General features: G+C 41.1%; 1 protein-coding gene, 2 long non-coding RNA genes and 1 pseudogene across 6 annotated transcripts; 1 reads left to right on the top strand and 3 right to left on the bottom strand.

Annotated features, from left to right (window-relative positions):
* Window positions 1-129,781: 129,781 nt before the first annotated feature.
* LOC131518230 (uncharacterized) lies at window positions 129,782-131,577 on the bottom strand. The gene is made up of 3 exons (XR_009264961.1): window positions 131,473-131,577; window positions 130,156-130,237; window positions 129,782-129,944 (listed from the first exon to the last, which is right to left on the bottom strand). It is a non-coding gene; the product is annotated as an uncharacterized LOC131518230 (long non-coding RNA).
* An 88,824-nt stretch (window positions 131,578-220,401) lies between these two features.
* Window positions 220,402-242,841, bottom strand: LOC131517961 (histone deacetylase 8-like; annotated as a pseudogene).
* A 4,281-nt stretch (window positions 242,842-247,122) lies between these two features.
* Window positions 247,123-498,168, top strand: STXBP6 (syntaxin binding protein 6). 4 transcript variants are annotated; one of them, XM_058738697.1, is made up of 6 exons: window positions 247,178-247,460; window positions 326,323-326,511; window positions 445,793-445,923; window positions 446,855-447,020; window positions 488,852-489,009; window positions 494,960-498,168. In XM_058738697.1, the coding sequence occupies exons 2-6, from the start codon at window positions 326,358-326,360 to the stop codon at window positions 494,981-494,983; spliced, it is 633 nt and encodes a 210-aa protein (XP_058594680.1). In that variant the 5' UTR covers window positions 247,178-247,460; window positions 326,323-326,357; the 3' UTR covers window positions 494,984-498,168. The 4 variants fall into 4 exon arrangements, with proteins under 4 accessions (XP_058594683.1, XP_058594680.1, XP_058594681.1 ...); XM_058738698.1 differs by lacking the exon at window positions 247,178-247,460 and adding an exon at window positions 247,850-248,001; XM_058738699.1 differs by lacking the exon at window positions 247,178-247,460 and adding an exon at window positions 285,310-285,445.
* Window positions 498,169-498,443: 275 nt separating this feature from the next.
* LOC131517032 (uncharacterized) lies at window positions 498,444-515,066 on the bottom strand. The gene is made up of 4 exons (XR_009264345.1): window positions 514,933-515,066; window positions 503,860-504,040; window positions 501,385-501,674; window positions 498,444-498,543 (listed from the first exon to the last, which is right to left on the bottom strand). It is a non-coding gene; the product is annotated as an uncharacterized LOC131517032 (long non-coding RNA).
* Window positions 515,067-576,716: the final 61,650 nt, after the last annotated feature.

The raw sequence follows: 576,716 nt of genomic DNA, 5'->3' as shown, positions 1-576,716 counted from the left end.
GGTGTAATGTGTGCTGTCTTCAAAACTCTCCCATGGGACCAAACAGGCCATCTCTGTGAGCCATGTTTGCATGGCCTCCTTCCTTTCCCTGACCCACTCCCCATGCCTTTAACCATCTTTTCCTGGGAGCATTTCCTTAAGAAGTAAATTCACAGAAATTTCCATTTGGCAGTGGCTTCCGAGAAATACAAAAGCCAATTTTTTTTTCCTTCTGGTTTTGAGAGTTTTAATATGAAATTGTTGACAAATTATTTTCTAACAGAAAACAACACATCACTTATTTATTTCTTAGGGATTTGCATGCTGTCGCACTGTTTCCGTGTCATCAGCAAAGGAAAAACTGGAGAGCAGGGTAGAGGAAGCAAAAGAGTTTGCGTTTTAATGGGAAGTATGCTCATGTAGTGACTGCTCAGATATCCTGGACTCTAATCTAGGTCTGCTGATAACTAGCTGTGGGATCCTGAGCAAATCACTCACCATTGCTAGGTCCCTGAACAACTACTGATATTCTCTAGGGCTCAAGAATATCTACTGGATATGTCTGGGGCTTTTTCACGTCTGTGAAAATATTGCTACCTGGAAAGTCAGACATCAGTTGGAGTTCACGTATGCCTTTAATCCTTACCTTTCAAATTTCTTTGAAGATACCCACATTTCTATCATGGGCTTCCTAATTCCAAGCTCATTTTTCTTCTGTCATGGCCTCTTAGGGAGGCCTTTGATGAACAACAGATTCTATCCCTGCTGCTATAGGAAATCCATCAGTCATCCCACCCCTCCCCATGAATTTCTGACTCTCTCACTCAATATATTATCAACCATGCAGCTTTGAAGCTTTGATATTCTCAGCAGAACAGGCATGTTTGCAGTAGATCAAAAAGGAGAGAAACTGGACCTACATCACTTATCTTCTCATCTGGGAAATCTGAGTAAGCAAGGCCCTCTGAGTTCAGAGAGCACAGAGTGGGAGAAGAGGTAGTCCTGCGACTGAGGACTGTGTCCCCTTCCTGGGCTCATAAGGAGGCATGACATATTAATGAGGAACCAGAAGGCCTGGGACAGTTCAAAGTTTTCTCTGAAAGGCAGCAGGCTCCACAGTTTTCTTTCACAGTGAAGCGGGCTCCAATTATTCTGCGAACAAATGGATTGAGAGGGTTGGCAACTTCTGGCTGAGAGCAAGGACTTAAAAAGAAATGAAGCCTATTCCTGTTTAAGTAAAGACTTAAAACTCAAGACAAAGCACGACATACACCCACAAGACCAGAAAAAACTTTTTACAGTGTGATGATATCAAAAAGATGGTAAGGAGGTTGATCAACAGGAACTCTTTCACACTTTCAGTAGGAGTGAAAATTGTACGACCACTTTGGAAAACATTATGCCATCACCCGCTGAAGTTGAATATATGCATATTATATGACTGTGCTCTGAGATGAACAGGTACAGAAACCCTTGCCTTACAAGCTTAAATTCAGACCAGTTTTAATATATGTGAAAAATGGGAAACAATACAAATATCCAAGTGTTCTCTGACAAGGATATGGATAAGCAAATGAATAAATTAGTATGTCGTACAAGTGTCTATTCAGTAATGAGAATTAATGAACTGCATCATATGAAATATCAGAAATAAATCTTTGGGGGCACCTGGGTGGCTCAGTCAGTTGAGTGTCCAACTCTTGATTTTGGCTCCAGTCATGATCTCATGATTCCAGTGAGATCCAGCCCCGCATTGAGCTCCGTGTTGAGCATGGAGTCTGCTTAAGATTCTTTCTCACCCTCTGCCCCTCTCCCCCACTCAGGCTTGCTCTCTCTCTCTCTCTCTCTCTCTCAAATTTAAAAAGAAAGGAAGAAACCTTTAGACATAATATTTAATTAAAAATATCAAATCATAGATTATGGACTGTGTTACCATTTTTGTAAAAGATCCAGACCAGACAATGCAAAACTAAGCCATGTGTTATTGAGGAATACCTACACATGAATTTAAAAAAAAAAAAAAAAAAAGTTCTTAAGAAAAAAATGCCAAAAAAGTCTAAAATAATCATTATCTCTAGGTGGGAGATTGGCAGAGGTTAGAGAGTAGCGTGTGTTGTTCTAGTTTTTCTATAGGGTCCAGCGTCCATGAGTGTTCCCTCTATTAATATGCCCCTCAATCATCATATATATTACATACCATTTTTTAAAAGTATCAAATATTACCTAAACAATAGTTTTTAAATAATATAAATATATGGAAATGCAACTCTAAAAGGAGAAGAAAGCAGAGCAAAGAGGCAAAATGGACTCTCAGTAACCCATAGGCATTTGTGGGCATTCATTCATGAGTCACTCTCCAAAGTCATCACTACAGTTTGATCCATATGGAATAGCCAATATCACACTTCAGTTCCTCCACATTTAGTTATGGAACAGTAATTCCTGTTCTACCAAATTCACAGAGCTCCTGGAATATTGTAATATGAATTGGCAAACTCAGAAATGTGTCACAGGTATTATGTGGAATTGTGATCATCTTCCCAAACCTACCTCGTGAGAATGTTGGAGGACAAAGGACAGAGGAAAAGCCTTAAGAATGTTAAAGACTGGGGCGCCTGGGTGGCGCAGTCGGTTAAGCGTCTGACTTCAGCCAGGTCACGATCTCGCGGTCCGTGAGTTCGAGCCCCGCGTCAGGCTCTGGGCTGATGGCTCGGAGCCTGGAGCCTGTTTCCGATTCTGTGTCTCCCTCTCTCTCTGCCCCTCCCCCGTTCATGCTGTGTCTCTCTCTGTCCAAAAATAAAATAAAAAATGTTGAAAAAAAAAAATTAAAAAAAAAAAAAAGAATGTTAAAGACTAAGAAAAGTGACAATGATGTAAGGAGCAAATAACAATAAAATAATTACAAGACAACTGGTAATTGATCCAGAGCCTTTGCTTGCTTTGTTTTCTCTCATGCTCATATTCTCTTGCTATTTATAAAAATGTATAAAGAACATAAAAAGAGCAAACCACAGTCTATGTAATTTCTTTTAAGTGCTGAGTCAATTCAAAAGCAAATACCAGTATATGTTCCTGGGGCTTTACATTTTCACATATAAAAGCACACCCACTTGCTTATATGATCTTCTTAAAGGTAAAATTCTGTGAGGTAAAATTAACTAATAGAGGTAATTTGGAAATTCATAGTTTTATAATTGCTACTATTAGGTATAGAAGCAAATAAATAATTTTTCAGGGCATTTGTTTGTAAAATGAAGTGGTACAAATTCAAAAAAACACAAAAATGCTTTTTGAAATATTTTCCAAAAGTTTGCTTAATGCAAACAAAATTGGTCAAAAATTACAAAATCAGTTAAGCGATTTTGAGACATATTTATCTATGTGATAGTCAGTTAATTGACTGTTTTCCTTTCCCCATGAATGAATTAAATTATTTTACATGACTGACCAATTGCTTCTAGTAACAGCTGTGAATGACCACAATACCCTGACCAGGGCCACCAGAATGGTCTGTTCCGACCTCACCCCAAGCTTATTCATCATTTTGTTCTTTATTTAAAAATAGGGCTATAAAATAATCACATCATATACCTCATTTAGGAAGATGAGAACGAATAGTCACATGGTTACAGTGAAGAAACAGAGGCAGGGAAATGTTCAATGACTTCCTGAAAGTCACACGAAGACAGAACCGAGAACAGAAAACAGATTTCTTACCAGTCAGTCCAATTAGCTATATTTCCAAGTTTACCTTGACTTCTTAGATCACAGAAAAAGAGAAACCCGATTACCATTCGTGTATTATTTTGTACTGAATTTCTATGTGTCACCTGACGATCAGCATAGGGAACAACTTTCTCTCTGCTCTGGTTTGTGTGGTGGTCTACGAGGAGGAAAACAACTTCATCCAAGCCCCATCTTTCTACTCAGCCTAGTGTTGGAAGGTAGACATCTCCCTCTATTCCATCTGTGAGAAGCAGTGAACAGGCCTGCTGTTAGCAGCCTGAAGCTGGTTGGCAAATTGTATTCACATCTCTTCTCAACCTAGTTTTAACTATCTGACCTTCGAAACAGTAAGTCCCAGTGTGTAGGCTCCAGGTTTTAAATAAAAGTGAGAAAAAGAGGCCTCCTGGGGGCTCCAGCCTAAGCCATGTTCCCCAACTCAGTTTACCAGAGGCCTTGCATTTCCAGTAGGGTATAGCTACAGTATAAGGGAGATGTTAATCATTTGCCAGTGGCAAAGTTGTCTAAGCTGCTTTACTTCAGGAGCCCCTCCCCCATTTACAAGTACAAAGACTGCCTACTACTAGACCACAAGTTCTCAATTCCCTATTTTTCTTAGACATTAAGACAGGAGTATCCACACTGGGCAATATACTGAGAACTGAGCATATTCTTATGGAACAGACTGAGATTTCCCCCGCTGGTCCACCAACAGGCAAAGTTCTATAGCTGAACACAATCCTACCAGACATTGTGAGAGCAGCAGTTGAAAGAACTCTTAGGTACAGCGAATGGGAGATGCATCAAATAAAGACTAAGGGATCTGCAAGTGAAGACCCAGCTCCCATATTGTCCTTAACACTTAACTGATGTCCCTTACCACCATACTTTCCAATCCTCCCACTTGACTTCTCCCGAGCAACAGGCTCTCTCCCTTCCCATAATAGATTCTGTTGCTGCTGCAACAGGAGCCTCTCTCCTAGGCTTGAGCTGTAGGTGTTGGATGCTAATGGCTCACCCCTAAACCCCGCCTCTCTTAGAGCTCCCTGGGAAGTAACACACCAGGCCCCAATAGCTCACAACCAGTGGTTGATGCAGTGCTTCTTGAACACAGCACACTCTAAAGTTCACTTCCACTAGGTTCATTTCCATCATAGTTTCCATCAACTCTAAAGTTCATTGCCATCATTTCCATCAGAGACCATATGTCATCTGAACCCATATCTCTGCTTATCCTCCCCTGCCCTATTCTGCTTCCCTTACTTCTTTGTAGGTTTATCCTGTGAGCATTCTCTCATTAAAACCATTTGTATAAAAATTCCCTTCTCAGGCTCTGCTCCCAAGGACATGATCTGAAGATGCTTCTCAAGCAAACTTCCCAGGGTCAGCTCTCGGGCCACTCAGAGTGGTCTCTGCACTTTCTTATTTTCTAAAGGTAAAAATGCTTTGCCTCTTCTTTGTCTTACCCAGAATACATTTTTTTCTTTCCTCCTCCTCTCTCTCCATTAGCCCTGTTTCCTCTATGTTTCCCCTCCAATATTATTCTTATTCTATTATTTTCTTGTTCTTCCAATGGTCCAATACACCTATAGAGCAACTCCTTAGCAATATAAGATCCAGCTCCATTTTCTTGAGGGCAGGAAGAGCTTTATGTTCAAACCTGCCAATGAAGTAATGAAACAGCTTTCAGTATCATCATGAGAGTTCAAATTTAAATAAACTGTTTTTGTTTTGTTTTAATCAGTTTAAAATAAATAATACTGGCTAGTAACTTTTTCATAAATAAATACAAATCAAGTTCAGTAATAAACATTAAAAAAAACACAGATGAAGAACATTTGGAAAAGAAAGTTTACATGCAAAAAGCTTTACAGTGGAGTTCAAGCTTTAGAAATACTAGCTGACCAGATTTAAATAAACAGGCATTTAAAAGGGAAAATTTACAAGGTTATCAAGTTTACAAGATTACAGTTAGTCTCTTGATGATAGGAATGTTCCCTCACACAATCACCATACCAGTAAGGGTTGTCACATATCAATCTTATAAAAATCACAAATAAAGTTGGTTTCATTGGAAAGTCAGTAACTTATTGGAAATGGCTATGGTTTTATTTATTTTGGAGGCTAGAACAAGAGAGTTGACCCTGGTTTGTTGCTGTTGCTACTGTTGAGTGTGATGGTGCACATTTATTCACGATGAGGCAGTGCAAGCAGGTTAGCTTTGTTTCACATGGGCTGTTCTTTATATTTTGTGAAGACGACTTATGGACTCCAGCAGGAGGGGGGTATTTATCTTCTTCTTCTAAAGGCCCTGTTTTTAATAGTTCCTTACTTTTTCTTGTGCAGTTTTCCCAAACGACTTTGTTTATTTTGTTTTGTTTTAGCAAGAGATTTATTTTTAAGGAGTTGGCTTACACAATTGTGGATGTATGATAAGTCCAAAATAGGCCAGCAGGCTGGAAACCCAGGGAGGAGTTGCAAAGGCAGTCTGCTGGCAGAATTCCCTCTTGGTCAGTGGAGGTTAGTCTTTGTTCTTCTAAGATCTTCAATTGGGGGCACCTGGGTGGCTCAGTCAGTTAAGCATCCAACTCTTGGTTTCGACTCAGGTTATGATCTCACAGTTCGTGAGTTAAGCCCTACATGGGGGTCTGCACTGACAGCACGGAGCCTGCTTCGGATTCTCCGTCTCCCTCTTTCTCTGCCCCTGCCCTGCTTGCTCTCTATCTCTCTCAAAACAAAATAATTAAAGGGGCGCCTGGGTGGCGCGGTCGGTTAAGCGTCCCACTTCAGCCAGGTCACGATCTCGCGGTCCGTGAGTTTGAGCCCCGCGTCAGGCTCTGCTGATGGCTTGGAGCCTGGAGCCTGTTTCCGATTCTGTGTCTCCCTCTCTCTCTGCCCCTCCCCCGTTCATGCTCTGTCTCTCTCTGTCCCAAAAATAAAAAATAAAAAATAAATAAAAAACGTTGAAAAAACAAAATAATTAAAAAAAAAAAATCTTCCATTGACTGGGTGAAGCCCACCCACATTATGGGTGCCTTACTCAAAGCCCACTGATTTAAATGTTAATCTCAGAAGAAAAAAAAATACTAAAACAAACAAACAAACAAAACACCTTCATAGAAATATCCAAGATAGTATTTAACTAAATATCTGAACATTGTGGCCCAGCCAAGTTTACATAAGAAAATTACATCGGCAAATTCCAAGGTTTTTTCCCCCCATTAGTTAGGTTTTCAGAAATGAAGATACACTTTATACATTGTTCTAGAATAAATCAGATCCAACATGTCTCATTGCATTTCATCATAATCTCATCACATTTCATCATAACCAGGGAATCACAATCCCTTAATTTAATTAGTTTAGTAATTTTTGCTGGAAAGTATCTCTTCTCATTGGCTGGTGTGGCTTTAACCTCTGTGAAAGTTATTTCCTTTTCCAGTATCAAATTTCCTGATCAGTGAAGTTGGTAGAGTTAGCTTTGCAGCAAAATTCTGAGTAAATTAAACTGGTTACTGAATAGGTTTTCAGAGAGCCTCAGATACTGACTCACAAACTATGTGCAACATTTTTAAAGGAGAGATGGGTACTCATGGAGTAGGCAGACAAGAGCCCAAAGACAGATTTCTCAAGACAAGAGACAGGGAAGCATGGTTTCAAAGTCAAGTCCTACAGATACCGTTACTAGTGAAAGGAAAGAGATAAAGTATAGAAGGAGGAGTTTGGAACAAGTTGAAAACAGATGACTAGTTGTATGGTATGAAAGGAGAATATATGTAAGGAAATACCAGGAAATACATTGCCTGCTGCTAGGGTGAGCTTTTTCATATTCTCTCTCTTGTGAGCTTGGATCACTTCACGAACTTCAGCATCTGCTCATGGGTAGCAGAGAATCCAAACATACTAGTCATCTTTCAACAAAATATGCGATACATCAATAGTTTTCAACCTTGGTTACACATTAAAACTAACAGGAGCAATTTAAAAATCCTTATGTGAAGGCTACAGCTCAGTCCAATTAAATAGAATCTGTGGTGAGACACAGACATCAATATTTTTAAAGCTCCCCAGGAGATGCCGATATGAAGCCAAAGTTGAGAACCATTTACATGCATCCTTAACATAATGTACATAAATAGATCAGGAGATACAAACATTCTATGGGCAATCGACATGAATTCTGGAAAGGTTTAAGGATTTTAAGTATAAAAAAGGGGGAGTTATACTTTTCTCCAGAATGTCTGGGTCATAGATGAGAAATAAAAACGGCTCTAGGGCTGTAATAGGATTGAGTCATGCAGTGATTATAACATAGGTAGGATCCCAGAATACCCCTCTCCACCCATTAAACACATACCAAAAGAGAAATATTTGGATGTAATACACTGACAGCACTGAAAGCCATAAGAGTTACAAAAATTATATAACAAAGAGGCAGAAATTTCAGGTTCTAGACATTTGGTTTTGCTGTCTTCTCCAACATACACACCTAAAAAGGATGGCACAGGTACTGAGATTAGGTTGTTTTGCTGAAGAGCCTCAACAGGGCGCTCTCAATGTACCTGCCCTCAGGCTGTGGAGGAAGTGATTCAGCGTGGGAGTGGCCACAGTACACACCACCAAGGCCACTGTACCCTTCCTGGGGGCAAGCTGAGATAGCCAAACTTAAGGCAGCCCCCAAGGCCTGTTCCCTAAAATAAGCAAATTGACAGGAGAAAGCCTCAGATGGGGGCGGCTTTATATTCCCCACCTGTTGATGGTAGTCTCAATACTGGAGGAAACTATTTAAGGTATAAGAGTTAAGGGTCGTTGAGAATGGAACACTACTACTGAATACAGCACCAATAAATACAATAATATGTTATTGGTTACGTTGTTAGAAAAGCCAAGGTTGAGAAAGTGAGAAGGGTCACAAGAGAAATGAGGAATTTCTACATTTTTGCAGAATGTAAGTTCTGATGTCATCGAACTGTGCAGCTGGGATTCCAAAATGCTGATTGAAAAAAGATACCAGAACCCAACAGACCACAAAGTGGGAATTGATGATGACTAGATAGTGCAGGGGGGTGACATAGGACCACAAATTGGGGATAGGCCATCACTGTCAGAAGCACATTGTCCAAACATCCAAAAAGAATTTTAAAAGATATTTGCATCAGGCAGCCTGTGTGAGATGACTCTGCTGTGAGTTGGGATGTCCGCAATCATCTCTGGGATTGTGATGGAAGTGAAACCAATGGCAGCCAAGGACAGGTTGGAGAGAAAGTACACAGGGATGAGGTGGGAATCTGGGCCAACAGAATGCAGGTTCCCAAGAACAATGACCAAATGCATGGTCTGGGACGGCCAAAAGAGGAGGGGCTGCAGTTCCATATCATCTGAGAGGCTTAATGGGAGAAATTCCAAGACATGTGTTTAGATTCTTTGATCCCATGTGGCTGGGACACCTTCTTCACTTATTCATTCTCCAATGTTCTTTCTTTCTTTATACAAAGTTTCTGACCCAAATCATTTTTTTCTCTCTAAATAAGTTCATTTAATACTTTTTGCAAAGGCAGATCTACTTGCAACAAGTTCTCTCAATTTTTGTTTGTCTGAGATAGTCACCATTTTCCTTTCACTTTTGAAGGATAACTTCACATGATACAGAATTCTAGGATGGTGGTTTTCTTCTCTCAATACTTTAAATATTTCACTTCATTCTATTTTTGCTTGCATGGTTTATGAGGAGAAGTCAGATGTAATTTTTATCTTTGCTCTTCTAGAAGCAAGATGGTTTTTTTCCCTCTGGCTTTAGACTATTTTTATCCTTGACTTAATGAACTTTGAATACAATATGCCTACGTGTTGTGTTTTTGTGTGTTCAGTTTTGGTTTTGGTTTGGGCATTTATCTTGCTGGTGTTCTCTGACCTTCCTGGATCTGTGGACTGGTGCCTGATATTAATTTGTGGAACTGTCAGTCATTATGGCTTCAAATATTGCTTCTGTTCCTTTCTCTTATGCTATTCCACGTATACGTATGTTCAACCTTCTGTAACTGTCCCACAATTCTTGGTATTCTGTTAGGTTTCTTTTTTTTTTCCCTGTTTTCCTCTTTGCTTTTCAATTTTGGAAATTTCTATGGTCGTATCTTCAAGCCTAGAAATTTTTTCCTCAGCTATGTCTAGTCTACGAATAAGGCACCATAGGCATTCTTAATTTCTGTCAGTGTTTTTGATCTCTGGCATTTCTTTTTTTATTTTTTTCTTAAAATACCCATCTCTCTGTTTACATTACCCATCTATTCTTGTATGCTGTCTACTTTTTCTGGCAGAGCCCTAAGCATATTAATCCTAGTCATTTTATTTACTTATTTTTGAAGAAGTAAGGTTTTGTTTATTATTGTTTTAACATTTAATGGCTTCTCTTTTTAATGTATAGATTTAAGGTACAATTTAAAGTATTATCTCCACTGTAATTCACATTTGCATTATTATATACATTCAAACCATAATTCAATAAAAATAAAAAACAATTGTTGATTAGCAGTTGACGTTTTAAAAACAATTATAGTCATTTTAAATTCCTTGACTGATAATTCCAATATCCCTACCCATCTGACCCTGAATCTGATGCTTCTTCAGTTTCCTCAAACTATGCTTTTTGCCTTCTAGTACGTCTTATAATTTTTGTTGGAACCTAGACATGATGTCCTGTGTAAAAGAAACTCTAGTCAATAGGCATTTAGTGGTATGGTGGTAAGGTGTAGGGAGCAGGGAAACATTCTATTGTCCTGTAGGTTAGGCTCTGATAAGTTTGTTCAGCTTTTTATTTGTTGTTAGGATGGAGTGGCAACTTCTAAGCTCCTTACATGTTGGACTGGAAACCCCTCAAAAACTTTCCAACACATGAAACTCCACAAGGGTCCACTAGCTCATTACCTTTCCATAAACTGGAACATCCTTTGTAAAACCTATCTCAATAGGATATTACAGCCCAAAATAGTAAACTCATACTGGAAAAGTATATATTTTTAGGTAGACATTCTCTGATAATTCAGTAGCTTCTTTATTAAGTTCCTCTCTTTCCAGTCTGAGCTTGCCTCTTTTGGAAAGAGCATAATCACTCATGAAATAAATAATTTAAAAATAAGCAGTGAACATTTTATAGTTTTTTATTACGTAACTAAAATAAATTTGTATATTAACAGAGAATTATTCTAAGGAGGCTGTCCAACTCAGACCCACCCCCTAAATAATATATTGTCTTAAATATGACCCATGTGCAAGGAGATAATTTACCTCGCTTCCTCATGGCCTCAGTCTATGATTTAAAAGCGAAAAGTCTACCTCCTTTCCCAAAGGAATTCATATTTCCCTGGATTAGTTAATATTTTTGCACAATGAAAATTCAAAATCTTAAAATCTATTCTCCATCCCAGCCAATTTTACCCTAAAATATTACAGGAAAAACTGCTTAAAGTTAAAATCCATATGAAGTTAACATTTAGCATTTACCTTGTGCCATGCACAAGAATTCCCTTTTCTACTTGCAAAAATAAAGTGGGATATTGAAAGACTTTCCCCTCTAATTCAAGCTTTAGGCCTACTTTTCCAAAAAAACTTTCTATGCAATTGAGTCAAGCACAGCTTTTAAAGATAAATCAGTATAGGCCTGACCTAACATACCACCATAAAGTACATTGGAGAGATGTCACAGCAGCAGATGTTGGGTCTATTTAATCCCGAGTCTGGCTCAGCAGTGGGTAATGCTATCATTAATCCACTGAGAGCACACCCCTCAGATGATAATTAGGAAGGAACTTTTTTTTTTTAAGTAACCATAATTACAGTGACACTCTCAATAGCTCTAATTATGGAAATGAGTTTCACATTAAATTCACCTGCCTGATAATATACAGTAAAAGTCTATTTCAGCTGAAACATGTTGTTTGTTAAAACAGCAATGTCTGAGGTTCAGGTATTCGACATGTGAATAATAGAGTCATCATCTCTAGAGTTTCAACTTAGATTAGAAACTGGTATTAATTTGCCTAGAGTTAGTGTTGTATGTTGCATGAAAAATGCATCTCTAGTCAAAAAGCTAGAAGATTTCAAACAACAGTCTAGTCCAGGTTTATTTCCTATTTTTGTCTGATGCCCGATGTTTTATTCTACTCAGAGTCCATAAGACATTGAGCAAGGAAGGCAGCTTCCTGCTTGTTCTTATGATAAAAAAAAATCCATAAGTTTGATGCTGATTGCTGATAGTCCCACTCATATTTTAAAGTTTTATTTATTTAAGTGATCTCTGTACCCTATGTGGGGCTCAAATTCACAACCCTAAGATCAAGAGTCACAACTCCCTCTGACTGAGCCAGCCAGGTACCCAGTCCTACTCATTTTTTATCCTGTGAAAAGTGATAGAGTTTGTAACTATGGACACAGAAGATATGTACACATACATACACACAGACACACATGCATTCACCCAATGGCTATAATAACCTAATTCCCTTTATGTAGACATCTCTATTCCCAGGAAGAAGAACTTGGAATCACGTATTTGTCTTTCAGAGAACGTAGGCATACCAGAGTAATGCATTCATCTTCTCATATTCAACAAATGGTAAAGATGCTGAAAGAATTGAAAGCAGTCTATTGTTTACAAGGAGGGATAAAGAGGGACTTCTAAGAAAGAACTATGTGGCCCCCTGCCTTGTCATTTTTCATCCTTTTCCTTGGTTTGGCTCACTCAGAATTACTCATCCAATATTCAGTGAGACTAAGAGCTCTAAGTTTGCCCATATAGCATCCACAAAGCAAACCGCTCAACTTAACTTTGCCAACTACTAAAAAGATCTCCTCCCCTTTGTTCTCAGCCTTGTTACTCTGAAGTTTGGAAGACTCTCCAACTCTGTAAGGTAAAAGGAGAAAGAGGACAGAGTGATTTATTTTCCCTTATTTTCCCCTCAAAATTCCAACTAAAAATGGCAAATGAGGACAAAATCCTGCTACGAGTCATTGTTATGAAGGTGACTTCATTTTGATGAAAGTTGCAAAGAGACAGAATATATTAACTCTGTTTTGAACTTTAAGACAACTCTTTCTCTCATCAGCTGCGGTCCCAGTGGTAGAGTTGAATGGGGGGAGATATCAGTTGTTTCAGTCCTCATTAAATTTTTGGCCACAAGCCATTGAACTAAATTCAATAAGCTGAAGCTTTGGAATTTACATTAGTTCTTTAAACAAAAGCTTCATTCCTGGACAATGAAGTTTTGAGTACAATTTGCTCTCCTAACAGTGGAAGGTTCACAGGGAAGAAATTAATTGGACTCTATTGTTCTTTTCCCTCCTTTCCCACCCCCAACATGTTAAACATTTCTACAGACCTCAAATGCTACTGTCCTTCATTTGGTGAAATTTAATTCAATTAAAATTACAAAACAGATGCAGAATAGATCATAGTAGGAGTCAATTCTCAAAGAAAAACGATAAAGCTATAAATTGCTCATTGATCCCTGCCCTCTAGTAGCTTGTGATCTTAGTCATGCCCATTTAAGACAGATCCTTGCCTTTGGTGTCTGATGAGACTTAAAAAGTAATCTAGCCAATCTGATTCCATATCTTACCTAGGGTTCATTTCCTCATACAAAGAAGAGCACTATAGATAAGATTCTGCCTCCAAAATAGTGTGAGATAAGTCCAACTTGTGGCTTTTCCAGATATGAACAATCTCTATCAAGGATACCAATAATTCATTTCAATCAGCAAAGGAAAAAACTGTTATACAGATGAAAGATACCAGGGCTGGGAGGGGAGGGATGTGGGAGGAGCAGCGTGACTCAGAATAGGGAAAAAGTCAGCACTATTATAAAGTCTAAATCATGAAAACAATGTTGTATTGGTGACTGTAGTACTTTAAGAAGAGATGTAACCTATAGAAATCCTCACTATGGCAATAGTATTAACTGGTCTTGTGTTTTAAGAGAGTAAAATGTGATCTTTCCCCACCCACTTACTGCCTCCTTTACAGAAGACATACCTAGAGCAAATCTACACCATTTGAATGATGTTACTGAACTCCAGCTTATACTATTTCAGGACTATTTTATTATAGTGAGATGGAAAATACTAGACTTCAAGTGAGAAAAAAAGCAGGTTCTAGTCCTAATTCAACCATTTACTACCCTTACTGCCTTGAACAAGCATCATAATTTTGTGAGCCTTAGCTTTCTCTTCTATAAAAGCAAGTTATTTGAGATAAGAAATGTAAAGATGTTTTAGAAAACCATCTATCTGTATGAAGGCAGGAATGATCATGGATGATGACCATGTTGTTCATCACCATTTTATAAACAGATCAGGTCTTTAAGAACAGAGATGGGACTAGATCTTTCCAAGAATCTGTCATATAACAGAAGTATAAACAGCTATTAAGAATGTATTAACTCAAAAAGCTCTTTTGATTCGTATGTAGTCGAGCTAGAAGGGACTCGAGACATCATTTGGTCCAACCCAATCACATAATAGACGAGAAGACTGAGCTCAAAGTTGACTTGTTCAAATAACTCATAAAGTGGTACAGACATGGAACCAGATCACAGTCCTCCTGAACTGGGCTCTGTACCACCCACATCAGACTGGGGTATGTTTCATTCAAGAAAAAGAGACTGCAAGTACATGTATGTTTGGGATGAAAGGGGGAAGTCCCAGTCTCCATGGGTGGCTGACTTAATATATGAATATTTTGACAGAGAAGCCATTTTACAACAGGCTGTCAACCTAAGGATTCATCATTTGCTGGAAAAGGCCAGGTAAAACATAAGCAGTAAAGAGTGAGTGTTCTGACTACTAACCAGAATTCTGGACAAGCAGGATTGGGAATGCCAACAGAACAAGTGAGAAGTGGCATGTTGGGTTTTTTCTACCTCAAAACTCTGACTAGGAAGCTGTATTTCAGTGACTATCCTTGGCATGCAAGTATAAGAGAGACAGAGGAATGTAGTGTAAACTCCACTGTCTGTCAGGTTTCAAGGCACATTTTAGATTCTTCACCTCAACTCCTGAAAACAAAGTCCCAATGGCCTTTCTGGTTTTCCCTATAAATTTATCTTCAAGGAGGTCATTAGAGGCAGGCCTCTGGGATGCTATATTCTCTCTCTTTCAATGAGTTATTTCAGGGAGAATTTCAAGGACAAGAATGAGGAGAGGCAGAGTCAGGAGGACGTCATCTGGCACAGCAGAGCAGCAGGAACTGGGAACAAGCCGTCAACCCCAAGCTGGAGGGCCAATGTGCTTCCATTCTTGCATCCCTCTAAAGTCTTCACACATACATATACCCACAGCTTATCTCTCCCCCAACCCTCAGCAGCTTGGCTCAAGCCAAGAGACAGTAGGGGACAAACGCACATATGTTCTGCTATTAATATCTAATTGACACAAGGACTACCTAAGGAGCATAACTTTGAGATGCAGAGAAGGCAGCACAACAGTGACAGCAAAATATCGCCTTTGACCATGGCCTTATCAGTCTAGAGAATCTCCTGGGGCATCCTACAAATATTTTGAAAGGAGCCTGGGGCTTTCTGGGTTGCTGAAGCTCTACATTTGCAGATGCAAAGACTTTCAGATTCTCTCAGAATTATATCCCATCTCTGAAAACCCTCGAAAGAAAATCATCAGTGCCAATAAAACAGGAGCACCCAGTACCATTTGATTGGTTTCACTATTCATCTCCTTATCCTAGAGCAGAATTTAACCCTAAGACTGGCCTGGCATTATTGGAGTTGCTCTATCTAAACTTGATATTCCAGCTTAAGGTAGAAGAAAGCAGGGTAGACCAATACAAACTTAAGGCAAATTAATGAATGCTGATTTGCTATGGATTCACATACTTTGTTGGATTTTCAAGTTTTTCTTCAGAAGCACTCTCAATAAATTATTACATTCTGCAGGACAGAAAGTAGCAGATTGCTTATGGGTGTTAGGGGAGGTTGGAGGGGGAGAGAGCAGTGGAAGAGAAGGAGAATGATTCAGTCCACCCACATGTCTCTGATGTACTGGAAATAAGATTTCCTGAAACCGAGGGTCAGATTCTTACTGATGCTGCAAAAAGACAAAAGAAAAAAAAAGTCCTAAGATTTTTAAAGTTGCCCAATTTCCTCAGGTCCATACATTTCCAGATCATGCTTTAGCCACCTAAAGCTCAAAGGCCACCATTTTGTTTATTTAGTTCTTGCATAATTTCTGTTGAAAGTCAACTTCCTTTTGATTAACTGTACTGGTAATATTATAGAAGCAATGGGTGAACAAGACTGGCTAAGCAGCAACTCGTATACCGGCTGGATTCTTTGAATTTGCATTACATTTCATCTGCTGCTACTGTAAAATATTCCTTTGGTTTTTCACAAACCCAGGACCTTCCTTATTACATTGGTTATCATACATACAGGCAGACCTCATCAAGACCTGCCTTTTCCTTTAAATAGGGCAGGGTGAAGGTGGGGAGGTTACTCAATTAATGCCACAAATATTTATTCCATAACTATGATGTTCCTAAGAAGGACAGTGGACAACAAACATTTGTGAAATATAGTGATTTCCTCAGAAACTGACATTGCAATGAGGAGAGGCCATGCCAAGCATTCCATGTGAAGAGTAAGAGAGTCTCAGGCAGTGGATAAGAAGAGGCCAGGAACTGAGGCTACCCACTCATGCTCCAGGGATGATGGAAAGATGCTAAGGGCATTCTGATCTGAGACACATTTCAAAGTAAACTTTCCTAAGGTCAATTTTTTTTTAACCTGCTATTAGTGGCACGCTGAAAAATTCTTGAGGGAAGATGATTGAAGAAAATTATTTTTATCTTCACAAAATAGATATTTTGAGACCACATAAATAGTAAAGAGGATTTCTGATAATTTCTTTAGAAAGAAAAATAAAAAAGCAAGGTAGCTGCTATTTAATTTAACAAAGAAATGGAACTACAGCTCTTTAAGAGTTCTTTCTGAAATAAGAGTGTTATTTTTCTTTCTTTTTCTCTACATTTTTATTGTATTTTCCTGCTTCCCCTCATCATATAAGAAAGTACTTTACAATAATAAACTCAATGTTCTATGTGCTTGTTTTAAAAGTTCATTAGTAGGTAATTCATAGAAGATTCTGGTAATCTTTGACAAGGTTACACTCCACTGTACTGTGTCTTGAGAACAATTCCATTAAAAGGCCTTAGGATTAACACTGTTATTTCACACAACCCAGCTTAATGATATTTTTCTTTAATCTCTTACAAAGCTGTTAGGAGCAAGCAAGGGACATCAAGGATTTTAAAGAATATAACACCCTAATAAAAATATGAAAAGATTGAAAAACTTAGCCAAATATAAACCATTGGGATGGTTCTTAATGTCCTAAGTTAGGTTTATTCTTGAGGTCTTCCACAAAAACACAAAGATTTTAGAATGTTACTCAGATGAAATTCAAAATAAGTCCCTATTTATAGACCACATATTTGATCTCCCAAACATAAGAGACCTATAGACCTCAAAGTATCATTTAATTTAGAGTTTCTTGACCCTGGATAAACATTTGAATCACTCAGGAGCTTTCAAAGACTGCACTCTTATTTCTCTTCAGATTAATTAGTATTTTTTTAAGTTCTTCAAGTGATGCCAATGTGCAGAGCTGAAATATACTAATTTATTTTCTTATTCTTTGATAGTTATTTTATTTCTATAGCTTTGTGTTTTTTAAATACTCTTCCAAAGATTTTCTGTCTGATCCCTGCCTTCAAATACTCATAATTTTCTAGATAATTCAGTATCATATTTTATTCCCTAATCTTCTGGTTGACACTTCTTTCAATTTTGTACTGTAGTCCTCAGTCTAGGACTGTGTTTTCTCTCTTTAGTCCAAAACTGTGATATACCCATACTGCTACATTTATGTTGACTTACAAATTACTCTTACCCAAACACTATTGCAAGGCACACAATAAAAAACAAGTGACAGTCTCTGAAAAGTAATTGGTTCCATAAATCTCTAGATGATAGTGATGGTGGGAGTGTCTTATGAAATAACAGACTACTGATAAATCAGGCTGACTTATATGGAATTTCAATTTCAGAAATGTTAGGCATTTTGATCCCAATCATAAACTCTGATCCTAGCCTGAACCTGATGTAGCAATATGTTGCTAAGTTTCAGACAAATGAAGAATTTGGTAAAACAAGAGCTTTTTCTGGGTTACCCTGTTCTACTAAGGTTGTAGCTCATAATCTTTGGAGTTGGAATAAAAGTTTTCTATTTAAATATGATTTTATGTTTCCCTAAGCCTAGAAGAGGCAGAAAGTTCCATTGATACTTGCCAGATAAATGCATGTGGTGATTTTGAGTTTGTCACTGCAATTCAGTGTCGAACAGGTCCTATAAAAATAAACTCCTCTGCACAAGAAAGAAACTACAGCTTCCTATATGTTGCCCTAGGACAGATCAAATTATGGCCATGTCTGACATGTACTAATTTTTTTGTGTCAGGTTCCCTCATGGAAAATGAGTCATTCCAATCCAATCTCTGTTCCTAGGATGGCATTCAGGTCAGATTAAAACCAAAACCATGTGAACAGGTGAATGGCTGGCACAAAAGCAAACCTTAACCTTTGTAAGGATATGGAGTTAAGGTAGAGCTGTTACCTACATAAGAGTGGCCTAACAAACATTACAGTCCATAAAAACATCTAAAATTTGGAGACTAGGCATTGGAACCACCCAGCTCTCCTAAAATATGTGATCCTAGGCAAGCTATTTAATCAGTCTCTCAGTTTCGTTATCTTTAAAATGGATTTAACACCCACCTTACATGGCTAGTAGGGAGGAAATAATAGAACACCCACACAGCATTTGAGGCAGTGTCTGGCTTATAAATGCAAGTCTGGGGGCACCTGGATGGCTCAGTCATTTGAGCGTCTGACTTCAGCTCAGGTCATGATTTTGTGGTTCCTGCGCCCGAGCCCCCCTCATTGGGCTCACTTCTGTCAGCAGGAGGCGCTTTGGATCCTCTGTCCCCCTCTCTCTGCCCCTCCCCTACTTGCGCTCTCTCAAAAATAAACATTAAAAAATATGTAAGTAAATGTACGTCTGGTTTATTAATGCCCAGGCATGCACAGAGACAGGGATGTATCTCTCATTATATAAATACACTAAGCTCTGTATCTCTATGTTAAGCCACATGTAGCCATACAAATACATACCCAAAAAGAGAAATACTCATATAAGGGGAAAAAAACCTTAATCTTCTCTGTCTTCTTTCTAGAAATGGAAAATATTACCAAAACAGAAGGGGGCAAAGCGACAGGGCTCTTACATTAGTCACAGATCCCCCTCAACTTTTCCAAGAATGCTTTGGAAGATGAATTAAGTAATGAGGAAATAGCTCTCACCAGTTAGGCCAGTGATCTGCTGAACAATTAATCCACTTTGAGGACCACAAAATTCTTTATCAGGGTCTAGCTTGCTGGGCTCTCCAATGTATAAAGATCATGTTTCTTCGATGGGTTAGACAGCTAAATCTGTCCCAACTTGAGACATATTTTTGGGCGCCAAATGATGATCCAACTTGTCTGTTAACAGCAATAAAATTTACCAACGAATGCCAGATTTCCCTTCCCACCGATTTTAGGCTGTATTAAGTCCAACACACATTTGGAAAACATCACTCCATTGTATTTCTCTAACTTAAGAGGAAATGGTTAGAATAGGTGAGAAACACCCCAAGGCGTCAGTACAGCTTATATGGTGCTTCTTAATTCCTTCCAAGTTACAGTGTTCGGTGGCACAATTACATCCTAAAGTGAAAGACCTACACTTAGTATGTACTCAATGGGCATTTATTATGTAGTTGATAAACTTACCAAAAATCTTATGCGAGTCCTTTGGGCTCAGCCTGAGAATAAGTTCTTGAAGGATTTGAGACTTTCCAAGTAAGAAGACAGAGTCACAGAAAAGAGCAGTAGAGGAAGAGTAACATATTTAAAGTTATACTGCCATTCAGAGAACACAGGAGTGGAACCGGAGTCTTAGAAAACCTAGATAAATGTCCCAATCAACCAGATGAGATGAATAGGAGAGAAAGACTCTACGTGAAGGTTCTCAGGGAAGATACTTCGACCACAGTAAAAAAAGTTTTTGAACAAAACGTTTGATTTCTTCTTTTAAAAAAATTTTTTTTAATGTTTATTCGTTTTTGAGAAAGAGAGACAGCATGAGCAGGGGAGGGGCAGAGAGAGAGGGAGACACAGAATCCAAGGCAGGCTCCAGACTCTGAGCTGGCAGCACAGACACTGACACAGGGCTCCAACCCCCAAACCATGAGATTACGACCTGAGCTGCAGTTGGACGCTCAACCAACTGAGCCACCCAGGTGCCCCAAAACATTTGATTTCTTTTGAATTAACCTGGTAAGAACGTTTCAGAGCGTGCAAGGTAGAGGATTTCATTCCCCAAGTAAAACACTTTAGTTGTTTAATAATTTGGCGTTATGTTTGATTTTATAAAAATGAGTTTAGGTCAGGCATATTTGCTCTAACAATGAAAATGAATACTACGTAGAACACACATTCTACTAGGAAAAAAATTCAGCTCAACTCATTTGCCAAATAATAACTGAGCATGTGGTGAATGTAAGGCATAAAATATTTTAATACTTTATTGTGCATCTTGAATAAAGGTATTTTATGTATTATCTCATTAAAATGTATGAAAAGACTAAGCAAAAATAAGGTGACATATAGACTAAGTATTGTGTCCAGGTAACATACCAGTAAATGAAGCTATATTCCATTCTAACTCTGTATTCTGTGTTCTCAACCATGTCCTAAGACCAAATCCCTTGTCTTAAGCACTTTATATTCAAAAGGACAGAGAAGACAAGCATTCAAATGACATCATATATAGTGCAATAAGGTAGGTAAATACAAATTAAGTCATACTAGATGATCACGACATGACAGACTTAAGAATGTAATATTTAAAGAGTGAGAAACTGATATTCAAAAACAAACTATGTTGTGAGTTCTAAGGCAGAATTCTAAAATTATATCCAGTGTTTAAAACCAGAGGTGTTTAAAATACAGAGGTGTTTTATCTGTAAAATAATTTATACTGAGAAGTTAAAAGGACCCTCATGAGCACTGAGTCCAGGCTCATTCCAAAATAACAATTGTTCCTAAAAAATTCCCCAAAAAGTGTCAGATCTTGGCATCTTATCCTCCCATATTCCTGTTATGTCTTTTCTTTTTAATGTTTACTTATTTTTGACAGAGAGAGAGAGCGTGAGCATGAGCATGAGCAAGTGGGTGAGGGGCAGAGAGAGAGGGAGACGCAGAATCCAAAGCAGGCCCCAGGCTCTGAGCTGTCAGCACAGAGCCCAACGTGAGGCTTGAACTCATGAACATTGAGATCATGACCTGAGATGAATTTGCAGGCTTAACCGACTGAGCCACCCAGGTACCCCTCCTATTATGTCTTGATACTTACCGCATAGTAAACAGAGAGAGGACAACCCAACTGTGTCAAATTCTCTCCACCCCCTTTTGTAATTAAATGTTCCCTTAACAATATATTCCAATAACACCCAATGTATGTATCAAATTCTTTTTTATCCCCAGAAATTGCTTAGTACAAATTTTAGTTTATTTCAAATTCTCTTTTCTCATAAATAAGCATTTATTGAGTACCAACTAAATCAGAACCTCACACACCTGAGGGTGCATAAAGTTATGATATGTATGGCCCTTTGGAAGCTTGCATTTAAAAGAGGCTCATGCATTAAAAAAGAAACTCCAATAACCATACAAAGTTCCAAAGACTGCAATAATCATGTCGCAGCACCACAGAAGTCATAAAAAGTTCTAGAGAAGAAGCCCTTTTTATAGGCCTTGTGGGATGGGAAAACATGAAAGAAAAGGGATCACCCAATAAATTAAAATCTTAATCCTTAATTAACTATTTAATTCCAATAAGCATTTCTGATTCTAACTCCTATGGGCTCTAAAACAAAAGATGCAAAAGAAAGTTGAAATGCAATTTATGAAGAATGAACTAAATCAGTTTGTTTCCTACCTGGGCCCGGCATGTTTCTCCTATTCCACACCACTTCATTTTCTTACTGATTTCCTGTAAGCTTTCATTTCTAATAAACTAAGTGAACGAGATATCATATCATGCTCAAAATCTTTATTCCATATTTTCAAAAATTCTGTAAAAGTTGGGTTCAGAAGGAGTTAGTTGAACAATACTCTCTCCTTGGCATGCATGAGAATCAAGCCCGAAGCAAATGGTTTAGAAAAGCTTATCTATTAGAATAAGTCCAGCATGACATGTAAGAAATAGTCTCTGAACAATAGTCAGTCCCATTTGCAGGACATTACGCTGAAGCCAATGTCCATTTTCCTTCAATACAGAGGTGGTACAGACACAGTGAAAGAGCAATCATGGAAAAAGCCTTTCAAGCAACGTCAAAACACATGCACACACAGACAGCCCCCTCCCCACACACACACACACACAACAAACTAAACAGTATTCCATTCAAAATCTGCAAATTGCTGGACTCAGACTGAGCAGATGAGAAGAGATTGCTTTCTTTCTGACGACCTGGTCCAGAGACTCTAGATATTAACAACAATTTATAGCTCAGAAAAGAAGAGCGAAGTGAACGCAAACTTTCCCAGCAGAAAGCCTATAAATCTCACAGACCTCTACAAAAATGAGCTCAGCCTTCACTGAGCAACAATATCTGGGGAGGGGAGTAGGGAAAGGAGGGGTGGGCTCCAGGCACTGGGAATTTTACCAATCATAAGAAAGCTGGACTGCAGCAAAGGCTGCAATAAAAGAAGTCAATTGTTCAGGGTGCAACTGCTCCAGTAATCCCATTTAAAAATGGGAACTGAGTTTGCAAAATACCGGAAAGAATCAGCATTCAGCATGCTTGTCCTGGGGGGCATGGAAATGCCCAGGACCACTGAAGGCACGGAAATACCAAAGGACTAAAAAGATCATAAACAGAAAAAACAAAAAAACCAAAAATTTTGCAAAGCACACTAGTGAGAAGCTGCATAGGGTAAGGCAGAGAGTACTGGAAGGTTCATCTCTTCTGGGTCCATCTTCACATTTGTGAAATTAAGACACTGGCTTAGCTGACTCCTCAAAGTTTTGTCGATATTAAGATTCTATGAGTTCTGTGAAGCACTACAATGAAAACTATACAAAGTAAACACAATAGTATAGGCAGCAGCAATAACACTCAACTGGGGAGACAAGGGGATTGTTGAGGACCCCTTGTGCTACACAGAGGATCCCAACATTCAAGCAAGGTTGGTGTAACCCCACACTCATTCCAACTCTCCAACACAAATTTTGTATCAAACTGTTAAGAAATTTACCATGTCCTGTGCTGTGTAGATATCACGAATTCACAGCATTTAATACCCTAATCCCTCACTAAAATCCTCCACGGCTTCTGTTGCCCCAAATAAGATCCCAGACTCCTGAACCATATCCTCCAAGGCCCAATACGATCTGACCCTGAGCTTTGTCTTCAACCTCACCTCCCCACAATCTCCCTCTGGTTTACTTCATCTGAGCCCACTGGCCCTATTTTTGTACTTTGGGTGCATCAAGCTCACCCCAACCTCAATGCCTTTTTCCTTCTGCCTGCAAAGACTTCTCCCTGCCCAACAACAGGCCGTTTCCTTCACATCATTTATGTTTCACTCCAAATGTCACTTAACTAAGAAACCATCCCTGATTCCCCTACGAGTCACTTCATCACATTGCTCTTGTATTTTTTCAGCATTATTTACCATTCTCTGAGATTAAATTATTTCTTTACACATTTGTTTTCTGTCTTCCCTAACTAGATCATAAGCTGAGTGAAGGCACAAATGTGATCTGTTTAATGTACTCCTCTACATGATAGATGCTTAAAAATTGTTTGTTGAATGATTAAACCACAATTTAAGTATTAGCACCTTTATTTTACTAAGAAATCTCAGATAAAAGGTTTAGTGACTTGCTCAAGTGAAACCCTCTAGTAAATAATTATGTTAAGATTAGTTAAGATTAGGGACTTTAAATAACCTTTCTATTAGAATTTGTTTCTGCCTTTCTGGAGTATTCCATCCAAGTGATCCTAGAAGCCACTTTTCATCACTCTTTTTTTAATTTTTTTTTAACGTTTATTTATTTTTGAGACAGAGAGAGACACAGCATGAACGGGGGAGGGGCAGAGAGAGAGGGAGACAGAATCGGAAGCAGGCTCCAGGCTCTGAGCCATCAGCCCAGAGCCCAACGCGGGGCTCGAACTCACGGACTGCGAGATAGTGACCTGAGCTGAAGTCGGACGCTTAACTGACTGAGCCACCCAGGCACCCTTCATCACTCTTTATAAGTGGAGCAAACTACCTCAGTGTATTGATAACCCTGCTCTGTGTATAAGAGGGTCTATTTTCAAGCATGTGTTAGAGTAGAGATGAGGTTCCGGACTGGGGGGGGGGGGTGCGGGGGGGGTGGTATCTTAGCATAAGACTAGGGATGAAATTTGATACTTAATAAGAATTAAAAATCATATTTTTCTATCGTGATGAGAAAGAAAGGGATCATGAGGTAGTTGGGGAAAATAACTAATTTGAGACTTGGGTATATTTCAATATCATCGGTCAATGGAATACTAGTCATGGATTTGAAGTTGTGTTCAATTATGTATTGAACTGTTTCAAAGCATGGGTTTGAAAGTCTGGACCTGAATCCCTTTTCTGCCATCTCTGCATGACCTTGTGGCCTGTCTGTACTTCACTTATAAACAGGGGTTACTATCATACACCTGATGCAGACTAAATGAATTTACAGATAGAGAACTCTTGGGTCAGAACCTGGCACTGAGTATCAATCAACACACGCTAGCTATTGTTATTATCACTAGTTTATACTTTTCACTGTGAGCTCTCACATTGCAAAAGACATTAGTCATTTAATTTTCAGATGAACCTTGTTATATCACAATAATATCTTCGATAGCTATGGATCTTTCACTCATATGTTACTGCATACCACCCAAAACCTAACACAATTCACTGACAACTCTACTCCCACGGCTCAGGGAATTTCAGTGAGTTCCTCCCTTCCATTCTAAATCCCTGTTCTCTGCCAGTGGCTTCAAACTTTTGGGTTACTTTTAGTCTAACTCCTGTGGACTACCTCCTAGGTTATACTTTCCACAAGGTTTTCTCTTTAGGTTTGCCCCTGGCATCTCTCAGTTGGCTCTTGCTCCTTGCTAAGCATCTTGATGGCTACTCTGGCTCATCCTGACTCAAGTTGGGTCTAGTATCCTGCTCTCCTGTTTCTGTGGAGAGGGACAGGAGATCATAAATACTACAATAGGGCATCCTCAGGGCACCTTGGTGGTTCAGTTGGTTAAGCATCCAACTCTTGATTTTGGCTCAGGTCATTGTCTCAAAGTCTTGGGATCGAGCCCCACATTGGTCTTGTGCTGAGCATGGAGCCTGCTTAAGATTCTCTCTCACCTCTTTCTGTCCCCTCCCTCACTAGTACTCTTTCTCTCTCTCAAAATAAATAAATAACATTTTTTTAAAAAGAAAAAAAAACAATAGGGCATCTCAACACAGTGTAGTTTAATAAAGTTGAGCCTGTATTCCAACTTCTATGGGACTGAGTCAAGATGTCTAACTTAGAAAAGAAGGGACATCACTTAAGTATGTACTGTGAATTCATATCTTTTTCTTTACCAGACTCATAAGTAATATCTTCTTTACATTCTCACTTTTTAATGCCATCATCCTTTAGTCAGAAAATATTTTCTGACAGGGGTACCTGGGTGGCTCAGTCAGTTAAGCACCTGACTTCGGCTCAGGTCATGATCTCACCGCTCCTGAGTTCGAGCCCTGCATCGGGCTCTGTGATGAAAGCTCAGAGTCTGGAGCCTGCTTCCAGTTCTGTGTCTCCCTCTGTCTCTGCCCCTCTCCCACTCAGGCTCTGTCTCTTTCTCTCAAAAATAAATAAACGTTTGAAAGAATTTAAAAAAAAAATAGTTTCTGACAAATCCTTCTTCCACATTTCTACTCTGCTTCCTCCAACCACTGTATGTTCAAAATGTCTTTAAATATACTTGAACGCTATAAAAGCCCACCATATTTCCTGGATCTTCATTAAAATTCTTGGCTAGAGAGTACCCTGCTCTCTCTATACTTTAAACATTTCCATATTTTCTAACTCATAATCTTTTACAAAATTGTTTTCAAAGGTAAATTTTAGCTAGGTGTTTCCAGGAAGCAAGAATACAGGAACTGAAATGTCATCATGTGCCACAAGCTCTATCATCTTATTTTTATTAAGGAAGTCTTTGGTAAGGGGCGCCTGGGTAGCTCAGGCAGTTAAGCATCCAACTCTTGATCTCAGCTCAGGTCGTGATCTCACAGTTCATGAGATCGAGCCCCACGTTGGGCTCTGTGCTGGCAGTGCAAAGTTTGCTCGGGGTTCTCTCTCCCTCTCTCTCTGCCCCTCCCCTGCTCGCGGTCATGCGCTCTCTCATGCTCTTTCTCAAAATAAATAAATAAACTGAAAAAAAGCCTTTGGTGAAACAAATATTCTGCTTTGAAAACTAGTCATCTAGGAAGCATAAACCTTAAATAAAAAATAAAAAAACTCTAGCTTCTCGCAAATATGATAGGTAAGGGTACTGCACACTTTGTTCAGAGGGTGATTTTCAAAATCAGGTGGCATCAGTGTATCAATCTAAGTGGTCCACCTTGCAAAATGAGGAAATACCTTTAATGAGCACATACATTAGAGCTACTAAAGGAAAACAGCTCTATCTCAAAATATACCCTTCCTATGGAAGTATCTCATGAAATAGATACCATGGTCCATGGACAGCAGTCCCTTCTGCTTGTCAAGTCAGATATACTCAAATCAGGAAAAGCACAGGGAAGAAAGAGAGGCAGCCTACTACACAAAACCCTTACCCCAGTTACTTTACCCATCCTTTGAAGGAATATCAAATTTAACTTGAAAAGCACTTAAGCCTAGGCAGGATGAGCTACAGTGCCAACATCACTGATATTTATTGATAAAGTTAACATTACCAGTGGTACTAAAAAAATATAGCCGAACATTTCCACCGTAACTGAGGTCATCTTTGGGTGAAGGGTTAGAAAAGGTGTGTTATCAACTACTAGATCTGGCACTCTCTTCTGGCTATCCATGGAGCTCACATTTTCTCAAGGTAAACGTGAGAGTTCTCTCTACCTCAGCAAAACCCAGGACCGACAACAAAATATCACTTTCGCTAAGTGAGAGCAGCATGAGATTCATACCTGGAAATACCTCAAAACAGTCATCAATAAATGACCATAGACACAGGTAGGATGAGCAGTAAGAGGGTTTCGGTCTTGAGGGTTCACTCTATAAGACCTCTGTTATCCATTAAATGTATGTTATTTACACCATAGAGTAAATTGCAGCCAAGGTTTGCCAGTTATGGAAACAGGTTGTCATCGGTCTCAGGGGAGCATAGAGAGTTCATCACAGATGACACAATGTTTAGCGTAGAGACACACCAACAGGATCTGCTTACATCAACCTCCTGTAACCAAATATTCAAGTATGTGTTCACTCATTCCTCATTAAACACTTTTGTTTTTTCCGAGAGACAGAAAGAGAGAGAGAGAGAGAGCAGGGGAGGGGAAGAGGGAGAGGGAGAGGGAGAGAGAGAATCTTAAGCAGACTCGATCTCAGGACTGTGAGATCATGACCTGAAGCAAAATCAAGAGTCTGGGCACTTAACTGACTGAGCCACTCAGGTGCCCCAAACACTTCTGAATGCCTTCTATCAGCCATGTATTGAGCTGGCTGCTAAGGACACAGAAATGCATGAAATGTGATCTCTGACCTGGACAAATCCATAATCTATTAGATGATGCACATGCAAACAAAAGGTATCAGGTATCATAACAGGAATGTGTATAAGAGCCAATGGTGGGTTTAGGTAGCTGTGTGGGTGGCATTAACCAGGACAGGAAGAGTAAGAATTATGAGCAAGTGAGTGTGTCTGTGGGAGGAGGGGGGGAAGGGGGGGAGGGGGAAAGAAGAGTGAGAGAGTGAGTTTGGGACAGGGAGGAATTGGAAATAATCACTGCTTTGGACATGCTGAGTTTGAAGGGCTACAGGACTATCAGAGGACATGTTCAGTAGGCCATTGAGCATGAGTCTAGAACATCAGATCATAGTGAAGATTACAGTTGCACAGATCTGGAATGCAACCATATGCACGTAGTAGCTGAAGCCTTGGGTATGAATGGGACATCTCTTCCCTGAGCTTCTGCTAAACTGTTGGGTCCATTGTCCATTTCCTCTCATTACTATTTTCTACCCTTGGTATTTTTACCAAAAATATATTCTGTTAGTTGGCTCTCCTCTTGCCCCTTAATTTTTTTCTAGCATCATGTATGACTCTTACTTTTGATCTAGTTTTATTTTTATCACTTTTTCTTCTACTTTTTTCTTACTTCTTTCCAATAATTTTTCCTCATAATAAAAGCCTTCTCCCTTAACACTACTCCAAATATGGAATTAATCTAAATTAGGAACCTATATTTTTAAAAATTTTAACATTTTATCATGTAGAATTCATACATAAACAAAAATATACAGAGTATTCTAACAAACTTCCATATGCTTCAAGAGGCAGCTATGTTTTAAAAAATAAAATCAGCAAAGAGTACTGCAATCATATATGAACCTCATTCTTCTCCTAAACCAGAAAATAACAAGGATAGCCTCTGTCCATGGATGTTCACATCTTTTCATTCTTAATCTCTTGCCCTGTGTTATCCACTATTCAGCCAAACTTTCCATTAATTTTATCCTTATAACCACCTTGTGGGAGTCAGGTGCTATTACTTTACCCATCTGATGCGAACAAAAACTTAAGACTCAGATTTAATGATTTGTCCAAAGTCATGCACGACCAACCAATCAGTGTCTGAGCCAGGCAATTTTGATGTATTCCTTCAAACCTGCCTCAGTGCTTTAAATGCAGTGGAAACGATGTGAACACCAGTTGATGATAATTATATTATCCTGCTATAATGACATCCTTTGCATTGTTCTTATTCATACAATTCCTTGACTCAGCATTTTCTGAATCCTTAAAAGAGCTGTTGGTGAATTTAACATACCGGGCTATTTAAAAGGCAATTAGTTGCAGGTAAGAACAAATCTTCCTTGACAATGCCAGGGGAGTCAGCCTTTTAGATTCAGTTTCAAAAGATTTCAGTGTCACTATCAATCTAGGTGATCATCTGGAACCTCAAGTCTAAGACATCCTTCCCAAGATTCAGGGATGCCTAAATGAGCTCACAGGCCCAGGGTCCCTGCCCAAGGTAAGAAAGAAGCTGTTGAGGCAGAATAACAGCTCTTCTTCTACATGTGGTCTTGAGCCCAGTTTTCTAGTCCACCCTAAAAGGAGACATCATTCCTTCTCAAGGCCCACACCAACCGTATGGCCACTAGACCGAAAAGTAGAATCAGATCTCATCATGCTCTGGGGGGACAAGAGCAAAGTGTGATTAGGGAGAAAATAACTTATACTCCAAAGGAATTACAAGGCTATGCCAATTCATATTGGCGGACACCTGAGTGATATAGATGTAAACAGATTCTCAGAGCATTAAACCAAGGAGGGTGGAACTTAACATTGGATTGGGTTGAATTTACTGATATGGGTGCATTGCCAGACACTCGGGATTTCATGTGCCATCTCTAACAGTAGAAGTGCCTATAGCAGTTTGCTTGGTGGGGTGGAGAGACCAGAACTTCCTTAGCATAATGTAAAGGAAGGAAATGAAAAGTTAAGAATACAGGGATGTTGCTGTGAATTTCTTATGTGACTTGAACACCTCCCAAGATCACTATATCTTTCTGGAACGACCAAAAAATACTTTCTTCTTTAAAATATTGAGAAAGACATCATTGATAGGAGTATCAATGTCTTTGAAAAGTTGTGTAGAACCTGCTCTGTATAGGCCAGGATGAAGGTAGGATATGCCCCTATTGAGATGTCCTCCCTGATGTTAGAAGAGATAAGGGGATACTGGAGAGGCAAAGGCCAAGTGGCAATGCTTAACCACCAGAAGCAAGGTAGGTATAATTTCCATAATGAATAGCAGAAAACAGAGACAACATGGCAGTCTGAATGTTTTGACCTTCATGGATCTGACAGTGGCTCACTGGTTTTCCTAGGAATGAAAAAGCATCAGCTTGCTTCTAAAATACTGTCTGATTTGTAGAACAGAAATCTCAAGCCCAGGAACTGAACTTAAAGGTCCACAATGGAGAGTCAAGACCTCTCATCTAGTTTTCACAATGAAGCAAGTTCATGGACTTTGAGCTTTCTTGATAGGTGGGCCTCCTTCAGGAAGGGCAATGTAATACTGTGCAATTATATACTGAAAATATTTTCCAAGTCTTTCCATAAAGTAACTGAAGGCCATTTTCTGAAGTGACCACATACCAGAGAAAGGGAAAAATGAAGATCTTTCAGGGGTTTCTAGACACTGGCTCTGAATTAATACTGTTTCCTAGGGATCCAAAGCAGAGTTTCTAGGGGAAGTTGGGAAAACAGTGGTCAACGGTACCTGGAGCTTTGTCTCCAGTTTTTCTTGCAGTGAGCCCAGTAGGTCCATGGATGACCTTGCATTGGCATCCCAGTTCCTGAAAATGTAATTGAAATTAAGTTGCTTAGCTCTTGGCAGAATCCTCACACTGGCTTCCAGCATTCACACACTTATGAATGGAGAAACAGAGGGTAAAAGTGGGAATGGATCCTATTCAAGAAAATTTTGGTATCACCAAAATATCACATTTATAAATAGTACATTCTATAGCATTTCCTGAGTCAATTATGTTTTAAGATATGAAATCTAGAAATGATTCCCAGACATCAGAACCAATGAAATAGATTTTCTCATTTCCATACACTGAAAAATCTGCCAGCATTTTATCACTACATTTTCAATGACAGCTTTAATATGATCTCTGCTTTCATCCACCAAGGACAGCTAATATCTCAGATTTTGGTCTTCTGTCTCTGTTAGACACTCTATATTTTGAGTCAGTCCTGTAGCCCTTAGAAATGGGTTTACTGGTTAAACCATGATCATTTGCTTTCTATGTCAAAATACATTATTTTCAATGGAGACCATAAGTCAAATTGATTGTGTCTCCTCCCTTAATGAAAGAGTAGATGATAGTAGGGGGAGGAAGATGGAGGTGGAGGAGGAGGAGGCTGGGCTCACTGCATCCTGTGGATCACTTAGTTTCCACCCACACCTGCCTAAATAACCCAGAAAACCACCAGAAGACTAGCAGAACGGATTCTCCAGAGCCAAGCATAGACAAGAGGCCCACGGAAGAGGGTAGGAAGGGCAGAGAGGCGATGCGCCCTCCACGGACTGGCGGGAGGGAGCCAGGGTGGAGGGGCAGACCACCGGCAAAGCAGAGCTCCCGAGTCTGGCTGGCAAAAGTGGAGGGGCTGGATGGAGTGTGTTCTGACAGCAAGCGGGACTGAACATCTGGAAGGTTATAAGTTAACAGCTCTGCTCAGAGAACAGGAGGGCTGGAGGACAACAGGAGGGAGAGTTGTTGAACCTTGGACAGAAGAGCTCAGCTTGGTGGGGAACAAAGGCACTGGGAAGCACCATCTCCCTCGCCCATCCCCCAGCCAAAACTTGTTTGCACCATGCAAACGCTGTGCTTCTGTGGATCCATCCCTCCGGCAGCGGTGGGTCTGACTCCCTACAGGTGCCACAGGGCCCCTCCTGAAGTGCATCACTGAAGGAAAAGTGAGCTGAGCCTGCCCCTTCCGCCCCTGTGCACCTTGCAGATCCACCCAGCTAATACTCCAGATCCCCAGCACCACAAGCCTGGCAGTGTGCAAGTAGCCCAGATGGGCCATGCCACCACACAGTGAATCCCGCCCCTAGAAGAGAGGAAGAGAAGGTACACACCAGTCTGATTGTGGCCCCAGCAGTGGGCTGGGGGCAGACATCAAGTCTGACTGCGGCCCCACTCACCAACACAAGTTATTCAAGACAGCACAGGGGAAGTGCCCTGCAGTTCCGCACCACTCCAGGGACTATCCAAAATGAAGAAATGGAAGAATTCCCCTCAAAAGAGATGCCAGGAAATAGCGAGAGCTAACGAACTGATCAAAAACGATTTAAACAATATAACAGAAAATGAATTTAGAATAATAGTCATAAAATTAATCGCTGGGCTTGAAAACAGTATAAAGGACAGCAGACAATCTATTGCTACAGGAATCAAGGGACTAAGGAACAGCCAGGAGGAGCTAAAAAATGCTATTAATGAGCTGCAAAATAAAATGGAGATGACCATAGCTCGGATTGAAGAGCCAGAGGAGAGATTAGGTGAACTAGAAGATAAAATTATGGAAAAAGAAGAAGCTGAGAAAAAGAGATAAAAAAAATCCAGGACTACGAGGGGAAAATTAGAGAACTAAGGGATGCACTAAAGAGAAATAATCTATGCATAACTGGTATTCCAGAGGAGGAAGAGAGAGGGAAAGGTGCTGAAGGTGTACTTGAAGAAATCATAGCTGAAAACTTCCCAGATCTGGGGAAGGAAAAAGGCAGTGAAATCCAAGAGGCACAGAGAACTCCCTTCAGACGTAACTTGAATCGATCTTCTGCATGACATATCATAGTGAAACTGGAAAAATACAAGGATACAGAGAAAATACTGAAAGCAGCTAGGGATAAACGTGCTCTAACATACAAAGGGAGACTGATAAGACTCATGATGGATCTCTCTACTGAAACTTGGCAGACCAGAAAGGAATGGCAGGAAATCTTCAATGTGATGAACAGAAAATATATGCAGCTAAGAATCCTTTATCCAGCAAGTCTGTCATTTAGAATAGAAGGAGAGATAAAGGTCTTCCCAAACAAACAAAAACTGAAGGAATTCGTCACCACTAAACCAGCCCTACAAGAGAGCCTAAGGGGGATCCTGTGAGACAAAGTACCAGAGACATCGCTACAAGCATGAAACCTACAGACATCACAATGACTTTAAACCCATATCTTTCTATAATAACACTGAATGTAAATGGACTAAATGCGCCAACCAAAAGACATAGGGTGTCAGAATGGATAAAAAAACAAGACCCATCTATTTGCTGTCTAAAAGAGACTCATTTTAGACCTGAGGACACCTTCAGACTGAAAGTGAGGGGTTGGAGAACTATTTATCATGCTACTGGAAGTCAAAAGAAAGCTGGAGTAGCCATACTTATATCAGACAAACTAGACTTTAAATTAAAGGTTGTAACAAGAGATGAAGAATGGCATTATATAATAATTATAGGGTCTATCCATCAGGAAGAGCTAACAATTATAAATGTCTATGCACCAAATACAGGAGCCCCCAAATATGTAAAACAATTACTCACAAACATAAGCAACCTTATTGATAAGAATGTGGTAATTGCAGGGGACTTTAATACTCCACTTATAACAATGGATAGATCATCTAGACACACGGTCAATAAAGAAACAGGGCCCTAAATGATACATTGGATCAGATGGACTTGACAGATATATTAGGAACTCTGAATCCCAAAGCAAGAGACTATACTTTCTTCTCGAGTGCACATGGAACATTCTCCAAGATAGATCACATACTGAGTCACAAAACAGCCTTTCATAAGTATACAAGAATTGAGATCATACCATGCATACTTTCGGACCACAATGCTATGAAGCTTGAAATCAACCACAGGAAAAAGTCTGGAAAAACTCCAAAAGCATGGAGGTCAAAGAACACCCGACTAAAGAACGAGTGGGACAACCAGGCAATTAGAGAAGAAATTAAAAAATATATGGAAACAAACGAAAATGAAAATGCAACAATCCAAACACTTTGGGATGCAGCAAAGGCAGTCCTGAGAGGAAAATACACTGCAATCCAGGCCTATCTCAAGAAACAAGAAAAATCCCAAATACAAAATCTAACAGCATACCTAAAGGAAATAGAAGCAGAACAGCAAAGATACCCCAAACCCAGCAGAAGAAGAGAGATAATAAAGATCAGAGCAGAAATAAACAATATAGAATCTAAAAAAACTATAGAGAAGATCAATGAAACCAAGAGTTGGTTGTTTGAGAAAATGAACAAAATTGATAAACCTCTAGCCAGGCTTCTCAAAAAGAAAAGGGAGATGACCCAAATAGATAAAATCATGAATGAAAATGGAATTATTACAACCAATCCCTCAGAAATACGAGCAACTACCAGGGAATACTATGAAAAATTGTATGCCAACAAACTGGACAACCTGGAAGAAATGGACAAATTCTGAAACACCCACACACTTCCAAAACTCAATCAGGAGGAAATAGAAAGCTTGAACAGACCCATAACCAGAGAAGAAATTGAATTGGTTATCAAAAATCTCCCAACAAAGAAGAGTCCAGGACCAGATGGCTTCCCAGGGGAGTTTTACCAGACGTTTAAAGCAGAGATAATACCTATCCTTCTCAAGCTATTCCAAAAAATAGAAAGGGAAGAAAAACTTCCAGACTCAATCTATGAAGCCAGCATTACTTGATTCCTAAACCAGACAGAGACCCAGTAAAAAAAGAGAACTACAGGCCAATATCCCTGATGAATATGGATGCAAAAATTCTCAACAAGATACTAGCAAATCGAATTCAACAGCATATAAAAAGAATTATTCACCATGATCAAGTGAGATTCATTCCTGGGATGCAGGGCTGGTTCAACATTTGCAAATCAATCAACGTGATACATCACATTAATAAAAGAAAAGATAAGAACCATATGATTCTGTCAATCGATGTAGAAAAAGCATTTGACAAAATTCAGCATCCTTTCTTAATAAAAACCCTCGTTTGGGCTGAGCACTCGGTGTTGTATGGAAACTAATTTGACAATACATTTTATATGAAAGAAAGAAAGAAAGAAAGAAAGAAAGAAAGAAAGAAAGAAAGAAAGAAAGAAAGAAAGAAAGAAAGAAAGAAAGAAAGAAAAGAAAAGAAAAGAAAAGAAAAGAAAAGAAAAGAAAAGAAAAGAAAAGAAAAGAAAAGAAAGAAAAGAAAAGAAAAGAAAAGAAAAGAAAAGAAAAGAAAAGAAAAGAAAAGAAAAGAATGGAAAGGAAAGGAAAGGAAAGGAAAGGAAAGGAAAGGAAAGAAAAGAAAAGAAAAGAAAAGAAAAGAAAAGAAAAGAAAAGAAAAGAAAAGAAAAGAAAAGAAAAGAAAAGAAAAGAAATATCCTCGAGAAAGTCAGGATAGAAGGAACGTACTTAAACATCACAAAAGCCATTTATGAAAGCCCACAGCTAACATCATCCTCAATGGGGAAAAACTGAGAGCTTTCCCCCTGAGATCAGGAACACGATAGGGATGTCCATTCTCACCACTGTTGTTTAACAGTGTTGGATGTTCTAGCATCAGCAATCAGACAACAAAAAGAAATCAAAGGCATCAACATTGGCAAAGATGAAGTCAAACTTTCACTTTTTGCAGATGACATAATATTATACATGGAAAATCTGATAGACTCCACCAAAAGTCTGCTAGAACTGATACATGAATTCAGGAAAGTTGCAGGATATGAAATCAATGTACAGAAATCAGTTGCATTCTTATACACTAATAATGAAGCAACAGAAAGACAAATAAAGAAACTAATCCCATTCACAATTGCACCAAGAAGCATAAAATACCTAGGAATAAATCTAACCAAAGATGTAAAAGATCTGTATGCTGAAAACTATAGAAAGCTTATGAAGGAAATTGAAGAAGATATAAAGAAATGGAAAAACATTCCGTGCTCATGGGTTGGAAGAATAAATATTGTCCAAATATCAATACTATCCAAAGCTATCTACACATTCAATGCAATCCCAATCAAAATTGCACCAGCATTCTTCTCAAAGCTAGAACAAGCAATCCTAAAATTCATATGGAACCACAAAAGGCCCCGAATAGTGAAAGTAATTTTGAAGAAGACCGGAGCAGGAGACATCACAATCCCAGACTTTAACTTCTACTACCAAGCTGTAATCATCAAGACAGCACGGTATTGGCACAAAAACAGACACATAGACCAATGGAATAGAATAGAAACCCCAGAACTAGACCCATAAAAGTATGGCCAACTAATCTTTGACAAAGCAGGAAAGAATATCCAATGGAACAAAGACAGTCTCTTTAACAAACGGTGCTGGGAGAACTGACAGCAACATGGACAAGAATGAAACTAGACCACTTTCTCATACCATTCACAAAAATAAACTCAAAATGGATAAAGGACCTGAATGTGAGACAGGAAACCATCAAAAGGAGAAAGCAGGAAAAGACCTCTCTGACCTCAGCCGCAGCAATTTCTTACTTGACACATTCCCAAAGGCAAGGGAATTAAAAGCAAAAATGAACTATTGGGACCTCATGAAGATAAAAAGCTTCTGCACAGCAAAGGAAACAATCAGCAAAACTAAAAGGCAACCAACAGAATGGGAAAAGATATTTGCAAATGACATATTGGACAAAGGGCTAGTATCCAAAATCTATAAAGAGCTCACTAAACTCCACACCTGAAAAACAAAGAATCCAGTGAAGAAATGGGCAGAAAACATGAATAGACGCTTCTCTAAAGAAGACATCCAGATGGCCAACAGGCACATGAAAAGATGCTCAACGTCACTCCTCATCAGGGAAATACAAATCAAAACCACACTCAGATATCATCTCACACCAGTCAGAGTGGCTAAAATAAACAAATCAGGAGACTATAGATGCTGGAGAGGATGTGGAGAAACGGGAACCCTCTTGCACTGTTGGTGGGAATGCAAACTGGTGCAGCCACTCTGGAAAACAGTGTGGAGGTTCCTCGAAAAATTAAAAATAGACCTACACTATGACGTAGCAATAGTACTGCTAGGAATTTACCCAAGGGATACAATAGTGCTGATGCATAGGGGCACTTGTACCCCAATGTTTGTAGCAGCACTCTCAACAAAAGCTAAATTATGGAAAGAGCCTAAATGTCCATCAGCTGATGAATGGATAAAGAAATTGTGGTTTATATACACAATGGAGTACTATGTGGCAACGAGAAAGAATGAAATATGGCCCTTGTAGCAACATGGACGGAACTGGAGAGTGTTATGCTAAGTGAAATAAGCCATACAGAGAAAGATAGATACCATATGTTTTTACTCTTATGTGGATCCTGAGAAACTTAACAGGAACCCATGGGGGAGGGGAAGGAAAAAAAAAAAGAGGTTAGAGTGGGAGAGAGCCAAAGCATAAGAGACTCTTAAAAAATGAGAACAAACTGAGGGCTGATGGGGGGTGGGAGGAGGGGAGGATGGGTGATGGGTATTGAAGAGGGCATCTTTTGGGATGAGCACTGGGTGTTGTATGGAAACCAATTTTACAATAAATTTCATATATTAAAAAAAATAATAAAATAAAATGTTTTTAATTAAAATAATAAATAAATGGTAAATTGTATGGTATGTGAATTATATCTCAATAAAACTGTTAAAAAAAAGTAGATGATACACAAGATAATACTTGCTTAATATCCCTCTCAGCAATATTTTAGGTTGTCACATAAGAATTTTGACTTAAAAGGGCACCTGGGTAGCTCAGTTGGTTGAGCATCTGACTCTTGGTTTTGGCTTAGGTCATGATCTCATGGTTCATGAGTTTGAGCCCTGCATCAGGTTCCATGCTGACAGTGCAGAGCCTGACTGGGATTCTCTCTCCCTCTCTCTCTGCCCCCTTCTGCTTTCTCTCTGTGTCTCTCTGTCTCCCTGTCCTTCTGTCTCTCTCTCTCCACAATAAATAAATAAATTTAAAAGGAAGGAATTTTGACTTAAAAAATCAGAATTATTTCCAGTGTCACTATATGAGAAGGAGTCAATACGTTTTCAAAAGAACATCTTTGTACATGCTAATACAAAGTAAAATTTGGTACATTGAAAACCATGTAGAATCAAACTCCTAAGGGAAAAATGTACTGCACTGAATTATCATGATAATGTTCTTTAAAACACCCATCTTTATCCCTCAGGAAAATAAAAGCAAATTGAGAAATAGCAAAATTTCAAAAACTTTTGAAAGCCTCAAATTACATAAAACATAGAATTAAAAAAAATATCCTATAGGGTTATGCAAAACAGGGTCTCCTATACAGCATCATCTGGGAGGGTAGCCAGGAAATAGCAAGAGAGTCACATTAATAACTGCTTTTTAAAATTTTTGTTAAGAAATTGAATTTTCACACGTATGTTATCTCAGTCTCTTTTGTATGTTCAAACTAATAGCAACAGAATTTAACTGCTGGAGCATAGTCATGACTTAAAAATGAAAATCTTAAATAAAAGCTTACTATAGGCCATTGTTCCCTATTTTCATCTATTATATATTCCTTAAAAATATGAAAAAAATCATTGTGAAAACACTCGTAGAAGGAAAAAAATTATCCTGAGAGCTAATGTGTTATAAAATCACAAACTATACACTATTTTTCAGAAACTATCTTTAACATTTATCCTCAACATTTCATATGTGATCTCTACTGTTGTTCTTTTCCTTTACATCTGAACACATTGTGTGTGAGATTGAAACTGGGTTCCAAGAATGTGACATTGTGGCTAAAGATTCACATTTTAAACCTTCAGCTAATAATTTCCAGCTTTATCTGCATTAGTTTAATTTTGTGAGACTAAGCATTTTAGCAATAATATGAATATCTGAACTTTTGTATTCTTCCCATTCCTTAAAAAATAAAATAGAACAAAATCCCCAAATAGTTGTGACCTTTGCTGTTGCTGATAATTAATACTCAGAATCCTATATTTTTATGGGCACTTATTCAGAGTATATAAAACATCTTTGCATGCATTAATCCATTCAATACTGTAATACAGTGAGATGCTAATGATTATCCCATTTGAAACTGAAGCTTAGCAGAGTAAATTGCATATGATTTCACAGCACATAAGCAGAGGAACCACTTAGAAAGATGACATAAATGCCGGTCACTTCTGTGTACTATCTTGAAAAATGGATTGCCCAGCTGATATACTGAAAGCGTTAGTATAGGTAAGGAAGGTTAGGGGTGTTGTGTTGATTAGATTAAAGCTGATTACACAAATGGTAAATGTATGAGAGTTGAGAACTGCGTATTTTCTTAAACAATTATATTACAAAAAGATATTTATTGTAAGTCTGAATATTAATTTTGGTAGAATTTCACACAGTAATTCAGCTCTTAAATTTCATAATCTATTTGTCTTACTCCATTGTTCAATACCCAAATCTTCCAGGCAAGCAAAGTGTATGTTAAAATTATCACCGAGGTTAATTCAATGAAGAAAAATCTGGTACAAGGAACGGAGACTTTATGTTAAATACTCCAAATCTACTGCCTAACCTAAAAATACTATGTTATGTTATATATAACTTATATAATAATGCATACAAGGCATCTAAGTCATGAAGTCATAACTTAACTTGGACAATTTGACTAAAAAGACTGGAACTAGCTTGTTTGTGGTGTGTATGTGATATTTATATCAATTAAAATACTCTAAGTGCTCACTAATGTATTTCTGAAATCAATACTAACATTTTCAAGTTTTCATTATATGACAAACGCCAATTTTTAAAAATCAGTTTTATTTCAATTCTAGAAAAATTGTTTTAAAAATAAGCCAGAGAAAAATGCGCAAACCAAATTTATACATAGTATCTACTCAATGGTAGAAACTTGAGTGCCTTTATTTAAAAATGTTTACAGACTTATGCCTAATTTTCCAAATATTTTCCCAACTTTAAAATACTGTGATGTGTATGTTTTATATATATACATATAGATAGATAGATAGATAATTAAATGATTGCTAATATCTTTTATTTAATATGCTTTTCAACCCAACGCCTATAGTCAACTCTCAGGTATTTGTTTATGTTGTCCATAACCTAATCCTTGACTACAAGGAGTTCAAATGTCTCTTCCTGGCCTTTTAAAATTATATAATTCACATATATACTTGAGTGATGGTCAAACTCAATGAACCCTATTGGACTTAACACTCCCCTTTTGTAACATACATTTGATAATGAACAGTGTAATAGATAATAGGACTTGTCAGTACCCATAGTTACTAAATATATAAATATATATTAAATAAAACAGTGTATAATAAGCTGGTATAAATGGGTATTTTGAGATACAAGTTTTCAGACATAGCTACATTGCAGTATTTCACTAATTATGAAGATATAATGGAGAAGTCAGATTCTTGCACCTGTACATAGAATCACCAAGAATGGGACATCAGCAGTAAATGCATTCTGATGAGTTGGAGCGGAGTCCTCAAATTTATCTACTATAAGCAGCAGGTGTTCCTACTGATGGCTTGATATATGATAAAAGTGGAAATCACGTCCTTGTAAAATTAAAACTAAGGCAGTATACAATTCTTCTTCAATAGACATTACAATGGTATTTCTGGAAAATTCAGGTTATATTAAAGCTCTGAAAAGAAAAAAAATCAAACTTTGTGTCGATATGTAAAATTGAGTTACATTCTTGGCTCAGATAATTATAAAGGAGGTTCTCACCTATGTGAATGACCAACAGACTAGCCAGTGGTTGTATATTGCAGTATATGAAGGAGATTCTAGGTTTATAAAGCTGTCCTAGACTTGACAGGGTGGCTAATGTCTCAGCCCCACCCATCAAACACCACCCCCAACTGCTGTGATAACCCAAAATGCCTCCACAAATTTCTAAAACTATCCCTAATGGGGTCATAATGTCAATGTTGAGAACCACTGGCTAAATCATCTTGGCTTTCTGTCTATGTGATCCAAATTCACTAAAAAACTGTTTTGGATTGGGGCACCTGGGTGGCTCAGTCAGTTCAGCATCCACCTGGGCTCAGGTCCTGATCTCACAGTTCGTGGGTTCGAGCCCCATGTCGGGTTCTGTGCTGACAGCTCAGAGCCTGAAGCCTGCTTCAGGTTCTGTGTCTCCCTCTCTCTCTGCCCCTCCCCTGCTCACGCTCTGTCTCTCCCTCTCAAAAATAAACATTAGGGAAAAAAAACTATTTGATTGAGTTGTGAAGTTCTAACAGTGAAAGTAATCAAGAGTTAGACAATAACGTTTCATGTTATTGAATGTTACATTCATGAACGTTCTACAGTTCATGACAATTTGCTGTCTCAAGAATAGGGCATAAAAGCAAAATTAAATTTATGGGTTTAAGTACCGTTATTAACTCTTTTATACAAGTGAACCAAAAGTAAAGTCTAATTAAAAATGGCTTCTAGTGTGGCAGTTTCTTTTATATCTGAATCTCACTTTGAAAAACATTTAAGATCCTGTTTATCACCTGAAGCCTCTATTCCAATCTACTTGCTTGAAATGTTCAATTGCATTTCATGGTACTTTTAAGCTTAATTAAATTTTTGCAACAGCGCAGGTCTGCCCTTTAAGGCAAGGCATTTCTTTCAATCAGTCTGATTTTCATACCAAAAAAAAAGGGCTTGTGAGATTTTCTCATTTCTGCAAAGCAAATACTGTCTGCCAATGAATGAACGAATGAATGAATGAATGCTAGTTTCCTGTGGCTATTTTTTTATTTTTTATCTTTAAAATTTTAATGTTTATTTATTTTTGAGAGAGACGGAGGCGGGGGGGTGGAGACAGAGAGACAGAAACTAAGCACGAGCAGGAGAGGGGCAGAGAGAGAGGGACACACAGAACCTGAAGCAGGCTCCAGGCTCTGAGCTGTCGGCACAGAGCCTGATGTGGGACTCAAATTCGTAAACCTTGAGATCATGACATGAGCTAAAGTTGGATGCTTAACTGACTGAGCCACCCAGGCACCCCTCCTATGGCTATTTTTAGGGGAAAAAAAAGTCTGTGGCAGTACGAATGCAACTGAGCTCAGAGGAAAAGAGCAGAATGTTTAATCATTTGAGATACCATCTAATCCTAGAACCTTATATTTCATTAAGATCTAGATGATGAAAAAAAAATCTAACTCCTATTTGAATCAAAATTACTTGACATTATTTAGCTTTATGGCTCTTCTACCATTTAGGTTATGTTACCAAGACCAGGAAACCTAATGTATCTAGGAATAAACCTGAGCTTAATAAAGTGATTCTTGTCTCTCTATCTAATTTTATCTGCCAGGAGAAGCCAATTCCTTCTTCTATTTTTATTAGCTTCTTTTTGTGGCAACTGTCAACTACAAATCTGCAGCAGTAAGAGGAAAACCATAAGCAAGCGGGACACTCCCTGCTACAGTCACTTCAGACTGCTTCTCGTTTCTCCATAGCCCAGTTCCCAAACATGCCAGAGCTTACCTTGCCCCACTCCCCAAAATAACCCAGCAAATAAACAAACCTGTCCTCACTGGGACCAGGTATCCAGCTGTGGATGCCAGATATAAGAAGTCATTCTTAATACCTTTCTTCCCCTTATCCAATGCCTCTGTCATTCAATTCATAGAGTCCACACAATTTTACCTGCTAAAAAGCTAAGATCCACCCACCCAGCTGCCCATTTTTTGCAATAGCAGCCTCTCCTAAACTACTGTCATTTCTTGCTTGACATATTACACAAGCCACCAAATCGGTCGGTCCATTTGTATTTACTCTGCTCCCCCACGTCCTCCCCAACAATGTTTTCACAATGAGTGTCTAAAAATATGACTGCACTGCTCAAAAGGCATTAATATATTACAATTGCTTCCCCCTCCCCACCCCAAAAAAAGTCCCTTACATGTGCTACTAAGTCCTGCAGCGGCGGCTTTTATCTACCATTCCTGCCTCACTCCATTTCTTGCTACCTTTGTTTGTGTCACATTGTCTCATTTCAGTCCCTCACTCCAGACATGGCTTCCTCCAGAGCCTTCCACATGCCATTTGTTCTTCCTTATCTGGGGAGATGGTTTAATGAGAACAGAGAGAACTTGGTGGAGTATGAGAACTGCTGTCTGGGTTCATATGCCAGGTGCACCTGTTACAAGTTGTGTAACGTTAAACCTTCTGCAGTTTCAGTATCTGTAATATGGGTATAAATAACAGTGTCTATATCATAAAGTTATTCTGAAAATAAACAGATTTAATATACATAAAGCATTTAGGAATCATGGGGCAAGTGGTAAGTATTCAATATCGTCAAATGTCATCCTTCCTCTCTTCACCTAATTAACCCCTACTAATCCTTCAGATCTCTACTTCTGTGTTGCTTACAAATGGAAGAATTTTCTGGTGCACCTGGGTGGCTCAGTCAATTAAGCGTCTGACTTCAGCTCAGGTCATGATCTCACAATTCGTGGGTTCGAGCCCCACATCGGGCTCTGTGCTGACAGCTCAAAGCTTGGAACATGCTTCAGATTCTGTGCCTCCCTCTTCCTCTCTTCCCTGCTTGCACTCTGTCTCTGTCTCAAAAATAAACATTAAAAAATTAAAAAAAAAAAAAAGGAAGAATTTCCTGATTATCCTAACCTAACCAGGGCATACTCCTTGCAAAGAATCAATTAGCACTGGGGTGTCTGGGTGGCTCAGTCCCTCAAGCGTCCGACCTCAGCTCGGGTCATGATCTCACGGTTCGTGGGTTCGAGCCCCACATTGGGCTCTGTGGTGACCACTCAGAGACTAGAGCCTGCTTCAGATTCTGTGTCTCCCTCTCCCACTGCCCCTCAGCTACTCGCACTTTATCTCTCTCTTTCTCTCTGTCAAAAATAAACATTAAAAGAAAATTTTTTTTAATTTTTTTTAACGTTTATTTATTTTTGAGACAGAGAGAGACAGAGCATGAACGGGGGAGGGTCAGAGAGAGAGGGAGACACAGAATCTGAAACAGGCTCCAGCCTCTGAGCAGTCAGCCCAGAGCCCGACGCGGGGCTCGAACTCACGGACTGTGAGATCGTGACCCGAGCCGAAGTTGGACGCTTAACCGACTGAGCCACCCAGGCGCCCCTAAAAGAAATTTTTTTTAAAGAGTCAATTAGCACTGTGTATCTTTCACTGGGCTTGTTATAGAGTTTTAAACTTATGTTTATGTCTGAGTAATGTCTAAATCTCCACTAGATACAAACTCCCAATGACCAGAAGTGTTTTTAGTTTTGTTCAAAGGTGCATCCCCAGTTCCTAACACAGTGCCCAGAACCTAGTAACGCTCCATATTTACATCGAATAAATCAATGTTCTCCCTTCTTCCTTGCTTGCCTTCCCTTTCCCATCATGTGATTTCACTTTATCAAGGTCCCTCTGATTCCTGCCTTATTTAGTTATCTTCGCCAAACCTCCCAGTTGGAATTAATCTGTCCACTCTCTGCTCACTCATTGCTGTATTTCTCTTTTAGAATAATAACCATTGTCTACCTTGTATCAAGTTGTATCTGGTCTATATTCAAGTATCTCTCCTCTTTATCTTTTTCAATTACTATTAGAATCAGGTTTCTAAAATTTAAATTGGTTTCTAACATTGAAATCTGATGTAGTAAAAGCTTTTTGATGATTCCTCAGAGGATAAAGTCAGCCTCCTTAGCCTGTTACACATACAATTCACAACCTGATCCTGGCCAGTGGTTTTCCGGCTGCATATTACATTATACTACCTCTAACCCTATGTCGTATTTAGACAGGAGTTCTTTATATAGAACAGAGGGTACCTGCTACCTTTATGGAGCAGCATGTGTATCATATCTCACAGGAATAAATAAATAAATAAACCCCAAATAAACAACAACAAAACACACATTTTTTAAAACGGTTTGCCTTGTTTCCAGACCCCAAAAGACATGAAACCTTGGGCCTTTCCCACAAGATGCTGACTCACTAACGAACACAGTGTTCTTTCTTCCTTTCATAACACTGATCTGAAATTTGTGTGTGCATGCACACACCACAATGTTGGTTGATATGGACGTCATGTGAAAAAAATTGCTGTTTTCCATGATCAATCGTTGCGGCAAAATGCTTTACTGTTTTCAGTTCATTCTTCCCTCTCTCCTGCTTTCTGACATGTGACTTTGCATTTCCACTCACTGAAGATGAGTAGACTTCCTCCCACACTATTGATGTTGGGCATGGCCACATAGCTTGTTCTGACCAACAGGTTGAAACTGACAGTTTGTCAGTTTAGACGCCTATCCTTGAGAGATATCACCTTTATTCACTCACCCATGCATTTCTGTCATCACTTGCCCAAAGCAGAGAGGATGGGAGATACTTGGAACAGATTTGAGCCCTTACTGAATCTTGGAGGCACCAGCCAAATTCAAACTAGAACTGACATGCCCCAGCTGACCAGCTTATATGCTTATTAACCCATGAGGTTTCGTAGCAGTTACATAGCATATTGACAAGAGCTAACAAGCATGGTTATCTTGGTAATCTTGTGGCAAAGTTTTTCTTTAAATACTTGCTATATTTTTAAATTTGTGAGCCGGTCCTTTTAAAGGCCAGACTTTCTTGCAATCTTAGGTAAGCTTTTTTTCCCTTCTTTTCTAAATGTTTTATCCCTGAGTCATCCTTGACAAGAGCAATCCACGATAGTGCATTCAAAATCAGTTTTTAATCACTGTAGGGAGTTGTTTATTCCTGAACAAAGTTTGTCTGTCTAATGTTCTCCCGTTGGAATGCATTTTCTCCTAGGAGATGCCTGAATTCCTTGGCTAAATAGACTTCTGGCAGGCTCTTGTCCTTGAATTTAAATTTAAATTCTTCTTCCACTGACTCAAACCACCTGATACAGACAAGATTTGTTGCCCAGTTTCTGGTCCTTATTTAGAAGTAATCTTATGTGACAAGTTTATTTTCCCCAAATGTCCTCAACAATATCTCCAGTTCTACACACTCTCCTAGATGCTTGACACTCTCCTGTCAAGACGTGTAATCTATTTCCCAGACTCTTGAACCTGGACAGAACTGCGTGACTGCCTCAACAGATAGAACAAAACAGAATGTCTGACTTCCATAAGAGGTAATACACTTTCTGCCTGCATCTCTCTTCCTTGGAACCCAGTCACCATGTTACATGTCAGGCTACATGTTGGTGTTCCAGCCAACAGTCCCAGTTAAGGGACCAGCTGACAGCCAGAATCAGCCATCATACATGTGAGTGAATGAGTCTTTAGATGATTCCAGTCCCCGACAACTGCTTCGATCAACTTCTCAACTAGCAGAGTTTATATCTGCCCTTATACTATACTGGGGGCAGGGAGCATCAGGGTCTGGCTACGGCCACGGCTTCTGTAAAGAGAACCACTGGGCTCAAGGTAATGCAAGAAAGGGAAAAACAGAACTAAGGAAACTTCCTCTCCCTCATGCTCCCCCTGCCCTCTGCAGCCCTTCATCCTTGGAAGTTCTCTCCACTTTCACCAGCTCAATGCAAATAGTAGCTTCTCAAAAGGTTTATCCTATTTATTTTGTCTCTTAGCTCCTGAAGTCTCCATTTCTCTCTCACTTCTATGGATTTCTCAGGGTTAATTTTAATGCAAAGAGACAGCATCTCATGCTAGTTCACTATCTTGGCAACAAGATATATGTGAAACAGGACAGATAAAAGTAACATTTGCTTATCCATTAAATAGTTTACATTTTGGATGCCTATTCATAGTTTTCCAAATATTGCCTTGACAAGATAGATTCACAGGACTATCTCTGCAAGTGCCAATTTAAGCAGGGCCCCCGGTTTGGGTAACATTACTGCTTCAGATGCCTATTGTCTCTTGGTCCCTGTCAGAACTTAGAATAACAACCAGATGTACACTTGGTTCTACCTAAGTTTACATTTCTAAATGCCAACTATATTTAAATAGACCTCTTTCACTGGAATGTGATAAACAAAAAAAACCATACCTTAGATAAACTGGTTGCAAATTTGTTAAACAGCTAAACATTTCAAATGGCTTCATACGCCATTGGCTCAGCTTCCCAGTATTGCCTTGGTTTCCACTGTTTCTTCTGTATTTCTATGTCTGCTTTCTTCGCAACTTTGTGGTGGAGAGCAGTCCTGGTCTTCAACGACATAAGGCAAAATCTGTCTTGTCTTAATTAGAAAAAGAGTTTCTCCAGATTTTCTCCACATTAGCTGCAGTCCCCTTCCACCCTAACTTTCTCTAGCTGTGTCTATGGCCACGGCCCTATCACGAACCAGGCTCTAGCCTCACAGCCCAAAGCTGACAGCTAGGACTTTGCCATATAGTTGCTGCTGGGCCTCTTTGATTCTTCACATATTTTAAGGAACTGTTTACTTATTGTCCTAGTTTGGGGAGAAGAAAAGGCAAAGACCTGACTGATGTCCATGGTTAGCATAGGGTGGGAAGTCTAAAATCATTATTAAAATAATTTAAGAATTAATCATTAATTTTGGAGTAAGAGGATTAGAAGTTAAAAAAAAAAAAGGAGTAAGTCTACCTACAGAGGCTAACAGAGTCAGATTCATTCATCTGTACAGATGGGAGAAATCTGTGTGACCATCTGCTCCCGCTCCTTTATCGTGCAGATAAGGAAAGGGAGGCTAAAGAATGGGGCTTAAGTCATGCAGTGGTCACCAAAAGTCAGAGCATGGTGTGATCTGGCACATTGTGCCTCTGCTCAGGGCAGAGGCACTGGGGTACCCACCTCAAGGTAGTTGGCATCTCTGTTTGCTCCACTAACAAAATGGGAGCCCAGGCACAGGGTACCTCTCTGGCCACAAACACAGAAGTTTTGAGAGATGTCTGCTAGAGCACAGAAATACATCTCAGGCTCCATGCGAGACCTTAAAATAGCTCCCGTGTGGCAGCACTGCTTGGATGGCTTGGCAAAGACAGTCACCGAGCCAACAACCCAGAGGACGCTTTCAGTTCAAGGTTGAAGAAGCTCTCAGCCCAAAGTCAAGGGGCTGGAACTTCAGTAATGTTCTAATAATCCAGAGAGGTATTCGTCCCTGCGGGTACTGAGGAGTGTCGAAGGGGAAGTGTTGTCAAAGTTAAAAACAAATAATTCTCTTATTTAAAGCTCTTGTTTCTGATTCATTGTGGGTGGTGAGTAATATAGCGTTAGGTGGGAGGGTGATTGGCACGCAATTGTGGATGCGTTTTCCAGCTTGCACCTGCCTATCAGGGTACAATGTTGTGTGGCCAAACTCAAAAATACAAAGAAAAACAAATAAGGGAACTATTTAAAGTCACCCAAATCCCAAGGTGACCAAAGTACTCATTAATATCTCCAGATACTGGGCACTGAATAACTACTTTTCAAAATAAATGCAGTAAATCACCAGCTATTATTTTTAACAAGGGGCCAAACTTCAGGATTGGCAGGGCATGTGGCTAGAGAAACTGCTTCTATTTTCCCCTAACACAATGGCATATGAAGGCAGGCATTTAAATCATGTTTTTGACCATCCTGGAAATGACTTTTACTTGTTGTGAGAGTTAAAGTAGCATTACTCAAAATTAAGGAAGCTAAAATCCTCCCTAAATGAAGATCTGCTGAATCATTATAAGAACTTGTTTTCCTATTCTTAAAAAAAAAAAAAAAAAAAAAAAAAAACCTGTTAATGATCAGATGAAATGTGCCAGGACATTTTTTCCACATTTTACCAGGGAATATATTTTTCAAAAGAGAAATGTAAGTGGATAATAAACATATAAAAAATGTTCAATCTAAGTAATAACCCAAAATGCAAATTAAAAGAAAAACAACTAAATTAGCACAGATTAAAAAAGAAGATAATGCCTAATGCTGATAAGGGTACAGTGAAGTGGGCAATTCTCTTTTGCTGATAGAAGTATAAATTAATTTGCTTTTCCTGGGGAAAAAAAATAGCAATATGCATCAAGGGCCTGAAATTGCTAATAGCCTTTAAACCAATGATCCTATTTATAGTTATCTTGCCTGAAGAAATCATTTTAATACAGACAAAGCTTTATGCAAAATATTGCTTATGCCAGCATATTTATAATTCTTGAAAAGTCAAAACCAACTTAAATGTCTATGTATGGTAAGATTTAAAGAATAATCAATAACATATATAAACTGCCTACACATATTCACACAAGAAACATTTTTTTTAATACTAGAAAAAAAATTTTTAATATCTGGAGGATGAGGTTCTCCAAATTCTAGAACATGTGTAATGAAGTAAAATCCTGAAAATGGATGATTTTTTTCAACAAAAAAGGGGCGCCTGGGTGGCTCAGTCAGGTAAGTGTCCAACTTTAGCTCAGGTCATGATCTCACGGTTCATGAGTTCAAGTCCCACCTCGAGCTCTCCACTCACAGTGCAGAGCCTGCTTCAGTTCCTGTTTCTGCCCCTGCTTGCACTCTAAGTAGGGAGGTAGGTAGGTAGATAGGTAGGTAAGTAAGTCAGTAAATAAATAAATAAATAAATAAATAAAATCAAGAAAAGATACCTACTAAAATCACCTTCCAAGTGTTTTTATTCATTAGAGTTTTATCCCACTAAGATGACTTCTTACTTCAGTTAAAATGAGATCAAACCAGTCAAAGCCTCTCATTACAAAGTAGCTCCATTGGTTCCCAGACCCTGATAAGGGTTCTAGCCAGCTATCTGGAAATTTGATTCTGAACCCAGTATTTATGATGAGTAGCTGCTTCTCATTCTCTCTGATACACTGAGCCAGACACCCCAAAGTCAAAACCCTACATAGCCACATCTCTTCATCAGCCTCATTTGGGCTGCTTTCCTTATTTCATGCCAGCACCCACCCGCACCCCCCGGTTGCCACCCCCTCATTGGCTGCACTGAAAATACCTCTTTCACTCCCAAGAATCTTACACTTAACTGGAAACCTACATCTCACTAGGCTCAATGGTCTAATTCTATTACTCAGTGACTCTATTTTGCCAGTACCAGTTGGAATTAAACCCCTTCCGATAGAGGTCCTGTAACATGAAGAGAGATTTCCTATCTCTAGTATATGTCAGCATATACTCTGAAACATGGGAAATCCATCTCTTGGTAACAGTTTACTAATTTGTGTGTGTGTGTGTGTGTGTGTATACTTTAACATAACTGGCAATGCCAAGAGGCATATGTGAATCCTCATGTTCTTCAAGTGAATCCTTGAATTCCTCAAGTTACACTTGCCAACTTCTCTAAAGAATTCCTATGGGAATAATGAATGAAAATTTCCTTCCATTTCCAGTCTAATTCATCACATTTGGCAAGACTTCCATGTGTCACTGAGTTTCAGCACAGTCGATAGTAAAGGCACTGAAAAATAGCCAGTGAAAGCCCAACTCTAAAATGATGGACTTAAGAACTCTTCCTAAATACCTTTGTAAAATGAATCCTAATAGGAAACATAATTAACAGCCTGTCATAGGATATCAGCTTTCTAGCATTTGTGACTGATTCATTTTAGGCAGGTGTTTTCAACTGTATTGCAACCAATGTCATTGGTTAAGCCAAGTCATGAGGGAATTCTACCATCATGGAAATAAAGTAGCCTTACTACCAAGTGAAACTCACTTCAGTCATGGTACAAAAGTGGCCTGATTAAAGAAGCAGCTGGTTATATGAGTTCCTTTTTTAGGACAACCCTTCAAACCAGATTTCCCCAAAGCACCAATACATTGTAAAACTATGGAGGGCTTAGAGCACTTGACAAAAATATACTGCATTATGCAACAAAACAATCTCTTTTCCGTAGACAAGATTGTATTGTCTATCATTATTTCTGATGGTTTGGAAGGACATTCAGCCATATCTTAAGAGTTAAGTACCCTCCCTCCTCCTTCCTTCAGTGTCACAAATCGGGAACTTTCTTCAAAATTACTGCAGGTTTTTCAGAATATGTTGTTAATTTGCCTCTCTGATCACCATCTTATAGCTCTCTCCTGTTAATTTCCTGTTTTGAAGTTATGGGTTTTTCTTTATAGACCCTATTCATAATCATACAGGGAGATGTTTTTCTAAGGAAGCTGCAAAGAACACAGTGTTTCCATTATTGACTCAGGCTACAATCTGGAAAAAGGAAGGAAGGAAGGAAGGAAAAGGAAGAAGGAGAGGAAAAAGGAAAGAAGGAAGGAAAGAAGGAAGGAAGGCAGGAAGGGAAAGAAAGAAAGAAAGAAAGAAAGAAAGAAAGAAAGAAAGAAAGAAAGAAAGAAAGAAAGAAAGAAAGAAAGAAAGAAAGAAAGAAAGAAAGAAAGAAAGAAAGAGAAAAAGAGAAAAAGAGAAAGAAAAAGAGAAAGAAACAGAAGCAACAAAAAACTAACTGAAGCAAGAGAGAAAACCAAAGAGTGAAAACGTCCCCAGGATGTTGGAAAGATGAAATAGTCATAAGAGTAGCAGACCTTTGGATAAACACTAGGGATCTGGAGGAAAGTTAATTAAAATGAAAATAAAATTTTTATAGGAAAATGGGAGAGAGAGGAGGAGAATTGAAAAGGACATGTGAATAAAAAAGCAAGAATATTCATGTTAAAAACATGGATTGAATGAAATGTAGCAAACAACTGAACAGGGCCAGTCTCACCTTTACCAGCATTTCATCACTTGGTAAAATTTGTTTCCTTGCTTTAATTGGCAACGCTCCACAGAACAGGAGAGCAGCTAAGCAATCCCATGAGCTTCCTCCACCGCCGCTTCCGTGCTCTATAAAATAGCCATTCCCTGTTGGAAATTTTCTAAGACTGGGGAAGCCATATCTCTGCCTAATCCCTGTGATCTCTTGCATTATGCAACCATCTCTGAAAATCTAATTTTTGCTATTAAATAAACTTTAGGCCTGTAACTGTATCCGTGGACATCTTTCTGGAAATCACTGACCCAATGAGACAACTACTCAGGAGGCAATCTTGTGTAGAAATGCAGAAAAGAGAGAGTGTATGTGAATCATTGCCTGTGGCTTCGACTCTCCCTAAAGCAAACTATGTGCAATTTGGAAATGTCTACTCGTAATATTAATTAATCAAACTTGTAAGCATATACCGCAGGCATAGCCTATGCCAGGAGTGTAAAGTGATGTAAAAATAAATGGCCCTGTTTCCAAGTAATTTACACTTTAATGGGGAGGAAAGAATAAATTTAAAAATAGCAGTAAGTACTACTAAGGAGGAAAATATAAAATATCTTGGAAGCTCATAAAAGGAAGAGATGAATTCCTACTAAGAATATTAGGGAAGCTCCTTGAACTGGATATTGTTTGATTTGGGGGGCAAGCTTTAACAGAACAGAAGGAAATATAGTATTTGAAAAGAAAGGTATTTTGAGCAGAGAAAAACATGAGCAAAGGTACAGAATTGAAAAATTGTAAGCTGTGTACAGGAAGAACAGCTAAGTCAGTTTGACTAAAGCACAGGGTGTGTGAAAGAATATTTCTTGTATCTTCATCCTTTAACAAGACTGTGTGGATAGTGGTCAAAAGCAAAGTTTCTAGAGCCATACTGCTTGGATTCAAATCTGTTCTCTACCACATCCTTGCTATGTGACCCGGAGCAAGCAAATGGATTTTCTTTGCCTTCATTTCCTGTCTGTAAAATGGGGATTATATAGACACATATTTCATACAGGTGTCATGGGAAATGGGCCTCAGGAGAGTCCATGGCACAAGGTGAGCCATCCGTGAATACGAATTATTATCACCCTCATCTAGAGAGTCTGCATACATGGAAGGCCAAAAGGAAAATTATCTGGTCTTTTCTCCTAGCTACATCAAACTAGTTTCTTTAACTTATATACAGAAATCTTGGGCCATTGGAAGTGGAGGAGCACGATTAAAGAAAGACTACCCAGGGGCACCTGGGTGGCTCAGTCAGTTAAGGGACCGACTTCGGCTCAGGTCATGATCTCACAGTTTGTGAGTTTGAGCCCCACATCAGGCTCTGTGCTGACAGCTCAGAGCCTGGAGCCTGCTTCAGATTCTGTGTCTCCCTCTCTCTCTCTGGTCTTCCCCCACTCATGCTGTGAGTGCTCTCCTTCAAAAACAAATAAAAACATTTTAAAAAATTAAAAATAATAAAGCAAAATAAAAACTAAAAAAGAAAGACTACCCATTACATAACCTGATACTCCTGCATTCCTGTTCTTACAACATAGGTAAGAGAAAACAGTTCTTCTGATATTTCTGCTCATCTACAAGCATATAAGCTCACTGTTCTTGCTCAACCTGTCAATGAGACAAGGCAAGTCAAAGAATGGCTAGTTCCACAGAAAATGGGTTAAAGTTGGGCATTGTTTTTTCTGTGTTTCTTTATATGTTTTCGTCCTTAGAGGACAGAAACTCTCCCATCTTTGAAGGTCCAAATGTACCCCAACTCAAGGATCCACTTACAGGGGAGGGAAAAGCTTTCCTGGAACCTCTTAGGGCCTCTGCCTGGGTCTAAAAATTAGACTGACAAAGACAGATTAACACGAGAAAAGCATACCCATTTATCAGATATGATTTACATGACATTAGAACCTTAATGTGGAAATGAAGACCTGAAGAAAGAGTTACACCTGAGGATTTTTATGCCAAGTTTGATGGAGAGTAGATAGTCATGCAGATGTGATAGAGAATATGAGGTAAGTGTAGTAAACCGGGAGAAGCTTTGCAAGGTATATTTATTCAAATTCTTCTTGGTGTCACTCTTCTTAAAGATAAGGATGCTGCCTTCCTCCGGGTATGGAGTGGGCACATCTCACATGATGGTTTTTATGACCCATTTCAGAGGAGAATGGTGGCTTCTGCCATTTTCTCAAACTTCTTCAACTTAAAAACATTCAATATGTGGAGCGCCTGGGTGGCTCAGTCAGTTAAGTGTCAGACTCTTGATTTCAGCTCAGGTCATGATCTCATGGTATGAGATGAGGCCCTGTGTCCAGCTCTGTGCTGGGCAGGGAGCCTGCTTAGGATTCTCTCCCTCTCTGCCTCTCCCCCACTCACACATGCACATTTAAACACACTTGCTCTCTCCCTCAAAAAAACAAAAATATTCAAGGTGCCATATTTAGGGGTAATGTGTCCTGTACCCTATCACACCTCACTTCTCAGCACACTTCCACCATGTAATTCTATTTCCACAAAGAAACCCAAATCAGCACCAGTTTCTACCTGTGTCTATACATACAGTAAAAACAACAAGATTTTGGTAAATATATTTTCTTTCCTCTCTCAGCAAATTGGTATTCTCTTCTTCTCAACTATTAAGTAAAAGAACTGTAGGCTGCAGTTAAACAAAAAGCAGAGTTGAGTCTCGATTTAAATATAAATAAATATGAACCATAGGGTCATTTATAGTACTAATCCTTTCTGGAATCTGACAGGAGTTAGGTGACTAACAGTAATCTATGACCACATCTAAGAACCATATCCTAAGAGCCATGGAATAAGTGCTTAGCAAGACACTAAAATAACTTAGCTCAGAAGGACTCCCATACTTCCTTCTTCTCCACCATGAATGATCAACTGTGCTATGACCTGTGACCTCCTATTGCAGAAAATAGGTTTACAGAATATGACAATGCCCATTGAGAAGGGAAAGGAAGAGGGCATAAACCTTTCTTTGAGAAGGATTCATTATCACTAATTAAGACAGAGATGTAGACTTCCAAAAGCAAAGGTTTGCAAATTAATCAACTTTTTTTCATTCAAAGAGATATCTTCAAAAGCTGCCTCTCCAACCTTCCCCTCCCCATCCTACTTCTCCCTCACTCTCTTCTCCTTCCCTCTTTCCCTTTTCTCTGCCCCCTCCCTCTCTCTCTAGACCTAAGATATGAGAACTACTTCTACATTTGGCTCGATTTCCCATTTCTGTACAAATCTCCAGGCAGATAAAGACACCAGTTTCGTTTTTCTCACTTTTTAGGAAGACTGAAAGGCACACAGTATGAGGGAAATGTAGTTAGCATTCTTTAGTATAGGATTCTATATACCCTTACCAATTATAATTGCATTGTCTGCCTGGAAATTCTATTTTAGACACCAAAGTGAAGAGATGCCTAGGAATACTTTATTGTTCTTTTCTTTATTTATAGTTTACTTTCTCTCCAGTGAAAGCTAAGTTTATTTATTGAATTATGGAATAGAGAATTTGGTCAATTCTGTGCTTAAAAATGTAGACCACAGTCTTCTGAATAATGTCCTAGTAATTGATTAAATTGAATTCCAAGTTACTCCTTGTCCATACCGGACTCAGATTTTCTGATTATTTTACAAGTGAGCATTGAGAGGATATTTCCAGAGTTTGCTAAGTAACACTGGGTTTCTTGTATTTCTATAGAAGCACTCTAAGCCTTTCAAAGAAACTTTCATCTATTAACTCTCACAATAGATCTGTGAGACATGGCAACATTCACATCTTTGAAATGATAACAAAAAAGTCAGCTCTAAAAATCTCCTGATGAGGAAAACAATACCCTAAATCTATCACAGAGAACTAATGTGGTTTCTGTGCTATTTCAACTTTGAAATTCCATTTTCTTTATATAACTGGAATTGTTTCTGTTCTTAAACAAAGGTTCATTACTGCCACTAATTGTCTTTACAACTTTGGGCAAGACGTGCAATTTCTCGGCATCTGAGATTGCTTACCTCTAAAGCAGACGAGGGTATCCAGCTCAAAATGGAAGCTTGACACACCTCGACAATGACAGAAGATTGTAAAAGGTATGGACCCATAAAAACAGAGACTGGAAGATGAAAGGACTGCAGATAAGACATGTCAACAGCGATGCAGAGGATAAAAGGCAGATAGATGAGTGGCAATTGACCACAGAGAAGCAAAACTGCAACCAAATTGTCTGTCGGGGGAAAGTCGGTAAGAAGCAGGCTGGCCGTGGTAAGCTTAGTAAGGGCCCCCCAAACATCCACTTCTTATCCCCATAACTATCATATGTTACCTTCCATGGCAAATGGGACTTCGCAGGTATGATTAAGGTATGAAGATGAAGACAGCATCCTGGATTACCCAGGTGGCCTCAGGTAATCACAGGAGGGGGCAGGAGAGGTAGAGCCAGAGAAGGAGACCCATGACCCATGACAGAAACAGCAGTTGGTGTGACATGGGCCGTATGCCAGGGAATGCAAGCAGCCTCTAGATGCTGGACAAAATCAAGGAAACAAGTTCTCTCTGGGGGCCACCAAAAGGAACATGGCCCTGTCAACACTTGGCTTTAGCCCCATTAAGACTCAATATGGACTTTTGACTGCCAGAACGGTAAGATATAAACTTGAATCGTTTTTTACATGTTCATTTATTTTTGAGACAGAGAGAGAAAGAGAGAGTGCACATGAGCAGGGGAGGGGCAGAGAGAGAGAGAGAGAGAGAGGGAGACCCAGAATCTGAGGCAGGCTCCAGGCTCTGAGCTGTCAGCACAGAGGGGCTCGAACATGAGCCATGAGATCATGACCTGAGCTGAAGTCAGACGCTTAACTGACTGAGCCACCCAGGTACCCTTAAATTTGTGGCATTTTAAGCCAATTAGTGTATGGTCATTTGTTCCAGCAGCAGTAGGAAACTCTGACACCAATTCATGTCACAGAACTTTGGGTAGACTCGAACTGGAAGCAGCAGACACCTCTAAAAGCGGGGTGGAAGATGGGCAGAAAATGAGGTCAGTGAGAATCTGTATAAGAAAGACTTGGACCCTCCAGTTCTCCTCTTTCATTTTATGTAATCAGGTGACAACTCCACCTCTACCACCACAGGAGGAGGGTTTTTATGCTGAAGGCTCCAAATTTGGGAAAACTTGGCACAGTAGAGGGAAGGGATGAGGCACTGGGCTGAAAAGCACTTGCCTATTGAATGGTGGGAACACCAACACCGTCCCCAGACTCACAATCCCACAATGTAGGAGACCAGAGGGTTTCTCTCTGAGGAACATCTACAGATACCAATACAGGACCCATCAGCAAATCATCTGGTTCCTGCTCTGCACTCCTCCAGAGAAGCCCAGCAGCTGGGTGGCCCTAGCTATGCAAGAGTTCCCACATAACGTTTTCGCACTTCATGTTTAAATACATATGGGCAGGGGTGCCTGAGGGACTCAGTCGGTTAAGCATCCAACTTGGTTTCAGCTCAGGTTATGATCTTGTGGTTGGTGAGTTCCAACCTCACATCGGGCTCTGCACTGACAGTGTGGAGCCTGCTTGGGATTCTCTCTCTCTCCCTCTCTTGCTGCCTTTCCCTACTCTCTCTCTCTCTCTCTCTCTCTCTCTCTCTCTCTCTCTCTCAAAATAAATAAACAAACTTAAAAAATAAAAAATAAATAAACACATATGGGCAGACAAGACACAAGATGCTTGAGAGAGATGGCCTGGGTTCACATCCTGACTCCAACATTTATTAAGTGTGTGACTGTGCATAGACTAACCTTTTTTTTCCCCATCTCAGTGTTCATATCTGTAAAAAGGGAATAATAAGACTTCTACTTCATAAGGTTGTTTGAAAGATTAAATGAGATTTCAGTTAGAAAGCCTTCAGAATCATGAATAGAGTAAGAAAAGATAAAGTTACACACACACACACACACACACACACACACGGAATTCAGGTGGAAAAGAGATACTGTAGGTGTGTAAAGAAAAATTCCCCTGCCCCAAATTTCTTTTAATATCTTCAGATGAATTGAGAAGTGTATGTTATGGGAAGAAAAATAATCAGAGAAAGGTTCTTGGAAATTAAAAATATGTTATCCCAAATGAAAATTTCCAAAGAATGTTTGAAAAACAAAGTTTAAATATTCTCCCAGACAGTAGAATAAGATAAAACCATGAACAATATGGGGGGGGGGGGAGTAAGAAAAATCAAGAATCAATCAGAGGGAACTCACCACTGCTTCACCCTCAGATTCATGGATATTTATATAGGTATGAATCCACTATGCATGCCTATATATTCATTTTTCCCTGGCTATTTTCCAGTCGTAAAGCCCATCTTCCAAGTGGTAGTGGTATTTTAGGAGACAACGTTTTGTACCTTGAACCACAACTGCATAATCTACAAATAAACTGCCTAGAACACCAAAAGCCAAACATATCGTTCCCATTCCTTTGCCTGATTCCTAGTTCCTTTAAGCCTTATCAAGAAATAATTAGGAACTATATCTTTAATTTATCCTTTCAATTTAATTCATTTTGGGCAGTTAGCCTCAAACCAACATTTTCCTCCTGTTTAATTGCCATTATAAATGTGAAAAGGAAGGTCAGCAGGAAAGAGATAAAGTAATAAAATCGCACTTTCAATATACTGTGCAATGAATTTTTCAATTCTTTAGCCTTCTTTTATATGTTGCATAGTCTGTATTTCTAGACCTATTTGTCTTTTCTGCACCTCAGCATCACCTGAGCTCTCATAGCCTGCTTTACACACCTTTCAGCTAATTTGTTGCTTGCTAGCTGCATTAGCTTATTCTCCCACAAAGAGTATGATGGAGGGGGAAAAAAAGAAAAAGAAAAGTAAAATTTTTTAATTGTTGAGGTGCAGAGAATTCTATTATTCTGCACGGAGCATATTGTAATCAGCTACGATAAAATTGAGCCTGTGTTGTGGCCTTTTCGTGCAGAGATTGAGTCCTTTCATGACCCCGTACAGATTTATAGAAATTGAACATAAGCTACATTTAACTATTTCAGTATTTAACCAGATGAAAGTTGGTAAAAAATGGACATCAAGAGCTGCCTCTAAATCTGCTTTTTAACAAAAGCTGTTAAAAATATATACATATCCATAAAGATAGTGAGCAGTTGGGCTCCCAACCCTGAGGTATTTCACTTATTTTAAGGATAAAAGCCTCAGGTCATATTTAGCACCAGCTTGCAGCATTGCCCCCCCCCCCCCCGAACCTGCTATATTTTTCAATTATTGGGTAATTCAAGAGCCACCTGGTATCCATAGCAGAAATAGATAAAATGTCAAGGAAGAGAAGACCAGACTTTAACCGATGAGATTTTAGAACTGTGGGTGGATTTTATCAGCTTTTTCTTCTGCATTCATTATTTCCATTATTATCAAAAGTAAGCTCTCTCAACGCATTTATAGAGTTCCTACTGAATATATCATTTAAATAAACTAGACCCCTTTACTTTCAAGGCAAAATCCCAGAGTAGCTGATACAAGCAACAACCGAAAAATGCCACCAAACTCATTCTTATCTGGGAATGGACAAAGTATATCAGAACGAAAGCATGCCAAACTATTTACATAAAGACGATACATAGAAAGGTTATTGGTACAGGATGTCTCTCAACCCTTTCCGACCTCAAACAACCATTTTATCTCTTCCAAACCCAACCACAACCAAGCTGACCTTGGTCAACAGCACCATCTAGTGGATGTTATGACAGACTGCCCCAAATCAGTTCCGCAGCGCATACATTGTGATCATATCATGATTTCACTCTTTCATTATCTGTAACTGTTTATTTTACCTCAAGTAAGTAACTTTCTTTTGGGGAGCAGGAAAATTTTTATAATTTTCAAAATAATTCTTATTGTATTGTGTTTTGTTTTATACCAAAGTAAAACACTAATAAGCATTTAAAAATTATATAGATATGCAGATTAAATGAAAATCAAACATAAACCCACCATCCTAAATAGCCACTAATGGGCTTCCCCATGTAGATGGAAGATTTAATATGGCATATAATTTCCCTTTTTTATCCAACCCCATTAAACTATAATAACGGGATTTTTAAAAAATCCACCAGGATGGGAATTACTGGAGAAAACAGTGACATAATTTTAGAAGACAAAACAGATCATGAAAGGAAATTGACTTACAGACCTAAGGGCAGGAGTGTCTGAAGTCAATAGTGGGGAAATCTGGTAAGCAACATAATTTACACTGTAAAATCCAGCTACTTCTAGAACTATAAGTGAGCAAAGGAGACAGAAACTAAAAGAAGGAAAAAATGTATTAAAGTTGTTTGAGTTGCAGGTACACCCTTTTCCCCACAACACGCTCACAGATGACTATCTCTTCTCAATGCCAGCAGACTCCTGGAGTCTCATCTTGATGAGTTAAACAGGATTTCTGAACCAAGAACTGACTAGGAAGCAACTAAGGAACCATGTACCATATATAAAGGGTAATTAAGGTACCACAGGTGGGGGACCTGGGTGGCTCAGTCAGTTAAGTATCCAACTTCGGCTCAGGTCAAGATCTCATGGTCTGTGAGTACGAGCCCCATGTCGGGCTCTGTGCTGTCAGTTCAGAGCCTGCAGCCTGCAGTGGATTCTGTGTCTCCCTCATTCTCTGCCCCTCCCCTATTCACGTCCTGTCTCTGTCTCTCAAAAAATAAACGTTAAAAAAAATTTTTTTTAAAGTTACCACATGCATATTCAATGCTTTGTTCTAAGTGCTAAAACCTTCAGCCCCCCGGCCCTACTTTTCCATGACTCTGGGAGCCACACTTCTATTCCCCAAGCAGGAGCCAAGCTGGGAAAACTTCTCTGGGTAACCTCAGAGAACAAGGTGACAAGGACATAAGCATCAAATCACCCTACAGTGAAGCTCAAAGCCCCACAGTCGATAAGAGCTTTAGACTCATTTTTAATTTCTAGCAGACAACCAAAGATCAATGAACGTTTGAAGAAATCAGTTAACAAGAAAGATAAAGACAAAACCAACTGAGAAAAAATAACTTGAAAAAAGCTTAGAAAAAAAGTTTAAAAACATACTATATAGTTAACATCCTCAGAGCATTAAGAGGAGATACTATACCCATGAAATATGGTGCTATAAAGAAAAACAGCTCTTAGAAATTAAAAACAGGACAACAGAAAAATTTTTAAATCCATACAATGTTTGGAGGATACATTTGAGAAAATCATGAAGAAAGTACAGAGATGGAAAGATGCAAGATAAAGAGATGGAAAGTACAAAAGAAGAGATAAAAAAAAATTAAAGAACATACATACAGGTGAGAAAAAACATACATACAGAGAGAAAAAAGAGAGAGAGAGAGAGAGAGAATATCATAAATTAAATCGCTCAAGAAAAGCCCCTAGGACTAATAGACCTGAGTTTCCAGCTTGAAAGGAATTACAAAATGCTCAACACAATAAATGGAAATAGACCCACACTAAAGCATATCATTGTAAAATTTCAAAACATTGAGGACACAGAAATGATATAAATGCATCCTGGAATTAAAAAAAAAAAAAAACCACAAAAAAACAAAAGAAAACAGGTCACATACATGCCCCGCCCCCAAAAGGCATCTGAATGGCTTCTGACTTACCAGAAACACTGCCAAATCAAAGAAAATAGAAGAGTATCTTCAAAATTCTGAAGGATAAAGATTTCCAACACAGAACTCCATACATGTTGTTTGGAAAAGTAAATAAAGAAATACAGAGATATAGATCTCAAAGTAATCAAACTGATCTGTCATCTATCCCTTCTCTGGAAATCACTGCTAGTTGTGTTCCACCAAAATGAGGAAGTAAACTAAGGAAAAAGAAACTAAGAAAGAGGAATCTATAAAACATAAGAAATAATGCACCCAACCTAAGAGTGAAGAGAATCTCCAGGGTGATGGAGAGACAGGAATCCCAGGATAACTGTTATACCACAAGGATAGAGGGAAACTGGTTTATATCAAAACACATTAGAAACTGTGTGGCCAAGAATAGCACAAGGCACCATGTCAGTAGGAATCTGTCCAGAGGGAACAGGCAGATGTAGTTAAGATCGACCAAACCATCATTTTATTTATGTTATCTACAGTAATGATGGCATATGGTTGGAACTCAAAGATGAGACTCTAAAGAAACAGATTTCTAACAAGGTTTAACACAAAAGCCTGACATTACTTTTTTTTTTTTTTTTTTTTTTTTTTACTAAATATCTTGACAAGAGCCTTTTGGTCCTTAGAGACTGTAATACCAATTAAATACAAATCCATTCAAATATTTAATTCATATGTGTGTATTAAGGCATACACACAAATGAAGGTATAGGTAATTGTGGTTTCTGGGGAAGGCAACATAGTGCAATTAAAAAGGTGTATAGGAGACTCACTTTTCATTCTTTACTTTTTGTCTTTTCCGATTTCTAAAAAAAATTTTTTTTAAGGTTTATTCATTTCTCAGAAACAGAGAGACAGAGTGTGAGCGGGGGAGGGGCAGAGAGAGAGAGGGAGACACAGAATCGGAAACAGGCTCCAGGGTCTGAGCTGTCAACACAGAGCCCAATGCGGGGCTTGAACTCATCAACTGAGTTGAACTCATCAACTCATCAGATCATGACCTGAGCCGAAGTTGGACGCTTAACCGACTGAGCCACCCAGGTGCCCCAATCTTTTCTGATTTCTATAACACAGGCATACATTAAGTGATTAAAACAAAATGTTCCACCCCAAAATAAGAAGAAGAATAGCATTTATGTGCATTATCTGCTACTCCCATTATCAAGCTTTTCCATTTTTGTTTACTCACACATACACATTTATTTTTAATGATTTCCTTCCTTCCACTTGCAATTCAGTTTTTTGCCCAGTAATCCTAGAGGGGGGAAAAAATCTCTTTTTATTTCATTTGTGAGGCAAAAAAATTATCCTAATTATAGCTGATCAACCTAAGAGTACTGCTAATGATATTTCCATATCAAGGAAGAGTAAATCCATAAGTTCTGAAGGGAAATTAACCATAATAGTCATTGCCATCAGTTTCTGAAAACTTTGCCTCAAAGGCTCAGATAATTCAGATTTTTTAAATAATTTTCATGTATCTCCTCTTTTCCTCTAATTAAGACTACTTTACTTTAAGCACCAGCTTTAAAGATTAAGCAACTATTTCTTATTCAATTTGTTTTTGGATTTGTTTAATTACTGTACTGCAGCCTTGCTTCCCCACCCCTTACACCCAGGTTCCTGATTGCAGCTGCATCAGGTCTATAGCAGAATAAGCTAGTTATTGTGCTTGGCACGCAGGCAAGCCCGTCCTAGAATAAGCAGGAGCTGAAGACCTGCCAGGGCAGCGGAGGTAACCAAAGGACAACCGAAAACAATCTTTAGGAAGAAATAAAAATCAATAGGTGGACATGGTGTCTTCCACCTGGAAGTAAGGGATAACCAGGTGTCCAGGTGGTAGCTTAGCCGCCAGCAAAAAGACTTGGGCAGCAAACGGTCCCACTGGTGAGTGGGAACAAGCTTCAAGAGACTGGCAATGGCAGCCCATAGAGAAGGCAGGATGGAAAGTATATGAGGGCCAGATAGGGATCATATCAGTAAATACAATGCAAGATAGGAACTAGGTCACTGGGAATAAGGTAAGAGCCAGAACAAGTTCTGATCAGGCCAAAATCTGGTCCTAAGTCAATTAACTTTTTAAAGTCTCCCTAATCAAAGAGACTTTAAGAAGACTCTAATTTGACAATCTGATTTAGGAAGAGAAAAAGAGATTTAAATGTTGGCATTAAGTGACTTTAGTCTAAGACCTTGGAGTAGGAAATGTAGACAGTGGTCAAGGAGGCCAGTCAGGGTGTCAGCAGCCTAGGGACATAGTCCTCATGTCTATCCTTCACAATACAGAAAAGTGTGTTCTACATTTAACCCATCAAAGTCACCTTTGTAAACATTAACTTTTCAAGTTAGAAATTTCTTGTATCTAGAAAGTGTTTACTCTCTTACCATCTACAATGAATTGTATCTTAAGCATTGTTTGGATAATTGTGTTGGGATGGGTTTGGTGGTGCCATGATTGGGTTGATTCTAAAAGTCTTGCAATAACCTAGACAGACTTGCGCATGAGTGCACACACACATCCACACACAGACACAAACACACAATGTCCCGAAGTGTCATGAGCACTGCCATTAATATACACCAGTTGTATTATTTCACCATGGTTCTCCCTATAAATGCTGCCCTGTAGGATTTCCAGCTTCCATTAGAGACCTTAAAAGTTTTATTCTCTATACTCCTTTACCTGAATTCACTCATTAGTCGTTTTTGGTTTTTTTTAATGTTTATTTATTTTTGAGACAGAGAGAGATAGAGCATGAATGGGGGAGGGGCAGAGAGAGAGGGAGACACAGAATCGGAAGCAGGCTCCAGGCTCTGAGCCATCAGCCCAGAGCCTGACGCGGGCTCGAACTCACGGACTGTGAGATCGTGACCTGAGCTGAAGTCGGACGCTCAACCGACTGAGCCACCCAGGCGCCCCACTCATTAGTCGTTTTATAATATGGCAGGAACTTCAGTTAGATTTGGCAGGTATGTCTTTCATGAACATTTCATCTAATTATGATAAACATGGTAGAACCAATTTAAAGTTATTATGTAAAGGACTATAGAAGAGAGTTTGTTTGTTCCTAACAGTAAAGGAAACATATGGGTGAGAAAATCTAAGGCATTGTGAAGGTAATAAACTCATGCAAAGGAACAAGAAGCAATTAAAGCAAATCGTCCATGGATGTTGGATTTGACAAATCACCTCACAGCTCTGCAACAGGTAGCTGCCTCAGGTTAGCTTTCGATCGAGGCTCCAAAGGAAACATCTTCAAAATCACTCCCTGTCGTTACCCTCAAGAGAGGCTTGCTTATCAGAAAGGCACCTTTGGTTTTTAAAACAAGAGAAGGACATATGTTCTACGATTTCAGGGACTATAGGAGTCTCAGGCACCAGCAGATTAGAATGAACTGTTCACCTATTTCAGCTCATTAAATTCAATGGAGGTGCTATCTGTACAGCAGGATAACGAAGTTCATAAATCTGCAGCCGGCTGTGGATTTACTACACAACACATTCACACACGAAGCTTCTCTACAAATTACCTTAATAAAGAGCACATCATTGAGGCCACTCTGTTATGTCTAAGCACCACTTAGACAAAAGGATCTCTCCCAAACTAGCTTCAGCACACTCACTTCAGTCAGGGGTGACACACCTGGAATGCATGGACTGGTGATCAAATCTATCTTGCAGATTCAACTTCCCCATTTTGAGGTGATCTAATTTCCGAGGGGAAAATGGGATTCAGTTTTATAGAACTTGGCAAGCCACATTCAGAGAAAAGAGTTTTTCATGTTCTGATGGATTAAGTGAAAAATAGTCATTCTGGTTGCCGTCCCCACCCTTACCACCACACATGCTTACATGCCACATACCCCACGTAAGTCCTATCCACCTTCCTTGTCCATGCAAAATTTAAGATATCCCTCTCTCTCTTTTCCGAAGTCCCATGGTTCTTATTTTCACTAACAAACATTTAGCATACGCTACTCCATCTTACGTTTATTTTTTTTATTTTTTTATGTTTTAGTTTATATTTGAGAGAGAGAAAGAGAGACAGAGCGTGAGCAGGGCAGGGGCAGAAGGACAGAGACAGAATCTGAAGCAGGCTCCGGGCTCTGCTCCAAGCTACCAGCACAGAGTCCAACTTGAACTCACAAGCAGGGAAATCATGACCTGAGCTGAAGTCAGACACTCGACCGACTGAGCCACCTAGGCATCCCACCATCTTACGTTTTAAAAAGCAAGTTTCATATATAAGCTACGTACGTGTCATGCACACAGCAAAGCCCACTGTGGAGCGTAAGCACATAGGTATTTGCTGATGGGGGTATACTGTTATCAGGGTAAAATCTAAAAAGCAATTTCCTTGAATTCATTTTAGTGGTATTTATGGCAGTGATGTTTTTCAATAGGTTGCTCAGATGCTGCCTAGGCAGGGGGATTTGAAAGCAACCCGAAGACCTCGCCTGGATCAAAATACCTCCCTCAGGTTGCTGGTTTTCTCCTTTCCAGTCTGAATGTTCCTATTAATGGAATTTTCGTATTAAAATATAAAAATAAGGACTGATTTCCAAAATTCTCAAATAAGATAGGTACATTATTTCCTTGCATATAAGCAAGGACTGTATATAAGCATCTATCACTCAATAGAAGCACACATATGCTCCAAGGAGGAAGAAGTTTCACTTGGAAGAGATCTGTAGAGACGATCAGCCACAGGCCAGAAGTACAGGAGTTAGGATACATTTGCATCCTGGTTTGCCCAGGACAGTCCCAGTGTATTCCAGTCATCTTAGGATAAATATTCATGAAGCCCACTTTCACTCTCAAAAGTGTCCCAGTCTGGGCAATAAATTATAGATCTATGAGGCTCTTGGGTTTAAACTGGGGTCTGTTGACCTCTGGAAGGAATCGAAGAGGATTATTCTAAGAGCTGGAACTGAACTCACTACTCCTGACTCCTGATTCAGTGCCCTACCCCCCGCTGCCCCACCCCAGCCAACCTCTTAAAACAATGCAGTTATTGTTCTTGACTTGTCTCCTCTAGATTACTTTTGTCTCCCTCTCCCAGAATTTGAAGGCATTTGAAGATTCATGCAATGGCCGGTCCTTGCTTCCCTTGATCTTTGGCATCTGGCACTACGCTAAGACCAAAATTAGTAGTTCAGTGTTACACTCACTAATTGACTATTATTATTCTCAGACAACCAAGAAAATTATATGCTACATTTTATGTTCTGAAGAGCAAGTTCTTGACATTTGTGAGGGGTGAAGCCTTCACAACCTGCCAAATTCATCTTTACAATTTTTTATCCTCCAACTGATTAGCTTCCTCTTCTCTTGTATCACTAGTGTCGGCACTTGGATTTCTTTTTAAATCAACTTTCACAATCACTTCCTGGGTGTGTCTACATATATAACAAGTCACAAGATGTGGTTGTGGGGTGGTGAACAAGGCATATTCACCAGCTAAAAGAGTCTCCCTGGCACACCACTGCACTGGGGCTCCAAGTTGTCTCTCAGCACCAGGATAACAGAGGAGAGACAAGGCTTTAGAGCAGGGGGTTGTGTTGCACAATTCTGGGTTGCCGTTCATGTTACGTATGCAACACAGCAGCCGCACTCTTGTTTTCTGCTAGTCAAAATCACAAATTTCAATTTGTGAATTCCAAGGGTCCACTATGCATTAAAAATACAAGTTATAATAGGCAATTTTTTTGAGAGAAAGAGGGAGCGGGAGGGGGAGGGAGAGAGAGTGCACAGAGGAGAGTACAAAGGGAGAGAGCAAGCCTCTTAAGCAGGCTCCACGCTCAGCGCAGAGCCCCACACAAGACCCGATCCCATGACCCTGGGATCATAACCTGAGCAAAAATCAAGTCGGACACACTCAACCAACTGAGCCACCCAGGCACCCCAACGTAACAGGCAAATTTTTGGTTTTTTCCCCTAGGTCAGTTTTGGTTCTGGCTGAAAGACATCTCAAGACAGATTTCAGAGATCTTCCTTCTCTCCATAATTCCCCTCATTTTAATTGTCCATGATCAAGCGCCAGGCAACTTTGATATCAAATTTGTGATGGAGAAAACAAAACCGTCTGGGATAGGTGCCACATATTTTGATATAGTTTTGTCACCTATCTAACAACAGACGGGTTTTGATGGATCTGTTTACACATATCCAGTCATATAACATAATGATCGCATTATGCTAACCCAGCGCCTCTGCAGGCTTACTGCCGAGAACTGGCATGGACTCCCTTGGCATTTATCACAGCCAGGTTTCTGAAAGAAGGCTTAAAATGGAAAATTTATTTGAACCAAGTTTAAGCTCCCATTATACCTAATTTCATGATTCAGAAATGTTGCTTTTTGTGAATATGGCCCCAAAAGGTTTTTAAGCACATATTTGGGGTTAATATGGAAATGAGTCCAAAAATACACCTTGCAGAGTTCACCATTGACCCAATGATTCCCATGAGATATACCGTTCTCAATTCGGGCAGAACAGGTAGTTACCATACAACACCTTAGTGATTATTGATGCCTCCCGGCAGGTGGTAAACCATCTTTTAAAAAGTTCCTGCATCAAAATCCCTTCACAGAAATTCATAGAGAAAAATATATATATCCAGCTGTTTTTAAAATGCAAAATGCTTAACTGACAGCATGATTATCAGTTGAAACCACAGAATATTTAGTTGTCAGAGGTTCTCAAGGGCACATTTTGCAGCTTTGCAGAATTCTTACTCATTAAATGCTTGGTTCGAAATTAAGGGTTGCATCTCTAAGAGCCGGGGTTTCATCTCTTAAGTGTTTGTCATCTCATGGGCAAAAGTGAAAGTTATGTTCTGAGAGTTGCTAATAGAAAAATAATTACAAAAGATGATGATCCCGCCATTTAACCTCCTGAAGAAACAGCGTTAGATTCATTGGCAATGCTAAGTGGCATCTTAGAGGTAATTAGATAATTCTATTACACACCCCCCAAAATCTCTAAATAAGGGGAAAAATAGGCTTTGGGTCTTCATGGTACAAATAGGCTTTCTCTAGTGTTGACAACTCAGTTGAGGGCTTTCATTTGCCTGTGTAGATGTCATTTCTCTATACATATACTTTTACAGACATGTTTCCTTAAGGATTCTCTCACTGGGACCTATAAGCAAGATTCTGCCCACAGAGCCAGAATTTAGTCTACCTGAGTTGTTTGTTTTCAACTTTCTTTGAAACAATTTTAAGTTTACAGCAAGTTACCAAATTAGTACAGAGTATTCCCATATACCCCTCACCCAGCTTTCCCTAATGTTAGAAAATGATGGCACATCTGTGAAAATTAAGAAATTAATATTGGTACAGCGCTATTCACTAAACCACAGACTTGACTTGTATTTCCCCAGTTTTTCCACCAGCATTGTTTGTCTGTCCCAGAATCCAATCCAAGATGCCACAGAGCATTTAACCATCATGCCTCCTTCGTCTCCCCTAGACAATGACAATTCTCTGTCTTTCCTTATTTTTCAGGATCTTGATACTTTTTAAGGAATGAACAGCTATTTTATAGAATGTCTCTCAGTTGGGTTGTCTGAGGTTTTCTCATGATTAAACAGAGGTTATGAATTTTGTGGGAAAATACCCAGAGGTGAGGTACCCTTCTCATAACATCCCCAAGATATTTTTAAGCAAGAAATAAAATGGTGAAAAGTTCCTATCCTCCAGCACAACATTGTTACACTTTACAAATAAATAAGAAGTTGTTTAAATATGAAAATAATTGTTGGCATGCATGAAGTTCCAGGCTCTAGACCTGGGTGTGTTTGCTTTAAAGCCTTTTCAAGTCTCTTTAGACAGAGATTTCAACCAAAGGCTCACACCACATCTATGCATTACAAACAGTTATCGAGGTATGAAATTTGGCATTAATGATAAAGTACTAACGCCTACATTTGATTAGCTATCTCTCTATAAACTGAAATAAATTTAAGAATATCACCATAATAACGATACTTTTACTGACTTGTATCTAATATGCTTTCTTGAGTGGGAGAAAGGGGGTTAGAGTTATAGATAATATGCCCATGAAATAGGCACACATTCATAGAGGTATAGCACATATACAAGCATTAGACTATCCTCTGATGGTCCATTTCTTTAAAACATTGGTAATGTTTTAGACCAGCAATCTCCAAAATGTTTATCTTAAATCCTTTTATAAAGATGTTTTAGCATGCACCTTCTCAGCCTGGATTCTTTCCCCAAGAGTCTAAGACAATGGCCTCTCTACAGGGAGCTTATTTTCACAAATGATTTCACCAAAAAGAACAGGAACGGGCACTGGAAAAAGGAAAAAAGGAAAGGGTCAAAGGTCAATCCAAAGTTGCAAAATTGAGCTTGTTACTACTATGAGTCAGTGAGGTTAGAGTTACGCTGGGGACCCTGTGAGAAGCCATGCAGAATGCACTTCAAAACTGTCCATATGGGACTTGGGAAAGGCAACTATTTATTCACTGGCTGCTGGCTTACATTGAGTCAAGTCCTTATACTACCCATTTGTGCATGCTTGAGAATAACCGGACCGGGGTAGAGAAGGACCGGAATAATAAGTGAAAGACAGAGCAGCAGAAGCATGAGGCTGATGGGTTACACCTGTACACAGCTGGTTGCCACATAATAGAGAAAAAGGGTAGAACAACAGTAGGCAAGCCTGGGCATGTGGGGGCCCCCATACCCACACTAATGCATGTCTATTCGTGCATGTGTTACTCTCAATCCATATTAAATATTAGCAAACTTTATTTTGTTCTTATTTTTAGATACAAATAAAAATAGAAATTTTCTTCCTACCACCCCATGAATGGCCCTGCAAACCCCTATATTGCACAGAGTCCACTTTGGAGACCACCGATTTAGATAGACTATGCAATATTCTCCTCAAATGATTTTGAGGAAGTCTTTCCTGGCTACTCCTAGTAAGAAAATTGGCAATGTTCACTTCAACCCCAAAGTCCAGTTGAGAAGCTCATTTAGACCATTGACTTCCTTTCTCATGGAACAGTTGCGATAAGTTCCACCTCTAGTTAAAAATAATAAAGGTCAGGGGCGCCTGGGTGGCTCAGTCGGTTAAGCGGCCGACTTCGGCTCAGGTCACGATCTCGCAGTCCGTGAGTTGGAGCCCCGCGACGGGCTCTGTGGTGACAGCTCAGAGCCTGGAGCCTGTTTCAGATTCTGTGTCTCCCTCTCTCTCTGCCCCTCCTCTGTTCATGCTCTGTCTCTCTCTGTCTCAAAAATAAATAAACGTTAAAAAAAATTTTTTTTAAATAATAATAAAGGTCCTTTTAAGGAAGCGTGGCATGGTATGATGGGTCTCCAATTTGAGCATATGTCAGAATTACCTGTGAAAAGTGATTCCTAAGACCTGTGAAGACACAGTTCGCTGGGCCCCAACCTCAGACTCAGTAGGTCTACAGTGAGGCTTGAGAATTTAGATTTCCAACAAGTTCCCAAGAGATACATGCTCTGTTGGTCAGGAGGTAGGAGCAATAGAAAGAAACCAGTGGCCTGGTAGAAAGAGCATGGGCTTTGGCATGACACAGGAAAGTCTGGGTTTAAACCTAAACTCCACTACATGCTGTCATAAACTTCTCTGTGGATCAGCTGTAAAATGGGAACTATTCTCACTGCATAGAGCTGCTGTAGGAAGTAAAGGAGAAGATAACCCTAGCAAAGTGCCCAGTGTAATGCTGGGCGCATTATATGTCTCAATAAACCATCATCAGTAAAAATAAAAGTGCTAATATCACCGATTATTTCAGCAAATAATGTTAGAATAATAATAAAAAGTAACTTAACAGATTGAACAGTAATTTGTCAGAATAACAGAGCTTTCTAGGCCAAGGGCTTTGCTGAAAAATTGACGATAACACAGGACTGCCACTAGAGTTTTGGTTTTGATAATCAGTTAAGGATTGTCCTGTTACTACTCATGTCTCTAGTTTCTCCTTCTCTCTTCCCCACTTGCCCTAGCCTTTGTGTTACTATCGGATCTTTAACGGAAGTTCATGGGACAGAGACAGCAATGGCCCCATAGGCCCAAATACTACACCCAAAGCAGGGTTCCGTGGCCCTGGGCCACCAGGCAGTTTCCAGGAGACGGGAGGCCTCTGTTGATCTCTCCCTTGCTTTTATAAAAACGGGATGATAAAAACTGCCAAGTGTCCTGTGAAGCTCTAGGTAAATGTTTTGAATTTTAAAATACAAAATATTTCAGGTTGTCCAGTCTGCCAGCAATATTTTCAACTACGTTTTCTTTAAAATGTCTGTATTCGTCTTAAAATTATTTTTACCATGTTGATTTGCTCATCTACAAATGTATGCTGCTTAAGTAGTAGTTTAAATGTAAATTTTAATGAATGCTATGAATCAGTGCCTAATTTGCACATTTTGTTAATTACCTGTGGTTTAGGATAATCCATCCAAGATGTTCCCTATTACCCTGGATAATTAAGAGTTGACCTATTTTCAAATTTTTACAGCTCAAATAGAATGAATTCCAGTCAATTTTCTTGCCTAATAGAAAAAACATCATTTATTTAAATAGTCTATCAGACATAATTGGAATGTAAAATCTTGGGAAGAAAATTGACTTTCAAAGGTCATGGAATCTATCCTCCTACCCTTGGGTAGACTATCAAACCAGCCAGAAAAGAATATATTCCATCTTTTACAGCATATTTGTAAAATGTAGCCAAGAATGTGCACCAGCGTGAGGAGTGACCGGCTTCTCTCTCTCCAACATCAGAGTCCTTGACTTAAGCAAAGGTCAATCAGAGCAGTTGCCAATATTTCCATATATAAAGTTGCCAGGACTCACAAGTACGATCATACATACAAATACACCCAGACACAGCATAGACACATCCTTATACGTAGAGGCTTCCCACTAAAGACTCACAGAGCACAGAGTGCAAAATACTATCTTCCTTGGATACAATTCATGGTCTTTTTATGCCTAAAGGAAAAATCAAAGATTTCCCCCTGAGATTTCTCCCCACTCAAAAAAGTTGTCTTTAAATTATGGGTCATATTCACATTTATAAGACTCAGGGGCAGCTTTGCTGGAGGCTCTCCCCTGGCTTGGCAATAGGAAATTTTTTTTCAATCTATCATGCTCTTGCCTATATCTCTTTCTGTTAAAAGTTCTATGTCCTCAATGAGCGATGGTTATTTAAGAGCTTTTCTCAGTTCTTCCTCAAGACTGTTCTGTCAGTCTCTGTAGGAAGCAGAATACCCCTGGGTTTTCTTATGAAACTCGTAGGATTCTTCATCTGGAATCTGCCTGTTTACCTCTTCTGTCCATACCCAGAAAACCATTTCTACATATAACAAGTTCACTTCCTGGAATGCAGAGGCTTTCTCTCATCCTTCTTCCACTCAAGCCCACCTACTTGCATCCTCTGCTTACCCAGCTCCCCATCTTGAAGACTAACCCTGGCCTAGGGCAGGAGACGCTGCCTCAGAAAGCCTTTGACTTAATATTAAGCTGCATGTTGAATGCTGATGCATTGAGCCTACCCTCCAGTTCCTCTGCCTGTATCTTGCTCTTCTCACCCAAAACTTAATCTACCCTCAGTTTTCCCATTTCAGTTGTACCAACTCTATTTTCTTGTCGGTAAAATTAAAAACTTCAGAGTTATCCATGATGCTTTTCTTTCTCTCATATCATATATCCAACCTATACTCATATAACACTGAATACTTTTTGGTGAATTGAAAAATTCCCTCTATCCTGCTATGCAGGTCCCTTTGCAATGTGATGTTGCTGCTTATCCCATTAAGAGAGGGAGTCTGTATCTCCACTGGTTGTATCTGGATTACCCATGTGACTGGTTTTGAAAACTGGAATGTGGCAGAAGTAATATGTGACTTGGAGGTAGGTACTTTGCAATATCCACGTTCCCTCTCCTGGAATACTGTCCTGAATCCACCACATGAGGGGGCTGGTTTAGTTCTAGAGGATCAGAGGCTGAGGACAGGAAAGCCAAGGACCTCTGGCATGTGAGCTAACCCATCCTGAACCTTCAATCCAGACAGCCTTCCAGCAAATGTAGCCATATGAGTACAGAAGAAACCATCATGGGAACCATCTGGTCAACCCACAGATTTATGATAAATAATAAACTGTTCCAAGCCACTAAGTTTTGGAAGTGTGTTGCTCAGCCACTTCTCACCACCTGCACTGCCACCATTTTGAATGAAACCACCACCAGAATTATGTCATACCTTCTTACCTGGCCTCCTTACCTTTGCCTTTGCCCCTTACAGTCTCTTCTCTACACATCCAATGTGATCCCTTGAAACCACAAGATCATGTCACTCCTCCACTCCACACCTATCAAAGTCTCTTATTTCAGAGTGAGAGCCCAGATACTTACAATGTTCTACATGGCCCAACACGGTTTAGCCCCCTCATCTCTCAGATTTCATCTTTTAGTGTACTCTCTCGCTTCACTCAGCTTCAGCCACATTGGCCCCCATGTGTCCCTAAACATGCCAGACATGTTCCTTCTGCCTGTAGTGCTCCTCAACCACATATGTCCATATCTCACTCTCTCATCTTCTTCTTTTTTTTTTTAATGTTTTTAACGCTTACTTATTTTTGAGACAGAGAGAGACAGAGCATGAACGGGGGAGGGTCAGAGAGAGGGAGACACAGAATCCAAAGCAGCTCCAGGCTCTGAGCCGTCAGCCCAGAGCCCGATGCAGGGCTCGAACTCACAGACGGCGAGATCGTGACCTGAGTTGAAGTCGGATTCTTCAAGTCGTTAAGTATCACCTTCTCTACAAAGCCCATCCTCACCATCTTATTTAAAATCGCACTTTTCCAGGACTTCATTGGCCATACCCTTTCTATATCTCTTTTCACCTTCTATTGTTCTATATAATTAAGTTTATTATGTTTATTGATTGCCTTTCCTCATGAAGGCAGGGATTTATGTTTATTCTGTTCATTGATTCCTTGCATACAGAAGGTACTGGATGAATACTTCATGAATGAATATTCATTGTTTACAGGAAAGGTCATCAAGGTCTTTGATAATCCATTTTAAAGGTTAACAAATCTTAATGATTTTCAGAGACGTCATGAATGTTTTATTTGAATTTCCTATTTCAAATATTCCTTCATCATTTTTAAAAACAGTATAGGAAAACACACACACTCAAATATGGTACTGACCAAATTTTATGTTAATTAAAACAGCCTCGGGACACCTGGGTGGCTTAGTAGGTTAAGCATCAGACTGCAACTCCAGTCACGATCCCATGGTTCGTAAGTTCAAGCCCCGCGTCAGGCTCTGTCTGGACAGCTCAGACCTTGGAGCCTACTTTGGATTTTTTGTCTCCCTTTCTCCCTGCCATCCCCTGCTCATGCTCTTTCTTTCTCCAAACTAAACAAACATTAAAAAAAAAAATTTTTAATAGCCTCATAACTGTCATGAATCGAAGCATGGCAGCTGTATCTTTCCCTTTTTCCTCTCCACACTTTCTGTCTTAAAGCCTCTCAGTTCAGCCAAGCCTCAGCAATGCTCCCACAGAATGGCTTTGTTATTGTACCCTTTGTCCCCCATTCCCTGTTTGGCAGTGAGCTCAGGTGCCTGCAGGCAACTACTAAAGTTGTTCTGCGTGGAAACAAAAGGAGTAATACAGCATATACATAAAACAAGGAGCAGGGAGTAAAAAAAATAATTTTTTTAGAATGTGTTTGAACTTAAATGACCATCAACTTAATATAGACTACTATATACTTAGGATGTTATATATAAACCTCATGGTAACCACAAACCCAAAACCTATAATAGACATACAGAAAAAAAAAAAAGAAAAAAAAAAGCCAAATATAATACTCATCAATCACAAAGAAAGAGAGCAAGAGAAGAAAGGAACACAAGAGTTATAAAAACAAGAAAACAATTAACAAAATGGCAATAAGTACATAACTATCAATAATTACTTTAAATGTAAATGGCCTAAATGCTTCAGTCAAATCACTTAAGGAGGTAAAATGGGGAAAAAAATATCCATCTATATACTGCCTATAAGAGACTCACCTCAGACCTAAAGACACATACAGATTGAAAGTGAAGGGATGTAAAAACAATATGCAAATGGAAGTAGAAAAAAAACTAAAGCAGCAATGCTTATATCAGAAAAAATAGACTTTAAAACAAAGACTGTAGCAAGAGACAAAGAAGGGCATTACATAATGATAAAAGAATCAATCCAAAAAGAGGATATAACATTTGTAAATATTGTAAATATCTATGACCGACTTCGGCTCAGGTCATGCAACACTGGAGCACCTAAATATAAAGCAAATACTAACAGACATAAAGAGAGAAATTAATAATAATAGTAGGTGACTTTAATACCCCACTTACATCAAAGAATGGATCATTCAGGCAGAAAAATCAATTAAAAAAAATCAGTGTCTTTGATGACACATTAGACCAGATGAACTTCACAAATGTATATAGGATATTTCATCCAAAACCAATAGAATACATGTTCTTTTGAGTGAACTTGTAACATTCTCAAGGAGAGATTACATGTTAGTCCACAAAACAAGTCTCAATAAATTTAAGAAGACTGAAATCATAGTATGCATCTTTTCTGAGCACAATGGTATGAAACTAAAACCCATTCACAAGAAAAACTAAAAGTAAAACATACAGAGGCTAACAAACATGATACTAAACAATCAATAAGTCAACAAAGAAATCAAAGAAGACATCAAAAAATAGAGACAAGTGAAAATGGAAACAATGGTCCAAAATCTTTGACACATAGTGTAAACGTATCTAAGAGGGAAGTATATAGTAATACAGGCCTACCCCAAGAAATAAGGAGAAGCTCAAATGAACAGCCCAACCTTACCCCTAAAGGAACTAGAAAAAGGGGCATCTGGGTGGCTCAGTCAGTTAAGCGTCCAACTTCAGCTCAGGTCATGATCTCACAGTTCAAATTTCGAGCCCTATGTTGGTCTCTGTGCTGACAGCTCAGAGCCTGGAGCCTGCTTCAGATTCTGTGTCTCCCTGTCTCTCTGCCCCTTCCCCACTCACGCTCTGTCTCTCTCTCTCTCTCCCATCAAAAATAAATAAACATTAAAAATAAATAAATAAAAATAAAGGAACTAGAAAAAGAATATCGAACAATCCCAAGGTGAGTAAAAGGAGGAAAATAATAACGATCAAAGCACAAATAAATGACAGAGATTAAAAAAGAAAACTAGGGGGGAAGAACTGAAACCAAGAGCTGGTTCTTTAAAAAGATAAACAAAACTGGGGCTCCTGGGTGGCTCAGTCGGTTAAGCGTCCGACTTCGGCTCAGGTCATGATTTCGCGCTCCTTGAGTTCGAGCCCCATGTCAGGCTCTGTGCTGACAGCTCAGAGCCTGGAGCCTGTTTCAGATTCTGTGTCTCCCTCTCTCTGACCCTGCCCCGTTCATGCTCTGTCTCTCTCTGTCTCAAAAATAAATAAACGTTAAAAAAAAGATAAACAAAACTGATAAACACTTAACCAGACTAATAAAAAAAGAAAAAGAAACCAAGTAAATAAAATCAGAAATGAAAGAGAAAAAGTAATTGACACCATGGAAACACAAAGAATTATAAGGGAATACTATGAAAAATTATATGCCAAAAAATTGGACAACCTAGAAGAGATGGATAAATTCCTAGAAACATAAGATGTTCCCAAACTAAATCAGGAAGAAAACAGAAAATATGAACATACCAATTACTAGTAACAAAATTGAGTTGGTAAAATTAAATTCTGGTACCAAATGGATTAACAGGTGAATTCTTCTAAACATTTAAAAAACAGTTAATACCTATTCTTCTCAAACAATTCCAAAAAATAAAAGAGGAAGCAAATATATTCTACAAGGCCAGGATTACCCTGATAGCAAAATCAGACAATGACACCACACACACACACACACACACACACACACACACACACACACACACACTAGATCAGTATCCCTAATGAACATAAATACAAAAATCCTCAATAAAATATTAGCAAACTGCATTCAATGATACCTTAAAGAGATCATTCACTATGACCAAGTGGGATTTATTCCAGGGATGCAAGGATAGTTTAATATTAGCAAATCAATTAACATGAAACACTACATAAACAAAATAAAGAATAAAAAACAGGATCATTTCAATAGATACAGAAAAGCACTTGACAAAACTCAACTTCTGTTCATGATAAAAATTCTCAACAAAGTTAGGTTTAGAAGTAACATATCTCAACTTAATAAAGGTCATATATGAGAAGCCCACAGCTAATATCATACTCAATGGTGAAAAACTGAGAGCTTTTCCTCTAAGATCAGGAACAAGACAAGGATGTCTGCCTTCGCCACTTTTAAATTAAGAAAACAATCCCATTTACAAATGTCTTCTTGCGCCAAAAAATAAAACAAAATAAAGTAAAATGCCTAGAAATAAACTTGCCCAAGGAGGTGAAAGACCTGCACTCTCAAGACTATAAAACTTTAATGAAACTTAAGACAACAGAAATGGAAAAATATTATATGCTCATGAAATGGAAGAATGTTGTTAAAATGTCCATACTACTCAAAGCAATCTACAGATTCAATGTATTCCCTATCCAAATGCCAAGAGCATTTCTTTCTGCAGAACTAGAACAAATAATACCAAAATTTTAATAGAATCTCCAAAGGCCCCAAATAGCCAAAAGAATCTTGACAAAGAAGAACAAACCTGGAGATATCACAATTCCAGAATCCAAGATATACTACAAAGCTATAGTAATCAAAATACCATGATACTGGCACAAAAAGAGACACATAGATCAAGCCCAGAAATAAGCTCACATCTGTATGGTTAATTAATCTATGACAAAGGAGGGGTGCCTGGGTGGCTCAGTCGGTTAAGTGTCTGACTTCAGCTCAGGTCATGATCTCACAGTTCATGGGTTCGAGCCCTGCATTGGGCTCTGTCTAACAGCTTAGAGCCTGGAACCTGCTTCGAATTCCGTATCTCCCTCTCTCTCTGTTCCTCCCCCACTCACGCTCTGTCTCTCTCTCCTTCAAAAATAAATAACATTAATAAAAAAAAACTTTTTAAAAAAAATCTATGACAAAGGAGGCAAGAATATACAATGAGGAAAAGATCGTCCCTTCAACAAATGGTGCTGGGAAAACTAGACAGCTACACGCAAAAGAATGAAACTGGACAATTTTTTAACACTATACACAAAAATTAATTCCAAATGGATTAAGGACCTAAATTTGAGATCTGAAACAATAAAAATCCTCTAAGAGAACATAGGTAGTAATTTCTCTGACATTGACCTTACCAACATTTTTCTAGATATGTCTCCTGAGACCAGGGAAACAAAAACAAAAATAAACTATTGAGACTACATCAAAATAACAAGTTTCTGTGCAGCAAAGGAAACCATCAACAAAACAAAAAGGCAAACTCCTGAATGGAAAAAGATATTTATAAATGATGTATCTGATAAGAGGTTAGTATCCAAAATATATAAAGAACTTACACAATTCAACACCAAAAAAAAACCCATTTTTAAAAAGGGCAGGAGACCCAAATACACATTTTTCCAAAGAAGACTTACAGATGGCCAAGAAACACATGAAAAGATGCTCAACATCACTTTAATTATCAGGGAAATGCAAATCAAAACCACAATGAGATACCACCTCACACCTGTCAGTATCACTAAAAGCAAAATGACAAGAAATAATAAGCATTGGCAAGCACGTGGAGAAAAAGGAACCCTTGTGCACTGTCAGTAGGAATATAAATTAGTAATAACCACTGTGGAAAACAGTATGGAGGTTCCTGAAAAAAATTAAAAATAGAAATACCATTTGATCCAATAATTTCACTATTATTTACCCCCCCCAAGTTAGCCAAAACACTAATTTGATAAGATATATGTTTATTGCAGCATTATTTAAAAAGCCAAGATATGGAAGCAATTTAAGTGACAATCAATAGATGAATAGACAAAGATGTGGTGTGGGGGGAGGGGTGTACACTCAGAGACAAGAATTTATACAACTATAAAAAAAGAATGAAATCTTGCCACTTGCAACAACATGGAAGACCTAAAGGATATTATACTAAAGTGAAATAAGTCAGACTGAAAGGCAAATACCATATAATTTCACTCTATGTGGAATCTATAAAACGAAACAAATGAATAAACAAACAAAAAACAGAATCAGGTCTATAAATACAGAGAACAAACTAAAAGTTGCCAGAGGGAAGGAGAGTGAGGGGATGGGAAAAATAGGTGAAGGAGAGTGGGAGATACATGTTTCCAGTTATGGAATGAATAAATCATGGGACTAAAAGACACAGCATATGAAATACACTTTATCACATTCTAATAGTGTTGTATGGTGACAGAAGGTACATGCATGGCGAGTGAGCATAGCAAAACACAGAGAGAAGATGAATCACTATGCCGTATACCTAAAACTATTTTAACATTGGGTGTCAACTCTACTCAAATAAGAAAAAAAAAAAAGGAGGGGTGCCTAGATGGCTCAGTCGGTTAAGCCTCCGACTTTGGCTCAGGTCATGATCTCACGGTCCGTGAGTTCCAGCCCCGCATCGGGCTCTGTGCTGACAGCTCAGAGCCTGGAGCCTGTTTTGGATTCTGTGTCTCCCTCTCTCTCTGACCCTCCCCCCATTCATGCTCTGTCTCTCTCTGTCTCAAAAATAAATAAACGTTAAAAAAAAATTTTTTTTAAAAAAGGAGCTAGTTTAACTGACAGATTTGACCACGTGCAACAATATATTGAGAAGTTTAAAAAACTGTTGGGAGGTGTAGGAGGACCCATTCTTAGGTTGAAGAAAAACAGGACAAAGAAGATGAAACAATTATTAGCTACAGAAAAAGAATGAAAATGCTGCATAGTTGAAACAAATATAATGAAAAGCACTCTCTTATCTACAAAATTCCAGCAAACATCATACCTAACGATAAAACATTAAGGTCATTCTTGAAATCTATAAGACAAACATATTTGCTATTACCTCATCTGTATAGTTTTGAACTAGAGATCCTAGTTAGTACAATAAGGCAAGGAAAAGAAATAAAAGACATAAAATTAATAGGGAAAAATTATTATTGCCATTATTTGCAAACACTATAGTTTTGCACATAGAAAACCCAAAGAGCCTATAGGCAAAATATTAAAATTCATAAGGAAATTTAGGAAAATATCTGGATACAAAGTCAATATACCAAAACAATTGTGTTCCTACATACAAGCAAAAAAACAACAGGAACATAAAATTTTTAAAACTCTACCGTTTATAACATAAAAAATTTTAAATAGTAGGAATAAATCTAATAAAAATTATACAAGACTTCTGCCTAGAAAATATTTATGAGAGAAAATAAAGCTACTTATATGAAGTAAAATGTACTATGTTTGTGGTTGTCATTATTGATATTGACACGTTGACTCCAAAATGTGTATGGACATAAAAAGAAAGAATACTCAAAACAGTCTTGAGAAAAAATTAAGTCAGAGGATTTTCAGATAGCAAGGATTAACATTAAGTCATTAAGTAATGAAGGCAGTGTAGAATGCATAGAAGGATAGACAAATGGAAAACTGAAACAAGACAGAGTCCAGAAACAGACCCACAAATAGAAGGCTAACCTACAACAAAGTACCCATACAGTATAGCGGGCATTTATTTTCCAATAAATGGTACTAAAATAATTTTTTTTAATACCACAGGATAAGCAAAAAAGTTGAGAATGTAACAAAGACCAAAAAACAATGGTTTAGTGTTTCCGGCTCTGCTGTGGATAGCCACTTTCATCAACCACAGACAAGATGTGGCTTTTGACCCTAAGAAAAAACCTCAGTGCATCTGTTTTCTTTGCAAGCCCATCTGATTTTTGCAGAAAAGGACCAACAGGTATGTAAAACATTTTCAGGTAAGGAAGACTCTGGAGGAATTTAAGTGATCATATTTTGCTGAATTTTGGTACATCTCTTGGCAAATACTAGCAATTCTAAAACTCACTCCATTCTCTTTCTAAAGCTTATTCCTGATTCCTGGTGACACAGAAGTGCTCTTTATTCTATTCTCTTTTAGAATGGTCCTCAAAAGGTAAATATGTCCCAATCTGACATATAAACTTCCAAGTATAGCAAAAGCCTTCTTACTTCATTTTCTTTCTGAAAACAACACCATTGTTTGCTCATTTCAGTTTATTTTTTCACTAATTTTTCTATTACTTAGACCATTTATTGAAATATGAAAAAGCCCTTTCTTCCAAACTTAAAACCCAAGGAAAAAAAATGGTTTCTGCTCTCCTCGCCCCATTCCCATTGAGTTCCCAATCAAATTTGAGAATTTATCAAAGGAAATGTAGGCTTCAAAAAAATAATAATATTAACAGTTCAAATGACTCTGATTTTTCTCTCTCCAAGCTCATAAAATTAACTTTGAAACCTCTTGAACCTCTGCATATTTCAAATTCTGGTACCTAGTACAGTGCCGTGCTCCCTGCAGGCATTCAATAAATGTTAACTGAATTGAATTTAAATTTAATTTGAAGGCTTTGAGGGAACTAAATTTACCACTTTTTTGTAGCTTTTTGCATTACACCAAGGAGTCTTTTCCCTGAATTTATTGTAAATTAATTTCAGAACTTAATGTTTAAATGAAGGCACAGCAACTCAACACACAGCTTGACAAAGCTGAAAATAAAAAGTCTCCCTGTGATAATCAAACTGCTTGGGTACCTTTGCAATAATTCTCCTCACAGAAAATCAAACGGATAATAGTCGATGTGTTTAGCATATTCTAGTCATCACAATAATAGCTCTTTTTAAATGGGTTCCAAAGGGAAATGCTATTGAGTATTTCATCGATTCACAGTAACAGTTTTGTTAGAGAATATTCATGGAGGCTTGTGTCACAGAGTGCATTTAGAAAAGCCAATAACTACTCAGACTCTCTTTGACTAAAACTGAAATAGTAATGACGGATCTTCAGCCCTTCCCCATGGTATAGAACCTGTTTCCTCTACGTTTTTCTTTACTTGAATTTCTTTTCGCTGAGTAGCTCATTCATTCTCCAGAACAAATCATTTTCCCAAGAAACAGAAGATGAACTTGACTGGAAGAGCAAGTTATGCCTGTCCAGAGGCCTGGTGAAGAAGCCATTTCCTCCCTTGCTTTTTCTAGTTCTTGCTCTGGTTCCTCCTGAAGCTATCAGGAAAAGAGAGAAGGAGGGGAAATTGTTCTTACATGGAAGGAGAGAGTTTTGTGAATATAGCAAAAACGGGGCTACACAGAATTTCCCCACACTGGTTCTCTGGTGCCAGTATAAAAGGTCAAATTTGAAAGAAAGTCTTTCCACCGTGGTGCACATTGCCCAGGAGATGGAAAAGAACTAGGTGTTCTCATTTTAATCTTAGGCAACACAATGAGAACAATCTGGGACTTGGAAGAAGATCAGAAGGACCTAGTTAGCTACTCCTACCATTTTTGCAGAGGGGGTTATAAATAAAACGCAGAGTCTCATCAAAATAAATGTGTAACTGAGATGTGTCCAGAACTGTAGGAAGCCTCTTTTCTTATCTCAAGCCCACTTAACGCAGGTCTCCAAAGCAAATCCAACTCTACACACCATTAGTGAGTATCTGAGATTTACGGGAAACTGAATGAGGAGTCTGGGAAATTGGTTACACGACACACTAGCTGTAAAAATGCTATTTAGAGCCCTATTATATATCTCTATGGTACCCTGTGGTAACCGGTGTCCAAGATGGCCCCCAGTGATGCACATTCCTTGGATCTATGCCCTTGTGTAGTCCCTGCTGACACTGAATCAGAGCTGATCTGAGTGACCAGTAGAAGTGATGGTGTGCTACTTCTGAGGTTATCATAAAAGGCTCCAACTTGGCATAAAAGGCAGTAAGGCTCCAACTTGGCCTCTTAGATTGCTCACTCTGAGGAAAGCCAGCTACCACATCATGTGGACATTCAAGTTAGCTCCATGAAGTGGCCCACGTAAAGAAGAACTGAAGCCTCCAGCCAACAGTCAGCACTAATTTACTGGCTAAGCCAGCAGAGTGCTCCAGCCCAGTCAAATTTGCAGATGACCACAGCCCCAGACAGCATAGGCCTACAACTGGACGAGACCCAAACCTAACTCAATTCCCCCAAATCCTGACTCAGAATCTGCAAGCATAAAGATGATTTTAGGTCACTAAATTCAGGGGTAATTTGTACGAAGCTTTAGATGACTGGAACACCTCCCATCTCCATGTTTCCTCCCCAGCCACCACCGACTTCTTCTCCTTCGCCTTTTTCCCACATGACTTTTGCATATCTTTTTCTGCCTCCTCAATCTTCAGAAATAATGCCATTCCTCCTCCCTACCCATCCCACTCTCTCTGCCTTTCTTATGTAGAACAGGTGACCTCTCTCACGGGCTCTTATTCTTCTCAGTGGCTACTGCCATTCTTTCTATTAAAAATACTACCCTTTCTCATTAATAACATCAAATGATTTCCCCAGTAACTTATTTTCCTTTTACACACTGGGGTGCTGGATCTTACTTTCTTAAATCAAGACTCAGATCTGATGGCACTGGCACTTTTGGTTCCGAAATTTATCTGGGGTGAAACAAAGACTGTTCTTTTTTTTTTTTTAATATGAAATTTATTGTCAAATTGGTGTCCATACAACACCCAGTGCTCATCCCAACAGGTGCCCTCCTCAATACCCATCACCCACCCTCCCCTCCCTCTCACCCCCCCATCAACCCTCAGTTTGTTCTCAGTTTCTAAGAGTCTCTTACGTTTTGGCTCCCTCCCTCTCTAACCTTTTTTTTTCCTTCCCCTCCCCTGTGGTCTTCTGTTAAGTTTCTCAGGATCCACATAAGAGTGAAAACATATGGTATCTGTCTTTCTCTGTATGACTTATTTCACTTAGCCTAACACTCTCCAGTTCCATCCACGTTGCTACAAAAGGCCATATTTCATTCTTTCTCATTGCCACGTAGTACTCCATTGTGTATATAAACCACAATTTCTTTATCCATTCATCAGTTGATGGACATTTAGGCTCTTTCCATAATTTGGCTATTGTTGAGAGTGCTGCTATAAACATTGGGGTACAAGTGCCCCTATGCATCAGCACTCTTGTATCCCTTGGGTAAATTCCTAGCAGGGCTACTGCTGGGTCATAGGGTAGGCCTATTTTTAATTTTTTGAGGAACCTCCACACTGTTTTCCAGAGTGGCTGCACCAGTTTGCATTCCCACCAACAGTGCAAGAGGGTTCCCGTTTCTCCACATCCTTGCCAGCATCTATAGTCTCCTGATTTGTTCATTTTAGTCACTCTGACTGGCGTGAGGTGGTATCTGAGTGTGGTTTTGATTTGTATTTCCCTGATGAGGAGCAACACTGAGCATCTTTTCATGTGCCTGTTGGCCATCTGGATGTCTTCTTTAGAGAAGTGTCTATTCATGTTTTCTGCCCATTTCTTCACTGGATTATTTGTTTTTTGGGTGTGGAGTTTGGTGAGCTCTTTATAGATTTTGGATACTAGCCCTTTGTCCGATACGTCATTTGCAAATATCTTTTCCCATTCCACTGGTTGCCTTTTAGTTTTGTTGATTGTTTCCTTTGCAGTGCAGAAGCTTTTTATCTTCATGAGGTCCCAATAGTTCATTTTTGCTTTTAATTCCCTTGCCTTTGGGGATGTGTCAAGTAAGAAATTGCTGCAACTGAGGTCAGAGAGGTTTTTTCCTGCTTTCTCCTCTAGGGTTTTGATGGTTTCCTGTCTCACAACAAGGACTCTTCTTGACACCCATCTCATTAAAGCAGATTAAAAATAAATAAGCAAGTGAATCCATCTCATTAAAACTAAAAAGTAAACCAACATGAAAAATATTTTTTCTTCTTACAAATTTTTTTCTTTGTGTGTTCTCATTATTCAGCATCATACTCAACGATGAACTGTGATTTCAATTACCATTATTCATTTTAGCATTTTGTAATTTTTTGTGCCACTACTGGCCAAGTCAGAAGAAAGACAATTTTGGCCAAATGATGGACCTCACAACAGTTCAAATTATCCATTGTCACTTGGCAAGGAATGGCGGGGGTGGGGGGGAGGTTCTTGGCCTTTCTGAAAAATAAATCAGTCTTCATTTTTCTCCAAGACATTTCATGTTTTCTTTTGGCTCCATTGCTCTGTGCTATATTCAAATACATCTCACTTCAAAAGTACTTGTAGAGAGAAGAGGAGGAATTTCTATTTAAATTACTCATAAACAATTCATTTTCATTGTGGTCTTACATTTTTAAGATACTAGTTCCTAGATTGAATTCCGTTACCCAAAATATGTACCACTAGAAATGGAGGGCACCGTCAGCTTCTCTTTTTTCTCCCATCTCCTCAGAGAACCTTCCCATGGCATCCTCTGCGTTCCCACAGCAAATGCCCTCCTGTTGCCTTCCATGAGCCCTGTCATTTCACCTCTTCCCCCTCTCAATGCTCTTAATTGTTTCACTCTATCTACTGCAAAGAAAGAATAATCCACGCTTTGGTTGATAATACGTATCCCAAAGTTAAAGTCATAAAGTTTATCATTTTTTCTAAGTCTCTTTCATTCAGGAAAAAAACTGTTTCTTATTTTGTAGGAAAAGACAGTTTTCTGTTTGTTAACAGATAACCTATCATTAAAATCAAATAATGATCCCATGAGCTTATATTATGCCTACTTAAATTCAAAGATACATTTCAGAATTGTTCTAATTCATTCTCTGTGTTCTCAATAATTTCCATAATTTCACCTTAATTCCACATCTGTGTGGTAGACAAGAGTAAGAATTATTCCACTAGTATTTCAGAGAGAGAAAAAAAATGGGTTGCTATGGAAGTTTCTCTACTAATTACATGCATTATGTGGTCATTACCTTTTTCTTTTATAACAAATTCCTCTAGTATGTGTGTGTTAGGGTTCTCTAGAGAAACAGAACCAGTAGAATATATAAAGATATACAGAAAGATTATGAGGGATTTCTTCATGCAAATATAGAGACTGAGAGGTCCTACAATCTGCCATCTGCATACTGGAGACCCAGGAGAGCAGGTGGTATAGTTTCAGTCTAAACCTCAAGGCGGGAGAACTGGGGGAGCCAATGGTGTAAGACCAGTACAAGTCTGAAGGTCTGAGAACCAGGAGCTCTGATGTCTGAAGACAAGGGAAGATGGATATCCCAACTCAAGCAGACAGCCTGAGCCTTTCCTTCCTCTGCCTTTTTGTTGTCTTCAGACTCTCAGCAGATTGAAGGATACCTTCCTGCATTGGAGAAGGGGATCTTCTTTATTCAGTCTACCAATTCAAATGCTAATCTCTTCTGCAAACACCTTCACAGACACACTCAGAAAAAATGTTATACCAATTATCTGAGTATTCTTTTAGCCCAGTCAGCTTAACACATGAAAATAACCAATACAGTGTGTTTTATGAAAATTCAGATGCCTATAATGGTAAATTCAAAAGTAGCAATCACCCTGGTGTTAATCTCAAGATTGTTTAAAAACAAAACAAAACAAAACAAAATAAAAAAATTTAAAAATTAAAAAATAAAAATAAAAACAAAACAAAACAAAAAACTAGGCCTTGTTAGCAGATATGTGCAAGGAGACCAATATAAAGATGCGGGAGAGGCAGAGATGATAGAAGAGAATATAATTAAGGCCATCACATGAAGAAAAGAGCAGAATTCTTAAAGATATTGATGAGTAAAGGGTCTAGAGCAGCGCTGTCCAACTGTCCAGTAGAACTTCCTATAATGATGTGGGTATTAAGTATTTGAAATGTGGCTAGTTGAGGATTTGAATTTTTACTTTTTTTTTTCAACTTTTTTTTTTTTTTTGGGGACAGAGAGAGACAGAGCATGAACGGGGGAGGGGCAGAGAGAGAGGGAGACACAGAATCGGAAACAGGCTCCAGGCTCCGAGCCATCAGCCCAGAGCCTGACGCGGGGCTCGAACTCACGGACCGCGAGATCGTGACCTGGCTGAAGTCGGACGCTTAACCGACTGCGCCACCCAGGCGCCCCTGAATTTTTACTTTCAATTAACTGAAACTCAAATTTAAATAGCCTCATGTGGGGGAGCCTGGGTGGCTCAGTTGGTTGAGCATCCAGCTCTTGATATCAGCTCAGGTCATGCATGATCTCACAGTCATGGTATTGAGCTCCTCATCCGGCTCGAGCGGAGTGCAAAAGTCTGCTTGGGATTCTCTGTCTCCCCCGCCCCCTTCTCTCTGCCCCTCCCCTGTTCATACTCACTTTCTCAAAACAAATAAACAAACTTATAAATAAACTTATTAATTAATTAATTAATTAATTAATAACTTCATGTGGCTATGGGCTACTATACTGGCCAGTGCAGTTCTAGAAGCTAAAAGGGACCTTGTTTTTCTTAGTGCCTACAGGAGTCTGGTAGGGATAGTTCCACCTTAGAGAGGCCGAATGGTGAAGAAGAGAGAGCACAAGATGAAACATCAAATAACCCGTGTTCTTATCCTGATTGCGCCATGAGCTTGAGCAAGTCATTTGCTCTTTTGTTCTCTATTTGTGAGTGGGAAGAGTAGCCATCTGCCCAGCCCATTTCATGGATTCTCTAGAATACTCTAAATGAGATCACAAACAAGAAAAGCTTAGGTTGTAGTTCAGTCATTCAGATCTAAAGAACTATTGTTTATTGACTTAGAGTGACTCCACAAAGAGGAAACTAGAAAGAAAAAGTTTGACTTTACTTTCAACCAGCTCTCTTAAATCAGGTTGTCCAGAAATAAACTACAAGAACATTTCCATAATGGTAGTTTACTCAGGAAAAAACAAGAAGATAATGGGGAAGCAGAACATGAAAGGGGAGAAGGACAAGCCAAGTCCCAGTCTTGGCTGGATCCCCAGGGCAGCTCTGGAGTGTAAATTACACCTTGGAGCTTATCTCAGCTCCACACAAGGGAGTTGGACTTTTACAGCTCCCAGTCATGAGTTCAGGGCTGTCCTGGAGGATATTTTCAGCTGTATGTGTGTAGTATGTGTGTGTACCTCGACACGCACACAAGCATGGATGCTAAGGCAGCAGGTGTAGTTCCAATAGCCCAAGTAACAAGCAAGAGAGTCACAGAGGGACTGTCCAGTAGAAACAAAGGCCAACACAGGCCAGGGGAGGGGCACAAAGACATAGTAAGGGGTCCCAGAGATATGAGGGTCTGGAGCCCCAGACGAAAAGTAATATATTGACTATCAAGGAATGGAATGGGGAGACTAGACAGAGAAATCCTAGAAATGAATACAGTCCCTAAATAAAATGACTTAGAACATGAATAAAAATCACATTTAGCTATAGCAATTAACCACAGTTATGCTTTAGATAAATCCTCCAGGTCTTTTTTTAAGTTTTGCATCTTTGGGGTTTCTACTTCCCACATTCCAGAAAAGAAAATATTTTGGGGCTTTAAACAACAGTGACTTTGTTTTTCCAGCACATCAAACAAAGGGAGAGCTCATGGATTTAGGAAACAATATAAAGTTAAAAATTAGATTTACTGCAGACAAGTCAAACTTGAGCGGCCTGTCTACTAGCACATTCTTGTTTGGGTCCACTAACTTTCACTTTCAGCCTGAAGCACCTATGCTTCCACAGCTTTGTGTTTTCTTTTTTATCTTTCTCTTTTTTATTTTTTTTAATTTGTAAGGATTGTTGCCAGGAAGTAACGAAACCTGCTCCAATCTGTTCTCTTGGCCCAATGCTGATTTTTTTCTCTAGCTCTGTATGTTCTGATAAAGTATTGCCTCATTCCTATGTTTACTTTCTCCTACTACATCTTAGATAAGAATTCAATATTATGTTATTTATCTTTAATGTTCCAGCATATTCCTTTAAGAATTATAGGTTGTAAAGGGGCCATCCTTATATTCACATGTATTCTTCACAGATTTATACTTGAAAATCATAAACAAAAATGGGGGCAATCATAATGTTAAAAAAGTTGGCCATGGAGCCTAACGGTCTTTCACTTATTTTTAAGATAGAACAATGAAATACACATAGCCACTTAAATGATATAAGCATTGCATAGGCAATGCTTAACATTTTTCATTGCTTGGAAAGGAGACTTTAATACTTAATATGCACAATATACTTAATCCCAAGAGATATTTGGCCTGAAAAAGTATCCCCAATATTAGGTTTATCCAATTTAAGGGTTGCATCACACCATATTTTCAAAATATTTCCCCAACAGGGGCACCTGGATGGCTCAGTTGGTTAAGCGTTGTCCAACTCCTGATTCCGGCCCAGGTCGTGATCTCATGGTTTATGGGATCAAACCCCATGTTGGGCTCTGCACTGACAGCACAAAGCCTGCCTGGGATTCTCTCTCTCCCTCTCTCTCTGCCCCTCCTTGCTCTCTCTCTCTCTCTCTCTGTCTCTCTCTCAAAATAAATAAATTTTTTAAAATAAACAAAAATTTAAAAATAAAATATTTACCCAGAAAACTAAGTGAAATAATAGTATACGATTTCTATTTTTCCATTTCCTATATAATTCCTATTTTTCTGATTTCACAAAATTAAATATCCACTTCAAGAGTGAAAAAAAAAATGGTTCCCAGATATTTTTTAAAAAGTCACACTTGAGCTAACAACTCTTTATAAAAAATTTATCAACACTGGTAAGTAATAATAATCAAAATAATAACATCTCAAATGAGTAGCAGGTATTTAAGATATTCACTATTTTACTATAAATATTTGCATTGAGTGTTTAGCAAATTGCCTGTTTTAACCAGATCCAAATGTCCTTAAAACTTCTTAGTTCATAATTTTTCTGAGTTTTAACCGTTATATCTGATATTCTGCCATTTCCATTAGCTTTACCATCCCACTTGCTTTATGCCAACTGATTCCTCATTATTTTTTCACAACATCCACATACATAAGAGAAAGCCAACCATCTACCAAACTGTGGGATAAGTGATAGGAATGGTTAGATAAACACAGCACAGTCCTTCCGTTACAGAGTCCTATGGGAATAGATCAAGAGACTAGACCACAGTAACTCCCATCTAGAGGTATAACTTTCAGCAAAAAAAAAAAAAAAAAACTATCAGACACAGTTTTTTGTTTTTTTTTTGTTTTTTTTTTTTTAAGACACAGCTTTTGAATGACAGGCTAACCTTCTCTTCCCACATATGCACAAATACAAGACTGATTGGTATGTGGAAAAATATATTCAACGTTACTCAGAATCAAAGAAATGCAAATTTTAAAAATTAGACATAATTTCTTTAACCTTCAAACTGGCACAACTCAGAAAGTTTTAAAGTATAAAAGGTTACCAAAGTTAATGGAAGTAGGTACTCTCCGATCCTTCTGTTCAGAGCAGAAATATATGCAGTTTCTTATTTTTAAGTGCAAATATTCCTTGTCTCAGAAATTCCTCTATTAGGCATCTAACTTGCAGATATACTCACAGAATTCTACCATGGTATGCTTGTAGATAACATTTTTCTTGTTATCTGTATAAGAGCATAAATAAATAAATAAATAAATAAATAAATAAATAAATAAATAAATAAATAAAACCTAGACACAAACCATCAATAGTATCTGGTTAATTAATTACTAAACACAAATAGAATACTCTGCAACCATTAAACAAGAATTCAGTAGGGGTGCCTGGTGGCTCAGTTGGTTAAGCATCCGATTTCTTGATTTTGGCTCTGGCCATGATCTCACTGTCATGAGATCAAGCCCTACGTCAGGCTCTATGGAGCCTGCTTGAGATTCTCTCTCTCTTACCCTCTGCCATTCCCCTGCTTGTTCTCTCTCTCTCTCTCTCTCTCTCTCTCTCTCTCTCTCTCTCTCTCTCTCAAAAAACAAAAAAGAAAATTGAGTATATCTGTTTATGCTCTAAAAATACCCTAAATATAGCATTAAGTGAAATCTGATGTGAAACAGGAAAATCCTGTGACATTTTAAAATATGTGTGTGTGTGTTGAGAATATATATATATAAACACTAGCTGTATTCTATGTAGTATGTATACCTACATATAGTATAATTACATATATATACTATATGCATACTAAATATATACTGTATATGATAGATGTACTACTTATAGTATAAACCTATAGTATATATATAAATATATATAGCTGATATATATATATATAGCTGGAACACATACATATACATATATGTGTGTGTATATATTTGTGGAGAATGCCTAAAATGCATCTCAAAGTTACCTTTAGGTAGAGAAATGAATTCTATTTTTTTTTATTTCTGTTCCATTTAAATATTCAGCATTATGTAGAATTTTTATTTAAAAATGAAAGCTCAGAAACAATTCTTGAAGTGGCAATGGACACTAAGTGTATGTAGGACCCACCCACTCATTCACTCTGAGATATAAGCCCCCTAATTATTAAGAGCTGAGATATCCAGTCTTCTTAGTAATAGGGGCTTCCCCAGTGTTTCCTAGGACATGGAGTTGTCTGGCAATTAACTAATGTCCAATAATGATCTGTAAATTAGTAGATTCATCACATGTGAAGCTTCTGTCACCAAACTAATCGTTTAACAAATGGCTGATGTCTCCATTAGAGGCTCCTTTGTTTCAAAACAGCATTTGTTGCATTTGGCAAATGCCCCAGCAGCATGGGTATTTGCTGGCTGGCACTGCTTGATTCCTGCAATAGCAAACGTGTGCTCTGTAGTGGAGGGCAGTGGCAGGGAACTGTAAGAGAATGTTCCTGTTGTCACTCATTCATTCATTCACTCATTCATTCAGCAGGTGTTTACTGAGCACACACTATGTACAGACAATGTTGTACGTATAGAAATGACTGAAACCAATGAAAATCATGCCTTCTGGAGCTTACATTCTAGTGGATCGATGGATAAAATAAGAAATTAAAAAATAATTTAGACCATGTTTGATAAGTGTGTGAAGAAAATAAAGCAGGAAAAGGTTAAATTTAATGGTCAGAAAACCCGTCTCGGAGAAGGTGATCTTCAAGTGAAGATCTAAAGGAGGTGATAAAGCAAGCCGACAGATACATGAGAAGAATGCTCCAGATAAAGCAAATAGCAAAGGAGCAAGGCCTTCCATGAGTGTGTGCCTGTCATGTTTAGGGTACAGCAAGAATAGCTACTAAGTGCGTAAGCTAGAAGACAACATGATAAAAGATACCTGGGTGGAATTCATGAGCCCACAGTAGGTAAGGCCTTACAGACCATTGTAGGAACTTGGGCTTTCTCTAGGTAAGATGAAAAGATATTCAAAGGTTTAATCCATGAAGCAACTTGAAATGACTTACATTTTTAAGAGTCCCTGTAGCTCAGTGGTTCTAAACTGAGGGTAATTCCCCTACTGCCACCAGTCAGGGGACATTTGGCAATGTCAGGGGACACTTTTGATTGGATGCCTTGGGGCAGGGAGGTGTGCCACTGACGCCCGAGTCAAGCCCAGGGATGCTGTGAAACATCCTGCAACTCCCCACAATAAAAAATTATCTGGCCCAGGATGTCAGCAGGTATCAAGTTTGAGGAAACCTGTGTTGGGCTCTAAGTAGAAGGCAGAGCCAGAAGGACGGCAGACAGGAAGCAAAATAGTCAACGACATAAACCAGATAACAGAGTATGGCTTGGACCAGCTGTTCCAAACCAGCATGTTCTGAACCAACCCCCACCCCCTCCCTCCCCATTAATGCTACCACACTGCCTGCCACATCCCGTTTGACACCATGGCGTCTTTTATCCTCAGTGTCATACTGCATTGGACGCCTTTCCTGTTCCTCCAACACTGTGCTAGACTGTGCCTGTCCAGTCTACACGCAGACCACTGCACCACTATTTTTCATCATATCATACTATCGATCCAGAGTGCTTTGCTCCCCATATCAAATGTCCAAACAATGCCACAGTGAAGACTTGCCAGTTTAATTTCTAAACCTTCTTTTCCATCCACCATCCGTTCCAAACATGCTGACTTTGCCATTTTCCACGTGGACCTCTTTTATTCCCTCCCTCTGGAATGTCCTCTTTCTCCTTACCTCCGAAATGGTTTTAGAATCTCACCTATTACAAAATCTGACTCAATCAATGCCCATATTTCTAAAAAGCCCTCCATAATGAAGCCTGGATAATTCTGTTTACACCTCTACTAGGAAGTTGGCTAGATGACTGCTTGGTGGGTTGATTTGAAAATGATTGCCCTGCTGATTTCTCTGCATATGCCAGAATGTTCTGCAAGTTCCATGAAGAAAAAAAAAATCATATATTCTGTTCTCTTTCTCTTCCCTAAGATTCTGGGTAGTGCTGTCCATATAGGAGAAATGGATTAAATGCCTTGACTTACTGACTGATGAAAGAAATACTGACCTCTATTGATATAACATTTTTATAACAATTTGCCTCAGACACGTGGATCATCCCACCAATAACCTGGTCTCCTCCAGTTATTTTGTCCTACCCCTGCTTCTGCCACTCACTCTCAAGGCCATACCCTACTCTAGTCATTGTCAACAAATACCACTCATCTGCCCTATCATAGCCTCCTAATTGGTCTCCCTGCTTCCCCCCTTGCTTCTCTAGACTTCTCTAGAGTCTATTCTAAATGCAGCAGCCAGAGGGAATAAAGCAGGTTACATCATGTCATTCTGTTCAAAATCTGCCAGAGGCTCCCACTTCACTCAGAACACAAGACCGTATAAGTCCTAGACCTTATAAGATTAGACCCCTGTTATTTCTCTGGTTCCATCTCTGACTGCTCCCCATCACTCCGCTCCAACCAGCCTGACCTTCTTGGTGTTTCCCAGCACACTCAATATGCTCAACCTCCATGCTTCTGTAATGCTGTTCCCTCCATAAAAATGCTCTTCCCCCAAATAGCTTACTTGAATACGTGTCACTTCAACCATCCCTGCTCATTCTAGTTAATGAAGCTGTGCCTCCCACAACATTCTTTTTCCTCTGCCCTTCTTTCATTTTTCTTCACAGAACCTGCCAGCATCTGACACTCATACAATGTACTTATTATTTTTATTATTTACTGTCGTTCTCCCTCCACTAAAATAGAGGCTCCAAAGGGCAGGGATTTTGTATGTTTTCTTCACTCTAGCCTCAACATCCAGAACAAGGTCTAGAAGGCGCTCAGTAAATAATTGTTCAATAGATGTTGCCCACAGTGCCAGGACCAGATGTTGCTCACAGGCTCATGCATTTGCACACACACTTACGTCCATGCACCCATATGCATGCACACACATACACACACACACATGTAAATTGGGACCAGAGCTGCATCGATGGAAAGATAAGAGCCTTCAAAAACCTCCCTTTTTCTCCCGGTCTTGGCTTTGTACTGAGTTCACTCCTTAATTCAAAGGCTATGGAAATTGTACCTGCACAAAGGACTGAGAATGACCAAGTCAGACTCCCTCTATTGATTGGCATCTTTAGACAAACTCCACTCCTGAAATGCCTGAGTTTTCCACACACTCACATCACTAACTTTGCAAAGCCTGAAGTTTCAAACCTTTGCAACCAGAGATCCAAATAGCATCCTCATCTACTTGATAAAAAGAAATAACTGGCTTTATCTCTGATAGGATATGGAATTGACTTTTATGCATTAGTCATTCAACCTTGAATTGAATTTTGACAGGCTCTGCAGTGTATTAAATTGCTCCCGCAAGGATGAGAAGTGTACATTCCTTATTAAATGTGTAACAGAACTCAATAATGCCTGTCATTTTCCACTGCAGAGATGAACTTGAATTAAAGCAGAATTAATTCAGCTAACTTAAGCAGAAGTCTAATACCAAGTTTATTTCAGTTAAGGTATAAGACAAATAAATCAAATTCCTGTGCAAAGTTCTGTAGTAGTTCAAACAATAATCTCCAATTCAAAATGATAGCTAGAAACATGTCAAAATCAAGAACTTTATGAATCCTTTACAGTCAACAGAAATGCTTAGATGAATGGCACATGTTAAAAAGAAATGAACTATATTTTTCGAAAGGATATATAGTTGCAGAAATTAGCCCATTCTTAAGACAGCTCTGCTATATATTCACAGACAACTGGATAGACCACTGAGGCATATGTGGAGCTGACAGCTAATATTTACTGAGCACCTACTATGTGCCAGGTACTGTCATGATCTCACTTCATCCTTGTAAGAAAGAACAATGAAGCACTTCATTTTACAAACAGTTAAACAGACTCGCATTTAATTATTTGCAGCCAATGTTTGAACCCAGGTATACATGAGCTGTATCACCTTCCAACTGTCTCAGTAATCACGCACTTAGTGGAATATCTCAGAGACAGGACACATCTGACAATATTCATGGAACATAAGTGACTATAGAGCTCAGTAAGAAGAGACCCAGGCTATGGGGTGCTTAGATGGCTCAGTCGGTTAAGCGTCCCACTTTGGCTCAGGTCATGAGCTCACAGTTTGTGAGTTTGAGCCTGCATCGGGCTCTGTCCTGACAGCTTAGAGCCTGGAGCCTGCTTCAAATTCTGTGTCTCCCTCTCTCTCTGCTCCTCCCCCACTCATGCGCTCTCTCTCTCTCTCTCTCTCTCCTTCAAAAATAAATAAAAACATTAAAAAAATTAAAAAAAGAGAGAGACCCAGGCTAGAAATCAGGGCCCAGTTTGCTAAATGACTTTGGACATCTTTATTTTCCCACCTATAAATTAAGAAAATAATGCTTTACTGCCTACAAGGTGTTATAAAATAACACTAAGACAGTATGTAATTAATTTGCTTGTGATGGGCTTCTTGCCTTGGCAAGAGTTTGGATCAGGTACCCTCCATGGTCCTGCATATCTCATGACACGAGGCTCCTAAGAATGCATGATTAATGCTGAGGTGAATCACTTTCTAAAGTAACCAATCACCCCATCTGTTTATATATACACATACATATTCTACCACAATCATTTTTCTTTTTATTTTTTTAATTTTTTAAGTTTATCTATTTATTTTTGAGAGAGAGAGAGAGAGAGAGAACAAGCTGAGGAGGGGCAGAGAGAAAGAGGGAGACAGACTATCCAAAGCAGGCTCTGTGCTGACAGCAAAGAGCCCAATGCAGGGCTCAAACTCATGAACCGTGAGATCATGACCTGAGCTGAAGTTGGACACTTAACCAAGTGAGCCACCCAGGTGCCCCACTCCCCATCATAATCATTTTTCTTAAAACAGTATATACTTCTTCTTGGTTCATAAAGAACAATAGCAATGCTGAACATGCTCAAAGGTTTTATACAAGTCCTTTGATGCTATGAACATTTTTTTAGAGATTATGACCATGTATTCTGAATCCATAAATATTGAACACTTTTTCAATCTTCCATCAAAGATAGAAGCTTGCCTCAATTTTCTATCAAAGATAGTGACCTATCTCCTTAGGTCACTCACTACTACCCTTTAATGAACACATCATTACATCCTTTAAATATATGAATCCCTTTATTTGTCCCTCTTATCTTCCTTTTTATGTCTAATTTTGCCTTTTCTTTCTCTAGGACTCTGTAGATGTAGGAGTTAAAACATTCCCCCCAAGAACAGTCAGTCATTCTACCCTTTTGTGCATCACACTGTTCACTATGCCCTCCCATTTGTAAATTTCAGTCTAATTTCATCAGTTTTGTATTTGCCATGTACATCCTAACACACACACACACACACACACACACACACACACACACAGTCATGACTCGCCCTTCCTTCATTAATGAACCTCATTTAACCTGATGAATTGTTATTGTACAGAATGGGTCTTGGGCAACCTGATGAGGTAGCTGCATTTTGCTTTTACCAAATCTCTGCTTGCCTTTATTTGAATTTTTCCCATTCTCCCATGGTACCATCAGCCTTCACAACTTCCCAGCCATCATAGCCCTTAACTCAGGCCTGCAATCTGCAGATACCAACCTAAGCTCCTGACCCTCATCTTTCTCTCCTTCTTACTCTCCACAAAGAAGATCTACTCTGTCTCTTGTTCTTTCTGTGCCTGGGTTTCGGATACACCAAACTATGTCAACATCGAACCACTAGGACTTGTTATCCAAACAAAATACCTAATTTTTATAGGTAATCATCTAAACAGTGAATAAACCCCTAGGGAATAAAAAAGAAAACAAGTCTGAAAACACCAAGTGAGACAGAAGGCCAACCAAGAACCACTTTGGGAGAGATGAGCCTCCCACCCGTCCCCGAGTCCCGCCTTTAGAGGTTCACCACTCCACCTCCTTACACTTACAGCCAGCATTGGCAAACTTTCTTCTGTGCTCCCTGGTAGTGCCATTTGAAGACATTTCACTGTCTATAGCTCACCTCTAGGTCCCTCAGTCCCCTCTGTGCCACTGTTATCTAATTCAACAAGTCAGACTTGCAGAAGTTTGTATAGTGAATACCTGATGCTGTGTGAACATCACTACCAAATTCACTCTAACTATAAACAGAACTGCTACTTGGTTCTAGTAAGCACTGGCATCCTAAGCTCATCAGTTCTCCCTAACTGTCCTGTTGGATGTCTGAGAGGGACTTATCTCTGGATTCTCAATTCCTGGGTTGTGACCAACTGTTTGGACCCCCATTGCCTCTTTCTAGGGCTTAATGCAACTACTCACCTGATTCAATCTACCCTTTGGATATTAAGTTCCATTTGGACCTTCTAACCTTTCCAAGATAGTTTTCTTAGCCCAACCATTCCAGAACTTGCCCTTCATTTAATAGGTAAATCTGCTTGTAGGTTTTAGTCCCTCAAAATCTACCCCTCTTACTGTAATTAAGGAAGCTCTACACCCTGCTAGTTCCCAGAGAGATCAGTCTTATCTTCTATGTTAGGGTTCCATAACCATCTAATCAAAGATCACAACATCTGAATCTAAATAGCACCTTCTTCTACTCTGTTCATCTCATTTCCCTATGATTTCTCCAAAATTCTCTACTATGAATTACTTTCTTGAGAACATAAATCAGTCCTTTTCTACTAATGTCAGCAACCTGAAGATTATTCTAAAAGCCTGGACACTTGGCCACAGTGATGTTGGTCCTTACGTACAATTCATATCTAACTTAATCAGCCTTGGTCAGTGATAGAAGACTGCCAAGAAGTGATAAAGAAGGGGAAAACCCTATTCATTGGTTAATTTTTTAAAAGTGATCTTAAAGGTTTATTCAAAACGTACTCAAATGTATAGAGCTAGGTAAGCCTATTTTAATTATATACCCACCCAAAGCAAAAACATATAAATCATATATACCTTATATCCTATATAATATCTTTATACTCCTCAAGGTGCTTTCACATAAAACTCTAGTAGAACTTATATCTCCACTCATTACTTGAGAATATATCCACAATCTGACCTTGGGAAGCAACATCATAACCTAGGACCCTTCCTGACACATCCTATCTCATACAGCTCAGCCCCATAAGGATGTTTTCTCCTCTGGGTTTGCTGCCTCCCAAGAAGTGCAGGTGATCACAAGCTATTCATCTTCATTTCCAAAGTACTCTGGGAGATCAGAAGAGATGAGAATTGATTAATGTTCTCTATGGAAAGTTCAATAACTGTTTAATCACAGCTTGGAAATAAAGCAATGCTTGTGATCTTTTACAAATTAATTTAACGTTGCATTAAAAATAAAATAGGCTGTAAATTGCACTGTGCAGGGATAATCAATGGCTCATTATCTTTGCTTCTAGCAAAATGCACTGATTCTTTTAAAGCCATTAATGAGCAATATTGGGCAGTACACAGCTGCAAATGTGCTCAAGTATCATTGATCCTACATCTATAAAACTAATCTCATCTGGCCAGAATTTATGAACAATAATAATGCAAACTGTTCTGCAGTCCATAGTAAAGAAATAAAGAAGAAAATTCACGTGCATAAGGCAGGATTATAAGATCACTGGGGAGAAACAATTTCTGAACTCTTATTATATTCTGCTACCAGCATATCATGGCACTTAATCACTGTTAAATATAAATCTAATAAAAGGGGATCATCAATGGTGACCAATGAAATGTTAACAGAGTCTTTCCATATAACCAAACCATTATGACAATTCTGTAATTTGGATTGATGTTACCACTTTCTTTGGGCATTACTAGAACATTATACACAAATTATCTGTAAGGTTACATCTATATCATCTCATGTTTTATGACATAATACTTACAAATATCTTGCTACTAAAACAGAAACATTGAGTTAAAAAATTGTTTTCATTTCCCAACTTTGCAAAATATATGTGTTGTCCATGTGTCCAACTGCACATGAGAGCTCTCTCCTTTGAACACCCATAAAGCCCCTCAAACATAACATGTCCAAAAATCTTGGGCTAGCTCCAGGGAAGGTGGGGTAATGGTGGAGTCTTGGGATCTAGTTTATCCTGGATATCAGAGGGCGGAAAAAAGGCAGAACTGACCCTTGCAGCTTCTTTAGAGGAAGAATAGTGGGAAAATGGAGAACTCCGCACAAATGGAAAAGGAAAACAAAAAATGTAAAGCTAACCAATCCAATATGTATCATATTTTTATGTTCTATTTTATTTTCATTGCTTCAAAACAAGTAAAACTAAATTTTCTCAGGCAACGCAAAAGACTACCTTACAAAGAGACTAGAAGTAAACACCACAATGAATCATAACAAAGGGATCATATTTTGCCAAAAGCTTCCAAACTAATTCTCTTCTAAGCTTTTATGGAACTTCCCAAGCTTTGCTGAGCTGAGTCCTAAAATGCAAGTGCCTAACATTTTCCTTTTACTATCTGCTCTCATCTCAAATAAGAAGAATGAGAAGTAACAACAATCCAGATAATATAAATATGTAGAAATTCCCCAAGGGCTTTTTAAAAGCTCTATCTCAAAATTTTAAACAACTAATCATATTTTACCTCCAGGGGTTTAGGATCGCTGCTGTTAACAATGGCAGCCTGCTGACCAGAAAGTTCAGACACAGAGAGCAGACCTTGATTTTCCCTCGTGGCAGTATATAGGTAAGTGACACATCCCAATCTAGCAAGAGGTAAGAAGAGATGTAAGCGACATGCTGCGTCCAATTCCTCTATACGGTGCCTAATTCTAAAAGACTTTTCTTGCCTATTTGTTAAAAAATTCATAATTTGATTCGAGAAACACAAGCAAAATCTCATTCCCAGTATATCCTCAAAAAGATTGTCAAGTTTGTTATTTGTCCAACTGTCAAGCAGGGGTTCAGAGCCCGGTTAGGTCAACACTCCGTCACACTTGGCAAGGCTAAATCTAAGAACACCTGAGTCTCTCAGGAATCAACAAAAAAGGAGATAAAATCAGAGGGTGAGTAAGACCAAAGGCAGGACCTGAGTGAGCCCGAAGTAGGGAATGCTATACTTCTCTCAGAACCAGAGCCATCCTCCGGCTCATCCATGAGGGGGCAGCAGAGTGACAGTCAGGTTTCTAGTGGTACCAAGGGGCACACCCAGGATATCAGAGAAAGAGGATTCTTCTTTCCCACCTACTGGCTCCCAAGACAAAGCTGACTTCACCTACTGCTCTGACAGCCTTTGGATGAAACAGACTCACAGGCAGGGAGACAAGCTGGTGGGAGTGTCTGAGGGCACATAAACTTGTGAAGACTAGTTGGCCTAATCATAAATTTTGTTTTCATCCTAAACTTTTTTTATTAACTTTGGCATAGGCCAGTTTAATTTGGATAACTAAGGTTCCAAAGCCAGGATTGAAGCTGGCTAACAACTCTGAATTACAATACATCTGCAACTCTTTTTAAGCTTCAATATGAATGAAAATCACTCATGAATCTTGTTTGTAAAGCACAAGCATATGTAGAAAAAATGTTCAACATCATGAGTCATTAGGGAAATGCAAATCAAAACCACAATGAGCGATTACTTCCTACCCACTGGGATAGCTAAAATCTGAAAAACAAACAAACAGACAAACAGACAACAAGTACTGACAGGATGAAGAAAAATTGGATTGTAGAAAGGTACAGACTTTTTGGAAAACAGTTACCATATGACCAAACAGTTCCATCTCTAATTATATACCTGTATATAATTTTTTTAGTCTACTAAAGCTTTCATACAAAATAGCACTGACTGGGTGGCTTCAAGAGCATAAATTTATTTTCTCATAGTTCTGGAGTCTGGAGGTTCAAGGTCCAGGTGCTGGCAGGGCTGATTCCTCCTGAGGCCTCTCTTGTTAGCTTGCAGATGGCCACCCACTTAATCCCTCTTCACATCTTTGTCCTTGTGCACACACACCCCTGGCATCTCGTTGTATATCCTAATCTCCTGTTCTTATAAGGACACCAGCCAGACTGCATTAGGGCTCACCCCGATGGCCTTAGCTTAAGCTTAACCACCTCTTTAAAGGCCTAATCTATAAATATGGGGACATCTTGGGGTACTGGGGGATAGGGCTTCAACATATGAATCTTGGGGGGGGGGACACAAATCAGCCAGTGACAATACCGAGAGAATTGCAAACATATGTCCGCATAAAACCTGTATGTGAGTGTTCATAGCAGCATTATTCACAATAGCCAAAAGTGGAAGCAAACCAAATTGTCCATCAGCTGATGAACGAACAAATAAAGTATGCTATATCCATACAATGGGTTATTACTTGGCAATAAAAAGCAATGAACTACTGATTTATGCTACAACATAGATGAGCCTTGCAAGTATTAAGCTAAGTGAAAGAAGGCGATCACAAAAGGCCACATATTATATTATTCCATTTATATGAAATATCCAAAAGAGCAAAACCATAGAAACAGAAAGTAGGTTAGTAGTTTTCAGGAGCTGAGTGAGGTATGATGAGTGACTATAGGTTCAGGGTTTCTTCTATGGGTGATAAAAGCGTCCTAAAATTATTTACCAATGATGGTTGCACAGCTTTCTGAATATATTGAAAACAACTGAACTGTATACTTTAAAAGGGTGAATGTTATGTTATGAGAATTCCATTTTGATGAAACTGTTATTTAAATCTAAAACCATGGGTATATTCTAGGCCCTAATTCTGAAAATTCTAATTCAGAATATCTAGAGAGGTTCCAAAAATCTGCACTTTTAACAAGTGTTTAACACCATGGAAGATTCTGTCGAACTTCAAGAAATAATAAGGTAAAAGTGGGGTGATGTGGGCTCTGGAGGCTACTTCAAAGGAAAGACCCAGGAGACTAAGAAGCTGACAATAGAACACCTACACTAAGTTTAATAGTCACCTTTAGTGTGGGGAAGGAGCTCAGCATGAGTGGGTAAAAAGCTGATATATACACAGACTTGCACTTGAGCAGGTCGGAAGCGAGAAGGTACGATGTCCACCACGTTGACACAGCTGGTCTTTTGGGACTTGGATGTCCTAGGAAGATAAAGTTCTAATCCAGAGACAGTCAACCCAAGGGTTCATTCACTGGGAACTTACGTATGAAACCAAATGCACACAGTCTAAATAGTATTTTGCATTGGAGAAGTAGAGTATTTTGCACTCTGAGACAAGTGGAGATAAAAGAAAAATGACCACAGTTAAGGAATAATATAAAAATTACTTTAGAATAGAAAGATAGCCCTGAATTTGTTGGATTCTTTTAACCATTATTGAGACAAATGGCACACACATAATGCCAAGGTTTGGGGGTACAGTTAGGGTTAAAAATAAGATACAGGATGCAGAATTTTGTCTCTCCTTTTGTAAAGACAGTATGGGTGTAAGGCCTGGGGAGCTCTACAAAAGTAACGACTAAGTTTCTTCCCAATTTGTATACTTGGTACAAAGCTAATGAGATAATGTCAATTACACAACCTTTAAGTATTATCATGAAAGAAGCAGGCAAACACTGCCACCAAAATCAATTGATGGAAGACTTTTCCCGATTCTCAGCCAAAAACAAAAGGTGAAGTTACAGGAAATGTGATAGTCAACCCCCAAGATGGCTTCCAGATAACCTCCTGATATTCACACTGCTGTGTAACCGCTTCAACACTGACCAACAGAATACAGCAGAGGTGAAGCTACATCATTTCCAAAATTAGATTGTAAAAGACACTACAGCTTTCAGCTGGGTCATTCTCTTTCTCTTTTGCATCACTTAGTCTGGGGGAAGGTATATACCACGTCATGAGTAACCCTAAGGAGATGCTCCTGTGATAAAGAACTAGGACCTCCTGCTGACAGCCATCTTGGAAAGCAGACCCTGCCCCAGACAAGCCCTCAGATCACGAGAGCTCCAATCAACAGCTTGAATGCATTTGTAAGGGAGAGCCTGAGCCAGAATCACCCAACCAGGTTGCTCTTGGATTCCTGACTCTCAGAAACTATGGGAGATAAATACTCACTGTCTTCCCCTGCTAAATTTTGGAGTAGTTCATTTGGGGATAATTTTACATAGCAAAAGATAACTAATACAGGGGGTCAGTACTGGTTTTTTTTATGCTATATTGTTTTAATCAATTGCACCTAATACCTATTACTGCTAATGGAAAAGTCAGAATCCACCATCCACTGGGAAGGGCATAAAGTGGTGAAACAAGGTTTGGAGTCAGACAGACCTGGCTTTAGTTCGGGATCCACCACTTTCTAAGTGCAACCTTGGGCAAATTTCTTAAGCTCTCCCAACCACCAGTTGGGGATGATGCCTTCTTCATGGGGTTTTTGTGAAGTTTAAACAAGTGATCATATATGTGAAGCACTCAATGCATATAAAGCACTAAACAAATGTTTATTTCTTTCCCCCATCCTTTTGATAATTTATTGGAATTTAGGATAAAAGTGACTATGTAATAGTAATATTTTTTTCTAGCAAAAGCATTTCCATCTAGACACCATGAAATAAAATATCTTAACCTTTCCAAGCATTTTATGGAAAAGAAACACTTCACTTCTAGCTACACCATTTGAATTTGATGATAGAATAAATGGATACTAGGACTTACTTGGAATATATAATCATTCATTTGCAATATGCATATGGCTGGAATAAAAAACATATCCCCTTAGAATTATCCCCTTAGAATACCAACTTCCTTCCTTATTCCCATCTTCAGAGACAACTAAATTTAAAGTAACATTGTGTTTTGTATGCTGAAGGACAGATAGCACCTTTGGTTAACTAACATTTAAGGAAGTTACATCCTGATCCCATAATCAAGAAGACTTCAGAGCTGAATTCAGTAGAAATTTAGAAATGGCAAAGTCATACCTGAACCAAAGAGAGCAAAACATTTTTTCCTTAGAGAAATGTTTTTGGAGAAGTTACCTCTCAAATGATGTTTCTTAGGTTGTAAAACTCTGGAGAACGTCATTAGGATGAAGAAAGAAATATCAGTGATCAACCTTCCAGTTTTCTGCCACGAGAGGAGATTCCCAGTGGAAACTCACTGGGTAGTTGGTTTCCTCCCACCCACCTGCACTGACTGTTTGCTTTTCCATATGTATGCATAAGATGCTGTCTTATCCAACTCTAACAGGTGCCATCCGCCTCATCCAGCTCCATGACTCACCTGTGACACATCTCACGCTGCCTAAATGATGAAAAGTCCAATGGCACAACAGGAGGCAAGCTTATTAACAGCCCATCTGCTCAGCCAGACGTTCCTCTCAACTGGATGTGAGAACAGGATGAGGAAGGCCTAGCAGATCAGACCCATGTACTACTAAGCACGCTGATCTTAGAGCACTGATACTGGTTTCAAAACTGCTTACTTATTGAAATGACACAGGCACATTTTAAATTACCTTACAGTTGAGAAACTAATACAAATAATCTGCCCAACCTTAAGTTTTACTCTAACCATAAACTCTTGTGATGTCTACATCACTTGCACCCTCCCTCAGGACTTTGCTCAAAAATGATTTTCTCACTGGAGCTTTTCCAGACCGCCCCTGTTTAAAATTATAGGTCTCCACGCCTGGGTGGCTCAGTCAGTTGAGCATCTGACTTTAGCTCAGGTCATGATCTCACGGTTTGTGAGTTCGAGCCCCGCGTCGGGCTCTGTGCTGACAGCTCGGAGCCTGGAGCCTGCTTTGGATTCTGTGTCTCCTTCTCTCTCTGCCCCTCCCCCACTTATGCTCTGTCTCTATCAAAAATAAATAAATGTAAAATTGTAGGCCTCCATGCCTTGAACTCCTATACTGCTCTCCTTTACTTCATGAATCTTATCCCCATATAATATACCGTCTATTCTACCCATGCCTTCCGTTTAATATTTAGTTCCCTCCAGCCAAGTATGAAGTTCATGAGGATTTATCACCAATATCTAACAATTCTAATTTATCACCAGTATCTGACAAAATCTAAGCAATTAACACTTAAGAGGTATTTACTAAATATTTGTTAAATGACTACTACCTTGTTCCCTAATCTTCATGTACAAGTACAGTGCCTTAAAATTTTGTCTCCACCTCCTAACTAAACCCAGTGCCTTCCCCCTATTTGTAATAGACCTATCCCAGTGCTAAACAGAGTACAAGTGCAATAAATAGAAGAATATCAATCAATTAATCACTGATTCCACTAGGGACACATGAGAGAACAGGGGGAAAAGGAAATAAATCAATCACCTGGGTTGAAATATAATATTTGTTGTGCATCTGTTTACTGGGTAAACATTTATTAAGAGACTTCCATGCTATCTTTGCTTCCACAAATGGCTTTGCCCCAGTGGAAGATTGAGTGAAAATACCTACACTGAACATAATCACTTCTGTATGCTGTTGGAATTGTGATTTTGCTCTAATACACCTCTCCTAAAGCAATAAATTATAAGCTTAAACATATAATGAGCTGTCTAAGGGTCTGGCACAATTATACATCCTATTGTCTTAAATCAGTTGCTTAGCAAATGCAGATTAACTCTGATTTACAGAAGGAATTTTCAGGACTCTATACCAAATGCAGAAATGATGTAAAAGCTTGATAGCATGGGACAGGCTGGTTGCTTATAGGATGAAGAGAGAAATAAGAAAAATATAGAGCTTAATTTTAAAACTGTACCTAGCAGAGACAGATTGGGGAGGAGCTAACAAGGAGAGAAGGGTCATTGCGGCCCATGGGACTTAGACTCTCCATGTAACACCACAGAAATACTGCCATTTTGATATCTCTTGAGATGCAATCTAGTTAATCTCTTTGTCAGTGTATAAATGGTATATTATTAACTTGCAAGAACTAGCCCCGATTTCAGAGGATGCCTAATATACCCAGCGAACAATGCCTTACCCACTGGAGGAATTTTCAGCGCGAAAATGGAGGACTTTTAAAGTGTGAGCATGATCAAGCATATGTAACAGGTATGTTCTCTGATATTAAGGCCATCCCATAGCTACGGGAGTTCATGGGTTTCACAGTAATTGAGCCCTCCACCCCAGGGACACAGTGGCAATGAGTCAGGCAATCAAGTTTCCTGACTTCAGAGAGTAGACATTTGAGGTGGGCATGTAGTCAGGAACCATATAAAAATAATAATAAATAAAAATTAAGATGTCTATAGGCTGTGAAAGAAATGCACAGAGTAATGGGAAAGGGAACAACTGAAAGGCCACTCTGAGTAGCTGACATTGAAGCTGTGACTTGAAGGACAAACTAGCCATACAAAGAACTACAGAAAAAGGATGCCAAGGAGAGAAGCAGTCTGGGGTCAGGGCATGAGCTTGTCATGCTCTGCAGCAGCAATCAGATGAGTGGTGCTTGAATGAGGGAGGGTGTTGTAGGGGATGAAGTTCAAGGGTGCACTGGAGCCAATTCACACAGAGCAACATGGGTCGGGTTTAAGGAGGTGGGATTTTATTTTAGGTGCAATGGGCATGACCTTTTCCTATGACTTCGTTAAGGCCATATGTTAAGTAGTATAAACAAAAAACTTCCAGCTACAAACACCTAGAAATGCTGGATAAAATGGCAAATTTTTTTTAACAACTAAGTGCAGATCTGAACTCATGACATATAGAGAGTCCCAGGTGCCAGGGGGCAAAAGGGTGGATATTGACTGAGAAGGGGCATAAGGAAACATTGCAGATACTGGAAATGTTTAAATTTTGATATGGGAAGTAGTTAAATGAGTGTGTATTTATATAAAACTTAAACTGTGCACTTATGATTTGTGCATTATGTATATCTTGTATAACAAAAATTTAAAAATAAATATAAACAAGGAGAGAAGAAACAGGATGCCAATAGATCTCCCAAATGCAACAAAAGGGGCTAGCATGTAAAGGAATATTTCAATGTGCTCAGAGAAAATGTCTCCATTCAGAACTCTAGATTGTATTAAACCACCTCCCCCCAAAGTGTAAACAAATAAAGACAGATTTAGACGTAGACTAAGAATGTTACCAACCACAAGCTTCGCTGTGGATAGACTTAAGTAAAAAGTAAATTGGACTTAGTAGAAAAGAGTAAGAAGCAAGAAAAAATGACCAGTGGAAAATGTGTTCTAGACATCCCTAATCTGCAGTCCAGTATTTGAGGATCACCAAACTAGATGAAGACTGAGGTTCTTGGTGTGTCTGGGTTTTTAAATACAAATTCTCTTTAAAAAAATTAAAAAACTAAAATTTTAAAAATAAATTCTCTGTGCCTTTGTTTTCTCATTCACAGTATGAAGAGAACAGTACCTTCTGCACAATGTGTGTGTGTGTGTGTGTGTGTGTGTGTGTGTGTGTGTGTGCGCGCGCGCACACAGGTGTCTCTGGAGCAGTGGCTGGCAAGGGTGAGCTGTTGTTATTACATATTACACATCTGAGCCCTGGGCAGAACGCCTTGCTCTGTGCCCTGAAGAAAGTTCTTTGAGATGTGTCATGACTCTTTGTTTCCTCATATATCACCAATCACTTATTTATTATTTAGGGTCTTTGAGATAGCCATTAAACTATTTTCAAGATAATACTGGGAATCCATTAAACAGTTTCAAACAGAAGAGTAGAAGACTCTGGTTTATATTTTTAAATGATCACTGAGGCCATTGTATGGAAAATGGGCAAGAAAGCAAGAAGGCAAGCACAGAGGCCAGTTATAATGCATTTCAGTAGGGAAAGTAGGAACTGACAGTGCCCTAGTCTGAACACAAATTATTTTAGGGAGAAATCTGGAAAGAAAAACAAAAACAAAAGTGTATATTAGAATGTAAACTGTTACTAGCGAACTACTGAGTACATCGAGTACCAAGTTAGTAAATGACTGGGTCTCAAAATCAGAAAATCCAAGTCTGAACACGGTCTTTTATTGTATCCTAGTATTATCTTTGTTTACGCAGTACTCTTAATAATCCTAGATTTTCATCCACATTTATGTCCAGCTATACAGTTGCAGACTGTACCATTCTCACTCGCTTGCCTTTGATCGTGCGATTGCATCTACCCTAAATGTCCCCCTCTCCCTCCTCTGCCCTGCACAAAGAAGTCTTACGCATACTTCAAAGACACTCAGATTTCTTCTTCTCCGCCCCAGGTCTTCTGCAGTGAGAATCAATATTTCTTTCTCTTTTTTTCCAAATGGGCCATATCTATGGTATCAATGGACCTTTCCTTACTCTAGTCTACCATATCTTATAGTTACCTGAATTATCACTCTCCCTGGATTACAAAACCCTAAAAATTCAGACAAGTGTCCTGTTCAGTCTGCATCCTTTATAACTTCCAGCAGAGAATCTTTAAAAATATTAAAGAAATTGAAGTTAAAAGGGAATCATTGTCCTTGAACTACTCGAACAATGAGGCCTCTGGAAAGAGGACAGGCAAACCATCATGAGTAAGGGGGCGTCAGGTCTGGGAGCATAGGTCTCTGACTGCCTTATCTCAAAAATTTTGCCTCCGGGTGTCAGTCCTGGTTTCTGAAATGCTACTTAATCACCAGAAACATATTCCTACTTCCTAGTACCAGAGTGGGGAGGGTGGAAGCTGAAAGCAATAAATATTTATTTGCCATCACTTTCCTGGGCACCTTGATTTGGAGATGTTATTTTCATTAACAGAAAAATATTTTCATTCGTTACCATCTTGCTGGTTTGGATTCTATTCCTACATTTGTGTGAGCGTCATTGACAAAGTTGTGTCCCATGAGGCACTTCATGGAAACTAGCATTAGGAATCAGCATCCATGGAATAAAAAGTTCACTCAGAGACAAAATAATATTAAATACAAGTGGAAATCAGCCTTCTTACAGAGTGAAATTACTGGGATAATGTGGCAATTTTCAAAGTTCACCTGAGGACAGTTGAGATTGTAGTACGTTGGGCAGAATGTGGAAAACCGTCACGTGGCTGCTTTGAGGCTTATCTCTAAAACTGTATACATGCCTTCTCCCAAATAGCTTGAGGCCTAATTAAAAACGCCAGCCACTAGGGGCACCTGGGTGGCTCAGTCACTTAAGCGTCAGACTCTTGGTTTCAGCTCTGGTCATGACGTTATGGTTCGTGAGTTCAAGCCCCATGTGGGGTTCTGTGCGGACAGTGCGGAGCCTGCTTGGGATTCTCTCTCTCCTTCTCTCTCTACCCCTCCCCGTCTTGTGCGCTCTCTCTCTCTCTCTCCCTCTCCCAAAAAAATAAATAAATAAACTTTAAAAAAAATGCCAGCTACTAAATCATGAAGTTAAAGGTAAGATAGGCTTCCCCCAAACGGTACAAGCATAATTTGCAAATTCCCAAGTTGGTAGATTTGGGAAGCCCCTCTGCTCACCCAGAGCATATTCCTAATCTGTATAAACACATTTAGAACCCAATCCTCTATTCTGCCTGTGTTTCCAGCTGATCCTCAGCCTCAACGCATGCAAAGTTTAGCTCTCCTACCCTGTGAAGAGAGTCTAAAATAAGCAACACAAAAAGACAGAAACAAAGCCATTTCCTTTTCTTGAGGCTGAAAAATAGCAAATGTTTCTGTTCTGGCAAAGTTCTGTGCAGGCCTGAGCCTCTGAGCCACAGACCTCAGCTCTTTCATTGTGCCTTAAGGTAGTTAACTTCTCTGGTCCTCACTTTCCTCACCTACAAAATGGGAATAAGAATATTTAAATCACACACACACACACACACACACACACACACACACACACACACACAAGGAAAACTTAACTCACAGAATGGTCAATGAAAAAATATTAAAGGAGGCAATCACATTGCCAGGCATGGAAGGTGAATGTGTACCAGATATATTCGTCCTTTTCAATGCCCCTCAAACGCACACCCCTCAGTCCTGCAATAACCACATCTGCTCTCCCAGTAGAAGGGTTTGGCAGAGACTGGTTAAATATCAGACCATCTGCACAGCTGTACCAGGCAATGAACTCTAAAGGCTAAACTATCCCCAGGAAAAACTGGGACACAGTTCTGAACTCAGCAGGCAAAATGTAAAGGGCTCTCATTCATACATGTGTTACAAACAGGCATATATTTTGAATTTTAATATTCACAGTTAAACAGTATTTGTTATATGTGATCTCTTGGAGCCTTCACAAGAGTATGAGTTTAGGTAGCAGGAAGATTTTTTTTCCTGATAACAATTAAAATCTTCATCTTTCTTGTAATGGCTACTGGCTACTTAAAGGCAGTATTAAGGAGCAGATGGCAGCATAAAAGCTTGGAGACAAAAGTCAGAAAGAGAAAAATGCCCTGAGTAAAAAAAAAAAAAAAAAAAAAAAAAAGTGACAGAGAAAAGACAGGGAAAGATTTAGGAAAAGTAAATCAGAAATGCCAACTGTTGGAGAGGGTAGAGAGAACACATAAGGCTGTGGGGTCAAGAACAGAGATTGGTAAGAAATGAGAAATCCAATGGGAATTTCTGGAAATGCTATGTATACCAAGATGCAAATAACCTCATTTTTCTCTCCTATGAAATTTTTATTAAATTCCACATCATTCACTGATGCATTTAGATGAGTGCATTTTTGTTTTAAGGGAGTTTAAAGGAGAACAAGAGAGGTCAAATGATAAATTAAAAACACAGGGCACACTACATTGGTATTAATAGAAAAGTTGTTTCAACTCCACCCTCCACTAAATAGATGTTAAACACATACTTAAATCCAAGTTTGAAAGGGTACCACACTTCCCGGGGGCCCAGCTGTTTCCTCAATTCAGTTGATGTTTGGGGACTCAGATTAAGAAAATGCAGAGGAACGCTCAGAGCTCAGACGAGTGTCAGGAGAGGGGAGAGAAGAGGAAGCTGAGTTCCGAGTGCCTGCTGGGCTTGGTCTGAGACTGCAACCTGCTTCTAGGGTGTGGGACAACAAAGGGACTTCCACAAAAGCAGCAAGAGAGAGAGGCAAGAGTATGTGGAAAGAGGAGGGAGTTGCACAAGGCAGAGAAAAGGACTACTGATAAATGTTGCTGCGGGGTCCAGTGAGATGGGAAGAAACCTTCCTGTTTGGTGAAGCCATCTCAGTGAAGAAGTGAGACCCTGCGTGATAACCCAGATTAACCAAGAGACCACCTTAAAAAGAAGCTTATGAGATTCAGAGAAGGGCTCCATCTGAGGCTCTCTCGAATCCCGCATGCTCTCCCTAGGACAGTTCATCCATCTCTGTGACATCGCTGACCCTCTAAATGACCATTTACCTGGAGTCAATCAGCCTAACCCAGACACCCTCTCTCTCCCTTCCTTCTGCCCCTCCTCCTCCTCCTCTCCCTCCTCCTCCATCTCCTCCACCACCACCACCACCATCCCCATCCCCCCCACCCCACCCCCACTTTGGAGACAGTCACTATTCCAACAGCCTGTTTGGCAATTCCACCTGCTTATTCTATGACAATTTCCATTGCACTGCACCCAAACGGAAGTGCTCATCTTCCTCCAAAACTGTGCCAACCATTACTTTCTCTCAGTGGACAGTGTCTACATGAGAAGAGGCTGGGTTCCTCTCTTTTCTTTACCTTCCACAGAAACCACTAACCAAGTGGTAGGTTTACTGGTTAACACTCTGTTATCTCTTTATCCATCATCTCCCTTCCTTTAGTCCTCAATTGTTTTTGTAGGTCTTCATCACTTCCTGTGTTGTTACACCAATTTCCTCATGGGTCTGCCTGTCCAGCCCAGCATCTGTCTACATCACTGCCAGAGAGAGCTTCCTGAAACACAAAGCTAATCCCGCAAGTATCTTAGATTCAAATTCTTCCCTTAGCATCAATAATTAACATGTGTATAAGATACGAGAAAATCACTTCACTTCTGTGCTTTAACTTTCCTTCTGTACAAAGGGAATTGTGCTGGATTTCTCTACCTAGAGCAGAAGGATTTCTATGATGATTAATTCAACACTGCTTCCTAAAAAGTAACTTTTAAGGATTGTAAATGTCAAAAAAAAAAAACCAAGCCTATGATATAAAGCTGTTTTAAAGTTTTAACTAGAAGAATACTAAATTTTATTTTATAGTATGATACCATCAATGTAAAATGCATAGCAAAATCCTAGAAGAAAATGGTCTAAAATTTTAATGGTGAATGTCTCTTAATGATGTGATTATGGACAACTATTATTTTTTATAACACATTTTTTACATTTCCCACAATGAGCATAAAATTCTTCTCTAATAGAGGCAAAATATTCAACTTTTTAAAACCTAAGCTGTCTGAAATAGGCACTAATACAAAAGAGAATTCCCAGTATTTAAAACTTTTGTCACAATTCTGAGGAGGGCTGCTGGACATGATTACTCACTGAACTGTTACAAGGAATTGTCCTCTCTTTGTGCTTCTCCCAGGGTTACTGTCTAAGAGACACGACCAAGGACAATTCTGAACCATCACCACACTAACCGGCTAAGGAGGCTGGAAGAATACAGAAGGTGACAGTTAATTTAAAGGAGGCTCCATGTGGCTGGCAGGTCCAGACTGTGGTGGGTAACAATTGTAGCTCTTCTGGGGCCTTGGAATAAAATTCCAAATAGTAAGGCAGGCACTAAATAAAGTGTAATTTATATTTGGACTTCCACATAATTGCTAAGTGAGCAAAGCAGCCAATAAGATTTTCTACCAATTTTATGCATACCATCCAGGGGAACTGAAGAATAACCCCAAAAAGAATCAGTTATATATTCTTTCTTGGCAGCTGGATTTCATTAAAGGACCATTTTTCTACCTGTCTGTATTTTCAGCTTCTTGGCTTATCTCTTTCAAAGAGAAAGTTTCTTTTAAATTTGTCTACCAAGCAGAAGAGTAGACTCAGGCTAATTACAGGGGCACATGTAGATTTCTGCAGCTTTGTACAGAATGATCTGCATAACAATTTTTTAATAAAAATAGACTTTGCAAAAGTGGTCATTGGAAAAACTTAGCAGCTCTAAATCTGTGATTCTCAACCAGGAGCGATTTTTGTCCCCCTGGATCCCTTTTTCATTATCATAACTGAGGAGCCCCAATGGACTTCTAATGGGTAGAGGTCAAGGATGCTGCTAAACATCACATGATACACAGGAAAGGCCCCACCACAAAACATTATCCAGCCCAGATGTCAAGGCATTAAGATTGAGAAACCCTTAAACAATCAAAAAGAATAAAATTGTCATTCATGGTAACCAGTTTTCAAGAGTGAGAGATAAATGTATTTAATTCTTTGTTAAACCCAAAGTCACTGACTTTCCTCCTAAGGGCCTGCCCAGTAGAACTCAGGACTCTCTCCAGAAACAGATTAGTCGTCTAGTTGTTTCCAACCTCTTTCCTTAATACCCAAGCAGCAAGCCTGTCCTTATCGACAGAAATCAGAAAGAGTTCCTTCTAAATTTCATTCACGCCTGGTCATAAAATTAACTGTCATTTTTCATCATATTAATTGTCATCTGATTCTTGACAGAGACTATTTTACAACCTGAGAGCAGAGAACAAGGATTAGGTACAAATTAGGCTCTGGATTGTCCAGAGGCCCAGAGTGGAAGAGAAGGGGTAAAGAAGAAGATGATCAAGACAAAATCCAACGTCCTCAAATTCTACCTGAATTCATCGTGCCAAACAACATATATGGACTTTACAATAAGGAGACATGGGTTTGAATTCCAACTCCACCATTTAAGAGCTGTGCAATATATGACAAGTAACTACCCTCCTTGAGTCTCAATTTCCTCCTATCCTAAGTGGAGATAATTACATGCCCCAATATTTTTGATCCCCCCCCAAACAGTAAGTTATCATTAAACATTACCTTCTCTCTTTTATATTCAACACTGTATTAGTGATTAGGTCATATTGATTTTCTAACACTCTTCCTCAACAGAAAAACAGTTAGTATCTCAGAGTCTTGGTTTCCACACTGTAAAAGATACACATAAAGTGAGTATCAAATGATACATTCGCATCTGGTATTGCGCCTGGTATTCATAAAGCACACTAAGATGGGAGATATTGTTACTCTCCAGAAAGGTCTCATGACTGTTCATTTTCCTGAAGAAGACTCATCAACCCATGGTATGTCCTGATTAAAAGGTCTCCAACATCTGCAAGTTCCTGCACCAGGTAGTTCACTTTTCTGGGTACCACTCCCTTAGAATATCTGAGCATTCCACTCACTCCCAGGAGGGCACATCACCTGGGCTCCAGTGAGACGAAAGTCTAAATTCTCTTAAATATATACTGATTTTTCCCCATCCTGAGACTTGTCAGAATGAGAATTTTAAGCTCTAAATATCAAGGTTTATGTTCAGCATTGTACCTAGACCTTAGTGGATAGCTAAATAAATCACTAACAACACAGGAACAGGAACCTTTTGCCTGGGGCTTTAGATGAGAGAATGGGGGCCCTGAGACCTCCCCTATCTTTGCTGACTTTGCATAAGATGATCTCTGAAATTTCACCTACTTCTCTACTTGGAAATTTCCTCTTTTTCTCTATGTTGACTTTTGTAACATGAGAGATGGTATCCAACTATACTCTGCTCTGTATCTTTTTACAGCTTTTGACCCAGAGCAATCAAAGTCATCCTCTCAAAGCCATTGTATCATTGTATGTACTCTGTTATCTGGTCAAGTATACCAGGAGCTTCATTTCTTCTCTAGATTTGTCCTCCTTCCACCCTCCGCTGAAACACTGAGTTGATGTAGCAAAGACTCACAAATACAGGCAATCTTTTGTCTCATAAAAAAATACCATAATCAGCCCCGTCTTTCTATTGCAATAGATTTTTGTTGCAATAGAAAAGATGATACAACCTAAAAGGAAGTCCAAAGTTAATTTCATGTCTTCTTCCATGAACTAATTTCCAGATAATCCTTCAATGCGTCTGCCAGAACCTCTACCTCGAGACATTAATAACATCTTATCCTTCCTTACCCACTTTCTTCTTTACATACAGCTTGGTGAGCATTTTATCCTCTTATATTTGTTCACCTATCTTCCCACATAGACACCAAGCAGATGCTAAGCAGGGCTGACTCCTTTGTTCCCATAAACTGAGATAGCATAGAGCATGGCCCATTAAAAGTAAACAATAAATGTTTGTTTAAAGAACTGCACCTAAAACATCTATTTTCATATGCAGTGTAATATAGGGAATCCCTATATACAGAAAAATTGAACAAAGATGTAATTGTACTACTATTGATGCAAGTGTACTACTCAGGCATCAGATGGACTGCCACCTGAGCTGATAGCAGACTGAGAAAGGTCATCTTGGCCTTTGAGTAATGCAAGATGGTGATACCAGCCAGCAAACTCAGCTCACAATTAGGGATCCTAATGCCTATGAGCACTGGCATTGGAGTATCTTGCTTTCTTTCAGGCATACCAATTCAAATTAACTCAAGGTCTCACCTAAGGGTACAATCCACTGGCTTCATTTCCATGGAACCATGAACCATGGGGCATCGCTCAGAGGAAGAGCTTCTTCTTTGGAGCTTGGGCAGTGATACACTTGAAACCCATTTACCAATAAGTAGCTCTTAGAATGAGTCCTAATCATGAGACACGTGTGTAGTAATGAAGCAAAAAGCAAGTATCTTTTGAAATTGTTACAAATGAGCTGAACTTCAGTAAGAGTAATAAAGTAGGGCAAGAGAAACAGTTTTTGGTTTTACTGTAATACAATCCTGTATACAGTGTTGTAGTAAAGAGTATATTTGACAATAGCAGTTCATAGCTCATTCTCAAGAATAGGAATGTTCTAGATAATTAACAATTCCATGAGCAAAGACATGATAGCTAAGAGTTAGTCAGTTTTAGGTACTTGAAATGTCATCTATGATGACTCAAACTTGAATATACTTTTAATTTTCTTTAGAAAGAGGAACTGTGAGAGCTTTAAAAAAATCTTAAGAGCATATCTGGCTCAAACCTCTCATTTTACAGATGAAGCACCAAGGCCCTAGTAGATTTATCTGTCCAAAGACACTGGTGGCTTAGTCTTAAATTTGTACATATTTATTTACACTCCAACTTGTTTCAGAAAATATCTAAGCTGATCAAAACTACATTCAGTTCAGCAAGAGGAAATAACTAATTAAATAAGATTAAAGAGGGATAGCAGGTAAAAGCAAGATTTGTACACCATAAAGTCCTACATACTGGTTAGAAGTGAGCAACAAAACTGGTTCCAAGCTTTCTAACTGCCAATCATATAAAGAAAGAACCTCAATCTATTTCATAGTTTTGTGTCTATAAAATTAAGAACCAGTTGCTCAGAAAGTTGCCAACTCTGTGCCAAGATTACAGAATAATTTCTCCCATACTACATTTTCATAAAGAAGGTAAAATGTTTCAGGCACATGGCTCAATTCTGAGATAGAATCTAGATAAGAGGGAGGAATAGATAGACTACACCCCCTGAGGAAAGGCTCAATAAGCAACAGTTTCCTCGCAGGCCATAAAGAGTGGCAGGATATATTCAATGTGTTAAATTGGAAAAATATGCAGCCAATAATCCTTTATCCAGCAAGGCTGTCATTCAAAATAGAAGGACAGATAAAGAGTGTCCCTAACAAACAAAACTAAAGGAGTTCATGACCACTAAACCAGTCCTGCAAGAGATTTTAAGGGGGACTCTGAGGAGAGAAAAGATGAAACAAAACAAAAAAAGACCAAAAAAAACCAAAGACTAGAAAGGACCGGAGAATACCACCAGAAACTCCAATTCTACAGGCAACACAATGGCAATAAATTCATATCTTTCAGTACTCACTCTAAATGTCAATGGACCAAACACCCCAATCAAAAGACATAGGGTAACACAATGGGTAAGAACACAAGATCCATCTATATGCCGTTTACAAGAGACCTATGTTAGACCTAAAGGCACCTTCAGATTGAAAGTAAGGGGATGGAGAACCATCTATCATGCTAATGGTCAACAAAAGAAAGCTGGAATTGCCATACTTATATCAGACAATCTAGATTAAAATAAAGACTGTAACAAGAGATGAAGAAGGGCATTATATCATAAGTAAGAGGTCTATCCACCAAGTACATCTAACAATTGTAAACATTTATGCCCCCCAATGAAAGCACCCAAATATATAAATTAATCACAAATACAAAGAAATTCATTGAACCTAATACCATAATAGTAGGGGACTTCAACACCCCACTTACAACAATGGACAGGTCATCTAAGCAGAAAATCAGCAAGGAAACAATGGCTTTGAATGACACACTGAACCAGATGGACTTAACAGATCTATTCAGAACATTTCATTCTAAAGCAGTGGAATACACATTCATCTTGAGTACATATGGAACATGGAACATTCTCCTGAATAGATCACATTCTGGGACACAAATCAGCTCTCAACAATGTACAAAAAGACTGAGATTGTACCGTGCATATTTTCAGACCACAAGGTTATGAAACTTGAAATCATCCACAAGAAAAAATTTGGAAAGACAACAAATACCTGGAGATTAAAAAACATCCTACTAAAGAATGAATGGGTTAACCAAGAAGTTAAAGAGGAAATTAAAAAGTACATGGAAACCAATGAAAATGATAACACAATAACCCAAAACCTCTGGGAGGCAGCAAAGGTGGTCATAAGAGGGAAGTATATAGTGAAAGATCTCAGATACAACCTAACCTTACACCTTAAAGAGCTGGAAAGAGAATAGCAAATAAACCCAAAAACTGCAGAAGACAGGAAATAATAAAGATTAGAGCAGAAATCAATGCTATTGAAACCAAAAAAAAAAACAAAAACAAAACAGTAGAACTGATCAATGAAACCAGGAACTGGTTCTTTGAAAGAATTAACAAAATTGATAAACCTCTAGCCAGTTTGATCAAAAAGAAAAAGGAAAGGACCCAAATAATTAAAACAAGAATGAAAGAGGAGAGATCACAACCAACACTGCAGAAATATAAATAAGAGAATACTATGAGCAATTATATGCCAATAAAATGGGCAATGTGGAAGAAATGGACAAATTCCTAGAAACATATAAACTACCCAAACTGAAACAGGAAGAAATAGAAAACTTGAACAGACCCATAGCCAGTAGGAAATTGAATCAGTAATCAAAAATCTCCCAAAAAACAAGAGTCCAGGGCCAGATGGCTTTCCAGGGGAATTCTACCAAACATTTAAAGAAGAGTTAACACTTATTATTTTGAAGCTATTTCAAAAGATAGAAATAGAAGGAAAACTTCCAAACTCATTCTATGAGGCCAGCATTATCTTGATTCCAAAACCAAAGACCCCACTAAAAAGGAGAACTACAGAGCAATTTCCCTGATGAATATGATGCAAAAATTCTCAATAAGATACTAGTCAACTGGATCCAACAATACATCAAAAGAATTATTCACCATGATCAAGTGGGATTATACCTGATATGAGGGGCTGGTTCAATATCCACAAGTCAATGTGATTCATCACATTAATAAAAGAAATAATAAGAACCACATGATCCTCTCAATAGAAGCAGATAAAGCATTTGATAAAATACAGCACACTTACTGGATAAAAAACCCTCAAGAAAGTAGGGATGGAAGGATCATACCTCAAGATCATAAAAGCTATATACAAAAGACCCACTGCTAATATCATTCTCAATGGGGAAAAACTGAGAGCTTTTCCCCTAAGGTCAGGAACACGACAGCGATGTCTCACCACTGTTATTCAACATAGTATTGGAAGTCCTAGCCTCAGCAATCAGACAACACAAAGAAATAAAAGGCATCCAAATTGGCAAGGAGGAAGTCAAACTTTCACTCTTTATAGACGACATGATACTCCAAATGGAAAACCCAAAAGATTCCACCAAAACACTGCTAGAACTGATATGAATTTAGCAAAGTCATGGTATATAAAATCAATGCACAGGAATCAGTTGTAATTCTATACACCAATAATGAAGCAGCAGAAAGAGAAAATGGAGGCATCACAATTCTGGACTTCAAGATATATCACAAAGCTGTAATCATCAAGACAGTATGGTACTGGCACAAAAACAGACACCCAGATCAATGGAACAGAATAGAGAACCCAGAAATGGACCCACAAACGTACGGCTAACTAATCTTTGACAAAGCATAAAAGAATATCCAATGGAATAAAGACAGTCTCTTCAGCAAATGGTGTTAGGAAAACTGGACAGCGGCAAGCAGAAAAATGAACCTGGATGGTGTAAGAAGGATGACTTTCTTACACCATATACAAAAATAAACTCAAAATGTATGAAAGACCTAAATGTGAGACAGGAAGTCATCAAAATCCTCAAGGAGAAAGCAAGCAAAACCTCTTTGACCTTGGCCGCAGTAACTTCCAACTCAACAGGTCTCCAGAAGCAAGGGAAACAAAAGCAAACATGAATTATTGGGACCTCATCAAAATAAAAGCTTCTGCACAGTGAAGGAAACTAAAAGGCAACTGATGGAATAAGAGAAAAACTGAGATATCTGAAATGACATATCAGATAAAGTGTTAGTAACCAAAATCTATAAAGAACTCAACACCCGCCCTCAAAAAAATAATCCAGTGATGAAATGGGCAAAAGACATGAATAGATAAGTTTCCAAAGAAAACATCCAAATGGCCAACAGAGACATGAAAAAAAATGCTCAACATCCCTCATCATCAGGGAAATGCAAACCAAATCCACAAGGAGATACCACCTCACACCTGTCAGAATGGCTAACATTAACAACTCAGGCAACAACAGATGTTGGAGAGGATGCGGAGAAAGAGGATGTCTTTGCACTGCTGGTGGGAATGCAAACTGACGCAGCCACTCTAGAAAACAGTATGGAGGTTCCTCAAAAAATTAAAAATAGAACTACCCTACGACCCAGCAATTGCACTACTAGGTATTTATCCAAGAGATATAGGTGTGCTATTTCAAAGGGGCACAGGCACCCCAATGTTAAAAGCAGCACTATCGACAATAGCCAAAGTATGGAAAAGAGCCCAAGTGTCCAATGACTTACGAATGGATAAAGACGATATGGTGTGTGTGTGTGTGTGTGTATATACACACACATATATATATACATGCGTGCTATATATATATATATATATATATATATATATATATACACAAACACACACACACACAATGTGTATACGTACATACACCCACACACACACCCACAATGGAGTATTACTCAGCCATCAAAAAGAGTGAAATCTTGCCATTTGCAACAACGTGGATAGAACTAGAGTGTATTATGCTAAGCAAAATTAGAAAAAGACAAATATCATATTACATCACTCATATGTGAAATTTAAGATACAAAATAGATGAACATAAGGGAAGGGAAGCAAAAATAATATACAAACAGGGAGGGGGACAAAACATAAGAGACTCTTAAATATAGAGAACAAACTGAGGGCTGCTGGAGGGGTTGTGGGTAGGGGTTGGGCTAAATGGGATGAGCTTGGGTTGGGATGAGCCAACACTTGTTGGGATGAGCACTGGGTGTTATATGTAGGGGATGAATCATGGGATTCTACTCCTGAAATCATTACTGCACTATATGCTAACTTGGGTGTAAATTTTTAAAAAATAATTTAAAAAAGGTAAACATTTTCCCTAAACACAATTGTGACAAATATTGAGGGGCAGCAACTTGTCAATATTTAACCTGTCCTATCTTTACTGTGTTCTCTCTCACCATGATCCCTCCACTCATCCACTCAGTGGTCTAGCAAGATCCAAGAGCATTCCTCAATATCTCCCACTTTCTCTCCACCCAATCAGTCAGAAAGTTTTACTAATTTTGCCTCCCAAATATCTCACAACCAATCATTTCCTTCTATCCTGAATTTCTCTGTCACTCTGTCATCATTTCACCTATAATAATTCTCTACATCTAATCTTGTGTCCCCGCTGGTCACAATCCCCACAGAGACCTTGTGATCCTTCCAAACACAACTCTGATGATGTCATTCCCCTGCTTAAAACCTTTCAGGATTTCTCCAGCGCCCTCCAAGTAACATTCCAAGTCCTTAATACAGCAGAGCAGGTATTGCATTCTTTGGTCTCTGTCTCCAGCCTTTTTCACACTCTCTTCCTCACTCTCTTTCGTCCAGGCACACAGGTTTATGGGCAGTCCCAATAGGTACTTTATACTTTGCTCCATCAGAACCCTGAAGTCTCCAAGTATTCATTTCAGTAGTGCCTTATGTGCATTTGTCACATTGTAACCAGTTGTTTCCTGAGGTAAACATGTTGTCAAAACCTTTCTATCCCATGCGTGTAAACCTCACAAGGTAGGGAACGTCATCTTTCTGGCTTCATTGTTGTATTTTTTACCTCACATAGTACCAGGCACAGTGCGCTAAAATACTTGAATGAATAAGGAATGGGATGATTAAATGGGTAGAAAGTGAATAGAGGCTAGCTATCCTATTTTTCCAGATAGATAGACAATTTTACGTGATGTGCAGAGCCACCTGTTGGCAGAAATCCACCACTGGTCTCTTGTGTTTCTGCTTGTCTTCCAATAAAAAGGCATTGACAGCTTTGTTCTGGATTGTCTTTGCAAGGATGTCTACATAGTCAACCACCTTGGAAGACAGAGGTGATATCTCTCTGTGAAGCAGAGGGCGTATTTGTTTCCTGACCCTAAACACATCTCCCTCTGGAGCAATAGTTTGGGAAGATTGCTAGCAGCCCTCTTCCATAACTGAGGATTTCTTAAATTCAGGGTTTCTCTGGCAAAAAATCTGTGTACACAACATCTACTTGGGCTGCTCTCCATTGCCTCTGTGGGATGCAGAAGGCCAAAGGAACCAATACAAAAATTAAGCTTGTGATATTTTCTGTACCCTGAGTAATAAAGTTCTCTGTCTCTGACCCAAGAGTCTCACGTCTTCTGAAGCATCTATGAAACAATGGCAGGCTAATTTGACAGCTTGAAAATTGGATAAAATCTTAGACTCTTAACAGTTCTTGACACCATGAGCTGTAAAAATTGGCACAGCTGGGAGAAGGGGGTAGAGGCTGAGATCCTCTTGTGAAAATTGGGAATCCTACAAACCACAATATTTCGATTGGCTATGAATTTGAGCTCTTCTTCAAAAGTTAATTTGGAGATGTTTCGAAAAATATGCCAACTCTTGTCTTCAGATTTCATAAATACCATATTATAATATGGTGTTAATAAAAATGTAATTCTGGGAGCACTTGCAACAGAAAGGTCTCTGTTCAAAAGTAAGACTCCTGCACCCTATCCCAAGTCTATTAAATTGGAACTATACTCATAAAAATTATTTTTATAGTTGAAATAGCAGTTTTGTACCGATCCATTGATTTTCCCCCATACCTCCTAGGAACCAAAAGTTTGCATCCTCCCTCAAACATATCTATATACATATGTATATGTATATGTGTGTGTGTGTGTGTGTGTGTGTGTGTGTGTGTGTGTATATATATATATATATATAAACAATTCAGCATCAGGATCCAAACCCCTAACTTTTAAAAGAGTTAAAGCTATGCCCACACCCTAATCTCATTCCATCCTTTCTGTTTGTAATAATCCCACCCATGTTCTGCAATTCTATATATCACCATCTAATATACATTTTATGGATAGTAAAGAGAGAATACATGATGGTGATAAGGAGAGAAAGCATATCTACAAACAAGATAAACACAACATGCCTAAACCTCTCCATTTAGAATAGGGCAAGTATATAACGTAGATAAAAAAGAATTTATAGGGGCGCCTGGGTGGCGCAGTCGGTTAAGCGTCCGACTTCAGCCAGGTCACGATCTCACGGTCCGTGAGTTCGAGCCCCGCGTCAGGCTCTGGGCTGATGGCTCAGAGCCTGGAGCCTGTTTCAGATTCTGTGTCTCCCTCTCTCTCTGTCCCTCCCCCGTTCATGCTCTGTCTCTCTCTGTCCCAAAAATAAAAAAAAATAAAAAAAACGTTGAAAAAAAAAAAAAAAAAAAGAATTTATAAAGTTTTCCTTTAATAGAAAGTGAACTTATAGTCTTCTCTTTCAACCTATAGGTGCAAAATTAAATGACAGCTCTAGCAAACAAAGAAGCTCGGTATTCAGTAGTCTTTATTGTCACAGTAAGGTCTGAATTTTCGGCTTCCTTTTATTTCACAAGTAAGCTCCAAACCTTGCAGCATCCTATATGAAAAGCACGGCTTGCTCAGATGCCAAGAATGAAAGATCTAATTACTGATGGAAACTCACCTGTGAGCACAACCCAGCTAGCGCCGCTCGAGGGGCTCATTTAGAGTCTCTTAATGGCTTTGATTCAAAGAACTCCCTGAAGACTGAACTGATTACATCAGGATTTCTGGCTGCAATGGTCAAAGTAATATCCACAGGATATGACAGGAATTATGATGGATATCGAAAGCTCTGCAAATCGAAGAGTAAAATCACTTTTCTACCTGAGAGTTCTGTTCCCTATAAAACTCAGAATATATCAACAGTGAAAAGTTAATCTCTTCCCAGGAGAAGTAATGAAGATATACAACACACAACTCTGCCGGAGAAAAGGAAAAGAATCTTTCCTTTGTGAAGATTTTCTCCTCACATAACCTAATTGGAAATTGTATAGGATACTAAATAATGTGTTGGATTAAATACCCACCAGACTAGCATAGAAAAAAATTGACCAGCCTTCATAGTACACATAAATTTATTGTTGAAAACTTTCTCTTTAGAAATCAATGTCTTTCAGATATTAAGATGTGTCTTTGAATGTGACCTAAGGCATGCTGCTATGACAAAAAGTTTCAATTTAACTTTAAAAAACTGGTTGTAGGAAAGTATTCTTTTCATTTTTGAACCTACATTTACAGACCAAATCTATAATATATATGCACACACATACACACACACATTTAAAATGAAAACCAGTTAAAGCCCAAATGATTTATGTAGATACTCTGCCCTTAAGAGAATGAAGCAGAACACCCCACTTCTAACTCGTGGGCCTCGTGACTTACTTCCACAAAGTAGGGTGTGGAGGGGGTGAGGGACAAGTTAGAGTGGAAAAACCTGACAAGCATGATCTCAGCAAAGAGTTCAAGGTTTACACCACCAATGACAACTCCCGCGCTCTTGATAGGATACCGTGAGAAAGGCACATTCGCCTCTCTGGTTCTCCTCTCCAAAACTCCCAACCCCACACTACTCATAAAGAAAACATCAGATAAATCCCAGTTAAGGGACATCGAAAAATACCTGACCAGAACTCCTCATAACTGCCCAAGTCATCAAAAACAAGGAAAATCTAGAGGCTGGTAAAAGGATATAAGCTTTCAGTTATATGATGACCAAGGTCTGAGGTCCAATGTATAACAACGGGAACTACAGTTGATAATACCGTATTGTATATTTCAAATTTGCTAAGGGAATAGAATTTAGGTGTTCTCATCAAAAGAAGAGATAACTTTTTTTAAAAAATAAAATAAGTTTCCCATGTTTCTTATTCTGTATATTGAAAATGAAAGCAAAGTGAGTTGCATTGTCTAGTAGATAGCAATTCTTGTCATACAGTGTTCACGGAATGATCATTAGAGGTGCTCTGATTTGCATGTGAATGGGGAAATTAAACTATACTCTTGAAAGACCAAAAAATAAAACAAAAGAGAGTCTGAGAAACTGCCATAGCCCAACGGAGCCTTCAAACATGATGAGTAAATATAATGTGATATCCTAGATGAGAGCCTGGAACAGAAAAATAACAGATGGATATTAAGGAGACCTGAATAAAATGCGGCCTTTAGTTGATAATAAGGTATCAATATTAATTCATCAGTGATGACAAATGTATCATACTGTAAGATGTCGATAATAGGCAAATCTATTTTTGGTGGGTACATAGGGACTCTACTATCTTCACAATTTTCCTGTAAATCTAAATCTATTCCAAAATACAAAATTTATTTTTAAAGTTTTTTTAAGGAGTCAATAAACTATTTTCTGAAAAAAAAAAAATTAAAGCTCCAAACTCTGAAGCCTGATTTGATCCTAAGCCAGTAGTGATTATCTGATTATATCCACATAGGCTAATTACAACATAGTTATATTTTTACATAACTAGGTAGCATCTAAAAGCAAGACGAAGAACTATGTGTTAACCCAAAGAATAAAAATGCACTGGTATTCACAAAATCTTCCATGTCACATCTGAATCCCATCTTCTAAATGCCTATTTCTCTAGCAAATGCTTTCAAAACAGAAGCCACTGTTTTACTGTTCCTGGTAAATACAAAGCACTGACCTTAGCTGACAGCAAAAATAAAGGATGCAAGGTTAACAAGGTATGAATTCAGGATAAAAAGTTACATTCTCAAAAAAAAACAAAAACAAAAACAAAAACAATTCCTCCTATACATGGGGCCCGAAAATCCTTTCCCAGGGTATAAAGTATCTTACAATTACAGAGATTTAATTGCAAATTCATTCTGATTCATAATGAATCTAATTTTCTAACTTGAGTCTAAATGACTGGCAAGTGTTTTTTTGTTTGTTTGTTTTTTCAACGTTTTTTATTTATTTTTGGGACAGAGAGAGACAGAGCATGAACGGGGGAGGGGCAGAGAGAGAGGGAGACACAGAATCGGAAACAGGTTCCAGGCTCCGAGCCATCAGCCCAGAGCCCGACGCGGGGCTCCAACTCACGGACCGCGAGATCGTGACCTGGCTGAAGTCGGACGCTTAACCGACTGCGCCACCCAGGCGCCCCTGGCAAGTGTTGTTTTGATTCCATGGCTTGGCGATGGGCCTTTCCCAAAGACATGGATTGAGATGAGACAGAGAGAGGGGGGAAGAAAACTGTGCTATTCATGCTATAACTCAGCAGCTCAGCTCTATTTGTATTTATATAGATTTCATATATACTGAAGCGATGTTCTAATTGGTATTTAAGTTCCCGATATATCTCGTGAGTTAAATGAAGTCTCATGAGATATATTGGGAACCTAAATACCAATTAGAGCATCACTTCAGTACGAAAATATGTACTTATTTCCAAACACTGAATTATAAACTACTGACTGTAGAAACCAGACCATGTGTGAAACATTGCCTACTCACATACCTTCATATCAGGAATTTTACATGTTGCATCCACTTACTTAGAGTATTTGAGTAATGCTACACCTACCTTCCTCTTCACAGAAGCCCAATTAAAGTACCAACACTCCGTGTTCTAGGGAAAAAATTAAGCACATAAACTAAACCCTAGTTGCAGAGTTGTTCCACAATATTTATAATATGGAAGAGCTCATTTCTAACAAGAGACTGCTTAAATGAACATGCACATCTGTGTATTGGTATATTACGCAATCATTAAAATGGCTATAGAATAACATTTAATGTCAGGAAAAAATTTTTACCGTATACTGGGGGCGGGGAGTCAATTACCTGTTTATTCTCAGATCAACCCCCATCATTCTCTGCTCTGTCGCATCGCACAGCGAACTATATTTCCCTGCCCTGGGGCATCCAGCAGTTTCAGACTACGAAAGGCACGAGCAGAACACTACGGTGTGGGTGTGTAGCCAACAATGTCACAATGCATGCAGGTCACCAGGGACCCATTTTTTTATGGTTTCTAAGTGTGCCTCCCCCAGCTCCCACAAGCTTGCATGTGATTTTCCATCAAGGGAGCCCCTGCAATTATTCTTTGGAAAAAGCGTCTTCAGGCTGTGGGAGCTCACATCGCCTAGCAAAGATCTAGAAATGCCTGTGTACTTTAGAGGAGGGGTTGCCAGTAACCAATGCCTGAGATGGGTAAGGGTTATAACAACACAGCTCCTTTGCTTCAGGATCGGAGAAGTGAGGTGCAGCTGACACCACAGGACCCGGCTACAGCCACCGTCTGAGGAACTTTGCCTGGCTTTTCCTCCTCCTCTGATCCTGCCTCTCCACTCCTTACTTCCAGGACCCCTTCTGCAATAATTCCTAACATGCAAACCCTTGCCCCTGGGGAACTCCCTCTCCTTCCACACCTGTGCTGCCCCCTGCAGAGGCTCCAGCTCCTGTCAGCTAACTTCCCCTTACTTGGCCAATACAAGCACGCTCAAATCTCTCATGTTAAGGTTAGGACATTATTCAGAAGAGTGGGACTGTGGGATTGGGGACGGCGGTATTTGGGTGTCTCAGGTAAAACTGCACAATCTTGAGCCACCCCAACATCTTGGGCCTCCACTGCCCTTTCAGAGTAAAAAGGGCATTTCAGCAACAGGCTTGATCTGTGTCACCCCCTCATCTTATGTGGCCCAACCCCAAGAAGCAGCTGGCCTAATAGCAAGAATGGTTTGCTGAAAGTTCACTGTGGCTAATGTGCATATAATAAAAGTGCACTGCAACTTTGCAGCATTGTTTTCCAATGGTTTATAGATCTTGGTTCCCAAGGGAGCAAGGTTTCGCAATCGTCCCGTTCAATTATAAGCTAAAACTGTCTGCTGGTCACTTTGGGCCTCTCGTGCCATTGTTCCAACAGGCAGAGGGGTTATTGTACTAGCTGATGATACATACAATCTATCAAAGGGAAACTGCATTGAGGCGACACAAGAGGGCCAGAAGACTACGCCAGAACCCAGAAGAACCAGAAGATGTACCGTGGCACCTTCCACTACTTCCAGGTCCACAGTAAAAGTCCACGGAAGATTACAACAACCTAATCAAGGCAGACCACCAATGACATATATGCTTCAGGGAGAAAGAGTCAGATCATTCCGCCAGAACCCAGTTGAGGTGCTCCTGAGTGTCGTGTCAGAGAACGTGGAATGGACCGTACAAGACAAAAAAAAAAAAAAAAAAAAAAAAAAAAAAAAGATGTGTCAATGATATGGCCTCATGACGTCTACAGAAACGAGGACTGCCTGTATATATTAACAAAATACCTACGTCCACCTTTCTCCTTCCTTTACTATTTTGTTTGAGGAGTATTGGCAAGTCCTAATTTCATAATTTAGTTCTCAGAAAACCGAACCACAAATAGGAGCACCTGGAACTAACAGGTGCTGCAGATCACGGTGGAGAACCTAGCTTGGCTAACACAGTTACTCTGTGCCTCCAACTGGGGGAAAGGAGGGAAATGTCTGTCTGTATAAGTGACAGCTGCCTCCTGATAGGTGCAAGTGTGAAGTCGTTGCCTAGACATTAAACTCAGGCAGAAGAGTGAAAGGGGGTGCTGAGTGACAAGAAGGAGACAGTAATAGCCACTCTCCTGTTGGCTCTCAGATCCATTTCTTGCTCTTTGCCCTCCAGCGTGGCACAGGCAACGACATGTCCTCAGCCCAGAGTATTTAACCAGACAACCAAAGGACGGAAGGGGTGGAGAAACCTGGGTACTCTTCCCCTGCTCTCCCTGCCGCGAGTGCACCCTTACAGCAGCTGTGTCTTTCCTGTGGCTCCAGCCTCCACCGGCCCTCACCGCCATCCGGCCCTAGCTCTGCAGCCCTCTGCACGGATCTGCCTCCAGCTAGATGGCCCTGGTGTCCATATTCTGTTAACACTGCCTCTTCCCTTCGTCCCTTCACGTCTGGGAGTAAGGCATTTTCCTACTGCTGGTCGTTTCTGGGTTGCCTCGCCATTCTCTGTTTGACTACTAAACTCTGGCATCAGCTGTGTAATAAATCCCCTTTATTTTACACTTGTTTGAAACATATACAGTGGTTTCTATTTGCTGATGATTCCTAATACCATTCTTTTTCGTTAATGTTTTACTTCTGAGAGAGCGCAAGTAGGGGAGGGACAGAGAGGAAGGGGGACAAAGGGTCTGAAGTGGGCTCTGTGCTGACAGCAGAGAACCCAGTGAGGGGCTTGAACTCATGAACCACGAGATCATACCTGAGCTGAAGTCTGACACTTAACTGAGCCACCCAGGTGCCTGATACCATTCTTAAGTATAAATAAAAATACCACAAAGCAATATGTTCTCAGTTAAAGAAAACACACATACATATTCATAAAAACGTCCTGAAAAGATACACTTTCAAGTTGTTAACAGTGGCCAGAAATTCTGAGATAGAGTAATCCTCCCTTATCTGGAGAGATACATGCCATGACCCCCAGTGGGTACCTGAAACTGTGAACAGTACCGAACCCTATACGATATATCCTATGGGGTTTTTTTTAATTTACTTACAAATTAGGCACAGTAAGAGATAGCAATAATGAAATAGAACAGTTAAAACAATGTATACTTAAAAAGTTATGTGAATGTGGTCTCTCAAAATATCTTATTGTACTGTACTCACCCTTCTTCTTTGTGATGATGTGAGATGATACAATGCCTTCATGGTAACACGAAGTGAGGTAAATGATGTAGGCACTGTGACTAGCATTAGGCTACTGTTGACCTTCAGCGATAGGTTAAAAAAAAAAAAAGGACCATCTGCTTCTAGATGACAGTTGACCACAGGTACCTGAAACCACAGCAAGTGAAACCAGAAGTAAGGTAGGACTACTTTACCAAAACTCTCCTCTTCCATCCACGTAATTCATTTTTGAGGTCCCAAAGGGAAATATATTCATAGACCATAATGTCCAGCAAACGAATACTCTTACTAGTGGATCTGTCCTCCAATCCTAATATGGAACTCTGGTGAGCAAGACTAGACTATGATTTCTTCTTACCCCTACCGATGGTGTCTTCCTGCTCCTCTCACTTGCTCACCATTGGACATACTCTGGTTGTAGTTTCCAGGCTGTCTCCAGGCTAGGGGAAAAAGAAGGAAGAGTTGAAGAACTGAGGGAAACGTCTCCAAATCCCTCTAGTATTTAGGAAGTATGTAGCAGCTGCACCTGCAGCTGAGGGAGGGAGAGCCCAACTGAGCTACAGGTGCCTGGGGCCACGAGAAGCTGGGGGCAGGGTAGGAGGACTGAGCAAACAACTCCAAGGAATGCCAGCAGCAGGAAGCAGCAGCCATCAGTGACCAGGGGAGAAGAAAAGCAACCAACTATTGCTTGTAGTCCTGAGGCACAGACAGGTGAAAGCTGCTAGGGAAAAAGGCAGGACGAGACTGAGTATTCATTTTTTACATAAAGTTCTCACTCTCTTTGAGAAGCAAATAATCATCCAGGAGAGGGGCCAAGAACATAGTCCCTTATCACTGCATTATACTTGAGATCTTGAATCTCTCCCAATGATCAAAGCTTTGTCGCTGAATTAATCTCACTGTACCTGGGGCCCTCTTCTCAGGATGAGCTCTCTCATGAGAAATACAGCAGACATTGCTGGATGGGACCCACATCTAATCCTATCCCCTCTTACTTAATAGGACTCTCCCATTTTGTGCAGAGACCTACCCTTCTCCGAGAAAACCTGTGCTTTAGGGAAGCCTGATACCAGGTGTGGCCCTGGGAGGCAAATGCTGATTGGTGTAAGCCAATCACGGGGATCCTGTTCTCCTTGCCAGCAATTGGTTTAGGCATGAGCAGATGAGGCACTTGTGTTCGATAAAACATGAGAAGATGTCTGCTATCAGGCTTCTGGGAAAGCCTTCTTCAGTCTTAAGAAGATCCACATGAGAAAACAAGTTCTTCTAGATGTGGTCACTCCTGGTTAGGACCTTGGAAGCGTTAGAGGGGAAGTTAGGAGGGGAACATGCCTGAAGACGAATCCAAAACGCTGAGGATGGCAGAGCAGAAAGACAAACCTGGAGTCTAATGATGTAATTTATCCATCAAATGAGCCAATGCTGACACTGGCCTATCCCTGGCTTGTTAAATACTTAACATCCTGCTTGAAGTGAATTAGATCTGGAGTTTTCTGTTGCTTGTAGTCTAAAACATTCTAATTGGTACAAGAAGAATCTCAGACCTTCTCCTAATGAGTTGTGTTTTAGTTGGAGTTATTAATGCTAGTTATCCTAATAAATCATCCCCCAATCTCAATGCTTTAACCTAATAAAAGCTCATGGCTGGCTCATGATCAGATGTTTGGCATACAACCTTTTTCTGTGTGGCTGAGAGATTCTTTCTTCCTCTGTCTTAGGTTTCCAGTATCCTTTGGTGTTTCGTTGAAGTCACCCGTTGGTTCCTCTGCATTCAGGTAACGGATAACTAAAGTGGGAGAATATAAAAGATGGCAGAAGACATTTAGGGGCCAGATCTGCCCAGAGAGTTGATTCATTCACATGTTTTCTAGGCATGTCCAGTGCACTTGTCAAGTTTACACTCGTCTACACATTACAGAATCCCAACTGCACAAGCGCTAACAAATGGGGTTCATTTTTACACACACATACAAAATCCAAACAAGACGGGTGCCACCCAGGACCCAGCATCCTTCTGTCTTTCCACTCCATCATCCTTACTATGTGTCTTTCTTCCTTATGCTTCCAAATGGTGTTACACTTCTAGGAATTCGAGTATTATACTAAATTCCAGACCAGAAGGAGGAGAAAGGGCTAATGGTATGTTTCACCTGTCTGTCTCCTTTTAGTCTAGGAACTTTCCTGGAAGCCTTACCCAGAAGACTTCTGCTTGTTTTTCATTGGTCAGAACTGCATCTTCTAGCAAGGGAGATTGGGGTGATAAGCACTGAACTAGCTACATTGCCATACTGAACAAGTGGGCTTCTGTAACCAAGGAAGAAGGGAGGATGGATGATGGATACCAGGTAGGCAACGATGAAAGTGTGCCACTCATCCAGAGCTTCAGCTGAGACCTCTAGGACACTGGTTCTTTTCTCCGCTTCCTTTGAGGCCTTTAAATCAGGAGTCCAACCAATGAAGATAAATACCCTCACTTTCTTTACCGTCCATGTGCTGAAGGAGTTGAAGATTTCAGATTTGCTACCTGTATGGTACACACAGGATAGCTAGTTTGTGCAGACACACCCCGAATGCCCTTGTTAATCACTATCTTGAAAATCCTGCCCTCCCTCTATACTCCCATCAAGCAGAATGTACAGCAGAATGTGTTGCTCAGTGTTCAAGGTCAGGGGCTGTGGGGTGGCCAATCCAGAGTGTCTCCATTGTAACAAGGAGTATCCAGGTAGCAGGACTTGATCCCCTTGGAAACGCTGGCTGTGCAAGGAGGGGAAGGGCCACTGATGGTTGCTAGATTAAACTGCTATGATATAAAACTTGCTGCACGTAGATCCCAGCAGCGGATGATTTGTCCAGTCAGCTGCTCCTCGACCCCTCTGTGTGTAAGTTACCCCAAAAACCTCCGTCTTGATTGTCTTTTCTTTGGCCTCACTGGGCCATCACCCACCCTACGCTTAGAGTCTGCTGGGGTGTGGCCGCACACTACCTCACACACGTTATAACACTAGTTTCTTGTTTGAGTCAGTTAGAAGTTTGACTTGAGATAGAATGACATAGGGTGGGGTCCCAATGTCATTTATTTTCAACCAAGACACTTTCTGCTGTGTGCCAACTTCATTCATGTTTCCCTGAAGTAGGAATGGGATTCGATTGATTGTGTCTACAACTCTGGTTAGCAAGAATGAGAATCAGCAGTTCGATCTCCCTGAGAACTCACACGTAAAATTGAAGAAAGGCCTGTGAGGCATGAATTGAAGGCACTGCCTATCATGCAACTTTGCCTGGGAAGGGGAGGGGTCGAGAGCATCACTTTGCATTCACTAAAGTGTTTTTAGTTCACTTACCTAACACATATTTTTTTTTAATGTTTTCTATTATGTATAAAATCAATGTTAGGAAATCGGGAAAGTACAAATACACATTAGGCAAAAACCTACCTTCAAGGATTTTATAAGTTAATGGAGAGTCTATGACACGCACCAGAATAACCACAACACAAATTAGATTAGGATAAGCACAATGTGCATACTATTAAAAAAAGAGAGACAGAAAAAAAATTGCTATCCATGTGAGTGTTTACAAAAGTGATTATGGCATGCATCCAGGTCCTGAGCTCAGGTAGAATTTTGACAGGATTGGATACAGGGAAGAGGAAGTTCAAAGGAAGGGAAAACATGAGTATGTAAGCATAGCAAAAAAAAAAAAAAAAAAAAAAAAGGGTGAAGAACTCTGTTGAGAAAATCTAGAAGATACTTGAAAAATAAAACTGCCAGCATGGGTTCAGAACAAGTTAAGAGACCATGGAAGCCTATATCTTACATCATTTGAATATATGCACTTGTCCTGGGTTGTAAAACTGGCAAAAAGTCTTTTTTTTAAGGGGCAGAGGAAGAATTTACAATTAAAAGTTTTCCAAAGTGACTGTTCTAGGAAAAGGGAGGTCATGGAGAAGTCTGTCTAAAGTTTAATTAAGCTTAGGGGAATGTTAAGGCTCTCTTGGTTCTGCTGAAAGTCATTACTTATGGCATACCTCAAAAACTAAGCTGGGGTCTCTGGGCCATGGTGGTATGAGGGAATATGGAACGAACTATAACACCGAGCTAAATCATAGTCACCAAATTCTGTTCCTTTTTAATAATCATTTAGGGAATTGCACACTTTTAATTAAATGTATAACAGTTTTTGCTAACAAAGGATTTCTTTTTAAAATTGAAAAGCACCTCTGTTCTCAAAATTTATTAAATCAATGCACATCCCTAACTGCATGCCAACCAGCCTGCAGTTCAGGTAGTACAAAGACAGAACCAAAGGCAGAATCTTGCTTCATTCCACCTGTTCCTCAAGCCAAGGATTGTGTGTTTACTTGGTGTTGACATCAACATGCCTATGTCTTGCTGACATTCATCAATCAGAAATTAATGGCATTAGTATATAACAAATGCTGCCCGCCTACCAGTGTGATCCGGATTTAGTGGGGTCACTGATGTGAAGGTGGGAAGTTGAAGATTATTTTCATAATTGCCACCTACTCTGAAGGAAACATACGGTGAACTGCTTCCTTCAAGTGTCAACGAAAACATCATATCAAACATATAATTTGAATGATTCATCAAAGAGTGAAAGTTTGCCCTTGCCCAAAGGCAAAGCTAAAAATTTTAAGGAGTACTTAATAAGTAGGAGTAGACATAGAAAGAGGTTCTCGGACAAAATACTGGGTGGCAATGGGTGATGAGAAGAGACACTTCCTCTTAAATAATTCAGCTTTTTTTTTCTTCCCAGGGTCACTTGATTTATCTGAAATGTTTCATTTACTTTCTGCTTCTTTCAACTGTATCGATAGAAGGCACAGTAAGATTTAGTGGAGATGGTATTTCCAAAATGTATTTATATAAATGTCACTTGGAGAAAAATCCTGTATTCCCAGTGGCAAGAAACCAATCCCCAACCTCACTGAATATTTGGTCTGTAATTACCTTTCAGAATTAGTTCTGAGAAGACCATATTGGATTTAATTCCATAGAAGTGTTTTTAATAGCTTAGTTAAATCATCTCTTATTCCTCCTATACTTAAGAAGAATTTTCTCAGTTAATTTTATGAATGAGTCTGACAAACCTCAGGGATTATTTATAAGGGATTTTCAAAGCCTTGTGTCAAAAAGACAAAAGTGCTGCCCTGCTTTTTGGAGTGATTTGCTCTCTAAGTGGATGGGGAGGAAGAATCAAACGTTGGAATTTCAGTGCTTTATGCACAGAAAAAGTCCCATTAAGACAAATTAGTTAGGAATTCAAAATTAAGTCCAAAATAACCCCAGATTTGGGTTTGATTTAGTGCCACCTAAAAGACAGATGGATAAGCCCAGTTTTCTGATGGAAGCCACGTGCTTCTTTGTCTTTTGGTTTCCAAAAATAAGTTAACAGTAGCAAGAAAAAGGGGATTTGCAGAAGACTAAAATAAAGTTGAAGTAAAGAAAGCAGAGAGATAAGTGAATGCCTACGCTGGCATTGCAAGAGGGTTTCCACCGAAGTCTGGAGCTGTGTTCTACTTTGCAGTCTGTGTAAGTTTGGGGAGATAAAGGCAAAGCCTAGAGCAAGTGCAAGCTAAGGAATCTTATAAGAGATCCTCCTTCGTAAAACTGGAACTGCAATGAGTTTTATCCCTAGTGTAAGGATGAAAAAGAAATAGCACAGGCATAAAAGTACAATGGCGCTGGAAAACAGGGGAGAAAAAGTTCCCCCGAGAACCTGTAACCACAATTCTGACTTTATACAAGTTTGCAAGCTAAAACCATGGAACCTGTGTGATCTATAAAACCTTAATTGAGAACTCAAACTGCTTCTGGTTACCTAAGGGAACTTACAGAAGTAAACACAATTACCTCTGGAGACTTCAAAAATATTCCTACACATAAAATTCAAAGGAATATTAGGAGATTGAGTCAAAAATCACAAAACATGCAAGGTAACAACACTATAGATGAAAACAAAAAATAACAAATGTCAGGTTCAGGTCTACAAAGAATTTGAGGTTTTGAAATTATCACAATACTAATAGTCTGCACAGAATATTAAATACCTATTATAATATACACACAGAAATAATAGGGAAAGTTGAGGGTAGGAGCAAGGAAATTATAAGGAATGGCAAAATATATATGAAAATGATAACAGAATTCCTAGAAGTTACAATAATTAATATTAAAACCCAAAGGACAGATTAAACAGCACACTAGGCACAACTAGAGAGAAAAATAATGAACTGAAGGCTGAATCCAAATTATTCGGAACATGGCATGAAGGACAAAGAAATGAACATTCACTGAATCATTATGTTATATACCCAAAACTAATACACTATGTCAATCATATCTCAATTTAAAAAAGGGGAAAGAATGTGGGCGCCTGGGTGGCTCAGTTGGTTAAGTGTCTGACTTTGGCTCAGGTCACAGGTTCATGGTCTGTGGGTTCAAGCCCCACAACAGACTCTGTGCTGACAGCTCAGAGCCTGGAGCCTGCTTCAGATTCTGTGTCTCCCTCTCTCTCTGCCCCTCCTCTGCTCATGATCGGTCTCTCTCTCTCTCTCTCTCTCTCTCTCTCTCTCTCAAAAATAAATAAACATTAAAAAGAAAAAAAAGGGGGGGAAGCTATAAACTCCTGTATATTAACTACACACAGCTTACAAGATGAACTGAAGACATATACAATATACGTGAAAACCCACACATACGTACACACCCACACAGAGAGATAGGCAAAAAATATGCAAAGGCTTGGGGCGCCTGGGTGGCGCAGTCGGTTAAGCGTCCGACTTCAGCCAGGTCACGATCTCGCGGTCCGTGAGTTCGAGCCCCGCGTCAGGCTCTGGGCTGATGGCTCGGAGCCTGGAGCCTGTTTCCGATTCTGTGTCTCCCTCTCTCTCTGCCCCTCCCCCGTTCATGCTCTGTCTCTCTCTGTCCCAAAAATAAATAAAAAACGTTGAAAAAAAAATTAAAAAAAAAATATGCAAAGGCCACTCACCAAAGGAAAAATACAAAGAACCAAAGCATATAAGAAAAGGTATCCAGTCTCCTCCTCGCCTGAGATCTATGAATTTAAAACAGCCATACAGGGTTATTCTTTACCCATCAACTAGCAAAAATGAAAATAAGATCTCAAAGAGGCGGTAGACAAAGGGACACTCAGATGCCTTCTGGAGGAGAGTGGAATTTGTACTGCCTTCTAAGGGTCAGTTTGGGAGTACGTAACAACGTTTTAACTATGCAACAGCAACAGCACACTAAGGGATTTACACTAAGAGGAGTTGCTGGAAAACTATTAAAAAATGTTGCTGTGGGGGCGCCTGGGGGGCTCAGTTGGTTGAGCATCTGACTTCACTTCAGGTCATGATCTCACAGTTCGTGGGTTCAACTCCCGTGTCGGGCTCTGTGCTGACATCTCAGAGCCTGGAGCCTGCTTCAGATTCTGTGTCTCCCTCTCTCTCTGCCCCTTCTCCAGCTTGCACTCTTTCTCTCTCTCTCTCAAAAATAAATAAACATTAAAAAAAATTTTAATGTCGCTGTGGTTTATAAAACAAGAAATTAGAAATTACCAGTAGTTTATTTCCTAAATATATTATAGTACCTCCATAGGTGGTAGTATCATTCTACCTTTAAGAAGGTGAAAAAAAAGAATTTTTTTTCAAAAAAAAAATCATAGTAAAAAAAATTAAGGAAACAGAAAAGATTTTAAAAACCTAACATGCATCTAATGAAATTTCCAGAAAATAGAACAAAATAAAAGGAGGAATTTAATATTGAAGCAGATAATAGGTGAGAATTTTTAATTTTTTTAAAGTCTCCTAACACCAGATCCAGGAAATCCAACAAATACCAAATATGATAAAGAAAGTAAACATATCTTAATATAAATAAATATATAAATCTCCATAATTACATACAGCATTTTACAGGACACCAATGATTAAGAGATCTTAAAATCAGTCAAGGAGGTGAGATAGATCACTTTGACTTTTTCATAGCAACTATGGAACCTAGAAACCAAATATGTTCACCATGCTAGAAAACAAAACAAGCAAAACAGCTACCAATCTTGACTTCCATAAGCAGTGATAAAACCCTTCAATTTTGAAGGCAAAATGAGTACATTTCAAGATGTATAAAAACTGAGTTTGCTTCTGTAAATCCTCACTGAAGAAAATTTTAAAGGATGCATGCTTCAGACAGATGGTAAACTATCTCACATAAAACATAACTTGCAAGAAGTAATGAAGAGCAAAGATAACATTCAATATGAAAGCAAATCTAGATGAATATTATATAAAGCACTAACTACAAAGCCTGCTAGGTGCCTTTCAATATAGAATTTAAATATATAATAGCACATAATTGAAAGGGGAATAAATTGGGTTACAGTATTTTATGGACCTTCTATTGTCCTGGAGGGTAAATTCTAACAATAGAATTTTATAAATTAGGGATTCATGTTGTATTTTACACAGAAATCCGTATTACATTAAATGTCAATAGACTAAGTTCTACAGGTAAAAGACAAAAATTATAAAAATGGGCATTAAAGTTATATGTGTGTATATGTACATGTATATGTGTAATCTAAAATAGAAGCATACAGAAAAATTCAAAGTTAAAAGTACCAAGCAAAAAATAATAAAATAAAATAAAGTAAAATAAAAGCTAGTGAAACAATATCAGGCAAAATAAAGAATAAAATTTTAAAGTACTAGAGATATATTGACAAAAGTTTTAAATCACCAGCATTTACAACAATGTTATCTTTGTATATGTCTAATAAAGTGACCTTAAAATTTATGAAGCAAAACTTGACAACAGGAGAAATAGAAAATTCGACCATCCAACGGGGATATTTTAATACATCTCTCTTGCTGATTGGAAGAGAAAATAAGAACAACCCCTAAACAAAAGATCCCCAAGCTCATTGGCAATTGGGGGAAAATAAAGCTATAGACCAATATACAATTTCACACCCACCTGTTTGGCAGAGATTAAAACACTGAGCAACAGGACACAGAACAACAACTACTCTCATCCACTGACAACTACTTACAAAACAATTATGCCAGGGGCACCTGTCTGGCCCATCAGAAGAGCATGCAACTCTTGATCTCAGGGTGGGGAGTTCGAGCCCCACATTGGGTGTAGAGATTACTTAAAAATAAAATCTTTTAAAAAATGGCATGTGCATCCCCTTTATCCAATAACTACACTCCTAGAAATAGACCTTAGAGCACTTCTTACACATATGTATCAGAAGACTTGTTCATAAATATGAATTTCAGTATTTTTCAAAATCCTTAAGTAGAAATAATAAAATGGATCAACTATGGCACAAAGGAAAATCATAAAGCAATGAAAGCAAACACAGCAATAACCAGGAAATGAAGGAACCTCAAAAATTGGAGTAGAAGTTGCAGGTCTCAGGAAAGTACATCAGTTATGATTCCAATGAAAGTTTAAAACAGGCAAAACTAAAGAATATGTGAAATATGTGTGTGTGTGTGTGTGTGTGTGTGTGTGTGTTTATTATGTAAGCATGTGCACGTGTGTGGATGTGGATGTGTGTGTGTATGTGTCCATGTGTGTATGTGTGTGTGCATGAGGGTATGTATTGTGTGAGTATGCGCATGTGTGTGTGTGTGCATGTGTGTGTGTGTGTGCATGCGTGTGGGCTGCAATCTAGTACAGGGCTTTCACTGGGCCAACAAATCGAATCGACTAACATAACCCAGGAAAATCTGGGCATCTGAAAGTGATAGTCCAGACCTCAGACAAGGGCTGACAAACCCAAGCTCCAGAACAATTTTCAGTCGTTTACAGTTGCCCCAAGTAACATAGGCAATAATGAATGTAAAAAAATAAATAAATAAAAAAATAAATTGAAATTCAAAGAAGGAATCAAAGCTCTGGAAGAGATACAGTAGAGAACTATAGCCTGAGAAGAAAAAGCTGTATGGCATCAGAAAAACCCTACTATTTATCACATTTTCTCCTTCAAATCCCCTAATTACTCTTCATAATTAATTCCAATTCCTTAGCATCCTGAACTCAATCCAACTTGGCTAAACAAAACAGGCCGCTTTCACTCCCCAACTCCACACTTTTCTCCATTCCTTGTTGTTGGTACTAGTCTTCCCCCTAAAATTATTTTTACTGCATCTCATAGTGTCAAAATCCTACTGATCACTCAAGGTACAAGTTAATGTTGCTCTGTGAAATCTGGCCTCATTCATCCAGTTAAAGGTAACCTCTGAGCCTCCCTAAACAGGAATAACCTTTATTCTGATACGTAGCACATTTCATGTTCTAATTTAACAAAAATCTAGGGTAGAGGGCCTGGTCTCCAAGAGAGACAGATAGGGCTCCAGTCATTCTATTTGCATGAACACCTGCTATATGTGCTGGCAGACATGGCAGTCAACGCTTTAGTAATGACAGACACAAGGATTCATGTACCTGAACAAAGCGGGAAAATAAAGATGTGCCCACCCGATCCCCACGCTCTGGGAAAGTGCCAGGTGCACTCTGAGTCAGGGAAGTTAAAGGGCGCAGGCTGACTGACTCTAAGACCCAAGGCTGCACTACCCCAGACCTTTTACACTTAACTGAAAATTGGATGTACCAGCCTATCAGTTTATGACTTTAAGGAAAGAGGTAGAAATGCCAATGACCTTCTGGATATCAGAGAAGAGAAGCAGTGAGGTTCTGTAAAAGCAAATGACATGAAACCACCCCAGAAATGTGGATTGAGGTCACCGGGGGCAGAGTGGTAGCATTTTTCTCAGCAAAGGCAAATAGACTTCAAGACCTGCGTCTATTTAAAATCTTTTTCTGGTTTTTTTAAGTTTATTTATTTATTTCTAGAGAGAGACAGAGAGAGGGTACGAGTAGGGGAGGGCCAGAGAGGGGAAGAAAGAATCCCAAGTAGGCTCCACACTGTCAGCACAGAGCCCCATGCAGGGCTTAAAACCCACGAACCGTGAGATCATAACCTGAGCCAAAACCAAGAGTCGGGAGCTCAATCGACTGAGCCACCCAGGTGCCCAAGACCTGTGTCTATTAATAGTCATCAGATAATTAGGCAAAGGATGCTGATAAGTGCAGGAAAGGTAGGCTTCCTCTGCAAGTCTCAATACGCTATAGTTACACGTGAACGTGCAAGAGAACAAAGACAGAAAAGAAGTGGCATCATCCAATGTCACTCCACCTCCTTTACGTACAGGGCCAACAGTTGTAGTATTTATGGAAGCTGCACAGGCTGTGCCATCAACAATGAAATGGAGTTGCCAGATCTTTACCCAAGGATTACGCTATTGTTCCAAAACCCCACCTCTGCTTCATTAGAGACTCTGCTCATCAGGGAGCGAACGTGACACAGCTGTGCTGTTAATGTGTAACCTTAACACATGACCCCGCTCTTTCTTTCTGCAGTGGCCGAAAAGTTGCCCATAACCTTACAATCTAACTCTCTTAAGTTTGGCCAGCCTGATGAATGAGAAGAGTCTTATAGGAGCAGGAGTGTTAGGGGATAGGCGTCAGTCTAGGGCGCAGATATAATAAAAGACATAAACTTGGCATCGGGAAGGATACTACGTGGTAACAGCCCTGGGAGCTCTCTCCAAACAATAAAGGTTGAGCACATCCGTCTCACTCCCAGATCGTAGTCATCCATCGAGCCCACATGAGTTCACAGTTATGACATATTAAATAACAACATTACCACTGCCAGATTATGAGGACCAGTCATTGCCACGTCCCAGTTGGTCCAGACACTGCTTGGCTGTTGGCTGGAACGCATCTCTTGGTTGCAACTGAGTTCTCTTTGGGAAATCTCATGCAGCAGGGGAGTGTGGAAGCTTCAGTGTGTCATCATATTTAATGAAACTGATCTCTGAATATGAAATTGCTCCAAGGACTATATTTAAATGTATTACTTTCATCAGTGTCATTCACCTTCTCTAAAACCAGCTCAAAAATAAATTCTCGAACTTCAAATTTTTTATTCAGAGGCCCTACGTTTCAATAGCAACTAATGGAAAATTTAAGCAAAGAACGATTGAAGTAAGTGTTTTTGAGAAGGTAAAGAAGTGGATTACAGGGATGCCTGGGTGGCTAAGTCGGTTAAGCATCCGACTTCAGCTCAGGTCATGATCTCACAGTCTGTGAGTTTGAGCCCCGCATTGGGCTCTGTGCTGACAGCTCAGAGTCTGGAGCCTGCTTCAGATTCTGTCTCCCTCTCTCTCTGCCCTTCCCCTGCTCATGCTCTCTCTCTCTCTCTCTGTCTCAAAAATAAATAAAAATATTTTAAAAAAGAGAAGTGGATTAGAAATTACCTTTGTTGAAACGAATGAAAAACAAAAGGGAGTGTTAGTGTTGTTTGCATATTAATTGCTACAAAATTTAAATGAAAGTTATGCTTGTTCCATATCTTGTAACCATAAAATTGATTTTGTCTACATCTATTTACTAAAAGGAAAAAAATTGAAATATTTCTTTTAGCAGTTACAGGAACTGTTGGCTTATAACCTTAAGACTATGAACATTTGTAGGGCACCTGGGTGGTTCAGTAAGTTAAGCGTCTGACTTCGGCTCAGGTCATGATCTCTCGGTTTGTGGGTTCAAGCCCTGCATCTGGCTCTGTGCTGACAGCTCCTACCCTGGAGCCTGCTTTGGATTCTGTGTCTCCCTGTCTCTCGGCTCCTCCCCTGCTTATGTTCTGTCTCTCTCTGTCTCTCAATAATAAATAAACATTAAAAAAAAAAGACTATGAATGTTTGTTATCAGAAACTATACTTGTCAAAAGAAGTTATTAACTTGTTTTGTTTAAACAATGTCTTTGGAAACTGATTTTTCTCACCAACCTTGAGAAAATGAACCCACTAGCTATGTTTTCACTGATATCGCTCCAATTTCCTTACTCAATGTAAAAGACCAGAAAGAGACTATTAGAGTTTAAAATATGTATATCAAGGAGATCAACTTCTTTTTGAAAGTGACGGTATAAGGAGTGTGGACCCTCTCTCCAGTGACCCAACTATTCAGCTGCTAAAAATTTAATCTCTGGAAATTGTCCTAAGGGTATACGGCAAATGGAAAACATCTATTCAAGAAAAGCTACTAAATCTCAGTAAGAACATCAAGAGCCTGAGGCATCTGAGCCATGACTTATTCACATCTCTGCCAATTCCAGACTCCAGAGCAGTATGATGGAAGTTCTCTGTAGACAATGTGTAGCCGAGAAAACCAGGACCATTCTCTACCTACCTTCCAATCAAGGATGGACAGAACTAACAGATACATGTATAGAATACTCACCCAATAAAAGCAGAATAATATTCTTCTCTAGTGCACGTGGAACATTCAAGAGCAGACCCCATATGCTAAGCCATAAGCAAGCCTCAATCAATCTAGAGGATTAAAATTATACAAAGTCTATTTTCTAACTACAATGGAATGAAGTTAGAACTCAATAACAGAAGGAAATTTGGAAAGTTTACAAATGTGTAGAAATCAAACAACACACTGTGAAATTACCAATGGGTCAGAAAAGGTCACAGGAGAAATAAAAACAGTACCTTGAGACAAATAAAAACAAAAACACAACAGGGCAAAATTTATGGGACACAGTTAAAGCAGTGCTTAGAAAGAACTTTATAGCTACTGATGACTATATTAATAAAGATATATTTCCAACCAATAACCTAACATCCACCTTAAGGAAACTGGTAAAAAGTAGAGCAAACTAAACTGGAAATAAACTGAGGGAAAGAAATAATAAAGATAATGAGAAATTATTAAAGTAAATAATAAATATAGAGAAGAAATAAATAAAATAGAGAATAGAAAAGCAATACCAAAAAAAATGATGAAAGTAACCATCTGTTCTTTGAAAAGGCCAACAAATCTTTGGTTAGACTAACAAAAAAGAAAGAAGACTCAAATTATAAAATCAGGAATGAAAGACCATTGTTATCAACCTTACAAAAACAAACAAAAAAAGATTATAAGGGATTGATGTGAACAATGTATGGCAATAAATTAGATAACTTAGATGAAATGAGTAAATTTCCAGAAAACACTAACTACCAAAATTAGCTCAAGGAATAGTAATCTTAATAGATGTACAACAACTAAAGAGATACAAAAGTAATTTTTAAATCTCCCACAAAGATAATACCAGGCTCAGATGACTTCACTGGTGAATTCTACCAGGTGTTTAAAGAAAAATTAACACCAATTCTTCCAAAAACAGAAGACAAGGGGACACTTTCCAACTCATTCTGTGAGGTCAATATTACTGGGATACCAAAATCAGACAGACACCCCAAGAAAAGAAACAGATGAACATCTCTTATGAACATAGGTGCAAAAACCCTCAACAAAATGCAAGCAAACTGCATCCAGCAACATATAAAGAGGCTTGCATACCATAACCAAGCGGGATTTATCCAATGAATGTAAGGTTGGAATAGCATATGAAAATGAAACACTATAATTCACCATATTCATACAGTAAAGAACACAAACCATATGGTCATCTCAATGGGGAAAAAGCAGTTGACGAATGCAAACAAAAACACGCTCAATAAACTAGGAATAAGAAGGAATAGAAATGAATTTCTTCAAAGTGATAAAGGGCACTGACAAAACCCCACAGCTAACATGATACTTAAAGGTGAAAGACTGGATGCTTTCCCCCAAAGTTCAGGAATAAGATGAGGGTATCTATTCTTGCCAAAACAGTCTCTGCATCTCCACACTGATAAACCATTGCCCATGCTACTCCTCCCATATAGTATACCCTCTTTAGCCACTCATCCCCCAAGTTCTATCCTCTTTTGGTAACTTCCTCTCGTTTCCTGGCCCAAATGGATGTCTCTCCCTTCCAAAGTCATGGTACACCATGGCAGTGCTAATTAGTTACATGCTGCCTTGTGATGTTATTTAATTTGTTGTCTACTATCACAATGAAGTTCATTGATGGTTAATAGAGCTTCCCACCTCCCCATCTAGACTATAAGTTCTTTGAAAAAAATTGCTTTTGTTTTTCACTACAGCTCATATGTTCTAGACCAGCGTAATAGAAAATGAAGTTTCAAAATAAATATTTTCTGAACAAAGTTACTTCCAGAACATGTATCTAAGACCAAGGGCTTACAGTTGGTAAATTCTGCTATTGCTCTGGTTCTCTTGCCATAACACATAAGCATAATGTATAAAGTGACTAACCTCCCCAAACTCAGGAACCTTCTCTAAATACACCCAAGCTGTTGTGAATGTACTGTCTCTGGAAGACAGAGACCACGTGATGAAAACTCTATGTGGAGGAGTCTTAAGATAGCATGAGTGTTGATTCTCTGATGCAAAGGGAGGAGACGCCCCTACGACTTAGTATGAAATTGTGCACTAGTCAACATAGCCTTGTTCTTCTACCACAAGCCTGTGTCATCTGTGGAGCCTCTGGCTTTTCCAAAATCAGTTTACCTGATGCATGCAACAGAGATACGGATGAGAAGCACTGGAAAACCACTGAGCTTTCTGCCCAGCGCCCATCTGGCAATGCACAGCACGGCCGAGGCCAGGCTGTAATGACCTGTTCTTGCAGCCACTGGTGGAGTTATCCATGAACACTTTCAAACAGCCGCTGGAGAAAATCATGACCATCATGTGTGTCCTGCCAAGGGTGAAACTAACTTGAAAAGAAACAAATCAAAGGAATTTGATGAGGTTTACTCACATGTCATGTTAGTCCCTCTGTAGGAAAAAAGAATGTTTGAACACAGATAAAGACTTCATGTTGCCTTGGCAACAACTGCTTCTAGGAGAAACCCATTAAGTCATGGTCCTCAAGGCACATGGGAGGCTGCAATGCAGTGTGGAGGACCAACACAAATTACCATGTTTTTCCAGGCCACTTCCAACTCGCATCTGGGTGCCCTGCAAAAAAGAATGGTCTCTAGGGTCACCTGCCAACTCATGCAGCAAGAGCTTGAATGGGCAGTAGTAAAGTCTTTTCTGGAGAGATAGACAGTAAGGCTGTCTCTGGTGAGTGAGCTAGAAGAAGGTGAATTTCTCAGTGTGAAAAGGAGATTCGAGTCCATTTATCTTTATGGTAACCAGCATAGTCCCCGTTATCATTTTACTTTGCCCACCTCCCCTTTAAAGGCCAAAGGAGCTAACTGCTACACACTGGCACTGTTCAGGACTATAAAAGTGTAAAGACAAGTCTTCTGGAATCTAGAAAGGGTTTTCTTTCTTAATAAAAGAATCGGCCATGGATGATGGCACCTCCTCTCTCCTTCCTCCAATGAAAGAGGATGTTACCACAAGAAAGAGGTCCAGAAAATTATAAAGAAAGCAACTCTGACATCAGTGAGCCACTGAACCAACCCCAGCAGCCACCTACTTCCAGACTTCTTGTTGTGAGATAAAAACAGATGTCTTTTTATTAATCCACTGTTGGTCAGGATTTCTATTTCTTGCAGCTGAAGGCATTCATAACTAATTCTACTGCTATACCAGATTGGGAAGATGGTGTTTACAATTTTGACAGGAGGCTCTGAGGCTTCATACAAAAGAATGTGGAAAGTCATTGTGGAATTCATGTCACAGTTTTTTATCTCTCACACATACCACTCTATTAGATGCCACCATTAGAAGTCACTTGTATGATGCTGCCCATAATCTTACTGATTATGATGCACAGCCCTGAAGATAGCAGCCCGGTTATCCATTCTAATGATCACTCAGAGTCTCAGAGTACCTGTCTAACAACCACTAATCCTCTCTGTTTGTGTTTGAGACTCTCAACTTGTAGTTTAATGCCTTTGATAATGGTCTAAAAATCATTTTCAATGTAGTCAACAAACTGAAAAAAGTTGGAGCCTACACCGGAAAGTCATAGCAGTCTTTTTTCCCATCAACAGGGTAAATTTAAACCCTGAGAGCAGTGAATATCAAAGTGTGGTCCCCAGAGCAGCTACATCAACATCATCTGGAAACTTGTTAGAAATGCAAATTCTAAGGTCTCTGCAGACAAACTGAATCACACGGGAAGTTTAAGAACTGTTGCCCTACAGCACAAAGGCGTATCAGGTGAGGTGCTCTCTCTCTCCACTCATTCTTATGTTTTCTCTTCATCCCACTTTCTTCCACTCTCCATTTTTTCCCCCTTCTGTTAAGGATGGTATCCAAATCCATTATTTGGTCACATTAATTACCAACATGATCAATGATCCCCACATTAAGGTTCATGGGAGATTTTCCACCTATAGATCAGAAATGCATAACCCAAAAGACCCAAGTATTTAACTTGGGTCTTTAACCCAAGTATTTAACTTGGGTCTTTCACCCAAGTATTTAACTACAGACTGTTAAACCAAGGTGGGAAGCAGAATGAAAGCTTCAAATCCAGGTCTGTGCCCACCTCCAATAAAGACACTGAACCTCTTTCTTCATTTAACCCGTGGTAAATCCCGGGCCTTTCCTCTCATTCCTCATTCTTTCCCTGTCATAATCCACTTGGACTGCTCTAGCAAAGATATCACAGGCTGGGTGGCTTAAATGACAAACATTTACTTCTACAGCTCTGGAGGCTGGGAAGATGAAGATCAAGGCACCAAGAGATTCAGTGTCTGGTAAGAGCTGGATTCCTAGTTCACAGACAACTGTCTTCTCACTGTGTCTTTACATGAAAGAAGGGGCAAAAGAACTCTCCAGAATCTCACTTATAAGGGCACTAATCCAATTCATGAAGGTTCCTACCTTCATGACCCAATCACCTCCCGAAGGCCCCACCTCCTAATACCATCACCTTATGGGTGAGGATTTCAACATGTGAATTTGGGGGGACACACTCAGTCCATAGCACTCCCCTCTTCCTCTTTACCTAGTGGTCAATCAGCTCCCACTTCATTTTCAAAGTAGCCCTTACCATCAGCCTTACCTCATTTCCATCTCAAGTTATTATCTTGCTTCTGCCTAAACCTCACACTATCTATTTTCATTTCCTCAGGTAGAAGAGGGAAGGCTAAGCTTTGATGAGCTGTAAGGATATATCCTAGAAATTCAGTCTATCTTGGGCTAAAGACAAGGTATTCTTGTTCCATCTGTTTTTAATTGGCTGTCACTGCATTGATAGAATGTCCCATTTGAAGAAGTAAGCTCAGCGTGAACCAACCGCCCCCACCCCTAGTTCCCTTTCACTAACCTCTAATTTATGTAAATGTTCACAAGGTTGTGTGTATACGCTCCCCGCTGCGCATCCCCTAGCAGATTTTTCAAACAGATATTCCTCATGTATTTTCCTTATCTCTGAAAGACTTCTGAAAATGTGATTTTGGTTGCAGGTTCGTTAGAATATCATCTAACACTGTGCCTCCATCTGGAGACGTGAAAGGGCATGAAGGACAAACCAAAGCCAGGAGACCCCTCAATCTGGGTGTGTAGTACAGTTCTCCCCAGTTGTAATCAAGTGCCCTCATTTCAGCGTCTGAAAAGCAGTTTTTAAAAGTGCTGTAGGACGGACATCCCCTCCGGTGGCAGCTGTTTGAAGGAACATTGAAGGGTATGATGGAAGCAGTGCCTTTATACATCTGTATGTGCTATTCTACGAACAAAGCTACACTCCGCTAACCTTTACAGTCTCCTTTTTAGTTTGGCCCTGATATTTCTCGATTTCTATTTTGTTATGCTCTTTGAAGCCACCACAAATCCTTTTCAGGGAAAAAAACCCCACAAAATCAATGATTTATTCTTAAAAACAGTTGCAATAGTATACCTATTACTTTTAGAAATAATTAAAATAATAATGCCAGTATAACTCATACAGTGATTTGAGCTTTTCTAAGCATTCCATTTTTTTTAAGGATTCTTATAGTAAATCTAGGAGCAGAATTTTTTTTAATGGATGAGAAATTAAAATCTAGAGACTCCCAAGGTCATGCATTCAGTTGTTATTAGCAATAACAAAAACAATGGCGGCGGCAGCTTGTTACATTTACTGACTGCTAACCAGAACTTAAACTCCGGTCCTCTGACTCCAAATTACACACTATTTTCTCTATACACAACCTACCCCTCTGGTATCCCTGAGAGAAAGTAACAAGTTAATGGATTGCCAGGAAGGAGAAATAATTAAAGCCCAAGCCTGTGATATACACATCATTAGTCACTAGCATATGACAGACTATTCACTTAGTTGCTCAATTCTGTGTTAAGGAAGTATAGACAAAAGAGAGGCGGGACAAAATAATATAAAATCAATGGTCTAGGAGCCATTTGATGGCAGAACCGCAACTAATCACAGCTCTCATCATGCACTGAAGATGCCAATTACTCCCTGCTAAACCCACTTCTCTGTCTTCCACTCTGACATGTGAACCTTGGACAAGGTCATTGAGCTCTGTGAACTTTGATGGCATCGCCCATATAATACCAGACTAGATGATCTCGAAGGTCCCTGTATTCTAATAGTCCTTGCTTCGATGAATGAGAAGAGAATAATTTCTTTTACCAGTTCTTACATAGTAACAGTTGAGAAAGCAATACTCAGTGATCATCGGCTTGAGTTTGACTAATCACAGTTCAGTGATTCCAACACTTTAGTGCACATGGAATCACTTGTAGTGTATATCTGCATATTTCTTCGTCCTCATGTCGAGAAATTCTGATCCATTGACCATACCTTAAGAAACACTTATCCTCTCCTTTAAAACCTGATCTTGAATTTGGTGAGTCACCAGAGTAATACCTGCTTCCAGTGGGTGTAGTTGGAGCCATTTGTCACTTTAGTTCTAGATGAAAATATTAATTTCTTTGTTCAGACCTTTTAATATTTTTATTTACCGATGAAGTAAACAAACTTTCTAACAATGACCTTTGTGGAAAATATATTAAATAATAAACTCTCTGAAGAGAATAAATTAGCTACTAAAAGAATAGAAAGAGAATAGAATATTACATACTTTAAATGGATTTTTAGGATCTTCACAAATACTAAAAGGCATTTTATTACAAAAGAGATATTTCTCTTTTATGTAAAGATTCTCAATCTCAACTTCAATATCAATTCATTATCAAAATAGTAAAGATGACTTTTGAGTCATCTTAGCACTGAAATAAAGGTTTGATTGCTCTATATATGAAATGAAAGCATCTTCTGATCAGTAAAACATTGCAAACTCAATCATTATAAACATATAAGAAAAAGAAGAAAATTAGGAACACAATTTCTAACACTAAAGTTTGGAGACAGGGAATTCCCCAAAGCAGGATAAATCCATATGGTACCAAAGGGATAGTGCAGAGTTCAGTAAAATATAGTGAATAATGAAAAATTAAAAATCAACTGATAAATGTCCAATATAACTCACTGGACACCATGAGTAAAGCAAAGTGTGTTGGTAAAGAGAATGCTACAGATCTATAGAGCATCTTTTTTTTTTTTAAGTTTATTTATTTTTGAGACAGAGAGAGACAGAGCATGAACAGGGGAGGGTCAGAGAGAAAGGGAGACACAGAATCAGAAGCAGGCTCCAGGCTCTGAGCCATCAGCCCAGATCCCAACGCGGGGCTCGAACTCACGGACCGTGAGATCGTGACCTGAGCCAAAGTCGGACGCTTAACCAACTGAGCCACCCAGGCGCCCCTATAGAGCATCTTAAACCCTTCCTCAACTCAATCTTCTGAAAGATTGAGTTTTTTACAAACCTAAACAATTAAACATATATATATATATACACACACACATGTATGTATATAATTAAATTCTGTATTTGTATATAATAATTAAATTGTATATATATATATGTGTGTGTATATATATATATATACACACACACACAATGGATATCAATGGGAAGATAAAACCAACCGATTTGACTTTATTATAACTAACTGGTATGTTTTCTCATGAGGTTTTAAATTTACCATTTTTGATGCAACCTAATTGTTCTTCTAAATAGTCTTAATTTTTTTTTGGAACACTTCATACTCTGTCATCTATGACCAAACCCAACTCAATGAATTTTGATTTTCAAGGGAAAAAATACATATTACCAAGAAAATGTTTCAGATTTTGTCATCTAACAGAACAGTGCTTGGCTCACAATAGATGCTCACTGAACTTTCATTGAATGAATAAACAAGCACAGTACCCATCTAGGAAACTACATTTCTGGTTTTGTTATAACTTCTCTTTGTGAATTAATTCAATTTCTTAACTGTTATTTAACTCTCAACCACATGGAAGGAAAGAACACGACAGAGAAAAATAGGTTCAAATAACAAGTAAGTTGCTCTCTTTAAGAGACGATGAAAAATAAGACATTAAGACAAATATATAAATAATTATCATACCAGTTAGAATATACTAGGTACTCATAAAAAAGGTACAAATATAGCTCATTGCAGGTTGGAGATGAGAAAATATTTTATTCAAGTAGGAAAAGTACTTCACATGAAGAATGTTTGACTAGACATATGTCTTTGTACACTGGTAGGATTTGAACAGGTGGAGAAAAGAGGAGATAATATGGGACACATATGATTTTTTTAAAAGCCAAATAGAAAAGAATCAATATAACATATCCAAATAACTACCAGTTAGAAACCAAAATGGCGGGCACCTGTGTGACTCAGTCATTTAAGCATCCAACCTCGGCTCAGGTCATGATCTCCTGGTTTACAAGTTCAAGCCCTGCATCAGGCTCTGTGCTGTTAGCTCAGAGCCTGGAGTCTGCTTCGGATTCTGTGTCTCTCTCTCTGTCCCTTTCCCACCCACACACTCACTCTCTCTCTCTCTCAAAAATAAGCAATTGGGAATGCAAGCTGGTGCAGCCCAAATGTCCATCAATGGATGAATGGATAAAGAAGATGTGGTATATATATACAATGAATTATTACTTAGCAATCAAAAAGAATGAAATCTTGCCATTTGCAACTACGTGGATGAAACTGGAGGATATTATGCTAAGCGAAATTAGTCAGAGAAAGACAAATATCATATGACTTCACTCATATGAGGACTTTAAGAGACAAAACAGATGAACATAAGGGAAGGGAAACATAAATAATATAAAAACAGGGAGGGCGACAAAACATAAGAGACTCTTAAATGTGGAGAACAAACAGAGGGTTACTGGAGGGCTTGTGGGGGGGGGATGGGCTAAATGGGTAAGGGGCATTAAGGAATCTACTGCTGAAATCATTATTGCACTATATGCTAACTAATTTGGATGTAAATTAAAAAAAAAAAAATAGGACACCTGGGTGGCTCTGTCAGTTAAGCGTCCGACTTCAGCTCAGGTCATGATCTCACAGCTCCTGAGTTCGAGCCCCACATCAGGCTCTGTGCTGACAGCTCAGAGCCTGGAGCCTGCTTCGGATTCTGTGTCTCCCTCTCTCTCTGCCCCTCCCCCACTGCGCTGTCTCTCTTGTGCTCTCTCTCTCTCTCAAAAATAAACATTAAAAAAAAATTTTAAATAATATAGAATAAAATAAACAGTTCTTATGCTATATAGTGATTAAACCATACATATGTGATTCTCTATTTAATAAATAAATAAATAAACATTACAAAAATTTTTTTAAAGGAACCAAAATGAAAGAGACAAAATAAAAAATAATGGAAGAGACAACCCAATTTACATGGCAAAATACAGTAGAATTAAAATGAAATATTTAGGCATATGCTAAGCAAAATATATCTAAAACCTATATGAGAAAAATGTTTAAAGACTCCTAAAGGACACAGTAGACTCAAACAAATAGACATTTATTCCATGTTCTTAGATATTTCATCATAAATATATCAACCTTCTTTTTAAACTAATATAAATAATAGTATATAAACTTATAAATTTAATGTGATGTCAAACACAAACAAACAATCCAGGGGGTGCCTGGGTGACTCAGTCAGTTAAGCATCTGCCTCTTGCTTTTGGCTCAGGTCATGATCTTGCGGTTTCCTGAGTCTGAGCCCCTCATCAGGCTCTGCACAGGCAGTGCAGGGTCTGCTTGGGATTCTCTCTCTCTCTCTCTCTCTCTCTCTCTCTCTCTGCCCCTTCCCCACTCACGCTTTCTCTTTCTCAAAATAAATAAATAAAACTTTAAAAAAAATTTTAAAAATCCATTTTGACTGGCCTGGGGTAGGAGTGGGGTTCAGCTTGGCAGGTTCAGAGCCTCTGGGTCCCTGGGCTTCAGAGGAGTGTCTCTGGGTATGACTAAATGGCATTGACACAAAGAATTCCAGCCTAGGGGACCCAGTGATGAGCACGCTGGCTGAGAGAGTCAAGTCACCCGTGGACCATGCACACCCCAGCCAGCACTAGACCTGCTTTCCCACAAATTCCACTGTATTCGGTTGAGTCACCCGGAGAGACAGAGCAGCAGAATCCCACAGCACAGGAGTGGTAGCAAGCAACAACTTGGGGTGTGAGGGGAAATCTGCATTTGAAAGTGAAACTCTTGTTTAGACTAAAAAAAAAAAAAAAAAACAAAACAAAAAAAAAAAAAAACCCTCTGAGTTCTCAATCCAGGAGAAAAGGAATAAAGGGCAAGACAGTGGTAATGCCCACCCTGAGATCAGACTGCTAGGGGGGGCTTCAGGAAGTTTTAATCTGTTTAAATTGAAATAATTTTAACCAGTTTTAACATAATATTGGGTGGTGGGGTAGTTGGGGTGCATGAGACATGACCACAGCCTTAAACTTAATTCCCTGGAGGAAAAAAACCTCTCAGGGTGCAGTTGTTCCCTTGCGGAGGTTCCCATCAACAACACCGGTGTAGGAACGAGGGCAGCCGAGATGAGCAGAGGGTTTGGAAAAGGTACAACCAAGTAGAGATGTTCAACAGGGGCTAAAAAGGTAGGATCGTAGTTTGGGGGACACTTCAGTGCTACACAACAGAATGTTCTCCGGTCTTAAGTGTGAGAAAAAAGATCCGGGAGTGGAAGGTGGAATAGTAGATAAATACTTCCCTTTAATATTTTTATAGAAGGTACAATATAGTTAAAATAGGCATCCAGGGCTATCTTTGCAGGTAAAAACAAAGTAAAGTTTGTGCTGGAAGGGCTAATCTGTCTTGAGATTCAGGCTGCATAAGCAAGGGGTAGAATAGGGTTCCGTGTACAAAAATAACCCCAATCTCAATGCTCCAAGTCCTCACTTCTGTAAAGAGCAGAAGGTCTTGGTTTTTTTATACAGGGCCTCCTCTCCCTAAATATTCCACGAGTTTCCAGAAGTGCAAGTAATTTTCATTTAAATGGCCCCCCACGCCTCATCAGGATCAGGCCCTTGATGATATCACTTTCTCAGATCCTCCCAGGGCGGGGGAGAGGCTGTTAGGGGAGCGCAGTGAGGGGAGAATCCGTCAAGCGCTGCAGAGCCCCTTCTGGCAGCCCAGCGCTCCTCGGGCTGCGCTGTTCTCCGTGGACGCTGGTTTGGGCCCTGCCATCCCGCAGGTGCTCGTTCAGGACTATCAGCCCCCCCCCCCCCCCCCAGATGTCTGTGGTTTATCATTCTCTCCAGTTAGCAGAGAAATTCTTTCCCTTTTCTTGTTCACTTCTTCAAAGAGTGTCTCAGAGTGGAGCTGTTTTGAAGCCAGACAATAGTCGTTTTTCCTTCCCGGAGCTGGGAGCTGAGGAGCACTCACACAGGTTTATCTTCCTTGAGCACCGAGAGAAAGAACAGTTGGTTGTGGAGGGAGGGGCGTTTTAGTGTTCAGCTGGCCTCTCAGAGTCCACTCCTTTATTTACATGTTAATGAGCCATTGTTCTATTTATCATTTCTTTGTCTCTGTTCTTATTTTCTTCCACTTCCTTTTGTCCTGGCTTCCTTTGGTCCTTAAAGGCATCTGAAGTGCCCCAAAGTGTGAATCTCACTGTAATGTCTCCAAGCTGACATAGCAAGACTGACTCTAGTAGTTTCCACGCACTAGGCAAGTTCAGCTTCAAACAAAAAGCACACTCTGTTTTCAATACGAAAAGATAATGTCTGAAAGCCGGGGGATAACAGCTAAACCCATTGAAAATCAATAAAAAGCCCTATAAGGCCACCATTCTCTTTCATGGAATTTTTCTTAACGTTGGATGTCCCATACCACCAGGCAGTCAGGTAATAGGATTGATTTTTAAATATCTCTGGTTCAAGAACATGCAACCATTACAGGGAAGGTGGAGGGGCTGAAGAGAAAAGCCCAAATGGGTTTTTATGGTTTCTTCCCTAGCATGCCCCACATTTCCTTTACAGGAAATAAATTCCCACACACACAGCATTAGGGAGGGAGCAGTGTTCTTCAGCCACTACATTTGAGGGCTGGGGACCCAACCTATATATTCCAGGAACCTACTGCATTCCCATCTCTGCTACTAATCTGCACCAAAGGATGCCCTCACTTCACCTCTTGGTGGGTACAAAATGAAGAGGAAGATACCTGCCCATCATTAGTCAGCATCATGCTGTAGGCATATCTACTAGCGATATAATAAAGTAGGTAAGCACTTCAAAGAATATAGAAAAAATTTAAATGAGGATTATTACCTCAAAGGAATTTTTGAAATCATTAAAAATTTCCAAAAAAAGGGGCGCCTGGGTGGCGCAGTCGGTTAAGCGTCCGACTTCAGCCAGGTCACGATCTCGCGGTCCGTGAGTTCGAGCCCCGCGTCAGGCTCTGGGCTGATGGCTCGGAGCCTGGAGACTGTTTCCGATTCTGTGTCTCCCTCTCTCTCTGGCCCTCCCCCGTTCATGCTCTGTCTCTCTCTGTCCCAAAAATAAATAAAAAACGTTGAAAAAAAAAATAAAAATAAAAATAAAAATAATTTTCCAAAAAAAAAAAAAAAACCCTTTTATTTTAGTCCTACTCCAAGGATAGGCATAATAGAGCATTCTCCCCAGTCATGCAGTAAACTGGCAAAGGCCAAGCTGCTCACCTTCCATTTGAGAGGCTGGCCCCGGGTCACTTCTATTGAATGTGAATCCAGGTGTTACACTTGCACAGCTGGCCATGGATTTTTACAACAGACTTCCTTTTCTGCTTCTGTTCCGTTTCCTCCTTTGACAGGGGACTCTCTGACCTTCAACACTGTCTCCCAGATCATATCTTTATCATGCTGGCTCTGACATCTGATAACTGACATCATCTGGCCTTAAGACCTCGCTCTCATAAACAAGTCGTCAAAATTCATTATATTCGGACGTCCATTCCCATGGCTGTGATGAAAACATTCATTTGAACAAACACAGAAGTGTCAGAAACATTTTTAGGAAGGCAGGAGTCTGTAGGAACTAGAGAATGAAGGCAGCTACTCAAAACTAGGGTAAGTTATTCTGAGAATAAAATCCAGTAACCATGAGCAAATGACCCAACTGTTCCTCCAAAAAGCAGCTGTGAAAAATGTCTGAAAATAAGAGATACTGAAGAATAAACCTGTGAGTGATTACCCACACTGGTATTTCACTCAGTACCTGGGTATTTAACTTTACATTCCATTCAGGTGAAACCTTCTTGAACCAGTATGTGATTTCAACATCATCTTTTTAGGAGAACTTTGTAGACAATCCTCAACTTACAAAGAAATCACCACTTTTCCCCTGTCTGCCCTTCTTCCTCCCTTCCCCTCGCTGCTGGAGCTCCCCTCCACCTGCTCCCGCTGGGGGAGAATTCTCAAATGTGTTGTGCTCTTAGGCTCAGAAGCAAGGAAAGGGGTTTAAGAAGTTTCAAGAGCTACATATATCAATTAGAAATGTTCACTTTCTTTTTTTTTTTTTTAAATTTTTTTTTCAACGTTTTTTAATTTATTTTTGGGACAGAGAGAGACAGAGCATGAGCGGGGGAGGGGCAGAGAGAGAGGGAGACACAGAATCGGAAACAGGCTCCAGGCTCGGAGCCATCAGCCCAGAGCCTGACGCGGGGCTCGAACTCACGGACCGCGAGATCGTGACCTGGCTGAAGTCGGACGCTTAACCGACTGCGCCACCCAGGCGCCCCAGAAATGTTCACTTTCGATTAAACCACAAACCTGGACTTCGTAAGAAGTCCAAAAGTAAGTGGCCTTAAGTTTGGCCCAAAAACCCAATGATTTCATCCAGGATTCAGCTTTTCCCATTAGATTCTGCTGGTACTTTGAAGTGCTTCTCACAAAATAGTTCCTCATCACTGTATCCAACCAGTGTCTCAGATCAAGTTTGTGTAAGGTGACTCTCCCAACACGGTGGTGACCTCTTCTCTAGTCAGTGCACTGAGGAGACAAAGGGTGGTCATTGATTTCTTATTCTTAAGGCCTTTGACACTCAGGTGTGAAAAGCAGTGAATTCCAGTCATTTGTAGTATTCCAAGAAGGTGAATCACCACCTAAAAGTAATGATAAAGAAAGGCATGGAGTAGAAATCAGAGGCTGGATTTGATGAGATTACATCAGATTGACTCAAATGTCCCGTTTAACTCTCACTGCCTATTAAATGTAATGGGGGAAAAGAGTGCACTAAGGGCAGATCCCAGTGTAATATGTCACTGGAGATAGAAAGAAGAGTAAGACCATCTAGAAGAGGAGCCAGTGCTAGTACACAGATTATTCTAATACAAGACATAAGAGGAGAGCTGCCAGGGGGGCATCAGAGAACAGAGAAAGCAGAGCTGAATGGAGAAATTAAGAGCACTTCTGCAGGATGTGGGTCTGGGAAAGTCATCAAGATTTTTGGTACAATAGAGATGTGAGCTAAAGCAAGAGGGGCATTATGGAAACCCTTGGATGTTAGACTGTGGAAGTTATATTTAATGAAGCAAAGAGAGATACAGAGAGAGAAAGAGAGAGAGGGAAGGCATTAAATATGCTGATGATAAGAGACATAAGGAAAGTTATGCCAAAAAAAGCAATTGATTGGGAATAATCAATGACATAAACAACAGACTAGAGGAAATGAAGTTCAAGAAGTCCAGTCAAGAGGAGATTGCAATAATCCAAAGAGGAGATTAAGGAGCCGAGACCAGACAATGAGGAGGCAGAAACTTCAGCTCTGGCAGCTAAAGCAATGTGCAGGAAAGAGAAAGGGGAAGCCATTTACTGTGACATAGGCGATTATGGCTGGGCCAGCAGTGCAGTTAACAGCGGCAGCAAGATCAGGAGGAACATCATTTTCGGGAGCTGGAGTGAAATGTGGAGAGAATTTTTATTTTGAAACTGTTGACTTGTAATGGGTTTTCTGGCACAGATAAATAAATCAGGCAAGTGTTTGAAAATGTGAGCCTGGAGTTTGGGAGAAAAGTAGCCAGGGGTGGGGAGATGCATCTATGTACAGAGCGTAGTTGAAGCCTAAGTGAATGGATGAAGTAACTAGGGAGAGAACAAAGAAGGAAGGGAAGGGAAGGGGAGGGGAGGGGAGGGGAGGGGAGGGGAGGGAAGGGAAGGGAAGGGAAGGGAAGGGAAGGGAAGGGAAGGGAGAAGGGAAGGGGGAAGGGAAGGGGGAAGGGAAGGGAAGGGAAGGGAAGGGAAGGGAAGGGAAGGGAAGGGGAAAGGGAAGGAAGGGAAGGGAAGGGGAAAGGGAAGGGAGGGAAGGGAAGGGAAGGGAAGGGAAGGGAAGGGAAGGGGAAAGGGGAGGGAGGGAAGGGAAGGGAAGGGAAGGGAAGGGAAGGGAAGGGAAGGGAAGGGAAGGGAAGGGAAGGGAAGGGGAGGGAAGAGGAGGGGGAAGGAGAGGGGAGGGGAGGGGAGGGGAGGGGAGGGGAGGGGAGGGGAGGGAAAGGGTACTGAGCATAGAAACCTAGAGAATGACCATATTTAGAAGGAAGATTGCATTCTCCACACATTTATCACACTGTATGGAAGTTGTCTGAGGGCAGACTGTGTCCTGTTGACCACTGTAATCCCCAGTGTCTCCCATAGTGCAAACAAGCAATAAATATCACTGAATGAATAAATGAAGCTAAAGTGAGGGCAAATTAAAAAGAGGGAAAGATCCAAAAGAAAACAAGTACTGCAATGTCTCTGTAAGCAAGGGAAAAAAAAGAATTTGAAGAATAAAGTTATCTATGGTATCATCTCCTACATCAAAATGAAAACAAAAGAGGACTAAGAGAAATCCTAGATTTGGCAATTAGGAACTCATTCAGGTAATCTAAGAATAAGTTCAGTAGACTTCAACAGAACAGTTAGGGTAGATACCATGTTGCAACGGGCTAACTGGGAACCAGCAGTTTAAAGGGGAAAAAAATGCAGATAAGTAATATACTCTAGTCTTTAAAGAACTTCAGCTTTAGAAAGGAAGAGAGATAGGGTTTGGCAGAGTCACAGAGTCAAAGAAAATTCTTGCTTAAAGCAGAATTTCCCTCAAGGTGTTTACAGATGTTAAAAAACATTACATTCCAGAACAAAAGGAAAAATTTGAGTTTGATGCTAAATAATTTGGGATATAGTGAGATAACAAAATTAAGCAGATTTCTTTTCGCTATTGCAGAACTTCCCAGAACCTTTAACAGACTAGTGGGAGCTCTAAATATTCAAAAGGGGAATGATAGTACATAGGATGACTTAAACTTATTTGACAAAATGATTCTTTTTTCCCCTAAGTATCTCCCAAAAAGAGTGGTAGGTAGATAGACTTTGGCAAACATGGTTTAAGAAAAGGGGAGACAATTTTATAAGCCAATGAGAAATAGGCAGTTAAAAAAGGAGAGATTATGGAAGCGTTAGATAAATGGATACCTGACAGGAACAGGTCCCAGAAATTCTCAGAAAGGACGTGACAAGAGCGAACAGGTGGAGGAGGAAGGATGCTCCTTCCTCGGCTGGGACACATATGGAGAGAGGGAGAGTGAAAAGTGTCACCGAAGTCTGCAGGGAGAAAAGAAAGGTAAGACATTTCATAGCAGAAGGCTGCATTCTTTCCTGAAAAGAAAAGATTAAGTGGGCAGAAAGGACACAGAATAGGGCTGACAAAGCTGAAGAAAAACAGAGCCATGGGGCCTGGGAAGGGACAGCAGGAACAAGGAAAATGTGAAGAAAGGGAGGTGGGGCAATATCAGTTTCAAAACTGTTTTTATAATCATATAGAAGCTTTGGCCTAAAATTTCACTTTAGTGGAATTTACCCCACAGATACACTTGCATAAGTCTGTAGTTATGTGTACAAGGGTGTTCATTACAACATTGTTTATAGTAGTAGAAAATTCTTTAAAACACCTATATATAAATTAATTCAAGGAAGCTAATAAATTAGGCCACCTCATATCAAAACACTAAGTAGGTAGACAATAAGAATGGACTGACTTGGATAAATGTCCAAGACATTTTAAGTGACTACATCAATGTATAGAATAATATGTTTAGTATGAACCCATATGAAAATAGTGTATCTTTGTGGGTGTGTGTGCGTGCAAAAAAAAAAATATATATATATATATACGTATATATATATATATATACATGTATATATATATATATATCTGATGGTTGCACATCAAAGTAGATACGTGTAAGCTGTAGCTTTGAAGGACTCCAACCTGGTAAAGAAGGAGGAATTTTTACTTTTCACTTACTGCCCCTCTGTTTGGATTTTTACCCTTTGTTCCTTCCCCACTGCCCCCAGCCTCCCAAAACTCAGGCTGCAACTCTCCTGCTGTGATCAGCACTTCCAAGATCTGAGGGTCTCATGAATGATAAAAGACACTTCGACTTGATGGCAATTCACTTTATGGCTTTGGAAAGGTCACCAACCATTTCTGGGACTCTGAGCTTCAGTAGATTATCAAAAAAGCCTTTCTCAAATCTAAGTTTGATTCCACTTCTATAGCAAACAGACTAGAAAGGGATATGCTGGGTTGATAAAAAGACATTTATTTCAGAGACAAAACAAGTTTGGGTTTCCAATGAGTAACGTAAAATGGATTCCTGAAACATAAGTGTATTTCTAAGTGAAGCCTGATCTCACCAGGAAAAATACAGATTTGGAAGGGTTTTTGACAAAAAACACAATTTTGATTGAATTTTTCACTTATCATTAATCTCTCCTGAACTCAGAATTTCTCTCTCATTTTTATTTTACTCATTTTCAAGGGGGACCTCATGGTCTCTTACTTTTCAGAAAATCTGATCAAAATTTGCTGCTGCAATTCAAGTGCAGATGTGTCTTACACCCACTAGGGGTCAGACGACTACATTAATACAAACCAATCCCAACTTGAAAAGTGGTATTAATTGGTTGAGGGCTGTGCCAACTAATTTCCCTGCAGGACAGAAGACTGGCCATTTCAATTAAACATTACATAAAGAAGATAATGAGAAAGAACGCATTTGACAAAAAAGACTCAGAAAGTTGAAACTATCATATATAATAAATATAATATAATAAGGAAGTTTCATCCTTAATAAAAATTTCAGTTACTCAACTGGCTCATTCTGGTTGGCAAGATATTACTCTAGCCTAAGTAGGTTCAGATTGGAGGATTAATCATTGAACTGAGCAAATGCTAAGAGAGCAGAAACAACTAAAATTATTAAACTGTCAGCAAAAAAAGAAAAAATCCTCATTTTTAAAGGATGAACCGCATGATTAGCAGAGGATTGAGATGGATGGCAGAAACATTTTTCTAATGGATTTCAACCATGGCAACAATAAATCTGAATCATCTTAGAGCAGTGATGCACCCAGGAATATGGGCCGAGAGCAGCCCTGAACTGGGCCCCTACTTAGCCTCAGCTCTGCCATGAACTGGCCCTTGTACCCTTGGACTAACAATTCATCTTCTCTTGGTCTTACTCATGCATCTTCAGAATGAATAAGTTAAGATTGCATGATTTATAGAGAGGGTCCAAGCCCTAAATTAAACAGATTTATTTAATAATCCTGTCAAACAGAAGGTAAGAAAGTAAGGGGAAAATGCACCAAAGTTTAAAAATGGAAGGTGTGAAGCATCAAGATAGATTACTATACATTTTCGTCATTAAAAAACATGGAACAAACTGAGATCATAGATCATATTCATTGTCAGAGTTAAAGTAATAAACAAAAAGTCAAATTTCAATTCATTGACGTTTTTAGTGACAGAGTATTCTAAAGTATTCTAACAGGCTGTAAGTGTACATGTGAAAATAGATGCAGCTCATTGTCTGGAATGATAAACAGACAATTAAAAAGTGGAGGGTGTTGGAGGGTGGTAGAATTGGATAGATATGGATGAGGGCATAAGAATAGAAGGTGTATTTCTTTATATATTGTTTTGATATCTTTACCCATGTGACTGTATTAACATTTTTTTAATTAATTTAAGAACTCCATAGATGGGACAAAAATGTGTGTCAATACTAAAACAAACATAACCGAAAGTGAAAATCCCCCATAATTGAAATGAGGATTAAGAATGATGTTAGGGATATCTATTGCTAACTTAAGTTGGTAATAAAGGAACGATATTGTGTCAGTTTTTTGTTTTGTTTTGTTTTGTTTTGTTTTTATTTGAGAGAGAGAGAGGTCGAGCAGGGGAGAGGGGCAGAGAGAGAGAGAGGATCTTAAGCAGGCCCCAGGCTCAACGCAGAACCTAACATGGGGCTTGATCCCATGACCCTGGGATCATGACCTGAGCCAGAATCAAGAGTCAGACACTCAACTGACTGAGTCATCCAGGCACCCCAAGAATGATACTGTGTTTAAAGGGGCTGCATCAAATTGGTCATTTCAAAATGGGTGCGTCCAAAGGTTCTATATGGCAGTTGTATCACCTGGGTCCCAAAACCTCACTGAGTTGTTTGTCCCTTACCCTGTCTCTTCAGAGAGGTGCTGAATCAGGACAAGTACAATTCCATTCCCCTTCTTTCTTTACACACACATGCACACACACACACACACACACACACACACACACACACAAAATGTTTCTTAGCAAAGCTGTAGTGGATTTTAACCTATGCAGATAAACAATGGAGAGGGTCGCAAGCAAATGAGTTAAATAGCTAAGCCCTGAATCCCAGGCTTCTTAACATAGAGTTTTAATGCAATTTCAATCAAAATTCCAGCAAGATAACTTATAAATATAGACAAGATTATTCTAAAATTTATATGGAAAGGCAAAGGAACTAGAATAGCCAAAAACAATTTTGAATACAAAGAAGAATGTAGGAGAAATCAGTCTACTTGATTTTAACTTATTATATAGCTACAAGACTATATGGTATTGATGGAGAAACAAACATAGCAGTCAATGGAACAGGACGGAGAATGGAGAACCCAGAAATAGAACAATACAAATAAATACGTCCAGTTTACTTCTGACAAAGGTACAAAAGAAAGTGAGTGGAAAAAAAGATCATATTTTCAAAAAAAGAAAAACAAAAACAAAAAACCAGTTCTGGAACAAATGGACACCCATAGGCTAAAAACATGAACCTTGTGACCCAAACACATTAAATAAAAATTAGCTCAAAATGTTTTAACGACTTAAAAGAAAATACAAAACTCAAACTTGTAGGGAAAAGAAACACACAGGAGAAACTGTTTGGGATCTAGGACTAAGCAAAGAGTCCTGAAAGTTGACACCAACAATTCAATCCATAAAAGAAAAGCACTTCATCAAAATTAAAATGTTTGCTTTGTGAAGGACCCATTAAGAGGATAAAGAGACAAGCTACAGATTGGGAGAAAATATTTGCAAACCACGTATTTGACAAAAGACTGGTGTCTACAATAAATAAACAACTTTCAAAACCCAACAAGAAGACATTCCAGTTGGACAGTGGGCATAGACATGAACAGACTGAAGAAGATATAAGGATGGCAAATAAGCACATGACAAAATATTTAATGATATTAGTCATTAGAGAAATGCAGATTAAAACCTCAGGAAGATATCATTATACACTGATCATAACGGCTAAAACAAAAAATTGTGACAGCATCAAACGTAGACAAGAATGTAGAGAAACTGGATCACTCAGACACTGTTGGTGAGAATGTAAAATGCCACAGTGACTCTGGAGAACAGTTTGGCAGTTTCTTAAAACACACAACTACTTGGGGCGCCTGGGTGGCTCAGTCGGTTAAACGTCCGACTTCAGCTCGGGTCACAATCTCGCGGTCCATGAGTTCGAGCCCCGCGTCGGGCTCTGGGCTGATGGCTCAGAGCCTGGAACCTGCTTCCGATTCTGTCTCCCTCTCTCTCTGCCCCTCCCCCGTTCATGCTCTGTCTCTCTCTGTCTCAAAAATAAATAAACGTTAAAAAAAAAAATTAAAAAAAAAACAAAACACACAACTACCATACAGCCCAGAGAGTGCACTCTTAGGCTTTAGGCCCAGAAAAAAAAAAAAAAAAACAAAAAACTTATACTCATGCAAAAGCCTGTACAAGAATGTTTTTAGCTATTATATTTGTAATAGCCTAAAACTAAGCATAGCCCAGATATCCTTCAATTAGTGGAATGTTACACAAACTCCAGTATATCCATCTCATGGCAATACCACTCACTAATAAAAGGGAATGCTGCCATAATAAATAAATAAATGCAACAACTCGGATGCATCTTCAGAGAATTATGCTGAGTCAAAAAAGCCAATCCCGAAAGATTCCATACATATGATTTCATTTAGAACATTCCTGAAAAAATATAGAAAGGGAGAATAGATTAGTGATGGCCAGGGACTAAGGCTAAGGTGGGACAAGTGGGGGAAAGAAAGAAAGGACGTCTATAAAAGGGCAACACAAAGATCTTATGGTGATGAAAACCTTCAGTACCTCGTCTGTATCAATGTCAATATCCTGGTTGCCATGGTGTACCACAGTTCTGTAACTGTTGTTGGGGGTTAGTTACTATTGGGAGAAAATGAATAAAAGGTAGATAGGGGCTCTCCGCATTATTTTTTGCAACTATCTGTGAATCTACAATCATCTCAAAAGGATAAATTTAGTTTGACATCTATACATATACACATACACACCAACCATGGCCTCAAGTTCAGTTACAGAAATAAAGAGTGTAACAGCTAGGTGTATCTGTTCCTTACTGGTTATGTACGTGTTTGTGCACAAATTATTCAGCTATTGACGATACTTTCCAAATTTATACTTCTTCTCTTTGTGTTTCTAGGACTGGGATTCTACAAACCACATTTCCACTTTTTTAGCTTCTTCTGTCTTTAGCCAGAAAAAGGAGGCAATACAGGGAGACCATACTCTGAAGAAGGAAGAGACTCGTTCCTTCCTATGTGCCTCCTGTGGGCTTCCTCCCTGTTTTATGTCCCTCCAAGCACCACACAAGAACATATCTTCTTGACCTGAGACCAGAAGTCCTTCAAGCAGTTGACTCTAACTTGCCTTTTTCCAACACTTGCAACACCAGTCGCATAGAACAAGTCTCAGCAAACTCTTGCTGTTAAGTTTTGCCAGAGAGTGAATATTTGAGACTTTGCTGCCCATACTATTTGTAACAACTATTCAACTCTGTCATTGTTGCATGACAGCAACACAAACAATACATAAATGAATGAGTGTGGCAAGTGTAACTTTACTTATGGACACTGAAATTTGAATTTCATATAAGTTTCACATGCCACAAAATATTACCACCGTTACAAGTTGCATTGTGCATCCAAAAAAAGATATGCGGAAGTCCTAATCCCCTGTGCCTGTGAATGTGATCTTTTTTGGAAATACGGTCTTTCCAGATGTAATCAAGTGAAGGTGAGGTCAGTAGGTTGGAAATACTGCAATCTCATTCCTTCTCCCCTACTCCTAGGGGAAGGGAGCTGTTTTCTGTAATTGCTTCCATTATACCTTGCTATTCTCTTTCCCCCTTCAGTTGTCTAGTCAATAATTTTATATCTAGTTAATAATTATTTGTGTTAGTTTCTCTCTATTACAATAACTATGCGATTTCTTTCTCCTGACCAGAACCTGATTGGTCTAATTTCTTTTTTTTAAAAATGCTTCAAGATTTTGCATGAAGTGTACTGACCTTCAAGGCTTTGGGGATGTCTTGGTAATTATTAAATTTAATTCTAGGTAATTATGACAAGTCTTCACAGAGCTGGAATTTCTGACATAAAAATTGCTACCTTATTTGTCACAAACTTTAATTAATAATCACTTTTGCTTAATAGACTCATTCCTCTGAGGATCCCCCAAATGCTTAAGAAGGTCTAAAGAATTTGGGGCGCCAGGGTGGCGCAGTCGGTTAAGCGTCCGACTTCAGCCAGGTCACGATCTTGCGGTCCGTGAGTTCAAGCCCCGCGTCAGGCTCTGGGCTGATGGCTCGGAGCCTGGAGACTGTTTCCGATTCTGTGTCTCCCTCTCTCTCTGCCCCTCCCCCATTCATGCTATGTCTCTCTCTGTCCCAAAAATAAATAAAAAACGTTGAAAAAAAAAATTTTTTTTTAAATAAAAAAAAAAAAGAAGGTCTAAAGAATTAATTCTACATTATACTAAAGAAGGAATGAAGCTGCCAGTGTCTCATAAAGTTTAACATGCACCTGTCCTTGGACCCAGGAATCCCATCTTACATATTTACCCAAAAGAAACAAAAGCACATGTTTATGAAAACACTTACATAAAATGTTCACAGCAGCCTATCCATAAAAGCAGAAATCTGGCAACAACCCAAGTGTCTACTAATGGGAAAATGGATAAACACATTGAGGTATATCCATATAATGAACTACTGTATACAGAACAACATGGATAAATCCCAAAACATTATGTTGAGCAAAAGAGACAAGACACAAAAGACTTTGTGTGAATTTGTTTATAAGTCTAAGAATAGTTAAGACTAAGGAAGAGAGGCAGGGAGGGTGGGGAGGGAGGTCGAAGAACAGTTAAGACTAATCTATGGTGATAGAAATCAAAGAATGAGCCCTTGGAGCAGAAGAATATTGACTACAAAGAGGCAGGAGAGAATTCTGGGAGTGACAGAAATAGATCGTGATTGGGGTCAAGGCTATAGAGACATAGATTTGTCAGAGCTCATTGATCTGCACTATTCATGTGTACATTCCACTTTATGTAAATTTTACTGTAAAGTTTTAAGAATAAACAAAGAAAAAAATAGTCTCTAATTTTCATACCTGAAATTACCATAGCATAACTTTTGAAATTGTAGACTCTAAACCTTTAGAAGGCAAGCACCAAAATGATCTCGTTTATTTTACATAAATTGTAACATGATGTGACATATATCTTGAACCACGAAGCATTCGTGTTAGAAGTGTAAGCATTTTCAAACATATGAGGAAGGCATAGATTTCAAATGAAATCTGTGTGCCTAACTCAAGTTTGGCCTCCCTTCCCTCCCTCCCTCCCTCTCTCGTTTTGCATCTTCAGAAGCAAATTTACTCTCAAATTAATGAAACCTGCCCTTCAAAGCCCTTCATTGCATGTATTCCTATAAAGCTCAGTTAGGAACCCTAACAATGTGTAGCCATAGTCCTATGATTTTGTAAAATGATATAAAAAGTAAAAAATTAACCATATTGGGTTCAAACCATTCTCTTTCCATTTTGCCTTTTCCCTTGATCATACACTGCTCTATATCAAGTTTGTGGGAGTGGCTGCTGACATTCTGGGAATTCAGCTAAGTTGAGTTCGGAGTACATTTTCTTTTTTTTTTTTTTTTTGAGTTGGGAATATATTTAATTAGGATTTTATGTGGTATATATATTTATGTTGTTTACAGTCACTTCTTTGTAGGGTTAATTGCCAACTATCCCATTTAGGAACGACTTCCTAGGGTACTTCTACTGCTTACCTTGCCAATTTGCCCTCAACTCAAAGATTCAGGACCAGAGGTCATATTGCACTAAGAACATGTTCTGAGGCAGCCAACACCAGTGGAGAGGGGAAGAGAAAAGAGTGAAATATACCAAGGTGGAGGCTAGTCTGTGAAAATTCTTTTGATAATTATATGCACAAATTTGGCAATAGAAGATTCACCTGTCATCCACTAGTCAAAACAGAAGATTTTCGGGAGCCTGGGTGGCTCAGTTGAGTGTCCAACTCTTGATTTAGGCTCAGGCCATGATCCCAGGGTCATGGGATTGAGCCCTGCGTTGCATTCCGGGCTGAGCATGGAACCTGCTTAGAATTTTCTCTCTCTCTCCCTCTTCTTCTGTCCCTCTCCCCTGCTCATGCTCCCTCTCTCTCTACAATAAAATTTTAAAAATAATAAATAAATAAAATAAATACACAAACAAACAGAAGCTTTTGCTGGGAATGTATTTGATAATGTAGTGTATACAATTATGAATGTACAATTTTGTTCTTTCTGTGGAAATCACTTGACCTGTTATTTATTAGAATTCTTGTATTTGCAAAGTATAAACCTATAAAGGTATTAAAATATTGAATGTATTTATGTGTGATGTTCATGTTTTATGCATTTAACTATCAATAATAAGCATACATTTTTAAATCATCTAGGTAGAAAAAAGTCTTCTTTCTTATTTAGGAAATATTTCTTATGTAGGAAATAATTCCTATTCTTAAAAGAATTACAAAATCACCACATAAAGAGGTGATCAAAAATACACAGCCTAGAAAATATCAAAGAAAAGTTTTATTCAGGTTATTAATATTAACTAATCAAATTGGACTTTGTAATGTTTGTGGTATTTGTCTACATTTAAAAAGCGGAATTTCTTATTTCTTTTTCAATCTTAAATAAATAATTCATTTTTCAATTTAAATGCTTTAAACAGGCCACCAAATTTCATAAGCTTCAGGTCCATCTTATTTCACCACTGGATGGGGTGACCAAAAAAATGTCAACAATCTAAAAAAGACAAAAATAAATAAATAAAACCAAGAAAACAAGGAAATAAAGATGTAGAGGAATAAACAGTCAATAAGCTAGAGCCATAAGGGCAATCAGAAATGGAGGCATTTCACACCCCTTTTCTGAATAATACTTGCTTTCTCTTTATATCCTGTTACTTAGCCATAATTTCTTCCTTTATGATCTCAAACAGTAATAAAGCAAGTCACAAAAAGGTAGGCAGAGTATGATCATGGATTTAAAAAATCTACAAATATGTGTAAAGAAATAAAACTTATATAAATATTATCAAATGAATTTAGAAAGGATCCAGAAAGATCCAACTGAATTTTATAATCAGCCCATAGCCTCCAGTTTTAGAACAATGGTTGACAGAAGGTAGATACTGAGTAAATAGCTGATGAATTAATTAACAGTTAATTCACGAATTAATTCAGTCCATAACTTTAAAACAAAAAAATTAAATGTACAAAAATACAAATAAGTAAAGACAAGTAGAAACAACCTAAAATCTGCCACTCAAAAAACCGTTATTTACATTTTGGTGCATTTTTATATACCCATATATAAAAAATTTTAATTTTTAAATACCCAATATTTAAAAAAAATTTTTCAATCAAAAGCACCAGGGCATCTTTCCATACCAGGAAGTATATACCTAAATAATTTCTTTTTTTTTAATATAATTTAATGTCAAACTGGCTTCCATACAACACCCAGTGCTCATCCCAACAGGTGCCCTCCTCAATGCCCATCATCCACTTCCCCCTCTCCCCCGCCACCCCCCACATCAACCCTCAGTTTGTTCTCTGTATTTAAGAGCCTTTTATGGTTTGCCTCCCTCCCTCTCTGTTTGTAACTTTTTTCCCCTTCCCCTCTTTTTTCCCCTTCCCCTCCCCCACGGTCTTCTGTTGAGTTTCTCAAGATCCACATATGAGTAAAAACATATGGTATCTGTCTTTCTCTGACTGACTTATTTCACTTAGCATAATACCCTCCAGTTCCGTCCACGTTGCTGCAATACCTAAATAATTTCTAATGGCTACATTCTATTCTAGCATTCATAATCTTTTATGATAAAATTACTTAATTTAATTCCTTAATTTAATTGCAGGAGCCAACATAGTGCTGTTTCCTTACCATGAATCATTCAGAATGAAGTACTACACAATGGCTAGAGATGGGTGAATACCTCCCCAAGCCCCTCCCAAAGCCCCTCCCCAAGCTCCTCTGGTTGACTTTCCCTGTCTGGCCCTTTACTGTGGCACGCCTCTCTTACCAAAACTAGGTTAGCAAACATGCCAGAAAAAATTGAGTCTGCTTTCCTCAATCTCCAGGGGACAGGAGCCTGATATCAAGCCAAAAGTATTACTTCTGAAAAGAGAGATGCTTTCGTTGCTCACTTTTGGATGGATTCCTCACCAGTCTTTTAAACCAAAGGCAAAAATGTCATCATTTCTCTGCCCCAGGTAAGGTACTGAACCATACGTATTGACAGCATTCTATTAACATCAGAGAACATGACACAACCTTTTGCCTTAAGGAATAAGGGAACCAATGTAGTCCTCAGTGACCTAAAGAATTGGGTCTCTGTAACTTTCTGCCATGAAGGTTACAGGAAAGGATCCAATGCCAAATTTAAAACTCTCTTCTTCATTGAAATATCCACGGAGTCTCCCTGCCTACTCTAAGATATAGGCTCCTCCACTTCTCTGAGTTCAGGCAGCATTCATACCCTCCTAGTAGTGTTAGGTACCTTGTACTGTGTTATGTCATAGGCCGTACCTTTGCAAGATCCCGGAGGGCAGGTGCTGTATCTTATGCTAATCTGTGTGCCCCATAAAACCTGTGCAGTGCTTGATAAATCATAAAAGTTCTGAAAAGTGGGGGGCGGGGGGGGTTGGAGATGAGTAATAGGATGGAGTCTTTAAAAAGGTCAAAAGAGGCACCTGGGTGGCTCAGTCAGTTGAGCATCTGACTTCGGTTCTGGTCATGATCTCATGGCTCATGAGTTCGAGCCCCATGACAGCTGGGAGCCTGGTGCCTGCTTCAATTTCTGTGTCTCCCTCTCTCTCTCTCTGCCCCTTTCCTGCTTGTGCTCTCTCTCTCTCACCTTCAAAAATAAATATTTTTTGAAAAGCTTTTAAAAAGTCAAAAAAAAAAGGCCTCTGTAAAGATAAGATATTCTAGATCTTAGAACAGTTTACATAATTATTAGATCCTCCTCTTACATTTGTATTCTGAAACTGAAAACCTAAAGGTGGTGTAATGTTAATGTTTGTGGGGAACCCCTTGCCCAAACTCTGGCTCTGGATTTGTCTGGATGAGAGTTGATAAAGTGTCCAACTCCAAGGAGGGTACAGTCTCTGGGAAGTCACTTGAACACCTTGTCCCACCAGGCCCTGGCCTGGGGTCAGCCTAAATGTGTCTTTAAGGGACACAGACACCCTGAGGAACTCCAGGTCCCAAAGATGGCCTGGCCCTCCCTCAGAAGCTGACCCAGAAGACCAAAGCAGATCTGCCTTGTTCACTCCACCTAACTTCCCCTAAGCTCTTCTTAACACAACAGATCACCACAACCCAAACAGTCAGCTTCTGCTTGCAGGAACAGGCCCGCTCCGGACACCCATGTCTGCGGTGGTGTTACGCCCACAATCAAGCAGATGAGAACCCCATGAGCTCAGCCCTGCACCGACCAGACCTGGAAAGGCACCAGAGGAGCCACAACTTAAGAAGACATATGAAGGTGGGGTGACAGGAATGTGAGAGACACCCAGCAACTTCATTTTGAAGAGTCACGAAGGAATGGAGAGTGTTTAGCCAAGAAGGGAAAAGGCATGGGGAGCTGTCTCGTACAATCTGAAGGAAGAAGTTATATGAATGAAATCAACCACTCCAAAGCCAACCAGATGGCAGAATTAGAAGCGGTGAAAACTCATCCCAGGCAGATGTCTTAGTCTGGATTCCTTACAAAACAGATTTTAAGGCAAAGCTTAGGTATTATTGCTTTACTTAGGGGTGCAATCTCAGAGGGGAAAAAAAGTAAAGGAAAAGACACGTGAGGGAGAACAAACACAAGGTAGCACATTACCAAGCTGCACAGAACTTCCCCCAAAACACAGCTGGCCACACAGGACATTTCTGGTGAGGTGGAGGGAGAAGGGCAATGGACTATGGAGCATAGTACACAGGAAGAGCTAGCAATTTATCTTCTGGATCCTTCCTGTCTCTATTCTCTCTCCACATGGTATAAACACCCCCACACTCCTTAGTTATCATCCTCTGCCCCTTTGAGGGGCACTGGGAGAGACCAGAGTCCCCACCACTCCAGTGGGATCTACTTTGGGCACCAGAGATGCCTCAGCTTCTATGTAGTGAGTGTGACCACCCAGGGGGAAGTCAGAGACAACTGGAGGGCAAGGAAATGAGGTCACTGCAATGGCGGCAGCAGCCACACCTTTTAGAGCTGCAGGAATGGGAGTAAGCAGAGTTAGCCGAGGGGGGCTGAGGACAGGCAAGGCTAAGCAGATACAGGTTGGTTCACAGACCACACCAGCTCAGCAGGTTTTAGTAACATGCGATTTTCTGACACCCACAACCATCCAATAATGGAAAAGCCCAGCGCTTCTCAAACATTAAAGAGTATGTGCATACCTGCGGATCTTGTCAAATCCAAGTCTGGGTGAAGCCTCAAATCCAGCATTTCTAACTAATTCACAGGCAATGTCCTGGTGCTGCTCCTTACACTGCACTTTGAATATTAAAGGGATGGTCTCTGGGGAACCTGGGTGGCTCAGTCTGCTAAGCATCCAGCTCTTGACTTCGCCTCAGGTCATGATCTTATGGTTCGTGGGTTCGGGACTCGCATTGGGCTCTGTGCTCACAGCATGGAGACTGCTTGGGATTCTTTCTGCCTCCTCTCTTTCTGCCCTTCCCCTACTCGTGTGCTCTCTCTGTCCCTCAAAATAAATCAATTGACTTTAAATAAAATAAAAAAATTAAGTGGATGGTCTGTCTCACAAAGTAGCGTTTCACATCCCTACGTGTGTTTTAGCAGATCCTGCTTGATCTTCTTTACAAAAATCAGGCATTTTGCAGAAAGTTCTGCTTGGGATGAAAGACAGAACCAAATGACCACTACAGAACCCTCCAAATGTAAGTATTGACTTACCTTCCAAAACCATTAGATAAATACTAAACCAATGATGAATGATAAAAGAGTTAACAAAGAAGAAATGCGTAGCTTTGACCTTACTCATTGCTCACTTTTTAATGACTCCTTATCAGACCCAGAGCACAATTAGCCCAGACCCTGACTGAAGTTTAGAGTTTTGCCTAGTGACAACTGACCAGGAATAGATGTAATTCAGACACTAATTAACATGACTGATGCTTTTCTCATCATCTCTTTTCTAATATCCATTCTCACCCACAAGAAACTCCAGGGATAAATGCAGAGATGTTAAAAGGTATAGACAGGACATCTAGAATCATTTAGGAACGTTGTCCTCCAGAGATTCATGGGAAGGAAGTCAAATTTCAAACAGAAATGCAATCATTTCTCTTCCTTCCCTAAAGAGTAAAAACAGAAATAAAATCTCCTCAGCCCAGAAACTTAGGGAATGGGAGTTTCTGGATAGCTGAGTCTTCTGGCGACACGAAAGTCAACCCTTAAGAATTACCTTTTTCTGTTTTTATTCTAAATTATCCGTAACCACTTAGAACTGCTCTAGAAATTTGAATTACAGATCGTTACTTCTCCTTACTTTTCAATTACTTTCTCAAATTCTTATATTGTCTACCATCAGGATGCAGGGTGTCAGCCTCTTAAGTCTCTTCGCTTACTGTCTCCAAGTGCTGGGGCTTCGGTGCTCCTTAGAGCTTACACAGAGCAGACACAACTGGAAGTCAGACCAAATTATAGCTGCCATTGCTCCTCTCTGCCACATGGTGGCACTGTTGAAGACGGGTTCTACACAGAGAGCATGTCCCCACCGCAAAGCGCCTTCGCTGGTCTAGACCCCCCCCTCAAGATTTCTGTGGTTCCCTGAGAAAGGACCTCCCCATCTCCTAGGGCTAGGCTCAGCTCTACGGTTGCAGCTCTTTTTTCCTGCTCTTTCTCATCACACACATCCACTTCCCAGGGTGCTGGCCAGTGCCCAGGGATGCTGTTAGGTACAAACTCCAACATCTACCACCTCGCAGAATCCTTTTCTCCCTTCTCCAAAGAGGGATGTACAGTTAGGAGTTAAGCCTTCATAAGACAAAAGGTCTTATTACACCCCCTCTCTCTTGCACAATCTGTGCTAACCTTTCTTAATAAATCTAAGCCTCCCATGCATTTCCCTGATTTCTTAGGCAAGAGATACTGAACATAACTTAACTCCGTATTTATGTCTCCAGGCCACCATTATGAAGAACGTTGATTTGGCTTAGTGTTGTTTGTTTGTTTGTTTGTTTTTAGGGAAGTATACAAGTGCCTTTTACATTAGGAAAATTAGAGGTTTAGAGAACTTCCTTTGACAACTCATATCACAGAGCTCATATCTGGGGGGAGACTTGATTTCAAATTTATCTCTGGCCTGTAGCTGTGTCTTTTCTCACAACACGGCCTCACTGCCTCCCTGCCCAGGGCTCTGCGACACAGATCATCATGCTTCTTCTTTAACCTTACTCTTTCAGTTTGTTTTGTTTTATTTTGTTTTTGACATGCATATCTTTATGTTCCAAATTTACTACCTTTTCTCCAAAAGTGAACTATACTTTCCCATTTCTGTGCCTTTGCTCACGTTCCCATTTTCCTGAACTGCTCTTTAGTTCATCTCTGCCTTTCAAAACTCCAACCATTCTTTAAGGCCGAACCCCACACGTTAACTCCTCCCTGGGGTCTTTTAAAATCCCTCCCACTGAATGTGATCTCTTCCTCCATCAAACCCCCACAGCATTTTATGCATATTTTCCTATCCCATTCCTATATTGCAGGAATTGCAGGGCATCTAAATGGATTTCTTTAATTTTTTATTTCTTGCAGCACCTTGAATAGCATCTCATACTTAGTAAGTATTGAGTAAACACTTGTTGAATGGAATTTCATTGCCAAAGGCATCCCTCAATTTTAGTAAAATTCTCCCTCCAACCTGAACTTGGTCCCATTTAGTGTCAATTCCCAGGAGGATTCAATACAAAAGAGGAAATACAAAATAGGAAGTAAAAGATGAGACGGAGGGCATTTTTGATAGGTTGCAAAAGTCCCAAGTGGTTTGGAGAACTTAGGAACTTCTAGTGACACACACATTCAGTGATCTCACAGCATAAAAGAAAGTCTTCCAACTGAAAAGGACAAGTGGGCAACTGTGGAAGATGAGAATAGGATGTCATTGCATAGAGTTGGTCACATTCTCTTCCCTTGGGTACCACGATGCCACACTCAGTTTGTTCTCCTGATATCTCACTGCTCCCAGTGCCCTCTCCTCAATCTCCTAGTGCTGGAGCCCCAGGACTTGGTCTCACCTCTTCTATTATTCTCTTTATACACCTTCTCCATTGGAGGGTGACTTTTGCCACCTGTGCAATTTAAGCTCCACTGGAACTAAGGAGGGGCAGAGACAGGGACTGGCCAGTGTCATTCTGCCATCATAACATATTTCCAGCTTCTGACATTGGCAATGACTTGTACGGTGGTGCGTGGATGAAACCAGAAAATTCTGCATTTAGATGCCCTCTGGGACATATGATGATTTGCAAGACTGGTAGATAAAATCAAGTACATGTTTGCTTGAGACAGATTAAAAAAAAAAACTATGAACCAATGTCTCTCTCTCTCTGCTTTCCTTGATGGTAATCAGGAAACTCTACAAACAGTCTTAGACCTCATAAGGCAAGTCACTGTTTGCTTACACATACTAAATGTTTTGTCCTTTGGGGCCCTTTTGAAGATGGAAGAGAGTCAAAATTGCAACAGCCCAATAAATGATGCTCATTTATTGCATCACTGCTAATTTGAACCCTGCCACTCAAAACACATAGAATGCTGATTACTGTGCATTCTTCTACAGTGGAAGGAGCAGCTAGGTCTCTGGTAAAAAGCCAGGCAGGTTTCCCCTAGGATACATGCATGCTAGCGTGTTTGTGTGTGTGTGTCTGTATATGTGTGTGTGACTGTGTGTGTACCTGATGTGTATGAAGGTCTCTCCTTACCCCAACTCTTTAACTGCATTCAACTGCATTTTCCAGGGGTAGCTACTGAACCAACTAGCTTTCTTCTTTGCAACGTACCCAAAAAATCTCCAAATACATGGGTTGGTGAGGACCCTTCCCAACTTCTTAGATCTGTGCCTGGATCTTCTTGCTGAAAGGGTGGACCTACGCCGGGGACTCCATCTTGTTCTATGTCCTCCACCTTGACCACGCCTCCTCCCCTTGAGTAACCTCCCGCTCACCCGTTCAAACTTCCCAATCAAAACATGCCCGGCGACCTGCGTAACAGGACTCTGACCCTTCCCCAGCCAATCGGCCGAGGCCACGACCCTTCCCCAGCCAATTGGCTGAGGCCACAGCCATTACCTCACCAACTGCCTCTAGACCCCAATAAAACCTTTGTGCTTTTGAAACTTGCTCTCTCTCCCCGGCATCTCACCGCTGCGTTGGTGCAGGTAGGGGATTGAGCTCGAGCTAGCTTGAATAAAGGCTCTTTTGCTTTTGCATGGGACTCGGCTCCCTGGTGGTCTTTGGGGATCACGAATTCTGGGCATAACACTTGCCACTGTGAGAATTTTAACAATAGTACCAGATAGAAGACAAATGGTAAATAGGGAAAACCACTAACAAAAGTTAATTTCTATATAGAAACATATTTAAGTCATTTTAGAAACTCTCTTTAAAACCTGAAACCCATCAAGAATATCTTATTTAAATCGTCATAGGAAAATATGAGTCTCATAAGGCATAAACTCTGTCCTCTCAGAAAGAAATTTTGGTTACTTTACGACCTCTACTGCCTTGAAAAATTGTTCTATCATGTTCTGGATCTGAAGGATCTAAAGTATCCAGGTTTAGAACAGAGGAATCTAAGCCACATTGTCATAGACAGTGGTTCCCTAAATGTTTTTAACTACACACCTTCAACAAAACATATTTGAGCACTCACCCTATTTATGTATACTTATTTGTAAACTATATATACGTATTACTGTCAGACTATCCTATTAACTATGTAATAAAATGGAGATAGAAATTAATCTCCAAAATAATTAGAGAATTAGTTAAAATAAACATCACTATTTTTAAAATTATTTCATTTATTAATGGTGCAAAAAAACCTTTCTGCCCTCCCAGAAATCTAATAGTACCGTTGTTAGCGATGGCTGTGATTGAACACATTTCATTGTTTGTGAACTTTGGGTTTGTATTCATGTGCTGAAAGCTCAGTTTCAAATGTATTTTTAGTGTTAATGCCTTCACAGTATCATGAATTCATACCTCAAAGCATAATACATAATGACCCAGCCCCACTGCTAATGAGACTGGATGTGAATCTGTATTAGTCAGCTCAGGCTGCCATGATGAAGTACCACAGATTGGGTGGCTTCAACCACAGGAATTTATTTTCTCACAAATCTAGAAGCCAGAAGTCATGACTGATGAAGGTGTTGGCAGGGCTGGTTCCTTCTTGGAGCTGTAAGGGAAGAATCTTTTCCAGGCCTCTTGCCTTGGCTAGTAAATGGCCATCGTCTCCCTATGTCTTCACATGGTCTTCCCTCTGTGCATATTTCTGTGTCCAAATTCTTTTTATAAGAACACAAGTCATAATGAATAGAACCCACCTGACTGACCTCATTTTAACTTAATTACTTCTGTAAAGATCCTATCTCCAAATAAGGCTACGTTCTGAGGGACTGGAGGTTTGGATTTCAACATATGAACTGGGGGACGGGCACAACGCCACCTGTAACAAAATCTGTGTTTCAAATCGTTTGGTTCATAATTTTGAAGTTATGGGTCAACTTCATGTCAGAAGGGATCAGCTCCACCATTGGCTTTGAATTATGACCTAATATTACCTTTATTACAAGTTTTCACAATATAAATATCTTAAGGTCCTTGCTCACTTAACCAAGCTCACAGAAAGTGCAAAACATCACAAGATGCTGGAAAATAAACTAATGAATGGTGTCCCTGCTGTGTGACCAACACCCTTCCCTCATGATACCCTGACCGTGTGACATCTAGCCCAGTTAAAGTCACCACTAATTTCTTTATTGCCTAGAATAAAACTCTAATTCATTCTTTTTTTAAGTTTTTAACTATTTATTTTGAGACAGAGAGAGAGAGAGAGAGAGAGAGAGCACCCAGGAGTGGGGGCGGGGGAGTCAGAGAGAATCCCAAGCAGGCTCCCCACTGTCAATGCAGAGCCAGACACGGAGTTCAATCCCACGAACTGTCAGATCATGACCTGAGCTAAAATTAAGAGTGAGACACTTAGCCAATTCATTCTTTTTAATGTTTTAAATAAATATATGGGTTCTAATACCTAATATCTGATATCTCCACAGGGGAGACCTCTTATCTGGACCACACTTTGGAGAAACTACCCACACATTTTCATATTCAGACTGGCAAAGTGATTTGAAAGAAGGGCCTTTGGCTACAACGTAGGCTGTAAAATCATGTTGAAATCAAACCAAATCAAAAGGGCCCATAGTATTTATGGCTCTTCCTTCCTCTTCTCGTTGGCTCAGATACACAAGTATTTATTTCCTCCCCAGGGTTCCTAACAGTGGATGGAGAGTAACACGGTCTGCTTCAGCACTGCCCCAGCGCCATGGGTCATGCTCCTCCAACTGCAGAGTTAGGAGCATTCATGGAAAATGTCACTCCGAAGATAGCAACACTGCCTGAGTCACGGTTTGATTGAATCTGTAGAATAATGTAATAGGAACTATGTTCTCCACAAAAGTCACAAGGCAATAATGACAACAGGAGTCGGGGCTGAAAGATGCCAAACATTCTGTCCAAGTCAATGAGGCAAACAGACAGGTTAATGCACTCAGTGCTGCAGGCATTGACTTCCTTGGAGGGAATGGCAATTTCCTGAAAAACTGCAGGGATAAAATCTATTGTTTATAGTAAACGTGGCCAAATGTATTGTAGCTCTGGGGGGCTAAGTGGGCCATCAAAAGAACAACAATGCAGGACGCCTGGGTGGCTCAGTCAGTTAAGCCTCCAACTCTTGATTTCGGCTCAGGTCATGATCTCATGGTTGATGAGTTTGAGCCCCACATTGGCCTCTGCACTGACAGGGTGGAGCCTGTTTGGGATTCTCTCTCTCTCCTTCTCTCCCTGTTCCTCCCCACTTGTGCTCTCCCTCTCTCTCTCTCAAAATAAACTTAAAATTTTTTTTTCTTAAAAGAGCAACAATGCAGAGGTCAAATAATATACTCAGAGGAAATCAAGGGCCTGCCAAAGGGAAAGGAGCCCTCTCCAGGAGAGCAGGAGGAAATGCCATGTCAAGGTGCCCCTGTAGTTCTCAGAGCTGGTCATGCAGCCCAAGTGCAAAAACAGCAGGAAAAGCCAATTAAATGGAGATTGTGTTTGATGTTTTTCATCCTGCAAGTACATTCTAAACTGGCACAAAGTAATTACTTTCTACCATTCTGGGTAGAAAGGAAATAGCATGGGTGGGCATTACGACCGTATCCGATTGGGATACAATGAAAGCAGAACCAAGGCTCCAACCTTGGTTGTGACCGAGTGGCACTGACCTCATATGCTGCCCCACCTCATTGACCTAATTCCCAAGCACACCATGCCGCCTTGTGTTTTTAGAATTTTTATTGATAGTCAAAGGATAAGCTCACGTCTCTGCTCTGCAAAACTTCTGCTGTCTCACTCAGGCCACTTTGATAACTGCGTCTCTTGCACACATTTCTGCAACTATGCACACCTCAGGAGCTCGGGATTTTTTTTTTTAACGCCAGCCTCCCCTACTAGACTATGAATTCACTAAGATCAGGGACCAAGTCTAACTCTTGTAGTTCCAGTGCCAACACACATCTTGACACTTACTGGGAGCTCTGCAAGTGTTTGGGGGACATAATGAATAATAACCTGACCTGCTGTTGAAAATGCTTCAAAGTATAATGTTGTTATACACATGGTCCCATGGACCCCTCACCACAAGCCTGTGAATTCATTATCAATATTCTCATTTTAAAGACGGGAAATGTGTGCTCACGGGAGGTAAGTGGCTTGGGCAAAGTGACAGAGCCTTTAGCAATAAAAGTAGGACCTCCACCCAGAGTTTCTAAGGCCAAAATTAATCAATGCTTTTTTTTTTTTTTTTACCACTCTGTCGAAGTCCAAGCCCTCTCCTTGTTTAAAGAAAGAGGCACCCATGCCCAATGGTAAGGGAAACAGGTTAAAGTTTGGTGTCTATAAATGAGAAGACTGGGACCTGTGAGTTCCTTTCTTATACTGATAGAAGTCCTGGAAGGGTAGGTGCCCCTGGATGGCTCAGTCAGTTAAGCATTGAACTTCAGCTCAAGTTGTGATCTCACAGATCGTGTGTTCAAGCCCCACACCGGGCTCTGCTTTGGGGTCTGCACTGACTGTCCGGAGCCTGTTTAGGATTCTCTCTCTCCCTCTCTCTGCCCCTCCCTTGCTCATGCTCTCTCTTTCTCAAAGTAAATAAATAAACTTAAAAAAAAAAAAAAAAAAAAAAGAGGAAGAAGCAGAAGTCCTGGGAGGGTATCCAGGTATTCGGTTCAACGAGTTCATGAACCAATGAATGAACAAACTGCCAGACTTGAAGGCACAGACAGCAGTTCTCATGCGATAGTACCACTTAGTACGGGCTTCAGATGCAGGGCCCAAAATGGGCACTGCATCACTTCAGCTGATGAGTGCCACGTTCACCTTGAGTTTCCTTAAGGAACCGTATGTAAAAAGATAGGCACGAGCCCCTGCCTGCCCAATGATCATTCCTACACAGTTGCCTGAGGACTCTGGACAGATGTCCAGGGGTGAGAGTCTGGAGGGATCTCAAGGAGAGAGACCTCAGAGACAGATGGACCTGGGACAGAATCCGGATTCTTCTCTCACTGCCTGTGTGGTGCTGGGCAAATTCCTTAACCCTTTCACAGACCAGAGCCTCATCTGTGAAGCCAGGTTGACGCCAAGGGTCTACCTCATAGGGTTTTTGTGAGAATTAAAAGAAGTAAAACTTAGGCAGCAACTCAGAGTCTTAGGACCTCTGAAGGTCCTCAGATTTCCCCCAAATCCAAAAAGCCTATCAGAATGTAATTTTGTGTTTTCATTTTGATGGTAATTGAAATATAAATATTAATGCAGACGCAGCCCGTGTCATCTGGATGAATATGAGGTTCCAATGACTGTCTCTTGTCGCTTGTATTTATAATCGAGGGTATACCAAGCCAAGGACGAAGGGTGTTATCACACATTGTGCAAGACTTTTGTAGCAACTTGAACAGAGGAAAGTGATGGCACAGGACTGTTGGAAAGCAAAGCCTCCAAGTACCTCGGCTGTAGCCGTCGAGTGCTGTGTTTATGTTGCCCATAAATAAACGGTAAGCATTCTTTGATTAAAGCATACTTTTTTCTTCAGCATGGAGAGTGTGTGTTCTAAACTGACCCACCCATTAATAAGTTTAACATGATTTTGTTGTCAAAATAGCAAATAATATTGAAAGTTACTACCATTCAAATAATGTCTGGAAATGATTAAAGAGAAAACAGTCATAAGTAAAACAATTATGCCAGCACATTTTTCTATTAATACATCCAGGTTTGGCAGTCTAAGTTCAACCAATGTCTGCTCTTTAATGCTATTAATTTGAAATTCCTGGTTGTACTTTTGTTTATAATTAACTTGTAAGTTATTTTTGGTTTTCATGATTGTATAACACATGCTTGTATACCTAGCTTTATATTTTTGCCTATTTAAGGAATTTTTTTCAGAGAGAGAGAGAGAGAGAGATGGCAATATGGGAGGGGCAGAGAGAAGAGAGAGAGAGAAGTCCAAGCAGGCTCCATGCCCAACACAGAGCTGGACACGGGACTTGATCTCACAACTGTGAGTTCATGACCTGAGCCAAAGTCAAGAGTCAGACACTTAACAGACTGAGCCATTCAAGCGCCCCAATGTAAGGAATTTTATGATAAAAAGTGTTAAGAGGTATTGCTAGAAATCTGCAAGAACGCATTTCCTCTCAAAGGAATCTGTATATGCCCTGATTATTCCAGTCAGACATTGAAGCAGACAGCTCTTCCAGGTCTAAAATCTTCTGATCAGAAAGCTAATGACTGCAGGGTGCAGGTCGGGGGTAGGAGAGGAACCATGGCAGGGTGGGGGGGGGGGGTGCTCAGATCATTATAAGACTTTCCATTATAATTACTATATGACTTTTCTCTCTGCTTTCCCGCAAGGAGAAAGAAAAGAAGCAGAGACATTCTAGATGATCGAAAATGGAATGCTATCATGCAAATTCAAAACTATAAAGGGAAGCAGCTCACACTTGGCATGGCTGTATCTCATCACTCCAAAATCAGTAAACAGGGAAAGAGCTCATACTTACTGCTTAGTCAAATAAGAACCGTTTTGTCTGTGGAGCAGTCATCACAAAACTCCTTTTACTATTTGTGAACTACAAAGTCCACACATCTGAACAGATTAACCCAGCAACTTCGTTGCAGGAAGCCAGCCAAAAAGTGCGTTGAAGTGACCCATGTCAGCTCCCGTTTTCTCCAAGCCTAAACAATGATAAAGGCATTTATTGTAAAAGTTCCAGGGAGGCTCCAGGGAGGCTGGGGATAACTGTTTAAATGTGCAGTTTTTATTGAGGTTGGCATCCTCTGCCTCTGTCAATGAGCAGCATGTCTTTTCTTGCGTTGAAATGCCCTATTTTGGTGCTTGTGCAACCCCAGACGGGGGGGGCAGAAGTGACAGTCATAGGGTGGCAGGGTCTCCACCTCTAATCCACATGCTAAGTTCAAATCTGATCTATTCGTGTAAAAATAGGTTTCCAGCCTCTGGAGCCCGATACAAAATGCCATCAGTAGACGGATGGTTAGACTTTTTGGACCAAGCTAAGGGAAGGAATAAGTCACCCAGAAGTTCACGCTGCCTTGGAATAGCCCGAGTGTCCTGCTGGTACAATAGTGCACGCGCTCTCTTCCTCCCTTTGGTTATAGCATGGAAGGATCTTCTGAGAGAGTGAGGTATTATAGCCCGTGGGAGAGCATCTAAGCCCCAAACTGTAAATACATGGGACATCCACAGACGCTTAGTGGGAGAGCTTGGCCCAGGAACCACCACAGTGACTCATGACAGCAATCTGCATCTCTTTCTCAAGCACTTGAACTCAGGGTTTAGACCAAGAGTCAGTTGTGGTAGATGTATCTAGAAGCATGAAGCCACACAAAGGCAATAATGACAGCTTCAGTTTTTCAGCAGTTACTGGGTCTCCGGAAATGCTCCCAACACAATACGCCCATTATCTCATGTAATCCTACAAATAGATTTGTAAGATTTCTTATAGATTTGTAAGATAGACACAATGGGTATTCCCATATTTCAGGACAGAACACCAAGGCCAAGAGAAGTTAGATAAAGTGCCCAAGGTCATACAGATAATGAGCCAGAATTCTAACTCAAGCAGCCTTATTCCAGGACTTCTGCAGGCAGCGGCAGAAAGAATCACTGAGTCACAATAACAGTAAGGCACTAGAGGAAGAAACCGGGAACAGCTGGGCAAACAATGAGTCAGCCCGGGCAGCCACTCCAGACCCTGAATCACACTCCATGTTCCAGACCCCACCCCCGTTCCTGGGATGCCTAGCTGTGCACAGCAGCTTCTCACCAGCATCCTGTTGTACGACTTCTCCCGGGTTCCTATGAGGCCTGCTCTCTTTTTGCCACAAATAACCTTGTACTGTGCCCTCTCCATGACTTTGGATACAAGCTGGGGGATCTCTCTTGCTTCTCCAAAGCCTAACACAGATGTAAATGCAAAACTACCATCTAGCAGTGGTTCTCAAACTTCAGTTACATCAGAACCACCCGGAGGGCTTGCTAAACCAGACTGTTGGACTCCTCTCTCTGAGTTACTGACTCCCAGGAATGGGATTGAGCCCAAGAATTTGCATGTCTAAAAACTCCCTGGCGCTGCTGATAAGGCAGATCGAGGGGCCACACTTTGAGAACCCCTGATCTAGAGACTCGCTCCTCAAAATGGGGAGAGCAGCAGAAGCAGCTAGAAATGAGACGCTCAGCACCCACACAGTCCTGCTGCATCAGAAGCTGCATTTTTGCAAAAGCCCAGGTGCTTTCTGTGCTCAGTGAAGTTAGAGAAGCATTGCTGGAGCAGCAGTTCTCAACTAGCCACATGTCCTCACAAATACACCGTCCTTTGAGAAATACACTCAAAACACTGAACCCTGAAGCCCAGTCCACACCCAGAGATGCTGATTTAGCAGGTTGGGCATGTCCCGCCCCACCCTGGGCTTCCAACGTGCAGCCGAGGTTGTGAACCATTGATCCAGAGGTGCCGACTTTGGCCAATTCCATGCACATTTTCTCTTGCCCACAACTCATTTACAAAGTACGTACTTCTAAAAGGAAAAAGGGTGCTCTCTATAATATTTATTACAATGACAGAAGAGGAGAAAAAGTAGAAACACCTTAATATCTGATATCTCCATGTTGGTTAAAACAGGCTTCAAATTTGTGAGACATAAGCCCACTGGCACAATCAAAGGAGGGACTCGGAGACCAGGAGCACAGTGAAGCGAGGCTTTACTCAACGTTCTTGCCAGAGCCAGTGTCTGACAGACAGGCACACTCAGGGGCAGTTACAGCAGACAATTTATCTCCTCACGTGTAAGTCCCTCCCCTGATTCCTCATTGGCTGAGTGCCACAGAGGTTACATCCTTACACAGAAGCCCCCTATGCCCATGTAAGCCAAAAAGTAGTCTGACTGGAACAAGTGTACATTCCCTGAGGTGACACGGAGACGAATTTCAGTACCTCCTTTGTTCTTTGGCACCTGCTCATTGCAGAGCTGGTGAAAATAAGCCTGTGAAGCTGAAACAGAGAGGGGAAGTGAAAGAGCGGAACTACGTCAGTCGACTCCATCTTGTTCTGTGTCCTCCACCTTAAGTGACTATGTCTCCGACATGGCCCCTTTCCGGAAAATCGCAGAAACCTCAGACCATGCCTCCTCCCCTTGAATACCCTCCCGCTCACCCATTCAAACTTCCCGATCAAAACACGCCCCACGATATGCATAACAGGACTCCGACCCTTCCCCAGACAATCGGCCGAGGCCACGACCCTTCCCCAGCCAATCGGCCGAGGCCATGACTCTTCCCCAGCCAATCGGCTGAGGCTACAGCCATTACCTCACCAACTGCCCCTAGATCCCTATAAAACCTTTGTGCTTTTGAAACTCGCTCTCTCTCTGGCATCTCACCGCTGCGTCGGTGCAGGTAGGGGATTGAGCTTGAGCTAGCTCGAATAAAGGCTCTTTTGCTTTTGCATGGGACTTGGCTCCCTGGTGGTCTTTGGGGATCACGAATTCTGGGCATAAAGAAGAACCAGAAAGTGAAGTGTCTAAGGGTTTGGGGACTCCACTGTTGTTGGGGAGGGAGGAGGTGGGGGGGGGGGGTTCGTACATATTTCCAATAGGTTGTAAACCTATTGTTGACCAGACAGCACAGCTTTTATGTGGTGTTTCTGAAAATGAATCACCTCCCTTACTTCTCACAAAATTGTAAAGGACTGAAGAATAAAACGAGACCAAAAAAATAAAGTCATTTCTAAACCCAGCAAATACTACTGCAACACCGATGTGCTGATCCAGCAGTCAGGAAACATCCTTTTCCCAAAAGAGTATTAGTTCTCAAGATGAAGTTCTTCACTACTGCCTCATTTCCCTCCAAAGCACTTTTTCTCTTTATACCTTTTTTGGTTTAGTTTTTTTTTTTTTCTACTAGATGTCAGATTTTATTTTTTTTTAATATAATTTATTGTCAAATTGGTTTGCATACAACACCCAGTGCTCCTCCCAACAGGTGCCCTCCTCAATGCCCATCACCCACTTTCCCCTCTCCCCCAACCCCCATCAACCCTGAGTTTGTCCTCTGTATTTAAGAGTCTCTTATAGTTTGCCTCCCTACCTCTCTGTTTGTAACTTTTTTTTTCCCCTTCCCCTCCCTCATGGTCTTCTGTTAAGTTTCTCAAGATCCCCATATGAATGAAAACATATGGTATGGTTTAGTTTTGTTTTAATAAGATGTGTGACTTTAGGCAAATTATTCCAAATCTCTGTACCTCAAGTTTTTCAACTGGAAATCAAGACTAGTCCTTAACCCATAGAGTGTGAACACTGAGTTGGATTCCATATGACAAGCCCAATGCCTGCCTGATCACATAGAGAAAGCACAATAAATGGTCTACCTGGGAGAACTCCCCAATTAGGAGCTTTAATGATTACATAGCTAATGTTCTGTAATCCCCTCCTGAGCACCTGCTAATCTCCCTTAAAGGAGAGTGAGTATGTCCAGCTTTCTACAGGAAGCCACCGATACTGCAGCCAGCAAGGCAAGGTTTGATCCAGACCAAGCAGGCTGGTGGCCAGGTGCTAGAAAGCCAAGCAAGGAAACCATGAATCAGAAAGCTTTCCTGCAGCTTTGATGGCCTGTAGGATGGGCAACAGGCCACTATCTAAATCTTATTATAGTCAGAGTATTCAGGATGTGAACCCACTCAGAAAGGGTGGGGTGCAGCATTTTAAGGATTGTTTTATCACTAGGAGAGCAGAGTAGGTTGTGAGAAGGCGAATAGTTCTACAAAATCTCTTGAGAGATCATTTTGATTAGGAAACACAGAGGGGAGAGGGATTGGAGTGAAAAGTCCAACACCTCTTTCCCCTGGTTCCCTCCCAGCTTCTCCTTCTCCTCCTTCTGAGTTCTTGGATGGGTGGTATTTAAGAAGGCGTCTCTTCTAATAGTTTTGTAATGCCTCTGAGGCATTTTCCAACTTGGAGTCAATATACTTGGTATACCGATGAGATACTGCAGTGAAGTAATTAGCTGTGTGCAACTAGTTAATTAAGAGATACTGCAGTACCTTGGCCTCAGGCATTAAACAAGTCTAGCTGATAAGCTGGAAATTGGCAAATAAGAGGATTGACAGGACACAAGAGGATAATGTGTCACTTACTTAGGAATTTGCTTTTCCAGTGGATAATGGGCATGGCCTGGAGGAGGTCATCAGGGTGGGCTCTTCTCAAGGCTCAATTATGTCAGGAAAGCAGACACTTCCAATTCTTGAAAAATGCAGCAGTAAACAGTTCATCCTAAATTTCATTCTGTTTTCATTTATTTCTCTTTTTTTTAACAAAGTATTTTTATTTTTTTTATTTTAGAGAGAGAGAATCTTAAGCAGCTTCCATGCCTAGCATGGAGCCCAACACAGGACTCGATCTCGTGACCGTGAGATCATGACCTGAGCTGAAATCCAGAGTTGGATGTTAACCAACTGAGACACCCAGGCGCCCCTTGTTTTCTCTTTTTATTGCCCAATACCCAGTTCACTGGTGTCAAGGAGGACATTAAGACTGAGAGAAGTATGGATGTGCCACCTGGAGGGGTCACACCTAGCAGAGATCTTGTGTAGATTTTTGAAAGGTAACGCTTCCTCAGCCCAAGTACAACCATTGTCCTTGCTCCAACATGCAGCTGGGAAGTGACACCTGTACTGCATTCCAGCCACCCTTGCCCTTCAGGAAAGAATACACAACCTGAACAACCATAGGCAGGGCCCTGATCTTCTACCCCCAGCCCAGATTAACAGAAGACTAGACTTTGGAGAGGAAGGCCTCCTGAAGACAGGACTGGATCATCTTTCCCCAGCCTCAACAGGAAGGAACATCCCCAAGTGCAAAGTCATGTCTGCTACTTGCCCAACATGCAAGTCTCACGGTGCCTTAAATGTTAGCAAGTTTCCTCACACCCAGAAATTCCCCACCAGGGGACACTTGCTTATCTCCAAGCTAAGAATCACTCACTGGTGAGTGGAGTGGGGAATAGAGGAAATATTATCAGAACCTGGAAGACCTTCACACATGCCCATGTGGAGACTATGATGTGTGACCCCTCCACACTGTCACCCCACTCCCCCAGTCCCTCCCCCCCATAGCTTTCAAATTCCTATGTAATGAGGTAACAGCCAAAGACTATGTAAATGTGAAGAGGATCAAAGAAGAAAAACATGTTTGGAAATTACAGCTAAACTTCTATGTCGAAACACCCAAACATCCGTGTGGTGTCTCTCTCTGACCAGAGAAGCTTCTTCCATTCAATGCCGTGCATATTTAGAGTGCATTCCACTGACTACCTGCATAAGAATCACTTGGGGCACATGTCAAAAACACTTCCCTGCAGCACTTGGGTGGCTCAGTTGGTTAAGCGTCTGACTTTGGCTCAGGTCATGATCTCGCAGTTCACAAGTTCAAGCCCCACATCAGGCTCTGTGCTGACAGCTCAGAGCCTGGTGCCTGCTTTGGATTCTATGCCACCCTCTCTCTCTGACTCTCCCCTGCTTGTGCTCTCTCTCCCTCTCAAAAATAAATAAAAACATTTTAAAAATTAAACAAACAAAAAAAAACCACATCCCCCTACTCAATCAGAATTACTGGGAGCAGAGCTGGAAATCTACAAGTTTTAACTTTTTTAAAATTTACATACAAATTAGCATAAAATGCAACTATGATTTCAAGAGTAGATTCCTTAATGCTCCTTACCCATTTAGCCCATCCTCCCTCCCACAACCCCTACAGTAACCCTCTGTTTGTTCTCCATATTTATGAGTCTCCTATGTTTTGTCCCCTCCCTGTTTTTATATTATTTTTGTTTCCCTTCCCTTATGTTCATTTGCTTTGTCTCTTAAAGTCCTCATATGAGGGAAGTCATATGATTTTTGTCTTTCTCTGACTAATTTCACTTAGCATAACACCCTCCAGTTCTATCCACGTAGTTGCAAATGGCAAGATTTCATTCTTTTTGATTGCCGAGTAATACTCCATTGTGTATATATATATATATATGTACATATATATATATATATATATATATATATATATATATATATATACACACACACACACACACACACACACACACACACACACACCACATCTTATTCATCCATTCATCCATCGATGGACATTTGGGCTCCTTCCATACTTTGGCTATTGTTGATAGTGCTGCTATAAAAATGGGGGTGCATGTGTCCCTTTGAAACAGCACACCTGTATCCCTTGGATAATACCTAGTAGTGCAATTGCTGGGTTGTAGGGTAGTTCTATTTTTAGTTTTTTGAGGAACTTCCCCACTGCTTTCCAGAGTGGCTGCACCAGCTTGCATTCCCACCAACAATGAAAAAGAGTTGCATTGTCCTCTTTCTCCACATCCTGGCCAACATCTGTTATTGCCTGAGTTGTTAACATTAGCCATTCTGACAGATGTAAGGTGGTATCTCATTGTGGTTTTGATTTGTATCAAATCAAAACCTGATGATGAGTGATGTTGAGCATTTCTTCATGTGTCAGTTGGCCATCTGGATGTCTTCTTTAGAGAAGTGTCTATTCATGTCTTTTGCCCATTTCTTCACTGGATTATTTGTTTTTTGGGTGTTGAATTTGATAAGTTCTTTGTAGATTTTGGATACTAACCCTTTATCTGATATGTCATTTGCAAATATCTTCTCCCATTCTGTCGGTTGCCTTTTAGTTTCGCTGATTGTTTCCTTTGCTGTGCAGAAGCTTTTTATTTTGATGAGGTCCCAGTAGTTCATTTTTGCTTTTGTTTCCCTTGCCTCTGGAGACGTGTTGATAATAAGTTGCTGTGGCCAAGATCAAAGAGGTTTTTGCCTGCTTTCTCCTCGAGGATTTTGATGGCTTCCTGTCTTACACTGAGGTCTTTCATCCATTTTGAGTTCATTTTTGTGTCTGGTGTAAGAAAGTGGTCCAGGTTGATTCTTCTGCATGTCTCTGTCCAGTTTTCCCAGCACCACTTGCTGAAGAGACTGTCTTTATTCCATGGGATATTCTTTCCTGCTTTGTCAAAGACGAGTTGGCCATACGTTTGTGGGTCCATTTCCGGGTTCTCTATTCTGTTCCATTGATCTGAGTGTCTGTTCTTGTGCCAGTACCATACTGTCTTGATGGTTACAGCTTTGTAGTATAGCTTGAAGTCCGGGATTGTGATGCCTCCGCTTTGGTTTTCTTTTTCAAGATCGCTTTGGCTATTCAGGGTCTTTTCTGGTTCCATACAAATTTTAGGATTGTTTGTTCTAGCTCCGTGAAGAACGCTGGTGTTATTTTGATAGGGATTGCATTGAATATGTAGATTGCTTTGGGTAGTATTGACATTTTAACAATATTTGTTCTTGCTATCCAGGAGCATGGAATCTTTTTCCACTTTTTGTGTCTTCTTCAATTTCTTTCATAAGCTTTCTATAGTTTTCAGTGTATAGATTTTTCACCTTTTTGGTTAGGTTTATTCCTAGGTATTTTATGGTTTTTGGTGCAACTGTAAATGGGATTGATTCCTTGATTTCTCTTTTTGTTACTTCATTTTTGGTGTACAGGAATGCAACCAATTTCTGTGCATTGATTTTATATTCTGTGACTTTGCTGAATTCATGAGTCAGTCCTATCAGTTTTTTGGTGGAATCTTTAGGGTTTTCCATATAGAGTATCATGTCATCTGCAAAGAGTGAAAGTTTGGCCTCCTCCTGGCCGATTTGGATACCTTTTATTTCTTTGTGTTGTCCGATTGCAGAGGCTGAGACTTCCAACACTATGTTGAATAACAGTGGTGACAGTGGACATCCCTGTCTTGGTCCTGACCTTAGGGGGGAAACTGTCAGTTTTTCCCCATTGAGGATGATATTAGCATTGGGTCATTCATATATGGCTCTTCTGATCTCAAGGTATGCTCCTTCTATCCCTACTTTCTTGAGGGTTTTTATCAAGAAAGGATGCTGTATTTTGACAAACGCTTTCTCTGCATCTATTGAGAGGTTCAGATGGTTCTTGTACTTTCTTTTATTGATGTGATGAATCACGTGAATTGTTTTGCAGATATTGAACCAGCCCTGCATCCTAGGTATAAATCCCACTTGGTCATGGTGAATAATTTTTTTAATGTATTTTTGGAGCTGGTCAGCTAATATCTTGTTCAGGATTTTTGCATCCATATTTTTCAGGGAAATTGGTCTATAGTTCTCCTTTTTAGTGGGGTCTCTGTCTGGTTTTGGAACCAAGGTAATGCTGGCTTCATAGAATGAGTTTGGAAGTTTTCCTCCCATTTCTATTTTTTGGAACAGTTTCTTTTTTTTTTTTTTTTTTTCCTTTGGAAAACCAACTCGATTTATTCTTTTTTTTTTTTTTTTAATTTATTTATTTATTTATTTTTTAATATATGAAATTTACTGTCAGATTGGTTTCCATACAACACCCAGTGCTCATCCCAAAAGGTGCCCTCCTCAATACCCATCACCCACCCTGCCCTCCCTCCCACCCCCCATCAACCCTCAGTTTGTTCTCAGTTTTTAACAGTCTCTTATGCTTTGGCTCTCTCCCACTCTAACCTCTTTTTTTTTTTTTTTTTCCCTTCCCCTCCCCCATGGGTTTCTGTTACGTTTCTCAGGATCCACATAAGAGTGAAACCATATGGTATCTGTCTTTCTCTGTATGGCTTATTTCACTTAGCATCACACTCTCCAGTTCCATCCACGTTGCTACAAAAGGCCATATTTCATTTTTTCTCATTGCCACGTAGTATTCCATTGTGTATATAAACCACAATTTCTTTATCCATTCATCAGTTGATGGACATTTAGGCTCTTTCCATAATTTGGCTATTGTTGAGAGTGCTGCTATAAACATTGGGGTACAAGTGCCCCTATGCATCAGTACTCCTGTATCCCTTGGATAAATTCCTAGCAGTGCTATTGCTGGGTCATAGGGTAGGTCTATTTTTAATTTTCTGAGGAACCTCCACACTGCTTTCCAGAGCGGCTGCACCAATTTGCATTCCCACCAACAGTGCAAGAGGGTTCCCGTCTCTCCACATCCTCTCCAGCATCTATAGTCTCCTGATTTCTTCATTTTGGCCACTCTGACTGGCGTGAGGTGGTATCTGAGTGTGGTTTTGATTTGTATTTCCCTGATGAGGAGCGACGTTGAACATCTTTTCATGTGCCTGTTGGCCATCCGGATGTCTTCTTTAGAGAAGTGTCTATTCATGTTTTCTGCCCATTTCTTCACTGGGTTATTTGTTTTTCGGGTGTGGAGTTTGATGAGCTCTTTATAGATTTTGGATACTAGCCCTTTGTCCGATGTGTCATTTGCAAATATCTTTTCCCATTCCGTTGGTTGCCTTTTAGTTTTGTTGGTTGTTTCCTTTGCTGTGCAGAAGCTTTTTATCTTCATAAGGTCCCAGTAATTCACTTTTGCTTTTAATTCCCTTGCCTTTGGGGATGTGCCGAGTAAGAGATTGCTACGGCTGAGGTCAGAGAGGTCTTTTCCTGCTTTCTCCTCTAAGGTTTTGATGGTTTCCTGTCTCACATTCAGGTCCTTTATCCATTTTGAGTTTATTTTTGTGAATGGTGTGAGAAAGTGGTCTAGTTTCAACCTTCTGCATGTTGCTGTCCAGTTCTCCCAGCACCATTTGTTAAAGAGACTGTCTTTTTTCCATTGGATGTTCTTTCCTGCTTTGTCAAAAATGAGTTGGCCATACGTTTGTGGGTCTAGTTCTGGGGTTTCTATTCGATTCCATTGGTCTATGTGTCTGTTTTTATGCCAATACCATGCTGTCTTGATGATGACAGCTTTGTAGTAGAGGCTAAAGTCTGGGATTGTGATGCCTCCTGCTTTGGTCTTCTTCTTCAAAATTACTTTGGCTATTCGGGGCCTTTTGTGGTTCCATATGAATTTTAGGATTGCTTGTTCTAGTTTCAAGAAGAATGCTGGTGCAATTTTGATTGGGATTGCATTGAATGTGTAGATAGCTTTGGGTAGTATTGACATTTTGACAATATTTATTCTTCCAACCCATGAGCAGGGAATGTCTTTCCATTTCTTTATATCTTCTTCAATTACCTGCATAAGCTTTCTATAGTTTTCAGCATACAGATCTTTTACATCTTTGGTTAGATTTATTCCTAGGTATTTTATGCTTCTTGGTGCAATTGTGAATGGGATCAGTTTCTTTATTTGTCTTTCTGTTGCTTCATTGTTAGTGTATAAGAATGCAACTGATTTCTGTACATTGATTTTGTATCCGGCAACTTTGCTGAATTCATGTATCAGTTCTAGCAGACTTTTGGTGGAGTCTATCGGATTTTCCATGTATAATATCATGTCATCTGCAAAAAGCGAAAGCTTGACTTCATCTTTGCCAATTTGGATGCCTTTGATTTCCTTTTGTTGTCTGATTGCTGATGCTAGAACTTCCAGCACTATATTAAACAACAGCGGTGAGAGTGGGCATCCCTGTCGTGTTCCTGATCTCAGGGAAAAAGCTCTGTTTTTCCCCATTGAGGATGATGTTAGCTGTGGGCTTTTCATAAATGGCTTTTATGATCTTTAAGTATGTTCCTTCTATCCCGACTTTCTCAAGGGTTTTTATTAAGAAAGGGTGCTGGATTTTGTCAAAGGCCTTTTCTGCATCGATTGACAGGATCATATGGTTCTTCTCTTTTTTTTTGTTAATGTGATGTATCACATTGATCGATTTGCGAATGTTGAACCAGCCCTGCATCCCAGGAATGAATCCCACTTGATCATGGTGAATAATTCTTTTTATATGCAGTTGAATTCGATTTGCTAGTATCTTATTGAGAATTTTTGCATCCATATTCATCAGGGATATTGGCCTGTAGTTCTCTTTTTTTACTGGGTCTCTGTCTGGTTTAGGAATCAAAGTAATACTGGCTTCATAGAATGAGTCTGGAAGTTTTCCTTCCCTTTCTATTTCTTGGAATAGCTTGAGAAGGATAGGTATTATCTCTGCTTTAAACATCTGGTAGAACTCCCCTGGGAAGCCATCTGGTCCTGGACTCTTATTTGTTGGGAGATTTTTGATAACCGATTCAATTTCTTCACTGGTTATGGGTCTGTTCAAGCTTTCTATTTCCTCCTGATTGAGTTTTGGAAGAGTGTGGGTGTTTAGGAATTTGTCCATTTCTTCCAGGTTGTCCAATTTGTTGGCATATAATTTTTCATAGTATTCCCTGATAATTGTTTGTATCTCTGAGGGATTGGTTGTAATCATTCCATTTTCATTCATGATTTTATCTATTTGGGTCATCTCCCTTTTCTTTTTGAGAAGCCTGGCTAGAGGTTTGTCAATTTTGTTTATTTTTTCAAAAAACCAACTCTTGGTTTCGTTGATCTGCTCTACAGTTTTTTTAGATTCTATATTGTTTATTTCTGCTCTGATCTTTATGATTTCTCTTCTTCTGCTGGGTTTAGGCTGCCTTTGCTGTTCTGCTTCTATTTCCTTTAGGTGTGCTGTTAGATTTTGTATTTGGGATTTTTCTTGTTTCTTGAGATAGGCCTGGATTGCAATGTATTTTCCTCTCAGGACTGCCTTCGCTGCGTCCCAAAGAGTTTGGATTGTTGTATTTTCATTTTCGTTTGTTTCCATATATTTTTTAATTTCTTCTCTAATTGCCTGGTTGACCCACTCATTCGTTAGTAGGGAGTTCTTTAACCTCCATGCTTTTGGAGGTTTTCCAGACTTTTTCCTGTGGTTGATTTCAAGCTTCATAGCATTGTGGTCTGAAAGTATGCATGGTATACTTTCAATTCTTGTAAACTTATGAAGGGCTGTTTTGTGACCCAGTATATGATCTATCTTGGAGAATGTTCCATGTACACTCGAGAAGAAAGTATATTCTGTTGCTTTGGGATGCAGAGTTCTAAATATATCTGTCAAGTCCATCTGATCCAATGTATCATTCAGGGCCCTTGTTTCTTTATTGACTGTGTGTCTAGATGATCTATCCATTTCTGTAAGTGGGGTGTTAAAGTCCCCTGCAATGACCACATTCTTATCAATAAGGTTGCTTATGTTTATGAGTAACTGTTTTATATATCTGGGGGCTCCGGTATTTGGCGCATAGACATTTATAATTGTTAGCTCTTCCTGATGGATAGACCCTGTAATTATTATATAATGCCCTTCTTCATCTCTTGTTACAGCCTTTAATTTAAAGTCTAGTTTGTCTGATATAAGTATGGCTACTCCAGCTTTCTTTTGGCTTCCAGTAGCATGATAAATAGTTCTCCATCCCCTCACTCTCAATCTAAAGGTGTCCTCAGATCTCAAATGAGTCTCTTGTAGACAGCAAATAGATGGGTCTTGTTTTTTTATCCATTCTGATACCCTATGTCTTTTGGTTGGCGCATTTAATCCATTTACATTCAGTGTTATTATAGAAAGATACGGGTTTAGAGTCATTGTGATGTCTGTATGTTTTATGCTTGTAGTGATGTTTCTGGTACTTTGTTTCACAGGATCCCCCTTAGGATCTCTTGTAGGGCTGGTTTCGTGGTGACAAATTCCTTCAGTTTTTGTTTGTTTGGGAAGACCTTTATCTCTCCTTCTATTCTAAATGACAGACTTGCTGGATAAAGGATTCTCGGCTGCATATTTTTTCTGTTTAGCACACTGAAGATATCGTGCCAAGCCTTTCTGGCCTGCCAAGTTTCAAAGGAGAGATCAGTCACGAGTCTTACAGGTCTCCCTTTATATGTGAGGGCACGTTTATCCCTTGCTGCTTTCAGAATTTTCTCTTTATCCTTGTATTTTGCCAGTTTCACTATGATATGTCGTGCAGAAGATCGATTCAAGTTACGTCTGAAGGGAGTTCTCTGTGCCTCTTGGATTTCAATGCCTTTTTCCTTCCCCAGTTCAGGGAAGTTCTCAGCTATAATTTCTTCAAGTACCCCTTCAGCACCTTTCCCTCTCTCTTCCTCCTCTGGGATACCAATTATGCGTATATTATTTCTTTTTAGTGTATCACTTAGTTCTCTAATTTTCCCCTCATACTCCTGGATTTTTTTATCTCTCTTTCTTTCAGCTTCCTCTTTCTCCATAACTTTATCTTCTAGTTCACCTATTCTCTCCTCTGCCTCTTCAATCCGAGCCGTGGTGGTTTCCATTTTGTTTTGCATTTCGTTTAAAGCGTTTTTCAGCTCCTCGTGACTGTTCCTTAGTCCCTTGATCTCTGTAGCAAGAGATTCTCTGCTGTCCTGTATACTGTTTTCAAGCCCAGCGATTAATTTTATGACTATTATTCTAAATTCACTTTCTGTTATATTATTTAAATCCTTTTTGATCAGTTCATTAGCTGTTGTTATTTCCTGGAGATTCTTCTGAGGGGAATTCTTCCGTTTGGTCATTTTGGATAGTCCCTGGAGTGGTGAGGACCTGCAGGGCACTTCCCCCGTGCTGTGGTGTATAACTGGGGTTGGTGGGTGGGGCCGCAGTCAGACCTGATGTCTGCCCCCAGCCCACCGCTGGGGCCACAGTCAGACTGGTGAGTGCCTTCTCTTCCCCTCTCCTAGGGGCGGGATTCACTGTGGGGTGGCGTAGCCCATCTGGGCTACTTGCACACTGCCAGGCTTGTGGTGCTGGGGATCTGGCGTATTAGCTGGGGTGGGTAGGCAAGGTGCACGGGGGCGGGAGGGGCAGGCTTAGCTCGCTTCTCCTTAGGTGATCCACTTCAGGAGGGGCCCTGTGGCAGCGGGAGGGAGTCAGATCCGCTGCCGGAGGTTTGGCTCCGCAGAAGCACAGAGTTGGGTGTTTGCGCGGAGCGAGCAAGTTCCCTGGCAGGAACTGGTTCTCTTTGGGATTTTGGCTGGGGGATGGGCGGGGGAGATGGCGCTGGCGAGCGCCTTTGTTCCCCGCCAAGCTGAGCTCTGCCGTCCGTCCGGGGGCTCAGCAGCTCTCCCTCTCTTTGTCCTCCAGCCTTCCCGCTTTCTGAGCAGAGCTGTTAACTTATGACCTCCCAGACGCTAAGTCGCACTTGCTGTCAGAACACAGTCCGTCCGGCCCCTCCGCTTTTGCCAGCCCGACTCGGGGGCTCTGCTTGGCCGGCGAGCTGCCCCTCCGCCCCGGCTCCCTCCCGCCAGTCCGTGGAGCGCGCACCGCCTCGCCGCCCTTCCTACCCTCTTCCGTGGGCCTCTCGTCTGCGCTTGGCTCCGGAGACTCCGTTCTGCTAATCCTCTGGCGGTTTTCTGGGTTCTTTAGGCAGGTGTAGGTGGAATCTAAGTGATTAGCAGGACGCGCGGTGAGCCCAGCGTCCTCCTATGCCGCCATCTTCCGGAACTCCCCTCGATTTATCTTTGGAACAGTTTCAAGAGAATAGGTGTTAACTCTTCCTTAAGTGTTTGGTAGAATTCCCCTGGAAAGCTATCTGGCCCTGGACTCTTGTTTTTTGGGAGATTTTTGATTAGTAATTTGAGGAAATCTACAAGTTTTAACAAGATCCCCAGGTGACTTTTATGTATTCTAAAGTTTGTGAATGACTAATCTACTAGGACAGGTGCCTTATAGAGTGGGTATTTATTCATCTAATTTGTCTGCTCATGACTGTTTTCACATTTAAAGAGTGGAGAGTGAGTCCCTGATGTCATTTACACAGATACCTATTAGCCTAATCCTAGCATTATATAGTTCTACTTGGCTATGACCACAGAACAGCCATCTAGCTGCCGACGGCCATAAATAACCAATCATAAGCTTTTGCTAAGCAGTTCCCATCAAACTTATATGGCATCAAGCAGCCAGTTCTGACACTGCCCTAAAACCAATCATATCTCAAGTACATGCCTTATTATCTTATGTGTAGTCCCAACCATTCTGTTTCCAACTCTTGAGATGGTGCTGAGAAGGAGCTGTTGCTGGAAAAGAGAGAGTTGAAGGGGGAACAGATGAATAGGTCCTATGGTCTCACTGACAGAGCAGGCCACTTGCTGGTTACATTCAGTGCTCAGTGGGGACTACGTGAAATCAGAAGGTCCCAAGCTCTTTGGGTCAGACCAGGAAGGACACCTCAGAGTAAAACAGCCAGAGTATACTAGCTTCATATTGCTGCTGTAGCAAATTACCATGAACTGGATTTTCTCCCCATCTTCCTTCTAACATTTACTTGTTTTCAAAGATAAAGGAAATCAACTCTATGTACAGTTGGAAGACAATTAACCTCTTTGTCATTATTTTCTGGATTTAATTTCATACATCTACTACATGCCAGTGACAACTCCTCGGGGGCATTGCCTTTGATTCATCTAGGAAAACTTCACAAAAGTTTTACATGTATTTTAGCACCTATTATAAAGAATCTTACAGTGTCATGAACCCACTAAGCATTAAAATGTAAATTGAGGGGAAGAGAAAGTATTTAAAAAAAATAGCTGCGGGGGAGAAACAGGAGGTCATTCTGAAGTTCAGAGTCAAAGGAATTGCTGGGGACTAGGTAATAATGCTACCAGGAGCACGGGCTGGGGTATGCCGGTAGAGAGCAGGAATTAGATTCCCATTCCGCCAGCTGCAGTTCTGCCTGAAGCAGTTTCTCTGGCTTCCCTAAGTGGAGCAGATTTTAGTATGTGTCTGTATTTCTGTGGTAGGCGCTGGTGGTACAGAATCACTCATGACCTCAAGTCGCTGTTCTCTGCCTCCGGCTTGGAACGATAATTGCCTACCTACTGACTGTTCCTCACTTTTATTTTATGAATTTATTTTAAAATTTAACAGTGATAAATGTTGAATAGATCATCCCAAAATTCAAACCACGAAGAAACATGTCAAGAGTGAGGGTCACCTCATCCACCTTCTCTCTTCTAAAATAACCACTACATGGTATGTATCCTTCTTGACCTTTTCCTACGTACATATGTATATCATTTTTTGTTTTTCTCATTAATTTACTTTGACACTCCATATATCCCAGATACCCTTCCATGAAGTATATACAGTTCAACCACATTTTTTTTTTGAGAGAGAAAGAGTACAAGCAGAGAAGAGGGGCAAAGGGAGATAGAGAGAAAGAGACAGAGAGAGAGAATCTCAAGCAGGCCCCATGCCCAGGGCAAAGCCTGAGGTGGGGCTCGATCTCACAACCATGAGATCATGACCTGAGCAGAAATCAAAAGTCAGACACTTAACTAACTGAGCCACCAGGAATCCCACAACCACATTTTTTTTAATGTTTGTTTGTTTGCTTGCTTATTTATTTATTTAGAGAGAGTGAGCACAAGTGGGGGAGAGGCAGAGAGAGAGGGAGACAGAGAAAATCCCAGTCAGGCTCCACACGCAGCACAGAGTCCAACCTGGGGCTCGGTCTCACAACTGTGAGATCATGACCTAAGCCCAAGTCAAGAGTAGGACCCTTAACCCACTGAGCCACACAGGCACCTCTCCCTCACAACCTCATTTTTAAATGGCTTCATCATACTCCTTAGGGACAAATGTTGCTGTAATTTAACTTTTCTTTATGGATGGATATTTACTTGTTTCAGTTTTTTTTTTTTTTATAATTTAACTTTATTTTTTTATTTTTTAAAATTTACATCCAAATTAGTTAGTATATAGTGAAGCAATGATTTCAGGAGTAGATTCCTTAATGCCCCTTACCCATTTAGCCCATCCCCCCTCCCACACCCCCTCCAGCAACCCTCTGTTTGTTCTCCATATTTATGAGTCTCTTTTGTTTTGTCCCCCTCCCTGTTTTTACATTACTTTTGTTTCCCTTCCCTTATGTTCATCTGTTTTGTCTCTTAAAATCCTCATATCAGTGAAGTCATATTATATTTGTCTTTCTCTGACTGACTAATTTCACTTAGCATAATACCCTCCAATTCCATCCACGTAGTTGCAAATGGCAAAATTTCATACTTTTTGATTGCTGAGTAATACTCCATTGTATATATATACACCACCTCTTCTTTAGCCATTCCTCCATCGATGGACATTTGGGCTCTTTCCATACTTTGGCTATTGTTGATAGTGCTGCTATAAAAATGGGGGTGCATGTGTCCCTTCAAAACAACACACCTGTATCCCTTGGATAAATACCTAGTAGTGCAATTACTGGGTTGTAGGGTAGTTCTATTTTTACTTTTTTGAGGAACCTCCATATCGTTTTCCAAAGTGGCTGCACCAGCTTGCATTCCCACCAACAATGAAAAAGAGATCCTCTTTCTCTGCATTCTCACCAACATCTGTTGCTGCCTGAGTTGTTAACGTTAGCCATTCTGACAGATGTAAGGTGGTATCTCATTGTGGTTTTGATTTGTATTTCCCTGATGATGAGTGATGTGGAGCATTTTTTCATGTGTCAGTTGGCCATCTGGATGTCTTCTTTGGAGAAGTGTCTATTCATGTCTTTTGCCCATTTTTTCATGGGGTTATTTGTTTTTTGGGTGTTGAATTTGGTAAGTTCTTTGTAGATTTTGGATACTAACCCTTTATCTGATATGTCATTTGCAAATATCTTCTCCCATTCTGTCGGTTGCCTTTTAGTTTCGCTGATTGTTTCCTTTGCTGTGCAGAAGCTTTTTATTTTGATGAGGTCCCAGTAGTTCATTTTTTCTTTTGTTTCCCTTGCCTCTGGAGACGTGTTGAGTAAGAAATTGCTGCGGCCAAGCTCAAAGAGGTTTTTGCCTGCTTTCTCCTTGAGGATTTTGATGGCTTCCTGTCTTACACTGAGGTCTTTCATCCATTTTGAGTTTATTTTGTGTCTGGTGTAAGAAAGTGGTCCAGGTTGATTCTTCTGCATGTTGCTGTCCAGTTTTCCCAGCACCACTTGCTGAAGAGACTGTCTTTATTCCATGGGATATTCTTTCCTTCTTTGTCAAAGATTAGTTGCCCATATGTTTGTGGGTCCATTTCTGGGTTCTCTATTCTATTCCATTGATCTGAGTGTCTGTTCTTGTGCCAGGTTTCAGTTTTTAATTTTTAAACAGTTCTGGAAAAAATATCATTTTACACATATCCTTGCAAGCTTACATAGTTATTTCGGTAAGAAACATACTAAAGGTGAAATTTCTGTGTAAATTTTAATGGGTGTTGCCAGGTTACATGCCTACCAACAGCAAACTGGAGTCCCATCTTGTCCACACTTCCAGAGACACTGGATATTAAAATATGTATAATTTGCCTCTATCTGATGGCATGAAAATAGTATCTAAAGGTTCATTTGATGTACTTTTACCTGATCAATTACAAGATTGAGCACCTTCTCATATTTTATCACAGCATTTCCTTTAAAGACTATTAGGGTCCTGAGGATTCTTTGGAAAATGGCTATGGGCACGAAGAGATAGCACAAGGCCGCTTGCAGTTAATCTGGAACATAGCAAACTACACTTCTGGGAAGGAGGGATGGTACCACCTTCAGACTCCTGATTAGGCAGCATCCTATCTACCCCCAGGCTTCCTCCTCTCTCTGTGAACTAACAAAAGGCTTATGGGGAACACATTAATAGTTCTCACCCTGCAAGCCATCAAGTGCTAGACTTCTCTAACACTCACCTTCTGCAAGTATAATGACAACCATCCCTGAAAAGCCCAAAAATGGCAGGAAAGAAAGAATATGGGCTTTAGAGTCAGTCAGACCTACATTCTCCACTTAATAAATTCATGATCTTGGATGAAATCATTAAACCTTTTTGCAAAGAGCACTCCCAGGCTTTCTGCAAAAATTAGAAGCGTATATAGAACATTAAATGCTCAACGAATGTGAAACTTCCTTACCTGTTCTCATCTCCTCTGTCTAGGCCCCTTGAATGCATAGAGTCTCTCTTCCCACAAGCACCAAAGCCAGCTGGTGATCTTGCCCTCTGCTTCAATCGTGGACTGGGGCTTGCTTCTTAGTCTCTGTCTGGCCAGCTGATTTCTCTGAAGGTTGGGTTTTGTTGTCCTTCTTCCTAATATTTCAGAAGATTTTCTTGAGGGATACTGTTCTTCATTGTCCCATCATCTCGTCCCTAGAGTTTAAGAGCCTCATTCCCTTCCTCTGGATTTCATAGCCTGCCCAACAGTAGACCAGAATTGGCTTCTCTCAAACTTGCCTTTGGACTTGACCTTGTATTATATACCCTCTCCCCCAGACGTCAGTCTCCACCCATCTCTCTCAGCTCTTGCTCCCATTTTACCATAGTTTTCCTTCGCTAGAGCAGTAAGACATCGCAAGGCAGTCAAACAGGCTCCCAGGAGCCCATGTTGACTGCTTATCTAGGCTCTAGCAAATGATGCTAAAAAAGAGAAGGAAATAAAGTTGTACCAAGAGAAAAGCCTGTCTCTCATTTCTGTTTCTCCTCCCTACCAACTGGCTTTTATACAGCCACTCATGATGCAAGAAGCTCCCGCTTCTCCCCAAGCTAGAAAACTGATCGATCCATAGGGATAAATCTCTGACAAAGCCAACTGGATAACATAGCACACAATATCCCATTCTGGAAGCAATGCACAGGGGGTGGAAAACAAAACAAAACAAAAAAAAATGCCACTGACATGTCACAGATTTGAGATCCAGTTAAAACCTTAAAGAACTAATCAAAGCTTTCACCTTTCTCCAATTGCATCTGGTCCTGCTGGATTTTTTTTCAAGGTATATCTAAGTGTTTTTGTGAAACATGAACATCTGATTGCCAGAATGAATAGCAGAGAGATGATGTTAAACATTCTGCTTTTATTAACAAATCTCCTGTGGGGATTTGCTACTTAATTTTATTATTAGGACCATTAGTATGTGTATGTTATTAAATAATTATAATAATGAGGACTAAAAATTTGTATGTATTCTACACAGTTGCTGTCTGTACTCGTTAGGATATTATTGGTCAGCCTTTTTGAAAAGGAGATCAAATCATGATGGCTGAAGCAAGATAGAAGGTAATTTCTCTTGTTAAAGTTCCCTCTGATAGGTTCAGTAGGGAGAAGCTGTACTCCACAAGGTCATCCAGGGACCAAGGCTCCTTCTATCTCATTGTTCTGTTATTCCCTGGAGTGTTGTTCTTGTCCTCATGGTCAAAATCAGTTCATCCACTACTGCATCCATACAACAGCATTTGGAAAGGAGGAAAGAGGACATAGAAGGCAAACAGCTTTCTTTGGAGAACATAATTTCTAAGCGGCATACATCATTTTTGCTTACGTGCCTTCGGCCAGACCTTGCTTGTGTGACCACACCTTGCCAAGGGAAACTGAGAAATGTAATTGCTAACCGAATAGCTATGTGTCCTCTTGGACCTCGGGTGGTTGTATCACCAAAAGTCCACCATACCATATATACAACTTTTAGCCTACTCTTTCATTTAATATTTTAGACATCATTTCTCCACGTCATTAATGAATTACTACAAACATCATCTTCAGTGATTATATAATGGTTCTATATATGGAAGTATTTTCCTACTTTCAGACACATAGGTTATTTCCAATATGGGGCTTTTATGAATTGTACTGCCATGAACATATAGTATATTAATCTGTATTTGCTTTTCTGGTGATTGCCTTGAGGTTTCTTCCTACAGGTAGGATTGTTTTACTTAAAAGATGTACCAATTAACCATCTTCTCAGCAGCAAATGAGAGGGTCATATTTATGCCACTATCACTAGCAATAATTTGGTCTTCTTTTTTTAATCTTTGCAAATTGGATTGATTGAAAATGGTATCCAGCCGCAATTTTAAATCTCATTTCTTTTATTGTTAGTGTGTTTATTTCATCACTTGTGAGTTTTAACAAGTTCCAAATGTCTATAAACTGTATTTCTTAAGAATTTTCCTTTGCTCATATATTGTCTCAGGTTATTTTTTTCATCTGTAAAACAGGATAATAATAGTGTCTGTATCATAGTGTGGTAAGGATAAAACTGTTTCCTCTACCCCATTTGTTCTGACTTCTTCTGGACAAGTCCTGCAGTGTTGGGCCCAGTCTATGTTGGGGCCACAGTGGATTGCCCCATTCATTCTGCCTCACCACCCCATCTTCTTTTGGTCACAGCACTGATGATTATCAAAACGTATACTTTTCAGTAGTTTGTTTATTTTTGTTCCCTTCACTCCACCTACCCCCCCCCCCCGCCAAGTCTCCCCTAGTAGAACCAGGCCCTAGTTTCTCTTTTTCACTGGTGTTTCTCTACCACCAAAATAGCATCTGGCAAATATAGTAGATACTCAACAAATACTTGCTGGATAAATAAATGAACCTCCTTCTCTCGTTGCCAGAGTCCCTGGACTATGTTCCATACTTAGTCACCATCTATAATTACCTCTTTTCCAAAGACGAGTAAGTCGTAAAGCCCCCGCATACACCCTCCTGCATCCATACACACTCACTCATGCTTCTAGGCTCTTGTACCTGCCTCACTCTGTCATGTTTACAATCCCAACTCAGTACACCACCACCAATTACACCCTAACATTTCACCGTGCTGTATCACACATCTGGCACAGTGTTCTACTAAGACCTCTAGTCTCTAATCAAGAACGAAGAGAGAAGAAAGAAAAGAGGAGGAGACCCCCAATCTGGCTGCCTAAAAAATACTGTAGTCATGCAGAAAGGAATGTGGTTGCCTGATTTTCTGGTTGGAATCCCTGACCTAGGAACAGGCTGTGATGGTAACAGAGAGCTTTTTCCTGTCTTCTGCCAGATGATGTGTACTTTTCCAAGGCAGAGGTTGGACCAAATAAAGTCCAGGACTGTGCTTCTCAATCCAACACCAGTGACGTGGCAGTTTCTGAAAATCCTCCCAGAGTCCGGCATATTATCTTCCCGTATCCCACTTATTAGGACTGATACAATTTTTTTAAAGTACTTGTCCACTTTCAAAGCGACTTTCATGAATGTTAGGGGAGGACAGATAAGGTACCTCCAGTATGCCTCTATCTCCATATTAAACTGAAAATCTAGCTGAGGTCTCATTTTAAATTCATTTTCTTTAGCATGGATTAAGAGACAGGTATTGGACATTTTTTTGGATGCTTCTCCTATTTCATATCTGTTGCCTGAGATTTATTATGAGTGGTTCAAATATGTCAACATTTAAAGTTAATTCCACTTCAATTAATATATTATTGTGGTCTCTAATTCCAAGAGTAACCATTTTGGGGACCCAATAATTAAGTTTCAGACTGTATTTGACAAATTAAAAGGCAGGGAGGACATATAAATTGTTTTGGGAACTTATACCGAATATGCTCCAATGACAGTATGAGCTGTCTTTCTGAAGTGCTCAGGGGAAGCATACCCCTAGGTCTCCAATTGCTTAGCCACTCTCAACCTCTGTTACTCTTCCTGCATCTACTTAGCCTCTTTAGTGAACGGATTGGAAATCTACTGTGGTTGGCCTACTTCAAAATTATATCCTGCCCACCTTCAACCCCAGATCTTCCTATGTGGAAACAAGGGGAAAATGCTCTCTTTTTCTTTGCTGTATTTAAAAGACTCTATAGACTCATGAAAATGCTGTGTGTTACTTCAGAGTTACACTAGCTACATTTTTACTGGTTTGGAGATTCGCTGGTAAGAGAATGAGAATTGGCCAGATAACCAAATGCCCTCATGTGTTCCATCATGTTACCATGTCCTGAACATCTGTTTGATGGGGCGGTCTGTCATGGCCCACATCAGCATGCCTAGAACTGAAGTTCCTTCAGTGTCTTCCAGATCTGGCCTGAGCTCAACATCCGGAGAACAAGAATATAGCAGCCTGAAAATAACTAGGGAGGAAAGATATTTACTATGATAAAAAGGTACTGGGGCATCTGGGTGGCTCAGTTGGCTGAGCGTCTGACTTCGGCTCAGGTCATGACTTCATGGTTCGTGGGTTTGAGCCCCACATCGGGCTCGCTGCTGTCAGCACAGAGCCACTTCGGAACCTCTGTCCCACTCTCTCTGCCCGCCCCCCTCAGCCCCCCACTCACGCTCTTTCTCTCAAAAATAAATAAAACATTAAAAAAAAGGTACTGATGCGGCAAGCTAACCAAAATACCCATGGTCGGGGATATGATGACGAACTGTGTCTCTCTCCAAGTCCTCTTGTCCTGTTATTGTCTGAGTGCTTACATCTAATTCCACCTCAGCACTTCTTAATGTTCCTCACAAACTGATGATCTCATCCTTCATGCCAGGATATTCTTGGTTAGGAAAATGTTAGGAACTTGCATTTCTGTGAAACGAGAACTTGTAAAACCTCACTTGTTCAGGGTAGCATGAAAACAGTCAAGGGACAAATTGGTCTCTAATAAAACCACTCTTTATTACCACAGGAACTGCCTGCAGTACACAAATACAGATGCTCGAAAGGAATAAAATCACAAGCACTGATAAACAGCACCCCTGGCATATGTGAAGGTGAAATAAAATGACATACAAATATATAAAATGCTCAAACAATTTTAAGGTGAGAGGTTTAAAAGTTGCCAAGGTTCTCAGTTTCTAAAACCAATTTTTAAAACGCTTTAGTACCTTCACAAAAGTTTCAGTATGTCGGTAAGACCCAACCTGGTAACTAATGAATCTGGAGGGTTCAATATAGACAGAACTCCCTTTTTTCCCCCCACAGTATTTTAAAAGACATTAAATCTTAGATGTTGCCAGGCTATTCTTCAGAAGAGTTCAAAGGAATGGCTTTGATATAGACGGCTTTGAATGCGAGCAGATTGTCATTTCTAAGAGGCAACTTGAAACTAGGTTGCAGCAGTGATGCGGAAGAGCAAAGGTAGATCCAGGAGCCTATAAGCAAGGTCAGGCTTCAAGCATGGCAGGAAGCCTGCCTCACAGGTGCCTTAGAATGAGAACAAGTTGCAATGTTAAGCTAGCTGCAGAAGCAGGGGGGTTTCCTAGGTACTTGTAGTACCTACCTAGAGATCGATAGGACAGGTTCATCCAGAGGAGAAGCGGAGGGGAGATTAAATAGTTTTTCTCTTGAAGAAGCAGCTTTAGAAACCCCTAGGGAAGGACGTATACTGACCTGAATGTAATTCATAATGCTGACCTAACTGTGAGCAAATCATAGACTCACAGAGTTGTAATAGGCCTTAGAGGCCCTGTAGTCAAAGTACCTACATCAGTGTTTCCCAAAAGCCAGCCTGTAAAACAGCTGATATCAAGATTCACCTGGGGAAGTTATTTTTAAATATATAGATTCCTGGGTGACACCATGGGGGCTTCTGATTCAGCTGGTCTAGAATGAAGTCCAAGCATGGCTACTTCTAACAAGCTCCACTGTTGGAAAACCAACTTGGAAAGAGAGGGGCAGATAAGACAGACAGAGCTCAGGACCTAGGAATCTGGCTCATCTGACACCTGTACGCAGGTACATTGTAGGCAATGGGCGAAATGCCAGGGAGGAAGTCATACCAAGGGTCTATCAGACAGGGTGTTCCAGCAAGAGGCTTGGTCATGGTGACATGCAGACCGACAGGCCAGCAGAGGCCAGTAGTTCCATCCAAAAGTCTGGACGAAGGAGCAGTCACAGCCAGGCTGGGTTCAGAGAAAGATACTCAGTCCAGAAAGTTGTCAGGCCCCAAGGACATAATCCACACAGGCATACAGGAATAGAAAGACCAAAGACGTGCCCAGAGGTGGACAAATCAGGGGCTCGGTCACGAGAACAGAGTTGAAGCCCAGTCTTTAAAACTACAACAGAACCAAGGGGAGTTAGTACTGGTTGAATGCCTTCCTTATGGAAAGTACTTTTCACAGGTTGGCTCTTGTCCCTCTCCCATCATTACCCTCACACATGCTTGACTTAACGCACACCTAATAGGTGAGGGGCATTAAAAGGTGACCAGGGGCCAATTTTTCTCTCTCTGGGCCACAACATCATCATCTTTAAAATGGGTGGAATCATTCTTACTCCACAAAGTTTGGAAAGGATAAAATACATCAGTACGGCCTAAAAGGGATTTTACAGTTTCTAAAAGGAAATCCTAAACTTATGTTGTACTATGTTGCAAGACAACACGTTCACAAGCCTACCAGGACATTCTATATCTGGCTAAATTCCCCTTCTGCTTCTAAGGCCCTCTGTTAACCAATCACACCTTCTGCACCATCCACACTTGTCATGGCTCAAAGCCCTGCATTCCACACCAGCCAGCCCAGACGCCGAGCTCCTACCTCATCCTCACCAGTGTCCAAATGGTTACCCTTACCTGTACATTCATCCCTTCCCCGTCCTTATATTAACAACTGAACCATATTAAGCACATACACTGTGCTAAGCACCATATTGACTATTTTATCAGTAATATTTCTCTCAAGGGCCATGAAACTCTATTAGGTAGGTACTATTATTTTAACCCTTTCCACCGATGAGTAAACTGAGGCTTTAAAAAGAAGTAGCATGCATAAAATCACAGTTAGCAAACAGCAGAGCCAGGACTTGGACGCGGGTTCATCTGTGGCCAAAGTCTTTGTTTCCAGGCCATGTATGCTCTTTGCCATTGACCAAGCCATCTGTCACTCAAGGCTGATCTCAAATCCCACTTTCTCCATAGCAGGGAGGGCAGCTCTAGGCTTCAGTGGATCAAAGGCAACACCAAAAACTTTATTTAACTACATCACAGTCTAGAAACCACATAGAAAATCAGTGAGACACTTCATTATCCCTTGCAAAAGGCGCCTTCCGGGCAAACAGGAAAACAGTGATGCTCACTGCATACTTAACTGGACTCTTCCCAGTAAGATATCAGCTGAGCCTCATTTTTTAAAAAATAGTCAGAAGCATGAAAACAAATAGCAATAAATGCCTTAGGAAAATCACTCTGAACTTTGGTTTTGACAGCATTTAAGTGGAGATGGTGTTTTAGGACAAGCAAATCAGTCTGCTCAGTTCTCATCTCTGAATTTTCTCTCTCTTGTACGTTAGGGCTTCCCTCAGGAAGGGGGACTTAAGCTACTCTGTCCCTGATCTTCTACTAAATTTCAAAAACTAAGAGATAATAGATAAATAATTAGATAAATATATAAATAAGTTTATATAATCATGCACATATGCATAGATCTATGTATCTATACAGATCAACTTAGTTATCCATATAAATACATCTGTATGCTAGTCACCTGGTAGGTGACTTGGCATGGTTTAAAAAGCATTTATAAAGGGCCTACTATGTGCCAGCTTCTGTATTAGGCACCAGGGGGGAAAAAGTCAGAATAAGATCTGGCTCCTGTCCTCAAAGAGTTTATAGTCAATGTCATGCACCTAGGTGTTACCTCTTTTACTCATTAAAGTAACTATGTGACACTGTTATTATTTTAAACAGAGAGACCAGGGACACACAAAGAAATGAAACGATTTGTTCAAGGCAATGTAGAATATAAGAGTTAGATGTCTCTGCCCCCAAAACACAAATACGTCTAGCCTCAATGTGCTGTTTCTGAGTCTATTCCAAGATCTGATCTCCCACTTTGATACTGTTTCGAGCAATTCAATCAACCTATTGATCCTCTTGCCTGATTCTTCTCCCAATAACTTTTTTTGTATTTATTTTTATTTTTTTTAATATGAAGTTTATTGTCAAATTGGTTTCCATACAACACCCAGTGCTCATCCAACAGGTGCGCTCCTATTTCTGAACTCCTGCACTCCAGTAGGGGGAGCTTCCTTAGGAGTTGAAATCCTTCTGCTAAACTCCAGGTGGCGCTGTGCCACTTGAGGTATCGCTTGCTGGCTGTGGATTAGCATCTGCTATACCCCTTGTTCAAGGGGGAGAGGGCCCCATTGGCGCATCAGGAGCCCAGTTGCTCTAACGGTGACCTCCCTGGCGCTCCTAGCTTCACCAGATGGCCCCAGTTGTCTGTCTCCTTGCCCTCTGGATACCATGTCCTGTCCAGCAGCCTACAAAGCCCTCTTGGGCCTCTTAGGCCTGTCTGGGTGTGCCAGACAAGTCTCCTGATATGAGAGTTGCAAATTCATTCAAGGAAAGTCTTTACTTCTCCACATGCACCCTATCCCAAGGTGGTTAATCAACTCACGCCTGGCCACACGGCAAGATATGACAGAATGTACCATAAATGCGTTCAATTTTCCTGCAGCAAAGTTTGTCAATAAGTAACAGCAGATATGAAATGTCAGAAAGGAAAGGGGTTCCACACCAGAGGAAAGTGGATTGGCAGGCTGGAGGGAATGGTCTGAATCAATCTCACTCTTACACGCACGCACGCACACACACACACACACACACACACACAACCTCTGTCTGTCTGTCTGTCTCTCTCTTTCACATATATAAATACAGTTGTTTGCTCTCTCTCACTCTGTGTGTGTGTGTGTGTGTGTGTGTGTCTGTCTGTCTGTCTGTCTCTCTCAGGAGTATGGTTCTCTAGAACTGAAGGCCAGAACAAAGAGCTCTCACCCAGAGCCACAGCGAAGGAGTCAGAGTAACTTACTATGAATCTGGTGATGCTTAAGCTTCAGGGCCCTGACATGCACTAGTCTGTATGAGTATGGGGATTGTCAAGTGTTCTGGATGGTAAAAGGAAGTCAGACTACAACAGGAAGCATTTCATATAAGCATTTCTGATAAATTGTCCTCTGAAAACCAGAATATGAATCTCTAAGTTGCCATGGCCTGACTTATTTTCTCATTCTAAAAATCTATGTAATTTATATAATTTTTAAGAAGTATTTCTTTTTTTTTTTTTTTTTTTTTAATTTATTTTTGGGACAGAGAGAGACAGAGCACGAACGGGGGAGGGGCAGAGAGAGAGGGAGACACAGAATCGGAAACAGGCTCCAGGCTCCGAGCCATCAGCCCAGAGCCTGACGCGGGGCTCGAACTCACAGACCGCGAGATCGTGACCTGGCTGAAGTCGGACGCTTAACCGACTGCGCCACCCAGGCGCCCCAAGAAGTATTTCTATTTGTACCTGTTAGTGTTGATACTTTTGTATTATACCAGGAGACCTCCCCAGGTTGAACAAACTATGGACACACAGAGCCTAGATCTCCTCCTGGGGAGGAGAACATTGGTACTGAAGAAGCAAGGAAACTGAAAAACTGCTGAGATCCAAAATGTCAGGAGGGCACTCTGGAGTGTCAGCCCACTGGAAGGAACAAAGGCAATTAAGGTAGTTTGTATATGGAGTCTGGGATCCAGAAGTCTAATTACAAGCAAACGAAGCGGGAAGGATTCAGAGAATTGCCTGAGCAATTGTAGCTTGTTCTGAGGAGCCCCCAGTCAGAGCAGAGGGCAATAGGAGGGAGGGATGACATGGTTAGAATAGTCAGGGTAAAGCAGGGTGTCAGGGACCCAACCACGAGTGCTGGAGTTGGTGGTGAGGTTACAGTCTAAGCAGAGAAAAGCAGGACATGAGGACGTATGCACCATTATACTGACTGGGCAGACATGGTGGGGGTGGTGGGGAAAAACCGTGGGCTGATGGGCACATAGGCACCATCGGCTCACCCTAAGACACCGCACCCCAAGAGTGGAGCCTAAACACTCTTTTAGGCTGTATCAGTGACCCCTCAGAGAGAATGCAGTGCTAAATTAGCAGGACTGGGGAAAGAAGGCAATGGCGGGGAAGCAAGATAAGCAGCAGAATTTCACTCATAAAATGGGGACTAGACTATTACCCATCTCACAACGTTGTTGAGATGATTCAACTAATGGTGTAGGGAAAATGTGCAGCCTGGTGTTATATTCAATCCTGGAGAACCACTCACGCTCTCCTGAATATGATGCTACCTTGAATATGGTCAGTAGAAAAGGGGGTGAAAGTCTCCTGGTATGAGAGTTGCAAATTCATTCAAGGAAAGAACAACTAATTTTGCTTTAAAAAGAAATCAGCAATATAATGCAAAAATGCAGTTTATGTTTTTCCTTATTGATTTAATGAACTTCTTGGTAAAATTTTATCTGCTCAGTTGGTTAGTGACTGGTTACTTTTTCTTTATAGTACCACTAATAGTTTTAGTTTCCCTTATAGTAATGACTACCATTATTGTGTTTTATTTTCTAAATTGATATTGTACTCTAATATCACTCTGTTATTTTCCCTTGTGTTGTGGGAAAAATTAGAAATGCCCTTCCATTTCAATAGCTCATGAGATGTTTGTGGCCCTCCCCCAACTGCCCTTTTCCCCAGAATGTGAGCCATCCTGTAAGTTGACTTGCTGATATCTGTTCATAGATAAGGTCTCCAGCTCCTGGTCCATCACTCAGAGATCCTGGCCTCAAAAGGGCACGCTGATCCCTGCACGGACACCTGTCTGCTAGACCTTTGGAAGTGATCTTATCCCCATCTGGAAAGCTAGATTCTAGTTCTATCTAATCACAAAAGGTCAGGGCTCAGTCTTCAACAGAGCCACTTAGGCCAAAGCAAGAGAAACATGGGTAAGCTGCCAAAGCATGTTAGAAGGTTACAGTCTGGTATTTTTATTCAGACACAGACCTTTCTGCTTTCCTCTGAGGGGAAGAAATACTTGATATCATTGAGAAAAAAATTTTCCACTAACTAGAATCATGTTCAAATCACTCATAGAAGACACTTTGAATGCGCAAGGTTACTCTCAGGGAAGAATATTCAACATTGCAGAGGGGGGATAGGAGTCTGTCATAAATTTTCTCCCACCTACCCTAGCATCCACAGTTAAGGAAATTAATGTGGTTTTGCCTAATCTCCATGGCAAAGCAATCCTTGCCTGACCTCTCAGATTCCCCTCAGTCTGGAGATTGTGAAACCAGAAGGAGTGGTAGCAAATTCCCAAGAGACAACAAAGGTGAAAATGGGATAAAATCTGGAATCAGCAGTCATTGCCTAAATGTGTGGGCTCTTGGAGTCTTCTTCAACTGTATCCATGAGCCACAGCAAGATGTTTAAATCTCCCCATTCATTTTTTTTTCATGGATAAATTACATTTCGTTTTGAAAGACAGGAAACATCTACCCTACCTCTTATTTATTTGAATGAGAGACATTACTCACATCAAGAAAAACCTGCAGGTGAAAACATGGCTAACCTACCAACACTATATATTATTTCCTAATATGATTTACAGTGTAATACTTGGCATAAATCACAGTCCAAATTAAAAGAGAATCATAAAGTACAAAATGAATCCAACTCAATAAAGTCAAAGCCAAATCGTTATTCTTTAGTAAATATTTACTAAACCCAAAAAAATGTGCACGAAGGGAAAAGCTCCAGAAATAAAACAACTGCACTAAGAATTCAGTTTGGTGCTTCGTATTTATTATATGCCAAAGAAAATTTTACTAAATTTTTCACCGTGATGACCATACACGGATATATGATCTTAGGTGAAGTTTGTGCAGGCTCAACATAACTCAGTTAATTCCGTATTATAAATGCTACTGCTCATTTCCCCAAATTATACTGTCCATTCCTCCTTATTTTTCTTCTTGATCAATCCAACATTCATTTTATATCTGACCACGGAACAGCATACGCACATAATGAGAGTGAAAATCATGGCTCCCTTGCAGATGTGGTTCAAAATCTAAAGCCAGTATAGTGTGGGCATCAAGAATAGAAGAACTCATGCCACGTGCTCTCTGGGGATCAAGGTGGCAACAGGCTGTTCCTGCAGCCAGGCCCTCACATTTGAAGGAGGAAACCAACATACAGTGATTCCTCCAGGCAACCCGCACTCTGACGTAGAGAAAATCCAATCAGGTCATTACCTGATTGGGCACATTGATTTTTGCCCTAATAGGTATGGATTATCTGCCAGGCCATGGCCTCCTTCTAAGTGCACTGCAGAGAGAAGCCAACAGATATTCTTTTCACAACAGGCTAGTAGCTTCATCTATTACTTTATGTAGTGACCAGGGCAGCCTCTGATTAATACAGTTCGGCCAGATTGGGGATCTGGTGAGAGACGCAGGGAAACTATTGCAGTGGTTCACAAATGATTCTGACTCTGAGATCCGGGGCACGGGGAATGTGCTTGAGAAAAAAAATAGATACAGACCAAATTGTTGGTAAAGGTGAATATTTCTAAGTGTTCACACAATAGGCAGACCTCCCTTCCTGCCCCGTTTGAGATCTTTCAGTGGTTGGTTTTGAAATTGACCTAATTTTTATCTCGGGCATCTTAGACCTCCATCTGTAAGACTGAACGCTCTTACAAGGAGAACTGGCCCTGCCAGCTTTGAGTGGTTTCAGCAGGAATTTTAGGCAGCAAGGAAGCTTTCCCGGCTTTCCCCATGCAGTGTAGGCAGGGAGAGCGCCTGACTGTGAGTCACAAGACCCAGGTCTGGCCCCGCCTTCACCAGCAACAGTCAGTCACCCCACAGGTCAATGCCCCCATCTTCAAAATGAGATTGATAGACTACTCTCTACCGCATGCAAAGGGAGTATCGAGGGCAAATATAAGAGACATCAAATAATTTATAATTCTCTGGAAGTGAGACAAACACATACTGTTAAGATAGCCAGGGAGCATAGGCTGTTTGCACACAGAGGCAGAGAATGAAGGCAATTAGTCAAACAATTACTGCAAAAACCACTCCCCCCTCCCACAAAGAAGAGAAAACAATACACACACATCCTTACCAACACTTATCTCACTAATCTGAATATTTCAGACAAAAGGGAATTTTTGGCTGCCTGAATTACCCAGATAGTTCCCTTAAAAATCTCAATTTCACATATGCAGTGATAATGTCAATAAGGACAGCATTGTCCTCTATAGGGAATGAGGTGGCTAGACCTATAACCATTTCTTTCTGTTTGAATTTAACTTCTGAGGAAGATAAATTATTATGCTGTGTTCACCCCAAAGGAACCTTAAGACTTCAGAAGACCACAGGACTACCTGGAGTTTAGCTATGGGGTTAAGATTCAGAGTCCTCCAGAAAGTGTCTCTTCAAAGCATCTCTCTCGGGTCATAGACTGAACCTTGGGGATTTCTGGGTGATTCTTGCAAAGCATTACAATTTCATCCCGTGGCTGTGCTACCAGGAGATATACATCAAGACTGCAATAAATTGCAATGCCTCAGGCTGAGACAAGCTTTGAGGGGTTTTACTGTGGTCATTAGTTTAATTTCTGGAAAGAGTTTGTGAAAGTCTTTCTCAAACCAACAGACACACCAACTTGGCACATTCAATTTAATGTTTATGTATTTTTGAGAGAGACAGAGACAGAGTGTGAGTGGGGGAGGGGCAGAGAGAAAGGAAAACAGAATCCATAACAGGCTCCAAGCTCTGAGCCATCAGCACAGAGCCCGACTTGGGGATTGAACTCACAAACCGTGAGATCATGACCTGAGCCGAAATCGGACGCCTAACCAACTGAGCCACCCAGGTGCCCCTTGGCACATTCAATTTAATATCATTTAAAGGGGTGGGGAGAATGGTATATAATTTACTCCCTGTGTGCAGAAATGAATCTATATTCCTAATTTTTCAGACATTTGATACATACACCTGGAATCCCATACTCAATTGTTTCTGTAACTTGGGTATTGCATTTAGCATGACAACTTCCTTATCTTCATAAAGTGGGTCATTTTAATAATGCATACTAGCTATTGAGAATTTTAACTCAAAACCCTTTATTTATGTTACATCTTTACAGTAGCCTTGGGTGGAAGACAGCCAGCATTCTATATTTATGACTACAAGATGTTATATGTAACTTCCTGAGTATAACCTAGTTGCCTAGTGAAAAAAAAAATGCTGCTTCTAGAAGCACCTTCTGTTAAAGTATCTTATGTTCAGGAGAAACTGACTGAACAAACGTGACAATGAAAACTTCATACCTACTTGTGCTACTACTTTCGAAAACTTGGGCTCTGAGTGTCAGTTTCCATTGCTCCTGTAAGCTATCACATTCACCACCAAGTGTCATGAGGTTGGGAATCCAACAACCGGCTGTATAAGTCTTACTTACGCCATACCTGAGTTGAAGTGAAGTCTCCCACTTTGGCCTTAAGGTTCTACTCTTTCATCCAAGCAGTGGTTTTGCCTCTGTCCTAAGAGAAGGATTCTTCTTTCACCTGTTCTCTGAGGCCACCCTGGAGAACTAACCCTACTAACACCACTCCCACCTTGGCAGAACCATAATCCTGCTGGGTGCATCCTGGACCCTGATTCAGAGTGGGGGCAACCCAATATTACACATAATAGCAAAAGAAAAAAATCTGGTCTCCTGGACTACAGTGCCCTAATCCTGCTCAATAAGGTTTTCTTGAAGATACAACTTGAAGCAGTATAAGAACCCAGCATTATAGTTAAACCCAGAATTCCAGACCAACGACATTGATTTGTTTTAGAGATTCAAGAAAAAACATGATGCAAGAAGAAATGTCAAAATCAAGGATCTTATTCAAAAATATAATGTTCTGACTACAGAAAGTAAGTCAAAGCAAATGGACCAAAAATCAGGTTCCAAACTTAAATATTTGTGGAAGAATCTCCAAATTAAATGTATAACTATACATATGTAAATATGTATGTGTGTGTATACACACACACACATATCTCTTAACCCCTTGCTCAGATGCTGACCTACAGGCCCATTATATCAGTATTGATATTTGCAAGATCTGAACAAAATGTGAGGAAAAATTTAACGTGTACCATTGTAAGGTTGCTATTGTCCTTGCCCAAAAAGATCTATTCTTTTTTATATCTTTCCTATTTTTTTCATAGAATTATCTTTTTTTTTTTAATGAAATGATTCTCACAGTAGAGCGTTGGTTTGCTGTTTTGTTGTTGCTTGGTTTGTTCTTTATTTGGCAAAATAAAATGTTGAAACCCAATGAGTCTCAAATTTGGGGCGTGCCATGGTTTGTTACTGATCCTTGAAATCCTTATATCCAGGATGTATGACCCAGACAACATACGCCAAACTCTACTTGATGTTTGAATGCCTCTTCCTAACCCTCACTCATTAGTCCTTCTTCTAGGTCCTGCTGCCACAGGGTCTCGGTTACCCTTCCACATGAAAGCCCTTTTCATAGCTGAAAACAGTTCTTCTCCCAAGACTTTTTTCCTTCAGAATAAAAAATCTTTTACTGTCTTCAACGATCCTTTTGAGCCAGGTCTCTAAAAAGAGCCTGTGAGAAGGCAGAAAAAGCTTGAGAGAAATATATATACTATTATCATTATTACTATTACCATTGAAGGCAAGAAATCACATCTATGTTTTATAAATGAGGCAACTGAATCCAATAAGTTAAGAGGCTAAACCAATCAAACAGCTGGTAAAAGACATTCAGTACTCAGCAAACAAAACTGTCTTGCCCTTGATAAATGTATGCATTAAGGGCAAAGGACACACATGGTAGCAGATGTGTATAAATTGATTCGACAAACGTCTCCATCATGTAAACTATGCCATGCATTACTGTAGCAGCACAGTTACAGAAAACAGGGTACAGTCCCTCCTTTTGAGGAGCTCACAGTCATGACACGGTATATAGGTAAAATAGTAAAAGTATGAAAAGGTTGCACAATAGAAACAGAAACAACCAACTTTCGTTTGGGAGAGCTGGAAAGGCGCAAGAGAGGACGTGACTTGTAGGCTGGGCCAATGAAGGGTGAGGAGGAATTTGCCAAGGAGGGTGAACCGTTACCTAAGATAATTTACTGCAGAAGGAAGGACGTGTTTGGAGGAAGATGTGATGAGTTCAGTTCCAGAGCTACAGGTAACTTTGAGACACCCAAAGGAGACAACCAGGTAGCAACTACACCATGTAAAAGAAACTTGAAAAAATAGACCTAGGAGGTACGTGCACACAGAAAGCCGAGCTGGAAAAATTTCTTTTCACTCTTCTACCAAATTGGAAAATGCTTTGTATATAAGCTTAGGATAATTTACTTTTGGGGGGGGGATAAGTTACTTTTAACTCAAGGATTCAAGACAGTCTTCTTTTGTGAATCATGGCGCAGAAACCCATTTTTATTGATAAGAATGAAATGAGAAAGAAAATAAAAATATTCTCCAGAGAGGTGAGTTTCAACAGTATGAAATGAAAGGTGTTCAACATCAAACTTTCTATCTTCAACGTACAGATACATACAGTTAATCTACAGCCAGTAGGCTCTCGGCGTTTAAAGAATAGTTACCTTAGTTTGCCATAACTATAAACACAGAACTAAAGAGGGATGCTTAGCTTGAAATTCTTTGAGACTGCCTGCTTAAGATTATTTTCGTATATGTAAGTGACTTCTTGCTACGGAAAAGCACTCAGTAATTCATTTCCTCCAAGCAGAGATAGGTAGTTTGGTTTGGAACCTGGCAGATTTCAATCATGGGTTAGAGATACTGAGATGCGGATTTGCCAGCATTAAGTCTGTCTGTAAAAGCATACGGCTGGTGGACTGAGAAGGCTGCCAAGCAGCAACACTCTGATAACTTCTGTTCAAGCAAAGGGAGTTTATTTACATCAGGGTTAGTCTCTAGTGAGAGCAGCTGCATACAACAGGCTGCACTTGCTTGAGAAAATTCCAGCATCATCTCGTCCACCATGTGTTCACTGAGCCTACCTCCTGCGTGTGCCCTCCATCATCCACAGACTCCATTCCTGGTGTCTCATGGAATGTAAGCTTGGTTCTCACTGTCTTAGCTCCCAGCTACACTTAACCACAATGCCACACACATAGTCGTAGCTCAATTATTTGTTTGATGGATGCAGCCCAAAACAAGTACAAACTGAAAAAAAAAAAATGGACTCAACAATGCCTAGCAACACTGTCTGCTCACATGTTCCGATACATATTTGGAGGTCTTCAGTAGGCATCGATCCAGGAAACTTCCTGCAGGTTTTGTTCATTCCTTCCTTTGTACTTGTCTCTTGAAAGTTTCCACTTGGAATTTTGAACAATAACCTGGATAATCAATTTGGTTTATTTTAACCTCTAATACTACATTTAAACTTACTGAACAAAATCATCTCTCTCTGTCCTGAGGCTTCTATTTTGAGTTCTCTCTTGGCACCATTATAGCACGCACTTAAAACTGGGATTTTTTTGAGCTTGGATGAGATGCAGAATAATTTTCTGTTATGCATGACTGAGAGGCAAGAAAAATATTTCAGAGAAAGAAAGCTGTCTCTAAGGGGTTATAAGAATAATTTGGGATAGGACTGATACAGAATTTAATTTTAGCAACATTAATATATGAAACAAAATACTAAAATCTCACTTTCATACTTTACGGTATATTGGCGATCATACATAACAGCTCTGATTAAGACATATTTTGGTTGCATCTAAAGAATTCTCATCCATGTGCCTGCGTTATTCTGTAAATATAAATGGAATGAGAGTATTTCAGTGCACTGCTGTTTATTATCTACCCCTCAGTCACAGATAGAGCCCAGGGAAGAGTCCTTTGTAAATACACTCTAACAATGACCACAGAACGTTTTATTTATGCACAAAAGTTGCTATAATTCTTTCTGTTGGTAGCTTGTTTCACAAATTGATGGCAAGAAAATTAAAGGGCCTCCATGAAAAATACAGAGCTTCAAAATTAAAACAAAAACAAAAACAAAAAACAAAAATAAGACTTAGATACAACCCATTCAAGGATATTGTTCTCTCGGGCTGGTGTTGGTCAGCCTCTCTCCTGTTTAATCTGTCTCTCAGCAAAAATGCCAAGACAGTTTCGGGGAATATTACACTCAGAAATATTGCTTCTATATATATTGGCAGGAAGCATTGTCTGGGAAGGAAAATCATCTTGTTCCAGAAGCCTGCAGAAATTGTCCAGTGAAAAATAATGAAATAATCCAATGTGGCAAAGCCAAACAAGGAAAGTAAAGACACATTTTACAAAGGCTCTCAAAAGAAATTTGAAGTTTCCTTTTGAAAATTTTTGAGTCCTACATAGACATGACTTCTCAAAGCTTGAGGGGGGATGTTTCTCTCTCTTGTATGAACTCTTCTATGGAAAACTTAAGTGATAATTTGTGGTATTGTAAGATAATCCATTTGAAAGCTAATTGTGAAAGCAAGACCATAATTTAAAGAAAAACAAAGGAGAGTTTCCCCGCTAGCTAGTCATGGAGTTGATTGTATGCCCTGTTCTTTGTACCACTAAATACAGTTCAAAATCTTTGCCCCCTCAGTCTCTGGTCACAGCACTTGCCTTGTTCCTTTCCTTCCTTTCCTACCACATCCCAGTTCCCTCATCTCCATGTTACCTCCTATTTTCCTGTCATCATTAATTCACATCAAGACCTCCGCCAATATACAGTTATGGGAATCTCTCTCTTTAATTTTATGATTTTCCACATCAAATCTAATGCTTAAAACCATACACACCATCTTATTTTTGAAACCTGCAGTCCTCTCCTGACTGTTGTACTTCTGGCAAAGGCACCCTTACTCTTGCAATCACTCTGACCCACAACCCCAGTCGACTGATTATCTCACACTTATGTCCCCTATCCAGTAAGACACACACCCTTCAAGATTCTCTTACTGTAATGTCACCTCACGATGTTTATTTCTGGGTGATGGGATTTTATGACATATATATGTGTGTGTGTATGTGTGTATATATATATATATATATATATATATATATATATATATACACATTAATATATAAATATAAGTCATTTAAATATGTGCATACTGCATCTCTAACACTCATACAGACAATATTTTGCCTCTATCTCTGTATCTTGAATCTGTCTCTTATCTCGATGCTAAGGTCTGTAGTCATCTTTACAATATTCCTTAGCTCACCTCACTTGTCCATAACCTGCCACTTCTCTCTTGCCCATGCGAAGCACAGAACTTCACTTCCGACCCAAGAAGATCAAAGGCTTCCAGTATGGGTTCTCCATAATTTCATTCTCAAAATCCTCGAAATTATCCAGAGTCCTCAAATATTCCTCCTTCACATTGTCCAGTTGGCCTTGATTCTTTGCCTTTATACCTGTTCTTGGATTTTGGCCGATCAATTGATTATTTCCTATCATTTTCTGGTATCCTCTACCTCTTTCTGTTAAAAAAAAAAAAAAGAAAGAAAAGAAAAAGTCTTCCCTTCTATCTACAACATTTTCAAGTACTTCATTTGAGGGGGGGAAAAGAAGCCTCCTTTAGCTCTGCTAATCTCTCAAGCTACTAGACCAAGTTCCTCCTGCCCTTACACCAGCTTTCCCCCCAACCCCTGGTTTCCCCTGATTTCTCAGACCACTGTACCGGTTTTCATCTTCAGCATACTACTGAAGTTGCTGTCTTGAAGATCATAATTTCACTCCTAAAAACAAAATCTAATAGCTTTATTGCTGTTCATAGCATTCCTGGCTTCTCAGATACATTTGCCATTGCCAAAAACCTTGATTCTCCAATTCTCTCTTCCCCTGCCCCTGTGTACTCTCCAATCTTCTGAGTTTCTTATTTTCTTTTTGTTTTAAAATTTTTTAAATCTTTTATAACCTTTATTTATTTTTGAGAAAGAGAGACAGAGTGTGAGTAGGGGAGGGGCAGAGAGAGGGAGACAGAGAATCTGAAGGAGGCTCCAGGCTCTGAGCTGTCAGCACAGAGCCCGACATGGGGCTCGAACTCACGAAAGCAAGTTCATGACCTGAGCCAGGTCAGATGCTTAACTAACTGAGCCACACAGGTGCCCCTCTTCTTATTTTCTTGACATCTATCAGGTTTCCCTTTGTGGAATGTCTTCCTCTTTCTGTCCCTTAAATATAGATTTCCCCCAAGCTCTCATTGTTAACCTCTTCCCTTCTCTCTTCAAATTCTTTCAGGTCAATTCATTAGTTCACAGGGACTGGCTAGCAAAGTTGTATATCTTCTCTCTTGAAAAACAAAACAGATTTCTAACCACCTCCCAGAGAGCTCACCTTGGTCTCCTGTAGGCATCTCAAACACGTCCAAAATGTAGAATACTATCTTCCCTACAAATTTCTTTTCCTTACGTGAATTTCCTGTCCTATCAATTTTCTTTCATGTTAAAAAACAAAAAAACATTGGGGCGCCTGGGTGGCTCAGTCAGTTAAGCGTCCGACTTCAGCTCAGGTCATGATCTCATGGTGCGTGAGTTCAAGCCCTGCGTCGGGCTCTGTGCTGACAGCTCAGAGCCTGGAGCCCGTTTCAGATTCTGTGTCTCCCTCTCTCTCTGCCCCTCCCCTGTTCATGCTCTGTCTCTCTCTGTCTCAAAAATAAATAAACGTTAAAAAAAATTTTTTTACATAAAAAAACAAAACAAAACAAACAAACAAACAGTGAAATTGTTCTATTTACTCAACCATTTCTTCCTTGATATTTTAAGTGATCCGGTTTTGTACAGCTGCCACAAACTACCACCTCCCGATTCTGAAGCCCTGGTCTCCAGCCCCAGCTTCTATTCTAAGCATTAGAATAATAATTTTGATTGCCATCAATTATCTTCAACTGAGGCCCCATATGAACCTCATTAATATGTACAACAAACCATTATAGAGCTGTTCTTACACACCAGACACTACTGTTTCTGAAGAAACTCGTGGACTAGATGGGGAGATAAACATCTAATAAATACTTACAAGTCATTTGTTCTTTCAACAGTATTGATTGTGTACCTATTGTATACCAGGCACTTGGGCAATGGCTGGAGATACAACAGTCAATAAAACATGGTATGTGCCCCAAGAAGTTCACAGTCCAGTTGGATAAGTCAAACAAATAACCACATAATTATCATACAACGTAGTATGAAATGGGAAAGGTATAATCTACATCTTAAAGTATAAATAGGAGGTATCCACATGAATAAGGTGAAGTAAGGGCTTTCTAGGTTCTCAGAACAGCATTAACAAGTAACAACATGGTGTGAGGAACTAGGCGGTCTTATTGTTGTAATCGGCTATTTCAATAATTTAAGTGAGAAATAATAAATACCTGAGTTTTGTTTATTAAATGAATGAAGGGCTATGAAGGGCAAAAGGAGGTATGGGGAAGATATGTAAGAGACACGGTTGTGGGAATTTGGTGACAGACTGGATATATGATGGTAGAAAGGAGTCTTCTCGATCTCAACATGTCTAACACCTATCTTACTTCCTGTATTTTATCTCTCCCTGATACCACTGCTCACAAAGGTGGTCTAGTTGGAAACCTCAGTCAAATCCTAATACAGAGCCAGCTAAGCATACAATAAATGCATACTAAGTAAATTAATTAATATCTATAAGTCCAGAACATGAACTGGCATCATTGCCTGTATTATCAGCATTCTTAGCTGTAACCACAAAATCCATTCTGGCTAATTTAAGCAGAAAAGGGACTTATTAAATGGTATTATGTAGCTCACAGAATAAAAATAGGAGAGCTGGAGAAACACTGGAGGCTAAATTTCCAGGGAGAATGTTCAAGACCAAATCACACAATTAGTCTGAGGAGGACATGGCTGCCACCACCTCCAACTCTAAGAATTAAACCTCGGATCTTGACCAGAATGGCTCTTGCAGCCAGCGCTGCAGCCACTTCTGTTGGCAAGGCCACCACTGCTGCTGTTGCCACTATGAAAACTCCACACCACCCACAGCAGTGACAACAGGGTGACACATGGAGCTTGTTTCCTCTGGCTGCTTGCTTCTGGCACCAAGTCTCCAGAAGGCATAGCTAACCGGTAGAGTCTGGGTCACTCACCTGAGTTGCCACTGCGAGGGAGACTGAGGAGTTTGAGCTTTACCTTCAGAGTCAGAACTTCTATGTTGGAAAAGTGTTTTTTGGGGTTTTTTTTTAAATGTATATTTATTTTGGGGGTGGGGGAAAGGGACAGAGAGAGAGGGAAACACAGAATCTGAAGCAGGCTCCAGGCTCTGAGCTGTCAGCACAGAGCCCAACACGGGGCTCAAACTCAATGAGCTATGAGATAATGACCTGAGCCAAAGTTGGATACTTAACTGACTGAGCCACCCAGGTGCCCCAAAACTGTTCTTAATATCTCCGTGATATAGAAATGAAAAGATAGTGTCCAATATGAAACATAAATGACAGACCTTTTTGACCCTCCTGAATCTCCCTTCTTCCAATCAAGTCAACAGTATGGCCTACTTATAGGCCTTCAGTCAGCACTTCCTTCCAATGCTTGGAAACAGAGAAGAGTAAACCAATAAATAAAATTCATAAATGTGTCACATCATCTTTGTGAAAACCCTCAGAAACTTTTCTGTGACACATTCCTCATAGACTCCCAGAAATACTGTTAACAGAATATAAACATTTATACAAATAGATAGTAACCTAACATGATTTCTATATGTAAAAGTATGGATAGTCACATGTCCAGAGGGACCACTCCTTATACATTCACACATAACATAACTTCCAGCTTTGGAAGTAGACACAAGCAGATCTTCTGGGCTCTTCTTCCGTATACATTCAGATTCTACAGCAGTAATCTCCAAAGAGAGGCGCACATACCCCTGAAGACTATACAGTAATTCATTGGAATTTGGAGACAAAATATTAGAACACATGCTTATATGTATATAAGAACTAAGAAATAGATTAAGGTTACTAATATCACCCACACTAGAGCCCTCACTTGGTCCCCATGTTAGATGGTCACATGAGGGCACAATGCAAGAGGTCTCCACAAGGAAGCTGGGAGGTCCTGATTCTGAAGAATCAGTATTGGCAACTTCGCCCAATCTCTGCTTCTGAAATATTTCAGTCAGGGACGCCTGGGCAGCTTAGTTGGTTAAGCGTCTGACTCTGGCTCAGGTTATAATCTTGCAGTTCATGAGTTCAAGCCCCATGTTGGGCTCGGTGCTGACGGCTCAGAGCCTGGAGCCTGCTTTGGATTCTGTGTCTCCTTCTCTCTCTCTGCCCCTCCCCTGTCTCTCTCTCTCAAAAATAAATAAACATTAAAACATTTTTTAATAAAACGCTTCAGTCAATTGTACTTTACATGTGGTAAGTGGAATTAAAATTTATTTTGTCCTCATTAGTAGAATCCTAAATACCAGAGTCTACTTGTTAAAAGCAGTCTCCAAAGCCAAAACAGCTAATTTCAAATCCTGCCTGACTTTAAACATTTTATTCAACTTGTCTCTGCCTTAGTTATCTCATCTGTAAAATAGGAATGAAACCTAACTCAGAATTTTGTTATGAGATTGACTGAGGTAATTTGTGTGAAGTGCTTAAGACGTTTCTGCAAATGGTGAGCACCATGTGAATCTCTAAATAAATATGTGCTCAAGAGATGAGGAGTATCCGTGAAAATATTCTGCACTGCAGAGAAGCGCACTGGTTATCTTGCGGCAAAACATTTCAAGTTCTTGTCAAATTTAAAGATGAATTACATACTTTTACAGAAAATATAGGATCCAAATTTTCTGATCTTTTCTGTGATGTCAAGTGCCTATCAGTAGTAAGCATCATACAGATATTGAAATGAAACAAACCCCCCAAAACTGATATGCCCTGTCAAGATAAAGATGATATTTTAGCAATGAGTAAGAAAGTAACTGTTTTTTAGTAAATGGGTGTTTAGAAATGTTTGTATCATTGTGTGGCTGTGTGGAAATGCTATGTCATCCATTAACATTTCTATTTCTTCACATACAAAAAAATAATTTTTGGAGACAGACTTTTCTAACCCCTTTTTAAAAATCTGGAGTTGCTCTGGAGTTTGGAATTGTTTGAAAAATTACAAATGCAACAAACATCCCATTTGTACTTTATATTTTTATTTAAGCAGTATTTATTTCATCTTTGTCACATTCTTTTCAAATTTTACTTTTATTTGCATTTCATGTTCATATTATATTAGTTTAGAAAGAACATGTATATAATTTGTCAATAAAGGCTCCATGAGGGGCACCTGGATAGCTCAGTCAGGTAAGCGCCCAGCTTCGGCTCTGGTCATGATCTCATGGTCTGTGGGTTTAAGCCCCGCATCAGGCTCTGTGCAGACATCTCAGAGCCTGGAGCCTGCTTTGGATTCTGTGTCTCCTCTCTGACCTTCCCCTGCTCATGCGCGCTCTCTCTCTCTCTCTCTCTCTCAAAAATAGATAAATATTTTTAAAAGTTTAAAGACTATATGATGAAAATATTTGTACTGATAAGGGTGTGTGATAAAGAAAAAAAAAGGCTACCATTTCACTCTCTAGGAATGGTCACTGTGACAGAAATTTATACATGATCCTAACCCTCACAATAATTCTAAGAGATGGGTACTTACATAATTCCTATTCTACAGTACAGGAGCCTAAGGTTAAACATTAAATAATTTCCCCAGAGCCATAGAGCATGCAAGTGACTAAATCAGGATTGGAATGCACTTCGATCTGGCTCCAAGGGCATGCTGCATTGCCACTTTGCTAAATACAACCCAGAGGGATTATGGTGATATTTTGCACAGCAAAATACCGTGAACAGAATAACAGCAGGAGATTCAGATTGGTTAACTTAAAGAAAAGATATTTAACCATATTTTGGTTACATATGTCCAAGCAGACTTCAAATTTCAAATGGTTTTTGCTCTAAAGTTGGAAATGTAGAATGCAGGAATGTAGAATGCATTTTCTTCTAGAAACAGGGTTAAAGATAGTAGCTAAATTTCTGTGGACTATACAGAATCCTATTTTCTCATAACATACCTGAATTATCAGACACCAGCAATGAAAAATAGTAGAAAACCATGCAATACATCCAATGTCAGCACTTACACACACACACACACACACACACACACACACACACACACACACACACAGAGTCAGAATATTGCCACTTCAGGAAACAAACATGTTCTAAAGGGCTGTGATAATGCATGGAGAAATTCTGTACATGTTTTCAAAGGAACAGTTCCTCATTTTCATGGGCTTCAGAAATTAATGTCAATTCTTCACAATACTTAACTTCAAAATACATAATTTTAATTTTATTTACAGAGGTATATAATTAGTGTTCTCTTATTTTTATCACAATTGATTAAGGCTGATTTTTGAGCAAATGGAAATGTAGGGAAGTGGGCAGAGAGAAAGAAAAGGAGCTGGAAGTTTGATTTTCCTGAGGTAATTGGGAAAAGTGGGAAAACAAAGAAAAGACACTAGAAGACAAAGAAAAGAGAATAATGAGCGTAGCAACGACATCTGTATGCTTGTGGGGGAAAAAACAAAACAAAATATGGTTTTCAGTAAAATTGGCTGAGGCATGGAATGGAGAAAAGACAGAAGTATGGTAAGTGCTTACTCAAACCTAGTCCTTATCATTCTGCTAGGTGTCATCGCGTCTCTATATTATAACCTTGTTTAATGTTTATGGATGATACAGTCCCTCCTTCCCCTCAGATTGCCAGAAACTCAGTTTGATCCAGGGCAGTTTGGTTGATGAGTGGTGGTGACTGGAATGGACAGATGTCAGGTGTCATCTCTGGTGCAAGAACACCCTCAAGATGGCTTTGAAAGAAGTGAATGACCAGTGTCCAAACTATGAGTACAGGGTTTTAATTCAGGAAGCGCATAAGAGGCAGAATGGTTCTTTTTGGCAATTAGTTACATGAGTAACCTCCACCGAGAGAAATATTTAACTAATCATTCCTCTAAATCTCCCAGGATTCTCTAGCTCCGAAAAGGAAGAACATTAGAATTGGAATCATTTTCAGAGGCCGGGATATTCTCCTCATCTTTAAGAGAAACATATTTCTTTCCTTTTCTTTTTTTCTTTTCTTTTTTTATTTTTTAAAATTTACATCCAAATTAGTTAGCATATAGTGCAACAATGATTTCAGGAGTAGATTCCTTAAGGCCCCTTACCCATTTAGCCCATTGCCCCTCCCACAACCCCTCCAGTAACCCTCTGTTTGTTCTCCATATTTAAAGTCTCTTATGCTTTGTCCCCCTCCCTGTTTTTATATTATTTTTGTTTCCCTTCCCTTATGTTCATCTGTTTTGTCTCTTAAAGTCCTCATATGAGTGAAGTCATAGGATTTTTGTCTTTCTCTGACTAATTTCACTTAGCATAATAGCCTCCAGTTCCATCCACGTAGTTGCAAATGGCAAAATTTCATTCTTTTTGATTGCTGAGTAATACTCCATTGTATATATATACCACAGGGCTCTTTCCATACTTTGGCTATTGTTGATAGTGCTGCTATAAAAATGGGGGTGCATGTGTCCCTTTGAAACAGCACACCTGTATCCCGTGGATAAATGCCTAGTAGTGCAATTGCTGGGTCATAGGGTAGTTCTATTTTTAGTTTTTTGAGGAACTTCCCTACCGTTTTCCAGAGTGGCTGTACCAGCTTGCATTCCCACCAACAATGCAAAAGAGATCCTCTTTCTCTGCATTCTCACCAACATCTGTTGTTGCCTAAGTTGTTAATATTAGCCATTCTGACAGGTGTAAAATGGTATCTCACGGTGGTTTTGATTTGTATTTCCCTGATGATGAGTGATGTTGAGTATTTCTTCATGTGCCGGTTGGCCGTCTGGATGTCTTCTTTGGAGAAGTGTCTATTCATGTCTTTTGCCCATTTCTTCACTGGATTATTTGTTTTTTGGGTGTTGAATTTGGTAAGTTCTTTGTAGATTTTGGATACTAACCCTTTATCTGACATGTCATTTGCAAATATCTTCTCCCATTCTGTCGGTTGCCTTTTAGTTTCACTGATTGTTTCCTTTGCTGTGCAGAAGCTTTTTATTTTGATGAGGTCCCAGTAGTTCATTTTTGCTTTTGTTTCCCTTGCCTCTGGAGACGTGTTGATAAGAAGTTGCTGTGGCCAAGCTCAAAGAGGTTTTTGCCTGCTTTCTCCTCAAGGATTTTGATGGCTTCCTGTCTTACATTGAGATCTTTCTTCCACTTTGAGTTTATTTTTCTGTCTGGTGTAAGAAAGTGGACCAAGTTGATTCTTCTGCATGTTGCTGTCCAGTTTTCCCAGCACCACTTGCTGAAGAGACTGTCTTTATTCCATGGGATATTCTTTCCTGCTTTGTCAAAGATGAGTTGGCCATACGTTTGTGGGTCCATTTCTGGGTTCTCTATTCTGTTCCACTGATCTGAGTGTCTGTTCTTGTGCCAGTACCATACTGTCTTGATGGTTACAGCTTTGTAATATAGCTGGAAGTCCAGGATTGTGATGCCTCCGGCTTTGGTTTTCTTTTTCAAGATCACTTTGGCTATTTGGGGTCTTTTCTGGTTCCATACACATTTTAGGATTGTTTATTTTATCTCTGTGAAGAATGCTGGTGTTATTTTGATAGGGATTGCATTGAATACGCAGATTGTTTTGGGTAGTATCGACATTTTAACAATATTTGTTCTTCCCATCCAGGAGCATGGAATCTTTTTCCATTTTTTGGTGTCTTCTTCAATTTCTTTCATAAGCTTTCTATAGTTTAAAGAAACATATTTATTTTCTGTCAGCTTTTCCAGATTGCTGCACTTAGAAATGCACTGGCTATGTTCTCTTCTTTCTTACAATACACTTTTAAATTCATTGTCATTTAACTTCTTGGTCCTCATCTTCTTGAACCTTAAGGACAGACATTCATTGATATTACTTATCTCCTCCTTCTTGAAATTCTCATCTCCTACTTAACGCTTCTCACTCTCCTCCTACCTTTTAAAATGCTCCATTTCTGTCTTTCTCTGACTTTATACTTGCCACACGTCTAAATTTAAGTATCCCCTAACATTCTTCTTTGAGCTCTATTTTTTTCACACCCTCCCACGGCATATCACCCACACAACTCGAACAATTACCACCATTGAATAATTCCCCAACGTATATTTTTTCATTCCCACATTTGTATTTCTTGATCACTGAAATCCCAGGACTCCATCAATGACCAATAGTAATTTGACTTGCCAAATCCAGTAGATTCTACTTCTTCAATGATTTTCCCTTCCTACCTCTCCATCCAGTCTTTACTGTCACCTCAGCAATCTGGGACCAAACATTATTTCTATCCTGAGCTGTCAGATACTCTCCCAACTTCCAGTTTCCCTCTCTGGATTCCTTGTGCTCAAGTAGCCTTCTGCAAGCATATTCTGATACATAATGCCCTTGTTCAAATACACGTAATAGCCCCAAGAAAGACCTGGCCATGCTGTGTTGAAAATCTGAGCTAAAAATGGGTGTTTTAAGTTGCTAAATTTGAGGAGGCTTGTCACACAGAAGTAGAAAACTGACATGGCAGCTTATATCTCCCAGAGTGAGCAAATCAAGAGACAGCAAGGACATAGCCACAATGATTTTTTGTTGAAAAACTACGTAGTCTATTTGTTAGAAGTCACAAAGTCCCACTCACACTGAAGAAAAAAGAAATTAGGTTCCACCTCTTGAAGGGAAGAATATCAAAGAATTTGTGGACATATTTAAAAAAAACCATAATAATAGTAGTAATTAATTTTTTCTTATTTTTACTATTGCTGGATAATGACTTATTTAATGAAAAAAGTAGGTAGTATTTTTTTTATTAAAAAAATTTGGGGGGGGGTATTTATTTTTGAGACAGAGAGAGACAGAGCATGAGCAGGGGAGGGGCAGACAGAGAGGGAGATACAGAATCTGAAGCAGGCTCCAGGCTCTGAGCTGTCAGCAAAGAGCCCAATGCAGGGCTCGAACTCACGAACTGGGAGATCCTGACCTGAGCGAAGTTGGACGCTTAACCGACTGAGCCACCCAGGTGCCCCAAAAGTAGGTAGTATTTTTGCACACACTTTATAGATGAGGAAACTGAAGCACATAGAAATTAGGTAATTTGCCAAGGTCATGGCTAGTAGCTGGCTGTGCCAGATACCAGTCCCAAAATCATAACTCCAGGGCCTGAGCTCCTACTCACTATGTGAATTTTAACAATGCAGTTAAAAATATGCCTCATAATATAATCCATGAGCAAAATAATAAAATATTGGCCAATGAAAATAAAATTGGCTGAATTCATAATTAGTTCAATGACCATTTCCAGAGATGACCAATTAATGACCAATTCAGAGCCTACCTGAAAGGGAAATTAGAGTGGTTTGTTTAAAATTATATCATCTGCAATTTCCTCTAAAACATTTTACTTATGCCTTGAATATCAACATCAAAGCCATGCTTACCAAATTAATAAATGGCAAGACGAATTTCAGAAGTCTCCAAAAGCATGTCCTAAGAGAAACAATTAAATAATTAAAGGACCCAGGAATACATAACTTAGAAAGACAAGAAAGAAAGAATATATTTCCTGACTGAAGAGCTGATAGGAAACAAAAAAAATTCACTTTATTGAGTGTGGTTTCAAAGACAGAACTCAAATAAATGGATGGAAATTGTGGGTGGACTTCTGATCAATACAAGAACTCTGACCATTTAGTCACCTCATGGCAGCCCAGACTGTCTTAGAAGATGGTAACTTCTGAGTCACCAGAGGAATTCCCAAAGCAACTGAATGGCCACTCGCCAGATGCTGTAGTTCAGATCCATTTAGCTGGTGAAAAGTTGGAAAAAATTCCTTCTAAATCATCTTCAAACTCTAAATGTCTTCAGTCCTCTCCCACACGTCCTGACTCCTCCTCAAACTTCAGTTTCATTGTTTGACCTCTTAAACGATGCCTTCCAGCCAACCTGGCCACTTTCCCCCATAACGACCTTACATTTTTTGTCTCTATCTAGGCTGACCGTTAAGCATCTTCTGCAATTGGCAAAATCAGACCCATCCTTGAAGACCAAGTACAAAGCTATTGCATCCCTGATGCTTTCCCCAATAATCAATCTAATTATCCTCTTTACCTCCTTAGCACTATGTTCACCTCTCTCATATGGCTCCTCTGACACTCCGTCTTGTGTTAAACATTCTTAAAAAAATTTTTCTTTAATGTCTCTATTTATTTTTGAGCCTGATGCAGGGCTCGAACTCACAGTGTCAGATCATGACCTGAGCTGAAGTCGGACGCTTAACCGACTGAGCCACCCAGGTGCCCCTTGCATTAGACATTCTTATAGCCATCTTAATTCCCTATAAAAGTGAAAGCTACTTGAAGGCAAGAACCATCTACTTTCCGCATGCCTGTTCAGTTTTAAATATGACTGCCAATCACCGCCCTAATAATACATGCTTGTTAAATTGGATTTGACCGTTACTACATGAAATCAATAGTGATATTGGAAGGATAATTTAAATACATTTCCCAATTAAATGTACTTCTGAAGTAGAGTATATGTGCCTCTCCTCCATTGACCCCATTAGTTCTTTTTTGTCTGCCTGATTTTTAAAATTATGGTAAAATACATGGCATTTACCACTGTAACCATTTAAGTCTACGGTGGCATTTAGTACATTTGCAGTATTGTGCAACCATCACCTCTAGGTAGTTCCAGAACTATTTCATCATCCAAAAAGGAAACTCCATTTCCATTAAGCAGTCATTCCCCCACCTCCCCCGCTTCCTCCCCGCAGCCCCTGGCACCCACTAATCTACTGTCTCTACCCTTAGCTCCTTTGAAGCTCTGACACAAAGTCTTATACTAAGTGGTTATTCCGTAAATATTTGTTGAACTGAATTTGAATAAAAAGGCACACCAGAAAATACACATGCTTCAAGAGAAATAAACAGCAGGAGAGATCTATTTTTGAAAGTATAGGGTGCCTGGATGGCTCAGTCAGTTAAGTGACCAGCTCAATTTCAGCTCAGGTCATGATCTCACAGTTCAAGGGTTCAAGCCCTATACTGGGCTCTGTGCTGACAGTGTGGAGCTTGCTTAGGATTCTCTCTCTCCACTCCTCTCTCTCTCTCTCTGCCCCTCCCACCTCTAAATAAATAAATAAATAAATAAATAAAATATAATATATACACACATAAAGAAAGTATAAATTATTCTTAAAGGGTATTGTTTTTGAACATAACATTGTACAGAATAACGTTAATCGCTTTGTCAAACAAGCCCTTTGAAATATAATGTTCCATGTTACTTCTAAGCAACAAACAAAAAACTAATGTGCTAGAAAAACATACCAGAAATTAGTTGTGCAAAAGTATTCCGTAAGTTTTTTAAAGTCTGATTTTGCAGTGAGAACTTCCAAACTCCCCCCAAAATACATAGGAATGATTAAGATGACAAAAAGACATCAAAGGGGTTGGTCTGGAAGACATTTTAGGTTTTCCATACAGTCTTCACTGCAGTGGCTTCTATTGTAATATTCAAAATATTATCATTTTTTATTCTGCCTTCTTGAAAACGTTTTTGAAAGGATTTTTTTCACGTGTTTGTGTGATTTCTGGGAGTTGGCCACGCACGGGTGAGGTCCCCTGCCAGGTGGCTCTTCTAAGCAATTTTCCCACTGAAAATTCCGACAATAGTTTATAATCTCATCTCTTAGTGGTTACAAAAGACTGAGTTCGGTCCATGAAAATGTTCCTTTATCTTAATTGTTCTCTCCCTCCATGGTAGCATGTTTACCTTTATAATTTTGTGATTTTTTTTTTTAATTCCTGCTGCTGGAGAATCCACTGTTTTATGCCTTGTTTCTTCAGCTATTAGTCACATAGATCTTATAACTTCTGAGAGGAACTGTGCATTTTTTTGTTCAGTGCTAGGAGCTCACCGACCGAGGAGGGGTTTCCATAGTATACTGACGTGCAAATGACAAGTTAAGTTAATTAAATTCAGTGACATTAAACTCACCATAAAACTCCCAATGTGTACAGAATGACTCATTTCCAACAAGCCCTATTTAATATCATGAAATTGTAAAGATTATGATTTAGTTAACTATTATTCCAAACAATCTTGAGGCCATAATTAAATTTTTTTTTCTGAAAAAGAAGACTACTTTGCTGTCGTGATTATTTTTACTTATTCTATTGCATTCAGGATGTTTCTTAAGTCATGTTTTATTTCTTTACATGTCACAGGGAAAAAAAAATGGAAAGAAGGAATTTCTCAAATTACTCCAAGTGGAAATAATGTGAATAGTAGATACATAAAAGAAAACAGAGAAGGGAGAAACATCTTTCAAAAAGCAGCAAAAGATGGAAGAACTTCTGGAAGGTGCAGCCAAAGTCTTACAGCTAGAGGGAATGTAAATGGGTGCCACCTTCCTGGAACGTATCTCGACAAGAGTCTTAAACCTTCTGTGTACATTTAACCTTTGCATTAGCAATATCCCTTCTAGGAATTGATCATAGGGAAATAATTTGAAAAGTGAGAAAAATATATGAACAAGAATGCTCATCCAAGTGTCATTTACAATGGAAATTTTAAAAGAAAACCTGCATACAACCTAAACATCCAAAGATAGGGGACTAGTTAACAAATTATAGAGTACGCATTTCATTAAATACTAGAGGGTCATTACAAATGATTATGTAGCTCTATATTATTTTCCTGGAGGGAAGCTGCAACATAAAAGTGATAAAGGCAGTTTATAGAACAGTGTGCACAGTATGAATCCACTGTAATTAAATATATATAAAAATACACACACACAGGCAGACGTAGAAAAGAAGTTAGTAAAAATAATGAAATTTTAACAAAGGTTATCTCTAGGTGGTGTATTTGTATAGGATTTTTCTTTTCTGCTTATCTGCACCTTTGAATCTTGCTGCAATGCTCATGGATTTCTCACATAATGTGAATGCAGGAAATTTATGCAACTTTTCTAATTCTAAATTCTAATTTGAATTACCTAAAACCTACCGCATTGTTTCCAAATGACTATATAAACTGCAAAAACTAATGAAGGTAGAGAGGTAGATGGATGGATGGATGGATGGATGGAGAACTGATTACAAAGAATAGTATTATTGCTATATATGCTACTCACATAAAACCACCTTATTTAAGAGCATTTAAACTGGAAAGTCCTGCTAATAATATTTGAAAATAAAATGGCTTTTTAATTTTGAATGATTTTATTGTATTTATTTTCAAATTCAGTGTGCTTTCCTATAAGTTCTATGTTATAAGGATATGTACAGTGAGCCAAATTCATTTCAAACTAAATGATGTGACTAAGTGATTTTGATGCTCTTTCAAGGCTTAAATTGGAAAATGATGAAGCTAGATAAGTAGCTTTTCTTTGCTTATGTTTATGCCATAATTCCTCTAAGTATATGTATTAGTTAGCGATTACCACAAAGATGCTGCATGACAAAGTGCCCTAAAACTTGATTGCTACAAGAACACACATTAAATGCTCGTGGATCTGCAGGTCACTATGGCTCACCTGATTTAGGCTGGTTTGGCTGGGAAGTTATGCCACAGAAAGCAGGAGGGCTGGACTTGGCCCCAGGCTTTGGATTGGGTTCAGGTTTAGTCCAGGTGTGCTTGTTTGGGGGATAAAATAGCAGCAGCTACATGAGGCATGCTCTTCTCACAGCAGATCACCGGAGCATGAAAATCAAGCAAAATTACATAAGCGCTTTTCATTTATAGCCTCTTCTCACTTCTATGAGAAGTGAGAAGCACTTCTCAAAGCACTTGCTTTGGCCAAAGCAAGCCACATGGCCAAAGTCAGAGGGTTAAGCGGGTCCTAAGGGAAAGCGAAAGGGATTGAATGTTGGCTAAATGCTCCTAATTATCATAGTAAGTGAATCAATGACTGAGACATAACCCACAAACTGTCACAAGGAAAACCCAATACTGGGAGACTTCAATTTTGAGATTGAGAGAAACCTTAAGGCAATTTTCAAATGGACATTTGACATCCTGGTTTTGCTTTTCCCTTTTCTCTCTCCCACCCCACTAAGTGAACAATTTGCCCATGGATGAGGCCAGTACTGCACTGTACTAACAGTCATTCTTGTGTACCAACAGACCTTTCTACAGGTTGAAAAATATCTGTTCACTTAACTGCACAATTTCACCGTGAGTCTACCACCAAGAACAACCAAAATAGTTGAACAGTTCTCCAAAAAGAGAAGCTGGCTGATGATAAAAGAGAAGCAAGTCATAGAAAGGTGTGCTTTTCCTCTTTGATCTGGGAGGGTTCCTCTAGCAGATAAAAGGAGAAATGCAAGTTACACATGTTGTATTTAAGTCTCTTTAGGCAAAAATTAAGAGTCAAGAATATCACTAGAGGGGCGCCCGGGTGGCTCAATAGGTGAAGCGTCCGACTTCGGCTCATGTCATGATCTCACGGTTTGTGAATTCGAGCCCCATGTCGGGCTCTGTGCTAGAGCCTGCTTTGGCTTCTGTCTCTCGCTCTCTCTCTGCCCCTCTCCCACTCATGTTCTCTCTCTTAAAAATAAATGAACATTAAAAAAATAAAATAAAATAAAATAAAATAAAATAAAATAAAATAAAATAAAATAAAATAAAATAAAGAATATCACTAGAAAAATGCAATCATCTGTCCCTAAGAGCTCTCGTCTCAGGCACCACAGCACCTACCATATAAAACCTCTAAACATTACCCTCACTTACTCTCTTCCATCCCGCTGCCAGATCTCCAACACTCCCATGTACCCCTTCAATCCCTAGTGCTGTGGAAGTTATATCGTGTCATCCACAACAAAGAGACAGGATGACATATTTTCTTGAGACCTATCTGAATACGCCCGATGATACAGATAGGGAGAGGTAGAAAAATCAGAATACAAGTGAGTGACATGGAGATCTGTCCTGTCTCATCAGACATTCAGCATGGAAGTGACTTTAGACGAGTTCTGGTAAGCCATAACAGAGGGGTAGAAGATTACAGAGGGCAACTGCATGCATTTGAATTCTTGCCAAGAATTTGCGCTTGAGGTGAGACTACTATCTAACAGTATAATTAGAGCATTTAGGGAGAAAGTTGGGGGAAGTGAACAGAGTTCTGCCAGTTGTGCTGAGACCAGTCCTTTTGGAGGTTCCTTCCTCTTTCTTTTTTCCTATTCATGAGCAGCACAGGGTGATGACACTCTGAGTCACTGCGAAGAAAATGAATAGTCAAGGTATTTAAGTGGAGGGTGGGGGTACCCCCAAACCGGAAAGATAGTAGTTCCTTTCCAAACCATCTCACTTCCTTTCTTTAGTTTCTGAATAGAATATTGGAATTTTTTTTTTTTTAAATAGCAAACAAAGAATCATCTTGTTCACATACTGGCATCTTGTCCTCACTGCATATCTGCCAAATTAAGACCGGAATTTACCTGAATAAGGTAGTTTTGGAGTTTGGTTTTTTTTCTTTTGTTTTGTTTTGTTTTTTGTTTGTTCATTTTTTGTTTTTGTTTTGTTTTGCTTTTAAGAAGGGGATACTTTGGGCAAGATTCTATAAATAAACTTAAAGGAAGAAATATATAATTTGTTATAGATCATGCAAAAACTCGTATGAAACAAACCACATGTTCAACGCAGTGTTTATAAAGCAGGGACTTTGTGCATTCAGCAGTTCTGCTGTTAGGCTGGAGGGCTAGTCAGCTTTAAAACTTTCTCAAAGGTTTAATCGTAGACTGGAGATATGAGTGTTAACTGGTTAATATGTAAGGTGACAAAAGAGAGATATAAACAATAATGATTAACCAAGAGTTTAAGGATCAAGATGGAGTAAATACATCACATTTATTTGATGTGATGTTTCAAATCTTACTGAAATTAAATTAACAAAAAGGAACAGATGTCAACTAAAGAAATAAAGCTTAAACATTATCAAAAATAATATATTGTGCTTCTAAAGCCACCGCCCTAATAAGACAACTGTTTCTTACACATAGGAGCCGCCATCTTGCCTGACCTCTTAGCAGTATTCAACACTGCTGACCACACCTTCCTTCTTGAAATACTATTTTCTTGGTTCCAGAATTACCCAACAGATCTCCAGCCTGGAAGTCACCTGTGATAGCTGTTCCTCCTTAATAAGACCTCTTAATATTATAGTTCTTGAAACTTAAAATGGGCTTTTTCCCCCCCAGATATTCTATACTCTTTCTATACAATAGCATCAATCACCATCTTAAGGTCAATGGCTCCCAAATAGCTAATTTCAAACCAGATCTATTTTCTGATGTATTTTTCCAAACCCGTACACTGTCTACTTGACTATTCAACTTGGTTCTCTGACAAGATCTCAACCTCAGGTCCAAAATGCATTTTTAAGTTTTCTTTCCTAAATTCCCAACTGTATGAAATATGTGAGTGAATCACCATTTACCCAGTGGTTTAAGGAAGCAAATGAAGATGGTCATTAATGTTTCCATCCTTGCTCCCAATCTATTAGCAGACTTTATTATTCTCACCTCCAGAATGTAGTTGAATCTGTCCCCTTTTCCTCATCTTTCCAGTTTTAGATCTTATCTAAACTACTTTTGTCTCTCTTACTGTACTGCTACAGTGGTCTACAAAGTGCCTTCCCTTCCTCTACTCTTGATTTATTTCAACCCATTTCCCATACAGCACAAAGTGGTCTTAAACTATAAATAGGTCCCTGCTACCCCTGCACTCTAGAAACTGCAGTGGAATTGATAAGATAAATCTCGAAGGCGTCGCATGATCTAGTTCCTCAGGGTACTCCACTCTCCTTTCATGAATTATGCTCCAGCCACTCTGGTCCTTCTTCCACTTCTGTAATGGCATCAAGCCCTTTCCCACCTCTGGGTTTCTGTTCCTCTGCTCCCGCTGTTTCCACCTGGAACACTCTCCCCCAGCCTTCCCTCACTAACTCTGATTCTTCCTCCACTTCCCCAGTTTCCTTAACAAATACCCTCTTCCCCAAACCAGTTTAGGTTCCCCTATTATGTGCTAACCCCTTAGGTCCTGCATGATCACAGTTTGTAACTATGTATCTACTCATTCAGTATCTTTTTCCTGCATCAGACTGTGAGGTCACTAGGTCGTGAATCATATTCGTCATTTTCACTGCTGCATCCCCAGTGTCTAGTACAGTGCCCGGGGGTATGTTTAGTTTCAATAATACTTCTACAACTTAATGTATAGAAAAGTAAAAAATTAAGCTGGTCTCATAAAGTCTCCAGTTGACTATCCCATTTATTGTTTATAAAAGGTACATAATATTTCATCAAATAAAATGACTAAATGCACCTAATTATTTCCTGTTTCCTGGAGTGTTACTTAAATTTGCTCTCACGATTAATGCTGCTATAATAGAGCTGTTTCCTGAAAAGAAATTCACAGAGGTGGAAATCACAGGGCTATAGCTTCTGAATATTCCCCCTGAACAGGATCATCAATTTTTCTACAAAAGTATTATAACACATGACAGTACCCCCAAAATGACTGATCCTGAATAATTTAGTCATACTTTTTAAATGCTTATCAAAGAAAACATGCCTGCTCTCTGCGAACTCCAGTCCTACAACAAAGTCTCACAGTGCAGGTCATATACTCATTTTACGAGTCACAACAGTATTGACACTAGTTAAGTCTAATTTCTTGTAAGTCCTAGGAACAGTTCCCATTATATTTTATGTGTGGTAAAATTATAATGACACCAGGATGTCTGTCGGGAAGACATATTTATTATGAATATGACATCATAAATCTCATCTAGAGTCAAGGTTTTTAATTGACTCAACTATCAATTAAGAGCAATAAAATGTTCTTTTAACTTGTAACTTGCAGCCAGAAACTCATTGCCTTTACTCAAGTATGCATTATGAAAACTTGAATTAGAAACACTAAATATTGGGGCACCTGGGTTGCTCAGTCGGTTGGGCATCCGACTTCGGCTCAAGTCATGATTTCACGGTTTGTGGGTTCAAGCCCCACGTCTGGCTCTGTGCTGACAGCTCAGGACCTAGAACCTGCTTTGGATTCCGTGTCGCCCTCTCTCTCTGCCCCTCCCTGACTTGTACTCTCTCCTCTCCCTCTCTGTCTCAAAAATAAGTAAACATTGAAAAAAAGGAAACAAATATTTTCAGTAAGCTTTCTTTCCAAAGAAACAATGAATCTGAAAGTTTTCAAAATGCCCTTTTTTCTTTAGAAAAAAATATATAAATCTAAAGAGGGAAAACACATAGGACAAAAAATGGGTGAAGAGGTAGTCGTTCAGAGCCCACAGCACACTTAAAGCCAGGGGTCAAGGCTCTAGCAAGCAGAATTGTGATTTTATTCTAGAAAGACGTCTGCTTTGGGCCAGGTCTAAATGATGAGTGCTATAATGGAGTGGGTTTGAATCTGATCTGGTCCAGTTAAGCTTCTGGAAAACTGAGACATTTCCATGTCTGGTGTATTGGGGGGCTCTTTAAAGATGAGCATAACATGGTTCCTGGATTCCTGTTTTAAACAGGCTTATGTTCATCCCTGGGGCTGCACTCAGCTTTTCAGAGACAATCACTTCATGAATGGAGCTGTTTTTTTTTTTTTCTTCTTTCCCTTCCCTTCTTTCAATAAATAAATAGGCTTTTTCCTCCCAGGGCCTATGGTCCTAGACATTCTAGAGGATATAGAGAAGGTTCAGGCAAGTCTCAAGCCTCAAACGGGATGGATTAGACCTGTGCAAACATATTTGTATGGTGTAAACACACTGCAGCAATATACAGGTAACTGAGTGGAAGATGCCTCTGGCTGACACAATCAGTGAAGATTTCCAAAAGAAGCATTGCAGACAGCTCAACAAAGAAAGACAGGGTAGAATTCAGGCGTGCAGAGATGAGGCCTGGAGATTGGTATAGGAAAGGGCATCCAGGGCAAAGGAAATGCATTTCACCTTTAAAGTACTTTTTGTTCTCTTGGCTGGGTGGCCTAGGACAGTCCTTAATTTTTTTTTTTTTATGTTTATTTATTTTTGAAAGAGAGAGAGCACATGAGCAGGGGAGGGGAAGAGAGATGGAGACACAGAATCCGAAACAGGCTCTAGGCTCTGGGCTGTCAGCACAGAGTCTGACCCACGGCTCAAACACACGGGCCCTAAGATCATGACCTGAGCTGAAGTGGGACACTTAACTAAGACAAGCAGGCGCCCCCGTGCTTCTTAAACTTTGAAGTAGAAATGAATTGCCTGGCAGTCTCATTAAAAGGCAGATTCTGATTCTCTGGGGTCTGATTTGCCCGGGTAGCCTGGGTAAGCAGGATCTGCATTTCTAACAAGCTCCCAAGTGATGCCCAAGCTGCTGGTCTGAGAAGTGCAATTTAAGTAGTAAAGTCCTAGGCTGTGTGTTTCTACAGAAGTCACAGGGCCTCCCGGGGCTGGGCAGGTCCTTTTGGCCTAAAAGAGCTTCTGGAGACACAGCAGTGGAAGCTTCCCTCACTGTTACCCTCTTGGGAGAGCGAGGGGACCAGCATAAACAGAAGAGAAGGAGCTGTGTGTGTAAGAGAGGAGCCCCCTCCATCTCAGATATGAATGGATTGCATCATTCCCTCCTCTAAACCAGCAGCACAGAAGCTCGGAGAGAGATAGCAGCTCTGTGCCGTCACTGACTTGCTTGTGTCCTGGCAGAATAAAGGACTCTCTGTGAGCTCAAAGCCTAGCAGCTTTTCTGGATCTTGGTGGAGACAGTCATTTTAAACCAAAAACAAGTCTTTCACAAACACTGCTGAAATAAAGGAAGGAGTCATTAGGATGGTTCAGCCTGACAAACTCTGAACTTGATACAACAAACCAGTTTTGAGTGGAGGTGGGGGCCCTGCTACAGCAGAGGGTGATCAAAATAGTCTTAGTGTTTTGGGTTTTTTCCTGCTGGAGACTACTCTTCGAGAGTTTTAATTCATGCAAGGGAAAAGAGAAGAGTCATATTTGGTTGGCTATTTGATCAAAATTCAGAACTAGTCATTGTTGAAATTTATCTGTATAATGTCTTAAATCTTAACTAGGTCCTCACTTAATAAATACAAATGCTGAAATCTTTAAACTATTAATCTACCCCCCCCCCCAACGACCTTTTCTTTGGAGAGATAGTAATAGGTAGAAACACGAGGACATCTGGACAGGAGAAGGTAAAAAAATTTCAAAGCATTTCCATGTATGTTAAATAGTTGTTGTGAAAATAGGAATGCTATATACTGCACCTGCAGAGATAAAATATGATTGCTTATGGCAGAGACAGTGCTTCTAAGAAACAGCTCAGGTTGGAAATTGAAAACACATTCTGGGGTTCCCCTTCCCATTTTTCTTGCAGTTACCAAGATGGGTGGTCATGAGATGAAAGTAATATTTATTCAGCACTTGCTGTAGGTCAGGTATCGTGCTGTGTACATGACAGATGTGTTCCTTTTTAATCCACCAATTAAAACCATAAGTAGATGGTAATATGAGACAAGAAATCTAGTATCTAGAGAAGTTGCAGCCTTTATTCGAGGTTGTATAGCAAGGAGTTGAAACAGAAGTTCAAACCCAGAGGTTCTATCTAAAATAAGATCTGTACCCTCTCTACTATGGCATGCTGCCGAACATCAGCTTGTTTTCTGTTTCTCGCTGAGGACAGTCTGCTTCCTCTTAGAAGCTCTTCTTATTAGATGTTATGTCAAAGGCACATGGGGTTAGTGACTGGTTAAACTTAAAGACCTCTAACATCCCGCCCAAACATTCACATTCCCTTCTACCACAGTGCCTTTGCACATGCTGTTTTTAAAATCCTGCTTGAAGTTCCCTTTGGTTTTTTTGTTTGTTTATTTTGCACTTACTAACTATATCACCTTTCTCCTGCATACCTCAGTTTGGTCATTTCTTCAAGAAAGTCTCTCTTTCCTTTGCTCACTATTCCTTTCTCTCTCTCTCTCTCTCTCTCTCTCTCTCTCTCTCTAATTGTGCTTTACTTTATTGTGCTCCACGTATAGTGTGTTTTTTTACAAATTGAAGGTTTGTGGAAATAGGAAGAGAACTAGAAGTGGAGCCTGAAGATGTGACTGAATTGCTACAATCTCATGATAAAACTTTAACAGATGAGGAGCTGCTTCTTATGGATGAGCAAAGAAAGTGGTTTCTTGAGATGGAAACTACTCCTGGTGAAGATGTTCATTGCATGATGCCAGCCTCTGGATCAGTTAATTGCTACTTCCATCAATCATGCACTGACTGGGTAGCTGTGGTTATAGCCCCTCCTACAACTGCTGCAGAGTCAATACCCTTCTGCGGCTGGGCAGTTATAACCTAGGCCATATTCTGTGCAGTCTGAATGTTTGTCATCTCCTTCCTGGCTGACCTTCTGGAGATGCAGCAAACAGGCATCAGTGTGGAATGTGGCCAGCTCCTCCATGGAGGCTACTTTGGGCTTACCTATCCTTATTCACTTATGCAGTGCATATGCTTCCATCAAAGAATTGATTGGCCATCCTGGCCTATTTGGGGACATTGGGCAGGGAGTTGCACATCATGACATACCGGAGGCAGCGACTGCCCACCGTCCGCTAATTCCTCTGGCTCCTCCATCTTCCAACTCTGGCTGTTCCTGAGCCACCACATGGATTGGGCTTTTTTCAGACTCAACCCAGGCTCCAGTTCCTGCTCTTCTTCCCACTATTTCTATTATATACTTTTTACACTTTAATAGCCCATACCTCTGATTGTGAAAGTTATCACAGATGCAATTTTACACTTATGCATGTGTTCAAAATAACAGATTCTTTCTTTTTAGAGATCAGGTAATCAACTATTTGTCTCCTGTCTCCAGTGACTAACCTGAGTGGTGACAGCTGGTAACTGTCATTTGTTGATGGGCTCCTGCTTCTGAGTTAGGCATTGGATGAAGGTGAGGGAAATTGAAGATTTTTAAGACTTGTTCCCTGTACTCAAGGAACTAACAATCTGATTGGAAATGCATGGCTAATATATATTAATTAGTAAATTAGGGGCAGATTGTTGTACTGTGGCAACTCAGTTAAAAAAAGGTGGACTTCATTTATAACCTAGCTAGAATCCTTAAAGAGTAAAACCATATACCAATACTAACTGTGTGCAAAACAGAATAGGGTCCAAGCATAAGTTCCATAAGCCCATTTGAATTCTGCAGGTCTCGGGGCGCCTGGGTGGCTCAGTCGGTTAGGCGGCCGACTTCGGCTCAGGTCACGATCTCGCGGTCCGTGAGTTCGAGCCCCGTGTCGGGCTCTGTGCTGACAGCTCAGAGCCTGGAGCCTGTTTCAGATTCTGTGTCTCCCTCTCTCTCTGCCCCTCCCCTGTTCATGCTCTGTCTCTCTCTGTCTCAAAAATAAATAAACGTTAAAAAAAAAATTGAATTCTGCAGGTCTCCCAGATCCCACCTCCTCATGTCACTAGAAGTGACAGGTTGCACTCGTAATTTACAAATGATACATACAGACACTAGCCACAGACCTATCCCTAGCTGGGGGTGATTCCTGATATCACCAGGGGAGCCATTATGAAAAGCAAAACAATATTGCCAATATTCCAGGGGCTATGACCAACAAAAACGGCGGTTACATGGATCAACCTAAAAGTTAAGTTGAGACTTCCTGAATTTCTTACCTGAAAGCATATCATCAGAATGAAGAATCTGAAAAGCTGTTAGCGATACACTACGTAGAATTTTTTTTTTTAAATACAGACTTTAACTAGTCTCAAAGACATTGATTGATGATGCTATAAGTGATGCTGTTAAAAATAGTTACCATGCACAATTCCCTAGATCAAGGTGTCTTTGTCCATATCAGTTCGTACCATTTGTTATTTAGACAGCCCTTCCTTCTATAGCTGTAGGCAACCTGGGGCGTCTAAATTTGTGGGTGCTTCAGGTTGAGGTTGACACTGGGCAGTAACTCAGTTTTTTTCTTGCACCACTTAATGCTCAGAAAGAGGGCTTTGCCAAGTGGTCTGGTATCCTTACGACCAGGAGTGAACTGTGTGACCAGAGAAAACTGCTTTCACATTTCTCTTTTCTATTCCAGAATATACTAGTAACTTAAAAGCCAGTAACTTGGCATCCAGATGCACTATAAGGCATTTTTCAGTTTTATGATTTCATGATTAGACATCTAGAGAAAAAAAAAACTAACTGTTCTTACTCTCTTGTGCATGGGATATTTTTGCAACTATATGCAAAAAACTGGTAACAAGGCTTCATGGAGAGGGGAGCTTTCTCTTTCCTGCAACTTTTGGACTAAACTTTTTAATATCAGTGTTATTTACTACTAGTAATGAAAATAACTTAAAAAACAAATACAATTAATTTAAAATTTAAGCAGTACAAGTACGTTTTACTTGTAAAAGTACAGAGCCCCTCCCTCTAGAAATGTTTACATGCTGTTCTCGTTCTTCTTTACAATTTTACCATTATTGTGATTTGTTTTAGAAATAATGATTCTTAGGATCTGTGGAGGAAAGGACAGACATACAGAAGATTTGGATGATGTAAATTGCTATATATTCCGCAAATATGTGTAACTACTTGGTATGTGATAAGTCTGAGGCTAGGTACTTCCTCCTTTCCATAACTTCTCCAAGGCTTCTTGTGTAAACATCCAAGCATTTTTTTTTCTTTGAGAGTTCTGCAAACTTAAAATGTTTTTCATAGACTAGTGGTGGTTTGTTCCTCAAGAATGCAACGACCAATGTGCTCACCTGCCTCGACAGTGATCCAGGGCGTGGAGGTAAGTCCCAGGTGTCTGTTGAGGCAAAGACTGCCTTGATAACCTGCAGAGGAGACGAGAGGGTAGCCTTACAGAGGGCGGGAGTCATTTTGAGTGGCTGGCAATAGAAACTCCTACAGAGATAGCTTAATTCACAAAATTGTGGAATTGCCCAAAAGCTGATTCCAAAGATTTGTCAACAGAATCCTGCACAGGCTAAAAGAGCTTTGTTAAATCAAAGAAAGTTCCTACTTAAGACAAGTCTTGTAAAGCCGTAGAACTTGTTTGGTTAAATTCTATTTCATATAGGTATGAAGGTGAGAAGAATGCCTTATATTTGCTTAAACCTTGGTTTTCTCTTGGTTTTCAAAGCCCTTAGGCATACCTTATTTCTCTGAACCCTCACAAAAACGCTATGAGAACTGTCTGGCAATTTCACACATGATGAAAAGGCAGCTTAGAAGTGGAGCCTCTGGTCAATAGAAGCCTGGTAGGAAATGGCTGAGGTTTAGACCAGGACCTGGGAGCCTTACCTGAGGGCACTCCGCTAGGCCCACCACACACCTCTCCAGTTATAAGCAGAGCACGTGCGGCTTTGTTAGGGAAATCCATCTGATTTTCCTAAGATCACAACAGTGAATGTGCCCTAGGTATCCCCAATTCTCCCTTCTTCCCCTGCAGACCGCCTTCCTGGGTCTGTAGCCAGCCGATCTTCCTAGGGTTGGGTTTGGATTACTCCCCCAGCATCTTTGCTAGCAAGTGAATAAAGTTCAGGCTCCACAAACTGGCCGTCAAGTGCTCTGCCTCTAGCCCCCATCCATCACTTCAATCCCCTTTCCCATTTTGGTATGCTATTTCTTGCCCCTTACACTCTACCCAAGCAGACCAGTGAACCACCACTTAGGACCCCAGCAGGGCACAGGCTAGGGTGAGGTGTGCTGCAAAACTTATGGGGATGTCACGGAACTCAGGAACCAAGATAAATAGTGTGATGCAATCTTTTAAAAATTAGTGCAAAAAAATGCATGATGAAAAATATTAAAATTTAAAATAAAGACGGGGTCAGCTTGACTGGTTTTTCCTTTTTCTTCAGACTCCGAAATGCCTCTTCAGGGCACTGTTACTGATCCTGCATTGACTTCCCCCTGAGTACTTACATCAATGATGTTTCACAAAATTTGTTCTCATTACCCCTTTCCACACCAGTAACTTATCTTCTTGAATGCCCCAGCATTTAGCTGTAGCCCTCTTTTGTCTGGACAACCCATTTCCCTTGGTAACTGGTAGTACTCGGGTGGCCATCTGAATCATCTTGAATCCTTTCCAGTGCCTTCCTTGCTGAGTGGGCACTCAGCACCTCAAGAAAGAAAAAGAAAGAAAGAAAGAAAGAAAGAAAGAAAGAAAGAAAGAAAGAAAGAAAGAAAGAAAGAAAGAAAGAAAGAAAGAAAGAAAGAAAGAAAGAAAGAAAGAAAGAAAGAAAGAAAAAAATGCAGCAATCACAATCCTCAAATTAGCTCTCTCAGGCTGAGCAGGGAAGGAACCCAGATATATTTCGTTTGGTCCAGTGTTGTTAAAAAAAAAATTGCACTTGTATCAATGATGTAAAAATCAGGATGTTATACATGAAAAAAAAATCGAAATCTTTGTCATTTCTTGAAAAATCAGAAAATCTAGCAAAGGTAGGCCCGAATTGTTCCATGACAGCACTGGGCGTTTAGAACTTCTCTGCCTCCTGGCTGGGTCACTTATTTGCATTACCTGCCATGCCCCGTTAGCTCTTTGAGTTTGGACCTTAGGCTTGAGTGCACTGGATAAAACACATCTGCTGGATCCACTCCTTCTCTCCTGGATAATAAATGCTTCCTTGTCCTTTCCAGTAGAGTCTTGCAGAGAGGCTCACGGAAGCCGCTTACCTTTCCAGCCCACAAACTTCTCACAACCCGTGAAACTTGCACTGCCCTCCGCACCCTGTTTTTCCCCAGCCCTCTGCTCCAGGGCCCCCTCTCCTGCGCTGGCCCATCCTTCCCTCCTCCAGCCCCACACCCCGCGGTCGGGAGCCCGGGGCGGGTCTCCGGGCCACCACCGCAGCTCTCTGCCCCGGGCCAGGGCGCTCGGGCTCGCCCACGGCGGCACTGGGCATGCTCAGAGGCGGCCGCGGGGGCAGGTTTGCTTCGCAGGCGCTCGCACTCGGCGGCGGGCGGGCGCGCGGCTGCAGCTGTAGCTCCAGCGCCAGGAGTTGGAGTTGCCGGGAGTTTCCCCCCCCCCCCCTCCCCACCCCGCCTCCCTCTTGGCGCGCGGCAGCGGGAGCCGGCGCGGGAGCCGCGAGCGGCGCCGAGCCAGCACCCGGGCCGGCGGAGCCTTGTCCGGAGCCCGGAACCCCGCGCGGGGCAGCCCCCGGGGAGGAGCCTCGCCGGCTGGGACGCGTGCCACTCACTGGCACTGCCGGCGCTCGAGCCCGGCTGCAAGGTAGGGCCGGGTCGTGGGCCGCCGGGCTGGCGAGGCAGAGGCCAGGGCGGGGGTGGTGGGGGGGAGATGCGGCTGCTGCGGCCGCGGCGGTCAGGGCGCCCGGCGCTCGGTCCAATGCGGGCGGCCAGGGCAGGGACCCCACTGCGGGGCCGGAGGAGTAGGCAGGCGCCCAGACAGATGCTTTCAAGTTGGCGGGCGGCGGGAGTGGGGGCTTTGCGCCCCGGCGCAGCTGCTGTGCGCGCAGACAGGGACTCGGTCCCTGGTTTTCCCCAAACCTGGGACCCGGTGTGCGGGTAGGTTTGGGCAAGCCGCGGAGCGGAGCAGTTTCCTCCGAGAAAGTTGAGGATGGAGCCCTTCTTTCGGCACTGTCCCCGCGGTAGGACGAGTCCCGGGGGTGCCGCCCCGAGGCCCCAGTGTGGAGGAGCCGAGTGGGTCGCTGCTCCCCTGGGCTGAGTTCCTCCACCCCTGGCTGAAATCTGCGAATCACCGGATCTTCGCTTCTCTGGCGTCTTCTAGGAAAACCATTCATGCCAAAACTGAGGTAGGCGTCTGAGCGGCACGGCTCCCTGCCTCCAGGGCTTGTAGCCGGGCTCTGCCCCTTCTCCAACCTCCGACGTGGCGAAGGGCTCCCCGTTCCGAGTTCGCGCTGGTAGCGCGCGCCGGGGCAACATGGGGCAACGTGGCTGGGGTAGGTGGATGATAGAGTTTTTCCTCCAGGCTTTCCTCAGGTTTACAGCACCCCACCAATCCCACCCTGTTCATCTTCGCAGAGGACAGGACTTGAAAGGAAGGGCCAGGTGGAGAATTTGAGTTGACATTCTGATCCTTAGGAGAGGGTGCCTGGATCGTATCTGCCTTGGGCTCTGGCCCCAGGACTTCATAAGGAATTCTCTCCTTTCTTATTCTTCCCCAGGGACTGGGTGGCAAAGAATAGGGCCAATGGGTCTACCAGGACGCCTGCCTCTTTCCTCGGGCTTCTAAGATAGATTTGCAGGCCACCCCAGGACCCTGAAACTGGCATTGTGCAGATTGCCAGAGTGTGGAGGATGCTGCCGCTTTCTCCTGGCTCCACTTTTTTCACTTCTTGTTTTGAGTTTTGGGGTTTTGCCTGCACACGAGTCAGAGCTGCGCTGTCATAACCCCGGGTGGGGTGTGTTGGGGGTGGGGGGGGTTGTGGAGAGTGGCGGTAGAGAAGCTTCAGCCAGGCAGTGAGCGGCTGTTCGCCTCAGAGGCTGCTAGTGGGAGTTGGTCCAGAAATGATTATGCAGGCTAGAAATATGCCTCTCTCTCTCTCTCTCTCTCTTTTTTGGCTGAACACCTTGGCTGTTGGGTTTGTGTGTTAAGTTCTTAAAGGGGCACCCACACATCGCTCAAGTGCCGTGTTGTAGGAGCTGATCGTTTTTCTGCTGCACATTTGTTTTTTCTTTGCTGTTTCCTCAGGGTGAATCTGCTTTGGGGCAGATTTCCAGCTGTGGGAATCACATGGTGTGGGTACACAGGTTCTAGAGTCAGATCTGAGGTCAAGTTTTAGCTTTACAGCTGATGATGGTGCAGATAGACAAATAGCCACTCTGAGCTTGTTTCCTCTAGTGTCAGATGGAGACACTTAGTGGCCTCACCTCCTTTCATTGCAGGGTTGTTGTGAGACTTGGATGAGATAATAGAAATGAAAGTTCTGAGGAAACTTGGAAGCACCTTTCATATCCTATTATGGCTACGCTCTTTACTCAGTGTTTCTGAATTAACTAATTCTTTCCATTTTAACGGGACACCTAAGCCTTCTGCCCTCTACCCATTCCTCACCAAGAGGTTTAGTTGCTCAGGCCTTTGGAAGTAGCTGTTTATCTTTTTTCTTTGTATTGTTTCCCTAAAATCCACCTCTCTTGATTTTAAGGGTTGAGGCTCTAGTCCTCATATTTATTTGAGGGAAGCAGCATGGTGTAGATTAGGAGATCTCCAGGGTTGCCTTATCAATGTTCAGAGTCCTGGCCCCCCATGTTGGCTTGTCAGCAAGACCCCTGTTAGACAAATACAGTTGATGAGTCAGCAGACCCTGGGCTGGAGCTCTGCCTTGGCCTCTAAGTGACCTTGAACTAAAGACTCAACCTTTCATCAGTCTATGAGGTTAAAGAGCCAATAATCATCAGACGGGAACAGGTGGGATTTCCTCTCACTCAGTTAATAAGGGCTTGATCAGGCTCCTGAGCCCCCCACGTGCTGCATCTTTCCTAATCCTGGGGCAGAAGTTCTCCAGCATGAGCACTGAAGTCAACTGGAGGGCTTGTTAGGGGCACCTGGCTGGCTCAGCCAGTGGAGTATGAAGACTCTTGATCTTGGGGTTGTGAGTTCAGGCCCCACGTTGGGTCTAGAGATTACTTAAAAAAATAAATAAAAATCTTCAAACAAACAAACAAACAACCAAAACACAAAGATTACTGGGCTGCACTGCTTAGAGTCTCTGATTCTCTAGGTCTAGGGTTGAGGGAAGGGGGTCCAAGAATTTGCATCACCAGCTAGTTCCCGATGATGCCAATGCTGCTCGTCCGGATCCCATGCCAATAGAATCACTGACGTACCAGGTGAGAGACAGTAAGAGAGAGGTGAGGTTTGTTCTAAAATAGCATTATTTTAATACCACACGTACAGAGATAGGGTGCTTTAGGAACTTGCCTGAAGCAGCTTATATTTCCAATACCTGTGCCACTTACCATTGTCCAGTTTTAATAATTCTGATTGCTCTTCATTTTTTTAAGTTTATTTATTTATTTTGACAGAGAGAAAAAGCACAAGCGGGGGAGGGGCAGAGAAAGAGAGGGAGAGAGAGGGAATCCCAAGCAGGCTCCTTATTGTCAGCACAGATCCGTACACAGGGCTCAATCTCACAAACCGTGAGATCATGACCTGAGCCTCCATCAAGAGTCAGAAGCTTAAGGGACTGGGCCACCCAGGCGTGCCGCAACCCCTCCCCGATTGCTCTTTCAATGAGTGGATTTTACACAAAAAAGGTAGGATTCCCCCTTCTTTTCACACTGTATAATACTCAGGTTTCTAGGTCACTCTTGAGTAGACTGAGATCTGTGACCTTGATATTGATAAATCTAGCAACTACCCTATTCCTTTCCTAGGAGATCTCAGACATTTTTGCAGAGGAGTTGCATAAAGTTATGGCAGCTTGAACCTTAAGACTGGAGAACAGGTTGAATTGCCATAAGCAAATTTTAATAAAACTGACAATGTGGTGCCTTCTCTGCATGGACAGCGTACCCAGGCCAGGAGGCAGGAGGAGGTGAAGGATACTCCCTGACAGAAGTTCTGTGGTGGTCAGACCTGGCAAAGGCCTTCCATTCCTTCTGTCAAATGGTGGTGTTGGCAGTGACCGAGATCCTCTCTCACTCTGTGGGAGAGGAAGGCCAACTTTCATGGGAAGCCGTGCTGTATCAGTGCCTCTCTGTGTCCTTTCACTGATAATCAAGCACTGCTTGGGCACAGCCCAATCTTAAGTTCTCCTTGTCCCCCAAGCTAGGGTGAGAGCTCACCAGGACTAGTAGTGGCCTTGAACTTCAGCTGCTTTGTATCAGAGAGGCCTTGGGAGGGAGCCTGCGTGAGTCAGGAGGGCGCTTGAGATGCCATCCTAGAGAAAGAATAAGGTCATGTAGCACCCAAACCACTCGGCGTAAGAGGAGGTCAGCACTTGAACACATTCTCGTGTTGCCGTGCCAGATGGAAGCCAGCCTGACCATCGTGCTTTATCTTAGCTTTCCATTTGTGCTTTGTTTTAGTTTTAAAATGATTAGCACTAAAGAGACCTATCAGTAAAATCAGAAACCTATTCAAAAACTCAAGTGTACCATTTAGTGTTTTAGTAGATAAAACCGCAAGGCCCATGCCTGTCTTCCTGATGGTAATCAACCCTCAGTGAAGGAACCACCTTCCGGTTGTAATTCTTAAGATTCACTCGCTCATTTAAATAGTTTCTCCTACTTAACATGAGTAGGGAACGTTTCTATTTTAAAATTCTTTCCCATAACTTGATGTTTATATTTTGGGTGTTACCCCTACTTTTCACTGCTAGATTTTTTTCCAGTGTGGGGGAGGCTTCTTTCCTTATCACCGTCGTTAGCTTTTCTTAGTGCGTGACCGCTTGGTATCTTCATTCCCTTGGATAAATCTGTTGTGAGACATTTGTGATACTTTCTTTCTCTTTGATCCTCGGGGCTGTTGGTCCTGGGTCATAGAGACTCACAGCCCATTCCTGGAACACTGTTCCCCACCACCTTCCTAGAGCCTGCTTCAACTAAAACTCGGGTTGTAGGGTTGTAGGGCACTAGCTCGATTCTAAGATGCATTGGATCCGCGCACCCCCCCCCCCCCCCCCCCCCCCCCCCCGCCACACACACACACCGCCGGGCAGTTCATCCTTTTCCAAATTCAGAAATCTGGATGGGTCTTCAAAATTATGAACACCTTAAATATATGGTTTTCTTTTCTGTTTTTCTATAAACTGACACGCAAATAGAGCAACTTCCAATTGACAACATTCTAAAACAAAACAAATTTGGTTCCTTACGCCAGTAGAAAATAGTTTCTACCCCGTGCTGTCCAGCTGATAGAATTAAGCAGCAATTGAATTAGCTCAGCAGTTTCCAGAGTACTTCGTCAGAAGAGTCAAAAGAATGCTATCAGGGAGGCGTTAATAGGTGTGCTCTTGAAAAGGGCAGATCAATTTGGAAGCTCTGCCTGTTATTTTTCCCTCTTAGAGATTCCCACCATGTGCATCATCATATCAAAGTCTCTCAGAAGTACTAGAGTTAACAGTCCCAACAATTGTGTTTATTCAATTAAACGCTTCCCAGAACACATTTTTGAGGTTATGTGTGGATCTTCTAGTATTCCATTACCAAATGAGCACATTCCCTCAATTGTGATATGTTATTTAACATCAACTATGGATGGAGTGGTTTCACCTAGTATATAGGGGCATTCACTGAGCATGAATATTCATTGATTAATGGCTCTATACGTGATTACCGTTTTTTTTATTTCAGGGTAAAGAGAAGCCATTGTAAACTATGGTGGCTAGGAAAATCTCCATGGAGGGGATAGACTGAAAATATAAATGATGGGTGGTTGTACTTTTGTAGAGAAGAGAAGGGCATTGTAGGTTGGTGGCATAATGTGGTGGTGGTCAAAGAACCTGTTCTTTCTGGATTCTGTGAATTCACTGAAGTAGCCATGAGTTCTGGTGACCACGGACGAGCTGCTTGTAGATAAAGAGGAGGGGAGGCATGATATTCTGGTTGAATACATGGGATATCAAGAGAGAAAGTATTTCTAGGCCTTTCGAGGAAAGTCGGTCCAAGTACGGAGGGAAGTCCAGCTAAAGAGTCTTGGGTATTTGGGAGATGAGCTTTCCAGGAAAAGGGGTTGTGACTGGAGTTTCAGAAAACAGCCCAAAGAAAGAACTCTTACAGTTCGACAGTAAAAAGGCAACCCAATTTTAAAATGGACAAAGACTTCAAATAGACAGCTCTTCAAAGAAGATACACAGATGGTCAGTGAGCAAATGAAAAGATGCTCAACACCATTTAGTCATTGGGGAAATACATCAAAACCACAATGAGATACCACCTCACACCCATCAGGATGGCTGTGATCAAAAAGACATAATAACAACTGTTGGTGAGGATGTGGAGAAATCAGAACTTTCCTATATCACGTTGGTGATGGGAATGTAAAATAGCACAGCCACTTTGGAAAACAGGTGGTTCCTCAAAATGTTAGACATAGACGTACCTCGTGACCAGTTTCACTCCTAGGTATATACCCCAGAGACCAGAAAATGTGTTCACACAAACATTTGTACACAGATGTTCACAATAGCATGATTCGTAATAGCCAAAAAGTGGAAACAACCCAAATGTCCACCAGTGGATGAATGGACAAACTGTGATGTATCCATACAATGGAATACTGTTCAGCCATGAAAGGGAATGAAGTTTGATTCATGCTACGTGGATGAATCTTGAAAACATGCTATATGAAAGAGGCCAGACACAAAAGGCCATATGTGTATGATCCCATTTATATGAAATGTCCAGAATAGGTGAATCTGTAGTGTCAGAAGGTACGTTGCTGGTTGCCAGGAGCTGGGGGGAGGGCGGAGGGGAATAACTCTTGATGTTATTCCTTTGATGTTATCCCAAAAGCCTTCCTTTTGGGGTGCTGAAAACGTTCTGGAATTAGACAGTGGTGATGATTATACAACTTTGTGAATAGTCTAACAACTGTTGAATTGTACACTCCAAAAGGGTTAATTGTATGGTGTACGAATTATGTCACAATAAAAAAAAAATAAAGTAGCAAGAAGGCTCCTGCCTGGCGCTAAAGAATAATGAGAAAAAAGTGGTGAGAGAGAGATCGAGGAATCGGGTATTTGTTTCAGGCCAGATTTTCTCTGTGGGGGGAAAATAGCTAGATAATTCCTTCATCCTTGCTTGTCTTTGGGTCTTCTAGGATTGTCCTGTTGCTCTTTGTTGCACAAGTCCTTTCCCCGAATTAAAAGCGTTTTGTGCCAACTTGCTCCTGAGTCAGTGGGATGGTTTTTGTGGCAGATGTGCCTTGTGATCTTCAGAGTGGAGAATGTTCCTGGACTTCCCTCCAGAGGCGAATTCCATATTTAGGCTTCCTGGTTGCGAACCACCAAAGGGTGATAGGTTGTGCTGACTTGGCAGTTAATCTTTAGGTTCTCCCTTAAGATTTGACCATAGTGTCATCTTCCAGTTTGTCTGTGGAGCTCTGTCAAGACTTGCCCTTTAAAAAAAAAAAAAAAAAAAATCTCTGTATCAAGCAGGGTTTAGGTGCCACTGCTGGCACCACACCAGCATCAAAGTGTTTGGACCCCAAAGTCATGATACTAAATGAGCTTTTAATGTCACCAAGGCGAGGCTGCCATCCCCTTGATAGAGATGTTTCTCCTCTCTTTAGTGGTGAGATGTAGCTCGGCTTCTCAGACTCGGGGGCAGCAGCACTGGGGATCTCGTTAAGGTGCCGAATTTGATTCAGCAGGCCTGGGTTGGGGCCTGAGATCCCGCCGTTTTAACAAGCTCCCGTTGATGTGGTTGCTGCTGGTCCACGGACCGCTCTGAGTAGAAGCTGATGCAGCGTGGAGCAGGTGGCTTTGGACTAGGACAGAGCTGAACAGGAGCTGTGGCAGAGCCACCAATTTGCTCAGGGAACTTGGGGGCAAGGTTAGTAACATGTGAGAGACAACTTTCTGTCTTTATTATTTTTTTTAATCTATATTCAAGTTAATATACAGTGTAGTCGTGGCTTCAAGAGTAGAGCCCTGTGATTGCTTTCTGACATATGACAGCCAGTGCTCATCCCCAAAAGTGCTCTCTTTAATGCCCGTCACCCATTTAATACCCACCCCCCACTCCAGCAGCCCTCAGTTTGTTCTCTGTATTTAAGAGTCTCTTATGGTTTCTTCCCTCTCTTGTTTTTATCTTATTTTTGCTTCCCTTCCCCTATGTTCATCTGTTGAGTTTCTCAAATTACACATATGAGTGAAATCATATGCTATCTTTCCCTGATTTGTTTTGCTCAGCATAATACACTCAAGTTCCAACCACATTGTTGCAAATGGCAAGATTTCATTCTTTTTCATCTCCAAGTGGTATTCCATTGTGTGTGTGTATGACATCTTCTTTATCCATTCATCAGTTGATGGACATTGGGACTCTTTCCATAATTTGAGCCACAGCTTTCTTATCCATCAGATCAGAGTAAGACCTAGCGCGCGTAGAAAAGTACGCACCACAATGTGCCTGGAATGTCACATATTTGCCTTTTGCTTCCCTCAAGGGCTGAGAATTCCACGATTAAGACTAAAGGAAAAATATATATGGAAGAAAGCCAAGGGCATCACAGAGTGTTTGATTTGTGTGGATGGAATGGAGGGAGGATATAGGAGACAAGGTATGAATCCTAGTCCTCGGGGCAACTTTAATTTGCTTATTGGTCTTCAAATGAGCATAACTTTGGTAAAGTCACTGTGCTAGTCTCAGCTGAATCCGGATAACTTTTAGTCAAGGTGTTGGGCCTTTACTCAGCTCTCATGGAGTTGATTTCTTTTTGACCAGATCATCCCTCAACTGCTCTTTGGGTGCTCCCATTCCTTAGTATGGTGGTCTCTTCCCATCCTTGCCTAGCTGCCTTCCCCCCTGACTTACTGATGTTTATCTCATGCAGATGAGAGGAAATGGCGCTCAAACGTAAACCATTGAGTTTCGTGAGCAGCACGAGTGAAAGTTTCTGGGGATGAGGGTGAAAACGTTTACTTCATTGACTTGAGAAAACCTAGGTGTTTCGTTAATTTGCCTTAACTCTGGGCAGGTTGGATTGAATTGGATGAATGGGTAACAACCGAAGAGGAAGAATTGGGAACTAAATCTTGGCACTGGCTGTAATTTTCCTACCTGGAGCCTGTATTACTTGGCCTCACTGGGCCTCAGTTTCCTCTGTGTTATTAGGGACTGGCCTGGCTCATGGGGCTGGCTTTTGAGGCTGGCATGCACAGCACCTGGGAGGGCATTCTGAGCTCTAAGAGGACCCACCTCTGTGAAGTATGCCCTGTCACTCCCCAGTGCTGGCTTAGGTAATGGCGTCTGCATAGGGTTACACAAGGTGAGTTGTGGTTTGTTAACTTTGGTTCTGTTTCTATCTTCTTTATCATCATTTGAAGTGAGAGGAAACAAGAGAATGTGTTTACATTTCAATTAAGTTGACAGATCCTTCTCACTTTCTACAGGGAAAAAATTCACACAAACAGTTCCTACGGTTTTAACAAAACCCCAAGTGCAGTAAATCAAACTGGTTTCTACGACCTCACAGCCTGAAATTCATTGCTTTCCTGAGGATGGTAATTTCGCCCCATGAGGCTCTGTTTTCCCACCTTGTTTGACTGTTTTGTGGATTGCCACGTGTGGATATTTCATGCCTGATTTTGAAGAAAATGAGATTGTTCACTTTGTTATAGCGCTAGGGCTGAACATTTAAACTGATGTTGCATCAATATCAAATAATCAAAGGCAAGGTATTCAGGCTGCAGCTGAATACACTAGGTCTCACTGCACTTACTGTCCTTCTGAAAGGTGGAGGTGGAGTGTCACTCGAATTGGGAAAGATCTGATTTCTGAGGCGAGCGAATGTGTGTGCTCTAATCTGGTTGCCTCTCCTGACCACTGTTGGTAAGGAAAATTGGTCAGAGAGGTTATGCCTCAGCGATCTCTTTGTTTTTAGACCGCCTGGCAATGTGTTGCTTCACACAGTCTCAGATGAAAGCCAGCAGTATCTGCTGGTTGAGAAGTTAATATTATTCTTGAAGAATTTAATCTACCCTATCATTAAGTCGCAATAAGGAAGCTGTCCTGCTAAGGAGGAGCTAGGTATATGAAGCTGGGTGTTCCTGAAGTAAGGCCTTTTAAAATTAAATCCTTATGCAACTACTGTATAACAAGTTATTAAAAGAAAAGAAAAACTACCCTAAAGGTAGAAATTTGGTGCTTATAAAAAGAGCTCAATGCTCATAAAACGGGCATATTTCCAAATTCATCCACATTGTCAACCACACAGTCACTGGTCTATCTAGTAGCTGATTTTTAAAAATGGGACAGGGAATTCTGAACTCAGACACCCTATTTTGGAACAGCCCTTGCGCTCAAGATCCCAACGGCTGGGATCTTCATTTTTGTATCCCCGAGGCCTAGCATGTCTGGCATATAGGAGAGAATCAATAAAAATATACTGAGCTGGACAGCTGCTTTCTCCTGGGATTCCCTTCCACTGTCTCGTCCATTAGTTTTTGTCAGTATATTATTTTTACTATTTAATATTTCCCTAGAGATTATTATATGCTAACATAGTACATAGGTTCTAAGCACTTCATTGATACTGATTCCTTTTGTCTGCACGACCCTCAGAGGTAGGTACTGTTGTATATTTATCCCTACTTTACAGTTGAAGAGTGTGTATCATTTCCAAAAGTGACCTGAAAAGCGCTGTGTTTAAGATGGAAAGCTCATTACAGAGCAGCTCGTGATACGGCTGTGCAAATGACAAGTGTAATAACTCACGTTGGCATGGAAATTTCATAAAGAACCTATGCTGCTGGCCCCTAAAACTCTTGAAAGTAACCCCCCAGAGCTCCTCAAAATCTCCCAAACTGTCCTCAGTTTCTCCCGCTTTCCAGCTGCATCCACCATGTATGTGGTCACGTCCTGCCGGCATATGGTCTACAGAGTGCTCTCACAGGATCTCATCTTTTTCTAGATGACAGCAGTGAGGCCTGGAGAGTCAAACTCCTTCTGAGGCACAGGATCGCCTGGGTTGGCTGGGAGCAGGACCCCGTGCCTCTTGCTCTTCACACTAGGCCCGAGTGCTTACATAAATTTATGCTAAGGGACAGTTGAATTGGTTTGCCCTGTGTGGCTTCGCACGGGAGGAGGCAAATAGATGGGTTTGAAGTGTAACATACACACAGAAACAAGCGCTAATTACATGGGTACCATTAAGGGAACTCACTCTGTGAACACATCCATTTAGTCTTAGTACAGGTCAAGAAAGAGAGAGAGCCACCAGCACCCCAGAATCTCTCCTTGTGCCGGATGGTTCTGTCCGCCTCCATGGTAGCCACTCTCCTGACTTCTAGTACTACGGATCACTTTTGCCTCCTTTTGAGTTTTATATGAATACAGTCATTCTTCTGTATTCTTTTGTGTCTGACTTCTTTCTCTCAGTATTGTGAGGTTCAGCCATATTGCTCATGTAGCATAAGCTGGATTGTATTCTGTTATATTAATATACCACAATTACTAATGATGGACATTTCAGTTGTTTCCCATTTGGGGGTTGTTATAAATCATGCTGCTGTGGGCATACATGTGTATATGTCTTTGGTGCACATAGGTATGTATTTCTGGAGTGTGCATGTGGGTATAATTGCCAGGCCTTATGATAGGAGTATGTTTAGCTTTAGTAGATACAGCCAGGCAGTTTTCCAGTATGCCATTCAATTTATAGTCCCATCTGGTGTGAATGAAGAGTCCCCTTTCTCTATTTTCTTGCCAGTACTGAGTTTGATAAGTCATTTTAAATTTAGCTCTTCACATGTTTGTGTAGGGGGTCTCTACTTATGGTTTAAATTCATATATCTCTCGGGCACCTAGGTGGCTCAGTCGGTTAAGCAGCCATCTTCGGCTCAGGTCATGATCTCATGGTTTGTGGGTTCAATCCTTCCATTGGGCTCTTATGCTGACAGCTCAGAGCCTGGAGCCTGCTTCTGATTCTGTCTCTCTCTCTCTCTCTGCCCTCCCCCCACTTGCACTCTGCCTGTCTCTCAAAAATAAATGAACATTAAAAAAATTTAAATTCGGGGCGCCTGGGTGGCTCGGTTGGGCGTCTGACTTCGGCTCAGGTCATGATCTCATGGTTCGTGGGTTCAAGCCCCGCGTCGGGCTCTGTGCTGACAGCTCAGAGCCTGGAGCCTGTTTCAGATTCTGTGTCTCCCTCTCTCTCTGCTCCTCCCCTGTTCACGCTCTGTCTCTATCTCAAAAATAAATAAACATTAAAAAAAATTTTTTATATTTAAATTCATATATCCCTTGTCACCTTGTGAAGCTTAGTGTCTTTGCATGTGTATATTGACCTTTGGATTATCCTCTTTTGCGAAGATTTCTTGCCTATTTTTCAACTGTGTGGTTTTACTTTTTAAAACAAAGTGAGGATTCCATAGAAACATCTATGAAAAGTCCTTGAAATCTATAGTGATGGGGGTCACCTGTTAGTGATGTCTGGTTGTGTTCTCAAATACAATTTCTGGAGAGTCCCCACTGAGGGAGTCACAGCTGGACAAAGTGGGTGAGGACCTGAAGAGGCATGAAACCCTTAGCAGGGAACTTGCTGAAAAGCTGGCGAGTCCCAGGGTGTATGGCTCACGGCAATTGTAAAGTTGTGAGGCCACCTGAAAGGTTAAAAGCACTTAACCTACAAATGAATTTGCCTTTTATGGAAGTTACTCTGGATGATTTTAGACCAACTCCAAAAGTATGGCTGAAACATTTCTGGAGTTGATTTGAGTACGTCAGTTTGGATATTTTTAGTTGGTTTTAAAAATGCCCTTTGAGCCTGTATTTGATTTAGGGAAAGAGCAGAAGACCTCCCAGAACCCAGTCTAGTGAATAAGGAGGATACTTCAATGGGTGACTTAAAAACAAAACCTTATTCGTGAGGCTTGCCTGCAAGAGACGCACTTCCCTGCTTGGGTGAAGAGGGCAGATTTAGCAGGGAGGAGAAGGCCCTGCACTAAGTACCTTACTCTCCTGGTCTCTTCTCATCTTTATAGTAACTTGTGAGCTACTTAATGCCATTAGAGATGGAAAGTCAGAGAGTTAGAAAGAAAAGGGGAGCCTGATTTAGGAGTCCAGCCCAGCTGCTGCTTACCCCAGGGCCACTAGCTTTGCTTTTTACCACCCTGCCTCCCCTCTGACAAAGTGTTGAAGGAATTTCAAAATGTTACATCCAGAAAAAAATGTGCTGCTGGTGAAGATCTGTTATAGACCCCCAGGAGCTGCCCTGTGGGGCTTTGAGGGGATAGAAGTCAGTCAAGCTTCAGAGCACTTGTCTTTCCCAAACACAGTGCCTGGGGCTGGGCTGTTGGCTGTTCGTGGGAGCAGCCTCAGGCCTCTCAGCATCCTGCCAGAACTAGTAGTCTGACCGGTAGGCCTTACTCTGCCTGCTGTTTCTTCTTCGTGACTGGCAAGCAGCTGCCCAGGAAATGCTCTTAGACACGTTGATGATTATTGTCACTATTGGGAACTATATTCTGCATAGAAAAGAATCTTTTTTCCAGATAGGCACTTCTACAAAATCTGAACAACAGAGGCAGAACGCTGTTGAGCTCTTTAATAATCATTCATTCTCAATCTTAAAGTCATCCATTAGTTCTCCCTGAAACACGGTGGGTTAATGCCTTTGGCGTTCAGTACAGACCTTCCAAAATTATCCCCGAGAAGAATACCCCGGGCAGACCGTTTGAGATAGATCCCAGGGCATCCAGCTGCCCGTAAGATGTGAAGGTCCTAGGAGAGCCGCCAAACACACTTGACCCTCCCAGAGGCTTGTTCTTATCCTTTCTGACTCACAGACCCCAACAAGCTGGCCCTCTTCCACTGAGCCTGGAAATGTTGTCTAAAAGCTGAATACAGGGGCGCCTGGGTGGCGCAGTCGGTTAAGCGTCCGACTTCAGCCAGGTCACGATCTCGCGGTCCGTGAGTTTGAGCCCCGCGTCAGGCTCTGGGCTGATGGCTCGGAGCCTGAAGCCTGTTTCCGATTCTGTGTCTCCCTCTCTCTCTGCCCCTCCCCCGTTCATGCTCTGTCTCTCTCTGTCCCAAAAATAAATAAATAAATAAATAAATAAATAAATAAATAAATAAATAAATAAAAAATAAAAGCTGAATACATAGAAAGCAGAAGGAGGGCGTCTGGGTGGCTCAGTTGGTTGGGCATCCGACTCTGGCTCAGGTCGTGATCTCGTGGTCCGTGAGTTCAAGCCCCCGCATCGGGCTCTGTGCTGACAGCTCAGAGCCTAGAGCCTGTTTCAGATTCTGTGTCTCCCTCTCTCTCTGACCTCCCCCCGTTCATGCTCTGTCTCTCTCTGTCTCAAAAATAAATAAATGTTAAAAAAAAATTTTTTTTTAATAAAAAAAGCAGAAGCTACAGCCTATTTTTATGGCTCAGAGCAGTGGCAGAGAAGCCTCTGGACTTCTCTTGAGATGGCACAGTAGGATGGTTTCTTTGTTTGCTGGTTTCTTCATACTTAGCACCTATATCCTGCACAGCCTTGGTTTTCAGGACAAAGTCCTGGGTGATGGGTAACCAGATAACCGAATCCTTTCCTCTGCAGATTAGAATTTTATTTCGTTCGTATCCACACAGTTTTCCCTGGATAAAATGAGGTGCCTGAGAAAAAAAAAATGTGAGGACATTTTAATGCAAAACCTTCGCGGGTAAGATCCTTCTTTTCCTACCACATTTAATTCCTGTGGAGGATTCCAGAGCAGGCGTGAAAAGCCGGGTGTTACTATGGAGCAGTTGTCCCCAGTGACTGAACACCTGCTGGGGCCGGCCTCACCTGTTTTCTTAGCAGATTACATTATCGTATGCACGTGTGCAGTTTGTACATCCAGGACTTGGACTTGGCTGGTGAATGTCTGAACTTATTCACCTCCTGCCAAAAGAAAGCATATAAATAGTGCTTTGTCTTCTGAGCTTTACAGGACACTGAGTAAACACAAATGTACACTGTGATGGGGCCGGGAGGGCAGGGCAGAGGGGGAGAACCGCCCACATCCTTATTTTTTCAGTGGGTGTAACTAATGACTAGTTCCTGGATGTGTACCTAGAATGTAGGTCATGGTTCCACTGTCATCTCTGGAAGAGCTACAGTAAACACTGTCTCCTTATAGGTCACTGTGTTATCTTATAGGTACAAGTGTCTAAAGTTCTTTTTCCCTGAGAAGTTTTCTACAGAGGTTTTTGTTTGTTTGTTTGTTTTTAAATAAGCATCTTGGTTTGGGAATAAGGAAGTCATTCCTTATTCAAGCCATACCTGAGGCTTCCTTAACATATTAATCATACTAATGGTTAATCACCGCACATATGTTGTGTGTCAGGCACCGTGCTAGGGATGTTTTGTGGAGGCATGCCTCTCTTCTTGCTAGGTGATTGATATGCTACCCACTTCATGAGATGTTTCATAAAGCCGGTTACATCTTCAAAAAAAATGTTTCATGGATTCTTCCAACTCAGGTGCTATCATTTGCCCCATTTTACAAAAAACCAGGGCTGTAGTTCCTTGGTGCTGGGATCTACAGCCCGTCAGTGTGACCCTGGGTCAGGCCCTTGAACACCACACTGTGCTTATCCTGAGACAGGGGGTTCTGGCTGGGCAGAACCTGGAGCTGCTCCTGAGACACTGGATATCGGAAGAGGGAAGATCAGACATTACTCAATAGAAGGTATATTGATGTGGGCAGCGCCTGCATTTTAAATACGCTTAGTTTAGGTGAGCGATGGGGAAGTAAACTGCGGCAGATTTTGAGAAGAAATGGATTGTTGGGGAGGGAGAGAGATTTCCATTGCCATTTCAAGTAGCGGGGATGATATTCAGCTTCATGTAAGGGGGCTGACCTACATCCTAGAAAGGCTTCCACAGAGATGATGTATTTGTCAGGGGTTCTTAGGAGCAGTTTTTCCCAGAACAATGGTTTCAATAGGTTTGTGGGTATTACCTCCTTGCCCTGCCTTTATTGAAGGCAGACACATACGGGGCCACTCACCTATGTGGAACCCGACTTCTTTCCTTCCTTACTTCATCTCTAGACTTGGGAGAAATAAGGAGAGCAAAAGATATGATGGTTCCCCTTTCCTTCCTCACATGGATGCCATGTCACAGTGCTGTGTTGGGGTGGAGAGACCTTGAGAAATTCCCAGGGAGAACGTCTTGTAAAAGGTGAGAGGTCTGGTTTAAATCCCGTAGGAGTCGTTTGTCTGTTTCTTTCTCAGGGCACTTTTTCCCTTTTGCTTTGTATTGATCTTATCTCTGTCTTTTCATTCAGCACAAGTGCCTACAAAAAGCAGACATGGTTTCTGCTTTTATAAAAAATATTAAAAGAGACAATATACAAAAATAACTGCATGAAGTGTTCACTGACAGCTATTCTAAGTGTTCTATAGGAGAGGTATGTGTTCGAGGGGACCTGGTCCTGGTCAAGGAAATTTGGGTGGCTTTTCTAAGGAGGGCCTGCTGAGCTGAGACCTGAAGGATGAGTAGGGGTTAAAGAGGCAGGGGATGGCATTACAGAGGAGACAGGATGTGCAAAGCCCCTGTGGTGGAAGGGACCATGGTATGAGTGATGGACAGAAGGCCCCTGAGGCTGGGAATGGAGAATAAGGAGTGTGAGACAGAGTCTTTTCCCAAGAGTCACAAGGCTTTCTGAGCATGGGTTTGAAGTGATCAGATTGACAAGATACCATGTTGATTGCAAAGAGGTTGGTTACAAGGACAGTAGGGGTCCACAAGGAGACGTGGATAGACCAGTTTAGAAATTTTTGTAGTAGTTTAGGAAGAAACGGTGATCACCTGACCGGGTGATATTTACCAGGGAGGTAAAGATGGAGAGAACTGGGTGGATGTTTGGAGAAATAGAGGTGATATGATTTGGATATGGTGATGGGTTGGAAGTGCTGGCTGAGAAAAAGGGAGGCCTCAGAGACTATTCCTTGGTTTCTAGATTGCACAGTTACATGATGGTAGTGCCATTCTAAAGATATTGCCATGTCTCCTTAAGCAGACTGTAGACTATTTGATAGCAGGATCTTTTTCTTTTTTCTTTTCTTTTCTTTTCTTTTCTTTTCTTTTCTTTTTTAAAGTTATTTGTTTATTTTTGAGAGAGAGAGAAAGAGAGAGCATGAGTAGGGAAGGGGCAGAGAGAGAGGGAGACAGAGAATTCCAAGCAGGCTCAGAGCTGTCAGCACAGAGCCTGATGCAGGGCCCAAACTCACAAACTGTGAGATCATGACCTGAGCCAAAACCAAGAGCCGGAACGCTTAACCAACTGAGCTACCCAGGTGCCCCCATAGCAGAATCTTTTTCTAATTTAATTTTGAATCCTCACAGTGTTACTGTTTGGTATGTACTCAGTTAGCTTTTGTTTACTGTATTCTTTGAGGAGGAGAGATTTCTTTAGAACTATGGCATGTGTGCATGGTGAGAAGCTACAGTTAGGGTACCACTTTGTATGTGTGGGGCAAGAGAAAAGTTCCATAGTTGGAGTAGAACTCCAAAGTCATTTAGCCACGTAGAGATATGGCTTCAGTTTTCAAGGAACACCGACTAGGGGTGGCTGAGAGGGGTATTCATAATAACTTTGTGAAATGTGCAGAGTTTTACATTAATTAAAGGAATCTGTTGATGTGTGCTTCCTTTCCCCCGGTATTCCTCCTCACCACTAGTGGGTGCTGTTGCTTAGAATGCTCTGGCCGCTGTAGTGAGCATAGACTCTTGGTAGATGAAGTGTCTCTCTTGGGTGGCTGCTCGAGCGCAGGTAAATGGCTGTGTTTCTTTTTTCACCCAATCCTTCTATAGAGTGGTGGGTCAGTGGGTGACTTTTCAGTTGATGTGACTGTTGACTGGTCTGTAGACTGAGGAAGAAATGAATGAAGGATAGATCTAGTTCCTTTTTTATTGAGATTGTTTTAGATTTCAGGTTCTAGGATGCTCAAAGCAGGTCACAACCCCAGGATAGAGAGTGTGCTGAGGACAAATGTGTTTGGTTTTTTTTAAGTTTATTTATTTATTTTGAGAGAGAGAGAGAGAGAGAGAGAATATGAATCCCAAGCAGGCTCCACACTGTCAGCATAGATCCTGAGCCAGGGCTCCAACCTATGAACCGTGAGATCATGACTTGAGTCAAAACCGAGAGTCTGATGCTTAACCGACTGAGCCACCCAGGTGCCCCAAGCACAAATGATTTCTTAATCTCAATCCTCAGCGTACATATGTGTAAGAAGGTGGTTCTCCCCACCAACCTTCCCAAAGGCTGGAGAGAGGAAATTCTGGAGTGGTGCTTGTCATTGGGAGCAATCCTCCCACAGTGCTTTCTCCTCATAGAATAGAATGCTTTCGCTGTGTTGGTGAGCCTGTTCAAACTGGTTTGCCTATAGTTTGCCTATAGTCTCTTATTTGTCTCAATGGTCTTATAGGTTTTATATTTTCAAGCCTCTTTGTGTTTCTTATCTGTCATATCAGACATTCTGGAATGCTAGTTTATTTCCTTCTGTCTTTACCACTGTATTTATTCTGTATTTTTCACTCTCCACTTTCTCTTGGATCTCCGTAATAACCATCATCCTTCCCGTCCTTTATTTGGAAGCAGGGCATTTCTAAGGCTCTTTCTTGGGGTCCAAGGGTAATCTTACGGTATTTCTACTCTACTGTGCTGGTCTGTTGTCCTACACATGCTATTGATAAACACGTTACTCTCTTAAAATAACTAGATGGGGCGCCTGGGCGGCTCAGTCAGTTAAGTGTCCGCCTTCCGCTCAGGTCATGATCTGACAGTTTGTGAGTTCGAGCCCCGCGTCGTGCCCTGTGCTGGCAGCTCAGAGCCTGGAGCCTGCTTCAGATTCTGTGTCTCCCTCTCTCTCTGCGCCTCCCCTGCTCATGCTCTGTCTCTCTCTGTCTCTCTCTCAAAAATAAATGAACATTAAAAAAATTAAAAATAACTAGATAGGATGGGAAATCATAGCACGTGCCAAATTGTCTTTGTCCTGTGCATTGGGACATACAAAACTAAACAAAAAATTGGGATATCCATATAGGCATCTTTCAAAAATATTTTGTACCACTTAGTCATTGTTATTTTATAAGCTGACATTTGCACAAAAATGGAAGTTTACTTTTGTGCTCAAATGATTGAAGCACTTTTATTGTCTTCAATTTTTATTTTCTTTGGTTCTAAAGCTTTGATCTTTTAGTTGAAATGCAATTCTTCTCTTTCTAAAAAGGATCTACTCTTTGTATATCAAAATTCATTGAGTTTTTTTACTCAGGAAAAGGGTTTAGATGTCTAACCCTTTCTTTAACCCTCTTCCACACTCTCATCTCTCAGTGTACTCCATTTTAAAGATGAGGAAACTGAGGCTGTACCGTTCTGTGAATCAATAGTAAACCCAGGACTCTTAATTCCAATCTTTGGATTCCTCAGCTCATTGTGATTCTCTAGGACTTTAAAATATTTTAATTTTTTTTAATGTTTGTTTATTTTTGAGAGAGACAGAGACAGAATGCGAGTGGGTTAGGGTGAGAGAGTGAGGGAGACACAGAATCTGAAGCAGGCTCCAGGCTCCAAGCTGTCAGCACAGAGCTCGACACAAGACTCGAATTCACAAGCTGTGAGATCATGACCTGAGCCGAAGTCGGACGCTCAGCCAACTGAGCCACCCACGCGCCCCTAGGACTTTAAAATATTTTTAAGATTCTTCATTTTGAAATCTAACTTTCACTTTAAGGTCAGTTTCTTAGAGGTTGTTTCCTTGTGGTAACTAAAACTTTAATGGGTCCAGTACAAGGGAAGAACCAAGCAATGATTTTGTTTTGTTCTAAAATTAATATAAAAATGTGTAGCTCTAGAAATAATATTTATCGAATTGGTAATATTGTTTGTATATATGAATAAATAAATTTGAATTGTACTAATACTTTATGTCTGGTCTGCCCAGATTTCCACTTGGAGGAAATTGCATTTGTGTGGAAACACACCGTCCTTTCTCTATCATCTTGGTCTTTATGAGGGGTGAATTTTTGGATTTGTGGTTTGTTTTATGCCTAGCTTGTGCAGGAAATCAGGATGTGTCTAATTATCATATAAGGTGTCAGGAAATTCTCATAACAGTTCATTTAAGTCCACCTTAATTAAAAATAAAGAACAGGTTTTATAGCAACAGGATTTTGTTCTTTCTTTTGAAGAGATGATAGGAGTCCGTGAATCAAATGAGTCAGACAAGCTATAGCAATTTCAGAAAGCATAGGGATTACTGCTTTCAAGGCCCAGGAGGAGATGATAAAAATCCAACAGCTCTGTCAGTTTTTATCGTGCCCTGGTGTTTGGGTGGATATTGAAGCTCTGTGTAACTGGTGACCTATGATCTAGCTATTTCCCTTTAAAAGCTGTCTGTTTAAAATCAGTTCTCCTGTTCCCCTGCACAGCTCAGCAAGCATTTGTTTTTTTCCTGTGCTGCCCTCAGAGCTGCCCCTCAGGATGGAGAGTGTCTTGTCTTTAACTCAAGGTCTTAGAGTTAAGATTAATTGGCAGATATTGGCCTCAAAAAGGGCAAGAGACTAGTTTTTAGAATCCACAGGAGTATGGTAAAACTAAGGATGCCAAGAGGGGTGTTGGGAAGAGGTGGCCAAGCCACCTGGTGAATTGATGAGGACCTTGGCTTCCTTTGCCCATTCAGTTGCCCCATGTCCTCCCTTTCCCCCTTCCTGGAGGGCAGGGTGCTGCCTTGGGTTCTGCAAACAGGCACAGAAGACTAAACTTTGGGGGCCGGGACTTGTTGACCTTTGCTTCTCTGTGACCAGCTGCATCCCTCCCCAGCTTATCTCTCTGTTGTCATTGCTGCTGTTCTGAAGGACATGAAACACCCTGGTAGTATCATTCATTTCCACTCTTTTGGCCTTAAAATGCCCTTCTCTTCCTTGTCTGTCTTGTATCTTTGCAATCATTCTTCAGACCCAGTGAAGAGTTACCACCTCCTTGAAGCCTTCTGTGACCACTGAACTTGCACCTGAGCCAGAAATGATCTGTGCTGCTCCTGTGCCATATATAACTTATGCTCAGGTATGATTATTTGCTTGCATGGGGATAGGACTGTGACGTACACATTCTGTGTCTTCATTGCCTGGTATATGACAGGTGCCCTAAAGGGGTTGGATAGGTGGATGGATGGATGGATGGGTGAGTGGGGCACGTTCAAGGAGAACTTCTCAGAAGGGGGAGATCGACAGAGGGAGGGAGGGAAAGGGGGAGAGAGAGAGGGAATGCATTTTTAGCTGAGACACATGGGAAAGGGTTTAGGTGTGGACAAGAGAGTTGTTTCTGCCACATGCTTACTGAAATGGTGTCTAGTAGGGGATGGAAGTGTGAGGTGTGAGAATGAGCTGTGCCACTTTTATCAGAGTAGAAACCAAGTAATTGGCAAGAGATGACATCATAGTCATTTGACTTTTCTTCTTAAAAGCTCTGGGATCTTTCCTGAAGGATCTAGTTTCTTACTTGTAGAACGGGTTGATAACCCCATAAAGTAGGATCTATTATTAACATGAGTATCAACGAAAACTTTAAGTACTCATTGCCCTGCCTGGTATGCAGTGAAGGCTCAGTAGGGTAAGTCATGGCCACTGCTGTTATTATTGGCCTCTGGTGTGTAATGGGAGGAAGAGGTGCCTGTTAGAAATGCTGAGGCACTTCTCCCAGAAATGAACACTTTTAGATTCACGGGTAAATACAAATGGGTCTCCAGGTGCTAGCAGTCATTGGAAACGGGATTACGTGTTCTCCTTCCTCTTCCTTGTTATGTAGTACTTCTTTTTAGAAAGGAAGGCATTTCCCCCATTTCTTAGGGAAAGTTTTATTCCTGCCAGCATTTGCTTCTCAAGGAAGTTTCTCACATGTGGCATTACATGAAGAGTCTTTCTGGTTGTTTAAAAAAATACAGGTATTTCTCCCCATATATTTATTTGCAAAAAGTGTTATTCTGTTCCTTTCTGCCGTCCTGGAGAGCAGGTGGCATGCATTGCTGTTTCTGTTTCCAGATGGAAGCAAGTCAGGTTGGTCTGGGACCAACCTGGGACAGCTCGATTTTGGCTTATGAACGCCATTGTTTGTATTTGTGCATTTCTGTCCCTCCAGTTGGAGTGCCATTTAGAAATCAGTGATCAAAGTGCCTAACAATATTAATTTGTTTACAGAATCATTCATGCATTCATTTCCTGCCCTGTGTACTACTGCTTTTCCTACCTGGTCCTGCAGTGCTGGATTTACCAATTTTTGTTTTTGATGTTGTTGTGTTATTAAGAAACCGCTACATTTGTCAGTGATGATGACCATTGGGGTGTGCCTCTGAACCCCTTCTTCTCAGAGTATTTCATAGCCAGTCTGCTGATGTTTGGGTGTAGGGCCTTTTATTTGTTGCCTGAATATAGGTCAGTCCTGCCATAATGGATTTCTGAGTAAAGAAGAAAATGGATGTGAAAGAGCTATGTATACAAATCAGGTAGCATGGATCCATTATCCCTTCTCTCTAATTCCAAAATCCACAAGGCTCTGAAAGCTCTCATCACCCATTTTGTGGTGAGATCTGACTTGAATGAATGAGTCTGTGTATTCATTTATCTCATTTAGCTCATTCATTATCTCATTTAGCTGTGGTTATGTGTAAGTTTCCCTGCAGGAGTATTACTGTGTTTGCCTATAGAGTACTGACCTACACACTACTGAGAGCGTAAGGTACATTTTACCTTCCTAAAGTGTCAAAATTTTTGAATTCCAAAACACATCTGGTCTTAGGGCATTTGGATCAGAGCTGTGGACCTGTAGTATTTTTATTAGGGCCTCTAAGCCTTTTTTCTGTTGACAGCCATCTTTTGAGATTCTCTCCTTGGCACCATTTTTGGGGGGTATGCAAATGAGGATCTCCCTTGCTGTTACAAGGACTATTTACTGAGCTGCAGTAAGAGGTATGGGTTGAGCTTTGCAAGAGGTATGGGGAAGGAAGAAGCATTGCACACATATGCCGCCTCCCACCCCTGCCCTGGAGAAGGTCAGAGCTTCATGATAATGTGGAAAGTACTTTAATAGCAGTCTGTGGACTCCTGGTTGTGGTATGATAATCACATCCAGGAACTCCACCAAAATTGCAAAGGCAAAGCAGTGTGGAAGAGGATGTGATCAGACAGCAATTGTAGGCTTGTTGTGGTCTTTGAAAGATAAAACCAGAGATGGGGCTACAAAGGAGCCAGTTTTTGAAGAGCCTTATGTACCAAGCCAAACAGTTGAGAATTTATCCTTTGGCAATGAGAAGTCTTTAAACCTGGGGATGAATGATTGGGTTTGCACTTTTGAAAGAGGCTTCTGCCTGCATTTTAAGCGACCTCAAAAAAGAAATCACTGCAATATTTTAGGCAATAGGACATTTTACTAGTAGCCCTAATAATGCTTTATATAGTGCTTTAGGGTTTGCAAAAGATTTTCCCCTGCCTTAATTTATTTTGTAGTAGCCCTGAGGGATGGGTAGGTAATAACTAAGGAAGCAGATTCGGAGAACTGACTTGTTCAAGGTCATATCTAGCAACTAACAGCACCAGCTCTCCTAATTCTACATCTAGTGCAGCTTGGATGATATTAAAACCTTTTAGTATATTGCTCAGTTATGAGCATCGGTAAAAATAATCCGCTACCTGCATATCTCTTATGTTTGTCCTCAATAGACTGTCAGCTCCTTGAGGACTTGCAGCATTAAATTTGATGTGCCTTTGGCACAAAGATAGACTCACAATAGGCACCACCAAGAATTTGCTGGACTGTTTCTTCTCCAGATCCTGAACAGACCTAGGAAGAAGGAACACTTACAAAAACAGAGGGACTACCCTATTTCTTACTGTACATCTCATCATGTGTACTTATTAGGCAGTTTGTGTTTAAGGCACTGTTCTAGGTGCTGTGGGGAATACACAATGTAAAAACAATAGCGTTTTAATAAACTTGGTCGTCAATTCAGCCTATTCTATCTTATTTAGATCTCACACACCAAATTCCTTGGCTTTTGCAACAATTTTCTTTTCTTTAGTGAATGTTGGGTATTCCAATCAAAATTCTTGCACAGACTGATGAGAACTCTTAGGCTTACACATTTGCTTTGCAATTGTTTATGCAGTAATCAAGTATAACCCGGCACCTTTCCAAATGGGTGTTTTTTGAAACAAAGTAACCAAATCATTAAATAGACATATTTCTTTATAAAGAGCGAGAGTTTTAGCTTGACTAGGTTTCCAGTAATATCACTTCACAAGTGAAAATCGTCTTGGGAACTACACTTAAAATTTATAGTCAGCCGTGAGTTTCTGTGCCAGTCCTACAGAATTAGTGGGGAAATTAATAATGTAATCTTTTCCTTATACACCTGGCATATACTGCCATTTATGTTAGCAGTATTTCCCAGGCAGTCTAAGAGCTAGAGAGAAGTTCTAAATTATCCTCAGTCTTGGAATCCTATGTCAATGTAAAAGCACTTACTGAGTTGACTCAGTTCTGATTTTCCTTTACCAGCTTTGTATCAGAAGAACTTTTGGGGCCTCAGAAGAAACTCTATAGATCATTCAGACCTAGGGACAAGACTGAGGAGGGGGAGGGGATAGAAAACTGTCCCCCCTGCCGCTCCCCGGGTGCAAGTCCATTCTCCAACTTACTAATTATAATTTGGAGCAAGTCTCAGAGCCTCTGGTTCCTTATCTGAAAAGTAAGGCTTATGATAGTGTTTCTCAAAGATTGTAAGACATACATTTTTGCTTATTTTACATTTTAATATATTTGAAAACAAGATGTGTTTTACTGTGCATGATAGGTTATGGCTTAATTTGTCGTGTTTTTCTAATATAGTGGTGCATAAAATAATGTTGCATCTTAAAATCAGTGATTGCCTATTTGATGAAATATGGAAACATGCCTTACCAACCTCCTGGGCTGTCAGGATCAAATCAGATAATATGTTTGCTAGAACATTACAGCCGTGCTAACAGGCAAGCAAGCAAAAGTACCTTTGGACAACCCTTGACGACCTTTCTCCCTTTGGTGTGAAACTGTATTTCTGTGTGTCTTTAAATTGGGAAGAGGCAGAAAATGGAAATTGCGAATTTAGATGAATTAAGATATCAAATGCCTTTCTTGAATATTTGAAGTAAAATGAATTTTAATGGAGTCTTACATTTGACTTCCTGATTTTTTTTCCCCTTTTTGAACAATACCCCAGTCACGTTGGTCTTGTCTCCCCTTACCCACCACCCCCTGCAATAAGAACATCAGCTTTGGGTGGGAGAGGGGTGGAGGGTCATCAGTTTCATTTTGGACAAATTGCATTAGAAATGAGTTTGAGGCGTCCAAGTGAAGATGGTGAGTAGGCAGTTGAATTTATGAGTCAGAGATAAAAATGTGGCATTTTTGGTATAGAGATGGTAAATGCCGGCTCGATCTTGGATGAGATCACCTAGGAAACAAATGGAGAAAGGAGGATTGGAACTGGAGGTTGACAAGCCACCTTCAGCCAGCAAACCTGCTTTATTTGGCCTGTGCAGTGTTTTTAAAATATTTGAACAAGTTGCTGTCGCATGTTTATGGTTTTTTGGCTGCCTAGCATATATTTTCTCTTTTGATAGCAGCGCCCTAATTTCCTTTTAAGAAATTTCATATCCTTCAATCGCAGACCTTGTGCCTTAGACTAAGTTCCACCCCTGACTCCCAATGAAGTGTGTGACCCAGGGCTGGCCAGTCACTCCCAGAGTAGTTCAGCCATATGGTTGGTCCAAGAATGGCCTTGTAATCCAAGTTGGCCCAATCAGAGAGAACTTGGAAACTGTGGGGGAGCTCCAGGAGGAGAATTTGTCTTGCTTTCTACTTAAACCTGGCAGAATTTGGTGTGGAGGTCTAACAACTGCTTTGCTACCATAGGGTAGAGCATATCTGAGAATAGGAACAACAGAGAAGATCTGGAATACAGATAGAGGAACTAGGCCAGTGTCAGCTGCACCTGTAGGCTTTTCAGTTAAAAGAGTTAGTTAATAAATTCTCCTTTTGGTGTAACCAGGATTTCTTTTATTTGCACCAGAAATAAATCTTAACTGATTCAGTTGCCAAGATTTAAAAATCATGAGTTTTCATGTAGAACTCAGTACTTCTGGCTAATTGTCATTCTGGTAGACGTTTTATTACAGTCTGTACCTCTCTCTGCTATCATCTTACCCTGATGCCCAGGGTCTGTTGCCAGTTATCCAGCTTGCTCTGCAATGAGTTGAGAAGGAAGTGAAAGTCCACTTTGCTTCACTTCATTGTATTACTTGCTTACCCTCATTGATAGTTGGGCTTTTGATCACTAATGTAGGGTGAAAAGAAAAGGGGGCCTAGGTTCAAGCTTTGGGGAGCTTGAACCCTAAAGAACAGGTAAAGGGGGACAAGCTTGTGAAGAGAAGGGAACGACAGCATTCGTTGTGAAGGCCAAGGTAAGGAACATTTCAGGGAGAGAGTAATGAACATTGCCAAACACTGTCAAGATGTCAGATAAGATGAATGAAAAATTCTCATTTGAATTAGGCAACAGAGGTCATTATTGGCCTAGACTGGAGCTTTTGCAGGGAGAGTTGGAGACAAGCCAGATGGGAATGGTTTTTGAAAAATGAATGGCATGGGAAAAAGGGATGTAGTCAAGGAGGAGAGTTTTTATTTTTCCTGTGAAGGAAGTAAAGAAATACGGCATTAGTCTAGAGACACAAGCGGTTGAGGTGGAGTGCTTTAAAAGTACAATGGAAGATGCTGAAGTGTTGATGGGAAGGCTTTGGTTGAAAGGGTGTAGTTGACTGAATAAACAGGAGAGAATGGCGGTAACAGAGCGTGTGCACCTGAGAAGGTAGGACAGGGTGGGATCTACAGCCCAAGTGGAGTGGTTGACCTTGGGTGAGAGGAGGGAACGGGATGCAACAGGAAGGCAGAAGCTGAAGGCTTGGAGAGATGAAGGTTGGTCTCGTATCAGGAAGTTGCTGAGTGATGGGTTCCATTTCTCTGTTAGGAGGCAAGGTCATCTGAGAAAAGGGTGGAGGGGAGTGTTAGAAGGGGTTGCAGTTTGAAAGTGAAATAATAGTTGAGGACAAGGAGAGAGTGGGTCTGCGAGAGAAAGGCAGTAGGGTCGCCCAGCATTGTAGACAACTCATTTGCAGTTGGTGTTTGTGCAGAGCGACATCTCCACCTGACACATCTGCCCATGTGCCCTTTCTCCCATGCCCAGGCACTCAGTTGTGGGCACAGACACAACTACACTGAGTGTCCTCTGAGGCTGGGGTTTGGCGGAAGGGTGAGCAAGGTCGGTTTTGAGCATATGGCGAGGATGTTAGGGAGAGTGTGTTATGGGAACGATGGCATTTGGAAAGGCAGCTGAGTAAGAAGGCCGGTGAAACAGAACTTCTGAGGAGACCCTGATGGTTGATCCCTGTGAAGGGGATTTTAATGAGGGAACTGAAGCCGAGGCTATTTTAGTCAAAAGGCGAGGTGTTTGGGCTGTGGCTGGCTCCTGTGGAGTGGAGGAAAGGGTCGTTGGAGGGGAGGCAGTCGAGCGAATAGCGACTAGGGTGTCCATGGGTTTGGATATTCAGGTCACCCACGCTGACTGCCGGATTAAGGGAGACAGACTTTCGGCCGAGGTTCAGATGAGGTAATTGGGTTTGCTGTTACTTAATGAAAACCTTTGGTTTCAGTGGGAATTCAGCTAGGAGAGTATATCTAAATGATTTGGGGCCCACCTGTCTTTAGGTAGTATGTCCTGCGAGTGATACTTTATCAGGAAAAATGTGTCTTTTAACACTTTGTGTTTCTACAGAAAACATAAACCGTTTAAAGCTCTTGAGTTCCTAGCTTCTTTAGTTGCTGGAATGATTTGGTCTCCTTTGCCTTACATGGTCATGTTGCTTCTGAAGGTGACTTATGGTGCAATCAAAATCTTCAGGAGTAGGCCACGTTAAGCTGAGTCCCCTGTGGCTCCCACTGTGATGAGCTTTGAAGGGAGGGTAAGTAGGGAGCTATGTTGGAGACATCTGTTGTCGTTGGTAATGTGTGTCGTGCTTTGGCAGTAACTAGAGCTGAGCAAGCCCACCAGTCTGTAGTTTATAACCAGTAATCTGAGAGCCCAAAAAATACTTCTCTGAATGGTAAGGCATCAGAGCCAGCATTCCTCAGACTTAAGAGGGAAAAAGAGTTTGAAAGGCTCACCAACAGAAAGAAAGAAAGAAAGAAAGAAAGAAAGAAAGAAAGAAAGAAAGAAAGAAAGAAAGAAAGAAAGAAAAGAAAGAAAAGAAAGAAAAGAAAGAAAAGAAAGAAAAGAAAGAAAGACAAAAACAGCACTTGGGTTTTATAATAAGATGCTAAATCAGATCATCTCAAAACATCCCGAAGGTTGTGATAAAAATCTTCATCAAGTAATCAAGATGCACAAGTCTATAATCTCTTAAAAAAAAAAAAAGAATTCAAGCATGCAGGCTTTCAGATACAGCATCTATTCATTATGGATTCTGAAAACATTAGGTAAACGACAAAGCACGGGGCTAGTGTCCATGTTTTCAGGCTGAGGATGGTGAGGAAAGATAGTGGAAGAAGTCCCTCCGTGCTCAGAATATCAGTCACAGAATGAAATGTTTTGCAGCCTAGAGGGCTCTGATGCCAACCAGCCACTCACTCTGCTCTCTGCAGGTCTCTCTGTGTTCTTCCCCGAGGACCTGTTTATCCACCCCTCCTCTGCCCCATCCCAATGCCTCTCTTCCCCTTTCTCTACATCTCATCCATTTTTCCCTGCCCAGTGAGACCAAAACAAAGTCCAGCATGATGCTAGGTCTTTCCTGGCTCTGCCTCCTTTGTTTTTATAATTTGGTAAGTTAGCTCTATGATGGGTTTATAGATTGTTAAGGTTGTAAGAGACCTTGGATTCTTTTTTCCCCTCAAACAGTTCCCAAGGCAAGAATCACTTTACCCAACACAAGGCTTATAGTGTGCAAGTTCCTTTAATCCCTGGAGCATTCAAGAGTTCAGACTTGGGTTCTCTCATCTGGGCCTTTAAGGATGGCTTCATTTTTCTCCAGTAAAGAGAACACAGAGTTGCTGATAAGCATGGCATGTCCTTGACATCTGCTGTTTTATACTATTTTACCCAAGCAATAGTTTTGGCCCTGCCTTGATCATTTTTTCTTGCTCTCAAAATAACTAAACCACCTGCTTTGTTCTTAGCATTTTTTTTTGAAAGCCGTAGTTCATTCTACAGATGAGCCTTCTTGTAGCTTATAAATTTCTCCTGTGCTTTTGCGTACGTCTTTGGGAGGTATCACAAAGCATGTAAAATGGGAGAAGACCTGTAAGTTCACCAAGCATTGCTTCTCAAGCTTGACAGAGCAGAAGAGGGCTGGGTTAAATTGTAGCCAATGAGCCCTTGGCCTCCTTAAGATTCTTTAGGAAGTCTCTGTTGAATTTGCAAACTGCTAAGAACGGTGTAGTAGGCCAGTAATGGTAGCTATTCTTATGGGGCCTAAGCAGCTGGTCAGAAAGATCTCACACTGAAGAAGTTTATAAATTAAGAACTTACCTTCTGCATGAATTGAACTTCAGCATTTTCATTATCATGGTTGTTCCCTACACTTAGACCAGCCAAAGAATAAAACGTGGACCTTAGACTCCTAGAGCATTACAGCTGGCAGGAAATAGGGCTCAGCATCCAAAACGTTATATAGAGGGAAGCCAAAGCTTAGAGACATTTGGTGACTGTCCCTAAGCCACACTGTTTATGTTGGCAGCTTGGGACCAGGGTGCAGCTCTCTGGGCTCTGGAACTGGGATTTCCCCCCACACGAAGGTGTGTGACTCCAAAAAGTCACTCTTGAGGGAGGAGTGTGGAAAGACAGGAAGAAAGGGACAGTGTCCAGAGGGTGTCCTAATGCTGGGTATTAATGTCACAGAAGAGCATAAAATAAAGAGGTTTGGCCCCCTGATATTTTATCACATTTCTCCTCTCTGATATTTGGCTTCTGTATCTGGTCCTTTTTAAATTAAATTCTGGGTCACTACTTTGAAAAATCAGGAGGGTTTGGGGTGGGAGGTGCTAGGGATAATTATAGCCACCCTTAATATTAAAGGTCACTGCTTTGAGAACGCATCTGGCAAAGAGAGAGAAGAGCCTGGGCTCAGAGAGGCCCCTGGGTCTTGTGGGAAGTCTGTGGTTCCAGTGCTTTGCTGCCTGGGCCTGGGGTAGGCACTCACTAAGTAGCTGTGTAAGGCTGAGCTGCCTGCCAGTGAGAAGCCACTGGCAGTGGCCGAGGTCTGAGATGTATCGAGAATTTCTGGGAGTCCCATTTGTGTACACTGCAGGAAGGATGGGAAAATAAAGAGGTAATACAGCACCCTGACGATAGAACACAAGAGCATACATACAAAGATTGGGTTAACAATGGGTTTCCTGAGATTCCTGAGATGGGCACAGTGTATAATTGTGCTGTCCATCACAGGGAAGTCCTGTATTGCCTTCCTCGGGGAGAAGGCTGTTTAGTGACCCACAACCAAAAGCATTTGGATGGAGGGCAAATTCAGAGAGGGATGACTGAGCAGACCGAACAAGCACTGAATTAGAACTGTAGGTGGCAAGCTGAGGTTCAAAGCCAGGCACTTCAGCTTCCCATTTGGAGATCTCAACCACTGTGCTACCTGCCCCTACTGAGCTGATCTCAGCCCTGGGAGAAACAACCAGGAAGTCTTCCTGTTCTCTGGTGTCCCCCTTAGAGCCCGGTGAGTCGGTGAGTCGTTGGGATGCATTACGGCCCAGGGCCACCCTTAGTCAAATGACCATGATATTTAGATTCTCATGGAATCCCAATCTTTGAATACCTTTGCATTCTTTTCTTATACCATCAACTTTTTATCTTGGTAGCTAAGAATCAACTGGTTTTCCCTACCCTTTGGAGACTTTTTAGTTAAACTTGGCTCAACCTAAAGCCTTCTGGTAATTCCACATGTTCCTGTGCCTTCCTTCCTCATTGTCTCCCTCTGCCTCTAAACTTCAGAGTCCTTAAAGAGCTGTCTGTGTCATTCACGTGCATTCCTAACACAGCACTCCTCTCCACCCAGGCTTCCACGGCCCATCTCGTCCCATGAAGGGGGGCTTTACTGAGGACTTGAAGACCCACGGTTTGTTTGACACACCACATCTTTCACCGGCTTTACTGGTTCTCGCCCTGCTTCGTGTTCTTTCTCACTCAAACATCAAAGTTCTACCCACATTGGGGCAGCGGTGGGACAGGGACCCCTCACTAGGGACCTAACATCTAGCCAAATAAATACTGGTTATTTTCCAGGAATTCTGGTGAGTAAAAGATTTGTCTCATTACATGCATTTCAGCCCAGGCGCAACTATGCAAAGCCAGAGATACTAGTTTATACCCAACATCTAATTGACTACACCATTGATTATGCCATTACGGGAGTGTTTGTACTCCTAATAAATGTTTTACTGCTTACTCAGCATTATATGCTGTACATCTGGACAGCACTCACCTCAAATTTCCTTTATCTCCCTGATCCGCCAAACTCTTTCCTTCATTGTAAGGCTTATAACTTTGTTTTTACCTCTCATACCAATTCCCATGTACTTAGAGCCTGAAGCACGTGTGAATCCCATTCCACCTCTCCTTTCCTGCTCCTCAGACCTGAGAATATATTAATTTTTTCTATTAAGCTTTGTGCCTTCCTAGGTTTGTTTTATGATTTCAGCTGTCCTTTTCATGCCCTGTTAGTAAAGTAAGTTCACAACCCAAGAGTTGTGCTATCAGGGATTAGTACAAACATGCTTAGCGTTTTCTTTAGAGTAAAAATTGTGTTTGGCATGCAAGTATTCTTTTTTTTTTTTAAAGTTTATTTATTTTTGAGACAGAGCACAAGAGGGGAAGGAGCAGAGAGAAAGAGAGAGAGAGAGGGAGGGAGGGAGACACAGAATCCAAAGCAGGCTCCAGGCTCTGAACTGCCCCTACATAGCCTGACGTGGGGCTCGAACTCACGAACCGTGAGATCACGACCTGAGCAGATGTTAGACACTTAACCAACTGAGCCACCTAGGAGCCCCTGATGCACAAGTATTCTTAAGACTTGTGTTCCTTTCTCTAGAATGATGTGAATTTCTCCCAGTCTTTATTACTGGCACGGATTGTCTCAATGTCTTTTTCCCCAAAAGAGCCATAAGAGATTTGGTGTCATTGGAAACTAGATCCCCGCACAAATTTTGGAAGGATCAGGAAGTCACTCTCCTTAATTTTGAGGATTGCCTAGGACCTCAGATACAGATTCTTTCCAGTTTCTAGGAGTTAGAACTTCGCTACCATTCATGATTGGCACAAACTAAAGGTTAGTAATCTAATTCCATCTTTGTTTTTTTTGTTTTTTGTTTTTCCCTAGAGATAAAGTTAATTTCTGTTCTGGAGAAGATAGAAGAGATTTCGTACAGATCACAGTATTCACTGATGAGGCTAAAGCATTAGAAGTTTATGACATCTTTTTTTCTTGGTGAAACAAGGGGGAAGAGCAGAACGAAAGTATATTAGGTACTAATAACAATAGTTGGTAGCATTTGTGGAGCATGTATGTGATACAGGTACCATGCCAACCATTTTCCATTTTTCATCTTAGTTATTACAACAACTCTGTGACTCTCCACTCTCATCTTTATTTTGCAAGTGAGAAACTTCTCATGCACAGAGAAGCTCAACAGCTTGTCCAAGGTCACACAGCTAATAAATGGCAGATCAGTGATTTTTAACGTTGGCAATGCTGTCCGAAGCTCACACTCTTAGCTACAAGGTTGCATTGCCCTACACTGGGTCATTTTGACTTTCCCTCACTTTGAGTACAAGCCTCCCACAATTACATATAAAGCACAGGAGAGGTGGCAGTTCAGCTTCTTTTTCCTGTTGTTTATTTAATAGCAAGGTTAAAAAACAAAAGGCGGCATGTAGTCTAAATCAAGATTAATTAGACCCATGTGGAAAACATAACCACTATCCATGCCAAATTTCCGGCATTTTTCCTTTTTCATGTTCAATTTTTTTTTAATTTTTTTTAATGTTTATTTCTGAGACAGAGACAGAGCATGAGTGGGGGAGGGGCAGAGAGAGGGGGAGACACGGAACCTGAAGCAGGCTCCAGGCTCTGAGCTGTCAGCACAGAGCCTGATGCGGGGCTCGAACTCACAAACTGTGAGATCATGACCTGGGCCAAAGTCAGTAGCTCAACCAACTGAGCCACCCAGGCGCCTCTCATGTTCAATTTTTAACAGTCACTGGTACACGTATTCTTCCACTTATTTTCCATGTGAAATAGCTGAAGCTAGCAGAGGGTGCTGAATTGTTGCCTATTTCCTGAAGACTCTTTGTCTGAGTGGAACTTCTCTAAAAAAAAAAAATCCATTTTTGTTTGTGGAACACGTCTTTCTTTGGCTAACATGGTGTTAACTGGTGTAGAATCCTGGCATTAAACTGAACTTTCCTTTTTCTTTCTGAGCTGGCGGAAGGGAACAGGGTCAGGGTGATAGGCAGAGCATCAGGACAAAACCCCTCATAGGATCCCAGACGTCCCTGTTTGCCTCCACCCTCCTGCCCTTGAGGTTTTAGAAGAAACTTAAGGAGATCTCCTTGAGCTGGGTTATCCACTTGTGATTTAAAAAAAATAATAATAACAGTTTTCCTTTATTTTGTAGAGGAAAAAATTAAGAATATCTCCCCCTTGGGGTACCTGGGTGGCTCAGTCGGTTAAGTGTCCAACTTCGGCTCAGGTCATGATGTCACAGTTTGTGACTTCAAGCCCTGCATTGGGCTCCGTGCTGACAGCTTGGAGCCTGGAGCCTGCTTCGGATTCTGTGACTCCCTCTCTCTTCCCTCCGGCCCTCTCTGCCCACCCCCCCCCCACCCCTGCCCCTGTTCACACCCTGTCTCTCTCTCTCTCTCAAAAATAAACAAAGATTTAAAAAAATTAAAAAGAATATCTCCCCTTTCCCAAATATAAAAAGGGTATTCTTTTTTTTTTATGTTTATTTATTTTTGAGAGAGAGAGAAACAGAGCATGAGCTGGGTTGGGACAGAGAGAGAGAGAGGAAGACACAGAATCTGAAGCAGGCTCCAGGCTCTGAGCTGTCAACACAAAGCCCGACGTAGGGCTTGAACCCACGAACTGTAAGATCATGACCTGAGCTGAAGTCGGATGCTTATCACTGAGCCACTCAGGCGCCCCATAAAAATGGTATTCTTATATTGCTTTCATAATTCGATTTGAAAATTCCTCAACTGCTTTCAATATTTTCTTCATTATTATAATATTCTTCCTTTATCCCAGCCACAGAAAGGGTCATAGAAATATAACAAATAAAATACTATTATTTATAAATAGCTATCTCAGAGCTTTGATTTATGAGTGATGTAAAAAATAAAGTTTCTTAGTTTTCCCCCCACATTTAAAATAATATAGTAACTACAGAAACTTTGGACAATTCCAAGAAATAGGAGCAAAGAAAAGCAAACTCCCATAGTCCCTATACCCAGGGGGGAAAAAAAACCAAAAAACAAAAAAAAACCTCACTGTTCTCATATAGTTTCTTTTCTTGAAGAGTTCTTATACCTTTTTCTGTGTAAAGTTTTTATTTATATTTATCAGGAACGGAATATAAACTTCCCTGGTATTTACCTGTGTAAGATAAATTACAGAGCTAACTGATAAATATTGGAGGTTCGATAGAACAAGGCACTGTAGTAATAGTAATTCTGTAAAATATCAGTAGTTGAAGTATGGCCAACTCTTAATAAAAGTTATCAAAATAACCCTTTGGGTTATGATCATACTGAAAATACAGTTTTGGTTCCTGCTCTGTCAGAAAGATGTCACTGGTTCAAGAGACAACTGGCTACCCCTACCGTGTCCCAGGTCATCTTACAGATCTTTGGCTGGCACCTCCCTGGATACGTAGCCAGTGCTCTGGACTTCTGGGTGCTTGAAAACAGAGCACCCAAGTCCTGCCGTTGGGCATATCACGGAATTGCTGGAGAAGACAAGATGACATTTCTGCGGCTACTTTTATTTTTTTGGTATGGAACATTTAAAACCTACACAGAAGTAGAGAGAATATTATAATGGACCCCATGTGCCTTTCTTACAGTGTCAACAGTGATCAGTCTGTGGTCTTGCTTTGCCTAGACCCCAACCTCTAATTCCAGATCCTGGATTGTTATGAAACAGATCCCTGACATTTTATTATTTCATTTGTAAGTATTTCTGTACACATCTCTGAAAGTAAGGACTGTTTTTTTTTTTTCTTTCAATACTATCATCATACTTGAAGAACTTCTCTGATATAATTGAATATGGAATATCTAGTCAGTGTTCATTCATCTGTTTTCCTTATTTTTCTTTTCAGTTTGTATAAGGATCCAAATAAGGTCCATACATTCTGTTGGTTGACATGCCTCTTCAGTTCCTTTTACTCTATAGGCTCACCTTCCACTGTCTTTCCTTCCAATTTATTTTTTGCCAAACCAGAGCATTTACTCTGCAAAGTTTCCCGTAGTCTGGATTTTGCCAATTACATCCTATGGAGTTAAATGTTAAAAGTCCCTCTTTAACATATTCCTCTAAATACTGTATTTATTGCAAACTGGTAGGTGCACCTGGAGGCTGAATCGAATTCTGTTTCCATATCTTGTCAATAATACTATAATAAGTGTGTTATGTACTCCCATCAGGAGGCGCTTAAATTAACATCAGTTCCCTGTGTGTGTGTGCGTGTGTGTGTGTGTGTGTGTGATATGTTGATATGTTCACAGTCAAGGGTGATCGTTTCCACCTAAATCCATCAATTCATTATGGGTTTCAAAGTCTTATTTCAATCATTTCTTCATTTGCCACCTAGGATACTTATATAATGAGAAACTCCTGTTAATCAGCTGTTTGGTTATCCTGAGGTACGGTTGGCTCCATTAGCGAACTAATGAGTAGTATTCTCCAAAGGTAACCATTGAGAGAGACAGAGACACAGAGATGGGAAGAGGAAAGAGAAGTGTGTGATTCATTGAGAATTCATGAATTCAGGAGCGCCAGGGTGGCTCAGTCAGTTGAGCATCTGACTCTTGGTTTCAGCTGAGGTCATGACCTCATGGCTCCTGGGGTCGAGCCCTAGTCTGGCTCCATGCTGATGGCATGGAGCCTGCTTGGGATTTTCTCTCTCCCTCTCTCTCTCTGCCCCTCCCCCGCTCATGCTTTCTCCCCTCCCCCCTCTCTCTCTCTCTCTCAAAATAAATAAACTTAATTTAAAACATGAAAATAATTCATGAGTTCAAAAATATTAGTGTTTCAGTCCATTCCAGTTCTTACTGATACTAAAATCGTCTCACTTTTGACTAGTGGGAGCCCCTCTATGTTGGCTCCTGAATTTTTTTATGTGATTCACCTGCTTTGACAGCTTTCCTGCTTTTTACATGTTAAGGTATTCTAGGCTAGTGATTCTCAAAGTGTGATCTGAGGCTGCCTGGGGGTTCCTGAGACCCTATAAAGGGGTCCGTGAAGCCAAAACAATTTTCATAATTGGACTAAGATATTATTTACCTCTTTTACTCTCATTTTCTCACATGTGTATACTGGAGTTTTCTAGAGACCACTGGTTGACTATGGAAATGTGTGTGTATATTTTTGTGTTTTCTAGAATTTTCTAAGATAAGCTCTTCGGAGTCTTCAATAATTTCTTAAAATATAAAGGGGTCCTAGGATCAGAAAACTTAAGAACTATTGTTCTAGGATCCTCTTTACATTTCTTACCACGTTCACAGACTCACTGGTGCCCTTATAAATTAGCATCCTTTTTTTTTCAGCTTTATTTTTATGTGTGAGTGATCTGCCCCAAGTAGCAAAACCAGAATTTGAATGTAGATGTTTATGCAGTATTTCTGTCCATAAAATAGAATCACTGCTGTCCAAAAATTTATGATTAATTAATGCTTAGAAGCTGTAAACACTGCATGCTATGCTAGACGTGTACATTTTAGGGGCCACCAAGTAAAATTAGCTGTTCTTTTTCTCAAGTGGAATGGCCCTCCAAAAGGGAAAAACAGATGTTGAGACAGGATGAGTGGTTGCTATAGCTCCATGGTATAATGAGAAACAATGCATTGAATAGTTGTTTTTCTGGTCACAGTAGGGAAATTCAAGATGCAGCAGTAACACATTAGAGTGTTAACTTTTGAAGATTTCAGCCATCCGGAGAAAAGCCTGCTTGGCATGTGGAATTCAGTAGTTCATGCGTTTCCCACTTATTTCTGAACCCAAGATCCAAATGACTGCTTGACCATGTAGCTCAGAAATAATTTTTCATCTTGCAGTTAATTGAACCAAATCCTGCAAGAAAGTATCCTGCAGTTTTCAAAGCTGAATAATAGTGCCTTAAGCCTGGGATTCTCATTTTCCCCTCACTGAATAGTATACATATATCTAAAAGATGGTTACTTGAAACCACTGGATTTCATGGTTCTTGGTCCTCAGGGGGATCTTTATTTTGTTTCACTCTGTTGAGCTGAACTTGGTAACTTGTCCTTGGTTCACCATTGCCAATAACTGTAGCTTCTCTTCAGTACTGAACATTATAACTCACTTCCCAGGCACATGGAAGAATTTCCACCAGAAGAAAAAGACGTGTGCTTTCAAACCAAATGGGCTTGGCTTTCTGAAATTAGCAGCCTTACGTAATGGACTTGAGTATTTACAAATGTAAGAAACACCTGACAACCTCAGGTGCCATCTGGAAAAGTGTCATCATATAGGAAGCTGGGATCAGAGCCCACATCACCATTCAGGTGCTTCATAATTACTTTGTGGTTCAGTGTGGGAGTGAGGCAAAGAATATGTCAAGGGTTTCAGAGCTCTTAGTAAAAGATAGATATCTTTGTCAGAGTAGATATTAAATACTAAATAAGTCTGCGTTTATGAGCAAATTTATTTTTCACTGGAGCCTTGTTCTTTTTCTCAACATTAAGTGTGTCACAGTGAAATGATTTAAATATGTGCTTCAGGTGACTTGTTGCATTTAGATTTATGTATTTGGAAAGTCAGATGCCTGGGCTTTTCTAGCAAGCCAGCTCATGTTTTAGAATACATGGAAGTCAGTATGGAGTGGAAGGGTAGTCTTTCATGAGGATGGCACTACAGTTGGTCTTGCCGAATTTTATCTTCTTTTGTGTCACTGACCAAACCGCAAAAAAAAAAAAAAAAAAAAAAAAAAAAAAAAAAAAAAGTTTCACGTTAAATTCACTAAACAGACCGACTTTGCGTGGAAAGCATGCAGTGTATAATGATGTGAGCCTTGAACTTATGGCTGGGGAATGCCAGGAATCTGGGGTTCTGGTGTCACTGAGGAAAATGACCCCGCCTCTGTGTGCCTTGGCTTCCTGTTGAGAAAGTTCTGCTCTTCATAAGAGCTCTGAAGGACTAGGAGGAAGGTGCTTTATGTGTGGAGTTTTCCATAAAATGCAGTCCTAACTGAAAGGCTGGGTTAAAGGTACGTCAATGCTTTATAAAAACATCTTTTATGTATATGTGAACTATTTATTAGTTTATGTCTCACCTATTTATTTACTTAGGTATGAAGTTGCCCCAGGCAATTTGAATTCTGATTTAAAATTCAGGTTTTGTTCACTTAATTCCCTTCTTTTTCTTAAGGGCAAAGAATATAAAGGCCTGGGAAATAGAAATTGGAATTGATTTTAATTGCCTGAATAAGTTTACCAGAAAAAAAGTTTTATCAAAGTGAAAATGAGGTCCAGATTATTTTTGTTCTTCCTCTGTAATTAATAGCAGGCAATTTTGGAGTATTCCATAAATCTCTTAAAAGTCTAAGTGAGAGTATCCATCACGAAGTGAGCCATGACTTAACAACTCTTTGTGACAATTGCCTTGGATAAAAATCTCTGTGATGAGAACTCACAATTCCAGGAATACATTTGGAGGTGGAATCAATTACATAGATGATTCCCAAAAGGATATGAAGCTATTTTAGAATATCTCAGAAACTCTGAAAGCCTCTTCCCAGCTTTGCCAAATCTCAGTGAGCCACTGCTGGGAGCAGTTGTGTTTTGTTCCTTTCAGAATTACTACCCAGCTGAAGTTAGGCTGCTGTGGAGATTGGGAACAATACCCTGTTAGAATAGCCTTTCTCTTTGGAGAGTGCCGCTCTTTCTAGAAAAGATAAATTACGGCATTGCATGATTTGTAGTTCATACAGTAGCAGTCACTACGTGGTTTAGAACCATGACACGTACAAATTTCTGGTATTTTACTTTGGTTCTAAATGGAAGGGATTTGTGTGTGTGTGTGTGTGTGTGTGTGTGTGTGTGTGATATCATTTTGCCTGAAGAAGCTACATATGGGTGCTTTGGAGTCTAGGAACATTTTCCACTGAAAATGTACACTGCTTAGCTGAGGGTCAGAGCCAAGTGGGAGTGAGTTCTGAAGGAACAAGGACAATGTGACCATACTCTCTTCCTCAGTTGGTGGGAGTGGACATGTTGGATCTCTGCTTCACTAAGGGAGGAGAGCTTTTCTCTGCGTTTAAATATGCTACAAGATACTGTGGAACCTGACTTAGGTCTGGGGACTTAGGTCTGGGAAAGAAGTATGTTTTGATTATTTATTATATAGTTTAGTGTAATCTGTATGATTCTTCTCTCACTTTTACTTTGAGAGACAAGTAGGAAAATGGAAAAGCAAAGAACTCAGGTGGTCTGCAAATGAGAGTAAGAGAAAAACATCTCTAGGAAATCAAATAAGATCTGAAGATGTATGTTTAAGTTTTCAGAACTTCAAATACTCAAACCCAGGGATCAAGAATTCTCCACTTATAGAACGACTTTGAAATTTTATTTTTTCATTGCTGCCTGCCTTCACTTGATATGTTGTAAAATTTTATAGTTGTGTGAAGTTATTCAAAATCAAAACAAAATAAGTTAAGTAGAAATGATCTTAGCTATCATCCAGTCCATCTGTTGTATGCTGCTGATGAAGCCAGTAACTTGCTGTGAAAGTTCTTAGTCTCAGAACTTTCCATGCCCAGCTCTGGCTTTAATGCATAATACATACTGGCTGGCTAGTGGGCTGACTGGAGTAATATTTACTAAAAACCAACCAACCAACCAACCAACCAACCAACCAACCAACCAACCAAAAAACCCTGAAGCAAACCCTGTGGCCAGAGTACATTTGAAGAAAGTCTTGGTGGAAAGGTCGAGAAGTATGATGGAAAGTGTTTGAATGGCTCTTTGGGGATTTAAAAACTTTGCCATTCTTCCATGAGTTGTTAAATCCTAATGTCTACTATTCCAGAAACTTCTTATGTGTAAATGTTCTGTATGTATAAAAACTTTTGTCGTGTAAAATATCTTTTTGTGACACATTCTCAAGCTCGTAGTATCTTTTACCATTACTTTGGGAGTACTGTTTAATGACTATTTGAGAATCAACAGAAGAATGAATGAATGAGATCATTATTGCCATTTAGAGACTGTTCTCCATATGCCAAAAATTTAAAAAAAAACATGGATTTTAAAGTTCCATCTAACAGTAGCTTAGCAAATCAGTGACATTTCATTGGTTTATTTTAGCTTTCCACTTACTTGTATTAATGTCTTTCGATAGAATTTTAAACACTTTTTCTTATATTAGTTACATATCACATGTATTTATATAATATATAGTCATATACTATATAATTGTTATATAGTATATATTATTAAAGTGGTTTTCTATTCTGTGTATTATTATTATTGAGGAATAATTGACATTAACATTATATTAGTTTCAGGTGTGCAACATAATGATTGGGTATTTTTATATATTACACAGTGATCACCACAGTAAGTCTAATTGACATTCATCACCATACATAGTTACAAAATTTTTTTTCTTGTGATGAGAATTTTTAAGATCAACCCTTTTAGCAACTTTCAAATATATAATACAGTATTATTAACTGTAGTCACCATGCTGTACATTACAACCCTGTGACCTACTTATTTTATAACTGCAAGTTCTACCCTTTGACCTTCTTCACTCATTTTGCTTCTCCCCATCCCCATGGATGTGTCTATGAGCTGTATCTATGAGCTTGATGTTTTTTGTTTGTTTAATTTTTTAAAGTTTCTTTTTATTTATTTTGAGAGAAAGATAGCAAATTGAGGAGGGGCAGAGAGAGAGAGGGAGAGAGAATCCCAAACAGACTCTATGTTGTCAGCACAGAACCCAACGTGGGGCTCGAACTCACAAACCGTGAGGTCATGACCTGAGCCAAAATCAAGAGTTGGACACTTAGCCAACTGAGCCACCCAGCTGCCCCCTGTTTGGTTGTTTCCTTGTTCAGATTTCACATATAAGTGAGATCATATGGTGTTTGTCTTTATCTGTTTGTTTCACTTAGCATAAATCCCTCAAGGTCCATTCGTGTTGTCACAAATGGCAAGATTTTTTTCTTTTTGTGGCTTAATAGTATATCATTGTATATTTTCTTTATTAATGTATCTACTGATGAACACTTAATCAAAAAAATTGTAAATAATCAAAAAAAAATTTTTTTAATGTTTATTTTTGAGAGAGAGAGAGAGAAAGAGAGAGAGAGACAGAGTGCGAGCAGGGCAGGGGCAGAGAGAGAAGGAGACAGCATGCTCCAGGCTCTGAGCTGCCGGTACAGAGCCCAATGCAGGGCTCGAACCAACGAAGTGTGAGATCATGACCTGAGCCAAAGTCGGATGCTCAACCGACTGAACCACCCATGCGCCCCTATTGTAAATAATTTTGACTATTTTTTTAAAATATAATTTATTGTCAAGTTGGCTAACATACAGTGTATACAGTGTGCTCTCGGTTTTGGGGGTAGATTCCTGTGATTCATCGCTTACATACAATACCCAGTGCTCCTCTCAACAGGTGCCCTTCTCAGTGCCCATCACCCATCCTCCCTTCTCCCTTGCCCCCCCCCCCCCACATCAACCCTTGGTTTGTTCTCTGTATTTAACTGTGTCTTATAGTTTGTCTCCCTCCCTCTCTGTAACTATTTTTTTCCCCTTCTCTTCCCCCATGGTCTTCTGTTAAGTTTCTCAAGTTCTAAATATGAGTGAAAACATATGATATCTGTCTTTCTCTGACTGACTTATTTCACTTAGCATAATATCCTCCAGTTCTATCCACATTGCTGCAAATGGCAGGATTTCATTCTTTCTCATTGCCAAGTAGTAAGTATTCCATTGTATGTATAAACCACATCTTCTTTATCCATTGATCAGTTGATGGACATTTAGGCTCTTTCCATAATTTGGCTATTGTTGATAGTGCTGCTATAAACATTGGGATACATGTGCCCCTATGAATCATCACTCCTGTATCCTTTGGATAAATTCCTAGTAGTGCTATTGCTGGGTCGCAGGGTAGTTCTATTTTTAACTTTTTGAGGAACCTCCATACTGTTTTCCAGAGTGGCTGCAAGAGTTTGCATCCCCACCAACAGTACGAGAGGGTTCCCATTTCTCCACATCCTTGCCAGCATCTGTTGTTTCTTAAACTGTTCATTTCAGCCACTCTGACCGGTGTGAGGTGGTATCTCAGTGTAGCTTTGATTTTTATTTCTCTGGTGATGAATGATGTTGAGCATCTTTTCATGTGTCTGCTGGCCATCTGGATGTCTTCTTTGGAGAAGTGGCTATTCTGCCCATTTCTTCACTGGATTATTTGTTTTTTAGGTGTTGTGTTTGGTAAGTCCTTTGTAGATTTTGGATATTAACCCTTTATCTGCTATGTCATTTGCAGATATCTTTTCCCATTCTGTTGGTTGCCTTTAAAAGTTTTGTTGATTGTTTTCTTTGCAGTGCAGAAGCTTTTTATCTTGATGAGGTCCCAATAGTTCACTTTTGCTTTTAATTCCCTTGCCTTTTTATGAAGGAAATTGAAGAAGACACAAAGAAATGGAAAAACATTCCATGCTCATGGATTGGAAGAATAAATGTTGTGAAAATGTCAATACTGCCCAAAGCAGTCTACACATTCAATGCAATCCCAATCCAAATTGCACCAGCATTCTTCTCAAAGCTAGAACAAACAATCCTAAAATTTTTATGGAACCACAAAAGACCCCAAATAGCCAAAGTAATGTTGAAAAAGAAAACCAAAGCGGGAGGCATCACATCCCAGACTTTAGCTTCTACTACAAAGCTGTCATCATCAAGACAGTATGGTATTGGCACAAAAACAGACACACAGACCAATGGAATAGAATAGAGACCCCAGAATTGGACCCACAAATGTATGGCCAACTAATCTTTGACAAAGCAAGAAAGAGTATCCAATGGAAAAAAGATAGTCTCTTTAGCAAATGGTGCTGAGAGAACTGGACAGCAACATGCAGAAGAATGAAATTAGATCACTTTCTTACGCCATATACAAAAATAAACTCAGAATGACTGAAAGACCTAAATTGTGAGACAGGAAACCATCAAAACCCTAGAGGAGAAAGTTTTGACTATTTAAAACATTGGGGTGAAGATATCTTTTTGAGTTAGTGTTTTCATTTTCTTCAGGTATGCCCAGAACTGGAATTGCTAGATCATATGGTAGTTCGAGTTTTAATTTCTTGAGGAACCTCCATATTGTTTTCTGTAACAATCGGTGATTTCCTAACAATGTAAAGTAATGTGTCTTATCACAAAGCTGAGAATTTTAATTTGAACCATTTTTTTTCTTTTTAAATGAATTGTGGCTATTTCCCATAGGGAGAGTTGGGTCTAGGGTCTGATCGTTTTGTTCACGTGGGGCTCAGGCAAATTTGTTTCTGTAACCAGGAATTTCCCATTCCCTGTCTGGCTTCATGTCTTGGGTGCTGGTTCTGGCTCCATGGACAAGACTCTGGAGTAGAGAGGGAGCCAGGCCTGCAGATGTGGTTCTTGTTTGGTGAAAGGCTGCCAAAGGTGAGTCCAACCCTGAAGATTCCTTTCTCATTTTCCTTGGGGACTTAAGATGACATGACTATTACTTGATTTTCTAGAAGTCCTGCTCTATGACATAAAAAGTGGCTTATCTGTGAGACCTTGTTTTTGAGATGTTCTGACTATTTAAAAAAGAATGTGAATATTCTGAAGCATTGCAGGGCTAATTTGTTTTGCAGCTAATATCTTCAGGTTTAGAGGAAAGAATCCCAGTATCTTCTTCATTTCATCCCTTCCCTCCACAGATGTCAAGTGAGCACTTCTCACATAGCAGGCCCTATGTGGTGTGCTCAAGTTTGAGCATAGTTCCCTGCCCTCACAGAGCTTCCAGTGGAGGAGACAGGCACACACAGAAGTTAAATCTGTCAGATGGTGATAGGATCTATGAAGGAAGTTAAAACAGGGATGGGGGACAGGAAGTGTGCGAAGGGGTGAGGGATCCATATTAGGACCTAGGGTCCTGTGCTACTTATGGTGACTATTGGGGCCCATAGGCATGAAATAGCACAGTCATTTATACATTGTGGCTTATCGTGCTGTCATGGTCACTGCCAGCATTGTCACTGTCACAGCCAGAATGTACCTACCCACACCTATTAGCCAGGGTGTGTACAGAATGAGTCAGACAGCTGAGTGTCCTTCTGTGGACACATGCAGAGGAATTATTAATGACAAAACCATAAAATGACTGTATTCATTCAGCAAATGTTTACTGAATGATGTATATACAAGGCATTGCGGAGGGCAGTAAGACCCATCACCTGTACCTTTCCAGAAGAGCATATAATCTAGCATAACTGTGTGTGCTAGGTCATTTACACGTTGATGATGTAACATTTGAGGTGAACTGTGAAAGGTCCACAGCATGTGCTGGTTTGTCACTTTGCTGAGGCATGGTTTTCCGTCAGGTCTTCCGGGAGGCGGGTGTGGTGTACTAGCCAGGAGTGTGTTAGGCGAGTGCACTGTGTCCACATTCCAGCAGAGTGTAGTTTCTACCCATTGATCAATGTGTAAAATGCCTCTGAAGTGAAATATGCTTTCTTCGTGAAGGATCGCTCTCAGAAGGAAGCCAGTTTCAGGTGCTGGTGTTCGACATGATGGTTCTTAGCCAGAAAATGGAATCATTTAGGGTCTCAAGGACCTACTTAGCATTTTCCAACCTTTCTGAGGAATTCACATGCTGCGCTTGTCATCTTGGAGATGAACCCCGTATGAGCCTACTATTTGGGTGAATCCTGATAAGGGGCCTAATTGGAAGTGTGGACATGGGAGAGGTTATCTCCTTTGTCTGGAGGTGACTATCTTGGAGGAAGCTACTTCAGGAGCTGCTTCATCTGGGCCTTAATATCAGGTTCTTTCCTTTCCTTTAGAAAGGAAGGATCAGGCATCTTTATGTAAAAATCCCGGCCGTTTATTATATAGATGGGATCAAAAGTTTACTGTGTAAAAATATGTATACTACTACATAGAAAGTATGTGTGTGTGTACACATATATAAAATACTATATAAAAACATATATCTAGTACTATATAGAAACATCCATGGTAAAATCTTGGATTGTGAGTAACTTGTTCTGTGAGTGTTGTGCAAGACAAGCAAACATTATATACAAGTGCTTTGGCTTATGATGTTTCTGGAATGCATTATGCTTACAAACCAAGGTTCTACTGTATATAATACACAGTAAAGAGAAAGCTTGGAAGAGGAAGGAAAAGCCACAAAATACAGTAGCAGAGGCTGTTGGCCACCCACCAGAACCCACGATTTCTTTTTCCCGAGTCCACGGTGAGAATATATCTTCCAGCCTCCCTTGCACTTGTGTGCAGCCATCTGACTGAATTCCAGCCAGGAGAACGACCATGATGCAGATGGCAGAGCCCATCAGCCTCAATCCGTGTTTCAGCGTGAGGAGGATGAACGCCTCATCCTTCTCCATCATGGAAGCCAGATACAAAGTTCTGAGGTGTTAGCACCGTTATACATTTTTGGGTCTATTTCAGCAGGAAGTGGTCTTCCCTAACTCATCCCAGCACTCTGTGTGGTAAATGAGAGAGGCAAAGACGCCAGGTTCAGTGTCTAGATCTTACTTCCCTGGGGATACTGGACCCAGTTGTTTCACGCAAATGGCAGAATCCACACTCTCGGAGGAGGGTTGTTATTGTGCTTGTAGGTTCCTGCTGTGCATTTATTACTGCACCTGCTGCTCCTTGCTGTACCCACAACAGCTCAGGGCAGCGTCCAGGGAATGCTAGGTAATCCCTGATTTTTCTTCTTCCTTTCTTCTTCTCAAATATTTTAGTGCCTGCCTTGTGCTAGGTGCTACTGGGGATACCTAGAAATGAAAGAAGCATGAACTGTAACCTCAGAGAGCTAACAAGTCTAGCTGCCCAGACTGTTTCAAATGGGGCTGTCAGCTGGAGGTAACAAAAAACCCAAGAGGAATTGTTTAAACAATAAGTGATTTTTTCAAGAGCTGAGAGGTACATAGACTTTAAGTGTTGTTCCTCTATGATTCTTTTTTTTCTTTTCTTAATTCAAGTTAGTTAGCATACAGTGCAGTATTGGTTTCAGGAGTAGAATTTAGTGATTCATCCCTTACATACAACACGCAGTGAATCCAATAGGATTGATCCCTGAAATTTACTTTAAGTAGTCAACCGCAAAAGTCCAGTGAACCATCCACCTAGAATTGCCTTCCTTTCTCCTCATGTCTTTAATTCTAATATGGAACAGTTAGCAGGTGTTGCAGATTGCCCAGAGCAAGTTACTGGATGCCTTTTTCCCCTTGAATTCCGTTGAGCTGGGCCCACAGTGGAAGAATCGAAGTAGTTACTTTACTGAGTATTTCGAATGGTAATGAGATGAGGAGATTAGTGTCTGTAACCCGAGAAAATCCTGTTCAACTGTATTTTAGTTTCAGCAGATTCAATAGCTCCCTTCATCTAGCCTAGCACTGCATTTCAAGCTGGAATTTAAAATTTTTTTTTTTTTTTTTTTTTTAATGTTTTTTATTTTATTTTTGGGACAGAGAGAGACAGAGCATGAACGGGGGAGGGGCAGAGAGAGAGGGAGACACAGAATCGGAAACAGGCTCCAGGCTCCGAGCCATCAGCCCAGAGCCTGACGCGGGGCTCGAACTCACGGACCGCGAGATCGTGACCTGGCTGAAGTCGGACGCTTAACCGACTGCGCCACCCAGGCGCCCCTCAAGCTGGAATTTAAAGATCAGCTGCTTTCTTCCTCTTTAGCTGATCATCAGTCTCCCTTTTCGATTTGCTCTGTTACTCTCTTTTGTCCTTGTTACTGTCTTCCTTCTGAGATGGTCTGCTCCTTAGATGTAGGTACCACACTTCGGTTATCTTTGTATTCTTTTCCCTAGTCTCTTACCCAAGAGCATAGCACAGTGCTTTATATATTATGTATGTCTCAATAAATGTTTAATTTATTTCATTGTTTTTATTAATGAATTAATTGATTAGTTAGATGTCTTGCATTGGAAGAACTTCTTGAACTAGCTTCGTGCTTGGTGAATAGCTCTTCCCTAACATCACTAACATCACTTCCTGATGCCATTGTATTGCTATCAATTCTTGTGATGTTTCATCTTGTTGAACTTAGTGACACTGGCCTGGCCTTAGCCAGTAACAGGACTCATCCAGCGTGAGGTTTAAAAAAGGGAAAGTGGTGGCATGGTAAATGTTTACTGTGTGAGTATAGTAGGCTGTGTCTTGATCTGGTCCAAAAAGTACTTGTAGGGCTCATGTCTGGTGGATGACACTGAACCACATTCCTATGATTTCTTGGCAACAGAGTCATCTCATGTGATATGTACTCTATTGCTCAGTTTAATAAGAGAATGACAGATTAATCTTGTTCTGCCTGGTGGCTAGGTTTGTATCTTAGGTCTTATTTGACTTACTGTAGGTTCTAGAAATTCTTTGTAAAGAGACTCACACACATCCGTAGCTAGGCTTATTTCTCCTTATAAAATTACCACTGAAATCTTTCCCTCTGGGATTTGTCATATTCCATTGTAAAAGCACCTTTCTAAAAAAAATTTTTAATGTCTATTTTTGAGAGAGACAGAGTGTGAGTGGGGGAGGGGCAGAGAGAGAGACAGAGACAGAGTCCAAAGCTGGGCTGTCAGCACAGAGCCTGACGCAGGGCTTGAACCCAGGAACTGAGATCATAACCTGAGCCTAAGCCGGACGCTCAACCAACTGAGAATGCCAGGTGCCCCTAGAGAATCCCGAGCAGGCTCCACACTGACAGTGCAGAGCCCGATGCGGGACTCAAACTCACGAACCATGAGATCGCAACCTGAGCCATAGTCGGATGCTTAACCAACTGAGCAAACCAGGAACCCCCAAAAGCACATGTTAATAGTTGCAACAGAACAGAAAGGTGACTTAACAGGATTTAGGACACTACAGGCCAGGAAAGAAGGTGCTTTACAGGAAGAGTGCTCCACTCTTCTTTGTGATTAGGGGCACATCTATTCCTTTGATCAGCAGGAATTATGGGAATTATGGGATTATGTCGGTGTTTCCTTCATTTTTAGAGTTAACGCCTGGTCTTCCCCATCCCCACCACCTGAGAGGTGACTTTGAAAGAAGCTGGCTGGTGCTTTTCTCTGATCTTGCTCTTCTCACCTCTTTTGTCAGTTCATGAATCTTTTGTCAGAAGATCATCTCCACATCTCTGGTTATTTGGCTTTCACACTTAAGAATCTATGATATGAATATTTCCATGCTGACTTACTTGTTTTTTAAGTTTGATTGCCTTTGTGAAGACAGGGGAACTGTTGTTTCTTTAACAGGACTTAGAAAACTGGAAGAACTCAACTGTGTAGAATTTCCTGTCATAAGTTAACCTTAAAAAGTTTTTAAGTATTTATGCTGGAAATGTGGAGCTTATTATCTTCTCCCAAAGTAATCTGTGATCATTAACAGTGAAGGAGTTAAATTTTCCTGCATCTCCATTCATTGGACTAAATTACATTATAGTGGCCTAAAAGTATTGGCCCAGTTTCATCTGGTTCCAGGAAATAGTTTTAGAGAATATCCTCACCAAGTATCGATAATTTGGGTTCCAAGAAAAGCAACTAGTTTGTAATCTGAATAGTTTAGTGGTCTCTGTAACCTTGGCTGGTGTCATGAGCCCACCTTTCATAGTGGCTTAAGTGATGTTGTTGCAAGTGGTAGCCTGGGAAAATAACTAGTGACTCTGTGTACATTTTAGACCCAAGACCTAGCAGAAGGCGCATCTTTGAAGAGGGAATAATGATGAATACATTCAAGAAGACATTTGATTGTGGTAGATAATGCTACCTTCTGCCTAAAGTGTAGTCACTGTGGTGGAAAAATACCATAAATCATTATTCTAAAGGCCTACTTCCCTCACTTCTTGTCAACTGATGCAACATGTGCCACATTCAACATAAAATTATAAGGAATGCCAAAAGGCAAGAAAAAGCACAGTCTGGAGAAACAAAGTAACAAGCAAAAACCAGACTCTGATATAACAGAGATGGTGTAATTATCAGGCAAGGAATTTAAAAGAAGTATGATATGTGAAGGGCTCTAATGGAAAAAGTTTAAAACCTGCAAGAACAGATGGGCAATATTAACAGAGAGATTGGAACTCTACGAATCAAAAGGGAATGCTAGAAATCAAAAACATAGTAAGAGAAATGAAGGATGCCTTTGATGGACTCACGAATAGACTTGACACTGCCAAAGCTGGAATCCGTGCACTTGAAGCTCAATCAGTAGAAACTTGCCAAACTGAAATGCAAAGAGAAAAAATAATTAAACTAAACAGAGCATCCAAAGTCTGTGGGACAATATACAAAATTGTAGCATATGTGCAGTTGGAATGCCAGAAGGAGAAGAGAGAAGGGAAAAGAAATATTTGAAATAATAATGGTTGAAAACTCTGCAAAACCAATGACTGACACCAAACCACAGATCCAGGAGACTCAGTGATAAATACCTGAGCGTTTTTTTTTTTTTTCCCTGACACCAAATATGTGATTTTTTTTTTCACACCAATTCTCTAGTTCTCTGATAGCAACTGAGTGTCCACCAATTCAGTTCAATTCTGACACCAGTTCCTGGAGTTAACTTAGACCCCACAGGTTAAGTGCTCAGTCCCACAAGACTGTCCCCACTTCAGATGGCAGCCACAAATAGGGTGCTCAGGCTGCCCACATTTCTGCCCAGCCAACTACAGATTTGGAGAGTCCCATGACCCCTCTCCCCTAGGTTGTTCACAGAACTCAGGAAAGTACTTTACTTACAATTACCACTTTATTATAAAGGATACAACTCAGGCTTGACAAGACGGAAGAGATGCACAGGGCAAGGTGTGCAGATGAGTCCAGGATACGTACCACAAAACTCGCATGCCCTCTCCAGGAGCACCACCCTCCCAGCACCTCCACCTGGTCACCAACCTGGAAGTTTTCTGAATCCCATTGTTTAGGAGCTTTTATGGGGATTTCATTGTATAGGCATGATTGACTAAATCATTGGCCATTGGTGATTCACGTCAGTCTTTAACCCTTCTCATCCTTGGGGGTGAGGGAGTAGAGTGCTGAAAGTTCCAATCCTCTGATCATGCCTTGGTCTTTCTGGCAACCATCCCAAATCCTAAACCTTTGTAGGGGTCCACAGGAGTTACCTCATTAGCATAAGCTCAGGTGGTGTTGAAAGAGTCTTGTTATGAATAACAAGACACTGCTATAACTCAGGAAATTCCCAGAGTTTTTGGAGTTCTGGGCTAGGAACCTGGGACAGAGACCAAATAAGTATTTCCCATTTTACCACAGTACTCCGCCTACCATCCCAAACCACAGTTGGGCCTATCTTACTCATAGTGCAGAAAAACAAAGAAAAAGAAGATCATGAGAGAAGTCAGAAGAGAAGAACACCTTACCTTTCGAGGAACAAGTAAAACAATTACAGTGGCTTGCTCACCAGGATCCATGCAGGCAAGATGAGAATGGCATGAAATCTTTAGTTTGTTGAGAGAAAAGAACTTTCTCATTATAACCAACAATATTTACTGAGTATCTGTGCTATCATCTGGTATATAAAAAGACTAAAACACAAATGCTGCCCTGAAGGAGCTCACAAGAGGGCTAAGAGAGAAGCAAATGGGATGTACAAGATATGGTATTTAGTGGGTAAGAATAAGATGTTATAGCAATCCAAAGGGATTAGATAGGTGAGGTGGGGTGCTCCAAGGAGGTGACATTTTAGATTCCAGAATGCCTCCTTTCTCCACGTCCTACCATTTACCCAACAGGACTCCAGATTGTAGCCGAAAGACACACACAGACACTGTCCAGGAGCAGGACCTGGGAGAGCCCAAAGGCAAGAGGGGAGGCAAAAGCAGCACACTAGAGGAATCTGTAGCCTGTGGTACAGCTGGCACAGCTACAGCAAGTCGTGAACAGAGCCCAACTCCCCACAGAGAGAATACCATTCTGTGAATGGATCTGCGAAGAGAACGGTGACTTAGGTGCTAGGACAAACATGCTACTGGGTTAGCTTGTTTTAGGCACAGGTTACAAATGTTTCTCTGCTTTTTAATCGCTGAAGACATCACCATACAAGCCTGATATAATTTCTTTAAAGTTTTGTTGAATATACTTATAAAAAAAATTTTTTTTTAGACCTCAGGATGGGTTAGGCCCTGGCGGTTTATGGTCCGTGATTTGGTAGCTATCAGGGAAGGATGTGAAGCTCTTTTTCTGTCTTGTAACAACAGACTACTTGAACGTCTCTCTCAGCATCTGCCTTTAATGATTAGATTCTTCTCAGCAAGGACTTAAGTGATTAATGGACTGGATAGAATGTAAGGAGACTTAAGGTCCCTGCCTTAGAATAAGTTACCACCAACACACGAGATGAATAAAGATTCACACACAAAGGACATTTTGATTGTATGATTTGGGGAGTTATTAATTACGAAAGTAATCACACCACCTTTCATGTAATACATAACTTAAATGGGTTCATGTTCACTGTGTAAGAACAAGGAGAATATATAACTGTGGTTAAAAGCATTTTTTGGTTTCTTCCAAAGGCAGTAATGTTATTGCCAGTTCTTGGAAGTGGCCAAAGATGAGCTTCTTATCTCTTGAATATTGAAGACAGTCATTTCAAGGATCATTCTTTGAATTTTTAGGTATGATAAAATAGTATTACTCCAAAATGTTTTCCAATAAAAAACAAAAACCATAAAAAGGCAACTCTTTTGAAGGCAGGGCTTGGATCTTAGCAATGTTTGCTTCATCAGTATCTGCCATGCCTGTAGTAGGTGTTTAATAAATTCAAATTGTTTAGGAAACAATCAGAAAAACTAAAAGGCAACTGACAGAATGGGAGAAGATATTTGCAAATGACATATCAGATAAAGGGTTAGTATCCAAAATCTATAAAGAACTGATCAAACTCAACACCCAAAAAACAAATAATCCAGTGAAGAAATGGGCAAAAGACATGAATAGACACTTCTCCAAAGAAGACATCCAGATTGCCAAACGACACATGAAAAAATGCTCAACATCACTCATCGTCAGGGAAATACACGTCAAAACCACCATGAGATACCACCTTACACCTGTCAGAATGGCTAACATTAACAACTCAGACAACAACAAATGTTGGCGAGGATGCGGAGAAAGAAGATCTCTTTTGCATTGCTGGTGGGAATGTATGCTGGTGCAGCCACTCTGGAAAACAGTATGGAGGTTCCTCAAAAAAACCAAAAATAAAACTACCCTACAACCCAGCAATTGCACTACTAGGCATTTATCCACGAGATACAGGTGTGCTATTTTGATGGGACACATGCACCCCCATGTTTATAGCAGCACTCTCAACAATAGCCAAAGTATGGAAAGAGCCCAAATGTCCATCGATGGATGAATGGATGAAGAAAAGGTGGTATATATATACAATGGAGTATTACTCGGCAATCAAAAAGAATGAAATTTTGCCATTTGCAACTACGTGGATGGAACTGGAGGGTATTATGCTAAGTGAAATTAGTCATAGAAAGACAAAAATCATATGACTTCACTCATGAGGACGTTAAAAGGCAAAACAGATGAACATAAGGGAAGGGAAACAAAAATAATATAAAAACAGGGAGGGGGACAAAACAGAAGAGACTCATAAATATGGAGAACAAACAGAGTTACTGGAGGGGGTGTGGGAAGGGAGATGGGCTAAATGGATAAGGAGCACTAAGGAATCTACTCCTGAAACCATTGGTTACACTATATGCTAACTAAATTGTATGTAAATTTTTAAAAATAAAAAATAAAATTTAAAAAATAATAAAATTGGGGCACCTGGATGGCTCAGTTGGTTAAGCGTCCGACTTCAGCTCAGGTCATGATCTCGTGGTTTGTGAGTTCAAGCCCCACGTTGGGCTCTATGCTGACAGCTCAGAGCCTGGAGCCTGCTTCAAATTCTGCGTCTCCTCCTCTCTCTGCCCCTCCCCTGCTCATGCTCTGTCTCTCTCTCTGTCTCTCAATAATAATAAATAAACATTAAAAATTAAAATAAAATAAATTCAAATTGTTTGGTACAATTATGTGAGTCCTGACAGCCCAGGATAGCCAAGCTTTGTTTATTCATAGAGTTCTACCAGGAAGTCATGGTCTCTACCCAAGTAGCAGTTATTCTTCACTAACAACTTGATTGAAAGAACTTTTGTTTTTCCTCTTAGATTAACTTGAGCTGAGACTTCTTACAGCTATCAAGAAACAATATGCTTTTTATTCCCAATATTCCTGTAATCTTGAGATCAACCACTAAAAAAAAACCACTTAGGAGTTCACTTCTCATCTCTAACTCATGCATTAGAAGATATTATTTTGACATTATTGAAAGAAATTCATTTTTGCTTAAAAGAACCTCCCCCACTTCCTTGACAATCTTATACAAGATGATCAGCCTCATTAATAACCTAAGATATGCACATTTTAATAACATGCCATTTTTCACTTATCAGATTGGCAAAGACTGCTAAGACTGATAACACCCAGTGTTAGACAGGAAAAAGGTAATCTCATACACTCAGGAGGATTAATTACCATTAGTACAAGACTGTGGAAGGATATTGCACATACCTATCAACATTGTAAATATGTAGCAGTTTCTAATAAATATTTGCACTGGTGCACAATGGATGTCTGTTGCATTTTCTTATTGAAAAGTTGGAAGGAGTGTGACTATCCACCAATAGGACACTGGTCAGATGAGACATATTTGTGTAAAGAAATATATCACATTCAATGTATTTTCAGGCAAAAAAAAAAAAGCTGTAGTACTTACAACATAATTGCAATTAATTATTTTTTTCTTTGAATTATATATGCATAGGAAAAAGTCTAGAAGGTACAACATGCTGTTGATAGTTATCTCTAAAGGGTAGGTTGATACCCTTCTGTCTTCTACTCTACTCTATGCATTTTTATGCTGCTTTTGTAATTAAAAGAATTGTAACTATTGAAAAAATGCATGTGTAGCGTTTCTTGGGCATGGTGCCGTCTGGTACCATGGTACACTCTGAACTGGGGGTACAAAGATGCATGGTAATGAGATTTGATACTGATCTCAAGGAGTTTACGGTCTAGTCAGTGACCATGGGAAGACATTCATCCCATCATATCTTGTGGGTACTCTGATAGAAGCTGCAAAATCTTCAGCAGGATTAAGGGTTAGTGTGATCAAATGGGGAAAAAGAAATTGGGTATAGAAGAAAGGAAGCCATAGAGGGGGTTTGAGCTGAGTCGTGAAAGACTTGCTATTTGATATGGAATTTGAGAGGTGATTAGATGGTAGAGGGAACCAGGAAGAGTAAAAGTGTGGGCGATGGTGGCAGGCGTGCATGTGGGAAGTACCAGGAGGCGTCCTGGAGGCCGCACGGAAGCACCTATAGAGGTGAGTGTTGTTATGGGGGAGAAGGTGATGACCATGCACACAGAGAAGAGGGGACAGGATTCCGGCCTGGGAGTCAGGAAATTCCTGCTTCTGCCACAGAGATGCTGTGAGAGTCTAGATAAAGTCATTCCCCTCTCCGGACCTCAGTTTCCTAATCTGTTCGTTGGCGGTGTTGGACTAGATCAGTGACCCCCTGTGCTTTTACTTTTTCCTCTCTTCAGATATAGAACCTTTTAGTCAAAGAAATTCTACTTTATGTTGGGAGCAAGCAGAGCAGATAAAAGCAGAACTGGTTTACCTGAGCTATTGTAGTTGGCAGGTGGGAGGTGATGATGAGGCTCCCCCCCACCCCCACCCCGCATCCTCAGACTTCAGTGGGGGCTCAGGGGGAGCACGAGTGCAAAACCCTGGCCTAGCAGAGCAGGAGAGCCCCTTTGGGTCTGAAGCCTTGATGACTGTGCCACTAAGCTATTTTGACGTCACCGCTTCCTTCACCCTTAGATTTGTTTCCATTTTGGCCTAATTTCTTCTTACCCCAAGTTCTGCGGCACATCCATGTTCAATGTAATTTCTCATTATACCCAAAGTACTTCTCTACTTTATGTCCATCTTCTTGCCATTTTCCTTCTCTCATACCTCTGATTCCTTATTGATTTTTTTTTTTCAATTTTCTTGAATTTGTGTGAACAGGTTGGCCTTTTCAGGACATGACGGAAATTATAATAGTTAACGCTTACTGAGTGCCTACTGTGGAAGCTGTTTTAAACATTTGGCATAAATTATTTCATCCTCTTGACAGGTTTTAATTATGAGGCAGGTGTTAATGTCATTATTATTTTACATATGAGGAGACCAAGGCAGGCACAAAGAGGCAAATCATGTCATCAGGCCAAAGAGATACAGTCATCAGAACTGTGACTCGAGCCTAGGTAAGCTGGCTCCAGAGCATTACCGCTTAACCATGGCCTAACCTTTTTTACTTTGACTTTTTTAGCTGACAATTCTCAGAAATGGTGTATTCCCATTCATTCAAGTGTCTTTGTGTACTCTGGGGCTGTCTCTGATCCCTTTCTTTCCCCTTCTCCCCACACCCCCTGCCTTTTTTTAAAAAGTTTATTTATTTACCTTGAGAGAGAGAGAGAGAGAGTTGGGGGGGTACAGAGAGAAAGGGAGGGAGAGAGAATCCCAAACAGGCTCCGCATTGTCAGCGTGGAGCCTGATGTGGGGCTCGAACTCAGAAACCCTGAGATCATGACCTAAGCTGAAGTCCTAAGTTGGATGCTTTTAACTGGCTGAGCCACCCAGGCACTTTCCTTTCCTTTCCTTTTTGGAAAGAGAGAAGCAAGAAAGCCCTGTGTGATGCCAACAAGATAGTTAAGGTTTAACTGAAACTCACAAGAGAAGTGATTTGGGGATTCTTGTTTTAAATGGATTTCTTGCGATGTGAAGGGGGAAATGAAGCTGAGAGATTCAGGCAGAGCAAGTCCTGTTGTGTGATTACCAAGGAATTTGGTATGAGTCGGGAAGGCAAGGAGAAAAAGGGGTAGAACCAGGCATTTGATCCATCATCAAAGTCAAGAGATAGAACATCGTTCCTATTTTTTATGGTTACTTTACTACCTTGAAAAGCTAACCAACTTTAGAGAATGATATCTTCTTTTTGTGTTGCCATGCAGTATTAACCATGTGCCAGGGTAGTCTGAATATAATTACCTAAAAACAAATAAAGAGGAATCTGTACCATTGTTGATTTGTGCTAAGTATATTGTTGTTACCAAGATATCAAGGAAATAAAGTAAATGAATAACCAAATTCTTAAGGACTAAAACCTTTGAACTGCAAAATGTTGCTGTGTTTACTCAGCAGAAATAAATCTACTCGCTGGCTTAGAAGCATCAAAAAACATTAACCTAGAAGCTTTTGGCCAGTGTTTGACTTATTTTATAATAAATAAATTTTAAGTATAGAAGATATGTCTTCAGAAGTAAAATTCGCATAGATATGTTACTGCTACCCATAAAATTACAAAACTGTAGGAAAACTCAGCTATTTCTCTATTTGGAGTAGGAGTAAGAATGGGTCCCAAATATAGAAATACATGTCTAATTTATATAGTAAATCTATACATAGAGATCGATGTAAAGATTTCTATCTCTTTGAAGCACTTTTCTTTCCACTTACTATGTTCTGAAAGTAATGTTCAGATTTATAGCATACATAGTTTAAAGCAGTTTCTCAAATCTGGTGTGTGTGAGATTTTTGAAAGGAAAGCAATATAGTAAGTTTATTGGGATCTCAGTATACATTTTACTTTAGAACAGATGTTGGAAACAGGCTAGACCTTCTAAAAGGGGACAGTATGAGCTGATAAACATCCAAGGGCATTTAGCTGCTCTGTTTCTAAGTTAGCTTTATCTAGGTGGTTGGCCTATGGATAAATCCCAAAGATAGAAATTATATTCCCAAGAAGCTTATTTTCCAAGAGCTGCTTGATAATTCAGATATCCCTAAAAGAAAAATAAATCTTTTTATCTATTTTGTTAGAGAGTCCGTGGAAGTTCAGGAAAATATTTTCTGTAAAATGTCTACAGTGACAGAAATTGCATCTAAAGGCCCAGTGCAAAACCCTACCTTTTTTTAAGTAGCGTTTCCAGATCTCCCTAGTGGGAATGAATCTGTATTTTCTTGTTCGTGGATTTATTCATTCATTCAACAAACTATTATTGAACACCTACTGTGCAAGATTAAAACTATGAGAAGTTAAGCATAGTGCTCGTCTTCCCGGAAGTCATGGTTTGGTAGAGAATACAGAGTAAATACTCAGAGTTAATAGTATCATTACTGCTATAATGTGTGCGTGTAGATCTGGGAAGACTTCTTAGAGAAAATGCTGTCTAAGCTCAGTAGAAGTTAACTGGGTAAACAGAGAAGATTAGGGGCATGATATACAAAACAGAGAAAGAACCTTCTGAAGGCAGTGAAAGAGGCACAGTGGTTCTGAAATGGAAAGGAGTTCAGAATGGGTAGAGCTTGGAACATGAGGGAGGGAGGAAATAGTGGTCAGAAGAGAACCGACAGAGAGAAACGGTGGCTCTAGAACTCTGAGAACCTCTTCAAACCCACCCTCCTGATAGCCTTGGTGAGCCACTGAGGTGATGGCAGACATTCTATAAAAATCACAGTGGTTACTATGTATGGAATGTGCTGGAGGGAGGCATGAGGCCATCATAGTCCAAGGTCAAAGTGATATGCAACCCAATCCCATAAGACCACTTATAGGATTTATTTCTGGGAACCACTCCTGGTAGCAAGTTCTGTATCAGTCAGGGTTCATTCAGAAAATAGATATAATGCTAATATTTCAAATTGGACACACAGGTTCTGGGAGGGCTGAGTGGGTAGAAGAAGCAGAGGTCCTAGAGATTAGTAACTTCAGGAAGCAGCTGCCATCCCTAGGGCTGGGGGAACAAAAGAGAATGAGTGTGGCTAGCCAAACCTGGAAGCTCAGAGTAGAGATCCCCATAGAACCAAGGAGGTGTGTGGGCCTCTGGGGAGGGATTGCCTATGGCTGGGGCTTCAGTCATCAAGAGGGGTTTGTGGCTTGTACACAGTGTACTAAAAGCATGGAGAACTAGCGCCGTCTGCTACTGCAGAGTCTGAAAAGAGCTGGAAAACAGGAAGAAGAGTTCTCCCCACCTCTGCCTTCCAGTCCCATGACGGTAGTTCTCACTGGCAGAATTTAACATGAAGCCAGTTGCAGGGGATTCTAGGATATATGGTTTGCAGACGTGTAGCTCCAGCATCACAACAGAATACAAAAGGGTGGGCTTGGGCTGAGAGGCAGCTGATAAGTAATCTACCCCAGGCATTTTAGGAAAGGAACTCTAGCTTCACTGTAGGAAGTGGATTGGGGGCAGTCCTGGGTACTGGTTGATCAGTTCAGAGGTTGCTACCCAGACAGGAGGTGATAGCACTCTGACTTAGGGCAAGGACAAGAGAGAAGGGAAGTGAGTAGATGTGGAGAGATTTAGAACATAGAATTCAACAGAATTCGGTGAGGGATGAGGGGATAGATCAGAGGGAACAAGGAGGGGAGGGGTTCAGGAAAGAAGCTTGCACCTCACGTAGACAGATGGATGGTGGTGCCGTTTACCGAGATAGGAATATAGGACTGAAACTGTTTAGGGGAAGATAATCCATTCAGTTTGGGGATTGTTGAGTTTGAGGTGCCTGTGGCTCATCCAGGTGGAAATCGACTGCAGATATCTGGTCAGAAGATGTAGATGTGGTATGTTTGCAACCTATAGGTGGTTGGAATTTAGGAATGAATGAGGTTACCAAGCGAAACCATAAAACGTGGAAAAAAGAGTGCCTTGGGCTAAACCTGGAGGAATAACATTTTAGGAAAGAGCAGAAATAGTGGAGCATAGCTTGTGCAGGAGACCAAAAGAATGGTCAGAGAGATTGGACGAAAACCAGAGTGCGTTGCAATTCCCAAATAATGTGCCGGGCACAGTGATAAAGCCATGCACCCGTGGTACCAAAGGGAAACGCCCACCACAGGCTGGAGAGCAGCTGCGGGAGGAAGAACTGTATTGGGAGGAGGCCACCAGGTGCCTCGGGTGCCACATTGCCACTTTGGAGCTGGGGGTGGATGTAGAGGATACGGGGTGGGGGCGGTCTACCAGCTCTGTAGCCAGAAGTCCTGTGTGAGCAGTAGGGCCCTCGAGGCTGTACAGTCACGGAGAAAAGGCGGTTCTGAGAGATGTACTTGTCTCTTACCAAAGTTTGTCTTCTAGGCATTCTTTTTCTTTCTCTTTTTTTTTTTTTAGATGACATCTTTAGTGTAGTTTGATTTTATGGGAATCATAACCTTGAATTGGTTGATTTTTCCCCTTACATAAAGTACAGAAGTCATCTTGCATTAATATGTCTTTTGACTGGATTTGTTTTGCCTTTAGGGGCGATAAAAGCTCAGTGAGCTGGGCATCTAACACAGGCAAGGAAAGTTCTCTGTTTAACTCTGAACTTGCCTTTATTTTACTATTCGAGCCCCTCAGAAACAACAAATTACACCTTCACACTGATTTAACTGTGCTCTCCAAATGACCTTTGTGAACTGATTTGGACAGGTGTTAGACCTAAGATATGCATAAAGAAGGTGGGACAATTATGTGCAGATTTGAAGTCATTCACCAGTGTTCATTGCTTTCAGTAAGTTTGTTTTTGTTTTTTTTGTTGTTGTTGTTGTTAACAGGTAACCACAACCCTTTTCACTTAAGGAAAATAGGAGTTTTTCATAACCTTGTGTATGAGCTGTGTATGCCCAGTGAACCCAGGCAGCTTCCTTTCCTCTCTCCCCTACGTCTGACCACCCTTGCCTCAATCTATAGATCAGTTTTCTCTGCAACTTTTGCTTCTATGTGATCTGTCATCTCCTCTCTGCCTCTCTCTACATCACGACTGACACAGCAGCTCCCACTGCTGTTTGGGGATTGGCTCGGTTTACTTTCACAGTCTGACCCAGCTTATCTTTTCAAGGCAGCCATCTTGTACCAGATTGACTCTCCCTGGGTCGCAGGCCCTTCCCTGTTGTACTCAGCTTGCACTGGGGGACATATACCCATGTGGTTCATAAAAGCAGGAGATTGGGTAGCTCCCCTCTGAAGCATAAAGTGAGAAGCAAAGATTCCTGGGTTGTGACTTACTCAGTACACTCCTTCCACTCCTGGCCCATAACTTGTTTCCTACACACAGTGCCAAAGATTTTCTCTTATAATGTAATCCACTCATAGGCAGAATTACACATTCACTTACCCTTTCCCTAACAGAAAGCATCCCAAAGTCACAGCTGCTACACTGAGAAGTCAAGGGGCTGCTTACAAAGCATCATCCAACCTGAATCCACAATTCTCAGCGATGTCCATTTCAATTAAAGTCCTCTCACAATTAGTCTAGCCGTGGACTGGCACCCGGAGGCCAAATATTACATGCAACACTGACATACCCTGTGTTCAGTGGTGGACATTCTTACTGTCTTGAAACAGGGGAGAAGAAATTTCCACCTCTTAACCTAGCTATGAGAAAGACACATCATACATTGGTCACTGGCTCAGCCTACACTCTGTCTAGTAAAATAGAGCCCACATCTGGTGATGGGTGGCCTCCTTGCTGGCATTCTAGGCCAGAGGCTTGGAAATAAGGTTTGTTGGAGGATCCCTGACTCCTAAACCTTTGGCTTGTTGCCTCACTTCTTTTACCACGAAATGAGTTCCCTGATCTGCAGACAACTACTCTAGAGTTCTCTGTAGCGTGTAGCTGCTGTTTTCTAACTGTGCCTTTCCTTGTTAAAATCTGGTTAGAGAGGGGTTTGATTAGTTGTTTGTTTGTTTTTTTAATGAATTCTTCAGTATTTGATGATGTGACATTGAATAGAAATATCAGCCCAGTTATGCATCTCAAACCAGAATCTTTTTGAATTTTTTCCCTTCAACCCTTGTTAAGAATTTAGAGCACTCTAATTTTGTGATAGAGTAGGTATCTATGGGGCTTGGATTCTGTAATCAAGCTTGTTTATTTCTGAGCTTTCTTTCTTGGCTAATTTCCATGTGGTTTCTAAGTTAATTGCATAGGGAAAAAAAACCCCAAAATTTAGTTTTCTGCACTGTATTGACATGACTTTTGCATTTGCATTTAATCATTTGCACTTTTTCTATCTCAGGAAGTACAGTGAGCTGTCTTCATATTTATATACCGTAGAGAACTATCAGATAAATTAGGAGTAGAATTAGAATAGAGGAAATCAGCATAGTCATTTGGTAAATAAGCATCAAGGAGTGCTGCAGCCATCAACTGACACCAGATAACTTCAAACTAAATAAGGCATTGGAGTGTGTGTGTGTGTGTTTAAACATGTTATTTAGTCTTAATTTAGCTAGTAGAAGTTCCTGATTCCCAGCCCTGCACTCTTTCCCTTCTGTACGTCCCAGCTTTTGCTAGATGGGTGTTGAGCTCACCATTGAGAAACCATTCCATCAACCATCACATTGATACAACTATCCAGAAGCATAGGGACATATCTGTGTTTCAGGAAAACTCACACATGACCCACATACAGAGTTAACGGACTAGTTAAGTAATGGTTTCTAGTTAGGTATTTTCATATAGCGAGTAAAAGAGATGGTGATGGTCCTGGGAATGATCCTTTGGCATCATGCAATTATGGCTCCCCCAGTATTTTTGAGATGAATACAGAAATCTAAGAAATCTGCGTGGGCTATGAGTGATTAGATGTAAAAGTTCTTGGAAAAAAACAAAATGCAGATCTTATGTTTACGCTCTCCATATGAACCAGAAGAGAGCGGTGGTTACCAAGAGCACCCTTGCAGGGTCAGAACCCCTTCCAGCATAGCCTCCTGACCATGCCCACCCTGCTGTACCTCCCTGTGCAGTGGTTATCTTGAGTTCTAGCACAGACTTGGAACATAGTAGACACTCAATGAAATGTCTTGTTGAAAGGCTGAAAATATGGATAGGTAACATCTCAGCCTTCAAATTTCAGGAGAACACTGATTCTTGAAGGTTCTGTGTAGAGATTAAACAAGATGCTAAGGAAAGGAAACTACTAGGCTAGTGTTTTAAGAATACCAAAAGAGTAGATGAATATGCCTCTTTGAATGATGTGACATAGATTAGAAGTATCCAGTCAGTGGATGCATTTCAAACCAGAATCTTCTTGGATTTTTTCCTTTCAACCTTTTTAAGAATTGAGAGCACTCTAGGGGCACCTGGGTGGCTTAGTCGGTTAAGCGCCTGACTTCAGCTCAGGTCATGATCTCACGGTTTGTGAGTTCGAGCCCCACGTCGGGCTCTGACAGCTCAGAGCCTGGAACCTGCTTCAGATCCTGTGTCTCCCTCGCTCTCTGCATCTCCCCCGCTTGCACTCTCATGCACACTCTCTCCCTCTCAAAAACAAATAAACGTTAAAAAATAAATAAGGGGCGCCTGGGTGGCGCAGTCGGTTAAGCGTCCGACTTCAGCTCAGGTCACGATCTCGCGGTCCGTGAGTTCGAGCCCCGCGTCGGGCTCTGGGCTGACGGCTCAGAGCCTGGAGCCTGTTTCAGATTGTGTCTCCCTCTCTCTCTGCCCCTCCCCCGTTCATGCTCTGTCTCTCTCTGTGTCAAAAATAAACGTTAAAAAAAAATTTAAAAAAAAAAAAAATAAATAAATAAATAAATAAAAGAATTTAGAGCACTCTAATTTTGTAATAGAGTATATCTACTCTTGTTCCACCTTCTTAGGGTAAGTTCTTAGCAGTACAATTGCTCTTGTGCCTATTTTCAGAGCTTTTGATAAGTTTAACTGAAGTGTCCTCCAGAAGGCTGTACCAGTTGGCTGTATGCAAGACTGATAGAATCCCCACCCTCTACATTTCACCTTATTACAATCGTACTTATGTCTCCAGTGCCTGCTTGGTGACACTTGGTGAGGGTAGGGGTGTGTGTGTGTGTATGAGAATATAAAGAGTTTCTAAAACTTCCAAGATGACTGTGTGACAAGAATATTTGGCTTGTTTTGGTCTCTTTTGATCCACTTGGTTTAATTCCTTAAAATTCGTGTGATGATTTCTTTATCTCTGCTTCATTCTCCCATAGGGCAGTACCTTTTTTTTTTTTTTTTTTTAACTGTGCTCGTCCTTTCTTACACAGTTTTTACAACATTCCCAGTCATTCTAATTAATTTAGTATCCATACCAGATTCTTTGGAATCAATAACCAGAGAGGAATAAATTAGAGAACAGGCCAGAGTCAACAAAAAGCAAGGGCATTTTGGATGATGGTCAGTTGACATTATTAAGTCTCAGTTTGGACAAAAAAAATAGGGAGTGGTGGGGACTGATGACTTTGGGGACACATTATAGAGATGGTGATTGTTGGGGGCAGGTGCAGGCCTGGTGCTTCCAGATCCTCCCAATTTTCAAGAGACACTGGAAATTTGTTTCACATAAAATATATATGCTTTTAAATGTGCATGGGCCAAGAAAACTTACTCTTACAAACTACTCACTTATGTGCTCAGGTCTATATCCATGCCTACTTCCGTTAACAGTTGGGGGGATGAACACTTTGAAAGAAAGCAGTTTTTCTTTCATCTCCTGCTCTTTCCCCTCCCCTCATCCCCACCATGGACAGTTGAGTTTATATTTGTCTCAGACACCTTTTTCCTGTGGCAGCTTCTCTGGGGGCATTTCATTTTCCCCATACTTGTACCCAGAGTTTCCGCTTGCTGTTCTGAAAGTGTGTAAGGGCTGCACAGAAATGTGTCCCTGAGGTGTCCGTAGGTGAGGATGTGTCTCTCTTCTGGCTGAAGCGGTCCAGGGCGTGCCCCTGGTGAAGATCAGAGGCGGAACCTGAGGCGTATGTTCTAGGTCATCCACTCAGAGCCAGCCACTTCTGTGGCTTTCCATGGAAGTTGGATCTCTCTGTGTAATCCGTGCAGGCAGACCTAATTACATTCTTTAATTACATTTCAAGGGTAAGCTTAACAGAGTTAAGTATCTCCTGATCACCAGCCTCTGAAGGATTAAAATACCTGCCTCTTCTGCTGCTGTGGAGCAGAAGTTTTCCATTCCTCATTTAGTCTGGTGGTTGTCTCTTTTCCTTGTCTTTCTTCTTGACCAGACCTTTCTTTCCCTTGAATATTTTTAATTCACCTGTAATTTCCATCTCTTGCGCAGAGCTCAGGTCATAGTAACTACTCAGTAAATGTGTGTTGAGTGAAGAAGGACAGGGACTGTCCCTAGATGAAATTTCTTTGTCACCTCTGATGGTACAGAACAATATGTGCCAGAACAGAAATAATCATCAAAGCCAAACAAACATCCTCTTAGAAGGCTTGGAGAGCATCGGCTCCACATTATTTGATTTTCTTCTCTGATGGTTAGTGGTGAATGATAGTGACTACAATTCTTTATCCCTTTGCCTAATTGCTGAACCCACAGGACCTGTCTAAATTGATTTCTTTTCAGCTACTGCATTGACTTGTTTACTTGTTGATTGTTTTTGCACACTAGAATGAAAGCTGCATGAGGGGAAGGATTGCGTAGGTCGCGTTCCCCTCTTTGTCTGGGACAGTGCTGAATATTGAGTGAGAGCCTGTGTCTTATCCTGGCTCTGTTCTTTGTGTCTTCGTTTCTTTTCTTTTCTCTTTTTTTTTCTCTTTTCTTTTCTTTTTTCTTTTCTGTGTCTTTTTCTTTTCTTGCTCTTGCCTTTTTTTTTTTTTTTATGTCTATACAATTCCTCATCTTCCTTGGGTCACAACACTCCATCCACGTTGGGACAGGCATAAATTGGCTCTGTCATTATTTTACTACTGAAGCTGGCAGGCAGTTTCATATGGTAAGAGGGGCCCAGTGGAAACAGGACAAGATTACAGGAGGAAATATCCTCTCTTTCCTGGCCAAGTCCAGCAGAGTCAGCAAGGTAGGTAGTTCCCTTCTCTGAGCCTTGTTCCCTTTACCCATCAAGGAGAGGCAATACCTCCGTACCTCCCTCACAGGGTGGGAAGATGCCATTTGAGGAAAGCTTTGTAAAATGCACTGTGATGTGCACATGCTTTTGCGGATGTAGTAGGACATGCTTGCTTCCATGTTTGTCTGCCTTTCAAGGACCAGGACAACTCAGGTGGGAGGAGGCTGACCCAAAGAGCTGATTTCCTAACCCCCTCCTCCAACACCACAGTCTTGTGAAGTGGCTGATACTATCCCATTTTATTTTATTGCATTTTATGGTATTTTATTTATTTTTTAAGTAGGCTCCACACCCAAAGTGGGGCTCAAACGCACGACCCTGAAATTAAGAGTCCCATGTTCTACAGACTGAGCCAGCCAGCCGCTCTGATGATATCCCGTTTTAAAAATGAAGGTATGATTCTTAGAGATACAGAATGTAATTTAGGATTATTCAAAAAGTAAAGGCAAAGGCAGAGCTCAGACATAGATCATCCAATGACAAATCTAGCCTTCTTTTCACCATCCAGCATCTGGAAGATTAGAGCATGGGAGAAGTGGCCATTGTGCCTTGGCCCCAGATTCTGGATCACATGTGTTTTGAACATCTCTGTAATTTGTTATCGTGTAACACCATAAACTCATACTAGTGTTAACCTGAGTTAGTATTAAAGTAGTATTCAACTGATAGATTTTTCTTCCCTATCAAACATCACACAGCTAGTTAGGTCAGAAGTTAGTTATTTTTTGGAACATGCTGATTAAAAAAAGGGTTGACACTGAATGACAGGAGAGCTGATTGACTGGGGTAGAGCCTGCATTTACATATGGACCTTGAGCCTGACCTGGATTTACAGGCTATTCTGTGGCATCCCAATATATAGAGCAGGATGCCTGCCTACCTACCCATTCCTCTCAAGTGAGCTTGAACCATGATTGGGTGCTGGAGCCTAACCAAGGCATTCTATTTTCTTGCTCCTAGGGAGTCTCAAGTGAACCTGTAAAGACTCTTCAGTTACCCAGTAGGACCTTGTGCAGCTGCATGTGGGAATCAGGATAATTCTGGCATTTCTGAGAGCATTTTAATAGAGCACTGATTACAGATTGCAGGCACCTGGTGGTGTTTTTGTACTGAGGCTGAAGGGTGCAGTTCGAAAGACCAGAACTGGGCTTGACAGATTCCTATTTTCCTATCCTGTTGTTTCCCAGGGTCTTGGAACCCTTACAACAGTTGAACCAGGCTCTTGGCATGGTTAGCCTTCACTTTCAGGAGACCACCAGTACCAGAGCATTAATTCCCAGGCAGATGATGGTCATGTGACTTTGCCCAAGGCGTGTTCTCCTTCCAAGGGCTCAGAGCACTGAGACTGTAGGAGGAGCTCCTGTTAGTTGGGGTCAGCACAGAGCCCTCCCTGTAGCTTGGGACTTGGCCAAAACTATTCTGTGCTTCTTGGACTGTCTCAGGCTGTTCCACTTGGGCAGGCCATCATTGCTTTTGGCCTTGACAGCCAAATGAGAAAGCACAAACTGTGAAAAGTCAAGAGAATAAAAAGGTGATAGCCAAAAGTTGAGGTTTTGAAATCAATGGGCTAGAAGTATTCTAGTCCAATACTTAATTTCATGTCAATTCATAAGAAAAAGAATGAATCTGAGAAGAGTCCTCCCTGCGATAAATGAGGTTTTTCTCTCTCTTTTCACCTCCCTCTGGCATACCATGTGCTCACACCTTCCACAAACTTGGGACGGCTCTAGTAACTCGACGTGAAAGAGCATTGCAGCCAAGCAGAGAGCAGTGGCTAGCCCTAGTCATGGCCTTGCTACTCTACTTACATGATTTGGGAATTTCCCTCCGGACTTCAGCTTTCTTATGATTTAAGAGAGGGAATTGTTGTGCTAGACAGCACAAAGGTCACTTCCAGCTATGAAGATTTTTTCAGCCTAAGAATGCCAGCATACTAACTTCTCCATGCCTTTCAGCTGACGTATAAGCTGCTGGTGGGTAGGGCCCCCAAAAAAGGTGTCAAGGAACGGTTGTCAGTTGGCTCATCTGGAAGGTCTTATGCAGATCCTTCTCATGAAGTCAATTGAATGGAATTCCCCTGGTTGGCCTTTGACTTTTGCGAAGCCCATGGCATTGCGGCCAGGGAAGCAAATAGGGTTTCTTGAAGCAGTAGCAACAAAAGACAGAAGGCACAGAGAGAGTCTGAGGGAGGAGGCAACAAGGAGGGTCCACGTTGTGTTTCTGAAATGCCAGAGGCGGGTAATACAGCAAAAGGAAGTGGAAAGAAAAGTTTCCCTTGAGAACCAGCAGAAACCTTTGATATGTGTGCCTTTCATATTTAAACCTTTTCCCGTTTGGATAATAGCCTACAAGGTTCATAAAACTGCCTTGTGGCAGCCATCCAAGACCCTCCCAGGAGAGGGCTCCTGTTGTAAACCGCTGGTCTCCGAAGGAGGGTCCTGAGCAGCTGTGATGAAACTTTGGGTGGGCATTGTCCTGTTTACGGAGACAGACCTATTATAGACTCTCTGCTGCTGTGTTTCCAACTCCCCACTTTTTATCTGTGGAATCAAAACAAGCTCTATTCTGACTAGACTACGTGATCCTCTTTGCCAACTACACAGCATGACATGCATAACCGAGATGAACAGATATCCAGAAAGAATGACTTCAAACTACAGCCTGATGCATTATCTTTGTAGCTGCTGGGCAGGGATGATAACAGTATTTTGTCCCACCAGAAAGCAAGGCTGATCAGAAGGAAAACTGTGAAGGAGATGAATTGGTCTTGACTTACCTAGAATGCATTTCTGTCTACCTCACCTATCCTGACCTTTCTCATTTGTTCAGTGAGATAGTGAGGAAGAGCAGACCGCTGGAATCACGCTTCCTAGGTTCAAATCCCTGCTCTGCCCTTTTAAAGCTGTATGAATTAGAGCCACTTATGTAACTACTCTGAGCCTTAGTTTTCCTCTTTTGTAAAATGGAATCTTGCCCTCCGCCCCCACTACAAATGCATTAATGAGGATTTGCAAATACCAAAGTCCCACATCTAAATGTATGCATCTCGAGTCAGAATTTGAGATAGCTAATGGGGAAAGCTTTTGGAGGCGCAGTGGGAATGTTTCTGGCACCGATCAGATCGTACCACACAGGTGCACAATCATGAAGCTGACCATCAGGGAGACCGGTTAAAGTTAAAATCACATTCCTTGGCCAGATCCTTGTGAGACAGAAGAGTTTAATGACCTTGTTGAAAATCTTATTTGAGACATCAAAGGACAAAGTGCCTTACCTTTTGAATTGACATGATAAATATGTATAAAATGGGTACAGGACATGCCACATTTCTCCCGTGTCCCCCGTTACTGTGAAGGACTTCATGTCAGGGTGTAGCTCTGATAAAATGCCAATTACAGAAATTGTTGACATTCTCTCAAGAAATTATAAAGTGATGATATTCTTCAAATCAGAGATTCAAGTAGAATTTTAGAATTGATGTTAGATTTAGAGATTATTTTGAGAAGCTTTCCTCTGATTTTTAGAAAATATGTAAACTTGTTTCCGCTATATTTTAGGTTTTTTTAGGTTTCATACACGTACAAAAGCCTTTTGAAAAGGCTTATTATCTTTTTGGGGTCATATTCCACATCTGTTCTAAAATAGAAGTAGGTGAGGGGCGCCTGGGTGGCTCAGTTGGTTAAGCGCCTGATTGGGCTCAGGTCATGATCTTGCAGTTTGTGGGTTCGAGCCCCGCATCGGGCTCCATGCTGATAGCTTGGAGCCTGGAGTCTGCTTCGGATTCTATGTCTCCCTCTCTGTCTCTCCTCCGCTCGTGCTCTGTCTCTCTCTCAAAATAAATAAGTAAACATTAAAAAAATAATAAATAATAAAATAAAATAGAAATAGCTGAACCAAGAGAATTTATAACTTACCTAAGATTTAAGTCAACAAATACCTGGTTTTATTTTTTTTTAAATTTTTTTTTTCAACGTTTTTTAATTTATTTTTGGGACAGAGAGAGACAGAGCATGAACGGGGGAGGGGCAGAGAGAGAGGGAGACACAGAATCGGAAAGAGGCTCCAGGCTCCGAGCCATCAGCCCAGAGCCTGACGCGGGGCTCGAACTCACGGACCGCGAGATCGTGACCTGGCTGAAGTCGGACGCTTAACCAACTGCGCCACCCAGGCGCCCCAACAAATACCTGGTTTTAATAAAAGTTTCATCCTATGTTTGCTGGAGAATTTACTCATTGGTTTCTTTGTTTTTAATGGTTGATATGTTTGGTCTTTTTTTTCTTAATCCATAACTTCTGTATAAACTTCTGTGAATCACACCCCTCCTTTAAGAGGAGAAACTATTACCTAAGTCATTGTTAAATGACAGAATTTCAGCTGAGTGAATTGAAAGATCCAATTGGCTTTTTTCAATGATTATGAGCTGGGCAGCAGTCTCATCTAACAATAGGACGTAGCTTCACCAAGCTATCAAAGAGAAAAGGCTTTTAAGGGCAGATAAAGGGCTATGAGAGAAAATTATTAGCAAATAATGAAGTGTTGTTTCGGGCAGATTGTCCTCCTAAGGGTATTGGAAGGATCCTATGGAGTGCTGACCAGGCAATTCCAGGTTGACCAGTTAACGTTAAGCTTCTGGGGGGTTGAGACAGCAGTTAGGTTAGGTATGAAGTCTTGGTTTGCTGAAGTGGGGGGATAGCACAAGCAACTCTGGTGCCTGCTGTCTCCTTTTCAGCATCTTCCACTTTGTTTCACGTATGGGTTTAGTGTTTGCCTCACTTTTCTATCGTCAGTGCAAGTAAAAGAAACATACTAATTTAGCAAACAGTGCAGAACATAGCACATAATTAAACAGTTTATTTTCACATTGTCTATCCTCATGTGGCTTTGTCCCTATTCGGTTGGAATAGATTTGTCAATTGCCAGTGTTGTCTGCTATAAACAATGCTCCCCAGGCCAATATATTGTTTTCTTGGTTTGCCAACTAGCTGTTGGACACCACAGTGACGTGAATGAATGCTCAGAGATTGAGACGTGCCAACAATTTAAGCTCCTTTCAATTCTCTTTCTCTCACAACCCTTTGTTCTTTCTTTGATATGATTAAATTCATTTTTAAGGCCTGCTCACATTTTGGGTTGATAATCCTGTCATAACCCAATGAGTACACCCCAGCCTGCCCTTCCTAGTGGTTTATTTCTGCCCATTACTGTGGAGTCGGTATATGGGCACTGAAGAACCCACTTAACTAGTCATTGGAATTTAAACTTGTGAATGTGGCTTATTTCTGGCAGCTTTTTTGTTGTTGTTGTTGGTGGTGGTGATAGGTTTTTTTGGCTTTGTTGTATTATTTGTTAAAGTTTTGGGATATAATGATTGACAATAAGGTTAACAAGTCCACCCACAATATGAATAAACTTGTGTAAACACAGGTCTTAGGGTCTGGGTGTAGAACAGGGTTTGTTCTTTGGATATTAAACCAACAAGAATAATGTGCTTACTGAACATATAAACACGGAAAGAGGAGATGAAAATAGTCTAGATTTATAACTGCAGTAGACGTGAGTCACTGGCTTTGGAGGATCCTGTGAACATGATGTCTCCTACACAGGGAGGGGTAGTATATACAGGAAAAGAAAGCCAACCAAGTCTCATAGTATTTGGTAGCCTGATGGTGGGGAAAAACTTGAAAAACTCCCTCTTCCCTTTCCTTAAAGAGTTAAACTATATTTTAGGGTTTGTTTTTTGTTTTTTGGTTTTTTTAGAGTTTCATATACTTTAAAAGTGTAAGTAAGCCATGACCAGGGGGGATGGTTGTGTATGGTTGTGCTGTTTTTGCACTGCTCCAAAGGTGTGTATGTAAGGGAGCAAGTGCAAGCTGACGTGTGGCTCGTGTTGCATTCACCAGGCCACGGGCACTGGCATGGGGCTGCGTTTGCTCGGAGGAGAAGGGGCCATTTTCTTCTCACAGAAATGGCTTCCGGGCCTTGTCATTGTTAATAGCATTTGCTCCTTTTTCTCACGGCTTTTTGAAAGTGGGAATTCATCGAGTTTCACCTTTGGGATTCCCAGCACCATGTCTGGACTGGAGCTGAAAAGAGGCAGACCAATAATTAGATCTCAATAAAATATATTTTGATATGTCTTCCAGTTTGAGGAGAAACAGTGCACCTCAAAAATAAAATGTTTAGAGGAACACTGTAGTCAGGTCATAGCAGAATAAGAATACTGCCCCGCAGAATTGATTTCTGACCAATTTTCTGGCTTCAAAATCCAGAGCTATTTATGTTAACATTTAGGCAAACTTTTTTTAATACATTTTTTATACATATAAATACATATAATTCATGAGCTCATTTTCTGTTTTGTTCACTTCCTTGTTTTCACTCTATTGTGTTATGATCATTTTCCACATCAGTATCTGTAGCTCTGTGCCATTAATTTTAAAGACTATGTGATATTCTCTTGGATGATGCGCTATACTGTATTTAACCAATGAAGATTGGCTATTGATAGATATTGAGATTGTTTCTAATGTTTTTCTCTTAAAAATGAATCTGAAGTAAGCATGCATTTATAATACATACAGGCACACAAGCTCACATCATTTTCTTCCATTGTGGTAGAAGTTCTGGTTCAAGGAGTTCTAACTCAAATATTAATTTCTGTGAGTGAAATTATAATTTCTTCTTAATCCCTGGACCAATCGAGGTGGATTAAAAATGGCATGGTTTACCATTCATAAAAACACATACCTAAAAAGCCTGATTTACAATCTTAAAGCAAACTTTGGGAGATACATTTAGCGGCTATCTTGATTCCACGCTTGGAATTGAGCATAGAAGTGTTTTTTGTAAATCATGCAGTGCTCTGCAAACCTCAGTGACTCATTACTAGGGCTCTACGGAGTATCTGCCTTATACTCTCAAAAAAATGTTTATAGAGTCTTATTTTATAAATATTTCATTAAATGCAGAGGGAAAACCCCAAAGACAGTGGTACTGACCTGGTTGTATAACAGAATAAACGAGGAGATGATCAAGAAAACAAGTCCAGGTCCTTGCCCTTTAGATCGCCTCTGTGAACAGGTCCTAGGTACCTCATTCGATGCTGATGTACAGTCCTTGTTTGGAATTTGTCCTTTATGGTATTTCTATGTCTGTCTACAAGTATTTTTCAAATGGAAAGAGAAGATTTTTAGCTTTTATTCATATAATTTTTATTTTCCTGTTTAGAAGTTTCTGGTCCCTCAAGGATACTTTTTAGAGGGTTTCTTTTGTTTCTTGTTTTGTTTTTTGTTTTTGTTTTTTTGTCTGGTTGATTGGTCGATTGTTTTGGGATATGACTTATTGATTTAGTTCTGATTTTTGCAAGCCCTGTGAAGTCTTAAATACAAGTTCTTGGTCCGCCATTCCCACCTGGTTTCACAACACGCAGCCCCTTTCCACAGGCCTTGTGTCTGCCATGAAGAACAATGGACTTAACAGTGATTTCAGTTTCCCACTTTGAATGTTACCACCAGATTAAAAGTACATGTCTATTCTAGTAGTATATCAGACTCCCTCTTTGGATCCCACTAATGCAAATTTTTAGTTTAAAGTAGTATTTGAACTACATGGAAAAATTGGCTGGTGGACTGAGATTTTTATCTGATTTATTTAAATTTTCTACATGCTTGCATGCCATAAAGTGGCTGAAATTTTCATCTTGAGAACTATCTTATCAAGGAGTGAAGTCTACGTAGAAATTTTGTATATTTGGTATCAGTAACTCTTACTTGAGTAAACTTTTATAAAGGTAATTTGACCTCCAATTATCTCATTGTGCTTAATATGTGAAACCATTAAAAAATAGACTTTTCACCGTGTAACACATTGCGTGTTTTCTAACTACCAGGTGAAGTTCTTGGATTTTGGAGCAAAATGAACATTTTTACATTATTTTTAGGTTTAGTGATTGCTTGATAACCTCTGATGTGTAACATTTAGTGTTTATATACTGTGGAGTTGACAGGAAGCAATTTAACATTTCTCTACTTTGGTTTCAATATTTATAACATTGACCCATTTCTTGTCAAGGTAATTGTGTTTTCCTGTCAAGACCTGAGGCTTGGAGAAGAAGCAAATACAGTTAAGCTGGAGTTTTATTTATCCTTTAGAATATTACATTGGGCAGCATCGACGGACAATAGTGAACCAGATGGGATCGGTACTGGGACCCTTTTAGGAGGCATCAGAATCATTCATGCTAGAGATGATGAGAATCCTAACAAGGCAGAAGATGCAAGAATGAGAGGGATTCTGATGGAATCCAGTAAGGTTACATCAAATCCACAGGACTTACGAGGTAGAGGGTGGGGTTTGGAGGGGTGAAGGAAGACGCAGCGTCTAGGTTAACTCACAGTGGAAGTGCTCAGATGGCAGCTAGATAAATGGATTTAAAGCCAGGAACACGGTGGAAGCTGGATGCATGATTAGTGTCCGCAAATTAAAGTTGCATTTGTAGAATTTCAAACACAAAGTGGTAATGATAGAAGTCCTTAGAGAGTAACCTTACTTCTCTTATTTCTAGGTTATTGGAGGTCACCTCACCAGAGTTCACATGCACTAGTAAAGACCAGCCAATTCTCCCCAAAACTCTTCCAGGGTGACATCACTTTCACTCTTTACTTGGAGAATTTTGAAACTTGATATCAGCTTGTTATGAGTGCATCTGCTTCAGGGTCAGGTTATATTAACTGGTTAAAGACAGTGGTGTCTAAAACCAGGGATTCTGGTTATTCACTGCCGATGGGAATATACTACCGTAGAGTCCAGAATACTTGTATTGGCACAGCTAGTGCCAAAATATGATCAGAAGATTGCATGCTAAACATGCGGCCTAGGGGAGTATGGGTGGCTCAGTCGGTTGAGGAGCATCTGACTCCTGATTTCAGCTCAGGTCATTCCAGAGTCGTGGGATCAAGCCCCGTGTTGGGCTGTGTGCTGAGCATGGAGCCTGCTTAAGTTCCATTCTCTCTCTCTCTCTCTCTCTCTCTCTCTCTCTCTCTCTCTCTCTCTCTCTCTCTCTCTCTCCCTCCCTCCCTCCCTCCCTCCCTCCCTCCCCCCCCCCCCGCCTCTCTCACACAAATGATTTTTTAAAACAAAATAAAAAATAAACATGAGGTCCAAACAGGGAAGTTCCTGAAGTTAGACAGATCTGTTTACCTTGATAATATTAAGCTAAATAGATCAATGTATCTCACCAAAGGAGCTCTTGGTTCTCAGGTGAGAAATACTTGAAGCCTGTAGGCTACACCCCATGTCTGCATGATAGCTGCAAAGGGAAACTGTGGCTAAGGGCATCTGCAGTTTTAACTTGCTGGAGTCCCTACCACTCTTCCTTATCTCCTGACCACAGAGGACACGTATCCATTCCATTCCTGGAAACCAAAGACATTAATGTTGGAGTGAGAAACATCTGCCTTGTGTACCCTTTACTCGTGTACGTCAGCTGCTCAGCTCTGAGGTCATAGGAGTTTACTGCTCCTTCTCTGAAGGTTAATCTCATTTCCTGGTTACTTGTGGGAGTGGAGGGCTACCTCCCCACAGCAGCCGTGTACTAAGGCAAGTGGATATGGATTAGGTGGTTTACAGCAAGAAGATAAATTAAAAAACCCTGGGAAGGATTAAACTAACTGAGATTAGTTTCTACAATTACCACTTAAGGCAGCCAGCTCCTTTGACTTGCAAATCATATTGTAGGTTGGTTTCTTGGATGGAAAAGCTTTGTAATTATAGCTTATAGAAGCTGTGGACCCGGAAGAGAAAAAAAAACTTCCATGGGATTGTAGGGGAGGAAAAATAATTTTGCTTCCCCCTTGAGTTCTGAGCTGAGACTGCTATAATAAAAGACAGATTAATAAGAGAAAAACAGAAGTCTATCAGCACACATGCCTCATGGATACATGGGAGATACCCAGGGAAGAATGAGTAACTGAAAATCCTTAGTATTCTAAACCTTAGAATTCAGGATTAAATACTGTCTCCACAGGCAAAGAGGAGGTAGGCCTCTAAGGGGAGAGGAAATGATTTTTAGGAGAGATTGAGTGCACCCTTAGAAGAACAGATGGGAAATATGAGAGTTTGTGAAAAAGTCTGTCCTGGATATGGTGCCCTCTCCTAGTCTCTCCTGGGACAAGAGCCCATCTTCTCTGGTTGATGAAACTCTGGGAGAGGGGATTTATTGAGCTCCTTTTGGAGGATCTGTCTTTAGCAGATCAGGGGAGTTCAGACAAAGCCTCTCCTTGCATTTGCTGCTTTTCAGATGCCTTCTGCCCCAAATAATCAAAATATTGAAGTTGCCTATTTTGGGGCAGCATGTCCTGCTACATTCATTATGATGTAGACTAGAATACCTGCAGTCATTGGTGTTGTATTCGTCTTGTTTTCTTACAGTGGGGTCCCAGTCTTGGGCTGGACATTGATTTACCAACAAGATGTAAGACTTGATAAAGCTGCTTGCTTGAATCAAGAGAGAAAATCCTGTTACATGGCTTCCTGTATTCTTTCCGAAGAATGCATTTCTTTCCATTCCATACTTCCTTGTTAGGCTGTTGATTTTTAAATTAGGCATCAGGATGGCTGCATGAGAACCAGTTAGAGAATTGTTTAAAATACAAATGCCAAGATTCTAATTTGGTGGGTGTAAAGGAGGGGACCAAGAGTCTGCATTTTTTAAAAGCTTTTTATGCTGAATTCAGATGTGTCCTCAGGTTGGGAGACACTCTTATAGATTCTTGCCATGAAACTGCACAAGTACCCTTTTCCCTTTCTGATTCTTTCCTTTCTGATCCACTGTACCTTCGCATTCCCAGGATGGTGTTAAAAAACATGCACGCGTGAGCCACACAGGTGGCTCAGTCGGGTGAGCCTCCAACTCTTAATTTTGGCTCAGGTCATGATCTCATAGTCGTGGGATCGAGCCCCATGTCAGGCTCTGCACTGAGCATGGAGCCTATTTGGGATTCTCTCACTTTCTCTCCCTCTGCCCCTCTCCCCTGCCCACTCACTCTTTCTCTAAAATAAAAAAAAAAAATTCATTTATTAAAACAATAAAAAAACATGCACACATGCCTGCCATGGCATACACATCCCACAAAATGCATCCAATAATCTCCTACTGGTGAGTTTCCTGAGGGCGAAGCCTATAAATTCATCATCCTCGTAACAATACAGAGCCTTTCGTAAAATAGACCGTGTGTCCATATTTAGAGAGTTTCAGACCATGAATGAGGAAAAAAGCCGTGGTAAAGTTGAGTTTCTCTTTTACAAATCCCTTCTGGTATGGATGGCTACATTTGCTCAGCTTCTACATGTTCAGAGGGCCTTTTATTTTTCATGCTGTAGCAGAATTAACTAAAATTTTCTAAGAGTTTATTATGATTCAGACCCTAGAATAAGTGATTTGCATGCATTGTTTCATTTAATTCTTTCAACAGTTCCATCAGGTGGGTGAAGATCTAAGTTGCAGTTAGTAAGCTGAGGGTCTGGAATTTTAAGATATTTATCCAGTCACGTATAGGTCTTCAGTGTTGGAGCCGGAATTTGAACCCAGGTTTGTTTTGATTCTAAAACTTGTGCTCAGTGAAGTACCTGGTTTTATGTTTCCTGGTTTTTGTCATGTTTTGTTTGTTATTGTTCTTGGCTACTGAATATCAGTATAAAAAAAAAACAACAACACAGTAAAAGGTTATTTCCATGTCTTACCAGTTTCTCAAAAGAAGAACAGAATTTTCTAAGAGTTTGGTAAAACAGGCATATTCCTTTTTTTTTTTCTGGCAGATTTTACACAATAAAATGATAGCTTTTTATTTCTTTTAACCACAGTTTTAGAAAAACGTGAATCCAAAATAGGAAAGCAAAAGCCATAGCACAGTTGGGAAGGCACTGGTCAGAGAATGCCTGGTGAGTTTGGGGATATGACATGCTTTCAGCATTGCTTCTAGAACGTTGGAAGCTGTTGCGCTCCCACTGGCTCGCTTTCTCACTTGTTCCCAAAGGGTGAGAAGTGAGAGGACTTTTTTCTCGCTCACTTTAAAAATGTCCCTGTAAATGATAACACGCTGCCTGGGAAAGTCACAGGGTAAAATCATGGGGGTGTCGGGGGGAGGTTGTGTTTGCTAACTTCTGGGAAATTGCAGGCTATCAGTCAGTGGTCAGCACATTGAAAACCAGGCCCCTACACTGTTGTCATTATGTTCTCAGCCAGTGTGAGGAACCTGGTGGCAATGAGAAAATGTCATGACCAGAGCACAAACGGATCTGGGTATAGATCAGTATAATATGTAGTGGAGACATAGATGGATATAATAAAAAACAACACTTTGTATTCTTTACTCTTGGTGCCACTAAGAAAACCTGTTCTGTTATAAAACTGAAAGTAGGAGATTTTTTTTTTTCTTAACCAGAGGAATGCCCTCTTTAAATATATCTCTTTTCTACGACAGAGTTGCTGATGGGTAGCTATGTTGGTAGCATTTGTGAATCTTGCATTGGGAAGAGTGATCCTATGGTTTTCCCTCATAGAGCAAAACCTTTGATGTAGTCAGCAGTCAACTCCTGGAGAACAGGGACCATGTCTTAAACATTTCTTGTGTCCCTAATACTGAGCCTAGAGATGGCACGTAGTGTTTGTTCACCAACCGGCTCAATTTTACAGCAGGCTGACCAACTCTTTGAGCTGCTGTTACCATATTTGGCTGTGCTGTTGACCCATTTGCGCTGTCTCTGAATACTCTGTATATATAACCCAAGTGACCACCCCACAGGCCCCGTCTGCACCTTTAGTTTTGATTTGTTGGTTAAACAAATTTTGCTTAGTGATTAAGACACAGACTGTAACTAGGATAATGGCATAGAAAATGTCTCATCAAGTTGCTGTTGAGGTTTTTGGATAATAGGGTTAAAATTCAGAATGACCTTGAATATAATGGACACAAATAAGCAGAATTAAGACCATTAAGGAGGTATAACTTCTGGAAAACTAAATATAACATGGGGCTGTATATATGTGAGTTTGGTAGCAGGGAGAGGAGGGACTCGTTGTATGAGTCAGCAACATACTGCTTTATCTTCTTAATTATTGGGCACACACTGCCAGTTACCCACAGGAGCATAACATGTGGGCACTGCCGGGTAACATTTCCAAAGTACTTGGCATTAGTCAGACATTTTTTTTTTTTTAATAGAATTTTCTGTCCACTCTGGCTGGAGAAAAATGTGGAGAATTTGTCAAGGGTCCAGAGCATGGCAACTCTGTGCAGAGGAGTGCTGGAAAATAGGACCCACTAAAAGAGGCTAATAAATAAGGATTAAATTATTTAGCGTGATCCAAAGCAGCCTAACGGGTGATTAAATTAATGGTCTTCCGTAGCATGTATGGTTATTATGTAGAAGATGATATAATTATTTCCACTGTGAATAGAATTAGGGAAATGGATTTACATTAGAGTTAAAGGAGATTTTGAGGCAGCATTAAAGAACTTCTTGATTAAGGATTGTTGGACAGTGGAAAGACTTCTCAAATGGAAATGTGAAACCATGTTTCTTACAAAATAGGCATGGGGGTGCGTACCGCCCTCCAGTTACCATTAGATGCAGTTGGGGTGGAGGTTGACACACTTTCCAGATAACGTTCCATGCTGTCCGTCTCACATCGTATTTGACATTTTCAGCGAGTACCTCAGGATTCCCTTTTGTTTGTGTTTTTCACAGGTAATACAAATGTGCAGACCTTGCTTTTAATGATTCTTCAGTGCGTTTCAAGCAAGCGAGAGTTTAAACTGCAAACCGAAAATTACATCACCTACGAATCAACTTGCTGCTCGCTGTCACAGGAGCCCTAGAATATTGTCAGTTCAACTTGCCTTCTTCTTTTTCTTCTTTAGAAAACTCGCTGTGCGCCCTCCTCGACTGTTCCGCAATGAGTGCCAAGTCTGCCATCAGCAAGGAAATTTTTGCACCTCTTGATGAAAGGATGCTGGGAGCTGTCCAAGTCAAGAGGAGGACAAAGAAAAAGATTCCTTTCTTGGCAACTGGGGGTCAAGGCGAATATTTAACATATATCTGCCTGTCAGGTAATGAAAAACAGACCTTAAGAACATTTAAACAGCTTCATTTTAAAGCAGTTAATTCTAAGGTATCCAAGAGCTGGGTATACCCAGCTTTTGCACACATCTGCTCTTCCAGTCATGTTTCCTGTTTCTCTTGATGTCCCCTCCGGTCCTTTTTCCTAGTGGAACCTCTATTTTTGATGTTGCTTGGTGTAGGAATGGGAATGAAGTTCATTTTTCAACATAGTTTCCAGTTCATGAAGTGCTTCTCTTAAGGGGCTGACAGACGCATTTGTTTGGCCATACTTTCCTTCACTAGGACATTGACAGAAAGTGGGTTCTCCTTTAGGACTTTTTGCTTGAGGATAATTCCTGGTATCTGGATAATTGTCATTACCACCAGCCTGAGTTTCATTGGGTTTCTTTTCCTTAACCGTTTCCAATAATCAGTAATAGTTTGTCTCAAGATAAATATGGACACCTTAGGGAACATGAGAAAGTAGGTGCAGTGCCCAAGTCATTGCTTTGCCTGACAGCTGTCCCTTGTCAGGAAGAGGCATCTATTCTATTAAGCTTAGAATTTTGTGGGATTATTTTCTTTTCTCTTTCTGCTTGTGATTGTAGATGTGTGGGACTTCCTGTGGATTCCTACCAAGCTTTTGAGATAAAATTTGGATAAGTTTTCCATGGAGTTGTGGTGATGCTAACTAAGCTGAACACCTGAGGCATTTGTAATAAATCTGATAATACTTCTTGTAACTGGGCAATGGAAGAATGAAGCTTGCCTTAATTCATCTTTTTTTTTTTTATTTCCTTCACTTGTGGCTTGGGAATAAAACTTGATTTTTGGACCAACTTTTAGATTAAAAAAAAATAAGATTCTTAATTAGTTTATCAGAATTCACTTCAGTGTGTAGATAGGTTTTTTCCAGAAAGAATATGTAAAGATAATGACAAGACAGTGTCTTAGTTTATAATGAAATGATGACATAGCTTTTTGGTAAGAATGTCTTCTCAGTGGTTAGAAGAAAGCTTTTATTTAAGTGAGTGTGAAAGAATTGACCTTGAGTTATTCGTTTTTCTTTCTGAATTCCAAATTAGGATTAGATTAATAAAATTTGGTTATTGGAGGACATTTGCATTCCCCTAGTGTGCTGGGTAGTGCTTGGCATTTAATAGGGGCTCAATTAATATCTAATGACTAAGTGGAAGAAGGAAGTAACCTTTCCTAATACCTTCCTAGTATTGTGTTAATGAGCTTCAGGTCTTGGAAATATTTTCATAATGTTAAATTTTAATTCTAGAGTTTTGTTTGCACCAATAATGAATAGAATGCATGCTAATGAATTTTGTTTTGTGTTTGGGCTGAGCTGAATGTGAGCTGAGTATGGGCACATAGCGACTCTAATTTTATTAAGTTTTATTCCATATGTGTTTCATTGAGATTTTCTCTGAAGCTGGGTAGTTGAAGAAAAAGTGGACGGTCTAGAAGTCACTGGAGTTTTGCCTAGTACATACCTTTGACTGGAAAAGACAGCAGTTCTGTTTGCATTTGAGGCATATGCTACTGTCAGCCTGTTTCTGATCACAAAATCTGCAAGAGTGATACAGGGACTCTCTGCCTGCCTCGTCTCAGTGAAATAGCAGAGCCGTTTCCCCCGCCATGGGAGATAATGACCTAGACTTATCCGCTATCTGCGTTTCCCTTGTAGATTACCAAGACTTTAGTTTTCAAGTTTGAAACGATGAGAATTCCTTTTTCAGAATTCCATTCTAATGGAGGAAAATATCTTGTTCTCATAGTCTTCATCGTCGTTCTTTTCATGGATTTGAATCACAAGAGGATAGGTTGATAAAGTAGACCTGACAGTTAAGCAGATGGTTTTATGGAAATTGGGGCAGGAGATGACCAGACAACTTTGACACCCAAGTTTTTTGCAGTTTGATTTTTTTTCTTATAATGGAGAAAGGAGCAGCCTTCTTTATTTTCTAACTTCCATGAAGCTTAGAGGCATAAGGTAATGTTTTACCTGGTAAGTAATTAATTCCTCAAATATTTATTAAGTATTTTTTATGTGCTGAGCACTCTAGGTGCCGGGCATGCAGCTAGGAGAAAAAAACTCACGAAGCTTACTTTGTTTGATGGAAAGGAGCAGTAGACATCAATCAACCACTCGCTAAAATAAACATAATTATTAACTGTGAAAAGGCTCAAAAAGAACAATACAGTGATGCAAAAGCATGTGTGAGGAGAATTTGTCCTGGCTGGGAGAACCCAGAGCTGCGAGAAAAGTAGGGCCTCCCTGGTTCTGAAAAGGCATGGTGTGTGTGTGCAGTGAACGTTCCTGGCAGAGGGAAGGGCCGCCTCATTAAAAAGACTTGCGCCGGATTTTGAGTTGCTCCTTTTCTCCCATGCGGTCTCAGGATGACCCTCTTGTAGCTCAACTCACAGAGGTGGCTGTGAAGTGAAAGCCGAGCCCTGGAATGACAGCCTCCTTCCTGCTATTAGCGTGAACCACCTACGCCTTCTGGGAGACCAGGCTCTTCTCTTGTGGTTTGGTTGATGAAAACCAGCTATCCAGTTGGAACAGGCAAGATTTGTTCAAATTAGGGCAATGTCTGAAAATAATATTTAACCACTTTTAAGCAGTATAAAAAGTTGAAAAAAAATTTTTTAGGGGAAGAATATCTCAGCTTTCAGACCTTGCCAGCACATGCATGTAAGCATGAGTGTTGTACATATCCAGTGTCTTTTACTGATTTGTGTGTGTGTGAGCCTGGCAAATTTCAGATCTGAGAGGGTGAGCCTGTGATCCTCAGAGTTATTATTTTCAGAGCGAATTGCATGTCTTTTGGAGGAATCCAGAAAGATGTTGGAGCAGGGAAAGTAAGATGATCTTTCTTGGGTTATTTAGCTGTGATTGTGTAAGGAGAGAAATAATCTCTCCAGTTCATTTCTGGAGCCTTGGAGTAGAATTTGAATGTTTCTCTTTAGACTTCCCAAATGGCTTCTTGGATGGTGTGCAAACATTTATTTACTGACATGCTTTGGTTGATTCGTGTTCTCAAAGCCTGTTTTTCACTTTTTCTTTTTGGCAATGGCTAAAATCAAAAAGACGGACAATACCAAGTGTTCGCAACCACAGGAAGCAGTTTGAACTCTCATACTTTGCTGGTGGGAGTGTTCACCAACTGCTTTGGAACAATTTGGCGGTTTTTTGTAAATTCAAACATGCACTCTGACTCAACGACTATATTCCTAGTCATTTACCCAAGAGAAATAAAAAAACATACCCACATAAAGACATGTACATTTAATTTGGTATTTATAATAACCAATACTCAGAACTCAAGTGTCCATCTACATGTGAATGAATAAACAAATTATCTTCTATCTATGGAATACTCCCTAAGAAATGAATTGCCAGTACATGCAGCAACATGGATCGCTCAAAAGCCTTATGTTGTATGAAAGAAAGAAAAGACAACATGCTGTATGATTCTATTTACATGAAATTCTAGAATGGACAGAATTTAAGCTGTAGTGACAGAAAGCCCACGGGTGGCTGACAGGGTTGGGGTCAAGGATTGACTGTAAAGGGGCATGAAGGAATTTTTTGCAATGGTGTAAGTGTTCTGTATGTTGACTTAGGTGATGGTTATCTGGGTATGTATCTTTTTCACAACTTATCAAACTGTACACTAAAAATAGGTACATTTTATTATATGTAAATATATCAGCAAAATCTATTTTTTTTAATTTTTATTTATTTTTGAGACAGAGAGAGACAGAGCATGAACAGGGGAAGGGCAGAGAGAGAGGGAGACACAGAATCGGAAGCAGGCTCCAGGCTCCGAGCCATCAGCCCAGAGCCTGACGCTGGGCTCGAACTCATGGACCGCGAGATAGTGACCTGAGCTGAAGTCGGACGCTTAACCGACTGAGCTACCCAGGCGCCCCTCAGCAAAATCTGTTTAAAAAAAACAAAACTCTTACAGAGTCACTAGTGGGATGATGGTAAGAATTTATTAACCTTCAGGGTGCCTGGGTTTACTCGTCGGTTGAGCGTCCGACTCTTGATTTTGGCTTAGGTCACAATCTCATAGTCCGTGAGATCCAGTCCTGCATCAGGCTCTGTGCTGGCAGTGTGGAGCCTGCTTGGGATTCTCTCTCTGAAAAATAAATAAGTAAACTTAAAAAAAAAAAAAAAAGGAATTTATTAACCTTCTTATGTCTCCAGCCTCCTCCTATAAGGAAGACAGAAACCAGTCCTCTCATTCATACAGATGAGAAGTTATCCTACACAGCCTTTTTGAGCCCTCAAACAGAAGCAGCTGTGTGTCAGGGAAATCTGTGCTTGAATCTATATGATGTGAATGTCAGTGCATTCCAAGTTCCTTATTGCACCTGACACATTGCCAAGTACAGACACTACGCTTTGTGTTTAACTAGAAGATGCTATTTAAATTTGTGGCTCACTACATACCTGTTTAGACTTTAGACTTTAAAATTTAGAACGGTTAACTCATTCAAAGTATAATGCAAGCCCCACCCCCAAGAATTTCTACAGTTGGTGGCCCCTTCAGTGAAACTTGGGTCTATAAAACTAAACTGGAAACATGCTAAGAAGTTAAAAACCAGTTTATTAGTAGAGGCCAGTTAGCTACTGAACATTCCATAATTTCATGCTTAAAATCTATTTTCCCAGTCCTGTTTTAATTCAGTATATGCCATGTATGATGCTAGCCTTCACATCCATAAATGGATAAAAATCTTTACTTGGCTGCTACTCATTGTCCACATGAAAAGGAGTATGAAGAAATTTCAATTTTTGTGATTAATACCTTCTTTTACGTCTTTTGTTGAAACGAGATCTTTATCTTTTGGAAATGACTTTAGATGTTTAGAGAGCAAAATTTTCTTATTTAAAAAAAATAGTTCTGAATGAACTTTGATGAAATAATTTATGTAAATGGATCCCTGTGGAAGGTAGTTACACGGGATAGGAGCCTCGAACCTGGCAACACTACTCTTCATCTCCGCAGTTGCCAATCCTACATGTTCCTTAAGAGTCACATTGGGAACTTGTCAAAATCCAGATCTAGGTGCTACTGCAGTAGCACCAGCAGGGAGTGGTAAAACTTACTGTATTTTGAACGTGTGACCTCGAAGATACTGAAGCCAAGGTTGAGAAGTTTCGTTATGTTGGGGAGTTCTACTCCAGGTTGTCTCATTGGTGTGCTTGACGTAACAATACATTTTTGCACTCCACTCTATCCAAAAAAGTACTTCTTGGCCTTGCGTGTTTTGTAACCATGTTCAAACCTCTGAATTTTTCTGGGCTTCGGTTTATTTACTTGACAAATTCAAAGGTTCCTTTGGGTTCTGAGGTTCTAGGATTCTGAACCCGTTGGAAATTTTTACCAAATCGGATTCTTATTTCATACATGGCATGTAGGGAGAAATTCAGGCTGCTAATAAACCAAATGGACACTTAGAGCATTTATGAAGGTTCGAGAGCATTCTTTATAGGTTGTTACTGGAATTAAGGTAAGGAAAGTTAATTTTCAGCAGTCTGACATAGAAAGAAATTCTTTTCACCCGCTTTCTAATTCTGACAGGATCTCATCTCAAGGTCTGTAAATAATGGGAAAGAGAAGGGAAGACTACAAGACGGATGAAATTTGACCTTGATAGAAATGGTTTCTTTAGGAATGGTGAGTTAACTTTCCAACAGTTTTTTATCCAGGAAAATGAAAAAATTCACTCTGAACTCAGAGGTATACAAACATATTCACAGTAAAAGAAGAAATACAAAACAACTACAATAATTATATATTTATAATTCTGTATTATAGAAGTAGTACATATTACTAAAACTATGAATCTTTTATAAAATTATGTAGAAAAAAATAAAAATCATTAGTCTTACATATATTATTTATTGTCATTCCAGTTAATCCTCACAGCATTCTTACCAATTAGGTGTTAGGTTCTTCATTTCACAGATGAAGGAACCAGTGTCATCAGAAGTCATGCCATTCCAGGCTCAGTCGGTTAAGCGGCCGACTTCGGCTGAGGTCATGATCTCGCAGTCTGTGAGTTCAAGCCCCACGTCGGGCTCTGTGCTGACAGAGCCTGGAGCCTGTTTCAGATTCTGTGTCTCCCTCTCTCTGACCCTCCCCTGTTCATGCTCTGTCTCTCTCTGTCTCAAAAATAAATAAACGTAAAAAAAAAAAAAAAAAAAAAAGTCATGCCATTCCAGAGCCACCATTTGGAAGTAACAGACTGAGAAATCCACCCATTCCTTATTACCCCAGTGGCCATGCTCATACTGCCATAGTACCTCATTTCTGCTGACTTAGGTCACGAGGGGGTGTGGTGTAGAGAGGACCGTGTTTTGTTTTTTAAGTTTATTTTTTTATTTTGAGAGAGAGAGAGAGAGAACCAGTGGGGGAGGAGCAGAGAGAGAAGGGGACAGAGGATCCAAAGTGGGCTCTGTGCTGACAGCAGAGAACCTGATGTGGGGTCCGAGAACCGTGAGATCATGATCTGAGTCGAAGTCGGATGCTCAACCGACTGAGCCACCCAGGTGCCCCAAGAGGGCCGTGTTTTAAGGAGCAGATTCCTCCCTAACCCTTCAAAACTGGTAAGACATTGAACACTTTTGACCTGTAGTCTTGCTATAATTTCTGAGGTTATTGATTAATAGACTCTCCTACATTTGTAATATGTATCAGAAGTCTCTTCTCTCATTATTGTAGAGATTTGACATATAAATCCAGCCATAAAACTTTAAGTAGCTCTGGAAGACGGTGCAATATAAAAGTTATTTCTAGTGCCTTATGATTCTTTCTAGATCCTCTTTTATTTTATAAAAATGAAGTATCCTCTGATATACTTTATATTGAGAATTTGGTTCTTCTGTGTGTGTGTGCATAGACACATTTGATTGAAACATTTGTAACAACAATAATCCTTGGGTGAATGGAGTTAAAAGTGGAGAAATGGTTTTCTGAAATGTCTTCTGGCCCAGTGGATTCTGCCACCAGGTGTTATTTATAAATGACCTTCAGCGTAGAGGCACCTGAGCACCTGGCTCAGTCAGTTAAGCACCCACCTTCGGCTCGGGTCATGATCTCGTGGTTTGCGAGTTCGAGCTCCATGTCTGGCTCTCTGCTGTCGGCACAGAGCCCGCTTTGGATTCTCTGACTTGCCCCTCCCCCTCTTGCTCACGTGCTCTCTGTCTCTCTCTCTCTCTCAAAAATAAACATTTTTAAAATAAATAAATAAATAAATAAATAAATAACCTTGAAGATAGCACCTGCCAAGCACCTATCCTGATTCAGTGCACGATACAATTAGATCGGCACCAAGCCCCCCCTTTGAATTCGTGATAGTAATCAATACTAGTAGTAGTAATGGTATTTATTGAGTTCCTATAACAGACATGGTTCTTTGCCCTTTATATATTAACTCATTTAATTCTTACAGCAGTGCTACAAGGTACATAACAGTATTGTCTTCATTTTGTAGATGAGGAAACTGAGCATTTAGCAGTTAATTAGCTTGCCTGAGATCATCAGCTTACGAGTTACCAGACAGGGATTTGAACCCAGGGAGTGTGATTGTAGGTCTGTATTCCCTTAGCCACTGAGAGAGAGAGTGTAAGAGTTACCTGAGAGAGAACGTCCCAAACCAAACTTCTTTTCTCACCCTCCTCACACAACTTTAGTGATAATCGTGTCTTGATATCACTCTGCTTTCCTATAGGTTTAGGCCTCGGTCGGTCTTGGCTGGGTGGTGACAATCCCGTAGGCCAATAACTGGACTGTTAATAAAGCCTATCGGAATGACAGCGGATGTATTGGACTCTTAGAGAAGATTCATTCCCCGGGGGAATTCTGATAGGCTCCTGACAGAACACTGACGTGTAGGAACCTGTTTTTGTTCAGTTACGTAATAGAAAAAAGTGGATGCCTTAAAAATTTTTTAGAGCTTCCTTAATGGTTCTCGAGCTCTTCCTGTGAAAACTGGGGGTAATAATATGTGTCTTCTAAAGCCTGGTGAATAGGAGATGCCAAAAATGGGTAACTAAGCCCTTCACGGGTATTATCTCACGTAATCCTCACGACAGTCTTGTGATGTGGCTTCTGCTTTGCAGATGAACCAGCGGAGGCTCGAAGTGGGGGTGAGTGCCCCGCGCAGGGCGAGGCGGCCGGAGAGCGATGGACTGAGACACACATCCGGACCCATCTCCCTCCAACGTGGGCATGCTTGTTAGTCTGTTTTCTAGGATGGGGCTGGGTCTGAGAAACAGAACTCTCCCCTTCCTTAGAAACAATGTGGCAGCATTCCTTGATTGAGCAAAGCGTTTTCATCTCTGAGGGTTTAGAGGCTGAGCTGTCAACCACTTGAGCTTTTCTAGTGGTTTCGCACGCCAACGGAGTTTTCTTTTTCCATTCTCTCATGTATGCGTTCCAGTACTAAAGCCAGATGGAAACAAGGGAAAACTCTTGACAGAGGCTAGTGCCAAAACATTTCATTTAAAAAGGAAACTCCATCTGTGTGCTCTCCTACCACACAGCCCACTGTTAAAAGCAGGAATTTCACAGCTGATTCCGTCATGTTCGCTTTGGTTAATTTTGACTAATTGCAAAGGTAGAGCAAGCGTTGGTTGGGGGATTGTCGACTGAGGCAGCTCTCCTTCTAGAACGTGGCCGGCAAGGCCCTGTGTAGCTGGCAGCCGCCGACCAAGAAGGCAGGGTTGTAATCCATGCAGATGCATTCTTTGTTGGTGGTGCTTGTCTCAGTTACCGCTTTTAGAAGTTAGCGCTCTTGGCTGTTGTATTGCAAGTTGAACATCATCAGGATTTCATTTGTCAGTAGTTGTAGTCAGAGGCACTCTGGGATGCTACCAGTCACTGTTGCTTCCTGTTTTCTTCTAGCCCCAAACAGCTACAAACCACAGGCGTAGGTGTCAGACTGACTTAGGGTAAAATACTGCTTGTATTAGCTCTTTGAGACTCAATTTTCTCATCTGTAAAATGGAAATTATATATATCCGTCCCAAGGGCTTTTTGAAGATTAAACTGAGCTATATATGTATGTGTGTATAAGGCCTGATACATGGGAGGCCTTCAGCTTTATGAGTAAATTATCTTGTCAAAATCTTGTCATTATCGGGGAGCTTGGGTGGCTCAGTCGGTTAAGCATCCGACTTCGGCTGAGGTCATGATCTCGCGGTCCGTGGGTTCGAGCCCCGCGTCGGGCTCTGTGCTGACAGCTCAGAGCCTGGAGCCTGTTTCAGATTCTGTGTCTCCCTCTTTCTCTGACCCTCCCCTGTTCATGCTCTCTCTCTCTCTCTGTCTCAAAAATAAATAAATGTTAAAAAAAAATTTAAAAAAAAATCTTGTCATTATCTTGTCATTAAATGGGACATCCACTGATTCTTGCCATACAAAGCTAATTCATCTGCAGTTTAGAAAACATGTAAATATATGTCAATGACAGACTTCTGTGACCCATGTCAGGTGAGACAAAAACCACGTGAAAAGCCCAGATTTGCCTTGGTGGCTTCCTCCCTCCTTGTCTGTACATTTTTCCCTTCCCCTTCCCTCTTTGTCCCACCCCTGCTAGGGATCTCAGTCATCCTGACTCCCGATTTCTCAACCAAGGCCCTCTTAATTTTCTATGTTCCAGAATGATTCTGCACACACCCCCTGCTAGAAATGGGGGCTGGGAGGCAGTGCGCATCACACTTCTGTTTCTGAGAGTCTATAGACTTCCACTCTGATTTGGCTGATTTGGTGGGTGTTTGTGACATACTGGACATACTGGATGCTGAAGTGGTTGTGTTCAGGCCTCTTTATCCAGCTTTGTAAGGAATTAGAACTGGCTCAGTTGATGGAGTCCCTGTCCCTGAAATGGGAGATGTTATTTTCCTACACCTATCTTCAGTGGATCAAAAGACAAATTGAAACAAAATAAAACAAAACATTCTCTGGGGTCAGTCAAGTGCACTTTAAGCAAACAGCAGAAGTGGGAGAGGCTGGTACAACAGCCTGTGGACCCAGCTTTTGAGCCCAGATCAGGTTCTTATTTGCCCAAGTCCTTCCTGTTACCCTTCCTTTAGAGAAAGAACAAACACCAGTGATATTCGTATTCCAGAATCCATCCCAGTTACAGTCATGCTATGCCATATGCAGAATTTCCCACAAGAAACTATAAATAACCACAAGGGCAGTGAGGTTTCCAGGTTGTCTAATCCCATGCAGAAGCAACGACCAGTTTCTGTGCTCTGAACTTGAGCACATTTTCCCCGCCCCTGGCTTCCCGGGTCATATTCCTAATAGCACTGAGTATTGCTGGGTTGTTTTGTCAGTTTGCTTTCTGTTTACCTCCCCAGACTGCCAGCCCCTAGAAAGTAGGGGCCGTGTTGTAGACATCTCTCTGTTCCCGGTGGAATGGATAGGCACCTTGGTGGGAGTGGGGGTCGGGGGGGGGTGTGTGAATCAGGCGATATTCTACTCTACTGAGACTGCACCGTGGACTCACTTTCTGGGGTGGAGCTCCAGGCTGTGAGGCCACACATTTACTCTGGGTTTACCAGCTGGAACTGGTTTGACTTTTCTTTTTTTTGAACTTGCTGTTGTTATTCACCCGAAGATGCTGCCAGGTGTTTTTGTTGTTGTTGTTGGTTTTTTGGTTTGTTTGTTTTCTTTTCCCTCTTGGAATTCATCAGGTAACTGAGCAGGAATTTTTATTCTACCTATCAGCCCAGTTACCAGGAAGAAGATACAGATTTCCCTGGTTTATTCAGGCTTTTAGAATCATACAAAATGAACAATTTATAAATGATTCCCTTATAATGTACAGTGGAAAGCTATTATCTCAAATTTGTGAAGTACCTGAGTGTTTCTCCTGAAGAAAGTTCATTTTATAGAGGAATAAATGACCATTTAATGGCACTAATATATCAAAACTTTCTCTGAATGTTCTTTTCTTACAGGACTCGTTTTCAGTTCTACATTTTCTTAAAAATGGCTTTCAAGGAGAAAATGGGAACTGTTTTTATTAAAACTCTCTCTGAGGATATTCATAGTGCCCTCCCCCCACACATATACCCTTTTAGCTCAAATTATTTTTCAACCACCACACGTGGGTCCCGTGGGGCCTAGGTTGTAGAACCTATACCCAACTGCCATTTCAATGTGTGTATTCAGTTTAACAAATTACACTGTTCTCAGAAGCTTATCTTGATCCTTGAGATCTAAGAGAATTGAGGACAGCCCTCTCTGGTTTTCCAGCTAATATGAGTAAGCAGCAGTTATATAAGTTTTTATTCAAGTCCGAATCCTTTCTGTCTTGCAGATAACTAAGAGTCAACTATGTTTTTGGATCCCTGAATGTTTAAGTATATTTCTCCCAATAAATGTACATGTGTACATTGTTGTACTTTATCAGAAACATAGAAAGTGCCCCTGATAAAAAGAAAGAAAGAAACAATGAGGGGGGCAGTGCCTGGGTGGCTCAGTCAATTAAGCATCAGACAATTCTTGATGTTGGCTTGGGACATGATCTCATGGCTTGTGAGTTTGAACCCCATGTCGAGCTCTGCGCTAACATTGTGGAGCCTGCTTGGGATTCTCTCTCTGCCCCTCCCCAACATACGCTCACATGCGCATGCTCTATCTCTCTCTAAATAATCATTTTTTTAAAAAAAGAAAAAGAGTGGGAAAAATAATGATTTTGGCTTTTTGGCTTCATGGTTTTTAGTATTCTTCCCCCTTATAATATTCTGTTTTGTCCTCTCTTTTTCACTTAGCACAGTAACAAAATTTTTTATTATCCAGTCTTTGTAAAGATAATTTTAATGGATTTTTGAGTGCCATAGAGTATTTCTCTATTTATCTGTTGCTGCATATTTGTTTTTTCAATTCTCATAGTGAGAAATAAGGAACTTGGTCTTGCCTTTTTTGTTTTTTTTTGTTTTTTTTTGTGTGTGTGTTTTTTTTTTGTAATACCTATCTTATAGGTGAGGATGTTGAGAATCACACAGATAACTTGTTAGAGGAACCATGCACATCACCAGGAAGTGGTAGAGGGACACTGGAACCTCAACACCATGCTCTGCTCAGGGTTATGTCATGGACCAATGCGAGCTTATTTCAAAACCCAGATCTATCAGAAGTCCTGAAAAGTAAAATATCCTATTGCACTTTGTGTGCTTAATGGCTGGTTAACCATCCCTCTGATATTTAACCAACTTCTAGATCAAGTTCTCTTTAAGGCATGTATGATGACTACTTCCGTTAGGGCTAGAGCATTATTTGATTTCCATATGCATTTATAGGTCTACACAAGTATGTGTGTGTGTGTGTGTGTGTGTGTGTGTGTGTGTGTGTGTGTGTATTTGCAGAGAAAGAGAGGATGAAGGTAGTCATCTTACCTAGAGTCAGCCCTAATGCCCCTTAAAAGAGGAAGTTCTTCATCTTTTTTGGTCTGGTTCACTTATGAATTCATCAGACATCTTCTATTGTTGTTAGATGAGGAATGGGCAAAGTGGTAAATGTCAACCAAAGATACACATGCTGTTTTTCTAGGTCAGTGCATTTCATTAATGATTCACATTTGGCATTATATCAGATCGCACATTTGGACCAACAGAGCAAATAGGCTGAGGGAAATGAACTTCTTAGGAAGTTTTTTTTAGAATGGTGTAATTTTATGTCTAGAAGAATCTTTAGTCATCCCCAAATCAAACACCAATGTTCACATGGAAAATGAGGCCCAGAGGGGGTGGATGGCTTGCCTGCTATCGTGGAACGACTACAATAAAGTGAAAGAAGGAAAGCCATGTGCTCAGACCTTCTTGCCAGTGTGGTTTTTAACCTTGGGGCCCATTCTGATTGAAGTGGGTTAGATGAGAAAGAGATGGGCTTCATGGTTACGCTGAACTTGGGCTACATCTCCGTGCCATTGCTTCTTATGTCACTACGGGAGCAGTTTGTACCACAAACTCCTGGAAGGAGCCTGTCGGCTGCGGATCAGGCAGGTGGCCATCCCTCTTCTAGGGTTTGAATGTCGCAAGAAACTGGCATGGGCTCAGCCGTAAAGGCCAAGTGTTTAGTCTTACCCTGCTTCTCTGTCACTTCCTATGGGCATGGGGATCCATCAGGTGGAGAGTGTCCAGTGAGAGTGTTTGAGGGGAAAGGCCGAAATGCCATTGTCTCTGAATGTGGTACACCACCTGATTGACTGGGTTAAGAGACGAAAACGATAGCATTTCCACTTAAAATATTTACATATTTTCATAATATTTAAATATTTACATAATATTTACATGTTTACTTAAATATGTAATAGTTATTTAATATGTACATGTTTGCATAAATTAGAAATATGTAAATTCTGATTTACATATTTCGTGTATGCTTATAATCGCCATAATATTTTAGAGCAGTAGTCCAAGCGTGTAATTTACAGATATGCATATACTGGAAGTTAATACTTCTTTGTTTTTTGTGGAGAGAATGTGTAGTTACAAATGGTTGGAGAGCCCCAGCTAGAGTCCTGGGGGATGGAAACCTTTGCTACAGTAATAACGTCTTACCAATGGACTGCAGTCTGTTCTAAAATCTCTAGCTTTTAGAGGTCGTTGCCCAAAGCAGTGAGCATAGAACTGCCCGTTGGAATCCGCCTCAGCCCCACTCCCTGACCACCAGCCACCCCTAGTGATTCCAAGGCTTCTGCAAGGTACAGAGCCAGCCAGCTGCTGTGTAAACTAAGTGTCCTAACAGACGAGAAGCCTGTCACAGTGCTTAGCACTTGGTGGTTGTAAGTGAGAGCCCTCCTTTTGGAACCTGAAATGTGTCCAAAACAGTTATTTGTTTCACTTTTAATACTAGGTTTGATTTGGACCAGACGTAAACATTTGTGACTTGTTTTTAGTCCACTGACATCAGGTCGGGACTGGTTTATTTAGTTCTGAAGCTTCTTGGCCTTTTGTACTGTTTAAAACAGGGAAACCTACATTTCCTTTCTGGACCTGATATTTATTGATTCATCCAGGGGAGCCTTGTTCTTTGCTGATAAAGCAAAGTCAACGGTTCCCCTGTGAGAAGTTCTGTTGGAGCTAGTGCATTTCCTTTTTTGTACATGAGTGTTTTTCTTTGTCACTGGTTACACTTCATATATAAGAGTTGTGCAGACCATTTACTTATGGCACGGCTATGCCAACCTTCTTTGGGAATGAAATTTTTTGAAGTTAACTTCAAATACCATACTAGGTCTGCAAAAGACATTCAGATGAGCCACATCTTACATAAAGATAAGCATAAATTACAACACCCCCTTTTCCATGGAATTTGGAACTATTAAAAAGATCACTTTGGATTTCAGAAATAACCCAGCTCTGAGATCAGGTCTGATTTTCTGTGTGTGTTTCAGAGGTTATCTTTACATCTTTCTGCATTTCTCCTCCCTTCATATCCTATTCAACTACTATTAGGTACTAATCTCCTTTGCTTCTCAGAGACTCCTTTGCAGCCCATCCTGGTTGGCCACTGTTCCCTCGCTCTGAAATCACTTTCTCTTCTACCAACACGGTTCCTCCAGAGTGACTGATCTGTTAGGAGAAAAATAATCCCATCTACAAAAACTTTCAAAGATTGGCATGTCATTGGAACACCTTCTCTGAGGGCATTTGTATTTGCAGAAAGTGGCATCCCCTCTAAAGCTGGTGGTAGTGGTCCTAGTGACACGCAGAGCATTTATAGAGCAACTACTACCACCCATTATATACCTTGTCAGATCATTGTATCTGGGGTTGCCACACGCAACTGATAAATGGTAAACATCTGGGCTTCCTGTTTTGATCATTTCTCCATAGTGTTTATTTCCTTCTATATCTGTTGGAAGCATTCACTTGTTCAGTGTTGATACGTAAGGACTCTTGCTTGGAACCTTTTTCTATGGTGACAGTTTTTACCTTGAATTTTGGAGGTCAGCCTGCTAAATGGACTTGGGTGTCACTTAACTTGGCTACTGTTGGCTTTTGCGTTTTAACAAACAGTGTTAACAGCAAAAATGCAACTTGACACTTAGGAGACTTCCATAACTCATTTTCATAAATCAACGTACTAACCAAGAGCATTTCACATCTTGAATGCCTCCTTCAGTTGCAGAAAGTACATTTGTGGTGGGGTTTTTGTGGGTTTTTTTGTTGTTGTGTTTTTTTTTTTTAAATCACTGTTAGCCAGCCTTCCAGATAAAATTCACCGGCTTTAAGACTGTGACATGATAGGGATCTTATTGCCAAGACTTTTCTACATAATACTTCAAACTCGCTTCCTTCCAAAATCTAATTTTATTTTGAGCTGCAGTTCAACTCTGTGAATGTCGAAGTCAGAGAAAGAAAAGGAGTCTTCTTCTCCATAAAATGAGTTCTCTGAGTCTGGACTAGAAAGACTCTGCAGGTCCCAAGCAAGGAGAGAGTTTTGCAGAAATGAGTTTAAATTTCCCTCTGGCCAGTTGTATTTTTGCCTAGAGGTAAGAAGAGGATGGTGGTACTTGAACCCTTTTGAGGATACAGCACTTGGCATTGTACAATGTAGTTATAGTGTCATAAATACTTTGGTCTGTGCAGTCTTTTTTTTTTTTTTTTTTTCCAACGTTTTTTATTTATTTTTGGGACAGAGAGACAGAGCATGAACGGGGGAGGGGCAGAGAGAGAGGGAGACACAGAGTCGGAAGCAGGCTCCAGGCTCCGAGCCGTCAGCCCAGAGCCCGACGCGGGGCTCCAACTCACGGACCGCGAGATCGTGACCTGGCTGAAGTCGGACACTTAACCGACTGCGCCACCCAGGCGCCCCGGTCTGTGCAGTCTTAAACATGGGATTTGGACTGGAATGATTTGCTTAGATTGGTGAGTTGGCCTACTCTAATTTTAGCCTAATCTCATGAGCCCAATTAGAACTTTCAAGTTTTGCTTTTATGAGAGATGCTTCAGAGAGCATCATTTTCCTAAATGTCTAATGGGTCTTGAAAAGATGAGAGTTCTGTGTGCATGCTGACAAGTCACGTATACCGTATTGGTGAGAAGCTGCAGAAGCCCTTCTACTGTGAGGCTCTCTTTTGTCATATATAGAGTAACAAGTTGGGAAGACGTGGGCCCAGAAGTGGCCAATCAAGTGATAGCTCCGTGTACATAATCTATGCTTCTTCCATATCCAGGATCAAAGCGATCAGAAGTAACTCAGCTTAAGGGCAAAGGCTTTGGAGACAGAAAAAAAATGTGGCTTTGAATCTGGGCTCTACTGACTAGGTATGGGAGCTGTATAATCTAGAGGGAACCTTCTGAGCCTCAGTTATCACTTACGCAAACTGGTGATTACAGATATCTGTCTTGGAGGGCCATTGTGAGAGCTGAAAAGATTGTGTGAGGAGACATCCGTAAACAGCCTTGCTTGGCCCCAGAATATAATAAATGCTTAATAAATGTTAGTTTCCTCACCATCCCCACCTGACGTTTGAAAGCATTCTTCTATTGGTGACAAGGAATGAGAGTCATCGGTCACCTGTCAGAGACTGAACTGGAAAAGGCAAGAAAGCAACTGGTGACTGTACATTCCTCAAACAGGAATCAAAATTCTCTGGAGGGGCCAAAGATGGTTTCTAGTCCAAGGAGCTTGACACACATTAGGAGCCCGATTGCAAGTTTTGTCACTGCCATATTGGCTTATATGAAACTATTCATTCTAAAGATGGAAATTACCCATCTTTTCTGAAGGGCAAATGAGTGACAAGCTAATGGAGTTTGAATTGAAAGTGAGAAGGCTGAATACTCAACATCATTAAATATGCTGAAAGGTTTTGGTGTGGAGAAGAGCAGGACTGGCTCAGACACAACTCTTTTGGATCTCAGCCATATCCCTTTCTAGCTGTGACCACAGAATCCAGCCACCCTCCGTGAACCACTTTCCTCACCTAGACAACAGGGACAACTCATACTTCATGGGCTTAGTGTAGAAATTAAATAAAGCCACCTGTAAGTAGCCTGGCACACCACAGGCCTCAGTAAATTCTTGTTGACAGTTAAGCGCAGAATTTGTGTGCATGTGGGGGAGGGCAAATCATGCAAAATGTGGCTCCATCCCTAGATTGCCCCCAAAATAGGGGCGCCTGAGCGGCCTAGTCGGTTAAGTGTCTGACTTTGGCTCAGGTCATGATCTCATGGTTTATGGGTTCAAGCCTTGCATCGGGCTCTGTGCTGACAGCTCGGAGCCTGGAGCCTGCCTTGGATTCTGTGTCTCCCTCTCTCTCTCTGCCCCTCCCCTACTCATACGTTCTCTCTCTTTCTCTGTAAGAAATAAATAAATAAACATTAAAAAAAAGATTTTTCTTTTTTTAAAAAAGAGCCCCAAAAATACACTGAATGCTTAAGCAGTGGTACGTTCAGGGGAAGAACACGGTGGGAACCACATCTGACTACTTTATGGCTGTGTTCCGTGTTGACACCCACCCAGAGTGCTGTGGCCCTGACCTCAGCATGAGTGCTGGACCTGTCACGAGCTGAGTTCCAGCATTCTGTTTTGAAGGCAAGGGCAACTGGTGTATTACAAAAACAAAACACACGGACACTTGCCCAGTTGTTAGTAGAAGTTTGTTCTGTTTTGTTTTTAAGCTGCTATCCTGTCAATTTTTCTTTTCTCCTTAAAATGCCTTTGTTTGGGTGGAGAGCCTTAGATTCCAGTAGGCAGCAGGCAGCTTTCGCGGTTCCTACCCAGGGATGGCTTTAAGCCGTGCACCCAGTCCCCAGAGAGCCTGGATTCCCTGCAGTTTGATAACATGCTTTCAGGGTGTAAAAGAAACTTCTGAAAACCAGTTTCTGGTTTCTCATTTTATTTTCTCCATGTTCACTTCTATGCAAACTAAGGCCAGCCCTTTGTATTTACTTCTACCATTAAAAGCTGTAAAAGCCAAAGCCTGCGGCTGAGGACTTAGTCTGTAGCGTATCAACTGTGTCCCTCACTGGGTAGCGAGACCTCCCTGCATCCCTGCAGGCGGCAGCGAAGCCCTCTCCTGCCAGTGTGCCATGAACTCCTTACTGAGATCTTACTCTTCTCTGTGTAACTCCAGTCTTCTGTAAGGGGCAGTGATTTTTGTTTTCTTCATTCTTTGACTCATATGACCAGACACCTAGTGCATAATGTTTTCTTCGTGTTCAATTACTCAATTGTTTGCCAGTTGGAAATGAAACTCTCCTATGCTTTTGGATACGCATGGGCATGAGTAGCCACTTAGCTGCACCGTGTAGTGGGAAAAATAGCGTGGGCCTTGGGATCAAACAGACTTGGGTGTGAATCTTGTGCTGAATACCAGCTGTGTGATCTTTGGGTTTTTTTTAAATTTTTTTAAATGTTTGTTTATTTTTGAGAGACAGACAGAGTGTGAGCAGGTGAGGGGCAGAGGGGGAGAAACAGATTCCAAAGCAGGCTCCAGGCTCTGAGCTGTCAGCACAGAGCCCGACGCGGGGCTCAAACTCGCGGACCGTGAGATCATGACCTGAGCGAAGTTGGGCGCTTAACCGACGGAGCCACCCAGGTGCCCCAGCAGCTGTGTGATCTTAAGTAGGTTATTTCCGCGCTCTCTGCCTTGGTTTCCTCACCAATAAAGCTGAGTGTTCGGTGTGGTTGTAAAGTTTACAGCAAATATGTGTGAAGCACCTGGCGTGTTTCCGGGCACACAGTAGTGCTCTTGAATGGGAGCTGCTGCTCCTGTGGTCGCTGCCTCCTGGCTGTTCACCCAGCTGGTGTGGAGCCCTGGTGCTGTATCTGTGGAGAAGAACTTGCTAAGACAAGCAGGGCCAGATCCTCAGGCCACCTGCAGGCTGACATGTGCTGCGCCTCGAGGAGCACTCTCGGACTTCGCCACCACAGCCACCGACTGCTCACCGTGGGCCTTGTGCCCATGTTGCTTCCACTGAGGGCTGTGACTCCCCAGTTTCACTTCGCCACTTGGGTTTGAATGTCCCTAATGGTTCCTGGTGGTGAGAGTTCTGTGCTGTCAGTGCACCCTGCCATCATGCCCAAAGTGGCCAGGGACCGACGTTCCAACCTGTTTGTCCTCGTCAGCAAAGGAGACAGCCGGGACCCCAGGGGCCAGGTCACAAAAAGACGATAAACCTTAAGGCTTTTCCTTGCCCTAGTGTGATGAAGATGGAGAAGCCATAGCGGGTTGAATGGCTGTTGTGGCAGCTGGAGCAGAAGAAGCTGGATATGTGGCTGGTGGAAGCTTTGGCATCAGACCTGGGACTCCCTGGGCAGGTGGGATGGGGGCCCCAAGGAGGGTGATCACTTTAACGTCTGTCTACAAGACATACCACTAGTCCTCTGACTGTTGGGAATGGGGTGGCCTCCTAAGGACGTTACCCTGCCTTCCTGCCACATTCAGCATAATTTCTGTAGACCGATAACTGAGCATAAAAGAACTTTCAGATGGAAACAATAATACAGATAGCTACCATTAATTAAACACTTATTATATGCCAGTTACTAGACTTGGCAGCTACACATAGGCTCTCACTTAACCCATTGACACCAGCCCTCCCAGAGAGGCATGTGTGCGTGCTAACCCCTTTCCTCAGATGCGCAAGGTGAGGAGTTAGGGAGGCTCACTGACTTGCCTAATGTCCCAGAGCCAGTAAATCCTGGAGCAGGGATTTCAACCAGGTCCTCCGTCTCCAGACCCTGAGCACTGAACCTCCGTGCATGGACAGAAGTGCTTCCTAAAGCCTCTTCTTTCTGTGTCAGGCTGTGTCCCAGTCCTCGAGAATATTCCTCTCTCACCAGAAGCTAAGGGACATTATTGATCATTTATTTTAGCACCACTCTTGCACTGCCTTAGAGCAACCTGACTTGATAGGAAAGATGATCCGTATTCTCCCTGGTGGTAGGTTGCAGTGGGAACCAGACACCATTGACCTCTTATCATGCAGGTCGTATATGTGCCCGGTCCATATCTGGTGGTCACACCAGGGTCAGCTCGCATTCAGGTCTTTGTGCTTCTTTTCTTAGTAAAAGGCAGTGGTGAACAGTTTGGACATGAGCTTAGTAGAGGTGGGAGTGTTTGCTTCATGTACACCAACAGCTAATGCAGGACCGTGGTCCCCAGAGCTCTGGCTACACTGCCTCAAGGGACTTTTCTCTGAGCTGCTTTGTTATTAAGCACGTGGGGCTCTGCTCAAATGAGCTGTCTTTACCCCCTCAGCCTGCTGTCCCCTCCATCATGCAGAATAGTTCAGGATCTCTTCAGCTGCTACCCCCCACCTTGCTTAGTTAGCCAAACCCATTGTAAGACAAAAGAGAAATAAAACAGCCCTACTAATTAGGGTCCACACTAACTTTTATATTCCCTCGTGTCACCTTAGTGAAGGAGCTGGAATAATCTCTCAGGCCTAGGTTTTGGAACCCCTCACACGCATGCCAGAAATGTTGGGTGGCCCGTTTTCTTTAGAAAAGCCTGGTCACTGTCATCTCTGATGGTGGGTGACCAGCTCCCCGTCCCCTTTCTTCTGGTGATCTGGCAGCCCTTACAAGGATCCTCAGCCCACCCTGGGTGCTCTGTCTTCTTCCACCTCCCCCGACTGCCACCCCGACCCCGCCCAGGAACAGCAAGTGGTACTTATTACCCAAACATCTGCATGTACTTAGCCTTTTCTATGTCCATTTTGAAGAAGATGATGACCTCTCCTCTTAGTGTCAGCACCTCTGAGCCTCATGGCCTCCATTTAGCTCGAGTCCGTTTTATTCATCCATTTAGTAAATATTTATTGAGATTTTACATGCACAAATATAAATATAACTGCTTTTGTGGTATTTAAATGGTGGGGAGAGAGCCATAAATTAAATTATCAGCTGTAAAATACTGAGTCGATTTCTCTGAAGGAAAAGAGCAGAGCAGAGCTTAGTGACTTCGGTAGGAAATGAGTGGCAAACTCAGATGTGCTGGTGGGAAAAGAGTTTACTGGTGTTGCTGGGAAGTAGGTGGGAACGACACTGCCTACAGACCAGCACGGCTCCCTACAGCAGAAGAGAGCAGGCCAACTTGAGAAACAGAAGGCCACTTATGACTATAGCACAGCAAACAACGGGAAACTGAGGGACGTCAGGGTAGACCCAAAAATATGCCCATCTCCTCGTGCCAGGAATCTGTGACGTTTACCTTATTTGGAAAAAGGGTCTTTTTCCAAATTGCAGATGCAATTAAATTAAGCATTTTGAGCTGAGATTACCCTGGATTATCCTGGTGGGGTTTAAATAACATCGTATGTGTCTTTATAAGAGCAGCAAAGGGAGATCAGGCACACAGAGGAGACTATGTGAAGACAGAAGCAGAGGAAATTAGGTGATGTGGCCACAAGTCAAGGAGTGTTACCAGCCATGAAAAGCTGGAAGAGACAAGGAACAGATTTTTCCCAAGAGCCCCTGGCAAGACCACAGCCTACTGACATGGCGGCTTTGGACTTCTGGCCTCCAGAACTGTGAGGAAATAAACCTAGGCCGTTTTTAGCCACTCAGTTTGTGATAAATTATTATGACAACCACAGGCCATTTCCCTCGAACATTCTTTGATACAGCATTCAGGATTTTTGAGATTTTGACGAGGCCCGTTCCTTTAGACTCAGAGGAATGCTAGAAGAGGTACAAAAGACATTATTCTTACCTTCTTCTTCTCTGTCAGGAATTTAGTGGAAATTCAAGCAAGAACATGTTTGTATATTGAACACTTTGCATATGCTTACAAGTATATGAAGAAATAAAGTATGTTTGGGGGTATCTTTTTACCATTAGGAGCTTTGTAATGTGGTTTCCTCCTCTGAGCTGGAATGCCCTATGGTCACACCTTCTCTGGTTTTCTTGTTGGACAAAATATGTTGAGAGCACAAGCAAACCAAGAGGGAAAATATTCCTTTTTCCACCTGTGCTTAATGAGAAGAAGTACTTACCTAGTTCCTAATGTAATTTTTTCCCCTCGAATAATACTTTAAAATCTTTCAACCTAGAATTTTGTTCTAATGATAAAGAGAGTTTTAATTGTGGAGTTGGGATTACATTGTCATGATTCAGAACATTAAATTCTGTTTGCAGAGCATGAATAGTTACAATCCTGCCACTTCAGAGATTCTGTTTTTTTCTAGAATAACTCAAAAAGAGAAATATAAAATGATATTTGGTTTAACATCCTTCACATTTGCATTTGGTTGTGCAAAATATTAGGAATGAACTTTATAGAAGTTTAGGAAAGGTTTGTGGAAAAAGTCCATACTAATAACAGGCATGTATAATATACGATGACTATGCTCATGCCGACGTGTATTAACTATGTGCATTTACTTCAATAGGCCCTTGGTCTAGAAGCTTGAAATAAGCTTATTATTTGTCTTAATGGGGTTTTCCAAGTATTTAATGTTTTTTAAAATCTTTTTATGGAAAATTACTAATATGCAACAGTAGAGAGAATAGCATAATAAACCCCGTGTGCCCATTGTCCAGTTTTAACAGTTAACTCACCTGACTAGTCATATTGCATTTATTTCCCATTTGCTTCCTCTCCCTGAGTCATTTTTGTATAAATCATCTTGTTTCATTCTTTTTTTTTCCAACGTTTTTTTTGTTTTTGTTTTTTGTTTTTTGTTTTTTTTTGGGACAGAGACATAGCATGAACGGGGGAGGGGCAGAAAGAGAGGGAGACACAGAATCGGAAACAGGCTCCAGGCTCTGAGCCATCAGCCCAGAGCCTGACGCGGGGCTCAAACTCACGGACCGCGAGATCGTGACCTGGCTGAAGTCGGACGCTTAACCGACTGCGCCACCCAGGCGCCCCCATCTTGTTTCATTCTTAAATATTTCCATATGTATATATTTAAAAGACAGAGACTTTTAAAAAGCACAGTCAAAATACCAACATCACAACAACAAATGCCTTAATGTCATCAGATCAAGTCAGTATTCAACTTTCCCAATTGCCCCATGTATATTTATCTCTCATATGTAAAAATTTGAATGAACTATGAAACGTATCTATCTCTGTCTCAGTCCATATCTATCCATCTCTCTGTGTATATATATAATGTTCATCCTACTTCATACATATACATATGTGTCTGTACAGTTTTTTATATTTATATAAATATAAATTTTATATAAATGCAAATTTATATTTACATACAGAAAAGCATGAAAATTGTAAAAGTATAGCCCAGTGAATTTCACACTGGGAACACCTCTGTGTAACCGGCACCCAGATCAAGAAACTGAGCACTACCGACTCCTGAGAAGCTCCCTGCATCCTTCCCACAATACCTTCTCCCCCAAGGATAACCATTATTTTGGTTTCTAGCACCATGTATTAGATTTGCCTGTCTGTGAAGTTTACGTAAATGCAATCTTAGAGTATGTGCTAATGAGTGCTTGGCTTCCTCCTCGCAATATTGTTTGTGAGACTGGTTCACCCATGTTTCATGGAGCTGTAGTTTATCATTCTCATTACTGAATAAGATTCTGTGGTAAAAATTGTGCTACAATTATTCTATTTTTTCCAGCATCTAGACTTTTTCCAGGTCTTCGTTATTACAAATAGTGCTGCTGGGAACATTTTTGTATGGGTCTTTTGGTGACTATACCTGCATATTGCTTTTGAGTATATACCAAGGTCGAAGAGAATGTCCCTTCAGCCTCAGCATAGAATGCCAAACAGATTTGTGAGAAGTAGTACCCATTTACACTTACAGGAATGTATAGAGTGCCAGGTGCTCCACACATGTAGTCATTATTAATTATAAATTAATTAGTGGGCAAGAAGTGTTGCTGAATGAATTTTTGCAGTTGAAAATTGACGGGCATAAGAAATCCATTTCTTCTAGATCTTCTATAGAGAGTTTAGAAGACACGGTGCTATTTATTAACCTGAAATTTTAAGGAAGTGGATTTTGGCCAGAGTAAACACAATTTTCTCATTCAATCTACACCTGAGAAATATTCCAACTCTTTGTTTATAACCATCTTCTGTGTGGATATATCTCTCTCACTGTGATGAAAACAGAATTGTTGGCCATGATTCCTTTGGGAAGAACTCTGAGAAATCTGGAGCAGTCACGTTAAGGTGGCTGTCAGTCTTTTTTTCAAGGCCAACTGGTGCTTAACCCAAGTACCCACTTTCCATCTTTTTAGTTGTCTATTAGGCTTCTGTGGAATCCTCTTTGGCTTCTGCATTTCTCTGAAACTGTGAAGATTAAAGACAACTTGAAACCTGGGAGAGATACTCACTACTCAAAGAAAAAGCTTACCTTCAGGCTGCTACATTTTATACTTCTATGAGCATTTTTAAGTAGAAGATATTAGATGTGGCATAATGGCATCGTGTGGTAAGGTGTCCAGCTGTAACCACCTTTAGCCTGTAGCTAAAATAGTCCCTCTAATGCTTACTCTGTGCTCTTTCCTTTTGAATTTATCCAAATTCAAATGGATTCCTGCATTTTCCCCTGTAATTACTTTTTGTTCTTGCCTCATGTTCCCATTTGCTCTTGGTGTATTGTCCTTCCCCACCGATGTCGTCAGCTCTAGACACTGAGTATCAAGACACACACCAAGGTATCAGGAAGAAGTTGACATAAGTTTTAGGATAACTACTACATCTTGTTCTCCACTTTATGTTGTAGAATACGTTTCTGTAACATAGGAAAGACCCATCTCCTTCAGGACTTGGGAGCCCGTGATGTTTTTGAGTAATAACCAAATCACGTTCACTCTGCCTTAATTGTTAGGTGTGACAGAATCAACCACAGTGTTTTTTTATTACATTCAGAGACAGGGCATTCTTTTTCCCTCGATAACCTTCTGTTAATTTCTGAAAGTCTTGTAAAGGATATGCTCGACACCATATCAGTCTCTGGTTAACCTAGGAGAGACCCTACCAAGGTGACAACAAAAGAGGAGAAACTAGTAGTTAAGAATCATTAGAGATGCTGTCTGGGTGCTGATGATCAGAAGTCAGTTCTCACTTGGCTTTTTTATTCGAAGAGGGTTCCCTAAGCTCAGAAAAATCAACAATGTGGGAATAATGTCAAGCGGTCCATCTTGGGGCCAATAGCAGAGAGTGTTACTGAATGTGAGATGCTTTAATGCCACAGGGCTTCAGAGTGCCTGCCCCGCAGCCTGAGCTTCTGGCACTTCCTAGAGAGTCTTAGTGTAAAGCATCTGATCCCCAGACTTGGAGAGGTAGGTGCGAAGCTTCTTTAAAGGGCATAAATTGCAGACTTGTCATAATCATTTTACTTCCCCTCACAGATTCTTTGGGTGCAGGTACAGGGCTATGCTCTTGCTTAGAAATCTCAACAAATCCCTGCCTTTTTATCTTGCCCTACTGTGGGCTCAAAAATAGATCTTCATGAATATCAGGGCTTTTCGAACATTTCTGAGATCGGGCTCTTTTTCTCAGTCTCACTTTGAGGGATGTAGTGCCTTGCGCCTTCTCTGTAAGAATAGGGCAAAGGACCGTGAGTAGGGAGATTTATTTTTCATATTAAACTGTTTTCAGATTGGAAAGTGATCTGACCTAGGAAGCTATCCGTCATTAGTGAAAATCTCAGTGATCTTTTGGAAGGCAGAAATCAATCTGTGCAGAAATATGAGCTTATAAAACAGGATAGTACTCTAAGTGTGGATCCTTATGTATCAAAAGTACATCTTGGGAAGTGGCATGTGGGGAGGTGTTCCCTTTCAAGAAGCCTATTGGGAGGCAGTGATATCATCCTCAGTTGGGCAGTGTGTGGACTCAGACCTTTTTTTTGGTCATTAAACTTCAGCTATAATATGCATTCTTATCCAATCACTGTCTATTTATTATTATGGTCAGCAACCCACTCCCAAGTCTCCCCTTGTGCAAAGAATGCTTAGTGTCTAAGAATGGAAGTTTTGTTTGTGGAAATATCTCTGTTGTGTGCAGCTGATACGTGAATATATTCTTCCTCCCATTCCCGGCTTCTTCCCACTGTAGTTGGCAGTGACTTTTCTTGTCAGTAATTGGTCCTTGTGTGTCATTCTTGGGCATGTGCACACCGTGCTCCTTGGCATTCTATTGGAATTGTTCTGGATCTTCTCATTTACTTCTCCATCACTGTTCCTGTCATTATGTCATGCTCCTCAGTCCCTATTTTCTTCAAAGACCCATCTGTATTCCCTTCTGTGAGCTGTTCCCCTCGTGGCTGTCACTCCTGTCTGAGCATAGCCACACTTCTTGTTTAAACTAGTTTGGTCCCAGAGAGTCAGAAAATGGTGAATTCTTTTGCTTTCCCTTTACATGTGGAGCTCTACATTATTAATACTACTTTCTCCTTGGTTTTCTATTCCAGCAGACCTGTCTCACCTTGTTAATCAAGATTAGATTATCTGCGGAGACTTTTACTGATAGATGGGCCGCTTTTGATTTTGTTAGTCAGCACTTGACTCTGATAGTAGTCTGTTGTGACTTTTGAACTTCTGAGAAATTTGTCAGTTACTCATATTATGTAACTTCTTATTGTAAGTTATGAGGCTCTAGGCTCAGTCCAACTGCTAAAAATCCTGGCTGCATTCATCATGATCTTGTTGCCTCCTTTCAAAGGCTTGTCCCTCTGCATGTTCTCTGTATCACACACCCTCTTACTTTCTCAAAGACTGTCATGCTTTTCCAGTTATGTTCTCTGCAGTCAACTCTAGGAAACTCTTCCCATAAAGTATACCTCAGAGACATGATTTCATATACCTACAAGATTTCCTACCTTCCTTTTAAAAATAACCCTTTTAGGACTCCACACCCCTTGCCAACCTCTCCTCTTAGCCTGTCTTCCCTGGAAAGATGTCTGCACCTGTTTTGGGCAGTTACTAATCCTTTCTTCACCCTTGAGCCCACTTCAATCTGGACAAGTCTCTCCCCACTTGACTCTGGTCCTGAGAAGGTTGTGAGGATCCCCTCTGTGACCTAATCCAATGGACATCTTTCCCCTCCTCTTCACTCCACCTCTCAATGGCATTCAACATGATCACCCACTCTCTGCCTTAAAATCATTTCTTTCTTGGTATCAAACATACTATACTCTCTCTTGGCCAATCACTTACTTACATTTTGGTCTCCATTGAGCTCTCTTAAACCTTAACTCTTAAATCTGGAGACTCTTAGACTCTGTCCTGAAGCACCCTTCTTTTATATTTTCTCTCTTTCTCTATGTTCCTGGTGCTTTGATCAGTAAGTGTCAGGGACTATTATTTCTAATACTATTATATTTATGTTGTAGGGTATTTGTGACAAAATAAGAATTCCCATAAACTGCCTAGAATACAGAAGATATTCCATAAACGATGTTACTGTTATATATGTTTTCATCTTTCTTGCTCTCATAAATTTGAATAAAGAGTAGACTCAAATATTTGTTAAAAGAAAGAATAGTTGAATTTGTATTTCTTTGGTTTTGGACTTTCAGTGTCTTGATTTTCCATTAGGTGTCAATGGCTACATACTCCCTCTAAGAAAATATATATCTCATTCCATCAGATATTGGGACAAACATTTTAAGATCTTTTTCTTTGACCCATCTACCTTTATTTGGTCTATTCTTTTTTTTTTTTTTTTTTTTCATTTGAGAGAAAGAACACGCGCTGGCGGGAGAGAGAGAGAGAGGTGGGGAGGAGAGGGAGAGAATCCCAAGCAGGCTTCATGCTCAGAGTGGAACCTGATGTGGGACTCAATCTCACAACCCTGGGATTGTGACCTGAGCTGAAATCAAGAGTCAGACACTTTTTTTTTAATTTTTTTTTAACATTTATTTATTTTTGAGATAGAGAGAGAGCATGAGCAGGAGAGGGTCAAAGAGAGAGGGAGACACAGAATCCGAAACAGGCTCCAGGCTCTGAGCTGTCAGCCCAGAGCCCGATGGCAGGGCTCGAACTCACGGACCGCGAGATCATGACCTGAGCCGAAGTCAGACGCCCAACCGACTGAGCCACCCAGGTGCCCCAAGAGTCGGACACTTAACTGACTGAGCCACTCAGGCTCCCATCATTGGTCTACTCTCTTGACTTCACCCATTTAAAAAAAAAAAAATTCTTAATGTTTTTATTTATTTTTGAGACAGAGAGAGACAGAGTACGATCAGGGGACGGGCAGAGAGAGAGGGAGACGCAGAATCCGAAGCAGGCTCCAGGCTCTGAGCTGTCAGCACAGAGCACTACACGGGGCTTGAACTCACGAACTGTGAGATCATGACCTGAGCCGAAGTTGGACACTTAACTGACTGAGCCATCCAGGCACCCCTTGACTTCATCCATTTTGATTGTTCCTAAGTCCATCGTGTGCTCCTGAAAGTTACCTAGTTACTGGCTCAAGGGGAAAATTATTAAATTGAGTTTTTAATAATTAAGATGCTTTTGAGAAAGATTCAGTGCATCAGTATATGTTAACAATATGCACAAAGGTCTTAGAACAATGCATGGCACCTAGTCAATGTTTGGTAAACATCAACCAGTGTTGTTAATTTTTTTTTAATTCTTATTATTCTGCAACATAGGAAACCCCTTTATAGAAAGGTGCATCCATCTGTTTATGGACATGGTGGCCACAGTGATCTGACTTACCTCCTCTGTAGGGAGGGGTTTTCAAGTGTTGTCCAAAAGCTGGCCAGTTCAGGACATTGTGAGGTACTCAGAAATTAGGAGATTTCTGGGCTCCACTATAATTTACACTTACGAAGCTAGGATCTGTGGGAGTGGGAACCAGGACTCTGCTTTTTAAAACAAATTTTCCTGGTTTGTTCTTATACGTGTTCACCTTTGAGAATTATTTCTGTACTCAATGCATTGTGAGACCTTGGAGGTACACTATCTTTTGTTTTTTTTAGTTTTTTACTAAGTGGTTTGTGGAATTATAGACCTTAAAGAACATTGGGTCCATTGCCCTTGTGTTGATGATGGGAAATAGAAGTCTAGCAAGAAGAATCTCCTTCTTCAAAGTCAGCTTGTTTGCTGGGCTGAGATTCAGGCTTCCTGGCTCCCAGTTCTGTTCTCTTTCCACATTCCACACAAGCTCCCCATGCCCACCTAGTGTCCCCAGAAAGTTGTCCAGTCTGCCTTCCATATAGCAGTTAAGGGGGCTGTCCCAGGGGAAAGCAGATGGAGGAGAAGAGGGAGGTGATAGGAGACAAAGAGTGATCTAGAGAAAACAAAAAGAGAACTCAAGAACATGATTAAGATTTTAGGAGAAGAGAACCATTGGTTTTGATGAGCAGAAGGTTTGGGGAAATAAGAAAGAGGTATTTATAAAAACAGGAGAATAAAGGAAGGGGAAAAATAGGATAGGACTGTAATAGTATGTGTTGACATTTCCTGCACTAAGTGTTCATAGTCCAGTGCAGTGGTAAGAGCCCTGGATTGAAGACCCCGGTTTAAAGCTCTTCAACAACTTAACCAAGGTAAACCCAGAGTCTTGGACAAGATCCCAAAGCTCCTTTCTAGTTCCAGCCTCTCCAGCTTTGCTTTGAACAAGACAAAATGCCCAGTGCAATGCCATCCATTCAAGGCACCCTCAGGTGAAACGATGGGCTTCAAAGGAAACCCTTCACCATGTTCTGAAGCACTCCCCATGCGTGCACGTGCGCAGCTGCCCGAGAGGTCTGAGGTGGTTGTTCATTTGCTGCTCTTGGTGGTAGTCAGCTTGGCCAAGTTTAGGAAAGTGACAAGACCTTCTGTGTGACAGGAGGACTCCATAGGGTTCCTTCTGGTTTTACTGTTGTTCATCTTCAGATATGGAAAACATGAATTGTCAAGCTGCTTTCACTCAGTAGTTGAAAACACAGTGCCACCTTCCCACCACCAAAATCAGAGTTCTGGAAGAAAGAGAATGGTAAGTCGCTAACCCTGTCAGCCCCCAAAGAGTGAACATATACACATTTTCTGAAAGGGATTGCACCTTAAAGAACAGATTCTAACTGACTTAAGACTTAAGTTTTAAGACCGCTCTCTCACCTGTTTTCTTCTCTGGACTTTTGTCTTTACTAGTAAATGTAGCTATCTGGAGTTTTCTGCCACATAGCAATCAGTTTGAAAACAATTAAGCATGCACTTCGGTGTTGGTTTGTGGAGTTGGGAAGAGGCCAAGAGGGCACAGGTCACCCCATTGTCTCTTGTGGATACATGTGCCATTTGTGAGTAATTGACTTGCTCTTCTCACCCATGGTCTTCACTACCTGCCCTTGGATCAGAGGTGGATGTGTTCAATACATGCTGAATAAGAAAAAATCAAACTGTCAGTAGTCAGAGCCTGAAGACATGGTAACTAGTGATTGATTCTGGCCATTTCATTCTTCTTGGGAGGAGTGTGAGAAAATTCCATTTGTGCATCTTGACAGCAGTTTTCTGCACAGCACGCGCCCTCTCACCCAGCCTAAGGCCATGGGACCAGTCGCGTGTGGTGAATGCCCCTGTACCCACAGGGGAGTTTTTCACACTCCTTCTTCCCACCTTCATCCCCTGGGTGTGAACATTTCCAGATAGTCTGTCAGGCTCACCGCTCTGCCTCGTCCAGATGGAGTTGCCGGCCATGTGCATTCGGTTGTCTAGTCTGCTTTGAAATATGGTTCTAATTCTCCCTCACCCCCCTAAAAAATGAGACTCACATGGCCCCACTTGTATGCCTTTGGTTTCGTCTTTCCTTTTAAAGACCTTCACCAACGGGATCAAAGATGGTTCAAGACCTGTTTGAAAAGAAATCGGTTTCTGCTTTTCTTCTGTTTACTCTCTTTTCCTCCATTTCCTTTCAAGAATTCTGTCAAACTCTATCCTGCGGTTTTATTGAATCACTGCTCTTTACAAGTTGACTGTGTTCCCAACACCAGATTTTCATTCTCTTTTCTTCTCAGCAGTTAATCTCTCCACAGTCTCAAGCTTCTCAAACACAGGGCGAATTGAAGTAAACCCCTCAGTCAGGCAGACTGGCTGAGGAGGAAGTTGTGCAGACATGTGTCATGGTAGCTCGTTGGCTTTCAGCCAGCAGCTCTTGTACATGTACTGACGGGCTCGCAGCTACAGGGGGAAGCATCACCTAATTCACTAATCTGTGAGAGTCTCTTGGAAGCTTTCATACTGGTGGTCCCTGAGTTAAGTACATATGATGGCACTCTCTCACACAGAGGAAGGAGCCAAGGAAGAGGGGGGACTGAGGGAGGAAAGGGCAGACACCTGGAAGTGTAGGTATGGGGATGCACCAGGTGGAGGGCATCTGGCCTAACCCTCAGAGGAGAGGGAGAACAGATTACTGCGCCATATATTCATGGCAGTGAACCTTCTGTAGCTAATGAATAGAGTCTACTCCCTCTTGGCCCCAGGACAAAAGTTAAAACTCTCCTTAGAATTATAAGCCCTTAAATGATTTTTGCTTATTCCTTAAGTACCCACAATGCTCACCCACCCCCAACTCATATTGCCTCTCCTTTCCCTGCCCTGCCACACATAACCTTCATGACAGTGTCACCCATACTGATTAATGTAATAAACTTTCATATTATATCTTCATTTTTTTTATTTTAGAGAGACCATAAGTGGGAGAAAGGGCAGAGGGAGAGAGAGAATCCTTTTTTTTTAAATGTTTATTCATTTTTGAGAGAGAGCAGCAGAAGGGCAGAGAGAGAAAGAGACACAGAATCTGAAGCAGGCTGCAGGCTCTGAGCTGTCAGCACAGAGCCTGATGTGGGGCTCGAACCCACGGATTGTGAGATCATGACCTGAGCTGAAGTCACATTTAACAGACTGAGCCACCCAGGTACCCTGAGAGAGAGAAACCTAAGTAGGCTCCACACTCAGCACAGAGCCCAACACAGGGTTCAATCCCACAACCCTGGGATTAACACCGAAGCAGAAATCGAGAATTGGACACTCAGCTGACTAAGCCACCCGCCTATTCCATCTTCTTCTAACTGCATTACCTATTTCTTCATCCAGCCATATTTGATGAGCCCTATCCACCTTCCCTCACATGTCTCTCCCAGATGCTTGCTTGAGTCCCCCAGTCCAAGATACCTCTTCTCCATCCTCCCTTAGTGTCCTTGTGCATTCTTATCATGGCTCTTATCACACTGTCCTACAGTTTGTCTGTCTTCTCTCCTACTGGATGGTAGGACATTGAGGTCAACGGCTGTATGTTACTCAGCTTTGTAATCAGTGTCTAACATAGTGTCTGACAGAATGTGGTTCTCAGTACTCTTAGCAGAATTAATGGATAAAACCGAAAGAAACTGACTCTGTTGTCAAATGTTTTATGGCTGCATTTTTTTTCATCTCTCCAGTTATAATAGACCCTACTTGCCAAGTCCCTGTGTGACTAGTTAGAAGTTCTGGTTGGGCGTAGAGGCGGGGTAAGGTGGAAATGGGGGAAGTTGCTGTGGCAAGAAAGGAAGATTGATTTCAGAAAAGGTTTGTAAGGAGGTCAACAGGTCAATGACATGCAGCAGCATAAAAATAGACCTGCAGTTCTTATCAGTCTGCAGTCAGCCTGTTTACTGAAAGGTCAAAAAAGAGGCTCCCAGCATCAAGCCAGCAGAGTGATAATGAAAAGCAGCTGATGACAGATTCAGGCTAAAGGGAAGATGAACATCATCTTAGCCACAGACTATACATATACTTCATGGATCTCTTCGCCCGTGGAACCACCATCTGGCTGAGTGCCTTCCATATGAATGTTGGTTTTGCAGAGCCATGAGTCTGTGCTGCAATCTTTTTAGCTGGTCTCTTTCAGCAGTCCTGTTTTCCACTAAGGTCACCGTGCCTACATGAGGATTAGAGTTTGGGCATTGAGACCGTCCTTCTCTGTTTCTTCTAAATATCAGATCGTGTCATTATATCTTATACTGGGGACCTTCACAATAAAAGTCATCCTTTTTTACCTCAGTTGGGTATTTTGCTATAAGCAGCAATTAGACAGGGAGGTCACTTGCCACAGTTAAGCTATAGGGTTTACATTGCTCTCTCGGCCTTATAAAAACATGGCTATATCAGATATTTCAAAAAGAGAGCAATATTTAGAGATTAGAGGACAGGAGTTCAGTAGTAAAGCTTTTTAAGATACTGGATAAACAAGCAATAGAGCCCCATTTTCTCAAGAATGTGGATAACACCTCAATTTGCTGTCTTCTGTGAAGGTCTAGAGGTGTGCTATCCAGTACAGCAACCACAAGTATGTGTATGTGGCTATTGAACACTTGTCATTAAAATTAGTCCCAATTAAGTTGTGTTGTAGCTCTAAAATATACACAAGATTTTGAAAATTTAGTATAAAAATGTAAAATAACTACCTTTTTATATGTATTACATGTTGAGTTAAATATGTTATTAATGTCATCTCTTTTTTTTTTTAAAGCTCTTAGAAAATGAATGTTGTCCACATTTAATTTCTGTTGAGTAGTGCTGGCCTAGTGTTGCAGGATCTTGATGCAGTGCACACACCGTATACCTTGTAAGAATCAGTGAACACATCTTGAGAGCTTTGACTTAGAGATAATAACCAACCTTAACAGCAGAACAGAAACTCCCCCAATTGCCATGTCTCAGATTAGCCCAACAGGGCTACAGCTCCAAGAATATATATATTTGCCTTGTGTAACCCCTTCTAATTGAGCCTTTTGCTAAAATCTTTCATTCATCTTTGTTGTTTCCAGAAGAATCTGTTGGCTTTCGGTTGCCCAACTGAGCATCTAGAGTTGGAACCAAGAGTTCCCAAACGAGAATAGAAGGCAGGAAGATACTCAGACACCAAGAGCCAGAATTATATTTGTCCATATGGTCTGCCAATGCTGAGTCTCTGTTGCCTTGGCCATCTAGTCACTGCAAGAAAATGTAAATATTATTAGGTATATAGAGCAAAACATCTTGGTATTTAGCTCGCTCTAAACTAGTTGTACCCTTTTAGACAAAGGCAAATAAGTGAAATGTGGTCAACTTATTTTCATATAATGTTGAGGTATAATTCATTTTCTTATTTTCAATCCCTATACTGACTTTTTTTTTTTTTTTTCAATTCTGGGTTTATGGCACTTTCTAGCTGCGTGGAGTTGACCACTTAAGTGCTCTTTTTCCTCCTGGACATCAACATTCTCCCTTTGTTATTCCACCAACATGGCCTATTTGAGCATGTTGAATGAGTGTTTAGTGTAGAAATGGGGCTAGACAATGTCTTAAATCAGCAAGTGCCCTCTTACTGGGAATGTCTGACCAGTGCGAATGGGACTTGATGTTTAGGGGCCTTGTGAAAGCTTTTGGGTGTGGGTCACCATGGAGCTGCTTTCTGCTCTGTCTCTAGGAAGACCAGGACAAGTCATTGTCCCCATTAGAAACAAATAAACAATATTTTAAAATTCAGTGCAATTCTTTATTAAGATTGCCACAGTCCCAGCATTCTCTGTTGTTTCAGTTCAAACACTCAAATACAAGTGTCTTGCCCTGACTTTCTCCTATATGAAGTTTTGTTTGATTTCCATTGTCTTGTGCAATGTGTGCACCACGATAAACAAAGTTAATTGTTTTCTTCCCCACATAAAGCCAGGCAGAATTTTTGTGTATAATTTTGTACCTAATTAACATGTTACTGCATTTATGAAGTATTACGTTTCTGTTTGGCAGCTCTAAAATGCCTCCCATCCGTAAAGTCCAGAATACTGGCAGCAGAATGATTACCAAAAGTTCTGTAAGCCTGAATGTAGTAGGCGATTTTCTTTTATTTCCGCCAAATGCTGCACACACGTACACACATGCATGCGCACACACGTGCGCACACACACGCAGGAAAGCTTACTGCCAAAAGGTAATATTTACAGACAACACTCAGAGCCAAGAAAATAATTGCTTAAGATTCTTTAATCATGTTTGTGTATGTGCACTTGTTTAAAACATATCGGCTCTGATCTGAAATGGTAATATAAATTTATTTGAAGTATTTCTGAGATGTAGATTTTTTTCACATTTCACTACCTCTGAAGTTGGGACGGCTTTCAGAATCTGTGACATCTTTAAATTGTTACCATCCAGGTGGGAGTCATGACATAATCATGATTGCCATGCAGACTGGGCATAAGTGCTCATATTGTCATCATTTCAATTAGGATAGATTGAGTATAATTGCTGCCTTCAAAAGATTAGGCTGTTCAGCATATATATAAAGGCATGGGAACAGAGCAATGTGATATATAAATGTAAGTCTAAAAGAGCTCTTTCAGTCAGCATAAGATACAAGTATGTGATCAAAAAGTGTTGTGTCATGGTTTATTTGGTAGCTTCTTTATTTAATTGATGTTACCTCAACAATAATACATCTTGATAATCAATAGTGACTTGGATATGATGAAAACCATTATATGAGATCAGGACCTCTGCGAAGTGAACGTGGATTTGTTTCCCTTTATATTCTTCCTGTGGGCATATTTTCCACTTCTCCATCTTACTAGAAACTAATGATATCTTGTATCTGAAGGTGGCATTGCTGACCTCGCATCTAAAGAGCATGCCATTCTGGTTTTGGTGCATCTAACGCATCCCCTTTGTGCACTAAGTAACAGTCCTTCCACGTTCTTTTGCCTATGATCGTGTGTGTGTGTGTGTGTGTGTGTGTGTGTGTGTGTGTGTGTGTGTGAGAAAGAGGGTGGGGGTGGGGAGGGAGGGAAAAAAACTGTCGAAAAGAGAGGTGGTGGCCAGTTTTCAAGTAGAATCTGGAACTAACAGAACAGTGTAAGCCACTAGACTCCCAAATGGCTCTCAGTTTTGACTATGACCTAACACAAGTCTCTAGCCAACAGAACTAATCAGTTACAGACATAAAAACTAAGTTCAAAGATACCTGGTCTCAGCTAACCCAAAGTTACACTTCTAAACGAAGGCAGACTTACATGTGTTTTGTGATTCTACCCACATTCTCCTATTTCTCCCATTTTGCATTTTGGACTCGATCTCTCCTGTGGAAGTAGATGACAATGAGAGTTGCCATATTATTTGTCGGGCCTCTACTTGGATGCTAAGTTGTTTTGTGGTACATGTTCATCAGGCAAAGATTATTTCCAAGAACAACACAGCATCTGAGAAGAAAGGCTTTCTGGATAGAGATATTTTGACTGATCTTGGGTTTCAAGAAGGGACATCAAAGAAAAAGCAATCCAGTATAATTCTGTATTAGTTTATTATAATTCTGTAATTGCATTTCTATAATTCCAAGATTATTATAAGTCTGTATTGTGGGATCTGAAAATAGAAGTTGTATGCTTCTTGTGGACATGTTTACTCTTACTGTTTTTTGGAAAGTGCTATTTTCTGGTGTGCAAAACCCATCTGATGCTATCTTGGATTACCTTAAATTTCACTCCTTTCCCAGTTCTTTCGCCACATATACCTGCATAACTTCCTTCTTCCTGTTAAAATTTATATCATGCTTACTTGTTTTGCTTTAATTCAGCTTTTGTTTGTGGTGAGCTGTTTTTAACATGAATCGTGCATTTGGATTTTTTCCTCTGGATTTTGCTTTTCATCTGTTTTTGTTTTGTTTTGTTGGCATTTTATCCTCCGTTCATTCTCTGCTTTATTTTTTACCTTTTCTACATCTTCTACCTTTTTCTCCATTGCCCCAAATTCACTTATTTCTTTAATGTGGAGATTCCTGCATTATAAGTGTTGCCTACCAAAATCTATCTCCAACGAAGAGACTCTGCGGGATACTTTATGGTAAAATAGTTTATTGCTGTGGGTTGAGTGTGCCTAGTGTTCCTACATTTACCCTTTCCACTTTTTCATAGTTACTAAATGATTTTAATTCAGTGCTGTCTTGGAATATCAAGGTTTATAAAATACAGCTCTAGATTGTGCAGAATTTCTCTCTGGGAAAATGAGGCCACTGGACAGGTTGTCCATCCTCTCCTTTTGCATCCCCCTCTTCCATCCATCCCTATGTACTCAACATACACCAGTACCTGAAATATAGCAGGTGCTCCATAAACACAGTTGAATGAACGAATGAGTCTATCTTTAAAAATGTTTTTTTCTATCTAAAAAAGAAAGCCGGAAACTGCTACCACGAAAAGTTTTGTGGCAGCCCTGAGGGATGAGGGAGAATATTGGTAATCACTCTTAACATTTAACTCTGTCATCTTGGGAGTCTTGAACAATAGCTTGCTTGGGATGCATAACATGCTTAAAAAGAAGATATTAATGTTTACACATCCAGAGGATTTCTTAATCAATTAATTACTTTTACTAAAATAGCAGTGTAGGGTTGCCTGGGTGGCTCAGTCAGTTAAGCGTCCAATTTCAGCTCAGGTCATGATCTTGTAGGTGGGTTGGAGTGCACGCTTTCTCTCTCTCTCTCTCTCTCCCTCCCTCCCTCCCTCCCTCTCTCAAAAATAAACATTAAAAAAAAATAAAATAGCATTGTAGTAGCCATTTAAAATTTTTTGTTTGAAAAAACCAAAATCTTTTATCCTGTTAACCACTTTGCAGCCCTTGTCCATGTTCTTTGATACAGTTGTAATTTTTTTATTTATTTATTTTGAGAGAGAGCGAGCACACATGAGTGGGGGAGGGGCAGAGAGCAAGGAAGAAAGAGAATCCCAAGTAGGTTCCATGTGGTCAGCACAGAGCACGACGTGGGGCTTGATCTCAAGAACCATGAGATCATGACCTGAGCCTAAATCAAGAGCCAGATGCTTAACCAACTGAGCCACCCAGGTGCCCTGATCCAGTTGTAATTTTAATAAACCAACCACTCTTTATATCTGAGTAAGGTATCTCAAGAAATTTTTTCTTTAGTGTTACTGGTTAATTATGACATAAGCCACTCTGGGCATGATCACGGGAATAATGAAGCAGTGTATTTAGTTAGAGGGAATGAGGCACAGAGCACTTCTGTCCCTAACCTCCCTGATGGGTGATCATGACTTTTTTTTTTTTTTCAGGAACACTGTGTGCAGGTAAAATATTTGTTTATAAAATCTATGTTATAACCATCACAGTGTCACAGTCTCCAAAATATGCGGTAAAGATTTCATCATAAAGAATCTGATTTATTTTTCTAAGGAAATGTGGCTCTTCTTCAAAAACTGGAAGCTCTGTGGGCAAATCAAAACTACATTAAAATACTTCCCACATTTTTAGGAAAACACAGATACAGTGAGATCTGGGAGAAGCACAGGCTGAGGTGATCTGTCTGTGATTTGTTGTGGGCACACTCTTATCAGAACGGTGTGATTAGCCATTTGGAGGAATATGGCACAGCTTAAAATGGATGTGGTTATAAAAGCGGCTTAGTTCTGTGCTAACAGAAGCATAGCAGGTCTTGAAGCAATCTCACAAAATATTTCTGTACCTATAGCCTGCAGAATATTTATAAGTTAAAGTGCCTGGAAAAGTTTCAGCCTTGCACCCAGAAGACACTGCCGTGTCCTTTTCTGTAGTAATGAAGTGTTGCTTTGTGGTTAGGAGGCCGGGTCATTTCTAGATTCTCCAGAAGCCTGTTTGGTATGAAATGCTAGCATTTCTGCCAGACTCTACTTTTCCAAGGGCTGGGATGCGAGGCGAGGGAGGGAAAAGTCAAGTGCAACATGGTTTCCTGAGAGCGGTCATTCCAGTGTGTGGAACTATGCCCAGGGTGAAGTAGAGGTCACTCGCCCATCCTTTTGTAGAACACGATTTCTCCACGTAAGCCTTTTAAAGCTGGTACAGCCTATAAAATTTTGTCGCTGATACAGAAAGCTAATTTGAAGAAATTCCGCTTGTGCTGTGTATTCTTCTAGCCCTGAAAATCTAAATGGAAACCCAGACAAATGTTTATTAGCTTCTTTGGAAGTTCAACAATAAAATTTCCTGAAACTGCCGACATGGGCACAAATGGCTTTTGAGAACTGCAAGCCTACTGCTTTAAATCTCTGCAGTCTCAAATAAAAGACGAAATAATTTGCTCTCCCAGAAAGGGAATGGTTTGGCCTATACGTTATTGTAAGGAGACATTCAGAAACCCAGCCTTGCGCATCACACCTCGAAGTGAGTTAGGGGCGATGTGGCTTCAGCTCGGCGTAGGCATGGGGAAAGACGGAATCGAAGCTTGCCGTCATGGTGACACCAGGCCCCTTGGCATTGGAAGATTTCCGAGAACTCTGATTTTGGAACAACTTTATCTGAAATACCTATGATTTTTCAAAGAGAATGATTTTCTACCAACTTGGAGAGATTTTCCTCCAATAGCCAGTCTGTACTTGGGATTGCTTGACGAGCAAATTTGTGAAAAGTAGATGTTTTTGGAGGTTTGTGTTCACCCTCTTTCAGAGCACACCCTTCTGCTGTCTTTCAGGGTGAGGCTTGAAAATCTTCTGGGGTGGGTTTCCCTTTGTTGTTCAGCTAAGCTTTTACCTGATATCTTCTCACATCTATTGGCCTTGTGGAATGTCACACTTTTTTTTTTTCTTCCAATCTACTCCCTGTGTTGGGTTTTAATGGAAATTTCCAACCCAAGGGAACTACTTGGATTGATATTCTGAGTGCTTTTATTTTTCAGTAAATTTAAAGAGCACTAACCACTGTATTTTCTTCTTAATACCCATGCCCCGGAATACTAGAAATATTTAAATATCTGGGAGGGTGTGGTCTCAACTACCTTTGGAATGAATGAATCAAAATCAACAATGATCAAATTGGACAGCTGCAAGGCTGACTTGGGAGCTCTGAGCCGGTGATGGCATGTTTTTGCTTTAATCACCAAGATACTAAATTATTTCAGCTCTACGTGTCTTGTTTCTATATATAGGTTTATCATTATCTCAAGTGATTGCTGAAGAGCTGGAAGGTGGTGTCAAAAGCTGGGTGGGTTACCCAGTTCTAATTTGTTTTCATAGTGTGAGGTTGTTAATACACTAATAAGCTAGTAGGAAAAGAAATCATGAGTTTATGAGCTAGAGACACTGTTAAAATTGTAAATGAACAGCTTGGCATATGGCTATGATAAGAATAAGAACAAAAGTTGAAAAAACCCACAGAATAAACCCTAAGGATGCCTAGGTTGTTTAGAAACACTGACAGGGAACAGGATTAATGAGGAGTGAACCAGAATCTCTGTATTCCAGAATATCCTCTCCCCACTTTCCAGCTCTTCCCATTGTAGTGCTGGGGGCTGAGCTCTCTTGCTCTCCCCTGTGTAATTGTACCCAGTTTGAAATTTTCCACTTGTTGATGATGTGCATTTGTATAGATTAGGCCTGGTTTCCTAAGGAAGGTGAAAAGTCCATAGGGTTCTGAGGGACCAATCCCATTAGGGATCGATCATTCGAAATTCAGGACCATTTTGCAAGAGGCAGGGCATCTCAGGGCACCTCTGTTTTCAGGTTTCTACTCTTCTGACCTCTCCCTTCGCTCAATTGTGTCTGTGCACAGGGGTGTAACAACATCAAATGGTAATTCAAAGGCTGTCTGTGCAGTAAACTAAGATTAATGAGAATTAAACCCCTGAATGACTGAATGCTCTCCAGGACCAAAGGAAGAAGACTTTTTGTTAAAGTTGCAAATATGAAGATTTGGGAATATTTCATTTTAAATGCTAACACAACCTACTGAAGGGAGGGAAACTATAATAAGGAAAAATAAGCCCCAGACATATCTGGTTGACATTTCTGCTAATGTCCCCCAAAGGAGGACTGCTGTAATCCATCCCTTGAACGAAGGACAAAGAGGGACTACGGATCTGTCGCTGCACAAAAGCAGGGAAAGGACAATGTCAGAAGTGACTTAGAAAATAAATAAATTGTTCTTTGAAGATGTCTTTAGAGAAAAGGTTATTGCAAAGTATGATAGTTGCAAAAACTCTCTCAGCAAATCAAGATTTGAAGGATCTCACTCCCAGGGTTTTTAAAGGATTTTGAGCGTAATACGCTCTGCCTTTGGCAATTATAGATAACGTGAAAAATATTCTTGCTTGTTCCACCCGACTCTGTTTTAGAAGGATGTCAACACAGCCCAGAGGCCAAGGAGGAAACAGCTTCCGCCACTGAGAACCAAAGATTAACATTCAGGGAAGGTGGATTGTTGAGCCAGGAGGGTGGTTATGGAAGGACCCTCCCTATAGGGCGAGCCAGGGAGTGGGGCCAGGCCTGGAAGTGTGGAAACCCATGAGGAACGCCCCCTCACCCACAATACATCAACCCTGTGTTCACAGACATTCTTCTTTAATATCACAGGTGCCTAGTTCTTTTTTTTTTCAACGTTTTTTTTTTTTTTTTTTTTTTTTTTTTTGGGACAGAGAGAGACAGAGCATGAACGGGGGAGGGGCAGAGAGAGAGGGAGACACAGAATCGGAAACAGGCTCCAGGCTCTGAGCCATCAGCCCAGAGCCTGACGCGGGGCTCGAACTCACAGACCGCGAGATCGTGACCTGGCTGAAGTCGGACGCTTAACCGACTGCGCCACCCAGGCGCCCCCACAGGTGCCTAGTTCTTGATGCAGCACCTGAATATCATACTCTTAGCAAGAACAGAACCCTAGAAGCTACAAGCTCATCCATTATGAGTTCTTCACACCTCCGATTTTGAGTTACAGTAACGTACACACAGCTTTTCCTTGTTTTTGTCCACTAAAAAGCTTTGAATTTTACCCCATGATTTTTAAATTGAGCCAACCAGGCTGATAGGAATCAGAAACTTAATTTGAAAAAAAAAAAAAAATAGCAGATGGGGCGCCTGGGTGGCTCAGTCGGTTAAGCATCTGACTTCGTCTCAGGTCATGATCCTGCGGTTTGTGGATTCAAGCCCTGCGTCAGGCTCTCTGCTGACAGCCCAGGAGCCTGGAGCCTGTTTTGGATTCTGGGTCTCCCTCTCTCTCTGCTCCTTCCCCGCTCATGCTCTGTCTCTCAGAAATAATTAAACATTAAAAGGTAATTTTTTTTTAAACAGAGGGGTTAACACAGAGTACTCATTCATCCTGCTCCTGCTAGTATTCCATAGTGCTGTGACTGTATTAACTATTTTGATCCCCACCACACCCCTGTGACATAGTTCAGATTATCACCTTCTTCTTTCAGCCAAGGATCCAGGCACAGAAAGGTGACATAACATGCCCACACTTTGCCAGCTAGCGAGTTCGTGTGGAGCGGGAACATGTACTAAGCAACCTGGCTTCGTGGGCTTTCCCTAACCATTGTGCATCCTATCCTAAGTGACAGCTGATAAGGCTCTGCATTGGAAATGGTTTTGTTTTTTAATCACGGTCTTTTTTTATTTATGAATAAATACACTCTCCAGTTATAGGTAGCAGTCTTCTCACCAAGCACAACAAAATTGTAGGATTTCCTTAGCCCTCTATGTTTTTCTCTGTATTCGCGGGAGTGAAATATATGAAATCTCAGCTCTTGAACCCACCTAGCATACATTATTATTGCCAAAAATAAAATGCCCTGAGCTCGGCCAACCTGTGGCATTCCTGCATGGTGGAAAGAGCATCAGTGTGACTAGTCAGGGAAATGTTCCAAATCCAAGGACACCCAGAGAAGCAATTTTGGAGACTGTATTTAATCCCTCCATTAGTCCACACTTCTTGTCCTAATCTTCACCACCTACTCGTGATCCCCATCGTGCATTGTGTTCTACTCCCTTTACCAGGATTTTTTTTTTTTTTTGCCTTTTGTCTTTAAGACTTTGCTAGACTAGTGGGAAATCAAGTAAATGTTTGCTTGTTTGTTTATACAAAGAAGAAGAATGGAAAGAAGCAAGCATAAGAGTTCCTTGCCAAAAATGAAATAAAACTAGACAGGCAGCAGACAGAAATATTTGAGAACGTGTCAGAGCCCTCACTACCTCAATATTTGCCTTGTAGCGGTACTGTTCTGTCTTTGTTGTACGTCCAAGCTGTTCAGAAATGCCTGCCCCTTACCAGTTTTCTAGCTATTACGTTTCAGGGGACGTCTGGCAGGGGGCAGGGGAGTGAAATGCTTCTTTCTTTGTGTTATGAGGTAGCTTCCAAACAAATCGAAAAGTTGTTTTTCATTTGGATTCTTTTCCCTTTCCAATTTTAATGTAGGAGACAGACGGAGATGACAAAATTTATTTCTGAGAGGTAGTTACAGACTATCAGATTCTGTAAAAACCTGTTGGGCAAGCTTATTCAGTATTTCTAAAGTCAATTAAGCAATTACTACCGTTCTGCTCTATCCATATGTAAGTGTTAATCTTTAGAATGGCTGGTTTTGAAGGAATCAAAACTCCTGTGGAGTTGAGAAGTGTCTGAGAAAATGCCAAGTCTCCTCTTCTGGTATTTCCTCTGGGACAGGACAGTTCCTGGATGTAAACCAGTGGCTTCCTTTCACCCACTGAGATGGTGGTTTCACGGTTATGGAGGCAAATGCCTAAGAAGCTGTGACATTACAGTGTGATTTCTGGCCATGGTTACTTTAAGTTGTTTTGCCTCTGTAATTGCTTGTGCCTGCAATGGAATTAGTTTTTATTTCACTACTAATGGCGGGAAACATCCTGATCTTTGGGGTAGGTAGGATCTTTTTTCCATGTGACACTGGCCCCTAACCAAAGGCTATCTTCTTCATCCAGGTGTGTTTTGTGAGCACAAGGACTCTTAGAGGTTGATGGCTAAACCATATTTTGTGAATAGTCAAATGAAAACACATTTAGGGGAATGCATGAGTTTTTGAAGTTCTGTTGTTCTCAAAAATTCACTTTTGAGGTCAAGTCTCACCCGTCACATAGCATGAAGGTGGGTGTGACTATGAGTGGTTTATCAAATTGAGTATAATACCCTGAATGCAAAACTGAAACCTGCTAATTTTGAGCCAGAGGGTATCTTAGTACAATCTTATTTCCCTTTTTATGGTAGCTGATTCTTAGCTATAACTTTTCTGGAGAAATCTGTAGAAAACAAAGGAGTTCAGTAGGTATTGCTTCCTTGTGATAATTCCCTGAACTTCCCTTTGCAGAATCGTTTCCTCCCATAAGTGTGTACCTCTAGTGCATCACTTGCCATGATCCGACTTTTTTTTTAATTTTTTTTAACATTTATTTATTTTTCAGACAGAGAGAGACAGAGCATGAACAGGGGAGGGTCAGAGACAGGGAGGTACAGAATCTGAAACAGGCTCCAGGCTCTGAGCTGTCAGCACAGAGCCCGACGCGGGGCTTGAACTCACGGACCGCGAGATCATGACCTGAGCCGAAGTCGGCCGCTTAACCGACTGAGCCACCCAGGCGTCCCTGATCTGACATTTTATACTCAGCCACGTTCCTGTCCGTGTCCACACTGAGTGTGAGTGCCCCCAGGTCCTGGGGACTGTGGCTTGTCATCAGGGTATCTCCTAGCACCAGCACAACAGCGAGTGAATGTAATAGGAGGTGAACCCATGTTTGATTTACTGTATTCTTCGAAGGAATATACAGGTGAAGAGATGGTTAGTGAGAATGTAGAAACCCCTAATAGGGGCTTGGAGTTAATGAATAAGAACTAAAAGTGGTTCATGACCATTGCCATATTTATTTTTTTCTACTACTTGCTTAAGAGTTTAAGATTTTACCTGTTTCTAAGTGAATTCAAAAGTTTGTGTAGTAATTTGTAATCTTTTCAAGGAATAAGTGTATTGCTGGGTTAGAAGTGAGCCACTTAGCTCATCGTCAGGACCCATCAACCACTCAGCATCTCCATGTCAGTACAGTCGTGGTCTCTGTTTATTCTAGCATGAGAAGAACTTTCCTGGGCCATTTCCACAAAACTTAAAATTGTTAATGGAGCAAAGTGAAGACATAAAATAATTGATGATCCTGCATAGATGAAAACTTGGTATTTGACAGGTGGCATTGCAGATCAGTGGGGCAAGGATGGGCTAACTATTCAATAACTGGAACCATGAGGTTTGATTATTCTTAGTGAGAAGAAAGTAGGCTTCTAGCTCATACCAAATACAAAAATCAATTTTAGGTAGGTTAAAGATCAAAATGTAAAAAGCAAAGTTTTATAGCTTTTAGTGTAAAATAGTAGTAGTCTCTTCGTCCTCAGGTTAAAGAGAGATTTCTTAACTGCAGAAATCATAAAGAAAAAGATTGTTCATTTGACTTTGTAATCGGAAAATCTTCTGCACACTAAAATACTGTCAACAAAGTGCCACATTCACCGGTGAAGATATTTACAACTGTACGTAAATGACAAAGGATGAGTATAAGAATTTTTATGAATCATTAAGAACAACCCAGCAGAAAATGGGCAAAGGCTAGGAGCAGGTAGCTCAAAGAAGAGGAAATGCAAATGACCAATAAACATGGAAGATGTTCGGGGCGCCTGGGTGGCGCAGTCGGTTAAGCGTCCGACTTCAGCCAGGTCACGATCTCGCGGTCCGTGAGTTCGAGCCCCGCGTCAGGCTCTGGGCTGATGGCTCGGAGCCTGGAGCCTGTTTCCGATTCTGTGTCTCCCTCTCTCTCTGCCCCTCCCCCGTTCATGCTCTGTCTCTCTCTGTCCCAAAAATAAATAAAAAACGTTGAAAAAAAAAATTAAAAAAAAAAAAAAACATGGAAGATGTTCAACTTCAGTAGTAATCAAGAAAATGTAAATTAAAATGAAACGCCATTGGAAAAAGGTTTTGGAATTTGGTAACACAAGCATTAGTGGAGATGTAGAGCAATGGGAGCTCTAATACATTGTGAGTAGAAATGTTAATCAATATAACCACTTTGGAGAACCATTTGGCAACAACCGGAAGAGTGCAAGATGAGCTCGTAGGGCGTGTCTCACTAGTTACACCCTAGAGGGAGTGGAATGTCCCTAAGGAAACATGGGGGAAAAAATTCCAGGATGGCCTTGTTAGTAATATTGAAAAACTCAGTGTAACTACTTACAAATAGGAAAATGGATGAATAAATTGTGCAATTTTTATAAAATGGAATATTACACAGCAGTGAAAATCACTAAAGCTATATCAATCGACATGAATAAATTTCACAACTGTAATGTGAAGATAGCTAGTTGTAGGGGGGAATATTTCCTGCCACGTATGTGAAGCTTAACAAAAATAGAAATGTTACGTATTGGTAGGGTCGATAATATACATAACTATATGCTTGGACATTAACATCAAATTCAAATTTTTGGTCACCTTTGCTGCAGGCAGGGAAATTGTGATAAGGAATGGATACGTGAAGACGTCAATGGTGCTTGCTATGTGTTCTTTCTTATATTAGGGTTGTGGATCCTTGAGTATTTGCTTCTGTACATTTTTGAGTGTCATAAATATTCCATAATAAAATATAAGCAAAAGGAAGGAATACTTCTTAACTAGGAAATATAAATAAGATTAAAGATTAGAATAGTGGGGGCGCCTGGGTGGCTCAGTCGGTTAAGCGTCCGACTTCAGCTCAGGTCACGATCTCACGGTCTGTGAGTCCGTGAGTTCGAGCCCCGCGTCGGGCTGTGGGCTGATGGCTCAGAGCCTGGAGCCTGCTTCCGATTCTGTGTCTCTCTCTCTCTGCCCCTCCCCCGTTCATGCTCTGTCTCTCTCTGTCTCAAAAATAAATAAACGTTAAAAAAAAAAAAATTAAAAAAAAAAAAAAAAAGATTAGAATAGTGAATCCAGAATGGCCCACATCTTTGGTGTATATAAGTCTGTCATTGAACTGGGCTTGCCACTCTTTCATTTAAATTCATCAATGGCCGTGGGGTCCTGGGTGGCTCAGTTGGCTAAGCGTTCAGACTCTTGATTTTGTCTCCGGTCATGATCTCACGGTCATGGGATTGAGCCCTGCATTGGTCTCAATGCTGAGTGTGGACCCTGCTTGGGATTTTCTCTCTCTTTCTCTCTCTCTCTCTCTCTCTCTCTCTCTCTCTCCCTCCCTCCCTCCCTCCCCCACCCCACCCCATCCCCCACCCATTTCCCCATTCATTTGCGCTCTCTCTCTCTCAAAATAAATAAACATTATAAATAAATACATAAATTCATTAATGGCCAGAATCTACTTCTCTAACTACAGTATGTATTTATTAGTCAAATGTGCTCTCAACTCTACTGCTGCTTCTCATCCATGAGAGCTGTCAATGCCATTATTTTTCCTTTCTTTAAAATAGATAGCCAAGGGCCTATCTTCGTCTTGCCCCAGCCAGGCTATCATCTCTGAAAAAATCTCTTTCCTTTCTTATCTTTCTGAATACACTGACCTTCCCCCTACTAAATCTTAGTACCCGGAAGTTTCCTTGTTTTCAAAATTCTTACTTTAAAAAAAATTTTTTTTTTTGGCTTTGTGGGTTTTTTTTAATGTATAATCTTTTTTTTCTATTTTTTCATTTTATTTAAATCCAAGTTAGTTAACATATAGTGTAATAAAAATTCTTCTAAGAATGCATTTTTTTACAGTCTTCCAATTCTTATAATTATGTAGGAATGTGGCCCTTTCCAACAGCAGCTTGGACCCCAGATAAAATGCATCCTTCCACTTGCCATATTTTCTTTTCTGTCTGTCTGTCTGCCTGCCTGCCTGAAAGCACATTGACTAGGAATCAGAATTTGATGATACCCTTGGCACCCCTTCACACTGACTGCAGCTTTGCAGAGGTCACTCAGTCCCTCTGAGTCTCATTGGTTTTTTTTCATCTATAAAGTTAGGGATTGTTTTGATGATCTCCAAGGCCCCCTTCAGGTCTGAAATTCTTTGCTAGTTTTCCATGGAGGAGGAGTTAGGGGAAGAAGGCAGGAGATGAATCAGGGACTAAAGACCCAACAGAAGTGTTGGAGGTTGACCCCTCCTGGGGAGAAAGCTGCTGGCAGAAGAGAAGAAGAAACCTGGGAAAATCATTGTACAAAGGAAGACCCAGGGATGTGACTGAAGTATGAAGAGAGTCCAGCCAGGTGCTGGAACATGATGCATGGTTTTGTGAAAAAAGCGGGCTGAGGTCAGAGGTGCGTGTGGTCCATTGAATGGGTGCCTTTGAATGGGTGATAGTAGAGAGGGCAACAGAAAGGAGCCTACGGGCCCAGCCACCGAGAGTGGGAATGTGGAGTTGACTGAAACAGGAAATAGCTGAGAGGTAAAAGGAAGGGCTGGGGCTTTTGTGCCATGTTCTTATTTAAAAATATAGTAGGAAGGGCAGTCATCAATAACATAGGTTAAAATAGGCAGATGGGGGCGATCTCCTTCCTATGAGAAAATGACTATAATTTACTGCCTGATGTTTCTAAGCCACTGGGGACTTGGCATGTGCCTGTGCAGCATGGATCTTCACGCTGGAGAAACAGGGATGAGTCTTCAGCTGGTTTTAAAAAGTGTAACTGAGCTCCTATTATTTTAATGCCAGTCGATTTGAACTCTTGCATCGGCTTAGCCTCCTAGCCCCCTTACAATAAAATTGTATTTAAACAAAAGTAAGAATTTACCGTTAGACCCCACTTGATATCCAGAAAGGATATTGTATAGATTAAATTAAACTAATGCTTTCTGGCCTGTGTTTGCAAATACTGGAACATTTTAGTGCAATTACATCTTTTCGGTCAGAACTATAATTTCTTCCATAGAGCTCCCATTCTGCTCTCCTCACCTTATTAAACAGTTAGAGAGCCATCATATGGATTCCTGGTGGAGGCCTGCATTGTATAGCTCACACCAGGTTTGCTTTAGTCAACGGAATGAGAATAGTAGTAATTGTTACCTTCCATTGAAACCTTACGTGCACAGCATGTATGAAGTACTTTACAAATATTTCTTGGAATCCTTATCGCATTCCCAATTTACAGGTAAGAAAAATGAGGCTTAAAAAGACTATACAAATTGCCTAGTAAGTGGCAACTAAAAGGTAGAGCCTGTTTGAAACTGGGTCTCTGTGTCTCAAAAGCTAGATGTTTCCAGTTCTGAACCCCCACCTCTGATGCCTTGTGTCTGTTGCACAGTGAGCAGTACCTCCCACAGGCCAGATTTCCAGATCTTGTGTGTGTTTGTATCATCTCAGCAGTTATGGCATGTGCTGCCACACTGATAACCAATCTTGTTTTCCAGTTTCCCAAAAGTAAGTGAAACAGATCATAGTTTAGGGGGAAAAACATCTCCGATTACAATAGGAATTGCTCACAAAGCCTTCATTATATTCAGAGTTAGATGCCTTAGGATAATTGGTAATGGAGGTGAGAGACTGAGAGGTGACTGGGGACTTGAAGGATCTGATGTCCAACATGGCACTGGGGATTGGCAGGTGAGGAAGACAGAAACCAGGCTTGTCACGGTCTGGGAGCAGCAGGACTCCACCAGGGCAGAGGTCTTAATGGTTAACAGAATTTTCCAATTCAAATAAGATACGGTATGTTGATCAGGGTTCTCCAGAGAAACAGAACCTATAGGATATATATGATAAATAGAATGCGATTTATTATGAGGGATTGGTTCACAATACTATGGAGCCTAAGAGGTCCCGGGATTTGTAATCTGCAAGCCAGAGGCCCAAGAACGCTGGTGGTGAAGTTCCAGTCCAAACCCAAAGGACTGAGAACCAGGGGAGCTGATGGTATAAGACCCAGGCCAAGTCTGAAGGCCCCAGAACCAGGAGCAGTGATGTGTGAGGACAGGATGAGGTGGATGTCCCAGCTCAGGCAGTTGGCAAATTCACCCTTCCTTCCTCCACCTTTTTGTCCTATTTAAGCCCTCAACAGATAGGACTGGATGGTGCACACCAGCATTGATGAGGGCAGCCTTCTTTACTCAGTGCACCGAGTCAAATGCTAATCTCTTCCCAGACACTCCCTCAGAGACACACCCAGAAAGAATGTTTTGCTAGCTGAGAATCCCTTAGCCCAGTCAAGTTGACACAAGATTAGCCATCACATGTGGCAAGTGTTTTTTTTTTTAAATGGGGGGTAAAGGGGGCACCTGGTGACTCAGTCAGTTAGCATCTGACTCTTGATTTCGTTCAGGTCACGATTTAATGGTTTGTGAGTTTGAGCCCCACATCGTGCTCTTCACTGACGATGCAGAGCCTGTTTGGGGTTCTCTCTCTCCCCTCTCTCTCTGCCTCTATCCTGCTTGCTCTCTCTCTCTCTCAAAGTAAATAAACTTAAAAAAATTAGAAAAAAATGGAAGAAAATAGCTAGAAGTGTGCACTTGAGTGCTGTGGGTTTCTTTCTCATCAAACTAACTAATAATAATAATAATTAAACTATTACCAGCAAGAAAGAATAGCACAACTCCTGAAGAAATTCCTCATCTCTTTAAGGGAAACAAAAACACAAAGTAGTGTTGATCAAACATTAAAAATTGTTAAGGATTTTAATGAGCAGATCTTTTTAAGCTGTTAAAACAGAGCCACCAAAAATGAATTGTAAATGATAGTCTCATTTTTTTAAATGGCCACATTTAACACACCTCCTTAAAAAAAATTTTTTTTAATGTTTATTTTTGAGAGAGAGAGAGAGAGAGAGAAAGAGAGAGAGACAGTGTGACCAGAAGAGGGGCAGAGAGAGAGGGAGACACAGAATCAGAGGCAGGCTCCAGGCTCTGAGCTGTCAGCACAGAGCCCGACACGGGGCTCGAACTCATGGACCGCGAGATCGTGACCTGAGCTGAAGTCGGATGCCCAACCGACTGAGCCACCCAGGCGCCCCTAACACACCTCCTTTAAAAAATAATTTAGTGCTGCCAGCTCAGAGCCTGGAGCTTGCTTCGAATTCTGTGTCTCCCTCTCTCTCTGCCCCTCCTCCGCTCACACTGTCTCTCTCTCTCTTTCTCAAAAATAAATAAACATTAAAAATTTTTTTGAATAATTTAGTGTACAATCACAAGACACTTACCTCTCTGTAAGTGTGTTTTTGGGTATTGGGTACCTAATTCTTCACTTTCTTGGCTTTCCAAATGCCATGAGTATACAGGTGAGCTTCAAGATTGGTTTGTGTTGCTTTCTGATACCTAGCCGCTGTTTGATGTTCTGCTGCCTTAAATTGGGAAGAACTAAAGTTTTGCTTAAGAATCACAATGCGGGGCGCCTGGGTGGCTCAGTCGGTTGGGCGTCCGACTTCAGCTCAGGTCACCATCTCACGGTCCGTGAGTTCGAGCCCCGCGTCGGGCTCTGGGCTGATGGCTCAGAACCTGGAGCCTGCTTCTGATTCTGTGTGTCCCTCTCTCTCTGCCCCTCCCCCGTTCATGCTCTGTCTCTTTCTCAAAAATAAATGTTAAAAAAAAAAATTTAGGGGCGCCTGGGTGGCGCAGTCGGTTAAGCGTCCGACTTCAGCCAGGTCACGATCTTGCGGTCTGTGAGTTCGAGCCCCGCGTCGGGCTCTGGGCTGATGGCTCGGAGCCTGGAGCCTGTTTCCGATTCTGTGTCTCCCTCTCTCTCTCTGCCCCTCCCCCGCTCATGCTCTGTCTCTCTCTGTCCCAAAAATAAAAAACATTGAAAAAAAATTAAAAAAAAAAAAAAATTTAAAAAAAGAATCACAATGCAATTTTAAAGCATCTATATCAAAATCTCTGGCAGGCTAACCTTTTTTGGAAGTTTCTCTCTTATTTTATTTATATTACTTACACCAAGGAAGCTTCTATAAAGTTCAGTGTGACCTAACTTGTCTCTCCTAGATCCTGTCCTCTAAGCAGCTGTTTTTCTCCTTATTCCTAGCAAGTTTAAAATTTCACTTGGGCACTGTAAGCAAGTAAAGGTTTATAAGAAATTAGCTTCATTCTCACCCACCTACCCCATCCTCAAGAACGTACTTTTGTGTGCACAGGAAACACCTGATGCACGCCCCTCCCCTCGTACTGTTTTTGCTAACAAGTATACTTTTATTTAATTAACTAAATCACTATTTCACACAAAGAAAATTAACGGCACGACGCAGAGTCACAGACGTGAAGTTTATTCACAGGTTTGTTAAAATCATGGTGGATTGAACAAAATCATTCCTGGTTCCCAAGTGGGAGCAGAATTTAATCTAAGTCACTAAGTGACTAGAGGGCAGTTTGGTTAAGAAAAAATCCTATGGAATCTTTCTGAAGAGAAGTAATTCTTCTCTAAAGGAATCTGATGGGGGTGCCTGGGTGGTTCAGTCTGTTACGCGTCCAGCTCTTGATTTCGGCTCAGGTCATGATGTTGCGATGGGTGGGATCAAGCCCTGAGTCGGGCTCTGTGCTGACAGTACAAAGCCTGCTTGGGATTCTCTCATGCGCGCTCTCGCTCTCTGCCCCTCCCCCACTCTCACTGTCTTTTTCTCTCTCTCTAAAATAAACTTAAAAAATAAAGGAATCTGATGAACTCTAAAGGTTACTTCAATTTTTATTTTTGGGTATTGTGGTTTGGTTTTTTGGTTTGGTTGTTGTTGTTGTTTGCACTTATTCATCAGTTACTAAAACATCCAAAATACTTTACTGAAGAATTAGGAAGTGAAACACTATAAATTTCTACCAAAGTATTTGTTACAAGGTAATTTTTCCTTTCCTAGAAACCTTTCTTCTCTTCAATATGATCTCCCAGTTACTATATCATGTACCCATGAGATTTGAAAATGACGTCATTTTCAGCATCTTAGGCAGAAATCTCCACAAAAGGACTTGATTTGAGCGTGCCAAGTTCCACGCTGTGCCTGTTGCATAGGTAAAAGGCAGACGACTAGGGCGCCTCTGACACGTCACCCCGAGTACAGCGTGTCTTGGAAAGGATGGTGTGTGACAGACCCCCTGTGACAACCGCAGGACTTGAATCTTGAGCTTGCGCTTTGATTCAAAACACCTGCTTTCCTTCCCGGTGTAGGATCCTGAGCCAACAGCCTTGCAGTCAGAAACCACTCATTGCTTCATAGTGCAGTTGGGGAAGAGTTCCTTTCTTCCAAACTCTTACTTTAGAATAAAATTGAAACCTTATATTTAGACCAAATATTTGCCAATTGGTGCTCAAACATGAGATGTTGTGATTTTGCTTACCCACGTTTCATCTGTCAACAGTCCCTTGTGTTTCAGGGTAAAAATATACCAGCCACAGGTGAACTGCTGTCCTACAGAAGGTGGTACCAGACTGATGCTTAAAGAAGTCTCATGATATACTAAAGCATTTGTATTGAATAGATAAATCCTTACAAATTCATTTAAAATGAAGCTAAAATCTTTACAAATCCTTACAATTCATTTTACGAAATGAAACTTTTTTTCCCTTCTTCCATTTCACCAGCTAAACAAGATTTTCCCTTGGTTAGACATCCATGCCTGAGGTTAATTTCTTGTTCTTGTTTGTTTTTTGTTTTTTTAAGAGATAATCACCTCTTTTTTATTTTTTTATTTTTTTATTTTTGTTAAGTTTATTTATTTTTGAGACAGAGAGAGACAGAGCATGAACGGGGGAGGGGCAGAGAGAGAGGGACACACAAAATCAGAAGCAGGCTTCAGGCTCTGAGCCATCAGCCCAGAGCCCGACGCGGGGCTCGAACTCACCGACCGCGAGATCGTGACCTGAGCTGAAGTTGGATGCTTAACCGACTGAGCCACCCAGGCGCCCCTGTTTTTTAAAAAAAATTAAATGTTTTCAGGATTCTTAGGAATATCAGTGGCTTTTTTACACTGCGAACACCCCATAACTCAGGCTCTTTGGCCATGACTTTAGATTTATACTAACATAATTTAAATAAAACCATCATGGGTCATTCCTTTCTCCGTTTACCTACACCACCTTTTTTTTTTTTTGTCCTTTAAGGATTCCTTTATTAATATGTAATTTATAGACCATAGAGCTCATCCTTTTAGAGTGTTCAAATCAGTGTTTTTTAGGGTATTAACAGCCTTATGCAAACATCGCTACTGTTTACTTCATCACTATGATCCCACCAGCCCAAACCTCATACCCATTAACAGATACTCTTTGATTCTCCCTTACCATAATCCCCTAGCGACCACTAATCTACTTTCTGTCTCTGCATTTATCTCTTCTGGGCATTTCATATCAATGAACTCATACAGTCTTTTGTGACCGGCTTCTTGCACTCAGCATCATGTATGAAAAGTTCATCCATGATGTAGCATGTATCAGTACTTTATTCCTTTTTATTGCCAAGTAATATGTCATTGTATGAACATACCACACCTCGTTTGCCCATTTATCACCTGATGGACATTTGAGTTGGTGATAGGCAGAATAATAGTACCCAAAGATGCCCATGTCCTAATTTTTGGACCTGTAACTGTGTTATCTTAATGTGACAAAAGGGATTTTGTACAGTGGTTCAGGTTAAGGACCTTTTTTTTTTTTTTTTAATGTTTATTTTTGGAGAGAGAGACAGAGTACAGGTGAGGGGTAAGGGGCAGAGAGAGACACACACACAGAATCTGAAGTGGGCTTCAGGCTCTCAGCTGTCAGCACAGAGCCCAACTTGGGACTCATACCCACAAAGCACAAGTCAGACACTTAACCAACTGAGCCACCCAGGTGCCCCAGGACTTTTTAAGATACAATTTTCCTGGATTATCTGCTGAGCCTAATGTAATTCAAGTCTTTGGTGAAAGGGAGATGGGACTATGGAAAAAGGATCAAAGAGATGCAACATTGCTGACTTTCAAAATAGAGGAGAAGGTCATGAGCCAAGAAATGTGGTAGATTCTAGAAACTGGAAAAAACAAGGAAACAGATTAGCCCCATGTGCTTCCAGAAAGGAGTGAGACCTACAGACTATAAGATAAATCTGTGTTATTATAAGTCATTAAGTTTGTGGTAATGGGTGACAGCAGCAATAGAAAAATCATACAAGGTGGCTTCCACTTTTTGGCTTTTGTGACCAATGCTGCTATGAATATTTGTGTTGAAGTATTTGTGTGAACACATTTTTTTTTTGGCTGCCTACCTGTGGGGGGGACTGCTGGGTCATATGGTAACCGTATGTTTAACATTTTGAGGAACTGCCAGACAGTTTCCCAAAGTGTGGCTACACCATTTTCTATTCCCACCAACAATGTTGCCATGTCACCATTTCTTTGCCAACATTTGTATTCATGTGTCCTTTTGGGTTTAGCTATCCTAGTAGATGTCAGGTGGTGTCTTATTGTGGTTTTGAATTTTTTAATTTTTTAATGTTTATTTTGAGAGAGAGAAAGAGAGACAGCATGCAAGCGGAGAGGGGCGGAGAGAGAGAGGGAGACACAGAATTCAAAGCAGACTCCAGGCCCTGAGCTGTCAGCACAGAGCCGGATGTGTGACTCAAACTCACAAACCATGAGCTCATGACCTGAATTGTGAGATCATGACCTGAGCCCAAGTCAACGCTTAACCACTTAACCGACTGAGCCACCCAGGTACCCCTTATTGTGGTTTTGATGTGCATTCCGCTAATAACTAATGATGTTGAGCATACCTATTTGTATATCTTTATAGGAATGTCTATTCAAACGCTTTGTCCATTTTAAAAAATAGGACTTTTTTTTTAAATAAAATCTTTTTTTTTAAGTTTATTTATTTATTTATTTTGAGAGAATGACAGAGAGAGAGAGAGAGAGAGAGAGAGAGAGAGAGAGAGAGAGAGAGAATGCAGGCAGGGAAGGTGCATGGAGAGAATCCCAAGCAGGCTCTATGCTGTCAGCACAGAGCCCAATGCAGAGCTCAAACCCACAAAATGTGAGATCATGACCTGAGCCAAAATCAAGGATCCGAAGCTTTACTGAATGAGCCACCCAGGTGCCCTGGGGCTGTCTTTTTATTATTGAGTTATTTTTTATATATTCTGGATACAAATCCCCTATCAGATATACAGAAAAATATATTCTCCCATTCTGTGGGTTATCTTCTCACTTCATGGATAGTGTCCTTTTTAGCACAAAAGCTTTTAATTTTGATGAAGGACAAATTCCAATTTATTTTTCCTTCATTCCTTTATGCTTTCAGTGTCAAATAAGAAACTATTGCCTAATCCAAGGTCACAAAGATTTACACCAAGATTTTTTTTTAAGTTGATTTATTTTGAGAGAGAAAGAGAGCATGAGCAGGGGAGGGGCAGAGAGAGACAGGGAGAGAGAGAATCCCAAGCAGTCTCCATGCTCTCAGCACAGAGCCCCATGCAAGGCTCAGTCTCACGAACCAGGAGACCATCATCTGAGCTGAAACCAAGAGTCAGATGCTCAACCAACTGAGCCACCCAAGCACCCCCTAAGATTTTTAAAGTTTTACCTCTTACATTTAGGCCTGTCACCCATTTGGAGTTAATTTTTGTAGATAGTGTGGGGTAGGTATCCAACTTCATTCTGTTGTATGTAGATATCTAGTTTTGTTAGGACTTAGATGCAGTTAATGTTGAATTGAAAGTGTTAACCCCCGTAGATTATTTTGTGGGTATCGTGGTGCTCAGAGCAGGCTGGCTGACGCTGTGCTCCATGTTGGTAACTTGCTGGGCTGGTGGCAGCCTTTCCTCGTGGACCTCTTCAGAGAAGAGGTAGGTTGCCAATACCCTGTCAAAAAGTGCAAAATACAGGAAATCAAACACACTTTTCGCTGCCTCATTCTGTCACCTTTTCCTCTCGTTTTTGTTTCATTTCTGATAGTATTGGATTTTTTCTGCAAAATTATTACATGAGGCTGCCATGACCAGGAAAAACGTTGAAAGGGGATTTTAGTATTACTTTTCCTCACTAATTTGGAGTTCCTTAACTTCTTAACCCCATGGCAATTCTCAAGTGCTGCAGGGGTCTAATTGCATTTTCTTTCTCCTGCTCAGTTTTCCTTCCACTGTGCGTGCTGTGCAGAGACAGATTTTTCTCAACGAGTCCTAAATCATAGGACTGCTCTGCTCCATCCTGGGTTTCCCCATAGCAGGATGACCCTGGGAAGCAGCTGTGGCCTGGGAGTGGTCATGTCTGTGGCCAGTTTACCTCTGATCCCTAAGCTGGAGAACTCCTTGCTCTAGAAAGGACTAGTTTCCTAAAGCAACGCTTCTTAAACTTGAGGGATTTTATTAAAATGCAGATTGTAATTTATTATGTCTGTGTAAAACCTGAGAATGTGCATTTCTGATCACCTCCCAGGGAGGCTGACTCCATTGGTCCATGGAGCACATTTTGAAAAGTTAAGTTCCCCAGGGATCATAGATCCTAGGGGGAATTCAAGAGCTGGTGAACTCTGGAGGCATTCTAATCCAGACCCTGTGTTCTCCCTAAAATTTTCTGGAAATGAAAACAGATTCCCTCTATACCCTGCAAAACTAAGAGACCTATTCCAGATACACTGCAGCAGCTGTAATCAAGTAGAGATTAAACTTCTTAAAGAAATGAGGGGTGCCTGGGGGCTCAGTTCAGCGTCTCACTTCAGCTCAGGTCATGATCTCACAGTTCGTGGATCTGAGCCCCACATCGGGCTCTGTGCTGACAGCTCAGAGCCTGGAGACTGCTTTGGATTCTGTGTCTCCCTCTCGTTCTCCACCCCTCCCCCTCTCATTCTCTGTCTCTCAAAAATGAATAAATGTTAAAAAAATTATTATAAATAAATAATATCTTAAAGAAGTTGTCTCAGAAAGGTGTTACCTACTTTGTGTTTGGAGAACATTGTCCAGGTGGCTGTTTTAGTTAACAGATTTTCCCAGGCGATTTAAGAGTGAAATAGGATAAGAGTTGGGCCCCATTATCTGGTCAATCTTACTTTTCTCTAAGCTCAGTTAAGCTTTCATAACTTTCATAGCAATTTCATTACCTGATTCCCTTATCACAAAACTCATGTCTCCCCAAAATCCAGAGGTGGAAGACTCCATATGTCTTAGGAGTGATTTTACCTTAAGTTCTACAGTGGAAGGCTGGTCATTCTCTGATCAGAGCTTATATCTACCTATTAGAGCCTTTCTGTTTTCTGGTAGTTACTTCCAAATCAGAATTATAACCACATTAACCATAATTAAAAAGTTTTAAGGGCACCTGGGTGGCTCAGTCAGTTAAGCATCCAACTCTTGATATCAACTCAGGTCATGATCTCATGGTTCATGAGATCAAGCCCTGTGTAGGGCAGAGAGTCTGCTTGAGACACTTTCTCTCCCTCTCTCACTGCCCATCTCCCACTCATGCTCTCTTCTCTCTCTCAACAAATAAATAAACTTTAAAAATTTTAATACCACATGTGTCTTTTGCTGAACCTTATTAAGAAAACCATTTTAAAATGTCAGTGAATTTGTAAAAGTACAAATTGCATTTTTTTGGTTCTTTATGATCATTATAGTTTTAAGTTCACATTGTATATATTTCTGTTATGTAAAACTTAGCCCAGGAGAGATAGATTGATTGGTTGATTCACTGCTTTATTTATTCCACCTTCACCTGATGAAGATTATTTATCTTGGAGCTGGATTAGGACGAGTTGAATAGGGTTGTGGGTATGCATGTTGATTGGAAAAAGGGAGAGAAAAAAAGAGGAAGACTATTTATTTGTATAAATATACCATGACTTCATTATTTATGCTGTCATTTTTAAAAAGTCTTCATAGGGGTGCCTGGGTGGCTCAGTCGGTTGAGCGTCGGACTTTGGCTCAGGTCATGATCTCACTGTCCGTGAGTTCAAGCCCCGCATCAGGCTCTGTGCTGATAGCTCAGAGCCTGGAGCCTGTTTCAGATTATGTGTCTCCCTCTCTCTCTGCCCTCCCCCACTCATGCTCTGTCTTTCTCTGTCAATAATAAACATTAAAAAAAATTTTTTTAATTTTTAAAAAACTAAAAAAAAATAAAAAGTCTTTATAACGTAGCTTCCTCACCAGAAGAGGATGAAACAAAGCATTGTATTTCCCCTTGACTGGGATGTACTCAAAAGTCTAAATGACTTACCTAATGTGTTCTTGGAAAGAACCAATGGCTTATGGTGGCTGGCTTAGGATAAAATACAACTATACTAGTAATGGTAATCCTAATAAGAATAGTAATGCCAGTGAAACAGTAATCACTGTTGCTTTGTTTTAGCTGTGAAAGAATTCGAGCCCCACAGCTTGTGTGTAATGACCTGGTAACTCAGGGAACCACCTGCTTAGCTGCTTGGCTCTTAAAAACCTTACCTTCTACCGCTTCCTGAAGGAATTGTATCAGACTGTCATCTGAACCGTAGTTGAAAGAATTTACAAAGCCATCTCATCTGTGCTCTTACCCCAGTATAGTCATTTTTACGCCATCTCTATGCTGAAGTGTTTACAGAAATGCTGGGAGCTCCAAGCCTGACCTCTACAGACAGCAATGACGCGACACGCAGTTGTATACTTCCGTTAAGCTCTGAGAAACATGACAGATTGCCCTCCTACGTAATTCCTCTTTCTCTTCCTTGAAAAAGACAGTGTTGACCCAAGCATGGTGATAAATAACTTTGGGTAATAATGGTGAGAGCCAAGGGAGACTGATGGTTTGCTTTGCAGCAATTCTGCTGCCCTGGTACTCGGGTTTGAAACAGTTGAGGGAAATAATTTTTTGAAAATGAGCAAAAACTGGGATGCCTGGGTGGCTCAGCCAGTTAAGCAACCAACTTCAGCTCAGGTCATGATCTGGTTTACGAGTTCAAGCCCTGCATCGGGCTCTGTGCTGTTAGCTCAGATCCTGGAGCCTGCTTCGGATTCTGTGTCTCTCTCTCCACCCCTTCCCCTCTTGTGCTCTCTCTCTTACTCTCACTCTCTCTCTCTCTCTCAAAAATAAACATTAAAATTAAAAAAAAAAGAATAAAAAGCTAAGCATCTAATTATCCAGTGAAGATGCAAACCCTATACCTCAGTCCTGTGACTGAGAGTATATAAAATGCTGCCCTATGCATATGTAATGAAGTGATAACTAATCGATCATACTAAAAAATATGGGAAGGATCAAGAGCAACTTTAAAATCTATCTTGTGGGGCGCCTGGGTGGCGCAGTCGGTTAAGCGGCCGACTTCAGCCAGGTCACGATCTCGCGGTCCGTGAGTTCGAGCCCCGCGTCGGGCTCTGTGCTGACGGCTCGGAGCCTGGAGCCTGTTTCCGATTCTGTGTCTCCCTCTCTCTCTGCCCCTCCCCCGTTCATGCTCTGTCTCTCTCTGTCCCAAAAATAAAGAAAAAAAAAAAATCTATCTTGTGACAAAAACTTGGAAGATAGTCTTGGAATGACAAATGATTAATAAGAAGAATATTGACCTCAGCCACCAAAAATGAAAGAACCAGTAAGATAAAGCTTGAGAAGTTAATTTTGCATAACTTCATTTTGTGCATCGCAGTGGCATATTTTCCAATACCAGCCTTCGTGGCTTTTACCAAATGCTGGTGAAAGATGATGCATAATTTAAGGCTCAGGTCCCTGAGCAGCTGAAGAATGACACGTTGACATCAGGAACAAGACACAGCAGAGAAAAGGGAAGGGCTGCACCATCTGTCCACTGCAGTGTTTCTTGAACCCCTACCTGCATCCTCAAATCTCTTCCCTGGAGAAGAAACCATATTTTTTCATGTCCTGGTGACCTCTTTATTCCGTTTCCTCTCCCTCAGTGGTGCTTTCTGATATGGGCAAGATGCAAGCCAAGGCAGCAGTTTTTCCAAAGACCGAAAAGGATCTCATCACTCATTGTTTTTAATTGCTGCCTTTAAAACACAAGTTAAACATGGAAATTATAGACTACCCTAAAGCAATTTCCTTTTCAAATTGACTGTTTAAAAATTTCCCATGAAGATTAATTGCCTTGAAGACTCTCCTCTCCTTCCTCCCATCGTACCCGTGAGCTGGGGCTCTAAATGGGGTTATGGTCCCTTAGCCCAGGACATGCACAGAGATGAACCAGTCTTATTCAGTGGTCCTCACCTTCTGCTTCCAGGACTGTGGCCCCTCAGCGAGAAAGGAATAATCCCCTTTGGCCAGTGAAGGAGTGAATGACAGTAACAGCTGAGCTGTTTCTTTCCCTTTGTTGGAATCTCAACAGAAGTTCTCCTGCTCAGTGTCTTTTAAGATAGTCTGAGTTTCATTGCACTTAGCAAGCCTGTGAACTATTCCCTAGTTTCACCCATCGCCTGGCAGTGTGGGTGCTTGCGGCATTAAGACTGGGCACAGGGGCGCCTGGGTGGCTCTGTCGGTTAAGCGTCCGACTTCGGCTCAGGTCATGATCTCACAGTCTGTGGGTTCGAGCCCCGCATCGGGCTCTGTGCTGACCGCTCAGAGCCTGGAGCATGTTTCAGATTCTGTGTCTCCCTCTTTCTCTGACCCTCCCCCATTCATACTCTGTCTCTCTCTGTCTCAAAAATAAATAAACATTAAAAGAAATTAAAAAAAAAAAGACTGGGCACATAACTCAGGATTGCAAAGAAGAAATTAAATAATAAGAACAAGGGCTCAAGTTCCAATCAATGGCACTGACTTCTCAAAATAGCTGTGTGGTGAAGGACTTACCTTTTAATTACTAGTCTGCTTGATCTGATGCTTTTGTAAAATAGAGTAAAAACGAATTGCTAGAAAAATGAAATGAGGAAAAGACAAGCCCACATTTTTTTTAAAAAAGTATTATTAGATTCAGTAGTCATAAGATTACTCCGTTCAAGTTCTATAAAAGTTTCTAAATGCTCTCAGTTTCTGCTCTTACTGCAGACCATTGCCAGCTGGCACAGTTTGAAACCCACACTTGGAGTAGCACTAATCCAGTGTGCTCACGTTACTCCCTTGTTCTTAGTGCCATTCCAAGGCTCCTTATTCTTTTCGTAAGTTGTTCAAACCTTGAGGTTAAGTATGCGCTCAAGACAAGGCTGCGTGATTTTTAAACAGATGGAAGCACATCTCAGTTGCAAAGTCCTAAGCATTGTTAAATAGTCATAGAAGGTTTTAACAATTATTTGGCCGACACTAGGTGCTGCATTGCACATTTCTTTGGCTTCCCTTGCTATCACCCGATTATACACCTCACCCAGCCACGGCTCTCTGTTAGGGTACCAAAAGGCGCTAGTGATTTTCAATGGCATCCATCGAGATGCCTTTCATATGTTAACATGCTTTTTAAACTCTTCATTTATTTAATTGAAAAAGCTAATCTGGGACCTTAATGTTACTTAAAATTGCTTTTAAGACTACAGGAAAATAACCATGTTAAATTTGAATCTAGAACTCGTATCTCAGGCAGTTAGAAACAATGTTTGGCTTTCATTAATTCCTTGTTAAGATTGGTACATAACATTTCGTATGCAGAATATCAGCTTGACAGGCCTCCCGTACCAAGCGTTCTGCCCGCCCTTGTCAGGCAGGCGAGCCGCTCTCTTCCCCTCACACAAGTTGAACAAAGGTGGTACTGTTTAACATGCGCAGAACCCAAGGGGCCGCACTCGTGGTCTTACAATATTTGGAGCGCTGCCATGGGGACAAGAAGGTGGAGGAGCTCTCCATGACCGGCGAGCGCACAGACCAACGGCTAGAAGTCAACAGAGAGGTTGATTTCAGTTAAGTGAAGGGCTCCCAAACATGCACACCTACATTTAAAGGAGCACAAGGAGGAACTGAGGCGCTCCTCTTGTCTCTGTCGCCCATGTGAGGTCTACTACTACAAATGAGGCTGCTGGGCTGAGGATGGTAATAGAAGTCTGGAATACTCCTAGAAATGGGAAAGGCCTTGCCAGTGGAAGAAAGAGTTTGCCAAGTGGCACTGCCAGGCAGTTGGCTGACTGTCGGCCTAGTGGAGAAGGGTGCTCACGCTGTGGGTACAGATAGGTCTGCCTGGCTGCCGAGGTGCTTTCTGTGTTTGAGAAACTGAGATAGCAGGTTCTAGTATCTGTACTGTAGACATCCTATGGCTTGGTTCCTTATTTTTTTTTAATTATGAAATAGCTGCAGGAAAGTACCAGTTTTTATATTTTGCCGTATTTGTTTCATCTCTCTATTTTATATATTTTTTGTTTTTAAATTCCGATTAGTTAAATTTAAATTTAAATTTAAATTCTGATTAGCTAAATACAGTGTACTATTAGTTCCAGGTGTGCAATTTAGTGATTCAACACTTGCAACACCAAGTGCCCATCGTGACAACTGCCCCCCCTTAATCCCCATCACCTGTATAACCAATCCCCCCACCCCACTCCCCGTCGGGTCTTTTTTAACATTAGGGATACTGCTAAAGACATCGCTTCCATTCTTTTGCCTTCTTTCCCTCCCAGAGGTGGCCACTGAATTGCTCAGAAGCTGTCATGAGACTCCTCTGTTGTTACTTTTACTTTCTGACTTTTACGGCCATGGGAGTTCTGAGCGGTGATAGTTTTTTTTAACATCTCTGGTATTCGCAATAGAGATAGAAGCGGAAGGTTTGAAGGCTTTGCTAGGACTCAGGTTGTTAAACTTAGGCTTTAGTAACTAATTATCATATATATGTGTTTTCTAGTCCTTGGATCTACTGGCTTATGTAAAATTGTGAGTGGCAAGGTTTACCCCGATTAAAGACCCAGATTTTAATACCAAGAATGCTACATGTAGCCTGTCTTCTAGACAGACCCAGAAGGGACTAGAAGATAATCATAATACATTCATTGATACAATTAGTTTATTCAGTTCTTAAAGGACATACTCTATGCCAACCACTATAGTAGACTCCAGGGATACAGGCCGTGAACAATATAGACAAAAATTCCCTCTTTCATGAAGTCGATAATCTAGTTATTAGGAGACAGACAAACAAGATGTCAGATGCAGAAGAAATACATTCTGTGGAGGGTAAAACAGGATAGCGGAAAAGGAGCGTGGGTCGGGGGCAGGAGTCACCGTTATTTTGGGTAGTCAGTGAAGTCTCTCACGTGAGGACACTCGAGCAGTAGCCTCAAGGAAGTGAGGACAAGCTGTGGACATCAAGAGAAGCACATTGAGGGACCTGCAAGCAGAGGGATCCGTAAGTGGGAGTGTGCTTTGTGTTGGGGACAGCCGCGAGGCAACATGGACGAGGGGTGCGACCTGGGGAGGAGCAACGGGAAGATGTCACCAGAAATCACAACGGCCTCTGAACGTGGGAGAGAACGTTCTGTGGGAGAACGAAGGCAGTTCTTCTACCCGTTTTTACACATGAGGAAGCTAAGGACTAAATAGAATGACTCAAGTTCACGCTGGCTACTTGTCAGCTGGCCTAGCCTGTCACCTGGATTCTAAAACAGGGTCCAGTCTTACCTTTATAACTGATTTTTCATCGAATTGCATAAAATCCCTGGACATCAGTTCCCACACCTGTAAAACGATGGAAGTAAAATTCAGGGCTGATCCAAAGAAGATACTGTGGATGGTGTAGATAAGGTGCTGTGAGCTGCCGGGCTCTCTGCTCATGTTGCACTGCTAGAGCCAGACGGCCCCTGGGCTGCGGCTCCCGGTGGGCAAGACTAAAGCTTGTACATGTGCCTTATTCAAGGCCAAGTCTCTGTAGCCGGCGTATGGCACCATTGGTTGTGTAGATGCCCCATATTCTGATTTTTCAAGAATCCTAGAAGTAAAGTTAAATGCAGATTCTAACAAATTTAGAAGTACTTCAGTGACGCCTCATCTCCTTTCCTGCTTGTCACTAAAGATAACACAGAAATGTAAATATGGCTTGATATATTTAGCTGGCACAAATTCTACTACTGTGCATTTCACCTATTTCTATTTTAAGTGCATTTTCCTTTGTAATTTCTTGTTTCCTTTTATGTTCTGCCAATTCCCATTAACTTGCCCTTGAGCTGTGTAATCTAGAGTTTAACTCCTGTGGGTGATGGGGTTTGCCTGAAGCGAAACCTGATTGCAGGGAATCACAGTCTCCTCTCTTCAAATGTTACGGTTCCAGCTGAGCCTCCAGCTTCTCCAGGGCTGTTGGATCTTCTGAAAGCAGCTGCTGGCCTGGGGTCTCGGTACAATCTAAGACCTATGATGAAATTGAGAGTTGGCAAATTTCAGGTCCACTTTGGTCTGAGTAGTAGGGGAAGGACCATTTGTGAAATCAGACCCAGGAAAGAGCTTTCTAGGCAGAAGGGACAAAAAGTTTGAGGCATTTAAGGGACTAAAGAAAAGTCAGTGTGGCAGGAACATGGTGGGAGAGGAGAAGACTGAGGTAGTAGGTGGGTGCAGATCCTGTAAGGTTTTGTCAGCTTAATATGGAGGTTTAGGTTTTATCATATGGATCATGGGACATGAGGGACAGTTTTTAAGCAAAGACATGACATGGTTCACATTCTCGCTACCATGAAGACAAATGGGGTCCGAGTGTTCACTACTTAGGTGGTTGATGCAGAAGTCCAGTTGAGATGTAATTGGCTATGGCCAAGTGGAAGGCACAGAAGTGGTGGGAAGTGTTGGATTCAAGATGTGTGTCCAATGGCACTAACACATCTTGAGAATGGATTGAATTGGGTCACGTGGTTAGGAAAAGAATGGAATCAAGGATAACTCCTTTTTTTTTTTTTTTTTTTTTTTTTTTTTTTGGTGCAAGCAACTAAGTAAATTAGTCTTTACTGTTTACTAGAAAGAAAAGGTGAAAGACTCAAGATGTGAATTAAGAAAGACTGAGTGAAGGAAGAGGAAGCAAATCAGTGATACACTTTGGCCATGTTACATTTGAAAGGCCAGTCAAGGGGGGATTGTTGGGAGGGGGTTGCAGCCTGGAGCTCAGAGAGGAGATCTGGGCTGGGGATGCAGAAGTGGCATGTCTTAGCCCTGAAGTGATGTTTAAACCAAAACTTTCGATGGTTGAGATCACATAGGAAGAAAATGCAGCCAAGACAGAAACACGAGATGTTCCAACATTGACAGATTTAATAGAGAAGTGTCAGAAGAGAAAGCAGAAAAAAATCATACCCCTAAAGAAATAGGAAGACATGATTTGGTAAATTATTTTAAAAAGAGGGAATAATACTGGTATCATTTTTATGGAAAGCTATCAGTATAATTTCTTTCGAACAACTACCTTGTTTTAGTTTAATAAAGATTAAAAAGCAATACATTCTCATTCCTAAAAAAAAAAAACTAAAAATAACAAGTATAGAGAAGAAGAGAATTCAGTTAAAATTTGAAAACTCTTAAAAATTCCAATTTTAAAATGTTAATATTTTGGTGTGTTTCTCTAATCATCCTTAATGCTTTTAAGATATTTTTATATAATTGAGGTGATATTGCACTGATACAGACAACTCTGCGTAATGCTCTTTATGTTCAACACTGTAATGGAAGCAATTCCTCATGTTACAAATTTTTACATAAAACTTTAATGCCTGCATGTGTATTTTTTTATTTATTTTTGCAAATGCTTCCAAATCTGTATCTTTGCTAGTCTTGAGCAATTTCTGCTTTTTTCATTTTTCCTCTTGGGGAATATAGTGAAGTAGACAGTGCATCTCCTTGACCTAATATTTCCCTCCTATATAAAGTAAAAAGTCAAACTGCCTACTCGTAGAAATTTGACTTAGCAAGATTCCTCTAGTGAGGGAGCAAGCCATTGATATAGAAACCTAGTGATTCAGCGCTATTCTTTATTTTCCTGTAGCCCTTAAATTAAAATTTGTCATGAATGCTATATTCTCAGGTTAGATTTCATAGCAACACAGTCCTTTAAAATATCTAAATCCAATGACTTAAGAACTAAGATGGCAGGGGTACCTGGTGGCTCAGTCGGTGAGCGTCTGACTTCAGCTCAGATCATGATCTCATAGCTTGTGAGTTTGATCCGGCGTTGGGCTCACAGCTGTCAGCATGGAGCCCACTTCAGATCCTCTGTCCCCCTCTCTCTCTGCCCCTTCCCTGCTTGTGCTCTCCCTCTCTCAAAAATAAATAAGCCTTAAAAAAAAAAAAAACGGCAGATTAGAAAAAGGAGATATTCCTGAAATACGCTGTATTCTGAATTTGGAATTCTTTAAGCTAGAAAGCTAAATATGTTTTCTGAAAACAAAAGGTCATAATCAATGTCAGTTGAGACGATGGCTGTGTTTGACCTGTTGATTGGATTGCTCTATATAAAAATCATTAAAATGGCCTCATAAAAAAGACTAAGTAAAATGTACCGTGTATACCTACTTGATTTTGAAATTTTTTGTCCATTGTAGAATATCATTCATATGTCTTTAACCCTGCATATTTTTAGTCAAAAGGAACAATTTATATGCAAATTGAAAAGTAACAGTGTATCATTCATTTTAGAGTAGTAAGGTTTGGATTGAGAAGAATAGAGACCATTCTCAGACCCTGTAAATAAACGGGATAAAATTGGCATTTGTAGGCTTTTTAAAGAAAAGCTGATTACTTGACACAATGGAAACACCTCTGTAATCAAGATGCATTCACTTGGTAGGGAAATTCTATGATTAAGAAATGATCATTAGAAGTAGTTGATGAGTGTTCCGTGTACATATGTACGTGCCTTTTTTCTACCTGAGGTTTTTACTAGCAGGTTTTTATAACTACTACTTACTGCAGTGGATAAAAGGATTTCTGTGGCTTACGGTTTATCTCCCATTGCACTTGGCATTGTATTCTACAAAGAGTGGGGGATGCGCAAAAAGCTAAATGAGCTTCAACTACAAGCACACCCTATGTTGGTCCTACATGTGTATCCCCTGAGGTTTTCTTTAGGAACTGGCACATAAAAAGTCTTGAGTATTCATCTGTTGAAGTCAATGAAAAACCACGTTATAGAAACAAAAGTGATTCCAGCTGGGAGAGGATTTATACATCCGTGGAACTGGATGGAGACAGCTAGCCTTAGGGGTTGCCTTCACTGGCAGTGTTGCTCCGGACGACACAGAGCCATGGGTTCCGTGTTGTTGTAGGTCAACATAGCATACTTCGGGAACGCTAAGTGGAGAAAACGAACAGTGAAGCAGCCACTGTGGTGGCTCCTTCACAAGCCACTGCCCCCGCTTCTTCCTTTCTTCCCTCAGGTCAGGGTGTACTCAGCTCTTCATGCTTTTAATTATAAAATGAGACATTTATTTATTTTAAAAACGCTTTCACACTCATGCAAACTGTGCCTTGATATTCTGATTTAAAAAGAAAAAAAGATGTCACCTAAAGATAAAATCTGTTACATTTTGAAATTATATATTCACTAGTATACTTTTCTGCATGCATATACACATAAAAGGGACCTTGTATGGTTTTCCACCTAGCTTTTTCTTCTGCTAGATCTTATTCTATGTTCACAGCAAATATTACTGTAACATTTTTAATTAGTTCAGGTATGACATTCTAACATAAATATGCCCACAACAGTCCCCACTGTTGGACACTTAAATTTGTTTTTCTAATTTTTATCTGTAGGAAGCAGTTTTATGGTGAACATTCTTGCAGTTAAAGCATTGTACTCATCCTTTCATTAGCAAAAATGGGTATTTCTTATAATTCTTCCTTGTAAATAGTTGTCTTTCAGATGCACAGATAACAAACATTTAATGTTAACTGTTAAAAATGTATTGTAATATGAAAAACTAATGTCTTGAATGTTCATTATTTAAGGTATAATATATGTACAGTAAGATGCACACATCTTAAGTATAGCACTTGACCACATTTTATATATGTGAATGTCTATCTGATTATCACCTAGGTTAAGATGTAGAACATGTAAGAAAGATCCCTAGTTTCCCTTCCCAGTATTCAATGGCCCCCATCCCTAGACGTAGCCAGTATTCTCTTATCCCCATAGTTTTTGTTTTGCCTGCTCTTGAACTTCCTATAACTGGAATCATACAATGTGTATTAACTCTTTTAGATCTGATTTCTTTCACTCATTATGTTTTGAGATTCATCCATCTTATTGCTTGTGTAAGTATAAATAGTTTCTTCCCATTGCTCAGAAGTATTCTTTGTATAGATAGGCTACAATGTGTTTATCCTTTCTCCCGTTGGTAGACATTTCTGTTTCTTCCAGTTTGGGGTTATTATGAATAAGGTTGTTTCACACATTCTAGCCTAAGTCTTTGTGGACATATGCACTCATTTTTCTTGGGTACCCAGATTAGAATGGAATTGCTGGGTCATAGGAATGCTATGCTTAATTTTATCAGAAACTGCCAACTTTTCCAAGTGGTCATAATATTTTACACTGCACTTGGCAATGTGTAAGTGTTCTGGTCATTCCAGATCCTAGACTTCATTTGGTACAGCCAGTCTATTTATTTATTTAATTTTTTTAAATCCAGCCATCCCAGTGAGTATGTCTTTGTAATTCACTCAGTTTTTTTTTTTTTAACCTCAAAAAAAGTGTATATGTCTAAAATGACCCTAAAGAGCTGGATTTGAGGAGCACCTGGGTGACTCAGTCAGATAACTGTCCAACTTCGGCTCAGGTCATGATCTTGCGGTTTGTGAGTTTGTGAGTTCCAGCCCCACGTCGGGCTTTGTGCTGACAGCTAAGAGCCTGAAGCCTGTTTCGGATTCTGTTTCCCTCTGTCTCTGCCCCTCCCCCACTCGCACTCTGTCTGTCTGTCTGTCTGTCTCTCTCTCTCTCAAAAATAAAGATTAAAAAAAATTTTTTTTAAATAAAAAAGAGCTGGGGCCCTTGGGTGGCTCAGTCAGTTAAGCGTCCGACTTCAGCTCAGATCAGGATCTCGCCGTCCGTGAGTTCGAGCCCTGCGTCAGGCTCTGGGCTGATGGCTCAGAGCCTGGAGTCTGCTTCCGATTCTGTGTCTCCCTCTCTCTGTGCCCCTCCCCCTTTCATGCTCTCTCTCTGTCTCAAAAATAAATAAACGTTAAAAAAATAATAATAAATAAAATAAATAAATAAAAAAGCTGGATTTGAGTATATTTTGTTTTTATATAATGAGAGAAAATGCTAATATACTCTATACTTAGTCCTGCTTTTTAAAACAGGTTAAAAAGCCAAAACACATAACTAAAAACCTATCTACGTAGTCGAAATAAATAATATTTCCTTTATTTACTTAATAAAGACTAGTGATGAGATCCTCAGTTTTGAAATTCTGACTTTTAAATGTATGTTTCTTGCTTTCCGTTGTAAATTTCAAGACTCCGTCTGTCCTGGGATAATACAGTTTTTGCTGCTACAAGCAGAATTGCCCCTCCTTCTCCCAATTACGCATACATCCCAGTTTTTATTGCCTTCACCTCTGCTTTAGATTTTGCTGGTCGTCATTTCTTTCTGATGTTTAGTCAGAGCCTGGCCATTGGGAGTCCTGGTTCCTTTAGAGAAGACAGACACTGTGCTTGCCTTATAGGGCAGGCTGGTGCCTCAGTGCTGGATGGCCGATCATTCATCTCTGTGATTTTTATGACAATATTGGATCCTCTCATTTTTACAATCTGATACAGACCTCACTGCCTTCTCTTTCGATCTCATGAAGACAAGGCCGGAAACCTCTAAATGGCACACTGAAAAATATTAGCCATGACTAAGCCACAGTAGCTCAAGGGAACAATTTTGTAAAACTTTGTCTTGTGGTTTAGCCCCAGTTATTTGGTGTAGGGCCCTCCCAACATCACTCTCCCAGCAGAGGTCTGACTCTCTTAATCTAGATCAGATGCAATGAGGAGGCCTGGAGTTTATTTTGGACTTCATGATGGATTAGAAAATGAGCATACACAGAGCTCCTTTTTTGCTGTTGGCAAATGGTTGTATTATGTTTTGACTCTTGTACTGCCCTCAGGTATCTCCGAGGGCTCTGTTGGAGTCGGAGGCTCTACAAAGCCTGGGATGGTGCCACACCCAGTGGGTGCTTTGATAAAGACATTTGCTTGATAAACTTATCCTCACTAGGTTGAAATGTAGCTCTCTGATGGAACTGAGAGGAAAGAATTTGAGATGTGCTAGCCCTATGACTTCAGGGAGAGAAGTTCTCCTTACAGACCCTAGAAATGTGCCTTTCCCTTTATTTTTTTTAATTTTTTAATGTTTATCTATTTTTCAGAGAGAAATAGACAGAGTGTGAGCAGGGGAGGGGCAGAGAGAGAGGGAGAGAGAGAGGGAGAGAGAGAGGGAAAGAGAGAGGGAGATGCAGAATCCGAAGCAGGCTCCAGGCTCGGAGCTGTCAGCAGAGAGCCCAATGCAGGGCTCGAACCCACAAACTGTGAGATCATGACCTGAGTCGAAGTCAGACACTTAACCGACTGAGCCACTGAGGTGCCCCTGTGCCTTTCCCTTTAATATGGGTTCTAAGAAGATGGAAACAAAAATTGTATATGAAGAACAAAATTGAGCAGATGATGTAAGATTGTTTGCACTCATTTTACTGTTTCTTAGTGTTTGTAAATTATAATCTGTAAAACATAATATTCGTTTTCCTATTGGATAGTTCGTTATGTGACATCTAACAAGTCTCTTAGTCCCCAAAGTTGATATCCAAAGATCCTCTCACTTCAGAGGTCAACAAGCAGCTGCATAGCATGGTATTTAAGAGCCCCACTGAGGAGTTAAACAGCTGGGATTTGAATTCTTAGTAGATGCACGCGTGATATCTGAGCAAGTTATTCACTTTCCTAGTGCCCTGTATAAAATGGTGATAATTATAGTACCCACCTCACAGGATTGTTAACATGATTCAGTGAGGCAGAAAGATACCCCGAATTCCTCCTGGCACAGAGTGGTTTATCTAAAGGATTTGCTAGTAAGATATCCCTGTAATATCTGTGCTAATTTGATATTGTAATATCTGTGCTTATCATCATTTCCTAAGAAGTATCTTTTGACACTCTTACTGAGATAAAGAGGAAGACCAATTTCATTAAAATAGATTCCCAAATCAAATCATATAAAATATCTAAAGATATTTTGGAAAATATAAACTAGTATGAAGAAGAAATTAATTAAATGACTTAAATGCTCATCGCCCAGATATAATCATTTTGTTTTATTTCCAATCAGGCTTTGGTTCTTTTTTTTTTTTCCTCTTCATAGATTAATTTATTTACCGAGTTATAATCATTCTGTAGTAACCATTTTGATTCCTAATCTGTTCATTACTATTCAGTTATAAGCATTTTTCTTTTATTACCTAGGATTAATTCAACATCACCTCACTGGTTGCATAATATTATTTAGAACAGATACTTTTTAAAAAATTTGTTTAATGTTTATTTTTTGAGAGCGACAGAGTGTGAGTGGGGGAGGGGCAGAGAGAGAGGGAGACAGAATCCGAAGCAGGCTCCAGGCTCTGACCTGTTAGCACAGAGCCCAATGTGGGGCTCGAACCCATGAGCCGTGAGATCATGACCAGAGCCAAAGTCAGACACTGAACTGACTGAGCCACCCAGGCACCTCTAGAACAGATACTTTTTGATTTATTTGTGTTTTGTCAGATTGTTGAATAGGGTGGTTGTTTATGATTTTTAGTGCTATAAATATTGGTGCAGTAAATATCCATGCTCAAACTTAAGTTTGCAGGGCTCATTATTTATTTAGGTTTCCAAAAGCAGAAATACTAACTCAAGGGTATGAATATTTTGAAGAACTTGAATTTGCCAAGTAACTTTCCAAAATCGCTGCTAGTAATGTATCAGCTGGTCTGTTTCATCCTATTCCACCAGCACTGATTGTTGTCATTTTTCTAATCTGTGCCATTTTGTTGGCAACCTCAGGCACTACTAACATTTTTGTTTGTGTTTCACTGTGGGGTGTCTTAACATTTTCCCATGGATTTGCTTACAAAGGGTGTATTTTCTTTTGGCAAATGTCTTTCCATGTCCTTAGCCTGATTATTTAAGAGTTTTGGTGTTTTTCTCCCTAATTTGTGTGAGTTCTTTACAGAGAAAAGCACACAGCCCGTGTGTGAAATATTTGCTAAGAATATTTCCCCTTATGTTTTTGGCTCTTATGTTGGTTATGATGTTTTAAGTCATACAGAAATAAATGAGAGTGTATGGTTAAGTCTGCAGATCTTTTCCACTGTCATTTCTTCTGTAGTTTCTAAGCGTAAAGTTCTAGAGGTTTGGTTAGTGTTTGGTTCTGTGTTCCTCTGGTTTTTCTAGGAGTTCACATATGCATTGGCTTATATCTATATCTTAATGCCTTAATATAAACTTAAATGCCTTTCAAGGAAAGAAAAACACATTTTTTTTTCTTATTTCCTTAGTTTTTATTCATATGGTCATTGGTAAAGCCTGAACCCAAACCCAAATCCCTTTCACGTCAGTACTTGATTAGAAAAGCTTGTGTGTGGTTCCAGTGGGCTTCAGTGTATTTCCCAGCAGTGGGGTTATGCTTTTGAAAACCACTATCAAAGAGGATTTATCAGCGCTCTCTGTGTGAGTCACCATCTAGTCACCAGAGATGGACTCCTTGTTCTACTGGAGATCGTAATCCTAGGGGGAAATTTGGGGGTGCTCAGTAAATGTTGACCGTGCAAGCCTCTGATGTGAGATCTCCAATGCATGACTTCCTTCCTCTGCCCTCCTTTCCTCATCTGCAGAATGAATGAGTTGAACTGAGTGATTTCTGAGGGGCTCTGTAGCTCTGCAGTTGCTGGACCTGGTGTACAGACCCACATGCATACACAGACGACTGTGCAAGGGCAAAACCGCCTTCTTCCATGTCAGTCCACCATCCATTTTCTACTTTGCAACATCATAGGCTTTGCTTATTTACACTTGGAGATACAGGAAAGCAGGGCTGATAATGACAATAAAGAGGAATTAATAAGAGCCAGACCACTTACACGGTCCAAAGGCACCTTGCCTTTTGGACAAACCTCCACAGCAATTAAGTGGTCCTAGAAAATTGGCCACTAGGAAAGATGATCTGGTTACACATCCTTCTATGTCACCTCTTAAAAGGTTTCGTTTTGGGGGGGGGGGGGGGCGGGGAGCGCCTGGGTGGCTCAGTCGGTTGAGCATCCGACTTCGGCTCAGATCATGATCCCACGGTTCACGGGTTTGAGCCCCGCCTCGGGCTCTGTGCTGACAGCTTAGAGCCTGGAGCCTGTTTTGGATTCTGCATCTCCCTCTCTGTCTGCTCCTTCCCCTCCTGTACCCTGTCTCTCTCTCGCTCTCTCTTAAAAATAAATAAACGTTTAAAATTTTTAAAAACAATTTTTTTAAAAAAGGTTTCCTTGGTCTTTTAAAGCATCAAGGCTGCTAAGTGTCTCCCATTTTTTGTTAAGATCTACAATTCCTTACAAAAACCTCAGTCCCAGATGTGTTTTGGAATTCAGAATTTCTCTGAGTTCGCAAATGTTATTTAGCCCAGGAACTAAATTTTGTAGCATCCCCACGTGGGGCTTGGGGCAGCACCCCTAATCAAACACATTAATATTTTTGCAGCAGAATGCATGACGATTCATAATAAGTTGGGTAAATAATGACTATAAGTAATCCCACTTCGTTTCATGGCAGATTTTGCCACCAGATGAGTACAAAAAAAAAAAAAAAAAAAGCCTTGTTTCCTTAGATTTTTCGATTTGGGAAAGCTTATATGGTGTTGTGGGCCTGAGTTACCCTCTTCAGTTCACCCTACCAGGGACGTACCTTGTCAAAGCTCAGATACAATTCTCACCCTTCCTGCAGCAACCTTCCACAGCCATTCATGGCAAAGAAGCAGTAAACCCAGACTTCAGCTGGCACTCAAGGCCTTCTGTCCTATACCTCATCCAGCTGTACAGCCTTGTCTCCCTCTACCGGAAGCAGTAACCCCCTCCCTCCAAGCCCACTCGCATGGGCCTCGGCCATATTCATCTGCTCCGACACATGCCAGGCTTGCTTACTCTCCTGGTGTTTCTGTTTAGCTGGTTCCCTCTCCCAGTGACACTCTCATGTCCTGTTGTTCCTGGCTCCTAGCCTGGCTTTTTTTGTGCTCTTAATCCTAACTGCCTCCCAAATTCCCACTCTGCAAGGTTCTCCTAGATCTACCTGTGTGAGTTGACTCTCCTTTTCAGCTGCTGTATTCCCTATCTTTATTATGGCACCTGTCAGAGATGGTCTGCTCTTAGAATAGCTTGTGTGTATCCTCTACTAAATTATGAAACCCAAGAGTCGTGGTTCTCTAGTATGCATAAAATGGTGTCGTTGTAATTGCTTCCTGGGTTCCTCTTTCCTCCCTCCCAGGACATTCTCCTTCAGTACGTCTGAGTGGCACCCAGGTAACTGCATATGAACAAGCCTCTAATTATTTAAACTCTTCGATTTTTATCTCCTTGGCCATGAGGAGCTGGGCAGCAGATTCTGTTCTTGAAATAAAAAGCCACCCAGGACTCGAGAATCCAAACCTAAAACTGAATTGTGGCCTCCACATCAGTCCACACACAAGTGCTACCTTTGGTTTTTCTTGTTTTATTTCTTCTTTGCAGGACTGTATTAGAAATTAAATCCATAACAGATGGTAGTGATTATGGCAAGGTCTTTAGTAACAATTACGTGGGAGGTTTCTTGGCAGGGCTAACCCTGAGTCCATCATGCCCCTAGGGACGTTGAAGTGTGGAGAATAGCCATGGCCACTGCAGAATTAGCCAGGTGCCAGCAGCCTGACAGGTTAGTAAACATCTGGAGAACACAGGATTGCAGACTTCAGGGACTAAAGAATCCATATGTGGCATCTCTGCCCAGGACATTCAGTTCAGAAGTGATGTTGCCTATTCTGTATTTAGACTTCTGAGGGTGGAGAGAGCCTAGTTGTAGCCCACACTTCAGCCCCACCAAAAATGTCCCACACTCTTCTCTTTTAGTCTCTAATAAGAGTGATGTTGATGGACATAATAATTAATGTGGCTGATGTTTAGTGAGCTCTGCATGCTGGGAACCACATTAATCACCTCACATAATTTTTTTCATTGCATCCTCCAGGCATCCCAAAGAGTGTACTTACTGCTTCATTTACATCTGAGGACTCTGATGTCCAGAGAGGTCGGGCAGTGTGTCCTTGGTAACACAGCTAATGATGGGCGGGGGGGGGGGGGAGGGGGGCACCTGTGAGTTCAAGAAAACTGCCTCCAATGTCTGTGCCCTGTAACTGCTCCAACTATCACTTTTAAAGTTCTCAGTGTTCTGTCTTACCATGAAAATTGAAACTCTGCTTCATCTCTTATGCATTTAAGAGAATGTCCTTCCCCCCCCCTCCCCCCCCCCCCCCCCCCCCCCCCCCGCCAATTGTATCTTTGAATAGGTTGTGTGTGAATGGGCATAACCTCAGTTCTGTGTGTATCTGGGCCCCTACAAGGAAGACATCCTTTGGCCTCTGGGCAGCTTGCTCAACATAAGGACATAGCTGTAGGAGTGGCTGGGTGCTACCACAGCTCCTAGGAGAAATTCAGCACAGCTCCTAGAACCCCCTTCCTCTTTCCGGGCATGAATGCCAGTAAGCTAAAGCCTGCGGTTTTAAGTCTGACCAGAAAATGGCACTCTGGATGGAATGCAAACACATGCCATTTAAATCACTTCAGATCGCTCTTTTGTAATGGAACAAAAAGAAAGGGATAAACAACCATAACGTGGGAATCCCTGTGACTTTTTACTAGCTTCCTGGCCGTAAGTGATCATTTCAGAATGAAAGGACTGAGACACTTTTATATTCTCTACTTTGCTCCTTTGCTGTTGATACTGGAAAAAGTCATTATTTTGACCAAGTATAAATTAGGCTTGTCTCAATGAGGAAACACCTCTGGGAAACATTGAAATGCTTAACACGCTGACCATGGCTGGTGATTGAAATGTGAATAGATGTTGACCTGGCATTACTTACTTAGAATCTTATTTTAGATCTCAGAACTAATTCATGAGAGGCAGAAAAATAGCCAGATAGGCTCAAGGCAAATATCGTAAAGCCACTGGGATACGACATAGGAGTTGGAGAATTTTTCCTGACCATAAAAAAAAAAAAAAGAGAGAAAGAAATAAAAAGAAGAGTTAGAATAGAAAACTTTAAAGTTTCAAGGAATTTAGGCCAACAAGAAGCCACATTCTCCACTGGCCGTTTAGAAAGGTAAACGGTGTTGTTAGGCACCTCGTAGGCACAATGCAAGGGTGTCTTAGCGCAGGTAAAGGGGGGTGTGTGTCCCCACCACACTTGCCCATAGGGAAGGGTCACTCAAGCATGAGCAGAGTTGTGACATGTAAGTGCCCCCATAAAGCTTACACGTGTGAGCGAAGCCAACTCTCAGGTTATGAATACAGTAAAAAGAAAGTGCAATGCCTTCTGCAGCTTTGGTGGTCTAGGGTCTGCAGAGAGCTCTTCTAACCAGCATTAACCTTCCTGCTCCTGGGAGACGTGCCTGTCCTGGTCCTCCTCCAGTTAACCAGACTGTCCCTGGTCCTCTGCCCACTCCATCCTGCCCGGCTGCCCGTTAAATATTCCCACCTGACCTGAATCCAGGCACCATACAGTAAGTACCCGCCTGGCTTCCCTGTCTTGAATGACTGACTACATCACCTTCTATCTCTTTCCCTGAGCCAGAAATCTTAGAATTGGTTTGGGCGTCCAATTTTTTCACCTTTGAAAATTAAGTCCGTTACCGAACCCTGGGCATTTTACATTGGTTTGTTTCAGAGCTGAATTTTCTCTTATAAAACACTGAGATTCTTTCCAAATTGATCTTTGTCTCCTGTTCTTTTCCATTTGGGAAATCCTCAACTCCACCGGGATGTTTTTATTTCTCAAATGCAAACCTAATTATAATATTCCTGCTTGATTTCTAAAACACAGACCAAATTTCTCTAGTATGACTTAATCTGGTCCCATGCTCCCTTACCAGCAAGCCTGCATATCAAGTGCTTTTTCCTTTTCCTTGTTTCAGTGCAGATGCATATTTTTATGACTGTTGGCTGTGATTTTTATTCCTATTTATATTTTATCATTATTTTCGATTGTACGGTCTTATTGTAAAATGCCACTTGCCCAAAAGAGAAATGACTGGACTAAAGTTCAAACTCAGATTTTGCTGTAAAGCTAGCTGTTTCTTAAATGTTCTCAGATTTGCAATCTTAGACTTGAGTGTTACTGAGGAAGTCTATTTTCGAGCTCTGTAATTTCTGGAAAATGTTAGTGGGGGAGGGCGTATATTTGATTCCCATTTGAACACAGGAGATTGAAGTAACAGATATTGAGTATCGCTTGTAATCTTAATTTTTGTTTGTTATGATTCCCCGTTGGAGATTACTCACAAGATTTTGGCCATAACCGGCAATCACAGATCCTTCAACACCCTGCATTTTGTGCAGTCAGGGTGCTGGTGGTGTTGTCGTTGTTGTTGTTGTTATATATACTGTTACCCAACACTGTAAGCGCTTAGTGCTCCCAACCTAGCCAGGCGGCTGGTGGGTCAGAAAGCAGACTCCGGACACCTGATGGCTAGGTTCTGATTTCATCTCTGCCACCTACTAGCTGCGTCACCTTGGGCACGTTCCTTAACCACTGTGTACCTCTGTCTCTCCATCTGTAAAATGGATTTAAGAATGGCAAATTCTTTCGATTTGTGATGAAGATCAAATAGCAATATATACAGAGCACTTAGAACAGGACCTGATACCGAATAAGCTCTCTTAGTTTTAGCTGTTGTTTTTCTGTTGTTAGAGCTATATGAAATCATGTGAAAGGCCAGTTTTTATCCTCTCTTAAAATTTCTATAATTAGATCAAAATTAATAATTTGGGGACAAAGTCTTTGGACATCTGAGCAGGCAGGCTGCACTGTACCATATCCTGGAGGGCTGAGTGCCCAACACCCCCTTACTGCTTGGCTGTTAAAAGTGCCATTCTTGGGTTCTCCTTGATGAATTTCTCCCCAAAGAGCTCTTCAGAGCAGCGGAGTGTGGAAAATGGGGCTCATTCTGCTCCTTGTTCAGGACCGTGAGACTCCCATTTACAGTAATTGACAGTTCAGAATGTGTGGGTCCACTCGGCTCTCTCCTGGTTCGCTCGAAGCCCCTGTTTCATGACCTCTTGGCAGCAGCATGCCTCACATTTGATACTCTCCCTGGTGGCCCCCCGTGGCTCAGCAGCCCTGCCGCCTGTGGGCCAGATGGAGCCAGTGTGGGAGCCGCATAGCCCAGAGGGCTGTGACGTGAATGCTGTCGAAGTGACACCTGGGCACAAGTAGGAGTACCGGGGTCAGACACCTGCTCAAGCAGTCTGCTTCAAATGCCCACAGAAGAGAACAGAGAGAGGTAGGGGCCCTGCCCTTTGCATAATTCTTCCAGAAAGAGACACTCTCAGTCCAAAGGGTGTGGTTGGCCCAGAATCAGGATTGCCTTCTGTGCCTACAAAGGTTTTTTGTGGCTATCCATGTCTTCGTCGCTTCCAGAGTTATTTTCCGGTTAAAAGAGTATAGACACATCTGGCTCATTTTCCAAGTCTGCTGGCTACCTCTGAAATCCTCAAAGCAAAAGAGATGGATGGATGGACAGACAAATAAATAATGAAAATTAAACCAAAATACTACTACCTAAATTCAAGGCTTTTATCTAGAGCTTTTGTTTCTTTCCCCTTCCTTCCATCTTCCCATCTTCCTTCCCTCCCTCACCCCTTGCTTTCCTTCCCTTTCTATCCACACCGCCTTCCTTTTAGTAGCTCATTTATGCATAAAGTATTCATTGGCTGTCTGCATTGTGTTAGACACTGCAAACTGTCTATGCTCACATGGGTGAGCATAAAGACCTGCGTGTGGAGAAGGGGGGCATACGGTCAAGTAGCTTCAGAAATGCATAATTATACACTAACATAGGTGTCAAGAAAGAAAAGCACAGAGTCATGAGCAATTGTAAAGGGAGCCTGATCTGGCTAGGCAGTTGTGCAAAGGCTGTCCAGAACATGTGACTGCTAAGCTGTCCTCAGAAGGATTAACCAGTTAACAAAGAAGTGAAGGGGCAGGATGGCCATTCTAGAAGGAGGAAAATTTATGCTCAAAGATCATAAGGTGGAAGTGGCACTGCACGTTTGAGACATCAGAAGTTTGATGGTGGAAATGTCAGCAGAGAAGGAACAGTGTTCCATTAGAGCTATCTTTCAATTTGGTTTCGACATTTTGTGTATATATATTGAACAAATCAAAGTTTTACCGAAATATTTTTTTCAGATGACTTTTCCTAAATTTTCAAGGCGATATGAGTGCCCTCAAGGCTAATACCAGTGATGGGTGAAAAGAATATCAGTTTTCCCCTATTTAGGTAAATGCCATAGATTGAAGCATTCAACAAGATTCTAAGTCAAATTCCAAAGGGATCTCCTGATACTATCCTTTCTTTGCAGGTATTGGAGGAGGGATGAATGAATGGTGAAGCTTTAGCGTAAAATGAGATTATAATTTTTATTAACCTCAGTAACACTTTCTTTGTCTTTTGACACACAGGCTAAACATCACAAGTTATTAACAGAGTATTCAAGGTATAATTAGACCCCCTTTTATCCTGCAGAGGTGGTAGCACTGTGAGAGATGGGCTCAAAGTCCCAATTGATTGTCCTATCCTTCTTAAAAATTGGGCACACTTTTATCTGAAAATGCAATGTCTGGAAGCCTCTTAGAAGGACTCCAAAACTGATAGAAGCAGTGTCTTCTCTGGACTTGTTTTTAGGCCTTATTTGGACCCCTAAATAACACACTGCCCAAAGGTGTCTCTGCACAGAAGGTATTATGAACTCTATTATGAGGTTCCTAACGAAACTCCTTGAGAACAGAAGAAACTTGTTGAGAAAGATGAAAACATGAGATACAAGAAAGAGAGATTCAACACAGGACAGAGGTAAAGGGAGGCCCCAGGATGAGGGTCAAATTAGAGCCATCTAATGACAGCAGTACACTAGGCATAAGCAACTTACATACCTGCAAGTGTTGTAATTTTACCCAGATACCTGATAGATAGCTTGGCTGGGTGTAAAATCCTAAGTTGGAATGATTTTGAAGGTATAGCTCCATTGCATTCTCATTTCCACTATTGCTATTAAAAAGTCCAAAAGGATTCCAATGACCTCTTGTCATCCGTTTTACTTGGACTCAGGGGGCCCCCTCAGTGTTGAAATTCATTTCTTCCAGTTTCCTTGAATTATTTCCTGCATGACCCCCTTCTACCCAACACCATGTCTCTTTATCCCTGTCTTCCCTCTTCCTTTTTCTTCCTTCCTTTCTTTGTTTCTGAAACTTTGTTGTTCAGATATTGGGAACATTGTGACAGAGATGGTGAATTATCTCACATCCATTCCAGCTTCCTTCTAGTTCACCTTTGGGTACTGCAGAGCTGGAAGCCTAAATGCTATATTTCCCAGACTTTTGCAGCTAGTGTTCTGAATGTGATTTAGATTCAAGGATAGTTCTTTCTATTCTGTTGGCAAGCATGGTCATGGAAGCTTTTTACCCTGGGACAGCATTAATAAGCATTCCAGTGTTTGGTCATTAGCTCCGTGAGGGTCAAGAAGCAGGATGCTTGCCATCCATTTTTCCCCGTATAGTTTGTCTGGCTTTCGAGCCAACAGCAATAGGTGCGACTGTCTGACCTGGGCAACAATAACATGCTTCTGGATTTGGCGGGTCTGTGTAGCAGTTTGCCCCTTTGGGAGGCAGTCTCCTTATCTTGCAAGTGGTAGCAGCTCTCTTTGAGGCTTACATCCTGGTTTAGTTTAGGAATTGTACTAAAAGCTCAACCCCATATCTGTGTCTTTAGCACTTCCAGTGATGCCATTCAGTATATTATAAGAAATAATTTCTGATTTAATTGGCATGGATTCCATTCTCTGCAAAGGACCCTGATCAGTAGGACACTCGTGAATTTGTTTCTCTAATTTCTTTTTACTTTTTTCCTGTGTTCCAGTTTTATTTGGGGGGTGGGGGGTAGATTTCTTAAACTTGAGCTTCTAACCCTATAATTGAGTAACTTAGTTTTTTATTCATACACACACACACACACACACACTATCCAAACACACTTTTTTTCTTCTATGAATGCTTCTATCTTAGAGTATCTTGTTCTAATTTTATCAATAGATAATCTTCTTTTGTCTTTCTGAGGGTTTTAATGATAGAGTTGTGGGATTTTTTTTTTTTAAGTTTTCTTCTTCCTGCGTAGTTCCTGTTTTCTTCAAATTGCTTTTGATTGTCCGTTTGGCTCTCCCAACTTACATACTAAAGATTTTGCTCGGTGATCCTTGGTGATTTGCTCATATTTAAGAGTAGGGCCTTAAAAACAATTAGAAACTCTGAGCATGTGATTGTGTATTGTCACATGTGGGCTTCCCTGTAAAGTTGTCTGGCTGTGCTGTTTCATTGGGGGAAGCCCTGATGTCAGCACCTTTATGGCTTTCTTCTTGTCTAGGTTAGATTCCCCAGAGAAGGATTTTCTAGTCTTCTGCCTATGAAGTATGGGCTGGCTGCCAGGGTCATGGAGGCTAAATATGAAAGGGGGAATGAGGGTCTAAGCATAAGTATGTGAATATTCTCTTTGAATAAAAAAGCAAAAGCAACTGTTTTTATACATTTCCCTCCCCCTTAACTGTGTCTGGTACAGAGAGGGTTGGGAAAAGTCAGGCACCAATCTAGAAAAGCAGAGAAGATGATAGGGCATCTAAATGTTTCTTAGCCTTTCACCATTCCTTCTATGTTAGCTCCATCTGTACCCTTAATGTCAAAAGTATCTGACGCCTTAAAACCCTGAGCTTTGGGGAGAGTCCGTGTTATAAATTGGACTGCCTTTTAGCTTTTTGCCCACTGCCAGCTTCAGTTTCAGCTTTCTTGGGCCTACTTGGGTCACTAACCACATATCCATTTGCTCTCTGGCTTGCAGAGTTCTGTTGGTGTGTATTTTCTCCCACTCCCCATAAACTTATGGGTTTATGTCTTTAAAACAAACCCCTGCTGTCATTTTAGTCAGCTTAAAGAGAAACTATAAGTAAAGGTGCGTGTGCATACCCAAAGTCTTGACCTGGGAGTTGGTTAACTTTTCTGTGACTCATGAGGAATAGAAGGGTATTGAATTTGCTTTCCATATCTTTGCTTGATTGCTTATTAAGCTTAATTGTGTAGTATGTCTTTAAACAATGTGTTATTAAACTTAAGAGTGTGTGTGTGTGTGTGTGTGTGTGTGTGTGTGTGTGTGTGTGTGTGTGTATCTAAGCTTACAATAGAATGGAGAATAGCTGGGCACCTGGGTGGCTCAGTCAGTTAAGCATCCAACTCTGGATTTGGGGTCAGGTCATGATCTCACGATGTGTGGGTTTGAGCCCATTGTCAGGCTCTGCGCGGATAGCACGGAGCCCACTTAGGATTCTCTCTCTCCCTGTCTTTCTCTCTGCTCCTCCTCCGCTTGCACGCGTGAGTGCACACACTCTTCTTCTCTCTCAAAATAAATAAATAAACTTCTAAAGAAAAAAAATGGAGAATAGCTAAAAGACACAAATGCTGTCTGTCCTAAAACATACACCAGTTTCTTTCCTTCATTGCTGCTAGGACTTGCTTCAAGCTGCAGAGGCACCAAAATTTGTTCTTCACAATGATTTGAATATACTTAATGGAAAGAATGTGCAGTCAACATCTCTGCCTTAAACCCCAAATATAGGGAGAGCAGTGGGTCTGGGGTTTCTTTTGTTCTGTTTTATGTGATGAGAATTTATATTTGTCATCCAAACAGCATGCCTTTTTGGCATTTACTGCTGAAGAGTTGTGGCAAATCAGAAATGATTTGCTTGAGTTCAGTGAAACCTTTCATATCAGCACATTCTCACTGTTATTCATTCCTGGTGCCTACAGCAAAGATTTAATAAGCCCTGTTTGCAAAACAAAAAGAGAAAAAGGGTAATGGCTCAATGGAAAGCCCATTAATGTTTCAGACCACTGACTGTTGAATCCAAATATAGATTGTAGGAAGGAGGGCCAAATTCAGATGAGGAGAGTGAATTTCTTTTAAAACATAATCCTTTTCACTTAAGCTATGAAGAGAGAAATTAAAATTGAACCGTGGAAGGTAAAAATTAATAGTGGTGAGGTGTTCCAAATATAATGTACAGTTTTTGTTTGAAGTTTCTTTAGTTTCTAGTGATAATAAATGAATGAACAAGTTCAGCATTTTGCTGGTTTTGAGAGAAAAATCCAGGTGGATACATGACTTAACCTCTTAGCAAAAGGTACACTTAAAAAGAGAAAGTGTAATAAAACAACACACTAAAGGGTAGAGAAAAGGGCGTACCTGAGGTAATCATTTAGAAGGCTTTTCACTGAGGCCTTGCCTGTCATGAGTTTATCAATTTGTGGAAGCAAAATCCCATTTCTTTTTTTTTTCTTTTTTTTTTTTAATTTTTTTTTCAACGTTTTTTATTTATTTTTGGGACAGAGAGAGACAGAGCATGAACGGGGGAGGGGCAGAGAGAGAGGGAGACACAGAATCGGAAGCAGGCTCCAGGCTCCGAGCCATCAGCCCAGAGCCTGACGCGGGGCTCGAACTCATGGACCGCGAGATCGTGACCTGGCTGAAGTCGGGCGCTTAACCGACTGCGCCACCCAGGCGCCCCAGCAAAATCCCATTTCTGCCAAAATGTGTTCTCATTCATGTTTTGAGCCCTGACATCACATCACACAGGGTGGGGCAGCAACTAGATGAAATTGCATAGTTCCATGTTAGTTGTTTAGAAACCTGGCAAACAAGATTTCATGTTTTCCCTGTACATTTTTGGCTGCCTTTTTAGGAAAGGTTGAAGGAGCAGAGGGTATAGCTCGGTACCTGTTTGGATTCAAGGAACAGCATGGTATTTTTGACGAGGACTTGGGAAACTTAGATTTTAACCCATGTTTATCTACTAACTAATTGCATGGCCAGAAGCACGTCCTTCCACATTGTTTTATTGGTAATTTTTTTTTTTAACTTGGAGTTAACTAAGATGCATGTGGCAAAGAATAAAGTGATACAATCATGGTAGAGTTACTTTGAAAGTCAGATGTAAGTTCAGTCTGCTCAAAGTGCTAGACAAAGCATAAATATTTAAAGACTGAAGTTAAATAACAGATCACAAAGGTGAACTGAATTGTTGGCAGTCCACAGGACAATTAATGATACCAAGATTCCAGAATAAAATAGCAAGAACATCTAATCTGAATCGTTGATGAATTCTAGATACCCAAGATTTCGCAGATGATTATTATGATAGCCATTTACTGAGTGCTTAATATATGTTGGGCCCTGTGCTAAAGGTCATTAAATGCATGATTCTATTTCTGATTCCTATAACAACTCAGACTTATAGTTACTATTATCATTCCTATTTTGTAGATAAAGTATATCAACTGAAGTTACACAGATAAGAAGTGGCATATCGGGGACTTGGAGCTGAATCTTTTTGTCTCCAAAGCAAAAGTGCTTTTAATCACTATGCTGTATGTCAAAAACTGGCACCAGTTCTTGAAGACTGAAGATTATTTTAAAGTAAACTAACAAAAATACTCCCCTTCTCCTATTTATGAACTCTAAGCTGTTGGGACAAGTAGAAGATTCAGCAAGTCACATACACAATGGGTTAGACTGACCTAACCTGTAGGAGATTCTGGTTTAGCTGAAGAGGTCAGAGATTAGAACAGTTAAGTAAGGAGATAATATGTCATCATAGATGAGGAAGCAAGGCTTATTTACCCTGAATGAGAGCACATTCATGAAGACTAAGTTCACGTATCTAGGACAATAAATGAAACAAAACCAGATTTATTTTCTGGGACTTGAGAACCGTGTTCCTATATTTAAGTACATAGAATGAATGATCCACAAGAGATGGTGAATTTTCTTTCACTAGGTAAGTTCAAGTGACATGGATGTCGTAGATGGAACCCAATGCTCTTTAGGGTCCTTTTCAATCTAAAGATACCTAAAGGTCAGAAGTTTTTCTTTTCTTTTTCTTTTTCTTTTTCTTTTTTTTTTCTTTTCTTTTTTGGCCACTTTAACCATTTTATTTTATTTTATTTTATTTTATTTTATTTTATTTTATTTTATTTTATTTTAGTAATATCTACCCCCAACATGGTGCTCCGACTCATTACCCGGAGATCAAGAGTCAACATGCTCTACCAACTGAGCCAGCCTGGTGCCCCAAAGGTCAGAGATGTGGAAAAGATCAATTTTGACTAAACTGAGTGAATAGGGAGGATTTTTGGGAGAAGGCAAACCTCAAGATAATATCTGACAGAACAAATGTCATTCATTTATAGGTTAACAGGTCAAACTACTCTTAACGAGTAGAAAAACCAGGAGAATCGGAGCTGTACTAGAATTCAAGGTCTCAAGTAACTCATCTGTTGTCTCAACTTTGGTTCTGGAAGTTTTTAGCCATTATCGCTTTAAATATACTTTCTGTCCTTGTCCCTTTCTCTTTGCTTTCTAGAATTCCCGTAATGCAAATATTGTTTCTTTTTATTGTGACCCATAATCCCATAGCCTTTCTTCACCCTTCTTTATTCTTTTTTCTTTTTGTTGTTCCTCTAATTGGGTAGTTTTCAGCATCTCATCTTCCAAGACACTGACCCTTCTGCATGTTTGAGTCTACTTTTGCGACTCTCTATTAATCATATTTTTTTATTATATTTTTCAACTCTAGGATTTCTGTTTGTTGATTAGTTGGCTGGTTGTGATGGTCGATATTTCCTCGTTGAACTTCTTGTTTTGTTCCTGCTTTATTTATTTTTTTTTTTTTACATTTTGTTTCATTGCCTGTGTTTTCTTCTACTTCACTAAACTTCTTTAAGAGGATTATCCGGAGTTCTTCTTCCAGCAGTTCATAGATCATCATCTCTTTGAGGTCGGTTTTTGGAGCTTTATTAGTTTCCTTTGACGGTGCCATATTTACCTTATTTTTCATGATCCTTGATTTCTTACTTTGCTGTCTGCACATTTGAGGTGCCTGCCTCTTCCAGACTTTGCAGGTTTGCTCTGACAGAGACCTGTCACCTCAGTTTGGGTTTCTGTGTGTGTCTGCCTGGTAATGCCCTTGGGCAGTTGGGGCCTGATATCATGGTCTATTTTTAGGCAAGGCAATTGCTCAAACTCTGAGAACAGGGATGGGGGTTGTGCCAGTGGCCAAGAACAATTGGACAGGATGGCTGGCTTTGTTGCCACCCAAGTGAGTCTGTAGGATGTGCTCCCCAGTTGCCTGGATCTTATTGTTGGGCTTACCAGATGGTTGGGACTGTGGGCTGTATTCAGTAGTAAATGGGGCTATGAATTAGCCTCCCTGTCCTGGAAGGGCAGCAGGATGGGACCCAGGGCCTGCACAGCTCTGTCTGGGGACCTGAATCAGTCCAGAGTGTGCACTGAACTCTCTGGTCAGGTGAGGACAATCTGTAGAGATGCGGGGAAGACACAGGCTGTATTCTCTGTTTAAGGCCTGTTGAATGGGCTATGCGACTTCCTGTGTGCCCTGATTAGGTTCTCTGGTCCAACAGGCTGAAAGCTGGGGGCACCTGGGTGGCTCAGTCACTTAAGCGTCCAACTCTTGATTTCAGTTCAGGTCATGATCTCACAAGTCATGGGTTTGAGAGTTTGAGCCCCACGTCAAGCCCCATGCTGTCAGCACAGAACCTGCTCAGGATTCTCTGTCTCTCTCAAAAATAAATAAATAAACATTAAAAAAAGACAGGCGGAAGGCTGTATTCAGCAGTGAGCATGGCTACAAATTAGATTCCCTGGTGAGGTGTAGCAGGAGAAGCAGTTCTAAACCTGGTAGAGGTCTTTGTTTTTTTAACTCTAACCAACCTGCACCCCAAGTTCCCCAGCCCATCATGGCCACTGGCTTTGCCCTACAAACTGTTGGCTCTGCCCATGTGTCAACTTGGGTGCTGTTGAGCTGCACAGCTTCCTGGAGTAATCACCAGCCCTTCTGGTCACATGGAGCTGGAAGACACAGCAGGTGAGGCTGTCTCAACAACCTTTCTTGAGCAGGAGTGGGAGGGGATCCCTCTACACTACTTTCAATTTTCCACACAGGCTCTCAGATTGGGAAGGGCCAGGAGCTACCCTCAGCCTTGGCTGTGAAATAATCCCCTTGACTTTGCATAACCCAGGAATGCTCCACACCTGGCAGTAGGTTTGCCCACCCATCTCTTGGCTTGAGTGCCACTGGGACACACTGCTTCTGGGAGTTGTCACCAGCCCTCCTGGTCCTGTGGGGCTGGAATACACTCTCCATGGTGGGTGGGACAGTGGTTCAGCTCCTTGCCTGGGCATGGGCAAACCAGGCTTCAGGGCCAGCAAAGCTCTTCTTTTAAGGATCCAAATCAGGCAGATCTGCATTCTTCCAGGTTCTGTGATCAGAGTTGGTTCTGCAGATGAGCAAAACCAGTGTTTGCGATTATTACTTGAGCACTGCAGGCATGAACTCAGCCTGCCCAGATCCATGTGCTGGTTGTTGCAAGCTCCTCCCAACTTTCCAGCATGGTCAGATTCCCACAGTTCCCCTGCGAGGTCAGAGTTAGGGGCTCCTGCAAAGCGAGCCACAGTGCTGAGTGGGATGATGGTCGTCCCCACTGTGGGTTCTCTTTTCCCACTGGAGGAATCAGAGAATCAGGGGAGACCTCTCTATGTGGCACTGGCCCAAGAGTGGGCAGTGAAGTCAATGTGTAGCCACTTTTCTTACCTTCTAATGCAATCTGTCTTGATCTCTGGAGGGGGTGCACCAACCTCACCCCTGTGCTCTGTGGTCTCTCCATGGTTTCTTGTTCTCGCATAGTTGTTAGTTGTTCTTGTAAGGAGTAGCAAAGTCAGGAACAACGTATATCACCATCTTGGGGACGTCACTCCAAGCTTTGGGGTTTTTTATTGCTTTTGGAAAGGGGAGCTGTATTAGAATCACTGTCCTTTGGGAAACAAGTCAAAATAGAATTCCTTCAACATGTCACTGAAATGTAAAATGAAAATTTGTTGATTCAGCAATGGAGATAATGGTACCTTCTGTTCCTGAATCTCCATCATGAATGGAAATGGAAATCATGAGCTGTTTGCAGCTGCTCCTTCAGGTCATTTTAACCAAAAGTTTTCACAATTATGTTTGAAGACATAAATATGTTTCCGACACGAGGAAATGGTTCTGGGTTTTTTTTTTTCTACTATACCTTTTATGCAGAGTTGATTAGTGTACAGTGAGCCTCACTCCACAGAATGTAAGTGACTGATGGACCCATTGAATTTCAAAGGCTTACTGAAGCTTTCCCTTTCTTTTTCTTCTGTATAAGACATGTCCTTTTGGCACAGATAGCCAGTCAGCTACATGCTGAAAAGTGACTATGACTATTTCGTAAAGAGGGAAGACAGCCTTTAATGAGATGGGTTTTTTGTTTTTGTTTTAGTCGTTTCCCCCCTCTTAAGCATAGCTTGTTGTTTTGTTCTGTTGTTTGCCAGTTACTTAAGAGCATGTGTTGTGGGAAAGTTCCAATTCAAAATATTTTAAAAAGGCATTCTTCTTGAGGAGGATAGTCTGACATTTCCATTAGCTTTTGCCGAAGAATCCCAGGGGTATTTAGACACTATGGAAGAATAAATAACTGGTCAGTGAGTCAACTCTCTGAACCAAAACAGCACAATGGAGATTTTGCTGACTGATTCCCAGCCAGCAACTGCAATGGGTCACTTTTCTGTAATAAACTCAGTGTTTAGGAAGTTTTATCTAATATGTAATAGCAGCCTTTAAAAGTACTCACCGTGGAGACTTCTAGGGAGTGGAGAGTTCCCATGTCTAGTTAGTTGGCTTCAAGCAGACCCCTCAGCAGTGGAGGGAGTTGAGATCTCATTCATTATTCATGGCCCATGACAAATTTTTGTGATATATTCTGGGAGGAAAAAATGACATTAGGTAAAAAAGTAAGGAAATCTGAATAAAGTGTGAACTTCAGTCAATAATAATGTACCAATATGGATTCATTCACTTTGACAGATATACCTCCCTAATGTAAAATGTTAACAGTAGGAGTAACTGGGTGTGCATGCAAAGGAACTCTTTATTATCGTCACAACTTTTCTGTAAATCTAAACCTACTCTAGAGTAAAAAGTTTATTAAAAAAGAAGAGATGCCTGTAGAAAATTTGGGAAGTACAGAGAAGGCAAAAAATTGAGGGCCTGCAGTTCTAACACTCAGAGGAACACTACATTTTTATATGCTGTCATAGATAGTTAAATATGTATGGTGTTATAAGTGTGAGATATATCCATATAATTTCATGATTTCCTTTTCTAATGAGAATCTATGTCATTAAATATGTTCCAGAATTATAATTGTTACATAATGTTCAGTTAAATCAAAATATGTCATAATGTATTTAACCAGTCCCTTCTTGTTAGAAATTGAAGTTATTAGCCATATTTCATCATTATAACCAATGCCATGACTTACCCATGTAATTAAAACTTTGTTCACGTTCACTCTTATTTTCCCAGGAGCAGATTCTAGGAATGGCATTACTGGCTCAAAGTAGATGCAGGTCTCAAAAATGTTGCTAGCTTTTCAGAACATCAGTTTGAATTACATATCAAGTGGAGTTGATTATGTACGAGGGAGCAGGTGAAAAACCGAATTTATAGTGGAGAGGTGCTGGGCAAGAACTCATTAAGCAGGAAGTTGCAGGTCTGGCGTAGTAAGGGTTCTATTTATTTATGTATCTATTTATTTTTGAAGCTTTACAGGAAACAACTACGAGTGAGGGAGGGAACTGGAAGACAGTGACTAAATAAAGCCCACTGAGGCATGTGAATGAGCTTAAGAGCTGCAGGTCAATGCAGGCTTGGCAAGAAGTAGACCTTTAGAAAATGGATGGGATGGGTCCACGGTTGTGGGTGCTCATCTTCTGCTGGACCCGAGGGGGAGACAAAGGCACAAGGTTCAGGCATCTCAAGGTTACTGAAGTTGGGGCCGGGTCTAATAGGTAGGGAAGCCCCTTTCCTTTATGATCAATCACCCAGAAGAGGGAAGGAGGGTAGGCACTGAAGGGCAGAGGCCACTGTAGGTAGGAACCTATCTGAAGGTGGGTTAAGGTGTAGCAAATGGCGAGAAGTGATGGAAGGACTCTACCACAGTATGGAGAGGAGAAAACTAACCTACTGATGTGTACGTTTCCATCTGTAGGCCACTAGCAGCCAATTTTGGGCAAACTGGAATTAACCTGTCCTGTTAATGGAGATATTGATGTATCTGCACTGTGCATCATCTCTCCAGCTGGCCACTGGCCCTGTTAGGCACAGTTCTTCCTTCTTTCCCACTCGTCTGGCAGCTGTACTCCAAGGTGGTGACCAGTACCTATTCCTACCACTGCCACCATCCTGCCTGAAGGTGCTACCCAGATTATTAGCTTTTAAAAATGTATCCATGTCAGTACTAGGAACAGCCCCCAAGTAATCCCCTGGTCTACCCCCCTGCCTTCAGGGAGCTTAGGTAAACTCCCTTGTAACCCACATACCCTCATGTCATGAGTAGCTGTAAGTGGACAGCAACAGTAAGTTGTCTTTCTGTGTTCACATGTGCTCAATTTGTGAATGTCATCTCTGTTATTTGATTTGTCATTCTTAACCTTTTTTCTTATTTCAAGCATTTTCCCATCTATAAAGTTTAGATGCCTTTTCACGATATTTTGAATGGAGGCTCAAATATTGACTCGAGTTCTTTTCTGAAGCCTGCTCCCTCAACAGGGCTTTGCTTTCCTGCCGTAACTTGCGGAGCGTTCCAAAGTAAACTGCATCTGCTGGCTGGAGCTCTGGCCACCCACCACAGCCTGCAGAAAATGAGGTTCTGGAAGGCATAGATCTCCAAGGAAGGTGTAGAGAGTGCTGCCTCTGAGTTTTACCCTTGAATTAATGACCCACAAACCTGAATATAGCCTGAGCCTTCCCCACAGAAGGCCCACTCTACTATTCTGTTCAGTTTTGCAGAAAAATTCAGAAGATCAAATCTCTGGGCTCCTCTCTGATAGTAACCTTACCTGCAAAGTGTGGGGAGATGCAAGTAGGTGGTAGGGGAGAGGGAAAGCATGTGAGAACAATGATCTCAAAAAAACAGAACAGTAGTTTTGTTGATTATTTCCTTCACTGTGCAGAAAATTTACCGTGGTGAAGTCCCAATAGTCCCAATTTTTGCTTTCGTTTCCCTTGCCTCCAGCGACATAGCTAATAAAAAGTTGTTCTGGGGGCGCCTGGGTGGCACAGTCGGTTAAGCGTCCGACTTCAGCCAGGTCACGATCTCGCGGTCCGTGAGTTCGAGCCCCGCGTCAGGCTCTGGGCTGATGGCTCGGAGCCTGGAGCCTGTTTCCGATTCTGTGTCTCCCTCTCTCTCTGCCCCTCCCCCGTTCATGCTCTGTCTCTCTCTGTCCCAAAAATAAATTAAAAACGTTGGAAAAAAAAAAATTTTTTTTTTAAAGTTGTTCTGGCCAAGGTAAAAGAGGTTGCTGCCTGTGTTCTCCTCTAGGATTTTGATGGTTTCCTGTCTCACATTAGGTTTTTCATCCATCTTGAATGTACTTTTGTGAGAAAGTGGTTCAGTTTCATTCTTCTGCCTATCGTCCAGTTTTCCCAACACCATTTGTTGAAAAGACTGTCTTTTTTCCACTGGATATTCTTGCCTGCTTTGTCAAGGACTAGTTGACCATATAGTTGCGGGTCCATTTCTGGATTTTCTATTCAGTTCCATTGATCTATGTGTCACTTTTTGTGCTGGTACCATACTGTCTTAATGACTACAGCTTTGTAATATAGTTTGAAAAACGGAATTGTGATGCCTCCAGCTTCACTTTTCTTTTTCAGGGTTGCTTTGGCTTTCTAGCATCTTTTGTGGTTCCATACAAATTTTAGGATTGTTTGTTCTAGCTCTGTGAAAACTGCTGGTGGTATTTTGAAAGGGATTGCTTTGGGTAGTATAGACATTTTAGCAATATTTGTCCATCCAATCCATGAGCATGGAAGTTTTTCCTTTTCTTTGTGTCCTCTTCAGTTTCTTTCATAATTGTTCTATAGTTTTCAGAGTACGATCTTTTACCTCTTTGGTTAGGTTTATTCCTAGGTTTCTTATGGATTTTGGTGCAGTTGTAAATGGGATCAATTCCTTGATTCCTTTTTCTGCTGCTTCATTATTGGTGTATAAAAATGCAACATATTTGAATGTATAAAGATGACGTGATATATATATATATATATATATATATATATATATATATATATATATACACACACATACACACACATACATACACACATTGGAATATTACTCAGCCATCAAAATAATGAAATCTTGTCATTTGCAATGGCATGGATGGAGCTAGAGTGTATATGCTAAGGGAAATAAGTCAGAGAAAGGCAAAGAGCATATGATTTCACTCATGGGATTTAAGAAACAAAACAGATGAACATATGGGAAGGTGAAAAAAGAGAGACAGAGGTAAGCAAACCATAAGAGACTCTTAATAATAGAGAACAAACTGAGGGTTGATGGAGGTGGGTGGGGAGATGCATTAAGTGGGTGATGTATATTAGGGAGGACACTTGTTGTAATGAGCACTAGGTGTCTTATATGTTAGTGATGAATCATTGAATTCTCCTGAAACCAATATTACACTGTATGTTAATTATCTAGAATTTAAATTAAAATTTGAAGGAAAAAAAAAAAGAAACCAATCAATAGAACAGTATCTGAACAGTATCCTTGGTCTTTGGATTCTCAAAGCAATGAGAAAACACCCTTTCAGTGGATGAATGTGGAAAACATTATGAAATGTGACTCATGTAACCTTTCAAAAACTGGAACTGCCCTCAATTCTGAGTCCTATTCTCTGCCCTCTAGCTGTCCCTGCTCCCCGTCTTTTCTTTTTAGGACTGGGACGCACAGACTCAGGTTCATTATAATGGTTGGCTCATGACACGTTGTCACCGTTGATTCATACACTATCCAGTTCTATAACTTTGGTCATTTTCAGTAACTTCCTTCTGTTAATGGGAACTGGGCTGCTTCCAGATGTTTGTTCTTGCATCTGCCTTCACGTCTCATTTGCATACACAGCGCCCAGAGCCCCAGCACCACACGACAGGGCTTTAGTGCGTCACACACCTAGACTGCAGGTCCCAGCGCTAGGGACGCAGCCCTGTTTCTTCCTGCATATTTCCCAGCTACGACCTTCAGAAGTCCTGCTGTCCTTAGAGGTGCTCCTTCTCTGTGCTCATTGAGCACAAAGCCTTCCACAGGACAAAGTGCAGTCTCACCCATGGCAGAGTCAAGGTGTGGAAGTGCACTAAGCATGATTGTACCCTTGAGAGGTTGGAACTTGGTTTTACATTCTTGGGGAAATTTTCAAAATCTTTGATCATGGTTCTAGCCACTGTATTTTTTCTCAGTGTCAGAAGCAAATTCCTAATTGAGGCCTAGCTCAGGAAGCTTTCCACTAGCTTCCCTAGGGAATACTCTGAACAATATAGTGGCTTAGTAGGTGTGGGTTTGTTTTTTTGTGTTGTGTTGTGTTGTGTTGTTTTAGTGTTGTCCCAGTGCCCTTTAGTACAAGACCTTTTGGAACATGATGAGAAGACAAATGTCAGTTCAGTAATGTCATTTCTCGGTCCTTCGCTCACAAATGCGGCCAGACCCTTCTCAGAGGACGTGGCTGTCAAGCCTAGCGGTAGAACTAGTCACCTTCTAGTGGGTGCGGAGAGAGAGCGAACGCCGACAGGATAAATAGGACAAAGAAACAAATCACACAGGTGTAGTTGATCCCAGGTCAGGAGCAGGCTGGGAGCAGGGAAGCCAGACACCCCCAGTGGGGAGCATGCTCCTCCGTGGCCCCTCGGGAGCTGCCATGCAATTGCTCGGGGATCATTATCTCTGCCGGGCTTTTCATTGTTCACAGGGGCAGCTCCTGCCAACCAAGATCCTGTTTCTATTTTGTAAAAAGAGTGCCTGGAGCTCAGGAAAAGAAAGGCTCTGTGGAGAGGCCAGAAACATTAAAAGGAGGGGAAGAAAATGGATTCTGTCAAGTTGTTTGTACAGTTCCTCTCCTTTCTTCCTCATCTCTTCTTAAAATAATTGCTTTAGGACTATAATAGAATTGCCGTCAAACCAACCCTGAGAGTCGGTTACCTTGGATGGAGGCAAGTAAGTAAAAGTGCACCGACTGAGCCCACGGCGTGGGAATGAAAAGAAATATTGATCCAGAGCTGAGAGCCAGCTGAGAACAGGAAGAGGGCGAGAGATTTTGTTGTCGTTGGTCAATAATATCTTGATGCTAAGTATTTATTCCAGTGTCAAAATGGATTACAGGAAAAGCATTAGAATGCAGAGCTCTTCACTCTTACTCTTTCCTCCTCCTCCTCCTCCTCTTCTAAGAAGGAAGACTTCTTCTATTCACAGCACATATGAAGGCTGTGCCAAAGAGAACAACGGCCATAACAAAGTCTTACGTAGTACTTTCTATGTAATATTTAATTGCTAATTATTTCTTAGGAATGATGACCTGAATATATGGAAAGTTCCCTCTTTTTCTTAATTATTTTCCAAAAGAAAGTATTTTCTGACCTACTTCAGTGTCATGGCTCCCGTGGCATAAATTTACTTGGCCATTAGTTTTTTGTTAGTCGTCTTTTTTTTCTTCCGAGTTCACATACTTTGACCCTTTTGTAGACTCTCCATAGTCTTTCTCATGTTTACCAGTTCAAACACTGAGGCCTTTGGTGGTTCTGACCAAACTGGGCATAATGAGAACTTCTGGAACAGGGCACTTCTGTTGTCCTTCTTTCTTGCTAGCAGTTGCCTTTCAGTAAGAACGGGCACAGGCGCCATGGTTCCCTTACCATTTTGTATCGTTCACATAAATCTATTCAAGCGGGGATCAAACCACCTCATGAGGAGAGAACGAATACTGAATTAGATTTAGACAAGAGGGCAGGGGAGGGGAAGGAATTGGACAGAAGGTGACAGGTGGGAGTAAGAGATTGCAACATATTACTTTTGAATCACGTGAGTGTTATTACGTATTTAAATCAAAAGAAGTAAAATGAAATTCAGAAAAGAACAAGGAGGCAGCGGGCACTGGAAGCCATTGTAAATGACTTTGAGGTCTTTGGTTATAGACATCATAAAAAAGGCCATTCCATTCAATTGACTGATATCCAGCTGACTGTTGAGATGCCCCCTGTGAGTGGCCAGGTTCTAATATGCTCTTTACTGTTTAACCATGTTCATACTGTTCATACATGTTCATACATGTTCATACTGCTCAGACTTCTTGGTATTCCCTATAGGCTAAAGCAATACTGATTACCTATAATGCCGCTTATACCTACTGAATTTAGTCAAACACTTTCTTTAAACTTTTTAAACTTATCTATTTTTGAGAGAGAGAGAGAGACCATGAGTGAAGGAAGGGCAGAGACAGAAAAAGAGAGAATACCAAGCAGACTCCACACTGTTTGCACTGAGCCCAGTGCTGGGCTAGAACTCATGAACCGTGAGATCGTGACCTGAGCCAAAACCAGGAGTCTGACACTTAATAGACTGAGCGACCTAGGTGTCCCTCAAACACTTTGTAGGTGGAGTTTCATGAGAGTGGAAGCCAAGTTCAAAAAGTAAAATAGTTTTATAATCCCTGGCATATAAGAAAATTGAAGAAAACCAACCAAGCTCAACATTTTCTATTCAAAACACTACTTAGCTATGTGTTAAATTATAGTGCCACAATTCATTCACTTTCCATTTGCATCTGGTTCATCATTGCTGTAATTTTTAATGTTCTTAAACATTACCTGTTGAAGTTGTTAGAAATCCAGTAAGTGCCTTCACATACCCAATTAAATGCCCAATTACCAATTTTAGGCTCTTGACTTACATTTTGAAATGAGACGAACCTAGCCCTGCAGCTGAATTGTTAATGGATGGCAGATCTCAAGGGAAGTAAGATTTTAAGTGTTCTCACTCAGAAACCATGTTCCCACGGTTCAAATAGAAACACCAGCACATCCTTAACTGCTTCTACATCAAACCTTGCATGCTGTCCCGAACCAGTGTGAGTTACAGCTGTGGGTGTCCTTTCAAGAAGAGGAATAAAATTAAGGGCAAACTGGAGTCACTGGAACCTGGGCAGGGGCGCTGGAATAATTTCCTTTTTAAGAAAATAATAGTGCCTTGTGTTAAGGCCAGGAAACAAGACCAGGAAGCTGGGAGTTATGCTTTTGAACATAAATATGTATTTAACAAAATTACTTCCTAAACATGGAGTTTAAGCATAGAGGAGTATCCAGGATTTTTGGCCAGGAAATGGGTTGTCTTAAGATTCATCCCAGGTCAAGGTAATCTAAAAGAAATCAACTGCTCTCTGGGTGGTCTTATTTCTCTACTTGTAAACAGGCCCTTCCCAATCAGTAAGGGCTTGTCTTTTTAGTTATGGAAGCACAGAAGATGGTTTGAGGCATAAATGAGATCTGCTTCTTGCTTCGATCCTTATAAGCCCTACCCATCCTTCCAGCTACCGCTCAGACGGCATTTTTCTTTCATAAAGAAGCTGTCCTGCATCTACCAAAAACCCGCCTCTCACTCCACTCCCTGCTCTGTTCAGTGTGTGTTCTTTGCCTCCTCCAGACGCCTAACTATACACCTGCTCCTGGTAAGAAATACATGCTGTGATATTTATCATATCCTACCTTGTATTTTAGCGCCAGTGGCCTTGTCATTTCTGCACTAAAATGCAAACTTCCTAAGGAGTAGGACTGTCCTTGACTCACCTTGTCCTTATTTCCACCCTCAACACACCTCCCTTCCCCCCACCCTCACCCCTGGTGCATCACTTCTCCTTCATTGTGCACACATAATAAATATTTGTTGAATGAGTGTTGTTTGTGCCTTCAGATTTTTTCCAGAGGAATAGAATAGTCACACTGCTTTATGATCCAAGTGTTGGCAGTTTAAATTCTTAAGCAAAACAAAATTTACATAAACGTGTCATATTCAGCTATGAGTCCCTCTAGGGGAATTTAGCAAAGTTATGAGCATAACATTTTGCCACTCCCAAAAGAATTCTTTTCTCCTACCGTGAAGCTCTCTGCCTGCCAAGAGACCTCCCCTTGCCACTCCTCACCCCAGCCTTTCATCAGCCCCGCAGAGGGACACAGCAGGGCTGACATTCTCTTTAATTAAGAATCTCAGAAGAGCGGCACCTGGGTGGCTCCGTCGGTTAAGTGTCTGACTCTTGATTTCAGCTCAGGTCATGATCTCAGGGTTCATGAGATCGAGTTCCATATGGCGCTCCATGCTGATAGCCCAGAGCCTGCTTGGGATTCTCTCCCTCCTCTCTCTCTCTCTCTCTCTCTCTCTCTCTCTCTCTCTCTCTCTCTCTCTCTCACCCTGTGCATACAGTCATCCTCCCTCTCTTTTTCTTTCTCTCAAAAATAAATAAACTTAAAAAAAAAAAAAGAATCTCAGAAGAGTCTAGGACAATGGGTAGACGGAACTTTGTGTGTTCAACATTTTAAAATGAATAGATTTGTTTTTAATTAAAAAAGATTTTTTTAATTTAAAAATATTTTTAAAAGGGGAGCCTAGGTGACTCAGTCGGTTAAGTGTCTGACTCTTGGTTTCAGCTCAGGTCATGATCTTGCGATTTGTGAGTTCAAGCCCCATCTCGGGCTTGGCGCCGACAGTGCAGAGCCTGCTTGGGATTCTCTCTCCCCCTCTCTCTCTGTCCCTCCCATGCTCTTTCTCTCTCTGTCTCTCTTGAAATAAATAAACTTTTAAAAAATGAATAGATATTTTACATTTTCTGCTTTTATTCGGAAAGCTGGCCCTTACTATGTTTATCTATATAATGATTTTCTGTGTTTGTTTGTTATTAGAGACATCTAGACATCGTCATGCACAGCATACATTCATGTGACACACAGAGCCATAGAATGGGCAAACGGGAAGGGGCTCATGACGTTCCTTTGGTCTAGCTGCATCCTAGAAATGACAAAATCGAGACTTAAGCAGTAACAGACCCTGTCTAAAGCACCCAGAGACAGGCAGAGTGGGCACAAGAGCCAGGGCTCCTGGACTCCCAGTCGAGGGCTGGCTGTCCCTCCCTAAGCTTCCCCCTCTTAGGGTCAGTGCCAAGATTCATGGAGCTCCCGTGCAGTGCTGACAGACCCAAGTTCCCTCCCCATGAGGAGCAGCCTTCTTCACAGAGGAGATCACTTAGTTTCTAGGCCACATCTGGAGTCTGTAATGCTGTTTAGTTCCAAGGTGGAGCAAGTAAAGAACTCCAGGGTGATTCAATACCAGGAACATTGGCCTCTGCTGGAGAGCCATTTTAATGAGCATGTCCTTCTGACAGGTGTCAGGAAGGAACATTTCCTCCCTCTCAGGAAATGGCTGGGTGAACTGTGGTTCTTTTAAAGAGACCTTTCTAAGGCTCCAGCAAGGAACACGTTATGTATCCTCACATAAATTTCCTTTAACCTCGTCTCGGCAAACAACTTTTTTTCCTCATATCTGCAACATAGCCATTTAATGAGCTTTACTTTTTCAATTAACATGACCTTCCACCCATGACAGTGCATGAACCATAGCTTTCTGCTTGGTTTATATTTCGATGAACAAAGCTTGTTGACATTAGGAAGTAATTTGGGTTCCGGCTGTGCAAAGCCTTTCAAGCATGGTGGCCGAGATGACATGGATGGGATGGAGCCTCTGACATAATGTGGCATATACCTGTGGGTGGAACCGGAGCACGGGGTTTTGAAGATCCTCTTTTGAACATGCCTTTCTTTTGACCCAGTAGTATAATTCCATTATAACACAAATCTGATAGAGACTCTAAACACTGGACACCAGAATCTGAGTTACTAATCCTCTCATCCCCTCTGGCATTGATAGGCACCCTGGAGCCTGCCTCCCTCAAGTCAGGCCACTGGCCAGCGAATCTTCCTTGCACCCTCAAAAGGAGGAGCGAAAGAGTGAGCGTTTTACCAAGGACAAAGCAAGGGGCGGGGGGAATCCTCTTTCTGTCTTACAAATTGCCATTACTTAAGATGAAAAACTCCCATCTGCAGGGCCCACGCTATGCTAATTTCAGTTTGTGACCCTACCAGTGCTTCCCTTGTGTCATTTGTAGTCTTGACAGAGATCTTCGGCACCTCGGTATCCGCAAGAATAGACCCCTCCGCTCTCCGAGATGGATGCAGGGGTCTGCGGATTGCTGGGCACGTTGTCTCGGGAACAGTGTACACAGGAGTGCAGGTAGATATAACTGTGCCCTTATGTGGATACAGACACTGCCGTTAGGAATTCTTCTCCCACACCCTCATATTTCTATCGGAGAAGGAGATGGAATTTCATCTCCAAAATGAACCTCCTTGCAAAAGAGGAGGGAGAAGGGAGAGAGTTGATGGTTGTGGTCCCTCACAAAGGAGGAGAACCAAACGTGGCATGCGGAAGGCAGTGACCTTTCCTGTACCTCCTTCTCGGGGTCACCGCAGTGGCTCAAGTGCAGACGTGGAGGTCACTGTTGCCATTTGTTCATTGCATCAGAATCCCAAACCAATCGTACCGTGGCCATTTCCACCAATGCTGTCTCTCCTCTGGAAATGTGGCCTTTTCACCTTTCATTCTTGTACCTGAGAGAGTGACTGTCTTCAGTATGTCGGCCTCCTCTCTAAGGGATCCTGTTTCTTTTCTTTTTTTAAAGTTTCCCTTTAGAACTTGCCTCCTCTGAAAACTGTCCTGCCTCTTCTGACCTGTTTAACCCTCCATTCGCACTGAAATATAATTACCATCTCTTGCTTGATTTTTTTTCTGTGAATGTTACCTGAAAACCCTTGAGAAGCAGGAACTATATCCCATTTTGCCTAGAGTGCCAAAAAATTAAGTAATAAAAAAGAGCCTCCTGTAATGTTATCAGGGAATACATTTTCATTTGAGGAAGCCTCCTGCGTTCTGAAATGAGAATATTTGATAATTCATCCTAAGTTTGGCCAGAGCTTCCCTTTGCACTTCTGATGGTGGGGAAATGCTTCCCAGGCAAGTGAAGAGAGTGCTAAGATAGGTACAAAAAAGGGTATTCTCTGTTAAACTAAAAACAACAACAACAACAAATCCCCTGCAGTTTAGGACTAATCATTGGCTTGTAAACAGCATATTTCCTTTGTGTTCCTGAAATACATACAGTATGGCAGAGTCCTAGAATGAGTGTTAAAGAGAAATACCCTAGATGTTTTAGGAAAGGGTGGGAACGTGGGCTGGGCCGCCAAGGAAATTCTTGTGGCAGAGGAAGGATCTGGAGTTGGCCCATGAAGGGTGAGCACAACTTAGATGTGCAGGAGGTAGCATCCCAGGCTGAGAAGTCCCAGGGACCAGAGGCACACAGACAGGACAGGCTAGGACACATGCACGACCCAGGGAGGAGCCCGGCACTTTGGGATGCAGAGTCTCTGGTGGGGGCAGTCTGGGAAGTATGGAGTAGAAAGTAAGATTGGAGACGGGGACGAGCCAGGCAGCTAGTTCCCAGGGACACTTGTGATCCATTGTATTGTAAATTACTTAAGGAATCAAACGCTTATTTTTCTAAAAATAAGTTTTATAATTTAGACTTGAATGATCAGGGTTTCTGTGTTACCCATCAGGATGACATCTGCTGTGTGTGACAAGATGACTGACAGCAGTGGGAAAGACTTGTACCCAGAGCCATGTGCACAGATTTCTTTCTAACTGTGAGGATCTACAGACAATGGCCTGGCGTCAAGAGGGCAGCCTTTGTAATCTATCTGGGGTGGACACAGGCTTCTCCCTGTAGAACTGTCAGTGACATCATTGACCTCCTTAGTGGAGGAAACGCATAGGAAAGAAGCATTAATTCTATCCTTGTAATAATATCAGACCCTAAAGTGGCCTCTGTGATGTGTGTTAGTCACTTCCTGAAAGTCTGCTTATAATTGGCACAGGTTTGCCAGTGCTTGTGGTTTTTGCGATGGCTTGTGTGGTCTGTGCTACACAAGTGTCTCGGAACTCCAAAATGTGTGTGCTCAGCATCGTATGTTATCAGCGACTGCAGATACAACCTCACGGCAGCAGAGAGGTCCAGGGGTCTGTGGCTTTGTTGATAGACTAAAATTTGAGTTTGAAGCAGTGAATCTTTGAGGGAATCTTGGCATAGTTTCGTGTCTCTGTTTATTTCCTATTGCTGGTTCCTAGAGAGATTTCCTTCTTCACACAGGTGCCAGTACCCCTTGGTGCTACGGTCTACTGAAGGCTCAACAAAGGCTAATTAAGGAATAGATCTGTTGGCCACAGGGATCTTGGCCTGCGGAGTCAGGTGGAGAAAAATTGGTACAAATTTGTATCTGGTCTCAGAAGTCCGATGAGGATGACCCGGAACTTTATTTCAGTTAGCCATTGATGGAACAAGGAAGAAGCACGAGATGCAACGCCTGCATTACCTCACTCGTTCTAGAGAGGCAGCTCCTTAGGAAGTTAGAGCCTCCTAAGAGCAAGATGCTTCTTTTGAGTCCATGGTCCTTGGCACTGATGTTTGAGTGGACTAGAACTTCAGTTCTGGGAAGACATCAGAGTCTCTCGGTTAGCGATGTTAACACTCGGAGAATGTGACCCGGTCTCATCACACACTGTCCAGGCGTCGTCCAGCAGTGAGCCTTGGCTGGAAAGCCACAGCACAGTGCAGCGGCCCGCACACTGACGATGAGAACTTGTATCATTTGCTTCCGCAGATGGTTAATATTCAGCTGGCTGCCGCATTGTGGGGGGGTGGGGGGTGGGGGGGGGAGGTTCTGGTGACCTTTGGACCCCTCGCATCATCATCTGGCACATTCCTGGTATACACTTTGAGGGAACAAGACCTACAGCACATACTCGTCCTCCGTGGCAGTTCTGCAAACCATGGCCAACTGCCCATTACACCTACACTGTTTGATAGACTTCATGCAAAGCCTTTCATTTTGTGTCTTTTTATTTCCAGTGCCATACTCCCACACTCAACCACCCCATGTTCCAATGTTCACAGCATTCATTCAACACGCATTCAGTATCGATGCCAACTGCACACAAGGAATGCTGCTAGATGCTTCACTGCACTTTAGTTAGGAGTGGGGGCTGGAAAGGGCTGGATGCAAAAGCCTTGCCTGTACAGTATAAAGTTCTCCGGTGAGGGCAGGAAATAGCTTCTCTCCCTCACAGTGCTCAAAGGGGGCTTGTACACCTGCCATATGGAAACAGTGACGGGAAGAACATAAGTAGGCGAAATACGGGTGTGGCTTGTAGAAAGAATATAAGTTTAGAATGTCAATTAAAATTTTTCTCTAATCTCTTTGAGAATGTGGTCAAAGAGCGGTTCCATAAATACTCACAGTAGATAGTAAGGTGACCATAAGCGTGCAGCATCAGTGTTTTCAAAAATACTGGCATACCCAAATAGGAATCCAGATCAGTCCAATGCTGGATGTGAGCTTGTTGCATTGTCCTCGCCTTTTAAAACTGCTCTGCTTAGGGGACGCCTGGGTGGCTCAGTCCGTTAAGCATCCAACTCTTGGTCGCAGCGCAGGTCTTGATCTCAGGGTCATGAATTCAAGCCCCGCGTGGGGCTTCGTGTTGTGCGTGATGCCTACTTTAAAAAATGTTTAAAAATAAACTATTCTATTTAGATCTGGCTCCGTGTCTAAAAGGGAACATGAGGAATTCAGCTGGGCTCCGTAGGGGCCCACAGGAGGTGGTGATTGAAAAAGAAGACCCATCTGGGAAGACTGGGGGAACTGGCAAGGATTTAACTAGGAGAAAACTGGAGACCAATTAAATGACTTTCAAGAATATGAAATGCAAATGGCTTTAACCATAACCCCAAAGGAGAGCTTCTCATCATGAAGCTCTTTATTAGGATGAATTGTAAATTATTATTGTGGAGGTAAAAGAAGTTAGAAAAAGAATATATGTAAGGAGCTGAGAAGGTAGCGTGCCCAAAGGCAAGACACAGGTGGAGAAGAAACCTCTGGGAGACGTTTTCCAACTCTGCAATTCTGTATTATCTTGACTACATAGGCAGAAGTGCAGACCACACATATAAGATTGGTTAAGTGAGCTTCAGTTATGTCAAACTGGTGTGATGGACTGAACAGAACTTGTACATTGAAAGCATGCAAAACATTGCTTTTTTTTTTTTTTTTTTTTAATTTTTTTTTTCAACGTTTTTTATTTATTTTTGGGACAGAGAGAGACATAGCATGAACGGGGGAGGGGCAGAGAGAGAGGGAGACACAGAATCGGAAACAGGCTCCAGGCTCTGAGCCATCAGCCCAGAGCCTGACGCGGGGCTCGAACTCACGGACCGCGAGATCGTGACCTGGCTGAAGTCGGACGCTTAACCGACTGCGCCACCCAGGCGCCCCAAAACATTGCTTTTGAATGAACCAATGAAGTTATAATTTTTAGTATTTTGTTGCTCTAAGGAATTTACGTATTTTGCCCCTTGTTGTAAGTGCTAAGTTTGGTTTTAAAGCTCGTAGGTTACCTTGCAATGAAAAATTGGTGATTTCTGCCCCAAATTTCAGTCTAAATAGACTGACGTTCTGAAGTTTTGGTACCACATTAATTTCATGCAAACGGTTTCAGAATTCAGAGTTTGCGGGTCCATTTAGTAGCATGCATGATTCTTCAGTAATGTATTCTCTGCCTGAGAAAGATACCATATGTTTTCACTCATATGTGGATGTTGAGAAACTTAACAGAAGACCATGGTGGAGGGGAAGGGAAAAAAAAAAAAAGTTAAAAACAGAGAAGGAGGGAGGCAGACCATAAGAGACTCTTAAGGACCGAGAACAAACTAAGGGTAGATGGGGCGGTGGAGGAGAGGGCAAAGTGGGTGATGGGAAGGGAGGAGGGCACTTGTTGGGATGAGCACTGGGTGCTGTATGGAAGCCAATTTGACAATAAATTATATTTTAAAATAAATAAATAAAATTAAAAATGTATTCTCTGCCTAACGTAAACCATATCTATCTATAATTCTTGTTCTTGCTTTTATATATATACATATACATATATATATACATATATGTATATATACATATATATGTACACATATACATATATATATATACATATGTGTATATATACGTATATATGTATATGTGTATATATATGTGTATATATATATATATATATATATATAATGCCTTCTTTCCTTTCACAGTGGAGGCCACACAGTGACATTCAGTACAATGGAGAAACTACACTCCATTGGGTATATACATGGAAGGTGGTTAAGCGCTCAGCTCTGTCCCTCAGCCACAGCGGAGCAGAGTTCAGCGACCACAGTCAGCATTTGCTGAGGGCAGCACCTCCTCTCTTTGGCCCAGTATGGTGACTGCCCTCTGATTTAGATCGGCCTTATCAGAATAGCCTGTGGTCTAGGCTGTTAAGTCTGAAGGAGAGGAAAGATACCCTGGGACCAACAAGTAGAGGCCTGCAGACAGGACCGGCTGAGTTTTGAGAGGAGCTAATGTATCAATAGTTAGTTGTGCCTCATCTCCTCAAGACAGTTTATCCTCCAATTATTCTCCAATTTATGTGGAAATTGCCAGTGGGGAATTGGGGAGAGAAATCTGAGCCTCTCACCAAGCGTTCAGCACCAGAGGGTCAGGTATTTCTCTCCTTTTGTTCTGAATCTTCATCAAGGCCGGCTGTTGAAAGATCCTCGGGGATTTTTCTTTGGAAGGAATCATTTAACACAAGTGGTCTCATTTATTTCAGAAATGATTCCTAGGCTGTCCATAAATACTAATGAGGTGCATAACAATGTGTTCCATCTCGGAATCTGCAGCAGAAGTCACGGAGGTGCTGTGCTGGCTGTCCGTGTAAGAGAAGCAGCTCTTTACCACATGTCAGAATCGGTAGTCAGGTGTGCCTGTTCTTCTTTTCTTTTCCCCTGCCCCCACTGCCTTAAATGACCCCAGAGAAAAAAAGAAAAACAGACATGGCCAAAAAGAGAGTCGATGGGTGATACATTGCTAACCACAGTCATCAATATGTACAGCAAATCCTTAATCATTTCTGATGAGAATGAAGAAATTTCACATGATGCATATTTGAGTTAGGACTCTGGGTAGGGTACCCTACCAGGTGCCCTGAAGTACACAAAGACCTAATCTTTTATTCTCGGGTTAGTTAAAATCTGGGAGCTGAGATCACACCTACAGATAAATACAAATATTTTTATTCCAACCTGTACGAAGTGTGATGTTCAATGAACAGTGGCCTACAGTACACTATGCATTAGGGTATGAAGGTGACTGACCTTGAGGTTGTTCTCTGGGCGGAAGGTCAACAGCTATGGAGAGTAGGACAGACTGTCTCCTTTTTCTGTGTCTCCACTGCTGCCATCTGGTCTAAGCCACCATCACCTCTCCTGGACTACTGGGGTAGAAGTTCCTAAGTGACTTCCCTGCCTACACACACTCCTGCAGGACCTATTTGCCGGATAGCAGCAGTTGGCCAACATGTTTTTTGATGTAAATGAGAACCCATTATGCCTCTGTTTAATGCTTCCCAAGCCTTTTACACCAGGATCTTCGTGAGCTAGCACTTGATCGCACCCGTGACCTCACTCATTCTTTCTTTTCCTCGATATTTTGCTGTCCTCCTCTTCTGTCTCTTCCTTGGGCATGTCAAGCACTTTTCCACCTTTGGGCTTTGCCACTAACTTTTGTGCCATTGGGTTTCATAGTTTGGAGATGTTTTCATTTTCATGGGGCAGTTTCTGGAGTGTGGTAAGGTCAGGGGGGAGTAATGGGTTAAGCAGTGAGCAGGTAGCAAAGCACACGTAATTTTCCTCTCACCACCACATTTTTCACGAGAATGGATAGGGCTTGAGGACAGGCCTTGTTAATAGAAGAGTCTCACGTGGAAAGAAAACATTAAGCATGTTCACAGGCAGAGTGGAAGAAGTCTGGAAATACGAAGATGGAAAGCTTTAACCAAGAGGAGGAGTAACTGGAGTGTTTCCAGAAGAGATGGGCAAGAAGAGAACCATGAACCCAACTGGAGAATTTTATAAATAGGGTATACTTTCAAAAAACGGGGTAGGTTTTTATAAAAGCCAGTGTCAGAACTGCAGTGAATAAATGCATTTTCTGTCATGGACTGAATATCCTACCCCTCACCCCCAGATTCATATGTTGAAATCTTAAACCCCATGGGATGGTATTAGGAGGTGGGGCCTTTGAGGGGTGATTAGATCATGAGTGTGGAGCCCTCATAAATAAGATTAATGCCCTTTATTAAAAAAAAAAAATCTCAGAAAGCTCCTTTGCCCCTTCTTCCATGTGAGGGCACAGTGAGAAGACAACTATGAAGCAGGAAATAGGATCTCACCAGACACTGAATCTGCCGGCACTTTGATCTTGGACTTCCCAGCCTCCAGAACAGTGGGAAGTAAATTTCTGTTGTTTATAAGCCCCCCAGTCTGTGGTCCTTCGTTATTGTAGCCCAAACAGACTAAGACAGCTTCCAAGTTTGCACATTCTTTCTGTGTGGAGAATATACCGGGTGGTTATTCTGTTACCAGCAATAACCTTGGAGTGAACTGGGTGGGGGAAGTGCTGAGAGATGCCTATCAGGGTTGGCGATTTCAAATGGGTACTGATTCTCAAACCCTGCCGTCGTCATCATCATCATTAATTTGCATTTGTTAAGGTATAGCTTATATATTGTAAGTTATACACATCTTAAGTGTACAATTCAGTGGGTTTTTTTTTTTACATGCATAGAAACCAGGTCACCATCATCCATATCAACATAGAAGTTTCCCAGCATCCCAGGAGGCTCCCGCCTACCTCCGTCAAAGGTAATCTCTATTTTGACCACAAATGCTGTAGATCAGCTTGTGAATTTTTTAACAGCTTTATTTCATTGAGGTATCACTGACATACAGGAAACTTTACATATTTGAGTGGCACAGTTGGTAAGTTTTTACATATATATACCCATGAAATCACCACAACCAAAGTAATGAACCTACCATCCCCAAAAGTTCCCTCACAGCCCTTTGTAATCTCTCTCTGGCCCCCAACATTCCCATCCTCCGTGTCTGCGTGCACGCACTAATTTGCTTTCTGTCCTACGCATGAGTTTACATCTCCTAGAAATTTATGTAAGTGCCAACGTATAGTATGTACTCTTTTTTGGTCTGCCTTTCACTCAGCATAATAATTTTGAGATGGACCTTCGGGTTGTTACCAGTTTTTGCCTCTTACCAATAAAGCTGCTGTGAATATTTGTGCACAAGCGAATATATGGTAGGGGTCAGTCTTTGTAATGTTAGCCTTTCTGAGAGCTGTGTCAGGATACCTCGTAATGGTTTCAGTCTCCCATTTCCCTGATGACTAATAGCATTGAGCATCTTTTCATGTGTGTTTTTTTCCCATCCACATCTTCTTTAATGAAGTGTTCAAATCTTCTACACTTTTTTTTTTTAAAAACTAAGTGTTTTCTTGAGTTTTAAGAGTTTTAAAAATATAAAGTGATGAAAATAGAAGTCCTTTTTCAGATGGAGATTTGCAAATATTTCCTCCCAGTTTGTGCCTGTCTTTTCATGCTCTTGAAGAGCAGAAGTCTTAAATTTTGGTCCTACCTAATTTGTTCTTTCATGAATTGTGCTTTTAGTGCCATAGCTAAGATGCCTTGCCTAACCCAAGGTCACAAAGATTTCCTTCTGTGTTTCCTTCTAAAAGTTTTATAGTTGTAAGCTTTTACATGTAGGTCTGTGCTCCATTTTGACGTACTTTTATATATGGTACAAAGTAGGAGCCGAAGTTCCATTTTTTAGCCTGTGGATGTCCGTTTGTTCCAGAAATATTTGTTGAAGTTACTTTTCTCTCTCCAGTGCCTTGCCTTTGTACTTTTTGTGAAAATCAATTACCCATTTATGCAGGTCTTTTTCTGAACTCTCTGTCTTGACACCAGTCCCACAATGTCTGGATTAGTTAATCCAGTAATGAGTCTTATGATCAGGTAGTGTAAGTTCTCCACAACTTTGTTCTCTTTTTTCCCCTCAGAGTGATTTTCGCTCTTTTCGATCACTTTTCCAGTCTGGTTGGTAGAAACAGGCAGGAAACTCTTCCCAAAGCCTATTTGAGCTGGGGCACTCTTTCCTCTATTTATTTTGAATGGTTCCTTCTCTGGCCTCCAGTCATTTCCTTACATACATGTTGGAAGACATACTCAGCTCATACTCAAGGCCGAATCTCTGCAGATCTCCAGCGTCCTCTTTGCGTGTAATTCTCTATTCTTCATTACTCTGTCCTGAGAATTTTAGCCCTTTGGTCTCTCCAGACTCTCAGCACTGTCACTCAACTCACAGAATCTGCCAGTCTCTGCCTAGGCTCCTCCCCCTTGCACCACAACTTGGAAGAAACTCGCAAAGCAATCAACTAGGGTGATCGTGAGGCTCACCTCATTCATTTCCCGTCTCTCAAGGATCACTGTCTTTCATTGTGACACTTATTTTGTCTATTTGGACACAGCACCACTCGTTTCTGCTGTGTAGACACAGGAGTAGAATTTCTGGGTCATAGAATATTGCATGTTTAGTGTTAGTAGGTACTGCTGAGAGTTTGCCAAAATACATTCAGTTCATTTTAACTGTAGATCATTTCCACTAATGTAAAATGACATTCGTTTTACCCAGAACATGTAGATTTTATTCCTCCATTTAACACAGTAAAGAGTAAAGGGGGCAAGTTCTTAGCGACATCATTCACTTTTTTTTAGATGTTCAGTGATGCACACCCTCATTTAAAATGTATTATTAAAAGTATCAAGTAAATAGTGGTGGTGGTGAAGAGGAAGGAAAACAGAGCAGGTAAGTCTGTCTTTGCTTGACTGACAATTGTAATTATATTTGGCAGCCTGTGTTGGCTCAGTGATAACAGCTTTGATTTTTCCAAACACCTAGTGATATTATATGTTTAGTACCTGATCCATTAGAAAATTCTCTGTTACTCTGCCTCCTTCAAGGCAGACAGAAATTCTCATTTGTGGGAGAGTAGCCTTCTCACATCGAAGGTGATCCCTATCTGCATAACATCCTTCCATGGTTCTTTTAGACTGACTACTCATATTGAAGGACTGTGCCCAGCAGTGGGTGCGCAGTGTCAGGGACCATGGCACCAGGCCCTTCCCTCATATAATGGTGAGTGAGCTGCTCAGGGGCAGGGACGTAAAGGCTGCAGAAATGACTCCCTCCTTCCTCACTGGAAGGAGGGTCTTTAGCAACCCCCCTTGCAAGAAAATAAGTATTGAATTTCTACCAGGTATGACATTTCCCTGCAGAGAGTTGCTACATGGCATGTACTTTTCAGTATATAATGGAAAATGGCAGGGAGAGCGTAACATTAAAGGAATCTCTGTTTCAAGTTTTTATTCCCAGCCCATGAGCTTCTTGTGGAGTAATTAAATTCGTTCTTGAGTCAGGTGCTGCTCCTTTGATGCCTTTGTCTTCAGAGCCTCTGTTTGGAAATCTCTCCTAAGAATAGATCAAAAATGAGGTTTGCATCTGTTTCCAGAATGGAGGAAGTAAGAACAGAGTAAGACTGTTGTTGCATTGCATGGTATAGGGCAAGGGGTTGGATTTTTTAATCTCTTCAGAACCACCACAGTTCTCACTGCTGTAAGCATCTGTGTTCTTGGCTTGGGCCTGTTTGTTTCATAGTTACACTACATAAGTCAGACGTGCTATATACCCTTTCCACATAAGGCACGAAGTTGCAATAACTAATACCAGCCGGGTTGTATAATTCATTGCATGTTTACCCTTTACCCAAAATGCATGCAAATTGATTTCCTCCTCAAGTCTATGGAGAATAGTCTCAGGAAGCTAAAAAATCAGGCACAATGGGAAATCTTGGATTGCTGAATCTCCAGCCCAAAACTGTGTTTTCAGGGAGGCTGAAGCAAACAGAATTGCTTATAAGAGATGCGGCTAGAATAAGGATTGAAGGAAAAGAGATTTCCTAAGAAGTTCTCCCCCACAATTTATATCCTCCCAGTGTCCTGATATTTCTGTTTCTTGGTTTTTACCATTCTCTCCATTCTCCCTAGTCCTCAGGATTCTCCTCTTTTCTAGTAAGAAAACAGTTCAAATCCCTTAAAACTGCGGTTTGATCTTGAAACAGAACATTTGAACCTGAAATACATTTGTGGTTTAGTCGTGGTTTCTGGTGGGCTTAGGAACCGTTTCCTCCTTGTGTTGAGGATCCATCCGTTTGTTCACTCCTTCATTTATGCATGCTTCCATAAATTAGCACTTTGTATGTCAATTTGTAATACAGAAGACATCATGGTGCCAGTGTGGAGGGGACAGTACTGGTCTTGCATTGGGGAACTCAAGCCTTATGGGGATTAAGCTTTCTGATTCCAAGCTAAAGGTGTAACAACCTAGGGCTACCTGTGGTGCACCTCCACCTGTCGTTGACCTAAAAAGTAGAATACCCTTTCCAAATAAAAATCTACATGTTTTTACAAGTAAAAAAACCAAAATGATGAGCAGGGTAAAGAAGATTAAAATTAGAAGGGACTAGGTTTTAGAAATACTAATGAGGTCTCATACTGATATGTGACATTGAAGTTGCATGTTCCAAAAGTAAGCCCATCTGCTTGTTGGTAGTTTGGAAATATTGAAACCAGGTAGTACTTCCCTGCAGAGTTGGTATAGGGGGGTTGCTTGCTCTATCAACGTGTAAGTTGTCAGCTACTCTCCGTATGGTGCTGTAACCTTCCTAAGGGATGCTTGATGCAAGATGTTTCTTATTCTCCTCCTTCTACTGAAGGGTTTCTCCAAATTCCTGTGCAAGAAAAGTTTCCCATGTAAATAGTTCCTTTTTCAGTATCCCTTTGGAAAAATTTCCTAGGCTTTCCATCACCTCTTCCTTCTCCAGTTCAGAGGGGAGAATGTGATGTAAGGGACAGGCCTTGGAACTAGTGATACCAAATAAGGAATCTTTTGTGTGGAAAACTTCTTTCTTTGTGATTATCGCTACTAGAGACTAAGGAAGTCTGCCTTTAAGAACAAACCTCAAAGCTCAGTGTACTGATTCTCCCTTCCCCTCCCCTCCCCTCCCCTTTAGGGTTAGTGGAGCAGGACTGTAACAGAAACCCATGGGGGAGGGGAAGGGAAAAAAAAAAAAAAAAAGAGGTTAGAGTGGGAGAGAGCCAAAGCATAAGAGACTGTTAAAAACTGAGAACAAACTGAGGGTTGATGGGGGGTGGGAGGGAGGGCAGGGTGGGTGATGGGTATTGAGGAGGGCACCTTTTGGGATGAGCACTGGGTGTTGTAAGGAAACCAATTTGACAGTAAATTTCATATATTAAAAAATAAATAAATAAATAAAAAAAAAAAGAAAAAGAAAAAGAAAAAGAAAAAAAATAAATAAATAAATAAATAAAAAAAAAAAAAAACCATCCATCCCTCCGTGCTTTCCCAGGGCTTGGTGCTGAAGACTGAATGCCACTGTTTTTGTTGCATTTGTCACTCGGATTAAAAGTGTCTCCTAAAAACATGCAGATTCACAAAGACCTTCTCAGGCCTGTTTGGATCCTATCAGGAATCTGGCCAGAGAGCCCCAAGGACCTGGGATAGGGAGGAGAGGGATAGGGCCCCAAAGACAAACTTGGCCATTTCATGAGTTGGTCTGGTCAGAGCCTGTTGATTCTGAACATTTACTACGTCCCAAATGATAACACGCTTTGAGAAATACTTGGGAAGCCAACGATCAACCCTGTGTGGAGCGTGCCATGCTCCATTTCCCCCTAACTGTAGCAGCGATGATGTTCCCCTGTTCTGAAAACATTTGAGGTAACAATCTTCATATTCTTGCTCCTAAGCTTTGTAAACACTCAGTTGTCTCACCAGATAAAGTTGCTGATGCAGCCTCAGACCTGATACTTATTTGCCCACAGATACTGCAAAATCCACCTCAAATCATCAGACATTAGAGTATTGGGAGAGCATTAAGGAAACTAGTTCCAAATAATCATTTCTCACCCCAGTATGTTAGCCCATTTCTTTACCACATCAGCCTCCAGAAGGTGTGCTCAATCTTGCTTTTACTTCCTGAACCACATTTCACAGGATTTCTGTCTCCTTTTTTTCCCCCCTTTCATGTCAGCCACCTCTGACAAAGAGCAGCCCTGCTAAGATTCTATGTGGATATCCCTTTTATTCCTTACTCGAAATTGTTTCTCATCAACGGTTTTGTTGAAATCAAAATGTCTGGCCATTAGACCACAGCAGAGCAGAGAGCTAAGGCGTACCACAAAGCACTGACCTTCACTTAATGGTAAAGTCATGGTAGGAGGCAGCATGATGAAACTAAGGTATTTTAGGCACCTCGTTATGGTAAACTCTGCAGTTTAGCTACCTAGCCTCAATATCAAACTATATTGTAGAAAGATTTATCTTCATCGTCTTCTTTTTCATAGAAATGACCACGTAAAATTATAAGGTGATTCAGTTTGAGTTTAATGTGTATAAGAAATGTTTGTGCACATGTTAGGAAAAACCACCTATGAACATGAAATGGTAGCGGATCTAGAGGTGACGAGTAATAATTTTGTTGATATGATTATTTGTTTCCTTTAAATTAATGTTTTAAGACTGAAGCTAGATATTTCGTATCTTAAAAACAAAATTGACTTTCCTGTTTGGACTGACTGAGAAGTTATGCGGTATGAATAACGAGATTGTAAGGGAAAGATGTAACTCCTTAGAAAGTCTTTCAACCATTGGACCTTGAAATGAAGGATCAGCCTGTTAATCACTGGCAGACCGTGCATCGTCTGCTGTTTTGCATAAAAAGCAAGTAACTTGCAATTCTGTCTTTCCTTTCCTCATCAGTCTTTGTCCCTACCTCCACCAATTCCTGACTTAACCCTAAGACCAGATTTTATCTAAGAAAGTGCTTTGCTATTGGCAAATAAATGGAATTTTCTGATTGGGCAGAAGCAAGGCTGGGTGGTTTCTACTCTCTGACTGTAGCTAAGCGTCTTATTTTATATTTGTACCATCTTTCATGGAAGGGCCATTCTCTAAAAGACCTTTTTTCAGCCAGTTAGCTCATGAGAGACAGAGATTTCACCACTTGAGTGGTGATGGTAATGATATTACAGGCATAATAGTTTCTATCACTGGTGTTTTTTAGTTTAGTTTTGTTTTTTTATAATGTTTATTTTTGAGAGAGTGAGACCAAGCACAGCAGGGGAGGGGCAGAGAGAGAGGGAGACATAGAATCTAAAGCAGGTTTCAGGCTCCAAGCTGTCAGCACAAATGCAGGGCTTGAACCCATGAACTGTGAGATCATGACCTGAGCCAGAGTTGGACGCTTAACTGACTGAGCCACCCAAGCATCCCTGTCACTGCTTCTCAACTACAGCTGAGATGTAAATGAAGTTTACGTGAAGGCTAATGAAGCGATGTGCCCCCATGAGAACCACATTCTTTTTATCTGATCTGGTAGCAGAAGGACTTGAGTTTGGTTGGCCCCATGCTTCTATTTTCCTCTGTCACCAGTAGAAAGCAGTGGGTGACAGGAGTGGGAGGGAGTGAAAAAGCAGCATTAGGCCTGGATAACTCCAAAGCGTGGGGAACATCTATGTTTTGATTGTCTTTAACACCTGTCTACACTCGCTAATCACCATTTTACCTTAGAGTGGACCTCAAATGCCAGACCTTCCCCTGACAACTCTCTAAGTTGAAATTAATAGCATTTATGTTTTAATTGTATTTTTTACATTATTTTCTATTTAACATAGGCAGAGCTATGTACCTATTTACAGCTTTCATGTATTTTGTTTCTCATTAACTTATTCAAGGAAAAAGCCATTTATCTAAAGGGAAATGTTAAGGAAATAACAGTTCAGAATACTGTCAAAATCACAACAGTAGTATCCTTATTAGAACAAAAAATCCAGTTAGTCCTTAACTTAATGAGCATCCCACATGCAATAAAATGTGGCATTTGACATTGCAGCAAAAGGCTACAGTGGAAAGAGCAGCGGACCCTAAGCTTATTGTGCAAGTTGCAGTCTTCCCATTGATTAACAGTATTACTTTGGCAAGTCAGTGCTTTCCATGCCTCAGTTTCCTTGTCTATATATACAATGGGTGATGATACAGTAACCCTGCCTCTGTCACAGAGCTGTTGTCAAGCACAAGAGAAAAAACCAGAGGCTGTATTTAAAAAAGAGTTTTAGAAATTTTAATTGCTGGGAAAAATGTCACATGTGATTATGTCAATTCATAGGATCCTACCTCACAAACCACAAAGATCCATGTGGGGATGTATCCACCGCTTACATGTTTTAGGACCAGATGGACATCATAGCAGTCTGGTTTTTATGCTTTACAAATATGCCAGAGAGGCAAATTTTGAGTATTTTATCCAGGTTCAAAATGAATCTGTTTTGCAGTAAACAGAGTTCAGGGACAGAAATAACATGGCAAGGGAGCCTGCACAGATCAACAATCACACAAGTTTTCTCTATGGAGTTGACATGTAAGCTGAAATCCAAATGACAAACAAGAGACAACCATTTAAAAAAAAAAAAAAAAAAAAGACGGAGCATTTCTATGAAGGGAACAGCATTTGCAAAGGGTAGAAAGGGGTTGTAGTTCCCCAGGAGCAAAAGATGGCTGGAGCCTAGTGGACAGAAAGGAGAGTGGAAGGAAATAAGAACAGGGAGGTACTCAAGGGCCAGATCATCTAGGGCCTTGCAGGTCACGGTGAGGGCCTCGAGTTTTATTCAGAATGTTTTGGGACGCCACTGAGGAGATTTTAAAAGATGGCTCAGTCTTCCATATTTTAAGTTTGAATGGCCAATCTGGCCAGAGGAACCAGTTTGGGAGAAATCATAGAAGTCCAGGCGAGGGCTAATGGTCTATTACCTGGAATATTGGCAGCTTCATGAAGCCTGCTTGACCTCCCCCAGCTCTGCCTTGGTCCTTAAAGCCCCCTCCCTCCCCAACACCTCAGGTGACTCTGGTTATGCGTTAGCACTGTTTTTGCATCATTTTTAACAATCCTCCCACCGCCCAAATTCTTGACTCAGAACCGTATCTTATTCAATCTTTGAATTGCCCACCAAACTTATTTCTGTGCCTCCCATCTTGATACATGTTCCATAAATATTTGTGAAATGAGTTCATACACCACAGTGGCCTCAACAGTCACAGTACCTCAGAGTACAATCACCTGAGGAGATTGAAAATGTGGGTCCCAGGCCACACCTCCAGAGATTCAGATTCACGTGGTTTGGTGTTATTTGTTGTAAAAACTCCCAGATGATTCTGGTGCACATTGGAGTAGAGGGCCAGGGTGATTCTGGGTGGTCTTACCTGGGAGTGTGATGCTCACCCTACCCCTTTAATTTTTTTTTTCAATGTTTTATTTATTTTTGAGAGACAGAGACAGAGCACAAGTTGGGGAGGGGCAGAGAGAGAGGGAGACACAGAATCCGAAGCAGGCTCCAGGCTCTGAGCTGTCAGCACGGAGCCCGATGCCGGGCTCAAACTCAGGAACCGTGAGATCATGACCTAAGCTGAAGTCAGATGCTTAACCGATTGAGCCACCCAGGCACCCTTCACCCTACCTCTTGAAATGCCAATATGTTTTCCTTTTCCCCATGAATGTTGCAGGCATGATAGAAGTGCCCTGGTTATCTGCCCTTTAAAGTTCTTCGAAATAATGAATGCAGAGTCTACTGTATTGGGGTAGTTGGCCATAGAGCACTCCGATATTACTGATCCAGGGTGTGCTATCAATCAGTTGTCCTTTGGAAGGAGAAGATAGATGACTTTTTTTCACTAGACTTCCAGAATCTGACCAGCATATTTGTTTTACCAGCTATGGACCCTGAAAACACCAAAGCAATGAAAGGGTTAAACATGGCTCCATCAAACACAGAACTCAGAAAGTCTGGCAGTGGTGTCTTTGTGCAGTTGTTTTGATTTCCGAAGGGGAAAGTCTTTATTTAACTCCACATAATGTGTATATAATAATATAATTTTAAGGCACCTGCTTCAAAATAGAAACTGGGATGTTGGAGATAATAACAATAAACAGAAATTAAACTAAACCGGGCTCAGTGCCCAGGAAAACTACCAAGATTCCAAGAACTGGGCAAAGAATAAGCTAATAGGGAGAACAAGGCAGCAGTGGTTGGAGTTGTAACTGCCTCCATGAAGAATGATCGCTCTGTAGCGGGATCTCTGTTAGCGGTTCTGTGGGGCATTTGTCATGTGGGTGGAGTTCCTGCCCTTCTCATTTCAGTGACAGACTTCCAATGGAACTTGCTTTTTCTAAAATGTCAACCCTCAACATGCCAGTAATTACAGGGACCCTGCATTGTGTTTGAGTTTTTATAATGCTGTAAACCACTTGGAAATAAATGGACCAGAAGTAAAAATAGGAGTTCATAACAACTTTAAAGTTAGAAGGGAAACCCTCATGTTTCCCAGGATGCCTAAATGTCGTGTGATTTACATAAACAAAGGAGGAAATCCTCTTTGTGTGTTTAGGGGTGTGTGTCTAATACAGGAACCCGTGTTTTCCTGTTATTGAAATGTATTCTTTAATCTTTTAAGCACATTTTAGGACCTGCATGTATTCCAGGTGTCTTGTTTCCTCTAACATGAAAACTGAAGAGCAGGGCATGGCTATCAGAGAGACCTATTAGATCCCATAGGAGGCATACAAAATAAACGGATAGAGCCCTGGGCAGACTGATACTATTGCCTGAATTTAGTTCGAGGAATGATTATTCCTAAGAGGACTTAACAGACTTATTCGTGGAGCTGTAAGCCAGGCAGACTGTGTGTGAACAGAAGACTGTAAAATTTCCTCTGATCGCGGGTGTTAAGGGGATGATGACTTTTTAACCATGAAAGTAAACGTAATTGGTATGAAATGTTCAGAAGCTTTTAGCCAAATATAACTGAAATAATGGGTAATAAACCTAAGCATTATTTGAAATTGTTTTTTAAGTGTTTGCTAAATCCTGGTTTGGAGCAAAGGGGAAAGATTGTACCGAGGTCATAAAAACAGGTCTTTAGTCCTGGAACCATGCAGTTCTTGCCAAACGTAAAGGCAAGATGCCCACATTTCATTCCCCTCTTGGTCCCTGGGTTCCTGCTTTAATGCCCGCAGATACTGCAACTGCCCTGAACTCTAGCGTGCGTGAAGGAGGGTCCTTCTTACCAGGAACCGTGACCACAGTAGATGCCTGCTGTCCTTCATCCCTCAAGGATTCTTTTTGCCATCCAATGACCATCCGCAGGCATATATAGAAATACAGGATCTGCAGGGCTGTTTGAAACAAAGAAAGAATGTGCCACTGCTGCACAGTCGTCCTAGGATTGCATTCATGACAAGTAGTACTTTCCACTTCTCCTAGTTCCCTTACTACCATCGTTTCTGTTAAATTTTACAACTCGTACAGCCAGGCCTCGGGAGGAGCTTTTACGTTAAGCCCTTTTATAACACTCAATTACGTCTCCACCTTTGAGGCTCTAAGTCACGAAATAAGCAGATGTGGAAATATCCAGATGTGGAAATATCCAGCAGATGTGGAAATATCCAGGGTAAGCTGGTCTAGCGGCCGGTGCTTGACCTCCATCTGAGAGGTGACGCTGTCCATCCTCGGCATGGAAGGGGCAAAGGAAGAACTGACTAAGGCTGGAAGGAGGAACTGTCTCGGTCCTGCAGGTGTGGAAGCCTCAGGAATGTGGGGCAGGCGGGTATGTGAATGCCAAACGCAGGCATAAAGAGATGCAAGCTAGATTCAAACTGGACAATATTTTAAAGCCAAGTAATGTTTTAAATATTCCCTCTCTTACCATGGAAGCCCGGTATGTTTACATTCAAATACCACGCTAGGTATATACATTGCAGTTCACTAGGGGAGCCAGTAACATCCACTTCCTTTAAAATCCAGCCTTTCCTAGTGACCTCTCCCTGACACCTGTCAACCCTGTATGCTTCTTTCCGTGCAGTTGGTCACCATGTTCTTGTAGCCTCCATTAGAAGTGCCCGGTGTTACCTGATTGAGCCGTGTTCAGTTTGAATGAATGAAGACAGAAATGAAGCAGCCCTTAAAATTATAATTATTCTGCAATCGCTTGAGAGTGGAGACTAGCACTTCTGTTTCTTTTGAGTTCACCCCTCATCAGAGGCATATGTATTCAGGGGCTCTTGGGTAGCTGCCAGTTGCGTATCTGACTTTTGATCTCAGCTCAGGTCATGAACCCAGGGTCGTGGGATCAGGCCGCACATCGGGCTCCGCGCTGAGCAAGGAGCCTGCTTGAGATTCTCTCTCTCCCTCTGCCCCTCTCCCCCCTCACTTTCTCTCTCTCTCTCTCTCTCTCTCTTAGAAAATAAAAGGCACATGTATTCATATTCTGTGTGTTTTTGTGTGTGTGCACATGTAAATCTAAGATGAAAACCAACCAACCTGCACACCCGCTAATCTGAGTGGTTTCTCTTGGCAGTGACAAACAAGAAACCCACACAGGCGTCCATCACGAAGGTCAAACAGTTTGAAGGCTCCACGTCATTCGTGCGGAGGTCACAGTGGATGCTTGAGCAGCTTCGCCAGGTTAATGGCATCGATCCTAATCGGGTGAGTGAATGTCTGGTGTTGAGCGAAGGTGTTCTCTTCACACGATGACTCCCTCGCTGACCTTGGCAGTGGTGGTGGTCGTCTGAGTCCTCTTTAGCGAAGCTATTTCTCTGTTTCAGTTACGTGGCTAAGACTTTCTTATTTCTATGCCCTTATGGGGAACTCTAAGTCTTTTCATCATGTGTGATGCAGAAACGTAAGGGGATGCACGCTGAAGAAGTGCTGGCTTCTGTAGTAGGTTTATCAGCCAAGTGCAAAGAGCAGAGTTCAGATATCATGTCCATGGTTACCAATACGAAAAACGCATGTTCATCAAGGCTTCACGTATCTCGTTATATCACCAGTGATGAGATTTATTAGCCGAGCGAGCAAATAAATAGATGGCACCTTACAAATTATGTATTAGGATTCTATTGGATTTAATACGAGAAACATTTTAAGGTAGAGCTGTTTATTTAAGTACCTTCCCTTTTGTTCACACATACTCACTGTATAAAACCTCGGTAATGAGGAGAAATAAAATGTAAATTGTCACTATATGCTAAAATAATAAGGGAGAATCTTTTCCTTACCAAAGGTTAGGGGCAAGATTCATGGGCTTCACTGCCAAGAACGTGACCTTTTCCGGGTCATTGGGAAGGCAGTATCTAGTCTAAATTGTGCCAGGTCAATGTGTAGTAAGCTGTTGGGGCTTCTGTGAGCGTAGCTTCCTAGGGACATCTATAAATACTGCAAGATCTGGGGTTTGCTTGATAAACAGAGAAAGGTGAACTTTCTTTCCATGCACCTGGGTGCGAATAAAGATGAGCCTTGTGATTAAGACCAAAGTTTTGAAAGGTGTTTCAGCTTTTGTGAGCCTTTTGTCAGGGGTAAGCTGGAAGCCGCAGTTTTTCTAGGTTGAGATCGGCACTTATTTCACTGTCTTTTCCAGGATTCTGCAGAATTTGATCTGTTGTTTGAAAATGCATTTGACCAGTGGGTGGCCAGCACAGCTTCAGAAAAATGCACCTTCTTCCAGATCCTCCACCATACCTGCCAGAGGTACCTCACGGACAGGAAGCCCGAGTTTATTAACTGCCAGTCCAAACTCATGGGAGGTGAGTGGACATTCGTACGGCTTTGGCCACCCCGTTTCCTCAGACTCGCTTTCACATGAAAAGGTAGGTGTCGGCAACATAAAGGCAAAAAAAGAATCAGGATACTCAGAGCTGGACAGCATGAAAACCAGTCTAGGGAGTTCATTGTATGCTAAGTCTAGACACAGTGGAATGTTTTCATTCTTAACCAAATCTGGTCTTTTGGGAAGAATTAGCCACTTAGCTAAGATTAGTTATGCTATAAGAACAAACCTGTCCCCTCATTAGGAAAACCTTTCAGTTTGGGTTTCTTGACTACCATTTCTATAAATTCATTGCAGAGCGCCGTTTTCTAGGCTGCTTTTTCCTATTATGTCTCAAGATATTCTCCAAATATTAACATGTAGATTCTGACACATATAATCTCTTTCTTTCAAATAGCAGCTAGTCTCACGTTTATTCCTCGAATGTCACACAAAGGGGAGTTAGGCTGAGCACTGTAAGCCAGCCTTAAGGGGTGAGTACCAGTGTTGGCAACTTAATGAGAAACATTTAGAGGGTGCTTAACACATTTCTTTTAGGTGGCATTGCTTTTTAGGGAATTGAAACTGTGCTAAAAATATTCTCAAAAAGCCTTGCCAGTCACTCTGTGAGCTGAGGAAGGAAGTTTATATCATTGCTCTCTTCACTGACCTGTTCTCCGGGTTTTGAAGAAAAAAGTTTTTTGTGCCCCAACTTTATCTTAATCAAATGTCAAATGAAGGTCACGTCATAGACACTACGTCTCCTCCTCGGGCTGTACATATCTTTCATATGAACACGGCACAGAACCCATTAGTCTGCCCACACACCTAATGTGTGCATACTGCCATTCTGCCCTTGGTCTGCTAGATGTCGTGGGGGCAGATCTCACACAGTGAGTTGCTTATGTCATAAGAACCTAGAAAGGTCTTCCTTAGGCGTTGATGCAGTATTCTATTATAGCTTCTCCATTTAGTCCTAGAAAAATATCAGAGGTGATGAGTAGTGCCTATTTTCTTCAAAGCGGCCCCATCCTGTGTACAGAAGTAAAAACTGTGAGATGTGGATGTTGAAAGACAACATGTGACGCTGACCTCTTACTGTTTAGAAAATAGAATGAGATACTGCTCTCATGTCTGGGCCACCAGTACTCTTCACGTGAATCCCACCTGCAAAGCCCAGCTTTAACAGATGTGGCAAGTGAGAGCGCCCTGGGTTCATGGCCACAGATGACTGAGTTTTTCAGTGACTGGAGAATTGACCGGGAAATCCCAGCTTTCCCTCATTCTTCACTGGGTAGGATTTTCTCTGCTATCCTAGAATCAGATTGGTTTCTTGATGTCAAGTTCCTACTAGGAAGAATTTTTCCATCGGTGTCCGTATGGTCAGTAGATGTGGATAGCACTTACGCAGAGTCTCCTCTGAAAATAATGTGACATTATGGGTTTGACATTTCTGTTGCCCTTGGAGATAGACTCCCCTCATGCATTCCACTTCTGCTCGTTCCGTCCTGAGAGCAGAGTGGCCAGAAGCAGAAGCGGTGCCATGGGAACTACCACATTTCCTCAGAAGGGAAATGTGAGGCGGAAGCAGGAGGGCCACAGCCACGCTCCCTCCACTGTCCTTGCGAGAGAAACGCGTCTCGTCCTTCCTGCTAAGGTTGAGGGGAGCTTTGGTCGCTCTTCTCTGCCTCCTCTCACTAGGTGGTCCCTCCTCTCTGTTGCCTCTCTGAGGCTCTCATTTCTTCTCTCAATACAGTTCCTTTCATGCAGGCATGCATTCATTCATTCATTCATCCATTCCTGGTTCATCATCCAGTTATACAACAAGTAAGCACTAAGTACGTGCTATGTGCTGTACTATGTGCTGGTCACTGTGCTCTGTCCTAGATATAGAAAATCGTTTGGTTCCTTAATGGACCCCAGTTTCACCACCCATATTCCAGACTGGCAGATCCCTAACAGCCTTTCTGTAAGCCCTTCATTACCTTCTTGAATGTCCCCAGACCTTCCGACACAGTCCCACTCAGCCGCTTCTGTCAGTCATTGGCTCAGCCCTTCAGAGGTCTTCCAGTGCCCTGTGGATCCCAAAGTCTGTAGAGTTGAGACAGGAATCCATATATCCAATGTTAAGTTGTTGTGTGTTGGATAAAGCCGCAGATTGATTTCCTGTAGTAAGAAGAAGACTAAGTGAATGAGACCAAGTGCCAGAACTGGCTCTGCCTTTTGAGACCGTCGACCTCACTTTTCACTGGTGTCTTGTCTTCCTTAGACCTCACTTTTCACTGGTGTGACTTGTGGAGGTTGGATTAGATATCTACAGTCCACTTCAGTTTTAATATTTAGAGAATCGATAATGCTTAAGTTACAGCTTTATTGTGTAGATTAATCACTTCTTAATTACAAGTCAAATAAAAGACTTGGCACAGTTAAATATTGACGGGTCTTAGATTCCTAAGGAAGGCAAAAAAGTTTGAGTTAAGCACATGTAATTTGTTGGCAGCACATAGATCCTTCACGCGTGCACCTCGTCTTCTTGTTGCTTGTCCTTGGTAACAGCCGTACCAACATACCCTAGTTAATTAGCATACCAATTAGTCTTCCTTTCTGCCACTTACCACAGTTCAGACTTAAAAAGCGCATAGTTCTTGGGTCACAACATTCTGACCCCTTTAACTTTGGGGATACCTACCCTATCTTCAGCAGATGAAATCTGTTTCAATTCCACAGTATCCTTTGGTCTGTCCTCACCGTATGGGTCACACATCCTAGAACCGGTTGTTATCAGAACTGTGAAATGTCACAGATTTTGTGATTTTAAAGAACTAATATCAGCGTTGGTATGCTGCCCTACACCAGATTGTTTACATATGTTATCTCATTTAGCCTTTTACAGTAGCTTTTGGAAATCGAATTTATTATCTCTGCTTTACAGAGAAGGAAATAGGATCAGAGAGATCATCAAATAGCTTGCCAGGGGTCATATAGCTAGTAAGTGGCAGAGGTGAGATTCAAACACAGGCCCTCTCCACTCTAAATTTATCTTCCCCAGGGCCACTGAGTGCCATACCCCAGGGGACACAGTGACATTGTCTTTTCTATGAATGGTGCCCCTGAAGTTATGTAGGAATTTGGAGAAAATAATTAGCCAGCACATCCCTAGGTTTTAACAAAGGGAGATGAGGGGAGAGGGCCAGAGATTATAGATACTTTTAACTCTTTTCCTTGTCTTATCGTTGGTATGCAATTAAGATAGGAAGTCTTAAGCTTTTTTTTTCCCCCCTCTTGGTCCTAAGAATGATGGAGTTATCAGGGATCTTTAAAACCACCTTGCTCTTTGGTTGTTTTTGATTTCGGTTTTGTTCATCTGATATTATTCATGTTTCAACATAATAAAGAGATGAACTATTTTGGTGGCTGAGAAAGATGATGGAGCTCTGGCCACTCCCTGGACCTCTCAGGTACTCTGCATCTGGCCTAACCCTGTCATTGGGAAAGCTGAGGACCAGTGATTTTGAATCACGTTACTGAGGTCCCAGTATTGGAAGCAAGTCCGCCTGACTCCCACTGAACCGCACGTTCTTTAATACCAGTTCAGACAGGATCATCATTTTAAATATCTACAATTCCATGCAGTTCTTCTCTGTAGTTACTGATGGTATATACCCCACATGGCCATGTTTTTCTCTTTCCCTCGGGGAAAATCAGTTACACAGAGACGGATTCTTTGACATGGTTGAAACTCTCTCCTGCAAACGTGATATTCCATCTCCAGAGGACGGACTGGGAAGCTTTGATCTTCTGATGCTGGTTACAGAACCCAGGAGACACATGTACAGTCTGTAGGGCTGAGTGAAGGCCATCATAAACGGAAAGAGGGCAGGATGCTGTAAGCAGGTGTGAAGAGGGGAAGCATTGGTTTCTTCTCTTGCCTCTGTCAGCATCTTGGCAGCCATCTTCTCTTCCCTGAATAATAGGAAGACCTGGAAGCTGGAACCAAGTCCTGCAGGCTTGGTCATTCCTAACTTCCACTCTACCTCTCATTTAATTCATTAAAGGTTGGTCACCTTTCAGAGATACAAAGCCGTTCATTTAGTGGCTGGATCCCTAAGCTACCAAGAAACCTAGATTTAACCAGACCGAAGGCAGAGGCATGAAGCCAGTCTTTCTACTAAAATATGACATGGCATCATGAATGAAAGGGGCCCTGAAAGTGAACCTCGGGTTCATTTCTGAGATGCTAGATTTTTTTGTCTCTCTCTCTGTTTATCGTAGGCAGAGATGATACACTGTTATGTGTGTGGTAACACATTTGCACTTCAAAGATGCCTCCAAGGTGTTAATCATATGTGTAGACCTTTGGATTCCAGAGGAGAGACTTCCTTTCAGCTAATTCATTTCCAAGAAACGTGGTCTGCTCCCAAATAGTAGTATCAGTGTAGACAGTGGGAATGTCATATTAAGTCAAGGTCCCATTGGGAACTTTGTTGTATTGCTTTCTTTATTTTCCTTCGTAAATCCCACATGGCTCTCCATTGCTCTTTTATTTACTCCGACCTTTCGTAGCGATTACTATCACCCTATTATTCTTATGCCTAATGCTGTGGGCTATGGAAATCTGTAGTGGTATTGAACAACTTCTGTGTTAGAACCACAACGTAGATTCTTTGCAAACCTGTTTTCTTCAATAAGTGTTATAAATTACTTTCTGGAAAAAAATGATTTATTCTTCAAGGCAAGCTTCTGTACAGACTGAAGCATGTCCTAGCATTTTCTTGAACTCAACCCAAACAGCCTTGGCTAACCCACACAATTACCTCTTGTTCTTTCACCTGTTTTGTATGGCTCCTCCTTCAGTGGACCCTCCTATGCTGTTTGCAGCCAAGTTTCGCATGTGTCCTCGTTGATTTCACAAGCATTCACTCAGCACCACCTATCTGTCAGGCACTGAGCTAGCTGGAGAGACCCAACAACAATGTAGATACCTTGCTGACTTTGCTTACTGTTCTGGGGAGACAACAGGTGTAAATAGATAATAAACAGTTCAATAACACCAAGGTGATTGCTGAGCTGCATTGTAAAGGATGGATAGCAGTTGCCAGCCAGACAGGGGCAGGGTGAAATGAGCTCTCTCTTACGGCAACAGTTAATCTAGAGAGTTTCATTCCAATGTTGGCTATGTTCAGATTTTGGAATGTGGCAGACTGTTTTTCCACAAAGCAGCCTATTTTGAAATGCTGTATATTTTCATCATCACCAAAGGAAATATCTTAAGTGTTGCTTTCGTATGCACAGCCCTTCAAATGATGGTATCAAGCCCAGACTTCTGAGCTCTATTAGAATTCCAGGGACACAGATGCCTCTGATGTCTCCTTCATAGCAGGCTTGCCCTCATTTCCCTTGCTGATTGGTATGCTAAAGGAAACACCTAATGGCTTTATGCTGGATTCCCCTGGGATGGAATAGACTCTCAGGGTTTGAAGTGTGACTTTGCATTGTACTTTTCTTCCAAATAATGCAGGGTCATCCCTGGGTGAAGGTTGTGAATATTTCACCTTGCAAGTGCTCTAGGCATGGGCATATGTAAGATGGAATAACAAGTAACTTCTTAAAAGAGCACATGTGTACCTCCTAATGGGGTTTTAATGGGAAAAACAGTGATCAATATGGTCATTCTTTCTTTTTTAATTTGTTTTAAGGTCATTTATTTTGAGAGAGAGAGAGACAGTATGAGCGGGCAGACAGAGAATTCCAAGCAGGTTCTGCATTGTCAGCACAGAGCCCAACGCGGGGCTCAAACTCACAAAACCATAAGATCATGACCTGAGCTGAAACCGTGAGTCGGACACTTAACCAACTGAGCCACCCAGGTGCCCCAGTATGGTCATTCTTAATCCCAATATATTAATATACTACTTCAAGGGAATCTGTAACATTTTCCATAATTCTTATATTTCTTCTCTATGATGGGATGTTTTCTGCCACTGAATAATGGCTCTGTGGGATGTGAACCTCGCGCTCCTACACATGCTCCAGCCAGCGCCACATTACAATAAATTGTTTCTTTCTCAAGACTAGATTAATGTGTAATTTTGCCCACTGCTTCAGCCTTAATATGCTGGGGGATACACACACGTACACGCATACATTAGAGATTATCATTCATGTACCAAGTTAAATTGTGTTAAAACCACCATATTGCTGCTGCTTAATGCCACCACCCGGATGCGGAACAGAGGAGACAGCCAGGCTGTTCAGTGACACACTGTTTTGACAGCGATAAAGTGTTCCTTATAGTTCTTTAAATCAACAGGAATCCCTGTCAGAGTTCCTTCAGTGGCTTTCTTTGTCACTGTTGAAGAAATACAAAATAACAAACTTCACTTCTCCTCTGCCCTGGCCCAAACAAGGAAAATGATTTATAAGGAGCACCCGGATCCACAGCTCTTAAGGAATGGAGTTAGTGCCTCCATCAAGGCCTGTCCCTCATTCCCCATCCATTCAATGCAGGCCATGACTTTCAAGTCACTTAATAAGCACATCTTCTTTTCCTTATATTGATTCAGCTAAGTAGAAGACGAGATCGTGCCGATTTAACAAGGTATTTATGACCGAATTTAAAATTCTGTTTGAAAGATCTCTGTAAATGACTGTTAATTATATCAATCCTGTACACACACAGATTTATCAACCAGTCTTCCATTACTCCATCCTCCTCATTTTCCTAGACAGCATGGTATTTCATCAGAGACTCAGCTTATAGACACTTTTTTGGAGAGAGTAAGAAACTAAGACTAGAAACAAAAAAAATGCATCAATAAAAATAACAGTACAAATAGTTTTTTAAAAAATGTCTAATATTTATTTATTGCTGAGACACAGAGAGAGACAGAGCACGGGCAGGGGAGGAGCAGAAAGAGAGAAGGAGATATAGAATCTGAAGTAGGCTCCAGGCTCTGAGCTGTCAGCACAAAGCCTGATGCGGGGCTCAAACCCACGAACCACAAGATCATGACCTGAGCCAAAGTCAGATGCTCAACTGACTGAGCCACGCAGGCACCACAACAGTACCAATATTTAAATTATACGGTTGGGAAAGCCCAGCTAGGGTTTTCTATTTGTTTTGGTTATTGAGATCCTACCACTGTAACTACTGTATCAAACAAGTTAGATGTTCATGATGCTACATGACTCACAGACGTAACCATCCGACATTGGCCAAGCACCATTAGGAGCAGGACATTCTAGCAGAAGCCCTGAGAGGTTTCTGGATCTGGATCTTTTATGTATTTATTGTTTCAATTTAGGACAACATTGCCAGTTATTACGTTGGGTGATTTATGAGCTTTCTTATATTTTCTGAGTGGATCATTCAACCTCATCTTGTTCCCAGGAGGTAAATCAAAAGCAGATGTTTTTATTTTAAGTGAGAACATTGAAGTAACCAAGGACTCCTTCCTTAGGTTCTATGCAATTCTGTGCATGATGTTACAAATGACTAGTAACTAAAGAAAAACTAAAGAAAAACTGGGTCACAGATGTGATTTTCTTGTTTTTCATCACTCTTTGCCTGTAAGCAACTCTCAGGCACACAGTGAATCAGCTGGTGGGCTGTGGTCAGTCTTCCTGAGCCAAGAGTGACTTCATGTATTACATACTTTTGAATCATGCGTCTCCATCAAAATCTTGAAGCAAACCAAGGGTGCGATCCAAGGTATCATTTACTGGCTCGACAAGGATCATGAACATATTTTGTCTATCCCATGGTTAAATAACCTGCAGTGGATTAGAGCCATTCTTACTTTCAGAATCAACCAGAGGTCACATCTACACAACTTGATATAGTAATAGAGCGACATAGAGCAGACTCCATTCATTTATCCCTGTCTTTGGTGGCATCACGCATTAACTTTGCAACTTCCTGTAAGCCACTTAACTTACACTCAACCTCCCTATGCTCTTCTGTATCGTGAAGAGTAACAGAGACCTTGAAGGAATGGTGTGAGGATTAAAATGAACTTTAAAATGGTCAACCAAACGGGGTTTTTGCAAAGTACCAGGACATGTCTGAATAGTCTATGAAAAAAAAAAAAAAACAAAAAACCTTGGAAATTGTGATTTGTGTATTCATAATATTACATGATTTCTTTTGTGATATTTATCAAAAGCCCTTTCTTGTGAAAGAAGCAAGGACATTTTCTTGTGCTTTCCTACTCCACGTTGGCCCAAAGAATAGCAAAAAAAAAATAGCAATTTCTTTGTTCCAAGTGGGAATGAGCTGAGCTATGTTATGGACATTTCAAATGCCTGGAGTGCTAAGTTGTTTGCCATGGTTTATCAAATGCTGAATGTGTTGCATTTTATGTCTGACATTTATAGAGTGCATATGTGACTGCTGACTTACCAAAACAACGATGTTTAAAATAGCGAGTAATGCTGTGCCAGAGATCAGGGCAAATAATTCAGATCCTCCTGTAGGAAAGAAAAAACCTGAAACATGTTTTCTGAACTTTATAAGAGAATAGAAATATTCCTTTTCCACCAGTATATTGTTAGCCTAAAATATTTCTTTGAGTCCAATTCTCTTTCTCCAGCCAAAAAGGGGGATACATGAATCAGATGTAAAATTATTTAACAGCGTTAGACAAGAAGTGGTATTTCTGAAACAGACCTAAAAAGTGTGCTACATGATGCCCATACTTTCAGATTTAAAGACAAGTGCCAGTCACTTTTCTATGTAAGGACAGTTTTTGAGTCTTCATATCCAGTATCACCATAATTTCATACAAGAAAGTTTACTTTAACATGAAAAGATTGAAAGAACACACTCTCCAGAAATAAAGAGCTACTCCTTAAACTAGAACTGTTTACCTTCAGGAAAACCTTAGCACATTGTTCTTACTTGTCTTGCTTCCCATAGACCAATAAAAACTCCCCTCAGCTGGCATTCAAAAGTTGTTGCCTTGCTGTACAGTAGACATGTCAGGTACTAAAACTAACGTGGAATTTTAGTGAAGAGAAGCTGAAATTCAGTAACTGGCCTGACTCTAAGAATGATCATTTCATGATTGCTAAATTCATCCCTCCTTCTGGGGATACCCCTCAGAGCACACACCTTGTGGACAGCAGATCAGAATGTCATCTTCAAGGCTCAAGGTCATCGTCCTGTTTCATTCCTGGAATAAAGGTGAGGAGCTTCTGCATAGTAGCTGGGAAAAACTATACAGGAAATTGACATTTCTCAAACCTGCAGTGAAGAGGTAGATGGAATGGCTTTTTCCCCCCAGCCCACATTATATCCTAAGTTTCTAAAAAGTTCTGCCTTGTTTCTGATCACTAAAGTAAATCTAAATCACTAGATTTAGCAAAGGCAGTTACCGGAAATTTAGACACTGGTGTAAATCTGAAGTTAGAGATTTCAGACCACCCGCTTCTCACCCTTTTGCTTGCAATGTGCCTACCCAAGATTAGATTCAGTAGATGTTCTGCAAGAAGCAAGAGCACTAGGGTTGCCTGATTTAGGAAACAAAAATAGAAGATGCTCATTCAATATGAATTTCAGATAAACAGTGGGTACTTTTTTTGGATCAGTATGTCCCAAATATTGCATGCATGTCCTATATTTTATCTGGCAACCTTCACGGGTATGGACCACCCCTCACCCCCTCAGTTCCTGGCCACCATAACAAATATGGAAAACAGAATAAGTCAGAATAAGTTTATTGCAGTGGAGACACATAAACTTTAAGATGGCCAGTTATTAGGACTTGAAGACAATTTGAAATGGAGATCTCCCTCAAAGGGATTATGTTAGGTTAGCCATTCAGATATACAAACAGAAAAATATGAGCAGACTGCTAAAGAAGGACTGTTAGAAGAACTTAGAGGAAGTCTGACTTATTGTGGCTCTTCTCCAGAGAATAATACTATAAAAATGCAAATTATAATTACTGGTAAGTATAGAAATTCCACTAAAGCACTTCTATAATCGAAGATGAGATTCCTGGATAATTTTGCCTAGGGAAGAAAGGCCAGTCATCTATCTGAATGTCTTTGGCTTGATTTTAAAGAGTTGGTTTGCTGTCAAGAATAAAAGGAGCCTGCCATAGACTCTTGGAAGCACCCAGCAGAACAAAGGCTCCCACTGATGGAGAAGAGCAAAAAGCTCTACTGTCTCAAGAGTCAGACGTAGAATTAAGAAGTGTAACAGGAAGCTACTACTTATGAAAGTTAGCCTCCTCTCTGACCAGTCTAATGGTTTTCTTAGTAATGGAAGTGACTGGTCTGTCAAAGATCCCTTGACAAACCCTGTGGCTTGCCTACAAGTTCTGGCTCCCCTTTATCCATCATGCTGCCTGTCTGTAGCCCTCGCTCATTGTCAAGTATACAAGCATGCAGAGTGACCCTGGCTTCACTGTTGGTTGGTTTGGTTTTTGTTCCAGCCCTATATGAGTATGGCATCCAAAGGTGATGCTGCTGTAGGTTCTATGAGCCATTCAGTGGGTCATACCTGTGAAAGGGGAAGAATATGTTTCACAACTTTCTAACTATGACAGCACATAAAGCATAAGCATGTCAATTACAATATATGACTGACAGTAAAGCAAGAAAATAAGCATATCATTATACTGGGGTAAAAACACATGTTTTGAGGGGGTGGGGAATGAGGACAAGTCTTTCTTGGCTTAGGGATTTATTTCCTCTGACAAACATTTGAGTGGTTAAACTGTGAGGTGACTGTGTGTGTGCATGTGTGCTCACACACATGTGTGCACATGCATTTGAGACTCAGTGGATACTATTAGTGGGAAAGAAACTATTTGCTTTTATTTAAATTAGTGGCCCATGCCAAAATGTCAGTAAGGAAGATTCAGAGTGTTTCTGAGTTTAGATGTCTGAGCAGAAACTGATTTTTTATATTTTGAGAAAATGTAAAAGTAATTATCATAATTACTCATACTACTATGCCCCATAGAAAAGAACTTTCAAGTGGGATCAATATGTTCCTCATTGAATCTGATTGAGAACATTCCAGTCAGGATCATCTTTATGCCCCTTTGCAACAAGGAGAATTAAACAGGACAGAATATGATGGATCAAAGTCAGGACCATTTCTTGAGTCACATATAAATATTTCACAAGAGCTAATCTCCTTGTGATTATTTATACTATTATATATTATTCTCTCCATCAGTGTTTCACTCTGTCCTATGGGCCTTATTTTCACAGTTGGTTGATTTTATTGATCATCTTCCCAGTTCCCATTATAAGAGGTTGAGAGTTAGTGGGGGGGAAAAGGTGGTTTCACAAGGTCAGAGTGGATCACACATCTGTGATAAAGCTAAGAGCTTGCACTGCTAGTTGGTGTCTACAAATGTTAGCACTTTTTAGACACTAGGTAAAGGAGAGGAAAACCACTTTTACAATTATTTTATGGGGTCAGTGTATTCTCCTTGTGTGTTTTCTTTAAGCTTTTGACTTAAAATTGCATAAGAGAATACATCATTATTTTTTAAAGGCCTGCATCATTTAAAAGCAAATACTCACCACAGAGTTCATGTGTATTTTAATTTTTCTAGCCACGGTAGGTTTACCCTCTTGGTCATTTGTGTTAGTTTCCCACTGATACTGCAGCAAATGATCACCAAGTTAGTGGCTTAAAACAACACGAATTTATTATCTTACAGTTCTGGGAATCAAAAGTCTAGAATGGGTCAGTAGGGCTGTGTTGCTTCTGGAGGCCCTAGGGAAGGATTTCCTTGCCTACTCCACCTTCTAGAGGCTGTTTGTGTTCCGTGGGGCATGGCCCTTCTTCCATCTTCAAAGTCCCCAGCATAGCATCTTCGAGCCTCTCTCTCTGGCTCATACACTCTTGCCTCAGTCTTGTAAGAACCCTGATTATTATATTCATTCCACCCAGATAATTCAGGATAATCATTGCATCTGAATATCCTTAACTTAATCATATCTGCAAAATCCCTTTCACCATGTAAGGTGACATTCGTAGTTTCCAGGAATTTGGGTGTAGGCATCTTCGAGAAGCCATTATTCTACCTGCCACACCATTTTCCTAAACAATTCTAAAAGCTATAATGTACACTATTGAGGACTGCTGTCCTACATTTAATTTTATTCCTTTCATACAATATAGTTTTAAATACATCCTATAGACTATTTTACTTGTACTTACCTATTATGGTTTAAGACATTGAATATCTTAAAATATAAAATTTAGAACACCTAAACATGTTATGAACATGTTATGAAACACCCAGTATTTAAGTGGCTGTAAGGACTTGCCATGTCCCACATTATCAAGAAGTTCCCCATTTTGCCAGCTAGGATATTTATACCTTGGCTCTTTCTCTTTACTTAAGGAATTTGTTTTTCCTTAATCATTATGTAGGTTCTTTACAAGTTTCTAGGAAGTCTTACTGTTTAAACCTTGTGATGATGAAGATATTGTAGGTCATTTGATTTTGTTTAAAATCATCCTTTTCCTTGATATTTCCCTTCCTGTCTCCTCAGATAATGACTCTAATGCCCTACTTGTAAAACAAACAAACAAACAAACAAACAAAACAAAACAAAAACTTGGTGGTAGTCCTCTTAAGAGACTGACAATTCTTTTTTCAGCTTTGATGCAAAATGTCAAGGTCAAGTTTATTTAACATGTACTCATTACAGACAAGTTCAAATTAGCTGCTTGGATTTATCTCTTTAATTCAGCATACATTTAGAAGTGATTTAACATGAGCACCTAAAATATAGCTACCATGTCATTTCAACATTTTTCTGTATTGCTTAGGGTATGTACTTCTTTTCCTGTTGTGGTATTTCTATTTTTTTTTTAATGTTTATTTATTTTGAGAGAGAGACAGTGAGGGGAGGGGAGGGGCTGAGACAGAAAGGGGGAGAGAGAATCCCACGCAGGCCCCACGGTGTCAGTGCAGAGCCCCACACAGGGCTCAATCTCACGAACTGTGAGATCGTGATCTGAGCTGAAATCGAAAAAGTTGGATGCTTAACCTACTGAGCCAGCCAGGCATCCCTAGAGTATGTTGTGGTGTCTCTTAAGCCTTGTTCTGGTGTGGTGTGATATACACTAAACAGAAAATGACCTTGCACAGATCTGGGTGTGAATTTCTGGCCGGTCACTTACCATCTGTGGATAAGTTAAACTGTAAGTCTGACTTCCTTTTCTTAAACAGTATTAATACTGCTTACTCCATAAGGTTGTTGTAAAGATTGAATAAAATGATGTATGAAATATTTAACACGGTGCACAGGGAGTACTATGGAATGTAGTGGTGGCTGTTATAATTAATAATTATATTAATTTGTTAGGGTAACCTAGGTGGCTCAGTTGGTTAAGTGTCCGACTTCAGCTTAGGTCATGATCTCGCGGTCCGTGAGTTCAAGTCCCGCGTCGGGCTCTATGCTGACAGCTTGGAGCCTGCAGCCTGCTTCGGATTCTGTCACTCCCTCTCTCTCTGCTCCTCCCCCACTCACACTCTGCCTCTCTCTGTCTCTCAAAAATGAATACACGTTTTGGGGCGCCTGGGTGGCGCAGTCGGTTAAGCGTCCGACTTCAGCCAGGTCACGATCTCGCGGTCCGTGAGTTCGAGCCCCGCGTCAGGCTCTGGGCTGATGGCTCGGAGCCTGGAGCCTGTTTCTGATTCTGTGTCTCCCTCTCTCTCTGGCCCTCCCCCGTTCATGCTCTGTCTCTCTCTGTCCCAAAAATAAAAAAAAAAAAGTTGAAAAAAAAAAAAAACACGGAAGTTTTAAGTTCTAATACAGATAATAGTAGACAGAACCACTGAACTGCTGGTGCTTCTCAACCCATTTGTTTTCCCTGTTAAAAAAAAAAAAAATTGAAACTAATCATTTGGGGCCATTTATTTCAATTAGCCAGGCATAGGTAAATAAGAGAATCTGTCAGTAAAACATGATCAGCTTTTTCTTTGTTTGCTGGTGAAAACAACAAAGGGAAAGATAAGTAGTATCACTACTGAACATTGTAGGGTTTTTTGGATTGTTACACTGATAAAAAAGAAAAGTCTTAAAAATAGAACATTGGTGCAGTTTGACATTGTAAATTCACATTTTGAGGCTCCTTCAGCACTGCCACATACGAAATAGAGGAGATTAAAAAGAAATAGCCACTTTGAAAAAAAAAAAAAGATGAATAGCTGCAAAGTCAGAAATACACAGAGTCTCAGAATTAGCAGGTAGGAAGCTGCTGGTGTGCTGGGCTACAGGTCTGGAGAGAATAGTTTGGATTCTGTGCTGTAACAGTATACCCCAGACAAAGTAGGAGACCAGAGCCACATTCACTGCCTGGAACCAAGGCTTCTCTGCCCAAGCAATAAGTCTACAAACAAGCTGTGACCAACTTTCCCTGGGGCAGTGATTTATCAGAATCTGCATTCCTAGAGAGGCAAAAAAGAACAGACGTAACTTCCCACCCAAGACCTGCGGCCAGCCACCCACTAGCTTGGGACCGGCTCCACGATATCCAGAATGGCACCCAGGACAGGAGCTTCGGACCATCAGCTGAAGTTCTGGTTGCCTCAGGGGCTGGTAGGGGAAACAGTAAAACTATATGTGGGGAGAAGGGGCCAAGGCAGTGAGAGGAGAAGAAATTAAAATTTCACACTTGAGAAGAATGTACACACCAAAGTTCTACAATATATGATACAACCAAAAAATAAAACAAAATAGTTGGCAGTTGAAGTCATTCTAAATGAAATAAAATAACAGGACAATTTGAAAGTGACTTTAAAATAACTATGTTTATGATATTCAAAAGAAAGAGGAAGGAATCAGAAAAAAGAACAAGATGTTACAAAACAAAACCAAAACTATAAGAAAAGATGAGATAACTAGAGGGGAAAATAACTTTGGAAGTGAAAAAAATATTGTCTTTGAAATGCGTTCAGTTGATAGAATAAACTCTAGACTGGGCATAGTCAAAAACAGAAATTAACTGTAAGAGAATGAGAAATTCACCCATAATATAGTACAGAGAGATAAAGAATATGAAGGAGCAGCTGTACCTGGAAGATAGACTGAGAGGCTTGAAGACTCAGATGAGAATACCTCCAAGTGCCACAGCTGAAAATTAAAGCTGTACCTAGACAAAAATAGGATGAAGCAGCAAAACATTGAGAACAAAGAGAAAATCTTAAAAGATACTAAAACCAAAAGTTTCCTACAAGGGAAAGACAAACTGATGACTTGTCATCAGCAACAAGAGATGCCAGAAGTCAATAAATAAATGTCAATCTGGAATTCCATACCCAGCTAGACTGTAATACAGAAGTAAGAGGAAAAGACATCTTTTCAGACAAAGATTATTTGCCACCTCCCGACCCTTGCTGAAAGAGCTACTAAATGAAGCACTTGAACATGAAGCAAGATGAACCCAAAGTTCATCTAGAAGATGAAGAAGACTAGAGTTTAAGAAACAACAGTGATCACAAATGTGATAAAAACACATTGCCAAACTTAATTACCTGATGATTATTTTTAAGTTACCTTGGATATTTCCTTAAACTGGAGCTAAAATTCTAGACATAATTAACCAAATACATGCTGTGTGTTCAGTGGATAGCTGTACTGCTGTCTGTTCTGTGAGAGAATTACTGAGTTAATTCAACTTTGATAGGAAAAAAATCAAAGACTTTTGGTTAGACTTCTGGTTTTCCTAAGCAGGGTCAGGCCTGGTTACTACTTGGATGGGAGACTTCTGGTTTTAAGTTGACAGAATATAAAAGGTGTTTTCTACTCTTCTTTTGAATATTATTCAAAATCTAGGAGAATGTAGGAATGCAAACTGTCTCGGATGGGATGCATACCTGTCTCTCATAACAAACCCATAGATGTGGGGAAGGGCCGACAAACACAGTAAAGGTCAAGGTAGATCTCAAGAGAGAGTTCTCATAGCTGTAGTCTCAGACAGAGCCAAAAGCCAGCAGAATGAAATGATTCAAAGTAATCCCTTTGGATCCAATAATCCCTTCTTTGAAGCAATGAGCAAATGCCAGGAAAGCTCTGGGAGTTTGATGGACTCCATTTGGCATGATGCCTAGACAGACGGGCAAAGAGCTGAACAAAGAATCACACAGTCAAAGCCATGTTTGCAGGAATCAATCTGTTGATGGGGGAAGAAAGAAGCTGATTTTTTTTTTTTAATATATGAAATTTACTGTCAAATTGGTTTCCATACAACACCCAGTGCTCATCCCAAAAGGTGCCCTCCTCAATACCCATCACCCACCCTGCCCTCCCTCCCACCCCCCTCAACCCTCAGTTTGTTCTCAGTTTTTAACAGTCTCTTATGCTTTGGCTCTCTCCCACTCTAACCTGAAAGAAGCTGATTCTACACAACCCTGTGGTACAGATCTCATTTGAGAGAAGTAAAGTTACGCTCAAGAGGCCTCTGTCACATACATAACCCTGTATGTTCCTGGGAATGTGATCCTGTTCCCTCCTCGGTAATGTGAACCTTCTGCAAATGTCTGCTTAGCAAGTGATCACCTTGTTTTCAAAATGGTGATCCCAACCAAACCGGCATAGGTGGTTCCATTACTTACTACATATGTGTCCTCGCACAATTCATAACCTTCCTAAGTCATGGCTTCCGTTTTTGTAAAATAAGTTAACAGTTCTCCCCATATAACACTGTGGGTAGGATTCAATAACAATACAGGCAAAACATTAGCACGCTATCCACTACATGATAAAGAGCCTGGCAGGCTAGGCATTTATCTATGAGATAGAATTCCTAGGGCGGAGCACTGACTTGCCTTCCTTTTCTTCTTCCTCTCTGAAAATTAGTGATTATGATCACAGATTCGAGAGCAAGAATGCCTGGGTTTGAATCCTTTCTCTCTCACTTACTAGACTGAGGATCTTGCCCAAATTATTTATCTGGCCCTCAGTTTCCCCATCTGTGAAGTGTGGATAATAATAGTACCTACCTCACAAAATTGTTGTGAAGAGTAATTAGTTAATTCTTGTAGAACATGATGAATAGTGTCAGGCACAAAGGATTCAGTATACATTAACTACTAGTACTTTTTATTTTTCAAGAATTACAAGTCACACCATAGATATGAGTACCACACTTCTTACATGTTTAAAAATAGTCACCTTCTTGGGGCGCCTGGGTGGCGCAGTCGGTTAAGCGTCCGACTTCAGCCAGGTCACGATCTCGCGGTCCGTGAGTTCGAGCCCCGCGTCAGGCTCTGGGCTGATGGCTCGGAGCCTGGAGCCTGTTTCCGATTCTGTGTCTCCCTCTCTCTCTGCCCCTCCCCCGTTCATGCTCTGTCTCTCTCTGTCCCAAAAATAAAAAAAAAATAAAAAACGTTGAAAAAAAAAAATTTAAAAAAAAAAAAAAAAAATAGTCACCTTCTCAGGAAATGTGATTCTTTAAACATAGAGCCAAACATTGATTTTTTTTTTTTGAGGGGGTCGGGAGCAGGGCATAAAACCCAGGGTATAGATCATATATTCCAAGTTTTGATTTATTTAGATCGTGAGCAAAATTATCTTTTGCCCATGGTTAGTTATTTAAGGTAGATCAACACCATGTGTTCAATAAATTGGTTGTGTGCGGGTACAAGCCAGTTGTGATAAGTTATTAATTATGACCCTAGAGCAGAGGCTCACAGACTGCAGCTCTCAGGCCATATACAGATTTTTGTATATAAATAAAGTTTTATTGAAACACAACCACTCCTGTTCTTTTATATTTTGCCTATGGCTGCGTTTATGATACAACCACAGAGTTGAGTAGTTGTACCAGAAACATTATGGCTCAAAAAGCCTAAAATATTTCCTATTTGCTCCTTTACAGAAACAGTTTGCTGACTCCTGCCCTAGAGTAATAGCTTTTCCCTAGGTCTTTCACTGGTCAGAAACAGCATTTTTAGGTATGTTTAATAATGGACTTTAGTGTACTTTGAAAGTATAGAGTATAATATAATTAGAAATGGGTAATGATGTAGTTCCCATCTCCCATAATTTTTTTGTCATTACATAAAAAGCCATTCACCTAAAATGAGATGCTAGGTAATCCCACTCCTTTCCCTTAGTTTGGCAAATGTCAGTTTTAGGACTAACTGCCGATCCTTTTGTTAAGGGATGTTGTCCAGGCCAATATGTCTAAAATTAGAGAACAGAACAGAAGGAGGGCAGACAGGGACAGACAATGCAACTTTCACTCATAATCATAGAACTCAAGTCCCTGTGGGGTTGCTTGGCCAGGTTCCCAGTTGAGAAGAGAGATCTCTGTAATGTTTTCAACCTTCTTTTTCAAAGCCTGTTGGACTTAGATGATCTGGGCTGTCTTTTTCTTTTCTTGTTAGATGTTTTTGTTTCATCTTCTTTGGACTCACTTTTTCATCACAGCCTATAGAAGGCATCAGTACTTAAGTGTTGGGAGTTTTAAAATGGGAATGAAGTACTAGGAACTAAATAAGGGAGGGCATTTGAGTTGTCTATGTATGTGTTTATGCTCAAACTCACTTTTTCCCCCTCAGTATACTTCTGGAAGGAATTCGATGCTAGGTATTTTATCATAAGACATGGAAGGGCCCTCAAATATATTGGCCTTTTTTTTTCCTTCAGTTTATTAGTAAATGTATTTTCTAAAAATCCATCCTACAGATATGTTTTTGTTTTTGTTTTTGTTTTTTACATCTTCAAATCTTTAAAAATGAACAGAAAACAGAAGCTTACCTTGATACAGGCTTAGTCAGCCAAAGTTAGCTTTTAAAGAGTTAAGGTCAACCAGAAGAAATTCTGTCTCGGCCACCGCCATACGGTGACCCTCCACCAGCACTGGATGATCTTCTCAAGTCTTTTCTTAGGAACGGAGTCCGTGAAGATAGCTGCAGAGAAAGACAAGTGAAGCTACAGCATGGAGCTCATATTGCCACTTCTCTGAGTAAGGCACCTCCTCAGTTGCCATTTGCCAGAGTGATGGCAAAAGAATAGACGTCCTTTGGGCTTTATGCTCTCCCCTCTCAGGAGCTCTGGGGCTCGATGGGCGTGTGTGCCATTAGCTGGTAAGGAGGAATCTGGGAGCAGCAGGTTTCTAGCTTCTCAGAGTAACCAAACCCACCAGCGTAGCAGACATCCTGCTCGATTCCATGACTACAGACCACAACAAATATGGGTGATCCTCATTTGAACAGGCAGTGAAGCTCTCAGTTGGAAAACCAAGTCCAGATCTTTGATCAGAATGTAATAAGAAAGATTATTTTTGGTTGCCAAACCCCAAGAGATCATTAGCTGTTGCTCTTCCTTTTTTCTTCCTGTTTCCAGACACCCTCAGCCCACCCGCTCATCTCTAATGCCTGCACTCCCTAGAGGTGGCCTAGTGTTTCTGGCAGACCCCACGGGTAGGGAAGTCCTAGGTAAAGACGCTCATTGACAGCTAGTCATGTTAGAGCAGTAGCCTAGACCTCTTTGATTAATGGCAGTATGTTTCCTCCTTACTTGGTGTCTTTGTACTTAATTTTACAGATAAGTTCTGTGCTAGCCCTCACTGAAATGAGCACAAGTCCCCATGGAGAACTCTGGGGGACTGTGCTGGTAGGTATTCATTCTACTTGGACTCAGCCCCAAAGTCCTGGGGACTGATACTTCCAACCTGCTCACGCAGTGCCTCCTGCCCAGCACCCCCAAAGCCACAAAAGAACTTTTGCTGCCTTTTTGTCTTGCTTTTAACCAAAGTGTATGTGTGGGAGAACTTAGCATGTGATTATGCCGCTAGAAAGTACTGTTAGTGATAAAATATCAGACTCCACCTAATGTATGTGCATCTCTGTTCCTGAGCTTAAACGGAAAGAGGTGATAGTCTGCTTTCCTCCAAAAGCATACATTCAAATAATTTTTAACTTAAAAATTTTAAACTATTTAACATTATAAGGGTCTGGTGGCCTCTAAGATTTGGGTAGTTCGCAGGCTGCTTTTTATCTTTAAGAATACTAAATTCCTCTATGTTCTCCAGAGCTTAGGATGTTTTTCCTATTTTCCAGCTTCCCTCCTGTTTCATCTCCTTGTTTTAGATCATTTGTGTCAAGTTACTCTTTATTCAAAATAAGCAAAGCATTCAATTATCCACAAAAGAAGGAATAGAAAAAATTGTCATGCCATATATTCCCTGTAACCTTTAATAATTATGTCCATATCAGCTAACATACGAATTAAAATATGCATGTTCTCGATGTCTTCTAATCCACAAAAGGAAATGATTACTACATTTTGTCAAACTAATGCCAATATGATGACAATGTTAAAACATTCAGCTTGCAGCTGGTAAAGCTTTAATTATAGCTTCTTCTTACAGTGAAAGTGCTTAATTAGACTCGTAAGATTTGACTTGAAGATAGATTTTTTTTTTCTGAAGACTTAAAGAATTAAGAAAAATACTTTTTTCCATTCATCTTCCGTTTTCACTCGTTGACCTTTAGCCATACCTCCACCCTACTTCTTCCCCATTACAAAAACTATTATAAGGGAAACTCAGCGGGTCAGTTAATGGATACCCTTTTGACTGGTTATTAGCTTTCATTTCTGAGTTGTGAGTTTTCAAAATGCTATTTACCTTCAGAATTTTGAGCAGATCAAGTGAAATAAGTCATACAGAGAAAGACAGATACCGTATGTTTTCACTCTTTGTGGATCCTGAAAAACTTGACAGAAGACCATGGGGGAGGGGAAGGGGGGAAAAAAAGTTACAGAGGGAAGGAGGCAAACCATAAGAGACTCTTAAAGACTGAGAATAAACTGAGGGTTGATGGGGGTGGAAGGGAGGGGAAAGTGGGTGATGATGGGCTTGAGGAGGGCACCTGTTGGGATGAGCACTGGGTGTTGTATGGAAACCAATTTGACAATAAATTTCATTTAAAAAAAGAATTTTGAGCAGATCTTCAGTGCAAAATAAATACTTTGTATTTACAAAGCCCCTTTCTGTACTGAATTGAATGATGCCAATATTAAAGGCACGTTGCCAATCATCGTATTAAAACTCATCGGAGAGCAAAGTTAGGGTATGATTTCATACATATATTCGAGGTTGTCACTTACTAAAAGGAAGCAAGAGGACTGCTGTGGGCTTTCCCAGGTAGAAGTGAAGAGTGGAGGCGATAGTCATGATGAATGCAATATGTGGTCTCACTTGTACAACACAGTATTTCTTACCTGGCTGCCATGTTTTTTGAGTTTGCCAGTGGGTACACTTTTAATTAGAAGGCAACAAGGGAATGGGCATTTGCATCCACACTGCACAAGAGAGAAAAATGACACTATGGATGTTGTTACTTGGAGCAGCTACAGTTACACGGTCAAGGCAGAAAGTGAGATTTTTAATAACAGTATTTATGTTAGTATATGAATCTATAAAGTCTATGCTTTCATATTTTAAACCGTAAATTAGCTTTGTTAATGCATATCTTGCAATAACATCTACTTTTTTTGTTCTTAGTGTAGAACTGAAAAAAAACTTTCTAAAAATAAAATTTAGTGTTTTTTAATTAGATAATGTTATGGACAGCATGCTTCTGTTCCCCATAACTCCTGTTGAAACCCCAACCTCCAGTGGGATTAGATTAGGAAGTGGGGGCCTTTGGGAGGTAATTAGATCTCGAGAATAGAGACTTTGTGATGCGATCAGCATCCTTCTCAGAAGAGTTTGTTCTGTGCCATGTGAGGATATAGCAAGAAGATGGCCGTCTGCTTCCCAAGAAGAGAACTCTCACCAGAACCCAACCAGGCTGACCCCCTGGTTTCAGACTTCCCAGCCTCCAGAATTGTGAGAGATAAATTTTTATTGCTTAGCCACCCAGTTTATGGTATTTTTGTTACAGCAACCTGAGCTAAACAAATGCTCTGTTCGTGTTTTCTTCTAAAACAATAATTTAAAAGCCCTAAAGGGGCTGACTTCATTCAGTACATGCTTATACAATGCATTTATGAATTCCACTCCTCTCACCCTCATACACAAAAATAGTATCATTGACTTGATTTATTTTAGTTAAAACATTTTCAAGGCCTTCTAAATCTGGGCACTTTCCTCAGAATAGGTTGCATATGTGAACATCATCCCTTTTATTAGTCAGAACAACGCTTGGTTATGCTGCAGTAACTAACACACCTCAGACTCTCAGAGGCTTAACAAATGAGACACTGTCTCTCGCTCCAGCAAGGTCTGTGAATTCAGTGCCTCTCTAGAGCAGCTTCTAATTGGTGACTCAGGGACCCAATTTGCTCATATCTTGTTGGTCCTCTATTTCAAGAGGCACTTTAGAGTCAAACTCCATAAGGGAAAAGAAAGCTGGAAGGCCACCCAGGGCAGAACTCAGCACAGAAGTGACACTCATTGCCTCTGCTTACAGCCCACTGACCATATTACCAAACTAACTGCAAGAAAGGCTAGAAGATAGATGCTTTCTATGTATCCACGAAGAAGAAAAAGGAAACACAATTTTGTGAACACCTGCCATTACTTCCACCAAACCCTTTGTTCCTATCGTGGAGAAAAACGCTTAAGAATAATTTTTTGAATTTCATAATTTCAAATCACATAACGTGAATGTGATCTTACAGTAAGTTATCAACCCAAAGACTCTCTCTTCTCTTTAGAAATCCATCATACGTTGTCTGCAAATAAATCATCTTAAGCCCTTCTCCCTCACCCAAGCTAAAGTGTTCCCTTGATGTCTCTTGAAACTTGGCTTTTTCATTCCCATCTTCACCATTTTAGCTGAGATTTTTGTAAACTTCTCCTGGAATATTTGCAACAGTCTACTCAGTAGTCACCTCATTCTTTTCATCAGTCCCACCCTCACCAGATCACCATTATTTCTTCAGCACTGTGTGATCTCTCCCCCCTATAAATTCCAAGGAGCATTAGCATCTATATCACTCTCTTAAGAGTCACCAAAAAAAAAAAAAAAAAGTCAGGATTATTCATTGCCCAATAAATAAGAATCCCTCCCACAAGAAGTAAATGGTTTATATTGCCACTTGGAAAACCCAATGAATGAAATACAAAAATATTTTTAAATTGACAGAAACCTTCATATTTTATATGTGATTCTGTGAACATTTTAACCTGTATGTTGGCTCAGGACGGAATATACTCAAAGTTTGTTCTTCCAAATTGAGTTTTCAATGCTTAATCCTTTTTAAAAGTGTGGTATTTAAACAGAGGAGGTGTGAAAAACAGGCCTTCCTTCATATTCTAAGTAGAGTAAACACAGGAAGAAGCAAAATCTGTTTTGGTTTTCACTCACTTCGTGTGTCATCTTATTCCCACCAGCATCATAACAATTTTTGGAAATAGTGCTATTTCTATAGAAACTAAAATTTTCCACATTAATCAAATATCCTGAACTTGTATTTTGTACATGTTTATATCTTTGACAGATTTGTTTTTCAAACCCCCAACAATTTAGAAAAATGGTGTATAATTGGAATTTTCTTTCAGTATGTCCGGAAGTTGATCCTTTCTGTGTGCTAATTAGAATAACACGACCCAAGATGAATGCCAATGCAAAAAAAGTTTTAGGCATAAATAGTAACTTCATCACATCTTTATAAAACCAAAAACATCCTCCATTCTTTATCAATGTACTATTCATTCAACAAGCATCTATTGAACACCTACTAAGTGATAAACATCATGCCTGGAGATGCTAAAAAATAAAGGGGCTACCCTGTGATCAAGAGGCTCCTAGTTTAATGAGGTACACAGATAAACAGACCAATAGTTTTGGTGCATTATAGTAAAAGCTTCATTAGAGAAATGCGAGGGATGCTATGGGATAGCACTCAGCCTCAGGGAGTCATTACCTGATTCCTGGAGGAGAAACTATGGCTTAGTTGTCAAGCTGTTGGGTAGGAAGAGACATCATATAATGTGAATTACACAGACATCATGGGAATGCCATTCTCTTATCCGAGGTATAACTATGTCACAACAAGCTGGGACAGATGAAAATCCACTCTTGGTACATTTCACCTCACAAGGTATACCATTCAGAGACTTCAGAAACTCACAGTACTAAAAAGAATAGTGATTTTGTAGTCAACTAGACCTGAATTTCAAATCAAAATTCCGTCATGACTAGCAGAATCATCGTAGGTGAGTTTCTGAGTCATCAGTTTTAGGAGAGGAATAATAGGGTGTATTCTTAAAGGGTATCCATTAAGATGGATAGGATAGTAGATATAAAGCATTTAGCACAAGTTCCTGGCATGTGGTAGGCACTTAGCAAATCATCGTCCATAGTATAAATCATGGTTTCATAGTATAAATGAAAATGGGTTGCATTTGCACTTGTGACTTTGATAGTGAACATTCAGGTCCACAGTTGATTGAGCATTCTTTCCTTCGATTTGTATCTGGTTAATATGCATTGAAATGTTGGTGTTTTATAATACTGTTGGATGGTGACTGATGGTGACTGTACTTATTGTGGTGAGCACTGAGTAATGTATAGAATTGTCGAATCACTATGTTGTATGCCTGAAAGGAATATAACATTGTATGTCAAATACACTTCAGTTAAAAAGTGATGCAGTGTGGATCAACTCCTGTATGTAACTGATAGTAATTTGATTCGGTTGATGATAATTGTAATGGATTTTAATGATCAAGTGGCAGTTTTCAGGTTATCCTTCTTAGGAACTAAAATATGTCATAGGAATTCATTAGTAATCAAACAAAATTCGTTAAGATTATAGAGTGACTAATAGTCATGAAACCCTTTGGGACTTCATATCAATTTCAAAATTACATATGATACCAGAGAGATGGTAAAAATCCCCCTATGACTATCAGCCTGAACAGAAATTGTCCTTGACATGTGTTAGCACAGCTGCTCATTAATCACCATACTCCCAGTCTGTGAGGTGAGATTCTCAGTTTTGCATTCACCAAATTAAGACAAATTAAAGGACTCTCAAGTTCATGTAGATGCTAGTATGGGACAGAATCATAAAGAGAAGCTTTAGTTCAATGAACTGTATGCTGAATTCTGTTGCCCTTGATAACAGTGTCTGAAACATAATTGACCCAATCTTTAAATTTTTCAGATGCCAATATCATAAAAGGAAATAGCTCAAGGCCGCAGACTGATTTGATTCTCTTTATTAGCTCCTAAATAATAGGATTTAACTATAGCAATAATGACGTAGTCGAGTAGTAAAGTGACCTCGATGACTATAATAGAAGGTTTTTGTTATACTCATAGTATTTCACCTAAAATTTAGAATCACTATTCTCTTTTTCTTGGGAAGTTCATCTGTTTCATTTCTCCTGCTCAAGATAAGTTTCCTGCACATCATCATTTGCTGCTAAGTCACATTGCCAGTTTAAGGACTAAACTGTCAGACAGAAGAGCATTCAGTAATTGAAAGTTTTCTTCATAATTCTTCAGTCTTTTAAACCACATAAACTGACCACGTAAGATACCCTTGATGGTATGTTTATACTCTTCCTTGAAATGTATGATATTTCCCTTGGATTTTATTACAAGGAGTTAGTAAAAGTTGGGTAGTGTTGTATTTTGAAATACATACTCGCTGGGGTGAAGTTCCCTAAAAGGTAAGGGTAACCCTTTCCTAAGGGGAGATGAGTATAGATCGTTACAAGGAAATCAATTACCAGATTCTCCATTTCCATACGTGTTTCTGAAATGTTGAAGACCATAAAACCTCATTGAGCCCCAAGTCGGCAAACATGGCCTCTCGGGCCAGCTCTGCTATTACCTGGAATGTAACCTCGAGAAAATCCTTTCACTTACCCTCTGACCACACGTCTCTCCAAGGAACTAGATGATCCCTAAATTGTTGTCCAATGTAAGGCAATGAAGTATTTGCTTATTTTACATGAGGAAGTCATACTAAATTCCCTAACAGCCTGATCACTTAACAGCAATAGATTTGAGACACAGTTTGAATTCGTTTGAAGTAAAACATCTCTAAGGAGCTATTTGGGCTGGACACGTGCTAAATGTGGAGTACATATTTTCTTGAGTCAAAGAACACAATAAATTCATTTTTGTTCACTGTAAAGGATATTCGAGTTCAGACCTCATTCTTTATTCTTAGAGCCTCAAATATTAATCTTTTATTGTCTTAATCCAAAATCATTTTATTTTCCATCCTGTGTTAGTAAATTAGCTTTGATGAGCTCTTTCTCCTTGGTGATCTTTCTCTATATTTTTTGCTCTTTATATTCTTAATTCCAATTTGTAAATATGTGTTTATTTTCATATAGTAGCCCCAGCCACATAATGCATGTGATATATGGGTCTGGTACTCTCCTTGGCACCAAGAATACATGTGGGGAGGATACAGCCAAGGAGTTTAAGAAATTTCCGGGGCCCCTGAGTAGCTTAGTCGGTTGAGCGTTGGACTTCAGTTCAAGTCATGATCTCGTGGTTTGTGGGTTTAAGCCCTGCATCAAGCTCTGTGCTGACAGCTCAGAGCCTGGAGCCTGCTTCAGATTCTGTGTCTCCCTCTCTCTCTGCCCCTCCCCTGCTCATGCTCTGTCTCTCTCTCTCTCTCTCTCTCTCTCTCTCTCTCTCTCTCAAAAATAAATAAACATTTTAGAAAATTAAAAAAAAAAAAGAAAAAGAAATTTCACAGCCTGATTGACTAAACAGACACTTAAACCAATAATTATATTGTGTTAATATAGGGAGAGAGACATGTTAAAGTGGTAGGGTAGCATGAAGTAGGGAGCACAACCTTCTGTTTAATCTTGATGAAGACTGATTTATCTACTCTGCTTGCTTGTGCTTTTGGTGTCACACCTAAGAAACCATTGCCTAATCTTAGATCATGATTTATGCCTATGTTTTCTCTAAGAATTTTATAGTTTGTTTTTTTGATTTAATTTTTATTTATTTTTGAGAGACAGAGCACAAGCAGGGGAAAGGCAGAGAGATGAGACACAGAATCCGAAACAGGCTCCAGGCTCTGAGCAGTCAGCACAGAGCCCAATGTGGGGCTCAAGCTCATGAACTGTGAGATCATGACCTGAGCCAAAGTTGGACACTTAACCAACTGAGCCTCCCCCTAAGAGTTTTATAGTTTAAGCTCTCATGTTTAGGTCTTTGACCCATTTTCAGTTAAAATTGTATATGGTGTGAGGTAGGGTCCAACTTCATTCTTTCACATGGGATCTCTAGTTGTCCCAGTACCATTTGATGAAGACTCTTCTTTCCCCAGCGAATGATCTTGGGAATCTTGTAGCCACCTTTTTGATATATTGTCCTGACTTAACTTCAACTGTGTCAAATTAATCTTGGTTTTTCTGCTGCCTCTCAGGCTTTCTCCTCAGTGTCCTTTACAGGTACCTTTATGTTTACCTCATTCTAAATGTTAACATTCTTAGAAGTAGAATTTGCAAACCCCTTTCTTCTCTTTCTCTTTAGCATTGCTCCTGAGGTAGGCTTACCCATTCCCATTCTCTCTCTATGCTGATGACCTAAAATTTTTTTATATATTTTTTTAATGTTTTTATTTATTTTTGAGAGAAAGAGTGCGAGCTGGGGAGGGGCAGAGAGAAAGAGGATCCTAAGTGGGCTCTGTGCTGACAGAAGCAAGCCCGATGCAGGACTTCAACTCCCGAACCATGAGATCATGACCTGAGCCAAAGTCGGACACTCAACCAACTGAGCCACCCAGGCGCCCCGATGACGTTATCTCCATCCCAAACTTCTCTGTGGAGCTTCATACAAAAATATCTATTTGCCTTATTGACTTCACCTGGATGACTCACAGACAGCTTAAGCATAACATTCTCCAAAATGAAATACTTCTCATATGTGCTCACCTTCCAAAGAAATTTGTTCTTCTGACTGATTGTTCTGTCTTGTCAATTGCACCACTATATACCTATTTGCTCAAGTCAAAAAGCCTGGGATTTGCTTGATCTCCTTCCTTTTGCCTCATCTCCCATATTCAGACGTATCGGTATATATCTTAAATCTTTCCACTTCTCTCATCTCCACTGATATCATTCTAGTACAGGCCACCATTATCTCTTGAGTTACTGCAAGAGCTTCTTAACTGTTTGTTCTGTGTTCTCTCTTGCTTCTCTTCCCAAACTATAGCCAGAGTGAGAATTTCAAAAATGATCTCAGTCCAGGTGACCCTTGTTTTAAAATGCTGCAGTGGCTTCCAATTGCACTTAACATCTATCCCATTTCCACAGTCTATAAGCCACTGTGTAGTCTGGTGCCTGCTTCTCTCTCTCTCGTCTCTTCTCAATCCGTCCTCCCCCTTCTATAGCCACACATTTGGTTCCTAGACACAGAAGGTCTTTCCCCTTTCAAGCCTTTGCATATGGACTTTGCCCCAGCTTGTCTCTTCACACCACAGCTTAAACATTACCTCCTTAGACTGATCTTCCCACTGATGCTCAGTCCCCCTCCCCTTGAGTTCACTAACATAGCATATTGTTTGCTAACCACCTGGTGATTTTTAAATTGTATGTGTGTGTACACATATATGTGTTACCTCTACACACACACACACCTTAAACCTATGTACATATTGTTGTAACCTATACATAACCTATACATAATCTGACTCTTGTTTCTTGACTGTAAGCTCTGTGCCTGGCCTGGGTGGGGACTGGGTGGGGGAAGAACATATCTGTTTTTCCTGTGACTGTGCCTGCTGCAAAAAAAAAAAAAAAAAAAAAAAAAAGTATCAACAAAACATTTTAGTGAATAAACAGACCAGCAGACAAATTTGGAAAAGGTGGAGTGACCTCAGATGAGTATGAATTATAGTTAGAGAAGGAAAGGGCATCATAGGTTGAGTGACCATAGACTACAAAGGCTCAGAGACAAGAACAGAGATGGTACATTTGAGGATATTGATTATATTCCTTGAAGACTGGTGGGATTTTGTGCAAAAAGAGAATACTCTTATTTTCTTTTTGTTTCATGCTCAATTTATTAAATATTTCTCCTAAACAAAACTTGGAAAATCAAATTTTCTTAAACTTTTGAACATTGTTTACTAAACTTAGTTTTTTAAAATTCTCTTAAACAATTTAAATTGTAATCACAATTTAGTAGGACTGATTATGTTGCAATTTTTAGTTACTTTAAACAGATGAAACATGCAAAAATAATTATAATACTTAAAAGCATATTATATTTAAACTTTTTATGAACTAACACACCATGGTTTTAGGTTTAATTTGTGTCTTCATGTTATTACTTCTTCGTAGATCTCCAAATTTAATTTGAATTACTTATTTTCACGTTTCCTGAGTCTGGAGAAACCAGATGTCAAACAACTGGTTTTTGGTGGCAGCACAGGCCTGGTTTCTTCTCCCAGTGTGATCCCAAACTTCAGGCCCTGAATATCTCACTGGGTCCCTTTTTATAACTGAATTTCATGTTTCCAATCAGGAGGTTTTACAAGAGTCCAGTGTTTTCAACCTGATGGGTGTTCTTCCAGAATGGTGTATGCTTTCCTCTCCTAGGCCAGCATTACCTAATTACCTAATCCTTCACCATGTCGTTATTACACATTGATCTGGTATGTTAGCACTACAGGAAACATACTGATGCCTTATTAATGTCTTATCATAACTTGTCTTGTTATGTAGAGGTTTCTAACTCCTACCAGATGCAGTCTAGCCTGAACAGATAGCCACATTTCTAAAGAGGACACAGTCAGTACTTTAGAATGCACCGTGGTTACTCTTGCCTACTTAGCGGCTATACTTGGCCATTGATATTCATCAGTTTGTTCTGGAACAGTTTCTACTCCTTCTGAAACACTTTGGCTTACTCAGTTTCCTATATTTACCCATCACTACTCACACAGATAGGAACAAATCATACTTTTATACGTAGATAAATACTTAAGCATTCTATGTACATCAATACTCAAACATGTTAATGCTCCTTAGTTATTAAAATCAATAACATAAATTAAGCATCCAGTTACAGTCAACCTTGTTTTGTATTTCAACTTCATTTTCATACATTTTATATGAACATTAACAAATTATGGCTTCCACAAAGTTGTATAAAATTATTATAATCATCATCTTCATTGTTACAAGTTCTATTACTGTTGATGTTGTAAATATTACAACTTGCCCTGTGGGACCTGCTTTAACCTGACTTCTTTTTCCTTCTAGCACTAGCCCTGCCATCTTTGAAGATATCCTTGTTGTCAGGCAATGCTTCAGGCCTATCTGAGTTTTCTTTGCCCTAAGGCATGAAATCCACTATTTTCCAAAGAACTTTGCTTTCTTCTAGCAGAAAACAGTGTTAGACACCAAAATCCAAGTGCTAGATTTGCATTTGAGTACTAATGTTGCAATACACACACACACACACACACACACACACACACACACACACACACAAACACAAACACACACGCTATTGCTAATGTTTGGACAGAGCTAGACATGATATTGTTTATTAAGCTTTTTATTCACATTGGTTTTTTTTTCCAAATTCATTTGTTATATGTTCCACTTTACCTATGGTAGGAAATTGGTAAAACTTTAATGATTTTCTAAACTTTGTCAAGAAACCATGAGGCAGTGGATAGAGATTGGAGTCTGGGGTTGGGGGATGCCAAGTGAATAGCTCGAGACTGGATCAGGAGGGACCCTCTTGAGTTGACTGTGTTGAATTATGGGTAAGTCCACAAAGGGTCACAGCAAGGAAGGAGCATGATCAGGTTAGTAATAAGGAAAGAGGATGATGCATTAGAAACTGAGAGACCAGTGACCACAAAACCACCCAGCCTGCTACATAGTCCAGTAAGACCTGGTGAGGACTGGAAGTAGAGTGGAGGGCTAAGCAAAGTGCCCTTGCTAAGATAAACACTCTGGGCTGCTTGGACACACGTGTGGGATGTGACAGAGAGGTTGGAGTAACGGTGACTGAGCAAAGGATACAGGGTAGACAGAAAGGCCATTTACTAACACAGTGAATTGAGGAAGAGAAGGTCAGATGGAGGGTGGGAAGGGAAAGAATGGGCTAATCCTAACGTCAAATTTGAGAAGCAGACAAGTATAGATAGTGTCTGACCCATATTTACACTACGATAAATGTGCTGAGTGAATCAGATATTACCAATAACAGTGTGTATGGAGCTCGTACTGCATTACTAACACTATGCTAAGTATATATTTCCTTTCATTTTCATGACAAACTCTAGGAAAAATAGGTACTTTTTCTCTCACCACTGTGCCAATGAGAAATAGGTTCATAGAGATTAATTAACCTTTGGTCACATAGCTAGTATCTTCTGCCCTCATACCCCTAACCGGGAAAGGAATGGAACTGACAGGGAATAATCAAAGTGGTGGAGGGATTAAAAAATAGTTTGATACAGAAGCCCAGAGAAAGAGCAGATTTTAAAAAGGAGTAGTCAGTCACCTTGTGGTCCGGTGGCCAAGTGGAGGAAACTTAAAATAGCCAATGGACTCAGGTTATTGAAGGAGCGATGTTAGTAGAGTGGTGTGGAAACCACTTCTCTGGAAGTCCACTGTCACTGGGAAGTATGAGGGCAACAGTAGAATGGATTCTTCCTTCAAGAATGTTCATGGTGAACAAGAATAGCAAAAGAAAAACAAGTTGAAGTGGAAAGCTGAACACAAAGACTCTTAAGTGCCAAATAACTAAAGTTTCTCTCTTCGGTAATGGCTAAAGTTGCGTCTTCTGTGTGCTAGACACTGTTCTAAGTGCCCCACTTTTACATTACCTCATTAATCCCTCCCCACAACCTGATTAGGTAGATACTAGACCAACCCCATGACAGATGAGGAAACAGACTGAAGCATAGAGAGGTAAGTTATTTGTTCAAGGTCACCCAGTGAGGAAGCAGCAGACTTCACATGTTGAACAGAATTAGTTTGGGGCGCCTGGGTGGCGCAGTCGGTTAAGCGTCCGACTTCAGCCAGGTCACGATCTCATCTCGCGGTCCATGAGTTCGAGCCCCGCGTCAGGCTCTGGGCTGATGGCTCGGAGCCTGGAGCCTGTTTCCGATTCTGTGTCTCCCTCTCTCTCTGCCCCTCCCCCGTTCATGCTCTGTCTCTCTCTGTCCCAAAAATAAATAAAAAACGTTGAAAAAAAATTTAAAAAAAAAAAAAAAAAAAAGAATTAGTTTTAGCCAGTAGCATGGTAGGAGGTTTTCAAATTGTATATATCAGTTACTAAAGTAAAAGACACTAGCTTCCAACTGTAATGAAAGCTGACAGCTGCAGATCAATGCTGGTTTATTGACATACGGAGTAAAGACAGAATGGACAAAATCCATTTTACCAAATTAGAGCCACTTGAGGTTTTTAACCTCAAAACAAGGATTCCCTCTTTGAAGTTACATTTTGGCCACTTTTCTGTGAGCCTGATATTCACTGAACAAAACAGATCCAAAAGAAGTCCTTAAAATCATTCTTCTGATGCCCTATAACTCTTCTAAGAACATGTTCATAAGGACCAAGTTTAAATGAATAAAGGATTAGTGAATTTCTCTACGTATCTTGAGTTTAAGCGTTTAAAGGGGCATGAATAAAACCCTAAATGTTTGGCCCTCGCCATTGGGAATCTTGAATCTTGAAATAATGAGTTGGGAGGAGAGTGTGAGCTCATAGCCATCTGTAGGACAGGGAGGGGGGCATTCGGCTTTCTCCTGAGCCCTTAGCTATGGGGTATGACTGTGACTTGGGAACAGGCCACGGTTCCACAAAATGACCTTTACATTTCCAACAGAAGAGATTTGCCTCATAGAATGGTCCAAGGAATGGCATTCCTTTAGTAATGCCAGGAATAGATAACTCCAAGGTCTCCTTCAGGTAGGCTTTTGAGTTTATGGTTTTACAGCGTATTCCTGAACACTGAGTCCATTCTTCTTTGTCATCCAGCTGCAGGCAACAAACAAGTTTCATGGTCCCTGAAATTAGCCACCAACTTGAGACAAAAGATAATTCTGGAACTGCCATTCAGCATGCTATATCTGTTCTGCTGTCTCTGTAAAGCACGCCTTCTTAATGTAATTACATGACTTGTCCATCTATTACTAAATTAATGAAGACAGCCTGGATTTATTTTTCCTCCCTTAACTTAGGAGTCAATATAGTTTATTGTAGTATTTCCCAAAGTGGATTCTGCAGAAATCCACCCTACTAAAATAGTCTATGCAAAAGGACCCTGTGAGTAAGTATGTTTCAGAAGTTCTGCTGGCAGATCTCCTGCTCACATTCCTACCTCCTCCTGATTCACAATTTACATTAGCATATTAAAGGTTTTCCAAAGTTATGCAATAAAGGAACCAGCTAGATCTGCACTTCGTGAAGTCATTTTACCCTAGAATGGAGCTTTATGAGTAGCCCTCTTTTAAACTACAGAACCACTTTGGGAAATGCTGACATAGTCACCAAGAGTTTTGGGATCAACTCCCAGCTTCTGTGTATTTGACTTTTTTAGCTTCCCTATCTAAGCGGGATCGTGCAGTTTTGTGGGTTTTGTTTTTTTTTTCCTTTCTATCTTGCTTCCTCAGGCAGGGAGATGGGGGAAACAGATACTGGTCCCAGGGTACAAAAGTGAAGTTATGCAAGATGAATAAGTCTAGAGATCTAAGGCACAGCATGATGACTATAGTTAATAATACTGTATTGAATACTGGAAATTTGCTAAAAGGAGATCACAGGTTCTCCCACCAAGAAAAAAAAAAATCTGAGGAGATGGATATGTTAATCAGCTTAATTGCTATAATCATTTCACTGTGCATATCAGAACATCTTGTTGTACACTTTGAATATACTATTCTTATTTACAAATATTTTATTAAATAAAAAAGTTTTGGGGTCAAGATCTGGGTGATCTTGGGTAAGCTACTCTACCTCCCTGAGCACTCATTTCCCCATCTGCAAAATAGGTAAGAAAATATTCCTTTGAGGACTTTGACAACTTACCACAGCCCTTGTACATAGGGACATTCAATGAATGGTAGCTGTTTCTGTGAGTGTAGGGCTGATGTATACTCTTTGCCCAGCACGGGTTAACGACTCTTCCTTTTAGAAAGGTTTTACATAAAGTAGCCTGGATTTGTAACAGAATTTATCTGATTAGTCATTACCACAAAAGTGCAAGTGAAATTTAACCTTTTGGAAGATCTCCATCTAAAAAAGGGATCCTAGAGGTGGCCCAACATTGAAATGCAGCAGGGTGATTAGTATTGATTAGTCAGTGTAATGTAGAAAGAGCTTCCTAATTTACCCAAGCTCACAGATAATCAATGGAGTCTGTGAATGAAGAACCAGCTTGTTTCACCGGGTAGGCCCGTGCATTTAATTACTCTGTTTGTAGAAGTTATTATCATCATTCTCATTTAAATTATATTCGTTTCTAAAATGTTTAGGGCAAGTCACAGCCCTAAGCAGAACCACCGGAAGTATCACAGTTACCATGCAACTTCAATTACTGCCCGTGGGGGTGGAGGTGCGCCCTCTTCCCAGTATAAATGGTTCAGAGTGGCTTTAAGAGGGGAGAAGGGACCATGGAGAAGGGACCCTGCAGTCGGAGGACCAAGTTTCCATGTGACTTTTCTTTTCTTTTGCTAATATGTCCTCTCATGGTAAAGACCCTGAGCAACGAAGATTGGAAGTAGAAAAAGGAAAGGAAAGAGCATCTTGGGTGAATCCCACAGATTTGTAGCCAGGAAAGTTCATTTGAATGTCACTAATACTGGACCAGACTTAGGTGTGCCTTATGTCTACCCGTGAAAATCATTTTGCTAAAAAATAGTAATACCATAGACAAGTATAGAATAGGGACTATTTAAGCTGCTCCATGAATAAATTATTACCGAACACTTTCGGCAGACACCGTGAGAGTTACTAGTGTTCCTGGCCAACTAACAGATTCAATATAATAGATCTCCCTGCCTATTTTTGTGAGTTTATTGTACTAGAACCCAAATCCATTTTGTTTTTCTTTTCTATAATTAGTTTTCAAGTTAGTTTGTATACATGGGGCTTTATTGTACAGTGCTTGCTAAGTGGCTAAATTGACTATAGAGTAGAAGCAGTCCAAGCAAAATTATTAACAGATTTCATTTCTAAAACAGTTGCTCTGAGGTGATCACATTAATCAGCACTGAGTGTAGATTGGCATATATTTATTGATCATTTATTTTTAGATGATTTTCCTGCTTCTTTCCAGGGTGAGTATTTTGCATTTCAAATATACATATCTACCTATCTATATCTTTATAGATATAGATAGACAAATATAGGTGGATATAGATATTTGATATAGGAGAATGCTGATGAAAATTCTTGAAGTTGCCTCTCTACTAGCTCTTGAATTAGGAATTTTGATTACCAAGATACAACCTGAAGCCTAGGACAATATAAAGAAATTATGTTGATATTTGTTGGTGTGCATATCAATTGTGTTGATATGCTGTTGGTGTGTTTTGTGTACTTTTAAAAATCTTCCCTCTGCCTCTTTCTCTTCTATTGTTGCTTTTCAATACCCCTTATTTTTTCCCTCATATTTCTATACATTTAAGTTTCTTTTAATTGGGATTTGAAACAGACTAATGCAGAGTTACTGCTTTATTTCAAGTTATAGCTTTAGTTCAGTAAAGTCTGCTCAATCATTTAAAATAAAAGATGCCAGCATTAAAAAAAAAGAGATGTCAGCATGAATATATATATTTATATATAATATATATTAATATAAATATATATAAATATATTTTTTTATAATATTTTTTAATATATTAATTTTTTTGTACTGAGTGAAATGGATATAAATGCAACATCAATGAAGTAAGACTGGTCTCTACTCTCCAGAGACTGTAATTCAAAAGGCAGGTGACTTTATTTGCTGTGGTTGACAGCCTCTTCTCAGACTGCTTGAATAAATTTGGGTATTAATATGCTTCCTGCCTCTTTAGAGAGAATTACTGTTCTATCTGCCTTGGGAGACTGTTTTATTTCCAGACTGAACTCAATACAGTATTATGGGCCTGAGCTTTGAGTAGAACATGCCTTGACTCAGTGAGTTTGTGCTCAGCTCCCTCTCTGAGCAACACGCTGAGCTATGACAGCAGGTATACAGGGCTATCTGAGAAGTGTCTTCTGTGAGCTTCAAGACACATAGCCCCAAAATAGGAGAGAAGAGAGGGAGACAGGCAGTGGAATTGAGTGGGATCTTACCATCTTTGAATTCCTAGAGAACAGATGTGGTCTCGGGGAGGTGGAGAAACAAACACCCACTGAGAATCTACAGGCACTTAGTACACATCTTTGTCTTCATTTCCACAACAGCCACACAAGGTAGATGGCATGACCCTCATTTTACAGATGGAGAAATTGAAGATCAGAGAAACTAAATCACTCCCACAAAGTCATTTTGCCAATTGCATCAGTATAATAGTGCCTGACATACAATACACTCAAATGAATAGCGTTGAAAGTTGAGGGACGCCTGGGTGACTCAGTTAAGCATCTGACTCTTGATTTTGGCTCAGGTCATGATCTCAGGGTCATAAGATCAAGCCCTACCTCAGGCTCGGTGCTGAGTGTGGAGCCTGCTAAAGATTCTCTTTCTCTCTCTGCCCCTCCCCCACTCGTGCACATGCACACTCTCTCTCTCTCACTTTCTAAAAAAAAAAAAGAAAAGTTGAATGAACCTTTCAGGGAAGCAATTTTCATCCTGCATCAAGAGCCTCAAAAATGTGTATGTTCTTTGAATCAGCACTTTCATTTCTAGGAATTGTCAGAGATGTGAGTAAAGATTTTGTGTGTGTGTGTGTGTGTGTGTGTGTGTGTGTGTGTGTGTGTGTAAATGCAACAAGGTAAGTGCAACCTCATTTTAAAAAGCAAAACTTTTGGAAACACACCCAATACCTAAAAGGGAAAGAGCCAAATAAATTACAGCAGTGTTATGCAGCCATTATAAATAGTATTTTCAAAGAATTCTTTATGATATGGGGCAGTGCCCACAATAGGACAGAGAACGAAATATCTGTGGTATGGTCTCAGCCACGTCTTAGAAAAGCATATACAGAAAAATCACCAGAATAAAATGTACCATCAGCGTAAATTGTGGTTATCTCCAAGCAATTGAATGTTACATGATTTCATTGCCTTTTTATAGTGATGTGTGTTCTAAATTTTCTACAGTAAGTTATTCTAACTTGTAATAATAATAGGATATTTTGTTTACTATTGCAATTTTAAGGAATGCATAAGAAACTACTGCACTGCAGTCCTCCTTCCACAGTTAATGCAGACTCTGTGTCATTAATCTTGTACAAGAAACTTCCCATGGAGAGCCCACATAACACAATGAGTAAGAGAACTGGCTCTGGAGGTGGGCTAACCCTCTCTCTTTACATTAGTGCTTCCACTGATAGAAATGGGATCGTGCAATGCCCGTCACATAAGATGGTTGTAAGAAGCATTTAGTAAATGCCCAGAACATAGTAAGTGTTCAGGAAACAGTTATTTTTACATTGGATTTATTTATTAAGCTATTTAACTTATGTTTTTTTATACCTTACTGTCGTTTATTTTCAGGGTAGTAACAACAGATTTTTTTTTTATCAACCACCCCCCCCTTTCCTTTTACTATAGCAAATGCGTTACCCTTTTTACATTTTGTGTTTCATTTAACTCATTGTATTCCTGGCACAATTGCTAGGTGAGATAGTTAACTCCATTAGACACAGACTAATCTCTTAGTCCCTTGGCAAGTTTAGAATTTCAGGACGTAGTTAGATCGTGTGACAGTATCAGTTATGTACCCAACCCTCTGCTAAGCCATGAAGAAATCCTAAGAGGGATGACATATCCTTCTTTCAGTCACCCAGTGTTTATTGAACATCTGCTGTGTGCCATGGACCAGGAATACAGAAATGAAAAAAGCAGGGTCCCTGCCCTCAAAGAGTTCACCCTAGATAGCCAAGAATTACATGCATGAAATAAATGCACCATTTGAAACAAACACAAGAAAATGTGTTTTGGGAGCAGCCCGGGTATATGGTAAGCTAGACATGATAAGGTTCCCTTAGAGAGGACCTGAATTGTACTGAAGTAGCCACTTTTTTAGGAAGACCAAGATAAGCAGGGTTCCAGGCAGAGGCAGTAATATGAAGGCTTATAAGTAAAAAAAAAAAAAAAAATCATGACACATCATGTGTACATCATGTGTACATTTAGGCAATTTGGCAAGGTGTAAGAGACGAGGTGAGAGAAAGGCAAGGCAGAAGTCTCAATTTTATCTTTAGTGGGGAGATGGTAACAGATTTGCCTTTCTAAAAGTTGTCTATGAAGGTGTGGAAGATGAACCATCTTGTCTAGCTGTGGGGACAGCGAGACAAGAGGCTATCACTCTAACTCTGAAAGCAGAAGGGACTAGGTCAACACAGAAACAATGGAAATGGTAAAGAGAATAGAAAGCACAGAGCCGTGTAGAAGGGGACCTTTAGTTGCGTGGGGTAAAAGTGAGGGAGGACATAGACTGGACTCCCAGATTTCTGAGTTAAGGAGCTGGGCAGATAGTGGGGTTGTTCACTGAGCAGGGAACCCCAAAGGAAAAGCAGGTGTGAGGGGAAAGACAGTGGGGTCAGGCTTAGGCACACTGAATTCCAGATGACTTTGGGTCACTCACCTGGAACTCTCAAGTAAGAAAACATATGGGTCTGGGGCTTAGCAGCACAACCCCATGAAAGATAGAATTTGGTCACTGAAGCCGTGAATTGAGTAAAATTGATCTAGAGAGAATGTAGAGTGTAGAAGTAGAGAGTGAAGAGGGCCAATGACAGAACCCCGGAATTGCAGCTTTAGCAAGATCTCAGAAGAAAGGAAGTAGGAGACCAAATGAAGAGGAGAAACATTCAAGATTTGAGGAATAGCCAACATAACAAAATGGTGCCCTTGGGGAATTGATAGCCTGGCTGGTAAATCACTGCATCTGTAGGTAAAGAAATGAGTTGGGAAAGTTGCCCACCATGACTGCCCTTGATTAAGTGCCTAAGAAGATATAGACAGTTCTTACGGAAGTAAGAGAAAAGAGGGTATGGAGTTGACATAAAACTTGATAAAGGTGATGAGACTTCATTGAGCCTGAAATGTGGTTAGAATTGAAACCAGGAGAGAGAGGTAATTTCAACCAAGAGGCCCTAAGATTTGCTCAAATCCATCCTCATGTCTGAAAAACAACTGGAGGTGGATTTTCTATTGATCGTGGTCAATCAGTGTCATCTTTGAATAGTGAAGACAGTGTTTGGTTCTCTTTTAGTAATAATGCCTGTTGGTTAAACAGTATCATATAAAATTGGATGCAGTGTTACCTGACATCTTGTGCAAAATTAAGGAAGTCATGACAGGAAAACAATATGGCTTATGCATAGCAGATTCACTCCAGAAACACAAATGTGTCTAACTTTGTAGACATCATGAGAGTCCAATTCAATGGGAAAAGACAAGTTCTGGTTATATACCTTCTTAATTTTATGGTAGCTAATTCTAAAATCTCTTTGGCTTGATGTAGCTGTTCCTGGCTGTAAACTTGCAGATTCCCTGCCCTGTATTTTTTGTAGCCTCTGGTGGCTAAGCTGTGGGTTTGTGAGAAGAAGCAAGAAAGGAAGGCAACTTAAGTGCCCCCACCACTATGCACCTTCCAGGCCCTTCCATCTTCCCATTCCATCCCATTGACCTCTTTCTCTTGAGACCACTTGACTTACAATGTAACACAGGTGAATAGCTCTTCATTAACCAAGAGGAATACCTTGAGGACAGAAACAGTCAGGCATTACCTTGGGAAATAACCTGTCAGCATCTGTCTGTGCTAATCTGCTCACAATTCTGTCTTTTGTATTGTTTCCCACAGCCTACACCATATCTGCAAAGAGGATGGTACAGAATAAGGAAAAGTCATTGGAAAATCAGGTTCCAGTGCTGGCCATGCTGCTTCCCTAGCAATATGATTTTGTGCAGGCCACATAACCTCAACCAGTGTCAGTCTTCTCAATAGAATTTGTGTGACACTCAAATGAGATATTTGTGAAGGTGCCTTATGACTGCAAAATGCCATTCACATGTTAGGCAGTGGACTAAGAGTCTATCATCATAGTCAGGCGGTGTGGAAGGAGAGGGGGACCAAGATTTCTTCTCCTAAATCTGTTCTGAAGACCTAGGCTTTCCATCCAATCATTGCATTCAACAAGATTCCTCCAGAGCCCCATCTCCAGTAGTCCCTATTAATCTGTTAATTTATCTTGGCTCATGGAGTGCTTGATGCAACTGAGTAATACTAAGTTAACCCCATTCTTCTCCCCTTAGCACACAGCAGAAGCCCTTAAAATCTACTCCTAAAGAAGAAAAATGGGAAACAATTTACAAAATGCTTCCTATGGGCCAGGCACTTTCTTTGCCTGAGAGTCTGTTCCACAAACCACAGACTTTTCCCACAGAGGAGAAATTAGGAAGACTTTACAGCTGAGACCAGTGGAAATGACATTTCTATTAAAAGCTGTCTGTGGCTAGATGTATCCATCCCAAGTACAAAGTTAAATGATGTAATAAACTTATTCAAAGACATAAAGCCATTACATAAAATGCCATTAAATATCTTCCACTCAGTGTTAACAAAATACAGCTATAAATCTCCTTGGGTTGTAATTCTGCAAGTCGCTGGTTCTCAGTGGGTTATACACCTGCCAGTTCTTCACTGTTAAATTCTGTTTTCAGTCCTGGCAAACGGGACAGCAGGGATGTATAATCCTCTGAGATGTGACGGTTTTCAACTTTTTCATGAATCGGGAAGTGCCCAGTTACTTCTAAGGCTGGTTACTGTCACTGTTCTCTACCTCCTGGCTAAGTGCAGTGTTGAGGACCCATAGCTCCCATAATCCACATTTTGCCCTTTCACCTGACCAACAGTGGCCCAGCCAACCAGGTTTTGACTCAGGATTCAAGGTTGGGAGCTGACCTATCTCTGAACTTTGGGACTGTTTGACAGCTTCTCACATGAAACCATGCATCTAGGGATAATGGGGTAAAATGGAAGAGAGCAGTTGAAAAGAAGAGAGAGCATTCTGTCTGGAAAAGTTCTGTGCCTCTTTTCCTGTGGGTTTTCACCTAAACCCCAAGCCAAGAGGAAATGCGCAAAAGATCCAGATAAGCCTCATCAAATTTGCCTAATTCTATGAATTTGTCAGAATTTCCTTTTGTGGGGCACCTGAGTGGCTCAGTCGATTGAGTGTCTGAGTTCGGCTCAGGTCATGATCTCACGGTTCGTGAGTTCAAGCCCCGCGTTGGGCTCTGTGCTGACCGCTCAGAGCCTGGAGCCTGCTTCAGATTCTGTGTCTCCCTCTCTCTTTCTGCTCCTCCCCTGCTCACACTCTGTCTCTCTCTCAAAAATAAATAAAGATTAAAAAAAAAATTTTTTTAATAAAAAAAATAAAAAGAATTTCCTTTATGCAAGGCAAGTCCTAAATCCAGATGGACCCCGTCCTTTGGATCCTCACCAAACAAAATGGCAGTAGAGTGGCAATGAGGGCTGTGTCAGTGAAGGGGATATGAGAGAAGCTGTCAGCATTTGCCCAAGCCCTGCAGGTTGTGGGTTCTCTTCCTACACATGAGCAGTCAGACCAGATCAGAAGAAATGTTGACTCATTCCTAGACACTCGAGGCTTCTCTGTAGGGGCCCTCCTTGCTCTTACAGGTGCTAACCCCTCGCAGGGCTCTGTCGCTGTAGGTCAGGCAAGGTAGCCTCTGATGCTCTTGTTGTGCTTCTTCAGGAAACAGCATCCTCCATTCGGCAGCCGATAGCGTGACCAGCGCCGTACAGAAAGCGAGCCAGGCCTTGAACGAGCGTGGGGAGCGGTTAGGCCGAGCAGAGGAGAAGACGGAAGACATGAAGAACAGCGCCCAGCAGTTTGCGGAAACTGCACACAAGGTGGGTCCCGCCAAGGGACAGAGGTCTCCACTCCGGGTGGTCAGGGAGCTTGGGCTCCAAGAAACTCATGTCAGTGCATCTCCCATGGTGGAAGATACAAAATCCAGCCTTTTTTTATTTGGCCTCGTTATGCAACCTGCTGTTTTAGTAAGTACCAGAATCATGAAAGATTTCTTGTACCTGTTTCTTTGTGTATCTCCTTTCTGATGCCTTTATCTCTGTCTCTGACCTTGGATCTGGATCTTTGGAAAATGTGGACCATCTTTAGTTCCTTCCCAGAATTTTAGGGCTCAAGTTTCAGGGAACAGGATGGGGGGTAGGGGAGGTCAGATCTAAGAATATCCATCCTCCCTTGGCCAGTGCTGGAAAAAGGACTTTGGGCTGCTCATGCTTTTCCTTGCCGTCCTTTTCCGGTCACGGCCATGAGCCTAGCATCCTGTGTTCTTATCTCTTCACTGTATGAAAAGCAAGCTTTAGTCCCAGGACACCGTGCACCTCAGGGCTGGTTGCCCCTCTGTAAGAGGCCTTGCATCTCTCAGGCTGACCTGACTCACGCAGAGCTGCCCGCAGGGTTCCTACCTGCCCTGGATCCAGGGCATGGCAGTTCCCACGTGACCACAGGCACACACATGCACATTCACATGCTCCCTAAGAACGTGCCTTTCAGAAGGGGAAAGGGGAGTTTTTATTGGCATCCCACTCTCTGAGGCAGTTGAAAACCAAAGGAAAGAGCTGCCGTGTTGGTCAGGTGATAAAGAGGATTTATTGCTGATCTTGTGCTTTAGGTCAAAGGGTAGTTGTCTGGCTAGGGATTGGAATTCAGGTTTCCAGAAACCACCTCTGCTGATAACTGTTGGCATCTCTGACTCATGATCCAGCCTTTCAGGTCTGCTTTTTAGGTGACCTTTGGGGAAAAAATTAATTTGCTTCAACAGAAAACCCCATTTCTGTGGAAGAAACAAGAACAGACAACCTGAAAAGTAGTGAGATAAGTGTCCCCAGCTGAGGCTAGCTGGCCTCTCCCAGGGGCTCATGCCCAGGCCTGACTGCGGATCCAAATCCCAGCGGATGCTTCCTGCCTTCCCTTCCTGCTTCCCCCTTGCACAGACCTGTCTTCTGTGTCATCAGGTTCTCTTTTGTGACAGGGTCTTACTGCACGCCTGTCTCGGGGGCCCATTTGGGGTGCTCTGGAGGAGAATTGGCCAGATGTGGCCAAAAATGCAGGCAGGCCTGCTGGAGGTCAGACCCTTGCTTGTCACTTGTCACAGAGAGAGGGAGCTCAGATTTAAGGTCCCTTCTCCCACCTTTGTGATACAGAAATAATGATGAGATGGAAATGCTAGAATTCCCGCCCCAGTTTCACTTCTGTAACAACAGCAAATCTTGTGGTTTACATGGGGGATGGGCAGTGGAAGTCTGGAGAAACATTCAAAGTGTTGATTTGGGGAAGAGAAAGCTAAAGGGAATAGTTTTTTAATTGTCTTCAGTCTGGGAAGAATGTTAGTGCAGGCAGGTCTCTCTTGTCCCTTACGACACAGAAGGGAGCATTCTGCACACTGATAACATTCTGCTCAAACCAGAGTGTAGGTTCGTGATTAGATCATGAAGCAGGTTACCAAGGAAGTCTGTGAAATCACTCTTCCTAAGGCGAAGTAGACAATACCCAGAGGTCATCTGTGTGGGCGTCCCCCTCGGAGGAGGTTGTACAAACACAGGGTTGGATAACCTGACCAGAGGGCCACGATTCTTGGCCCTGGTCGCCCTGTTTCCTTGATGTTGTGGCCGAGCTTGCTAGGTGGTTGGGAAGGCGGTACAGTGTGGTTAACATCTTGTGTTTGATTTACCCTCCCAGTGACCTTGGGCAAGTGCCTAATTTCTCTAAGCCCCAATTCCCTCATCAATATAATAAGGCTAATTAATAACAGTGTCTGTGTCCTAGGGCCTTGAGACAATTGAATGAATTCCAACCTATAAATCTATTATCACAATACCTGGCACATATAAATCTAAATTAATATTGGTTATAATAATTTCCATAAAAATGGTTGTGTTGAACTTGCCCTACTGGGTCACCTAGTGACCACTGTACGGGGATAGAGAAATGTGATTGAGGACCTTAACAGAGGGATTGGGGAGGGATTGGAGAGAAGGTTTTGTGAGCCCCGAAGTGGGGGAGGCAGGGCTCCTGCTAAATGCTAATACCTTCTAAACACAGAACAACCCTTGAAACAGGGCTTGTCAGAACAGAAACTGATTAGTCCACCAAAGGCAAAAGGGCCTCTGGCCTTGACCACTGGGAGGATCAGTGCCAGCCAGTGGTCTGTTTTCAGTAGAGATGGAAGAGGCAGGGTCCAGCGTGCCCTTGTTTTGGTTTCCCCGCCTGTGGGTGTTCTGAGGGGGGAGGTGAAGAGGTTGCTGGTATCTATTAGTGTGTTTGAGGGAGTGTGAGCGAGACACTGTCCTGGCCAGACATGGTTTTCTAAATCTGGGATGTGTGCTTATGAATCACCAGCATTGGCAGTATTCCCATTGAGGAGATTGACCTCTTTAGATAAGGTGTGGCTGTTTTCCCAGGGACTAGGACTCCTGATTTAAACCCTCTGGTATAGCCTGACCGTGAAGATGTCATTTCACTGGCCAAGCCCCCACCAGACCTGCTGGTGAGGAGGGTGTTCAGAGAGGGAACCCAAGCCCTTCTGCCCCAGACAAACAGCTGTGTTGATTCATAAAGAGTGGGCTGCGTTTTACAAGTGGAGACACGGTGTGCATGTTAGCACCCTGAGCAGATAACAGTGCCATGCACCCTGGTTGAATAAGGGCACGTAACCCCCAGCCGGAGAGTATGGCACCCTTCTCTAGATTGCAGCAAAAAAGACCTTTCTGACTTTTCCCAGGACTCCTGCAATGACCCAGGTACATTAACGAGCAGATCACCTTTGCACAACCCCACCTCCGAGATAACTTGGGTGCTTGTCTCCAGTAGAACAGATGGGAAATGCCCCAGCACCCCCTTTCCCCCAGCTCTGTTGAGCCTGCCTGGAGGAAGCGTGGTTCCTTCCTGTGAGCTCTGGACTTGGCACGGTCTCAACCACAGAGCAGGCCTGCTCACTTTCCCCTGCCCCAAAAAGCACAACATTGCAGTGTGTGCCATGCTGTGACACCCGCCACAGGCAGCGAGTCAGCAGGCAAGAGCAGCACCCGCACCTAGGCATCCTCAGATGACACGTCTACAGAAAGAAACAGTGATCCGCCCTGTTTTGTACAAGCTCGTGTTGGGGGTGGGGGAGGGAACAAGCGGTAAGAGGTACTTCTGTCACTGGTAGGGACTGGCTGCCTCTATCCCTGCTACAGTCGCCTGGTCCCTTTGGGCCCCTGAACCAGAAGCAACCTCAGGAGGCCTCTTAAAATCCCCTCCAACCAAGTGCAAATAATTTATTTTTATTATTTATTTAGATGGAGTAGTCTACACAGCTGTGAAAGAGAAAGATTTCTGTGGGATATTAAGAAAACAAAATACACCAAAAGGAAATTGTAAGCTCATCTTCTGTAGGAACTCTACTATCTAAACTGATCCATAAGCATTTGAGCTGGAGATGATATTTCTAAACATAAGGAGACTGAGGTATAGAGCAGCTGTGACTTTAGGGCTCAAGGTCACTCAGCAGACTGGTAGCAGAGAAGAAACAGCACCCTGCCTTCCATGTTCCAAAACTTCTAACTCCCAGAGAATTTTAAAAAACAATGAAAAAAAAAAAAAAAACACAGAAATGGTGCCACTTTCTGCAAAGACACTGCAAATAGTCAAATATCCAATCCAGCCATATTTCTACAATCCTGTGTTGGCCACAGCCCCACCTGGGTGGGGCTCCCTTTAGCGCCATCCCAGATGCCCTAGTAGTCACCAGGGCCTGGTGCAAACGGCCATACAGTTGTTGCTGAAGATTGATGACTGGGGGTGAATTGGCACAAGCCTATTAGCTGAAGGTTAACAGCTCAGTGAATAACAGGACAGCAGCACTGATCAAATATTTATGTTTGGTATTCATTATGCACAACACTTAACAACTCTGGTTGATTTGAATGGTCCACGTTGCTAAATAATGTATTAAAACTAGAGACAGAGCGAGAAGCAGAATCCGTACCCCGGAGGGGCAGAGCGTGGTGGGGCAGTGGAACAGATCCGGAGGAGAGCCATGGGACTCTAAACTCTTCAGGTTCAGGAGTTATTAGCCACCTCCACCCTTCTTGGCAAAAACCCATAGCACTTAGCACCGCGGCGGCCCCACACTCACAAATACCATCTGACAGTGACGGACTCGGTGTCTGCACTGCAGAAGGTCCATGGGGGCCTCTGTGGAGACTGGCATCACCAGGCAGAGAGGCACAAGGAGATCTCTCAGCTGAGGTGAACTTAGCAGCACGAAGGCCTGGGTCCACAGGTCCCTTCTCCATCGCATGCTAACGTGGTCCGGTACACCTGCTGCAAGGGAAATGTCCGCTGCATCTGCAGGTGACCTAAAGTGGCAGCCCCAGGGTCGGAGACATCCAACCCTCCTCGTTGTTGGAGACATCAAAGAAAGGAAAAGAGAGACTCATGGTGCCCTGGGTCACACCGGAGAAATGGGTCATTGACACCGTTCAGATTGATGGATAGCACCGCTGTGGGGAATCAGGCAAATCCCCCTGCTAATTCTTCAAGGACCGAGAACCTGGTCATGATGCAGATGATAACGGGTTTCTACAAAGTTCTTGCCTGCCAAAGAATCACCTGCTGTTTGCTCAAAGACAAACCCTGTCCTCTACTTCCAGTCGCAACCCCAGGGATTAATCCCTAATACCAGATTCTGGACACATGCGGAATTACAGTTCAGGCTCAGCTCTGCCTTCTGGTTCACATCAGTTTATGGGCTCCTTGGAAAGGATCAAAGAAAAGCAAAGTCAGATTTAACTTTATGTTCTGTACCTGCCTATATTTCCTTAAGTATATCATCATGCGTTGTAGCTGAGCTTGGGAAGCTACTGAATGATACAGTAGTATTGGTGTTCCCATTTATAAAGGTCTAACATTTCAGCAAGCCACATTTCTCAAATACTAGTAGGCTATCGCTTCTCAGCCTTTTGGCTAAGATCAAATGTCAAATACCAGGGGCGCCTGGGTGGCTCAGTCGGTTAAGCGTCCGACTTCGGCTCAGGTCACGATCTCGCGGTCCGTGAGTTCGAGCCCCGCGTCGGGCTCTGTGCTGACAGCTCGGAGCCTGGAGCCTGTTTCGGATTCTGTGTCTCCCTCTCTCTGACCCTCCCCCGTTCATGCTCTGTCTCTCTCTGTCTCAAAAATAAAAAAACAAAGGTTAAAAAAAAAAAATGTCAAATACCAGTGGGAGTAGCAAATGAAGGTCTGGGTTTGGTGTATTGTTCAGCCCTAGTCAGTAACACTGCTTCCTGGTCAAGTGCTTTCAACTTGGTTAAATGTCCAGGCTAGATACTGAGTGGATTAACGCAAACTGTTTCTCTACAGTTGGTTTTTAATACTCTTTGAGGTATCAGTCCATACGTACATTTGAGGAGTGTTGGTTTTCCTGGATAACTAGTAATGCGGGAGCACAAAGGCCTCGGTTCCTCCCCCCCCCCCCCCACTCCTCCTCGGTAGGTCACTCACTCTGCCTGTGCACTGGCTGTTCCATTTACTCCGGTGGAATGCAGGAAAGCCACATAGCATGCTCTCCCACCAGGACACTTACACCAATGGAACTACTGTTAAGGAGGCATCCCAAACACAATGCCCAGTGGACTATTTGAGAAAATGTTGCACATTTACTAGACGTCACTGTGCATAGTAAGGTGATCTGCCACAGCAAGTGAAACCTCGGTACTGTCTCTCAGCATGGATTTGGGGAGGGAACAGCACAAATGCCTAACAGTGCCTTACTTTGCCACCCCTGTCTCTCCGTAGCTCGCCATGAAGCACAAATGTTGAGAAGCTGCCTATCTGGGTGATGACCCTCTTAAGAGAAATGGAAGAGCTCAGCGGTTTTTACAAGAATTCCAGACCTCTGCTTGCTTCTTTTTTTCCAATATATGGACTTAGGTTTTTTTGCTTTGCCTTTTCAGATGTTAATATGAAAGAATAGATGTTGTGTTGATACATTTCACTAATGATTGTGCTAAGAAAGGCTGCAGCAGGCATCAGCTTCATTTGGTTTTTGTTTTGCTCCACTGTGTGTATATATGTCTTTAGGTGTGGGGGTTTTTTTGTTTTAAGGTGTTTTGTTTTTTTTTTTTCGGTAGTTTGAATATAAAATTAGGACCAAATGATATCCAGAGTTGGGTCTAAACTGACAACATGTATTCTTTTTTTCTTGATATTAAGGCAGAGAGGGGTGCCTGGCTGGCTCAGTTGGTAGAGCGTGCGACTCTTGATCTCGGGGTCATGAGTTCAAACCCCACATTAGGTGTAGAGCTTACTTGAAAAAAAATTGCGATATTAAGCCAGAAGACCTTTTAATATGGTAACATGAGATGTTCCTAGATGGAAATTAGAGTCAAGCAGTGATTGGTCTCTTGGTCTCCTAGCTGCTCTTAAATTTGAAGGTTAAGATTCTATATCTTGAAACATTTTATGAAATGTTTTGAAATATCTTGAAACATATTATGGAAAACATTTGGATTTATCGGGGGAAACAGCAGTCTTAGATTTTGCTTTTTATGTAGTAATTTCTTGCATGAGCCATCACCAGCACTCAAAAAAAAAACAAATCAAAATGACAGAAATCTACTTTCTGAGCTACAGTTTAGGTATTTCTAGTACTTGTTTCCAGGCTGATTATTTGCAATTATCATATGAAGGGTAAATATTTGACATTAAAGGCCTAAGGAAAAGCCTATTTAAAAACTTCTGTACATTCATAGATGTCTCTTTCTTTTGTCATTGTCCCAAATTACGGCAGCCAGTATTGCAAAGAGCTTGGATTTTTATCAAGAATTGATTTGTCCAGATAAAGGTCTGTGTAAATGATAACGTGAAAAGATACTACATTTAAAATCTCTTTTCTTTTTACAAAGTCATGCCAATTTTAGAAACACCCTCACAATATCCTTGGGAAATGGCCTTCAGTTTCATGGTATCTGATTTTTGGAGGTTTTGATGTTGTTATTGCTATCTATTTATTTAATGTAATTTAAAGTGTGGGTGTCTTGACAAATTGTATTTCATGGCAATTGCAGCTTGCCTGGTCTGACATAAAACATGATCATGAAGGCTTTACACTGCAGTCAGATTGAATAAAGTTGGTTCACACACCTCCTGATTTTGTATTACTCCAGGGAGTGCTGGGTTTAGAGTCTGGGAGTTTTGTTTCTTTAAGGGTTTAATGTTAAATATAAAGGTTGTGTTTTGTCTTCATGAAACAAGGAAGCAAGCACACCCCAGACACAGTCCCAGCCTCCCACTGCAAGGGCATTGATTTTTAAGCTGCCTGAATCTTCAGGATCCCTTTCTGTTCCTTTCTACCCATTGAGCCGATTGAGTCTATGTATATTGTAGCCTCTTACACAGCAGCAGCAGATGACTTTGGAATTATTTATGCTGATTTAAATAGCTTAAGTTCTCCTGATAAAGCATTCCTGGGAGACAAAGTTGGGCTTTGGGGGCAAAAAAATTTATCTTAGACTGTATGTGTCAAAAGGGAGATGGGATTTGCCAGACACAAATTTCTGAATCCTCTTAGGAAGATGATCCAGTCCAAGAAAACTCTCTGTAAAATTAATATGGCAAACTACATAAGTTTAGTACAAGTTTTGTGCTTTTCTTCCAGTGTCTAAAAAGTTCAAAGAAGCCAGGAACTTTCTATCTGATGAGCACCATTAGATGAGCACCATTTATAATTTCTAAGAAAAGCCCAACGAATCACTCCAAACAGGTTTTGTTTGCAGACCTCAGCTCAGGAAACACACATACACACAGATCTATTCATCTTCCAAAGTTGGATTCTAGCTAGCTAGTTGGTATAAATAATTGAAAGGGTAAATCTAAAACCTCCCGACAATTGGCCAAACTCAAAAATAAATTTGTTGCCAAGTATCTAACAAGAGTGTTTGCAGAGCTGCTTCTAAAGGAGCAGAGGATGAGGTCATAAGCATACTGTGAAATCTGAGATTCTTCCTCCCCGGTAGAATTATGATAGCCACTCTTCCTAAATGTAGGTATTCTAATCGCGCCCTCCAGCTTCACTCCCTGTTTATCCTTTTAGACTTCAGCCTTGCCGGAAATAGCTTGGATTAGAACGCCTATCTGGGTCTTTATTAGCTTCCCCTATCGATTTGCTTCCAGGCCATGGCCATGCCCTTGACCTCCCTGGGTCAAAGCCCTACCTAGGCCTCCACCTTACAGAGAGGCCAGGACCACAATCCCCTGTCTTTCCTCTACCTCCTGACCTCTCTCAGAGCTGCCCTGTGATGACACATGTGAAGTGCTTCGCTATCCTCTTGTAGAAGGTGCTGCAATACAAAATATTAATACAGTCTAGCCTAGAGAAAATTGCTAATTCGTCACGTTGTTTGGGACCAATTTGTTGGGTTGAGCTGCTAGAAGACCGTTTGTTTCATTTCTGCACTCCATTTTGGGACACTTTCTTTCTGTGAAGGAGTTCTTCAATGTACTGACAACACATAAAGAAAAGCTCCCCAGTATTACTGCTTCTTCCTGGAACATAGCTGTAGTTTTCTTCACTAGTATTAGATATCTGTATGCAGGATGCATCCAGTTGTCCAGGTTAATGTTTCATATTAAAGAATGTATTTGTAAAATGTAACAAGATCAGTAGTGAACTTTTTTTAAGCTCTGAAAAAATAAAAGATTGTGTTAGACTTAAAATTACAGTGAAATCTGTCTTAATACTTTTGTGGCTAACAAAGGTTGTGAATTTATGTAAAAATATTTACAGAATGCCCTAAATAAGGGATAATAAAGATAGGTTTTGCTTTTCAGTTTTTAGAATCGTAACACCGCGGCTGTCTGTTGTGCAGTTATTAATTCTTCAGAAGTTTCTCTAGGATGTCAAATATAATTTTTGTTTCTTTCAGAGACAAATAACACCTGCTCTATGATTCACGATTACAGTAAGCTCTCATTTTGTCATTAAATATTTTAACTCTGTGATGAAAGTTTGTTTTTCTCAATTATTTGTCAAATCTATAAAACACAACCAAATAGGCAGGCATCATCATGCATTCTATGCTGTGGGGAAGATCCTGTGGGCCTACGGAAGGCTAATTCTAATTCTAGCTCTAGCATAATGGTAGCGTTTCCTTATATATGTTCTAAAGGTAAAACTTGAAATGTGTAAAAGTCAAAAGAGCTAACCTTACTTTAGACCATTAGCTTCTATCCAGCAAGAGTCTTTGGTTTTTTTTTTTTTCTTCTCACAGGCAAAGGAATTAAGCCAATGAACAGTTACCTTTCTGCTGATACTGGTGATGTTCTCAGCTCAGATACTCATTTACAGCCTGGGCCCTCATTCAGCAGACCAGTTTCATGCCCTGTTAAATTGGAAAGAAGACTTGATCCAATTATGTCGATTTACTCTTATAGAAATAAATACCGCATCACCCACTTGTTTTCAAGGGAAGTGACTTGGGTGACACTGTACAGAGCAGCCCTCTGGGTTGGCGTGGACATGTGCTAAAGCAGGCAGGACTTTGAAGTGTTTCCTGGATGGAAGGGCAAGACTGCAGTCTCTACTTTTCAGAGAAGGCAGGACAGAGAGATGGCTTGGCTGGATGAGGAAAGCAGCCTTAATTATGTAGTTAAAGGCCCCAATTCTTGCAAACTCATTATAAGCCCATTGCTTTGCAATAGTGATCTTTTTTCTTAATTTGTATTTGCTGGCAATTCCACCACCGTTAATTCTCAATTTGAGGGGAGGATGAATATGGTAAGCGCTTTTTAATCTAAAAAATAATACTAAAAAGATAAAAAATCTAATGGTGCCCTCCCCCTGTGAGTGAGGACATGCTTAGGAAAAACTATTGACCCATCATGATCATCATCTGCCTAAAGAAGCAGATTGAGGGCGGGGAGTGAGGGAGGCAGAGAGAAGAAAAGTGGGGGGAAAAAAATACCAAAAATAAATTTCAAACAGAGATGCAAATGTTTGAGTGTTATTTCTGTTGATACCCATTCTGGGTGCCTGGCACAGGTGGGCCTGGGTGGTACCTGGACGTACGTCTGCACATTCCACATATGCATGCTCACAACTGACAGCAAGAAAAGAGGCTGTGCTCCTACGTTCCCCTGAAATCACTCCATGACACTTTCTTGCCCTTCTGGACTGGCGAGGTAGGTGCCAGTATTTCCCGGGTCAACAAAACCAGAAAATGCCTCAGGTGGGCCATTGTCAGTGTATGAAATGTAAAGACTTAAGAGACATGGAAAAAGAACAGATCTCCCCCCCACCCCCACAAGACAGATCTCACTTATTCTATAAATGTGAATGTACTAACAGCCCTATTGTAACGAGATGGGGCAAACTATGGATTTTCCTTTGATTTTCTTTTTGAACATCCAGGAATTACCATACAAAGTGATTTTGCATAGCCAGAGCCAGCCTGACACAAAAATTCGGCTTCATTTTTACCTCCTACCAACCTCTCTCCCTTCCGTGCCCTTCACCTTGCTGTCCCTTTTTAAATCCTGCTTCAGCTAACTATTCCTCTGCTGTAAAGTGCTGGCTCACGGTGGCTTAGGGCAGTCTCCACCCGGGCTGCCTCACTGTCACCTGGGAAGCCACTAGAAATGCACACATTTTACTCCCAAACTTGCCCTCTTGGTGTCCCTGGCCATCTTGTGTTTGCAAAGAAAAGCGAAACTACCTCAGAAGGCTTCGGATGACGGCACCTGGCTTCCCCAGATGCTTAATGGGTTTAAACCAGCAAATTAAAGCTGTCAAGGAAATTAAATGTACTATGCATTTCAGCTCAATTACTGCTATAATGTAACCTCCTGCCTTGACTCCCATTATATTTCTCCCTGGAGCCTCGTCTGGAGCCTCAGGATTTCCTGAGTCACGTTTTCACTTCCCAGTCCTGAAGTTTGGTGCCACATTTTCTTCCTTCTGCTGATGAGTCATGGTCTTCAGGAGGGCTGCCTCAGTGGCACATGCCACTGCTGGATGTAGGCTGGTGAGGCAACACTGTCCTACCTCCCTAGGTTCCCCGGGAACCAGTGGACAGAACTAAGGGATTCTGAGTTGGCTGCTGCTGTGTATTGCCACTGCTCTCGCATTTTGTCTTTTAGACATATTATATGCCAGTGATTCTCAGGTGGAATGAAGCCTTTTTTTTTTTTTTAATAGAACGCATGTTTGGTTTTTTTTTTCCTTGTCTTTGTGTGTTCAACCAGCCTGAAGATGGCTATTTAAATGGAGCCTGGCCCCATCACACATCCATATTTAGATGTGTCAGGAATCACCAATCCTGCAAGTCCCTGGTGTCCCTTGTCAACATTAGATATGAACCTTTGTCCTATGATATTGTATCCCAATTTCTTTGCCACTCACTGTCAGATGACATAGAAAAAAGAAAACTGAGCCCATAAATTCGTAGCTTTATCCAGAGATCTAAAACATGGGTTGGATGATTCACAATTTCTAAAGAAAATTCCCATTACATACTCTGACCATGAGCACCAAATGCTCTGTGTAATTATAACACCACATTCTTGGTGATTAAAACCTGAAGCTTTCTGTTAGTTTTCCTTAAAATGAATCCTCTCTTTTACTACCCTAGGAAGGAAAATCTGGTTCCTACTATTGAACATACTTTTTACTCATACCACAGTAGCTTCCTTTGGGCAGTGTTTTAGACCTGGAATTATAGGGGTACCTGACTGCTCAGTTAAGCGTCAGACTTCAGCTCACAGTTCATGGGTTCAAGCCCCGCACAGGGCTCTGTGCTGAGAGCACGGAACCTGGAGCCTGTTCCAAATTATAGTGGCCAATACAAGTAGGCACATATAGATTGGTCTGAAGCTTTCCAGTATTGAAGGAGCCTCAGCATTTGACAGAAACAGGGAAAAAAGAATGTGTGAATCGTGCCCAACGCACACCCCCGGGAGGAAAAATAAAACACATCTTGTACTGGAGTGGACATGGGCAGGGTGCCCTCTTGTGATGACTTACTGGAGGCAGCATTGCACTGTAGTTAATAAATGGTCCCAGAAGGGCCTGTCCTTCAAATCCCAGCTCCAGTCCTGGTTGGTCTCAGGCAACACACCGACCCTCTCTGTGCCTGTTTTTTTAGCTTTAAAATGGGAGTTATTGTCTACTTCACAGGTTATTATAAGGATTAAACGAAATCACAAAAGTAATTTTAGCCCCATACCTGGCACATAAGGGCTCCATGTGTGCCAGTCAGCTTGGCAGCAGGCTTCTTCTCTGTGATGGATCCAAAATAAAGTAGTAAAACTTACAGGCTTGTGATGGCTTCCAGACTGCGCTGATGGCTGGAAGAATGGATGTGTTTTCCTTAAATCCATGTTGGCCCAGGGCATGTGAGCAGACATTTTCCAGGTCTCTTTTGCCATTTTTATGATCCGTAGACATAGAACCCTTGACATTTCACATATCCAGCTGAGGCTCCTGGCCCAAATGCAACCCAGTGGGAGTCATTTTCTGGAGGAAATTTCCAAAAAGACTAAATTCACAAAAGAGAAGAGCGAGACAAACTGGCCCTAGGGTCTGTGCCATCACCTACAGGAATGGACATGAACAGTTTTATGGCCTGGGAGAATATGAGACCTGTCCTTTGGGTAGTAATTCATGCTCCTTTTCAAAAAAGAAGTCCAAGATCTGCAGGTGTATTGCTGTGACTCCAAGGATGATGCTACTCAAACAGAGACTATTCCTAGATGACTTAGATTGAGAGTAACTTAGAACCATTTACTCCACAAATGGAATCTGGGCCTAGTCTGAAAATAGCCCTGAGAGAAAAGGAAGGAATTCATATCTCAGTGTAAACCAGTGATAGCATGCCTTTTCTGGAAGCATCTTTAGGCATTCAGCTAAAAGAAGGAAAGAAGGACCCAGAAAAACTGATGTCAGCATACTGTTCTCCCATAGTTGTCACAGTGCTGTTAATTATGATGTCCAAGTAAATCCAAGACTATTCGGGAAATCGGTCATTTGTAAACGACTGTCCACGTAAGAAGGACCTGGCTAGTTTCAACAGTGGATGTACCCCAACCAAACCCCAACCTCTACTCCTGTAAAAATTGCACTAGGTGTAAATAAATGTTAAAAAAAAAAAATTTTTTTTTTAAAAAAAAAGAGGGGGCGCCTGGGTGGCTCGGTCGGTTAAGCGTCCGACTTCGGCTCAGGTCACGATCTCACGGTCCGTGGGTTCAAGCCCCGCGTCGGGCCCTGAGCTGACAGCTCAGAGCCTGGAGCCCGTTTCAGATTCTGTGTCTCCCTCTCTCTGTGACCCTCCCCCGTTCATGCTCTGTCTCTCTCTGTCTCAAAAATAAATAAACGTTAAAAAAAAAAAAATTTTTTAAAAAATTGCACTAGGTGTTGTTGGGTTTTTTTTTGGGGGGGGGGGGAGTTGGGGGGTTTTTTGGCTTTTTTTTTTTTTGTTTTTTTTTTAGCAAATTGCAAGCCATGCAAGTTTCTTTTTTAAAAGTAAATTAACTAGAATCCTTCCTAGCAGAGAGCTTCCTGGCTTTGTCATTAGCTTTTCATCCTCAGGCAAACTACATAATCTTTCTGTATCTGATTCTTCATGTTTCAAAGGAAAATAATCTACATCCTGCCTGCCTCATAGTCCTGGTGAGTGATGTGTGCTATGTAAAGGAACTCTTTGAAATACAAAGTGCTAAGGAGGTTAGGTCACTCCCTAACACACTGGTCTGCAAGTCCCCACTCAACACCTAAGGGATTCCTTTATCTACCTCCCCCTCTCCCCCTATGGGTCTGACCCTACGTGATGATGCCAGATGGCACTGCCATCCCCTCTTCCTCCTCTCCCAAGGAAAAGAATCCCCAACAGAGAGTTTGATGCCACTTGCCATCATGAGAAGTAGAACAAAGACCATAGTAGGAGATAGTCCCAGGCTGCTCAGGGTAAGGGACACCTGGGCTTAAAGGCAACCCCCAAGGGGAAAGACTCGGGGCATTCCAGGGGTGGAGGGAGAACACTATGCTGGATAGGTTGGCCTGGATGCAGCTCACCCCAGGACCTGGGGTAACTCTTGAGAGTTCTGACATCCTGATGAAGACACCTGTTCTCCTTCCACCTGGGAAGTCTTTTGTTGACAACAAACAAAATAAAATTTCAGCAACTAGTCGGGGAAGTCAGACATACTCCCCCTGGATGGAGACACATTCAGGCCCATACTGTGTGTGGTTGTCCTAACATAAGATAAACATGGAGCACCACAAAAATGGCCAAGGTCTTGGGAATTCACTGAATAAACATGAAAGGAATGATAATTAGTTACTCCAGAAAGACAGGTTACTGATCTTATCAAAGGATGCAATCTGAGGACATTCTTTCAGACACAGGGAAGACTCACTGCTCAGCTCCTCTCCCTGGGAGCAGCATGATTATCCTGACTGAAGGAAGCCTGGAAGCCAGCTCTGTACTCCCCCCTGGGGGGTGCCTCAGCTGGGCAACAGCAGGAGAAAGACCTGGAAGAAGGCCTAACTATCTCTCCCCAAGCCTAATGCTGAGCTGGTCTAAGCCACCTACTCAAGCTGGTGTTCCTCTGGACTCCACCACATTCTCCATGGTGGGTGAGCCACCACACACACACACACACACACACACTCACAAGATAGCCCTCAGGCTCATCCTACTCACCAGCAATGTTGGATGAAAGAGATTGAGGAGCCACAGGAGGAAGAGGATGTGCACCATAGTCCACCCGCTGGGTCCTCATTCTGTGTTTCCCCTTATTCAGTTTCTCCTCCCTGACGTGGAGGGAGGACAGATGAAGGGCAAAAGAAGGTTCCTGTGGCAGCATGAGGGATAGCCGTTAATTCTAACGAAAGCATGAACAACAGGAGGGGGCAATTAGGGGAAAGCACTCGCTCTATTTCCGAAGCTATTCAAACCTGTCCTTCTTTGTGAGGAATGATCCATAGTAGTCCTGCTTAGCAACAGATGAGGGCTTCTGTAAGTCCCGACAAGTCTAATTCTACAAGCATGCCCACAAAAGACATTGGCCTAAGTTTCTTTGTAGGGTTTTTAACCTAAGAAAAGAAAGCCTTGAAAATAGTGCCCAGGTCTGCCCCTGAATTCAGCTGGGACTGAACATAAACCCACCTCATTCCTCACTGTGCTTTAACCAGCTTGGGTATCTTCCCATTCTCTAGCATGCCAGGTCCTCGTGTGCCTGAAAACCTTCACCTTGCTGTCTGTGAGGCCAAGAACAACAGTTCCTTCCCTAACACCTCATGTGGCCCATCATTTCTTGTCTATCAAGTCTCCACTTACATGTCTCCTCAGAAAGATCTTCCCTAACCACTGCATCTAAAGAAGAACCCACCAAATGTGTACTCAGACACGTTTTCTTCTTTACTGTCTGGCCCGCATGGACCATGTCTATTTTGTTTACCCCATTGCCTGAGGACCTATGATTTACTAGGCACTTAGTACACTCCTATTACATAAATGAACATTTGCTCCAGTTAAAGCTCCCATGCAGGACTCCAAAGGGAGTTCACAGAAGAAAAAAAACATCGAAGGAACTAAATATATGAAAAGCTGGTTAGCCTCATAGAGAAATGCAAATTTTTAAAAAGGTGGCATTCAAAAGCTGATGACATCCCATAATCAAATACTATCAAATGGGAGTATAAACAGACCACATTTCTGTAGGCAAGTTGTCCACATGGATGAAGGTTCAAATGGCTGTGTTCCCTCCCACTGAGCCCCCCAGGGCCACACTCTGCAGCCACCAGCCTCCCCAACCACTCTGTACAGAGTCTACCACTCAGATCGCTGCCTGCTAGTTATCCCCATTAGAGCAGCTGAATTACAGAAAGTTTCTCCAGCCTCTGGAAATCAGAAAGCAGTTGTCAGGAGCCACTGAAGTTCCCCCAAGCAAAAAAAACAAACAAATACAATAAACAAATGCTGCCTTTTCTTCGCCTGTTTTACATTTGATATTGGTGGGACTCACACTGCCCCATCCAACTTTGGTAATGTTTTCTTGAACCCTTCAGTACTCTCCTTTTCTATGGAATTCTGAATCTGGAAAGGAAAGAAGGGATGATAATTTTCTAAACTATAAAATCTTTATCTACTGTATTGGGCAACCCTTTTGTTCATCTATGGCATTACGGATTTATTGTGTCTCAGTTCCAAATTCCCCCTTTCTCCCCACCTCCTGCCTTGTGGATCTGGAGTTGGACCTTCAACATTGCACCTGCTGCTTCTGTATCCCTCGGCAGTTAACTCCTTTTTACTAATTAACAATGATCTATGTTAAATTCTCCCTGTTCCAATAACTGGCATGGTTTCTTTCTCCACCTGAACTTTGCCTGACATCATCTCAGGCATCTTGGCACAGCATCTGCTCCCAGACCTTTGCCACTCTCCCAAGTCTCTTTTGGCAAAATCCTTTACTTCTGGCAAATGATTAATTTCCTACTTGGCTAGAATCAGGACTATCCTGATGGGGAGATTATCCTGGATTATCCAATAAGCCCAATGTAATCGTAAGGGTCCTTATAAGAAAGAGGCAGGTGGGTTAGAGTCAGAAAAACTATGTGACAAGGAAAGCAGAGAGAGAGAGAGACTAGAAGATGCTAAACTACTGGCCTTGAAGGTGGAAGAAGCAACCACAAATCCAGTGATTCAGAGGGCCCCTAGAAGCTAGAAAAGGCAGGGAAACAGATTCTGCCTTGGAGCTTCCAGAAGGAACACAGTATTGCTAACACCTTGATTTGAGGACTTCTGACATCTAGAACTGTAAAATAATAAATTTGTGTTGGTGCAAGCCACTAAGTTTGTGCTGATTTGTTACAGAAGCAACAGGAAACCAACAAAGCCCTTAACCCCCAAGGTGAGGTGTTTCGGCTCTCAGGACAGATCTCCCCCAACATGGATGGTAGGCATGTCCCACTGAAACCAGGGATAGCCAATAGCTCCTCTCAAACCCAACCTAGTTGTAATCAACAAGCATTTACTGAAGACTCTGGATCTCTCCTGGGGAAATGGAAAGAGGAATCTAGACCCCAACCTTAAAGACAGAGTCACATGAGGAGAATAAAATTTCAAGATGGGATACACTAGATGCGAAATGGCTGACAAGTTCAGCTAGGGTTCTAGGCACTCAGAAGAGGTTGGGGCGCCTGGGTGGCTTAGTTGGTTAAGCATCCAACTTCAGCTCAGGTCATGATCTAACTGTTCATGGGTTTGAGCCCCATATCGGGCTCTGTGCTGACAGCTCAGAGTCTGGAGCCTGCTTCAGATTCTGTGTTTCCCCCTCTCTCTACCCGCTCTCTCTCTCTCTCTCTCTCTCTCTCTCTCTGTCTCTCTCTCTCAGAAATAAATAAACATTAAAAACAAGAAGAAGAGGTAATCATCTTTAATCTCAGCGAAATGCTTCTCCTCCTATTCTGCCTTTCCATGATAGGCAGGGGACTGTGCACCCAGGCTTGCCCAGGACAGCCACGTTTACAGCTGTTGTCCTGTTGTAATCATGAATAGGAACTCTTTTCATTCAAAAGCACCCAGATTCATGATAAACCACATGGTCACTCTAATGGTAGGGCATTAGCCAGGAAGCCACTGGACACTCTGCACCCACTTAGGAACAGGTTTGAGCTTAAATCTCAACACAAAATAAAAACGGATCGCCAACTTTTTATGCTACCAAAATCCCAGTAGAGAACACTTTCAGGTGATTGTGAGTGAAACAGACATTTCAATAATACTTGATATACAGTCCTCAGATTCTCTTCCTGGCACAAAGTGAGGAAACTTAGGTTACAATGTCTAATGAGATACGGCGATGTTAATGTAAGACACCTCCTGCAGCTGAAGCAGCCCGGAAGGGTTTTGTTGTTTTGTTTTTAAGCCTTGCTTGTGATGGAGCCAGTGGGTGGAGAGTTGGAGGAGGAGAGAGAGGAGAAAGCTGAAGAGGAAGAATATAAGAATGTAAGCGAGGTCGGAGAGGGGAAAACAGTGAATGCTGGGATTCTTGCCATATTTACCAGGGTTACTAAGCAGTCATTCGATTCTGCCCTTGAACTGATGCTCAAGGTGCTATCCTTTCAAAGACCTCTCCTGCTCCAGAGGGGAGGTTGGACAGCAGGGTGCTATTCAACTCTGTCTGTTCAGGATGGTGCTTTGGAATGTGGAGGTGAGTGCAGTGTGGGGGGCTTCGAATCCATCTGTCATGTCAAACCCTGTGTGGGCTGAATCGTGTCACTCAAATTGGTCCATAAAGGGATGAAAATTAAAATGCTGATAAATGAAATCATCAAATTACAGGAAGCTATGGAGTGTGCTCAAGATCACACCTACCTTTGGGGGATTTTGATGACACTCTGTGTCTTCTAACTGCTTTTTCTTATCTTCCGGCCACCTTATTAGCCAGGATTGACACAATATTTAATGCTCTATGTCTTTTGTTGGCTTTTTCCTCTATGTTGTTAAGCTCCTCTTTGCATCCCCCCCTTCCCTGGGGTAGTATCACCAGCGATTCCAGAGCTGGCCTCTGGGTGTATGTGCAGTGTGGTTTGACTTGCGTCCTTGGCACATTCTACCTCCAACGCCCCCATCCCTTCGTGCCAGGCCTCCTGGAGGCAACAGTAACCTTTCTCCCCAGACACTTGAGTAGTTTTGTGAGAGGAAGAGGCAAAAAGAGTAAGGAAGAAAAACGAGCAGGGAGAAGAGGCTTAGGGTAAGGGGAGCAGGGAGGATCAAAAGGGAGAAATACTGGGAGAAGGGCAGAGTGGCCCAGGTGAGGGGGAAGCCCACTAAAATTCCTGGTCAGTCACTGGCCCCATGTCCTGTGTCCCCTCCATGTTTTAATATCTCACACCAGCTGAAAATAGGTCTGTGGGAAGTCGTAACACTCACCAAACCCTTGACAGCCGCTATTCTTCACAGAGGCTGTGAACAATTGCCTGCCTGCCAGTGTCTGACTGAAATAATAGCTGTACCTACAGGATCATTTGCAAGACAGATGGTGGAGGCAATCCCCATTCATCTGCCAGCGGCCATTTCATAATTCTTACTGGCCTGTCAGGCCCGTAAGGCAGAATGCAGCCTTGCTAATTGTTTTAGCTCATTAGAGAGCTGTTGTTTTAAAGCCAGTAGTCGGTCCCACCCCTGTCCTGCTGCATCCCAGCCCCACCATGCCAGCCCTCCTCCAAGGTGCTTTTGAGAATGCCTTTGGTGACCTTGGAGAAAGCAGGTGTCCAAAGCCTAGAAGCCCTAATGTTTGCTAGGTGGTATTTATTTTTTCACTTTTTCACTCTGCTCTCCTCCCTAAGGAAGTATTGCAGATCTAAAAAGAGGTCCCTCACCTTCCCTTCTATTTGCTGCTTCCATGTTCATTAGGCCCATTAGTATTCCATATTTCAAAGTCTAGATGACATTTCCTATACTAAGTTGCCATTTTCTACTTAAGGTGCCCAACATTCCGTTAGCATTTTTATAGCATGCATTAAGCCAAAGATTTAACTCACTGCCGTGTTTATGGATTTAGAGAATTTCAAGAGCTCCATATCATGCCAGCACATCTGAAATCCTTGGTTGTCATTCAATAGCAGTTTTTGAGAATCTACTCTGTGGATGTAAACAGGAGCCAGGAGAAATGGGAGGGCCTTCAATGAGTACAGCTTACTGAGCATCGACCTGTGCAGTGATACAAGCGTCCTGGCTCGCTTTAGTGCTAGGCAGGCGCCATCTTGAAATTCTTAATCATTTCTGAACAAGAGCCCACATTTTCATTTTTGCACTGGGCCCCACCGATTGGATTGGTTTTGCTACAATTGTTGGGAAGGGGGAGCATTTGCAAGGGCTCAGGAAAGGGTCCCTCCTGAGCCAAATCTGAGAAGCTAGAAACTCCAGATATAACAGAGGAGAGGCAAAGATCAGTACACGCAGCAAGGCAAACATAGACAGCAACTATTATTAGTGTCTATTTGAGAACTATCCCGGACATGGCCTGTTTCTGAGGTGCTGAAGACTAGAGATTGACCCCACATCACTGAAAATTCAGCAGCCTAACAATACCACCTGTGAGTTCTCTCAGGTAACAATTGGCTGGCATTGATCCTTCACTATGTTACCAATTTCATTATGTACCACTTCTACTGAAAAGTCAGCAGGAGAAGGATGTGTGAGAAATAAGGCTGGAATGTAAGTGAGAGCCTGGAAAGGGAAGGCTTTGAATGCCAGACTGAGGAATATGGGGAAGCGCTTGAAAAATTTGGTCAGGAGGGTGACACTGGAACTTTGGCTGCCCCAAGAAAAGAAATATTCTTTCTAGACCCATTGGGTCATTTGTTCATAAGGCTTATATAATACCAAGTAACTTCCCAGCACCTTCCCCTCATTGCACATCTCCCCCCCACTATTCCCCCTCCTCACACTGCTTCTCCCACCCCACAAACACACAACACAAAAAGTCCAGATATTGTCTCTAATTTGGGCTCTGCTACTGCCTTGACCTCCCTTGGACTCAAGTCACTGACCAAGTTTGCGTCCATTGCACTGTGTCTTAATTCACACCTCTGACCTTTCCCAAACTGCTTAGGTGAGCAATCCTACCCATGACCCTGTGTGTGGTGGGCAGAATTTGAAGAATGACCACAATGACCCTTGGCCTTAGAAAACTTCTCCACCTGAGTGTGTATGGAACCTGGGAACACAATAAGATGCCATTCCCATGATTATGCCATGTCGTAGGGCAAAAGAGATCCTGCGTATGTGATTAAGGTTGCTGATCAAAGGGCGCCTGGGTGGCCCAGTCAGTTAAGCATCCAACTCTTGATTTCGGCTCAAGTCATAATCTCATAGTTCATAAGTTTGAGCCCCACATCAGTCTCTGTGCTGGTAGAGTGGAGTCTGCTTGGGATTCTCTCTGTCCCTCTCTCTCTCTCTGCCTCGTCCCCACTCACACTTTCTCTCTCTCTCTCCTCTCTCTCTCTCTCAAAATAAATACATAAATAGACTAATCAGAATGGGTGGGCCTAATCTGGTCACATGAGCCCTGTAAAAGCAGAATTTTCTCCAGCAAGTGGCAGAAGGGCAAGTAATCGGAGCATGAAAAGGACTCAATGCCCCAATGCTGCTTGGGAAAATGGAGGAGCCATGTGAGAAGGGATGTGGGTGGCCTCTTGGAGCAGAATGACCTCCAGCTGACAGCCAGCAAGGAAATAGAGACCACAGGCCTAAAGCTGCAAGGCACTGAATTCTGCCCACAACACCAGTGGTTTACAAGCTTCTTCCCAGAGCCTCCAAGTAAGAGCCCAGTCTGGCCAACATCTTGATTTTTGGCTTTCAGAGACCCTGAGTATAGAACCCAGGCAAGCTGGAATGACTTCTGACCTGCAGAACTGTGAGATTATAAACAGATATTGTTTAAGCTGCTAAATGTATAGTAATTTATTATATAGCAAGAGAAAAGTAATACACTATTTTAGCCCCTTCCCAGCACTCTCCTGCTTGGCAGCTCAGAGCCTGCCACTTTAACATTAGGCAGGGTCATAAAGCAAGCATCAGGAGCCACATCTGAAGCGACAATGATTTGAAAGTGAGAGATGAGTGTCGATACAACCAGTTGGGATATTACTGCCAATGACCAGCATGAAAAAATAAGTGGCATCAGTTATGGATAAGAGCGATGAATTTGAGAGTCCTTTTGAAAGAAAAGCTGTCCAGATTAAGCAACCGATTGAATGGGAGGGATAGAGACAGCTATTACGTTGGTTTCTGGAAAGAGTTGGAGGGTACCCTGGTCCTCTATGATGGCATGGCCATTAAACTAAATGGAAACAAAATGTGTGCTCAACTTTTCTTAAGATAAGTACCCACGTTAGCTAAAATCGTTGGTGGCAAGTAAGAGCACTATCAATTCAAACTAATTTCAGGGGGTAAAAAGAGGAGGGTGCTTCATATTGAGATGCAGGTGTTTTCTAGACCCCTAGAGACACGAAAACAGCCGAGCCTCCAACAGGACTGGACTGGGATATGGAAGCCCCTGGGGCAAGAGAGTGTGCTCTCTCCGTCTGCATCCCTTCTTCCCCAGAGCCCATCCTTGTGTACCACTTAGCCCACACAGCAGGTGGAGGACGGCCACAGCAAAGCTTTAGGGTTGAAGGGGAGACCAGGCCAGACTAGAATTGCTAATCCTGATTCCCAATCTCCAGGGGAAAAGGTCTGGCTGGTCAACATGGTTTCCCTACCTTTCATACCAACGCCATGCTGATGCTCTCAGGAAAGTGGGAGAAGAGTTGATTCTTGAGCAGGACAGGCACTCTCAAAGTTGTTTACCGAAGAAGCAGAAATGATGTTTCAAATCTTAATTTCCACAGACACAAGAATATACTCTTGTTTGTAGACAGAGAAGTGGGGTGTTATACCCAAGCGGCTGGGTCCCAATCCCAGTGCTCCCTCTAGGGGGCATGAGTGACAGTGATGAACTAACTAAACTTCTCTCTAGGCCTCAGCACCCCTAGCTATAAAATAAGGCACTCAATCCAGGTGGCGTTGAGGCTCCCAGCTGTAATGCCCTGTGACTCGAAGTCCTTCTGAGTAGGAGCAATGCTGTATTGATCCAGTTCTCTTGTTTAACTTTCCCGTGCCCTCTCAAAGATCAGAACTAAAGCCTCTCCGCATTAATCCTCTCACTGGCTTACAAGAAGAGGAAAGGCAGTCAAGGAAAATATATAGTTTGTATTCCAAGCAAGCTGGACCAAAGCTCCTTGGTACTCAAAAACACTAACCCTGACCTGGCGTTAACTGGCGTTAAATCTCTGCCTTGACAGGAGCACTGGTTCGGTGCTTCCTCGACACCAGTGTGTCTCAGGTCACTGAGTGGTCCGGCTGCCACCATGCTGGCTCTCTCCTGCAGTTTTCTTTAGAACCACAGGTCAGACCCTCAGGAGCTTTAGTCCAATTCCTTGATTTTCTATAGGACAAAGCAGAGACTGAAAGTGAAGGGACTTGCCCAGAGACATCCAGATCACTTGGGGCAGAACAGGGAGTAGAGCCAAGTGGCCTGACTCATGTTTTTCCATTGTCCCTTCTGTGAACAGATTAAGGCATGTGATCCGGATGGAGAACCATGGATAAACCAGCAGACTTTATTGATGGCATCTGTTATTTCTGAATTGAATTGTGTCCTCACCCCACCCCCCAAACTCATATTTTGAAGTCCTAACCAGCACCCCTCCCTCATATCTCAGAATGGGATTTTATTTGGAGATAGAGTTTTTACAGCAGTAATCAAATTAAAATGAAGCCATTGGGGCACCTGGGTGGCTCTGTGGGTTAAGCATCCGACTTCACCTCAGGTCATGATCTCACAGGTTTGTGGGTTCAGACCCCATGTCAGGCTCTGTGCTGACAGCGACAGCTCAAAGCCTGGAGCCTGCTTGAGATTCTCTCTCTCTCTCTCTCTCTCTCTCTCTCTCTGCCCCTCCCCCCATCTCAAAAATAAAAATAAAATGAAGTCATTAGAGTGGTCTTTAATTCTCTACTGAATATTGCCTTCTGTGCCCACTCATGAAGGTCCCTCCATCTCCAGCCTAACATTCTACTGCAGTACCTTTCTCCTGCTCTCCGAACTCAGGTTACAGTCTCATTTCTGTGCTGTGATTTTGTAAGATTCTGACTACCTTCACTCCTTGCAGCTCCCACCTATTCTTCTGCATGGTGGCCAAAGCCTTTCACTCGGGCAGCTGTGAGTAAAAAGCCTGGTGGAAAACCGAGGTCTCTTTCCAATACTGGAGCAGTGGACCTGGTATCTAAGCAAGAGATGCCACAGGAAGAATGTGGTGTCTGAGGTCCTCACTCTCGAAGGGAGAGGGAAATGGAGTCTGAGTCTGACACCATGAGATGCAAGATCATCTACTTCAACTGCTGGTGGCCTTCTCTAAGCTCTGAGATAAGCCCTGGAAATTATCAAAAAGAAAGATGATGATAGTCTCTTACATTTAGGAGAGCACCACTTTTAAACAGTTGTGCATCGCTTAGATATCATCTCAGTACAAAATTTGTCAATCTCTGAGTCCTTACCTATACAATTTGCTAATATAGACACTTGTATAGCATGCTAGCTAATAGAGCAGGAGGTTAACGTGGGACATAGTCTCAATGTCATCAGAGGCTTTAATACTACAGGTGCTAGTCAGACCACTTAAGCAAAACTAGAAATGGAAGTATGTGAAAGCCAGTTTCGTGACTCAAGCTTGTTACTCACCTCCAGCCTATAAAGAGATTAAAGACAACAAAAGCAAAGATGGGAATCGGAGAGAGGCTTTTATTTGGAGGTAAGTGGTCAGTGAGCCTCTTCACCCGCTCCAAGAGGGAGGCTCATGCCTTACCTCAAGCCTACCCATAAAGGCATCAAGGGAGCCTGCAGAGGGCTTCATATAAGCCCACATAGAAAGCAGGTCTCAAGTGGTTGACTCAGAGACAAGAAATCAGAAGGGCCTGGAGGCTAACTGAAGCATCAAGGGGCAACAGCATAGAGGCCCCCTTCTGGGAGTAATTTTCATTCCCTCTACTGAAGGATTTAAGATGAAGTATATTCTGTGCACCAGAAGTAAGCAGAAAGAGAGAGAGAGCAGAACCAACTCAGAGGGGCTTTGCCCATGAGGCCACCTAGAAGAGCAGTAGGAAAAGAACAGGGGAGAGCCTGTGTGGAAGTGTCACAGAGAATTGGGGTTGTTATGGACTGAATTGTGTCCCTTAAAATTCATGTGGTAAAGCTCAGTGTGACTATATTTGGAGATAGGGCTGTGAAGAAGGTAATTAAGGTTAAATGAGGTCGTAGGGTTGGGGCCCTAATTTAAGAGGACTGGTGTCCTCATAAGAAGAAAAGGAGACCAGAGCATGCACAGAGGAAATGTCATTTGAAGACATAGCAAGGATGTGGTGGTCTGAGAGAGAGCCCTCAGCAGAAAACAACCCTGCTGGCACCTTGAGCTTGGACTTCCAGCCTCCAGAACTGTGATAAAACAACTGTGTCTGTTGTTTAAGCCAGCCAGTCTCTGATATTTTGTTATGGCAGCCCAAGTAAAGTAATACAGGGGTCTTAGCAGCCAAATGGAGAGAACATCCCCTAAAGCAGAGATTCATAGGTAAATGGTTCCCAGTGATGGGGGGGGGGGGGTATCTCCAAAGAACCCACAGAGAAATCCAAAAGAAATAAATTCACCCCACAAAGAAATCTCAAGGGTTTAATGTTTTCACCGGTGAAGTCTACCAAACATTTAAAGAAGAAATAACACCAATCTTACTAAACTCCTCCAGAGACTAGAAAAAGAGTACATGCTTCTCAACTCATTTCATGAAGACAACATAATCATGATAGTAAAACCGGATAAAAACGTTGTAAGAAAGGAAAACAGTAAGTCAGTCTTCCTCAAAACTATAGGTACAAAATCCTAAACATAATATTATAAAAATCCAATGATTTGGGAAGGATAATACATCATAACTAAGTGCAGTTTAATCCAGGAATGCAAGTGATAACATCTGAAAAATCAATCATGTAATCCGCACAGTAACAGAATAAAGAAAAAAAAGATCATTTGATCATCACAGTGGATGTGGAAAATGTATGAAATTCAACAGTCATTCATAGTAAAAACTCTTAGCATACTATGATAAATCTGATAGTCTACAACAAAAGAAAACAAACAAGAAAACCCTGAGATCAGAAATTATCAGTATTGTACTTACTGGAGGTTCTCATCAGGGCAATAAGGCAAGAAAGCACTGGACATCTGCCAAACCCAGAGACAGCGATGCCAGGTCATGACTGTACCTGTCAGGTAAGAACTGTCCTCACCTCCTGTCCCTCCTCACCACTCCAGCACTAGAGAGGAACCAGAGTCACAACTAGCAAACTGGGAGTGGAATGCAGAGGGGGCAGAACCAAGAAAAGAGAAACCAGCCACCCAGCCTCTCCCACTCCATGCTCCTTTCCACTGAAGCAATGCCAAGCTGGGGGAGGGGATACTTAATAGTATAAAAAAATACTATTTTTTTTAATGAACTTTAGATCTTTTATTCTTACACCAGTCTGTAAATTTTAATTACTGAGGTGGTTAGTGTCATTTTGTAATATTCAGTGGCTACAGGACTTTTCCTTACCCACAAATGACCTGAAAACCAGACAGTGTCGTCTAGATTTCATTGAAGGGTAAGGAAAAACTGTATCTGGGGAGGTATGCATGGGGATAAAGCTGTTTTCCATCCCACTCAATGACTAACACTCATTCAAAATCATGCTTTGCTGTTGTTAATGTTGTTAACGTGCTCACTATTAGTCTCCAAAAGGTAAGTGCGTCCCCTGCACCACACTTTGCTATGTTTGTTGGAAAGAGAGCCTTCCTCTGGTGTCTTTCAAGAACTCAACCTTTTGACCTGGATTGTTCCTAAGCAAACGGCTGCACACATTCTTTACTGACTGAGAGAGCAGCAGATTTCACAGGGCTCACAGATGGTGGTTTTTGTACCGGGCATGAGCAGAATGTTGCCTTACGCTCTTACTAGCTCCACCCTTACCATCCCCAGTCCCTTACCTTAAAGCAAAGCAGCAAGAGCAAAGCAGAAGGGCTATGGACAATTTGTCATGTAAAAATAGAGGGATGCCCCTAAAGGGTGTCCTTCTGCAAATTTGAGATAGTTACTGGTATAGGCAACTCAATCTTAGAACGAATTTATCATGCGAGAAGCGCTCAACATATTATTACAAGGACTTAATAGATATGGCCCCTAGCCTCAAAGAATTACCAATTTAAAACCAAAGTTGGAAATAACATACAAAGAAAAGGACTATAAAATACATGCAAAATGAATATGCATGGTTATTAAATATTGCCTCAGGATTGATCATCTTAGCCAGTGAAGAGTCCAAGGTCATTAAAAGCAAAACTATTTATTAAAGCTAATTTTCTCAGTCTCCAACTCCAGTCCATGCTAGATTTTAGCAGGACACTTGGCCCATTCTGCTATCTTCTCTGAAGTTAGTTTTTGTCTTCCTCCTGTCTTGGAAATGTAAGGCATCGCTGAGGTTGTTCTGAGTCTATGTTGTGTTCACTCCTAATATGTGCTAAATGATTGGAAATGGGAAGCAGATGGACACTTGGCCCAGAGATTAAACTCCATCTCCTTAATTAGATGGTGTTGATTAAGGCTTCCATGGGGTCCTTCTCCTCACTGCCAAGTAAAAGAGCTCTCCAGTGGGGCTCCTCAAAGCATTTGGGAACTAATGGTTTATTCAGTTCCTCCTTTGCATTTATTCACGGACCCTGAACAAACAGGAGCCAAATTGTCTTTGTCTCTTTGGTTTTCCTCTAATAGTTTTCACCATTTGACTTTCCTTTCTGGCAAGAGTTGAAACAGAATAAAGGGAATTCTGGTTAGCCCCTGGCTGAACTTTGCTTCCTATCTTGAGTTAACAGAATTAGGTTAGGGACAGGAGGTGGGTGGTCTTCCGTACAGATTGCTTCAGAGCCTTAGGAAAGTACCAGGTACTGATATCAGCCTGTGGCTTGTCTATCAAAGGGGAAAGGAGCAAGGGTTCGGGCATTTGAATCTTGGCTAAGCTGGTTATTAGCTTCAAGTGGTATGCTAGTAAATGTTGAACAACAGAGTCCATAAATAAATAAATAAATAAATAAATAAATAAAGCCCTAATTTGTAACACGAGCCAATTTTTGTGGTGTAAATACTCCCACCATGGCCAATTTTAAGTGACCAACGTGTCGTCACTGAATGCAAAATTAGAAAGCGATTCGCACTGTTGGCTCTTAGAGTCCATATGAACTGACTCTGGCACACCAGTAAGCAGTATAAGTACCAGTTTTATCATCTGTACAAAAGGGAGAAGTACTTCACAGGGTCGTTAGAGAGATAAAAGTAATGGCCAGAATAGAACCTGACGCACACTAGGGGCTCAATAAGTTGTCACTGCATGTCATTATTGAAGCTGAGCTTTAAGGAAGTGATTTCACATTGCTGAGCACTCCAAGAAGTCAGAACCTCAGCCTCAAAAACTAAGCGAGTAAATTTCATTACCCAGGTGTCTGGGGAAAATGCAACAAGGGCAATCTACAAATCACAATACCAATTTGCTACTTTGATTTACTGCATATACAGAATAATAACTGTTCCAAACCCAAACAGGCTTGTGTGGTCTAAAAAAGGATTTCTTTTTGTGGTTTAGGAATTTGTTTACATGCAAAGTGCTACAAAAACACAAGTGTTAATGGTATTTAAATATGCTTATTTAATCATCTGGATCAAAAAAATTAAACTGGGGCTGCCCCAGCAAATCCATGGCCTACTCTGACATCAGTATATCCCTGGTCTGAGAACCAAGACTGGTGTTCTGCACCTGTCTCGTTGCAGGCAGCCAGCTCTCCTGTCAACCCTGAGGAAGGCTGGAAGGGTGGACGTTGTTAAGTAGAGAGTATATTTAACCAGCCCTGAGGGGGTCCTGCCTGCAGTTTCCCAACCACAACTATAATGATAAATTTTAAACCCTTCAGGTAAGGGAACAATAATGAAGATTGCCAGTTCCCTTTTACTGTCATGCACGCTGGCACAGAGAGAGGAAAAGGTGCATAGAAAATAACTAGGAGAGCTGATACTGGAATTCAGATCTCTGAGGCACACTTTAGTGCTCCTTTCTCTGCCCCTGGAATGATCAGCTAGGCAACACAAAAAACACACAGTCCAGTGCAGAAGAAAACCACATGCATATATAAATTAAGAGAGAGAGAGTTTCTACGATGGAGGTGATAGAACCACATACATGATATTTGGGGAACAGTAACAAAGGAAAACCATCCCATTCTGGAAGTTAATATTGGTATTGGTATGGTTGGGGGAGATTCTAGATGTGGGGACCTCTGAATTGAGTTCTTAATGGATAAGTAGAGTTACCTCAGAATAGAGGGACATTGCAGATGGGGTTGACCAAAAAGAAGACTATAAGATGGGGATTAGCACATGAGACTTTTGTTAGAGAATGCTTGTGGGAGGGGAAAGATACAGGATTGAGGAGGGGGGGGGGGGGCTGAACTATGACACAATCTAAACAAGGGCCTCAGCCTATCCCATAAGAGCTCTAGAACTGAAATGGCCTCTTCAGAGTTTTTCCAAGTAGGAGTAAGGGAGCCAGGCCATTATACCATCAGGTGGATCAGTCATGGGTGTTGCAGGCTGCCCCTAGAAGGAGGTGGACTTGGGATGAGTAAAAGAGGGCTGTTCCCCGGCAAAACAATCCCAGAGGCTGGGGAAATAAGTCTTCCATTTCTCAGGTTGGATCTGGGCAACAGATCACAGCATCCACCATACAGGGAAAGAGTTTTCTACACAGAGGAAAACACTGAAGAGAGAACAGTCCATGTAGGTGCCGTGCAAGTGGTCCAGGGTTTGTCATGGAAAGGGTTTCATGGGAAGCAGATTCTGAGACAGAGTCAGAGATTCCCATACAGGTGCTTCACTGGGGAGTAGTCTGTCTCAGGAACAACATCATTAAGTGAGTGGAGGTAGCAGGATTGGGTAAAGGGAGCAGTTGAACTACAATACAGTTGCAACAGAGAGATTGCCAGTCCTACAAGGATGGCCCATCAAAGATGTCCCGAATCAGAGTACATGAGGTGAGCCTTATACTACTGCACCAACCAGTCACTGGAAACTGGCTGACCCCAAGAAGAGTGCATAACCTTTTACGTAGCAGCTCCCTTCAGGGAATGGCAGGTCCTTGGAGGGACTCAACTGTGAGCCATCAGCAGTCAATACTCTTAACACTCCTGGGGGAGTGAGTACCCTGGTCCTGAAGGGCCATAAGCATATACTGTTGTCCATTACACGAATGTGAACAGTTTCTGGTTGTCCCTGATTAGAATGGAAAAGAACATGTTGGCCAGATTGATGGCCACATAACATGTATTTAAAGATGTGTTAACCTGCTATTTAGATAGCAAAGATACCACATCTAGCGTGATAGTAGTAACTGGGGTTACCGCTTGGTTGGGTTTGCAGTCCTCAGATTCGTGAAGATCTGCCTGATTTTTGCTCAGGGCACACTGACAAATTAAATGGGGACCATTAGCCCTGAATTAGCTCAGTTTAGTGTATGAATCTCTGCCATTCACTGAGGGGAGAAATATTTTTTTCTTTTATAGCTTGTCTATGGAGATGTTTTGTATTTGGTAAATTTTAGGGTCGTGGCGTTCTTAAAATAGTTTAGTATATATCAACATTGTTTAAGTGACAAGGCTGGAGAAGATAAGTCAGATTGCAGTAAAATGAGGAGTGTATGGGAGAATTTATGGAGTTGAGTGCAAAAATTACCTCAGCCATGGCATGGGTGGGTCACTGCGGGTGGATGGGCCGCTCTTTTAATTTTTACCATTCACACCTGACTTTTAACTTTACCACAACATCAACAACATGGAGAAAATTATGGAAGTCCCCTACTCTCCCTCCCAATGGAATCAAGGGGAAATAGCTCATTATTGCTTCTGAATGAGAAAGTATCTCTTTCCATAATGAAGACATTTAATGTTCTGCTAATCAACTGCTGAGACTGGTTGAGCATCTGTGGGTACTTTATCTTGGTTAATGGGGATATTTCAAACAGCCCAGCTCAGGCAAATCTTATGACCTGACAAGCTTTATTCAGTGCCACGTTTCCTAACTCCTACTCCATTACATACTTTTCTTTCCTGTCCAGTCCCCTTTCCCCAGGTCCCCGCTTCCTCCCTGCTCTGCTGCTGGAAAAGACTTCAGTTTGTCTGGATACAAGCATATGGATTCATATGCTTATCTCTTTTTATGTTTGTATATTTATTGTTTTTGTGCCTATGAATTACACTTCTTGGTTATTAATTTTGTCTAAAATCAGTTTATGACTTAATTAGGATCTTGGAAAGGGGGAGGGCTGGTAATATCTCTTAAAGGGGAAGTACAGAAGCTCACAGCTATTTGCGAGCTTGTGGCTTCTATCAGGCGCAATCCCAGAAGGGCTCTCCAAGCTGCCAGAAGTAGAGATGGTAGTGTCAGTTGCTTTTCCTCTCTGTGGTATTCAGCAGGACAGTTCAGCGTGTGAACTTGGAATTTGTTTTGCCTGAGGAGGGTAGTCCTGCTGCCCAGACCGCCAATGGCGCTGATGACCCTGCAGAAGGAGGCACACTGATAGCCGTATGCACACTTTTTTGACTTCTTACCAGCTTCAGTTCCCTGCCTTTCCTTATGATCATAATTTTGAGGGCCCACGATTATGTCCAGCTATTCTCAGGAGTCAGGGACCTGGGAGAACTTCACTGGTCTCCTCCAAATGTCCTAAGAAAGCTGTTTATCTCTAAGGATCCCATTTGGGGGTGTGGGGGTGTGGAAGACATTTCTCCTGGCAGGGACTCCCATAAACTTCTCTGCAGTAGCCTTTCCCATGGCTCTCCTTTCCTTTTTCACTCACTCACTCATTTGTTCATTTAGTTAACAAATATTTGTGGAGCGGCCACTACTTTCCAGGCACTGGAAACTACAGTCCTAGAGATACAGCACCGCCCCAGATCGATACTGCCCCAGGCTTCCTGAAGATCACACTCTACCAACGTTGCTGAATCTCAGCTTACCCCTACTCACAAGTACCCATTTATTAGGAAAGAAAACACGGTGTTCTAGAGAGTTTTGATTTGAAAGGCCTGTGCTTGAAATTTGGGGGTAATTCCTAATATTGTTCGAACACCCAGTGGAAGCAAAGATGCTGGAGTTAAGGAGAAGGAATGGTGGCGTCGAGATGGTAGGGAGATGTGAGCGGTGTCAGAGCATGAGGGAAACCGAGAAGCCTACATTTACCCACCAACCGAGTGGACTGTAGAAGAATATAAAATGATAAAATAAATGAAGAAGAGTTACATTTAGAACTTGCAAGTCTTGTACGTGCCTGGGTGGCTCAGTCGGTTGAGCATCTGACTCTTGATTTTGGCTCAGGTCGTGATCCCAGGGTCATGGATTTGAGCCCTGCATCAGGCTTTGCACTGAGCATGGAGCCTGCATGAGGCTCACTATCTCTCTCTCTCTCTCTCTCTCTCTCCCTCTCCCTCTGCCCCTTCCCCACTCGTGCACTCTGTCTCTAAAAAAAGTTTTTTGTAATTTAAAAAAAAAAAGAACTTAGGGTGGGTGATGGGTATTGAGGAGGGCACCTTTTGGGATGAGCACTGGGTGTTGTATGGAAACCAATTTGACAGTAAATTTCATATATTAAAAAATAAAAAAAAAGTAAAAAAAAAAAAAAGAACTTAAAAGTACAAAATGGCATGCAGACTCTTTCTTTGTATTTATTTTCTATCCTTATGAAGACGAGATTTATTTACTCTGTCATAGAATAAATAGAACTCTGGCTTTTAGGTACTTTTAGGTGTTTTTGTGATTTTAGGTACTTTTGACTATTGCATCAGGTTTTCAACAGGACATTCTTCTGGGAGAACTGGGCAGCACCCCCGCCCCCCTCCCCCCCAACCGCATTCCCCTAGCTCCTCTCTGATGCTGCACACATGCAAGAGTGCATTCACTGGCGGTACTCGGTCCCTGATTTGAACCACATCTACTCCCGTTAGCTAAGATAGGTCAAGAGCATCCATTATTTGCCAGTCTCCTTTGATCTTCTGACTATTTTACGAGGCCTTCTCTTTCCATGCCTAACACAGACATAGAAGATATACAATAAATACTTACTGAAATTTTGTTTCCACTTTCATACTCTTCCTCAGGGAAGAGATGCTTATTCCTCTCATGGGAGGAGCACCCAAATAAATGCAAAGGAAGAGCAAGTCAAAGTCCCCATTTCAATGTTCCCAGATAGGAGTGGAAAAAAAAAAAAAAGGTTGATTTTCCACTCTTGTTCCTTTATTCTAGGTACTGACTCGTTCTTAATCTAAAAAGGCACATTGACTTGTGGGCTCAGATTATCTTGAGCACACCCGGAGAGAACAGATGGTTTGCTAGACCCAGGAATTCCCCAGAGTTCCTCTCCATTATTCAACAGATCATTAATTTGGAGCTTCAAAACCACAGCTGAGCACAAACACACCCAAACCAAGAGCTACTGAGTCTTTTGCCTTCGAAGACATTGGTAATGATGAGGTTTCTCACCATCAAGAAACTTAAAGAATGAAAGCTGAAGAACAAAATCGGTCTTTCACTATTCTGAAGATCCCTGACAATATAGTGCAGGTAGGACAATGTGATGATGATACTCCACCAGCCTCACACTCCTAGAAGATTAGATGTGACGAAACCTCTCTTGCCTAGGCCTGGTCTTTTCAGACTCTGGGTAGGATTTAGAATTCTAGTTGGAGGGCAGTGCAGTGTATAGCACAGCTTTGGCTGGAAGGAATTTTAGTGGTCATCTTGGCCATTTCATTCTCCAGAAATCTGTGATTTTATTTTTTTTTAATTTTTTTTTCAACATTTTTTATTTATTTTTGGGACAGAGAGAGACAGAGCATGAACGGGGGAGGGGCAGAGAGAGAGGGAGACACAGAATCGGAAACAGGCTCCAGGCTCCGAGCCATCAGCCCAGAGCCTGACGCGGGGCTCGAACTCACGTACCGCGAGATCGTGACCTGGCTGAAGTCGGACGCTTAACCGACTGCGCCACCCAGGCGCCCCAGAAATCTGTGATTTTAAAACCACTGAACAAACGATACAAAACACCTGAAAAATACAGCGTAACGTATAGCAAGTGTTGTTGTGTGTTTTTTTTTAAGTTTATTTATTTTCAGAGAGAGAGAGCACACACGCTGGGGAGGGGCAGGGAGAGAGAGGGAGAGAGAGAGAATCCCAAGCAGGTTCCTCGAAGAGCCCAATGCAGGGCTTAATCTCACAAACCCATGAGATCATGACCTGAGCCGAAATCAAGAGTTGGACGCTCAACAGACTGAGCCACCCAGGTGCTCCTAGCAAGTATTTTTTAAATGCATGGTTGAATTCAGAAGAAAGTAAGGAAATTCCAAGGGGGTGCTGTGGGCAGAGCTGTACCGTGACATAGGAGCCTGTTTTAGGAACTAAGAGGCTTGGGTTTGAATGGCAGGGCTGGGGACATGAAAGCAAGCCACAGGCCCACACAAAGTGGGAAGGAGGAGACTCCATATTTTTTCAGGTCCCTCATAGGCCCGCGCCTAGATAATAGGCACAACGGAAAAGGGAGTCGTCCCATCTGCAAAGGGAGATAAGGAAGCTGGCCTATCTTGACACAGATTCTGGTTGGAAATTTTACAAAAGGTTTCCCATGAGGATTTGTAACCATAAGCCTACCCTCACGAGGGTTTGGCATTCTAATGTACTACCTGCAAGATCTGAGAAATGCCTACAAAAAGATTTCCCTATCCATTTTTGGGGCAAGTGTATGCTCATACCAGAGTTGGTATAATAGCCTGAGTTTGTAGTTAATGCTTGGATTAGAAAGAAATGGTAGTTGATGAGCACATTGTAGTTTTATTTGTAGAGTGCTTTTTTATGGATCTGTAAGTCTTTATCATCCACCTACCTAAGTGGGCTTATACAAAATTCATCCATAATGTAATCAAACACCTTCTTTTATTGTCGTGCTAAAACTTGCAGTAGAGAAACTTTCTGTTATTGAGAGAAACTTGGATTGGGGTGGCTGCAGCCAACTCTGAATGTTGGTCCTTATCATGGTGCTTTGACAAGGAGTATAGTCCTGATAGTACAGACCAGATTACACGACATTCGTTCTAACAAGTGAGAATCCTTTTCACATCTAGGAACCACATGCCCCTGCTTCAAGCCAACACAACCAAGCCCTTAAAATGAGCAGGGCTTCAGCACTCACAGTGAAATAAAGCCAACTTTATCTTCCCAGAAATGTACTTGTTCAGATCACCCAGCTTGTCCATGACCTGCCCCTTCATTATCTTGACCTGGCTCTGGGTCCCTCTTTCCTTCTGTCTTCTCCCCCTCCCCTCGCCCACCTTGCATGCTGACCTAAAATCTCAGCTCCAGACCAGATCATTCAGATCATTCCAGTTATGCCTACTCTCCCTGTAGGGTAGTTTGTTCTGTGCCAACTCCCTGAAGTTGTCTCTGCTAAAATCCCATTCTTAGATAGTCCTGGTTGAGAGTTGGCCAAAAGAGCAACTTGCATTGGATTTGAAAGGTAGAAGTGAAGCACCATCTGTTACCTACTGAAGGTCATCGAGATTGGATGTGGCACCAGTGGGTGCTTCTAGTTCATCCTCCCTCTCCTTCCCTTCACATCCAGCTCTTCCTCCTGATGGTGATCCTGTTGACCAAGGGTCATTCCAGGTCCCTCCCCATACACTCACTGGCAGACCTGCAGAGGCACAGCTGTCTACAGACCTCCTATGATCTCTTCTTTGGCTAGGTCCCATTTTTGAGGCCAGACATGCTTGGTATCTCGTACAGACTGGATATGGACTCCTCGGATCCTCCAGCTTTACTCCTGCACCTTCCTGCTCCCAGGTCCTCCCATATTTAGGTCAGGTCTAGGTTCTATAATAAACCCTTTATCCCAAGATGAATGGTGGTTCTGTCACTCTGCTTGAACCCTGACTGATTCACCCTGTTATCCGGTGCCCAAGAGAGGCCCACAGTATAGAACTGGGTGATAAGTATTTGATCTATCAGGATTTCACCTGAGCATCTTTTTCCTACATATGGAGTAACGAAATCAGACCAAAGAGATGGGACGGCATTTCTCCAAGAGAAAGAGTATCGACCTCTACAGCCTGTGTAGTTCCTTACTAGCTCATTTGACTCGTTTAAAACATCATCTTAGGGGCACCTAAGTGGCTCAGTCGGTTAAGTGTTTGAATTCGGCTCAGGTCATGATCTCATGGTCTGTGGGTTCGAGCCCCACATCGGGCTCTGTGCTGACAGCTCAGAGCTTGGAGCCTGCTTCGGATTCTATGTCTCCCTCTCTGCCGCTTCCCCACTCACAATCCGTCTCTCAAGAATGAATAAATGTTAAAAAAAAAAAAAAAAAAAACTAAACATCATCTTCATCTTCTGCTGCTTCTGCCCCACCCCTCACACAATGTCACACTCAGACTCATAGGCTGCAGGCCGAGGCCGCTGAGCACTGCCTTCTCAGGGCCCCCTCCTCCCCCGGCCAGCCCCGTCTGTGTGCCCTGCGTTTCTTCCCCTCCTAGATTCGGCCAACAGAGACTGTGCCGTTCTCACAAGCGCTGCAAAGACCTGTTATTGAGTTGTCGGTTTTTGAAAAGATGCCTCACTGCCAATGCAAAGCAGCACATCAGCTAAAAGACGGGTAACCTTCATCTTGGCACACATTCCGCTCTCAGTGAGTACACCCCGGCAATTCCCATTTAGACGTTTTTTGCAGAACAATTTTGTAGCATTTCCATTTATTACACATTTAATTGCCTTTTAATTGGTGCAGCTGTTTTCAGCATGTTTGAGGCATATTGGAACTATCTGCCTTAGAACCCATTTCAGGCTTGCTTCCTGCCCTGGATTACATTACTGTTGGCCAAAACTTTGTGCTTGAGCCTTCAAGTTTAATCAAAGACTTACTGTCTAGCATAAAGGCTTGTGATCACGGTAATTCCTTTAGGCAGTGGGTAGAGCAATACAGGATTTCAGAGGTAATCTCAGCAGCTAAAACTACCATTGCAACGCACCAAGTTCATGGCAATGCGTCCATAACCATCAGTGGGTCTTAGAGGCCAGACACTTAAATGGAAGTTCTAAATCCATTATTTTCAATGCCTAAACCTGAGGCAAGAGGTGTGGCTTTCCTGGAGTAGTGGGGGTGAGCTCTAAAGTCCTATCTGCATATAATATTCTGGGGAAATATGTATTTCTTGGGAAATACAATGAGAAAATCTAACTAGTGCTGTTTGCTACTTAAGAGGAACCCTGGTTAATGCTTGGGTGTGGACACAGACAAAGCCCCAGAACTGCATATCCCAGAATCCCCTTCCCTCTATGGCTCCTGGCTGGAGTCAACCACTGAGGGGCTCTCACCTGAGACCGCAGGTAGGTGAGCAGGTGAGGCCCTATTCTCTGCAGGCAGTGGCAACCACACATGGCAGCAAGCTCTTGATGTGTCATACTTTTATCATGACTTAGGTCATTGGTGGGGATGCCCCAGAATTCTTGAGAGTTGCCATGATTACTGGCGAGCTCATGAGAAGCACCCATTTGAGTACTTTAGGCTGAGATCTGGGGGATGGCTTTTCTGACCAGCAATTCCAGTGGTTGTTTAGGCCCTCATTCTCTATACTAAGACGTATAATTCCCAAAACATATAGCATGACTTCTGTTTTCCCAATTGGACCCTGTCTGATACAAACCTCTCCCTTTTCACCAATGCCATGTGTAACAAAAATTTGAGCCAGTCACTTTACTAGGTGCTTTACATGTGTTATCTCATTTAATCCTCAGTATAACCTTATAAGATCAATCCTGTTACTTCCTCCACTCCCTCCACTTTATAAGCAAAGAAACTGAGGCTTGAAGGGGTTAAGTAATTTTCCCAAGGTCACCCAATAAGATATGCAGAGTCATAGACTTTTAGAGCTACAGTGTCCTTCTGAAATTGGCCAGCTGAGTAACAATTTTTCATGATTTTATATATATATATATATATATATATATATATATATATATAATTTATATGTTATATATAAATATATTATATTTATGGTTAGTAATTTCTTATATTAAATATAATTTATTGTCAAATTGGTTTCCATACAACACCCAGTGCTCATTCTAGCAGGTGCCCTCCTCAATGGCCATTACCCACTTTCCCCTCTCTCCTACCCCCCATCAACCCTCAGTTTGTTCTCAGAATTTAAGTCTTTTATGGTTTTCCTCCTTCCCTCTCTGTAACTTTTCCCCCCTTCCACTCCCCCATGGTTCTCTGTTAAGTTTCTCAGGATCTACATATGAGTGAAAAAATATGGTAACTGTCTTTCTCTGCCTGACTTACTTCACTTAGCATAATACCCTCCAGTTCCATCCACGTTGCTACAAATGGCCAGATTTCATTCTTTCTCATTGCCAAGTAGTATTCCATTGTATATATAAACCACATCTTCTTTATCCATTCATCCATTGATGGACATTTAGACTCTTTCCATAATTTGGTTATTGTTGAAAGTGCTGCCATAAACATTGGGGTACATGTGCCCCTATGCATCAGCACTCCTGTATCCCTTGGGTAAGTTCCTAGCACTGCTATTGCTGGGTCATAGGGTAGATCTATTTTTAATTTTTTGAGGAACCTCCTCACTGTTTTCCAGAGTGGCTGCACCAGTTTGCATTCCCACCAACAGTGCAAGAGGGTTCCTGTTTCTCCACATCCTCCCTAACATCTATATAGTCTCCTGATTGTTCATTTTAGCCACTCTGACTGGCATGAGGTGGTATATCAGTGTGTTTAGATTTGTATTTCCCTGATGAAGAGTGACGTTGAGCATCTTTTCATGTGTCTGTTTAGCCATCTGGATGTCTTCTTTAGAAAAGAGGCATCACAATCCCAGACTTTAGCCTCTACTACAAAGCTGTAATCATCAAGACAGTATGGTACTGGCACAAAAACAGACACATAGGCCAATGGAATAGAATAAAGACCCCAGGATTGGACTCAAAAATGTATGGCCAACTAATCTTTGACAAAGCAGGAAAGAGTATCCAATGGAAAAAAGACAGTCTCCTTAACAAATGGTGCTGGGAGACCTGGAAAGCAACATGCAGAAGAATGAAACTAGACCATTTTCTTACACCATTCACAAAAATATACTCAAAATGGATGAAGGACCTGAATGTGAGGCAGGAAACCATCAAAACCCTAGAGGAGAAAGCAGGCAACAACTTCTCTGACCTCAGCCGCAGCAATTTCTTACTTGACACATCTCCAAAGGCAAGGGAGTTAAAAGCAAAAATGAACTACTGAGACCTCATCAAGATAAAAAGCTTCTGTACTGCATGATAATATATTTTATTTTTTTTTTAATTTTTTTTTCAACGTTTTTTATTTATTTTTGGGACAGAGAGAGACAGAGCATGAACGGGGGAGGGGCAGAGAGAGAGGGAGACACAGAATCGGAAACAGGCTCCAGGCTCGAGCCATCAGCCCAGAGCCCGACGCGGGGCTCCAACTCACGGACCGCGAGATCGTGACCTGGCTGAAGTCGGACGCTTAACCGACTGCGCCACCCAGGCGCCCCTGCATGATAATATATTTTAAAAGTCCAGTGGAAGATTAGAATGAGTCAGCCTCTCCCAAATAACATGGCCATTGTGACTAAGCAAAACGCTAAAAGGACCACCGTCAAAATTCGACCAACAAGAGATGTAGTGACTGGTGAAATTGCGAACATAGTGGGGAGCATTCAGTGCTAATGGGCATTGTTAAAAAATCAGAGCTGGTTTTTGAACGAGATGCAGAGCCAGGAGAATGGCTTCAGCAGTGGCGGTGATGATCACCTCTTCAAGAAGGTCTGTAAGAGGATTTTGAATTCCAATCACTGCCCCTTTTCCTACTGAATTGAGACCTAAAATACCCTCTTATCTGACTTCCAAGTTAAGCGTCAGAAAGATCTCTTCACCAGAGATGCTGTCTTGAGCGTCGGGATACTCGCTAAGCAGGGACCCCATGAGGATGTTGATGTGATTAAAAGGTTCAGCTATGGTCACAGGGGTTTTTAGTAATACCATTTCCTGAAGCAAGTGAAAATAGTATTCCTTCCCAGAGATGACTTCAAATATGACTACTATAATGTTGGGTTAAAGGAAGAGGAAGGAATGTATAAGAAACAAGGCAATGGAAGAATTGCTTTTGTCCTGCTGCATGAACTAGAACATGCAAGTCCTGCTGCATGAACTACAACATGCGAGAAACGTCATTTTTTTCTTTAATAAAGCTGACTTTGAGGTCCCCATGTCCCTAAACTGGTACGAAATCCAATTTTAGTCATTGTTAGGGTGCTCTCTCTTCCTGCCACCTCTCTCCCCACCACAGGGACATGTGAAAGTCCTGAAATTTCTTTGCAGAACAGGCTACTCAGGAAAGCCCCTCTGAATATTGATCCCCGGGTCAGTGCTGACTGTCCTCTTTCAGGCTCACACAACTCCTTGGAAAGCAGAAAGCTCTTCTGTGACCATACCACACACAAGCTCGGGGATGTTGGCGTCTTTGGATCCTCCTTCTGGGGCCATGCCTTCCTGGAAAGCACGAACCAGTACTCGCTGAGGACTTGCCCCCTCCCTAGAAGGCTTTACGGGAGAGGGGCTCTCTCCCTACTAACTTTGCATCATGGTCCTCATATCATTCAAGTTATTTTCTTCAAAGTGCTTACTGCTATCTAAATTTATGTGGTTCATGTGGTTCATTTGTTTATTTTAATTCTCTGTGTTCCACTTTCTGTTAGCCCCCCCATCTTAACAACATCAAACATTTATTGAAAGTTTACTATAAAAATCTTTTAATTCTCAAAATAATCCTATTATATAGGCTATGTTTTCTCAATCCTATTTTACAACCGAGGCGCAGAGAGGTTAAGTAATTCACCTAAGTTCACAGATGCTAGAATGGCCAAAGCAGGATTTAAACCCAAACATCTGATTTAAGAGTCCTTCTGCTTAATCATGATGACATTCAGTGTTTTCCTACTGCCATCATCCATAGTTTTACTTCTGGATTATTAAGAATATGCCCACTCCTCCCTCCCTCCTTTCTTCCTTCCATTCTTTCTCCCCTCCTTTCAGACAAAACTTAAATTTACTGTTTTATTTCCTCATTTTTATATCCAGAGACTTCAGTTTTAATTTCTCTTCTTACTGAAAGAATTCTCTTAATGATTTTCTCAAGCAGTTTTTGTACATTAAAGTTCTAAGGCCTGGTGTGTCTGAGAATATCTTTAGTTTAGCCATCAGATTTAAATGAGTAGATCTAAATTCTGGATTAGAAGTTCTTTTTTTCTCATACTTCCAAAATACTATCAATTTTGCTATATCCAAGATTGAGAATTCTGATGCCAATCTGATTCCTTTTCTTTTGAAGATGACCTGTTTTCTCTCCAAAAGATTTTAGAATTTTTCCTTTGCCTTTTATGTTCTCGTTCTAGGGGTGTGTGTGTGTGTGTGTGTGTGTGTGTGTGTGTGTGTGAATCTGTCCTGTCTATACCACTATGAGCTTTTCCAGTCTGAGCTATTAAACTCCCTATGTCAGCTTGCTATTGCTGTGTTACAAGCACACCAAAACGCAGTGGTTTTAAGCACACCTTTATCAGCTTGCATCCTCCAAGTTGGCAATTTGGGCTGGGTTCTGCTGGTGGTTCCTCGGTAGGCAGCTGCTAATGAGCTAAATGGTTGTGTTTCTGGGGGTTGGTGGATGCCAGCTGGAAGAATGGGTCACAACTGAGCCACATGTCTTTCATCATCCATCTAGCTCTCCTGGGCTCATTCATACAGTAGCTCAGGCTTCTAAAAGCAGCACAAGACGGGAAGTTCCAATGGGCAACACTTTTAAAGGCTCAGCTTGCACCAATTCTTCTCTTGTCCCATCAGCTAACACAAATCATTAGGCCAAGCCTAGAATGAGTGTGGAGAGGACCAGCAAAGGTCACGGGTGTAGGCAGATGAAACAACTTGGGGGTCGTTACTGCAAAATCTACCACATCCCCCTTTAATTCCAGAAAATTCTTGATTGCTTTTTTTCAAGTATTTTTCTCTCCACTTATTCCCTTTCTTTCTGAGATTCCTCACACACAAATGCTAACTTCTTTACTTACCCCCCATCTCTCTGAGCCTTTACTTTTATACTTTCAACTGTTTTCATCTTTTTTAAAATCTTCCAGGAGAGTTCCTGACCCGATCTTTGATTTCAGTTGTTCATTTTTGTGGCTTCTGCTTCCAAATGACCCAATGAGTTCCTGGTTTTATCAATTGCATTTTTGATTCCTGCCATCTCTAGCCAGTTTCTCTTTGTTCCTATTTCATGTTTCCAAAATCCTCCCTTGTGCTATTGAGGGGTTTTTTATGCCTGTTTTCAATCTGCCTGGTTTATTAAGTCTGCATCATTTGCTATACATTTTTCCTTTGCTGTTTCTCTTTGAGAATGTAGATGAATTGTCACCTTTCCTCTGTAACTCATATTACCCTGGGAGTATCAATTGCCTTGACTGACAGTGGGTATCTGAAAACTCAGATCCTTGGTCCCGCCTCTTGAGGTGAGTTCGGGCAACAGGCAGTGTGTGAAAAACATAGCTCTGGGCTCCCAAGCCCAAGCCAGCCAGATGAATGATAAAAAGGCCCAGTTGTGACCCATTCTTCCTATTCTTGCTGTGTTTATCACACAGCAATAGCAAGCTGATATAGGGAGTTTAATAGCTCAGAATGGAAAAGCTCATAGTGGTCAAGACAGGACAAATTTACACACACACACACACACACACACACACACACACACACATCTAGAACATACCATCCCCTAAATACTCCCCAACTCCCAAAACAGCCACACTGCCCCACGAGGCATCTTCTTCTACTTTCCAAAGTAACAGTCAACATTTCTTAAGCATCTAGCATTTATCAACCCAGTTTTAGGTATTTTTACATGCATTGCATCTTTTTTAACCCACCCTGAGAGTTAGGTAGTATTGATATGTCCATTTTAGAGATGAGAAGACAAAGAGAGAAAGCAAGTAACTTTCCCAAAATCACAGAGCATTACGTGGTGGAGGCAGGATTAAAATTTGGCCTGTTTGGCTTTAGAGCCCACACTCTTAACTTTTATACTATAGGCCAGGAAAAGAGGGAGCCTCAGGAACCAGGCCCTCTGTTGCCCCGATTTGCTGTCTGCTGTCTGAGCAGGTGGGCTCCAGCACTTCCTGTGCTGATGCTTCTTGCTGTTGCTGGGCCAGTAAGGCTGTTTTTCTGCCTGACAAGCAAATTTCCGTCCCTAGCAACGTAAGTGAACGAGCAGGATATGACTAGAACACTCTTCTGTATTCTGTTGTAGCACTTGCCTCCAGATCCTCTCTGGAAGAAGTGTAAATCCTCTCCACACTCAGTTCCTCCCGTCCCCCATCCCACACCCTAGGACACAATCACGTTCTGCCTCCCCGGGATCTTGTTATCTTTTGGGTTTTGCCCCATTATTAGAGGCTTCAAACTTGTTTATGTGACATCTCTGGGGTGGATTCAGGGGAGGCAGCCAGCGTCTCATATTAGGTCATATTAGGCAGGAAACATCTGTATATGTAATTTCCGAAGTAATTTATTCACTCACCCAAGCCCCAAAGAACATCTAGCCCTGGGAGCGCTAACCTCTGTCCTTCACCAGGTATTTCCTTCCAGCTCATATTCAGTCCCCAAAATCAACACAGGAATTCTATTATTACATCAATCTTTAAAATGTCTTGGTCTCCTGCAGAAATGAGTCTCAGTATACAGTTGCATACATATAAACACTCAGATTCGGGGCAAAACTTCTTAAGAGGCACCATTTTGGAGTCCTTCCTACCACCACCTCAGATAACCGACTTTCTCCTTGTTGATCCTGATGTTTAACCCCTGACGCTTTGAGCACTGTTCACATTTTTCATGACTGGCGCACACACTTAGGTCTCTCTCTCCAGCCACATTTAGAAGGGCCCCAGACTTCATACCAACTACTATCCTTCTACATATGTCCAGAGCCACACCTTTTGGCCCCGGCCAGGCCTGCTGGTCCTACTCCTAATTCTGCACTGCAGCCATCCTTCAAAGTTCAGTTCAAACACTCCTGCCTCCAGGAAGTCTGCCTTTATTGCTCAGACCAAAGTGATCTCTCTGAACTTAAACAGCAAAGAGGTTATAAAGGCCACACATGTACAGGGCTTTGCTGAGAGTGCCTGCATCCAGATTCTCCAAACCACGGTCCTTCACAAGGTGAACCACAGGGATTAGAGCTCGAGACATTTGAGTTCTGACCTTCCCCTACCCTCACATCGCCCCTCCTTTTCCAGGTGATTCTAGCATGCACGCATAGTTTAGATTTGCATTGTGAATATAATTATGGATATATATGAGTTATATGTGGGATGCCTCCTGACTCATTTACCACTTTGTAAAAAAGCAAACCAGTCACTTTACTTATCTGATTCTTTTTTTTTTAAGGCATTTTTTTTTTCAACTTTTTTTTTTGTTTGTTTGTTTGTTTGGTTTTTTATTCATTTTTTGGGACAGAGAGAGACAGAGCATGAACGGGGGAGGGGCAGAGAGAGAGGGAGACACAGAATCGGAAACAGGCTCCAGGCTCCGAGCCATCAGCCCAGAGCCTGACGCGGGGCTCGAACTCACGGACCGCGAGATCGTGACCTGGCTGAAGTCGGACGCTTAACCGACTGCGCCACCCAGGCGCCCCAGATTCTTATTTTCCTCATCTACAAAAAGGGGAGGCTGAGCTAGGTGATTGCTTTTTTTTTTTTTTTTTTTTTACATTTATTTATTTCTGAGAGACAGAGAGAGACAGAGTATGAGCAGGGGAAGGGCAGAGACAGGGAGACACAGAATCCCAAGCAGAATCCCTCTGAGCTGTCAGCACAGAGCCTGGCGTGGGGCTCGAACTCATGGACCACAAGATCATGACTTGAGCCAAAGTCAGATACTTAGCCACCCAGGCACCTCTAAGCTAGATGATTTCTGAGGCTCTGTTTATGATTCAGATTGTAGACAACCTTAAGTCAGGGACCTCATGTCCTGATTTTTGTTTTGTTTTGTTTTGTTTTGTTTTGTTTTGTTTTGCTTCTACAGCACTGTGAGCAAATATTGGTATTTAATACTGTCAGATTAATCAAGAAATCAGTGATTATCTTAGGTGCCTTTGTAGTTCTAATTCTTTAGTAGGTGGGTCCTAATCTAGCAGGTTGCCATCATGGGTATATGTTTCAGAAATGGTCTCTGGAAAACAGAAGTTACCTTGATCAGCTGGCTGTATTTTTTCAGGGCAGTCCAAATTTCTTACGACTCTTGTTGTGAGCAACTTCTCTGAGAAAATGGGCTCTACATAGCATAGAAAAACTGAGATTTGCTGTAGGTTGGTTATTCCCATACCTAAATTACACAGTTCCCACCATTCCAGAAATTGGAGTCAAGACCCTGAAGAAAACCCAATTCCATCCAAGATATTTTATATTTTATGACAGGGAACTTCCTGGGGGTCACCATACGCTACGATATGGCCTGAGGTTGTAGGAAAGAGAGAAAGTGGCTCCTTCCTGAGGTCAAATCACTGGTTCCAGAAGACTACCTCCACTGAGGACTGCAGAGAAGATAGAAGAGCTGGCTTCAGTCCAGAAGCCCAAACTCCCCTGGAGATTTCTGAAACTACAAGGAGCAGACAGTCATCTAGAGTTAACCAAGAAAGAGAAATCGGAGCCCCCAGAACCCCCTAACCAGTAACTGTGGCTCCCCCGCCCCCGACCCCAGGTTTCTAAGAGAGCCTAACGGGCCAGTCTTCACAGCTCACTCCCCACACAGGCACACAGTGGAGGGGCCGGCACTCTGCTGTCACATCAGTTAAAACCCAGCCAAGCAGTGGGAATTCTCTGTATTTTGTTCTATTATTAGAATCCAATTACCAGCTGGTGGTAAGCTATAGGGAAGCGCTATTCTTCTGCGTCAGCAAACACAAAACGCAGCAGTTTGGTGAGCAAGCTGGCAGCTTCCAAAGCTTGGAGCAAAAGGTAGAGAAATCATTTTATTTCTGCCCAAAGAGTCTCATGCCCATTGGGATTCCCTCGGCTTCAGGATATCGTTAGCGGAGCTCCGCCTTAGGAAGGCAGAGACCTTATTCTGGTCTCATGCTGACCGCTAAGAGGTAAAACCTTTGCCCAGGCATGAGCCTGTGTATTCTGGTCTGATTTACGGTGCCCACCTGTTTCCATCCCTCCTGAATACAGCCGTAACGGCCACTAGCTATCTTTCCTCACGAGGCCAGAAGCTGCTATTCTTGAGGCAAGACTGAATAGCCCCTGACCCTGATGCTCATCCTCTTCCCTTTTCCTGACTGAGGTCCCCCAGGGGAGGGAAGCCACAGGCTGCTTCATGATAAATGGTGTGACGCATGTGGAAATAGTCTGATGCATTTTTGATGCATATAAATAGCCTGACAGATGTTCAGCCCAAAGTTTCTCTCTGCAAACTCCTGAGATGATTCGTTCTACCGAGGTCAGAAAGAAAGAAAGTTGTGCCTCGAATCTCTCTCTCTCCTTGGGTTTAAAGGAAGTAGGATAAAGGGAAGTGTTGCTGGAGCGAGGGGAAAAGGAGGAGCCAGGAGGGAGAGCAGCGGCAGAGTGCCTTCAACTAGGGGACAGCACATAGAGCTCATCTTACAAACGCCTCTGAATTCAAACATTATGTTTCCGCCCCTTTAAGCCACTGAAATTCCTAATTTGACTCTTTTTGATTCACTCCATTCTGACTTCTCCTTCACGCAGGTGCACCAGATATTGAGAATGGAACAATATCACAAAGGGGGGAAAGTGAGCAAACAGGCTCTTGGTCCTTCTAATGCTGTGTTCACTGGGCTGCCTCCAAGCCCATGCTGTCCCTTCGTGGCCAGGGAATTCTTTTGCCTAGATTAGAGACAGACTTAGGGCATGAAGCACAGCAGAACGAGGGGCTACCTGTTCCCATCCCCAAGGCCTGCACCCAAATCTCCAAAAAAAAAAAAAAAAAAAAAAAAAGAAAGAAAGAAAGAAAAAAGAAATGCAGGAGGGAGAGACACGGAGCTTCCATTCCAGTGTCTGGAGCAGAGACGGTAGGAGGCCACCCACACAGGTGTTCTAGGACTTTGTGAATTATCCTTGAAAGCTCTCGAGTTTTTCCTTTTACTTTTCCTTTTACTTGTAGCCAAAATAGTCCTATCTAACATAGCCAGGAATTACAGAAAGCCAAAACGGTTCAAACGAATCGTAAATTCCAGGCTCTCTTCTAGCTGAAGGTTTACAGCTGGGCCAAGCAAAACTAGGTAAAATTTTTCCTTGGAACCCTCTAGCCTTCTTTCTGTTCTTGTTCCTGTCTACTTTTCCAAGTCACCAGCTTTCTTTGGATGCAAGATCTTCTGATACATATTCTTTTGATGTTAAATCCTGCTCCCAGAAAATATGATCAACCCATAATGCTGCGTTTTGTAGTCCATGATGTCTCATAATCACTGAAATACAGGATTAAGCATGCATGGGCTCTATATTAGGAGCATCACACATTATCACTTAATTATCACAAAATTCTGCAAAATTGGTACTATTCCTATTTAACACTTTTGAGAAGTGAGGATCATAAACATAAATCAAATTGCTCAAAGTCACATGTTCAATAAGCAAGAGAACTGAGACTTGAACTTGGCTCTTTCGACTCCAAATTCCACACTCTTTACAAAATGGCATGCTCCTTCTAGAAAACAAATAGCACTCGCCCCCATGCAGAGTCTGCTCAAAATGAACAATATGGAATTGCTGCAAACGCACACAAAGGCAGCATAAGCAGCACACCCAGAGCACTCTCCACAAGCCCAAGGCACACAGTGAAAGAGGGGAAGGCGGCGGGGATGTTACAATGTGCAGGGGAAATGCCCTTAGGAGAATTTGTAGCACACATAGCAAATCTCTCTTAACCAAAATGTTGCACATTGATACTTCGAGGAAGGAATCTTCTGAGTCCCCTGCAACATAAATTTTAAAAGGACAACATATTGGGGCACCTGGGTGATTCAGTCGGTTAAGTGTCCAACTTTGGCTCAGGTCACGATATCCCAGTTCGTGGGTTCGAGCCCCGAGTCGTGTTCTGCACTTGGCGGAGCCTGCTTGGATTCTCTCTCTCCTTCTCTCCCTGCCCCTCCCTGCTCATGCTCTCTCATATATCTCTCTCTCTCTCCCTCTCTCTCTCCCTCTCTCTCTCTCTCTCTCTCTGTCTCTCTCTCAAAGTAAATAAATAAATAAACTTAAAATATTAAATGGACAATGTATTAATACACAACGGTAGAGAGGTAGGACAGGGACACTTCACCAGGACACTCCTGATAAACATCTACTGCCAGCTCTTTGGTGGGAGGAACTGGTGGTTCAAATGAAGCTCAAAATTGTTGAAATGCTGATTTCAGGAATCTGGCAAACCCATTTAAGATTATCCATTTTAAGGGGCGCCTGGGTGGCTCAGTTGGTTAAGCATCCAAATTTGGCTCAGGACATGATCTCATGGTTTGTGAGTTCAAGCCTCACATCAGGTTCTCTGCTGTCAGCACAGAAGCCTGCTTCAGATGCTCTGTCCCCCTCTCTCTCTGCCCCTCCCCTGCTCATTCTTTCTCTCTCAAAATAAATAAACTTTAAAAAAGATTATTCATTTTAATATTGCAGTTTTTTAAAACCTCTTGGTTATAACTATATTTTAAGAAGCCCAACACAATAGTGTTAATGTCACGAACATGTGTCCACAGTGGAGTTTGCAGTCAGGCGTCTGTGCTGATCCTCGAGCCAGGAAAGAGATCCCTTCCTCTGCACTCCTGCATGCCTCAGAGGGAAGGCAGGTAGGACTTGGGACAGGGAAGAAGACCTGCAGGACTCTTGCCCTAATGTGACCCTAAGTTAAAAGAATAATGATGATCAGTTTTCCAGTTCTTGACATGGATATTGTCAGGACAGAAGGAATAACGCATATGCCTTCCCAGTTGTGGATTACTATTCTTTATAACGAGGGAATTAGTCCAGACAATTCCTTCATAGTCAACCCATAGGTAGTATTCATTTTAGAAAAAAAATATGTCATAAATATTATGTAGGTCACCCAAGTTAAATGAATTGGGCAATAAAGGATTTGTTAAATACCTTTCTCTGCTGGGCTCTGTACTAGGTGCTGTTTTTATTAAAGACTAATTGGGCATTTAGTTGGCTGGGGAATAGTAATTGCTCTGAAATGTGAGCTGTTTTGAATAATAGCTATCAGTTTAATAAGGATTTACTCTGCAGACTTTATGGGCACAGAGGGAAAGGGTTTCAAAAAAGGACTCGAGCTCATGCAATTCCATTAAACATTGTTTTCCCACAAGTCCCTGGAAATGGATACTGCTTTTCCCTATGGAGTAATAGGGCCTGGGCTTGCTATTAACCAGGAAGAAATAAAATGTTCAGAAAGCCCAACAATTGGCTAATCTGGTCTTTCCAGGATGGAGTTAGCTTAATCTCTGGCCTCTCAGACTTGCAGCAGGAGAGAAGCTAGTTTTCAAGGAAACAGAGCTAAACCAAGTACCAATTTTCTATAGGGAAGAAGAAATGTTTCTGTTCATCCTTTACTCTCATCTGTACTTCTTACAAATTGATCATTAGATCTGTATGCTTGATCAAATTCAGATTCATTATTTTGCCAAGACCATTTCATCAGTGATTTTATCTATTTCTACTAGGAAGCAAATAATGCCTGTTTGTCTCCCTTTTTGTGATATTAGCAGCCACTGATTATCAGTATCCAGATTCACTGTACCACTGGGGCTTGCAGAAGGTGATATTCGGTTTCTATCATTCCTTTCTTATTTATTACGTGAAATATTTCCACAAACAGAAATGTTCCCTCAGCAGTTACTTTGTTACCCTGAGGACCCTGAATTCATAAAAGAAAGGCAAGATTTGAACTTCAGAAGTCGTAGTGAAAATACTGATAAATTCAACTGTGCACACACACTGAAAACACACACACAATCACATGAGCGTGTGCATGATCAGAAGCCCCACAAGCAAGATTAAAATGCAAATGATAAAGTGGACACATAGTTGCAATATGCACTACAAAGGGCTAGTCTCCCGCTGTGGAAAGAAGTCCCAGAAATGGAGAAGGCAAGAATAACCAGCCAATAGAAAAATGAACAAAGCAAATGCACTGGGAGCTCACAGAAAGAGAAAGAGAAATAAAGTGTCCCTTTAAAGAATGAAATGATGCCCAACATCACTCACCACAAAAATCTAAATTAAAAACACACTGAGATACATTTTTTTCACCTATAAGGTTAGCAAATACAGAACTATTTTGATAACGTTCTCGTGGCAGGGCTTAGATGAACCAGCAGCCTCACATATTGCTGGGGAGGGTGTAAATTTGCTCTCTCCTACAGAAAGAAATTTGCCCATTTATATCAAAATTACAAATGCATTCATTCACCCTTTGTCCCAGCATCCCATAACTGGAAATTTCTCCTACAGATAACTGCACCTATGCAAAATTACATAAGTAAGAGCTGCTCAAGGCAGCATACTTTACCATAGCAAAAGATTGGAAGCAACCCTAAAAGACTATCAACTGTTGACAATGAACTAGGTAAATAGGTTGTTGCTTCTCTACACAATGGAATATTATGCAGCTATAAAAACATAAAAGTTCTCTCTTGTATGGAAAGATCTATAAAATATTGAGAAAAGTGTCACAGTAAGAACAGATGGGTGGGAGCACTGTGCCACTTATGCAGGCAAGCAGAGCTTCATTGTCTGAAGAAACTTAAAAGCAGTTTTTAAAATGGACTAGGGGGCCCTGGGTGGCTTAGTCAGCTGAGCGTCAGACTCCTGATTTTGGCTCAGGCCTCTTCCCCACTCACACACTCTCTCTCTCAAGTTAAAAAACAAAAAAGGACTAAAAATTAATGTGTTTTTTCATAACCATGTGCCAATAATTCTAAATAACATAGGTAACAGAGGTTAATACTTCTTCCTCCAAACTTTTTTTTTTTTTTTTTTTTTTTTTTTTTTTAAGAGAGAGTATGTGCAAGCTGGGGAGAGAGGCAGAAGGAGAGAAAGAGAAAACAAAATCCTGGAGGGAGCCAAGATGGCAGAACAGCATGGAAGTTTTTTGGGTGTCTCGCGTCCATGAGATACAGCCACCAACACTAAATCATCCTGCACACTTAGAAACTTCTCTGAGGATTAATACAACAATCTGCACAACCTGAACCACAGAATTCAGCAGGTACGTGGCATGGAGAGGTGAACTTGGGAAGCGAGAAGCCGTGGGAAGGGAGGTGCTTTTGTGGGCGGAGAGAGGACAGAGATGGGGGGTGCTGAGTATGGGAAAAGCAGCACCCCCACAGCAGCTAGAGAGAAAGTGGGAAATTGGAAACAGCCACAAGGACTGAACTAAAAAGGGAGAAAGGAGAGGGTTTAAATTCCATTAAAACTGTAAACGGGGAGCACAGAGCCTGAAACTCCATTGCTCAATACCTGCTGTGCTCTGGTGGGAAGGGCGAATCCCCAGGAACAGAGTGGGGTCTGGGAGGTTCTCGGGCCACACGGGGAAAAGCAGTTCCACTGCTGGAAAGACATTTGGCAGAGACGGTTGAAGCCACCTGGTCCCAGCAGACCCCGGAAGGCAGCCACATTCACTGGTGCTGGAACAAGGTCGTTAAGGGTGAAGCCTGGTGCCGGATATGTGTTGTGATACTTCCATAATCCCTGAAACGCTGCTGCTACACTATCTCGCGAAGTTTTTCTGGGGTGGGCTGGCACTCAGACGCAGTCTCTGGGCTTCGGCAGCAGCACAGTCCCGCAAACTTTCCAGGGTGTGGCCTACAACCAGCTATTGCTTGGTGAGACCCTCAGCAGAGGGGCAAAAGGGGTCAAAGCCACAATCCCTCAGAAGTAACGGGCTGGGGAAAACAGTCGCATCTGAGACAAAACGTGGGAGAGAGGTACTGCCTGGGGCCTGGTAACAGACAGTGAAAAAGCGGGGACTGGAAGAAAGCCCGAAGACAAAGGATGGGTGTGCGACTGCTGGTTGGGGAGAACAGAGCTCTGATACTAGAGACTGGGGAGCTGGGTGACGTTTTACACCACTCCCGCGCATGCGCATGCGCATCTATGAGCGCCGCAACAATTCACCCCAGTAGGCTAACAGCGCCATCTAGTGGAGAACAGAGCAGTTACACTAAACTCGGCCCAACTGGGCCAACCTCGTTCTCCAAGAACAGAAGTCTCACCACCCGCTTAGTTTATGGACTATAAAGCGCTTCATAGTCTGACTTCAAGGGGGAAATAAATAATTTCAGTCATATTTCAGTCTGTTAACAGGTCCATCTATTCAATTTTCTTTCTTTCTCTTTTTCTTTTTTTTTCTCTTTTTCATTTCTCTTTCTTGAATGAGAAAGAGAAAAAATTTATATTTATTTTCAATTTTTATTAAAAATAATTTTCTTTCATTTTTTACTATATATTTTACTTTTGTGTAAATTTTTTCAAATTCTATTTTATATCCATCTTATTTTAGTCTACTTCAATGTATTCATTTTTTCAAATTTTCAAACGATTCCTTTTTTTATTTTTTCTTTTCCATTTCTTTTCTTTTTCTTTTACACAGAAAGAGAAAATATTCATTTTTATTTTCAATTTTTATTAAAAATATTTTTCTTTAATTTTTTCCTACTATATTTTTTACTTTTGTGGAAACTTTTTCAAATTCTAGTTTACTCCCATCATCTCATTTTAGTCTACTTCAGTGTATTCATATTTTCAAATTTTCACATGATTTCCTTTTTTTTCTCTTTCCCCTTTTTTCTCTAGTCTATCAAGCCCACTTTCAACACCCAGACAAAAACACACCTAGGATCTATAATCATTTATTCGATTGTTTTTTTATGTGTTTTCAATTTTTTAATTTTAAGATTTTTTTAATTTTAATTTTTTCTACCTCATTAATTCCTTTTCTCTCTGAAAAATAACAAAACGAAGGAATTCACCCTAAAAGAAAGAGCAGGAAGACATGACAGCCAGGGACTTGACCAACACAGATACAAGCAAGATGTCTGAACCAGAATTTAGAATCCAGTAATAAGAATACGAGCTGGAGTCAAAAATAGATTAGAATCCCTTTCTGTGGAGATAAAAGAAGTAAAAACTAGTCAGGATAAAATAAAAAATGCTATAAGTGAGCTGCAATCACGAATGGATGCCGTGGTGGCAAGGATGGATGAGGCAGAACAGTGAATCAGCAATACAGAGGACAAACTTATGGAGAATAATGAAGCAGAAAAAAAGAGGGAGATGAAGGCAAAAGAGCACAGTTTGCAAATTAGAGAAATCAGTGACTCATTAAAAAGGAACAACATCAGAATCATAGGGGTCCCAGAAGATGAAGAGAGAGAAATAGGCTTAGAAGGGTTATGGGAGCAAATCATAGCAGAAAACCTTCCTAACCTGGGGAAAGACACAGACATCAAAATCCAGAAAGCACAGAGGACCCCCATTAGATTCAACAAAAACCAACCATGAACAAGGCATATCATAGTCAAATTCACAAAATACTCAGGCAAGGAGAGAATCATGAAGGCAGCAAGGGAAAAAAAGTCCCTAACCTACAACGGAAGACAGATCAGGTTTGCAGCAGACCTATCCACAGAAACCTGGCAGGCCAGAAAGAAGTAGCAGGATACATTCAGTGTGCTGAATCAGAAAAATATGCAGCCAAGAATTCTTTCTCCAGCAAGGCTGTCATTCAAAATAGAAGGAGAGATACAAAGTTTCCCAGACAAACAAAAATTAAAAAAATTTAGTGGTCTGTGACCACTAAACCAGCCCTGAGAGAAATTTTAAGGGGGACACTCTCAGGGGAGAAAAGATGAAAATACAAATACATACATACATACACACACACACACACCAAAAGTAACAAAGATTAGAAAGGACCAGAGAACACCACCAGAAACTCCAACTCCACAAGCAACATAATGGCAATGAATTCATATCTTTCAGTACTCACTCTAAACATCAATGGACTCAATGCTCCAATCAAAAGACATAGGGTAACAGAATGGAGAAGAAAACAAGATCCACCTATATGCTGTTTACAAGAGACCCACTTTAGACCTAAAGACACCTTCAGATTGAAAATAAGGGGATGGAGAACCATCTATCATGCTAATGGTCAACAAAAGAAAGCCACAGTAGCCATACTTATATCAGACAATCTAGACTTTAAAATAAAGACTGTATCAAGAGATGCAGAAGGGCAGTATATCATAATCAAGGGGTCTATCCACCAAGAAGACCTAACAATTGTAAACATTTATGTGCCAAATGTGAGAGCACCCAAATATATAAATCAATTAATCACAAACATAAAGAAACTCATTGATAGTAATACCATAATCGTAGGAGACTTCAACACCCCACTCACAGCAACGGACAGATCATCTAATCAAAAAATCAACAAGGAGACAATGGCTTTGAATGACACACTGGACCAGATGGACTTAACAGATATATTCAGAACATTTCATCCAAAAGCAGCAGAATATACACTCTTCTCTAGTGCACATGGAACATTCTCCAAAATAGACCATATACTGAGACACAAATCAGCCCTCAGCAAGTACAAAAAGATCGAGATCATACGTGCATATTTTCAGACCACAACGCTATGAAACTTGAAATCAACCACAAGAAAAAATTTGGAAAGGTAACAAATACTTGGAGACTGAAGAACATCCTACTAAAGAATAAATGGGCTAACCAAGAAGTTAACGAGGAAATTAAAAAGTATATGGAAGTCAATGAAAATGATAACACCACAACCCAAAACCTCTGGGATACAGCAAAGGCAGTCATAAGAGCAAAGTATATAGCAATCCAGGCCTTCCTAAAGAAGGAAGAAAGATCTCAGATAAACAACCTAACCTTACACCTTACGGAGCTGGAAAAAGAACACCAAGTAAAACCCAAAACCAGCAGAACACAGAAAATAATAAAGATTAGACAGAAATTAATGCTATTGAAACCAAACAAAAAACAAAAAACAGTAGAGCAGATCAATAAAACCAGAAGCTGGTTCTTTGAAAGAATTAACAAAATTGATAAACCACTAGCCAGTCTGATCAAAAAGATAAAGGAAAGGATCCAAATAAGTAAAATCAAGAATGAAAGAGGAGAGATCACAACCAACACAGCAGAAATAAAAACAATAATAAGTGAATATTATGAGCAATTATATGCCAATAAAATGAGCAATCTGGAAGAAATGGACAAATTCCTAATAACATATACACTACCAAAACTGAAACAGGAAGAAATAGAAAATTTGAATAGACCCATAACCAGTAAAGAAATCGAATTAGTAATCAAAATTTCCCAAAAAGCAAGAGTCCAGGGCCAGATGGCTTTCTGGGGGAATTCTACCAAACACTTAAGGAAGCGTTGATACCTATTCTCTTGAAGCTATTCCAAAAAATAGAAATGGAAGGAAAACTTCCAAACTCTTTCTATGAAGCCAGCATTACCTTGATTCCAAAACCAGACAGAGACCCCACTAAACAGGAGAACTACAGACCAATTTCCCTGAAGAACATGGATGCAAAAATCCTCAACAAGATATTAGCCAACCGGCTCCAACAATACATTAAAAATATTATTCACCACGACCAAGTGGGATTTATACCTGGGATACAGGGCTGGTTCAATATCCACAAAACGATTAACATGACTCATCACATCAGTAAAAGAAAGGACAAGAACCATATGATCCTCTCAATAGATGCAGAGAAAGCATTTGACAAAATACAGCATCCTCTCTTGATAAAAACCCTCAAGAGAGTAGGGATAGAAGGAGCATACCTCAAGATGATAAAAGCCATATGTGAACGACCCAACACTAATGTCATCCTCAATGGGGAAAAACTGACAGCTTTCCCCCTAAGGTCAGGAATAAGACAGGGATGTCCACTGTCACCACTGTTATTCAACATAGTGTTGGAAGTCTCAGCCTCTGCAATCAGACAACACAAAGAAATAAAAGGTATCCAAATCGGCCAGGAGGAGGCCAAACGTTCACTCTTCACACATGACATGATACTCTATATGGAAAACCCTAAAGATTTCACCAAAAAACTGCTAGAACTGATTCATGAATTCAGCAAAGTCACAGGATATAAAATCAACGCACAGAAATCGGTTGCATTCCTATACACCAACAATGAAACAACAGAAAGAGAAATCAAGGAATCCATCCCATTTACAGTTGCACAAAAAAAACATAAAATACCCAGGAATAAATCTAACCAAAGAGGTGAAAAATCTATACGCTGAAAACTATAGAAAGCTTATGAAAGAAATTGAAGACGACACCAAAAAATGGAAAAGATTCCATGCTCCTGGGTAGCAAGAACAAATATTGTTAAAATGTCGATACTACCCAAAGCAATCTACATATTCAATGCAATCCCTATCAAAATAACACCAGCATTCTTCACAGAGATAGAACAAACAATCTTAAAATTTGTCTGGAACCGGAAAAGACCCCAAACAGCCAAAGCAATCTTGAAAAAGAAAACCAAAGGAGGAGGCATCACAATCCCAGACTTCAAGCTATACTACAAAGCTGTAATCATCAAGACAGTATGGTACTGGCACAAGAACAAACACTCACATCAATGCAACAGAGAACCCGGAAATGGACCCACAAACGTATGGCCAACTCATCTTTGACAAAGCAGGAAAGAATACCCAATGGAATAAAGACAGTCTCTTCAGCAAGTGGTGCTGGGAAAACTGGACGGCGACATGCAGAAGAATGAACCTGGACCACTTTCTCACACCAGACACAAAAATAAACTCAAATTGGATGAAAGACCTCAATGTAAGACAGGAAGCCATCAAAATCCTCAAGGAGAAAGCAGGCAAAAACCTCTTTGATCTTGGCTGCAGCAACTTCTTACTCAACACGTCTCCGGAGGCAAGGGAAACAAAAGCAAAGATGAACTACTGGGACCTCATCAAAATAAAAAGCTTCTGTACAGCGAAGGAAACAATCAGCAAAACTAAAAGGCAACTGACATAATGGGAGAAGATATTTGCAAATGACATATCAGATAAAGGGTTAGTATCCAAAATCTATAAAGAACTGATCAAACTCAACACCCAAAAAACAAATAATCCAGTGAAGAAATGGGCAAAAGACATGAATAGACACTTCTCCAAAGAAGACATCCAGATGACCAACTGACACATGAAGAAATGCTCAACATCACTCATCAGGGAAATACAAATCAAAACCACTGCGAGATACCACCTTACACCTGTCAGAATGGCTAACATTAACAACTCAGGCAGCAACAGATGTTGGCGAGGATGCGGAGAAAGAGGATCTCTTTTGCATTGTTGGTGGGAATGCAAGCTGGTGCAGCCACTCTGGAAAACAGCATGGAGGTTCCTCAAAAAACTAAAAATACAACTACCCTATGACTCAGCAATTGCACTGCTAGGTATTTATCCAAGGGATACAGGCATTTTGTTTCGAAGGGACATGTGTCCCCAATGTTTACAGCAGCACTCTCAACAATAGCCAAAGAATGGAAAGAGCCCAAATGTCCATCAATGGAATGGATAAAGAAGATGTGGGGCATATATATATACAATGAAGTATTACTTGGCAATCAAAAAGAATGAAATCTTGCCACTTGCAACTACGTGGATGGAACTGGAGGGTATTATGCTGAGTGAAATTAGTCAGAGAAAGACAAATATCATATGACTTCACTCATATGAGGAGCTTAAGAGACAAAACAGATGAACATAAGGGAAGGGAAACAAAATTAATATAAAAACAGGGAGGGAGACAAAGCATAAAAGACTCATAAATATGGAGAACAAACAGAGGGTTACTGGAGGGGTTAGAGGGAGGATGGGCTAAATGGGTAAGGGGCATTAAGGAAACTATTCCTGAAATCATTGTTGTGCTATATGCTAACTAATTTGGATGTAAATTTAAAAAAATAAAATTAAAAAAAAAAATCCCAAGCCGGCTCTGACACAGGGCAGGATCCCACAACCCTAGGTTCATGATCTGAGCCAATATCGAATCGGATGCTCAACTGACTGAGCCACCCTGGCACCCCACCTTTCCCCAAACTCTTAATATGGGTATAAGTTCTAGACAATTGTTGACATTTATGTTACACTTAGATGGGATACCTCAACCACACTGTGTTTAGCATGCCACTGGAACACAGCAGTGTTTGGTGTGTTATCCTGGGTAAAAATAAGAATATACATTGGCATCAGCTTGAATCTGAAGAAAGATATGCTGGATGGGTAAATAAGCAATTAATAATAGTGGTGCCATTCATGGTACAGATGTAAGCAGATGGAGAACAGGGGTTGGAGGCACATTTCACTGTACACACACACATGTGCGTGCACACACGGAAACTCCTGTACACATCTACATATGATTTTTTTGTCACCGTGTGAATGTATTACCTATTTTTTTTTTTAATTTTTTTTTTTCAACATTTTTAATTTATTTTTGGGACAGAGAGAGACAGAGCATGAACGGGGGAGGGGCAGAGAGAGAGGGAGACACAGAATCGGAAACAGGCTCCAGGCTCCAGCCATCAGCCCAGAGCCTGACGCGGGGCTCGAACTCACGGACCGCAAGATCGTGACCTGGCTGAAGTCGGACGCTTAACCGACTGCGCCACCCAGGCGCCCCAAGGTATTACCTATTTTAATTAAAACAACAATGAAAAAGAAGTAGGACTAATATGGGTAACTCAAGGGGAACCCCTCTCAATACTATGTTTTGGGAATGCTCACCAATTTTATTAGGGGTTTTTATAAATTTGAAACTTTCCTTGTATCTACAAAAGGGAGACATAAAAACACAAAAAACATATGACCTTTAACATCAGCACATAAGAGTTATCCAAAAGTGCTTTTCACATGTGCTTGGGCTGGAAACAAATCACGTATGCTTTAGCTGAACTTTATCGTTAACGATTCTGATGATTCTGAATAGAGCATCTATTTGCCTCATTTGTCTCAGTTCCAGTCAGACTACATGCTGCATAATGCATCAAAGTTATATTTATTTATAGCCTATTAGTCACACAAGCTCTTTATGGAGATGCTGGAAGAACTTTTTTGAAAATTGGGAAATAGATTTTATGGTCTAATTTTCCTCCCCTCTGTATATGCTTCTAACAGTGGGATGTTCCAAGGTCATTTTCAACCATTGTGTCTAAAATCAAGACTCTGAATGCCCTAGTTCTGAGAGCAGAGGCCTAATGGTGATATTTTGTATAAAAATCTGTGGGGAAAGAGGGTTTGAGCAACCTCCAACCTAAGACCAGAAGTCCTCCCAAGACCCCCCTCTTTAAATCTGCCATCTTTATTCGCAGGTAGAAGTGACCAAGGATCATGAAATAACTGCTTAGTCACACTGGAAACTGATGTACATAAACAGTATCAACAGAAAGGGTCAAATCAAAGCAAGTTACAGAAATAATCCCCTAAGCCACCACCCCCTCCCAAATATAGTGAGAAGTAATCCCAAATGTTTCAGAATGAGGGATGATCACACACTGCAGGTGGTGGGACTGACGCTTACCTCCTGAATTCCAGGAGGGAGGGAGTCATGCCTGAGCCTGTTTTGGTCCAAAGGAGGTAGAGGGAATTCAAGGGAGAGAAAATAGCCTTGCTATTTTCCTGGGAGGGACAGAGGCCAGCAGAATATCTGTGTTAATCCCATTCAGTAATTTTTTTTTCTACATTTGAGATGCTACATTTTTCATCTCTAGAAGTTCCATTTGGTTCTTTTTTTTTTTTTCTAGAACTTACTTGTTTCTCCTCATTATACTCAGGTTTTCCTTAAAATCCTTGAGGATATATAATAGCTGAAGTCCTTGTCTGCTTATTGAATCATCTTTATTATTTCAGGGTCTGTTTCTATTGACTGATTATTCTACTGGTCATGCAGTACATTTTCTTGTTTCCTGGAATATCTAATAACTTTTCATTGGCTGCTGGACATCATGAAGGTTATGTTGTTGAGCGCTGGATTGGTTGCATTCCGTTAAAGAGTGTTTGCCTTTTTCTGGCAGGCAGTTAAGTAAAACTACCTTTATTCACAGATGACATGATAGTTATAGAAAATGCTATAGAAGCCATAAAAAAAAAAAAATTGTAGGACTACTAAATGAGTCCAGCAAGTTCACAGGACACAAATTCAATATAAAAAGTAAATTGTTCCAGGGGCACCTGAGTGACTCAGTCAATTAAGCTCAGGTCTTGGGCTCAGGTCATGATCTCACAGTTTGTGAGTTCAAGCCCCACGTCAGTCTCTGTGCTGACAGCTCAGAGACTGGTGCCTGCTTCGGATTCTGTGTCTCCCTCTCTCTCTGTCCCTCTCCTGCTCACACTCTGTCTCTCTCTCTCTCTCTCTCTCTCTCTCTCTCTCTCTCTCTCCTTCAAAAATAAACATTTTTTTAAAAAATAAAAAAATTTTAAAAATAAGTAAATAAATTGCTCCAGCTAATATTAGATGCAGATTATTTTGTGTAATGGCTACAGCCAAAACTCGAACAGGAATAATATCATTTAGATAGTCTCCATGTTGTTTGATTGAATGTGCAGTACCCAGACTATACAGTAAATATCACAAGTGGAAATGAAGTGAAGAGGATACCCTCATTCAACAGGAAGTGTTAAAAATCAGTTATAAATCAAATTTCAGGAAAAACAGTCATCTGTGGAAGTAATAACTTTTCTAAAAGGAGGATAAAAATTAAACAGCTACCCCCAACATCCTTACGTTGTGCACAAGTATTTGAGTTCTTGGGGACAAAAGCATGTATTACAGTTCACTTTCCACGCCAAAAACTCTGTATTAAATCAACAGGGCAACCATGTTTCCTTGGTTGCCTAAAATTTTCATGTATTCATTCATTCAACCAATATTTGTTGAATGCCAGGTGTACAGGAGAACATATTGTGATTCGGGGCTAGCAGGATAGATAAATGAGTCAGACACTGTTTTGGCCCTTAAGAAGCCTACATGTGAAACAGGAGAGGAACAAGTATAAAAGCAACTTTAATATAAGGTTAAAGATATCATCATCATTTCTGCCCTGCCCCTGTCTCCCTAAGTGCAATCTGTCCTCACCGCTCCCCAACTTTCCCCTCAACTGTGGCATGGGGGAGCAAATGGACATCTGTGGGGGACTGACTGCTAGTGTTCTAATTTTAGCTCTGGTCATCATCCTCATTGCGATGCACCATTGGGGCTGCGCTCATTGACTCGTTAGAGACTATTGAGTGCCCACTGTCTGCCAGGCCCCAGTCTGGCTCTGGGGACTGAAAAAGCAGTGCAGCAGACAAGATAAGACACTGTGTTTCAGACCTCACCTCACTCCACTTTAGCTTGACTCTGTGCTCTCTCTTCATCTGGGTCACCGGCACTTCAAGAAACTGGCATATACCCTGAAACCCTCTACCTGAGACAGTAAAACTGGTTTAAGGAAAGGCAGCAAGGAAGGGTGGGGAGAAGGATTTACTTGGTAAAGAACACAATCCCGAAGGCCTAGAGAGATATGTGCACGTGTGCATACATATCCACATCTGTCCACACACAGACATATGATGAAAGGCCATGAATGTCTTTTTTTTTTTCCTTTTTTTCTTTCCCTTCTCTATTCCCCGCTTTCCCCCTAGAGCCAAGAGGGTAATCTGAAATGTGTTTATAATTTTTTGGTTTGGGGGCTTGTCTGTTCAGCCAAATCTCTACCTTCTGTGTGTCTATCCCTACCTCCTGGCACGGATGGACTCCTGCAATCCTTGGTTATGCATAAATCCTTCTTCAGTGATAGCTGATCAAATCAGGGTGACCATCTGACCCAAGGAACATCGGTGAGTTTCTTCTGCCTCCCAAGAATTTGGAATTGGTGCACAAAAGCCATTATAACTCTATGTTGAGGAATTAAAATTTTTTTTCTTTAATATTTTACTTATTTTTTGAGAGAGCACGTAAGCGGGAGAGGGGCAGAGAGAGAGGGAGACAGAGGATCCAAAACAAGCTCTGTGCTGACAGGCTGACAGCAAGGAGCCCGATATGGAGCTCAAACTCATCAACAGTGAGATCATGACCTCCGCTGAAGACGGACGCTCAACCAGCGGAGCCACCCTGGTGCCCCTGTTGGGGAATTTTAAAGCGAGGGCTGGAGGGGCCAAATTTAACCTGAGGTCAAAGGGAGCAGAGAAAGCTGGTAGCAAAGAGGGGGATGAAAGGGGTATTTGCCCAGAGGCATGCAGAGGTGAGAGACTAGGTAGCCCCAAAGGAACATAGATGGCAGCCACTGCTTGGCCAACTGGTCCTGCTTTGCACCCTTTGAAAGCCCTGGCTACACTTCCAACCCACGAGTTCTGTAGCAATCACTTTATCTTTCCAACAACACTCCATTTTTTTTAACTTCTTTGTTTAAATTAGTGGATTGGGTTTCTTTTTCCCACAAATATTCTCTCAGATATGATATTTCATTCTTCTGGTTAGTGTGATTTTCAAGTAATTCCTACTACCTCCCAGTGATGAATCAATCTGAAGATTCAGGCTTAAACACAGGGTAAAAGCCAGAGAAAATGCTACTAAAGGAAATTTGGCTGATATCTTTGCAAATAAAAATCTATCATGTGTTTGTGTCCTCCTCCCTGCCCAAATTCATGTGGAAACCTTAACTTTCAATAGGATGGTATTAGGAGGTGAGGCCTTTCGGAGGTACTAGGTTTAAATGAAGTCATGAGTATGGAGTCCCCATGATGGGACCAGTGTCCTTGAAAGAAGAGAAAGAACAATGTCTCCTCATTTGTTTGTTTTTTTTTTTTTAACGTTTATTTATTTCTGAGAGACAGAGAGAGACAGCACAAGCAGGGGAGGGACAGAGAGAGAGGGAGACACAGAATCCGAAGCAGGCTCCAGGCTCTGAGCTGTCAGCACAGAGCCCAGTGCGAGGCTGGAACCCACGAACCATGAGATCATGACCTGAGCTGAAGTCAGACACTTAACTGACTAAGCCACCCAGGCACCCCCAATGTCTTCTCATTTGAAGGCACATCTGCAAAACAAGAATAGAGCCCTCAGCAAGAAACTGACTACGTTGGCAACATAACCTCAGATTTCCAGCCTCTAAAACTGTACAGAATAAATGTTTGTTGTTTAAGCTACCCAGTCTATGGTAATTTGTTAAGGCAGCCGGAGCTGACTAGGACTCAGGATGTCATGTCCATATCACTTGAGAGGAGGACACGGGCCAAGCCCAGGAAGGTTGGGAGGGACAGCAGACCAAGCTGTAAGCCCAGACAAGTCACCATGGGCTAAGCTTTAGTCCTCACAAGAAGCTGTGGGACTCTGGGGAAAATTCTAATCTCCTGTGAGCCTCATATCTTTCCACTTTGCAAATGAGGAGGCACAAAATCAAATAGCGCACATTACTCAGGCTTACAATCAGTAATCTATCTATGATTTTTTTTTCTGCAAGAAAATATTAATGCAGAGCCTCTTCCTTATTATTTTTAAATGGAAAACTTAGCAGTATACCTGAACTAAAATGCCCATTCATCTTCCTGAAACAGAATTAAAACACCCATATTATAAGTAACAAACTCTCACATTAAAATGGAAAAAGCTTAGAATGTCACCCCCTCATCACCAAATGGTTAATGAGGTTGCTGACAAGTTGTAGCTGGATATAATTGGTGACTTGGCCTCTCTGTGACAATAAGGCTATTCCAAAACATCTATACATGTAATTCTGGTGCTCTGCCAAGTACATTCGGAATGTTAACTCAAGACTTCTCCTTAGGGGCACCTGGGTGGCTCAGTCAGTTAAGCATCTAATTTTGGCTCAGGTCATGATCTCACAGTCTGTGAGATCATGGGGCTCTCTGCTGTCAGCACAGGGTCCTCTTCAGGTCCTAAGTCTCCCTTTCTCTCTACCCTTTCCCCACTGACATTCTGTCTCTGTCTCTCAAAAATAAACATTTTTTAAAAAAGGACTTCTCCTTCATGTCATTTCATTTAACATGATGTACTCGCTTGGGTGGGGGGTGTAATATATACTTTTTAAATGTAAAAACCAGCTGAAATGTTTTAAGAAATATGTGCTTTGTGAAGTTTGGGCTATTCGAGCCAAGAGGGAAATTTCTCCTGGGAGACTGGTGACAGGGCAGACAGGGCAGGACTCTGTACGTGGAGGCACTGGTAAGTGAAAGAGCTTACTAACACTCTCTTTACCTTGTATCTAAAGATCACTTCAGGCATATGCAAGAAGGCAGACAAAGCAGACAGAGGCTGAGAATATTAATGGAAGAACAAGAGCAATAGTCTCCGATATCTGATTAGTGATTTTCAATTTATAAACCACTTCCAGGCACATTACCTCCTGATTGCCATAAAATTCCTTTGAGGCAGAAGGAATGCTTTTTTCTAATCTTTATCTATGAGGAAGCCAAGCTTTAGCCAGGCTAAGTGACCAGCCCAAAGTCACTCACCTGGCATCCCTGGCAAGAATGGAGTCCTCTGACCCCCAGGCTCTTGACGCTAGTTCTCAAGTCACACTTGGAAGTTGACCTCTCTCACTGGTTCCACCGCACCAGGGAATGCCCGATCAACTTGGCCAGGCCAGAGCCTATACCTTCATCCATCTCTAGTCAATAACCTTTGTCTGGCACATGGCACCCTGCTCAACAGGGTCTGTTAGTCTCAAGTTCACAAAGAGATCTCTGACCACAACTTTCCTGAAACAGCAAAGTTTCCTTGTAAGCCCACAGGCCTGGGCCAAGACCCAAAGGTGAGAACCTACCATCTGTCTTTGCCTTCCTCCCTACAGTGTTCACGTGTGGCTCAGCACAGCAAAACTGATTTCAGTCCCGCTGTATGTCTAACACAGGTCAACAGAGGGGCTCTGCTCCCTGGAGTCACTCAGGGCCTCAGGTTAACAGAGGCAACACCTTGATATTACTTCTGTGATGACCAAAGCAGTGGAAATCAGCTTGGAGTGACCCACATCACTTCTGCCGGTGCCTCTTTGGCCAAAACCAATCACATGTCGGTGCCTGGCTTCAAAGAGAGTGGGAAGCGTGATTCTCTGTGTGCCTGGCAGGAAAAGCAGAATACTGATGGCCAGCATGATGACAACTACACAGTCCAGTCCTCATCTGATGCTGAGTCTCCTGGTAACAGCCCCATGGGGTTCAATCCAGTCTTTACCTAACTTCTCCCATAACCAGAAGCTCCCCATCTCATAAACAGCTGATCTAAAGAGAGCTCTATTAGAAACAAAAATTCTTAAAAATAACAACAACAAAAAATGGCTCTGTAACTTTTATACCTTAGTATTTATTCTTTACTCAGGGTCTAAAGATAAATTTTGTTGAATAATAAAAGATGTTCAAACATTTGATGAAAACAATTGCACTCATTTGTATACTTATCAAACAATGTCAGATCCCTGCTCCCCCAAAAGATGTTGGGTAGAAGGTAGGTAACCAAGATCACAGTACCTTTATGGCACTGGATATGGCATAGATAATCCTGTAATGTCACCGAAGGAAAAAATCAGGGGTCTTGGGGCACCTGGCTGACTCAGTCAGTAGAGTATATGACTCTTGATCTCAAGGTTGCGCGTTCAAGCCCCACATTGGATGTAGAGATTACTTAAAAATAAAAATCTTAAAAAAAAATCAGGGTCTCAAAGTTGAGGGAGGTGGATCAAAGGGAGGCTGTAAAGAAGCTTTCTGGAAAAAGACAACTGGTAGTTTTGTTAGCACAACAAGGGAGGAGCCAGCTCAGAAGATAAGACTAATACCAGGAGGGCAGAGGAAACAATTTCTATTAGGTGACCTAGGTGCAAGACTGCATGATGCATTCAGGGAAGTATAAAAATAACTGAACACAGGATGTCCTCTGGGGAGGAACTGGAGATGAGGTAGCATCATATCATGGAGAGCCTTGGGGCTAAGCTGAGAGTCTGGAATCCTGGAAGCTATTGGTGTATTTTAAGCATAAAATTGACATATGCTGGGACACCTGTGTGGCTAAGGTTAAGAGAACCACTCTTGATTTCAGCTTAGTTCATGATCTCATGATTCATGAGATCGAGCCCCAAGCTGGGCTCTATGCTTGGGATTCTGTCTCTCCCTCTCTGATAAAAAAAATATACAAACTTTCAATATGATGACAAAGGAGAGAAAAAAAACTTTCATAGCATAGGAGACATTCCTAAAGATCTTGGAGATGTTCAGCCTTAAGGAAAGAGAAAATTAGAAAATTGGACAGTGGTTTTCAAATATTTGGACAATTAAGTGGAAGATCAGGACTTTGCATCTATTGTTGGACAATCCAAAAAAGCAGATTTCTATTTAATATAACATGACCAGAAATTCTTTCCTGTGAGTTAGAGTACCTCCCCCCACTCCATAATTGGAAGTATTCATATGTGAGGAAGATCCCTCTGGTTAGGGATGCCACAGAAAGGGTTGCAGACTACCTCCAAGGATCTTGCCCACTCTGGTTCTCTTCCATGGGCTCAGAACACAAGGGTTACAATTCCAGCGAGAGAGTACTTATTTCAAAAAGTCACATTTTTAAAAGTTCAAATAAATATAATCAGCTTGAAAGTCAAGTATCCAGCTGGAGTAAACAAATTTCAACACTGTGGGAACATTTAAAATGTGAAGAAATGATGAGTACAAGAATTCTTATAATTATGCAGGTTAAGTGCCCTAATGAAACTCGATGTGAATCTGTAGAATAGTAATCAGTAGAATGTGTGGTTATAAAAAGCAATGAGACAAGATGACCCATGTTCAGTTTTTTCCAGAAAGAGATAATCAGTCATGTAGAGGAAATGAAACGATAGAGTCCAGACCGCCCTGACCACATTGCTCCCTGCAGCAGAGCCTCCTTCAGGATGAGAGAGCAAACCGCACCTTCCTTGTACATTGTGGGCAGAAAGTAATGGGAGATTTATAACCCTTGGCCAGAAAGAACCTCCCTTTCCTACTTACTAATGCCTGAATTAATTCTGCCAGGGTCACCCTGGGAGGAAGAGTAGGGAGAGGAGGAGGAAGAACCAAGCCCAGAAATATCAAGACAACTTCATTGTTTTAACGTGTTCAGACCTCTGCTCCCTTTGATGGAAATGACACTTCAGGAGGTCAGAGGTGGGCTTATCTATTGAGCTATGCCCTAAGTGGACAGACACTGGGGAGGGTCTATTTCTGAAAAATTGTGGGCAATTATAGATCATAGTAAAAACAGAACTGCCACCAAGAAACTGTCCCTTCCTTGTTGTGTGTTACATCCCCTACTTCTTAAAACCTCTCCCATGAGATGGACTTGCTATCCCTGCATGGTCACTCTCCAATCTGCAGGGGCCTCCTCCTTCATCCTAGCCGTCTTCTCCTTTGTTAGCTTGTGTCCTTGAAACAAGAATGGCTTAAAAGGGAATAATTTAATTCCAGCGCCCTCTGCTGGCCCTACAGAAGGGCAAGCTGCCTTAAACTAGATCAGTAGTTGCCAAATTTCTCACTACCAGGAAGCCATTTTATTGTTTTATGATTTTGTTAACCCCAGGGACACTCCCACCACACACACACACACACACACACACACACACACACACACACACTTTGAAACTGATCTTTCAGGGAAACTCCCTCTGTTAAGTAATTATTAATTTGTACCAATTTCATGCATAAAAGTTATGGAAAACTGCCAATCAGAACCTGTAATCAACATGCAGTAGCTTAGTACACAAAGTTATTTATTTCTAATCAGACATAAAAATTCACCTTTTACCTCACCTGTAAACCTTATTGTGGGTATGTGTGCAATTTTTGTAAGGCTTCTTAACATACTACAAATAATTTAAAGACCTGCTTCCTACCTGGGGATCCAAGGGCTCCAGGGTTCGAACCACCAAGTGAGAATATCTCAGCATCTAAATAACAGGCATATTTTTTAAAATTCTTACTTTACTAGTGAGCACGTCTGCATGATGGCCGAATGTTTTCTGCCACTTGGATATAATTCTTCAAATTACTTTGATGTATTAACTGGTCACATAGCAACCTGAAAGGCTAATACAACATCCAGAGTTGTGCATGTATGAACTGAGTTTTCGGGTACCAGCTTAGTGTTAGCAATGAGTAGCCGGACAGTAGTAGTGATGGTGGAGATCCATGCATCTGGGAGGTGGGAGGGGTACATGACTAGTGACATCTGAAACCCAGTTCTCGGTTGGCTTCTTGCCTCAGTGCCCTAGCAATTTCAACTCCATCAAAGTATGGTTCCATGAGTGAAAAGCTGGTGTATTCAAAGAAGAAAAGAGAGGAAGAGAGAGAAACATGGTAAGGCTCAACAGACTGTGTGGGATGGGGCCTGTGTGGGATATGGGTCGAGGAAGGCAGGAGTGTAGGGAAGTCTAGAAGTAGAATAGACAAGGAGTTCACTGAGGGCAGGACTGGGTTTTGTCCATTGTTTTAACCCCCATAACTGACACAATGCCTAGCACACAATAGTCTCTCAAATATTTGTTGAATTTTTATAGGTATTACACTTACCAATTCGAGAAATGCTTTTAGCTGGGTGCAAAGCCCTACCAGTGACTACTGAGAGAATAGCCAAGGATAGCTTGTTCAGTGGTGGAACTGAGTTTACTGTTTGGTTAAGTTTTGTAAGGAAAGGTTTCATTTTTGGAAAAAGATAAATGTATCTCAGAATGGTTTTCAGTTTTCAGTGTTTGAGTTTTCCCTTTTACAGTAAAAGATATTTTATTATAATATAACATACAAATGGAAAATTATACACAGTGAACACAACTATATAACCAGCACTTAGATCAAGAAACAGATTATCTTGGTTTCCTCATGTTTATTTATTTTGAGAGAAAGAGAGAGGGGGATGGATGGAGAGAGAATCCCAAGCAGGCTCCATGCTGTCAGCACAGAGCCCAAAGCAGGGCTCGAACATGAGATCATCATGAACTGAGCCAAAACCAAGAGTCCCATGCTTAACCAACTGAGCCACCCAGGCAGGCCCATCTTGGCATCCTAGAAGCCCTAGTGGTGTCTCCTTCCTGTCACAATCTGACCCTCACCTCTATCTGACCCCCACTCCTACTATCAGACCCCCACCCCTACTCTTCAACACCCACCCCTAGTGTCTGACCCCTGCCACTACTATCCTGACTTCTAACACCATAAATTAGTTTTGCCTATTTTTGAAATACACACACTTACTCTAGTATGTGTATACTCATATATACTCATAGTAGTATATAGTCTACTGTGTGGATGGATTCTTTGACTCAACATTATTTTTGTTTCAGTTTGTTCATTCTCATTGCTGTATCTTACCTATAAATATGCTACAATTTTTAATTGCCTTCTTATGATGGGTTAGTTCTGGGTTTTTACTCTTCTTTTTTTTTTTTTTTAAGCTTATTTATGTAAGTAATCTCTACACCCAACATGGGGCTTGAACTCTTGACCCCAAAATCAAGAGTCACATGCTCTTCCTACTGAGCCAGCCAGGCACCCCGGTGGTTTTTACTATTCTGAAGAGCACTGGCATGAGCACTCACACGTGGTTCTGTGCACACGTGCGTGTTTTGGTTGGGCACACATGTGGTAGAACTGCTGGGCCACAGGGCTTGCACATGACCAGCTTTTGCAGGTACCTCCAAAGAGTTTCACAAAGTGTGCCAATTTTGTGTTAGCTTTTGTACAAAGCTAGATGCCAGAGATGTGCAGAGGGGATAAAGATGGGGAGTGGGGAGATTATCCCTAGGCCTATGATTTGAAACCTAAAGGGACTTGATGGAAAGGAAGACGACAAAATAATCCTCAAAGGGACAGACCCCATCAATCATCCACTCATCACTGGAGTGATCTGGAAGCCTGCTTCCCAAGGATGAGCGAGGAAGGCAGAATAATAATACAAAAGGTAGAGGAGAAGAAAAAGAAAAAGATCAGAATAGATGCTAACCCTGAATGCTAAGGCACCGCTGACAATTTTACCTTCATAAAAATAACATCGTAGTGTCCCAAAGGCCTGACTGTGATAGGGCAGATTAGACCAAAAATGCAGCATAATGTGCTCTATCTTTATACATGTGTGTTTATCACAAAATTTCCTGATATTGCTTGGGGCTTTGTAAGTACTTAAGATTATTAATCAGGACAGCTCCTCTGTATTAACTTTGGAGTAAGAACTTTCACTGTTGCTGATATTCACAGGAATAAATAAAAAACCTTATTGTTGAGTTTCTCTATTAGATTTTTGTAGAAAGTTTCATTTGCAAATAAGTAAACCAAATTAGAAATGCCAGGGGCGCCTGGGTGGCTTGGTCAGTTAAGCGTCCGACTTCGGCTCAGGTCACGATCTCGCGGTCCGTGAGTTCGAGCCCCGCGTCAGGCTCTGTGCGGACAGCTCAGAGCCTGGAGGCTGTTTCAGATTCTGTGTCTCCCTCTCTCTGTGACCCTCCCCCGTTCATGCTCTGTCTCTCTCTGTCTCAAAAATAAATAAACGTTAAAAAAAAAAAAATTAAAAAAAAAAAAAAAAAAGAAATGCCAGATGTCCTCAGATAGGAGGATCCAATTTTCCATTTAAACCTGTTTGTCCGTCTTTCAGCTGGATTCAGGACTTTTCTCTGAAAGTCTCCGGAAGTTCATTTGAGTGACTCAGAGCTAGACCAGTCTGTGAGACTTGGTTAGCAAAAGGCACAGCCTTGCAAGGAGGAATGCAATGTTGTGTTTACAAAAGGAATTTGATTGCTAATAATGAATCCCTCTAAGTTATATGCATTTCATACTTATCTCCTTGCAATTGAGAAATGAATCCTATGGTGGTTCTGGTCTCTTGTCAGCTGAGGCTCTCTCTGACACTTTGCTATGACAGACAACTCCTACCTGAGTGCTGACCCCTACATATCTGCCTTGTCTCAAATTGGTTTTCAGCTCCGGGACGATTTGCTCTGCAGCAGATGTCGTCACCGAACAGATAGGGACTGCTTATGCTCACAGAGAGCAGTCAGGTTTACACTTGCATTCATTTCCTTGGGGCTATTTTGTGAATTAAACTTGGCACAGCCCTGCCTGTTTGCTTTTGATCTGACGTGCTGGACAAGGAGTTCAGTTCATTTACTGCCTCTCCAGCAACCGTGTCCAAGGGTATTATCCAGTAGGAGGTCTAAGGAAGCTGCCACTATCAGTGGCCAACAGGCACACTTGAAAATTCATGAACAATTTGTAAAAAGGCAAGAGTTCTTTCCCCCGACTGCCACAACACCGAGTTGCTGGCTGAGCCCATACAAAGAGGGCAAAATCAACCCAGGGCAAAAATTTGGTAGTGGCTGCAAGGCACCATAAAGATCTAGAAGCTTCTGATTTGCCTCCAAATAATACCCAAGGTTACAAAGAACTGGAATTACTAAAACTTAGCTGGTCTCGCTGATATGCAAATCAATTTGTTTGCATGCTCCTAGTTATGAACATTCACCTTATGAGCTCTCATATGCATGGATACATTTGCAAAGCAACAACATCCAGCCTCCTGAAATCTTCTAGAGTTTTCCCCCAAATCAAGAAGTGACACTCTGCCCCTGCCTCACTGCTCGCTCGCTCTCTCTCATTCTCTATCAAAAATAAAAATAAACATTAAAAAAAAATTTTTTTAAAGAAGTGATACAGTTCTGGGTAAATACTGTCTAGGAGTAATTTAAGAAATTATGTATTAGGGGCACTGGGTGGCTCAGTCAGTTGAGCATCCGACTTCAGCTCAGGTCATGATCTCACAGTCAATGAGTTTGAGCCCCATGACTGCCTCTGTGCTGACAGCTCAGAGCCTGGAGCCTGCTTCAGATTCATTCTTTCTCTCTTTCTTTCTCTCTTTCTTTCTTTCCCTCTCTCACTCTCTCTCTCTCTCTCTCTCTCCCCTGCTTGTGCTTTTTCTCTCTCAAAAATAAGTAAACATTTTTTAAAAAGAAATTATGTATCTATCTCACTCAACCAAATTGTCTTTCTCTTCTTTGGTAAATTTCTTCTGGGGGACTGCCCAGGCCACTCCTCCCACTTTTCTTGGGACTTTCCAGGTTTCAGACTCAGTTAATTCTATCTAAGCAACTCTGTTTCTCATATCAACACACACACATGCACACACACACACTAACCCTCATCCCTCCTTCTGCTCTCTCTTTCAACTCTGGCCTGGTTACCTTTGGGAAACATTTTTTTCCCCTCTTAAAAAGTACTTTAATGGGCAGAACAACATGGAAGTTTTTTGTGTGTCTCGCTTCCATGAAATACAGCCAGACCAACACTAAACCATTCTGCACACCTAGAAAACTGATTGGAGGATTAACACAACTATCTCCACAACCTGAACTACAGAATTCAACAGGTACGCAGCATGGAGAGGTGAACTTGGGGAGCGAGAAGCCGCGCGAAGGGAGGTTTTTTTGGCAACAGAGAGAGGATGGAGACGGGGGTGGGGAGAATACAGGAAAAGCACCCCTCCCCAAAAGCAGCTGAGAGAAAGTGGAAAATTGGAAACAGCTGCAGGGACTAATCTAAAAAGGGAGAAAGGAGAAAGGAGAAAGGAGAGGGTTTAAATTCCATTAAAACTGTAAACAAGGGGAGCGCAGAGCCTGCAACTCTGCAGGTCCATACCTGGCGGTGCTCTGGTGGGAAGGGCGAATCCCCAGGAACGGAGTGGGGTCCAGGAGGTTCTCGGGCCACACGGGGAAAGGCGATTCCACTGCTGGAAGGACATTTGGTAGAGACGGTTGAAGCCACCTAGTCCCAGCAGACCCCAGAAAATGGCCACATTCGCTGGTGCTGGAACAAGGTCATTAAGGGTAAAGCCTGGCGCCAGATGTGTGTTGTGATTTTCCATAATCTCTGAAAAGCTGCTGCTACACTATCTCACGAACTTTTTCTGGGGCGAGCTGGCACCTGGCCAGTCTCGGGGCACCGGCAGCAGAAGGGTCCAGCAAGCGTTCCTGGGTGCAGCCAGCATTCGGCCATTGCTCATTCGACCATTGCTCTGTGAGACCCTCCTGCAGAGGGGCGGAGCAGGTCAAAGCCGCAGTTCCTTTAGAAGTAAGGGGCCAGGGAAAACAGCCGCATCTGAGACAAAACTCGGGAGAGAGGTACTGCCTGGGGCTTGGTGACGGACAGTGAAGAAGCGGGGAGTGGATGAAAGCTGAAGACAGAGGACGGGTGTGCGACTGCTGATCAGAGAGAACAGAATTCCCATACTAGAGACCAGATAACTGGGTGATGCCATTTTCACCGCTGGGGCGCATGCGCATATGCACCTACAAGCACCACAGCACTCCACCCCAGTAGGCTAGCAGCGCCATCTAGTGGAGAAGGGAGCAATTACACTAAACCTTCCCCAACTGGGCCAATCTCGCTCTTCAAGAACACAAGTCTCACCGCCTAGTTTATGGACTATAAAGTGCTACACAGACTGACTTCTAGGAAAAAACAGTAATTTCAGTCCTATAGCAATCTGTTAGCAGGTCCATCTATTCAATTTTCTTTTTTTTCTCTTTTTCATTCTTTTCTTTTTCTTGAATACAGAAAGAGAAAAAATTCATTTTTATTTTTGATTTTTATTAAAAATATTTTTCTTTACTTTTTTTACTATATTTTTTACTTTTGTGTAAATTTTTTCAAATTCTATTTTACTTCCATCATTTTATTTTAGTCTACTTAAGTGTATTCACTTTTTCAAATTTTCAACCGATTTCCTTCTGTTTTCTTTTTCTTTTTTCTTTTTCATTTCTTTTTCTTGAATGCTGAAAAAGAAAAACTTCATTTTTACCTTCAATTTCTATTAAAAATATTTTTATTTAATTATTTTACTATATTTTTTGCTTTTATATAAAATTTCTCAATTTCTATTTTACGTCCATCATTTTATTTTAGTCTACTACAGTGTATTCACTTTTTCAAATTTTCAAACGATTTCCTTCTTTTTTCCCTTTTTTCTCTTTTCATTTCTTTTCTTTTTCTTGAATACAGAAAGAGAAAAATTCATTTTCATTTATAATTTTTATTAAAAATATTTTTCTTTAATTTTTTCCTACTATATTTTTTACTTTTGTGGAAACTTTTTCAAATTCTAGGTTACTCCCATCATCTCATTTTAGTCTACTTCAGTGTATTCATATTTTCAAATTGTCAAACGATTTCTTTTTTTTCTTCTTTCCCTTTTTTCTCTAGTCTCTCAAGCCACTTACAACACCCCAGCCAAAACACACCTAGGATCTATAATCATTTATTCAATTGTTTTTGTGTGTGTTTTTAATTTTTTAGTTTTAATTTTTTTAATTTTAATTTTTTCTACCTCATTAATTCCTTTTCTCTCTGCAAAATAACAAAACGAAGGAATTCACCCTTAAACGAAAAAGCAGGAAGACACGACAGCCAGGGACTTGACCAACACAGATACAAGCAAGATGTCTGAACCAGAATTTAGAATCCGGTAATAAGAATACGAGCTGGAGTCAAAAATAGATTAGAATCCCTTTCTGTGGAGATAAAAGAAGTAAAAACTAGTCAGGATAAAATAAAAAATGCTATAAGTGAGCTGCAATCACGAATGGATGCCGTGGTGGCAAGGATGGATGAGGCAGAACAGTGAATCAGCAATACAGAGGACAAACTTATGGAGAATAATGAAGCAGAAAAAAAGAGGGAGATGAAGGCAAAAGAGCACAATTTGCAAATTAGAGAAATCAGTGACTCATTAAAAAGGAACAACATCAGAATCATAGGGGTCCCAGAAGATGAAGAGAGAGAAATAGGCTTAGAAGGGTTATGGGAGCAAATCATAGCAGAAAACCTTCCTAACCTGGGGGAAAACACAGACATCAAAATCCAGAAAGCACAGAGGACCCCCATTAGATTCAACAAAAACCAACCATCAACAAGGCATATCATAGTCAAATTCACAAAATACTCAGGCAAGGAGAGAATCATGAAGGCAGCAAGGGAAAAAAAGTCCCTAACCTACAACGGAAGACAGATCAGGTTTGCAGCAGACCTATCCACAGAAACATGGCGGGCCAGAAAGGAGTAGCATGATACATTCAGTGTGCTGAATCAGAAAAATATGCAGCCAAGAATTCTTTCTCCAGCAAGGCTGTCATTCAAAATAGAAGGAGAGATACAAAGTTTCCCAGACAAACAAAAATTAAAGGAGTCTGTGACCACTAAACCAGCCCTGAGAGAAATTTTAAGGGGGACACTCTCAGGGGAGAAAAGATGAAAATACAAATACATACATACATACATACATACATACTTACATACATACATACACACCAAAAGTAACAAAGATTAGAAAGGACCAGAGAACACCACCAGAAACTCCAACTCCACAAGCAACATAATGGCAATGAATTCATATATTTCAGTACTCACTCTAAACATCAGTGGACTCAATGCTCCAATCGAAAGACATAGGGTAACAGAATGGAGAAGAAAACAAGATCCATCTATATGCTGTTTACAAGAGACCCACTTTAGACCTAAAGACACCTTCAGATTGAAAATAAGGGGATGGAGAACCATCTATCATGCTAATGGTCAACAAAAGAAAGCCACAGTAGCCATACTTATATCAGACAATCTAGACTTTAAAATAAAGACTGTATCAAGAGATGCAGAAGGGCAGTATATCATAATCAAGGGGTCTATCCACCAAGAAGACCTAACAATTGTAAACATTTATGTGCCAAATGTGAGAGCACCCAAATATATAAATCAATTAATCACAAACATAAAGAAACTCATTGATAGTAATACCATAATCGTAGGAGACTTCAACACCCCACTCACAGCAACGGATAGATCATCTAATCAAAAAAATCAACAAGGAAACAATGGCTTTGAATGACACACTGGACCAGATGGACTTAACAGGTATATTCAGAACATTTCAACCTAACGCAGCAAAATATACATTCTTCTCCAGTGCACATGGAACGTTCTCCAGAATAGACCATATACTAGGACACAAATCAGCCCTCAGCAAGTACAAAAAGATCGAGATCATGCGTGCATATTTTCAGACCACAACGCTATGAAACTTGAAATCAACCACAAGAAAAAATTTGGAAAGGTAACAAATACTTGGAGACTGAAGAACATCCTACTAAAGAATGAATGGGCTAACCAAGAAGTTAACGAGGAAACTAAAAAGTATATGGAAGTCAATGAAAATGATAACACCACAACCCAAAACTTCTGGGATACAGCAAAGGCAGTCATAAGAGCAAAGTATATAGCAATCCAGGCCTTCCTAAAGAAGGAAGAAAGATCTCAGATAAACAACCTAACCTTACACCTTACGGAGCTGGAAAAAGAACACCAAGTAAAACCCAAAACCAGCAGAACACAGAAAATAATAAAGATTAGACAGAAATTAATGCTATTGAAACCAAACAAAAAACAAAAAACAGTAGAGCAGATCAATAAAACCAGAAACTGGTTCTTTGAAAGAATTAACAAAATTGATAAACCACTAGCCAGTCTGATCAAAAAGATAAAGGAAAGGACCCAAATAAGTAAAATCAAGAATGAAAGAGGGGAGATCACAACCAACACAGCATAAATAAAAACACTAATAAGAGAATATTATGAACAATTATATGCCAATAAAATGAGCAATCTGGAAGAAATGGACAAATTCCTAGTAACATATACACTACCAAAACTGATATAGGAAGAAGTAGAAAATTTGAACAGACCCATAACCAGTAAAGAAATCGAATTAGTAATCAAAAATCTCCTAAAAAACAAGAGTCCAGGGCCAGATGGCTTTCCGGGGGAATTCCACCAAACATTTAAGGAAGAGTTGACACCTATTCTCTTGAAGCTATTCCAAAAAATAGAAATGGAAGGAAAACTTCCAAACTCTTTCTATGAAGCCAGCATTACCTTGATTCCAAAACCAGACAAAGACCCCACTAAAAAGGAGAACTATAGAACAATATCCCTGAAGAACATGGATGCAAAAATCCTCAACAAGATATTAGCCAACCGGCTCCAACAATACATTAAAAAAATCATTCACCACGACCAAGTGGGATTTATACCTGGGATACAGGGCTGGTTCAATATCCACAAAACAATTAACATGATTAATCACATCAGTAAAGAAAGGACAAGAACCATATGATCCTCTCAATAGATGCAGAGAAAGCATTTGACAAAATGTGAGCAAACAAGGAAGAGAGAGAGGGAGAATCCCAAGCAGGCCAGCGCAAAGCCCAATACGGGGCTCAAACCCATGAACTGTGAGATCATGACCTGAGCCGAAATCAAGAGTCGGACACTTAACTGACTGAGCTACTCAGGCACCTTTACTTAATCCATCATAAAGATGGGCCTCAGTGCCGGGCCAGATTATACAGTTCACACAGTTTACACATAATCCTAGTGGGATGAGGGCCAATTTCCACAGAATCCTAGTGGGCAATTGTGCTAGATTATTTCTATTTCTAGGTTCTGCATGTTAATGCCTATAATGCCTGATGCTGACCCAATCTTATTTTAGGGGAAAAGTTCGGGGACCAATCCACCGGGAAAAGATTCAATGGTACACAAAAGCCTGAACCTAACTTCCCTTATATTTGATCTTCTTCCCTGAGGCTGTGTCCTCATCCAAACTTCAATAATTAATCTTAGGAAGTGGCACCGTTTGGTTGAAATAATGAAAATATAGAATGTATTGACATGTAGCTACTTTAATCTTAGAGACCCAAAGGCTATAAAAAGAAAATAAGTTGCATAGTGAATCACAACGTATTGTCATAGGAGGGGAAATGTACATGTTTGCAATCATAAAACTTAGAAATCAAGTTGGAGATGTCTTCTTGCTGCTTGCCTCTATCCAGTTTTGGACATGTCTTCCATTTTATATCTCTTCTAAGCGAGGGTGACTTTTGATTGTAGTGATCATAAATGGGCCTTAGTATAGTCCACATATTTTCCACAGAGAATCCAAAGGTCGACACAAGCCACTACTTTTGGGGTCACATCTGGGTCTAACAGACAACATAATGAACTACCTTAAGTCTTTGTCACTTTACTCTTGATTAATTTCTGATGGAGCACCTCCAGCCTATAATGTGAATAATATTCTTTTCCTTGACTCTGTTTCAACAAATAAATTCATGGTAGTGGAGCCATGTAGGAACGCGGCAACAGCATTCAGACAGCAGAACCCAGGAAATAATTTGTTTGCTTCCCATTCCTTATGTATACACGCAAGCACCTTCACAGAGCAGGCTCTTCACAGCCTAATTAGCCTAATTCAAGGATGGCAAATGTACCAAAACTGCCCCCTAGGTTAGGACTGCCCAATAAATATCGTCCCTCTTCCCTGCCCAAGTTCAGAACCAACGGAGAGATAAACACAGGAGTCAGACAGATGGCAAATAACTATTAACAGTACAGCTCTGGGGAACATAGGCAGGAAAGGCAAATAAACTTACTACTGTTGCCTAAATTAAACTTCCCAGGCTTCGAGCCCCTCTGACTGAGGACAAGTGCCTGCCCTTCAGGCTTGTCACATAGTGGGGATAATAGGCCAAAAGAGGCAGGCGGTTTCCAAAGAAGGAGAAGCCATAAGGAACTAAAGAAAGCAGTGCCAGAAACACCTCACATGCCCAGTTTCTTCTCTCAAATTCGTTCATCTGACAGGTCACTCCTGCCTTCCCCCCACTCACCAAGAAGAGTCAAGCATGTGGCAAGGGACCGGCAAAGTTTCTCCACCGCTATGCTTCCCAAACTTGAGCATCAGAATCACCTGGAGGGCTTGGTATAAACACAGATTACTGGACCTACTTAGGAGTTTCTGCTCCCACAGATCTCAGTGAGGCCTAAGAATCTGCATTTGTAGCAAGTTCCCAAGCAATGAATCATGCTCTGAGGTAGTGGTTGTCAACCTTGACAAGCATTGGAATCAAGAAGAGAAAGGAGTGTTTCATTCCTCAGCTTTTTGTTTTCCTTCTTAACCCATTGGGTTGAACCCCTAATTCTGTGAAGGTGTGGTCCTTCATCCAGGGGAGGGAGTCAGCAGTCCATCCAAAAAATATAGTTGCCGCTTCATGGGGCTTCTCCCTCAATACTGACCACTATTCCTTCATGGGACTGTTAATGCACAGTAATTATTTTTGTCCCCAGAAAGCTACGTAGTGGGTCATAACATCAATTTTAAAACTCAAAAGCCATACTGACGAGAGCACTCCTTATTCTATTTCCCATTAAATTAGGTCCAGCCACACTGTCCAAAAGAGCTCATCAGAGATTCTTTGGTGAAACTAAATGGCAACATTAAGATATTCCAGGGGCACCTGGGTGGCTCAGTTGGTTAAGCTCCTGCCTCTTGATTTGGGCTCAGGTGGTAATCTCACGGTTCATGGCATCGAGCCCCATGTCAGCAGCTAGGCTGATAGTGTGAAGCCTGCTTGGGATTCTCTCTCTCTTCTCTCTCTGCCCCTCCCCACTCCCTCTCTAAATAAATAAATAAATAAATAAATAAATAAATACATAAACAAACAAACAAGCATTAAAAAAGATATTCCAATAATACATTAATAATAAAAAACTCCATTTGGGTATAAACCTTCTCCATCACGAATTTCCCAGGTTGAAATTACAACTCCAAAAAATCAAATTCCCTGAATATTAAAGTCCAAAATCAAACCATCTTGCCTTTGTGTTCAAAGCCAAAAGAAAATGAGTCCCAAATTCCATCCTCCCTAATTTCTTATTCTTCTGAGTCCTTCTGAGTCCATCTAGAGGAATCTCCATATTTAGGTAGGGCTGTGGTTCTTTCAGTAGCTGCAGGTGAGCTCTCTTCCATGGGACAGAAGTAGTTGTCTAATGACCTTGAAGGTAAATAGTTCTCTTACAACCTTCAGCTGTGAACCCCTGGGCAGTAGCGGCCCAGAAAAGAAAAAAAAAATCATCATTTTTAAGGAGGAATTTGATGAGGTTTGACAAATGTATAGTCATGTAACCACCGTGACCAACAAAACATAGAACATTTCTCATCACCACTCAAAAATTTCCTTTGTGTCTCTTTGAAGTCAAGACCCTCCCTGCACCCACAGTCCACAGGATTCACTGGTCTGGTCTTTTCTTCTAGAGAATTATATAAATGAATCATGGCGTATGTCATCTTGTAGGTGTGGCTTTATTCACTTTACCATATGCTTTTGTGATTCATCCAGGTTGTTGCATGTATTGTAGCAGCTTATTTTATCCCTGAGTAACATTATAGTATGAAGTACCAAAATTTGTCCAATTGCCAGTAGTTAATGGCCATTTAGGTAATGTCAAGCTTGAGACAATTTTGAATAACAGTGTTATAAATATACACATACGAGTCTTTCTATGAACACATTTTTTAATTCTCTTGGATAAACACCTAGCAGCAGAATTTCTGGGCCATATTGTAAGTGTATATTTAACTATTTAAGAAACTGCCAGACTGTTTTTTAAAGAGGCTGTCCTTGGGGCGCCTGGGGGCCAACTCTTGATTTTGGCTCAGGTCATGATCCCAGGGTTGTGGGATCAACCCCGGAGTCAGGCTCTGTGCTGACATCGTGGAGTCTGCTTGGGATTATCTCCCTCTCTCTCCCTCTCTCTCTGCCCCTCCCCTTCTCTCTCTCTCTCTCTCTCTCTCTCTCTCTGAAAATAAAAAATTAAATTAAAAAAACATTTTTTTTAAAAAGGCCTTTAAAGAGTAGAAGTTTTTCATTTTGACATTCAAGTTCCTGTCTAAAGAATTGTTGCCTACCCAAAGGTCACAACAAATTTTTTTTCCTAAGTTTTTTTTCTAGAAAGTTTGTGGCTTGGCTCTTATGTTTAGGTCTAGGATTCATTTCAGGTTAATTTTTGTATATGGTGTGAGAGGAAAGTCAAAGTATTTTTCCCCCATATAGTCTGTTCTGGCACCATTTGTGTAAAAAACTACTCCTTCTCCATTGAATTACCTTGGTATTTTTGTCAAAAATCAATCGCTTATGTATGTGTGAGTCTCTTTCTGAACTCTATTCTGGTTCACTGATATTCATGTCTGTTCTTATGCCAATCACCACCATCATTATTACGTGTAGCTTTATAGAAAGTCTTAAAATTAGCAGGAGTCCCCCAACTTTATTCTTCTTTTTCAAAAGTGTTTTGTCTATTCTAGGCCTTAGCATTATCATGTAAAATTTTGAATCACCTTGTCAATTTCTATAAAATCCCTGCAGAAATTCCTACTGATATTGCTTGGGACTTATAGATCAATTTGCAGGGAAACAATATTGAGTCTTCCATTATAAACATGGTATATCTGTCTACTAATTTAGGTCTTTAATTTTTTTTTCTCAGCAATATTTTTCAGTTTTCAGTGTACAGATCTCTCACATATTTTGTTAATTATTTCATGTTTTTCAATGCTATTGTAAATGATATTTTAAAATTTCAGATTCTAATTGTCCATCTGCATCTATGATAGTCTTCTTTATCTGTTAATATGGTGACTTATATTATTGATTATTTCTAATATTGAATCACACTTGCATTTCTGGGATAAACCCTACCTGTTCATTATTATCCTTTTTATATACTACTGGATGCAACTTGCAAAAGTTGCATTGATATTTTTTTACACCTATATATGGGTAGTTTTCTTCTCTTATAATATTTTTGACTAATTTTGGCATCAGGATAGTGCTGACCCCTAAAATAAGCCAGGAAGTAACATCTTGTATTCCATTTTATGGAAGAATTTCTGTAGAACTAGTGTTATAGCTTCTTTAAATATTTGTAAAAATTCACAGTGAAGCCAATTCTGGGCCCAGAATTTACTTGCAGTTGCTGTTTTTTTTTTTTTTTTTTTTTTTTTTTTTTTTAAATTTTTTTTTTCAACGTTTATTTTATTTTTTGGGACAGAGAGAGACAGAGCATGAACGGGGGAGGGACAGAGAGAGAGGGAGACACAGAATCGGAAACAGGCTCCAGGCTCTGAGCCATCAGCCCAGAGCCTGACGCGGGGCTCGAACTCACGGACCGTGAGATCGTGACCTGGCTGAAGTCGGACGCTTAACCGACTGCGCCACCCAGGCGCCCCATGCAGTTGCTGTTTTTGTTGTAAGATTTACAATTAGGAACTCAATTCCTTTCATAAATATAGTTTATCATTTTAGGTTATCTATTTCTTCTTGACTCAACTACAGTAATTTGGTACCTTTTAAAGAGAATTGTCCATTTCATTCATATGTCATTCATTATTTTATTACCCTTTTGATATCTGGAGTAGTCCCCTTTTTCATGTCTGATCTTGGTAATTTGCATTTTTTCTCTTGATTTCCTGCTAAGTCTGACTAGAAATTTATCTATTTTATTGACCTTTCGAAGGATTATTGTATTAGTTTCCTATTGCTCCTGTGATAAATTACCACAAACTTGGTGGCTTAAAACAACACAGATTTGTTATCTTACAGTTCTGGAAGTCAGAAGTCCAAAATCAGTCTCACTGAACTGAAGTCAAGGTATTGGCAGGGCCTATTCCTTCTGGAGGGTCTGAGGGGAACATGCACTTTCTCACCTTTTTCAGTTTCTAGAACCTACCTGCATTCTTTGGCCCATGACCCACCCCCTTCATCGTCCAACTTCTTGCTTCTACCATTGTTTCTCTAACCATTACCTCCTGCCCCCTCTAATAAGGATGCTTGTGATTACATTGGACCCACCCCAATAAGCCAGAATAATCTCTCCAGTTCAAGATCCTTAAAATATCACATCTGCAAAGTCCCTTTTACCTGTAAAGTAACATATTCCCAAGTCCCAGAGATTAAGACTTGGGCTTCTTTAGGGAACCATTACTCTGTCTACAGAAGCTTTTGATTTCATTGTTTTTCTCTATTGTTTGTTCATTTCCTATTTTATGGGTTTCCAATGTTCTCTCTATTGTTTCTTTCCTTCTTTTTGCCTTAGATTTATTTTGCTCTCATTTTCTAGTTTCTTACAGTGGAAGGTTGGGTTTTTTATTTGAAATATTTCTTTTTTATATTCAAAGCATTTAATGCCATAAAGTTCCCTCTAAACCCTGCTCTAAATACATCCCAAAATTTTTGATGTATCGTGCTTTCAATTTCATTCACTTCAAAAACACTAATTTTTTGTGATATCTTTGACCCATATGTTATTTTTAAAATATGCTTTTAACTTGGAATTTTTTAAAGATATTTCTCTTGTTGATTTCTAATTAATTCCTAATTAGAAATGTGTGTGCTAATTTACTGCTCTTATATGAATTTGAGCTTTTAAATTTATGGAGACTTATGACTCAGAGTCTTGATGACTTTCATGTTTGAAAACATGTTTTGCTGTTTTGAAAAGAGTGTGTGTTCTGCTGTTTTGGAATGATGTACTCTATAAACAGCAGTTAGGTCAACTTTACTGATAATGTTATTCAAGACTTCTAGATCTTCCTTCATTTTCTATTTTTTCTTTTACTGGGAGAAGTGCATTGAAGTCTGCAACCATAATTGTGGATTTGAATCTTCTTTTAGCTGGGTGAGCGTTTGCTTCATGGATTTTGAATCTCTGTTATTGGGTTCCTATCTATATAGAATAGTTATCTCCTCTCAGTGGATTGACCACTTTCTCACTATATCATGGCCCTCTATCCCTGGAAATAGTCCTTGTTGGGTTTTCAAAATAGTATAAAAGAGGACCAGAAGTTGTGTGGCTGACCTAGCACTGCCTATCTATGCCTGGCACATCCTTTCAAAGCTAGAACCTCACACATAAATGATTTTCAGAGCACATGAAATACAGCTTCTCTGCTTTTTAAAGTCTTGGACTGTAGATTTGTAGCCAAGCAATAAAAAAATTATTCCATTCCCTAGACCTAAAAGCTGACATATGAAAACACTCTTCTTTCCCTCTAATCACAACCTTGCCTCAGCTCCCTCTGTTTACTGAGCTCAAGGCAGTACTAGCGTTTTTGTAAGATTGGCACTTGCCACCTCGCCTGTATAAAAACAGCTGCTTGTGGTGCCTGGGTGGCTCAGTGGGTCAAGCACCCGACTTCGGCTCAGGTCATGATCTCGCAGTTCATGAGCTCAAGCCCCGCATCCGGCTCTGTGCTGACAGCTCAGAGTCTGGAGCCTGCTTCAGAGTCTGTGTTTTCCTCCTCTCTGGCTCTCCCCTGCTTACATTCCGTCTGTCCCTCTCTCAAAAATAAATACACATTTAAAAAAAAAAATTTTAAACAGCTGCTTGCCTGTGGATGAAGCTGCCATTAGCTGCTAGGACAAAATCCTCTTGGGCTTTGCTTGCTAAAAATCTAAGGCCTAAAGCTGCTAGCCCAACCTCACCCCTCAGACGATAATTGCATCACTGTAAAAAGTAGCCATGTGGTGCGCCAAAGCCCTATAAGCCCCAAAGTTAAAGGGAAAACGATGTGACCCATGTTTATGCCACCGAAGCCCTAAAGCTACTCAAAGCGTCCTGTTTTGGGCTCCCCAAGTAGGACTGCTTACCTGCCTCTCAGCATTCCTGGACTGTCCTCCAAACGTCGGGGGAAAGGATGTTGGACTTCCTTAAGCTCAATCACCCTCCTGTGCTGATACCAATCATAACCGATCCCATAAAGTGGGTAATAAGGTTTATTTTCCCCGCTGGCCGGCAACACGCTGGTCTCCGTTTGGGGTGTTGTTGTTGCTGTTGTTGTTGTTGTTCTCTACAACACTCCCCTCTCTATAAATTCAGGTCCCTCACTCTGTTTTGTGAGGGAAGAGCTTCCTAGTATCCTGGAACGGTGACAGAGGTGGGTGCACACAGGACAGTGTGGGTAGAAGCTCAGGTACATCAGGCCTCCGTGTGTGCCCATCTGCTGGGGGAGCCCCAGGCAGTGAGCAGGGCAGGAGGCTGTGTGGCGCTCTGCCTCTCTCTGTAGTGACTGCTCTCATTTTGTGTCCCCCACCCCTCAAGTCAGAACCTTTCTCACGTAGCCTCTGGCGGCCTCCACAGTTGGGTCCAGGATCACCTCTGCTTCCTATCCTCACCCGGGATGACCTTCATACTCTTTCCTGGGGAGGAAGACATGGTGTCAACCTCTCCCTCCAGCTATTATTAATCTCTGTGATGGCACATACTATGTTTTGCTCCCCTCAGGAGCTTCCTTTACGAATCCCCACACCCCAGTTTGGAAATCAGACAAAAGAAAACAAAAACAAGTGGCGCCTGGGTGGCTCATTCTGTTGACTTTTGATTTCAGCTCACGTCGTGATCTCGCGGTTCCTGAGTTCAAGCCCCACATCCGGCTCTGCGCTGATGGGGCAGAGCCTGCTCAGGATTCTCTCTCCAGCACTTTGCCCCTCCCACGTGCTCTCCCTCTCTCTCTCAAAATACATGAAGACATTTTTAAAAAGGTTTTTTTAAATAAGGGATTCTTTAAAAAAAAAAAAAAAAGGTGGGGGGAAGCAGACAAACACAAATATTATTAACCATTTCTTTCTCTATCTGGATGCTCTGACAATGCGGGAGAAGCCTGCAGACACACAGAAAAGTAGGAAGAGCGCAAAGAGTAATACACAGGATTCTAGGTCAGCACACGGGTTTGCCTACACTGCACCACACAGGTCTCATAATCGCTCCAAACGCCCGACCCAGTACAGCCATCGAATACCAGGATGGCCATTAACTGTCCAAGTCTTGTCAAACCACAGCACTGGTAGTGAAGTAAGTCAGGAGGCTTTAGGAATGAAAGCCCTATGGCTGGAAGTGTGTCCAAGGCACACAGGTTGTCAGAAGCACGGCCGGGATTCAACTTCCAGGCTGCCGAGCTTCACCTTGGGGTGACCCGGAAGGACTAGGTAACGGACAGCTCGGAGCAAGACCGGGACGCCGGGCAGAGGCCAAAGCAGGGAGGACACTTTCTTCTAATGAAAGTGCCACCGTGGAAGATGGGGGGGGGGGGGGGGGGGGGCGGGGGAGGGGGCAGGGGGAGTCTGGGCCTCATTTTGTTCCACGAATAGATGACATGTCACTGGTGTCTGAAGACCTTTCTCTCGAAGCACCAGCCCCAGTGGGACTCTCTTCAAATACCTTCTGTTTCCATTCAAAGTGATTTTCCGAAACTAAGAATTTTCCACCTACCTTTATACATAGGATATAAGTGTAATATAGAAAAGTCAGGGGAGAAAAACACCTGTCCTGGGGAGTGGAGCCCTGTGTGGCTTGAGGCTACGGGAGCTACTAAAACCCCAGCCATCGATGTCATTCCCCTTCTGGGCCATTCTTTAGTGAGCTATGTAATATCACGATGCTTTAAAATTGTTCACATCGGCAAAGAGTGCTGTTTTGATGGGACTCTGAGGAAAACCCTTACACGGGTTTCAGAGATCTAATGGGAAAAATCACTGGCAACCTTACACTTACAATCAGAGAAAATGGATGCTGGAGGGGTTTTCAAAGTTGATGGAGGACACGAGTGGTTCTTTCCCCCAGCTGACTTTTCAGATTCAAGGCTTGCACGTGAGGGATCGTTCTGAGAGAATGTGGGGCATTCCTGCCAACAGTAATTATGGCTGGATCCTAATAGTACCCTGAAAGGTTCAAATCAAGCAGTAGGTTCAGCAGCTGTGGCTGTCCAGATATGTCCTTTATCCATACGACTGGGGCTGGATCTACACAGTCCAAGACGGGGGTCAGGATTCAACCACTCTCGAGTTCTAGTACAGCTGCCTCTCCCTCTGACCTGATGTCATACCACCATCTCCCTCATGCAGGACACTGGTCTTTATGTTTCTCAAGCACACCAAGCTTTCCTCCTTTTTGTCTTCCAACCTGCTGTTTCCTGTGCCTGGAATGTTCTTGCCCAGACTTGTACCTGGCTGGCTTTTCCTCAACCTTCAGGCCACCCCTCCAAGAGGCCTCTCTCACCAGCCATCCTCAAGAAGTTACCAGACCTCACTTTCCCACCTTCATGTTTTATTTTCTTCATAGCAATTATTGCTATTATTTTCTAATGTATTCATTCTTTTGCTGTCTGTCTCCTCCACTAGAATATAAGCTCTCATCTTCCTTGTCACTGCCGTATCCCAAGCACCTTGCCTGGCACATAGTCGACACTGAAGAAATATTGGTCAAACAGGCAAGGGGAAAGATGATGGCGCTGTTCTGTGTGGGGGTCAGCTGCTCCCCTCATCCAGCGGCGACCACAAACTTGCAGGGGTCTGCAGGCCTCGGAGGAGCGGTGTGGATCAGCCTCGCCATTCCCTTGCTGGAGGGACAGCATTTAGGCTCACCGCTGAAAGAAAGAATTATAGGATTTGAGCTGATACAATTGCATCTGTCATGTACCAGCTGGTTTTCAAGATAGTAAGAACAGCTATAGAGCTTGCTCATTTTAGGTACATCTACTGTGTCCTAACCCATTTCTCTTAGTGGTGACCCATTTTTAACGACTGTAGTTTTCCTTCGTTCTTCTCTGAAGTATTTATTCACAGCCTGTGGCCAGTTCTGGCTTGCAGGAGTCGGAAAGTGGGTCTGGGGAAGGTGGATGAGCCCTCTGACACAGTGGAGGAGGTCACTGGTCACTGGTCCTGGCTCTTCACAAGATAATATAATGAA

The sequence above is a fragment of the Neofelis nebulosa genome, chromosome 7 (genome assembly GCF_028018385.1).
Source record: "Neofelis nebulosa isolate mNeoNeb1 chromosome 7, mNeoNeb1.pri, whole genome shotgun sequence".
NCBI classification, from domain to species: Eukaryota; Metazoa; Chordata; class Mammalia; order Carnivora; family Felidae; genus Neofelis; species Neofelis nebulosa.
Note: the sequence above shows the minus strand (reverse complement) of the source record. Positions and strands in the feature narration are given on the sequence as shown.

Bases quoted from the DNA above. Each gene is read 5' to 3' on its own strand.
- STXBP6 (XM_058738697.1), top strand. From the start codon at position 326,358: ATGAGTGCCAAGTCTGCCATCAGCAAGGAAATTTTTGCACCTCTTGAT. The intron at 447,021-488,851 runs GTGAGTGGACAT...GTGCTTCTTCAG, and splicing joins CCAGTCCAAACTCATGGGAG to GAAACAGCATCCTCCATTCG. The intron at 489,010-494,959 runs GTGGGTCCCGCC...GTCTCTCCGTAG, and splicing joins TTGCGGAAACTGCACACAAG to CTCGCCATGAAGCACAAATG.